This window comes from Psammomys obesus, unplaced genomic scaffold, assembly GCF_907164565.1.
Source record: "Psammomys obesus unplaced genomic scaffold, mPsaObe1.curated_primary_1811, whole genome shotgun sequence".
NCBI lineage: Eukaryota > Metazoa > Chordata > Mammalia > Rodentia > Muridae > Psammomys > Psammomys obesus.
Window position 1 is genome coordinate 856,624 of NW_026593895.1, and position 444,574 is coordinate 1,301,197.

The 444,574-nt window shown below is 45.7% G+C and overlaps 6 protein-coding genes, 1 long non-coding RNA gene, 1 other non-coding gene and 1 pseudogene across 12 annotated transcripts in view; 4 read left to right on the forward strand and 5 right to left on the reverse strand.

Annotated features, from left to right (window-relative positions):
* Positions 1–29,440: 29,440 nt before the first annotated feature.
* On the reverse strand, positions 29,441–224,524 carry Eefsec (eukaryotic elongation factor, selenocysteine-tRNA specific). The gene is made up of 7 exons (XM_055617441.1): positions 224,204–224,524; positions 147,873–148,080; positions 136,011–136,107; positions 132,516–132,680; positions 67,286–67,945; positions 54,123–54,279; positions 29,441–29,979 (listed from the first exon to the last, which is right to left on the reverse strand). The coding sequence occupies exons 1-7, from the start codon at positions 224,475–224,477 to the stop codon at positions 29,789–29,791; spliced, it is 1,752 nt and encodes a 583-aa protein (XP_055473416.1). The 5' UTR covers positions 224,478–224,524; the 3' UTR covers positions 29,441–29,788.
* Positions 196,962–197,459, forward strand: LOC129684322 (dynein light chain 1, cytoplasmic-like). Its single transcript, XM_055617442.1, has one exon. It carries the CDS (start codon positions 196,962–196,964, stop codon positions 197,229–197,231), a length of 270 nt encoding a protein of 89 aa, XP_055473417.1. The 3' UTR covers positions 197,232–197,459.
* Positions 224,525–236,619: 12,095 nt separating the features above from the next.
* Positions 236,620–269,512, forward strand: Ruvbl1 (RuvB like AAA ATPase 1). Its single transcript, XM_055617451.1, has 11 exons — positions 236,620–236,837; positions 238,905–238,991; positions 245,519–245,651; positions 252,380–252,531; positions 255,241–255,330; positions 256,091–256,240; positions 257,541–257,604; positions 258,819–259,017; positions 264,172–264,274; positions 268,359–268,450; positions 269,166–269,512. The coding sequence occupies exons 1-11, from the start codon at positions 236,697–236,699 to the stop codon at positions 269,323–269,325; spliced, it is 1,371 nt and encodes a 456-aa protein (XP_055473426.1). The 5' UTR covers positions 236,620–236,696; the 3' UTR covers positions 269,326–269,512.
* Positions 265,287–265,394, reverse strand: LOC129684335 (U6 spliceosomal RNA). The gene has a single exon (XR_008721308.1). It is a non-coding gene; the product is annotated as a U6 spliceosomal RNA (small nuclear RNA).
* Positions 269,513–275,679: 6,167 nt separating the features above from the next.
* Positions 275,680–290,052, reverse strand: Sec61a1 (SEC61 translocon subunit alpha 1). The gene is made up of 12 exons (XM_055617412.1): positions 289,902–290,052; positions 289,607–289,674; positions 286,646–286,711; positions 286,489–286,567; positions 285,456–285,587; positions 283,587–283,696; positions 283,184–283,337; positions 280,597–280,757; positions 279,194–279,391; positions 278,782–278,973; positions 278,230–278,306; positions 275,680–277,364 (listed from the first exon to the last, which is right to left on the reverse strand). The coding sequence occupies exons 1-12, from the start codon at positions 289,906–289,908 to the stop codon at positions 277,178–277,180; spliced, it is 1,431 nt and encodes a 476-aa protein (XP_055473387.1). The 5' UTR covers positions 289,909–290,052; the 3' UTR covers positions 275,680–277,177.
* A 46,573-nt stretch (positions 290,053–336,625) lies between these two features.
* On the forward strand, positions 336,626–361,080 carry LOC129684308 (uncharacterized). The gene is made up of 3 exons (XR_008721303.1): positions 336,626–336,708; positions 341,938–342,042; positions 359,639–361,080. It is a non-coding gene; the product is annotated as an uncharacterized LOC129684308 (long non-coding RNA).
* On the reverse strand, positions 337,361–388,880 carry Kbtbd12 (kelch repeat and BTB domain containing 12). Of its 2 annotated transcripts, XM_055617425.1 has the most exons (5): positions 388,700–388,880; positions 378,612–379,793; positions 375,041–375,311; positions 372,807–372,957; positions 337,361–340,867 (listed from the first exon to the last, which is right to left on the reverse strand). In XM_055617425.1, the coding sequence occupies exons 2-5, from the start codon at positions 379,679–379,681 to the stop codon at positions 340,641–340,643; spliced, it is 1,719 nt and encodes a 572-aa protein (XP_055473400.1). In that variant the 5' UTR covers positions 379,682–379,793; positions 388,700–388,880; the 3' UTR covers positions 337,361–340,640. The 2 variants fall into 2 exon arrangements, with proteins under 2 accessions (XP_055473400.1, XP_055473399.1); XM_055617424.1 differs by lacking the exons at positions 337,361–340,867; positions 372,807–372,957 and having other exon boundaries at positions 374,960–375,311; positions 388,530–388,709.
* Positions 388,881–392,958: 4,078 nt separating this feature from the next.
* Positions 392,959–393,757, reverse strand: LOC129684326 (60S ribosomal protein L7a-like; annotated as a pseudogene).
* A 12,971-nt stretch (positions 393,758–406,728) lies between these two features.
* Mgll (monoglyceride lipase) overlaps positions 406,729–444,574 on the forward strand; it is a 178,169-nt gene continuing 140,323 nt past the window's right edge. Inside the window, exons 1-5 of one of the 4 annotated variants that reach the window (XM_055617409.1) lie at positions 406,729–406,812; positions 408,885–408,943; positions 410,250–410,328; positions 410,916–410,977; positions 414,623–414,725. The gene's annotated coding sequence lies outside the window, so the exon portion shown is untranslated. Of the gene's footprint in view, positions 406,813–408,884; positions 408,944–410,249; positions 410,329–410,915; positions 410,978–413,651; positions 413,813–414,497; positions 414,726–444,574 lie in introns of those variants that run through there. The other 3 variants (XM_055617408.1, XM_055617410.1, XM_055617407.1) reach the window with 3 other exon arrangements.

Genomic DNA, 444,574 nt, shown 5'->3' on the forward strand with positions numbered 1-444,574 from the left:
CCCCCCCCCCCCCCCCCCCCCCCCCCCGCTCTGCACCAGAGACTACTGGGGACAGCTGGTGAACTAAGAATTGGAAAACTCCTGTACATATGTAACTTTTCTTTTATAAAAACCTTTTATTTTGTTGGTTAAAAAAAAAAAAACCATTAGAGAGAGCTTCTTGCTACGTTGCGTGGCCTGGTCCTGAGCTCATGGCTCAGGTGATCCTTCTGTCTCCTGAGGGGCTGGGCCGATAAGGGAAACCACGGTGAGATAGGCCTGATTTGGAGGTGGCCAGATTCTCGGCTTTGGCCTGTGGGAACCAAGGCTGACTGTTTACCTTCTGTTGCTTCTGTGGCAAAGAATGGCAAGTTTGGTGCTTACAGCAGCACAAACTTTTCCTGTCTGCCCACAGCGGTGTTGTCAGCCTGGCTGTCCTGAGGTCTGAGGGTTCGTCCAGCCTCTTCAGGCTTAAGAGCTGGCAGCCCAGCATACTTGGGTGTCTGACTCTGTCCCTCTTGCCTCCCTCTCACAGAGCCCGGGGGATGGCGACTCAGATCACCGGAAGCCATTCCCCCACCTTCATGCAATCCCCTCTCCAGAGTTTCTTTGTCATGTGAAGGACCAGGGCAGGGATGTCTTTGTGGGGGATATTATTCACCTCCTCTCCTCACAGTTTATCATCATTTTCTCCCATGGCTCCCATGCCCAGGGGACCCATTTTCCAGGTGATACAGAAAGGACACTGAATGCCTGGTCTGGGGCAGTACCTGGGCAAATGCAGGTCCCCTGTGTGGATCTAAGGCAGGAGGGTGGGTCCTGTCTGGGGTGCAGAGTACAGGAGAGGCCAGAAGGTGGTGGCTGGGGGCAGGGCTGAAGGGAGACCCTGTGTGGTGTGGGCCTGGCGCATCACTCAGCAGGAGCGTGTCATGGACCAGGCTGACAGCGGCAGCCCACACAGCCCTTGGTGGAAGGTCTGTGCCTCACTGCCGAAGGCCATAGGCTTGTCTCTTCCGCCATGGTCCCTGTTCCTACACCTTTGTTTTCTCTCTCCCTGGCTCTGGGAACACTCCAATGATCACTCCCAAGCCCCGTGTCTCAGGAGCTTGGTCATAGCACTGAACCCTCCAAGGGTATGCTATCTGAAGATGAGCCACCCCAGGAAAGTGTCTCCTGTGGGTACAGACAGCCTGGTGCATGTGGCTGTCCCTGGAGTCCCTCCCATAAGCCATGGACCCCACCACAGCATATTCACTTCTCGGGCTAGGCCACCCGAGCTCAGAGTGGCCTTAGCTGCCTCCTGTGTCTCAGGCGCTGGTTCCCCTTAGCTTGTCCCTGGGACAGGTTCCGCTCCACAAGGTCTGTAGCGCGGGCTCTGGGCGGCGCTGGCCAGGGCCACCTGCCCGCCGACCACACTGTGCTGTCACACCCCAAAGCAGGAACCTGGCACCGCCAGCCTCTCAAGCCCCCAGGCGCCGTGGTTACGCCTGCGGTCACCCAGGCAGCCGGTCAGGAAACCCCTGGAGTAGTTTGTAGGATCTGGGTTGGTGGCTAGGGTGCAGCCATGTTCTCTAGGCACCGGGGCTGCATGGGAATCCTCTGCCTCCTGGCTCCCACTCAAGCTCTATGACCTGTCCCTTCCCAGCCAGACCAGCCAGCACCCCGATCCCTGTGGCATTTGGCTACCCATTTCTTCTCCTTTGGGACCATCCACCCTGGCTCTCTGTTCTGAGACTTCTCCATCTGCCTGGGCCCAGCCTATTCACCTAGGGCAGAGACAGAGTCCATCCTGACTCCAGCTTGCCTGGCCCAGGACGAGCCCAGAAGAGGCGTGGAGGTAAAGGGAGAGCAGAATGCTGGGCCCTGTGTCACTAGGTCCAGGGTCCCTGTTGTACCCTCCAGCTCTCTCCTCAAGCCTTCCACCACAGGATCCCCTCACCCCCGGCCTCATTAGACTCTGTGGGAAAGGAAAGCAAAGACATTTCCTGCAAGAGACAGCATGCGTGTTGCTTTAAATTGATATTTAATTTAAAAGTTAATTATTAATTAGACTTATGGGCCAGCGTGGTTGCTGGCTGGGAAAGGCTGGTTTGCAGCCCCCCTCCCCCCCCAGGGCAGAGCCTTCGTGCCTTCGGCTTGCCCAGGGTGGCTGCCCCCACCACAGTTCAGCCACTGTCTATGGGCGGCTCGCCTCTGGTGAGTCGGTGTACATCAGTGTGTCGTGCTTGGCTGCAGGCTTCCCGGTGCCCACGGGGCTCAGCTGCCACCCAGCAGCCATCAACAGCTGTGCCGCAGCCCCAGTTTTTGCTGACCATGCTGCGGGAACCATCTCTACACGTCCTGGGCTTCTGTAGGTAGCAGCTCCAACAGAGCTGTGCTGGGACCTGGCACACTTCTAGAGTGCCTACCACAGTGTCTTGGTGTCTGCTCATTGAGTACCGGCTTTGAGGGTTCCCAGGCTTGTCCACCCATCAAGGTATCTAGCAGCTTTCTCACCCACAACCTTGGCAGTCACTGATAAGTAGTCCTACCGTCAGAGGCCCACACGGAAGCAACATCTATCCGTCCTATGCCACGATCTGGAGTTTTGCCAGAAAGGATCTCCCTTGGCTGCTGTCAGCTAGTCGCTTTGAGAAGCAATCCACAGGCAGTATAGGCTTGGTGGTCAGTCTTTGCTTTTATTTGATCCCAGCAGCACAATAAGGCAGCACCTGTTCCACTGCCCGACAGCGCTGAGTGCACGGCTCCAGCCCCCTCTGGGGACATGGCTGGCTATGTCTCAGTTTGTTGTGTAGCTGTCTGATAAACACGTTGCCCTCCTCTGGCACAGCTGGGAGTGCCAGTCCCTGGCACAACACAGGGCCCACTCCTAGCTCCTGTTGAGTGAGCAGGTGACCTCTCCTCCTGATGGGGCATGGGATTTAGAGGAAGATTTGAACTCCCCACCACAGGGGAGAGGGAGGGAGCTGGAGAGTGCAGGCTGGAGAGCTTCAATTGCGCTGAGAGGAGAGCTCCAGGTAAGGGAGCCTAAGTGAGAGAGGGTCGAGGGGCACGGGGGAGGGGGGGAGGAGTGATTGTGAGGAAGGGAGTTCCAAGGGCTGGAGGCTTAGTCCAACAAAGCAACACGAACTCTTGTGCTGCAGCTGCAGGGAGGGACACGTGTGTGTGTGTGTGTGTGTGTGTGTGTGTGTGTGTGTGTGTGTGTGTGTGTGCGCGCGCGCGCGCGTGCTTGGTCACAGGAAGATGAGGTACTTCTGTAGTGTATTTTTTTTTCTCTACAAGTTGGAGGTGGGGTCCTCTGCAGGGGGCTCAGAGGCGTTTCCAGGCTGAGGAAGACAGAAGACCAGGCGGCAAGAGGCATGGAAGGTCCTGGGAGGCACAGAGGTGCAGGCTGGGTGGTCCTGGAGAGTCCACGTGGAGGCTGCGCTGTCCCAGGCATGGCTTCCTCCTGTTGGTCAGCATTGCTCTGGGGCCAAGGAGGAGGAGGGAGCTTTCTCCAGCGATTCCTGTGTTCAAGTCCCTGCATGGTCTCCACTCATAGGGTCTGGGGCTGAGGTCTTCACCACTAGGGTATTTTGAAATGGCAGAGCTTAGCTTTGGAGGCTGGACCAGAAGGCATGGTGACATTACGAAGGGACTCTGTCACATAGACCAGGAGAGGCCCAAAAGGTGAGTCACCTTCAACAGCCACAAGAAGACAGCAGGAGCTGCTGACGTGGTCTAGTGGGCAAAGCCTGCTCCCCCCAAGCCTGACCGTGAGAGTTTGACCCCAGGATCCACAGTGGGAGGAGAGAATTCAGTGCCTACAACTTGTCTCCCGACCTCCATGTGTATGTGACATATGTATCCACGCACACACACATTCATACACACAATAAAATAATTCTAGATGTATTTATTTTATGTGTATGTTTTACAACGTGTGTGTGTGTGCGTGTGTGTGTGTGCGCGTGTGTGTACACCTTGTGTGTGCAGTGTACGTCATTGAGGAGACCAAATGGTCCCCGTGGTAGAGCTGCTGCAAGCCGTCTCTCTCGTCCTCAGAAATGGAGTCCTGTTGTCTTCCACAGCACAAGGTCTCCCAAACCACATATGCCAAACTCCCTTGTAGCTAGGTCTGGCCAGAAGCAGGCTTAGCTGTGAGCCCATGAAGTTAAGGAGGGCGCCCTGCCTGTCCATGGCGCTGGGGTTTGTGCCGCAGAAACATCTCCTACTGGATCTTCCTGTTTTCTCCTTTGTCTCTGGCCTCCATGCAGCCAAACATAGATCAGGCTAGGTTCTTGCCCTGCTCAAAACCGTCCAGTGACTTTCCAATGAACCAATTAAAAAAAAGAAAAAAGTCCAAACTGCTTGCCCTGCGTATAGAGAGCTGGGAGGCAGAATCCCTGAAGCTTGGTTTCCAGCTCTCAGCTGGTCCCTGATGACTTCATCTGCTTACGCTAGGGCCGTTGCAGTGCTGTTCTTATAATGTTTGTTTGTTTGTTTTTGAGACAGTCTCTCTACATGACTCTGGCTGTCCTGGAACTCACTATGTAGACCAGGCTGGCCTCAAACTCACAGAGATCTGCCTGCTTCTCCCTCCTATGTGCTGGTATCAAAGGTGTGCGCCACCATGCCCAGCATTACCAATGTTCTAATTTTGCCTTAATTTGCACGCCTTCATGGGGGTGTAGCTAAAATACTTTGTTCCAGGATGCTGGCCGTGACCCCAGCAGGGTTAGTTTACCTTTTGCTCCTGCTTTGTGGTGGTAATTTTGTTCAGCACATGCTGTACAGCAAATATGTCTTCCCCCAGCACTCTTAGGCCACTTTGGAGATGAGGACGTGGGAGCAGTCTCTGCTGTCCCATGTTTGTTGAGAAATCATGTTTAGTCCACAGTAGTTCATCTCCAGATCTGGACTCCTGCCTCAGATGTGGAGACCCACAGCTTAGGGGCCCCCTGCTAACACTTAGACCCAATCTTGCTATCCAAGCCCTCCAAGAGCTTTCGAGTTAAGTGCTAAAACCCTTGTCAGACCTCTGTCAGCTCTCGGCTAATGGAGAATTCCAACTTGTTTCATTTAAATCTTGTGTGGCAATCTATTGAAAGTTGTTGTATCCCACTGTTTAACTGTGAATTGACAAGAAATCACCTACTTGTGCTCCGAGCCATCTGCCCCCTGCCTCTTGGAAGAGGATGGGATGAATCTGGTTAGAGACAGAAGGTGGTCTCCACTGACCACCTAAAAGGCACAGTCTGGAGAGCTTCATGAGAAACGTGAATCTTTGTGGGCACGAAGGCCATACTGACCATTCCATTGATGACATTGTGCCAGTTTAGGCCAAGGAGTAGCTATGGCACGTGCCCTTCCCAACCTTTTAACACATGTGTTATGTCCCAGGTGAACACTGTGAGACCCTGAGGTCTAGGGCACACTGGAAAGTCCTGTTAGAGGAGAAGTCACCCCTATTCCACTTGTCAGAAGGCAGAGGTCCTGGTCTTGGGGGCTGCCTAGTGTTGATACAGCAAATGTCCCCTGTAGGATTGGCCAGTTTTGAGGTGGGTGCCAGGCAAGTGGTCTCTCTGTAGGAAGCTCTGGATGTGATTAAGCTGGAGAAGCCTGGCCACGAGGCAGTGCACACAGTCCCCTGACATAACTGGATATCATGAGAGGAAATGGCAGGACCCACGTCCACAGTACAAAGGTCAGGCTGCTGCTTTCAGGAGCAGCTCCTGAGCATTAGGGACTTACAGAATGGGCTGCAGGAGGCCAGCAGGTCACTGAGTGCCAAGGCCATTCATTATGTGATCAGAGGGACTCAGCTCTGGACTTGCGTGGGTCTTCAGAGGTTGACAGTGGGGCAGCCCAGACCCTCAGGCCCATGTGCATGAACACTGTGGCACCAAGAGGGCAACCTTACTGGGCAAAAGTGGGGCAGCTGGGGCTTGGCCCCATGAAGCCATGGCCGTCTGACTGGCTGATCACCCAGAGTAACTACTTGCAGACCAAGGGAGAGTAGGGAATGTGAGGTAAGGCCACAGCTTAAAAGGAGGGCTGTGGTTCATGCCACTTTTTGTCATAGCAGAAACCATCGTAGGTCAAGACTGGGCTCTGGACCTATGGGATCAGCCGCACCTGTGGTGGAGTTGGGTAGGGAAGGCTGGGCTTGGTTGCTGTGACATATGGGGCTGGCTGGACATCCCCTCCTAGGCTGGGTAATTCCTAAGGAATCTCAAATCACTCACATGCAAGCCACCAACATGCAGAGCTATGCCCAGGCCCTCTACCTCACTCACACCCTCCACAGCCCTGTTCCAAGTGTCACCTGCTCCTGGCCACAGCCCAGATTCCTGAAATTCCCTGGGCTATCTTCAGATGGGTCCTTTAAAAAAATTTTTTTAAAGTGTCCCTTTCCACACAACCACAGTGAACATCGCTGCCACATCGACCCCTCCACTTGCCCATCTCATTTCTTCCTGGTCCTGCCTGGCACACATGCCCCTCCTCTGAGAACCACGAGGAAACAACCACCTTCCAGTAGCTGCTGTCCCTGCTCTCTCTCCTGTGCCCTGGCCTCATTATTCTCACTTTTTAAAAATTGTTGTACAGTAATTTGTATCAAGGCCTGCACTGACAATCCTGCCCCACACCTTTCTCTACCTACTGCCACCATAGCCATGGGCCATGGGGACCATGTGACCTGTGACCAACTCTGCACTGAAGCCCACAGTAGCCTAGCTGGCCTTCTATCCTGCCCTCCATAGGCATATTGTGAAGTTCACCTTCAAGATCTGTTTGTCATGAAGCACGCTAGCAGTCCAAGGAAGGCAGCTCCCTGTGGGCAAAGCCTCCGCCTCTGTGGCCTCCTCTAGTCCTTGTGGGGTTTGGGTCACCTCTTCCTGCCTGCTCTGCCCCTGCTGCTCAGTCCTTTTCCTGGGGTTACTTGCCAAAGAAGGAGTCCCTCTCTCAAATTCTCCTTCTCCGGGTAGAGCACTGACCAGAGAAGGCACAGCTGCTACCTGGCCCAGGAGGGACAGATCAGTAGAGCAGCCCCTCTCCCATTCTCCCACCTTGAGATTATACACCCCCCCCAAGGAAAGTTCCAAGGTCAAGGGCCAAGGAAACACTGTAGCCCCTCTGGAGAGGTAGATGGTAGACAGGAAGGGCCAGCACCCTGTGAGTCTGTGGTGTGGCAGGGTGAGCAGAGCTCACAGGTGGTTGCTCACCTGAGTACACCAGCAGGCCACAGAACCTATTAGGATGCTGGGCCAGGGCACTCATGGGAGAGACTGCATTTCCTGAGCCTGGCAGGAGCAACTGGGGAGAGCAGACCCTGTTGATGAGGATGAGGCTACAGGCCCAAGAGTCTGGGGATACACAACCAGCCCGGTGGCCTTCGTGACTGTGTCAACATCCACGCTCCAGAGGCAGCCAAGGTGGTGCCTGTTGGAATGTGGACTCTTCAGCAACCTCAGCCTTCACCGTCTCTGTCTAACTGTGCTCTGGGGCCTTGGGACCTCCTCACGTTAACATCCAGCCCAGACAACCTTGAGCCTGCGGGGCTCTCCCCAGGGTCACCTCTTTGCGTCATTCCTCTCCCTGCAGGCAGGAAGAGGGGCTGGGAAGGGGAGCTCCCGAAGCTGACGATAGCCGATAGCCGTTTGAGTAAGGCATGGGTCAACTCTCTGCCTCAGAGAGGGACCAGCCCCAGTCTTTGCTCAGCATCTCTAGCCAGCCTGGTCAATCTGCTTAGGCCTTATCTCTCCTGTCCATCGAGGGCTACCTGGACAAACCAGTCCTACCAGAAACCAGATCTGGCTGAGGCGAGGCCCCTCCAGGGTGAGAGACGGCCCCCACCCCTTCCTTACAAGGCAGAGCTGCAGGCCCAGGTGGAGATGGGGAGCCTTGCTTGCCCCCTCTCCTACACAGAGCAGGGTTGAGTCTAGGTGAGCCTGACCCAATAGACAGAGCAGAAATGCCCCACACTCACCCTGAGTCAGAGGGACAGCCTGATTCAGCTGGCCACAGCCAGGGCCAGCAAGAGCAAAGGGCCTAGGAGGAGGTCTTTGTGGAGTCCAGGAGCCATCAGTAGCATTCCAGCTGGGAGGCCTCCTCATGTCGCTCCTGGTTGGCTTTGATAGGATTCATTTATTATCATGCCTTAAACATATGAGAAAACTAAGTTCAGAAGGGTTGGAGTCAGTCATCCAAGGCCACACAACTTGGACTTAGCTGAGCTGGGATAAGGATCCCATCTGGACATCTTCCTATGCCTCCGTGGTAGACGTGTTAGGCTATGTAGTCTCTTTGCTCACTCCTCCTGTATGTTCAGGGTTTTTTTTTTAAAGGTCTCTTTTATTAATTATTTATTTGTGTAGGGGGCTGAGGTGCCTGCAGAGGCCGGAAGGCCTAGGGCTCCTTGGAGCGGCAGTTACAGGCAGTTGTGAGGTACAAGGCGTATAGCTTATATTGGGACTTGCTCTTGGGTCCTCTGAAAGAGCAGCCAATGTTCCTAACTGCTCCGCCTTCTCTCCATCCCGCATGTTCCTTTTAAAGGCTGGTTATTAATCCAAACTACTGTGGAACACTGAGCAACCTGGACGGTCCTTACGTGTGCCTTCTGAGTCACCAAGTTTCCTTGCGGTGGGTAACGCCACAGGGTTAACTTCAGCATGTTGGGTCTGTGTGCTGTTCTGCACTCCTGGCTTGAAGCTCTGTCATCCATTATCTGCAGGGGGGAAAGCAGTCTGGGTGGTCATTGCTCCCTGCAAACAGGGCAGACTGCGCAGGAGAGGAAGGACCCCAGTAGGTGACATGGCAGGACCACCCTCCCCACAGAATGGCTCAGACTTGATGGCCTATACAGGGCTGTCAGCCAGTCTTCACTGGGTCACCTGTTTTGGAGACTCTCTGCTCCTGGGGATACCGGGGTGGGGGTGGGGTGGGGGTGGAGGGGACAGCATAGTTCCAGTGAGAACCCCAGAGTTGGGGCAGGAGGAGGACTTGGCATTCTAGCCTGGGTGCCACGTCCTCCAACACCATCTTAGACAGCCAGCGGCCTGAGATGGGTGGGCTGTGGAGGGCGGAATGGGAGTCCCCCCCAATGCCCAGACGCCCTGCATTCTGCCCTGCCCTCAAAACACACATTGAAGACACAGGCTGGATGGGGAGGGATTAGCTCCCATGCACCGAGAAGTTTGCAGCCTGAGCTGTGCCTGCGGCCTCTGTGGGAAGCCAGTGCTCTTCTAGGCATGGTGCAGAGGTGCCCAGCGATTTGCCTGGTCCCTGACAACAGGCACGGAAACCCTCAACCCCAGTCTCCCCTGCAGCCTGAAACCACGCTCCCAGGTCAGCTGTGAGTGTAAGTCGCCCAAGGCAGCAGCCAGCGCATCATCTGCATGACAAAGGCGCGCAGTGGAAAGGCGCGAGGGGCCTTGGTGAGCCCAGCCTAGCCAGCCAGGCAGCTGCCTGCTAAGCCCGCAGCCCCGGAGATTTGGGGGGCGGGAGTGGCACGCGAGCCCAGCACTCAGCTGTGTTTGCTCCGGGGCACCATTTGGAGCACAGGGCTGGGTGGTGGGACAATGGCCCGGATCTGACTGACCTGCAGGTGGTGAGGGGGAGGGGCGAGGAGGGCCAGCACAGTTTGAAGCCCGAGCGGAGTCCCCAGTGTCCCAGACCCTTCAGGCTATTGGGAACTTGGCCTGAGACCCCACCCCATGCTTGGCACTCAAAATACTCAGCAAAGGCCAAGGCCACCCACACCACTGTTGCTGGCTTCTCTGGGTGCTGGAAAATTCTGCTCATCTACCTATTCTGGTTTCTAGTGGCTTGCCCAGGCCAGGCAGGATGGGTCCGAGACTTCAACTTCCTCCAACTTCTCCAGCCTCTCTCCCAGGATGCACTTGCACAGGCCCGAGTTTGCCATCATCTTCATTCTAGCCCCCCCAACCTGTGCACCCAGACAGACTCCAGTCCTTGACTGCCCTGCAGCTTCCACTCCTGGTGGCAGCAGCAGAGCCGTGGTTCTCAACCTGGGGGTTGTCTCCCTAGTGTTGTTCAATGACCCTTTCACAGGGGTCACTTAGTACAATTGGGAAACACAAGTATTTAAGTTGTGATTCATAACAGTAGCAACGTTACAGTTCTGAAGTAGCAACAAAAAGAATTTTATGGTCGGGGTCACCACAACATGTGTACTAAAGGGTCAGGTTTGGAAGGCCGAGAACCACCCTGGTCTGGAGCCAACACCAGGCCTACTCCTCCTCTGATGCCACCTGATGCGGAGGGTGGGCCGGCACCCACAGCCCACTCTCACTTCCCACACCCTGGTCTCCGCTCCTTAGCCACAGGCCCAGCTGTTTGCCCTCTCAGACTGGCTCCACCGTGCCCCTGGGTTGCTGTCTATACTGCTGCTCCCTCGGCGCCTTCTGGGCTTGTCTAAATGTCAGCTCCTTGGTGAGGCCATCATCTTTATGTGAGTGCCCCCCTCCCTGCTTGTTCTCCTTGGCAGCGCTGGCTTCCAGGTGTTTCCAAGAGGGTAGCTGAAGAAACCCTGTTGCTTATCCCTCTCTCATGTTCTCTTAGGCACACCAGTGCAGACTGTCCTTTCATTGGCTGGGACTCCCCAGTGGCGTGGTCTCTGCTACACTGAGGCGTCTTCATTCTCCGTGGACGCTTGAGTACGTATAACCACTTTCTGTCACTGGTCCCTATTATATTAGCATCACCTTCTCCACTTGACAACACCGAGAAGCGAGAACTAGAAATTAGCCCCTGTGGCCCAGTTGTGCACTGTGGAGTGTGGGATATGAGCCAGGCCCCTCCCTCCTCCTGTAATCTTAGCAGTCCAGAGGTGGAGGCAGGAGGATCAGATATTGAAAGCCAGGAGCATGGGGACAGCAGCAGACTACATGAGACCCTGTCTCAACAAACAAACAGACAGAACAAAAATACAAACAAACAAAAATATGGCTGCTTAAAAACCAGGAAGCTGGGTTGAAAAGACAGCTCAGCAGTTTAGAAAGAGCACGTGAATCTCTTCCAGAGGTTTGGTTCTCAGCGACCATGTCAGGTGGCTCACAACCATCTGTAACTCCAGCTCCAGGGGATCTAAAGCTTGTGGACTCTGAGGAAACTGCACTGTGTGTATGCAGCCCAGAAGGGCAAGTGTGAGTTTGAACACACACACACACACACACACACACACACACACTCTTTAAAAAAAAAATCTAAAAAACAAAACGAAAACTAGGAAGTTTTGTACAAATCCAGGTTTCCAAGTTTTCTTGCATCTGGCTATATTTATCTTTAACCTCTAGGAGCCGTTGGCTGGGGCTGCCCCGCTGTCTCCTCCCACAGGCAGCTCCCCTGACCAGCTCTGAAGGTTCCGGGCCACCCAACCTCCCTTCATGAACTTTTGCTCCTCCTAGCCTTTGGCCGGCTCTTCCCTGCCCGGGTCCCTTTTTATCAGTGGGCAAACCTCTTTACGGCCTCTTCTTGTTACTCAGGGCTCCGCTGGGATGGGGACTCCTCAGGAGAAGCCGCTCACCCACAGCTACTGTTAATGGTGTGTTCAGAACCCATGGCACGGTTTGCTGCCTGGACACCGAGGCTGGGGAGAGCCTGCCGCAGGAGGACGGAAGCCAGACGCTTACCCCAGCGTGTCTGGGACAGCACCTGTGTCCTGCCAGGTGTAGACTCTCTGAGTGATAGAATCAAGGGAGGGAGGGCCAGAGTCCGGGTCTCAGCGTAGCTTCGGGTCATCCCACTCCCCACCCCCACCCGTGACCACCGTTAGACCCTCAGTGAGCCCCTTTCCCTAAGTGTCTGTACCTCCTCAGCACAGACCTGGGGGCGGTAGCTCTGACAGTGCCTGTCCATAGCTATAAGTTGTCCTTTGTGGGCCCAGACGCAGCCTTTGGCCAGCCCCAGCTTCCCCAGACCTTGGAGCGCCTACCTCTCTGGTGAAGACTGTCCTGGTGAGTCCTCAGATAACTCTGGCTAGCTGTGGAGATAGCCACCTCCCCTAGTTGCCTGCGCTTAGTTCATTTATTCAATCAAGAATTGCTGAGGATCCAAACGCGTTCAGTAAACATGTTAAGCCTGTCTGTGGTCCAGGCTGGTGACCATGAAAGGGTCCCCCTATACACACACATTAGGTGCCCAAGTGGGGTTCCATTAGGAGGCTGGCCAGCAGGGGACACACATAGGAGTTAGATGGCCTTCCATTAGACTTAGGGGGGATACAACATTGTTTGGTTTCTTTCCTTTCCTTTCCTTTTCTTTTCTTTTGTTTTATTTTCTTTCTCTCTCTTCTTTCTTTCTGAGACAGGGTTTCTTTGCACTGGCTGCTTTGGAACTCACTCTGTAGACCAGGCTGGCCTCAAACTCACAGAGCTCTGACTGCCTCTGCTTTCCAAGTGCTGGGACTAAAGGCCACCGCCCTGCTGTGGGTCTCTGTGTGGTCTTGATCTTTCATCTCCTCTAACTCTGTCTCCTTCCCTGGTGGGATCACTACCCCCTGGGGCTTGTGCCTGGCCCCCACATGCTGAGGACATCCCCTGACTCCCTGTGTAGACCACCTGACCAGGTGGAAGGAGAGCAGTGGGGACTTAGGCAGGTCCCTCTGCGGTGGGAGGACTGTGTCAGGACTGTGTGCCCACCTGTATGCGTGACCTGGGTGCCTGTCTTACCTCCTATGATCACATGAGTGTGGGTGTTTGTGATCATGTTTGTGACAGCACGGTGACCACATATGTTCCTATGTGAGTGTCCATGGCTGATGACAGCATGCAACCGTATGTGTTCCTGTGTGATTGCCTGTGGCTCTGAGTGACCATAGGCAGCCTGTGTGAGAGCTCATGGCTGAATTACCATGTGTGTCTGTGTATGTGACTGTGTAAGTGCCTGTGGCTGAATGGTCACATGTGGCTGAGGTGTGCCTGTGGCTCTGAGTGACTACAGACGGCTGTGTGTTCACCTGTGTGAGTGCCTGTGGCTGATGACTGTGTTTGTCTCTGTCTGGACTGTGTGAGTGTCATGTGGCTCTCGGCACCTGGTCAGGGTGACTGGAACCTGGCAGGAGCCCTGTAGTGTTTGTCCGTAGCTGAGTGTTGCTGTGTGAGATGGAGACAGTGTGGTTGTATGTGTGACGTTTGGGGTGTCGTCCAGCTGGTGCTCTCCAGCCAGGGTGGCAAGTGGGAGCTGGCTGGCTGCCCCTCCAGTACCCCTCAGGGCAGGGAATGCTGGTTGTGACTGACCACTTCTGGTCATTCTGAACCAGCAAAGGACGGGATAGTGAAAGGAGGTGGGCGCAGCACGCCCCAGGGTAAGGCTCGTGGGACTTATCCCTAGGAGGCCTCTTCAGTCGTCACAGGCCTGGGAGCCCTTTTGACTCCCTTACGGATGCCATCTACTTCCCTTGCTATGTCCCTTGCTGCGTGTTCCCTGCTGGCCAGCCTCCTCGTGGAACCCCACATTGGTACCTGATGGAATGGATATGCGACAGTGGGAAAAACCCTCTCACAGTCACCAGTCTGGGCCACAGGCTTAACATGTGTATGGAGCATGTCTGGACCCTCAGCATTTGTTGACTGAATATATGACCTAACCATGGACAACTAGAGGAGGTGGCCATTTCCACAGCTGGCCAAGCTAATCTGAAGACTCCAGGAGAGGCAAAGGCTCCTGGGGATTCTGAGGCCTTTCCAGCTGCACCTAGTCGTGCCCTCCTCTTGAGTCTCTTGTGATCAGCTTCAGCTCTGAAACAGTCTCTGCTTTCTCCTGCGAGTCTACAGGCTGGCGGGGGGGGGGGAGGATTTGCCTCGCACTTGGACTTGCCAGATAAACAACTGAGCTACCAGCAGAGGTGAGCAGCCCCCTCCATCTCTGGAGGAGGATGTGTCCCCAGAGTAGACCAAACAAGCAGCAGGCCTCTGACCAGGCACAGTGACAGCAAAACCAGCTCAGGGAGCAAACCCAGCTCTAGTGAGCTTTGCCCTGGTCATCTCCACAAAAGGAAAGCCCAGGAAATGGGACCAGGAAGACAGAGCTGGACAAGAGGATGGTGAGAGTCACACACAGAGAAAAACAATGAGTGTGTGTGTGTTGGGGAGGGGGGGGACAGAAGCAGAAAAACAGGCTGCAGAGACCCTCCAAAGTGTGCCCACATGTGCCTCACAGAAGCCCAGTGGTGCTTCCAGACCTGGACCCTGACCCCAGTGTTCCACCAGGCCAGGGGGTACACGCTCACATGTGTGTGAGCCTGTGTTTGCACACACGTGCGTGTGTGCTGTAACATCTCTGAGCGGGCGCTGCCAGGAGCCCTCCAGTGTGCTTGTGTGCTGAGCACTCTGTGGACACCGGGCAACGACGGCCACTAGCCGCCAGGGCTACGCTGTGGCTGCAGAATGTGCCTCATCCGTGCCCGTGCCCCGCCATCCTGTGCGAACGTGTGTGATGCGCTCGGCACGCTGGCCCACTCGGTGGCACTCCAGGGCTGGGCCTGGCCTCTGTAAAGACTCCACCTAAGTGTCCCTTTCAGCTAGCTGTCCAGACCTGGACCTGGAGCCAGGAGCCAGGCTGCCCAAGTAGGTGGGGGGGGGGGGGGGGTTTCTTTGTCCCTTTCTGAAGTGACAAGAGACACACAAAAGGGCTTTTAATTAAATCAAAGGAGGGGGAAATGGGCCAGCCGGGCTGCTATTATGTTACCAAATGTGAAAATGAAAACTTATTTTAAAGCTCTGGTATTAATTTGAGATTATTCAGATAGTTAATTAAAAGTGCAGCATGTGTTAAATATTATTTCAACAGAGATTATCATCGGCCTCGTGTAAGGCGATCGCGGGCCTGGGGAGCCCTACACAAGTGCTGGGCGCCGAGGGTGAGGCAGGCCGAGAGGGGTAGCTGGTGGCAGGCAGCACACGTTGAGGGGCAGGGCTTTCCAGGCCACACACCTCAGGCCTTCCTCCTGCCTGGCAGCTGGAACCTCAGCATAGCCTTAATCTTCAAGTCTTGGGGGCTCAGGAAACCCTCAGGTGGCCATTGGGCCGGTCAGCTGACCAGCATCAAAAACTTCCCCCAATCCTCTACATGGCCCCATGGGCCCTTGGGGACACTGGCCACAGACTGGCACCTTGCAGTCTGTGGTGCAAGGGGTGCAAGCAAGGGCCTGGGCAGTGGTGAGCTCGGGGGCATGTCCGTGGACATATGCGTACTGGGACAAGGGCTGTGACCACCACAGGTCAGGGGAACACAGGATATTTGCATCGGCCGAACGGGAGCGCAGGGTCGCTCCTCTGCTGCAGTTTTCCCTGCACTCCTGACACACGCCAGCCCTCCACCTTGTTACCTGTGTCCTCGTGCTGCTCACCTGGCCTAGGCTGGTGCTGTGTGCTCCTGAGTGCCGCAGGCAGGTCATGCCTGTGTTTCTGAACAGCTGGCCTTGGTGGGACAATTCCATGGGGGATCAAAGTAGTCTCAGAGATGGATCCCTCCAGCGCAGGAACAAGACAGGGTGTAGTTAAAAAACGTAAAAAGCTACATTTTAAGCAAACAGAAAGTGTAATTTCACGTCCCTGAGCCCAGTACATTCAAAACAGTTGCGGCACAGGACACACATACACTGACTCCTGCATTTGCACGCGGTCTCCTCCTACTGGCCTCTGACATCAGCCTATCTTGGACCCTAGCATTTGCCATTGCATGGGACCCTGGCAGGTCCAAGGGTGCTGGGAGCTTGGTGCCTTGATTCTGTCCATTTCTTCTACTCTCTGGCTCATGTCCCTGGCTCTTTACTCAGAGATTTCACTGGGCCCCCAGCCCTGTGCTCAGCTCTCCTCCTTGGCCCACTTAACAATTCAGAGGCTGGGCCGTGCCTGCCCTCTGTTGGAGCCCAGAGGCAGGGCAGGCACTAGCAGCCGGCCCAGCTGCCAGCTATCCCTGCTCCCACAGAACCCAGCAGCAAGCTGTGACTCAGTCACCAGTGCTCAGGCACTTCCTGTATCTCACTAGCTCTTACCCGACAGAAGGGGGATTGTGCCAGCAGATGCTCAAAAAGGGCCAGTGATAAAGCTCAGGGACACAAAGGAGGGGATAAAGGAGGGAACCCACAAGTCTGGTGCACTTCTCTGAGCCTTATGGGGTCCAAACCCTGGCCCTGTCCTTCTTGTCCTGCCCTAAGTCACATAGCGCTGGGAATCTGAGCTGTCCTGCCTTGTCTAGGGTTGCTGTGAGAATTAGACAGCTTCGGGCTGGGTTTGGGATGCTTCTTCTGCCCATCCAAGACTGAGAATGATCTCTATAGTCATCCCCAAGGCGGGGGGAGCCTGTGGGGTGGGGTGGCATGTGGGCACGGGGTGACACCAGTGTCAGGGCAGCTCAGGGATGCTGCTGTGGCCGGCTCTGGGCATCTATGTTGCAGGCATTTGAAGAACTGCAGGCCTGGGGCTGGTGGGGAGGCCCCTATTCATTTTTGAACACTTGTGCTATTTTTCTCAATAAGAATGAAACAGATTGAAAGAATCACAAAACAACCTTAGCATGAACCCTTTAATTGTACATTTCATTTCAATGTACGTTCAAGCTGCATTTCATTGGAGATGCCTTGGGACCCGGGGCTGTGCAGGTACCAGGACTGTGGGCGGCCCACACCAAATGGTGCTGTGTGCGGGTACAGCACTGCGGTGCAGCCTCCAGCACAGACAGGCTTAGACTGAGCTGAGATGTCCTCCTCTGCCGGCAGCCACTGTCAGCCTGAGCCCCTAGCCCGGGTACCACCAATTCACCCCATCTCCACCAGTTCTGGATGGTTCTGGAGAAAGAACTGCATAGCCCATGGGCTTCTGAGTCTGGCCTCTTTCACAGTGTTCTCAAAGTTCATCTGAGCTGTAGTGTGAACTGGTTCTTTCTTTCTTTTCTTTCTTTCTTTTTTTCTTTCCTTTCTCTCTCTCCCTCCCTCCCTCCTTTCATCCCTTCCTTCCTTCCTTTCGTTTTCTCTCCACTGTATTTATATATATATTTTTGAGTCAGGGTATCTCCCTGAACCTACTAGACTGGATGGCCAGCGAGTCCCAGGGATCACCCCCGCCCTCTCTGCTCTACCCAGCGCTGGCATTACAGGCACACACTGCCTTGCCTATCTGTTTACCTGGGTGCTAGGAGTCAGAACTTAGGTGCTCATGATTTCACAGCAAGCACCTTACTGGCTGAGCCATTTCTCCACATCCCATTTTTATGGTTAAATAATATTCCATTGTATGAACTGATTATATTTCATATACACATCTGCTGGTAGATGGACATCTGGCTGGCCATTCTCTCTCACATACTTAGTTACCCTTTCTGTAGCACAGGGTCTATCTAGCTGACTATCTGCCTGAACACGGAAGGCCTGCAAGAGTCCAGACTAGAACCCTTCTCATTGTGGTGGAGCTCTTCAGGGAAACTGAGGCACCACTCACCCTACAGACCTCTGTGTAGCTATCCTGAGGCAAGGACCTGGCTCTCTGCCCTCTGTAGCCTTGAAGTTCTGAGGGGAGTCAGGTTCAGCCACAATGCTGGTCCGGTAGAGAAGAGGCTCAGTGCAGCCTAGGGACATGGGGTCAGATAGGCTCTTCAGGCACAGAGGCAGGATTAGGACCCAGCAGAGGTGTCAGTCTGGTCTGGGCCTGTCCCCATGTTGTGATTGCTTTTTACCCTTTGAGGCAGAGATGAAGGCAGGGAATGAGGGTAAAACTGCCCCTGGAGGCTTGCAAGCAGAGGTCTTGAAGGCCCATGAGCAGAATGGGTCCCCAAGACTGGCCACATGGGGTCACAGGAGGGCTGGGTTACAGGAGGGTAGTGGGCTTTTGCACTCACGGTGTGATGGGGAGACAGGCCAGGCACAGAGGGATGTGAGACCTGTTTCCACCACCCGGGTACTGGGTTACCCACAAGTTACCCTGAAATGGTCAGGAGAGGCAAGCCCCCAGCTGGGAACCTCAGAAGTGTGTACAGCTGCAAACTCCTAGCACCTGTTCTTGAGTCTTGAGCAACATAAGGAGACAGGATGGGGTACAGGTGTTTTCCAAGGCCCTTTGATGGAGCAGCATCTCCCTGAGAAATGGAGGGCCACACGGATATCAGGGTGCTGGGCTAAGGTGGTGGTGGGTGCTGGCTGTGGCTCTGGGTTACACACAGGGAGCTGAGCCCAGAATTCTTCAGGTAGGAGGCTGTGGGGGTTCAGGCTGGTTACCCCCCCCCCCCGCCCACCTGCTCTTTCGTACATTCCTTGTCTCCCTTTCCAGGGCCCCGTTGGAAGGGCCCAAAGGAAGGTCAGGAAAGCATGCAGGACTCCCCACTTACTCCTGTCGGCCATTTCTTGCAATGGAGTCTAAGTCTGCTTTGGGGGTGAGGGGTGGGGGCTGGGGCTGCTGATTCTGATTCTTCCCCAAGCCTAGGCTACTCCCCCAAGACAGCCAGAACCTCTGTCTCAGAACCAAAGCCACAGTCCAAACCCTCAGAAGCCTTGGTCTGAGCACATGGCATAGGTGGGCCTCTCCATGTGAGCCTGGTACAGAAGATCTGGAGCCTGCTCTGTGGCCCTGTCCACAGGTCCAGGTATGCCACCCTCCTGCAGTGCTGAGCTCCTCTCACCAGGGGCTGTTCTCACATGTGCAGTGAGGAAGGAAATTGCAAATTAATCTTTATTTCCATCTTGGAAGAAACCCTTAATTCTCTGCATTGAAATGGTCCTCGTCGAGGGAATCAATTACAGGCTTTAATTGCAGTCAGTCCAGGCAATCGGAGTGGCCTGGCCTCTCCATGTCTTGTGGGTCTCAGACCTTTGTCTCTCGGCTTGTCTTGGGTTTCTTTCGTTCTTTCTCCGTTTTTCTCCCCCATCCTCTCTCCCTGCGTCTCTGTCTTTCCCCTTCTCCACTGGACAAGGCTGCTTCCTCTCCGGCCAGGTAGGGCACAGAATGAAGCACCAGGTCCAGAGCTACAGCACGGAGTCAGGGGCTGATGAAGGGCCCAAGAACAGTCAGAGGAAGGAGTAAGGCCTTGTTCTACAGTCCAGACCCAACAGAATACATCCATCAAGAAATGGGAATTAAGGAGCTGTGAGCGTGGGCCCCCACAATGACATAGAGATGTCTCTGCGGCACACAGACATCTCTGTCCCCCGTGGCTAACACTCCAGTGCAGTCTGAACTTCTCTCCAGCCTCCCCCGCCATTTTTGGCCTTATTGAGTGGCGGTCCTGGCTCCCTTGGAGTGGATCATTTCTTACATGCCTTTCTCCAGGTCACTGTACCTCCTCACCAACACATGATGTTATCAACCTTTTTAAAATTTATCATTATTGTTTTTTTTTTTTTTTTAACCAGTTAGACCAAAGGCTCAAAGACAGAGACCAGAAATGCAAGGCTGCAGAGGATAACCATGGAGTTCTTTTGATCTTGAGAAGGAGACACAGAGGGGTCCAGAGGTGAGAGGAGCTGTCAGAGGCCCAGAGATGGATAAGAACAGCCATGGGTGAGGCGACAGTGACATCACTTGGACACAGTCTTCGTGCCTTATTCCTAGTCTTGGTGGTGGCCCTGGCGCAGTAGTAACAGGCTCACTGTTTAAGAGTTGGTGATAGCCAGGGGAGGCCAGGAAAGGGTTCAGTTTCTGTCTGTCCTTGGAACCATTTAGGCTTTGTTCAGGCCCAGTGCATAGCCTTACACACTTGTAAACATGTATACAGCAGACATAAACAATCAAAAATATGTGCCTAGCTTTACAGACACGGGGCGTTAAATTTGTCTGTGGCCCCTCCTCTTGCAAGAGCAGTGAGAAAACTGCCAGGGTGGCTGTGCCTCCCTGCCCATGTGTCCCTGGCAGGTGACTATACTCATGCTGCTCACTAAGCCTGTGGGCAGGGAGGCCAAGGTACAGAGCAAGCCAGCCTGAGCAACTTCAGGCCCCTGGATCTCTCTCTCTCTTGCTTGCTCGCTTTTTCCTTTCACCCAAGGACCCATTCTCCATCTTCCTGTCAGCCTTGGTCACCATTATGTCTAGGTGAGCTGACTTAAAATCGCTTCTGTGTTGAGCCAAGGCAACTTTCCCTGAGTGGGGCCAGCATGGAGAAAAGGGGCTACGTACAGAGAGACCCCACTGTATGTTTGGGTCCCTGATGTATGCCAAGACTATATTGGGCTGAGCCTCCTACTGCACTCAGAGAGCTCAGGATGCTAAAAAACTGGGAGCTAGATGAGGGTCTCTCCTCAAAGTAGAATGAGCCTGGTGGAGGTCAGGAGCCTGCAGGACGAACTCAGGCATGGTGGCTGCAGGAGGGAAAAGTTTTGAGGGAGCAGGACTTGTATCACTGTGAGACCCATTTGGTATCTCTGAGAAGCTTGGGAGGAGAGGCCCTTGCATCTTCCTACCCCCCACTCACCCACACTTGTTTTCTACCACAGTGCCTGGTACTCTGTAGTTTCCCCCAGCCCTGGCCCCTCCTCGTTGGCTTCTGGGGTATCCTCAGTGACCCTGACTAGATCCTTGTCCCACAGTTTCTGAAGGGTCCGTCTCAAGGACTTGGTGGCCACTGAGGTGGGAGTACAATGTGCTAGGCAGAGTTAGCATGTGAACAGTTGAGATGCTGGGGTTTGGGGCAAAGTTGGGGTGCTGGGGAGAGCTGGAATGTTGGGTGTCAGGTAGAGTTGGAATAGGAGGTAGAATCGGTGTGCTGGGTAGCGTTCGGTTCTTGGGTAGGGTTAGGGAGTAGGGCTTAGGTCTTGAGTCAAGTTGGGGTGTTGGGCAGAGTTGGGAGCAGCTGGCTCAGTTTTATGGCATCTGGGGAGGGGCTAGGCTGGGTGGTGGTGCGGAGAGAATAAATTCAGTTGCTTTGGGCACCAGTCCTGGTAATATCTCTGCCGAGGCAGGGTTGGGAGCTGCCCATGGATGCCAAGCAAGCAGGAAGAAGGGGATGTGGCATACTAGGGAGAGGGAGTCTGTGTAGGGGCACTCGGCAGCTAGGGCTGGAAGTCGCTCTTTGAGTGCACAGCGGGAAGGTGATGGGAGAGCATGGCAAGGATCAAATGTGGCAGTGGGGGCGTGGTGGTCTTGGCAGGTTAGTGGACTCCAGCCATGTTCTACAACCTTAAGTGTCTGGCTGAGAGGCTTGAATTTGGCTCTTGGGCAATGGAGGAGCAATGGAGCTAGAAGAGGTGGTATAGGAGGGCCTGGGGAGCATGGAGTCTATGGAGGCTGGGGTGGCACTAGGTGTCTGTGGGGAATGTGGGGGGGGCACTGATCCCAACTGGTGGGGCAGGTGGTCACAGAGATCATCAATGGGAGGGCTGTAGATATGACTGGTACTTTGAATTTACAAAATTGGGGTGCTGATTCAGCCTCAAGGTGCACCCTGCCCTGTTGGTGAAGGCTGGTTAAACAGTGCCAGTCCTAATGGAACCAGATGTGTTTGTGGGGATGTATTCCTAGTAGAGACCCCCAAGACTCAGCAGCAGCAGCCAGTGCAGTTGGTCCTTGGGTCTCAGGCACTACTGTGGACTCTGCCCAGCACTGGAACAGGTAGCAGAGAAAGGGACAGAAAGCTCCATCTCATAGTTCATCCCACAGGGACATAGTCTGACCATCAGGGAAAGTGAAACCAAGGAGGGAGAAAGAGTGAGGGACACCTGTAGGTGGCCAGGCTGGTAGCCAACCAGCAAGGACACAGGCCAGATGAGCTTGGGCCTTGGAGGTCTAGGGGTAGGATGCATTTGTGGGTGTGGTGTGCTGCTGGGCTGGGGAGAACGGCAGAAGTGCTGTTATCAGCTGTCTGGTGGAAAAGAGGCAGCAAGAGGCTCAGGTCCGTGTCTTGTTACTTATTTATGGCTGGGGACAGAGCTAAGTGTGCACTTTACCCAGGGCTACAACACAGCCCTAAAACATGCCCACTGGGGAGGGCTGGCAACACAGCCTAAAATATTTAAGGGAGGCTGGAGAGATGGCTCAGTAGCTAAGAGCATTGGCTGCTCTTCTCGAGGACCTAAATTAGATTCCCAGCACCCACATGATGGCTCACAACTTTGTGTAACTCTAGTCTCGTGTGATACACAAACATGCAGACAAAACACACATATACATAAAGTTAAATATATATTAAGAACATTTGTTTTATAACATACATATACACATACATGTATGTGTATTTTTCTTTTTCTTTCTTTTCTTTCTTTTCTTTCTTTCTTCTCTCTCTCTCTCTCTGTGTAGGAACTGTTAGGCTGGGCCTGTATGCCCAGATGGAAGGTGGTGGTTCTAGAGCAGCATCTGGGATAGGATGGGGACTGACTTGAGGACTGCCCTGTGAGAGGATGAGCAGGTGGCAGGAGGGGTCATCCATAGCCTCAGGTGGGCATTCCAGCCCAGGAGGCACAGAGGACAAATGTTGGGTAGGATGGCTGAGGCCCTGTGGCAGGGATAAGAGTGTTGGCCTAAGCCAGATTCTCATCCTTTAGGGTTCATCCATTAGGACCTAGGATATGTGCCAAATTGGTAAGACACACACTGACCACTGCACACACTGAACCACAGGAGAGAGAGCTGCTTCCAACAGGCTATGGGTGGGGACCACGGCATTGCGTCCCCAGACAGCTGAGTCCAGAGACTGCTCTCATATCTGTCTTTTCTGGGTAGATGTCACTGCCTTCTGCTGTGGATTGCTTTCCTTCATGGTAAACAAGCGGCTGCTGCAGCTTCACATTCATATTCAGCAGCTCTGCAGACCCAGCCAAAGATCCCATCCCCATATTCCAGCAGGACAACGACATGCTGGGTCCTTTCTCACTCTGAGTGTGGATGAACAGGCAGGAACACGGCTGGGGCTGTGAGAAGGACTGACACCTGCACTCCATGTGAAGAGTGCCAGCGAGAGGGAAAGGCTTTCCTCCAGGATGATGCAAGGCAGGGACAGAGGGACTGTCCCGCCTCACTTTAAAGCAAGGGAACATCCTGTGAGAGGAATTCCCCCCTCACCCTAGTGAGAAGCACAAAAGGTCCCAGTGAGAGGGACTGCTGCCCAGTGTTAAGCAGGGTGTTCCATTTGTACACATAAGCAAGGTGACAAAATACACGAGGATGGCATTCTACAGAAGGATGTGGACTCTGGGCTCATTCTGAGTACCTAGGCCCCGCAACCCCAAATGGCCCTACAAGGCTCTCCTCTATGGCTAGTCTCAGCTGTGTTCCTGGGTTGAGAGTGGAATGGCAACCAGCAAGCCCCACCTACAACAGAGCCGGAGTCAACCCAGCTATACCACCAGCCTTGATACCTCGTAACTGGTGGCTGGCCTAATGCATACTCCAGGAGTATGGGAGGAGTGCCCTTGACCCTCATGAGACAGCGTGACCCTGAGCCTGTTACCCGGCTCTGTTTTGGGACTCAGCAAGGAGGGAATCAGATGAGGACATCTTGCAGGATGTGAGGAGAGAAGGTATGTATAGAGAACCTTAGTTTCCTAGCAGCTCCAACTTCCCAGGGTCCTCTCTGTGCTGGCTACTTGTCCTTAACTGGAGGAGTAGATGGACGTGGAGTAAGACTGCTCCTGCTAAGGACCTTCCCTGTTGGCAGCACTGGGGCTATAGGGAGGACCTAGCATGCTGGGGAGCCCTGGGGACTCATTTGGAAGTTAGTAACAACCCCAGCACGGTTTCCTTTTCAGGCTGAGCACATACAGCAGCTGCCTGGATGCCTGAGGAGTCGGGATGGGCCCTGCCCGTAACCAGCAGCCTGAGCATGTCCACCCATGTGGGTGCCCCTGCCTGTCCTCCCAGCACCTTCCGGCCACCGGGAGATGCTTGTCTGCTTTATCAGTGGTCCCCATGACTCTGACAACTGTCTCTCTTATCGGTGGCCCACTGCCTGTCCATGCCACAGGCTCACTCTGTGGCCTCTGAGCTGTGTTGTCCTTTGGGCTATACAGGGCCTAGGACGAGGCCTGTCTGCCTCCTACGGAGCCTAGAAAACCACAAATGATAGAGCCTGCATCCCAGAGAGGAGACCTAGCCCTTATCTGCCAGTGGTCTTTGATCTAACTGAGGCTAGGACTGGAGAAGACCATACCCCTCCAGGGATGCTGGGAACAGTGATGGGAAGGGCCAGACAGCATACTGATGTTTCTTTCCCTCCGGGCAAGTTCCAAGAATTGGGAGCTGCAACAATTACTGGCTATCGCCCAGCCATCTTCACTCACATCTGATTAGAGGTGTTGCTCCATCTTTCTCTGCTTTTGCACAGTTCTGTCCGGCACCCACCCACACCACCTGCCTTCGGTGGCGCCAGCCTCCCCTGTGAGGAGCTGCCTGAGGCTGTCCTGCTGGCCTCTTCTGGCCCTACTGTGTGTCTAGCCCAGGACTCTCCCCAGCACCAAATTTGAAGGCCAGCCTACCATTTTCTCAGGAATCCCACACTGAAGACATCTTGTCCTTGCTCCTTTCGGGGCACTCACCTCTGCTGGGCCACCTACGTTGGCAGAGGCTGTCCACTAACCCCCTGCTTCTGTCTGAGCCCCAGCCCCAGTCATCTCAGCCCTTCCCTGGTAGTGCACAGGGAGGATGATGACCTTGGATTTCTCATCTGTCTGCCTTCACCACCAAGGGTTGGGATTACAGGTGTTCATGACCTGGTTTATGAAATCTTTAAATGTATGGCTAGATGCAGGATGCAAGCAATAGGCCTGAGCTGTCACTGGCAGCTACCCTGATGAATGGCATACTGAGAATGGCTCTCTACATCTCTGTAGGAGGACAGACTAAGATGCAGAGACAGTTTGGGTCACCACTGCAAGGAACTGTATGTGGATGAGTTTCCACATACAGCTATGTTCTCTACTGGAGCCTGAACCCAGTGTGTCTTCCTGGCTGTAATGGGGGTGGGAGGGGTGTCGGGGTGTACTGATGTCCTGAAGACAGGGTTTCTTCATGTCTGGTGCATCATGGGTAGTGGTGGACATGTTGCTGATGGTGGCAACAGTGGTGGTATGGGGTGGCAACAATGATGCTGGACTTAGTGCTGGAGGTCTACTTAATGACAGAGGTCGGGGAAGATAGGGTACGGACAGTTTTGTGTGGGTAATAGGCTTACGGGTAGGGTAGGAGTAGAAAGCTGGTCTCTGTAATCTGGTATAAGCTCAACTCATAAGAAAATGGGGTTCCCAGGGCCTTTTCCTATGTCTCTGGGAAGCCTGTTGCCTCCTGCTTTTCTAGAATCCCTAGCTGGGAGTCCCTCGATTCATGAGGTAGAGCCTGGGCACTGTGGCTGCCAGGGTCCAGCCTATAGGATGCAAAATGCAGAGGGAAGGGGTCTGGAAGAGAGGCAGAAGACCCTGTTGGCCTGGCTGGTGAGGCTGACGCTTCTTCCTCCCTGGTCATCCACTGTCCTGGTGCAAGAGCTGGAACCATGGGCTCAGGATGTGGCCATGCAGACTCCTGCCTTTGATGGACAAGAGACACAGAGAGACAGATTTAAAGGACAGAGGCCTGAGGCTGGAGAGTGAGCCACATGTCTCCTCCTGGGGTCCAAGGAGGCCCCCTGGAGTCCTGCTGTGAAGAAAGGCTGTGGCCACCTGCATCCCTGCCTCCATAAGGCCCAGGGAGCCTTATGGGAGCCTTACGGCTCAGGGGAGGGTGGGAGCTGATGAGAACCACACAAAGAATGAAAGCCCCACCTTGCATAGTTTCTTGGAGCTGTGCAGAACCTGGGCTCAGAGGTGGCCATGTGAGAGGTGTGCCCAGGGGGTGTCCCTAGAAGGGTCACCAGGCTCTGGTCGTCTTTATCTGAGGCCCCAGCTGTGGCCGCAGGAAGTCACTGTTTTGCTGTTGGTCTCCCCTCTAGGCCTATGATAACGTTGGGGGATCATAGAGTATTGAGCAACACCTAAGCCTGGGCTGCGGGATCTCTGACCTACAGGCCTACAAGCTGGCCTGAGCATGCAAGCTGGGGTACAAGAAAGGGTACAGGCTACAGCAGAAAGGGCCAGTCAGCTTTCTTAAGTCTAGTAAGTGCAGGACAGGTAGGTCTGTGTCCTTGTGGTGGGCCAGGACAAAGGGACCTAAATCAGTGTCCAAACAGACATCTCTGGTCCCTAGAATTCTATCTCTATATCCAAGTACCAGCACCTCTGTTGAATTCCCAAACCTTCCAAACACCCCCTCCCCACTGTCATCCTGAACTGCTTCTCCCTCCACATCCAGGGACTTTCCTATCCAACAGCCAGCCATTCCACAGGGACCCTTTTCCCAGACCTCTGATTAGTACCAGAAGGGACCCCTGAAATCCATCCCTGCTGCTGTTTTTCAGGCTTCCTGATTTACCCTCCTTGTCAGCCTCATCCCAGTACCTATGGCTCCCACCTACTCCCAGCAACTAAGCCTGTTGCTGGCTGAGGTCAGCTAATTAAAGGCTGAATCTATTATCAGTGATGTGGTGATTACTCTATTTCAATGAGGGTTGTGCCTGTGGGGGTTCCTGGAGGGATGGGTTGGGGGATGTCTCAGGTCTCCCTGTTAGAGCTTGTACTTCTGGCCCTTTGAAGGCATGCCCCTCCTCCCCTGGCAAACTCCTATTCTCTCTTCAAGTTGTTATTCATGGAGCCCCTGGGGTTTCTTGGCAGAAGGGTCATGGAGGACCCTCAAGAAAGGACCAACCTAGGAATTGGGAGTCCATGAGCAGTGTTGAGGAAACCTGGCAATGCGGAGGCTGTCTGGGTTAGGAAGCCTGGGCTGGGATCGCCCTCCAGCAGGAGGGAAGTCCACCTGGCTGAGGGCCTGGGGGGGTGTGTGTGTGTTGGTATTTCTGGGAGTCTTCTATTGTTAGTCTGAGCAGGCTAGAGAAGATGCTCATTCACCTTTGTGTTCTATGCACCACGGGTCAGCAGCTTGCATGCACCAGGCCCCACCCTCCTTCTTCCACTTCTATGCAGATGCCACATGCAGCAGAGACACAAACCCTGAGTACATGGTGTCCAGACACTGGCCTTGTCCAGAGGCTCTGTCCACAGACCAACCCAGGTACACATGTGCCTGGCTGGGGAGGACAGAGGCTGCCCCTTCTGCCCCAGGCCCCCAGGGCTTCCCATTTACCAGCCGTTATCTATCAAAAAATATATTAACCCTGAGCCTGTTTCCATCAGAGTCTCGATTCCAGGGACGGTTCCAGATAAGCCTTATCTCTGCGCTGGTGCATTAGCCCCATGCTCCAGGGCCTGCCAATCATGCTGCCCCCACCCAGCCTGTGGTTCGACACTGGCTGAGACTTCATGTTGTGTAGGCAGGCCAGCCAGTAGGTCAGAGGGTGCCTCTTTTCCAAAGACACATCCCAGGCACTATGGCAAGGGGTTTGGGATTGCCTAGTGCCCTAACTCATGGCACGGAGATACCAAGCAAGGTTCCTATGGGCTATGGCTGCAATGAACCTGGCCCTCTGGAGCTGTGTCTTCCCTAGAACATTGGAGCCTGGGACCCTGAGAGGGGTGAGGATGTTGGAGCTGGGGGTCCTGCCTAGAGCCAGCCCTGGTCAGCAGTACATACTGTTCCCCTCCCACTGCTGTCTTGGCAGGGCACCCCTTCAGACTATGCACCCCGGCTTTAACTCACTAATGGTGTTTGGGTTTCCACTGATGCCACGCCTGATAGAGGCCTCTTCTGGGCCACACTGGGCAGGTCTGCCTCATACACATTCTCAGAGTCCTAGGGGCTTTCTGGGGGTCACATGCTGAGCAGGACCTCCCAGTGCTCAGTCCTGGGTTCTTTTATGTGTCTCCACTTCCCTCAACCTGAGCTCTCCTTGGCTTTGAAGAAAACAGTCTTGAGAGGTACTGGGGTATGGACACGGGGACTCTAACCCACATACAATTCTGGAGAAAATTGCTGAACTGGAGCTGTGTCAGGGCTGGGGTCAGCTGCCTCTTGGGAATTTACTAACCTTTATCCTTCACTGTGGATGCATCTGTTGGCTTGTTCGCAGACTGCAGGGACACGATGGCAGCTCTGTGTTCAGCAAAGTCCTATATCCTTAGATCTACCATATGGAACAGCAGCTTCTCTCCATATAATGTGGATCCTGAGGCTGAGAACTTGCCCGAGGTCATAAACTCCGTTCAGGGCAGACAGGACTAATAGGCAGGGTCCCTGAGAGGAGTAAACTTCAGGCCTCCTGGCCATGGGAGGCCCTGTGCTGAGCAGAATAGCTTCCTTACCTATTCAGACCTGCTCATCTACTCACCCACACTTAGTGGCCACTAGTCCTGGAAGGTCTCTTCTGCTCCCAGGAGTGATGTAGGAGACTGTGGGGCCTCAGCCAGGTTGGCTACCTGCCCTGAAGTCTTTGCCCAAGCTTGGGCCTCACTGGCTCTAACTGGCTGTTCTCCCCCAGGACATCCTAACAGGTGAGCAGGATGGGGTGGGGGATGGGGCAGTTCAGCCAGTGACCCTGTCCTTCAGGCATGGCAGTCTTCAGGGCTGAATGGGGCTAAATGAAGGCACAGGAGGCTTAGGACCAACCCGAGGTACCCATGCAAGTGGTAGCAGTGGGTTTCCCTGGAGCTGAGACTCCGCTCCACTGAGAGAAGAGCAACTGCAGTGCTCTCACTGTACACTCACTACATTTGTTGTCCTCTGGGCCACACCCAGGCCAGGGGACTGACCGGGTAGTGGCAAGGTACCATGGAGTCCTACACCTGGAGGAAGCCTGGCAGCAAAACCCAGCCCATGCTTGTCTTCAGCGATAGGCTGTCATGACTATGGCTGCCTGGGGCCTGGCCAAGGACAGTGAAGGGCAGCCGTTGCCATACTGGTCTCTCGGAGGCATGAGGGGTTTGGCGGGCTGATGATGTATTTGATTAGGGGCCATGACTTACAGGGACTCTGTGTTCTGTAGCCTGGCTCCTTTTCCTCTGCCCTCAGCTCTGCGGCTTAACAGAGCCAAGTCATTTGATCACAACCTGCCCCTGTTAATATTTTTAATGCCATTTTTGAAAATTAAAGCATAATGCACTGATTACTGGGATAAAGGGAGGCCTTCACGTCTGTCTGGAGGCCAAACAGGGAAACGCTGGGACATCTGCTCTCCTTCCAGGTGTCTGGAAAAGCTCTGATTGCCCTCATCGGTCAGTTCTACCCTCTTGCCCCATCTCAGTCCTCATGCTAAGCCTGGGGGTGCTGGGGCTGGAGATGAGCATGGGTCCAGGTGCTTCGTCCCTGGTCAAGCACCCTTGGGAGTCCAAGGTTCCCAAACTGGAGGTGAGGGCCTACTGACCTCTAATGCCAGGATGGAGCCCCAGGGTGCTAGCTCCTGTGCAGAGGTCCTCACTAAACTCAGCTGCTCAAATAATTTCCTGTCAAGGCCCATGACAGGAGCCACTTGGTTGGATCTAGCAGCTCTGAGTCCTAAATCCAAAGGCATACAATACCTTGTAATGTCTGGAATTCCCCTGGGAGACAGGCAGACTATGGGTGGACAAGGTCACATACAGGATGTTTATTTCTAGTTGTAGGGTGCCAGCTACTTGGGGCAGGGCTGAGAGTGGCTGCAGACAATAACCAGGGAAGCCTGCAAGACTCAGGTTGCTGGTTCTGCTAAGGCCCTTTCCTAGTGGGCCTAGCTGCTCTCCTCGGTGGGTGCAGGGAGGGAGTGGCAGGCCCTTCTGGCACTGTTCCTAATTCTCCTCAGGCTCTCTCAATGTGGTTCAACAGCAGTGCGGATGGCAGTGGTATGGGGCTGACTGCCTGCAGGATTGGGGAGGTTGAGGCACGTCTTGAGGCATCTGGCACTGTGGTCTGGCTTACAGCTGGGCAGGTTGGTTCATTCAGGAAGTCTGTACCATGCGTTTCTGGGTGTCAAAGACGTAGCGCTTGAAAGACAGGCTGAGTGTCACAGGCTGCGTGGGCTCTGGCCGCTCAGTGCCCTCCTCTTGCTTGGTGGTCTCCCCTCGGCCAGCTCGGCTCCGCTTCTTGAGTGTTGGTGTCAGGATCTTCTTGGACTCAGGGGTGAGGCCACCTGCAAGGGATAAAAATGTCACTGACTCATTGTAGGCGAAGCTGCCTCCTTGTCTCCCAGTTCCGCGCCCTGCTGCGTCTCCCAGCAGCACCTTCTCTGCCCAACCAGGTAGGGCTTTTCTGCCTCCTCCCACGCCCAATTCACTATTAGACAGTCCCTTTGGGGCGTAACTCTCTGATCTTCCCGCTGCTCATCTGGTCCCTAAGGTCCTAATGCTCTCTGGGAACATTGGTCTACCTGCCAGATAGACCACTTGAAGTTCCTGGCCATCATGGAGACACCCTCTTCCCCCTTAAACTGGGAGTCTGACTCTGTAGCAGGCTCGACCAGGCTCTTGTGTCTCCTGCTTCTGGGTGGATTCAGAGAAGGGGAACCTCAGCAGACCAGAGGTGATCAGGGAACAGCTGGGAGGTTCAATCAGCTCTCCTTGGCCAGAGCTCTTGTGGGGGTCTCACCCAGGCTCTGGGAGACACTGTCTCTATCACCTGTCTGAAGTTGGTTTCTCCATCCTCCCCATCCACCCAGAATAAGGCTGGGCTCCTAGCCATCCTCAAGAGCTCAATTCTACCTTTCTTCACCCACAACTTCCTTTCTACTCCCCAGCGGAAGATGTCCCACGGTCCCTCAGTGAAAGCCTGTACATTGCAGCTTAGCCGTTTTCAGTTAAGCTGCATCCAGACAGCATCTGGCAGCTGCAGACACTGTGCAGTGGTTAGGCTGAGTCTAGCACCCCACATGCTTATTTATTCTTGTGTTGAGATTTACAACTGATGGTCTTAGCTTTGCAGATGAGATGCTGGGCAGAGGCTCAGGCAGTGTCTGATAGTGCTGTTGGTACCTGGGAGAATCTCTGTACATGTCTAATTCTGAGGGGCAGTTTCCACCTACATGTGGGACTCTTAACGATTTTTTGTTTTATTTTGTTTTCCAAGACAGGGTGCCTCTATAGCTGTGGCTGTCCTGGAATTCACTCTGTAGACCAGGCTGGCCTTGAACTCAGAGATCTGCCTGTCTTGTCTGCCATGTGCTGGGATTAAAGGCATGTGCCACCAATGCCCAGGCTCTGGCAATGACCTCTCTAAGTACCCTGCACAGGCCCTTGATCTGTGGATTTAAAAAGTGGTGCATCCCTGGAAAACTGCATTCCACTAGGAATGGCTAGTTTCATTGTATGAAGGGTCTGGGCTTACTCTGACAGGCAAAAGTGAGACTGTGAGCCACCATAAAATCTGGATCCCCTGGAGAAGCCAGCGACTTGAAGCTGTTAACGGGGCGCTGGAGCCAGGTTGTCCACTGTCCCCTGCCAGAGTACACCTAGGAAAAGGTGCTTTCCTGCAGCTACCTGATCTTTAGGCCCACATCTGTGGCTCTGCCTCTTCTCAGATTGTACCTAGGCCCTGGATCAAGGAGAGGTCCCTGGGCTGGTGCCAGGTCCGCAGGTATCTGAGTCCCTGAATCAGAGCTGGGCCTTCCTCCTGCTGGCACCAGACCCTGACAAATGGTAAGGGCCTGTCTCTCTCTGGTGCCAGGAGGTCTGATCGCTGAAGAGGTGCAGGGCTCCAGAGCGTCTGTACCATGCTGGGGAGACAGGTGTGGCCCAATCAGCAGTCCATCTCATCTGTGATGGCTCTGGTTACACACAGTGTGTACCGCATCAGCTCACAGCAGGCAGGGGTGGAAGAGCAGCCTGGCATTGGCAATGCTGTGGTCATTCAACAGCTTGGTCACCTCCTGCCATAATGGGGATGTGGGAACAACACCAAGGGTCTACCAAAAAACCTGTGTCAACAGCTCCTGGGGCAATGTGGCAGATATCACACTGTTTCTTTGGTGGCCCCTTTCCTTTGGCCAGGTGGCATATACTGAGGAGTTGGAGCTGTACCTACCTCAGGTACCTGGCCCAGCTCAGGCTGCAAATGTTTTCCAACTGCTCGGGGCTTTCTTTTTAGAGATACTTGGCACTGGAGGATCAGTGGACAGTCTGGAGCAGGCACACAGGACAAGCCAGCTCCCCTGAAGATTCTAGTTTGAGAAGGTCTGACAGTCAACAGGTCTGGAAGCAGACAGTATGAGGAACTTCAGGAAATGACCCTGTGTCCCTGAGAGAATGGTGGTAGCAGCTCTGATGTGCCTAATACAGGGCTCTCTGCAAAAGACTGTTGGACTCGTGGGCAGATGACAGGGACCACCACATAGATTAATGGCAGGCTAAATAGGCAGAGGAAATCTGTGACATAGCCAAGTTCATGAAGTGCGTATTTATTTCTGTAGGAGGAAAGGTGCTGAGCTGGTCAGGGCAGGCAGCAAGCATCTACAGACCAGGGGGCTTCCAGGCAAGAGAAGTTTCCCACCTGCCATGCCTTTCTACTGGCTCTTCCTATGTGCCTATACTTCCTGTCCTGAATATCTGAACACCTATCTCTGCACACATCCGGCTTTGTCAGCCCCTCATCTAGGATGATGCACTCCTTGGAATTCTAAGAGCATCTATTTTACTACCTTCAAGTCACTGTTCAAATGTCACCTTTTGGGCCTGCTGGCTACTTGGCCACTGCCCCCAGCCTCTCTGGTCCTCATCTGCTCTAATTCTGTCATGTAACTCCATCTCCTCAGGTAGACTATTATCTCCATGTTTTGGTATCTGTTGTCTTTCTCTGACCAGTCCCACCACAGTGAGGTTTCTATCTGCTCTAGGGACCCTGGCTCCCATCTCTCAGTGCCGGTGGGGCCCTACAGGGCTAGAAGCAAATCCTTAGTCCAAGAACCCAGAGAGCAAGGATTTAGGAGCAGCCTGTAAGGTCGTTCCTGCAAGTCAATGTCAACCAAGAAGTCTACTCCCAGGGATGCAGACCAGACAACATGTGCCATGTGGGCCCAGATGTGCAGAGGTGCCTCCATAGGGAGGTGCCTTGCCCTTATTGAGAAGTGCTGGAGGAACGGAGGTGCCAAAGAGCTTTGGGCTTACCCTAAGTCCTTCAGTGGATGGAGGCAGAGCTGGTGACTAAGGTCCTCTGATCCCCATCTATGTCTGAGCATGAGAACTACACATCTAGCATCAGAGGGAAGCTGAGACCAACGGGGGATGAGACAAATTCCCTTGCTGTAGTAAAGTGATATTCAGTACGACTAAATGAGACTCAATTGGCATTGAAAAACAGATATGTGCTAGGGTTGAGGAGCTAGAGGTGGCTTATTTGGTAATGAACTTGCAAGCCTGAGGACCTCAGTTCAGATGCCCAACAGCCAGGTAAGCAGCTAGGTAAAGTAGTGTGCGCCTATAGTCTTAGCATTCAGGAGGTGAAGACAGGAGATACCTGGGTCTTGCTGGCCAGCCAGTCTAGCTGAATTTTATGAACTCCACGTTCATTGAGACTGTCTCAAAAAAAAAAAAAAAAAAAAAAAAAAAGGGGGGGGGGGGGGGCAGTAAGGGAGAAACCCAAAGTTGGCCCCTGGCCTCTATACAAAAGATGCAGCAGGCAGAACCTTTCAGAAGAACCCTATCAACTCTGAGCTGCAGAAAAAAGACCAGAAGGCTACGTGCCCAGTCACCAGGGGTCACAAGAGGTTACAAGTAGTGCCTTTCTCCTACTTTTCTCTACTCCTAAGGGCTTTGGGTAACCCTGGGTTAGGCACAGAGGTCTATCTATCACAGGCCCCACAGCGTGCCTACTCCTGAACCCAGACAAGGGACAATGTGCAGCAGTGTACTGTAGCATACAGGCAAGTAGGGGAAGGAGGTCTAGGAGCCTGGTGGGGCTCAGGGCAGTTGTGATCAGGAAGCAGGTTGGCACTTTGAGGCCAGTGGCCTTGCTTCTGCCATGCTCTGTCTGTGTCCTGGAAGGGTGAAGCTGAGCATGGGCAGGACTCCTTTATGGGTACCAAGGTGAGAGTATCTGACATAGCTGTTTTCAGCTATAGTGGAAATCTCAAGGGGCAGGCTCAGGGACTGGCCTTCCCAGCTCTTCAGCCCCCACTGGCTGATCCTACTAACTCTTGCCACCAGAGAGAATCCTCTAAGGCCTATGTGATGTTCGAAGCTGGTTACACTGGTAGGAATATGTCCTCACTCAGGGCCCATGTCTGCTCTCTCTGCTTCTCTACTTTCTGAGGCTCTTGCCACATTCTGAATGCCAACCACAAGAAATGAAGCAAAGGTCCTGATCATTCATTTTTGTGAGCTGGGTTCCTTTCCATCTGCTAGACTCAGACTCTGCCACTGCTCCTTGGAGCATGTCCCTTGACTGCCCCAGACTAGATGGAGGTCCCCCTAGGAGCCCCACTGAGCACTTTTTTCACTGTGGTTCTGTAGTCCCCACCTCTCAGAGGCCAATGCCTGGTGATGATCTTTCTGCTTGGCAAGGAGCCCTCTAGGTGTTCTGGGGAACTGAATGCCATGGAGGCATTCCAATGCTGGATGCAGCAGTCAACACCATCACACTCACACCTCTACATACCTCATGCCACCCTCCATGCGCCCACACCCCTCTGCATGTACTCCTGTGGGTCAAATATACCCACTTACCATATCTACATCACACATCATATAGAGCCATCAGCACTTACCTATATTACACACACCTGTGTCCCATGGTCCTGTATATACCCACACATGCCTTATACCACCCATATATACACCACTCATACCCACCTGCACTCGTCTCTATTACATACATGCCATCCCTCCATGCCACACCCACCTACATGCGTCCCACCCAGATAAACAGGGCAATGGTGAGGTCTGGGAAACCATGTCTGCCCTCAAGTGGTCCAGGGAGCAGTCTGGCTCAGACACCAGGTTAGATTGGTTGGACTTTGGTCCTCTCCCATGTGCCAGCACCAGACTTCTGGCAGGGTTGGTGTTGGGGCTAAGGTAGCCAGTTATGTCCACTCTCCCTAGACACCACAAATCCTGGAGCCTGCTCTACTCCTTTGAGCCCAGACCCCAGGATGCAGTGGGGGTGGCAGTGACCCTGTGTGACACCAGTGCTCATGGCTTCCCGTGGAGACCTCTCCCAGGGCCTGGCTGGCCTTTCTCACTGCGCGCCAGCCTCACACAAAGGCACAATGGGCTGCGGGCTGCTGGGTCTTGGCTCTGCTGGGCAATCAGGGAAGAATGTGGGAAGCAAAGTTTTTCAAGCCCAGCTTGGGTGCCGCCCGGCAGTGGCCATCAAAGGCCAGCAAATTGCCTCCAATTGCTGGCGTCGCTTTCATGTCAGGGGCCAGAGTAGAAGAGGAACCTTCACGTTGGTGGGCAGCTGGCACCCCCCAGTGGGAACAGATTCCCTGTAAGCATCTTGGGGCCAGTAGCCCCCTCAGGGACTCACTGAAGCCAGAGCAGCTATGAGGGGGCTGTAGAAGCAGGGCAGAGACAGAATGGGGGTGGGTAGAGGTTTTTCTGGGGCAGTATCCTAGTAAGGACTGCTGGGCTTGCAGCTGGGTGGCCACAGAGTCTGAGTTCAACAGGCTTTCAGCTGGTCAAGACATGGGGGCCATGAGCAATAGAAGCTCTGAGTGGAGGTGACCTGCTTCTGCACAGGGGCCTGCTGCTGCTGGCAAAGGTAAAAGAGGTAAAAGCCAGCTTGGGTGGAATCGGGTGCTTGCTATGAGGCTTGGGCTGGCATGACAGAAATGGGTGAGTTCATAAGGTAGAAGATGCCTTAATGCAGGTCTGGCAGCCACATCTGATACCCAGGAGGCTTTAGCTGCACCTGACTCGCAGGGGTCCAGATGAAGTGAGCCAAGGTGTATGTCCTCCAGCTGTGTGACAAATCTGGGGTCTGAATGTGGGACTCCCATCTGCCATAGCTGGCCTGTCATCTACTTCTCATTTGACCAGGGACAGGCCAGAAGGACAGATCTTGAAGAGCTGGGGAGAAAAAGCAAGTGCCTTCTGGGTTCCCTCTGAACTTCTGTGAAGAGTGACTGGGTGCTGCTGCCCTGTGTTGGCAGGTGTGGCTCTGTGTTCACTGTCTCACAGGCCTGTCCTCGCTAGCGATGGGTGCCATTCCTTGATTTCCCTGTTTCCTCCTCTACAACGGTCACGTGTATAAACAAAGATGCAATTTGCTTTAAAGAGATAAGGTGATTAATTAAAAAACAAAACAAAACAAAACAAAACAAAAAACAAAACAAACAGACCAGAACTGCATTCTGCTGTCCAAGTAACAAAAGGAATTAGGGGAGGGGGTGGCAGACAGGCCCGTGTAACCACAGAACCAAGTTCCTCTTGAACGTACTTGATGGCTCACATACCTCTTTGATTGGGAGGAAACCGAGACAGTGGGCCCTGCATGCCCATTTTGATGTCTTAATGTTGCCTAATTCCTTCTTTAATTTATATTAAGCTTCTTAGCAACAACAATGAAATCTTCAAAAACAAAAAAAGGGCCCTTTGCAGAGATATTCCTGCACCAAGTTAACTGAAGTCACAATGCAGCAGAGCTTTGGAGATTGAGGTGCTTTGGAGATTGGGGTGTGTGGGGAGAAAAACATTGCAATATGCAAAAGCTTTTTTTTTTTTTTTTTTAAAGACAAAACCAAAATCAGTTTGATTCAGACAGGAAATGACTTGGTCTTGAGACTGAGATGGAGGCTCAGCCATTGGAGGGACAGCCTAATGGAGAGACACTTGCTGTCCTAGGTTCTTCCTCAGCTTGGATGGGGAGTTGGCCATACATGAGCTGCCAACCACCTGGGAGCTGCCACCCCATGCAGTCCTCAAAGCATATGTTGGCACTAGGACATCCCAACTCCAGGCCCCCAAATGGCAGGTGTCATTTCATAGGCAGCATGGAACCTTACTTTAAAGGTAAGTAAGACATCTGGCATCTGGCACTCCCACCCCGAACTCCTGTGCTCACTGAGGGTTAATGTATGCTCATTGGAGGTCCCAGGGCTCTTCAGGGCAGGCCCTGTTGATTAGGCCACACTACAGCCTATGTGTGAACTTCCCAGCTGCTGTTGCAAGCCTCTCTCTGCTTATTCACCTCCATGCTGTCCAAAATCCTTTTAGAACAAATCTTGACCACTCCTTCCAGTTCTGCCTGTCCTTAAATCTTTAGATCCTCACATGTTCTGAGATGAGGTCTACATTCCCTAGGTATCCCAGGGGCCTGCCTCCTCTAGACCTTTCTCCAGTTCCAGTCTCTGCTGGACTCCCTCAGTGAGATATGGCAACAGTCTTGGTGTCTCCTGCCTAGAGGTCTGTTGTACTCTGGTAGTCCTCTTCCTGGGGTCAAGGCACTGACCCTTCCTCAGAGACTCCAGCAAGGGCCACCTGTCCCTTTCAACTTGCCTGGACCCAGAAGAAGGGTCCCCGAGTATGGTTCTGTTCTTGGGGTAGCTCACCCTTTCTAGGAATCAGAGCTTCTTACTAGATAGTGGGGCTGCTAGTAGCCCTCTCATAGCCAGACAGCCTCTAAACCCAAATAAGCTGGGTGACAATGAGCATGTCTTCTGATTGCAGCCAACCAGGCAGGGTAGAGGGAGTTCTGGAAACCTAGAGCTCTTTCAACTCTGCTGGCCACATCCACCCAGACTCAGAGCCCTTTGGGGCAAAGATAAGAAGGGAGTCCTGGATCTATCTGTTCCTTCCTCTCGGGTTCCATTAGGGTTGCCAGGTAGATGTCCACACTTTTTAGGAAGTGGGCCATGATGCTAGATGGGTGGGGTGAAGAGGGCAGTGGGGACAGCTGGGGATAGTGCTGAGGTATGTGGGGAGTGGGGACAGTACCATGACAAAGCTAAGTGGGGTAGGTGGGTAGTTGAAATTGCAAGGCAAGAGAGCCTAGTCCCCTCTGTAGGGCAGGGTTGTAAGAAGTGAGCTGGTGGCTGAGTGCCTTCTCTCCCTCCTGTTCAGTGGGACTGAGGGATGCCAGTCTCAGGTCACTTCTGCTACTGCCATTGTAAGTATCCCCTGACATGGCCTCTCACCTAGCCAGGGCCACACAGGTGTCTCACAAGTGAGTCACTACGCAGGCAGGTAAAGGTTTAGAGCTATGGTCAAGGAGCAGGACTCACATCCAAGGCTGTGCTTATGAAGTACCCATGGCAGCCTGGTGCTCAAGGCAGGCCAGACCCTTTACTGCTCTCCAGGAACTGACATCAGGGAGGGCTGGTGCCAAGACATCTCTTTAGAGACTTCTGGGATTAGGTCTCTGCACTCTGGGTCACCATGGGGAAATGTTGGTTGGCTGGACCTGCTAGGTATCCCTTGTGGGCAAAATGGTCTTGAAATTAGCTAAACACTATATAGAGGGATCTTGAAGGAAAACCATCTTACATGATGCCAGCCTGGCCACAGAAAGCTTAGCTGGTGCCACACTATGAAGACATCTCTGGGCCAGTGAGAAGAAAAAATGTTCACTGCATGGTAACTATTTCCACTGACAGTCACACCTCAACTGCAGTCATTTCCAGGTCACTCACTTGCCAGAACACTGAGGGACAGAGACGCTCAATAACCTACCCAGGGCTTCCTCATTTAGAGTCATGCCTTCAACCACTCGGCAGGCTTCCTTCTACCTTCCCTCCTTTGTACTCGGGGGCAATGCTGGCTGTGGTGTGGTCTGCTCCACCCTACAGGGACTGAGAATGCTATATTTTCCTGGTAGGTGGGAAAGACTGTGGCAGGGCAGCCCTGAAGCCAGGAGCTGGGGACAGGTTCCTGGTGGCTTCCCACAAAGTAGTTTCCCCCACCACTCAGGGGGCAGAATTTTAATGCTCCCACCCTCCACATGTACACTCTTTAACATAAGTTAATCTTCAATTAAAATACCTAGAGCAGAAACTAAGATAACTGGTTTAAAAGGTAGAGCTATTGACAATAAAAGTTGCCTTCATATTGCTTTTTCTTAGAGGAAAAAAAAAAACCCACATATTAAAAACATCATTTTTATGACTTGGGGAAAAAAGCCATACAGAATAATGAGAGTGAACAAAGGCTCAGGAGCAGTCATTTTCCAGGGCCCATATGTGGCATCCTGATTACTGTATCAGCTCTGCTGCCGGAGCAGAGGGAGAAGCAAGCGCAGGTGACCGATATACCACCCTCCTCTGTGACTGGCAGACGAAGGGCAGGGGTGGCTTGGCAGCACTGGTCCCTATCCATGCTCCTGAACCTGCAGGCTCTGACAGCTTATCCCTCACCATCACTTGCCTGCACTCTGGGGTGCCCAGGCACACAGCTGATGCCCTGCATATGAGTTGACTGGCTGTACTATGTGTAGTCGCTAGGGAAGAGCTCAGGCCTGGCCTGTAGCTCAAAGGGGCATGCTCCATTGAAAACACTGGCACTTCAGCCTGCCTTCCTGGTATATCTGCCAAGGCTAGGTCTCCTCATACTGAGACCACATGGGTCCTCATGCCCAAAGCAGGGTCTGGAGGGCAGTTCCTCTCAGTGAACCACGTCTTGGTTCTTTTCCCCCAACAGGCCCCTTTGTTCTGACCCTCCCACCTTTGTAGTAGCTATCTCATAGATCACTAGTGATTGCTGCTTGCCTGGGCCTCTCACAGCACCATGCAACACAGTGGCTGGTGGTTTAAAGTGGCTCTTATCTACTGATGCGTGATGTGTGACATTTTCCAAAATACTGCCTGTGTTCTGACCCAGGCTGAAATTTGTCGCTATGGCTCCAAGTTGTGGTTCATCATAGCTAGTGGAGTTATTCACATACATGAGGACTTCAGGAAGGCCTCTGATTTGGAATACCTCCCACAATGTGTCTTTCTGGAGGCTCTTGGGAGCTTGAGGGCCATACATGGCTGGGCCCCTCACTGGGGACCTGAGTCATGGCAGTATGCTCTGTGGCATCTTAAGTGCAAGGGTTATTCCAGTCTAGCACAGCACCAAAAGAACAGCCACTGTCATGATCTGGATTCCAGCCTGGTCCTTCAAAGCTTGGCCAGTGCTATGAGAAGTCACCTACCATTGAGGGGACACGGGACCATCTCCAGGATCAGCTGCCTGCTCTGTGAAATACCAGGCGCTGCTGCTCACAGGGCTACAGAGCTTCAGGGACAGACTGCTGTGTTGGCAAGGTCCTGGGAGAGCGACAGGCAGCTGCTCTGCACCCAGTAGCAAACAATGCCTCCTCTTTCTGCTCAGAACACACAGAAACCTTCCCTACAGGTGTCAAGTACTTAGGGCTGGTGGCTGAAGACCTGAGGGGCCAGAGGAATCAGGGACAGGAGCCAGTATCCTCTATCATTCAGTGTACAGAGAGTAGGCTGGGTGTGGTCCTGGGCATACCCGGTGTGCCACGCCTTACCTCCATTTTCCTCAAACACCTTGTGGGGAATCCAAGGATGCTGACTGGTGTACTGGGCTAAGGTTAGACAAAAGAGCATTGTGGCCTGGGCACTTGCCTGCCATCACAGAGTAAGGAAGTGGGGTGAGAGGATGGCTTCTGTTATGGGACATGGCTTCATCTACTGATAAAATGTGCCATCTCTGCTATAGCCCCTGTTAGAGTAGTCAGGCTCAAAGTCCCTCCATTTCCCAGGACACAGTGTTTAGGAGTATTGTTAGGAGTAGAGACATAGGCACAGGATCCTCACCCAACACTGCCTCTCTCTCTGCATATGCTCTACAGATGCCACCTGGCTCTGAGTGGCTCCTCTAGGTCTGTGATGGGCAATGTGATCCCCTTTACTCAACAATTTCTAAATCCCAAAGAGCACGCACTCACTGTCTTCACCATAACTTTGGCTTGACAGGACAGTGTGGATTATAACTGGGGGGAAAGGCTGGCTACATTTTTAGGAGGCCTTTTGCTACTACATGCTAGGGGTACACACAAAGAAAGGGGCATTTGGAGCCAGTGACCTTTCATATCAGATTTCCTGGCCTTGAGGGCCAAACCCAGGTACCTGATGCCTTACTACTGCTCACTGTGTGGCGTACCAGTGTGCTTGTATCCTCATGTAATCTGGGCACGAGGACTGATGTACTGAGGGGTGTGAGATAGAGGCATGGCACACAGAAATGACACAGACTTCTCTCTTTTCTCTGACAGCCCTGTCAGGGCTCATTGTAGCCTCATGCTCTCAATAAACATATGTCTGTTCCTCGTGGCCCAGGTCTGTGGGAGGAACCTATGCATCCTGTGCTGGGGCCACGTGGCTCTGCTAGTACTGGCTCCCTCTCCATGGGTTCTGAAGAGCAACCTGGCTTGGCTGTATCAGCCAACCCTGCATTGGAGGCCTGCCTCCTGTTCTTGCAGAAAGAAGGCCCAGGCCCACTCTAGGCCACATCAGAAAGACAGCAGGAGGTGGGTTCAGTCAGGGTGTATCCATGAAATCACTGTGTCCAATGAAAACTAAAACCCCTCTCAGTTTTCCTGTAGTTGGACCAAATTTATACATGTGACCAGGATGGCACCTTGTTCAACAGTGTGGTGGTAGAGACAGATAGCACTGGTCCTCAGAGCTCAGGGTGGGTGTCCTAGGCATCATCCTTCTCCAGTCCCATCTGTAACTGAAGAGAAGGGTTCCATGGCAGGCAGTGGCTAGTCTATCAGGGACTTGTGGCCAGTGCTTTGCCCAAAAGACACAGACTATCTTTGGCCCTGTCCCCCAACCCCTGCCGTTGAGTAAACTGAGGAGAAACCAGAGCTTATGTCAGCAAAAGCTGGCAGTGCCCTCAGTGGGGAGAGGGCTTAAAAGCTGTGTGCAGCTTTTAAGCTATACTACAATTTCTACTTACTCTGAGGAGTTCTGATTTTCTTTTAAAAGGGAAACCATAAGAACAGCCGGAACAGGGGACATCTCTAAAGTAAACTGCCCATATTGGGAAGAAGTGTGAGCTGATAGGGCTGTAAGCCTTTGTTTTTGGAGACCCAAGAACCCTATGGCCTGCACTATTCTTCGTGACTTCCATGGCTTGCACAGTCAGCTCCAGCATTGGTGGGAAAGCAGGGGGCCTAAGAGAGCTCCTCTGAAGGGCTGGTAGCCTGTACCTTCTTGTTCTGTGACATACTACAAAGCAATCTGTATGGGCAGTGGTGAGCTGAGCCTGAACAAGCTGGCTGTGGGGTTACCTACCCCTGAATGCACTTGTGCCTGACTCAGTTGACAACAGGGTTCCAATACAGTTGCCCACATATCCAAAGAAGACATGGGTCTGGTGCCTGAGAGTCTGGAGGGAACATGCCTGTCATGGCCAGAGAACCCTGTTTCTTAGAGATGCTTCTCCATGTGGAAATCTCTGACAATGAGTTATGTTTGTGGGGCTAGCTGTCAGGGAATGGCTTGCTTGTTGTGCTTTCCTTTTGCTGGGGAGAAGCTATGGGCCCTCATCACCCATCATATTCATAGCCCAGCATGTCCACTTCATAGCAGCACTGTTTTTGCAATACCCCTTGCAACTTCCTCCATTTTTCAAGAAAGCCTTCTTCAGATCAATTCACTCCACAGAGCACCGTGTGTTACTGTGAGTAGAAAGCTGGCCTTCTGTGAAAAAGAGGACATCCAGCGACATAAGTGGGTCCCTGTGATGTTTTGAGTCTGAGTTCTGTGAGAAGTCTAGGATGCTACAAGCAGTACAAGCAGTCTATTAGGACGCCGGTGTCTGCTCCTCCACAGTGCCAAGTCCACTCAGGCCTACCTGGTATTGTTTTGCCTGCAATACCAAAGGCTCGGCCTCCTCTGCCCTTGTGGGCAAGTAGCAGGAGTCTGTGTGACCTCAAGGGTCATGGCTAGTTGGGGGAGATGTGTTTTGTCCAAGCTGTCTCGGAGGTGGGGATGGGGCTTGGAAGTTCTCAAAGTGACAGTGAATAAGATGCCAGACTGGACCAGACTTGCTATGCCTGTGCTTGTGGAGCTGTCCCACATGGCTGGATACCCTGTCCTCTATAGATGCAAGCAGATCTGGATGTCACAGGCCAACCTTGGCCCATGGATAGATGTACTTTAGAGACGGTGAGCTTTGTATCCCCAGGGCAACACCTGGTCCCTGCTTTCTATGGTGGCCCCAAGAAAAGCAACTTTCCTATGCTACCTGCCTGCCTGGTGGCCAGCTCAGTTACCTACAGAGATACAAGTACTGGGTATAGCTATAGGGACAACTTCCCTTGAGAAAGTTGAGTGGTGGTAACTCTGGAGTCTACAGGCATCCTAACTGCCAGTTACACCCTGGGTGGCCATCTGGGGCCTTAGAGCAGGAGCAGGACTAGGCAGGGGCAGGAACAATAGGCCCATGCCTTGTACCTCTTCTCTTCAATAGCAGGACACACTGCTCTTCCCATCCTTAGCCAGCCCTTGTGCCCCTGACCCACAGGTATCTATTCTGTGATATGCGGCAATGCCTGTTCTTTGGCGGGCATAGGGAGATGTCAGTGAGCAAATCTTCAGGGCACTTGGCCTAGCAGAGATGCTCAGGAAACAGCAAATAAATGGAAAATGGAAGCCACGTTCCCCATGCTTGGATATGAACTGTTCCCATCTTCAGCTGCATCCATGCCTTGTGTGTGCAAGTACCAGGGGACAGGCGAGGGTAACAGCAGTACTTGCATCACAAGAATGCCGTGTGGCCTAAAGGACTTGGCAATATCACAGGCACTATGATGGAGCCTAGGTGTTTACAATTTGTTCACTATCTTTCTTTATTCTCTTCCACCTTGAGTCACTCCATTCTCTTGAGTGTCAATGTCCAAAATCACCTCTGAACCCAAGCCAAGTTCTTCAATGGGACACTGTCCCTCAGAGTGAGGCATTCACATAGCAGCTAGAGCATGGGCTCCTTGCTTATCACCAGGACCCAGCCTCTGACCCAGGATCCAATCACCGTGCAGTGTCATATGTGATGTTAGCCCTTGCCTCAGTCCCTTTAACTGAGAAATGGGATAGCTAGAGCACTTACTATACAGGGTTGTGATAAGGCTCTGAATTAACATGACAGTGTTTAAGACAGTGTCACATAAAACAAAGTCTAAAGTCTGTCAACTCATTAGTCCACCAGAGCCACCGTACACCTCCCACTCTGCACGTGCCACCTCTACCTGTTATGCACTCACAGGGCTCAGATCCGGGGCCATGCATGGGGAAGAGTGTGTCACATTTTCAAGGACAGACTCATGTCCAATAAGGATGTAGAACAGAAAGTTTTTGACAGCACAGAGCCATCAGGGAAGAGGCAGAGCAGTGAGATAGGGGCTCTTGGGGGGCTTTGTGGCCTGGGAGAACAGTCCTCAAGACAGCAGACGAAGGGAGGAATGCAAGGAGGACCTGGGACACAGCAGTGCCTGTGTGAACCCCACTGGGAGTCTCAGGGGAGCTGCTGTGGGCCTCCAAAGCAGACCCCTCTGCACTTCCTTTCGTGGCCATGCACTGGATCCCATCTTGTTCTCGGACAAGGGTGTGGGAGGGAAGAGAGCTGGGTGAGGAGGGGCAAGGGCAAGAGTTGAACATGGGGATTTATGAGCTGCCTTTGGCGGCATGGGGGAGGGGCTTCTTTTGCCAAAACAACATTTAATTTTTTTAAGGCAGCTACAAAGCCAGGATTAAGCCCAGGCCCTAAAACGAGCTCATAAAATTGAAAAATATTTATCTGGAAGGGTGGCAAGTCCAATAAAAGTTTTATGAATGTCTCACAACTGCCCCGTCAGGAAGCTGGCCTCTCCCTCACCTCCTTCTTGTCAGAGGACGGCACACACAGGTGGGACGCGCGAAGACGTGACTGAAGAAGCCTGGTGCCTGGAGCTCTCTGCTCTGTGGTCCTCCTCCACCTGCTTCTGTACCCAGCTTTAGGCAGGGAGACTGCCTGCCCAGGAGGCTCAAGAGTCTGAGAGCAGCCACAGATGACTTTTGGAGTCTTACAGGGCTTCAGGCAGGTAGAGGCCACAGACTTTGTTGTTCAGAGCAATAAGAGGTGGCTGATTTGACTCCAGTTTTAAAGAGACCCACAGCCTAGGGCTTTGTTTGAAGCCATCAAGAAAGTGGCTTCACATAGACAAATGTGCTGAGTCCTCTCCTGGCTTCCAGGCTCATTACCTCCCCTTCTGTTTCCTACGACGTTGCTCAGTGCTTCTCCAGTCTATCAGTTTCCCCACTGCACACCTCTCCTTCCTCCCCACAGCCCCTGCTTCTTACTGCCCTGCTACCTTGGGTCTCATCTGGGGCCTTTGCATAGCTGCTCCTCTGAAGAACCCCACCCAGCTCCAGGGCTGGCCTCCCTGCCTTAGAAGAATTCACGACACCCGATCCTTCACCTCTAGAACCATCACTTCTCCCTTCCCGTGAACTGCAGCCAAAGCACTTCTGCTTGTGTGTCCCTTCCTGAAGACACTGCCTGAGGGTTCAGCAAAGGGTCGACTCCCACAAAGCCAAGGTTTTTTGATTCTTAGTCACTGACAGGAAGTCAAAGCTAGCAGGAAACCAGGTGGAGCATACCAGAGCCCAATTTCTAACCATGTTACCTCCATGGCACAAGTTCACCAGAAAATCTGAGCCTGCTCTGCTGAAGGAAGCCCAACCCTAAGTGCTAGAGAAACCAGGAGTGAACAGCAGTTCTGAAAACCACATTCTGCATCTGTGGAACTGGCAAGAAACGGCCAATCATGGGACACAGTGCTAGGAATGGCAGGTATGCAAACTGGCTGATGTGCAGGCCCCTGTCTTCTGTGATGCTGGGGACAGCTGTGCTGTCAGCACCCACCCAGAGCTGCTCACTTGTGTCTCTGTGGAGTGGAGAAGTGGTATGCCCTGATAACCCCAGACAGGTGTCAGGGGTATGAACTGAGCCATTCACAGTGTGAGACACCTGTGGTTAGCCACTGTGTTACAGTGGCTGCAGGACAGGGACCCCTGAAACAGAAACAACCTGAACCTATGTCCATGAAACTGAAAACAACACAGACAAAATCCAGAAGGTTCTAAACTCAGAAATCCTTTGAGTGCCTATGTGCTTCTCAAAAAGTCTCAGATTTTAGGGCATTTTCAATTCTTAGGGAATTGGGATTCTTAGGATTAGGGATGCTCAGCTGGTAATGACTCTAAATACTGTACAATCTGAAAAATGGTCAATTTGGCACTTTTGGATAAGGGATGTTTAGCTTGTGCACTGACAGAGTCATCAAACAGGGAAAGCTTAAAGCCCACTGGGGCACAAGGTCAGCTAAAGGGAGTGACAGTCACCTCAGGGAGGGCTGGAACTTCAGCTTTATCTATACCTCTCAAAAATATAAAGCAATACAAATTCAACAAACAAACAACCCAAAATAACCCCTCTCCAAAGCTGGGTTTCCCCATAGCTCTGGATGGCCTGGAACTCCTGGCTCTACCCCTTGAACGCTAAGATTATAGGCAGGGGCTACCACATTTAGCTCCCTCTCTGAAAAGCAAGCAGGAGGCTGTGGGAGAGATCTAGACAAAGTTCCATCTCTCTGATTTGCTGACAACACAGTCATCTAACACTGTACTGTCTGGAATATGTTTTTTAGCTAAAAAAAAAAGTTTAATTATTATTATATTATTTTAGGAAATCAAATAGTGATGAAGAGGAGGAAAGCATACAGGAGACATAAAGTGACAAACTGCTTCTGGACTGTCCCTGCCCAGGCAGGAGGTAGGGATGCTGGCCTAGCAGTGGGTACCTGGTACCTAGAGCATCTGTAGCCAGGGTGTGCTCTGCTCAGCTCTAACTGCACAAGCACAGCCTCCTCACCCTGCTCCCTATACTACACAAAGTGGCTTGAGGCTACCAATTAGTTGACCAACCCAGAGTTATCAAGTACCTGCCACATGCCAGTCCTAAGGTGGGGCTCTGTCTGGAATACCGGCCATAGGGAGAAGCTGTAGGAAATTCAGCCACAGGTTTGGCAACGTGTTGTGATGGGGAACTTGGAGGGGTTAATGAGTAGTGGGTTAATGTCATCCTGGGCTAGGGAGGGGCTTCCTGAGGGAAGTTCTGTAGCATGCCCTGTGACTTTCCTGGGCTTTCCTTGATTTGTGCAAGTTCTACTAAACAGGCCCTGGATTCCAGGTCTCCAACTGCTGCCAGGAAAGACCCCTCAGACTGCCTCTTCTTGGGGCCCCAGAGCCATGATGGCCACCCTAAGAAGCCCCAGCATTGCCCATGTGGATGACGGGACCTTGTGGGGAGGTTGACCAGCAGCTGGTTTCTGTCCACTGCGCTGGTTTATGTTAATTGCAGATATTTTCATCGTATTGTGTTACTCCATCCATCTTTGTGAACGGGCCGTCTTGTAAAATTCTTTTAATTATGTTATTTTTTCTTGCCTATCTTCATCATCTACAATTATTTATAATATCATTGTCCTTGTTTCAAATGCTGGGAATAAACATTGTTGTAACAGTTCTTCGATGGGGTTCATATAATTTTTACAATTGCTTTGAAATGCCTCAGTGGTCAAAGCTGGAAGAAGCTATTCATTTAGGGGGAGAAGACACCCCAAAGTGCTCCCTATTCTGGATACCAGGTTGTCCTTGTCCAGGGCAGCCCTAGGCTGGGGTGGCAGCAGCTTATGGGGGTTGGGTCAGATTTCAGAGTTGTCCCCATAGATGTCAAGGCAAGATTCAGAAAGGGCGCCGTCGGGGTAAGATGCCAGGAGAAAGATGGATGGCTTGTTTTCATTTTTATAGGATTCTCTGAAACCTCAACTTTCACCCCTCACCCCTGTTCAGTTCTCTTCTCCCAGTGAGCTGTTTTCCTGCCTCCCTGTAGGAGTTGGCAGCTAGCTTTGGGGCAGACCCTATTGGAATGAATGGCTATTCAGGAGAGTTGCCTCATTCTGGGTATCATCTGGGGGCCCCTTTTAAGGATGTTTGGGTACAGCCAATACTTTGGATGAATTGGCATCTGGGTCTCACCCTCACATGGTCTTCTGTTCTCACTAGGAGTTTTCAGGTAGTACCATGCCCCTCTACCATTAGCACCCCACCATCTTGTGGCACTGACTTCCTCTGACAGACCTTAGAAACAAACTCTGGCCCAGGCAGGTACGGATTTGATGTGCAGATGCCCAGCAGGGAATCAGGGGGCTCAGAAGCTACCTAGACTAGACAGGATGATACCTTCTTCTACTGAGAAGCCTTCCTGGTAGTGCCCTGAGCCACAACTCCTTCTGAAGGGTTTCAGCTCAAGTGTGGAGTGATGGAACTGCCACCACAGGCTCTGGCTCTGGGTTCAGGGCACAAGCCTTTGGATCAGAGGTGCAGGTGCTGTGGAGGACCAAGGGCCATATAGGCAGCAGCACCCCAAACCTGCATAGGGTACTGGGGTGATATGCTTATGCTATGATGATCTATGGTTAGAATTAGGAGGGACCACCCCCAGGTGCAAGTCCGGAAGTGGGAACCGTGCAGTTTGCTTGGTCCAGGCTGGGAACTACAGCCTCTGCTTCCCCCATCCCCTGCCCCCCAACCCTGTGTGTGTGTGTGTGTAGGGGATGGGAAGGGGCTAAGAGTGATTTTAGTAGCCACCAAAGAAATAAGCCATAATTAGAGAGGATGGAGTGCACAGGATAAGAAAGCTGAAATCCACTCCATCTACCTGGCTGACAGGAGCATAAGATGAGGTTACCTAATGCCTCTGGCAGAAGCTTGCAGAAAACTTCTAAATATGTGGTGTTTTCTTTGTGAAAAGTAGGACAGTTTAGCTTATGGGAACCAATAATAACAAAACACTGCCCACAGTAAATTTAGGAAGATGCTCAGCACTGTTGTTCAAGGCTCAGTGTTAGAAACACTGAGCTCACAGGAAGCCCTGGGTCTCCAGGGCCAGCCTCAGCTCAGGTGCTGCCTGCTGCTGCACTCTACCAAGCAGGGCTGCCATGAAATCTCACTACCCAATACTATGTCCAGATGGGCGTAGTTACTCAATATGAACTGTGGGCCAGAGCTGGAAACATGCACACCAGTCTTTTTTGAAGGGTGAGATGATAAATGAAGAAAACTGAAGGAGAAGAATGAGAACAGAACCTCCTTCTACTACCCGAAGCTGGCTAACTGCGAGACAGAATGAGCTATTTCTTTTAGGTTACAGGTATAAAAATTGTTTTGTTTCCTATTTTTCGACTTGGAGATAGGCACAGTTCAAGCTTTGACCCCTGTGTGAGAAGTCATGGCCCCTGCTTAAGAGCTTAAGAGCCAGAAGCCTCTTAAGCAGGGCTGAGGCCGATGAGCTCACTGGTAAGGGCCCTGGTGCCGACCAGTCAGTCTAGCCCTGAGCTCTCACAGAAAGTTCCCTGTTTTCCCAGATGCTAGACTCCAGGCTCAAGGTGGGCTCTGGCAAGTTCTGCTGGGCCAGTCAAAGGTACCAGGGCTTCTGCGAATGAATGTGTTAGGCCCAAGGGGAGCAGTCATTGAACTTTTCCACAGGTGAAGGGACTGTCTTTCTAATACCACCTGTGTAATCTGGTGACATGGCACTTACTTTGGGACAGTATGGTATGTGATACTGCAGGCCGTATAACCTGAAAGAAATAAGGGGGTATTCTGTTCTTGCTCCTGACAGGGTATCCTCATCATCAAGCTTGTGGTATGTGAAAAGTGCCAGGAGGAAGGCTGGTGAAATAGTACTGGTACCTAGAGCTGGTAAAGTATTCACTGCATACATAGTATGAGGACCTGTAATCCATCCCCAGAACATATGTAAAAAAAAAAAAAAAAAAAAAAAATCCAGTGTGGTGGCACTGTGTGCCTGCAATCCCAATATTGGAAATGTGAAACAGCTTGGGGCTTGCTGGCCTAGCAAGTTCTAGATGAGAGACCCTGGCTTAACAAAACCAAAATCAAAACCAACAACCAGCCAACCAACCCTAAAATCCTGAGATGAGGGAACTCTCCCCAGATTTTCAGGCTAATAATCTGTGAGTCCTGTGAAATCTTGGTTTAAGACCAAGACACTTGGACCCTGGCTCCCTAGATCTCTTACTCAGAGAGATGGGGGCTAAGAGGGTGGACCCTGAGAGGAGGGCCTGGGATTAAAGCAGCAGGTTGTGCTGCAGGCAGTTGTTTCACAGATGGAAGAGCTTTCTGCCATAGTCATGTAATGGTCTATCCTCTGAACCCTATGTGAACACCAACTCACAGCACAGCCCTTTGCCTAGACTCCCTAGAGCCAGAGGATCTGACTTGTTGGACAGTGGTAGAAAAGTTCTGTTCAGAGTGGGTCCTCTTCAGGACACAGGTGCTCCCCAGGGACACCTGCAGTAGGCCAGGTGCCAATCCGAGTTCAGCTGGAGGCTGACAGTGAATATGGTGAACTTGGGGCCCACATGGCAAGGACTGGGTCCTCACAGACCCCAGCCACTTGGTTCCCAGGCTAAGCTTCATATCCCATTGCAGCCGAGTTCTCAGCATCAAGATGGGCTCTGTGGGCAGAAAATTGGGCCCAACAAAGTTTCTTTCTTAGCCATGTAACTTAGTAAGGTATTTGACCTGGATAGTTCACCTTGTCACACCTGTAGCCTCTGACAGTTGTGGGTAAAAGGTTCACTCAACCTGGGACTGCTGATGGGGTAACCGTTTTACCTTTTGGCCTTCTCAGGCATCCCAACAGGAAGAAGCCCAAGAAATGATGAAGATGACATTTATAGGTGCAGTAGCTACTGCCAACATGTCGTACATTGACTGTTTGGCACTGTCCTATAGATACCATGTTGAGAATGCTGCCTCAAAAGGGAGGGGCCAGCACTTGTCTGGCCTCCAAGACAGGAATGTTGTTTCATTGTCAGATTTAAAGTGAGTGACAGGCTCCCCGAGAACCTACCACAAGATGGAAAACCGTGATCTCTAGAACACCTCTTGGGTAGAACCTGGTGCCCAACACCAGCAATGGTTGATACATAGCATGTTCTTCTTTCCCCTTCCATCCAGATCTCTTCTGCACTTCTGGCATATGACCTGGCAGAGGCTGCCTCTGGCTGGCAATCGCCCTGGTCAATAGCTGAACCACTGAGGCTCTGTGAGTGAGTCACGGGTCTGTGTTAATGTGCTGAGTTCAGAGCTCTGCATGGGAAAACCAATTTTTGAATATGCCCTGAGATACTGGGTGGAAGGCTGTGGCCAGCAAATGTAGACACTGTGGCGGGGCACTGGTACCCAGGGAGAAGAGGCTGAGGATATTGGAAAGCAGCCTCACTGAGGGCATCCCCAAAGCAGAAGGATCCAGACCCAGAGTCAAGATTGCCAAGTTTTGGCAAGACCAGATGGCAAGTACAAGTCTAAGGCCTTCAGGAGTAAGCTCCTTACTTCTTTTCACCATCCAAGGACAAACCTCTGGGCTGGGGCAGAGGGTGAGTAGCAGGGAGTCTCCTGGGGCCTCTACCATGGTTGAGTTCCTCTAAGATCTTGCTGGTGGACACAAGTACCACTGCTTAAAAACTGTTCCCAAACTAGCATTTGGACACACCAAAGTAAACGGCTACAACACATAAAGCACTCAGAACAATGTCCCACAGAGCACAATGTTCAATGACTATTATGCTGTTATTATTCAACATTCTCAAATTGTGTTGCACTCTGTCCAGTCTCTGTGACGACTTAGCACTCTCTGTTCCTTCTATCCTGAATGATTTTCTTCCTTCTGTTTTCTGGGGAACTTCCTCATCACCTCTCATTCTCCTCTGGAAGGTGAGGATCATGTGATCTCTTTCCCATGACCTCTTCCCTCTTCATAGGGCTTCCCTATGAAGCTAGTTCTGAAGTCTTCTATACCAGAGGCTCCTGGGAAGGAGCTAAAACCAGTACACTGGGCTCAGGTGTCACTAAGACATAGGCCATAGCTGGAACACAGGAGGGGATGTGTGCAGAAAGTTTTGAGGGGGCAGCACTTCCTCCTTCTGTGTTTATCTCCATGAGCCCATGAAGGGCAGGTCATCTCAAGTCAGGTTCTGGCTCATGCTGGCCCAGGCTTTGGCTCTGACTTCCAAAGGTATCACAAATGCTCATCTGCATATGCTCCAGTGGCTCTCTGATGACCTGTGATCCACCAGTAACCATGGACCTGGCTCTTGCCCAGAGTTGAGACTGGGTCACAAGCTCTGCTATACCTGCTCAACCATCATTTTCACCACCACTCATCATGGGCACTGATGCCATGACAGGATGCATCATCTGCTGTACGCACAATTGGCTTGTGTGTGCTCTGGGTACAGTCTTGGGAGCCATGTCATCTTCTTGGGAAGCCTTCTAACCCCAGACTCAGTAAGGGGCCTTGCTGTGAGATGTCATAACACCATACACCTTCCCATCCAGCATTAGCATGGCTAGTCTCATGTAAACATTGAGAATGTCTACCCTATCTTCACACCTGCTGCAGGCTGACCAAGTGCCCCCCCCCCACACACACACAGAGAGAGAGAGAGAGAGAGAGAGAGAGAGAGCGCTAGTGCCAGGTCCCTCAGCTCGAGGCTGCTGTTGGAGATAGATTTTAAAAAGATTAGTTACAATGAGATTGTTAATGTTTGTTCTAATACAATATGAGTAGTGTCTACACAAAATTAAGACAGGTACACAGAGAGATGGCTATGTGAGACACAAAGAAAAAGGACATTTGTAAACCAAGGAGAGACTAGCCTTGCCCACTCTCTGATCTTGGATTTCCAGCCTCCAGACTCCAGAGCTATGAACAGTTCAACCAGTGATGCTCTTGTGGTGCCAGATGACAAGTTCACCATCCACTGTAAGCTCCATGAACGTTGAGCCACCCCAGCTGTATTCACTTTGGTAGTCTTAGGGCCCGGACCAGGGATGGTACAGTGGGGACCCAAAAGCACTGCAGAGCAGATGGAGAACTGGCTATGAATTCTTTGAGAGTAGTCACTGTGTATTAGCTGTGTGCTCAGATGGTATGCAGTTGGCTATAAAAGACAGTGGTCCTTGTCTCTGCTATGGGCGCATCTACTGCGTCCTAGCCTTAAGCAGAGAGGTACAGAGAACAGGGTTTCTGGTGACTGCTGCCTTTCTTTGTAAGAGAGCAATGTTTCTGGTGGCCCTCTGGGTCCCCTGGCCTTACCTGAGGAGAGGCCAAGGAGACTTACTTCCTGGATTGAGTCAGGGATGACCTAGCCAAGAAATTACAAACCAAGGTGATGATGATCTTACTCACCTCATCTAAACTTCCCTTCACATCTATCCTCCTTTTCCAACCCAGGATCCTGGAGCCACAGAAGACTATATGAGTCCGTGTGATATCAGAGATGGTTCCCTGTAACTATTCCAATTTTGCTCAATGGTCATAATACAAAGTATGTGGGGTAAAAGATTGGGGATCATAAGGCATTCCTACAAACAGAACCCTCAGTCCCTCCTGTGCTATAAGGAACTATGCACAAGTCTTAGCTGTAACCTTGTACTACCTGCCCAACCCCCACCCCCAGAATACTCCCACCGACGACCTCCAGTCCTGGCATGCTCAGCACATCAACTCAGACATGCAGCCTGCACACACCCAGTTTATGAGCCCCTCCCGCAGCCTCTCACACTCAGCACTCTTGGACTTGCAGCTCTCAAACACTCAGCACATCCCCGCCTCACACTCCCATCACTCCCACAATAGCACATCTCCACCTCAGATGGCCATCCCTCCCACAGCCAGCTACCTCCAGCTCAAGTCCTCACACATCTCACGTATCCCGGCTCAGGCCTGTGTGCTTGTGGTGCACTGTCTGTGGATATTTATTAAGCTCACCCTCTGTTCTCTCTCATGACAACCCGCACACCTCTAGGACCAAGCATTGGCCTAACACAGTCAGCTTCAATAAAATGCAGTTTGTATGTAGACACACACATGACCTAAGGGATGACTGCATTAAAGAAACACAGGCTGTACTTCCAGAAGCAGGTCCACACCCTGACCCAGCCATGCACATGTCCCTGAGCCTGATGGTCTCTGCAATTTACTTGAACTTACTGGGCACCATGTACTGTGCCAGCCCTGGCAGTCTTTCCCTTCCCTTCCTCCTTTGAACGCTCTGTAAGATCAATACGAACTTCACAAGGAAGCTGAGGTGTTTTCCAAATATTAAACACTGGGATAAAATTCAACTTTGACCTTGTCACTGTCCAGACCCCTTTCAGGACCCATGCTCGTTCCCTAGCCAGAGGCCAAGGCTAGCAGTGCTGTCCCAACCATGCTCAGGCCCTTCATCTCTCCCACTCTGCAGGCATGCAGCTACACTCACCAGGGATGTGGATCTTGAACTTGCCACTCTGGCCGAAGGCACTGTCGATGATGCCCTGCTCTCCTGTGGACAGCTGCACCTTAAGCCCCACAAAGAGCTGGATGTTGGTCTCCTTTTTGAACAGGGAGCGTCCGATCACACTGTAGTCATCCATTACCTGTCCCCACACAGGAGAGTAGGCATTAGTAGTGCATGCTGAGAACTGACTCTGGGTGAACTGCTGTGCCTACCTCATATGTTATGATGTATACAGAGCAGAGAGAACGTCTGAGCTACCTAGTACACAGTCACCATATTTCCTTAACACAGGCACTAAGAAGGAGCTACACTCGTGATCCTCATGGCAACCTCATGGGTCCCATGCTAAAGCCCAGATACACGTCTGCCAGACTCAGAGAGCTCGAGGAGCAGAGGTGGCATGAGTCATACCCTATGCCAGCTATCCTCTCACTTGCCTCTGCATTCAGGGCATCTGTGACTCTATGGAGCAGCAGTCCTGGCTCTAGCTTCCCTGCCGGGAGAGTCTCTAAGGAGGAGACCCGACTTGCCATCCACATGCCTTATCCACATGCCTTGGTTGAAGCTTTTCTCTGCTCACTGTGTTGTAGGCCCTACTCTTTCTCAGCCATCCATCTGCCCTCTATGATGCCCTCTGTCATCTAATTCTGGGCAGGATTCCTTATAGTCCCTGGCCCCTGCTCCCTTTTCAGGACCACTCCTTCTAGGCTCACATCCCTGCTAGGGACTTTGGCCACCCCTCACCTCTTTGTGGGAACTTGGGCTGAGAAGAGACACATGCGAGTGAGGTTGCTGGCTGAGGGCAGCCTGAATGGATTTCACCATGAGCTGTCTTCTCTCACACATCAGAAAAATGGTGTATCGTTCCTACTGGCCACACTGTGACCACAGGGAGGGAAAGGTATGAAGACACAGGGCGCTGGGTGGACATCAGCAGAACTGTGTGCACTAGGGGCACATGGAATCAGGAGAAGCTGCTGCCTCAGGGGAAGGGCATGGGGGTATTTGGAGAATTTTTTATCTTTCCTACATTCTGATCTTTGAAATGAAGAAATTAACTGTTCAAAATTAAAATTTAAAATAAATAGGGAAGTATTTGTCTTTCACTCTCACGAGGTAAGCCTATTCTTTCTTCACAGCCACAAGTAGAGGGCAGTTTCTTCCAGCCACTTATAGTGGTTGTCCCCTTCTAGGCCATTGGGCTGTCTTCTGCTAAGGTGCAACAACATCTCACTGCTACTAAAGACATCTGGATCTGGCCAAGCACCCTAGATGAGTTGTTTTGAAAAGTAGAAACTGTCTCATTTACCCTAAAAACCTTTTGGGGAAACATATCCTATTCTCCTTGATTCATAGCAGTAGATAAAAGGCACCACATTCCTTCTCTCCTGGTGATTGATGAATTGGATACAAACAATGATAAGAATTACAATCTCCACTTGTGCAGCCCTCTGTAACTCACAAGACTCTTCCCAACACAGCAACTCCTCCTTTTCCTGAGATGGCTCCAGCATACTCCCCTAGGGTAGCCCCTGCTCGTGGAGGGTGTGGCTGTTGACTTGGCCCTTCGAGGCAGCACTGCCAGCCTTCTGCTCACTGCCATCCAGAAGTCCCACTGATCAGACTTTATGAAAGCTGTACTTTACTGCTTAGGCTGGACATCCCCAGTTACAAATGGCACAAGGTGGCGCTTGCTGCTTCATAGAAACCCTTTCCCACATCCACGGAAGGGTCACTGTGCAGAGCTGGGCTCCCTGATTAAGAGGGTTCACCTCTGCAGCCCAGCCTGGCATCACCTGCATATTTAGCCTAATTGGTCTAGTGGCTCCAGCTTGCGTGGTCCATCCATGTCCCCATGATTGAAAGTGTTCAAGTCATGAGCAGCCCTTTGCCATGGGGTGTCTGCTCTTAGCCTCAGCCTCCTCCTCACCTTCAGGAACTTCATCCTACCTCGGTGGGGGGGGGGGTCTGATTTGAAGAGTAGCACACAGGCTTCCAGGCCCTTTGCAAAGCCTATGCTGAAACCCAAACCAGCAGTCAGCATATTGTAGCTCCCTTCCATATGGAAGCAGCGGCTAGAGTGCTGCCCGGGATGCTGAGGCGCATTGGGGACAGATACACCTGAGACTCAGATCCCCTATAGCGTCACTATAAGAGCTCATAGCTTACTTTGAAAGCATCTTTATAAAGCATTACTAGTAGGGCATGGTGGCACATGCCTGTCATTCTAGTTCTCGAAAGGTTGAGGCAGGAGGATAATCATGTGTTCAAACAGAATCTGGGGTACTTAGAAAGTTCAAGGTCAGCCCAGGATTCATTCATATACTACGAATCACTGTCTTTAAAAAAAAAAAAAAGTTCATTACTGGAACCAAGCCAGTTACATCCTCTTCATTCTTCCCATAAGGACCTGCACTATTCCCATGTACCTGTGGTACAACTTCAAGACAGACACCTAGCTGGCCTCTGTGGGATATGCACAGCCACCCAAAATAGGCTTAGATGGGATCTCGGGCCTTGGTGACTCTTTGGCCCTCACTGATTCCTTCTTGACTTTCACCCTGTGTATTTGCCCAAGATTACAACTTGACCTTATGTCGTATCTTTATCCACTTGCTCACTACTATCATCAGAGAAGGCTCACTTCCCACGTGGGCCCCCGCACTCCATAGCAGTGCTCCTTGCCTGTGCCACTCACATGGGGTCTTTCATTATTAAGAGCCTCACTGCCACACATTGGCCACACAATCATACATACACACTGCAGTTAAACACTTGTAAGTGTAGACAGGTACATACACCTGTGAAGGCCTTTGCTTTAATGTTTGTCACCTACAGCCTCCCCAGACCCCTCTGCCATGCCTCTCTCACCTTCTTCCTCTGTCCACTGGTGGATTTTTCCCTACCCATCTAGGTTCTATTCTGTTTCGGGTAGCCTTCCCTACCCTAGGATTGAGGTGGGACCCCCATTCTGAGCTTGGCTACTTAATCCTGAGAAAGATTAAAAAGGAAAGGGGTTCTTTTTTATACCCCACACCTCAAAGAGCTTGGTCAGCATGAGTTCAGAGATGATGAGGGAAGCACAGGCATCCATGCCATGGCACTGAGAGGAAAAAACTTTATCATTCATGTGATAAGTTCAGAGGTCAGTTCTTGTCTATGAGAAGGCCCCACTGCCAGCACTGGGCAATGGCTTTTTTCCCTCCCTCCTTCCCCTTCTTGAGAAGACAGCAGAGCAGACTCCAGCCTGGATGCTGCCTACCCAGAGCTAAATGTCCAGTGAGCCTGCAGGCCTGGGCTTCCTGGACATAGAGCTGGGTGGCAGGCATGCCATCCATTAGCAAAGGCCTTCGCAAGACTCCCTACTTCCCCCTGTCTCCTATCTTTCAGCTATAAAATGTTATAAGACAAATGCCACAAAGACAGCATAACTTCCCTCTTTCCCTAAACCAGGTCCTTGCCAAAGGGCAGAGTAATTCTAGTAACATCAGGAAAATGTCAAAAGCTAGAGCTTTCATGCCAGAGACGTCCCTGAAGTTAGTTTGGTACTACCTAAACAAGGCAGAGAGTAAAGGTCTAAGGCTCCACTTTTGCTCTGTTCTTATCTGGCTGACCAGTGGTGGACAGTCAGTCCTATGGGGTTACTGCCATGGTGAAGCCCTATTCATGAACCTACATTACCACAATATTTTTATTTGTCTGTTTGTTTTCAAGTCAGGGTCTCACTATGTAGCCCCAGCTGTCCTGAAGCTCACTATGTAGTCCAGGCTGGCTGCAAACTCAGAGACCCTGCGTGCCTCTGCCTCCTGAGTGCTGGGATTAAAAGTGAGCTCCACCATGCTCAGTACTACAATACTAGTATGCAGCTAGTGGGCTTTTTGTGGTCTTCTCAGGAAAGGCTACGGGGGCTCCATCTTGCTGTATGGCCTCTGTTCTGCTATGGCAAGAGTGGCAGCTAATAAGATTTAAAATCCAAAGGAAGTGTCTCTGTCATTCCTACTTTCGGTTCACTGTGTCCTCTGTTAACCTCTGTGTCTTCATTTCCAAGTGTAGGTTAGGCCCAGGGAGAGTGGGGCTGGAATATGGTCCCCAGGTCCCTGTGCATTCCCTAGATACTGGTGGCCCCGTCTGCTTAAAGTTCCTACTATCACTTTACATAACTGAGTGAGGGGGTCATTGCATTGTGTTAGACCTACACAGGATACTGAGGGTGACCTAGGGTGGCATTATGAGTGTGGCTACTTAGAGGGACAGTGCTGGGGAGTAGAGGAGGTCGTCAAGCCCATTTTACCACAGGCTGACAGGTAGGTGCCCCTCCTGACGCTCAGAGCCGAAGTATGGGTTGTTCTGTCTATTCCTCACAAGAACTAAGGGGCAGGGGAGATGTCACCACTGTAAACGAACCCAGCATGGCTTTCTTTGGTATCTGGGTCCCCCTGGCTGACTAAGTGGTCTTTGGAGGTCCAGCCCAGGGGCTTGGACAGCCTCAACCTTGCTTGCCCCAGCTCAGGAAAACCACATCAGTAGAGGAGACAGCCCCCATGGTCAGGGATTCTACTTTCCACAAGTGGTCTAGAGGGAGGAGGCAGGGAGAGAAGGTGGAGCTGGCAGCCTGAAGGATCTGGAGCCCAGTGCCCTCACAGGCTGCCCAGTCTAGCTGCCCATGGTGTGGCACCTAACCCAGGTATAGGACACATCAAAGAAGCCCGGTAGCCCAACTCACAGACTCTTGCAATGAGAGGAGACTACAGAGGGCAGATGCCAGCACACCGCAAGGAAAGAAAGCCCTGCCAGAGCAGTTGGAGGGTTTGTATTCTGAATCAATCATCAATGCCAAACTGAAGGCAATGCCTGTGGGGTTTGCTGGTGGCCCAGTTCCTGGGGACAATGCTGAATACAGGCCAGCGGTCACAACAGCTCAAGTGGGGACTTTCACTGATTGCATGAGTAATTTGCTTCATCTACCCGCCTGTGGTTGCTGGAGGGATCAAGCTCCCTCAGCAGTTACAGCTGTGCATCCAAGTCCAGCTCTTGCTGCCATGCCAGGAGAGTCCCCATTGTCCCCAGCTTTTGAGCAGGGACTTGGCTGCTGGTGCACATAATTATGTCATTACATGTGTCTCTCTTCCAGGGCTTGGTTCCCAAGATGAGGCTTGGGAATTGCCCAAGTTCTGAAGCTTCGACTAGTTCACAGTGCAGGAAGGGAAGTCACTGTGAAGAGAGCTGAGCTAGGCTCCCCACTATAGTGAGGAGGGAGGGCCCTGTCTTCCCAGAAGGGAAATGATTTTAGTTGCTTGAGTTCTGGCCCTGTCTCTTATAGCATCATGGCCTGGGGCAGGGGACTTCTCTGAACCTCAGTATTTTCATGACATAGGTTGTTAGCATTAGGATACTGATACTGGCCAGAACACCAAGACCTGACAGCAGAATGACATTAGAACAGACTCTGCATTAGTGAATGTCACACCGAAGTGGAGGATGTGAGGCAGGTGATCTAACATACCCAGAAACCTGAGATGCAGTGATCTGGAATTCTGGACAGGAAGGAGGGCAGGACTCATACTCAGTACCCACAGCCAGCAGGGTACCCCAGTTTCCACCTCTCCTTTCCACTCTGGACAGTATCCTGGGAGATCAGCAGTCACAGGAGGAAATAGGACCCCTGCTATTGAGGTGTCACCTCTTCCAGTTCACCTGAAGTCACTGACACTGACAACCACAATGCTGTGCCCTTGGCCTATCACCAGAAAACACTGTCCTCTTCCTCCTTTCCACCAGCTTGGCTTGGTGGAAAAGCAGAAGCCTGGGGTAAACTGTGGGATGGGGCTGGTTCTGGCCTCACTTGGGCCGGCCAATTTACCCTGCTGTATCTCAGGCTCTGCTTCTGACACTGAAGTCTGTGGGCAACGAGCAACTTCATCACAAGCCCTGTGTAAACCTTGGAAAAGTAAGTTAGCCTGTAATGGTCTCTTCTCATCAAACATACTCCAGAGGCTCAAAATCTGAGGCCGGGATGGGCCAGTGATGTGCCCCACAACAGCCTGCCTGGGATACCTGCACTACACCTCTGCTTACCACAGGCTCTCAGGCTCCTAAGGTTGTTCCCCTCAGGCCAGGCCTCCTTCCTCCCTCAACATTCCTTACCTGTTCTATATGTGCCTGAGTCCCTCCCGGGGAAAAGCACCTGCTGGGGCTAAAGAGGTCCTAAGTGATGGCTCTCTGCCAGCTGCCTTCCACAGAGAAAAGGGGATGAGCATTTTATGGAGCACTGAATCTCTGCCAGCCACTTGGCCCTTCTCATCTGTAGTCTCAACTCCTCACCGCAGCACTCTTGGAGGAATCAGGTCTGAGAAGTGGCATGTCACAGCCATGCTAGTCTATGCCCCAACTCAGTCTTAGCTTTCAGAGCCAGCTTTCTACCATGTCGTGCTACCTGATCCTGTACTGTCCTCTGAACATGAATGCAGTCTCCAAAGTGGGTCAAAGCCGGGGTCCAGCTATCAGACTCTAACCCTTGAAGAAGCCAGGAGAGAGGCTGGACTATGGCCTATGGCCAGGTTAGAGCACGAGGGCCTTTGTAGTAGACTCTCTTAACCTCTGTCTCCTGGGATCTATCTGTTCAAGGGGTCCACGGCCTCCAATCTGTTGGCTGGGAGCCTGTGGGCAAGAACAGCATGACAGACTGAATGGCCAGGAAGCAACTTCCTCCAGGGGTTAGGGTGCTACAGTTGACCTGCACAGGAGCCCCAGGCCTGGGCTGTCCCTGCTCAGGAAGAAGCAGGTGGTAGGCTCCCTGTGGCCTTGAGCAGGCTTAACAAACCATCAGCAGTGGAGCTAAGTAAGAGCCAGGAGCCCGAGGCAGTGCTGGTCAGACTTCAAAGCTGGCCAGTGCTCTTGGTGGCGTCTGTATGTTTACACTTGGTTGGGTCCATGCCTCAGGCTCCTGAAGTCCAGCCTGAGGCCTTTCTGATTGGCGCCATGGGGCCAGACCTGCAGTAGCCAGTAAGCCTGGTTTGATCTTCCCCCCTCCAGAGAGGGGCAGCTTCTATCCACTGCTTAGCTTGGACCCAGGGATTGTGTGCCATGAGTACTGTGCATGTGACCTATGGTCACGATGCACAGAACTTAACAAGGGCCGCCTTGTGGCTGGCAACGTACAAGTATTTTCCATGTTTGTTTATCTCTTTGCCACACCCTGGGGCCCACTTTGGTGCAGTGCATAGCACTGCCCGGTTCTGAAAAGGTTCTAGATCTAAAGAGATTGTGTAGTGAGGGCTGGCAAGACCTTTCGCCCACGTACCATTATTTGTGTGGGACTGTGTCAGCTGCCAGGTTGAGGGGCACAGCGAAGTAGGTGCTGGAAGACACAGGGTGTCCTGAGTGCAGCAACAGTCAGAGTGTGTTGGGCATGCAGGCAGCTGCTGCTGGGTGCCAAGTCTCACCTGCCTCACCTCTTGCTTGATGCCAAGGAAAGCAGACCTGCTATGGAGGAGAAATGTGGCTCCATGGAGCAGGTGCTGTCAGACCTGGTAGTCTTGTGATCTAGACAAACCCTGTCAGGAAGCCTTGAGTGACAGGCTGTGGCAGAGTAGGTGAAAGGATGGCTGAAGCCTCCTCAGGACATCTTCTGTAGGTCTAGCTCTGGGGTGATTCCAGCACCAAAGCCAGTCTGTTTCCAAGCCTACCCAAGCCCCTATTCCAAGAAGAGGCCCCGACTCTGTCACTGGCGGCTGGCTGGGTGGCCTGGATGAGGGCTTCCCTAGTAGCTCACAGGTCAGACAATGGTTAGCCTCTTTGTGTCACAGAAGCAGTTTCTGGACCTGGAACCCCCTATGTCCTTCCATGTCTGACCAGTGGCTCTTCAGTTAGGTGCTCAAGACATAGCTCAAAGGCACCACTCTTCTGTGCCTCTTCCATCTTAGGTGGAATGCCATTCCTCCTTTCCTGTCTCTCAGTTTTCTACCTCCTCCAGGAGTTTTTTGTCCCTGTTGGCCTACAGGAAGACCCACTTTTCTGGTCTCTGGTTTGCAGCAGCTGTGCCTGAATCTGTATGCACTAGTCACTTGCTGAAGACAGGGCCCAGTTGTTCTGCTCAGCTCTGACATGCCCTTAGCAACTCCCAAGTTCTGCCAGATCTTTACAAACCCACACTATCATGTACCTAACACCTTTCTTAATCTATGTCCTGATGGAAGCTGAGTATTTCATCTGAAAATTCACAGCCCTCTCTCCGATTCCTGTTGGGTTTTACTTTTAATGTGCGTGGTCCTGGTCTGAAATTGTGCCTTTGTTACTATGTGGTACCCCTCTTTGTTTCTTATCTGTGACTACCTCCTATCTGTTAAAGGTGACTGTCCACTCATGTGGTCTTTCTGCTTAGTCTTCTGACATATTTTATTCTTTACTTTTGCTTCTTAGGCAGAGCATGTCAGTAGAGCTTGTGTTTTAACCCAATCTATTAGTCTGTCTTTATAGCTGGCATTTATTTAGTGTAGTAAGTACTTCTTAATTTTGTTCCCTGTTTCACTGTCTTCATTTCTTAGCATTATTCTTGTTTTTCTTATTTGTATTGGTTTATCAAGTTCACTCCAGTTCTCTTTCCATGAATAAGTGCTTCTTCCAACTCTTCCATTTCATTCATTCTTTCTCTGTGCTCAAAATCTGATTCATGTTTTATATTTTCCTTTCAAACAGTGCACCTTAAAATGATCCCACCCACTTCCCATGTGCTAGTTCACTGCCCGAAAGGCCAGACTGTGAAGCATCTCCAGGGAGCTTCCAGCCCTTCAAACTTCCCCTTCTTCTCCTCCTGAGTGACACTCCAGATGCCTTTACCTTTGTGAGCCTCCACCCCATGGCCTGATTCCTGGGCTGTGGAACAAGCAGGGCTGCTCTGCTTTAGCTATGACCAGGATTCCCTCACAGGAAGATCATGCCTCAGCAAGAGCTATTTACCATGTAGACCAGGAACAGCAAACTGGCCAGAGGGTCAGGCTCTGCCTAGGCCTGTTTTTAGATGGTTTTTGAGTTAAGAACAGCTGTCTGTCTAATGAACTGAAAAACATTCTTAAAAAGAATATTTCATGATACATGAAAACTAACTGAAAGTCAAATTTTAGTGTTCATTAATGAAAAATTTGATCTGAACACAACCACATTTAGGTGCATCTCAACTGTTTCTGGGCCTAACTGGCAAGGAAGCAATTAAGACATATACCAAACATGGCATTCAGGGGCTTGCAACTGAGGGAATGTTGAAGGCCAAGAGCCCGCCATACCCCACACTCACCTAGAGATTTGTTTATTTGTCTTTGTTTTTTTGAGACAGGTTTACAAAGTTTCTCTGCCTTTCACTTTGCATTCTATACTCTTTGGAAGAAGTTTGTGTGCAATCTATGCTTGAATGGAGAATGACACTTCATCTAAACTTTGTGAACTTTTCTATGTAGTCCTGACTGGCCTAGAACTTGTTATGTAGACCAGACTGGTCTAGAACTCACAGTGATCCTCCTGCCTCTGCCTCTGGCATGCTACTGATTTCTGTTAGCAGTGCAGACCCCTCATGTGAAAACAAGAGAAATGGTGCACTGTAGAGGCTCAGCGGGGTATTGGGACTTTGTCTTATTGAGCCCCATTGGCAAAACCTTGTACTTATTATTACTTACGTTAACTCAACATACCCTGACATTACAAACAAGGAAATCATGAAATTTACAGGCAGATGGATGGAACTAGAAAAGACCATCCTGAATGAGGTAACCCAGAACCAGAAAGACACACATGTTATATACTCACTTATTAGTGGATATTAGCCATATAATAAAGGATACTAAACCCCACAGGCCTAAAGAAGCTAAATAACAAGGAGGTCCCTAGAGAGGATGCTTAACAGAATAGGAAATGGTTAAAGAGAGGGAACAGGACAGGAGCCTAACATGGATATCCTCTGAAAGACTCCACCCAGCAGGGAATCTAAGCAGATGCTGAGACTCATAGCCAAACTTTGGGCAGAGTGCAGGGAGTCTTATGGAAGAGTGGGTGGATAGAAGGGCCTGGAGGGAACAGGAGCTCCATAAGGAGACCAAAAAAAAAAAAAAAAAAAAAAAAAAAAAAAAAAAAAAAAAAAAAAACTAACAAATCTGGGCTCAGAGGGTCCTGAAGAGACTGATGGACCACATATGAACAGGACCTAGATCCTCTGCTCAGATGTAGGCCATAGGCAGCTCAGTCTTTACATGGGTTCCCTAGGGAGGGGAACAGTGGTATCTCTGACATGGACTCTGGTACATGTCTCTTTGATTACTTCCTTCTGCTGGGGTGGCCTTCCCAGGCCACAGAAGAAGAGGATCCAGGCAGTCCTGATGAGACTTGATAGGCTAGGGTCAGATGGTAGGGGAGGAGGGCTCCCCCTTTCTGTGGTCTAAGGAAGAGGCAGGGAGGGGAAAGGAAGGGAGGGTGGGGCCAGGAAGGCTATAAAGTGAATAAATTATAAAAAAAAAATTAGAAAGTGAAAAAAAGAGAGAAAATTTAAAATAGTATATTTCATCACTGTAGACACAAAATAATTAAAAATCAGAATGAAGCTGGTACCAAAGTTTCTGGATGGCTCATTTGTTAGCCAAGCAAGGAAAGCCATTTACCAAAGGTAAGTTAATTAAATTGTATTTGGTCACAACAGTTAAAAAAAAAGTATCCAGAGAAAATAAGCTTATTTAAGATGACTAGATTTGGAGTAAGAGCTCAGGCTGAGCCCAGGTACCACTTACTCAGGAACACCATGTGTTCAGGCACATCTATAGGTACCTGACCTGTGCAGCAGAGCAGGCACAGCAGAGACTGTGTGCCCTACAGTCAGCATCTCCTGGACGCTGAGCACTGCCTGCAGGACCTTGACTAACACTATTTTGGATCCTGTTACTATTTCAGTCTCAGCCTTTACTGTGAGGATGATCTTGGGCCACCTTTCATGTATCCAAGGCTGGCATGAACACAAGAATTCAGTAAAGCCTAGTATGAAAGATGATGCCTTTACAGGCAGCAGAAACAGAAGGCTTAGGAGCCCATGCTCAGAGAGGAAGTACTCACTCACATGTGTCTATGAAAGTGGAGCCTCTCTTCACTAGCAACTTAAGATAGCTCAGGTACCTGAGCCAACTGAGTGTTCATAGGATAGGGCCAGTGCACTGAGTCTGCCCAGCATTATAGGGGTTGGGGTGAAGATCAGCCTAAGATATTAGATTTAACCTTTGTAAGATGACCTGACCACCCAGAAACTTCTTTGGCACAGCCAAGGATGGGGGCTCAGGACATCTTCTGTCTTGCAAAGACCACCTATGTCTACAAGCTCCACTCCTTTGAGCCAGTATGTCTATCACTGCCCTACTCCTGTAGACACAAGACTCCACCTTCTTCAGCTGTTCAACTCCCTCTCTACAGAGACCTTTCAGGCCTTCAACCTTGGACTGGGGCTATGTCATCGGCCCCTGAGTACATAAGCTTCTAGCAGGTACAGAGTTCTGTAGCATATGGCCATTGTTTGACTGTGCAGTCTTCAATCTTATAAGCCAATCCAATGAATTCTCTACACACACACACACACACACACACACACACACACACACACACACACCCCTCTTTTCCCTATCCTTCTGAGTTTAATTTCCTTAGAGAATTTGTCTAACATAGCTGCCCCTCAGAACAACCTTGCTGGTCACTTGGGAACTGTGCTGTTCTGGCCTCATCTAATGAGAACCAGCTCTCAAATGTGAAGGTACATGCTCCATGCTTGTACTGGAGTCTGTCCAGACTGTACATTCAGATGGCTGAGCCTACTGAGATCAAAACAGCCATCGCTGGTGGCTGGAGAAGCCTGTGGCTCTCAGCACTGCCTATGTTGGGACTAACCCTGTGCCTGCAGATCTGAGGTCTAATGCCTCCCTAGACTAAGTATGAAAAGGCCAGTGGCCCTGGGCTGCCTCAGACTAGTGGTAAGACCCAGATCAACATGTCTCCAGATCCCTTCTGCTGTTCTTTGGAGGCCGGGGTCACCTCACTGTTCCCTTGCTCCTCACTAGTGCCTCCCAGTTCTCTAAGGAAGTGACAGGCCCGAGGGAGAACAATTAGACCTGGAGCCATACCAAAAAGACATTATTCTCCAATAGATGCTTTACTACAGAATAATTACACCCCATAATGCTGCTAATAAATCAAGCTGGATGAAAGATGACGCCCACTGTATCTTATCACCTCATCTGCAGAAGCATCTCTGTTGTGCTGAGGTGGATAGAGCTCACCCAGGCCAAGGTCCTGAGCTGTGACTCTGGATGGAACAGGAGAGGCAGGGAGGGCAGAGAGCTCTAGCAAATATTGTGAATTAGAAAAGACAAAGAGTCCCGGGAGTATGTGGCTGTATGCCCCAGGTGTGTACTCCGCAGGGGTCAGACCTTGCATTAGCAGCTGCACCAAGATGGGGAGGAGGAACTGCCTTTGTGCCAATCTGCTGGGAGCCCAGCTACATCCTAGGACCACACACAGCTACCAAACCCTGTGGTATAGCTAGAGGCCACACAGAAAAGACAGTGAGGCCTGGACATCCAGGAGCCCTTTATTCTAGGCCCGGATTACCATTCAACAAACAAATGTGCTAGCACACCAGGAAAGGTACCACATTGTGCAGACTCCAGTGACAGGCCTGTAGCTCAGAGCTTTGTCCGTAGTGACCCCAATGTGCCCAGGTAGACAGTGACTTTTCTGGTTTTTTGTTTTTGTTTTTTTTTCTTTCCTTTTCTTGTTCCTTGTACCTCTGAACCCACTACCCCTTTCACACCCTGTACACAAAGAGGACCTGGACTGTCCCAGTTATTCCCATTGGTCATGAGAACCTGGTCTGGTCTGGGCAGGATTCAGCTGCATGGGATATAGGACTTAGCAAAGGCAGAAGGCCTTGGGAGAGACCAGTCTGCTAACCTAGAGAGTTTGGCAATGGTCCAATTCTATGAGGCCATGATGGAAAGGACTTAAGTTGCCTTGTACCCTGGCCTTAACCATCAAGTCTGAAACCTAACAACTTCTGACTCTGGTCCCAGCCCAAGACTGTGGGCCTAGTACTGAACAGGGTGAGGAAGAAACCCAAGGGCTGTGCTTACCCGCTCCACAAGGCCATGCTTGTGCTTCAGCTTGTAAACCTTCAGTGCTGGCAGGAAGCTCTCTGTATAGTTCTTGTCCTCCAGTCCTTGAAGCAAGACACCATGGAAAGCCAGCCGGCATGTGTTGGTATGAATGTCAGTATCCAACTTGGAGCCAATCACCATGCAGAGTCGGGGGCAGGTGACTGGCTTCTCAAACTCTACCAGGGCCCACTGCTGCCGGGGACAGTGGGCCCCTGGGGTATGGCCTGCTTTCCTATTTGCCTCATTGTCACCTTCTGTGGCTGTGGGCAGGGAGTCCTTGCACAGATACTGCTCTTGGAAGAGGTATTCTCGGGAGAGGTCGAAGGAATCTAGTATGGGCTCCAGGTCAAAGTTGTCAGGAGCAGGGCTGAAAAAAAGCATGCGGCCCATGACTGTCTCATGGCCCACTGTGATATGGAACTTGGCCTTGGTCTGCAGGGGACCCCGGAAGTAAGGGATCTTTTCCACAGAGATAAGAGCTGCATGAACAGTGTGCAGAGACTCAGGAGCACACACCAGCCCACGCTCCAACAGCTTGGGGTCAAACTGGGTGACACAGATGCCCAGTCGGTCTCCTTGCATGGCAGAGGTGACAGGGGTGTGGAACATCTGCATGGACTTCACCTTCTTCACCACCTGATCAGGAGCAAAAGAGAGAACATGTGAAACTGTAAGCCTTGAACCTGGGGCAAGGGACATTCAGCCTCTGTGTCCCCCAATACCCACCTACCCCCAGTCATGGTGGAGGTTCAGGAAGATAGCAGAAGAGAGTTCAGGGTTCAGTTAAACCTCCTCGGGCAAAGAAAGCAGCACCCCAAAGAGCCAAGGCCCAGGATACCAGGCTAGGCCACTTTCCAAATCTCATCCCTGTGCCAGCACATGAACTGTAGTCTCTTAAGTTCCTTTTGTCCTTTCTCTATTTCACCCAGGCTCCACACCCTCCAGGTTCTTTCTTTTCACCAGCCATTCTAGTACATTCTAGCCCTCTGCACAGCCCTGACACCCAGCTCTTCAGTCTACCAGTGCGCCATCTGCTTTCAAGGCTCGGGTCAGATGCCAGGCTATGGAGTCTGTGACTGAGGGCAGACTTGAACCCGATTCCTGAGGAGTAAAGTGTGTCAGCTTTACCTGGGCTCCAGGCTTATGTCTTATGACTTTCCCACACTTCTTCACAGCTCTCTCTCAGCAGCAGGAAGGGCTCCTAGTCAACTGAGGGCCCTTTACATGGGTAGGCTGCCATAGTTCTCAGACCCTCAGCTACCTGGTAAGTGCTCTGCCTCTGACTTTCCTCACCTATGAAACTCTCACTGTCTAGCTTGTGTTTGCCTGCCAAAGCTGAGGGCTCTCTGAAAAAGGTCTTCCTCCATTTAGCCCACATGATCCCTGTGTCTACCATGTACCAGCCTTTATTCCAGTAGAAGAACCAAAGCTTGCTCTGTTTCAAAGAGCTCAATATCTAAAAACAGGAAAAATGATCTATACAGGACACATGGCTATATTAATCCTATTTTATATAACAAACTAACAAGTAAAAATGTGTGTCGATATTTACTGGGACACAAATTCTATAATGTAGGTACATGAGATGTTAGGAACAGGACATAACCTAAGGCAGGGCAGGCTCTGCTTTTGCACAGGCAAGAAGAGGAGCACTGCAGAGGCAGCCCCCGAGCTGAGGCCTGTGAAAGTCCAGAGCAAGATAGCTCTAGGCAGAGGTATCAGTAAGGGCAGGGCCAGAGATGGAGCTGCTTGTGAGCTAACCAGTCAATAAAGAGTCAGGAAGATGGTTACAGGCCAGAGGTCAAGGCCTAGGCGCCATGTATATCACGTGGGACTGCCTGGAGTCACCCGAAGGGGCAATGTGATCTTATCTCAGTTTCTGAAAGGTAACACTGACTCCATACAGAGTAGACTTCTGTACTCACATTCTGCAAATCAGGAGCAGACACAGCAGAGCCCAAGATGGTGGGAATTCCTCCTATGCTGAACAAAGCAGAGTACATGGGACCCATTCCAGAAAACCCAGCAAGGAGAATGGAGTGAGCCTGGATTTTTACGATTCTGCCTCAAGTATCCCTGTCGCTGGGGCTGGAGGCGGACCTCCACACTTTTCTCCTGGACTGTGCTGGTGGCACTCTGGCCCAGAGCCTTTTACCAGGGTATCAAACTCAAGTGTTTGTTTAAAGATCATTAACTCCCCACCCACAGGGTCAGAGGGCAGAGAAAGTGAGAAGCAGTGTCAAAATCTACAGCCAGATCAATCAAAGGGAAATATAAGCCTTCTCTGAGGTGGCCTAGGAGGCAGCGGGTGATGAGGGTGGAGTCCTGGAGACTATAAGCTAGCAGAACATCTACCCTCTCCCCGAGGCAGAGCTCTACCCTGCAGACCGGAGGAGAAAGTGTGTCAGCTTTACCTGGGCTCCAGGCTTATGTCTTAACACTTTCCCACCCTTCTTCACAGCTCTCTCTCAGCAGCAGGAAGGGCTCCTAGTCAACTGAGGGCCCTTTACATGGGTAGGCTGCCATAGTTCTCAGACCCTCAGCTACCTGGTAAGCACTCTGCAGAAGGCGGGGACTCCAGCCTTCAGTGAAACTCTTCATACAGCCCAACAGTGTGGTCTTCACAACCTACGTGCTCAACACCCCTTTCAGCCATAAGCCACAGGTGAGGACTCTGGAGTAAGTCCCCACATACAGTGACTCTGAGTGTCCCCATGCTTCACCAGGATTTCCCTCCTGCTTACATTTCTTCCTCGTGACAAATTCTTGGTATCCTGAACCTAGCGCCCAGGGCATTCTGGGAAAGGCTTCCCTACATGCACCCCAAGCAAAGCTGTACACTCTGATCCTGTTTCTCCTTTACTGGGCTATCACTTTTGCAAGGTGGGCTTAACTCTTAAGGCAGTGTGTACCCACATGAAGGCTATCAACGACTGCCTCCAGAACTCCAATGCCACCAGTCCTCAGTCCTACTGTGCAGTTTCTGCAAGCATGCTGCATGTCTTGGTACAGGGACCCACTATCTGGAATTTGGTGTCCAGCATTCCTTCTCCTTTCCCAGACATGTATGACTGTGTCCAGGCTTACAGCTCATGCAGTAGTGGCTGCTGGTCACACTGCCTCATGTGAGTGCTAGGCTTTCTGAAGGAGTGTACTGTATATAGGTTACTGAGAACCCTGTGTGGGGTGGATACCTGCACGCCACTGGCTGGGGACTGCCTGCCAGCCCACACCTAGCTTGAGTGGGGCCCCTGTTCACACTCATCTGAAGTCCTTGCGATTGCTGCTGGAATTGCTTCGATGAGCTGCTCCTTTTACAAGGATGTTATAAGGATCTGACCAGGTACCTATATGGAAGGAGGGCTTTCAAGTACTGGTACCCCAGAGTGGGACTTCAGGGTCTCAGGAATGATGGTTCAGTTCTGCTAGGCATTGACATACACTTCTGCTAGCAGGGTGCGAGCCCAGCTGCTTTACATCTTTATAGTCTAGCACCGACAGATTTCTTAGCATCTGCCTGTCAGATCTGGGTGTCTCCATTTTTAATTCAGAGATGGGGCTCTGTACTCCATCTAGGCTGTTGTACCCTCGGTGCCAGTACCTTACCACCCCCATAGACTCAGCATGCTGAAGAGAAGGACTGCCCCCTTGCAGCCACATCACAGCTGGCAAAGCACCTTGTTGAGGTTTCAGACCCGTCTAGGCTTGACTAGAGCTTTTGCACAGGGATGGCTGGGGGCTTGCTGCCCCCACCCAGCGCCAGGCAGGCTTCCCTCACAGCATGCTCTCCATTCAATGGGCTCATGTTCTCAGGACTGAAATAATAAAGAATGCCTTGCGAGGGCAGAAGAGCAGAGAGGCAAATAACTGAAGATCAAGATTCCAAGGGCTAAGACAGGAAATTGTGAAGCAGATAAAGATGGGGACAGGCGGCATGCCACTACTTTGACTCTCTAGGGCACAAGCAGATAGTACTACCAGTCGTCAGTGGGTTTGTATCCCACCCAGGGAGGCTAAGAATAGAGGGCTGACCTAGATACTAGCGGTACAGAAACAGGCTTTCCTTCCATTCATTTATTTTCTAGTTTTGTGACACTCTATCCACTCACTCGAGAACCACCAAACATTCCTCACATAATGCAGATTGACCGAGCCATCACATGTCTATCGCTCAACATGTCTGCTAAGTATATTTCACATGTAAGCCCAGGCCCAGGGACCTGGACAAGAAACAAACAACATTGGGTCCATGGGGTCTGCCACCTGGAGATGGGAGCAACAGCTAAATCTTTGACTAATGAATGTTAATTACCCAAATGGGGGAGGCACAGTGAGAGAAAAGCAAGTAGGCTTCAGGAAAGCTAACTAGCATCTGTAAGAAGGTAGCACAGTGCTGGGACCAGAAGGAAGAACCACCATGCAGAGAAGACTCAGCATTTGGGGCAGAGGAAACCTAAGGTCCCTGTGAGGAGAACCTGGTCCTTTGAGAAGCTGGAAGTGGGCAGGCTGCTGGGAGTTGGGTTGGGGCATAAAGCTGCAAAGGTAAGACACCTCTATTATGTAAGAGGGACAAACAGGTGATGAGCCTAGGGTACTTCCTTTGAGTTTGTTTGTTTTTGTGTTATGCAGTCAGGCTGGCCTTGAACCAAAGGGCTTTCTACCTTAGCCTCTAAGTGCAAGGTTATGGATGTACCCACCATACCTGGCTTGTGCATTTTTAAGGTGTGCTTTGGCTACAGAATGGAAAACAGATGGAGGTGAAATGAAGTAGGACAGTGGGAAACTGGTCAAGAAAGATCCTTAGAGGTCAAGTTACATTTCTGTTGTTTTTGTATTTTGAGACAGGGTCTCATGCCCTGAATTCCTGACTCTCATGCTTCCGTCTCCCAAGATTATAGGCATGTGCCATCATGCCTAGCTTCAGAATGTATGTTAGGAAGACATGGAAACAAGGACAGGCTCTAGGTCTCCAGAGGAAGACCTAACTTGTGTTGGGTGGGGACAGAGGGTCTGAGCTCAGGAAAGGTCCCAGCAACACATAGTCAATGGCCTAGAAGTAGAATCCTGGAGAGTGGCCAATGTTAGATGATAGATTCCCATTCCACCCCACCCCACCCATCATCTCGAATGGCCTGGCCTCAATAAAACTTGAAAGCTCTTTAAGCTTCATTGTCTCAAGATGGTAGCTCTACATTCCCAGTTCCCAAGAACAACAGCCTTGCCTTCTAGGTGGTCCCAGCATAGTCTTGTCATGGCCCCCACTATTTTGGGCCTACCCTGTTTCTCTGGTAAGAAGTCAGATGGCACTGCCGCTAGGTAATAGGGCTGGGATACTGCTCTGCCCTAATCTCATCCCTGCTGAGGAAAGAAGGCGCAAACTCAGGGAGGACACAGAAGGAGGAGGAATACATCAAGCAGACAATTTTCTAAAACTCAAGGTTGTGCTTGCTAAGCACTTTCTGATTAACAAAGCAGCTTTACCATCATCTGGGTCACTTATTCTACATAAAAAAACCTACAAGGCAGGTCAATATTTTTACATTCAATTTTATGGATGAAGAAACAGAGGTTTGTGATGTCTCCAAGGTCACAAAGCAAATAGACTGAGAAGAGACAATAAATGCCAGGGCTGCAAGGCAGGCCTGACACTCACAGTCTCATCTCTTAAATAGCTGAATGGAAACAGAAGCCCTGGCCACTGAAGCTGAGCACAGATCACCCTCGCTGCCAAGCTGCTGGGGTGCTGACCCACAGGTGGCTACAAATTCTAAGTGGCCAGCAGTATGATGTCCACAGAGCGTAAGTGGACAAAGTTCCAGACAGGTGATGCACAACTTGCTCAATCTCTGCCAAGGTCTTCTTGTGGGTGAGGAAGGAGCTGGGAGACACTTGCCTCGAAAGCCTCAGTAGTGCTAGCAGATAGAGCCAGGCCTGCCTCCCCTCAAACTCTCTCAGTCTGAGCCACCTTGTCCTGGCAAAGGATGGCAGCACCCTCATGTAAACTAACTACATGGATGGGCTTCCTAGCTGTTCTGACCTGGCCCCCAGCTTGCACTGCAGGTTCACTTTGCTACCTTCATTGGAGAGAGGACACAGCAGCAGACTGTGTCTAGACTCTCAAGTATCTGCAATTTAGTTTTCGGAAGGCTGTACATGATGCTACTGTCTGGAACAATTGAGTTGGACCTCCCACTACTTTTTTTCTAATTTTTCTATTTTTTTATTTTTATTTTTTTTAGATAGTCTTATGTAGCTCAGGCTGGCTTTGTACTATGTAGAGGACAATGACCTTGAACCTCTGATCCTCCTGCTTCTACCTTCCAAGTGCTAGGATTATAAGTGTGTGCCACCACATCTCTTCATGTGGTGCTGAGGCTTGAACCCAGGTCCTCATAAATATTAGGCAAGCAGTCTATCACCTGAGCTGTACCCTCTGTGATAGCTACTCTTGGTTGACTCCATCTGGAATTAACTACAACCCAAGTAGTTGGGTACACCCATGAGGGATTTTTATTTTTAAAAATAATTTATTTATTTTTATTTTATATGCATTAGTGTTTTGCTTGCATGTATGTCTACGTGAGGGTGTCAGATCTTGGTGTTAAAGACAGTTGTGAGCTGCCATAGGGATGCTGGGAATTGAACCTGGGTCCTCTGGAAGAGCAGTCAGTGCTTTCAACCACTAAGCTATCTTTCTAGCTCCGAGGGATTTTTCTTCATTAAATCATTTGAAGTAGGAAGACCCACCTTTAACCTAATTTTCTGTGGTGGGAAGATTTCCTTAAATCTGGGTCATACCTTCTGATGGCAGCCTATATAAAGGACATGGAAGAAGGAAGCTTTTGCTCTTCACCTGATTGCCTTTGCTGTTACTAACAAATTCATTCCTTCATTGGCATTACAACCTACTTCAGGATTCCCAAACATACTGAAGACCAGCTGAGACATCCAGGTTTGTGGATGGAACTACTACTTGTTGGACTAGCTGGACCACAGCACGTAAGCCACTAATATATGAAGGAAATTATATATATATATATATATATATATATATTTCCCCCTTCATTCTGTCAGTTCTGTTTCCCTGACTCACACACCTCTAGTCTGGAAAACTCACCACCTGCTGGTGTGCAGATAGAGGAACTGCAGATGTACTCAGAGCACAGTCTTCCAGCGTGCTAATGTGGTCTCACTACATAGACCAGGAAACTGAGGTCTGCCAAGGTGAGACACTAATACCAAAACTAGGTATAGGATGAGGTGTAATGCCATACAGAAGGCTTCAAGAAAGTACAACAGGGCCCTGGCAGCCCCCTGCCAGGTGAGTCCAACTTAGCATACTCTTGAGAGGCAGTAGTGTTTAAGGCCCTCCAGTGTTATGCACGGTCCACAGGTGCTTGTGAGGCCGCCAGCCGGAGCTGAATAGACTTTGTGACATGCAGTAGTTTCTGGAGTAGTGGTACCAGCTATGAGGACACTGGGCTGACCATACCCAATTTCACTGTTAATGAGCCTATGCCTTGGCCGAGGTCAGGGCTGCACAGCTTTGCTGTGACTTAATAAAATGTAAACTGGGGCAGAAAAGAGACACATGGGTTTGACGCTAATGAGCTTACAACAGCAGGATCAGTTACTTCAATTCAAAGAGGTTCAGACTAGAGGGGAAAAATGAAATAAGCTTTTAAAGATCAGTCTAGGTTGGGCTCCATCAGACCTAACCAATTTTGTTTAATAAGGTTTCAATTTGGCTGCTCTTATTTCTCCCTCTTCTTCGAGCAAGGCTGTGTACAGATAAGACATTTTCCTCCCCCTAATGCATTTAATCGCATCACACACACACAAAAGCAAACTCAGGGCTCTGTGTGAGAACAGCATATATGAGCCTTTGGGGGCTGCCAGGGCCTCCCTGCAGGGCCAGGTTGTGCTGTAGAGCAAAATGCAGGTCAGCTTGGGGCACTCCATTCTAACCACTTTTAGAGAAATTAAAGCCATTCAAAACCATAGAGGATCAAGTGATGTGATATCACCTGTGTTCCTCTGCCAGGCACTGACTAAAATCCCTATCCTACCCGCCCCCCCCAGAATGTCTTGCAGCAACGACCCTTATGAATCCACTGTGTCCTATTTTATACATTTACATCCATGTGTGTTCCTGAGAAGTATATACATCTGTTAGTATATGATGGCACAGCATCACAGTTTAATTCTACTACTGGCCCTCCTTCTTTGACATTATATTTCTCACCTCTATTTATATCATGGCACACACACATATAGCATATATCTATATATGCTATCTTGGTGTGGTGTGTGTGGTATAGGTCAGAGGTCAACATCAAAGTGTCTTCCTTAATGCCTTTCACCTTACATAAGACAAAAGTTTCGCACTGAACCTGAGGCTCACTGATTCAGCTACACTGAATGGTCAGCAGCCTCAGGGAGCTGTACCCTCCCTCCAAGAGCTGGAGCTACAGATGTGCACTCCCAGAACCAGCTTTTATATGGGGATTGGAACTCAGTTCTACAAGCTCTTTACCCACCCAGCCACCTGCCCAAAGCACTTATTGCCACCATTAGTGATGTTCATCAGGGTTACTAGCTTCTGCTGCGACTAAGCCTCAGCTTGCACCCAAGCAGTTTCTCTAGCACGGTGGGTATGCTTCCAGTTTTATCAGGTCTCACGGACTTGGAAGTGGTCAGCTATATTCCAACCAACAATGCAAGGAAGTCTCTTTCCTACATACTTACCTGGGGCTGCAGGTCTGTTGTTCTTGCTAGTCTTGACAGATAAGCTCAGTGTTTGCTGTTGTCTTAATGTGTCATCCCATCACCAGGAACAAGCCCATCCAGAAGGCTTCTCATTTGTCCTACTCCCAAGTACCACAACCAAAAACTGCTTACAAACAAAACAAAGCAACCCACTATGAGAACAGGATGTTCTGTGGATACACACTACTGAGCCCGATTCAGTCCTTAAGAAAGGGATGAAAGGGGCAGGTGAGAAGGTCTGTGTATGATATTCTTACCCTGCTCCATATAGCCTCTAGGCCTTAGGCCAGGAACTTTTCTAGAAGCTTTTGAGAATTGAGGCTACTCCTCCACCTGGCTTGGGTTCTCTCTTCCAGGGTCTTCCACAAAACTAAAAGATGTGTTAACTAGCAGGATCTATTTTATACAAAAATTCCATCAGACCTTAAATAAAAGACTAGCTGTCCATTGGGAGTATCCATTGGGATACCCATGCTTAGAGGAAGGGAAACATTCCCTCCTATTCCAAGATCAGAGGAAGCAGCAGGTTTGTCTTTAGTCTGTGAGGCGAAGACCTATCTCCACCTTGCTTACTCAGGCTGGCTTCAGTTCTACTGGGTGCCAGGTCCTTGAGCACTGGCCATTATTAGCTGGGCCCACAGCAATTCTCCTCCTCTGCTCAGCTCTCTCCATCCTCCTCATCCCATATACAAATGACTCCAACATCCACCTCAAAAGAGCCTTACAACAGCTGTGACTTTTAGTATGTTTGTGCACTGCTGCCTCCTGGGCCCTCCATACTAGACACCAGCTCCTAAAATGAATACATTTACTTTGCTGGGCACTGATCCCTGATCCCTGGCATGGCACTATTCATGTTCCTCCATGTCAACCTCACAAATTCACTCTACCCATTAGCCCCCCCAGTGGCTATAACAAAGAGGAACCATAAAAGTGACAAGGAAGGCCCTCCAGGAAGCCTTATTCCTCCTTCAAGCCACTCCTAGTATTTGTCATCCCATAAAACTTTAAACTGAATTACATCAACATCAGATTCTTCTGTCTTCCATGCAACTGTGCTTTAATTGCTTTTAGTGACTGCTGGGTTTGGAGTAAAGAATCCATACGAACCAAGCTGAGGGGGCCAGCTGTCCTCTTGGTGGCCAGAGGCCTTCTGCATAATGAAGCAGCAAGGGTGGCCACATCTGGATCCCTGGGCCCTGGCAATGAACAACATGTGGGTTTAAATCTTAGGTGGACAGAAGGGTCCCCCAGTTCTGGGCTTCTCCAAAGCCCAGCATTGAGCACAGCCCCACGAGTCTCTCAGGCCTCAGTTCCCACTGCAGCCCAGGCTGTAAGTAGCACAAACAGGAATCAGGCACTCATACTATGCATGGCCACAACCTCAGCATCCAGGTGCCTCCCAGGCCCATGTCCTGGCAGGGCCAAGTCCTCCTTCCAATCTATGCACTATTATCCCACAAACCCCCATGTAGCTAAGAAGCTGCACTGCTCACCACATTGGTGCTCATACCTCCTGCCTGACCTCTGTCTGTGGCACAAAGTGTGGAATACCACTGGTTGATCTCCCTGTGCAGATGGGACCACTGGGCAGCACTGGCCTCCCCTGGGAGCCGTGTTCAGTAATCCACTAGACTCAGCTGATGGAACCAATACCATCACACTATCCAGCTAGAGAGAAGTAGCATTTGGCACCCCTTCCCACAACCAGCATCCATCTGTGGCCATAAGCAACAAGTACAGGCAGGGGAATCCAGCCCTACTGCCTTGGTGGATTTCAGGTCAATAACTACAAAAAATCAAGTGAGAGCAGGGTGATGAAGACAGATGGACTTCCTGAGACCAGTCAGATCCATACTGCTCTCAAAGGTGACTTGTAAGTCTAGGACAGTTTCATACTCAGCCTCATGCTATTCTTTGAAGTGGGTAAAAGAAAGTGTCGTCTGTCCATCAATCTCCAGATAATGGAAATGCCACTTTACTGGTCAAGTGTTGGCCAGTGGAACAATGGCTACCAGGCATGAACGAGGGCAGCCAGCCTTACAACCTTAGAGCACCCTCTGTTTGGCAACAATGTGAGTCTGAACTCCTTTAGTTCTAAGGAATGTCCACCTGTGATCCTGGAAATTGAACCTAGGGCCTCCTGCATGTTGGGCAAGCACTCTACCACTGAGCTATATGCCCACCCCTTAGAGGCATATCAAACAGTGATGACACAAAACCAGACTTCCTTACATGTTCTTCTTCTCATTTCTATTTATTATAACTTTAGCTGTACAACAGAGAAAGCAAAATAGCTGCATGATAAGTGCTGCATGTTACAAGTGGCTCGGAGGGCCAGCCCTCACTCCTGGGATGTTGGAATGCCTTATCTGTACCCTGTTTCAAGCCTGAACTTTTGCCCATCTGCCTTCTGACACAGGATGGTGGGTGTGGCCTGAGACTTCTCCATGCATGAGATTACTCTCAGACTTGTCCTTGCATGCTGTGGCCTGTTCACTGCTGGAGGGTGGGGCTGGGTGTGTGGGGGTGCTCCTTGGGCACTGGATGGTAGGGTTAACAGTTGAGGGTAGAGGGCTTTCTCCAAAGCTTGGTCATCCTCCATAGAATGAAGATGCAGGGCTCAGGCTGTGGAAACCTGTGAAGATGTATGGAGGCTGTATGCCCCTACACAGGTAAGCAGTCAGAAGCCACCAGGTACTTGGGGGTGGCCTGTTCAAGTTTCAGTATTCAGCTCCTTCCTCAGCTACAGCATTCCTAGACCTAGCATTCATTGGCCTTGTATCCAGCCTGCACTTCTCATCATGCTCAAGTTCCCCAAACTCTGTTCCTTCTTTCTGTACTGTCAGACCACTCCTGAGCCTAGAGCCTGGGTTAGTTGTTGTGGAAATTTGCCAGGGGGCTCTGGATACCCTGGTTCATTGCTGGCCTGGCTTTGCATCTTTCTTTCCAGCCTGGCTGCATCCAGCATCTATATGGGTCCTGCATGGCTCTTGGCTGTGTTCTCTGACTCTGCTGGATCCACAAGGAATGCCCTGTTGCTAACCCTTTACAGTGACAGTTTTCTAGGCTCAATGTCAAAGCCTTCACCCCTTATTTGGGTTTAATGTAGCACACAGAAATCCCTGCAATGGCCTCTGGGACATGGCGAAGAAAATCATGGCTCCATCTTCACTGGGGTAGGTGATACAGTCTAATTGTGGTATGTTGAGTGCTACACAGGGCACTGGGATGGCGGAATGGTGGCAGCATATGAATTGAGTGTTGAAGGACAATGACTACAAGTAAGACATAGAAAAGGGCAAGGAAGGGCCACAGTATGTGATGATGGTGAACTCTGAATATATGGTACTAATCTTGAGTGGGACTCTGAAGAGGTGAAGCTCCATCTGCCTTTCTCTGCATGTCGCCCTAAGGGTACAGAAACAACACAGGAGGGTCCTCAGAGTCACAGTAACGGGTTTTGGGAAAGTAAAGTCAACATTCATTTTTTTTGGTGGCTTTTTGGGGACAATACGAGTGTGATCAAGATAGTCAGCACAGCCACAGGATAAGCAAACTGGACAATACATGGGACTCTTAAGGGGATATGCACAGCTGAGATGTTCTAACTGCCAAGCTCATGTGTGTGATGAGGAGGAACACTCCTTAAGACCAGAGAAGGCAGACACTACAAATCATGCTGCCACACATTTATAAATCATACTGTGTATCTTTATGGATAAAGCTGAGAGAAGGGTTTCCAAGGATAACCCAACAGGATAGGGATGCCTTCAGATGGGGGAACCACAAGGGCCTGGGACTCAGCAGCTGACTAAAGGTTTTATTATTAGACAACACTAAAAAAACCTAACTTCATAATTTAAAATTAGTGCTTTGAAAAGGCAGACTTTCAGTCAGCAAGGTTTACCAGAATGGACTCCAATCAACTCACTCAATAAAGATAGTCTACTTTCAACTAGACTGGGGAAGGGGTAGCAAGCAATGCATGTGGTGGCAGAGTAGGCAGGCAGCTGGACAAAGAACTTTCCCAGACTCCCAACATGACTGGGCTCACTGAGGCCTAGAAGTTACCTTCCAGTCACCATCACAGGAAGGGCCTCCCAAGAGCACAGGAAGTCTGAGGTGCTCCCTGCTGTAGAAATAGAAGCTGTTCTTGCCAAGAGGGGGAGGCCAAAGAAACAGTGATGTTGAGTAAACCAGGGAATAAAAAAAAGAATGCAGCAAATACAATGGCAAGCAGGGTCAGCAGAGAACACCTAGGCCAGATCCAAGAACTGAGCACTCAACCCTAAAATGTGCTGGCCCAAATATGTGTAGACTGATGCTGCGCCAACGTGCCCTGCCGCAAGGACATGCTCTTCATTTCAGTCACCAGGAGACAAAGTCCTGGGTCTCCTGACTCCATTAGGGATTGTATTGACCCAGCCCCTCTGGAACATTCTCACCATGCCTTCATTTGATGCCCAAGAAACCCTCCCTCTTAGAAACTTTCCAAAAGGCAAGGAGGATGGTTCACTAAAGTTCTCCTTACTGTTTGTAATCACCAAGAGATGGAGACACCCTAACAACAGAAAGTGACAACCAAACAACTGGACCGCGAATAAAATGTCACTTACATCAGGCAATTGTGTTAGCATGGAAAAACACTTCCCTGTAATAGTGGACAGGCTGTCGAGGCATAAATTTATTTCAAGAATCATCTTAATTGTGTGTGCGCATATGCATGGTCTTTTCTGGTTTTCTTGTACTTCAATAACAATTTCTAAAGTAAGCCTACATAGCTTTGGTAACTGAAATACAGGTTTTTAAAGACTGTAAGTTAAAAGAGAAACAAAGCCCACTGCACCAGGCTTCAGGAATGTTCTACCACTGGTTCCTGAGGAAACAGAGGCCTTCTAAGTTTTTCTCAGTCTAACGCCCTCAGAGAGGGCCCTGGTGTTACCCTCTCACCAGAAAGGTGATCAGAAAGGTGGCCTTTGCCACCACTTGACAATGGGAACTCTAGCACATTTGGTGAAAATCAACTCACACAGACTCGCCCACTCACAGGTGGCTGTGAAGACAGTGTTCACAGCGCTTCTGCGACAAAGGCACATAGGCTCCATTCCACATCTGAGACAAAATGGATGCTGTTAGTGGGACTAATGTCTGTCCAGAACTAAAGAAAAAGGTGTGGCCTCCCGCCCCCAGGACCTGCAGAGATTATGCCTTTGGGGTATGCAGTAGCAGCCTGGCTTAGGCCCACCTTAGGTAGATCACACACAGGAACTAAGAGGGATACCCCACCTTGTCTGGCTATAGGAAATACTAACTCTTCTCCCCATCTGTCTCTTTCTGCTACAGGGTTCTTTCTGATTATAAAATAAAGGCCAGAGCTGTCTGTCTGTGGAAGACAGCTGTGGAAAGGCCACCTGTGGACTGAGACACACATCACCAAGGGACCAGGTGCTAAGGACACTTTCCTACTTTCTATCTGTCTATTCTGACATATTTTCCAAGTATAGCATCAGAATGAAAAACATTTAAAGAATACATTCAAAGCTGGGTGTACAAGCACAGGCCTATGATCCCCAAGCCCCCCCAGGAGGCGGAGGCAGAGAGATCTTAAGTTCAAGGCCATCAGGGGCTATACTGCAAATCTGACTCAAAACAAACATAATTCAATGTCTTAGTTTTAAACTCAAGAAAAATCACCTGGCACTGCAGAGGTAGGCTCTAGCAAGGTTCAAACCAGCCTCACTCAAGCAGCCACTGCTCTGCATGCTTCCTGGTGCTCGCCACCTTACTCCTGGGCAGGGCATATTTGGTCACATGCTAACTAGTGGGACTGGTGGCTGAGGTAGGCTCAGTTAGATCATGGGATGGGGGTGTGGAAGGTGTGGGAGAAAAGGACATGAAACTTTGTCAGGTTTCCAGGCTCAAGAGAAAAACCTCAGCACCTGTAGACAATTGCCCTTGTGTACTCAGCACACAGTGACAGTGACCCTGCTTTTCTCCTCTTACCTATATCTAGGTGCCTGCTGCCCTTTGCTCTTCATCCCTAACATCTAGGTCCACTCAGGCCTTCATGGCCTCTTTATTACTCTTAGTACAGAGACCCCTGAGTAGTCTATCTCTGGTATGGCATGGCATGCTCCAGGGTACCAGCAGAGATCAGCAGGACACTGTGTCTGCACCTAACAGGTGATGCCCAAGCAAGAACTGAGTCAGCAAAGGATTCTGGGAAGGCTTTCCCAGTGGAGAAGGTCAGGAAGCAGGTACACAAGAAACGCTAGGGTTGGAGGACTGTGAGGTCAGCCTAGAACATAGAATTACCATGGAAGGGGAGAGTGCTACAGGGGAGGGCGGCCAGGGGAGAGCTGCCCTGAACCATTCTAGGGTAAAAGCCATAGACAGAGGCTTTTGAAGGCACTGAGGAGTTAGCACGTCATCGCCTGGTTCTCCTCTCAGTACTCCAGGCTGCCTCCTGATGGGTCTAGTCCACCAATGCTTAGAGAACACAAGTGATCCAAGCATACAAGGACCCACAGGAGTGCTAAAGGGAACTCTGCCAGTGTCCACCTATTACAAACAGTGCCCTCTACCCAGCCCTACCCAACCTTCCTGGCACTTGTTTCTGCCACAGTGGCCACTGCTACCCCCATTCTTGCCCTACCACTGCACCATGTGCTGCTCTGGCAAGCTTACAGGACTTCATCTTTGTAAAAACTCTGATGGTTTCACTAGGCTCCATAGAGTACAGGTGACCAAAATGGGGTCCAGGAAGGCCAGGTGAATAACCCAAGGTCACCCAGATCAGCAATGGTAGAACAGAGGCAGGAGTCCATTAGGCTGGCTACAGGCCTCTGGTACCTACAAAAAGTAGAATGGTTGCTTCTTCACTTGCATATTCTACAAGGCCCCTGAGAAAGACTGTTGTTCTAGGTCATCTCTCTGCCTTCAGACCCAGAACAGAAGGTATCCAGGTATGTTCTCTGTGCAGTAATGGTTTGGTGTAGAGGCATACCTAATTGATAGATAGCAGGCCCCGGAGTCTGGCTTCTGTGATCTGACATTAGGTTAGAGTAACTACATGACATTGAACAAAGGAGTTTACCTCTCTGTTTCCTTAAATGGACAATCTACCAATCTACCAATCCCATTGGGCATCTCTAAGATTGAGATAATCCACATGAAATAGTTAGTGTGGCACTCAAATACTCCCTTTCTCTCTTTCTCTCTGAGAGATGGCTCAGTTGTTAAGGGCACTTCTGCTCTTGCAGAGGCCTCAGGTTTGGTTCCTAATATCTACATGGTATCTCATAACTGTTTGTAACTCTAATTCCAGGGAATCTGATGCCATCTTCTGGTCTCCTCAGGCATTAGGCACATATATGGTACACATACATGCATGTAGATAAGCACTTATATACATATTTAAAAGTAATTAAAAATAGAGATATAACATACAGAATGTTCAATACAGATTTTCCCAGTTGTAGTTTGCCAACATTTGCAGAGTACTTGCCCTCACCAAGGTGAGTGTGGCAGGCAGACCTGCAGTGCCTAGCAGCGGGCAGACCTGCAGTGCCTCACAAGGCATCACTCAAGCTGGGGCACTTACAGACCAGGCAAGGACAGGTGAGAGCTGACTCTGCAGTTGGGGGTCCAGCATGGTAGGGCAGCCACGTCACCCCTGCAGTATGACTATCACTATCCGTCTCACCTGCGACCTGGCACTGATAACCCAGGCCCAGAGAAGACAAGGGTTCATAGGGAGCTGCTGGCTGGCTGCAGTGTGATTGTTATTCCAAACTGTCTCCTAGGAGCAGAAGAGAGGCCAATCCACAGATGACTTTCAGAAGCTTAAGGGCATAAGCTCTGCAGTCTGTTTGGGGCAGACCGCGCAGCACACAGGCCAACGTGAGTCATATTCTATCGCAAATAAAAATCGGCCCATGAATATACATAATCCCCAGGTAATTCTTCCAACCTCAGACCAGTAATGGAGCCACCCTCGCTCACTGAGGCATGAATATTTACTGCCCCTGGCTTTGCTGCTCTCGATCTGGGCTCAATTTTGCAAATTAAAATGAGGGCTGTGGATAGAGAGATTACAAGGGGGCCTCTGCAGGCTGCTGTCCCCGGCAAGGCAGCTGGGCAGGATGAGCTGGTTCCTAACTACTCGCCTGGTGCCTTGCCGTGAGGGTGGCAGACACAGAAAGAAGCAAGATGGTCAGGTGAGTCAGGGCTTCAGAAACAAGGATGGGCACATAAATGACAATCAACATGGACACATGACCCAGGTGAAAATGTATGAACAACTTTCAGGCTTTCCTTTCTGAGGACAGTTGCCAAACAGCAAAAGGAGTAGGGACATTAAGCTCTAACAGATCGGGTGCAGACTGTGTCTAGGCCTAAACATAAGGTGTTCCATTTCATCTCTTCAGACCTTGCTTGTTCATTCACACAGCAGGATAAACATGCCCTTTTTCCCTTTGTTGGCATGATATACACAGGGTGTCTGCCCAGGACACATTCTCCTGGTTGACTGCATTTGCTACTGGTGCCATACGTATTATTCAAAAGGGCTGGGATATGGAATGATAGCAAGGCAATGCCTGGATGTGATGTTAGCATCACTGGTGACACATAACATAGCCCAAGAGAACCAATTTGTCTGAACTTCTTAAATGCTTGAGGCAAGGTCATGGTGGGGCTTGGCTCTTCCTCCTTCTCTTCTTCATCTTATTTTTAAATTTATTTTTATTTTATATGCATTGACATTTTTTTTTTTCCTGCATGAATGTCTATGTGAGAGTGCCAGATCCCTTGGAACTAGAGTTACAGGCAGTTGTGAGCTGCCATGTGGATGCTGGGAATTGAACCTATAAACTGGTCCTTTGGAAGAGCAGCTAGTGCTCTTAGCCACTGAGCCATCTCTCCTAGGCTTGGCACTTCTATCTGGATTCTGCAAGCATAAGGAGCTGAGTAGCAGCCTGCCTCTCCTGTCCTGGGCATGAGGTAGGGGAAAAGAAAACAGGGCAGAGCAGAATAGGCTGCCCTAAAAGAGTGGAGGAGTGCAGCTAGCCTCTAGCAAATCTGAATACTCCTCTGCCTACTGTAGAACCTAAATTCCTAGGGACTAGAAGCCACAGATGGAAGAATCACTTCAGCTGTCAAGACTAAAAGGCATCTGGAATCAAATCTGGGAAGGGTACCCCAATAACCTTCCGAAGGGACAGTGCTTACCACCACTGAACAACCTATGTTCTTCATTGTGGTGAAGCCCTTGCTAAGCATCTGACTCCCAGAAGTCCCTCATGGGAATGTAACACACAGGCGTCATGCATGAGCAGCATAAGTCTCACAGCTATATAGTTGTCAAGTGCTGGAGCAGGCTAATACAGGGCCTGGTCTCCCTACCTGCAGGTAGCCTCCAGTGCTCAGAGACCATGTGCCTCCAACATGTCCATGTTTGTGGAAACCAGAGGAATGGGCTTCAATCCATTCAGCCCTATTTGGAGCTTTGTGCTACTAATAGCTCTCCAACCATGGCCACAGAGGACCTAAGAGTGTAGAGAGTAGAGTCTTGGCCGATCAGGGCTGTAGTACAGGGTTCATGAGGAAAGGAAGAGAGGCACTGAAACCTGGGTGGGAAGGGAAGGAGGCCCAGGCTGGGGAAAAGGAGGCCCAGCCTGCATGTGGCCTGATGCAGAGGCCACAAAGCCCAGACATGTGTGCTGTAGCTGAATGGAAAACCACCCCAAATGCTATGCAACAGGGGTTGGGCTATCCTCAACCCTGACAGCCGTGAGATGCCATCTCAGTGAGAAGTGATTAAGAGACAAAGTTAGAGTACCCAGGAGGCTATGGAGCAGCTCTAAGAAGAGAGTATTCTGCACGTGGGGCCCCATTTCCTTCCCAGCCTGCCTCAGTATATGCAGCAGCAAACTCCATGGGACTCTGAAGAGTGCTGCAGGGTGGAGAAAAATGTGGGGAACACAGCTAGAAGGGGACTCTGTACTGGAGCAAGGAGGTACACCACTACTCCCAGGCCTATAACAGATAGCTATAAACCATTGTTGTTGGCTCCAAGCTCCATGCCCTCTCCTCAGGTCTTATGCTGCCTTGGGAGGCCTGGTACCAAAGGGTTACTGGTTGAGCTCAGAAACCCTAACCCCGCCTGACAAACGGCTCCTATTTTTCTTTCTGGTTTCTTTAAGACCCCAGATGTGTTCTTGCACATCAAAAGAGAACAACTTATAAAGTTAAACTAAATCAAGGGCTTTTGTTCTGAGGCATCGTTGCTGAACTAATTATTCCTGTATGTTGTTTAATGAAATAGTGGTGCCATATATTAAACCAGCTAACAGGATGAGCACATGAGTTACAAGGAAGGTCGAGACTGGGATTATAAATTTAACTTTTTCTTAAGAAGAGATGAAACAAACCACTCAACTCCCTGCTGTCGTATGTCATGGGAGGGGAAAATGATGGCACCACACAGCGCTGAGGGAGGCCTATGCCCCAGTGAAAGGACGCTGGCGGACCAAGCAGCAGCCCGCCTGTTGGCTCTCATCCTTGGTCTTCTGCACTTGAGCTCCAGTAGGCTCCAGGCAGGCTCCTCAGGCCCCTGCATGCCATGGGTCCCCAGACAGCAGAGCCACGTGACAGTTCTCTAGAGAGCTTAGATAGCTCCAAACTACACTACACACGGAAAGATGCTGTGTAGCATAAATGCCAAGCAATCTTCATGAGGAACATAGGAGATGCAGCAGCAGAGTTGGCTCCTTCTGAGAAGCCAAGCCCTGCAGGGCCAGGGAGGCCAGAGTGTGTGGGCACTGATACATGAAGGTTTAATGACACACTTGCTATATGGAATGTATGTGTGCAATGGAGTATGAGTGACACTTGTTCACCAAGCATATCTGCAAGGATACATAGCTACTTCTATCCCCCTCTCTCTCTCTCTCTCTCTCGGTGGAATCTCAGGAACTTTCAACTTGAGATGCCTGTGTATTAGTTTTTAACGAAAGGCATGGATTCCCATTACAACTGAAGAAAGCAACAGAGACACAGCAGACTCTAAAAAACAAATGCCCCTGCGCCAGAGGAGAAGTATGATGTGACCCAAAAGTCTTGACCCTTCCTGGCAATGCATAAAGAATCACAATAATATACATATTTCAGGTGTCAGTTGTACAATTAAAATTTATTTTGAGAATCTTAATATAGAAAATATAAACATAATATTATGTAACCAATAAAATGGCAACTGGCCAGGAGTTGTCAAAGACATGGAAACACTAAACAGGGGTACTAAAATGTGTCAGAAATAGGGGTGGTAGCAGAGGAGGCAGAGGCAGGCGGATCTCTGCGAGTTCGAAGCCAGCCTGGCCTATAGAGGTAGTTCCAGGACAGCCAAGGCTACAAAGAGAAACCTTGTCTAAAACAAACAAAAAAAAATATTAAATAAGAATTAAATGCAGTAAGCCCTGCTATGCAAACACCAGTAGACATTAACACATGGTGAGCACTGATATTCCAGGCAATATTCTTCCTTACATGTCCCCATATTTTGCTCAGTAAGTAGGTGTGCATTGCTTTTTATAATCAGAAAAAAAAAAAAACTGTCAACAACTAAGAAAAAAACAGGGGGGCGAGGGTGTTCAAGCTGACCCACAACTTTAGGTCTTTGGCTGTGGCAGGGGAGGGCTGATCCCAAAAGGTAGGCTGGTCTGGGGGTCATCCTGCTGAGGGCTCTGGTGAATGTGCAGATTTCAAGACATGGAGCTTACCCACCACCGACACTGTGCAAAAGACCTCAGGCGAAGAGGACCCTGACAGTGATTAATTGGCTACAACACACAGTACCAATAACAGCTTCTCTTCTTTTCTGTCTCCTCCTTCCTCCCTCAGGCCCAGCTCTGTCTGCTGGATGTACAAAAACCAGGCAGGCTAGGCATGGCTCGACTTGGCTCATGCTCTTCTCCCCTTGAGTTGAGTCACTGTGTGGCCCTGAGCAAAGGCCTCATCTTCTGAGCCTCTGTTTCCTGAATCTGAAGAGGACGAAGGCCTACACTGGCCACTGAGATGGCCAGATTTTACCGTGGACATGAACTCAAGGAGCCTAGCACCTAGGAGGGCTTGTCAGACACTTCCTTCAGAGAAAGGTATCTGCTGGGTGTGGTAGCTGATACCAACCCAGGCTACAAACTGAGATGCTGCCTCAGGAAGAACAGAGATACCTAATGCTTAGATGACACACAAGCTCCTGCCCCTAGGCACGTGTATGCTCACTACTGTGTTCTTCCTCACGGCACAGGAAGCAGGTGCTGGTGTTGTCAGCATAATCCTCAGAAGCTGCTTTCTGCACATCACACAGAAGTGCTGCCATCAAGAAATCCAGCTTTACAACAGGCACACTGCACATAACACTACACCTTCTTTTGATATAAGTATGGGATCTTGATCCTGTATGAGGGAGTAAGTGAACGTGTGTGTGTGTGTGTGTGTGTGTGTGTGTGTGTGTGTGTGTGTGTGTGTGTGAAAGAGAGAGAGAGAGAGAGAGAGAGAGAGAGAGAAAGGAGGGGAGAGGGAGAGAGGTAGTAGTTCAGTGTGTAGGCAGTGTGCATGCTGATGTCTCTACCTGACCTTAGCTACTGACTTCCCAAGCTGAGCATCTCTGCACAGCATGTCTGGTTCTGCACAGCTCCAAATTGTATCACAGCTGCAGCTGCTCTCCATCTGGGTGATCCCCACCTCAGAAGAGGTGGCAATGCCCATCATGAACAAACTGTTGGCTGTCACAATGGCAATGAGGAATGTGGGGGAGGTGCTATAGTGTCACTGACATCTACTCGGTGTAGCCAGAGATGTTTCAAACTGTTCCATAGAGTTCAGGATGATCCTTAGCTGCAGGACTGTCAGGGGCATATACAGGAGTGCTGAGTACAAGAATGCATGTCAGAGGAAAAAAGAAAGAACTCTGCTTGGCTAGGTGTCCTGTGCCTCTGACATGAGCAGGGGGCAGGCATGTGAGAGTGTCTGAAAGTACATTTTCACTACTAGGCAGTGTTTAGGAGTGAGATACCTGTGTGTAGGTCATATCTAGATGGAGAGCTAAAAGCAGGGCTGCACTCTGTGGAGCCTGAAGTGGATGAGAATGAATGAGGAGAAAAACACTGGAGTGTATTCCCGGAAGAATAATAGCAATTGCTCCCTGGAGGGGCCACAGAACCCAGGGCAGAAGTGTTTAGGATTCTAGTCACCCCATAGACTTTGGAGCATTTCCCATCTCAAGATATCACTTTTTGGAAACAAAAGTGAGGAGTTTGAAAGATGGTGAAGTGGTTAAGAGCACTTCCCAGTCTCTCAGAGGACCTAAGTTCAGTTCCCAGCACTGATGTCAAGAAACAGCTCTAGGAGATGAGACATCTTTCTCTGGCCTCAGAGGGCACCCACACACATGTGGCACATGCTCACAGAGACATACACACATGCAAAAATAATGGACATATTTTCAAAATGAAAACTAAAAAGTTTTGAAACAAAGTGCAATATGTTGAGGAACACAAAGGCAGTGCCTCCCCAGGGAGTTCCTCCTGAGAGCCTGGTATCCATGCTCAATCTCACAATGCCTCAGGTCATAAATGAAGACCAGGAGGCTGGCTTGCTAAAGCTTCATTTGCAGACACCAGCAACAATGGACCTCCAAAGACCATCATACACACATCGTGGGTGGCACTATGGACTTGGGAGAGTGGGACAGATCTGCCAGAGCTAACCTGATAACAAGCCAGCTTAGGTGAGAGGCATGTGTACCCTGTGCTTACAGTATGGTGGTAAACACCTACTGGCCATCTGGGGCTCCAGTGTGGCATAAAAAGGAACAACCCAGGGCAGAGCTGAACTTGGGAGCACAGCACACAAGAAGTACAGTACGAACCCACTGCCAGGACAGTGACCCTGCATCTTCCCCATGTCCAAACTTGACTTCAACAGGTCTCAGGCTGCTGACTTCAGGTAGCCCTGCTATTCCAAGAAGCAATGACAAGTGCAGCAACTTCCCTTGCAGAAGGAGGCTCACCATGGTTTGGTGGAATGATCAGGATGAAGCCTCTCATGAGATGACAAGAATAGAGAAAGTATTACTTAAGATTCCAAACTGCTAGTGCATTCCAAAGTGTTCCACCCTGCCATACTGGGACTTGAAAATAAGAGAGGATAGAGACTTCCAGGGCTTCTTTACTCAACCTAACTATACAGCTGAGCTGGTAACCCTCAGATTCCAATCAAAGCTCTACACAATCCCAAAGCCAGCATTTCCCCAAATTGAGTCATCTTCCTGCGGAAGAACTTGGCAGAGAGGGGCAGGGTTTTCTACACTCAGTAGTTTACAGCACAAAAACTCTCTTCTGATATCCTTTTACAAAACAGAGAAGAGTGGAGGAGACAGAGGCCCTGGCCAACTTAGGCTACTGTTTCTCTGCCTGTCATCTGGCCAGATGAAGCCACAGCTGCTACATCCTGCCTGTCATCTGCACCTCAACAAGCAGGTCAGGATGTTAGGCCTGCGGCAAGGATGGTGGCCACCCATCTCTCAACTGCTTCTCATTAGCTGGCACATTCTACTTTTCAACAACCAAGGATGACTCCGTCCTACCTTGAAGAGTGAAGGTGGACCTTCTGCTGAATGCTGGTATCTGACCGCTGCTGGGTGCTCATATAAAACAAAGGCTCCCCTTATCCCAGCACAGCCTGGTAACAAAAAGACAGCAGACCACTCTATTCTGTCCTATGTGTGTAAAAGTGGCCACAACTCTAAAAAGAGCAATTTGGATCAACTATGGGTGACTGGGGGCAGCTGGGAGGACCTATACTGTCCAAACCCCAAGATTACCTACTGCTAGTATATGATGAGGAACTCTAACTTGCTCCTCTGAGAAAGAAATATAACTTACAGGGTGGGACAGGGTCAGCACAGAAGATGGAGAAGCTTGGCTCTGGGTCTATCAGGCAGTGGGCTCTTCACTTCTTCAAATTCTGTCTCAGTCCTACCATGCACACTGGCATTGAGATGGCCACAGCACTGGGAAGCCCACCTACGGGTCCGGGGCAGGGAAGGGGTCAGGCAATCTAATCCTGGAGTACACTGTGTCAAGTCTATGCTGCTGTAGAAAAAAAAAAAAAAAAAAAGGGACGCCACTGAGGAGGTCATTGGGCCACAGGACAAAGAAGGACTCCCTTGTCTTCAGAGGAGGACATGAGAACTGGAAAGATTTCCAATACTTCAAAGAGTCAGGGACAGACAGGATAAAATCATGTCCAGGATAAACTCCTGGACAGCTATTCTAAGCATGTAAATGTGCAGTTAAGCCTCTGTACCCTCTCTGAGAGGTCCTGGCAGTACAAGATTCCCAACCCAAGATCACTAAAGGCAGAGCACTGCTAGAGGCTGGGAGTAGAACCCAGAAACTAGTTTGAGGTCCTGGGCCTTCCCATGTAGGGACAGGACAAGCTACACATGGCCAGGTCTTTAGCATGTGCCCTCAAGGCCCAAGGACCACATATGGAGAAAGAATGTGAAATGAAATCATCACCTTTTCCTGAACATGCCCAGCTTCCAAACCTGGAGTATGTTCATGCTTCCACTAACTACCTGTCAAGTTCTTGACCCTGTGGAAAAACAGCAGATCCAGCATGAGGCTCTGTGAAAGAGAGGGGGCCAGGTGAATGCACTGAAAGGAGCATCACTGTGTTCCCAAAGAACCACTTTTGAAAACTGCGGGAAGATCATATTTCTGTAAAAATAACTGCATTTTCTGAGAACCAAGGAGTCGTGCAATTAAAGGGACTCCATAGTTAACCCTTCCCTAAGCATACTGCCACCCTCTCATGATGGCTTCACTCTGAGTCTGAATTTTTATTTATTTAAAATTTTTATAGGTTTTTTTCCCCCTGAGATGCTAACCACCTTTGGTTGACTTATTTTCACAGCTGGTTCACATTGCTATGTAGCAGCTTTCCTGAGACGCCTTTCTAAAGTCTAGTAGAAACTAGACTTTATCCTGAGAAACTTAGGAGTTGACAGTCCAAGAGTTGCAGATCCCGGGAGATAGCACAATCAAGAAAATGATAAACCCAGAAGGTGGCAGAGTCTGGGACATACCAGAGCCCTAGAGACACCAAGCCTATGAGGTGACAGAGACCATGAGGTGGCAGAGCCTGGTAAGGTAGCCCAGGGCCCGAGTTCCACTGCAGGTTTCTACCTAGTGAATTGGCAGTTCAGTGGGTCAAATCTAACAGTTTTTGAGTGAAAAGGAACAGAACAAAAAGTAGAATGCAACAGGACAAAAGTCAGGCGGCTGGGCTGCAGCTGCTTTTTCCTTCTTTGTGGGCTCTGCCCTGCTCACACACAGGAATGCTCAGGAATAAACTGCCAAGTGTTAGACAGTCCAGGGCCAAGGTTGCAAGTGGCAGCCCTGTCACTCACTGTCCCAGAGGCTGGGTGCTGGGGTCTTCCTTGGCTAGGAACAAGAACTTCCCAGTTTAACAGCCCCAGCTTATGGCAGGATGGAGAAAACTAGGAGAGCCTGTATCTCCCCAGCTTAAATTAGAGATACGGGGAGGTGAGCTCTCACTTCCTCACCCTGCTGACGGGCCCACCACAGAGTCAAAGTTACTTGGTTGCTTGTGGCTCTGCTTCCCAGGCTCTCAAGCTCTGTGGCCAGAGGCATGGAGATAATGGTGGCACCTGCTTTTCTTCCTGAGAACTGCAGAGCCGACAGGCCCCTCCTTTAGTTCTGTTATGACTTCATTAAACGGCACAGGGTGTGTGTGGTTGGAAAACAACCAGTCCTCTGTTGTTTTCCATTTCCTTTTTCAAATGTGTTGGTTTTAAGTGGATGAATGGTATAAAAATCTGAAAAAGAATGGCATGTGAATAGAACCCCAGAATGTGGAGGTGGCATCTCTGCAAGTCAGGCCAGGTCAGGTTGGGAAGGCAGACAGGGTGAGGCCCAGGGCCGTTCTAAGTCCTCCTGAGAAAGTCCTGAGAGGAAGAAGGCACTTCTCTCACTGCAAGCAAAGATCTCTGCTGATCCTGATAGGTCTTACTCCTTGTAACTGACCATGTGGGCTTTTCTGGTCTCTACCTTAGGTCTCTGAAAACCTGATCATCTGATTGGAACATTCACAGCTGGAGATTCACAGCTTCTGGCTGGAGCCAACAGCTACTGGCAGCTTTTTACAAATCGATACCTACAATCTACAGCCATTCTCTGGTATATAACCCTATGCACATTTCCTCCATTTTCTCAGTTTCCCCTTTTGCTACACAGTGGGTATGGCGGTTACCTGCATAGGACCTAGACAGCTGATGGTTAAGGCTGTCTCCTTCCTCTCCCCACCCTGTGTGTTGACCCCAAGCTCTGGCAGGTCCTTGCCCTCAGTGCTGCTGCTGGGCTTTCTTTGTCACTTTCCTTGTGGTTTTCCAACTCCAGCCAGGATCTCCCTCCCTTTCTTCTTGCCCCGTCCTCCTATTAACTGCTAAGTCCCACCAGGTGCTACTAGGCCCACTCTGTCAGCCTTGCCTCTCCTTACTTGTACGGCTACCACCTGAAATTCAGGTTCTCTGCAAGCCTTGGGCCAAGACAATCCCAACAATAAGTGACAAGTTACTAAACAATTTCCCATGACCAGACCTAGTTCGGTCCTTAATGAATGTTTGTGAAAAAGTTACAGAATAAATAAACAAATGTCCCAGAGTCTGGTTCCCAGGTAAAGGCAGAATGTTCATGAGCTCCTGGGTACAAGCCCCCAACTAACTATCTAGAAGAACGGCTCATCCCAAACCACTGTTAGGCTAAAGCACCTCTTCAATTTCCAGCTCAAAAGAACAAAACAAAAGCTATGCCTCTCTGACTTTCCTGGCTACCTACAGAGCATCCATTTTACAGCCGGGAAAACTGAAACTCAGGTTCTATGTGTGTGCAGACAATGAGTTCCAGGAATACTATTACCATGCTGAGACTTTTGAGCACCTGTGCTCTAGGCTGCTTATGGCGGCCACAAGAATGGCAAGGGTGGAAACAGCAAGGCTGAATTCTCCACTTGGTTTGCAACAAACTGGCTCCTTCCTATAGGCTTTGTTTGAGGGGCTCTGCAGCAAGTTCAACTGAATTCAGGTTCTTTAGCTGCAAATGTCTGAAAATCACTGGAATAAGGGCTCTGGGGAGGCTGGTCTTACATCCAATTGCTTCAGTTTTGAAATGAGCCCAGCTTTAGATGATTATGTGAGTGCTTCAGATCAGTCTGTAGAGAGCCAGGCAAATACATGGCATGCAGGAGGCAGTCAAGAAAGACTATTTTCTCTTGATATAGCCCCTCCTCTCACAAACCTCAAGCCAGCCTGGCACACACAAAGCAAGCAAAGGCAGCCCTGAGGTCTGGTACTTCCACTCTGAGTGATCAAGGTGCTGGGCCACTAGGCATCATACAGACTCGATGGTCAGCCCTTTCCTGAGGCCATCTCTATGTCTGAACAGTAGATAACAGTTCATAAGCCCTGCTTTCCACTACATTCCTATGCAGGCAGAGTGTGCCACGAACAGGTAGGGCCTCAAGCTGCTTGCCCCATTTACCCCAGACAACAGCTCAACCTTCCACAGAGCCAGGGGGCTTGAGTACCATGCACTGCATGGTCAAGCACTCCTACAGCGGGAGCTCTGCTCTGTTAGAGAAGACCCAAAAACTGTGCAAGGCCAGTTTTTCAGCCAAGGTGGCATGGCTGCACTTACACAGAACAGGGATTCTTCTTAGCCTGACACTTCTTGTTAGACACTCTGTGGCACAGACACAGTATACTTCCTGTCTCTCCTAGCTGCACATGCAGTTAAGGCATGTCTCAGGGCAGTTTTCCAGTCACTACTGTGGGGGTAACAAACAGAAGAATCTCTGTCTGTTATGAATGAAAATATAGGACAAGGCCCATCAGGCAGCCATGTAGCCTGCGGGAGCAAGGCCTGACTTTCGATGAGCTTCTTTTGCCTAAGCTGAGTCCTTCCCTCTCATGAAAACCTTAATAATATGACCACAGGGAAGAAGGCAAGAAAAAGCCTTGGGCATTCCTTAGCCCCACTGAGCCACGCCTTTTCTCTATGTGCAACACAGTGTCTTGGCCCCAAGAGCAGGGGACTCTGGACTGGGTGTCATTTTTCTCCAAGTCTCTGGCTCCATCTACTGTCTCTGAATGCGACACAGAACCGAGGCTAAGAAACAATGTTCAGAGTGCCCAAGAGCTGGTAGAAAGCTCAGAGGGCAGGCACAGGAGAGGCCAATATGTGGCCAGGCCACACTCCAGGCAGCAGAGCTGACACTACCCAGGGAGGCTGGGAGGGTAGCAAGGTAGTGGCCAGAAGACTGTTTGCTTGACCTTTGTGCCCACTGCAGTCTGGTTCCAATTAAGCACAAAATAAGCCTAGTTACCAGGTTACCCTATGCGCCATAGTTCACCTCAAAAGCCAGAAATACAGGGAGACCTGGAATCCGCCCACAGTGCTAGGACTGCTGCTAACAGAAACAACATATAAAGACTTGGGAATTAGGGACCCCTGAGATAAGTGTGAACCACAGCTTAGCAAATCACTGCATCAACTGTGTTACTTTGGGAAAGTCACCTTCCTGAGTCTTAGTTTTGTCATCTGTCAGAGAACAAGAATTAACTGAAAGGGCAGTGTTATACAAATCAGGTGAGAAAACATAAATCCTGTCTAATGCAAAGATTTTAAAAGTACCTATCTTAAAGACAGAGACACAGTTGGAAAGGTGCTGTGGGACTTTAAAATCCTTTTAAGGAAAGAAATCCTGATAAAACCAAGATAAAGAGCCCAAAACATGGAGATGAAGAATTCCTCCTTAACCATCTCCACGGGTAAAGGACTCACAAAGGACTTCTGGGAAGCAGCTATGTGTAGTAGAAAGCAATTAAGGCAGTGCTGGTGGGACCTTTTAGAAGTGGCCTGTGAGAGCCACTTCTCAGTGTAAAGAAGCAACAGAAAGCCCTGTGAGGCAGAGTGAAAGAGGAGGTGCAGTGGCAGATTCAGTCAGAACACAAATAATGGTAGGCTTGGTAGTATGTGTTGTTAAAGCCAACAATGTACAAACAAACACAATTTAAAATGAAAAATGCAAATGAATGCCAGGCATTGTTATACACTCCATTAATCCAAGCATTTATGAAGTAAAGGCAGGCATATCTTTGTGATTTGATGCCATCTTGGCAACATAGTGAGTTCCAGAGCAGGCAGGGCTACATAATGCAAACACATTTAAAAAGAGAGAACAGAAGCCAGGCAGTGGTGGCATACATCTTTAGTCTCAGCACTCAGGTGGCAGAGGTAGGCAGATATCTGTGAGTTTAAGGCCAGTCTGGTCTACATAGTTGAGTTCCAGGGCAATTTGATAATAGAGAAACTCTGTCTCAAAGAGACCAAAATAAAATAGATAATAGATCATTTTCCAGAAAAACATGTTACCAAATTGGTAGAGGGACCCAAACAAAAAAGACCAATAATATAGACAAAAAAATACTGAGTTGTCAAAGCACCACCCTTCCTACCAACACTAAATTTAGATGCTTCCAGAGACACGCTCCCTTCCACTTCTGAGGAGTAGTTATCTGTTTAGACAGAACACAGTGGAAATTAGGCAAACTCTTCCTTTGAAGCCTTCTATTCATATGACACCATGAATGTGTCAATCATACATTTCAATTATGAATGCTAACTAACAATGTTAACTGAAAGTATTCAAAACTGCAGTTCAAATATTAAAAATGACATGTAACAAAACAACATATATTCTGGAATGCACTACTAGAGAACCCAACACATTAGTAGGTCAAAAGATAAAAAGCATAAATCATGCTAAATAATATCATAAAGGTCCCTGGCAAAATTCTACCTGATTCATGACTTAAAAAACAAGTGGATTGTTTCCTTATTTCAAGAAAAAAGTTCAGTGAGACCAGATACTACCATCTTGTTTAAATGATAAAATATTAGTTACTTCCCACTAAAACTACAAGCAATGAATGCCTCCATGTGCTCTGTAACCAGTAAGCACTGAATAAGAGAAAGCAGTGGGCCCTTAAGTATTTAAAGTATCACTGCTTGCAAATGATACAAATACACCAAAAGAGTCAAGAGGGTCAGAAAGAAAAAAACAATACAAACATCACTGAAGGATGTTTTGGTACTTTATAGAATTAATACTAAAACCAACAATTTTCTACACAAAAGCAAAAATAAAAATAAAAAATTTCATGTCTAGTACAAACTCAAGGAATGCAAAGAAACTGAAGAAAATGTGAAGCTGACGGGAAAACACAAAATGCTTTCTCTCACATAAAAAGACCAGATGCTAAAATAGATATTTTCCTTAGGAAAACCAAAGAGTTGATCTTTGAACTGTTCTATATTCAAATCAATTATAACTATACCAAAATGATGTGAAGGTTGATCTGAAACATAAACATGAAATAGCAACAGAAACACCAAGGGAAAAACCAACAAGGGAAGAGAGGCACCACCCCTTCTAGAAAACATGTCTTCCCAACTAGAATAATCAAAAAAGAACAGAATGCTGTCACAGGAAGAAGTGAGCAGATGAATGAGTGACAAGAGAACACAAAGATGATCTGAATGTTTCCTAAGCAGTGCGACACTGAAGTGATGCTCAAAGAAAGGACTGTCAGTACAGGATACCAGTACTGACAGGAATAAGGTTAGAACTCAGCTTTCTCCTCATTAAAATAAAAGCCCTGGCTATATGCAGAAGAATGGAGGAATTTGGTGGTTTTGGATGAAAGCATGGGGTGAGATTTTAACCTCAGAGGTCATTTTGAGCAGGAGAGAAAACACCCAAGTCATGTGAATTTCTTTTATTTTTCATCTTTATTATTAATATTAGTTACAGTTTGTTAACTTTGTATCCCTGCTGTATCCCGCTCCCTCATTCTCTCCCAATCCCACCTTCCTTCCCTCATCTCCTCCCTGTCCCTTTCCAAGTCCACTGATAGGAGAGGACCTCCTTCCCTTTCATCTGACCCTGGTTTATCAGGTATCTTCAGGACTGGCTGCAAAGTCCTCCTCTGTGGCCTAGGAGGGCTGCTCCTCCCTTGGGCGGGGGTGGGGGTGGGGTGGGTCAAAGAGCCCACCATTGAGTTCATGTCAGAAACAGTCCCTGTTCCCCTTATTAGGGTACCCACTTGGATAATGAGCTGCCATGGGCTACATCCGAGCAGAGGTTATATCTAGGTTATATCCATACATGGTCCTTGGTTGGAGAAACAGTCTCATAAAAGACCCCTGTGCCCAGATATATTTGGTCCTTGTCATGTGAACTTCTGAGTGGAAAAGAATAAGCCAAGTCAAATGATTACCAAAAGAAGCTGGCGAAATGGCTTGGTGAGTAAAGTACTTGCTGCCAAGCCTGATGATTTCAGTTAGGTTCCTGGGACCCACACAATGGAAAGAGAAGTGACTTCTGGAAATTGTCCTCTGACCTCCACTTGTACACTGTGACATACACATATGTACGCACACACACACACATACACACACTAAGTAAATGTAAATAAAAAACTGAAAGAAGGAACAATAATACTTATAACACTTTGCACAGGGTAATTTCTTCATTTTACGGAGTTTATGCAAATTAAAGAGACAAAAATAGCCCAGTACAAAAATGGACAAAGTCTGTAAAGAAGTAATCTATAAATTTCATAACAAAAATGTCCAGTAAACAGTATATGAAGATAATCTTGTTTAAAGTTACAGACATTCAAAGGGCAACAAGGAAAGATGACCTCACTTCACCTGCCAAGTCAAGTAAAGCTTAAGAGAACCAGTAATACTTCATCCGGGCTGAAGTCTGGAAAAGGAACAGTCTTCCCAGAGAACTGTAGGGTGTAACTTGATGCTGCTTTTCCAGGAGGAAATTAGACACTATTTTTAAGAACTATGAATATAAAACCACGGACCATCTGACTTACAGCCTTATCACTAAGGAGTCACACATGCTAGCCTCCCACAAGCCAACTAAGCTTAAGAAACGGGCTGCATGTACAGCATCATCTGAAAAATTTTAAGGCAGTAGTCTATCAAAGGGCAACATAAAACAGAGCAGTCATATAACCAAGTGCTTATGGAATATGAACAAAAGTCAGATGCAAATATACATACTGGCAAACATTCTCAAGATCACAGTGATGCATAAAGTGAGCACTGCTTATGTGTGTATATGTTTGTGTCGGGATATGTGCACATGTGAATGAATGCTGGTGTCTGCAGATTCCAGAGGGGGTGTCAGATCTTCTGCAGCTAGAGTTATAGGTGGTTGTAAGGTACCATATGTGAGTGCTGGGAACCAAATGTAGACCCACTATAAAGCAGTATATGCATTTAACCACTGAGTTCTCTCTCTAGATCCCTATCATCTTCACTGTTCTTTGTTTTGTTTTTGAGACAAGGTTTCATATTATGGCCCAGGTTGGCTCTGGCATCACAGCAATCCTCTTGCCCCAGGCTCCCAAGTGCTGCTACTATAGTTAGGAGCTGCCATGCCTGGCTTGAGTATTGTTTTGAAAAGAACACATACACAGAGATCATGTCGCCTGCCAGAAGTCCAGATCCTTGGCTAGCCCAATTGTCATCAGAGGGGCTCCGGCAGGCAGCTGATGGGAGCAAATGTAGAGACTCACAGACAAACACTAATGGAGAGAGAACCCAAATTGGAGTTCTCCACCAGGTTCCTCCCTATGGAGCTTGGGGAAAGAGAGAGAGGAAGAACTGTAGGAGCCAGAAGAACCTGGCCTATAGAATCAACTAAGTAGGGCTCATAGGGGCTTACAGAGACTGAAGCAGCAATCATGTAGCCTGAATGGGTCTGTGGCTAGGACCTCTGCATATATGTTATGTTGTTAGCCTAGGAGTTCTGTAGGACTCCTAAGAATGGGAGTGGAGATGTTTCTGATTCTTTTATGTGCTCATGGGACCCTTTTCCTCATACTGCGTTGCCTCAACCAGCCTTGATATGAGGGTTTGTGCCTAATTTTACTGTATCTTGTTATGCCATGTATGTTTACTGGACATCCCGGAGGGGAGGCGGTGCTCTTCTCTAAAGGGAAATGGAAGAGGATTGGATCTTGGGAAAGGGGAGGAGGTAGTGGTGGTGGTGAAATCCCAACATGAACTGGGAAGGGAGGAGTGGCGGAAGGGAAAACGGTGTTTGGGATATACTGAAACAAACAAATGAATGAATGATCATAAAAATTCCATTTCAAAAAGAGGAAATAGTGAAATTTTCTTTCATTAGCACTCTATTAACAAGGACTGATATTCATCATATAGAATTGTCAAACAATAAAAAAACGTACAGTGGACAGTGTGGTATGGAAGACTAGGAAAACAATAGTAGTGAACGACTATTTATAAATACATTATTGTATTATTGTATTGGCCTATCATGGAAATAAATGTCAACACTGCAGCCTGTTTTGCTGAGCCTTAGTTTCCACATATGTGTCCCTAACTTGAATAAATCTGATCTTCTGTGCTCATGCTCAGTGAATCATATACACAGATTTTTAAAAGTTAGTTTTAACTTAAAAAGTTCTATTAACATGAAGACAATAAATTAGTTGTGGAAAATTTTAACAGATGGAAGAGCAGGAATGAATAAAACTCCTATTTTGTAATAAAAGGAAAATTCAAATCTACCAACATCCACTCTTCAGGATAAATGCTAGTCATGTTCAAATATCTCAAATAACCTAAAAATGTTAAGCACAATTAAAAAATTGTATCATTTTATTTTCAAGTAAAAAACAAAACAAAACAAAACAAAACAAACACCACCACCAACACACACAGAGATCCACACATGCTCTTATATGAGCCCTGACATAAAACCGCTACATCTGCCTGCAATGGTTCTGAGGAACGGGTCTAGGCTGCCTCGTCTTCATTTTACCATTTTTGTGCTGTTTGAATTCTAACCAGAGCAATAATTCATTTCTATAAAAAGAAAGCCATGATTATCCGAGGAAATGAGATTTTCAATCATTTCTCCTTTATTTTCTATATAAAAACTAATAAATGTTTGCTTATAAGCTAAGCATGATTATCTTTTACTTTTGTGATTACTCTAAGCTGTGTGTGTGTGTGTGTATTTGTAGAAGAGAAGATGTCAAATGTCATTCCTCAGGCGCTGCCCTTTGTCTTTTTGAGCCAGGGTCTCTCACTGGCCTGAGCCTCACTGAGTAGACTAGCCTAACTGGCCAGCAGAGTGTAAGGATCCACTTTATCACCTCCCACTGCTAGGGTTATAAGTATGTGGCACTGTGCCTGGCCTTTTTATGTGGACTCTATGTGGACTTTATGTGGGCTAGAATTCAGGCTGTCATGCTTGTACAAGGCACTTTACTCAGCCATCTCTCCAACCCAGGGTATGTATTTTTGAATGTACGAGAGACCAGTTGGCCTATTTGGTCATCCTTGCCTATTACTAGAATCTCAGGAAATGGGCAGTAACCCACTAGCCCCAGCCTCCCACATCAACACAGATTTTCATGGCCTGCTGAAAAAAGCAAGAATCTTTGAGAAATGGGAGCCTCAATGGAGAAAATGTCTCCGTAAGATTGGGTACAGGCAAGCCTGTAGGGCACTTTCTTAATTACTGACTGATGTGGGAGAGTCCAGCCTACTGTTGGTAGGAACATTCTGGGCAGGTGGTTCAATGTTCCACAAGAAAGTGAGCTAAACAAGCCATGTGAGCAAGATAGTAAGCAGCTCTCCTCCATGGCCTCTCCAGCTCCTGCCTCCAGCTTCTGCCGTGCTTGAGTTCCTGTCTTAATTTCCTTTGATGAAGAACTGTGATGTGAATTTGACCATGGTGTTCCATCACAGCAATAGTAAACCTGACTGAGACAGTGACCTCACCCCACCAAGGGCACAAGGTCTTTAACACTGTGCTGTCCTTCTGCCCAGGCCCCCTCTACCTCTTGACTAGGCTGATTAAATGTCATGTCATGAAATTTGTTATCATTATGATCTATCCTCCAGGATGTAGAGAAAAGTTATTTAATTTTGACAACTAAATGAGTTTAGAGAAATGACTTAACCAACACTCTCAAGAACTTGCCCCAATAAAAATCTGGTAGTTTTCTACTGCAGTGAGAAAATTTCATCCTCACAACGTTTCATAAAGTGCAACCACTCAGACCTGGGGTAGCTGACTATACATTTCTGCAGCCACCTTCCAAATGGGGCCTTTATAAAAGCCCCCTTTCTGCCACATGACCCTCTTTTCAAGGACCACTCTATCCTTACTGCCCATTCTCTCATTAAATGATGACACAGTGGTTAAGTCCCTCTGATATCAGCCCCTCCACTGGCCCATTCTCAGCCTAACTTCTTCTCCCTCCATCTGGTCATGAAAAGAGCCGAGAGCTGAAAGATAGAAGTAAAGCTATCATGAGGGAGATGAAGGAAAGTAAAAGATCTAGAGAGGCCTATGAACAAGACAGAGAGAGCTGGATGTCTTAGTTACTGCTCTATTGCTGTGGCAAAACACTGTGACCATGGCAACTTACAAAACAAAGCATTTAATTGGGCTGACAGTATCAGAGGGTTAGATTCCACAATGGCAGAGGGAAGGCATTATGACAGGAATAGCTAAGAGTTCACATCTTGATCCATAAGCAGGAGATAAAAAGCACATTGGGAATAGCAGGAGTCTTTTAAAACTTCAAGGCTGTCCCCAGCGTCACATCTCCTTCAATAAGGCCACCCTATTTTTGTTGTTATTTTATTTTATTTTATTTTATTTTATTTTATTTTATTTTATTTTATTTTATTTTATTTTATTTTATTTTATTTTATTATATTTTATCACTTTACAGCCTGATTCCAGTCCCCTCCCTCTTCTCCTCCCAGGCCTGTCCTCAGGCTCCTCTCTTCCCCAACCCTCTTTCCTTCTTTTCAGAGAAGAGGAGGCTTCTAAGGGGTACCAACACATCCTGGCACCTCAAGTCAGAGAAGGACTAACATCTTCTCCCACAAGGCCACATTTCTTAATCCTTCCCAAACAGTTCCACCAACTGGAAACCAAGTAGTCAAACATGAGCCTGGGGGGGGGGGATTTTATTGTGGTAGGTGGAATGAAAATGGCCCCTACAGATTCATAGGGAGTGGTACTATTAGGAGATGCAACCTTTTTGTAGAAAGTGTGTCACTGAGGCTGGGCTTTGAGGTTTCAGAAGCACAAGTCAGGCCCAGTGGCTCACTCTCTCTTCCTACTGCCACAGAATTCTTGATGACCTCTCTAGCACCATGTCTGCCTGCATTCCAGCATGCTTCCCACTGATGACAATGGGCTAAACCTCTGAACTGCAAGCCAGTCTCAATTAAATACTTACCTCTAAAAGAGTTGCCCTGGTTATGGTGTCTCTTCACAGCAATAGAAACCCTAACTAAGACAGTGGGAGAGGGTGAATTCACTAGGCCAGGAATCAGAACCTGAGCAACATCCATTTGACTGGCTTCCCAGGATGCTTCCAAAGCAGAGCCAGGCTTCTAATCTGAAATAGAAATGGCCTTGGCAACCCACAGCTGTCTCTTTCAGTACAGCCCAGGCCTAGGAGACACCCATAGCCTAAGTGGTACGGGGCCCCACAGGGATGGACCAAGTACACTGACTGAGAACTGTTGGGGGACAGACGAGGGGACGCCAGCCCTACACAGACAGTGAAGCTAGAGTGTAAGAGGCTACATAGCCTCACAGCCTCCTACAGAAACACAGTGTTATCCTGTTGCTTCCACTTGGCCAAGTCCTTTACAAAAAGGCCACTGGCACAGAGGACCATATATACATAATGTGCTCCACCAAGGCAATGACATCACCCTTTGCACTGCTAGGAGGTCATTTTTCTGTTCACGAGCTGAGTGAAGGAACCAAGCATACAAATTTACACTTATCCCTATTAAGCTTGAATCATAATGAAACACAAAAAACTAGCGCCAGCTTAAACATCCAAAAAAGAAAAATAATTCATGGTTCATGTAAAACACACAGGAAAACGGCAGAGTGAAGAACAGTAAGAAGTTTTACTTAAAAAATGCTGGCTATCTGTTTTTACACATGCACAGAAAAGGTCTGGAGGAGTAAATATGCAAATTTATCAACCATTCTGGGCAAGGTCCTACCAAGCTTTTCTGCTTTATAGCACATTAGGAGCATGTGTTGAATGCACAGTTTAGGGGCACCCTGTTTGAAACCACTACATTAGTGGGACCAAAACCACAGTGGGACAGAATGATCAGTGGAGACCCTGCAGTCAGGCCCGAGTCACTAGATTCCTGGGAGATGGATAGGAATGTGTTTGTGTGTGTGCACGTGCAGAGTGGAGAGTTGGGACGGTCAATTAGGTGACCCCAAAGATGTCTCTCTAAGACCTACATAATGTGAAAAAGTAAGGTCCTGGAAGTCCTGTGGATAGTTTGGAGGCTAGCCACACCCAGAAAATACCTGCAGTTTGCTCTGTTAGGGAAAGGGTGGGGAAACCCAGACTACAGAGGAAAGCAGGCCCATCAGGAAGTCTGTAGCACTGGACTATGGGTAGAAGCAACAGGAGAGTTTAAGGATGCCAGGGCAAAGTCAGAGTGCTTCTTACACTGTTGGCTGTATAGAGGGTCAGGTCAGTTCAGGTTCCTTTCTTTGCCTACCCTGTATCTCATCCTTCCCCTATAAAGGCAGGCTATCTGATCCTGCTGACTATATGCTGAGATAGACTCAGATCCACAGGAACTTCATTTCCCAGCTTTTGAGTACTTCCAAGGTTGGTCCATCTAGTCAGACTGACTAGTCCTCAATCAGAGGATGAAATCTTGCCTTCCTACTCCCTTTCCCCACAGAAAGAGCCAGGCCAGCCTGTCTCTAGGAGTCAAGGCAAACAATCTCTCCAACTCTCCTTCCAGTGCCCCTGGACTGATATAACACCTGCGGCATGGCAATGCTGTGTGCTCCTTTAAGGTGTGAGGTTCAGCTGGGGCTGAGAACACTAGAAAACTCTCTTTTTGCCTCTACCTTCTTCCCATCACACACTTCACACAAGCAGAAGGATGGCTGCCTGGGGAAGGATCAAGAATTCCCTGGCTCTCATTTCCCAACTAAGGCAAAGGCAGGTCTGGGGTGAGCTTGAGCTTCACACGCTGGGGTGCCTTCCACATCTCTAACACCAGCTGTTGGGTCAGCTAGATGCCTGCAACTAGCTAGTTAACAAGTGACTCCCACAGGAAGCAGGCATGGAACCAAGTGATTTCTCTCAGGCTTGGGTTCTTGTCCATCTTCCCAGCCCAAACTCAGCCTCAAGGAAGATGAAAAAAAAATTAAAAACCCACATACACACAAAAAAAGGAGCAGTGATGGTTGGAAGGCCATGTCATGCAGTTTGGAATGTTTATTTTGTAAACAAACCAATGGCAATAAATTATGCTGAACTTTTAATAAGATGCACATCATATTAGGTCTGTATTTTTGCCAAGAAAAAAAAAAGGTAAGGGGAAGTAGAGAGAGAAAAATGCCTTGAAGTAAAGATCACAAAAGGGGCTTCCTGTTATGAGATACGGGTGCATTTCCTTGACCAAAACCAGACTGATCAAAATGCCAAATCAAAAATCACGAAAACTATAAACAGGTGACATACTTGAACTTGCTTCCTTTCCTGCCCAGACCTCAGGCAGCAGCCGGGGGCCACCCCTGCTCTTGTGGTTGGCCGTCACCAGAGGCAGCACTGAGAGGACATGACATGCCTGTCAATGCTGGGAAGGAGGGATCTTGGAGTGCCTAGAACCCGCTGCGGCTTCTTGCATCAGACTCTTCTGTTTCTTTGAAGCCTAAATTACCAGACAAACACATCTTGTGACTGAGCGTGCTGTACCAGAATTAGATGAATACCACTCATTCTGCATGCACCTGGCAAACTGTCCCAAGCCAGTCAGTGGAAGTCATAAGCAATCTTCATCCCTGGCACCATTAGACATCCTACCTGGTGGGTAGATGTGAAAAGGTGATTCCTCATTAAGACAGAAGTACTGTTGGTTTTCTGACCAGCAAAGAAAAGTTAATTTAAAACAAATCTTTAGATATTAGGAAATTTAGCCACACTTGAATACATCGCCTATAGGCCTAAAAAGGAACCATAACAAAGAATTTGAAAGCTTTCAGTCAGGTGATTAAAAATAGGACATATCAGCCAGGCTTGGTGGCACGTGCCTTTGATCCCAGCACTCAGGAGGCAGTGGCAAGCAGATCTATTTGAGTTTGAGGCCAGCCTGGTCTACACAGGTTAGCTAAGGTTCTGTTACACAGAGAAACACTCTCTCAAACCCTCTCCCATCAAAAGGCCTATCTCTAGGAGGAAGTTAAACCAGGATTTACAGAAAAATTTACAGTTCTTGTTTTCTGGTCTGCATGATTAATGATAAAGCTCTCACCTCAAGAGACTCTATGAGAACAGCTGAATAACCCAAAGAAATCAGGAAAAAGGAAACAAGGAGAAATTAATGGAATAGAAAGAAAATGAGGAAAAATCAACTGCCAAAAGTTGATTGTTCAAAACATATCAATATTAGAAAAATGTGAGATCAACAGAGTCTGAAAAACATAAAAGAATAAAAAAGATATTTTTCTTATTTTATACTAATAAATAGATAAAATAGGTTTATAAAAATATAATAATAAAACAAGGGGGAAAGCTGATACATATCCATACTTAAAAGCTAGAAATGTAGGCCTAAACCTTCCCTAAAAGTTCTAGTTCTAGAAACTGTCAGAATGGGGTCTAAATTCTGTATGACACATGAAAAAACAAACAAACAAAAAACACAGCAGCATCCCCCCCCCAAGCCTTTCTTCACACCAAACAACAATTAATTTGGGATGGCATATAACCTAAAACACAAAAAGCACAAGCCATTAATTAAAAAAAAAAAAGAAAAATTGAAGTTATAAAAATTAAAGATCTCATATATCAAGAAAAAGGCAAGTTATAGACTACAACCTGAGCTTTGGAGGAGACATTCAATATGTGCTCACAGCAGTACATGATCAAAATATGTAATTAAGTTCTAGTTTTATATTCAAATAGCAAATAAATAAAAACATTTTCAGTAATATCAAATAATGCTTAATAAATATTAAAAACTGTAGATCTTTACTGGAGAAAAACTATATCCCCAGTAGAAGATATACCATGTTCATGGACTGGAATGCTCAGTAGTGAGGTCAACTGCTTCTGATATTCCATGGACCCAGTGCCAGTCACAGTCCCACTTAAAAACTAAGTTAACATGGAAATCTGTATAGTGGCAGAGGGCCTGGAAGAGCCAAAATAATGTGTGAGATGAACAAGGTTGAAAAACTTACTCTACCTCATTTAAAAATTACTCTAAAACGACAGTAATCAACACAGTATGAGCTTGTACTTAAAACAGGCAGATCAACAGCACTGAATAGAGTCCAGAAATATATTCACACATATTAAGCAATTTAGTTAAAATTTTCATTGTATTTATTTATGTATGTACATGTGCATGTGAAGGTCACAGAACAACTTGCAGAAGTCAATTCTCTCCTACCATTGTGGGTCCCAGGGACTGAACTCAGGTCTTCAGGCTTGGTAGCAAGCACCCTTACCAGCTGAGCCATATGAAAAAACAAAAACCACAACAATAAAAAGATCTCACCTTCAAGCCTTTCTTTACACCAAATAAAAATTAATTTGGGATGGTACACAAAAAGCACAATGCAATAGTTAAAAAAAAAAAAAGACAAGTTGAAGTTGTCAATTGTAATTAAAAATAAAATTTAAAAATTAAAAAAAAGAAAACTAAAAAAAAAATTAATGATCTCAGATCCCAAGAAAAAGGCAAGCTACAGACTTGGAGTAATAATCTCTGTAACTACTATCTGACAAAGGATACATGTCCCAAACACAAAAGAAACCCTTCACATCAACACTAAAGAACACGATATAAAAATGCATAAAAGAACGGTATAGTTACAAAAGATCATTTACCAGCCAACACACAATTCACTAGGAAGCAATATGAGCCCCATTTCACCATACTAGTGCTAGACATGGGAGCTGGTCCTCTCCACTGGATACAGGACCCAGACAGGACAAAGACACAGCTGTACCCACCCATGTGTGATATATTCATACTGATATCCAGCTGCAATCAAGTACTTGGATCACAGGATACAGGAACTAGCCATACTCCAGATAGGATAGAAGCCTCCAGAGAGAGAAGACACCAAGGTACTACAGACAGGCAGGTGAACAGATATCCCAAAGGTGGTCAAAAGCAGGATCCATACACATAGGTTGTATTTGACTTATCCCATGTGATGACCCCACATTTAAAACAGAATATTGCCCTTGCAAATGTGGATTTCTAGTTCTGTAGGATACAGGCTCTCGGCTCCACCCAATGCACAGGTGATTGCCATGTCCTGAGAGCTCCCTAGAGAGTCAATGTATGGTGCCACTCCTAGGTACACACTTGTTCACATGGGAACCCTGATTCTTTCCCTGCCTGGCTCTATGCTGGGTCCCAGAGATGCATGTCAGTCATCAGAGAGGACACTGATCCCACCCCCTGACCTGCTGACCTCTGTCACAGAAAAGCAGGGTTCAGTCTTACTCAGGCATAACTAGTTCACTGTGAAGGTACACCTCCCTTCCTTCCAGTAATGAGAAAGATAAGGAGTTAGGAGACTCCATCAAATTCCTGTTTGGCACCTCTGTTATTCTGAGAGAAACATGCCAGCTGTCACAGCCTTGACTTTTGTCTTTGCAACATCTGCCAAAACCACTTACTTCCTTAGAAATTCTTTCCTGGGAAAATTGTTTAAAAAAAAAAATCACTCAAACAACAAAAACAAACAAAAAAGACCTAAGACACAAAATAGAAGGCCAACCAAGACTGGAAACAACAGGCACACTGGTTATGACATGAAGGAAAGCGTGTTTGTGCCACTGCAGTGGTCTAAGGCAGAGGGAAATGGGCTGTATTTGTTTTTGTGGCTGTGATAAAACACTGACCAAAACCAATTTGGGGAGGAAAAGGTTTATTTCATTTTACAACTCTCAGGTCATGGTCCAGCACTGAGGAAAGTCAGGAGCGTGAAGCAGAAACCATGGAGTAATGCTGCTTACGGACTTGTTCTCTCAAACTCATGCTCAGCTATCTTCCTTACACACCCAGGTCCATTTGTTCAGGAATGGCACTCCCCACAGTAGGCTGGGCCCTCCTACATTAATCAGCAATCAAGAAAACACCCCAAAGACATGCTCACAGGCTAATTTGATGAAGGCAGTCCTCAACTGAGGTTCCTTCTTCCCAGATGACTTAGTTTGCATTAAGCTGAAAATAAAAACAGTACACAGGCAAGCCTGTCTTTACAGAGATACCTTCCAAGACAAAGTCTTTGTGGGGGAACTCAAGGGATGAAATGTGTACATTACAGTGCTAGGAATAGAGCAGGAATGGGGAACACAGAGACATGCCTGACTGCACGGGTATATATACATGGAATGGTGCTAGGGCAACACTCTTTGCAATACATTTGGACTCTTTTCCTATCATGAAAATGTATTATCGATTTTCTTAAGGTTAAGGATGCAGCTCAATAGTTGAGTGCCTCAACTGTGTGAGACCCCAGGATTTACTTCCAGCACTGAAAAACAGCCCCATCGACTAATTCTCCCAGTCAACCCCAGAAAAGCAGTGCTCTTACATCATGCTTTCCTCCTGGCCCAACCAGTCTTGCTTTCCCCATTAGAATCTCCAGTGTATTCTGAGGCAATAATGAAGTAAACACTGGTGGTGGAAGAGGTATGGCTTCTCTCAGTGAGTGCGCGTACGCACGCGCACGCACACACACACGCACACACGGAGATCTACAGCTAGTTCCCATCTCCTCTTTCCTTACCATGGTAGGCATGGCTCTGCATAGTCCTTCCTGGAGACAAGAGCAGGCTATATAAGCCTCCACTTCTGAGTTGCTTCACCAAGGTCCTTCCTGAGTACAACAACTTGGCCTTCACATTTTAAGGTCATCTTTTACATACCAAATTGACTCTGGGGGTTTACTCTTCTGACTATCTGAATGGCAATACTACTGTTCCCACAGCACAGTGGTTCATGATGCTGTGGGTGACATCATCAAACCGCCTCTATCAACTTAATAGGGAGGCAGAGTTCTAAGGTAAAGGGTACAGTGACAGGAGCCAGGCTCTTTCTACTGGAAGAAATTATCACCAAGGAGAAAGACCAGATGGAGCCCATTGGGTTTTGCCCAGCTGCAATATATGCCATGTGGGTGGACATATCTTCATCTGTCATTATAAATATGCATGTAAGGATTATTATGCCTGAGTGTATTTTCTATCAAGGATGACAAGTACTGATGACCCATATCATTGACAGTACAAGAGCCTAGATCTTGATTTGTATGATCAGTCTCTAGTAAAAATGAACCAGAGGCTTCTGGGAAAAATAGCAGATTCCAGGACTAGGGCAGAAAAATTACCAGATGAGCATAGAGTACCTGAGAGTCAGAAAGTGCTCAAAATACAGACAGGCAGTGTCAAGGGGACACAGAGGCCAGATCAAGTGAGTACCCAGTAGTCAAGAAAGAAACCATTTGCTTAGCAAAATAATGTAGCATTGGATTATTAACATTAAATATGAAGTTCAAATCCACAGTCCACACTGATCAAGATGCTTAACTAAATGGGCAGGAGAGGCACCTCCAATGGTTAAGATTCCAAATGATGCTCTTTCCTTAATGAGGTCAGGTTTCCTCTTCCTACTGGACCAAGCTCTGCCTGTGAGGAAGGCAGATCATGGAGGTGTAAACTGAACACTAGATTCAAATATTCAGAACAGTCACAGAGGGAAGAATGAAAATGCCTGGAGCACATCCATCAAATAAAGGCAGGCCAAGATTCTGGGTAACTAAGGACAAACTATATTCCAGAGAGAGAAAGGAAGAGCATTGAGAATTATGCAGGACCTGTTGGGGATGGAAGCCAAAGTCACACTTCAAGAAAAGAAAGGCAGCCCTAGAATTGCCAATGGGCATTTTAGTCAGAGGATGAACCTGAAGCTCCCTTGTAGCTCAAATCCAGTGGGGGTGACACCACTCAGGGTGACACTGACTCTTCTTGTGTGGCAGGCTACTGAAGGAGAAGAAATTCATTTGATTATTTTCCCTATCTTGGGATGCTGTAGGCATGTGTCACCTTGAAAGAAGACCCAAGCTACTCTGGGGCCTGCCAACAAGGAACAAATGAAACTTAGGCAGACTATGGACACATGCCAAGGTATCTGGGTAGGAGATGGCCATGAAAGAAAGCTGGAGTTGGGGGAGGTAGAGAGTTGGGTATAGAGCTTAGGTAGAAGGGGCTCATGCTGTGGTCTGTGGTCCTGCCCTCTCTGTGGCAAAGTAAAATCCCTGAGAATTCCTATGGAGGCCCTGAGCCCATGGTCAGTGGAATGCTGAGCTCGGAGCCCATTCCCTGGCACATGTGGTCTACTGGCTGCTTGAAATGAGAGCTCTGGGCCCAGGGTGAGCAGACACCTGACTACTGCAGCTGCCTCCTTCCTCAGGGTGGCTCACTGCTGGGCATGTCTGACAGTTCTAGACAGCAGACAGAGCACTAGTTTTCCTCAATTCTCCTGTTCAGTGTCTCAGAGCTGTTGGCATCTCCCACTTTGTGTGCACTTAGCTTGAACGTCTGGGCTTGAACATTTGTCAGTCATGAATGCACCAACTGAGGATCAGGATGACGTGGATCCTGCCTGGACCACAGGCTGCAAAGCTGCTTAGGACAACAGTGGCTCTGAGACGCTCAAAAGCAATGCAGCTTTGGTGGATTGCTAACCAGCCCAGAATGGAGGAAAGGTAAGGGACAGCAGCCACAACTACCACCCTGCTACCCAACACATTCCAATTTTAGAGGACCGGAAAGAAGCCTTTTAATTCATTATTTTAAAAATCATTATATATTTTATTCTTTTTACTATATTTTGTTTTCACCTTTCTATTTTTAAAGATCTTTTATGTTTTTTATTTTTTTATTTAAATTTTTATTTTTTTCTTCAGAATTTATTCATTATATATCCTAATTGAAGCCACCTCCCTCAACTCCCCCAGTCCTACCCTCCCTTCCTCTTCCTCTCATCCCCTTCCTCTAGTCCACTGAAAGGGGGAGTTTTCTACTATTACCATCTGCCCATAGCTTGGTAAGTCTCATCAGGACTGCCTGGATCTTCTCAAAGGAGGGTGACCAAAGAGCAGTCAGCTAAGTTCATGACAGAGGCAGCCCCTGCTGCCCTCACTCAAGGATCCACATGGAGACTGAGCTGCCAATCGGCCACAGCTGAGCAGGGGGTCTAGGTCCTCTCCATGCATGGTCATCTGTTGGTATATCAGTCCCTGCAGGACCCCCTGGGCTCAGATCCTTTAGTTTTGTTCGTCTCCTTGTGGGGTTCCTGTCTCCTCCATGTCCCCTCACTTCTCACCCCTTTCTTCCTCCATAAGACTCCCTGCACTCTGCTCAAAGTTTGGTCCTGAGTCTCAGCATCTGCTTTGATCCCCTGTTGGGTGAATCCTTTCAGAGGACCCTCTATAGTAGGCTCCCATCCTGTTTCCTCTCTTCCACTGCTTCTGGTGTCTATCCTGCTTGCCATTCTGAATGAGATTTAAGCATCCTCCCTAGGTCCTCCTTAGTGTTTAGCTTCTTTAGGTCTGTAGATGGCTATCCAATATTATATAGCTAATATCTGCTTATAAGTGCGTGTATACCATGCCTGTCTCTTGGTTACCTCACTCAGGATGATCTCTTCTAGTTCCATCCATTTGCCTGCAAGTTTCATGATTTCCTTGTTTTTAATGGCTGAGTAGTATTCCATTGTGTAGATGTACACAATTTCTGTCTCTAGTCCTCCGTTGAGGGACATCTATGTTGTTTCCAGATTCTGGCTATTACAAATAAAGCTTCTATGAACATAGTTGAGCAAATGTCCTTATTGAATGGTGGGGAATCTTTGGGGTATATGCCCAGGAGTGGTATAGCTGAATCTTGAGGTAGTGCTATTCCCAATTTTCTGAGAAAGTACCAGAATGATTTCCAAAGTGGTTGTACAAGTTTGCACTCCCACCAGCAATGGAGGAGGGTTCCCCTTTCTCCACATCCTCTCCAACATGTGTTGTCCCTTGAGTTTTTGATCTTAGCCATTTTGACAGGTGTAAGATGGAATCTCAGAGTTGTTTTGATTTGCATTTCCCTGATGACTAAAGATGTTGAGCATTTCTTTGTTTCTCTGCCATTCTATATTCCTCTGTTGAGAATTCTCTGCTCAGCTCTGTACCCCATTTTTAATTGGATTATTTGGTTTGTTGGTGTCTAATTTCTTGAGTTCTTTATATAATCTGGATATTAGCCCTCTATCAGATGTAGGGTTGGTAAAGATCTTTTCCCAGTCTGTAGGCTGTTATTTTGTTCTGTTGACAGTGTCCTTTGTTTTACAGATTTTCTGAAGATTTTCAGTTTCATGAGGTCCCATTTATTAATTGTAGATTTTAGAGCCTGAGCTGTTGGTGTTCTGTTCAGAAAATTGTCTTCTGTGCCAATGAGTTTGAGGCTCTTCCCCACTTTTTCTTTCAACAGATTTAGTGTGTGTGGTTTTATGTTAAGATCTTTGATCCACGTGGACTTTAATTTTGGTTTTCAAATCATTCTTCCTACTTTTCTAATTTCGTTAATGCATTTTTCCTTAGTGTGTAATCACATTTATCTCTCACTGTTTTCTAATTTCTCATTATTCTCCTTTTGTTTTTTTTTTCTATTTTACCTTGCCTTTTCTTTCCTTTTTTCCTTTCACTGCCCGTTCTATTTCATTCATTTACTATCACTTTTACTATAACTGAGCTTAACTCCAGTTCACAATGTTGTTGTTCTTTTCTATGGCCATTGGTGTGTCAGCTGGCTTAACTGACTTTAACTGTGTTTCTATATTTGGGTTGTCTTGGTAGGGTGCAGTTTATCTTTCTGCTCCCCGGTGTTAGGATTGAGCCCCCAAGAGAAGACTGATCACCAAGAAGATCCCCAGATGAAACCAGAAATGATACCCATTCTAACAGATATGCATATTGCAACTTAGACAACAGATGACAAAGTAACAAATGAAACACAACAACTCCAAAAATCTATAACTCCCCAAAAAACAAACTCAAAGATAGAAAAATGGCTGAGATGTCAAACAAAGAATAAAAATTTTGGTTTTTAAAACAGCCAGTGACCTCAAAGAGGATTCAAATAGACAGACAAATGAAGTAAAGAAGTTAATTCAAGATCTGGACAAAAAATTCAGTTTGAATAAGAAAGGGCTGGAGAAGTGGTTCAGCAGTTAAGAGTGTTTGCTGTTCTTGCAGAGGACCTGAGTTGGGTTCCCAGCACCCACATGGCATCTCACAGCCATCTCTAACTCCAGTTCCAGTGGATGCAACACTCTCTTCTGGCCTCCTTGGGCTCTTGCATACATGTGCTGCTGACGCATGTACACGCAGGCATGCACACATAAAAATAATAAATACATTTTAAAAACAAAATTTTAAAGAAAAATTATTTCAACATCTCAGATGAGAAAGTCAGAGAGAATCTGAAACAAAAGTAGAAATCAATAAATACAATAAGCTCAATGGACAACATAACCAATAGAGTAAACCAGACAGAAGAAAAAACATCAGCAACTGAAGATAAGGTTCAGGTGTTATCATCTGACAGCAATATGAAGAAAAAGAACAGTCCCAACCACAGCATCCAAGGCCACTGGAACCCAATGAAAAGACTAAACCAGGGAACTGAGATGCAGACTAAAGGCAGAGAAAGTGATTTTAATGAAATTATAGCAGAAAATCCTCACATCTACGGAAAGAAATGGATATGAGACATTCAAAAACCCAACTAGATGTTGCCAGAAAAGAACCACACACGGCACACTCCAAGTACAATGGGTGACAACAGAGAGAACACTCAAGCTGTAAGAAAGATGCTTGAAAAGCAAGTAACAACAAAAATACTGCCAGGTACCATGACAGCTAAAAGAAGAAAAAAAATAAATGGTAATTAACAAGCACATGGAGCCCCACATAGCAGGAGCACATCAACTAAGACTGCACAGTAGCACAGATAAGCCAGGAAACCACACTGCTGACTGGAAAGAGGGGGCTCAGAGTAAGGCAGACACATTACCAGTAACATAGCTTTAAAACGCACAAAACAATGCCATCTATTTATAACCACAAACTTGTAGAAGAAGTACCTCTATCTAACTCACAGAGTGAACTCAGGAGTTGACTGGTACTATCAAGGTCATTTCCTAAGTACAATTAAAACCCTTTACGGACTGCATGACAGTTCTACACAGACTTAGGGACAGCTTAAAAAACGTGGGCAAGGGGCTGAATGCCAAGTGCCTGGAGGATGATGGGTGCTGGCTCCAAGGCTGGCAAGAAGCAGACTGAAGGAGAATACTGGGGAAGCTGGGTCACTGTCCACAGTGGCAGCATAAGGAGGAAAAATCGGTTAAATCTCAGGGAAGGTTGCAGATTGGGAAGGAGAGGGCTCTCCGATCACTGTCTATCCTCTTGTCCCACAGCGTAAAAGATGTGAAAGATGCAGTTAGTAAGAGAGCAAGGCAGAGAGCAGCTCTGGCTTTCCTTTATCCCACAGTCCTTAAAAGTTTCTCCCCTCTGCCCAGCCATCACATGCCATGGATGTTCAAAAAGAAAGTCTTCTCTTTCCAAATCCTCTCATCATCAGGCATCCTGTGAACCAGTGGGTGGCCTGATAGCAGAATACTGTGTCTAGCACACTAAAGGCCCTTAGGTTTGTGCCTCAGTGCCACACACGCAAAAGGGGCAGGAAGGTAAATCTTACATTATATGACAGGTATGGTGGTACATGTATGTAATCCCAGTGTTTGGAACACAGTGGTGGGAGGGTCATGAGTTCATTAAGTGTCACAAAGACCAGTGGCATCCTAGCTACTGAGGATTCTCAACTGAACTGCCAGCAGCCCTTAACTGGACTGTGCAGCACTACACACCCACAATGGGTCTCCAGTCAGCTATCCACATGGCCAGGGACCCTAACTCTACTTCCTTCCTATGACAGTCCCTCAGTCCTTCCCCTTGTGTATTCTTCCTAAGAGACCCTCTGTGTACACTATACCTGGTGGCTGACACAGAACCAGAACCCTTTCCCCCAGGACAGCCTACCACGCCAGTTGGCATGGGTGACTTAGTAAATTTCCATAATCCACATCCCTGTAATAACACCTGACTCATCAAAATGAGCTGAGTCATAAAGTAAAGATGGACTTATATGCAGAACTCTAGGAAAAACTGTGACGTTCTAAGAAAGAAGCAGTAGAAAATACATTTTAGATAAAGTCCCAGGCTCAGATGAATCATCGTTAATTTTGTGCTTTGCAGTTAGCTTTGTGACAGTGTGACCTGTTTACTGAAGAGGAAAGATGTCCAGGATGTTTGGGGCAAGGAGTCCCCTTAAAGCACTATCACAGAACAGTGCAGCAAGCTATATGTGGGATAGCTGCTGTGGAGGAAAAGCAGGCCCATGACACTTGCTTCAGCAAGACAGTCAGCAAGGCTAAAGGCTTATTTTGAAAAGTCTGAAGAAAATGCTAAATGGAAAGCTGAAGTGTCCCCTCTATTCCCTACTGTGGTGCCTTTGTTGGTCTAAGTCTGTTAATGGATGATAATGAAGGGAATGAGTGACAGCAGCATCACACATGTCACCAGGCATGGAGGACCCTGCTCTGCCAAGCTGCTGGCCACTTATGTGAGCCAGATGATCAGGCTCCAGCCCTGGACTTCAACAGGTAGTGTTAGACAGCAGGAAGATGAACCCTGGTGTGACAGAGCACTTCCAGGTAGGAAGTGCTGGGGGGGTGTCCCGAGCAGGCCTGCCTGAAGCTGTATGACAGCTTTGGAAATAGCTGCCTCTATTGGAGCCAAATACAGTAGAAACAGGACACAGAGAGACATCTCTGTCAAGCAGTTGGGCTCAGAGCAAGAAGGTCTTGATTTTTCGGTTAGAGAAGCAAATGAACTCTTTGCCTTTGTTCCCATCGCAGGTTAACAAATCTCTGCTCTGGACTGTTTCCTTTCCAGTGAGACCAAGAGCTAAACTGGTACATTTGCCTCCCTGAAAGACTGGTCTGAAGTTGAAAAGAGGGCAAGCTTAGCTATCTATTCCCTCTGCATTCTGCATGCCTCCAGGTGCCACAGGGCCTCAGGGGACAGCAGGATACAAATGAGTGTGTTCCATAATGGGCTCTTCTGAGCAGTGTTTATGCAGCCAGGTCCAGGGTGTGTGTACTGGGGCAAAATGTTCAGAAGAGACCCACTACAAGTCTTCCAGCAGAAAGCACACAACTGTGTTCCAAAGAAAGGACTGCTGCCTCAGGAGGAAGGCCCAACCACAGGGCCTGGCAGACCCATTCTATTGCCTCTGACCTACATCTGGTCAGCTCTGGTCCAACATAGAGTTCACACAGCAGCCTGAGAATAAGGAAGCCCAGTCACAGTGAAGGAAGCCTAGTGAGTGCCTCTATACAGCCATGGCAGAACACCTAACCCCTAAATCCCATCAACCCATCCCAATCCTGGTTCTCTCTCTACATACCAACACCTTGAGGGTATATTTAAGCTACAATTTGTCTATGGAGAAGTCTCCTGGAGCCCATTCTCAAGCCCCTTACATGCAAGGGCTCTGGCTGACTCCCCCATATTCTGTGTGTGTGTGTGTGTGTGTGTGTGTGTATGTGCGCGTGCCCTGGCAAGCAGCTCTAGTGCGTGTCAACATGTGGGTCTGCTTTCAATTGTGCTGGAACAATCCTACCTGATAAACAAAAACAGATCCAAAATAACCTTTGGCAAGAAGCATGTTTTTAAAAGAAGGAGAAGGTCCGAGTGAACTGGCAGGAGCAGTGCTTAGGCAAACAAGCATGGTGGAGCCAAGCACCAGCGGCACATCAAAAGCTTCACAGGGCTCCCTACAGACCTTGGCCATGGCCATGGGAAGGAGGCCTGAGCAACCTACTCCAGGCCTTCATAGACTGGCCATCTGCTTCCCACCACTGGCTCCTCACACTTCATGAGGGCCACAAGGTCAGGTATTGAGTTGGCGCCTGAAGGCTCAAGCTCTGCTCACAGCAAGAGGGTGCAGAGGATCCTCCAAAATCCCGTTTGCTAGATACTTCCAGTAAGTTCCAGTGAGTTCTCAGGGCATGTTCAATGGCCTGGGTGTCTCCTGACAGAAAGAGGTTTTGCTGGGAGCCACCATGACTCAGTGGAACTCAGCAACTTATCACACACCCCTGAGCTATAAAGAGCAGAGGACCAGAAGGTCCAAGCTGCCCACCTCAGAGGACAAAGCCCAGTGTAAGCCACAAGATACCTGATTGCCTGCCTCAGAGCATACTGGCCTGTCCTTGGAACACAGCTTTAGCAAATCAGTTTCCTGAGAGATCTAGAACGAGGGTTTTATAGCACTAACCAGAAGGAGGACTACTCATTACCAAGTCCTCCAGGAAGACAGAACTGAACCATCTTAAGCACCACTCTTCAACAAAGGGTTCCAGAGCAAAGTTCTCCAGGAACTTCATGTGCCAGGCCAAATCCCTTTCTGGGGTTTCAGAATTTCCAAGAGGCAGATCTCTATACAGCCACATCTTCATCTGCTGTGACACTCTGACTCTCCCCTACATATGGTTTCTGGGAATATACTGCTTGAATTGGTGGATGGAAGTGGGCACCCTATACCAGAGTCTAAGCTAAGACTAAGACTGAGGATGACTGCAGGGGCCTTCAGAACCCAAAGCTAAGAATTGCCAGGAATTGCTGTAGGGCAGGATCCTGCCCAGGAACCACAGAGCAGCTGGGGAGACCAAATGTGACAGTGTGAAGGGTGCTTCAGACCATGTACCAATCACAGGAGCTACAGAGGCTAGGTGGAAGGTACATACACTCTGGAGGGAAATCTACATATAAAACTTCTTACAGCCTTGATTTCTCCTTTCCTATTAAGAGGCAGGAAGTGCCTGGCTTTGGTGTCTGAGGAAGAGCAGGCTTTTGGTAAAAAGAGTATACCACAGTCGGAGCAGAGGCCAGGAGGAATAAAGTGCTACATCTACCGAGCACTGGTAGAGAAGATGGTAGGTAGTCCCTGAGAAAAGAACAGAACCATCTACATATGCACAGGAGGCCACAGGACATAGGGAGTATACCAAATGGGTCATGTGTGCTTCTCTGAGAAGGGCACATGGGGAAAGAACCAAAGGCTGAGAGCTGCAAGGAAAAAAATAGCTGGAGGGGAAACAAGGAGCCATGCTCATCACCACAGAGCAAGGCTGCCACATGTACAGTAGCCCCAGCACAGTGGGGACCAGAGACAGGGCGACCTCATGGTAAGCCTTAGCTGTGTGGAGCACCAAGTGGGTCAGGCTAGCCTTTAGACAGCACACAAAGGCACTGGGTGGTCATGGCTCCACCAGAACAGGGGAGGCCCCACCAGAGGACCCCCCAGCAGAGAATAGTTTTCCAGCGCCTGAGCTGGGTGAGGGTGCAAAAGGGAGGTAATGGAGACATGGGAGAGTAGACCAAAAGTTTCTCTTTTTCTGGCTCTTTATGTTTTTTCTTTCATAAAAGCCCCACGAGAACCAGATGAATGCTGGCTCGTTGTAAAGAGTTAAACACCAATTACACAGACTAAAACATGAAAGCTCTTTGAGCTCCCTAAATTCCAGTGTCTCTCACTCCCCCAAGATAGCCACTGCTCGCACTGTGCTGCCTCCTTCCAGATCTTTTCTGACGCATTTGTAGAAACTTGAGTGCATGTGTAAATGGAGCCAAATCCTATGGTGTTCTGAAACCTGCTTCTACACCTGGCTTTGCATTTATTCCAGCTATTCAGACTCTTTACTGCGGCCATTGGCAAGTATGACAAGTCTCTGCCTTCATCTATCACTTGCTTCCAGCTTTGCACACAGGTTGACTATTACCTTGAAGACATTGGTACCCAGTCTGCATAGGCTTTGCCTCCACACTCAGGACCACAGAGACTAATATGGGCTATATTTGCAGTGTGGGGAAGTGGCAGGTGTTGGGGGAGGAGGAAGCAGAGGAGTATAGGCAGACAACGGTGAACACTGGGCAAATCTAGCTTCCCTTCTGCCAGTGTAGCTGCCTGTCTACATTACTCATCCTGGCAATACTCTAGGAGCAGCCCATGAAGGGGTAGTCAGCCTTTCCCAGGAGGGTTGTTGGGGCAAAGTATCTCTTGTAGACCTATGGCTATCCATGGTTTTCCCCAACTCCAGCCAGGCAGACTCCCAGAATGTTGGAGGGACTTTAGGCCATCACAAATGGGAGGAGGTGCTGCTGGCACCCAGTGGGTAGGAGCCAAGGTTGCTGCTAAACCTTCTACCTCCCAGGGTTGAGGACAGATGGCCACATGCTAAAGTGGAAAGGCCTGCTTTTGGCTCAGCACCTGAAGGGTTACTGCCCAGGCTGCCTGCCTGCCTGCAAGGACTGCATTAAGCAGGCCAGGAGATGGGCCCTGTTGCCTGCCCGCCAGCCGTATGGTTTGCATTAGCAGTGCTCTGCTTGGCAACATTCCCTCTGGCAGCCTGCCTTCCCTCCCTGCCCCTCCATTCTCCGCCCCAGCTCAAAAGAAAATACCAGGATCCACATATAAAATCAGCGCACTCCCCTCCTGTCTCTTACCCTAGTCTTGAATCAAACAAGCTTTTAAACTCCTGACCTTCCGCCCAGGCACCCCGGTTTGTTTCACAGCAGCAGCAGCAGAGGAGGAGGCAGGAGGCTGGGAAGCAGGGGGCTGCCCTCTCTGTCACCTGGCCCTAGCAGGCAAGGGTTGCCTCTCTCGGGGTTCCCCAGAAGTACCCCTTCACCTTTCAGAATGGGAATTGCTCCTGAGGCAAGAATAAGAAGTGGCTGGGAGCCTGAGCTATCAGAAAAAGCCCTAGTGGGTCCACCATGGTTGTTTTTTTTTTAAACTTTCTTGATCATCTCACTCTAGAAGCCGGAATGTAAGGCTTGGATCCAATGACAGATACAAAACTATCTGAAGCTTTGAGCTGCAAACTCATCTGTTAGCTTGCATCCTAGAACCCACCAAGTGGAAGTGTGTGTGTGTGTGTGTGTGTGTGTGTGTCCTCAATCGCCTCTACTAAACCACAGCCCTGGCTAAAAATCCTGCTTATTTCCAGAACTTCAGGGATCTCATTCTTAGCAAGGGTCCTGTTACCCAGCAGTAACTCGGGCTAGAGGTCTGGGGTCATCTATAGCACGTCTCTCCCTCACCATTCCTAAGCTCATATCTTCAACAAGTCCTGGTAAGCCCACCTCCTCAATACTCTTAAGGCTCATTGCACCATTCTCCATGGCCCACACCTTTAGCTGCTCTCACCACGAGGCCCTAGCATTAGTCTAGAGGCCTGTAAGCCTGGCCTCAGCAGCTCAGCCTGGCCTCAAAAGTCTCTGCTCCCTCAGACTTCAGGTGCCTGTTTCACCTTGTGTAATGGGGTGAGACCAGCAGACAGTGAGATCAGTGGTGCCAAGGCAGCACAGACTAGGTCGGGCCTCAGCACGAACTCTACATTTGATGTCTTCACAAATGCTGTCCTAAACAGCCAACCCAGGAAAAGGCCGTGCCATAGCTATATGCTGACAGTTCAGGGACCGACAGTGCAGGCCCAGACCCTTGCCCAGAGTCAGCTCATTTAAATATTCTAAAAAGGACAAAAATCCCCAAGCTCTGAATGGACAGAATTTAGTTTTTAAAAGACTCTGTTATAATGGAGTATTTTACCAAAACTTCAAACGAAAGCAGGCAAATGTCGCTGCTTTAATAAGCATCTCACTTGTCTCTTCCCTCTGATTATTATAAGTTGAAGCCTGTGAACAATTATAGCAATGTTTACAGTGCTTTTATTGTTGTTTTATTTTTATTTTTAAAGAAAGAATGTAAGTATTCAGTTTAAGTGGTGCATTGGTTTTACAAATACTCAGCAAACACTCAACTTTCCTTTCAGGTGAAAAACAAACACAAAGGTCCCAGCTGAGCCCCAGAGTAAAACCAGGTGGAGAGGGCTGAGCCCAGGCTGCAGGTGTAGCTTGGTGGGCTGCCCTGGAAAAGGCCAGCAGTTCCCCTCGTGCCCTAGCCAGCAGGCTGGTTCCCCAAAGTGAAGTAAGGGAGTGCTGGCACAGTACTTCCTGGGTCACAGAACCCTGCCTGGCTGAGCCCAAGCCTCTTCCCAGGGATCACTGAGTGGCTGGGCCCCTTGAATCATGTAAGACTTCTAACCTGTTCTCAAGGACAGCTCTCCCGCCCACTATCACTTCAGTAAGTCACTCAGTCCCCTGCACTGAAAAAGTACCTTCTGACAACAGCTGTGACTTGGCCTGGTTCCTATACATAGCAGGTGCCCACAATGTGCACTGAATAGTCATTCTTTCCTCTCACTGCCCACCACAGCACTGTAAAGCAAACAGTTACTGACTCTTCTTCCTCTTTGCAGACAGGGACTGAGGCAAAGCCATTAGGTGGTGCAACACAGGCTCAGATGTCAGGTCAGACATTATCTAGAGCACAGTTCTCCTAAACTGCTTGATAACAATCTCCTTAGAGCTATGGTTCTCAACCTTAATGCTGTGGCACTTTAACACAGTTCCTCATGTTGTGGTGACCCCAACCATAAAATTACTTTTGTTGCTACTTCATAAGTGTAATTTTGCTACTGCTATGAAGAGTAATATAAATATCTGTGTTTTCTGATGGTCATAGTTCCTCTCCCCCAAGGGGTTGCAAACTATAGGTTGAGAACCTCTGCCTTAGGTGCTCTCACTATTCAACACATTTATTCCTTGGCTCCAGCTGACTAGAATTCAGGCAACTGTGGTGTGACCTTGAGTTTTTACAAGCACAGACCCCTGCTGTTCCTACATGTAAAAAGTGTTGGCTTAGGGACTGTTGGACCTTAAATGTCAATACCAGGAAAGGACAGGAATGACATCCCTGTTTGTGGGATTTATTCTACATAGGGTAGGAGGCCTTCCTGAAGGGCAGGTGGGTCCTGGGGAGCTGCAGCAATAAGCTCATGCTGTTGTCACATGTGGCAAAGGGAACCTAGGAGAAACAGAAGTGCTCAAAGGACTGGAGATCACATGGAGCCTCCAGAACAGCTCTCAAGAGCCTTCTTCCTGACTCAGCTCCCTGGAACCTCTTCCACTGGCCTTCCAGATAGCCCCTTCCTGTTTCTGCTCTTTGACAGTCATAATCTACCAAGCAGCCAGCTCTCAACCTGCTGTTGAGGGAGCCGCACGTGTGCATCAGCTACATTAGGCACCACTCACCTGTGGGCTCAACCACTGACGCTGAAGAGAGCACAGTGCCCTCCTCCGAGTTCAGCAACTACACATATCTGAGGGCAAGACCAGGTGCTTTCCACATGAAAGGATACCAGACACTCCATCCACTGCAGGGTTCCCAAAGCCGACTATATTCAGTGGTCCAGCCCCAAGAAATGCAGCAGAAGACATCTCTGTCTTCACAAAGGCAACCAGCATAGTTACTTGGACCATTCCAGGCCACATTGCTCACTACAGCCAGAGCTTGCCTTACAGGAAGATGGCCGGAGACTGCACCGACTAGATGCTGCTAGGTGCCACACAGCACTCATGCCTGTACTGGGCACAGTCTAGTACTGTTGGCTGCTGGCCAACTCAGCATAGCTGCACCAAGGCTACTTCCCAAACCCTGGTCCCCAAACCCTGGCTGCCACTCACTTACCAACAGAGAACCCAAACTGTAGTCCTGCCAGCTCACATTTTCCTTAGTGACACAGGTCATATGCCAAGGCTGAAGGAAGGCATGGCAGCCCCAAGGCTATGGTGCAAAGGTTGTGGTGAGCCCTTATCTACCTCACTTCAGAAACCTACCATGACCTAGCCTGAGTCAGAGCTTTCCTGGCCACATTCCCTACAATGGGAGGGAAACAATGGTGAAAAGGACAAGTGCCTTCAGGCCCATGTGGATGCTGTCCTCATGAAGAAGGCAGCCTAGACTGCAAAGGAATGGCCTGTGGTCCAACAACAGGATGCCTACTTGGGACCTAGACTCTGTGCTCTGGCAGGGCATGATGCCCAATTATACTACCACAGCCCACCATAAATGTTATTTCTGATCAAATCACTATCCTTACCTAGAAACAAAAACTGACTTACTCCCACTCAAAGCCTGTATAGGACAGGGGACCTTGACTTACCATGCAGATGCAATAGCCACTTTCAAGTCTGTAAGGCTGTCCAGGCTGGTACTTTACCAACAGGCAGCTCCCATAAGAGATATCCACTTGAAGTGGCCAGACTCTCTTGCCACCTATCTGCTTAAAAGACATCCACTGAATGAAACCCTACCACCAGCAGAGGAGGGCAGAAGCTGGAGTATCCCGTGGTGCCAATGATGGAAGCCCTGATGTAACCTTGGCATTGAGGTGTGGGACCTGCTGACCCATTATCATGGTTTTTGTCAACTGGATACAAATCTATGCTTGAGAAGAGAGAATCTCAATTGAGGAATCACTTCTATCAGACTAGTCTGAGGACATGTTTGTGGGACATTTTCTTGATTGCTGATTGATGTGGGAGAGCCTGTGGGTAGGGTCATCTCTGTACAGGTGAGCCCACATTGTATTTAAAAAGTTAGCTGTACAAGGCAGAGGAAGAAAGCCACTAAGCAGTGATTCTCCAAGGTTCTGTTTCCAGCTTCAGCCGTGGCTTCCCCTGATGACAGATGGTAACTTGTAAGCCAAGTAAACCCTCTCTCCCCAAAGTTGATTTGATCAGTTGTTTTTTTTTTTTTTTTCTTAACCACTGCAACAGAAAAGTAAACTAGAACAGCTATACAATCTTCAGACTCTTATCTGAGGATGGTGAAATGTTCTCTCCACTGCACAGCAGACAGGTAAAGTGACCTGCTAGCACAGGAAGCGCAAGCCAGGCGGCATGGCTCTGTAAGCTCTGATCCCTTACACACTGCCCCTCAGCAGAAAGGGTGGTGGAAAGTATGAACTCAGACTGTAGGTGGGCAGGGCATGGCTGGACCTGCACATGTCTCCCAGTCCACCTAGGCAAGGCTCTCACTGGCAGGTAGCCATTATGTAGGGCAGTATGGGCAGCACCTGTTTTGGCAGTTTGGTTTTATCTGTGGTCTCAGACCTAGAAGTCCATAGATATTTTGGAGAACTAGCAACAAGCCTGGGACCAGTGGGGCTCTCAAGCCCACAGGGGCTGTACCTAACCAGCCTTGTGGGCAGTTCTGTGAATGGGCTGCCTAGATAGAGGAGAGCACTGTTCCAGGCTTGCTCCTTCTTAAGACAGCCAGGTTGTAGCTGCCACATGTCTGCAACTGGGACCCTGGCCCAGACTTGGCTCTCCCTGAACAGAAGCATGTGCCCTCAACCCCCAAGGGATGTAGAAGCAGGTCCCTTACTGCCTCCTTCAACACTATACCTGAGGGTAGACTGTTGGACATAAAACTGTGGCCAGAAGAAAGGGAGACCTATCCACTCTAGCACCAGAGGGATGTGGGCCCCATGGAGGTACATGCTGGGACCAGTGTGTCAAGCTGCAGCTGACACTCAGGCCGATACAGTATGATAGTTATTGGGACAGAGGGGTGAGAAAGCCTTCAGGATTTCCACAGGAACAAAACATGCAAAATGCTGAATGTGACTTCAGATGACAGCAGAAAACCTTCCTCCCTGCCACCTGCCTCCTGAGATTAATCTCCTGCTTTTACCTGTCACTGGCAATGCTCAGCCTAGCTAAGACTGCTAAGACCACAGGATATTACAACTTCATCATGAACGTGATTCACACCCACAAGCCAGGTCTCATAAACCAGCGTGTCCTGGACTGTTTGGTATCTAAAGCTCAGACCAACATCTGAGCTGCAATTCTCTAAGAACCAAGCAAAAAGGATTATGGGGTGGGGAGGGGAGAAAAGATTCAGGGGTTTATGTGAAGTTGATGGCAGAAACAGAGATAACAACATGGACAGAGACAGCCAGCCCTACCCACAAACCCCTCTGCAGGCATGCTGTGTAGATCTTGTCAAGTCATCATGGAGTAACCAAGAAGGAAATAATGGCTCTGTGATGTAACTGTCCCATGGAGCAGAGAGGAAAGAATCTAATACAGTCCATATGTGTCTAGAGACTGATCTGCAAAGTAGGGTGTCACCCCACATTTCCTGCCCAACAGCTACTCTTCTCCTTTTTATTGACAGATCTGAGCTCTCTCAGGGGACTCCCCCAAAGCCCTGCAGCTCTAAGGTGCCCATGTACTGCAGCTTGACTTTACACTCCTGACAGCTGAAGAAACGATCTGCTCCTGTCACTCAGTGTACTTCTGGCTAAGGAGCAAATGAACTTGTCTGGAAGGTTTGAGATGTGGACCTCACAAAGCCCAGTCGTTGAGGTAGGTGGTTCCCAGAAGCCTACAAGGCTGGTTCTCTACTCCTAGGCTCATCTTCCTACCTCTGTCCTCTTTCTTGGGCCACCCCAGGGATGGCAGTTGTGATACTAATAACCTTCTGTATCCAGTCATCATCTCCCTGCTCTTTCCAGTGTCTGAGGAAGAAAGAAAGCTGGCTTAGCTTCCCAATCCTTAGGACTCCATTTCAGCTTTCTCACTGACAGAGGAGGGGAACCCTGGCCCATGAGATTGACCCCCTGAGACAGAGTAGTATTAGGGATTAACCATAGGACTATGACATTTCATGGTTAAAGGGAAAAAGTAGAAAGATGGATGTATGACACAGAGAGTAGGCTTTATGCCACAGAACTGAGACAGATTTGCAGAAGGGTCTCCCAGATCTTGTGACAGGACTGAGCCAGTTCTACCTCACTTGAAGCTACTACACTGAGAGCAGCAGGTGATCTTGAGAGGCTCTGGGTATGACACTGAGGCTGAAGTGGCAGGCTTGGGGAAGCTTAAAATCTGTCATGCCATGCAGAGCACTACAAGCTTTCCACCGAAGACCATGGGTCTAGACATCAGGTCACACAGCTGGCTGTGTAAGGTCTGTCAGTGCTGGTGGAGTAAAAGAGGCAGGGTGAGGCAAAGGAGGTGGCAGTGGCCTCAGGAGGTCTGAGGAGCCTAACCCTGGGTATAGTGAGGGCTGCATGGCCACCACACAAGGGCTGATCTGCTCAAAGGGCAGCCCCACAGGTCCTCTCTCTTCCAATTCCTATACTGCCTCTCTCCTGTTCTAGTGCTCCACTGGAGCCAGCAAGGGTCTCCAAGCTCCTGCATCTGACACCTGTAGACACACACAGACCTGGAGAACAGACTCCACAAATCTTCACTGACAAGGCCAACCCACAAAAGCATCAAATTCATAGGAAGGAAGCCTGCCTTCTATCATGGCTCTTCTAAAACAGAAAGCAGTTAGTGATGAAGCCAGGATATAACATGTAGATGAAAATCAGAGAAAGAAAGAGCTGCTTCCTAGATCAGGGCAGGGGAAGGCAGCTGTTTAGCCCTAGGCACATAATGACAGTTGCTCCTCCCAAACAAGACCACATTTCTCCCTTTGTTACATCAGGACACTACCTCAAAAAGGAGACACAGCCCCAGGAGAAGCTAAACAGAGCCTCCAAGGGCACCCACTGTCCAATTCTAATAAAATGCTGACTGAAAACCAACTCAATTATTTGCTCTAGGAACATTTTCTCCTACTAACCACATATTTTGTAGGGCCCCTTCCAGGTCTAGTCCTAAGGGCAGATGGACAACTAGGCATCAATGGAGACAAAGGCTCAGAGACAAATGCAGCCATAGTAATTTGAGTGCCAGGCTGAGTACTCATAGGCCCAGGTCAGGAAGTAGATCTCCAAAGGGGGAAAGACCTGCATAATTTTGTAGCATGCAAAGAATTTCAGGGACAATTAGCAGAGTATACCAGGGTAAGCTAAGAAAGGTAGATGGAACCAGGCTTGTGGCACAAGCCTTTAATTTCAGTTCTTAGGAGGCAAAGGTAAGCAGATTTTTGAGTTCAAGAATAGCATGGTCTCTTCTGTCAGGGAGGCAGAAACAGGAGGATTACTGTGAGTTCAAGGCCAGCCTGGTCTACAAAGCAAGTCCAGGACAGTCAGATCTACAAAGAGAAACCCTGTCTCAAAAAATCCAAAAAATGAGAGAGAGAGAGAGAGAGAGAGAGAGAGAAAGAGAGAGAGAAGAAAGAAAGAAAGAATGACTAGCATGGTTTACATAATAAGTTCCAAGCCAAAGGACTACATAGTGAAACCTTGTCTCAAAAAAAAATTTTTTTTAATTTAAAAAAGTGGTAGTATTAAAAAAAAAAGTGGTAGTAGTAGTAGAAGGAAGTAGATAGAGGTCTGTGGAAGTGAGGAAAATGATTCTTCCAAGATGTTATAATCTTGACCACCTCGTGATCACTTTCTAAGAGCCAATGCAAAGGTAGAAGCAGCAATGCCCTATGGTGTTGAAGGTTTTCCTATTCTTCTCTGGGGCTAAACAAGTCTGAACATGACAACCTGAAGGAATATGCTATCAAATTCTGACTCTCTACATGTTTCATAAACTAAATAAGTCTCTAAATTTGCCACTAATGCATCTCACCATTATCCCAGCATTGGCTGGTCTCAGCTAGCCACAGCTATCTGCAAAGCACATCTCTTTCCAGCAAGTCCTTCAGTAGTATCTGTATAGCCAGGCTACAACATGTTTACCTCTCTGAACCCACAAGAGTTCCACATGTGATACTAAAAAGCCAAAGATGTCAACTCAGACACTGCCACTCCTAGTGCAGAAGCCGTGCCAAGCACTACCCCAATCCTCCCACATCCCCTACCCCATAGTGCCCATAGCCCTGAGCAACTTGCCTGGGTCCAAAGAGCTGGAAAATGCCAGGTATGGGTTTTCTGAATACCTAGTATGCTCTTTCCCACATCTCTGGCTTTTAAGTTTCTGGCCTTACAACCTAGTAGCCAATCACTATCAGGAATATGACTCACCTACAATCCCCAGATAAAATCTCACCAGAAGGATCCCCCAACCTATCTCACCAAGACAGCCAGAAAGCTGTGACTCTCAGGATGTTTGCTGTTTAAACCTCTCTGGGATCTAAATGAGATTTTCTCCCACCCCCATCATTTACTCCTTATGCCCCAACATTTCCTCACTCAGCTAATCAGCCCCAGCTGGGAATGGACATGGCAGCAGAAACAGTCCAAGGTATGGCTGGGGGAATGCACTGTTTATTTAGAATGGCTGTGTCCTGCCTCCAAGGGAGTTCACACGGTCAGACGTGTCTGCATCTATTAGTAAAATCTGACAAGGATGGCACTGTTCTTTGGAAGAAGGCCATCGTTTATGATGCCTTCATGCTTGACAGGGTTGACAGGTTCTGGCCACCAATCATAGCCAGTGGAGGGGTGATAGGTCAAGAGACTGGGACTTCAGGCTCTGAGGTGAGCTTCTGTGCACGTGCAGCCTACAAGGGCCTCTGCAGAAAATTCCAGCATGCCCATAAAGCTTCTAGGTACACAACAGGCCTCACCTGGGGATAGGACCACCAGCCCCATCCTAGGCCCACTTCTCTGACTCTGTGCTCAGAGTTGTTGTAGTTTTTAATGTATAATAAATATTAAGTGTGTGTGTATTTTATGTGTGTGTGTGTGTGTGTGTGTATATATATATATATATATACATATATATATATGATAGCATGCATTTGTAGCCAAGATATGATAGCATGCATTTGTAGCCAAGAACTACATTTTCTGTGTGTAGTATCCCAGGCCATTTTCCTTGTCATTTTGTCATGTCTCTGCTCCTTCCTGCCCACGGATATTGCTAGTACAACAGTCTCTGACATGTAGGGGTATGCCATATGTACCACAGGGATCTGTGCCATTAAACAAGAGGGGGCCCATACATCCTTCCTCAACAAGTCTATCTCCATCCCAGCTTCTTCTGAGATGCTTGACTGGGTCCCCTAGACCAAAAGGATGCCCCGACAGCAGTTGTGCCTTCTCAATAGCCATCTCTCAATTTCAGCAGCCTTGGCAGTCTAGACAGTCCAAGAAGCTGTGGAATAACCACACCATAACCGTTCTTCCTTGATTTATTCTTTTCTCCTCACACTTCACTTTAAGCAGAAAAGAGAAGGCTTGCATCTTCCATACTGTGCTTGAAAGCCTTAGCTGAATATCTAAATACATTGCACACGAATTCTGCTTTTCCTGACCAGCAAGATCACTGTCAAGTCATCTGGGGATACAGGCATACCAAAGCAAGGTGAGCACATGCCATACACCTGCCATATGCCCGAGGCTACAGGTTAGGATGTGGATGGGCAAGTTCTGCCTTCATAAGGGTAAAAAGGGTGGTCAAGGATTTTAGAGAATGCCCTCACTCAAATGTCTGTCTGCCTACACAGGATGAGGATATTGGTCTTATCTTCCCTCCAAGCCCGTGATCTCAGCCAAACAGCTACTGACCCTGCTATCAAAAGCCTTCTCTACTTCCTTGAATGCCCCATGGACCCCAGATCAAAGCTCACCACTGAAAGCCCCCTGCCACACCTCCTTCCTATCTTTAGCTCCTCTCACAAGCTGCCTAGGGTGGTAAGACCTAGTCAAGCTGGCCCCATAGGTCTGCTTGCTGAACACAGGAACTGTTCAGAAATTCAGCATCAATTTACTTTCTATTCCAACTAAGAGTTATCACACAGTCACAACTTAGTTTTATTTTTGTAAAATATGCTTTAGTTTATTTTCATAACTTTATGCTTTATTTTGTACAGTCTGTTCTTTTAACCTCTGGCTTAAAATGGCTTCGACTTACGTGATCTTCAGAGGAAGATCTACACAGGGGGAAAAGAAGGGAATTTTTATCCACAATCATCTTCAGGAAATGACAGGGCCTTGCTGCACCCTTCTGACTGCACTATCCATCGAGTCCTCAGATTTGTAAGAACTCAGGCTCTCCTGCCTTCCCCCCTTCCAGTGGGTCTCTCTGCTTGGGGAACTCTTCTCTCTACCACCAACCCTTCATGTGAGATACAACTATTCATCCCTGACCCCAGGAAATTCCCCTTCTCTGGGACCACCCCATTGTTCTAAGCCAAAAATGGCACAAGGTACAGGAATAGGATGGCTCTTTCTTGCCCAGGACAAGGGCTACATTTTGCTTGGTCAGTAACATGTTTACGTCATATGTCAGCATGTAAGAAGCATGGTGCCTAGACATTGGCAGATTATTTTGCAAACTCTTATGCTAGGCAAACATTCCACCAATGAACTCTAGTCAGGTTCCTTCCCCCAGTTTTTCTTTCAGAGATGGGATCATATTAAGTTCTCCAGCCTTGGCTTCTTTAGTAGCTGGATTATAGGTGAGTGCCACTAGGCCCCAATAAGTAACAACTTCTTAAAAAAGTCACCATCAAGACCATCTAGGCCATGGTTCCTGGAGGAGGAGATGGGGAAACCCTCACTAAGCTTCCACTCCCAAAGGGGTATTCAAACAGCTTCCAGGGCACCTTTTGCAGTCACTGAGAATGCAGCGTGAGCTGTACTTCTAACAGAGTGAACAACTGTACACCAAATCTGTGTGATTTAAGATTCTCTTAGTTAAGAAAAAGGTGCCTAGAGCTCTAAAGCCAGGTTTAGTGGCTGGCTTGCACATATGCACATATGCATACACACACACATATCCCACATGTAATCTGAGCTCTGGGGAGGCCAAGGTAAGAGAATCACAAATTCCAGGCTACTCTAGGGTACAAAGCATAGAAATAGTCCCACATATACTTTTGTTGCCAACATCCAGAAAGCTTGGACTTTCACCCCGCACTCTAGTTTCTTGTCCATGTGCTTTCAAGCTCACCTTACCTCTGAAGACTCAGTTCATCTTAAAAACCACTTATGTGGGCCACCTCTGGCCTGCACTATCCAGTCACTGTTGTGAGACTAGGCAAAACGGTAGTTCTAAAGTCCAGGAAAGAAGACTACAAAGCCAGAGGGTTGAAAAGCAGATGGTGCCACAGAGAGGCAGGTTAACTTAGCAGTCAGGTAGAAGAGAAGAGTTAGGAAAAGTCCAGTAGACTCTGCTGCTCTGAAGACCAAGGATGGGTCAAGGGAGACCAAGGTTCAAGACAAGGGAGAGTCAAGGCAGGACTGACCTTGAGGGCAGGGATCTCCACATTGTCCCCGAGGCTGATAGAGCCTGAGAGGATGGTCCCAGTCATCACGGTGCCCTGACCCTTGATGGAGAAACAGTGGTCCACAGACATAAGAAACGGTCCTGAGGGGTTTCTCGTTGGGATGGAAATCTGGGACTTCAGGAGCTGGAAAAGAAATGCTGCTATAAACACCTATTGGTGTAGGGGAATGCCACTGGCATCCTCCAAGGTCGCCTGGCAAGCTGGCCCAGATCAGAGGACCAATGCTGCAACTTAACTCAGTGAGAAGAAACAGGGACTTGGCAAGGCCTCCATACTGCAATGGAAGCAGCTGCTACAGGACATCTGGGCTATGGTCCTCATGTACAGTCCCTGCCTGAGCTGCAAGCTCGAAGATTCTTCATCTGGTTTCCATGTGTCATTCAGACTTTGTCTGCCATGCCACATCCAGTGCCAGGCACCCATAGCAGGCAGACCTCTGCAGAGTTCTCCTCTGTATGGCTGAGTCTCCTCACCTATCACTACAGTCTACCTCCTGCTGTTAACAATTGTCTGTCTATCCCCATTCCACATGGAGGACTTAAGAGATCTCCAGTAGCTGATACCATACTTGAGGGACAGGCATATGAATGAAGGACAAATGGAGAAAAACTTGAAGTGAGAGGGTAGATGGCTGCCTTCCAGGGGCAGTAGCCTATGCCTAGGGTCAAGGCCAAGAGTTGCACATGTGGAGCTTTTCTGCCCTCTGCCATGTGGGCCCTAACCAATGAAGACCTAAGTTAGCTCGCCCTGAGGTTCCTGAGGTCTGGGCTTCCACATTTCATTTGTGGCTGACAATCCATATGCAACAGTGGCAAGTGGCCAGCAATCCTTAGGTCACTTATGTGTGCAAGATGCTGTCAGGGCTGGTCACTATTTTTTAAAAACAGCACAGAGGCTGCACTGCTTTTTATACTTTCTACCTTCTAATGTAATGGAAGTTTTGGTTTCTTTGTATGTCATGTAAATATGCTTTTGTTTTAATCTCAAGTGTGGGATTTTAGTTGGATTTTAGCTGTCCTGTTAATTGTCATGTGCGGGGCGTTATTTTTGCCAGCTGGTAATGGCCTTCCACGTGCAGCACAGAGAGGGGCATGGTCTAGGATTCTGAGAGTATAAATGAGGCCAAGAAAGAGACCCTGTAGCGTTCTATGTGGTGTTCAGTGTTGGCATGTGGTGTGGAGCAGTTTGGAGAGACCAGACCAGAGACACTGTGGTGGTTTGGAGGGGCACAATGGCATGGAGACTTGCTAGCTGTGTCTGTAGTTGACAGAGATTGGTACGGAGCCCTAAAAGAACTCCTTGACTCTAAATAGCCAGGAGAAGTAAAGGAGTCGGGGCTCCCTCTACCCACTAACCTTTTCTCTCCTGCTTAAGGTTGGGAGGCTGGTGCAAGGGAGGTAGAGGCCTAAACACCCCAAATAAAAACGAGTTTTAAAACACACCGCTGTAGGTGGCTTTCCACTACATTCTGAGTTCATGAAAGAGCAGTAATAATGTGAAAGTATTCAGGTCAGGAGTAAAGGTTCTCAAATCATTGTCTTGCGATAACAATTCCTTTGGAATAATAATGAAGAGATTCTAAGCAGACTTCCTCTGATATTTACACAGAGGTGCACTCCTTAGAGGAACATACAAACATCTTTTATAGTCACATTTTTCTAGATTTTGCCTGACTTGTCCCAGGGTCCCAGATTTGTGTTCTCTGGAACTAAGTAACAAAAGCCTCTCCCAGAAAACATTTTTTTTTTTTTTTGTTAAAAAGTGTGAAATACAAGCATGGTTGGTACATGGCAGTCACATGTGAACTTAGCTCTGGGGATCTGGGTGCAGGTTACCCCAACAAACTCTGACCATGGTCTGGGTCTGAGTACCCACTGAGATAAGCAGGTAAATGATCTATGTTATTTCTTCTGTTCCCTTTCATACAGTGGGGGTACGGTGGGGTGATAAGTAGGGAGACTCAGCCCTGCAGGAGAGGCCACTCAAGAATTATCTTCTCCAGGAGAAGCTGGCATTCCCCATTTGCCTGTCATGGGTGCTTGATGTGTGGGAAGAGGACACATGGCAAATGAAGCCTGTGTTACATCTGGGGGCCAGGTGAGAAATCTTGGGAGCCTGCATCCCAGGCAAGGACAGTACATGAGATTTGGTGTCTCAGGAGGGGATGTGCCCATACACTTGCCATGAAGGAACTGGGAAAGCTCATTTCACTTCTCTGAATTTCACTCTTCTTCAAGTCTTCCAGCTTTGAAAATGTTGCAGATCCAGCATATAAAGAATTTAAGTGTGGAGCTGGTGAAGCAAATCAAGCCACTACTATGGTAAACACATTACCCCATGTAATTCACAGCATCTCTGTCATGCTGCTATACCTTTCCTGCACTACAACTTTGTTCACTGCACGAAATAGTTATCTGATACAAGCAATTCTTCCGTTGTTTCAGATAGGGTCCCACTAAGCAGGCCAGCCTCAAACTTCCCAACTCCCAGCCTTAGCCTCTAAGGATGCATGTAACCACGCCTATGAATCACTTGAGTCCAGCCAGAGAGCAGTAGTGGACCAATGCCAGCACACAGTGTGGCATAGAGCTTCTGCACCCTGGTCAGTGACTGAGCTCAGTGAAGTTACTGTATTTCTTCCTCACTGCCTTCTTCCTTCACATCACTATCCCTACTTGCTTGAACACATCCCTGTCTGCTGGCTGCCCTGGATGTTGCTGTCATCTGCCAGGCAAGGGGAAAGATAAGGACAGTGGCCAAACCAGTATTCACCAGGACCACCAGGGTGATGCCTGGATGGAGGCCCCATTCCCTGCCAAGCTGGTGAGCACTATCACTATGCTCTGTGCTTCTGTTTTGCTCTCAGAGCTCTCTGCTCAGGGAGAAGAAAAGGACGCTGGCCTGCCTGGATGACTGAGCTCCCTGTTTCTGTCCACTGCCATTGACCCTGCAGAACAGCCTGAGCCTTAAGCCCACAGTTCTGCAAAGTGAAAACATCTGCTCCTCCCGTGCAGGCTGCTAGGATGGAGGCAGACTAGAGGGAGACCAGCACAGTCTGAAGGACAGGAATGGACCTTGTGATCAGATATGCTGTACAAGACTCAATCTCTACTGAGGGTAAGGGGAAAAAGGGGGCGAATGGCAGGCTTGGGGGACTGGTAACCTTGGTAGGCACTGGTTTGTCTGAATGGAAGTGTGTGAAAGAAAAGGGACAGAGTAGAATACACAGTGGGTGGAAAGAACTCTGCAGAGCCCAATACCCAGGGGTTCTATGGATATTTGTTTTGGAGTTTCTAAGGGAGGTGAGGAATCTGACATCAGAGTGAAAAAGAGGTCCTTAGACACCTCTTGCTAGGATTGCCTCTCCCTCCCTCTCAGAAAGAAGGGAACATGGAAGGCTGGCTACCTGAGGAGGCTGGGGCAGAGAGCAACCTGAGTTCAAACTGACAGTACCTCAATGAGTTCGGAGATGCCCTGTGGAGCTTCTGTTTCAGGGGCCTCTGGTCCCCCAGGCTTGGCTGCCACGGGAATAATCGGTGCACCCCGAAATCTGAAATGGAAGAACAAGCATCATGACGGTCACAGAGGCTGTCAGCACAACCTGGCACAGACCAGCAGAGCTGCTGGCACATCACTGAACATGCCACGTGCCTCTTCTTCACCTTCAGTTGAGCATGGAAAGGCAGCACCACTACTCTGGATTGACAGGTGAAGTAGAGGCCCTACAGAGAAAGGCTGTACCTTTGGGTATGAGATTCTAAGGGGCTTACCTAGGAGTTCAACTCCTCCTGAGCCTCCCCAGGAAGCAGCAAAGATCAAGGCAGGACTTAGATTACAAGAGGCTCTTAAAAAGACCCACACAGTGTAGCTCTCTAAAATTCAGGACTACTGGTGACCCAGAGTCCCTAACACTGCATCTAGAAATTCTGCCTCTCCTAGGAGAATTTCTTACTTAAGCCATCTTCATTAAAACAAAGCTAGTAGTAACACTGTCAGGGGAGGAGGAAAGAGAAACAGTTCATAAGCCCCTTCCTGTACTGATTCTCTTTTAAAAACACTTGTACGTGCTACACAGAGAAACACTGTCCTGAAAACACACAAACAAACAAACAAACAAAAAACCCAAAAAGATGCCGGCAGAATCGCTGATACAATTACTTCGAGGGCTACCTGAGGTACTAACCAGACACTGTGTGTATCATGTACATTCTGGCAACTGACATTACCCATCACAATTACAAAGAAGCAAGAGAAAATTCCACATGTAAGAGAAAGAATTAATAAAAACTGTCCCGAGGAAGCCCTCTCAGACTTTACATCAAGATTTTTTCCCCTTAGTGTGCTCAAATAAATGAACCAAGTCTAAGCAACTACAGGGTAAGATGACAATCTTCCACCAAATAAGAAAGATAAAGTGAAATAGTTGGTGCAGATCTCTACAGGTTTGAGGCCAGCCTAGTCTATGCAGAGAGCTACAGGATGGCCAGGGATACATAGAGACCCTGTCTCAACACACACAGACACAGACACACACACACACCATGGCAATTTCCTTCAAACTGAAACAACCATTCTTCTGTGAAGCTCATTAAGACTCAAGAAGTTCTAAAGATAGACAGATTCTTTAAGATTTAGGGAAGGAAAAATGGGAAGTGTCAGGAAGTCCCTGAAAACATTTACAGGGCCCTTTCTTCCCCTAGGTTAAGTAAGCTTTAACCTAGAGAGCTTGAAGTAAGCTCTCTTCAAGCTTGTTGAAGAGAGATCCTAAGCTGTAGAGCTTCCTGCAAGTCACACAGAGAGCCCCAGGCTCCTAGCTGTTACTAGGTATCACTCATGGGGGTGTAGGTGGTCAGTGATACAGCCTCCTTAAAATTGACCATTCTCTGATAGTCATGTAGCCCTAATAAACTCAGCAACTTACTAAGGTGGACTGCAGTGTATCCTTAACTTCGGTTTGTCATCAGTTCCCTATCTGGGATGAGAAGATGTTTGTTTACATCAAACACCTAAAAGTTAGTGAAACAGTTAGAAATTAAAAAAAAAAAAAAATTCCAGAGTTGAGAAGTGCAAGAACTGAAATGAAAACTTCACTTGAGGAAGTTAGTGGTGGGTCTGAGTGTGCAGAATAAAGAGCTGACAACCCAGATGGTTCCATTTGAAGAAAAGGAAGGAAGAAAGCTCAGAGGCACAGCTATATCTCAAGTATAGCAGCTTCAGTAGAATGGTGTACATTCTGCATTATCTGGAAAACAAATGTAAGATTCTGGAAGCGGGAATAATCAACAGTTCTAGCCCCTGTGTCTAAGGGTCATTAGGAATTCAGCTATTTAAGCCAGGCATGGTGGCACATGAGTTTAGTCCCAAGCACTCAGGTGGGCAGAGGAAGGAGGATCACTGTGAGTTTGAGGCCAGCCTGGTCTACAAAGCGAGTCCAGGACAGCCAAGGCTATACAGGGAAACTCTGTCTCAAGAAAAAATAAAACCAAACCAAAAAGAATCCAGTAATTTATGTCTGCAATTGGTTTTTGTTTTTTAGATAAAATTGTAATGGTATATATTTATTTTACATAGGATTCCAGTTTCCGTTCTATTGTTGTGATAAAATACTCTAACCAAAAGACTTCAAGTCATCTGGCTTACACTTCCAGACCATAGTTCCTCACTGATGGACATCAGGGCATAAGCTCAAAGCAGGAGCTCAAAGCAGTAACTAGAAGTAGACACCATGAAGAAATGCCACTTGCTGGCTCACTTTGCTTCCAGGCTCATACCTAGCTAGCTTTTTTACAAAATTGAGGAACATTTTGTCTAGGGATGGTGCTGCCTGCAGTGGGCTGGGGCCCTCCTACAATAATCCAGATGAAGGCTGAGAGAGTGTTCCAGCAATTAAGAGTAAGTACCACTATTACAGGCTGCTAACAGCTGCAGGTAACTTTAATTCCAGGGGAATCTAATGTCTTCTATTCAGAAGCACAATCCTACATAATTTTAAAAAAATAAGACAATTTCTCACAAATATGCTCACCAATTAACCTAATCTAGACAATTCCTCAACTTAGGTTTCTCTTCTCAGAGGACTCTAGGTTGTGTCAAGTTGACAAGTAAGGCCCACTAAGACACATAGTGGTAAGTTTCATAAAGACATTTTCATTCATATATGTCATGTAATTGGACATATTTACCAGCCATGCTCCCCTTTCTGTTATTGCTATTATTTCTCCAGATAGTTTCATTTCTACTTTCATGTCTCACATATCCATATATGATTTTATGTATCTGTATGATATCTAGGATCCAAAAATGAAAGAAAATATGTGCCATATATTTTTGAGTCTGACTAAATTTGATATTCTCTGGTTGCATCAATTTCCCTGCAAATGACATAATTTCATTATGGCAGAACAGAACTCCATTGTGTATAAAGGCCACACCTGCTTTATCTGCTCCACTGTTGACAGATACCTGGCTGATTCCATAGCTCAGGCAATTGTACATAGTGCTGTAAGAACATGGATGTGCAGGTGTCCCTGTCGTAATATGAAAATGGACAGAATGCTGGATGCTGTAATTATGCCTATCATGTAACTGGTTTTTAAAATTCTAACTCAAAACTTTGTTAATGATTCCTATACGATAGTTACTTGTTATATTTAACAAATATATATAGTTTATATCTTTAAAATTATTTATATTTATTGAAATTTGATAACACAAAATAAGACTTTTCTCATGATACAATCAGAAAGTTGTTAGCCTTTCTGAAATAAAAATATGAACAAAGTTCCCAACAATTATCATATAATAAATAGCTATGTTGCTTTGAGAACTGAACATACTAGAAGATTAGGCCTACTTTGCACAGAGCTGGCTTTGAATCACTTCCCATCACTCACTAGACGTATGACCTAGAACAAACTCCTGAAGCCAGTTCAGCTTTAAGACTTTCTTCTGTCAGAGTGGTGGGGAGGAGCGACATCCACCTTGTGGGGTTATCAAAGAGGTGGGAATGGAAAGCCCCTGCCAGTGTAGTTCCCAGTACCTAGGTACACCATAAAGACTTGTCCTCTCCCCTATACCCTACCCACAAAGCACTGCATCCAAAGAATCCAAGACAAAGAGGGTGACCATCTGTGGAAAACTGAAATTACACATGAAGCAGGAAACATACATGTTGCAAAATCAGACCATGAAGAGAAGATGCCCCAAATTCCAAATACAGAGCTGTTCACACAGTCAAGACACCCTAGAGAGGAGGGACAGGTGCCAGCAAAGCATCCACACAGGAGGAAGAAGAGGAGTGTTATGAATATGGCCACTCTTCTGTCACAGAGACACTGATTCTATTAAGTGAACACCAATTCAAGCATTTTCAGTGAAAATATTATGCTTAAGGTATGAATGTATCATTTTAAAAATTATTTTCTGCTCTAAGGGATTTTTTAAAAATTAACTAATGGCAGCTCAGTATCCAGGGACAAAAAAAAAAAAAAAGTCTACTACTGAAGCTACAAAAATAAACACAAGAAAAACAAAACAAAGCTATTAGCGTCTAGCTAGATACTGTTACCTGCTGAAGGCATAGAGCCTGGTTAACCTTGGGGGTGCTGTAAAGACACAGGACTGCACTGAGACATTCCTCTGAAACAGGTAAGGCAGATTTAGAGATTATGCAATTTAACTTTTTCCAACAACTGTGGCAGTTGTGTTACATCCCAGACTCAACTGGCCCACACTGTAGAAGTCTCTCACTCGAAGTCACATGCCTTCCCTTCCTCAAGACCCTGGGCCACTGCCATTAATCCCATCCCCTGGTAGGGGCCCAAGGAGAGGTCACCGAAGGGAAGAGTCCTGGGAAAAACTCAGCACCACCAGACCCCACTGTCCATCTCAAGGAGCCTTTTGGAGTCCCTTTGGCCAAGTTTGTCTCTCACCCAACCTTCATCTGCTGACCTCTTCTCAGGACCTCTACAGGCCTTCCTACAGCACAAGATTTTGCTTCTCTTTAAGGAAAAGTCCTCTGTGTTAAATACCCTCCCACCCAGCCATTTTCAAAGAGCCCAGTTTCTGCTCTTCAGGCTGCGGATGCCTGGTTTTCTAACAACAGTCTCCTTCTTTCTTAAGTGGGGGGGTCTGATGAAATCCCACTTGTGCCAGGCTCTACAAATGGCATAAAAACTAAGTCCAAGGATTCCTGGAGCCATGGGTAAGCAAGAGGCTGGAGCCCTTGCCAAGGTTTCTACCTCTGTGTGACACTAACAGAAAAAGATGCTTTCTTCTGACCCATGCTTCTTGTCATATCACCAAAGCCTATTCCTATATATGTCCTTTATACTGTCAAGAGACCCCTGCCTCCTTGGGCTCTCTCTTCTGCAGGCCTCTCCCCATAAAGTAAAAAACAAAACAACAACAACAACAAAAGTGTAAACACCCCAATCTCTGGGCATGTGCTCACCAAATATTTGCCCAGGAGCAGGTCTCAGGTCCTGACATCAGAAAAGCCAGGGACTGGTCAGGGCTGCCAGAGTCCTAGAGTACTCTCAGCTCTTCAGGAACCAGAGCCCAGCATCCTCTGCACAGGGCACAGGGTGGAAGGAAGCTCTGTTCTAGGTGAGAGAGATCTGCACAGCTACTATGGCTCTGCTTCCACTTGTGTGTGTGTGTGTGTGTGTGGTGTATGTGCATGTATATTTGTGTGTGCATGTGCACAAACATGCAGAGGACTCTAAAGACTTACCATAAAGTATCTGGAAATTCAGTGGTTTTTATTCATTGCTAGATGCCTGATCACATTCCCCTGGTTGAAATAGCTGTGTTATTTTCTAGGCCTGCTGCACATGAGCCATCCTGGCTCTTGGCCTCAAAGAGAAGAGCTGTCCAGGAATTCCTAGGCTACTGTGAAGTTCCAGAACAAGGGCTCTAACCAGATGGCATGACCTCAGCCCTGTTGTGCAATCATGGCATCTCCTGACCTACTCCCATCTCCTGCAGTCTATCCATAAAGAGACATCCTAGTGCTCACTGTCCCAGACACACCGGCTGTGCATCCAGGCTGATCAGCCCCAGATAACAACAACATACATACATTACAAATATATGAATTTATAAACAAAGTGAAAGAAATCTAAGCAAAAAGAATGGAAGTTTTAAGTTTGGGTTAGTAGACTTCAAAATGGCTACTATTTACCAAGTATTGTTTTCTTAACAGTCAAGCAAGTTGCAAAACTGATGTCTGGGGTAACTGTATGATCCAGCTAACTTAATGATCTATATGTGGGAATCCCTGGCACAGTGCCAAGCTTCCTCATTGTTTCTGCTAAGGACCTGCTATATATAGGCTGCCAAGTGCTTCCCATAGAAAGGCTGTGAGACTGAACTCACCAGCTCCTAAGTTCACAAAGAAACAGCACCTCAGGGAGGAAGTATTTCCCAAGAGCATGTGGCAATTGGCCAAAGCACCAGCAAGAGACCACAGCACCAGCATGATGAAGGCCTGTAGAGTCTACAGTCACAAATGAATCCCTGGAGACTGATATTAAGTCCAATTCCTGGGAGGGTTTCAAGATCAGGGGAGAGCCAGGCATGGTGGTGCACACCTTTAATCCCAGTATCCACAGATGCAGGTGGATCTCTGTAAGTTTGAGGGCAACCTGTTCTATAAAGAGAGTACAGGACAGGCAGAGCTACACAGAGAAACCCTGTTTGGAAAACAAAACAAAACAACAATTTCAGGAGAGCCTGGGAAATACAGGGCTGTAAGCTGGCTTGTAACAGAAAGAGGGAAATATAAAGTATTTTAAGAGAAGAAAGAACCAAAAATCTGGAAGAAAGATGCATCAAGGGTACTGTCAGATGATAACACTTAGTGGAAAAATAAACAGAAAGTCCCAGAACACTGAACAGTGTCAATGTGGTGATAACAACCACCTCAAATTATATCCATGTGGGAAAGACTGACAGGGATCCTCCGAGGAAGCATTTTAATTTGCTGCACTGGGGAGATTGTGAGTACATTTTTATCTTCTATTCTGATTTCTGTTAACATTGATAAATGTTTATGCAAGAGTAATTTTAAATGCTTTCAGAGATAAAGAAATCACAAAGAAAAACAATCAAAGAGTTTGACTACATGAAAATTAGAAACTTGAGATGTCAAAACAAAAGCGACTAAAATGGGAAGAAACAAATGCTGCTGCCTTGTTCCTAGCAAGTGTGATGGGCAAAAGGCTAGCAGCAACATCCTCACTAATATCAACACTTCTGAAAACCAAAATTCTAAGGTTAAAATTCTAAGAGGCAAAGGGACAAACACACATGCTAAAAATCACACACATGAACGTCCAACTGCTTAATATATGACAAGAAAGCATTGTTTCACCGGTGATCACCTGCATACCAAAACATGAGTAAAATACCATTCCCATCCTAAACTTTCAAATTATCTTACACCGCAGCCAAACTTTGCTGCAGAGGCCCGTATAAAATGGAAGCCCCCTTTTTTTGGGAAATGTTCAAATGTTCAAAAAGAGTTTGAGCTTTCATAGCTTTTGCTTCCACAATCTCACAGCTGAGATTCTACTATGAGGGCATAACTACAGATACAAAGTGTAATGCTGTGCAGAGGTGCTCAATTCAGGCTCATCTAGGCATAAAAAGGAAAACTGAGCCTAGCCTACAGGGTGGGAACAGAGTGGTAGCAATTTGAGAACCTGCTATGTAAAACATTAATAAACACAGAAACATTGACATATAAAATTAGTTGTTTTCATATTTTAGAGATAAACAACCCAGAGTGAAACTAAAAGTGACTGCATTTGCAAAATCCTCTGCAGAACTCAACCAGGATAAATCCAGCCACAGGAAGGACCTGAACAATAAAAGCTATGAAACATTGAAGAAAAAAAAAAATTAGAGAACTAGATCAGTGGTTCTCAACCTTCCTAATGCAGTGACCCTTTAATATAGTTCCTCCTGTTGTAGTGCTCCCCAACCATAAAATTATTTTGTTACTGCCACATAGCTATAATTTTGCTACTGTTAAGAACTGTAATGTAAATAAATGATATGAAGCATATCTGTGAAAGGGTAGTTTGACCCTGAAAGGGGTTGTCACCCCCCATGTTGTGAACTACTGATCTAGACAGATGGGAGACACTCAAGTGTTTGCAGACTGGGAGACAATACTTTTTAGGTATCAAATGTACCAAAGCTATCTTCAGATCCCTATCAAAATCTAGCAGTCTTTTCAGAGACAGGGAAAAGCTGATCCTCAAATTCATACAGAATTGTAGGATCCCAGCCATCAGAACAATTTCAAAAAGGACCAGTGCTATAAGGACTCCTGGCTCTGAAACTCACTGCAGAGCTAGCTGTCAAAGCGGTGAGGAACTCCCATAAGGACAGAAATGTAGATCAATGGAATACAGTTGTCATGCTTTGAATGAGAATGTCCCCCACAGGCTCAGATATTTTGCATAGTTGGTCCCTAGTTTGGGGAGGTTTAGATAGTGCAGCCTTGCTGGAGGTAGCAAATCGCTGGGGTGAGCTTTGAGAATAAATGCTTTGTGCCACTTCTGATTTACATTCTTTCCTTCCTGATTGTGCATTTGAAGATATGAGCTCCTGACTTCCTGCGGCCATGCCTTCCTGCCATGACAGATTCTTCTCATCCCTCTGGAACAGTGAGCCAAAATAAACCCTTCCCTCTATAAGTTGCCTTGGTCCTGGTATTTTATCACAGCAACAGAAAGAGACTAATCAACAACAGAAAGCCAAGAACTAAGTCTACATAGTGGGTTGTATTTTTAGCATAAAAAAAAAAAAGGAAAGCTTACTCTATGAATAGATGATACTAGAAAAACTGAAAAGCTACAAGCAAAAGAAGGAAGCTGAACTCTTACTTCACACCAGTGCAGAAGATACTCAAATGGAACAACAGAGATATATAAGAGCTAAAACTACAGGTAGAAAAAAAACCACTGGACACATTCATGACACAGGATTTGACAACAGTCTCACAGCTATAACTTCAAAACCACAGACAGTAGCAGCAACAAAAGGCAAATGAGATTTCAGCAGGATTCAGAACTTCTGTCTATTAAAGTAAAAAGCCTACAAGATGGGGAAAATACTTTCAAATCATATCTCAGATAAGAGATTTATTTACAGACCTACAATTCAACAATGGAAAAACAACTCATTCTAAAGCTTGGCAAGGGATATGATCAACTATTTCTCAACAGAAATATAGAGGTGACCAAACAACATGCTCAGCACCAGCTACAATGGAAATGCAAATTAGAACCACAGTAAGGTGGCCCCTCGCAAAGATGGCTAGGGTTAACACAGAAACAGCCAGATGTGGTGGTTTGAAACTATAATCTCAGTACTTGAGTGTGCATGCTGTAAGTTGCAGATAGGGCTAGGTTACACAGTAAGACCCTATCTCAAGGGAAACAGCAAGTGTTGAGAAACTATGGACACACTGGTGCCCTCATGCACGGCTCTTGGGAATGTGAATGTGACAGCTACTATGGAGGCAGCTCTGCAGTGCCTCAGAAAGGAAGATACGGACTGCTGTACAAGGCAGTCCCCACTCCTAGATACCTGGGTACAAAGCTCCAGAGAGACTGAAATCAAAGTTCACAGCAGCTCATCATTACAACAGCTAGAACAGCCCACAGGCCCATCGGTGGTAGGGGTGGGAGGTAGATAAACACATGGCACAAACACAACAGGCTAAGCCTCGGCAGCAGAATCCTGACACAGCCATACATACATACATAGATCTTAAATACTCTATGAAATCCACCCATGACCACAGAACAGGCAAACAACAGAGACAGAGAACAGAAAAGAGGCTGCCATGGGAGAACAGTGAGGGGAGAACAGGACAATTCCTGCCTGGGAGTAGTTCACAGGGATCATAGAAAGGTATGGTGGACACATGCTGAAAGCATTTGATGTCACTAGCTTATTCTCTCACAAATGGTTAAAATGATAGCTACGTGTATTTTGCCACAATTTCAAAACCAACACAAGAAAACAAAAGAACTTGGAAGAGAGTAGGTGTCACACACCTGTGACCCCAGCACTCTGGAGGCTAAGGCAGGAGGTTTTAGAGTTTAAGTTCAGCCTGGACTACACAGCGATACTCTGTCTCTTCAAAACAAGGTGTGTAGGAATAATGCTATACATCTTAAAAGCTAGAAAATCACGAACCCAAATGTCAGCACCTGCTTTTTTAGGGGGACAAAAAATACCTTTAGACAGTCCTTCCTTTCAGCTACTTTTCTGTACTTTTAAAGTCTTCTATTAAAATCCAAACATCATGTAGGGAAAAATAAGCTTTATCTTAAACATTTTTTCAGGTTTTGACCATGCGGAGGTTTTACCATTCCACATTTTTCTTCCTGCACTGAGATCGCCTCACATCTAGTTAACAAGGACAGCAAAGGGAAGAAAATGACACTGCAAATAATATATCAAGTTCCCAAAATCTCAGCCTGGATACAGCACTCCAGGACTCCACCCTTAAGCAACAACCCTGCCCTCTGCTGTGGAACCTCTGGGTATGGGAAGAGAGGAAGTGCTCTGATGCCCCTCTGATGACAATTTCCTCTGGCAATTTGGTAAAGTTCATAATTTGACCTCCAGCCAATACACTTAAATAAAAAGGATGATTTAAAAACAAGAGAGGCTCTCCCCTCCATGTGATTGGTCAGAGCTGCAAGTTTTTCACAAGTGTCCTCAGACTCCTGAAGACCCCATCCATGAAGTGAGTGAGCCGAAGCTGATAGGGTTTATGCAAGTCTCCAAAAAATGTGCTCTCCCCTTTCTGACAAGTAAATAAAATGGCAGAGAGATCAAATAACTCACTAAAAAGAAGATATAATTTTTTTATCTTCCTTTTCACAGTCTCATATCCACTTCCGTTAGGAATAACGAAGCCTGAATTCTTATGCAACACTTATCTAAATGTGTCGATTTTATCAGATTGATGAATTTTGCTAACAAAAGGCAGCGCAAGGAAATCTTTTATGACATATATGGCCCATTCACAAGGCTGAAGCTTTAATTTAACCAACTTGAACATTCTGAAGGAGAGCTGCAGGTGTTGCATCGGAAAAAAAATCATAAATGGGAAGGCATATCAATCTTTATGACAGGGAAACAAAAACACTCTCTACTTGCTTGCCCTCCACAGGCTGGAGAAGGAGAGGCACAGGAAGAGGATATTGTCTGAAGCAGCATAGCAGAGAGGAGGCAGCCCTGTCTCCCAGTGACGGCTCTTCAGAACTGACCAAAAGTGATAGCCAGAGAAAGAGAGGGAGCCACTGAACAATGAGACATGCTAGCTCTGTGTGCTCAACAAGGTCACTAGCTCATTTTCTTGGCCACATCAGAATCTGTAAGTTCTGTGGCCCCTGAGCAACCAGGTGGCTTATAGCCCTACGGTTTCTACTTCTTGCTTCGTAACTCTGCCCACTGCACTGAGACCTTGCTGCTCCAACTGCAAAGAGGTAACTGGGGTTTCCTACATCTTACCTCCTTCGTCCTGCACAACCTCAACCACATACATCCCTTTTCTCCCTGGGAAAACACCACAACCCACTGACCTACTTTCTCTTTCTTCTCCCCAGGGCCCCTGAGTCCACCAACCAGGCTAGCTTTCCCCCTGTAGCCAGTGCTGGCCTGATGTTAAACCTCATTTGATTGCTCTGTGCTCAGAGTTCCTTAGGAACATGCCAATCCCGTCTCACAAGATAAAACTGCATATGCTCTGGCTGCCAGCAGCCACAGTCACCTGTCTATAGTTACCCATTTGCAAGGCTCTGTGATTTTTGTCTGGGGTTGACAGTAGAGCCATAGAGAAGCAAAAGGTTGTAGAACATGATACCCAGGCTCCAGCACTGAAGCCTGAGTTCTCATGGGACAACAAAGCATAGGACCCATGCCCTAGGGTCCCAGGCCTTAAAAGCCAGGCACACATTTGGGCTCTAAAGTGTAGCTCCCATACCTGGCTCTCAGCACACACACACAGAGGCATGTACCACAGCTCAGAAGGAAGTGACAGGATGGAGACTGGTCACCCAAGACCAGCCTCCAACTGTGCTGCTGCCACGAGTGAGGGCACCCCATTTCCTTATGCTCCAGTGCTTTCTGGAATCTTATCAGAATGTTAACCTTGATTTAGCTCAAGGCAGCAGCAGCTGTGTGAACAGGCATACCTCACTCACCAGGATGTGAGGCTGACCTGACTGCCCAGAGTGGTAAATGAGAAGCCACCTTACACATGAACTTCATTAGCAAACCTACTTCGTGTTCTCAAGAGTCTTCTGCATTTTCTTGGTCATTTTCTCAATCGCTGCCTGCCTCTTCCCTTCAGCTAACAGGTCTATTTTGTTCAGCACCACAACCAGCTTCTGGCAGGCGATCTGGCCAATCACAAGGCACTCTGCGGACTGTGTCTGCATTCCCTTGGTCACATCAATCACGAGCATCATCAGATCAATGATCTGAGCACCTGGGACAATAAAAGGTAAGGTTAAAAGAAGTGTTGGGTTAGTGAGCCTCCCAGGAAGTCACCATTCCAGTCCCAGCAAAGCACTGTAATAGTGGGCAGACTGGGAGGAATGGTTGGCACTTCCTGGCCAGTCTAAGTGAGTATACAGACTGGATAACCACATCAACCCCCAAAAAGCACCAGGACGGGTGAGGAAGCTGAGGGTCTTCTCAGGCTCCCATTGCTGTGCACAGAAGGACTGAGTTTAGGTAAAGAATGCCCGGCAGAGGCCCCACCTCTCCACTGTACCTCTGCTCTCATTTTCATTTCAATCAACAAGGGTAGATGTTGAGCAGGAAAGGCTCAAATACCTAGCTCCCTGCCCTACTAAGAAAGACAGCAAGGCTAAAAAGTACAGGGCCCATCATTGTATGGAGGAGTAAAAGGCTCAGAGCACTTCTCCCTACAATACTGGGTTGCCTACAACTCCTCAAAGCCTGCTGCCCGCCACCTAACTTTGGTCCTAAACTCTGTTTATGGAGCTTCTGCTCTTTCCAGAAGGTTGCCGCACACAGAACTGCTGCACACACAGATGACTGTGTATACATACATAGCATGCCTAAGCTGGACAAAAGCAGGTGTTCATATGATACAGTAGTCAGGAAGGGCAAGTGCCAGCCACTACGTTAGAAGCACAGGTGTTAAGAAGCAGAGTGGCCATGTTCTTTATAAGGGGACTTGGAGGTATTTTAATAATTTAGAAGAAAAAAAAAAAAGGTGTAGGCTAGGGAAAGCAGGAAAACAGACACCCCTATCACCACCACCACCGAAATGAATGGTAATTATATCTTCAGTTTACAAGACCTCCTCATAAGGACTTTTCAGGACAACATTATGATCACTAGCAAGTCTGAAGAAGCTTGCTCTGAAAGTAAGTCTGATGACCAACCCCACCTACTGCTAGAAAGAATGAGGCCAGGAAAAGACCTTCTGTCCTTGGTTGCCACATTAACAATGTGTGCTAAGGTAGTGTGCTTAATCCTCATTACCCGTTTCAGATGGAGAAAGGCTCAAGACATGGCAGTACATGCTCTAGGTCACACAGGCTTCTGGTGCCAAAGGGAACTGTTAAAACTGCTCTCAGAGGCTGCCTAGTCAGCATTAGATAAAGCCCTGGCCCCAAGGAGTGGCAGTGTATCTGAGTGTAGGCAGGCCTGACATGGTCCAGATGTCCTCTTTTGCCAGTCTTCCTCTATCTTACCTGGTCAGGAAGGGATACAATGCAGCCAGAAGGACAGGTGCATGCAGCAGCATCAATAGAGGCATGTCCTTGTTTAAGTCACTGGTTGGTAGTGTCCCATATTCTCCCTACAGCTGTGAGAAAGATACTGCCTCACCCATGTATTTTCATGACCCAACAGCTTTTCGCAGAATAGAGGTGCTACCAACTTGCCTCTGGTAACCATCTCCATTTCAGTTCTAATCAGTTATCTAGGAACACTGCCTCAGTCAGGCCTTCCACAATCCATCCTCTAGGGTTCCCAAAAGAACTTGCTAAAAATACATAACTGATTAACACTGCTGGAGACCTTTAGACTGGTATGAAAACATCTTGGAGACAGGTGCCATATATAATTGGGGCTGGAAAGAGATTGCCCAGCAGTTAAGAATACTGGCTGTTCTTGCTGAGGATGAGAGTTTGATTACCAGCAACCAAATGGTGGTTCACAACTGTCTATAACTCTAGTTCTGTGGGATCTAATGCCCTCTTCTGGCCTCCAAGGGTACTATACTCATGGTGTACAGACACACACACACAGGCAAAACACCAATATATGTAAAAGAAAAGGCATAGTCTTTGACCCAGACACGCTCATAAACACATAGGACACACTTGCAACATATCTATTGTTACTAAAGTTGGATGACATGCAAATGTCATCAGTAGGGAACATGCATGACATAGTTATGCCATGAAATAGAATAGTATACAGCCACTGAGAAGAATAAAGGGCCCTTTTACAACTATGAACGGGTCTGCAGTGTGGGGAGAAGAGCACAGGGCAGAATAAGGTGTGTTGTAACAATATAGAAGATTATACATGTGCCTGCATGTGCACTGCAGATCAACATGAAATAATAAGGGCATGTAAAAAAAATGGAGGGAAAAAAAAAGAGTGGTAGGAACGAACACCCCCTCACACACATACATTCTATTCCTTTCTATTTCAAATAGGAGTTTAAAAAGTCATTAAAATCTAGTAATATTTTAAGAACTTAAAAGCAAAGAAAGAAACACAGATCTGGCAGGGTTGCTTTCCTATTAAAACATCCTATTGCTCTCCAAACACACAAACTCATCAATGTGATCTTCCTTCTTTTTAACCAGTGGTAGTTTTACCATGGCCTGCTGCCATGAGCTACACAAAATTGCCCCTTGTTGCATATGCTTATTTGTCTCCCATGAAATAAGTCTGATTCCATCCCACCAATAAGAAGCATCTAGCCACCTACAAATGTTCCCACCCATAGTAAGCCTTGGGCCTCGTTCCAGGGCCACGGAACTGGCTCTGCAGCCACCAGAGGAGCTAAAGTCCATAAGCAAACCATGAAGAGGATGTGGGTCATGGCCTGGGCACCTGTCTCCGCACAGACTCAGGGCTAATTCCAACTGCCCAGGTTCTCTCCGAACCTCAGCCCCACTAAAGACTTCATAGATGAGGAAAACAGGACTTTGGAGGTGCAGAATGCGTGTCTGTATTATACAGTGACTGTATTGCAGCAGAGATCTGAACACCTATGCCTGAGCTCTCACCCACTGTGCTGCATAGCCTGTCTGTCACCATGGGAACCTGAGAGACCCATCAAATCCCTGTCCTTAGTTCCCACCCAGGATCCATCTAAGTATCAAAGCATCCCTGTTGATAGTCACCCGTACCTGCCTGACCTTTGTTGTACTCTGCCCAGTGCATTTACCCCAGTACACTTATTGCCCATGGTACTGGTCTATCTCAACCCAGGCTGAGTTCTCAAGTGAAGCTTGGTCTTCAACTTTTTATGTAAAGCATAAGATCCAGCTTGGGTACAGTAAGCCACTATTGGGGTGACCTGAGCAACCACCTCCTCCACTCTGTTGACAAGGAGTCTCTTCTCAAAATCCAATTCCTATCAGTACACACAACTATTCAAAGAGCCTCACCTGCCTGGCTGCTAGAGAGCCCAGCTTATATGCTCCACACATCAGGCCTTCCCTCATGCTGGGATCTTGGGGACAGAAACCAAAACTGAGCCCCACAACCAGGTGCTTGGTACAGCCAGGACCCAAGCACCAGGAGCCAGCAAGGCTTCCATCTGCAGTCTTATCTGGCATCCACAAGTAGCCTTTGTTACAGCAAGCACACAGTTCTGTTCCAGGAGATCCTCTGCAGCATGGCCAGCACTGGGAACTTCTAAGGAAAGCAGAGGTCAGGGCCACTCGACTGTCGCACTGAGAACAAGGGCACTGATGGAAACCGGGGTCAGCTCCAGGCAAATGCCTCTGTCCAGCAGCCGCTTCTAGTTCCTCCCGTTTCTTCATCAGACATTTGATCAGACAACAGGAAGTGATACAACTGGCCTGTCTTGCCTTTTCATACTCCCTAGTATGTTCATGGAATGAATCAGGCAGTGTCCTTCCGAATTCCCATGAACCCAGGGTAGAAAAATCACCCTGAGACTAGAGGGACAGAGTGAGCGAGTGGGTGGGAAATAAGACAAAAACCCAAGGCTTACAAGGGACCCTCTATACTTAGCCATCTATCAGGGCTTTTCATCAGCCATTCCAACCACAGAACCCTTGAAAGGTTTGCAGAGCTATTATGACAGGGTTAAAGTTTCTCCCTACTTAAAAAAATTACAATCTTCAATTCTGTAGATTACATATCTTAATCATTTCAAAAATAAAAATAATGAAAAACTTACAAAGGTCAGCATTTAACAAAGTCTGAGTTATCTGTGAGATGTCATTTTCTTTCTGGGATTGAAGGAAAAAACTGTTCAGAAAACAATGTTTTGGCTGGGAAAATGACATAAAAAACTTTAAATATATTTTAGCATCTGTAAAATTGTATTTTCTTTTTAAAAATCAAAAAGGACAGGCATTATAAGAAGGGGAAATAATATTAAATTTAAAATTATAAAAAATTTTGTTTTCAACTGCTGACTTTTTAGTTACAGTATAAATATACTGTTGTCATCTATGTAATGCTGTGGTGATAACTTACCCTATTTTTAAAAAGATTTTATTTTTATTAATTTTAACTGTGTGTGTGTGTGTGTGTGTGTGTGTGTGTGTGTACATGCACACGATGAGTGCAGGTGACTTACAGAGGCCATGGGCATCTGACTCTCCGGAGCTGGAGCTATATAGATGGTAATGGACTGCCTGACATAGGTGCTGGGAACTAGTGTCACAGCTCTCTACTGTGTAGGAGAGCTAGGACAGCCCGTGGCCACAGCAAAAAAACAAAACAAACAAACAAACAGAAACAGGATGTCTGCAGCCATTACTGTTTCTATTTTTACAGCTGTTGTTACATGTGCTATGGAGGTCTATGCTCCTCTTGGTTTAGCTGCAGCCCAATCTGAAATAATCAGGTACTACAGATGACAAAAATAAGGCTCAGGGAAGTTGACAATCTTGTCATGGTCAAGGAACAAAGATTGAGAGGATGAAGCTCAGTCCACTGACATCTCTCCATCAGAATACCTCAGATCATGCCAGCAAGATCTCAGTCCCAAACCAAAAAGCCTTCATGTCCATGGGCAGTGCATGTACACAGGTTCCTGTCCCTGTAGATGCTTAGGATAGAGGCAGTGTCCAGAGGGCATGCCAAGAAGAGTCTTCTGGCAGGCTGATAGGTATGCCAACATCACTGTACTGTATTGATTCATCAAGACTACCTGTCTTTCCATTTTATGGTAAATATGATTATGGCTCTGGCAGCCAGGTGCGGTGACACACACCTGTAATCCCAGCACTTGTGGAGGCAGAGGAAGGCCAGATCTCATGAGTTTGAGGCCAACCTGGTCTACAAAGGGAGTCCAAGACAGCCAAAGGCTACACAGGGAAGCCCTGACTCAAGAGAGATAAAAAAAGATTATGGCTCTGGCAAGATAGATACTTCCCCCAAACCACCTTGCCAAAAGGTAGAAGCCAACATTGGTAAGATGTCAACACAGGTCACAGCTATCTGTGTATTGACACTCAGCTCTCTCTCTCTCTCTCTCTCTCTCTCTCTCTCTCTCTGTGTGTGTGTGTGTGTGTGTGTGTGTGTGTGTGTGTGTATGAAGACATCACGTTGTGGCCCTTTGGCTCTGTAAAGGAGAATCTGATGAGATATGTAATGGCTAGAGCACTTCTGTTTTCTCTCTCTGGATAGTTTCCTTGAAGTAGGGCAAGCTTGGATGGTACTGGACTACTGTGAATCCCTGGTGTTCCTGTATAGTTCACATATACCCACAGGCCTGTGCTCCCTACATCAACGCAGCATGGAAGAAATGCTCCCACCACTTCCCAACAGTACATGAAGTGTTCCCTCACCAGTCATCTGGTGTTAGTGATAGCTTGAAGCACTGTATCTGCCACTGGGATGGGAATTCTTATTGTGTCAACTGACCTACAAAGGTGGGGTCTCACAAACACCGGGCAAAATCCTGGATGGAGAGCCTTGTGGAAGAGGCTGAACATCTGCCCAAAAGCTAGAAGACCAAATACATCAAGTGGTTGAGAAGGACAAGTTCCATGTGTCTATACCCAGAGCACCAGGGTGGGGGTAGAACCAACCCAGGTCCAGTGGGATCTGTGGGCTGCCCAGTTAACCAGAAGCCCATAAACAGCAGCCACTATTAGAAAGAACCAGATGGAACCAAGCCTGGGCTTGGAACAGGAGTCCTTTAGTCTGCACAGTGTTGTGACTTCACGGCCAACACCAACCATTCAAGAAGTCCACATAAAATCTTTACAAATTAGCAATGTGGTGAGATTGGGCTTACATCCAACATAGCCAAGGGGAAGATCCCTGAGAAGAGAGATGAATTCCCAATTACACCCTATTCTGACCATTCCAATCAAATCCTGTCCTGAATCTACACCAGTGTCGGTGCCTATCAGGTTTGAATCTGTGACTTCCAGTTAGCCCTGATCCTCATTTCAGCTCCATGTAGTAGAGGTTCTTCCATTCTTCCACTTTCCTACATTCAAACCTGAATAACAGCTTCCACAATCAACAGCCAAAGAAACACTAGAGCCAAGTGTTGTCTGACTTTAGGTTTGGGTTTTTTTTTTTTGTTTGTTTGTTTTTTTTTTTTTTTTCCTTTTCCTATTGCCGGCTGCCTGTTGGCCAGAGTCCCACATTCCTGAGTCCTCTGGGAACCTGGAGGCATCCCAAAGAGCAGGTGGACAAGACCCTGCAGGTGGCAAAGGAAGGAGAGCAGACTCAAGTGAAGGCAATCTGCCAGTGTCCCCTGGGACACACGTGCCATCTGAGACCACTGCATTCATCACCACCTCAGGATACCAGTGGAAGAACAATGCCAGCCATGTCTGCAGAGGAGGGACAGGAGAAACAACAAAGAGAGGCCATGTAAGAGATCAAGGAGAAATTTCAACAGGATGGACAAGAAAGCGGAAAAATAGAGGAGTTGGACTCCGGCCAAGAACAAAAAAATGCCAAAACAGTATAAAGGCTAAGGATTGGCTGAAAGCTCCAGAGCTGAGGGCATGCACAGGATGCCCAATTGTGTAGGCTGAGAAGCCATGAGTGAGTGAAGCCACTGTGACCAAGGGGCAGCAGACAGTATCTTGGTAAAAATAAAATTGAATTTCCCTTTTATACCTTACACCATGATTCCAAATGAATCAGTTTCAAACATAAGGGCAGGCAACATAGCTCAATGGATAAAGGTACTTACCACCAAAACAATTCCCAGGACTCACACAGTAAGAGGGAAAGAACCAACTTCTGCAAGCTGTTCTCTGATCACATCTCATGCATGCCATAGCATGCACATGCACCCGAGCATGTGCGCACGCGCACATATACACAGAAGAAATAAATGTAATTTAGTAAAAAGTTTCAGCCAGGGATGGGGGTGGTACATTCCTTTAATACCAGCACTTGGGAGTCAGAGGCAGAAGGATTGTTGAGTTTGAAGCCAGTGAAACCTTGTCTCAAAACAAACAAACAAACAAACAACTGTTTTAAACATAAAAACACAAAAGTACTAGAAGAAAAGGCATATAGGAAAGTGTATCTTTAAGATAAAACATACCCAGATAGGGTACATAGCTCAGATGTGAAAGCAGGAAGCCAATAAGCTCAACATAAAACTCAAACATTTCTGCATGAAAAATTAAAGGTAAGTCCAAAGGCTGGAGAAAGGCCTGTCGCATCAGGCTACAATCCTTAATGCTACAAACAAAACAAAGTTCAAACTAATTATAAAACACCAACAACTTAATGGAAAGTGCCAGAGAGGTCACTAGCTAGCAGCACACTGCTGACTGAGTACTCCCACATTTCTGGCCTAGGATGAGAGTTTGGCACACCTGCACAGCCAAAGCAACAGGATTCCAACCCATTATGACTCAGTGAGGTAAAGTAAAAAGCAAACACATAACACAGCAGGTGGATTTCAAGGTGGGCAAGAACACAGGAGAGGCAGGCTCAGAACTATGCTGGGACATAGGCTTGGGTACACAGCAGGTCAATGGAAGGGACTGGCCCACTGCCCAGTTGAGCAAAGACAGAAGAGAGGAAGCTTGTGGGTTTGAGGAGAAGGAGGTGAGGTGAGATTGAGCAGCAAAGCAAATAAACACAAGACAGCCCATACATTAAAAAAAAAAAAAAACAAACAAACCACACACACACACACACACACACACATATATATATACATACACACACACACACACATATATATACATACACACACACACACACACACACACACACACACACACACACACACACACCTTACAACCACCAGGAGGAAAAGAAATAAACAATGAAACCACACTCAAATCCTGTGCTTCACATATTGGATTAGCAATGTAATACTGATCATGGTAAAAGAACCTAAGACAGAATTAACAGTGCCTGGCACTGAGTCACCCCATTTACAAATGAAAAACTGCACTACTGGCTAAAAACTGAAGGACAGGAAGAGTTCCAAGCAGAGACATACACAGCATCTACCCAGTCTCAATAACAACCCAAAGTACAATTCCAAAGTTCCCCTGGGGAACCAATGAGTTTATTGACTTTACGTAGAGAGCATAGGTGAGAGGTCACTGGCTGAAGTGTGGGTGATCTCAAAGTAGCTGCACTGAAAAGTTGTCACCCAATGTTGATGACAGATTCCCCATAGTTACATAGTTGGAGCCCCTTCAGTTAACCTCTCCCAGACTATAGACTAGCAACCGACTCCAAGGCCTCTAGGGAGAGAATTATATACAAACAGCTGGGAAGAGCAGCTGGAATCTCAGGTGAGGGTCCAACTAACTCTCCCCACCTCTTCTTTTGTGAGTCAATAAGCCCTGATGGATGCTTGCAGCAAGCACAGCTGGTCTTCCATCTACAACACAGACATTTCTGTACTTCATCTTGAACCACATGCACTGTGGTCTTGACTAAATAGAGTAATGTTGTATCATTGTAAGGCCAGTACTAAGTAAAGGTTTTTTTTGTGGGGGTGTGTTTTTGTTTTTGTTTTTGTTTTTGGTGGGGTTATGGATTTGAGAAAGTCACATTTAGCTTAGCGTGGCCTCCAACTTACTCTGTAACTGAGGCTGGCTTGGAACTCCTAAATCTCCTCCCTCTTCCCCCTAACTGTTGGAGGTTTTAAGAACACAATCGTCCTGCCTTTGCCTCACAAGGGCTATAAATGTATGCCACTATGGCCAGGCAACAGCATTTTTCCCCTTCTCAAAAGGAAGCAGAATAAAAACAAAAATTATTAAAACCTACCTAACCAGGCATTGTTGCTGTCAGCAGCTCAACACTGAGAGAAGCAATACAGAGACCCCTGCACCAGCCATAGATCTTCCTGAGGAAATGAGAGGATTTCAAGAGTGATGCAACAGAAGCACCCATCTAGGCAGTCACATGACACACTCCAAGAGCCACCATCCCACCAGGATAGGCTCCTCAAGAGAATGGCTCTGATGAATGGCTCTCATGAAGGAAACAGGGATGAGGCAAACTGTCAACTATGAAGATACTCTTCTCAAGTCAGGCCCTCTGCAAGGCTAGTGGACAGTCTGCGACTGACCACAGTGGCTAAGAAGAAGCTTCCTAGTCTAAGTCTTGGAGCAATAGAACCAGACAAAGGCATGTAAAAAGGGTCAAAGTTCACTGCAGGGTGACACAGTGTGCTGGCTGTGCCTAGTTTTACCTCAACTTGTCATAAACTATAGTCATCTGAAAGAAGGGAGCCTCAGCTGAGAAAAAGCCTCCTTAAGATCAGGCTGCAGGCAAAAAAGCCTGTGATGCATTCTCCTAATTAGTGATCACTAATGGAAAGCCCAGCCCATTGTGGATAGTGCCCCCTGGGCTGGTGCTCCTGGGCTCTATAAGAAGGCAGGCTAAGCAAGCCAGGGTGAGCAAGCCAGCAAGAAGCACTTCTTCATGGCCTCTGCATCAGCTCCTGCCCCCAGGTTTCTGCCTGGTTGAGCTCTTGTCTCGGCTTCCTGCGATGTACTGTGACTCAGGATACGTAAATCAAATAGTCCCACCCCCACCCCCAGTTGCTGGTCTTGGTGTTTTATCATGGCAATAGACACAATGGTTCTTATTAACACTATTCTTGTAACTTTTCAACAGATATAAAATTACATTTCAAAGTGAAAGTTTAAAAATGGCAAATAAAAGAGATGACTAATCAAAGAGTTGGGGACAGGAGGAGAAAGAATATTTCCTGAGAACCTAAAAGAAACTGTCCAGGGTAGATCATCTCCACCCCACACAGCTCAGGAAGAACCTGCCACACACACCTCACAGGTGACAAAGCCATGGCTTGGCAAGATCTGAAGGTCATGCCCTGTCATATACCCAGCCAGCAGATGAGACAGGAACCCAAAGTGTGCTGGGGCAGTGCCTAGAGTCTGTGAATGAGAGAGCAAAGAGACTGGAAATCTCAGAGCTTCCAAAGATAGAGGCTATGGTCAGACAGTCCCCTGTGGACTGAAAACTGCAAGAGACAGATTCTTTCCAGAAGTATGATGGCCTCAGTCCCTCTGGAGGAGAACACCTCTGCCAGAATGCTGTAAATTCGTGGACCACCGAAGGCAGCATTAAAAAGGCTTTTCAGGGCTAAGCACGGTGGCACTAAGGAGGCGAAGGCAGGCAGATCTCCATGAGTTCAACACCAGTGTGGTCTACAAAGTGAATCCAGGACAGTCAAGGCTACACACACACACACACACACAAAAAAAAAACAAAAACAAAAACAAAAACAAAAACAAAAAAAAACATTTCATCTTGAAAAAAAGGAGGGGGGAGGCGGGGGAGCAATTTCAAACACATTATACTACTGAAATAATCAGACCATCAATTAAATTAGAGTCTCCCCACCTTTGTGATTTCTCAGGGATGCCACCTCTGCTGTATTTGCATATTGGTATGTTTAAAATGAGGTGGGTTGGTTTTGTTTTGTTTTGTTTTGTGTGTGTGTATGTGTTTGTTTTTTTAAGTAAGGCCTCATTCTGTATGTGGCCGAGGCTGGCTTTGAACTCCTGGGCTACAGAAATCCTCCTGCCTCAGCTTCCAAAAGAGCAAGGATCATGTCACAGTGTTTTTAAAATACTTTAAAAAAAAATGCACCTAGGTTAAAAAGAGCTTTATATGATAGTAAGTATAGCAGCATATAACTTGTAGAAAATAACTAATAAAAAATAAAACAAGATTTAAAACACAAAACACTGATAGAAAGTAACTAGATGCATTAACAGGGTCAGACCGAGGGACCCAACCTAGGGGCTGGATGGGAACACAGTATGACCTTTAGCCCCCAGAAGCCAGCAGACTATCAGTACCAGCCTCATCTTGTGCTACTTCCTACCACCAGCACTTGAGAAGCTCTAAAAATGGCATGTGTTGCCCTTTCTGGAGAGTTAGAGGCACAGCCAGGGTCTGCACACAGAGCAGAGGCTCCCTGGCCAGAAGCAGTGACGCCATGGACCTTCCGGATGCAGGAGGGTTCACGGGGCTTGGCTCCTGACCCAGCAGGGGAGCCTGGCTGCTTGCTTGCTTCCTTAAGCTACTGTGTCACAGTCTATCTGGGGTAATCTCTTCAGCTGACTTTGTACAACAGTGCAGCCCCTGTTCAAGAGCAGCAAGGAGGAGCAGAAAATGGAATTTGAAATGTAGAAATAAAATAATTGTGAGCCACGAGCTATAATTTGATTTCATGCTTTACAAGGAAATGAAAGAAGGCTTCCTTAAAAGTACGGGTTCTGCTTCCCCCCCAACCCTCCCCCATTTTACCCATTTTAGGATTTCCTCTAGCACCGAAGAGAAAATAGGATTGTGGAAAATGTTCAGTTCTCAAGTGTCACCAGCACTCAGGGCAAGCTCGATGTTAATGTGAACTTCCCATTCTGGGTAAGAGGAAATTCTTCAATTAATAAACCGGGTGTGCGGAGGCCAGTCTTTAAGGTTTAATCAATTTCATCTGTACTTAGGATAAAAAGACTGACTATTCTAGTTTTCCCCCCTAGTTTTCCTTCTTTTAAAAAAATAATAAAATGAATGTTTTATTTTAAATTCTTTGAGGTTCATATCTCCTGTTTCAGGAAATATTGTCTGTTTCATGCAGCGAGTATAAAAACTCCCCCACCACACTTCTTACTTCTGCTAAGAATCTGTATTCAAAAATAACTAAGTTATCCTCTGCCTTCATATACTATAACAGCTTGGGAGATGATATGAGTTATACAGACTTTTGGCAGACACCTTGAGGGGTTGGGGGAGGAAGGAGAACACAGATGAATCACCAAATATGGATGCAGAACTTCTGGACAACCAGTGAGAGGGGATGTGGGAATGCAACTATGAAGGGTTCCTGAGCCAGCAGCTGGAGCAAACTTCACACGGTGATGTCTGCGGCCCAAACACAGACCCAGTGCACTGTGGCTCTGGGCTAAAATGGACACAGAGTAGCATGCAGTATCATGATGAAGCCTGGGCACCTTCCTGGCACTAATGAATAGACAAGATCACTGACCAAGCAGGACCCAGTGCATACTACAGTAACAAGGAATTTCTGAATTTTTTGATCCATCAGCACAGGCCACTCTGTCTACCTGGGGTAATGAGCCTCACAGTGGAGGGCGAAAAATCACACCTAGCATGTGGGCTCCTGTGTGAAGCCTGCAATGCTGCCCAACTGGTGATTCTTCATAAGACTCCTTGTTCTCTGGCCAGCATCCATCCAACCAGCACAGCTACAGCCACTCCTAACTAGTTTGTGATGCACCCAGCACAGCATGTGGTTAGGAGGGCGCCTTATCCCTCAGAACAAAAGGGCCAGAGCTACTGCTACCAAGATACTTGGGAAAGCACTTCTCTCTATTTATTTGTTTTTGGAGACAAGGTCTCACTATGTTACCTGACTTCTTGTGAATTCCTGGGTTCCAGTAATCCTCTTGCCTCAGCCTCCTGCCTTGTTTGGACTTAAGGGATATATATATCATTGCACTGATTTATTTTTTAAGTCAGTATTTTTCACACAACTTTGGTAATTCTGGTGTACCCTATGTGATTTCCACGTGAAAATAAGCAAGCAGAGCTCATTGTCCCTAACCAACTACTAGCTATAAAAGTCTCACCTTGGCAGGATGGAGTGTCAGGCATGCCTAGCAAAGTGGGTTTAGAAAAGTCAGGAACTGCTCAGCATACAGGAAGTGTTCAGTCAGTGTGGAGGCAGGAGGCAGGAGGCAGTACAACCTGCAGCTTGAACACAGGGCACTGGGCCTATCCTAGCTGTCTGGTGTCTATTCCATGGGGTCACTTCCTCTGAACACGGAACCATGGCCCCACAGGGAGCCTTTCCACCTTCACATTTCCAGACACACCTCAGCAGTGTGGGTCACTGTGGTAGAGGGGGTTGTGGAATAGGCTTTACAGGGACACACTGGACTCCAGTTCCCCAACTACACCAAATGACACTCAAAGAGCCTTCCCATGTCTGTGTCTCAGCTTCTCCCACCTGATGGGCACTACAAAGGTAACAGGTGGATTTGCAACCCTTACCTGGGGTCTAAAACACACAGCCACATCCAGGAACAAGAGACCCTGTTTTCACTGACAAATGTCCTACATTTCTGGAATGAAGGACATAAGGCACAGTGATCCAAAACATAAAACACCTCTGGGGCTGCGGGTAGGTTATGTAGGTGATGGAGCAAAGAGCAAGAGCAAGTATGAGTCCACAGGGAGTGGAAACTCCTGAGCCCTGCTGGAGGGGATAGTCTCTCCAGCTCCAGCCCACCATAGACAGGCAGGAATGCAGGCCCAGAGCTGCCAGGTCTTCCCACATTTTAAGACAAGCCAAAAATCTGGACTATTATATGAAATTTGCCAAATTTTAAACTTTGACAACCAATTCAAAAAATGTTTAAACTCTATGGCCCAAACCAAACATGCCTGCGAGCCAAGACTGTCCAGCAGCTCCCCAGTGTGAGTTCTCTAAAGAGAGTACTCTCTAGAAAAGAGTATTGGAAGAAGTAGAACAAACACCAGTTTCTTTGGCCCTTACTTACCTGCGTCAGAAACAGCCTGGGCACCAGCATACAGGCCCACGTAAACCCCTTGCTCCTGAAAGCCTCTTTAGTGCTTGAAGAGGGCAAGGATGGAAGCCGCCAAGAAGAATCAACTAAAGGTAACAGGGTAGGTGACCACAAACCTGAGGATCACTCAGCCTTCCAAATGGGCTACTACAGCTCAGTACTTCCCCTGCCTAGCTTTGGCATCCAGAGCTAACAAGGAGGTTGTGTTAGGCCTCCATATCACCTCTCATTTCTCTGGCCTAGAAGGGGCACCCTCCCTCAGCCCCGTCAAGCCCCAGGACAGTTCTGCTGTACTGCTCACTCCTCTGCAGCTTCTCCACTGAGGCAGGAACTCAGGCTGTCTTTCCCCTTATACCACCAGCACACAGTACATGTTCAACACATCAACACATACTCAAGGAGTGAATGAAAAGCACTACAAGGCCAAAGAGGTCCAGCACTTTGAAATTAGTCACATGTTGCTCAACGTATGGACAATTTTTAAGAGAGGTGTTGTTGGACAATTTCATCACAAGAATGTCACAACTTTTCACAGTCCTGGATATGTAGCCTCCATATTGAGACTGTACCATCGCCTCCATCACTGACAAACTTATACAGCATGAGACTGCACAAAGAATGTCCTCCTTCCCCACAGAAATGACCAATCCCTTCCTTCCTCCTCAGTGGTGGTGTCCTAACATGTACATGGCCTGGCAAACAAAACAAACTGTATGAAGCATAGAAGCAGAAAGGAGAGAGAAAAGCTGAGCCACTGCAGGTCAAGTACAGGGTCATCCCAGTGAGGTCAGATTCCAGGGCTTGTCTACTTGGAAAACACTTAGCAAACCTGAACAGAGAGGATTGGGTCTTCATCTATCCATGAGCAGGTAGAGAAGGCTCAGCTTAGGGCAGCAGAGACTGCTCTAGGCCTCACTATGGGCACTTCACCTGGTGTAGGAGCCAGGTCCCCCTCCCAAGGCTCATGATGCTGTGGCACCCTCACTTTGACTCAGAGAAAAAACAGCTGTCATGTGGTCTCAGACATCAATATGCCCTGGAAGATAAGTGCCACCAGGACACAGACCGCCCTCCTTGTTTGTAGAGAAGCCGTGGTGGGGCAGTCTTCATTTCCCTTGAGCTGGGAGCATGGAAAGGCAAGAGTCAGAACTCAGGTCTGAGCTCCACCAGAGAGGAACACATCCTGAGGGCACAGGCTCATAAGGCCAGTGAAAGAGCGGCTTGAAAAACTGCCTGGAAAAGAGCAGACAAAAAACTGGGGGCCAGGGGGGAGAAGAAAGGACAGGATCAACCATAAAAAAGTAAGTAAAATCAGCAGAATTCCTTCATGAAAAGGGTGGAATTAGCATATGGCCTCAGCTGCCAAGTGAGGCCATTGAAGCAAGCAATGTAAATGAGTTCAAGATACAATTAGACATTTTTCTGGATGGAGACTGGGGACTGAAGAGGCACCGCAGGCCCCATTTCAGAAGGGCAGCAGGAACACATCTCACTGTGAAGGGCTGCATAGCCCACAATGTCCTGTGGGCCCAATAGCTAGCAACTTGAGGGATGAAAACAATGAGAGACCTGCCAGGACACAGACAGCCCTGGAAGAAGTGGTAGGCAGGCAGGCAGGCCAGAGTGCCAGGGAAACATCCCCATCTTGAGGCTCTCCTTCCACACTGCTAATCTCTTAAGACACCCCACTCTAATGCCTGCAAACTAGCTGCCTCCATTCCACCTGGCACCAGGCATTGGTTCTCTCCCATGTGGACACCTGTTCAGGTGTTGAGAGGAGCCCAGCACTGTTCCTGTCCCCAGGGAGCCCGGCCTGTACGGACACATGCATACACACGCTCTAACACAGAAGAATCCAGAAGAGTAAAGTTGGGAGATCTGCTAAGCAAGCACCGAAGTTACTAAAGGAGCTGGAAGGCCAGGAGAGGCTGCTTTAGGCTAAGGACACAGCAGGAGGCCACGGAAGCCAGGCTGCCAGCACCACACAGAGGATGCTGAGCATGCACTTCCCCAAGAGCTTTGCTAAAAAGGGACGGAATGACCAGAGGCGCCAACCGCTGGCCCATGGACCAGATATGACTCAACAGCAACGATTCAGGACAGCTGTTCCCAATCTTCCTGAGAGCGAAGCACATGTGGCCCACCCAAGGAACAGAAAATGCCGGTTCTTGTGAGGGACACAATTTATTAGATCCTCTCTAGCCAACTGATTCTGATGTCCTTCTTATGTGACTCACTGTATGGTCTGTCTGGTTTCGTCAAGGTTCTGGGCCCCTGACATCTTCCTAAAACCCTCATTTCCTCCAAGGTGAAGGAATGTCTCAGTACACCCCTGGTAGCAAGATTCCCATAGCCATGGGCTCCACTCTCAGGCTGAGCAGAGCTCCATTTTCTTGCAGAGCCCAAGAGCTGAGCACCCTTCCAGTTTCTTGCACCTAAGTGTCCCATCTCTCCGTCTGAAGCTAGAAACACCCATAATACCCTAAGATAAGGATCACTTCCCACTTTGTGTCAAGCACTCTCTGCAAGGCAGCAACATCTAAACCCCATGAGGGGCAATGACAAGCACCAAGCCAGGAAGAGGAGAGAGAGGAAGAATAGGTCTGGGACTGGGAATTCAGGAAAGATGAAGGGTGGGTGGTAACTTCTACCCTCAGAGCTCTGTTCTCCCTCCCTAGAGAAGAGAAGAATCATTAAGTTCACATTTAGAAGTATCCCATGCTGGGCACTGCACTAGGAGTGCTCTGAACCCACATTTCCATAATTTCCACTTCAACTGTAAGGGAAGCACTGTAATTCTAGTGTCCCAAAGCAAACTTAACCAGAGAGGCCAACTTACAAGTCTCAAACACACAGCCAGAGCATGGCAGAGCTAAGATACCAAAACCATGATCCCCCTTAACCCTTTCCTCCTTTCTAGTCATACACTCTCACTTTAGAAGGCCTTACCTTACTCTGGCCCCAACCCAAAAGCAACTTTTTCAAAACAGATACAGAGGCAGAGGTGTGGCTCTGAATGGGAGATGCATGATTAGCATGTGCAAAACCCTGGGTTCCAACCCCTGTAGCAAAAAATTAAAGAGCGAGCAGATTCCAATCTAAGAAGAACCTACACTGAGCATTCTGCTCGTGTTTCCAGGAAGGGGTGGCCCTGCACTTGGGGGAAGCTTCTGGCTGGGGTCAGAGGCTTCATGCACTAGAGGTGGACCTAGACAGCCTGGCACAGTGCACAGACCACAAACCTCAGGGGTCAAAACCCACCACTGTGGGCTGATCTAAGGAAGCCACACAGGAGCCTTGAGCACCTCATCTATACCAAACATAGAAAATATATATGTATGTTTTATTTCCTTCTGTGGAACAAAATTTAAAGACCAGTTTTTGAAGGGGGGTAATGGATGATTCTGAATATTAATGAGGTATTAAACTCAAGGAATTACTATGGTGAATATATTTTTAGAGACACATAAAGGTAAATTGACTTGTGATTTCATAAATTTGTTTGTTGTTGTTTTTTGAGTCATGGTCTCTCTGCATAGCTCTGCCTGTCTTGGAACTCTCACTATGTAGACCAGGCTGGCCTCAAACTCAGAGTTCTGTCTGCCTCTGCCTCCTGAATGATGGGATAAGGCATGTGCCACCGCTCCTGGCTCATAAATGTTTTAAGATACTGCAGAAAGAAGAAAGGAAGGGAGGGAGGAAGGAAGGAAAGATGGATGGATGGGTAGATGGGTATGTGTCTGTACATGCGGTCCCAGCTACTCAAGAGGCTGAGGAAGAAGTGTCACTTGAGCCCAGAAGCTCTCCCCCAGTCAAGGTAACATACATACTGCCTTCCCTCCCCACCCAGGCTAAGGCCCTCTCTTCCCATTTCTACTTTCATAGCACTGTATCTTACTATATCCCTTTCTCTAATGCTCTACCCCACCCCCTTGCCAAGGTCTCTTTTTACTTTCCTGGTTTCTGTGGTTACTATATAGTCACATCTAAAGATTCAGAGCTCAGATCCACAAATAAAAAGGAACATGAGGTATTTATCTTTCTGGGTCTGGGTTACCTCATTCATATTATCTATTACCCTCCATTTACTGGCAAATTTCATGATTTTATTTTTCTTTGCAGTCAAATAGAATTCCACTTCATATATGCACCATGTCTTCACCAGCCATGCATTAGCTGAAGGAAATTTAGGTCGTCTCCTCATCCCAGCTATTGTGAACAGAGTGGCAATGAACATGGCTGAGTGAGTATTTATACAGTAATGTGTGAGTCCTTGGGCATATATTAAGGAGCAGTAGAGCTGGATCATATGGCAGATCTCCTTTCAGCTTTTTGAGACATCTTCATGCTGATTCCCACAGTGGCTGTCACCAGTCTGCAGTCCTACCAACAGTGAATCCCTCCCCACAGCTTCACCTGCATTTGTACAGAGGGAAGAACACAGAATGCTTGGTGTTCTAGGAAACCCTAGGAAAATGTTTTATGTTTACCTAATAATACATATATGAGTGAGTGTGTATGTGTGTGTGTGTGTGTGTGTGTGTGTACATGTGTTTAAAGGAAGTTATGCCACTTGGGGTGATAATGCTTCCCCCAAAGAGCTACAGACTAACAAAATTCCCAAGACCAGCAAGGTTTTCCTTGCTTGGTCCTGGGAGTCCAAGAGAGCCCGAAAACAATGGCTACCGCCATTGGCCTTAGCTGCTGACCAGAGAATGAAGGTACGACCCTATTGGTGAAAAGAAAGAAAGAAAAAGAAATATATACTTAGGACACAGGACTCGGAGGAACTTACCCAGAAGCCTCCTCTCTGCAGTCTCTGACAGTGCTATTCAAGCTACCAAGGATGTAAGAAATCCACAGTCCTGCTCAGCCGTAAAGCCTGTGAACCACAACAATGACCAGCCCAGGAAGATGGCCCCAAGAATGCAATAGTGACACTCTATATCATGAGTAATCAACAGCCATCTAACTGAACTTAAGGCTGGCTCAACAGGAGGGACTTCACACCTAGTACTGTAAACCTAGCCAGCTACCCATGCTACCACCCTCCCAGCCATGGACCCTAGAGGAAGACCACCTACTGCCATTTTCCTAAAGCAGTGTAATTCCTAACTGCATTTCAAATAATAATCTGCAATGAGCCAGGTGTGGTGGCACATGCCTTCAGTCCCAGAACTTGGGAGGCAGAGGCTAACCTGGTCAACAGAGTGAGTTCTAGGACAGCCTGGGATACACAGAGAAACCCTGTCTCAAAAACAAAACAAAACAAACAACAATAAGAAGAATAATCTACAATGAAAACATTCTGCAGGCTGCTATCAGAAGGGGAGGTGCTACACACATGCACACACACACACACTAGGGTCATAGAGTAAAACGGCAAGGAGCCAGCAAGGAATGTTTAATGAGGGTGTGGAGCAAGGCTCGTGGTTCAAAAATTATTGTAAGTCAGGGTCTAAAATTGTATATCCAGAACAATTACAACTAGATAAAACCAGGTCGGAAAACTGTGCGCAAGATTCATAGATTATCATTTCTTCCGCCTGCTGGCCTCTCTATCCCAGAAACATATTCAATGCATATGAGTGACTGTCATGGTCTGAGGGAAAAACTATTAAATAGAGTAACAGGAATAAAGCCCAGCCTGATGCCAGGGAGCCTTGTGAGGTAATTAGCTGAGTGGTGTGGTGATGGCTCTACTTTTGATATTCAGATTGATGGTCTTTTCAGTTTTTTCATCTGCTCATCTTTTTTCACAATGTCCTGATGGGTTTCCAAGCTCTTCACCGCCATCTCTAACATTGCAGCTGCAGGGTATGATTTCTCCCACCTGTGTCAGTGCGTCTCGTCTCACAGGAGTGGCTTTCCTTTGTGCCTTGCAATTTTGTCTGCAAATCTACCCTGAACAAAGGTGGTCTCCACAGGCTATGGCTACAGAGGCACCTCTGGGGTGACTACTGTCGGGACCAGGCCCAAACAGCATCCCTAGCTGAGTTTTCTCTCAGTTGATGAAGTGGCTCTTGTGACTCCAGTTTGACACTCTGGGCACAGCTGTAGATCTGTCGTTCTTTCCTCAGTGTGTGGCTGCATGTGCCACCTTCCTTAGTACTGCTTTACTTTATGTAGCAGCCATGGGCCTGGGGCATGCGGCTTCTCAGGGCCAGCACTGCCCACCCTTTTAACAGGAATCTGAAGGTGGTTAACCATCAGGCAAATGCAGGACACCTAAGAGGGCCACACACCATCATGTCACTCTTATCCCTCAAAATCTGATGGAAATTCACTCCACTAGAAAGTTAGAAGTCCCTAACTAGAAACCAGAAAGACTGCAATCTGTCCTACTACCAGCCACTGGGATGGACATGGCACCACCAGCTGTAACAGATGTCCCAACATGTCTCCTGTGTCTTCCAGTTTCCCAGTGCACAGCGAAGGGACACTATATTGCTTTTTCTGTAACATTAGGCAGGTGGTTGGAACCTCAGAACAGGCCCTAGGAGAGCCTGTTAAAAACCCCTGCAGCAGGGCTGGGAAGACAACCCAGTGTTAAAAATGCTTGCTGCACAGCATGAGGATTTGTGTTCAGGTCCAGTAGCCAAGTAAAAGCCATACCCACAGTATACACCTGTGACCCCAGCGCTGGGGGCCTTGCTCCATATCGTAATTAAGCATTTCTTGCTGTTTTATGGTTCTGAGTTACTGTGTTCACCCTAGTGTGTGTGTGTGTGTATGTGTGCATGTAGCACCTCCCTTTCTGATAGCAGCCTGCAGAGTATTTTCATTGTAGACAATTATTTTTTTGTTGTTTGTTTGTTTTATTTTGTTTTTCTAGGCAGGTTTTCTCTGTTAATCAGGTGGATCCAGGCCTAACCAAAACAACTAGTTCTAAATTGAGGAGGATACCCTGGTATCAATCTTTGCTGTTCATAAAAGCCCACATGAGTGAACAATCTTTTACCAGCACAAACACACACACACACACACACACACACACACACACACATGTTCTCTCTCTTACACTCACCCCTGCTGGGACAGCACAAAGGACTGTGAAAGTAAAGAAATAGTGAGTCTGTGGTCATCTTAGAGGAGGTGCACCTGGTGAACTACACCTCTGAAAGAATGCAAGCTACCCTAGCCTCCTGCATCACTCAGAGCCCCTCCACCTGGCATTTCATGTTCTCTACAGCTGTTGAGGTATTAGCACTGGTGACAGCTCTGACATCACAGTCAAATAAACACTCTAACAGAAGATTCTGTATGCAGGAACTGCTATTATGCCACATCTTTCTGTGGCGATGGACCACATCCATTCAGTTAGCTCCTGACATCCTGTGAAAGGAATAGAGGTATTATCCTTTGTAAGAGGGCTCTGGAGCAAGGATATCTGAGGTCAAGCCCAGGTCTAGCACTTGTGAAGCTTCTGATTTGGTTAAGAGACTGTCTCTCAGGGACAAAGATATGGCTTGGAGGTTGAGAGCACTGGCTGCTCTTCCAGAGGTCCTGAGTTCCATTCCCAGCAAACCATATGGTAGCTCACATCATCTATAATGAAATCTGGCACCCTCTTCTGGAGTGCAGGTATACATGCAGACAGAACATTGTTACACAATGTATAAATGAATCTAGAGATAGAAACTATCTCTGTCCTTCCAGTACCTTAGATACAGAAGCGGAAACATAGTACATACCCCAATGTGTCAGAACACCCCCACTTTGATATGTATACTGCAATAGCCTCACAGTAAGTACAGAAGGGGCCTGCAGTGCAGCTCACTGCTGGGCCATGTGACTAGCATAAGCCAGGACCTAGGTTCCATCCCCAACACTGCAATCATAAAAACAAGTTTGCCAGTGCTCTTACCATCACTCATTCTTTTTGCGGTCCACGCTACTTGCCAACAATACTGCATTCCTCAGACACAACTGTAAGTAAAAGTGGGTATTTTCACAGTGCTAGGTTCCAAGAATACTTATTAAACAATATTTTTTTCAAGGATCTACTATGTGTCAGTTACTACTGTAAGGAAATACAATTGTCCTCATTAAGATTACATTCTACTGAAATACAGATGACAAATATTTCTCCCAGGCTTTTTTCTATATAAAGCCACAAAGAAAGCAAAACAGAATTATGGGACAGAACAAGTGTTATGGGATGATGTGCTAAAGAGTGGCAGAAGGCTCCCTGGAAAGGCGGAAAGAAAGAGTGGTCTAAGCTAAGGCCACTATAGACAAGAAGTTTTAAAGAGAACAACAGTCACAGAAGGAAGTGCCACCATGAGAAGGCAGTGTTCAAACAGCAACACAGAGGCAGGGCTCAGTCACATGGAGCCTGACTGGCAACAGTATGACAAGGGTTGAGTTACTCCTAATGAGGCCAGCCGGGTAGAGGAATGACATGGCCTGTATGTTTGCTGATGTCTACTCTGCCACATGGGCAATGGGGCTACTGAAGGAAAGCGGGCTAGAGGGAGGCTCTCTGGGAGGTGGCCCACACTGTGCCAGGGAAAGGAAGTAGGCTGGACCAGGAATCACAGGGAAGATGGCAGTACATGAAAGCATGTGCCTCGAATGAACCCATCTGTCATGCAGCTGACACAGGTGACAAAGAGAAACTTGCTCTACACCTTCCTTGGTATGCATCTCTTTCCACAGCTATGTACTTCCTGACAACAGATGGTGGCCCTCATGCACAGAACACACAGTTGTGGCTGAAGAAAACAAACAGAAAGAGAAAAGGCCTTACATTTCTTACTAGGAATTCTACCAATAATGCTAAAACAAATAAACAAACTTTAAGGCACGCAACACAATTACCTACAAGGCATACATAGCCACTTTGGAGTGGAAGAGGCTCTGTAAGCACTTGCTCAAGCAACTGGACCTTTCCCTGCTCATGCTATGAACTACTGGCACAGCACCTGACACAATAAAAGAAGGAAGGGATAGATGAAGCTCCAGCCCAAAGGCCACCTTCAGTCCACACCCTGGCCTCTGGAAGCCTACACAGAAAGTCCAGAGAACACAGCCCATGCTAGGCTGACATGAAATCACTGCACACAGAGGCCATCTAATCAAAGGTATGGACACTACACTGGAACTAAAATACCAGTGCATGTGTTTATTTTAAACAACTGAAACAAAAATTGTTTTAAGTTACAGCTGGTGTCTGGGCCACTCCATCAAGCACTTAAGATACAGAGCTGATTATTTTTCTGGCAACAAGGAAGAAAGAAAGGCTGAAAGCATGGTGTCCTGTTACCAGATGTTTTGGAGCAGTCCTTACAATCTATGTCTGCTTCAGGGCCAGACCCCGCAGAGCAGTCTGCCCATGAAGCCTGTGCGGTTTGCCAGTTTTTCCTGCTCCCCATTCCCATCCCCCAGGCACTTTGCTCACATGAATCGCAAAGGAGAACCCTGTGAAGAACTTCCTGAGTGCTCTCACCAAAAACTGTAAGGCATCAGGAAGTAACCCTACGTTGTTAGTTAGCCCATCTGAATTAGCCTCCGCCTGTTCCCCGGATGTGGACCACAGATTTAGCTCTCTCTACTGATCTGCAGAGGACCGAGCAACCCAAGGATGCTCTTGAGTTTTGTGTGCAGAACAAGGATGCAGACAAGTCCCTGAGAATGGGCACAGTGGATTAATATTTCCACACTGTCAGGCACAGGGCCTGAAACATCAAGTGTGCTCACCTAGCGAGATGACAGCCACTTGACCAAGTCTTAGCACCCACATAACCTATCCTCAAGATGCTGAGATTCTCTGCTTAGGCCACCCCTCAAAGCCACAATCATGCTAAAATAGAGAAGACTATGCTGAAGCAACAGGTTATGTCCCTGGGAGGTGGGAAGAGGCAACTGGTGCTGCCAACAGTTCCTAGTCTCAATTCAGACCCTCCAAGCAGTTTATGGGGCAGGTGGGCAAAAGGTGATTCAGATCTAGGGGACTGAGAGCTAGTCTGATGATCAGGGAGTGTATGTGAAAGTCTGATGCAGTCACTTGTCAAACTAGAGCTCCTTTCTACTGAAAGAGGAGGGAGGCAAGATACTATCTTTGCTGTACTCTAGGGTAAGAGCCAGGACCCTGCTTCTATTCCAATCCCTTCTCTTCCTTGAAATGAGGCACATACCCAGATTGTGGGTGGTCAACCCTGGATAAACTTCAACTAGCACTGCCTAGCAACATGCCTACAAGGTTCCTGTCAATTCACATCCAGCATCCTCTAGACAAAAGGCCACCTGTGGAAGAGGGACCCTGTGGGTAGTGCAGGAGTACTCTAGACCTGTGGTCTATAAGCAGGCTAACAGGTCCCGGAGGCCTTCAGATCTTGTGACCACTCACCAGGTGACAGACTCAGGGAGCTGGTACAAGATATGAGTCAGCTGCCAGAGACCTGGGCTAAGGCAGGTGGCAGACCTGTAGAGACAATACTGTGAGCTTGTTGTGAATAACTATCCGCTCCAGCATGGGCTAAGCCCAGCTCTGCATCTCCCTAACAAACCCTCAGAGCTGCCCTCAACACATTTCTGTTTCTCCAAAGAGCCTACACTAGCCTAGAGCCTGCTGGCTGCTGGTGACCATGAAGCCACCCAGTAGGAGCTGAGCTGGTGTCTGGCCAAGCTTTGATGTTCCACCATTCTACAACTTGGCCAGGGCCTCATGCTTGTTTATTTTTTTTTTCTGTCTAACTTCTGTGATTTTCCAACTAAACATGACAGTCTTATCAACAATCTCCAGGGAAGGAAAACAGCAGAATACTTGGTTTGTCATGAAGACTGGCAGGTCTGCTAGGCCATGTGATGTGGGAGGAAAGCTCCTATTTCTGAGAGGTTTGGAACTCTGGCCAGAACAGAGCCACTCTTGTTGTTCTAAAGACTCCATGCCCCACCAGGGATCACTTCTCTCCCCTTCTCAGTCTCTAACACTGAGGTGGCCTACCTCTAGAGGTACACAGGGCCCCCAGCAGGTGCCAGTCACCTTCTCTGTTACTTCGTTGGGATCTCCCTGGAAAGTCCTCTGTATAGGGGGCAAAACTGGCCAGAGAGACCTGGGAGAACTCTATAGTCCCAATATGAGGAGTATAGTCTTGGAGGTGGGGCAGTGACCATAACTATTTCTGGTCCTTTATTCCACTGTACTTAAAGTTAGTTCTCAAAAACTTCCTAGGTTTGGGGGAAACACCCTTGCTATGCAGCCCAATCTGATTCCAAATTCAACTTCCTTCTAGGGCTTGAATTAAGGTGTATGCTACCACAGATGGCTCAAACTTCCTAGTTTTAAGACGTAGTTTTGGGTGGACTTTTAGTTCTTTATAACCTAAGATTCTGACTAAAAGGATGCCTCGACCCATGCTTTGACAATGCAACTGAAGTACCACTACTTTTATCCTTAGTAGTATCTCCATGCTACTAACTCAACATTGTACCAGGTACATTCTGCTCACACTCTGAACAAGGCCAGGGGTTGGTCAATACTGTTATCACTTTCATAATCATCATAATCATCACCATTTTATACCAAGTCACACAGACATTAGAAAGCAGAATTCAGTCTCATCCCAAATAAAGGCAGAGCAAAAAGAAGTGAACACCTTGACCCTGACATCTGAGCAACATCAATGGCTATGGCCTTGAAACAAGACATACATGAACCCCTTAGGAAAAGCCAAAATACAACTGAAATTCAACTATGCCATTCTTGTGCCAGCCACATGGCAGGAGGCATCAAGGTGAAAGGAGTGCATTTCTAGGCTAGATGTGGTATGGAATAAACTAATATTGTCATGGCCATAACAGTGAGGTAGTTCATCTAATTCAGCTGGTCACCAGCTACCTCTTCCACTCTCTTGCATCCACCTTCAACCACGGCTTACTCTGTTTGGTGGCTTTTCTATCACAGTCTCCTCCCCAGCTGCATAGGCAGTCCCTCACATCTGCATGCCAGGAAATACGCAGATCACAACTATCAACTGCTGTGCACCACTTCTGCCAAAAGAATCTTAACTACGACTGTGAGGTGACACACAGAGAGATAGTTTCATTTTCCCTTTGGAAGTAAAGACATCCAGGTAATGTTATAATCTCACATCACATCATGAATTTTTCAGGGCTAACTGATGACCTCTGGGCCTGGACCAGGCCATTTTCTATTTAATAAGGATCTTAACCAGTGGCTGTAAATATAGCTACTGAATGAATTTCTGCCTTACTAATTTGAGACAAAATTCTTAATTTAGTCATCTCATTTTATATAACTGAGAAACAGAATTCTTGATCTCATATTTTCCAACCAACTTATATTACATTAGCAATGTGTCATTAAATGATTTTCCCTAGGTCAAAATTTTTTCTTATACAACTAAAATACATTATTAAAGACACATTCCAGAAATGAAACCTCAGCAAGGTCTTGAAAAAAAGTCCCACAGAATGTGGGATGTCTTCAAATGTCAGTCATCCTGCACCAAATCACAAGCTACCTGAAGAAACAAGACAGAGCGCACAGGACATCCTGCGCCACGCAGCCACCCACTCTGAGCTGCTGTGTGCATACCTGCGTGCTATACACACACACCCAGTTTAATGAGAACATGTACTAAGAATGTGCTGTTGTGTGGTGGTGCACACCTATAACCCCAGCACTCTTGGAGGCAGAGGCAGGCAGATCTCTGTGAGTCCCAGGCCAGCCAAGGCTACACCAAGAAATCCTGTCTTAAAGAACAAAAATTAAAAAAGAAAAGAAAAAGAAAAAGAAAGAAAGTAAAAGTACTGTGGTAATGTCACTGTGAAAACATTACAAAGTGTTCTTACACTAAGAGGGTGATTATCTCTGATATGATCTTAAGAGGCCGTCATCAGATGTACAGTCTACTAATGCAACAAAACATCAAAAAATATGTCTTATTAGGGCTGACTGGAAACATAGCTCAGCATTTAAGAGCACTTGATCTTGCACAGGACCTGGTTTCAATTCCAAGTACTGACGTGGTGCCACACAACAGGCTTAATGCCCTCTTCTGGCCTCTATGGGCACTGCACACATGTAGTACACAGAAATAGAATCTAAAATCAATTTTTATGTATGTGTATGTGAGTGACCTCAAAGCCATTTTAAAGAAGCTTGGAGAAAGTGACACTTATGCCCTCAAATAACTATTGTCTCAGAATAAGGGCAAATAACATTACCTTATCAGCTCTTGCATTCAAATTCCTCATTATCTCTTATGTCTCTCAGAACCATTCTTGGTTTTCTTGTTTTGTTTTGTTATTTTTTTTCAGGGTAGATCTCTCTAGATTCCTTTAATCTAGAATGTTGCCTATCCTTTTGAGGAGGAAAATATAATCATATAATCAGGCCTCATTCCTGATTCCAAATTTTTGAAGGGTCTCACTTCCTTTATTATTGATGTTGTTTAAGTTGACAACAGTTTTATATTGAAAGAATTGAAGTTTTAAAAAGTAAAGCAGCCATGCATGGTAAACACACATTTAATCTCAGCAGGTATATCTCCATAAATTCAAGGCCAGCCAAGGCTACATAGTGAGGCCCTCTCTTAGGAGCCCCTCAAAAATGTTCTTAAAAATTATGATTATGTACTAGTTTCGTTTTTCTACTATACATTAAAATAGGTCTGACACTGCCCCCACCCCATACACTTTTGGGGAAAGGCCTGCTGTTTGTTTGGGGAAAGGCCTGCTGTTTGGCTTGACCCTCCACTGCAGCATTCACATCTCAAGGGCTGCCTCCTAGGAGCTCTTGTCTATGACATCTGCCACCTCTAGAATGTCCTGAGTCATTCAGTCAGTCCTGAGGGAAGTGTCACCACTTGGTGTAGAGACAACAAAACTGGGCCTCAGAGCCATCATACTACCAGCCAAATCCTTCAGACCAGCTGGTTGCAGAAGTACTTTCATCTCACTACATTTATGCCAGAAACATGCCACACACTTTTGTCCCAGAAAAAGGTCTGTATACCCACAGTCAGCACATTGCCAGACCCACCTTAGGTGAAGAACCAATGACTCAGACAGAAAAAGATATCCTGGACAACATGGCCCACACCACATGCAGTAGCTGCCACACTTCAGGCATGGACTCACTCCAGCATCTTCTTCTTCCCACTGGCCAAGCCAAGGAGTAGGGACAAGTAGCCAACTTGCTGTAAGGTCACAGTGGCCGTGTACCTGAGTTCCTCTCCACCAAGGGTAGAGGTGACCAAGGGTAGAGTAGGTACTCTGGTAGAAAGGTAGTCCAACCACCACTGTATCAGCCTGAGCGTGTACTGTGGGTTACTCCTTTCTTTTACCACGGTGGCTGCGGCTCAGTGTCCAAGCCCACAGAAAAATAGCAGCTACTCAACCATCTTAGAATAGAAGCTACACCTCCAACCTTACCATTAGTCCTTTTGTAAGCCATCCCTAATAGCATGAGACTAAAGGCCACTGCCACAAGCGCCAGGCTTTCCTAGTATCAACAGAGCATTTATTCTGAATAGGACTATTCTGCCCACTCCAAACCTCCCACCACCCTTGTACCCTCACTCCACGTACACTGTATCAATGAGAGGATGCAGGGCAGGGCTGTGGGTAGAACAGGTAAGTCTTTCCAGGCAAATCACTTTAAGAACGTACATTAGGTGGATGGCATGCATGGAAGTGATCTCTGGCCAGCATGTGAGAAGCAGATGGAACAATAAACAAAGGGGACTCAAGGTACAAGGGCAGTGTCAGGAACACATATGGTGAGAGTCAGTTTCCACATGGAAGCCCACAGTCCCCCAGGCTCAAGGAAATCCAGAGCCATCTTCCACAGCACTCTGAAAATAGAAATAGAGAATGTATCTAAAAAAAATAGTCAATATTTTTAGAGACACATAAACAAAGGTAAATTGACTTGTGATTTCATAAATTTGTTGGGTTTTGTCTTGTTTTGTTTTTGAGTCACGGTATCTCTGTGTAGCCCTGCCTCTCCCGGAACTCACTATGTAGACCAGACTAGCCTCAAACTCAGAATTCTGTCTGCCTCTACCTCTTGAATGTTGGGACAAAAGGCCACCATGCCTGCCTCATAAACATTTTAAAACATTACAGGAAGAAGAAAGAGGGGGAAGAAGGGAGGGAGGGAAGAAGGAGAGAAGGAAGGAAGGATGGATAAGTAATACTGTTATCCATAAACATCTCATTAATAGCCTCCTGTATCTGTGAGATACTTAAAGGACAACCAATGACATCCACAGCTTCAGGATATTCCACACCCTGCACTAGCCAGATCTCAATATATAACATTTCTACATCAGCCATCCTATAAACTGGGTACTAACAGCACCCTAATATTTATCCTACTTTGCAAACAACTAAGGCCATGTCGCTGTCCAGGTTCACATCAGCAGTGACAAAGCGGTAAGACTAGCACACCCTGGCTTCCCCACTATTTCTCTCAGCATTTGATACTTTTAAAATCGGTCTGGCAGATAGGCAGACTCCTTTTGCTTTTGTTGCTTAGGAAAGAGACAAAAATAAAATGAAATAATGCCAGTCAAGGCAGCTGGCCTAATGCCTGAACGTGTGACCCCAGCAGCAGCAAGAGCTCCCTCATGCTACATACACAAAATATTTGACAAGCAGCAGCCAAAAAATGCTTCTTCCATTCCAGGGAAAGCACAATCATTTGCTCACTCTGATGCTAGTGTTTTCCCCAGCCTCCAGAAAAAGTTACTAGGAAACCAGAAGGAACCTCAAACCCCATGCTGCCGGTTTCTGACATCTGCTCTGTACCACAGCTATATCAGGCACCAACTAAGAACCCTCTCCACTGTCCTTAAGGTTGGAGTTGATGAATTTCATTGTCCAAACAGGAACGAATGTCCTCACAGGCAAAGGGTAGGGCCAAAGTTGAACTTGGGTTGATGTAGCATGGAACTCAGTTGTCGTTTCTCTCAAAACAACCCTGAGTTGCAGGCATACATGTGCTGCACTGGATGTCTCTAGGCGGACTTCATACAGAAACCTCAACATCAGAATGTATCTGCATTGCCCCAGGCTACCTTTATATGAGCCCTCCCACCCTCCTCACTGGGGCCACTATACACTACCAGGAGCTACCAGACCACCACCCTCTCACTGATGATCTCTACATCCTATCATTCTCCCTGCTAAACAATCAGTCTGTCTTCTGTCACTATGGTCACTACTCTGTGGCACAGGCCTCTGTATTTCTCTCTTGCCTTCTCCAGTCTTGGCACCCCACCATCCACAGACCTGTACAAGCTGGCTTTCTACAGCATAGAAGGTTCCTGGTCACAACCATCAGGGGCTCACTACTGCCTAAAACAAAGTCTTCCAGGTAGGAGACATTTATGGTCATACAATGAGCTGATATTATAGTGTGAGAAAATCATTAACTTTTTGGATTCTTTCAGCTTTTCTGATCAAACAATGGACAAGTCCCAACTGGGAGCATAATTTGCTTAACTCTGCAAAGTTCTCTAAGTTCTCTTTGCAACAAAACCAAAGCATGGAGCAAGCTCACAGGCCATGGCTGGTTGAAGTCTGACAACTCTTTGCTTTCAGGGCATTCCACACACAGACATGGAGCTCCTACATGCAAAAAGACATTGGTTTTCTACTTGCTGAGAGAGACAATATTTCCTTATAATGCCCTAACTTTTCAATTGGATTATAAAAATATATTAATTAGAACATATGTGGCTTTAAGCCAAGATTAGGGATGATACAGGTGGTTCTAAAATGACTACAATTAAGATCTTGATCTGTCTTGATCACCCAAATGTAGCTCTCTGATGCTCTCCATACCAAGCCTTCCAAGTTTCTGCATGGCCTTTCTCCACTGTCTACTCAGATCCCAGTTCCCGAGTCAGTCTGCATGTCTCCGCCAACGTCCTACCTAGACCAAGATGAGTTTGAGAGAGGAGAGACTCTAACAACACTTTCTACCCAGTATGCTTCCCAAACACCAGTCCCTACTTTCCCAGCCCCAGAGCCACAGCATGCCAGAAAGACAGGGAGATAATCACTTCAAGAAAGCCCTTCCCAGAGGATTCTCGGGGGTGACTCAGAGAGCACCCTGACTTGGTACCAACCCTTCACGGTATATGTGACTCCCCCAGACCATTCACAATACAGTCTATTGACAGAAGCTCGCCTGGGGAATGTTGCCTAAACAATCTAGTCTGGTGAGCCAAGCCTGTCTGCAGAGGGCTCCAGCACCTCAGGATCCCAGATTCTCCCTCCTTGTGGGAAGCAGTGAGCAGCAAAAGCAATGTGGAGTTTTCCTAATCTCAGAGGCAAGTGTGACATGTACCTCACCAATCAGGGTAACAAAGGGAACTAGTACATGTTGAGCAACTTTGGTGGATGGACAACGTGATTACAACGTCTAGCCTAACTCTCAAGGCAAATCATATCTTCCCATTTGCAGAGACCCATAGCCTCAAAAAGAGACTCCCTGCTGGACACGATAGTCCCATTTTCCACATAAATGTGTTCTGTGCTCATATAATTCTGGGTGACAAGTTGGCCCCAAGCCAATTTTATCCCATAGACAATCATCATCCTTTGCTCTAAAGCTTTAAGTACATTTGCTGATAAAGACAAAGGTACGTTTTAAGGGTTAATGGCTAGTCAAATGCCTCCAAGGAAGCCTACCATGACAAACACCTTCTGCCTCCTTCTGGAGAAAGGGGACAGATAGCATCAGGAGGCTTAGAGATTTTTGCTTAGGACCCAGGATCTAACTTATCACTCAGACCCCTCCCTGCAAGGACCAATGTACCCCACATGGTGCGGTCACAAACCCTTGTAACTCTTTACACACTGCATCCAACCCCACATCTTTAGTAGTGGTCCATTACACTGTATTGTGAAGTCCACACAGGGATATTATTTCAACTTGAAAAAGGAAGACAGAGGCAGGGTCTAAAAAATGTTGACACATCCTCCTCCCTACAGTGCAGTGTCAATGACTATAAAGGACTACAAAGGCATCTAGCCATAATGCACCAATGAACTTCTTAGCAAGGCTGGGCCTCTGGAGTTAGGTCTGTCTGGGCCACCCTATCTTCCAGGCCAGATCTGTGGGATACGGACTCTGGCAGGATAAATTGAGGCAAAAAAATACAAAGAATAAGCTCTAGAAAGGCAAGTTTTCATAAAAAATGGAAGCATATGCTTAGCCTTCTCAGGCATTAGTGGGTGTGGGAGAAGCTGAAGACAACTTAATGGTCTAATAAAATGTTTACAGGGCAAAGGATCCTTGCAGACAAGTACTGCCTGGGACCAGCGGTCCATCTGCTGAGGCCCGAGGCCCTCTCTTTAGGCAGATTTCACTGCAATAGAATTAACTGTGCAATAGAATTAACTATGTAGAAAGCTCTCTACCCTGGTGGCTTGGGAGCCCCTCTTTAGATCCCTTCTTGCTCCAGCAGTCCAATCTACCACTGTCCTGTGGTTCCCATCCCCTAGCCTGCTCAGAGGCACCAAAAAGGGGGTTTCCATGTCTGTTTTCCTATACTAAAGCTTCCAGAAGGTAGTCCCTTGCCTTGAGTTCAGCATAGAATTTATCCAGCCTAGAGGAGAAGCCTATCAATTTTTAGGTAAACAGATGAGTGAGAAAACAAACAGCTAAGCAAGGGATAATGACAGAAGGATCTCTATCACATTTTGATTCATTTCAGTTTACACATCTTAAGTATCCATGTTAGTTCAAACTGTATGGAATTTGTAGAATTAGCAAGCCAAGTCCAACTTGCCTATCTGCCAATAACTTCTCACTGAAAACCTCGGCCATGAAGATGGCAAAAGTACCTGACAGGGATGTGTGACAAGCCTATGCTCCTTTCTTCACATTAATGCCTAGATAAATAAGTCTCATATAATTACATTTAAAATTCCCCACCAGATAAACATGGCTAGATGAGTTTCCAATTAGATTTGGGAAGGTCTTACTTGAGCTCTCTCTGTTCAGTGACTGTATCCACAGTACATGGGGAAGGCATGGGTACCCCGGGATGCAACCAGCATGCACTCTGGGCAACCCTGTCATGTAGATGACTGAGCATGGGGGGTGAGGAGGTGGCAGGGCATCTTTTTTCACAGAAGATATGAATTCTTAGGAGGATTCTAGGAAGCTCCTGAACACAGCCAATAGAAACTGTGACAGACACTGAAAATTCTACACAGCCTCATACAAAAGAGAGCAGGGGACATCTGTGCTCAGGACAAACACAAGCAGGCAGGGAACCTCTTCTAAAAATAAAAAACAAGTGTAGTTATACTAATAGATGCCAGTATTCTGAACAACGCTGGCTGATACTTACTGAGTGAACTGTGCACTAGGCTTTATTTTATGCAGTTTACATATTAACTTATTAATCCTCACAATGATTATTGTAAATACAATTTTATTATCCTTACCTTGCAGAAAGGAACACTGACTGAAGTGCCAGGTGGCTTAAGTTATTAACCCAAGATTACAGTGATGGAGCAAGGGTTGGAGCTAGCTTTCCTAACAAAGTAGTAAGATGCCAAAGTCCCTGTACCTAATACTCAGTAAGTTCAGACTCTTCTACTTGCTTCCTTATAAGAGCTAGCCAGTGTGCAAAGGCCTTGTTATTTGGAAACATATAATTTTAACTACTCACATGTTGCAGGCTGCTTTAGAGACGCCTAGCTCTAACAGAATTCTCACTAAGACTTCTGGTACCACTGACATTCGGCAACCATGCTTCATGCTCAGATGACTGACATATTCCGAAAGCTGGTTTTTGTAGCTAATGGAGCACCACGCTTGATAGTCCATAAGCCAAGTACAACACTGACTCAATTACCAAGTCAATAAATAAGGTGCATCAACTAATGATTATACAAGGAACTTTTGTTACCATTTTATACTTAAAGCCTAAGCACACACTCCAAACTTCAGATACCTTCACACAGTATAAAAGCAGAAGTTAGGTCTGGCTTGGGAAAAGCCTACCAGCCTTGAAGTTCAGCAGAGCCAAGCCTGTCTCTACTTAGGTCATTTATGACAGGCACTGAAATCTCACAGGCCTCCATTCCCTCAGCCATCCTTCACAGGCCAGGATTATGTGAACCCTGTGTGATCATTTGCTCAGGTATCTGTACAGAGAGAGGTCACATCCTGAGGTGCCCACGCCTCGCCTGTGCATTGTAGGTACGTACAATCAAGAAAGAGGGCTTGAGTGAGACCCTCCAGAGTCCTATCAGAAACTACTCAGCCATGTTTGCCTGACTGGGAATATCAATCTTAACCGGAAATGCTGCCTAACCTTCACTGCCCTAACCTAGAATTGGTGTCCAGTGCCTTCCTATGTAGTTGCCAACACTCCTCTTCCTCTCTCCAAGTGGAAACAACACCACTGTAAGCAAACAGCCCATCGTGATTCAACTCTAAAACTTGTAAATTCCTGGAGGGAAGTGGGGATGGCATGAGTTTTATGTAAGCATTACTGGAGAGCTACAAATCAAACCAAGTAACATGACCTCAACAAATGCCATTAGAATGTCACTGATGGAGCAAAGAAATTTCTACCTTTGGGTATAACCACCCATTTTTACCATCTACTGTCTGGTGATGCAGGGATAAGGTAGCTCACACTGAAAAATAAAAAATCCACATGAACATGTTAGAACTGGGCTAAAACTAACAGAAAACATGAGTGTCTGGAAATGTAACTGTTTGTAGAGTACCTGCCTAGTATGCACAAAGCCCCATAATTCTAACACTTGAGATATGAAGATACGGTCCTTTGACCAGGAGTTCTAGGTCATCCTCAGCTATGTACCGAGATCAAGGCCATCTGAAGCTCAAGACCCTTCTCAAACAAAACAAAACAACAAATAGTTGTTGCAACATAAAGTTGAAGCAATGTTTAAACAGAAAAATTATAAACAAAATATCATGTTTAACAGTCAAAACATTCCATTTGTAATTTACCATAATTAATAGAAAAATAAAATCTATATGATCATTGCAGAAGATGCAGTTTTATAAAAACAGCAATTTCCATAACTACTCATGCTAAGGATGTTTAACACAATAAAGGACATATGTAAAACTTCCATGGCAGGACAGAAGGGTGACCTAGTTGCCACGTCTGTCCCCCATTGATTGTCAGAGCTAATCTGGCTGATCTGGCCGCCTAGGTGAGCGTCCCTTCCTCTGTCACCACCCTGGGTGTCCTTCCCAAAGCTATGTGCTTAGTAGAAGAGGATGTCTTTCCCTGATAGAAGAGGGCTGCTCTTTGGTCAAGGCTCTATGAGTCACATCATTCCCCTGCTAGACTCTCCAAACAAGCCCTCAAAAATCCCACAGCAAACAACACACTTGGCAAAAATATTAAATGCTTCGTCCCCATAATGAGACCAAGAAAGGATGACTCCTCTTCTTGCCACATTAGGCAATAGGCAAGAGAATGAACAAAGATTCTGACTCTGTTTTGGCTTGGGTTTGTTTTTAGGTTTTTGTTTCAGCAAACAAACAAACAAACAAAAGTCTTGCTATGTACTCCAGGCTGGCATAAAAATCACCATGTAACCAAGCTGGCTCCACTACATGCAGTGAAGCCCTGCGCCTGACTAAGAGAATGTTAAGTTTAAAGCTCAAAGCATCAGATCTAGCGAAGTACAGCAAATCACTACATCTAGGGACAAATATACAGTGAGTTCTTTTAACTTTTGTCTATTAGAACATTATAAGAATAAACCAGTTGGGAGGGGTACTACAGAACCAAAAACAAGCAGAGGTACCCCGAGTCCTAGAGTTGCAATGCTTTGTCCTTCCCAAACCAAACAAGATGACAGTGCCCACCAAGCCTCCTTCTTGCCCATACCAGTCAGGTGCATCTGCCCTTCCCAGGCCCCAGACTGAGTTCTGTCCTATGCTGGGCCAGGCAGTTGTTTTTACACCTGCCAGTAAAGACCATAAATGCAGCAGCTGGGTCCTGCTCTCCTGGGCAGTGCCTGGCTCCTATGCTAGCTCCTGGGCTCTGGGCTTTCAATCTCTTGGGATTTCCCAGACCCCAACGGTGGTCAAAGAGCTCCTTCAAACCTCCCCAGATCCTGGCTGCCCATAGACCTCTGCTTTGCAAAGAGCACCCAGAAATCTGGGTCAGACACTATCCCTTACCTCTTATCTGTGCCCCATGTCTATCAGAGCTCAGCTCCAAGTCCTCACGCACGAAACAGAGTAAAGGACCATTAGGCAAGAGTATGCAGTTGCCCAATGTATAGGACATTTCCACCACATTTTGGAGATTTATCTATTTTCATTTTATGTGCATTAATGTTTGCCTGTGCGTATATATATATATATATATATATATATATATATATATATAGGCACCATATTTTAGGTAACATACAAATTTTATTGTAGTGGTTATATGTTTACTCTAACATGTACAAGAAGAAAATGACACTAGCACTTTCAATTCATGACTTCAAGGAGGAGATGGTTAAGAAAAAGAAATGCAAAGTTAAAACATAAAATAAACGGGCTACAATGTAGGCTATAACACACCTGTAAACTTTATCAGCTAACAAGGAGCCAACAGTAAACTACCTCAATCCAAGGTTGAAAGGCATTGTATGGTTCACAGCTTCTCTACTAAACCCCACAGACACAGTTACCAAGTGGCCACAGTTGTTCTGAAAAGAAGACACACTGCAGGCATAGTTGGGGTGGCATAAAGACCAAGAGCTCCCACAGGAAATTCAGGTTTGTCTTTCAGTGTTGTGGCTGTTTGAGAAAACCTGCATCAAGTTCACTCCTCTTCAAGCCCACAATCCCAGGCCATTTTCCCACAGCTTTAACCCATATTCTTTTCCTATCCACCAAGGCTGGGCTAAAAACAAACCGCAGGGGATTCTTTTATAGTCAGATGGAAAATGTCTTGGATGCCTCTGCAGGTTTAGAATGGATAAAAGCTGACTAACCTTGAAGCTGGGTTTTCCAAATCCAAGTTTACAAACCTAAGTGTGTGTGACGGTTTGTCAGGGCACAGAAACTCAAAAAAATAAATGGAGACATGGCTTTTAATTTCCCAGATGACAACTTACTTAAATAATAATTAATATTATATCAATATTATAATAATAATTAATATTACATAAATTAATTTCTTTTTTGGTTTTTTGAGACAGAGTTTCTCTGTGTAGCTTTGGCTGTCCTGAAACTCACTCTGTAGACCAGGCTGAACCTGAACTCAGAGATCTACCTGCCTCTGCCTCCCAAGTGCTGGGATTTAAGGTGTGCACTGCCACCACCCAGCTTAAATTATTTTTATAAATCGATCAATTAATTCCACATTTTCGGAGAGCATCTTGACAATATCTATGATAACACAAATGCCTGGCTATTTCTACTTCTAAGGACGAAGTACAAAAGTGGGGAAAGATGTGTTCATCTAGAAAGACATTCCAAACACATGCAGCTGGTTAAATGGTGCACAGATACAAGGCCGTGTCCTACAGCCATGAAGCTATGAAGAATCTGAACCCTGAAGTAATGAAGGAAGCTCACCAGTAAGGGGAAGGAGGAACGTGCAAAGCCAATGAAGCCCAGTCCACTGTGAAGATTAGAGCCTCACACATGCACACAGGAACAATAACTGAGTGAGGATTCACCCTGCCCTTCTGCTACCTGCCTGTAGAAGGCCAGCCAACACTCACTTTCTCTGAACCATTTATAGAATGCCTGAGTGTGGGGACTTGGTGGTCTGAAAAAAAAAAAAAAAGCCTAAAAGCAAGATATATTCAATTATAAAAATGATACACTGGAAGCTGGGAAGATGGCTGAGTAGTTATGCATGCTTACTGCTCTTCAAGACGAGAGGAGAGGAGTTCAATTGCCAGCACCCAATGCAGGCAGTACACAGCAGCCTATAACTCCAGTTTCCAGAGATCTAACACCCTGTTCTGGCGCCTACAGACTCGCACATGCACGTGTACACATACATTCATACAAATACATAAACACAACTCATTTTTTTTTATTGCATACATGGGGGAGGGTAAAGGAAAATGTGTTCCATGTTCATGTCAAAGGCTTGCTTGGCCTGAAAAGTGGGGTCCTTGGCAGAAAGGTGCCCACATCTTGGAGAAGAAAGAGTTCAAGGTGACAAAAGTGCTTCCATAGACAGGAGTTCCCTAGTATCCCTGCAAAAGTAAGGACAGTGTCTCTGTAATCTGTAACACATAGGTCTGAATTATGGCTCTGCCAATTGATCTTCAGCTGTTTAGTGATCCTGGACCAAATGTCACTTTAGGGCACAAGTAGATCACCACCAGAGTGCCCTCTCTAAGATGAAAGACGTTTTGGAGTTTGGAATATTCTCGGTGTGTTATAGGAATTTTGAGGGTATTATAAGATTTTGCATTTATTCAATTACACATACACTTAATTTGACTACAGCAACTATTTCCCAAGAGAAAATACTAACAGGCCACAAGTTAGCAGGCTTTATAAAGACTAAGCAATTCAAGGGCAGGAGTGTCCTAAGCAAGCATGGGGACAGAATGAAGAGGTGGTCCTCTGCCCCACAGCCATGTAAACCACATAGCTGTTGCAAAGACCTAAGGCTGCTGGAGCCTGCCTCTCCTCTCTGCCTGCCCTCCCATCCACAGCCACCCTTGCCTACTCTGAAATAACACTGCTCAGCTCCAACTCTCTGTCAATGCCAAGAGAAGGCCCAACATGCTCAGACTCTAGGACCCACACATCCCACAGCTCAGTTTGGAACTGCACAAACAAAAGGCTGGGGGAGGGAAAAAAGAGAGGGAATAAAAGCTCAAAGATTAAAGTCTCAGGCAGACAGCCGGCTCCGCTTTTTAATAACTGAAAACAGAGTTGGGTCTGAATGTGCCCATTGTCTGGCAGAGGGGCAGTCCTTGCAGGCAGGACTGGCTGGCGACAGGACCACCTCCCCCCAGAAACAAGATTTACATGGGGAGGCAGGACAGAGCTCGATTCTGGTAACAATGATATGAGACACAACAGCCAGGTGAAAAACCATGTTGCTACCTAGAGCCAGAATCTAGAGCTTGGAAAGGACACCACACTCACAAGTACCTCAGAGAGAAATGTCTGTCTTCTCTCCTACTGCTACCATGGGGACTGCAGACTGGTACCACCTTTTGAGAATCAACTTGGCATTGTGGCACCAAGCTGTGGAAGTGTACATGCCCCTCTGGCCCTGAGCTTCACTTCTAGGAACACAGTTCCAGGAAAACTCCAGCTCAGGCTCGCCCTCAATGCACAAAGATACTCCACACTATACTATTTACAGCAACAAGAAACTGGAAAAAGCTAAACGTACAGAATTAGAGGGAACAGTTATGTTTATTTACTCTTAATCTGCCTTACTGCAAAAGGATGTAAAGCAGCTTACCAAAATACACAGAACAGGGAAAGCAAGAGAGGGAACCGTGGCTACAGAAGAGACAGCATTCCTTCAACAAGAGAGGCCAGGCTGAGCTGCTAATTCCTAACCCGTGAACACGGACGTTCTCATGAGGACCTCGCGATAAATCCTACCCCTACCACTGCATCAGTGTCCCCTTCCTGTGTACCGGTCCTAGTGCACAGGCTCTCAGTAACCCAACAAGGTACTTGTCATTTTGTGCCCATTAACAGAGGCCACCCAAGGGCCAGGAATGAAAAACATAATTTTTGAACAAAATTTCTCTAAGTCAATTCTGTCTATACCATCACATGCTTAAACAACTGACTATTCATCTGGTAGACTGCCTACAGGCATGAAAAAATGTTTGCTGAAGTACTGAATGGTGTGGGAAAATGCTCAGGGTACAGCATTAAGGTTAAAAAGCTGCAGAAGAAAACTGCCCAAATATACAAAACCAGTCCATTATTATTATTATTATGAAAACCAGTCCATTATTATTTTCTTATAGTTTTGCCTATTATCAAAAAGTAATTAGAGAAAACAACCTTATATTTCAAAGAAACATGAAGGCTACTGTAATCTTGTGTCACAGAATACATTCTACCCATACTCACACAAATCACACTTAAGTAAAAACTCTACCTATAGAGTAATGTGAGTGTGAAATCAGTGCAGAGGGAAACCCTGTGCCCATGTTCTTTATCTGCTGATTGTAACAAATGAACAATTTCATTTGGCTAAGCACTGTGGAGTTTTTTGGTTTTGTTTTTTAGAGACAGTCTTACTATATAGCCCTGGCTGTCTTAGAATTTGCTCTGTAGGCCAGATTGGCCTTGAACTCAGAGGTCTTTGCACCACCATGCCTAGCAGGGTACCTTGTCTTTTCAGTTATTTGAGATGACCTATGTCAGAAGAGAAGTATTATAAATCACACTTCCTTACTTTCTCTTTAGAGACTGACTCATACAAACAGCCATCATAGACTCCTCTCCGGCTCTCCTAGCTGCAATACAAACCTACCCACATGAATAGGCCCCCACAGACAGGCAGCAAGGGCAACCTCCTGCTGTTCTGAACAATGCTTCTTTGCTGGGACCCAGACTTCTTCTGAACGAGTGACATGTACTTTGCTGGGAGAAGGTTGAATTCTCCCTGTGTCTCAAGAATCCTCTATCCACTCTCCTCGACATGGCTTTACCATCCTGACTCCATGCCCAGGCCCAGCATATCTTCCAGGATGCTAGAAGGCTTAGCCATTGAGAACTGACTAGTGGAGGGAGTACTTAGCCAGGAAGTAAAGAACCAGAGGCAGGAGGCAGCACAGCCAGGCCCACCTGCGTCTGGCAGGTGTCTGGGGAGGAAAGCAGCTCCAAGCAGACTCTGGAGTGTTTCTCTCGGCTGTCACCACATACAGTATTCAGTCCTAACACGGAGACTTCAGTTTCCATTAGGAGACAAATAATTATCCAAGACCCACTTAGTGACTTTTCGAAGTATGTGCGCTGTTAATCATCCAAACCAAAAACTTGGTTCTGACACCGTGCAGCTGTGAAAAGTGAACTGTGGTTGGGGTATCAGAAAAATATTTTCAACACTTTAACATTCAAACTAACAGAATGAAGGTAGGTTTCTTTCATGTTTCCTCAACTCCAAAAGCCTCATCCTTAAGCTTGGAAATGAGTCTAGATTAAGAATCTGGAGAGAGGCACAGAGGTTAAGAGCACTTGTTGCTCTTAGAGAGAAACCAGGTTTGATTCCCAGCACTCACACAGTGGCTCACAGTCAGATGTTGCAGTGGATCTGATGACTTCTTCTGACCTCAGAGTATACAAAGCATGCACACGCATGGTACACATACACTCATACATGCAGACAAAACACTCATATACATAAAATAATAAAATAAATAAATCCATAAAAGAATTCAAAGTGCCAGCAGGCACAAAGATGCTGTTAGGTGTGTATTACACAACTGCCACTGGGAACCACACAGTGGTGCAGAAGTATGGCAAGGAGCACCAGCTGGCCACCGCCTGATGCCTGGCTGCATCAATGCAGAGGTCTTCTCAGAGCTGTGGCAGACTTTTGCCCGAGAGCAGAAAGAGACAGGCAAATAGAGTTCACTACAGACATGGGATGGGGGGGGGGGGGGTCACTGGGAATGACCACTGGTAATGGGATAACCAGGGAGAAAACACTCTCTAAAAAGGAAACTAGATGTCAGCCACCTGCAGCCCTGGAAGTGGCCTGTTGACATCTTCAAGTGTCTAGATGGCGACTCCCATGTGCTTGCACTATGTACGCTACTGGAAGGAACTGGAGATCTTTTTCTACTCTGCCTTGTAGCTGGTATGATGCTTCGTGTTTCAGAATCCATCACAAGCAGCACTGTAAGCACTCACACATACTATCTGCCTCTGTCTAGTTGATGAATGATCCCAAGAAGCCCCGCTCATTTCAGTTGTTTTCTAGAACATGTGTGACAAAAAATCCATGGCCCATAGGTTTGGTGGAGAGTCCCACAAATCCCCGGAATGGCTTGGCCACATAGAAAGAGGCTAATAACTGGCCACTGAAATGACCACTCTACTCCTACCCAGACACTGCTGGTCTCTGCCAGGGAAAGAAATGACGACTGCAACAGACATGGTCCTCAACCTGGACAGAGCTCTGCCACCTCCTGCTAAAAAGACCAGGAAGCCTAATGAGGCTCAGAAATTCTGCCTTGTCACTGTGTGACACATGCCATGAAGATTCTCTGGCTTTGCCACTGTGTGATACATGCTGTGCATTTTGTGAACTGGAAAGATTCCACATCCTAAGAAACAGCAAAGGAAGAGCAAAGCATGAACTCTTCCTCAGCAATGAGGGCTGCGGCAGCCCTGTGGTGGCCTCACTTTCCATGTTGGTTATGGTGAATCTTTTGTTCTTCCCTCTAGTTACCTGGCTAGAACAGATTCCACATGCTGTGAAATCATTCCATTTAAAATGTGCTTCTCCCACCCTCCCACTCCAAAGGAATCCATTTTGGCACCGAATGAAGCTTGGTTATGGAGCAGGGAAGACCAAGGAAGTGAATGAGCCATGTCCAAATCCTGCCCATCAATGAGCCTATGACCTCCTACCCCCACCCCAAGAAGTCACTTCTGTGGCTGTGGTTCCCTACCAGAGAGCTGTAGTACCACCCTTATAGGGCCACAGTGAGGTTCCTATAAGACAGCATTTTGTAAGTTATGTCAATATGGTAGCTGGTACTAAGTGAAGAAGTTAATATATTTTAACAACATATTAAAAGTATACATATGTGTGTGTGTGTACATATATATTAAAAGTATTGTGTCCACACAAGTAACCAGGTAAGCAATCACCCAAAGACTGAAAAATCACATGTGGGCAAATGAGCAAATGCATGGGAGAGACCTGCAGACACCGAGTTGCAGCACAGTGCAGTCCTCCTTTGGCAGGACATTTGGTCGGTGCTGGCTCACTCAGAATGCGGCACCCACTACCAAAGCTGTCTGAGAAGCTTAGGCAGGACTGCACACAGGGAGCTGCAGGCCTCAATCCCACAGCCTCTTGGAAGCTAACCTACATATAGCTCTTTCTTCCCAAGGCAAGAGAATATTACAACTAGACAGGGTGCCCGCTAACTCCCCCAGACTCTAACAGGAGTGCTCCCATATGTATGTCAGTGAAACAGCTTGGGGCTAACAGATTCAGGGAAGCAAGACTCAACAGCTGACAGTCTGCATGGCCTCCCTGGGGACATCACAGTTATAAGGTGGCCCTTTCAGGGCCCCCCCTTGCCCCAGCCATCTGTCCTAAGGTCAGTAGGGGTGGAACCTAAAATCTAAAACCTGGGTTCTTTTCTGTGATTTTGAACAGACCCCAAAGAAAGCAAGAGCTGGGTGGCTTCTAAAAGAAAAGCATGCCAGGACCCAATGCGCTTATCACTACCACCTACAAATTTGCAGAACCTCATTTGCACTTTCCCAAGGAGAATAACACTGTCAGGGAAGCAGATCTCCTGCCTCTTAGGTGCATTCTCCCCAAAGACTCCACCCTCTTCTTCCACCATCACTTAGTAAGTACTGGGGAATGAGTACATCAATCAATCCATCCAAGAAATGAGTTAGAAGATTAGGGAGAAGGCCAGGAGGGAGCAGAATATACACCACAGGTACAATGGTCCAAGAGCAGAGCACTTGAAAGACCAGGGGGCACCCTGAGCATCCCAGGCTGTGCTCCAGTGTCTGTCTGATGCAGTGTCTGATGCAGGGGCATCACTGGAGAAAGGACAGGAGTGGGGCTGGAGAGATAGCCACTGAAGTTGGGAGGTGGTCCAGAATTCCCCAGGCATGTTCTTCCTCCACTGCAGGGGCTCAGGTGCAGTGACTATAGGCTTGCAGCACACACTACGATGGGATAAGAGCTCCCACAGGAGGACTGGTCTCCCCACACTGACATCTGATTTCACATTAGCCCAGGAGTGGGGAGGCAGACCACCTTTCAGATGCCAAGAACTATGCCCAGAACAGCAGGCTTCAAGCCAGCCTAACTAGAGACTATCATTCCAGAGGCAACTTTGCTGTTTCCACTGTCAGAAAGCTACCCACACCACTACACCCAGTGTTTAATTTTAAGGAAATAGCCTTAGGGCTAGTGGGATGGCTTAGTGGGTAGAGGTGATTACTCCTCAGGCCTGGTAACCAAGTTCTATCTCCAGAACCCATGTAAAGATAGAAGGACAGAACCAACTCTGCAAAGTTGTCCACTGCCTTCCATGGGCATACTATAACTTGTGTGCTCTGACCCCACATCATACATATATACATGGTATATATGTGTGTATGTGTGTGTGTGTACACACATACATATACCATTTTTTAATTTAAAGAAAAAAAAGAAATAGTTCTCTCTTAATTTTCAGAACTTGCCTTTCCTCCTTAAAGGACAAGTTTAAACTGTATCTACAAGTTTAAATGTTTACCTACTCTTAGGTAAACATCCAAAGGAGTTGAAAGGACCTAATCCTCCTAGACCCATGGTTCCCAGCAACATATCTGCCCCACTTTCAACCAAACCAACAGATGCACAGAAAGTCACAATGTGCTGGATATACACTCCATAAAGAGGGAGGAGATCCTGACACCATTACAACAGGGGACTTCTGAGTACATTACACTAAGTGAAATAAGCCAGTCAGTCACAGAAGAACAAACAGCACATGTTTATCCACAGTCCTAGAGTAGTCAGGCTCCCCGGGAGAAAATAAGATGATGGCAGCCAGAGGCTGAAAGCATTGGGAGCTGTGTTGTGCAAGAAGGTTCAGATTGGTGTCGAGAGGAAGGTTTGGAAACAGAGTGGTGAATGAATATTTAACAGTACTAAACTTAAACACTATTGAACACTTAGAAGTGGTGCTGATGGCAACTTCCATCCTTTATTTTACTACAATAATACCTCACACATTTTAAAAAGTAACACAGAAAAAGAGCAACATTCTATGGCTGCCATGTCCAGGTCAGAAGGCAGCCATGAAGAAAAATACTCACTGAGCACTGCAGACCTCTGGGTCTTACCTCATGCCAAAGAAACAAAGTTAGGTTCACAGGTTCGTAAAGACAATGCTCAAGAGTCTGAGGAAGAAGAAGAAGAACCCATGAGGGAGGATCCAAGGCTACTCCATCTGGATGGTGATTCTATACCTTGACATGCCCCCACCCCCAGGTCACCTGGCCAGCTCACACAAACCCACTGTGGTAGGAAAAGCAGAGCCACCTCACACACAGTGTCCTATTATAGAACTCCAGGAGAGATGAGAGAGACACCACGTAAGTAGCTAGAAAAGCACTCTGTACCCTTGAGCACACAGACCCTTATGTCAGAAGAACCAAGAGCCCTTGGAAGGGACAGAGCCAGAACACTGCAGATGAGGAAGCCCCACCAAGAAGGAGTGCGGGGGGGGGGGGTGCTGCTGCTGCAGCTGCTGGCAACATACCTTGCTTGTATAGTCAAAATGCACAAGAGTTTGGAAATAGTCAATTAGATGTGATCCTGTGGAACACTAACACCAAAGGTCTGGAGTGGGGCGCATTAGCTATGCATTCCAAATTCCTGATTCCAGGCCATCCGCGAGGCAGAGACTTTCCCATCTACTACAAAGGGTCAACAGTACCATGGCCGCCAACTTTTGCCTGCGGGCAATGTGGCAGCTTGCCAGGAATCTAAAAGCTGCACCTGATTGGCATAAAACGAAGTCAAATGGAGTCCCTTTCATCTTCGCCAAGGAAGAGGGGCTCTGAAGCCGCCCTGCCTGCCACCCGCCTATGCACCCACCAGGCCTCCTGGAGGCAGCAACAGAGCTCTCAGCCCTCTCCCTACACCCATACCTCACACCCTCAGCCAACACCACCAGCCTGTTTCCTAACTTGCGTTTCCTCCTTCCTGCCCCTCGTCCCTTCCCACAGGGTACAAGTGCTAGTCTCTAAAACAGTCTCCTGGGATTCTAACTTCATTTCTGTTGCTATGATCACAGTCTGACCAAAAGCAGCTTAGAGGAGGGAAAAGCTTATTTGATACAACTCTATGTTACAATCTGTCACTGAGGGGCACTCAAGGCAGGAGTTCAAGTCATATCACATCCAGTAAGGAGCAGAGAGAGAGGAACAAATGAATCCTGCCTGCTCGCCAGGTTGTGGCTTATGTTCAGCTAGCTTTCCTCACTCACAGTCCAGGACCACCTGCCCAGGGAACAGTGCTGCCCACAGAGAGTTGGGTCTTCCAGCATCAATCAACAGTCAAAACAAGAGCCCAAAGACAGGCCTCAGGCTAACCTGATCTAGACAATTCCTTAGCTGCAGCTCTCTTCCCAGTTGACTCTGGGTTTCCGCAAGTTGACATTTAAAACTAAACCATCATGCCTGTGCCTCTCCCTTTCACCCCACTCAGAAAACCACAGATCTTCCCTTCCCTGCCACAAACCCTTCAGTAACAACCACTTCCTCCAGGAAATGTCCTACATGTCCCAGCCCTAGCTTCACCAGCTGTGTGCCAACCTCATACCTTTGCTGACCTTCTGAACCCACTGAATTCAACAGGTGTCCAGGAACCTGTCATCTATCTCCAGGCAAACTTTAACTTACCTATCAGGACCCGATACAAATGGTACCTCCTTCATGAGGCCTTCCCCAACTCCCACTACACCCAGTGGTTTTATAGTTCATGCCCTTCACACACTACGTCTCTCAGCACATTTGCTTCCCATGCTGCCTCTTACCCACCAACTCCAAGAATATACGTTCTGGAGGGTGAGGTGGCTCAATGCCCAGGACCCCACAGTTGTGAGAAATAATAGGTGGCATCTATCCTAACCTCATGGGCCTGTCCATTGATGAAGGGCTTTTTTTTTTTTTTTCTTCTTCTTCTTCTTCTCGTGAACTACACCAACAAGGAGGGCTTAAAAAGGGATCCCAGTTGGAAAATGAGCAGCCTATAGGCTTCATCTGATCAGGGGGTCTAGGTCTTTCCATGCATGGTCCTTGGTTGGAGCATCAGTCTCTACAGGCCCCCTAGACCCAGGTTTTGTTTTTGTTTTTGTTTTTTGTTTTTTGTTTTGGCTCTGTTGGTCTCCTTGTGGAGCTCCTGTCCCCTCCAGGTCTTTCTATCTCCTCCTCCTTCCATAAGGTTCCCTACACTCTGCCCAAAGTTTGGCTATGAGTTTCAGCACCTCCTTCGATACTCTGATGAGTAGAGTCTTTCAGAGGCCCCCTGTGGTAAGGGGATCAGGGGCTGTCTCTGATATAAACTCAGTGGCTGGCTCTTTGATCATCTCTCCCTGGTGGGTGGAGCCTTTCCAGACCACAAAGGAAGATGATGCAGCCAGCCTTGATGAGACCTGATAGGCTAGAGTCAGATAGATATCAGTGAACTAGAGGAGAGGCATAGGAGGAGAAGGGTGGGTGGGATTAGGAAAAGATGGGGGGGGGCTACAGCTGGGATACAAAATGAATAAATCATAATAAATAGTAAATAAATATTTTTTAAAATATTTTAAAAATATAATATAAAAAATATAAAAATTAAAATTTTTAAAAAAAGGCCCCCAGGGCCTTCAGAAGCCAGGAGAAACTTGGGATGCACAGCTTCATCCTCTTTCATACTGTTACTACCATGCAAATTTCTAGAACACCTAACTTCCTATCTCCTCTTCCTAAGTTCCCACATGGTTGAAAGAGAAGACAACTTACACATATACACAAATTAAAAAAAAAAAAATCTTTCTGCCACCCCCACCCCAACAGGGCAATCAAAGCTAGGGATGGTGACACAATCCACAATCCTTGTACCTGAGGCAGGAGAATAAGAAATGTAAGGTCATCCTTAGCTATATAAAATCCTGTTTCAAAAGTAAACAGGGCTGCGGTTTGGGTAAGAGTTGGGTGGCTCACACCATTAATCCCCAGCATTTGGGAAGCAGAGGCCAGTCTGGTCTACAGAGCAAGTTCCAGGACAGCCAGAGGTACACAGAGAAACCCTGTCTCACCAATCCTCCCAACCCCCCCCCAAAAAAAAAAGCAAACAGGAAGCAATTCAAGCCAGTAGTGGCACACACTTTTAAACCCAGTACTTTGAAGGCTGAAGGAGGTAGATCTCTGAGTTTGAGGCCAGCCTGGTCTACAGAGTAAGCTCCAGAATAGCCAGGGCAATACTGAGAAACCCTGTGTCAGAAACAAAATAAGAATTGGGAAGTAAAAAGAAAGACTCACACTGAGGGACAACAGACCTTCAGCAAAGGTGGCAACAAATGTACTGGGACAAAAATTCATGGGCAAAAGAACAGGGGCCTCTGTCTTACCCCACACAAAACTAATTCAAATGGATCAAAGACTTCCATGGAGGGGCTCAAAGTAAACTGGGCAAAGGCATGCACACCTTAATCTCAGGAGACAAACAGGTCTCTATGAGATTGATGCTAGCTAGCCTAGTCTACATAGCCAGGCCAGCCATGCTACACAGTAAGACTTTGGGGAGAGAGAGAGCTAGAGACACAGAGAAACACACACACACACACACACACACACACACACACACACACAGAGAGAGAGAGAGAGAGAGAGAGAGAAAACTATAAAATTCCCAATAAATTTCCACTAAGCTCCTAGTAAATCTGTGTTACCTTGGACCATGCAATGGTTTTCTAAAATACGACAGCAAAAGCAAATGCAAGAAAAACGAACTGAACTTGTTCAAAAATTTTAAACTCCTGGCTTCAGAATCAAGAAAATGATGAGCTGAAGAAATAGTTTAACAGTTAAGAGCACTTGCTGGCTTTCTCAGAGAACCTGGGTTCAATTCTCAGCACACACAAACCTGTAACCCTAGTGCCAGGGAATCCAATATCCTCTTCTGGCCTCTGTGGGTACCTGCCCTCATGTGCACAAACCCACCCCACACATATACACATAATTTTAAAAATTTTAGTTAATCTTTTTAAAAAGAAATATTATGGCTTGGATGCGCCATGGCTTCGGTAGCGACCAGCTCTACTCGGCTGCTTGAGCGGCACCAGCACCTTCCCTAGGAGCTCGCAGGAGCCGGCTGGCCCCTGCTCCATGGTAACCATGTACAACCAGAAGGCGGTGATCAAAAATGCAGACATGTCGGAAGAGATGCAACAGGACTCGGTGGAGTGTGCTACCCAAGCGTTGGAGAAGTACAACACAGGAAAGGACATTGCGGCCCACATCAAGAAGGAATTTGACAAGAAGTACAATCCCACCTGGCACTGCATCGTGGGGCGGAACTTCGGTAGTTACGTGACACATGAAACCAAGCACTTCATCTATTTCTACCTGGGTCAAGTGGTCATTCTTCTGTTCAAATCCGGTTAGAAGCACAGCTGTGCCAAACACCCAATGACCCATCCAAACACAAGGACTGTATCCTAGATCCAAATACCAGAGACTGAATCTTCAGCCTTGCTAAAGGAACACCTCGTTTGAATCTGTTGTGTTTTGTACAGGGCACCATCCTCTGTACCTTTGTGGTTATAAACTAATTAGTAAAACAGCATATATTTGTATTTATTTTCTAGTCCATACTTCTGTACCCCATTTTTTTCTCTCGCTTAGGCCATTCCTTTAAAAATAAATCTATTGGAGATGTAAAAAAAAAAAAAAAAAAAGAAAGAAAAAAAGAAAAAAGAACTATTACTCAACCATTAAAAACAAGATCATGTGTGTCTGGCATAAGAAGGGAGATGCCACTGGACACTACAGCAATGATCTTATAGGGAGAATAGGGTTCTGAGAAGCTAAGAAGAGGACTGAGGGTAGAGAGACAATAGCTACAAGATTCAAAGCGTACCCACAAGTAAGAGTAGGTTCCAACTTCCTACAACTGTAGTTGACAACAGCCGAGCAGAGAGGTCCTTGAATGTTACCTGTGCAAATGATGGGGAGATGTTTGAGGCAATGGACATGCCAGTCATGTGGATACCATCAGCACTTTACACCCATGCTGGAACAGCATGCTGCACCCCATAATATGTACAATGCTAAATGTCTGTTTTTCAAAAGTGCTCATTTGTTTTGTTTTTGTTTTATAGTGTAAGAGGACATCTTACAGAGGAAGAAGGAAATATTCCCAACCCCCACATCTCTTAAATAACTATCTGGAATATATTAGAAAGTCTTATAATTTCACAGTAAAACAAAGAAAATTCAATTTAAAAGCAGGCAAAGAACTTGGATAAGCAAATAAGATGATATTAATGGCCACACAAAAAGATGTTCTTCGTCCTTAGCCGTCAGGGAAAATATAAATCAAAACCACAATAAAATAGACATTGGGATAGGACCAGCACAACAGATGAACAGGATGAAGGGACTGCCAATGTATACTGCTGAGAGGAATGCTAAATGGTGCAGCAGCCAAAACCGGTTTGCAGTTCCTCGTAAAGTAAACAGTTACCATAACACCCACCAGTCCTATCCAGGATAACTTAAAACATTTTCAAACACACACACACAAATTGTATCCGACTATTCACAGGCCTATTCCTTTTTAAAGCTGACTAATATTCCTTTTTACTGATACACCACATTTTAAAAACTGCATTCATCAGTTGATACACACTCGGATTATTTTCACTTGACTATTATAAATAATGTTGCCCTTCATTTTAAACAGGATCAGAAGACTACATCATGACTAGTAACATTCCAAAGATCAGGCAATAACATGGGAAACATAATTTAATCAAAGCAAAACAAGACCAAAAAAAAACCCTACAGAGCTGGTTATAAATAAATATCCTGAGAGGTACTTATGTTTTTAATAAGGAAAAAGTTCTGACACATGCTACAATATGGATAAACTTGAAGACATTATGCTAAGTAAAATAATCCAGTCACAAAAGTAAAATACCACTGATTTCACTCATGTGAGGTTCCTGCGTAGTTAGGTCCATACAAAGTTGGACCTAATAGTTGGTGCCAGACGCTAGGAGTGGGGAAATGGAAAGTTAGTGCTAAGTGCAGCTTGGAAAATGGAAAAGTCTGGATAATGGGTGGCAGTGATGGTCACAAAATACTATGAAAATCAATGAGCATGTAAAAATGATTAAAAAGAAGCCAGCAAGACAGCTCAGTGGGCAAAAGCACTTCCTTAAAACCAGCAGACCTGAGTTCCATTCCCAGAATTCAGGTAAGGATGAGAGAACCAACTCCACAAAATTGTCCTCTGACCTCACAATCACTCCATAATACATTTGTGTATTCACGGATGCTCATGTACACACAAACACACACATACACAAGCACTCGAGTAAGCTCATACACATTGTGCACAAGCATGCATATGTATGCACACATATAACAACATTTTTATTTTAAATGGTTAAAAAGGAGGTTCTATTATTCATATTATACCACATTTTTTTTATTCTGAAGGACACATTAGAAACAGGTGTGAAGACCTCATGTGATGTCTCCCAATTTGGCACCTCTCTGGGAACACTAAGAGAGGCCCAGAGTAGCTGGAGATGGTTGAGTGATTGAGAGCACTGGCTTCTCTTGCAGAGGACCCAGCTTTAGTTCCCAGTTCCCACATGATGACTGATATCCATCCTTAACTCCAGTTCCAGGGAATCCAATGCCCTCTTCTAGCTTCTACAGGCACAAGGAATACACATGGTGCACATACATACATGAGAACTAAATACTTACACACATAAAATGAAATAAATCTTAACAACAAAACATACTTCTTAAGGAAAAAAAGTGACTGGGAGCTGCATGCAGCTGGGGTGCACCACTGCTCCCACAGCATGTTCCAATAGCCTCTCAGCACGGAGAAGCCTCAGAAGGCCCTGCCATCAACCTCACTTAAGGTAATGCTCCACGTAATTACTTCTCACACAGGGGTACAAAGTGACTTTATCCAGGCTGCCCTATGAACATGTTCTCTCTAGTAGTGCATGGATAAGACAAATGAATAATAATTTTAGAAATCCAGTAATTGCACGTAGAGGGTTTGCTGTGTGCCATGTGAGGGGCTAGAGTGACACAGATAGCACTCTGCCCAGCAGAGATGAAGATCTTCCTCTCAGTAATCTATCATTTTCTCCTTTCCTTCCCTCATGGTGTTGGGGCTGGAACTAGGCTCTGCTCACACTAGGCAAAGGGCCTCCAACGGAGCCCAGCCACGGTTCAGGTTTCTCTTCAACTCAAGAAGCAACACTCCAGCCTTTCTGCTGAGGAAATGTAGGACAAAGCTTCAGACCTATGGGACAGAGACTCCATTGGCTTGCACTGTCAGCTCTGAACTGACAGAAGCAGAGTCTCCTCTAGTACTGACAACTTGGAGCCCACAGATGGGGTGAGTGGGGGTCCCACTTTACAGATTTCAAGTCACATGCCAGTTAGAAGGCAGGAACTATGTCTGACCTATCAGAGGTTCAGAGGATCAGATGAGAAGAATGGGTCAGCAGTGAAAACTGGCAGGAATGATCACCCTGCCTCTACCAATCCCAACAGGCAGACCCGAACACCCTGTTTACTCAGGCTTAGCCGAAAGCTCAGGAAGGTTGCATCATCTGCCCAAGATGGCTCAGCTCACATATATATGGTTACATATAAACAGAGGATATATATGTAACTGGAATTCACGCCCAGATCAGTGGGATTTCAACAAAGAACAAGACTATAGGGCCCTAGGAGGGGGAACATTGCATCCAAGCACATGGCACATATCTGCAGTTCCTGCAGTCAGGGGGCTGAGACAAGAGGACTGCTTGACCCTGGTTATCCAAGGTTAGTCTGGACAACTCATCGAGAAATTGTTTCCCCTGCTCCTCCTCTCTGACTCTGCTTCTGAGCAGTGACCAGCCTCCTTCAGCAGCTGTCTAGAGGTTGCCAGGGCCTCTGCTGGCAGCAGGATGGTGGGAGCCCTTTGGCTTCTCTGAGAAGAAAAGTCAGTGGAGTCTGCACAGGGGCTCTGTATGCAGAAGAGGACAAAACAGTGCAAAAGAAGTAACCAGCACTGCTAAAAGCAGCAAATGATACCTCACAGGTCAGCTACAGAAGGACAGTGCCATCATAGAGATGCACAGTGTAGCTGCTGCCCACTGAAGTGTACCACCTCAAAGTCACCAGAACCATGTATGTAACGTACATACCTAGCAAGGGAAAATTAGGAACCTAGGGCTCCAAGACAAGAAGACAGAACCTTCTCTTTATATCCATGCTAGTACACTTGAACTGTCTAACATTTACATACATTAACTAACTGGAAACCTAACAGGTAAGAACAAACAAACAAACAAATCTTGGATGGGTCTCTCTCCTACTACTGAGTTTGGGGTAGTTATCATCCATTGCCCCCTTTACTTCTTTTGTGCAAGATAGAAACACATTTGTCCTCCTAAAGTCTGTGGTGACATTAACAGACAAAGAGCAATGGCTACAGCGGTCCGCTTCTGTCCACAGGGCAACGTGGACACCTTCGCTCAGGGAAGAAAGCCCTTAAGCATGAGTCACCCCTGTGCTGCTTGCATTCTCTTCCTTATTCCTTGCACATCTCTAAATTTGAAAACCCCAGACTAAGAGTACTGAGGCCTCTTCCTGCCCCTACCCAAGCTGTGGAGCAGCAGTGAGTGGCTCTCCAATAAGAAAGACCCTTCAAAGGAGAGCCTTCAAAACTCCTTATCGTAGCCTGTGCCGGCTGCTGCCAAGTTTTACTTCCATTTTATGTCAAGGCTTCTTGTTTTGGTTTGGTTCTCTCCTAAGTCAGGAAGGATAGAAGCTGGAGGTCTTCCTTGAGAACTAAGAACCATGGCTGGAAGCACAAAAAGAGTTCAGAATGCCCACTGCTTGCCAGGAGCATGTGATCTGCTCAGAAGAATGTCGGCACAGGCTGTGGGTCGAGATGGGAGGACAGAAAACAAACAGACAAACTCAGAAAGCTCTCCACATACAGAAAAGGGTTCGGGAATGGGAACAATGAAAGCTATTCTCCCAAGTATTTTATCCTTCATCTTAAGTAGAAGGGCTGTGGCATTAAATGGAAAAGGCATAGCCCCACAGGAAACCCTGGAGACCCTTTTCCAGGGAGCCAGCCACACACCCACTCATGCCCAGACTAAGTCCCTATGTCACCTTCCAAAAGCCAAGGTCATTCAGCCATGCATCCCAGAGCCATGTCCTGAAGCAGCCAGAGTTCCATGCCTCTTACCAAAGGGAACTGCCACCCGAAAATCCCCAAATCCCCAAATTTAAGCCAATGATCCAAGCTAAACCTCCAAAAGGGAAGAGTGTCCACCTATTTCCTCCTGGTGCTTTGCTGGATAAAATCTGGCCCTCTGTTGTGGTTACCCTCAAACATACAGAACAAAGAGCTGCACCATTCCAGGAACTCTAATTTGTTCATTTTGAAGTCACAAAGATTTTTCAGAGGCCAGTGTTTCTGTCTGCTTGAGTCAAGCAACATTTCCCAGGCTGCACTAGTACGGGATCTGGGATCTTGCACTTGGCATCACCACAGTGCTGTGCATACGTACAATCTTACTTTCCAGTGTAAAGGGCAAGAAACAGTGTGAAGCAGGCTCTCTGCCCACACTACAGCACAGCCACCATGTATGATGAAAAAATGCACAGCATGCCTCAAGAATTATCATGTGGGTAAAGCAGGTGGGAGAGGTGTGTTTGTGTGTGTGTGTGTGTGTGTGTGTGTGGTGGTGGGGGTAGGAGTGACCTTACAGGGCACAATGAACTCAACCCCATATTCAAGTCCTTTTAAATTTGTCATTTTATATATTTATTGCATTTACTTATTTATTGTATATGTATATGTACATATACAATATGTACATATATGTCTGCACACATGCCATCCATAGTGTACATGTAGAGGTTGGAAGACAATTTGAGAAAGTTAGCTCTCTCCTGCCACTATGTGCAGCCTAGGTATTGAACTCGGGTGTGGTGGCAGACACCTTTACCTGATGAGCCATGTCCTTGCCTCCCCAATTTGTCTTTTTAAGGCTTAGTCTCACCACAGCTGCTCTGGTCAGCTAGTTCAGTGAGTACTTTTCAGCAGCAATAAAATTTCTGCCCAAACAATGTGAGCAAAGAGAGAAAATCACAAAGAACCAAAGCATCAGTTCTTCTCAGTGTTGGGCATCATGCAAGCATCACATGGAAGATATTTCCCCTTCCACCTGCTTGGTTGGCTAAAATCTGGCACCCTGAGTTGGCTACCTTCAAATATGAATCTCAAACAATAGGTTTTTAATCTACCTGAAAAAAAAAAAAAAAAGAAAAAGGTGTAAATCTTGAGAAAGATTCTCTCTGCCCTGATAAGACAGTAACCTACCACCTTGCTGACTCAAGTATGCTTGCATATTAATTGCTTTAGATCCCACCCCCATCCCTGCTGAACTGGCTAAACTGAGGGCCAAATTCGATAACCCAGCAGCCTCAATGCCTCACCAAGATAACTTTGCATGTTTAATTTAAAAGTACTGATCGCTTTTAAATAAAATGCTAACGCAAGCCTGCTTTCTGCCTGAGCCATAGCCTAGTCTGACACAAGGTGCCACTTAGAAGGCTGGGACTGAGCAAGCTCCCACAAGGAGGAAAACAGCTTGCCATCTCTCTTCCAAATGACATCCTGTTCTCCCAAATCAAACTTTTAAAACATGGTCCTTTAGGTTAATTTCCCTGATACAGAGGCAGTGAGATCTAGCCATAGATACTCAAATATTATCTACTCCAATTGTATCTTATTAGCAAGAAACACACAGCCCTCTAACCAGTGTGAATGCCTGTGCTATTCCAGTGCAACTGACCCAAGGCATTTTTTCCTTTCCCTTTTGTGACTGTGTTCTATGTTTGACCCCTCAAATTTATTTTAAGTAGTTTTACAAACAGCTTCCTCTTTCCCTTCCTCCCAATACAGGCAGCAGCTCACGTTTCTGCACACAGAACATGTTTTGTCCACCTTGGGAGGAGACGCAGCTTCAATACAATATGCATCAGACACAGGTCCCACTCATTTCGGAAACTGAAACAGTGTTGGTTCAACTTTTATTTCAAAAGAACAGTTCAAAATTGTAGCTGTGATTCCCACCCTGTCTAGCATGTAAAAACAAGCATCTTACTTGCCTGTGTTCCAATGAAAATGCCTAGAAATGTATGTAAAATCCCAGCTTTTCTTCCCCGTTCAGCTGCATGCCACGCTAATCACAAGTGACTCTTTTCAAACCAAATATCCAAAGCATGTAACAACAGAACCACGAAGATAAAACAACATGTACAGTAACAATGGGGACCGGCAAGTAACAATGCCAGCACAAGCAGAGAAGCCTGGTGTCTGCCGTAGAATAGCAAGATTTGACAGCACAGGAAAAGAAAGTCCATCTGAACTCTGTTAGAGCTGTACAAACTCAACATGAATTTCTGAACCACTGATCGACACATGCCATTTTGTCCTTGGATTTCATCTTTTATGCATTCTCTGGATCCACAAAGAAACTTATTCAGAAACTTCATCATACACTAAGTCTGGAGCTAAACACACTAAGCAGGAGCTAAACTTCTAGGACTCGAAAGCTGGTGGGGGCCGCTAGGGAGGCAAACTTACAGTTCTCAGCACCAGGGTCCAGGCTGGTTATTACAACAACTTCCAGTTTCACTTTGCGTGCTGGGAATTTTTTCAGGACAAGTAGCATTTCACCATAGGGAAGTAAGGTGGCTTGACTATTTTAAATCTCCCAAAAGAGGCAATGCTTTAAGGTGATTAAAAAGCCCTGCCTCAGACATAATAAAATCTTCACGGGGAAGTCCCAGGTCATGAGTCTGCATTACATGACTGACTCGGAGCAGCTTCACTGGCTGCCTTGCATCTTGCTCAGTTTCTCCTGTGTGCATGTGCAGGCTACCCACGGTCTGTGCTGCTGACCATTCACAGCTGCACTCTCTCAAATTCAAACGTGTGCCTAGCTCTCTTCTGCCTGCCTTTCTTCCACATCACTCTGTAAAATCAATCTTCCTATTTTTTATAGATGTGTGTGCATATATATATATACCTATGCATGCATATATATATATATATATATATATATATATATATATATATATATATATATGAGCCTGTCTTCTAAGACAAATTTGACAAAAAAAAAAAAAAATACGCCTTTCTAATTGTAAAGAATGTAGGCTGACTTTCTGCTGGGTTTAAGCAAGCCACAGGATGCAAGAGGAAAGTGCGTGGGAGGTTCTTCAGAATCTGATGAACTGATAGGAGTTCCTGCCATCCCTAAAACGTTCCTTACCATCCTCATTTTCAAAAATCTTCACAGACATGCAAATGTGGGCAACTGAAAGTCATCAAGGCCTTAAAACCCCCATAAAGGTTGAACGCTTTGTGATAGTTAAAAGCTTTAAAATTCATCTTTTATATTTGATGCATCTGGATATGAGTATGTCCCGCAAATCAACAGCAACCTGGAGGAGCGGCTAGTCCCTAATTGAACTACTCTTTTAGAAAAACATCCCAAAGTTTTATGAAACCCTCACCCTCACTACACTTACAAACACTGGCCTACTTTAAGCTCTTATATATTAAGCTATTAAGGGCTTCTAAAAACCTGGTTTTAAAATAGCAAATCAGGAGAAAAATAGAATCCCAAAATTTGTTCATATAAATTCATTTGTAAGTCTGTCTACAAGATTGACCCATGGTTCAGTGCACTCATATAAACTACAGGGGAAAAAAAACCTATAGGGTTTTGGAGAAATGCTTCCACACTTATAGCTGGCAATGGGCAGTCCCAGGAGGCTAGAAAGCCTTATCATAGTAATGAAAAGAGCAGCAGGGGCTGCAATTATGTTTACTACGCTCATACTGTATACAAAGATATAGGTCTTCTCATCTTCAAAATGGTTCTTTCTTGATTTTGAAGACCATGAAGTTGAGGTCCAACAAATTTAGAATCAACTTCAGATCGCACAACTAACAAACACTGAAGCCAGGACTCAAATTCTGTTTCCCCAGCTCTCAGCCTCAAGTCTGCCAACTACACCATTTGCCTTTATGCTGCTCTGCGCTGTTCTGTTTGTGGTTGGAATCTCTTCTTTGATATCACACATAATATTTTTTAAAAAGGTTATGTTCCTTGCATCACACATTCCAATGACCAGTGCCTACAGGCTTCAAAGTAACACAGGCCTGAGATCCCTGCAGACTGGCCTCTCCAAAGACCAAACACACTGGTTTTTCACACACCAACAGTCCATGTGCGTTTTCTGAGCAGCTGTGGTGAGACTGAGCCTTAAAAAGACAGAGGAGGCAAGGAAATGGCTCAGCAGGTAAAGGTGCCTGCCACCATGGCCTTCCTTTCCTAAACTCCAACCACATTCGTGACTTCAAATGTGTTAATTTAGTCTCAAGCACAGACAAACCTGTATCTTACACATGGCATCAAACACTGCTCATCTAGCATGTCTTCCCACTAAAAGGGCAGGGAGCTTTTCTCAAAGATTTATTTTTATAGTACATTCTGATAAGGATTTAAAAACTAAATTATATCTGTTATAAACTTACTGAGTTAGACAAACACTGTGTATAGCGCTTCACTAGTGGGATTCTTCTCTTCCTCTTCCTCTCACTCTCTCTCTCTCCTATTCTTCCATTTTGAAGATAAGAAAACTGAGGCTGACAGCCTCCTATTCTCCCATTTTGAAGATAAGTACAGTAAGGTGCCCCAACCCCCAGTCAGAGCAGGGCAGGGCACACAGCTGGGCCAGTGCCAAGGCTGAACTGTGTGTCCATCAGGAGCTCCCAAATGATATAGTTTCCCTCCCTCCTTTTGAGAGAAGAAAGACCTGGCAAGCTTCCCTCTGCAGAAGGCGTTCCTCCAAATGCGACCATGTCTTTTCCTTCAGGCTTTCCAGAGCCTGCATGTGTAGGGCTGGCAGAGCTCATATACCTGGGACTCATTAAATGGCAAGCAACTTTGAATCAGTTCTTCCAGAGAGCCTCCACCTGGCCCAGAACCTCAGGCCTGCTTTACCCAGAGGTATAGCCCATCCACACCCAGCCTCCCCCAAAGCTCACTGACTCTGCTATCACCCTGTAACCATCCACCGCCCTGGCTAATCCACAGGAAGTGTAAGAGCACACTTGAAAAGCAACAAGCAGAACTCTGTACAAGCCAGCACAGGGCGGGCATCTGTGAAATGGCCCTTGAAATCCACCATACATGCTGGAGAGGAGACCAAGACCACACAAAACAAAACAACCCCAGCATCAGGATATCTCCAGAACATGATACCGAGTTCCCCAGGGAGTAGCTTAGACAAAAGTAAGGTCTCTATAGGGCCAGCAGGAAAAGAGAAAGGAAAGGGGGTAAGCAGGGGAGATCCAGGAGACTGAGAGAGAGAGAAGAGGAGGGAAGGAGAAGAAAAGGAGAAAAAAAAAGGAAAGAGGAAAAAAGAAGAGAAGAAAAGGAGAGGAGAGGAGAAAGAAAAAGAAAGGATCCCAATGAAAACACCAGGCAGGAATGACGAGCTTTGTCCTTCATCCTGCTCAACAACCAAGGAAAGCAGGGAATATATTTTCCCTTCCTCTTCTTCACTTAAAAAAAAAAATTCATTTCTTTCTCTGAAGCATTGCTCTTGCATGTCAGTGCTCTCTCCTGATGCCAGCAGTGCTGAGGGAAAGGATGTTTGACTGGCCCAGGAACCCTAAAGGTAGCTATATTCTGGTGCTAAACCCTGCAAGGCTCCAGGCCTCAGGGACGGGGATGAGGACCGCGGTGTCCATTTACTGGCATCCCAGTTGCTACTGCTAACTCTCACACACACCTAGGGTATGTCTCCTGATCTGGTAAAGAAAGCACTTTGCAGAAAAACTCTTTTCCGTGGTCACAGGATGGCTTGTCCAACATTTCCATCTTTGGTCTTTGGACTTCATGCGTAGGCCTACTGCACACACACACCTCTTTGCTCCCTGTGAAGATCCGGAAGTAGACCTGCCTTCCCTGATTCCCAACAGGTCTCAGTGCTTTAGGCACAACATACAAAGCTTATAGAGTGAGTCAAACACAGAACATTAACTGACCTCAAGATCTAACAGGAAACTGAAAACTGCCTCAAAATTGCACAATCTTCTTGCTGACCAAGACATACAAGAGGAGCACAGCGATGCCTGTGGAGAGAACTCCTCTTCAGACCAAGTCCATCTACATCCCAGACAGGACAGCACCCAGATCATTTTCTCACAGGCACATCTTATCTCTGTCACCACGTCTCCCTGGTATGCCCACATATTGTTTGTTGCAGGGTTGAGTTCATTTTTGCTCCACTATCAGCTGACAATGACCGAAAAAAACACATAGCATTCAAGAACTAACTGGAAATTACTACACCAATCATGGGTCCCAGTCCTGATTACCAGCCCTACTACGGGAGTGAAAGGACAAAACCACCCAGAGCCACACAGAAACAACTTCTTACCCCTTATAAATGAGGCTCCTTTAGATACTGAGGGCTCAAGAATTTTTCAAAAATTCTGTTCCAGGAAAAATGTTTGATGAGCCCCTTTTACAAACCTGATGTAACAAAATTTTTCTTTCAGACCCAGATCCATGCACAAGTCAGGTAGGTCAAAGAAAAACTAGTGAGGAGGCCACCCATTAACACTACACTCAGTGCTTTCACATTCACATTTAAATTAAGAGTCATGGATCAATTAAAGACACACGGGATGCCATACCTACCCCACCGCTAACGTGGCACCTATTTTACAAACATATTCATTGGAAGATATGATTACAAAAGACTAGAAGAAGACATCTGAGTTCATACAGGGCCCAGGCTGGAATTGCCTGTCTCCTTAATGGCTATCAGGAGACTGAAGTGGTGGGCAGCCCTTTGCATGTGGGACTCACTGTGCTTTGCCGCAATATAACTTAGAACCAGCAGACATGCTCAAGGCATCAAGTAAATGAGCAATATGGAGAGAACTGGCTTGTCTCCAGTCAGGAATCAGGTCCTTGTCTCTATCCTCAACAGCCCTTACTACTCCCGACACTCACACCGGTCAGGGCCTCTGCTCTGTGCGTGAGCTTTATGGACATGCTCTTGATGCAAGAACTGCCTTCATCTGGGATGCACAGGCACCTCAAAAAAGGCAGATGGTTCCCATGGGGATGCCAAGACAAGCTATGGCCGTTCCTATGCCTAGTCTCCCTTTGTTTCCTCATGCTGCTCTGTCACCTGTAGCATGTCATCCGTGAGTGGGGCCTGGCCCACTCTATTGGACACCAACATCCTAGAAACACCTGAGATCAGGAGGTACTGATAGAAGGAGGTGGGGCTCTCAGTTCTGTAGCAGCTGAGATCTGGTAGGGGCAAAAGCTCCATCCAGTGTGTGTCCTTCTGGCCTAAAGTTTCTGCAGAGTACCACGGAAGAACTGAAAGTGGGCAAACCTGTATAAAAAGGGGACATGGCCAATCTCAGGGAACACCAGGATGCAGGGAAGCCACCTTGCAGGGGAAAAAAAAAAAAAAGGGAGTATAAAAGAATAAAGGGTGGATGGCTGACATCTACACCTTCAAACACTTTAAAAGTTAAGGCAGATAATCTTTACATTGATGTGAGGGGGGGAATACATTTGACCCCTTGCTCCAAACAAAAATCTGCCCATCTGGTTTTTAATTAGAAAGCCGTTGTTTTGCTTCTGCAACACCATGTAACCTCTGCCACTGTCCTACAAGACTTGCAAACCATATTTTCATTGATTAAAAAAAATTAAAAATAAACATTGAAAGAAACAATATTTTTCTTTTTTAGGGAAAAGAAGGCTAACAAGCAGCAAGGTTTTGAAAGGGTCATGTATTTAAAGGCATATATGAGAACTCATCATGAATGGCTTACAGTTTATTTTGTCTTGAACACATCTGAGGTCATTCTAACTATGCTGACCTGTGAACCTGCACAAGATCGCCTGTCTGAGACTGCAAGCAAACACTGCCCTCTTGTGCATCAAACAGCTCCAATCAGCACAGGGATATCTGCCCACACCCAGTGGATGGCTTTGGAGTAGAGCTGGGTCTCCAGCCTGGTGACTTGTCAGGAAGAAGATGACACACATCTGTTGCCAGAGTGTTTGCTTCGTGTCCCCAGATTGCCTTCTGAGGCAGATTTTGAGATAAGAAGAGGGAAGACTCAGCTGGAAATCAGACTGAATGCAATGGACTCTTATGGCTCCTAGAAAACACTCCTCAAAAAGCTATTGGTTGTCATGGGAACTTTTATTATGTACTTTAAAAAACTGTTAGAAATGATTGATGAACTTACAATAATGAGTAAGTAGCACTTCCATTTATCTAAGAAATCTGCATGGGGGAAAAAAGCCCCACTTGGTTCCAAAGGAGAAAAGGGGAACAGAAGACCCTCAGGTTTCTGTTGTTCTAGTGGCTCCCACTAAGTACAGACACAATCACTTCCTGGAGACATAAGACTAAGCTGGCATCTCTAGAGAGCTCTAAGGATATCAGTTAATATTCCCTTGTTTTGAGAAAAGGAGGGCTTGGAGAGATGGCTCAGCCATTAAAGGCTAGGCTCACAACCAAAAATATAAAAGAAAAAGAACTAGGGGTGTGGCTCAGTGGCAGGGAGTTTGTTCAATCCAATACTGCAACAAAAACAACACGAAAGAACCTAAGAAAAAGGTAGAAGACCCACCACATGGGTCTAAGACCAGCAACACCTGCTCAGCAGCAAGCTCAGGGGAAGGGGCTGGGTTCTCTGAAATCAGTTTTAAACAATAAATCATCAGAATTTCAGCACCTACTCTTCTGCACAGCTGAGAGCCAAACCATAGCAACCTCAGTTCTCCTGAAAAGACAAAATCTGTCCCATCCTGATTGTGTGTATTACCTTCTGCCCAGGACGCCCTGCAGGAGGGGTTGGGGTGACATCAAGGGCAGAATGAGTAAGAAGACAAGCAAAGAAAAGAGTGAGGCCAGGTTCTATCTGCTCACTGGCTCTGTGACTGGATGCCTTACTTGACATTGCTGCTGTCCACTCAGGAATGCTTTCTTCCCACTCTGTGGCTGGAGCCAGAGATGCTGTGTGCCAGTGTCTACTGGTTACACTACAAAACAGAGACACTGACTAACTGCTGCCATGCCAGAACTGCCTGCCAGCCCTATTTCCACCTCAGCCCATTGCTCTACAGGAAAGAGTAGTATAGTGTTCACCTAATACACATGAGGCCCTAGAGTCAATTCTCCAAGACTGCAACATAAACAACATAAAGAATTTAAGGAAAGGGTAGACAACACCCACATGAATCTGAGGCCTGGTAACAGAAAGTGACAGGACTAAGGACACAGAAAAGCCAGGAGAAAAAAAAAAAAAAACACAAAACCTGGTATGGCCACACACCTCCAGAGGACTAGCGTGAATGTCTCTGTGTCTAAGAATCACAACATCCCATCGCTTATCCTCCAGCCAACCCAGGACTCACAGAGCCCAAGTGTGCATATCTGCCTAAAGATACCTGTGACTTCCTGCCACCCATTCTCCCCCTTACAGACCAACCTAAGCTGCCCCTCAGAGCCCTTGTAGGTGCTGCTCCTCTGGCATGTTGCACCTTTCCTGAATTCACCAGTGGCAGGCTCCTATCTTCTCCAGATTGTACTTTCGACCCCACCGCTTCAGACAGGTCTCAAGGAGATACCCAAAGCTAATAGTCCTGTACTGTCCGCAGTACTGTCTACAACTCACAATTCTTCTTGGTTTTGTTTATTTGTTAATACCTGCCTCCCACCTGTCTGGAAAGTTAGGGCAACTTCTACCTGGCTAGCATGCAGGTCTCTCAAGGACTACTGAATGAACTTGATTAATATGATGGACCTCTTTTTCTGTCATCAAACAAGACAGAAGCCAAATAAGGAGTTTCAGCAGCCCCCAAGCCTGCTTCAAAGGGTAGCACACAACAAGCAAGATCCAGTCTCAATCACCATACATCCATGAAACCAGCACCAAAGCCCACAAGGACCTGTGCTGGTACCATCATGGTCACGGTGAGAGAAAACAAATGAGGAGTGAAGGGTGAACAGGCAAGCTGGTGGAGGGAAAGGCAGGCTGGAACAAGCATCAGGAAATCTTGAACAGTGACAGGGCCCAGCAGCACCAGAGTTCTCCCAGATGTGAGGGGTCTTCTTGCTGACCCCAGGAAATTCATTAGTATGTGGTCATTTTATACTCATCAGTGGAATCCCATATTCACCCCTGTCTTCCCAAGTCCCTAAAAACTTGGCACTCCAGGATTTCACATTCAACAGGCTTGCCTATCAGAGCCAATCACCTCCTTGGCCGTGGTATCAGACAGGACATGGTAGAGCTGAGGTTGCCCACTGGATAGCTAGAGGCCTCTCTCCTTCACCAGCATCAGCCATGGGCTTGCATTATGCTCATTTCCCCATCCCTGAGCTCTGGGGCAAGTTTTAAAGTTCCCCTCCTGCCTCAGAATCAGGTCTAAATTAATACCCTTCCTCAAAAGAACGCCAGTAGCAAAGTGAAAACAGACGCACCAGACAATGCCCTTTGAAAGCCTCGGCAGGGGCAGCGGGTGACAATGCAGCCAGTGGCTCCGAAAGAAACCTTAAGGTTAAAGGTTCATGAAGGCAGAAGAATTACCAACGTACAAGTTTGTTCAAATTTCCTCCTGCAGATTTAAACAACCAGGGTCAAGCTGAAGATTGCCGGCAAAACCCTGTGAGATGACGCAGCCCTTTTGAACTGCATGGAGAAAGGAAAATACACAGCCTGGGAGGGATCTATACTATAGCCTTTAAAAATGCTCTTGAAAGGGTCAGCCCTGTTAATTCAAAATCAGCCTGCTAAAGGATGTTTGAATATTGCTGCTCTAAAAAAAACAGGGCTGCTGGGCCCTCACTGTGTGCGGCGAGCCACACCGAGGTCGCCGTGTTCTCGGCATTAGTGTGCTGACCCTCTGTGGGCCGTGAAATTAACCATCAGCATGGCAGAAATCTGCTATGAGTTAAACTACTTTGCTACGCAAAGTGGCCTGAAAATGAAAAGTGAGGATTGAATTTCCATTGAAAGATTAACTTGTCTAACCTCAAGGCAGGCTTCCTCCACTGTTGAACTCTGGTCAGTCCCTTAAAGCACCACAGGAGTAGGGCTGCTTGGTGCAGGCAGTAGGAAATGACCCCTTCTTCATCCATCCATCCGTCCACCATTCATTCAGTAACTCCTGAGTGCCTACATACATGTGTCAGTTATTCACCGGGCCAGGTCCCATCCTATCCCCTTAGAGACCAAGTTAAATGATAGCAGGCCCCAGCCTTCAAACGGCTCACCCAGTAAGTACAAATGAGTGAGATGGAAGAAACAAGCCATCAATGAAGTTAGCTAGTCAAGCCTGGGAGGGGGACAAGGAGGCTCCCTAGGAAAGCGCTTGTCATTAGAAGGCACAGCCTGAGAGAGCAAGTTCTATCTGTGCAGAAGTTTCCAGACAGCATCAATGCAGTCCCAGAGGGAGAAAACACAAATCAGGAAGGACCCCATCAGTCATGATGAGGGGCTTGGGCTTTCTGCCACCAGAGAGCAACTGAAGATGTAAGCAGGGAGATATGGAAGTTGTCTAGGAAGAGTTCCTGGCTGCAGACTGGAAGATACATAAAGGGAGCTGACTGACTGAGCTCAGCCAGTCTGGAGCTAGGTCCGAAAGCAACAGTTGCACTGATGGAACTGCTGAAGGAACAAGGCCAGCAAGTGATTCCTGTGAGAATGAGGAGGGAAGACAGGGTCATTTCACAGGCCACAGGGCACTAGGAAGGCAAGCAGGTCAAGGGGGTGCTTGGCAGGTATGCAGACCAAGTAAAGAGCAAATCGGGAATACCAGGGAAGACAGGGACCCACAAGCTCCTTCCCAAGAAGACGCCAGCCCCTTGCACCAATACACACATAGGGAACAGCACCAATCCTTGTCTCCTGTAGGGATGTAGAACATACCATTTCTCAGTCCATCCAGTGCTGCACTATCAGCTGCACTGAGTTAAAACCTGTTTTCCCATGCCTCAGCAGCACTAACCTCGATGCAAATGCTCAAAACTACCCAAGGCTCATAGCCACTCTTCTGGGCTACACAATCAGAACATTACTATCTGAGCCTGTTACTGGCTTCCTCTTTCGTGAACTCCATGCTCTGGCCCTGCTTTGTCTGTCTGTGGATGCTGGGTCCTCTAGCTGAAATGTCCCCTATCTTCTTTGCTGGTAAGCTCTCAACAATATCCAACAAGAAATCCTGTTGGAAATGTGGCTGTCCTTCACAACAGGTGGTCAGACTATGCAGTAAAAGGGCACTGGCAATAGGGAACACCATGCCTAGCTGGACTCTAATCCCTGCCAATCATGGTTTTCTAGTCTCTAGGTGTCAGGCAGAAGTGTTAAAGAAACAGGGCCTTCTTTCTTAGGTCAGTCCTCCTCCTCCAGAGCTAAGCTCTGCAGACCATCCCTAAACTTGTCCTAAGCCATCTTCCTAGAACAGAAAATACCTAACTACACACATACTGAGTCTCTGGTGCCTGTGTCAAAAGAACCGAGGAAAAGGACTCATCTGGAAATGACCACAGTGGAGTCTTCAAGTGTGAAATACAGTGCAGGTGAGCAGTTTTAGCTCTAATATCAAGGTCAGATAGCCAAGGGCAACAGCCATAGACCTCTGGGCTTTAAACCTCTTGCAAAGGACCAGGTCAGGCAGGTCCTTCAACCAAGCAGAGCAACATTAGTGCATTTCCAGTACTGATTTTAAAAGCAAAAAAGTCAAGTTTATCTTTAAGTAGCACCTGTGTGTGCCACCAAATAAATATCCTCAGGAAGTAGGTTAGAGACAAAGGAAATCATTTCAGTCCTCCTGAAGGCCTCAAGACAAGAGAGCATCATTATAATACTGTGACAGCAAAAGAGAAAAAGTCAACGTCTCTCAACAGCAAAGTTGTTTTTTCTCCTGCCAAGAGGAGCATCCACATTAACTAAGTCCTCCCTCCTACTCAGTGAGGCCACTTCAAAGCAGCAGGGGCCTAACTGCATAGCACAAGAAAATGAAAGACCCAATTAACAAGAAGCAAAACTCAAACAGTACAGAGAAGAATGGTGAACAGTGCAGGGGAGGCTGGCGAGAGACCAGTGCTCTTGACCAACCATCTGCTCTTCAGGAGCTATGGCTTTCTCCTGATATGGAGGCCCTTAGCACCTAACCACACATAGGGGACAGCACCAACCCTGATCTACAGCAGGGATGCAGATCCCATCATTTCTCAGTCCATCCAGTGTGCACTGTCACCTGTACTGAGGTAAAATTTGTCAAATTTGAGGACATGGACTGACGCATGACTGCAATCCTGGGCAAAGGCATGTGAGGAACCAGGCTGGGGAAAGTTTGGGGCAGCACTTAGCAGCTGAGACCTACAACAAGCTTCTTACCACCAGAGCCACCCTGACACAGGCATTAAGAATACAGTGGGGGTCTTGAATGGGGTCTAAAAGGTAATGTGTGCCCTTCAAACCTATACTTACCCTCTCCTGAGAGGCAGAAGCTCTTTAGCCTTGCCTGGTATTCCCTACCAGCATGCCAGAGCTCTAGGTCCTGCAGCCTGCTTGTTCTTGGAAGGGTACATTCAGAATACCTGGCCCTAATGCCACTTGTTCTGGGCCTGTTTTTAAGACTCCAAGGGAGCTAGTGGAAACCACTATTAAAACAAACTCCCTCCCACAAGTACACCCAGCTTCTGAGCTCTATCCTCCCTGCCTCTAGCCACTGGGCCTGTTACTTGCTTCCTCTTTCATGAACTCCATTCTCTGGTCTTGCCTTATCTATCTGTATGCTGGGTCCTCTAGCTGAAATGTCCCCCATCTTCTTCACCAGTAAGCTCCCAATCATCCTACAAAGTTCCAACAAGATAGCCCCTCCTCCCAGAAGCCTCTCTGGACTGGCCTAGTACCTTACCCCCTCACACTTCCCCACAAGCTCCGCCCCTGGACTTTCCTGAGACTATTCCCTGTAGCCATTGTGACTGGAAATCTCCAGGTCATATGTCTGAGCCTGGCCCTGTGTCCCCATCAGGGTGTGTCCTTCCTGCTTTTTCCACAACACACTCACACATCATATAACACAGGTTCTCCTGATCAAGACTCTTACAACCCTGCATCTTACCTGCCCACCCCACACCCTCTTGTCTCACCTGACTACTAGACCCTTGAAGAGACACATGGTTTGTATCTGACTTCACATTCAAAACAACACTGCACAAAAGGTGCATGTAGAACCAGTGAGTGAATAAAAACACCATGACAGCTGGGCGTAGTGGTCTACACCTTTAATCCTAGCATTTGGGGCAGGGGCCGAGTCAGGTGGATCTCTGTGAATTTGAGGCTAGTCTGGTCTACATAGTTCTATGTAGTGAGAACCTGTCTTGAAAACAAACAAAAATAAAACCATCAAGACATTACCATCTGACCCTCTCTTACCAAAAGTCCCTAGGACAGGGGTCTCCACTGGCTAGGCATGGCACAGAAAGAAGCAATCTGGATAGCTTAGTAAGGTAGCAAGTATTTTATCACAATTGGAAATATTTTATTTTTTAAAAGATAAAGTATAGTTACATGTTACAGTATGGATTAACTTTAAAAAGCATGCTCTAAACTGAGAATGCCATAATGCCAGCCCCTGGGAGGCAGAAGCAGGAGCAATGCAAGTTCAAGGCCAGCATGAGCTACCCAGTGAGACCCTTTCTCAAAACAACTACAAAGCATATCCCAAGCATAAGTCAGGCACAAAACAATTCCATTTCTGTCAGAGTCTAAACTCTACAGAGCTGTGAAGGATGCTGGCTGCTGCCCAGGTTTGCAGGGCCGACTGTGAGCAAGCACAGCGCCTCTTTGTAGAGGATAACCACACAACTCCGTAGACACGTGGGAAAATACTGAACATGCTGAACTGCACAGTGTCTGGACTAAACTGCTTTTAAAAACTAGCATGTACTTTCTGTGAGGCAGGCCAAGTAGAACTATAGAAGACACTGGCATCATCCCCACCCCACGGTGCTTCCAGCAGTATGGTCCTTCCAACAGCAGAAGACAATGTGTTGCTAAGTTCAGACTGGTTCCCAACCCCATCACGAGGCTACCTCAGAAATGCCACCCTCCCTGGGACTGGAGCTATAAGGTAGGTGAAGGCCAGAGCTACAGACAGCATCACCTTCTACATGCTACCAAAGCCGTTATTGCAAAGGGAACAGAGAATCACGGAAGGCTCAGTCCCAGCCTGGCCGAGGCTCCACTGAACAAAAGAATGACCAAGAAGGGCCAGGTTCTGGAGTTTCATTTAGAGGTTATCTTCTGAGCTGCCTGCCTGCTTAAATCTTACCCCAGCCTGAATGAAGTGGTTCTGAAGGAAAACCCAGAGACACACAGATGCAGACAGGAGACGTTCAGCAAAAAGCTTAAAAGCAATTAATTTTAAGTGATCACAGCTTTACCAAAGCTGTGGCTACAATTTCCTTCTGACTTTGATTATAACCTTCCAGCGAAATATTTGCCTCAAGAAGGCAAAGTCTTTGCATTATTTTCTATTCCTAGCATGACTACAAAAATATTCTTTGATTTAACATTTGATATGTTTTGTTCTCAAGGGCAAGCCCCATGAGAAGAAAAATGTACCCCAACGGAATGAAATATGACTACCTGCTTCCATTTTTCTTTCCTGTTGGTTCCTGCTCAAATATTCTGCATTAATTTAAACTCAAGACTGTGTCTGATGTTGTGCCGCTCCCACACTGTCACCCCAACCAAAGCAAAGTCACCCGCTGTCCAGCTCCAAGAGAAAATGGTGCAGAGGAGCTCAACTTGAGTCTCCCGGAGACAGCTAAAGGCACTGCAGCTTGGAAGGAGATCAAGTGGGGTCAGAGAGTGATAAGGCGCCAGGCACAACAGAAGCGCTTGTACTTCTATAGCAGCGCACTGCAGTGAGGCAGACTTCCTACTGACCAGAGAGAACCTTTGAAGCAAAGGAAAGCAAGCAACTATCCCATGATAGTAGAGGACATCACATAAGCCGTACCAGACAGCAGAATCTTCCAGGTGTGTGTGTGCTGAAAATAATAGACATAGACACAGAGAACAGGGAAGAAAGGCCCAGCAGATGCCTAAGGCCAAAGCTTCTGAGTTGAAGGAAGCACTTCCCCTTCTAGCATAGTTTTAAATAAGCTTCAATGTTGCAGAGAAAGAATGTAAGTGCCATATATATATACAGCCGTGGCTGTCCTGGAACGTACTCTGTAGAACAACCTGGAACTCACAGAGATCCACCTGCCTCTGCCTCCCTGAGTTCTGGGATAAAAGGCGTGCGCCTCTACCACCCAGCTAAATGCCATACTTTAACAACATGTGTTCCTACACACATTCTCACAGAAAGACCAAGAGCAAAAAAAAAAAAAAAAAAAAAACCGACTTTTTCATCTTTTTTTTTTTTTTCATTAGAATAACACCCCTTTGTCCCCTGGCTGTCAAGGCCTGTGTCCAAGGCCTTGCCTCTGCTTATACCAAGCAGTATTCTGACCCTAGGTGTACATGCCTCAAGGTCAATGCACAAAGGGTGACATGAGAAACTGGCTGATGGCATACACTGTTTTGCACACATGAACTCTGTTCCATTCATGAGTCCAAAGGAAGGGTCTCAAACAGAATACAGAGGAACTTAAAGGGATGGGCCTGGAAAAGCAGATCACAGAGCCAAAAACTTTTACCCCCTGGGCACCAAGATCACAGAAAGTCAGAAAAGCAAAGACACAAAGAAAGCTATCTCACAAGTAAGAGACAACTACCCACCTCCCAAGATTCCAAGTGCAGCGACTGGGTCAGACATACAAACTTCTGTCCATTCCTATGAGGGAGTGGCCCAGAGAAGGCCCTGGCCATGCAGGACTCACACAGTGGGTACAAGATGAGAGGGCTTGGAGACAAGTCAGTGGTGGCAGAAAGGCTGTTCATTAACAACCAGAACAAAAGACTCAGAGACAATGCACTGTTAATCCTCGCAGCCACCAGAACACTATAAATTGCCAAGCCACGATACCAGCATTTTTTCTTTCCTGCTGGAGTGAGATTGAAGACCAGTCTTAAGTCTCTCACCCTAACCCAAGTCTTTAAAACATACATTGTTTAATCTTTTTGAGTTCCAACCCTGAAAGATTTATACTGGAAAATGGATTTGAGAAAAATATCACCCGGAGCACTACCACGGGGGGTGCAGTGGACAGCACACTTTTCATTTCCACTGAGAAAGCCAGACAAGGGCTGTGGAGACACATGGACTGGGTTCAAACCTGGCTGGCAGTAACTGTGTCCCTGCTCTCTCTGAGGTACACTTCTGTTTTGTCTTTTCATCTATAAAATGTGAAGTTCACCTTTCCTCCGCAGGGCAGCTGTGAGGGTTAATGACACAACAAACTAATGCACCAACTACAAGGACGCCACCAAATAGCTGACACACGCACTCATCACCTCTGACCCAGGGCACCACCCCGTACTCCATCAGAGCCACAAGGAAGAGGAGGTCCGATGTGCATGAAGGAGGGATTCTTGCTTCTAGAGTGTTCACCTCGGAGAACAGAAGCAGAGAGCTGGCTTTAACTTAAGAGACTGTCTTTTGGAGCTACCACCATGGACTCAGTTATCGCGATTGCCTCCTCCAGGGGACTGTATAATCCACAAAGGGTCTGAACCTCTTGGTGAGCCAGAGAGCAGAACTAAAGCATAGTCCAGTGGCTTTCAACCTTCCTAACACTTCGACCCTTTAATACAGTTCCTCATATTGTGGTGATCCTCAACCTTAAAATTATTTTCTTTGCTAATTCATAACTATAATTTTGCTGTTATGAATTGGAATGTAAATATGTATTTTCTGATGGCCTTAGGTAAACCCCAGTTTAAAGGGTCATTTGACCCCAAAAGAGGTTGTGACCCACAGATCAAGACCAGCTGGGATAGTCATCCAAGGATCCCAGGAGCAGGAGAGGACTAGAAGACCACACCTCTGCTCATGGAGTCCCTGACTGAAGCTTCTGCCCACAGCTCAGCTAGCCACATATATTTATACAGCAACAGCCTTCCAGCGTGCTCAGGACTGTAAGAGGAATCATCCCAAGGGCCACTCTCTAGGTTCTAACTCTGTTCAGATGTTCCACTGTCATGAACACACTGTCACATCCCATGATGACATCCTGTTGTGCCCCATGCTACCAGTAGATACCTCTGACCCTAAACTGGCAAAGCAGCCTCACCTGGTGGTTCTTTGCCCTAGGAAAGCTCTTCTTTCCAATATGCCCACACCCTGTGTCTCAATGAAGGGTGAGGAATGTCTTTTTTTTTTTTTTTTTTTTTTTTTTAAACAGTGCCTCACTATGTTGCCCAGGCTGCACTCAAATTCCTGGGCCCAGGCGATCCTCTTGCCTCGGCCCAGAGTAGCTACATAGGTGCAGTCCATGCTTATGTGAGTTACTCCAGCTTCTGCTCTCTGTGCATAGAATTCCAGAGTCCTCTAGGAGTATGGCAGCATCCCTTTGTCAGTTCTCTTGTCATCTCCTGGACAAGGGGAGCGCTGACAACAGGAAGTGATGATTTCAAGTCAGCCCTGCCCTAACTCTGTCTACTCACTCACAACTAGCTAGGTCGGTGGTGGAACACAGCTCTCCCTCTCAGGACTCACTAAGTATCTGCCAGGTGCCTGGTGTCAGCTTAGGCACCAGAGAACACGGGAGTCAGGTCTTACTCTGCTCTCCCAGAGCCCCAGTTCTAGCAAAGGACAACTGATACAACTGGCATCAGGGAATGTGAAAGTGTGAGGGGTGAGGACTAGGCACACCACAGAGAGGTGAGTCAGGGAGGCCTCACTAATGAAGTGACATTTGAACTCAGACAAGCAACAAGGAGTCTGACATACCAGAAAGCAACAGCAGGGCAAAGACCTAGGGGGAAACAACTGTTGGCCTATTTAAGAAGTAGAAAAGTTACCAGCATGACTGGAGGTCAGAAACATAGGAAAGCAGTTGCTGAGGAGGCTTTGAGGAAGGCAGGGGCTAGAACAAGGAAACTGGATTAATGCAAATACAAGAATGTACTAGGGAGTCAAACAGGTTGTCACAGCTTTAATCCCAGCACCTGGCAGGCAGCCAGGAGGAGCTCTGTGAGTTCTAGGCTAGCCTGATCTAGTAGGTGAGTTCCAGAACAGTTTGGGCTAGAGAGGCCCTGTCTCAAAACCCAAACCAAACAAAAAAAGTACTGGGACTCTAGAAGCAAAGACTGACATGACCTGATGAACCCCTGAAAATTCGGACAGTGGATGACCCCACCCACCGTTGAGGCAGCAGTGTCCAAAATGGCAAAATTCCAAAAACAGTACCAAAATTTGGCCTGTAGCTGGTTCAAGAAGGCAAGGGCACAGTGATACATGGACCCTGAGGACAGCTGAGAGGTGGCTTCCAGCAGCAGTCCTGTGTGTTTAGACAGGACTGTTTCCTCATCTGAAAACCAGAACGACGCTTCTACTCCACAGGATACTGCCCAGCCACAAGGTCCTGACCACAGACAGGCCTGGGCCAGGGCAGGCACTAAAACAGGTGCATGCTTCCCTTCAAAAGCAAAAGCTCCATTGTCCTAGTCCCCAAGAATTAAGGATCGAATCTCCTTAAGGAAGAATGGTCTCATCACTCCAGTGAGTCAGGCCACATTTTAACACCAAGAAGAAAAGAGTTTTCTCAAGATGTGAAGCAAGAACACCAGCATACAAGAGCACAAATCACCTTGTATGGTGCTTGAGCCATGGCCACTTGATTATATATACTAGGCTAACATGTTTGTCACACAAGGAGTGGGCAGGAATTCAGGAAACTGGGGTGGCATGGAAAGGTCTCAGCTTGGGAGGCAGGCAGGCTTTGACAATCCAGCTGACTAGCTGACCTACTAAGTCCAAACTTCTTTAGTGGCTACATGATAAACAGGCTTCCTGCAAAGTTTGTCCAAGAAGCAGAACTATCTGAAAAGAGCCATGCCAGAGTCACCATTATCCACTAGTGATGGAAGATCCAGAGCTAGGTTCAAAGGGCACACAGCTAGCAAGTAAAAAAAGCTTCAAGCCCAGTTCTGTACAACTCCAAAAGAATGTAGTCCTTCTGCTCTGGCCTGCATTTCAGATGTTTAGCCCCTTACACTTGAGCTACATCCAATGCAGTTTTCATAGGCTCAAAACACAGTTATTTTAAAATGCATTGTGCTGGGTGGTGGTAATGCATGCCTTTAATCCCAGCACTTGGGAGGCAGAGGCAGGTGGATCTCTGTGAGTTCAATCTACAGCCTGGTCTACAGAGCAAGATCCAGAACAGTCATGGCTACACAGAGAAACCCTATCTTGAAACACACACACACACACACACACACACACACACACACACACACACACACACAAATTGGACCTGCCAGGTTAGCAGCCAGTATTGGGTACACAGCACTTTGCACTCTGGACCTCAGAGCTGACTAGGAGCTTCAGCTTGCTGCCTTGCACAATGTCCTGAGAACCAACCATATCATGAACCAGGAAAGGTCAAAATTGTATTGAACTTCTACCATTTGCATAAAGTCATAAAGATGAAAAATCATTGCATTATTACAAGTCAGATTCTGTATTTACCAGAAAACTTAATTTTTCCTTTTTTCTTTGCAATGTGCTGGGGACAGAACCTAGAGCCTCTTGCACACTAGTCAGGTACCCCACCGAGGCAAATGGCAACCCCACTTTCTGGTTTTTACCGTATATGTCCCACCTCCGATTTACAATGGCTTAGGAAATTTACATTTCCTAAAACATATTTGAATATGACCAGTCAGAAATTAGCTGGAGTTTTGAGTTTTGTGTTTGTTTACAGTGTGGCTCTTGATAGTCTTTATTGAGTAAATCTTGGATGGAATAGAGACTGTGCAAGAGAGTAACCCTAGCAAGTAAGACTCTATTTCTACTTCAGTGAAACGGGGAAACAGTCTGAGACTGCCTGAAGCCTGGAGAAAGGGAGGACACACAGATCAAGCACTAACTGGTCACCACAGCTGGGACCTGGACTGTCTAATGAACTGGCCGCCCCATTCACTTTCGGGCACATGCTTACAGGCTTACTGCTGGAAAGAAACCCAAGGCAAGAGGGCAGGCAGGATACGGGTCACTGAAGCTGCAGCAGGTAGACTCAACCATGCATCCTTTTGTGCTGGGTGCTTATAAATAGGCAATGGGGTCCTTTCCCTAGATCTAAGTGTAGTTAAGTGGGGCTGCAAAAAGAGTTTTAAAAGACGTTAAGAATAGTTTCATGTAAACAAAGGGGACAGGTCCAGAGTCGAGCAAAGAGGGGTAGTTACAAGACCTTCTGTTTTATTTATAAAGCCCTATTTCTAAGCGGCCTATATTTAAATACTAATTAAGTGGTACAAGTTCTAGGAGTAGATTTTACTGGTGCCCATCATAACTGAAAACACATACGCCCACTGCCTTGGCCAGTTCACACCTAACTTACTCTGTTACACTAGTGCACACCCCAAAGCCTTGTGGGCTAGAATATTCACTGCAGCACGGAAAGCCAGCCCTGGAAAGATCACAAAGGTCCATCTCGAAAATGTTGGTATACATGTACAAAGAAACTTGGTGTGAACTTAAAAAATGAGTAATGGAACTTTATGTGTAAATATAGAGCAGTCTCTAGACAGTGCTGATTTGTGTATCAAAAGGGTAGATGAGATCTTGAGAGAGAGCCCAGGTACTCTTGCCTCTTATGATCAAGGCACTAGGCTCAACCCCCACCGCAACCTACTCCAAATATTTCAACGGGATAAACAAAAACAGGATCTTTCATTTCTGCACGGTATCTGAATTTCTGTGTACTTTTCCTGAAACCATCCATACACAGGAAACTAGAAACAGTGTTTGGGACAGAGTACCAGGCGACCAAAAGACAGGTTGAGTGGTGACTGTTTTGCAACTTTCGCGTACACCCTTTTTGAGGTTTGTTTCCTTGGATAGTTTTTTTGTTTGTTTGTTTGTTTGTCTGTTTGTTTTTTCTAGGAGAGCATCTCGTTGCACGGCAGTGAAGTTGATAATTGTGTCCGCATGTGCGGGCTGTGAGTTCGAACCCCCAAGCCTCCCGGGCTGGCGGCCTAGGTTGTCAGGCCCGCCACCATCCTGCGAGCTCGAACCCTAAGCCCGGCTCCCGTCCCGGCCCGCGCTCACCGCCAATGATGGTCCGGATGAGGGAGGCGTGCCCGGGGCAGTCGACCAGCGTGACCTGCAGCAGCGTGTCGCTAGTCCCGGGTTCAGCCCCCGGCAGCGGCACAACAAAACAGGAGAAGCCCAGGTCGAGCGTTATGCCGCGCTCGCGGCTCTGCGGCTGCTTATCGAAGGCGGCGGTGGAGGCCGTGGTGCTCAGCGCCCGAGCCAGCGCTGTCTTGCCGCTGTCGATGTGACCCAGCACGCCTACATTCACATTCACCCGCCGGCCTGCCATGCCGCCGCCGCCGCCGCCGCCTCTCACGCCGTCGCCTGAACGCCGGCCCGGAGGTCCGCCCTCTAAGCCGCACCCCCCCGCAACCCGCGCCGAGCGCGCCGGTTCCGGCACGAAAACTTCCGCCCTCGGGCGCGCACAGCGCTACCGCCGAGTCGAGAGAACGTCGCGTGGACACAGGGCGGGACTGGAGCTAGACTGCCTACCTGGGATTGCTGTCACCTGGCTTCGCCCACGATGTCTCGCCTGCCTGAGATTGAGGATCCCTCCTTCCATCCATGCATCCATCCATTTTTCCTTTCCCTCCTTCCTTCCATCCTCTCACCCATCCATCCTTTCTTCCTTCCATCATTCCACCCACCCATCCATCCACTCATCCATCCTCCGTTCATTTCTGCCAGCCTTTGTTAAGTGCAGACTGAGCCAGATGCAGTGGTGTATGCCTGTAATCCCAGCTGTGAGTTCGAGGCCAGCCTAGTCTACAAAAGTGAGTGCAGCCAAGGCTACACAGAGAAACCCTGTCTCGAACCCTTCCCCCCCCAAAAAAAAAAAAAAATGAAATGCAGACTGTCTACACTTCACAGGGATGTGATTATCAAGGTTATTTGCTGTGAAAACAGGAGTGAGGCAAAACCCAAGACCCATGGCCAAGCCAGACTATCTGAAAAGGATAGAGAGGGGAAGGCAGGGAGCCTAGTAAAGCTCAGGTAAGGCCCCTCAAGCATGTCACTAGAAGTCCAGTGCGGACTGAGAACTACCCATTAGAAACCTGGAGGCACTGTGAAAAGATGGGAGAGGGCCTCGTTGACTAAGGAAAACAAAAAAAAATCATCACTCTGGAGGCTACCATGAGGGGCTGCAACCTGTGTGTGAAATGTGTGGTGAGTGTTCTACCAGCCTCTACAACTCCCTTCAGGTTTTGAAAGGTGCCTGGAATCACAAAAGATGCCACAAACCTAAATGGTTGCTCTGGCAAAGGGTAAAAGCCAAGGGAAAGAAGGTACCTGGGGCCTCGCAGGGGAGAGATGAGGACTGAAGCACTACTCCCATGTGAAGAATGGGGGGGTGGGGTGGCGCTTGATTTTCAGCCATTGGCAGAGAGGATACTGGCCCTGCATTCCCATCCTTCCCTTTTTCGAGGGCAGGAGGGGTTGGGGTTTGAAAGTGAATTGGTTTGCATGGGCTTGTGTGTTGAATGCTTGGGGTGCAGCTATTGGGCTACTTTGTGTGCTGAAGCTTAGCTGAATGAAGCAGGTTGCTGAGAGAGTGTCTTTGAAGGTTGTATCTAGTCCCTTCTCTGCTTGCTGTCCACCATGAAGTGAGCAGTTCAGTCAGATTGCTACTTGCTCCTATCACTAAAATGATGTGCTACTCTGCTACCTACTATAGGCTCAGGGTATCAAGCCCAAGTGACCATGTGCTGAATCTCTGAAACCATGAACTAACCCTAAACTCTTTCTTTGTTTGTATAGGTATCTCATCACAAGGACGCAACCTAACATAAAGCCTGACTTCGGAGTGCTGACAAATATTTCAGCTTTTGTTGCTAAAATTCCCTCCTGAGGGGAGAAGTGAATGACATCTACCCCTTTCCTAAGGTTCCAAGGAGAAACCAAAGGGCAGTACCATGGCAGTTTATCCTAGGGGTGAGTTTATGTGGCTTACTTATAAATATGGGTGAGGGGTTAGGAGTGGTGGTGGCTGCAGAGCAGCTGTACTGGAGTGTCTTCTCGTACTATGGACTATGGCTTCCCCACAGCCTCATAGATGAAGCCTCTTCTCCCTAATCTACACCAGGCTATATCCTCTAGTCCCTCCCTGGGGGCCTGAGGACATGCATAATTAGGGCTGAATTGAATTCAGCTGAATTCAGTATTTGGCTTGGAGGAGTAGTCAAATACTCAGGTGAGGGTCCAGTGGGCCTGCTGAGGCCTCCTCCTCGGAGGGGATGTCCACAGGCCTTATCATGATGAACTCTGGAAAGGAGGCACGGCTGGTCTCATAAAGATGGTGGCAGTTTTGCCCAGATGGTGGCCAAGCTTAAGGTTCATTGACTCCTACCTGGCAGCCAGTTTGCCTCTGTGATGAACCAGACCCGTGTTTTGCAGGAAGTGGCCCCAGTGGTTTCTGGAATGAAGACTCTACTGTGGAGTCCCTGATATGGATGGAATTGTGCTCTCCATGGGTTTGACATCCCCCTCCACCCTGTCCCATGCCTGTGATAGCATTTGGAGATGGGGCATTAGGACTAACAGGCTCATGGGGGTGGGGTCCTCATGTGAATTGACCCCCAAAATTTGTGTCTCCATTTCCCCATCTTCCAAATAGGAAAAATAAGACACTACCCTCTGTTTGTTTGTGAGTATCTTTGGGAAGGGGTTATCAGGTGTTAACAAGAACTTTGGAGGACATTCCAAGCAACAAAAAATGTTCTGAATAGGACCTTGCCCCAGTACACTTCACTGCTCACCTCTGTCCTACATAAAATCCTGACATACGGTAAAAACCAAGCCTCTCTAATCCAAAAATCCAAAATACGACAAAATCCAAACCTTTCCAAGCTCTGACATGATTCCACAAGTAGAAAATTCCACTCCTGACTTCATGTGACAGGCAAGAGTCAAAACATGAGGACGCTGAAGCTAGCATGTAAAATTATCCTCAGGCTTCAAACACAAGGGCTGTATAAAACAATTTCATGTTCAGACTTGGGTCCCACCTCCACAATATCACATTATGTGTTTGCAAGCATTCTAGAATACTCTAAAATATGAGGCGAAAACCTTGAACTCTCCAATGCTTCCTGTTTCAGGCATTTCAGGTGAAGTGTCTTAAGGAAAGGAGCTGGGCCTGACAGCACATGCTTGTAACCTCAGCACCTAGAGGCAGAAGCAGGTTGGAAGTCAGAGGTCAACTTAAGCTACCTATTCTATCCACCTTGTCTCAATAAACCAAGGGCTAGGGATGTCGTCAGTGGCAGAGTGCTCACCTTTTCCACACAGAGAGCCCTGGGCTCCATCTCCAATACTGAAAAACAACAAAAATTAAATTTGAAAGCTATGAATGTGATATTGACCTCAGCCTCAATAGTGAACTTCGTGTGTTAAACTTTGAAAAAATGTTTTTATGTAGGGTATCATATGAAGGAAGGAGGTATTAGTATATCCTAGAGGGGACAGGGAGCCCCACAAGGTCCAAATATATCTGAGCACAGGGGTCTTCTATGAGACTGTTTATCCAACCAAGAACCATGCATGGATATAGCCTACAACCCCTGCTCAGACATAGCCCATGGTAGCTCAGTATCCAAGTGGGTTCCCTAGTAAGGGGGACAGGAATTGTTTCTGACATGAACTCATGAGCTTCCCCCTGAGGGAGGAGCAGCCTTGCTAGGACACAGATAAGGACATTGCAACCGTCCTGAAGATACCTGATAAGCTAGGACCAGATGGAAGGACAGGAGGACACCCCCTCTCAGTGGACTCAGAAGGGGGTAGGGAGGAGATGAGGGAGGAGAGGATTGGGAGGGAAAGAGGGAGAGGGCTACAGCTGGGATACAAGTGAATGTATAAAATTATTTAAAAATAAAAAATATTTAAAAAAATAAAAATGCTTTAGCTACATTTTATATTATATGTGTATGACTCCACAGATGTGGAGAGGGAGTGAGCCATGGGCGGGAGAGGGTTCCTGTTGGTGGTGACACTTCACCTAAGCTGGAGTAGTACTTGGAGGCACGGCTGTGACAACCTGAGACGGAAGAGAGTGGAAGAGGCTGGCAGGAAGGTTTACGGACAGAACGTGGGGGTGGGGTTCAAATGTCTGTCTCAGAGGCAAAACCATCTGTGGTGTAAAAATCCTAAACAATGCTGAGGCTGCCTCTGAGAGTGGGAGTGGACTGGAAATGTACTAGGAGTCTTGAAGGCATTTTCTGAGGTGATTACAATATTTTGAGCTTTGATAAAGGTTTGCATTTTCTGTGTATGAGTGACCAACGTGCAGTCAGTATACACTTCAGATCTGTGCACTTTATGGAAATTCTATGCCCCCTCCCCCAAACAGAACTCTAAAAACCAATACTGAATCCAGGGCTGGCAAGTATGCTGGAGTACTCAGGAGGAAGTGTTCTACTTCTGTCACTTTAAATTGTCTCAGAGATGCCTAGGTCACGTTGGGTGGTGCTGGGGCCTTGGAGGCTAAGGAAGAGGATGGCTTTGAATCCAGGAGTTCAAGGCCAACCTGGACAAGATAGTCAAACTCTACCTCAGAACAAAGCAGAACTCAAGTAAACAACACTGACTGAGCGGAGCTCATGGTAAAGTGCTTGCCTAGACAGAGGGGCTAGAGGAGGTGAGTAAAATGAGATTGGTAAAGTCCACATGAGCCTTGCTTAATCCTGTGTGCTGGGTGGTGGGATTTGGAATCACCTAAGAGACTCGCCTCTGCAAATGCCTGTGAGGGTGTTTCGGTGGCTTAACATATTGTTCCATGGGCTGAAGCCATGCACCGAATAGATCATTATGCTATATGTGGGCTTTTACAAATTAATTCTTTCTATTTCATGTGTATGGATTTTGCCTGCCTGTGTGCTAAGTGTACGCCCTGTGTGCAGTGCCTGCAGAGGTCAGAAGAAGGCGTCATAACTACTGGAGCTGGACACAGAGAAAGCTGTGAGCCGCCAGGCGAGTGCTGGAACTGGTTCAGTTCACCTCATTGCAGACTCTACAGCAATACCCTCTGTGAGAATAGCCAGTGCTCTTAACGATGGCCCCATCTCTCCAGCCCCCATTATGGTGTGTTTGAAATTATGAGAATTAGAAGCTACCCAAACTAGAAGCTTAGAAGAAGAGGAATGTGCAGTGGCTGTATGCTGATTATTGTTGAGTTGGATGATGGATCTGGAGAATGTCATTGTACCTTCCTATGTATTTTCTCCTAAAAGAATTCTAGGGGCCAGGGACAAAGGTCAGTTGGTAGAGTGTTTGCATGGGATTCTGGGTTCTACATAGGTACAACACTGCATAGCCAGGCAAGGTGGCACCCAAATGTCTCTGCAGTCCAGTGGTAGTCACAATCAAGTAGAAATCTCAAGAATGAAATTCCTAGCTATGCATCATGGAGTATTTCTCTAAGTCCAGTACTTCAGAGAGAGAGAGAGAGAGACAGGAAGTGCAGGTGTTCAAAGTCAGCTTGAGCTACAAAACAATTTCAAGACCAGCCTAGTAAACTACATTAGTCCTTGACCCCAGACTCTCCAATACCTAAAAATCAAATTCCTGTTAGGTGTTATGGTATGTGCCTGTGGTATGTAGCAGAGTCAGGAAGATCATGTGTTGGAGGCCAGCCTGGTCTACATAGTGATTTCTAGAACATCCAGGGATCTAGGGTGAGACTTGTCTCAGAACAAACAAAAAAAGGACATCTTTAACCTCGAACCACTAGCTTCCCTCTTCTCCTTATGTTTCGTGAGAATCCCATCTTTACAGCCTTTAAGTGTCTCTTCATGTCAACACTCTTAATTGGTGATTGATGTGGGAGAGCTCAGCCCATTGTGGGTAGGGCCATCCCTGAGTGCTGGTGGTCCTCGGTTCTGTGAGAAAGCAGGCTGAGCAAGCCATGGTGAGCAAGACAGTAAGCAGCACCCCTCCATGACCTCTGTATCAGCTCCTGTGTCCAGGTTTCTGCCATGCTTGAGTTCCTGCCCTGACTTCAAGTAATGAACAAGTTGCTTTGGTCATGGCATTTCATCGCAGCTTTATGCTGCCAGTGGTGCTGGAGTGGACACTTCCATTTAAGAGGGGCACAGCTTTGTCTTGTTTTCATTTTAGTCCTTCTGGTAGGTGTGTGTTGGCATCTGCTGAGGGTCTTCATTTACCAGAGTTACTGTTCTAGGCCCCCTGCATCTGCTCCTGTTCCTCAGAGCCTTACCCCCTCTTTTCTACTAGCAGGAGTATTCTCAGACCTGAGAAGCCAGTTCACCCTGGAATATTCTTCCAGAATTCCTCACTGTCCTCCTCACCTCCTTCAAGTTCAACTGCCATCCCCTCAGCGAGCGGTACCCTGGACAGCATACTTCAGATAGACTGGTCCCCTCCCACCCCCCTCCCTTTCTCTAGTTGGTCTTTTGCATAGATAACTCTTTAATATGGTTGTTTTCTTTGAGGTGCTGAAGATCAAACCCAGGGCCTTATTGCTCTACTGGTGAGCTATATATGCCTATCCCCTTAACATATTTGGGGGTTTATTCTTCTACTGCATTCATCATCCATTATGTGTTCTCCCCACTCACTGAGAGGGAGGCAACCCAGGCTCCCCTGAAAACACAGCTGGGCCTGGCATGGTCAGATAGACTGTAGCGTGGCTGGTGTGGACGCACCCTGACACTCCTGCTGGGAAAACAGCCTCCTCTGCAGCAGCCTCCTCGGACCTGGGACAGCGGCCCAGGCTGTGTATGGTACCGAGAAAATCACTGGCGGGAACCAGCCTGCAGAGCTGTGATTACTCGGATTCTTTCTTCATGTTAATGTGATGCCGGCTCCTTTCTGCTTTTTTTAAAGGCTGTTTTGTACTCAGGTAGTTCAAAGTTCTTTACAAACAGCCAGTAATTAATTCAACTTCATTAAGGCCAATTAATCCAGGATTAATTATAAATTTGCCCACAGGAAGTTATTATACTGTGCTCTTTGATTTGAGTTTGGGCTTTAAAGGTTCTTTCAGGAATGAAATGGAAATGTGCCTTTTCTCTGAGGGTCTCTACTGCCTTGATTTTGTTAACCATGTGCTTGCCTCAGTTTGTCCCATACTAACCCCAGAGGAGGCTGTCCCCCAAGCTCCCAGCTTAGCTAGCTGGTATGTCAAGCTCTGGACATAATCTGCCAGTGCCACCCTGAATCACAGGGCAAGAGATCAGATGTCTTGGCAAAAGCTGGTCCCATACCAGTTAAGAACATGCTGTTAGCTCGCATCACTCCCTCCTGCAGAATAAATACTACAGTGTTTCCTGAGCCCAGTTGGTCTGTAACAGTCAGCATCCAGTCCTTGGCTGACCTAGGAGGCTCCTTCCCTCCAGGCTCTAGGAAACCTACTAGAGCCTACTTCCTACTTCATGGCCCAGCCTGGACTCTGACACAATCCATCAGCAGGTTCCCACACTCCCTGGGTAAGGTTATGCTAGAATACAAGTATCCTCATCAAAGAAACCCTGATAAACTGAGTGTGAGAGCCCATGTCTTTACTTCCAGAACTCCAGAGGCAGAGCCTGGCAGATCTCTGTGTGTTCCAAGACAGCCAGGGCTGCTTAGTGAGACCCAAACAAAAACAAACAAACAAACAAACAGGATAAAGATAAGGGGCAGGGGAGCCTGAAAAACTGGGTCTCGTGGCACATACCTGCAATCCTAGCACTAAAGTGGCCACAGCTGGAAGCCAGTCAAGACTACATAGTTAAGATCCAAACCAGCCTGAGCTCAGAGAAAACAACAACAGCAACAAAGAGGGCTGGCAAGATGGTACAACTGGTAAAGGCACCAGCCACCATGCCTGCCAACCTAAGTTTAATCCCTGGAGTCCATGTGGTAAAAGGAGAGACCTGACTCCCAAAAGTTGTCCTCTGACTATAGCTAACACTCACACAGAGAGAGACACATCTAAGTGCAATAAAAAACTTTTGAGAGTAAAAATATCTAGTGGACTTGCTGGATCGGTTCAGTCTATGTTTACCTTTTTGAAAAACTGACTTTCACAAGCACTAGTACACATTCCTACCCATATTACACCAAGGAAGGTTTAAGTTTCTCCACACCGTTGCCAACGATGGTTATTATTATTATTTTTTTTTTGTTAATTACAACCATCTGAGTGTGAGTGAGGGCAGTGTTTCACTGAAGTGCTGAGCTTCACTGAGCCAGTGATAATGTGTGCAGCCTCTCCTCCTGTTGCTTATGTCCTTTTGGAGAAATGCCAAGTCCTTTACATGTTTTAAAACTTGTTATTTTATGTGTATGAGTGTTCTGCCTACATGTGTGTCTGTGCACCACAGGAGTGCCTAATGCCTGAGGAGTCAGAAAAGAGTGTGGGGTTCCCCTGGAATTGGAGTTAAAGACAATGTGGACAGTGTGGATACTGGTGATTCAACCTGGGTCCTCTGTTGACCCAGGCAAGTGTTCTCAGCTTTGGAGCCATGCCCCACCCTTGCCCAACCTCACCCTGGTGTCTTTTCAGTGATTTCACATTATTCTTCAATGCACAGAGTCTTTGGTTTGACACAGTCTAACTTCTTCATTTCTCATTTGTTGACTGTGCTTTTGTCCACATTTAAGAATCCATTGTCAAGCTAGGCGCAGTGGCTCACACCTGTGATCCCAACACTCAGGGAGGCAGAGGCAGGTGGAGCACTGTGAGTTCAAGGCCAGCCTGGTTTATAAATCGAGTCCAGGACAGCCAGGGCTACACAGAGAAACCCTGTCTCAAAACAAACAAACACACAAACAAAGAATCCATCATCACAGGGAGAGAGGGCTCGGCTTCTAAGAGTGCTTCCTGATCTTCTAGTGGACCTGAGTCCATTACATCATCCAGCTCTGGTGGGTCCAACACCCTCCCCTGGCCTCCACAAACACCTGTGTTCACGTGGCACACATATACACACAACTAAAAATAAAAAATAAAATCTAAAATAAAACATTGGGAAAAATCATGGTGGTGGTGATTTGCTCCTTATTGTGTGTGTGTTTGCAGTACTAAGGATTGAACTCCTAAGGATTATGCATGCTAGGCAAGTGCTCTACTGAGCCAAACTTCCATCCCTCAGCTTGTTTTACTTAGCATACTTCAAGGTTTATGTGTATCCAGAATATTTGGCTACTCTATTGGGTTCTTTTTCCCTATACCACCCCTATCCCCCCCCCCCAACACTAGGTAGGAGGGAAAGAAGCATAGATGGGAAAGGCAGCATAGATCTCTTTAGACTACTTCCCGCTGATTAGGGGCATTGATTTCCTTGGGGCAAGTCAAATCTTCGTTGTCAGGCTATCTCCAATCAGCAAAGAGCAAAAGTAGCAGCAGGAACTAGCAGCAGCAGGGGAAGCAGCAGCCACCTATTCACCTCTTTGGAGGTCATCTGACTCCTCTCAGGGATCTGACATTTCTGTACTTTTTGGAGAGTCCCCAGAATTCCAAACAAACTATCTGCAGCTGACAATAAACTAGCCAGGACAGTGTTGGATCTCTGGAGCTGGAGTTACAAGCTGCCCAACATGGGTGCTGAGAACTGAACCTTGGTACTCTGTAAGAGTAGACAGTTCTCTTAACTGTTGAGCCACCTCTGTGGCCTCTCTGCTCACAGACTCCAGGCAAGGCCTACCTTCCTTGGAGCTCACTTTACTCACAGTAAGATGGTGCCGTATCATTTGCTTCTGAGAGTCACAGCTGTCAGTCAGCATTTTACACAGGCACCATCACCTAAGTGATGCCTTCCTTCCCAGGCTCTGCAGGCTGCTCCAAGTACCCACTCTAGGTTTGCATACCACTAGGGGATTTGTCCCCATACATTTATTACATGTTTTCCAACTCCTTGTAGGCCCATTGTCTTAGTTAGGGATTTATTGTTGTTTGAAGAGACACCATGACCACAGCAACTCTTAAAAAGGAAAAATTTTAATTGGGGCTGTCTTACAGAGTTTTAGTCCATTATCATCATGGTGGCATGCAAGCAGACATGGGGAGGGAGAGATAGCTGAGAGTTCTACATCTTGATCCACAAGCAACAAGCAGAGTAATGACTTGTGTTTCTGAGACCTCAAAACCTGCTGCTCCATAGTAACACACTTCCTTCAAGAAGGCCGCACCTACTACAACCAGGCCATTACTATCTATCTCTGGGCCAAGCATTCAAATACATAAGTCTATGGGGGCAATTCCTATTCAAACTACCACACTCATCAAGGCTCTTTCCTGCCTGGATCTGAGCGCACTCTAGGGTCTGGTAACACTGGTGCCGACAATTGCTTGTTGACTGGATAGAGGTACAGTTGTACAGGTAAACAATATCACTTATGGACCCTGACAGAAGATATTTTCTGGCTCACTGTCTCCCCTGGGTTGTGGGATTGGATGAATATGATGTAGGATTTCAAGCTTGAAGTCTTCCACTGGAGTTCCAGTTCTGATTATTTGTTGTATGTTCTTGGGCCAATCTTTGGATTTCTTTAGCCTGTAGGTTTTTTGTTTTAATGGTGCTGGGAAGTGACCCCACCATAACCAATAAGATGGCTGAGCTCTTCTACTCTGCTCAGATAGAAATCGCAGCTAGGTGAGAAGTTCTTCAGTGCTGGCAGGCTGAGTGCCACAGCCCAGGTGCTGCACGGGCACCTTCTGTTCTGAGAGCCAGGGGCATGCTGCTCCAGGCTTTAGGAGCCAGAGTCTTACAGCTCCAGATGCTTGGGTTAGCAACTCGTTGCTCTTGGCTTCACCTGTAGAGCCTGTACATAGCAACGGTTGTTACACACAGCTTCTAGTAGAAGGCAAGGCTTGCTAGCAAAATAGCTTCTAAATGGGTCAAGTGGTAGGACCCTTAACTATTACAATGTCTGATATTATAAATCTTGACCCTTAAGACTTGAAGCTCCTTGGGCTGGAAAGATGGGTCAGCAGTTAAGAGCACTGGCTACTCTTCCAGAGGACTCAAATTCAATTCCTAGCACCTATATGGTGGCTCACAACCATGTGTAACTTCAGTTCCAGGGGCTCTGATGCCCTCTTCTGACTTCCTCCAGCACTGTAGGGTACATTCACACCTGTAGGGAAAACACCCACACACATAAGATAATAAAAAGCCTTAGTGCTCCCCGGAACTTGTTTAGCAGTCTCTGCTAAACAAGTCTGCTGCCTGTCTCATCATTTCTGCTCCTAGTCACTCCAGAACTCTCCAGCGGCCCTGTCACCGTCGTCGTCACTGCCACAGCCACTCTTCTTGTCTTCAGTTTACCAACTCAGCCTACAATACTATTAATGGAGGTGGAAAGACCACTTGAGAAGTCTTATAATGGGGCTGATATTGCAACAACACTGCTCACTGTAGCACAGAAGTGTCTCTGGGCTGACTTGAAGAGTGAAGGACACCTGTTTTTACAGCCAGAGTGTTGTCAGAGTGGGTAAACAAGAGTGTTTGTTGTTCTTAGTACAGCCCTTCAAGCAAATGAAGCTTTACATTTATGCTAGAGCAGTGGATCGTGAAAACAAACTACCATATTTGCACCAATAACAGAACATTTGCTCATTCAAACGAAGGATCACACTTTCACCAATCACAGGCTGCTTTGCTCAGTCACTTGGAGAACAGTACCTACTCTATTCTGGTGAAAACAACTGCTAAGAGTATGCTTGCAATGCCTTTAATCCCAGCACTCAGGAGGCAGAGGCAGTTGAGTTCTAGGCCAGCCAAAGCTATGAGACTGTTTCTCTGTGTACCCTTGGCTGTTTTGGATCTCACTCTGTAGACCAGGCTAGCCTCGAACTCAAGATCTGTCTGTGCTGGGTTAAAAGGCGCGCGCTACCACTGCCTGACCACTCCCCCCGTCCCCCCACCCCCTTTTTAAGGTCTTTGGGTACAAACTATGGCATAAAGTGTTTGAAAAAATCTTGGCTGGGAGAGTGCCTTCAGGATCTACTATATTCTGGCAAAAAAAAAAAAAAAAAAAAAAAAAAAAGGAACGGGAGTTGGCTGATCAGATTCCTTAGGGCATCTTCAGGATGTCTAACTAATCCAATGGCAAGAGAATAGTTTGTGCAGCTGCTTCGCTTATCTCTTAGGGCAGCTAGATACCTGGGAAAGGTCTAACAATTGTCAGTGAAGGAGTCAACTCACCCTGGCATGGACATCTTAGTCTAAAGAAAAAAAATAAACATTAAAAGAGGCGTTTATAATAAAAAGTTGTCAGTAACACTATTAGTGCGTAAGTACTCGCTGGTTCCCTATCAGACCTGTCCAGGGCTTCCTGCCCTGGGGGAATCCAACCTGTGACACAAACGGAAGTTGGTGGGCGGAACTGAGCAGCCGCCGACGGGCGTAGCTTGTAGCCAATAGGAAGTGAAGCCTTCTGGCTTTCACCAATGGCGTGCTAGTAAGGGCGGTCCCTGGAGAGCGGCCTGGTAACGGCCGCGTGGTAACCCCGGCGCCTGGCGTGCCGCAGTTCCTAGTGCTTGTGGCTCTAGACTTAAGGCAAAATGAAGATTGAGGAGGTGAAGAGTACTACGAAGACCCAGCGAATCGCCTCCCACAGTCACGTGAAGGGGCTGGGGCTGGACGAGAGCGGCCTGGCCAAGCAGGCGGCTTCGGGGCTCGTGGGCCAGGAGAACGCGAGAGAGGTGGGCGTGAGGCATGCGCGCGGGGCGTGGGCAAACGGGACCAAAACTCACCAAAATCTGTGAGAGAAGTGAGGATCACGCTAGCGAGCAAAGGTTGCATCCTTTGAGGGTCGCCGCACGCAGGTTAGGCCACACCGGAAACGCAGTAGAAGGCTGTGGGGTTAAGTATGGAATTGACTTTAAGTTGTCGGAGTTGATGTGGATTCTCTGGGTCTGGTTAGTGGAGTGATGGCGAGGAACAGTCAGCCCTATTCCCCGTCCAAGCACTCTTTAGTTTTTCCAGTTAAGTCTACTTAAAACCATTGGCAGTCATGCCCGGTCTTCTAATCATTTCTGTTTTGCACACGAAGAAATTAAAGGTGAAAAGGTCTGGCCACCTATCCATCTACCAGTTCTGCAGTAATGAAGCTGGTACTCCTCCACACTCCCACCCCCGCTCCCCAAATTAGTAATCTTTCCATCTCCTCAGCCCACTCCATTCAGTAGCTAAAAACGTGCTCTTTACATGTGGTGAAGACTGCTCTCTCAGGATCTTGCACACAGAAAGTGCCAGGGGAAAAAAAGCCTTTGGTTTCTGCTTGGAGCATCATCTGTCCAAAAGAGAAGTATTTGACCTTAGCTCACTTGCACCTTTTCTTGCAAGCAGGACATATTAGTTGAATGCTTTCTATTTGTCATTGAGTCAGTTGTTTTAATTTCATTTCTGTCTAATAACCCTCACTTTGGTATGATGCTTTCTAGACATTAAAAAAAAAATGACATGCTTGCACATTAAATATCAGTGTGCCTAAATCCTACAGTTAGCATCTTATAGTGATTCCTTATAGTATACCTGTTCAGGTGTCAGTCTGCTGTCACATACAAAGCAAACTGCAGATATTAGCACACTTCACCCCTAAGCCTTTCTTGTATGTGCAACAGGTTGTTTTGAACACTTGTGTTTAGATGGGTAATCGTGTGATTCACAGGGGTAGTAGGTAAAATAAGCTAAGGGCGCTCAGCTGGAAAGAACCAGGATATAAGCTGTAGTTCGTTGACTTCAGAGTGTGCTCTCCACCTGCCTCTCACCAGGTTCTTTTGTGACTGATCACGCCAGTAGCCTCCCTGGTACTCAGTATCTTTATCTGAAAAGTAAGACTAAGTGATCTTCCAAATATCCTTCCTATTCTTTTAATGTTAGCTGCTATTTATTTATTTATTTTTGTTTGTTTGTTTTCAAGGCAGAGCTCCACTGTGTAGCTCTGGCTGTCTGGAACTCCCTCTGTAGACCAGGTTGGCCTTGAACTCACCGGGATCCACCTGCCTCTGCCTCCCAAGGGCTGGCATGGGCCACCATGCCCAGCTTCATTAGCTGGTATTTCTTTAAGTGTCATTTGTTATTTGTGTGTGCACATGCAATTCAGTCAGTCATATGATTGCCGTGGTGCTGTGGTACAGGTCACAAGTTCTCTCCTTCCTCTGTAGGAGCCAGGGATTGAACTTGGCTCTTCAGGTTTGCATTGCAAGTGCTTTTTACCCATTGAGCCATCTCAGCAGCCCTGCCAGTTCTTTTATTGGATGGATTCATAGATTACCCATTTTGTTTAGATAATGTCCCCGTGGCCAAACCGGCCTTGGAAGTAGAGCCCTGCTGCCTTTGAATTTTAAGATCTAGGTCTGTGCTGGCCTCTGCCTCCCTCAATCTCCCCTTTCCATTCTCTTCACTATACTTCGGCTGCTGCAGCATGCCGAAGTTCTGCTTTGGTTATTTTGAGTTTGCCTAAAATGTAAATTTCTGCCTAGGGCTTCAAATGTTACATTCAATGATATGAGAAAGACTTCCCCAGCTCTCCATAGCCACTCACTATCTCAAACCCCCTTCTCTCCTTGTGGCAGTGATCTCATGGCATGAGCATGAGCATGAGCACATGGCTTTGCTGCCTCACCTCCGCTGCTCTGTGACACTCCATAGCAGCAGCCGCTGGCACTCAGTGTTGAAGTTGTATGAGCTGTGTGGACCCAGCACTGAATCGTTTCCACCATGAGGCATTTTAATATTGACTGATTGTTTCTTTCCATTGTGTGCAGGCATGTGGCGTCATAGTAGAATTAATCAAAAGCAAGAAAATGGCTGGAAGAGCTGTCTTGTTGGCAGGGCCTCCTGGAACTGGAAAGGTATTAATTCATTTTCTCTTTCTTTTCTTTTCTTTTTTTTTTTAAAGCTACCCAAGAGAATGATATTGATGTTTAAGCCCAATTAAATTCATGTCTTAACTAGTCTCCGTCTAGCTAAACTGGTTATATGGATGTTTTAAAAACCAATGTGCAGTAATACATTTTAGCATATAAAATCTGTGGTCTAAAATTAAAATTACCCTGGCCTATCTCCAGAGCAGAGAGTAAAGTCCTCAGAGGGTCTCATTGTCTCTAGAATGTTCTTTTTATTTGTTTCAAGTCTCCTTTGCTTTGGTGAGGAATACATTTCTGTTGATCTGAGTCTCACAAACATCTTCAGAGTGATGTCTTTTGAGGATGCGTGTCCCACCCATCATTGTGTCTGTGAGAGATGGTAAGGGACAAAGAAGTGGCATGCCTTTTTTTTTTTTTTTTTTAATCCTCAAGAGGCTTAGAGCTGAGTCTGCTGGTCAGAAAGCCAGGAGTCATGACAATAACAAAGGGTCTCTACTGAGTGCTAACCGAGGAGCCATTACAGTCTTAAGTATAGCTGGAGTCGCATCTGGAGGCAGCACTGGGCTGGAAGGGCTGACTGACGCTTGCTGTTTGCCCTTTAAAAGATGACAGAGGATTGGCCTTGCAGGGAAGAAAAGGGCTTTCTAGACAAAAGACACAGTGTTGGAGATTAAGAGTGGATGTTGGAAATTGTGAGTAGACAGTGGTGTGTATGCCATAGTATATGTGTAGGAGTTGGTTCTCTCCTTCCGTTCTGGGTTCTGGGAATCAAACTCAGGTTGTCAATGCTTGTGTGGCAAGTGCTTTTACCCGTTGAGACATCTTGCTGGCCCCACCCTCCTTGTTGAGTTGAGATAGGGTCTCAAGTATCCCAACCTGGCCTCAAACTTTTTTTTTGAGGCAGGGTTTCTCTGTGTAGCCCTGGCTGTCCTGGACTCGCTTTGTAGACCAGGCTGGCTTGGAGCTCACAGAGATCCGCCTGCCTCTGCCTCCCCGAGTGCTGGGATTATAGGTGCACTACTGCTGAGAAATGGCTTAGTAATCTAAGAGCATTGGCTGCTCTTCTAGAAGACCTGAGTTCAATTTCCAGCAACCATATGTTGGCCAACAACTATCTATCTATAATACGATCTATAATACGAGGGAATCAGAATTCCCTCTTCTGGTGTGCGTGAAAACAGAGCACTCATACATAAAATAAATATTTAATAATAATAATAATAAAAATAATAAAACAAACCTCAAACTTGCTACGTAGCCAAGACTAGCCATGAACTGATGCTCCTCTTGCCCTTACTTCAAGTGCTAGGATCATAGGTGAATATTGCCTGGCTGGTGGGATACTTGAAAGTCACCAGAGTTTCTAGTCTGAGCCTCGGTTGTTCTTCATAGGGACCACAGAGAGCAGACACCCAGGCTTGTATGTGTTAAATAGGTTCCTGCATCCTTCCCACACCTTACCCCCTGGCAGTTCTTAAATCAGTAGTGAGAGAATAACTAATTCTTACTCTGAAATCATAACGGTTGAATAGATGTGTTTGTTTGTTTTGAGACTGGGTTTCACTGTGTAGCCCTGCCTGTCTTAGAACTCAGTATATAGACCAGGCTAGCCCTAAACACAGAGATTAACCTCCTGCTTGGTGAGTGCAGGGAGATGTGCCGCCTGCAAGGTTGTGTCTTACGCAGGCATCTTACTGTAGGAGGAAGAGTTGTGTTGGTAAACAGATTGAACCCTCACAGTGTGAGCTCAGTGGCCTCTACACAGGCAGCACCAGCTTGTTGACCATCTACCTATCGTGTCTTCTTAGGTTTTGCCCTTTCCCTTCCCTCTGTCCATTTGTTTTCCTAAAGTACATTGGCTAGAAGTTTCTCTTATAGGTTTGTTAGTGGAAAAGACTCTTGTCCTTGTTTGGTAGAGTGGTTGTTTGAGACAAGGTCTCATATAGGTGGATCTGGCCTCAGACTTGAAGATAAAATGCATTTCTCTGCTGTTGTCAGTTGGAAGTCCTCCTGCCTCATCCTCTGAGAACTGGGATTACAGGCATGAGCTGCCAGGCCTGGCCTTGTCCTTGTGTTGAAAGATGCTGTGCTGGTACAGTACTCTGTTGGTGTTTTCTTCAGTGCTATCTCTTCCCTATTTGTTCTGTTAGAAATCTGATTATGAGTGTTTCCATTTTTCTTTCTGGATGTGTTGGAGAAGTTTTTGGCTTTAGTGCTTCATTATGCACATCACAAGGTAGGTTTTTGTTTCTCTGTCTTGATGTGAATAGTGCTTCTTAAACATCATCATGATGTCTCTGATCCTTTCTGGAACGTCCTCAGCACTTTCCTTTGCCCGTGTTCATTGTTGAAGTCAAAGTTGGACTGTGGATTTTCAATGTACATTTGGCAATCTCTGGAAGTAATTTTGTGGGGTTATGTTTTTCTCTTTGTTTGTTTTGGTCACAACTTGAAGGTGCTAATGGCCAGGCATGATGCTGAACATCTTTCAGAGAATATAACAGTCCTCAGGATAACGAACCATCCTGTCCCCAGGGTCAGTGGAGCTAAAGTTAAGAAGTGCATGGAGTAGTACTAACAGAATAGTATGGTGGGCTTGTCTGTGCCTTAGAGAAATGATTATATTTTTTTGACATTTGCTGTTTCTTTACCTCTGAACCATTTGACAGTGAGGCACCCTTCTATATACCAGTTTCTTCATCTTACATCTAATTTAACTCCTCCTGCAGCATTAGCTAATGTTCAGTTACGTTAAAGTTTCTTTCAGTTTTTCTAAATTAAAAATAACTAACTGAAAAAGATTAGGAGCAAAACTAGGAAGAGAATGGTCCAGGAGTTTAAGGAATTTCAAGGAAGGTGTGGGGAACCCTGTCTGCTTCTGTGGTGAATTTGTGTTCCCATCGCTTGACTCTCATGCTTTGCTTTTGTGGTGCAGTGGGTTGAGCCCCGGGCTTTGAGCTCATTAGCAGTTGCTCTACCACTGAGCTATCCTTTTGAGAAAGGGACTCACTGACTTGCCCTGGGTGGTCAGAAACTTCTGTGTAGCCCAGGCTGGCCTTCATTTTCTGTTCTCTTGTTTTAGCCTCTCCAAGTATAAGCTGGGATTAGAGGTGTGTGTCTCAGTGCTCAGTAGGAGTATGCTTTTGAAGGTGACAAGTTGCTTTTGTCTTCTTTTCTTTTGATTTTTTAAATGAAATGAAAATGACAAGTAAACAGCTGAGGGGATGGCTCAGTAGAAAACACGCTTGTCACACAAGGTTGAGGGTCTTAGTGGTAGTGCTTACCTCAAATTCCAGTGCTGAGAAGGCAGGGACAAGAGGACCAGCCAGTCTGGTTGAATCAGTGAGATCCTATTTCAGAACTTAAGGTGGAGGCCTGGAGAGATGACTCATTGATTTAGGACACTTGCTGGCCTTCCAGAGAACTGAGTTTGGGTCCCAGCACTCATTGGGTCCAGTGTAGTTGTTTTTTTGAGTGTGCCAAGGGACTTTCCCTCACTTGCAGCTAGGACAGCACTAATAGTTTCATGCCTACTACCTCAGGTAGATTCCCTGGTGCTCACCTTTTCTTCCTATCTTTGGTCCTGTTTCTAGTCAGAGGTTTCTGTTTTAATGCTGTGTGTTGTCAGTAGTTAAAGACTCTGTAAACGTGCATGGCAGAAGTTGTCCATAGCTCTTGCATGTCTAGGTACTTTGTGGACCTCTGGGCTTTTTTTTTTTTTTTTTTTTTTTTTTTGGTGTTGGTGCCACATTGCTCTCATGTGAGTCCTTCATTCCATTTGTGATTCTGGGCCAGTTTCCTCCCTGGAAATGCGAAGAATTCACACACAAGGGAAAATAGGAGCTGTGTGCAGTGCTTGTAGCCTGGCAGCACTGTTTGGTCTTGAGTAACCTCTGTGTTTCAGTTTTTTAACCTATAAATACAAATCAGGACTGAGCATGAAGGTGGATACCTGCAGTCCCAGCACTCAGGCAGTTAAGACAGGAGTTCTAGCCATCCTGAGCTGTGTAGGGAGTGTTGGGCAACTAGATGGTAATTTGCTACCATACTCTACCTGTCAACAAAACAAATAAACCTTAAACAGGGGCCTAGAGAGGTGGCCTGGAGGTAAAGAGCACTGGTTGCTCTTTTGAAGGTCCTGAGTTCAATTCCCAGCAACCACATGGTGGCTCATAATCATCTATAACGAGATCCGGTGCCCTCTACTGGCATTTAGGCATACATACAGGCAGAACACTGTATACATAGTAAGTAAATAATTAACTCTTTAAAAAATAAACAAACCTTAAACAATAACAAAACAAAACTCTAAACCAGAACAGGCAAATACAAACTAGACCATGAAGTTGATAGCTTATTAAAGATCTGTGAGGTTTATTTATTTATTTATTTTGGCAGTTTTGTGGTTTTATTTAAATACAAATAAAGCACGCATACGAGCCATCCACTCAACTTTTTTTCACTGTGTAGCCTGGCATTGGCATTAGTGACGCTGATGATGGCCAGATGTGCTGCCCTTTCTACATGGCTTTCCTTCAATTCTTGGAGGAAACACTGTGAGCACTCTCAGTACAGTAAGATTTGTTGCCCATCAGCAGCACCTCCAGCTCCTTGACACTGTGGACCAGAAACTTCCGGAAGCTGCGAGGCCCCATGTGCTTGGTGTTCTTGTTGCTCCTGTAACCAGTGTTGGGCAGTAGGATCTGACTCTTGAATCTTCTCTGCACCCTGTTGTCGATACCTCTGGGTTTCTGCCGGTTTCACTTACCTTTGATGTATCAGTCTGACTGGTGCCTGAGGAACTTCTTGGTCCTCTCTATGATGCTCTTGGGCTTCACCAGAAGACAGAGGGCAGCACAGAAGAAATGGCAGCCATCTCGTAGGTAGTGCAGAGAAGAAGTGTCTGTGAGATACTTACAGTGTATATAGGAGGGCTAGGCACGTAAGTTTGTGCTGCCCTTTAGGACCCTTCCCCCGGGGAAACTGGAAAGTGTAAAGCACTCCCCTCAAGCATTGCCTGTCCAGTCAAGCATACAGTTGGCCACTTGTGAGTTAGGCTGGGAGGGAAGGGACCGGTGAAGTGCGTGAGGGCACTCTTGGACGTCTGAAGCCAAGCATGGAGAATTGAGGTCTGTGCAACTACTTAGAGGAGACAGCAGAGTGACTAGGAAACAGGCAGAATTAGGATAGAAGGTGGACACAGCTGGCCCCTGGTCCCCACTGGCTGTCCCATGTCAGAATGCATTCCTCTTTTTGTACACTGTCACAGTCCAGACATCTTCCCCTGGCTCCTATGATATCAGTGTTACTGTTGCCTACTCTGGGCTCACGAACTCAGGTGTGTGCTTGGCCTGAGACAGTGGCAGGTATGTTCCCAGATGCCTTGGGGTGTGGGGCCTGCTGTGCAGGCACCTGCTGCTGCAGGGTAACAGGAAGCACATAGAACCAGCTTGTGGGCAAGTTGTTTGCTCCCTGTGATGTAGCCTGGTACTTTAATCTTTGATTTGACTGACTAGGTGACCAGATTTGCCCAGTGCTGCAGTTACCCAGAACGGCCGCAGAGTTAGCATTACCATCCAGTATCTGTCTAATAGGCTTCTTTCTTATGCACTTTACTATATGCTAATTTGCTGCCAGAGTCTACTGTTTTGAAACTATCACTGAAGGGAGTAAGAAGCACCTTTGGCAGTCATTTATAAATGCCGTCTCAGAGTTCTCTGTGTTCAGGTTGCAGCTTTAAAGGCTCTGGCATCTGTGCTCTCAGTCACTTTGGGGCATTTGCCTTTCATACTTGATACTTGCCCAGATCTCAGTTGCATCTGGCCTTGCTTCACCTCTGTCCCCTGAAGCTGGGTTACCAGCAGCCGTTTCTGCTTCACAGAGCGTGCTAATGTAACTTGTTAGGACCAACTCAAGTCACAAACATTTCATTCTCTTGAAACATTCACATTAACTTAACGTAAAGTGGACATTGAGTGATGCCTTCCTTCAGTGCTGAGTTCTGCTGGCCTGTAGGTTGGTGCTTGTGGTAGTTCTGTTTGTGGTACAAACAGAAAACACTGTCTTGGGCTTCACAGTGGCCTGAGCAAACAGGCTGGTTCCTGTTTGAGGTTGATGTTAGTCAGGAGGACGGTGCAATTTCTGGTGAGAACCTGTTCTGAGATGCCACTGCCAGTTCAGATGTATGCATTTCTAGGTTGTGTTGTCTGGGCTGTGTGTTTAGCCCATCTTTGCTCCCTACTTGGTAGAGTGGAGAAGACAGTGGCATCTGCTTATATATGAAGCGCGTGCTGTCAGGCCTTTACTGGGGAATACCTGTGAGTACGATGATACTCAAGGCTGCGTGTGATAGGTGGAGAGTGTGCACAGCAACCATCAGACACTGAAACTTGCCTGTGAGGAGAGAGGGTGGGATGGTACTGTTCCTGGCAGATGCTGTCCTTGTAACCTGCACCTCTGAATGACTGTTTCTAACTCTAAAGCAAACATTTTCCCCTTCTTGTCCTCTGCAGACAGCCTTGGCTCTGGCTATTGCTCAGGAGCTGGGCAGTAAAGTCCCTTTCTGCCCGATGGTGGGTAGTGAAGTGTACTCCACTGAGATCAAGAAGACAGAGGTGCTGATGGAGAACTTCCGCAGGGCCATTGGTGAGTGTGGGGAGGGCGGCCGTCGGGGGGTGGTGAGTGTAAGAAAGTAGCCTTCATCTCCAGGAGCCTTGAAGCCTCTTGGCTGGAAAGATGCCATGCGACAGTGTTTGTAGCTGTTTCTGTTTTAGCACATTGCCATTATGTTTGTAGGTAAATGACCGAACCCTAGTGTTCTGACCAAAGTGCCTCAGCAGTGGAGCACATGTGGACCCAGTTATGGCACTTGGGTTCCTCATGCGGTGAAAATAGCTGGAAGTCAGGATCAGAGGGTAGCTTAGAGGTAGAGTATGTGGGTTCATATGCAAAGCTCCAGGTGTGATCTTAACACAAACCTCTTCAGGGAAAGTTGTGGCTATACACTGATTTTTGAGACAGGATCTCGCTATGTGGTCTTGGTTGGCCTGGAATTTGCTATGTAGAACAGGCTGGCCCCAAACTCACAGAGATCCATCTGCCTCTGCCTCTGCTCCCCAAGGGCTGGGATGTGCTGCCACACTGGCTAAAGAAATATTTTTGAACATATGCACACTGCGCATCAGTCTTTCTTAGTACCCGTGTCTTGCTTTCCTGAGTGACTATCCATTGAATAGAGATTTGTTTCTTTGTTGGCTTGCTTGCTCACTTCTCTCCACAGCCCTGGCTATTGGAAATTTCTCTGTAGACCAATCGAACTAAGAGATCCACTTGCTGCTCAAGTGCTGGGATTAAAGGCGTGTGCCACCACTGCCAGGCCCATTGAATAGGTTTTGACTCAAGCCACTCATTGTCTACTGAGCTGCCATAGTGTCTGGTCCTCTGTGGTAGGCCAGAGGAGTTGTGGCCTGTTGCAGCAAGGACACTGGGGACTGGCCAAGCTTTGCGACTTGTGATTCTAGCCTCTTAGGGCCTATGCTGCCACCACAGTGTCTCTCATGCGCCTGGCCATTCACCAAGCTTCTCTGTCTGCATTTGGCATTTGGAGAAATGTCTTAGAAAGTTAAGTAACTTGGCTACTACCATGACTGGTAAGTGGCAGAGCTAGTTGGAACTCAGGTCTGCCTGCTTTCTGTAGCCCAGGCTTGGAGGAGATGTGCTATGGGAGAGAATGGCCTCTCCTGAGCTCTCAGCCATAGGACTTCCAGAGTGATACTTAAGCACTATTTCTGTTGGTCTAGTGTTAGGTATGTACTCAGTTTCTGCAAGTTGCTATGGGTACCCCACTTGTGAAGGTGGACATTTAGATTGATTTTCAGGTTTTGCTGTTCAAAAACAGGCTGCTCAGAGAATGCTCAGGTGTGTGTGAAACATCTGCACCCCCCTTGGCACACCTGCTGAAAGAGGGTTGTGCACAGAGATACCGGTACCAGGCTGCCAAACCCTGTGTGAGGTGTGTGCAGGTGTGCATGCAGAAGCCTCGGGAGCTTTATGTCTCTGCCCCACTCGCTGAGTGCTGGGATCACAGGTGCTTGAGCCAACACCCTCAGCTTCTTAACATGGGTGCTGAAGTCCAGACTCAGGTCTTCCTGGTTGCACAGGAAGTGGAGCCACCTCCCAAGCTCCAGAAAGTCATTTAAAATTTTTCTTTGTGTATCCTTGGCTTTCTTGGAACTTCCTTTGTAGAGCAGGCTGGCCTGGAACTCAGAGATCTGCCTGCCTCTGCCTCCTGGGTGCTGGGATTAAAGGTAAATGCGGCTAAAAGTGCTTTTTTCTCTTAAAAAGTTGTATTTAATATTCTTATGGGGGAGGCACATGCTGCGTGTGTAGTGACACATGCTGTGGCATGTGAGTGGACATGAGAACAACTTTATGGAGTTGGTTTTCACTTTACCTTTACATGGCTTCCTAGGATTAAATTCAGGTTGCTGCTAGCACAGAAATCCCCTTTACCTGCAGAGCCGTCTCATCAGCCCTCAGAAGTAATCTTTCTTATTTTAAAATTTTTATCTTATTTTTTCGTGAGAGAAGTATTAAGGAAATTACTGGACCACTAGAGGTAGGTAGGAAAGCAGAGGTTGAAATAGTCTGTTGCTGTAGGCTAGGGTCAGTACCCCTGAGCATACGCCAAAGCAGTTAAGTGTAGGACGCCTGTGGACTCTAGTCCAGCTCTGCAGTTCTCCTGCACTGGGGCATGGAAGAAGGGGACCCACTGGGGCCTGAGCGGAGCAGGGGTGGGGAGTGGTTGATTCGGGGGGAGTATACAGTACAGTTGTTAGGGTTTATAGAAGGGTCCGTTGTGGGTACAGAGAACGGGGCATGTGAGGACTCCAAGTTCTGCTCTGTTTGAGTTTGAGATGAGACGTATGAGAAGGAGCATGGGAGTGTTTCTAGGCTGCTGGGGATACAGGAAGAGGCCTTTCTGGCCCTCAGTCTGGCATGTGGTGGATGTTCCCTGAAGTTTCCTGGTTTGTGAGAGAAGCAGGTGACCTTGAGGAAGATCAGAGCTTTAACAAAAGTTGTGTCGTGGTGCCTCATCTTGCCATGTCCCTACTTGCACTATGAGACTGTTCATTTTTAGGTCTTTGGAGGGGTACTAGGATGGAACTCATGAGGCTACACTCCAGGCCCTGGGTGACTCCCACTTTAAGTCAGAGACATTGGGTTACAGTTTTAAAAACTAAAATAGGGGCTGCAGAGGCACCTCAGTGGTTAGGAACCCTTGCTGTTCTTGTAGAGGCCTGGAATTTGGTTCCTAGCACTCAGCCATATCCACCTGTCACTCCAGTTCTGGGGCATCCAATGCTCTCAACACCTGCACTTTGTGAGTAGACACACAGCTACGTAAATGCTTCTTACTGGAAATACGCTGCTGTCCTCTAAGCAGCACAGTGAACTCCGCATGAATGTGAAGTGAAGCTCATGCAGTTCACCCTCAGCTCATGTCCAGAGGACAGCTGCCACCTGCATGTCCCAGCATCCTCTCTGCTCCCTGCTAGATAAAGCCTTGGTGAGTGACAGCTGAGACTGTATCACTTGTTGATGGGCATACCTGGCCTGCCTTTTGCATTCGAGCTTTGCTCTTTGTCCAGGTAGAGCCGTGCTGTGTGCTGTGCTGGCTCGCTTTGTGTGTTTGTTGGTTTCAGCCCCTGTTGCTGGGTATAGTGTGTTCCTTGGACTTCAAGATTGTGTGGAACAGCAGCAGAGGTGGCTCATGGTCTCTCCAGAACTGGAAATCTTCCTGAGAACCAGTTGTTGTTCTTGTTTTTTGTTTTGTTTTGTTGAGACAGGGTTTCTCTGTGTAGCCTTGGCTGTCCTGTATCTTACTTTGTAGACCAGGCTGGTCTCAAACTCACAGAGATCCGCCTGCCTCTGCCTCCCTGAGTGCTGGGATTAAAGGCGTGTGACACCACGCCCCACTTAGTTTTTGTTCTTTTTTTGTGTTTTCCTTCCCTTCTTTGTGCCCTTTACCCATCTTCCTTCCTCGTTCCCTTTAATATTTAGGATGAGATCTCGCTGTGTTGCCATTTTGCCTCAATTGCTGGGCTAAAGGGGTCCTTTCTTGCCCACAGCCTGGCAAGCATCTCTGGCTCCAGGCACCCTCACCAATCATACTTTATTCTTTTAAAAGGCATGCCAATTATTTTCCTTTTCCTGTGATGTACTTCCACATCTCTTCCTTTTTCCTTCCTTCCTTCTTTCTTTCCTTCTTCCTTTTTCCTTTGGTTTTTGAGCCTGAGCTTCAATTTGTAGCCTTCCTGGCCTTGACCTCAATCCTCCTGCTTCATTCAGCTTTCCTAGTGCTGAGATTGTAGGCCTTTCACATACCCAACTACCTATAGTTTTCTTTAACGCATTAATTATTTAAATAGAAAGTTATTACATTTGTTTTAAATATGTGAATAGTTTTAAATTTAAAAATTTTATTAAAAAAATTTTTTTTTATTGACATTGACAAAATTTGGAAAACAAAAATCCTGAGCCTCAAGTAGGTGTGTGCATTTGGATGACTTTACTGCTTTGGACCATGAAAAATATAGATGGATTACTTTAATACCTGGCTGTGGTTTGCAGTTTCTGATGGGGGAGGAGTTGCCATCTGTTGACGGGAGCAAGGTGAAGAGAAGTTTCTCCATCTTTGAACAGAATAAAAGGGCAGGCCATCGACTGTCTTCAGAAAGGAAGCCTGCTCATCCCCCTGCCCTGTGCCTTTGAATTCTGGCGAGATTGGCAGAGGGGGTGGGGAGGAAACTGTAAACTAACCAGAAATGAAAAGCCAGGAGTCTGTGCTATTTCCTTGATGTGATGAAGGTCCCTGTCATGGGTTCAGAAACCTGAGCCAGCAGATGAAACCCGTCATTTGTGTCATTTCTGCCAGAGATAGCACTACTCGGTCTTTCTCCTAGCAAACAGCAGGTCTCATTGTCTGTCACCCACACCCCTGCCTGCTTGTCAGCACAGAGCAGTGGCTAACAAATAGAGGCACCAGTGAGCGATGGGCAGCCTCTGCCCCTCCTGCAGGAATTTTGGGTTGTAGTCAAGGGAACTGCTCTCAGGGGATGTGTAAGGTTTGTTGTAAGCTCACTCAAAAGGACAGCTTCTGGGTTGTCACAACCCTCTGATGAATTCTGTTTGAAGCATTCTGTTCTCAATACTCAGGAGTTAGGATTTGGTTAAAAAAAAAAAAAAGAGCGGCAGTGTGCCCCCCTGCTTGGGGCTGTTCCAAAGCCTCCATTTGTAGGCTATCAGGTGGATGGTGGGAGAGCAATGTTCTCCTCAACTGGACTATTGGAGTGTCTGTCCTGATTAGGTGTCTGGGAGAAAGCTGGCACCGAGCCCATGATAAGGTAATGGCCACGTTTGAGATGGGGAGATGATAGAGAGTGTTCACACCCTCCCAGTGTGACATTTCCATATCAGAGCAGGTAGCTGAGTGCTGGGGCTTGGCATCCTGTGATCAGCAGCAGCCATCGTGCCCACTGCTGTAAGAAGAGTGGGCATTGTTAACTACCTACCTTAGCGCTCTGCCGAGCCTAACTGGAAGAGCTTCTGCAGAGCTTGACTGCTGCTGCTTGCCCCAGCCCCTGACATAGGAGAAGGTAGTGCGGGCACAGGTGGGCTGAGGGATGGTGGTGCCCCTAAAGTGGGTCTGGAGGTGAGAACCATGACCGTAGAGCCTTCAGAGGAGCAGAGCAGTGTCCTCAGCAGCGTCTGTGCTCTTCTCTCAGCAGGTCCCACAGCCGTGTTCACTTACACTTTACCTTTTAAATTGATTTTGTTATTTTGTGCTAATGTGCAGAAAAGAATACACAAAACAGCCATGTTCTCAAGACTCTTGAGACCAGCTATTATAAAAACCATGCTGCTGCCAGAAGCCCACACTACCCTTTGTATCTTCTTGTCACCACAGTAGGGGTGGTTTTGATTTCTCCCTGTAGACAAGTCATACCTGCTTTTGAACTTCACATTTATTTTCTTCTGCCCTGATGGTGCCTTTCCCAGTGTTCTCTGTGTAAGATTCATCTTCACTGTTTCGTGTAACTGTAAGCTTTCCCCTGCTAGGTGGTCGGCAGTCCCTGAGCGCACCATAGCTTCATTTTCTCTTCCGCTGTTGGTAGACTGACAGCTTAAGTGATGCGGTGCTGGTTATTATTGTTTGTGCCACTTAGCTGTGCCTGCCATGCTTCTGATCATGTAGCTAAGGGTGCTAGGCTGCGGCAGACCGTGCCATGCTATTCACGTTCCCGCCAGCGGAGCAGAGGCCTTGATGTAGCTTTTCACAACTGTGTTCTTGGTATGACATGCCTTTCTACTGTTCACGTTCTGGGTGGAGCTTGGGGGAGTAGTGTTTGCTTTGCTTTTTAATTCACCAGGAACAGTGTACAAAAGTCATCCAGTATTCTGTCACCAGCTTCAGCTGATAGTTGGATTGGCATAAAGGCTTCATCAGTCCCTTTTAAGATTATTTTGAAGCAAATTGCAGATCTGTTTAAATTTTTTTAACATTTTAGTGTGTGTGTGAGTGAGCAAGTGATAGCCTGCCTGTGCATGCATGTATATGCTTGAGAGGGTGTTTGCATATGTACACACATGGCAGATTCGTGGTCATCAGAAGTAGAAACTGATCCTTTTCTTTTACCACTTGAGTTCCAGGGATCCAACAACCAAGGGTGGGTAGTGTAGTTCAAGTAAAGGTAGATGCCTAATTACCTTCATGCAACTCCCGGAATCCACACAGTGGAAAGAGAGAGACGACTGACCACTTGTCCTCTGATCTCCACACACACACTTCTGTACTTACGCACATGCATGCACACACACACACACACACACACACACACACACACACAGAATTAAAAATATTTAAGTTGAAATCAAGGACCAGGGGAATGGCTCAGTTATGTGCTGCCCTTGAAGAAGCCCTGAGTTTTGTTCCCTGCGCTCATGCAGGATGGCTCACAGCAGCCTGTAAAGCCAATTCTAGTGGCTCCAATGCCCTCTTCTAACCTGTGCAGGTACCTGTGCTCACATGAACACATCCTCACACAAACAATCATACACAAACATAATTAAAATAAAACAAAATAAATCAAGGTTGAGCAGTCAGATCCCTCTTCTACATTCCACAGCACCTCCAGTGTGCATTTGTGTTTCTACTGCTTGTCTGTCTACAGTAACATCCTTCCACTTATGTTATTGAACTTGGTTTGTCATGGATGTTCATGGCTAAGAGTTTTGGGGTTTAGGTGTGTGAGAAAAACATGGCATCTGAGTAATGGTTCTATGTCTCATGGCCCATTTGCCATCTATTCCAGGGCTGCGGATAAAGGAGACCAAGGAGGTTTATGAAGGGGAGGTGACCGAGCTCACTCCCTGTGAGACCGAAAACCCCATGGGTGGGTATGGCAAAACTATCAGCCATGTGATCATAGGCCTCAAGACTGCCAAAGGAACCAAACAGCTGAAGGTTAGTATGTGGGCTCTTACCTTAACTTCCCAGTGCTGTGGGGCTCTTGGAGAAGGTGTGCTGGGTTCTGTGCACTGTGGCTGTGGAGTTGCACAGGTCATCATGAAGACGTTAAGTGATGGGGCAGGACATGGTGCAGGATCTGGCCCTTGAAGATTCAGTGGCTGTAGCTGCTACTTTCCTTCCTCCTAGAAAGCCACACATATACATTAGGACGAGCTGGTGGTGAGTGAGGAGCCTGCCTCTGCCATCCCATGGTCCCTATGATATTCCCTATCCAAGGCCCTAGCTATCTGATGCACACAGAAAGCAGAGCCTAGAGCTATCTGTCTGGATTGTAGAGCATTCAGCTCAGTGGGCACAGGATCCTGACAGCAGCTCCTGATAGGCTTCTATGAGTTAAAGCTTGAGGCCTGCAGTGTACTGAGTGGAACTTTGTGTCTGACCCTTGAAAATTATCCTATCATCCTTTAGGACATAGGCCAGGATGCTTGGGATCAGAGCATAGACTTTAAAGTCAAAGGGGATCTTTAGCTTTGTTTAACTCTTGGGTTGGTTTCTTTTATACTGCTGTGTGTTAACTAGGAGTGCTAATTGCTTATCTCACACAGTCCTAGTTGTAGTGTTAGCTCCACAGTGAGAGGTGGATATTCATGTCTGTTACAGCTCTGCAGTAGTTACTGACACAGTGCCATCACACCCTCCTTGAGTGTGTGCTTGGGCATTACGGTTGACAGCTTCAACGTATAGGTCACGTACTGTCAGTTCATGTGTGTGTACATGTACCAAAGCTCCCTCTCTTGGAGGTAAACGGGCAGCTGCTCAGAGAGGCCAGACAGCCTGCTGTAGCCCACCCAGGGTGCACGGCAGGGCCGGCTCTTCTCTCAGCCGTCGTGCTGTTTGCCTTGACGATTGCTGTACAAGCGCAGGCATCATTTGAGCTCTCAGGACCCAGCTTCTTGTCTGAGCTGCTGGATGAACTGAGTAATTTCTGCCTTCACTCTGATTTTTCTGTTTCTGTGATTCTGTGAGGTTGTTTCTTGGTCACTGTTTTATGGAGAGCATAAAAATGTCACTTCTTCAAAAAGCCATTTCTCTTCTTCCTAACAGGGTTCTTCATCCCATGAGCTTGCCTCGGCAGATCTCTCTGTTGAACCTAGTGCTCAGGCTTCATTCTGTGCTCATGAGGTTTCCTAGTGGGAGGCAGTTCCTTTTTAGTCACCACAACTTGAGCCTGTTCATTTGGGAAATTAACCAGTATAAAAACACTTGAGAGGAAGGCCACACACACACACACACACACACACACACACACACACCCTGTATTCTTAAGTATATCTTCTATTAAAAGACCTGCAACTTAAATTTGACTTGTCCATAAAGCTACCCTGACAGTTTCTTTGAGGAAGATAAGGGACGGGGCAGGGGGGAGGGCTCTAAATGCGCCTACTTCTGGGTATTGGAGCGAATGTAGAAACTGGCAGGAAGAACCTGCAACCTGCTGGGTGGTCTATTGTAAAGGGTAGGGCTGAATTTGAGCAAGGAGTACTGCTTTAGTCTTCCACCAGGCCTGCCTTATGCACTTGGCACTCATTGTCCAGCAGTGCCCGCTGGCAACCCGTCTCTACCCAGCACCGAGGTGGAGCCTTAGCTTTGCAGCTGAGGTGCTGACTGTCCTGGGGCTCCATTGAGGTCAAATTTAAAATAGAGTTCATTGCTTTTAAGTATGCTTCTTAAGGGACTTTAGTACACAGTCACACAGCCATTCCCACAGTCTAAATGAAGAGGATTTTCATCATTCCAGAAGAAACCTGAAGCCACTGATGGTCCCTTAGCTCCACCCTTAGCCCTGGGCAACCACTAAACTTTATGCTATCTCTCTGGGTTTACCTGTTGGCACATTTCACAGAGATGGAGCCATGTAGTATATATTTTTTTCTGTTTGGCTTCTACACAGTGCTGGATTTTTATTCTTTACTTTTGTTTAGAATAGAGCTCTAGTTTTCCCCACTACAAATACATATGTAAGAGCTCTGAAGTTTAGCCTAGAGAGATGTATCTAAAAGAGGCTGTTCTAGAATGTCAGTAGCCAAGGGCATGGGTCTGGGGAGCCCAGAAAAGCAGCAGGCCTGTGCCTTTCCAGTCTGCTCATGCCCACAGGCAGGCCCTGAGCACTAGCTCTCAGAACCCAGAAGGTCCTAGTTTATGTCTTATTTTTAATTTTGTGCATCTGTGATTGTGGTTTGGTTCTGCTTAGTCGATGAGGAAACAAGGCTCTAGAATCCTGAGCCTGGCAGAACACCAGCCTGGTAAGCAGGTACTGCTAAGTTCTATGATAGAAAGGCCAGGGCTACGTGATGGGAGGGGAGGAACATAGGACAGCCGAATACAGAGGGACTGTAGGGCTGTTGGTTTTGTGCTATAAAGGCAGCTAGAGCCACCCTTAATAACCCCCCCCCCCAACACACACCACTGCTTTTTTATAGCCTCTGAAGTGTACCCTGTGGCTGGTTTGTGGGCCCACTTGCCCTCCTCCTCTCCCTGGACTATTCACCCTTATCCCAATCTGACATGCTCCCCACTGATGGATGCCCTATGCAGTTTGCTGGTCTCTTTGAATATGGTGTAAAGTGGCACTTGGCAGCATGATAGCAGAAAGTCAAATATGCCTTGCAGTACTCTGAGTCACCCTTGGTTTTTTTGTTTCAGCTGGACCCTAGTATTTTTGAAAGTTTGCAGAAAGAACGAGTAGAGGCTGGAGATGTGATTTACATTGAAGCAAACAGTGGAGCTGTGAAGGTAATGTCCTTCCTGGGATAAACCACTAGGCCTGATTTGTGTGTCATTGGAAGACCCGGGTTCTGGAGGAGGGTGGGTGCTTCCTGGTGCCATGCCATGGGAAGGGCAGAGTTGTCCCTCTGCGTATTATAAAGTTTCTTTTCTTTTTATCTTCATTCTTTAACCTTCTCATGATGAAAACAGACAGTCTGTTAGAAATACTAAGACCTGTTTAGAGGGGGAGTACAGGGTGAGAGACCAAAACAACTTTAGTCATTTTCAAATTGAAATGTGCAGTGTATTTAATCTTCCTTTATCTCTCTGGTATTTTCTTCCCAAGATATATGCATGTGGGAAGGAATGCGGCATTAGCTGGCATTCTTTTCGTATCTGATTCCCAGTGTCCTGTACAGTGTTGCTCAGTGTTTAATGGATGAGCATAATACTTGATATCAAGCAGTAAATCACCCACTACAAAAGAGTCTGAGCAGCTCCCTCTGTCTCCAGTTAATCTACTGGATTTGCCCTTTATCAGGAATTGCATACAGTTACGGGTGTTGGGGGGACTCTGAAGAAAGTATCGGGTATCTCTAACCTGCCGATAGCTTCCTTCTTTTGGCAGAGGGTAGTGGCACACTGGGGTTGGGCACATTGGGAGATTGTCGGGAGTCTGTTGTTGTTAGGCTGCAGTTGGGAACCAAGCCCTTATCTCACTGCACTCTCTGCCCTTTGAGGACTGGGCAGTAAAACCCCCACAACACTCATGTTTCTCTGTCTCCAGAGGCAAGGCAGGTGTGACACCTATGCCACAGAATTTGACCTTGAAGCTGAAGAGTATGTCCCTTTGCCAAAGGGAGATGTGCACAAGAAGAAGGAAATCATACAGGATGTGACCTTGCATGACCTGGATGTGGCCAACGCACGGCCTCAGGTACTGCTGTGCCGCTGTGGGGAGCACACTTGCCTTTTGTCTCTGCCTGGAGGCTCTGGGGATGAATTGGCAAGGTCTTGCTGCCACTTTGGAGGCAGGCTCTCCTTTTCTGTCTGTGATGTTCAGCAATTAACATGGGCATGAGCTACGCAGGACGCCTTTGTTCCCATTCTAGTGCACCAGTCACAGATGATTTCCTGGGCTATTTCTTCTCTCAGCCAAGCCTCCCTCCCTGAGCAGCTAGCTTCCTCCTTGGCTTCTCTCCAGCAGTGGCTCACGCCTGGATGCTCTGGGTGTTACTGACAGGAGGGCACAAGTGCTCTGTGAGCCCTTACAGGGTTCCTAAAGCCTAGCACAAGTGTGACCTTCTCTCTACTTAGGAGGCCCCCACCACCTTTAGCTTTGAGCTGGACCCAACTCTGAAGGAACAGTGTATACTTACACCTTGACTGATAGCTGTAGAAAGGGCATCATCCCATAACACATTTCGAGAAACATGATTCAAAGAACCAAAGGGCACGTGTTCCTTGCCAGTGGCCTTTTAGGTTGTACTTGTCTTCATCCTCTCTAAGCCACTTCTTCTTCAGCAAGGGTGGAGAATGGATCCCTTGAGGCTTTACTCAAGAGATAATTGACACTGATCGTAGACCAGCAGATGCCTTCAGGAGGTAGAGGTCTGTCTTCAAACTGACCTCAGAATCCTTTGCTTTAGGCTGATTGATGATCAGGACCACATCAGCAATTGTATAGGGGCCTGAGCAGCAAGAGAGCAGCACCTTCCTAGTGCCTTCCTTGAAGATGTTATATACTGCCAAAGCTTTGAGTCATAGAAGAGCTTGTGTCCAGGGAGAGTTTGTGGTTCTTTGTGGCTAATCCAGGAATAACACATTTTAAAAGATACGGTCGAAGAGGAAGCCACCCTGCCCACTATGCTTCCAATGGAAAGACTTTGATTCCTACAGGTCTGGAGCATATCAAAGTTACCCTGTGTTTAGAAGCTTATCAAGGGAGCCAGGCATGATGGCACAAGCCTTAATCCCAGTACTAGGGAGGCAGAGGCAGGTAGGTTTCTGAGTCCAAGTCCAGCCTTGTCTACAGAGTGAGTTCCAGGTCAGGGCTACACCGAGAAACCCTGTCTCAAAAAACATACATACATGAAAAATAAGCATATTGAAGCTTTCCAGGGGACTTGTGTTGATGTCTCCAAGTGAGTTGGTATTGGAGACCTGTAGAAAGCAGAGGAATTAAGTTTTGGCAGCCTCCTTGGACAGCATGGCTGACTGAGTCTTCTCTTTCCCAGGGTGGGCAAGATATCCTGTCTATGATGGGTCAGTTGATGAAACCAAAGAAGACAGAGATCACAGGTAAGAGCTGGTGATCTGCCAGCCCAGAGCCTGGAGCAGGGCCAGGGCCCTGGATGCCAAACTGGGGGGCTCTAAGCAGAGTATGTGTGGGAATGGCGTCTTCCCTCCTCTAAGATCACAGCTCAATCTTGTGGTCCATGTCCTCTTTAGACAGCCGGTGGATGCTCTCTGGCCCTGACCCTTTGAGGTCCTAGGGAGGTTGAGAAGTGGAGCAAACTGTTACCATGGTGGTGGGCGGTGCCGCCTTCTTCCCCTGTCCTGTGCTGTGCTCCTGTGTAGCCTTTCTACCCTTTTCTTCCCATCTTGTGTCTTTTCCCTAATGACCTGTAGTTTTTTACCTTAAAATGTGAGTAAAACACTGAAGTCTCTGTGATCTAGGAGGTCTCAGCCAGAGGAACAGCTTGAGACGGTTTTTCCAGATCCCAAAAGCCGCTGTATCTGGGTTTTTGCTTTGCTTTGTGTGGCTGAAGAGACTGTGTTTCACTTTATAGTCCAGGATAGCCTTGAACTCCTCAGCCTTCCCGGTGTGGGGTTACAGGTGTGTATGGCGCACCCAGAAGCAGCTACTGTCTTTTGCCCTGAGTTTGCTCTTTATTCTCAAGCAATCCTCGCTGGTAGATTGCTGGTAAGAAGCAGCAACTCCAGCAGGGCTTCTGGTTCTGTTTGTGACCAGATCTACAGGTGCTAGTCAAGACTGGGCTGTGACCTGTGCTGGCTCATAGAACTCTGGGGCCTGAAACCATCTTCCAGTCTGAGAGGACTGAGCTAACGTGTTGAAGGCTATTTAACCTGAGCATTGTCATACAGGCCCCAAGACTGGGTCATTTACAGAGCACAAAACCGGGAAATTTGGATACGAAAACTCCTGTCATCCTGGGTTCCCAAATCTGCTAGTCCCCGAGATCTGGTGGGAGCTGGATCTTCAGGTTGAGAGGATGAGCAGGGTGAGAAGTGTGAGGAGGTGATGGACTTCCTCTGTATAACCTGCTTGGGGTTAGCCAAACAACTTTAGGAAAATCTGCCAGTTCTGTGGCCTTTAGGTATATTTGTTCCTGTTTCAGATGATGTAACTGAAGTTGGAGTCAGGCCAGGGCCTGCTGGGCCCCCACAGCTGGGGAAAGGTTATAAGGGTGGCTTTGGGTGGAAGGCAGAGCTCAGAGTGGGAGCTGTTTGGGAGCTGTTTGCTGGAGCTGACCCTGCCATCCCACATCTAGATAAACTGCGCGGGGAGATCAACAAGGTGGTGAACAAATACATTGACCAGGGCGTTGCAGAATTGGTTCCTGGAGTGCTCTTCGTGGACGAGGTCCACATGCTGGACATCGAGTGCTTTACCTACCTGCACCGAGCCCTGGAATCCTCCATCGCCCCCATTGTCATCTTTGCATCCAACCGAGGCAACTGTGTCATCAGGTAGGACCCCCTCCTGCCCCAAGGCTTCCCACCTTCCTTCTGAGTGAGTTTCCTCCTTGGGCTCAGTATACCTGCAGCACCATGAGTCACATGGGAAAAGAAGAAAGGTTGTGTCTCAGTGTTGTTCTGATGAGAAGGGTCTTCCCAGTGGTCTTTAGGGCAGTGGAGTATGCAAAGTGATGGTTGCATAGAGCTGGTCTTTGATGAAAAGAAATGTCATGTGCTGGCAAACTTCCTATCTCCTCCTGAGAGGTGGGTATTCAGGTGAGTGAACTGAATGGTATAACTTGGCCTACTTCTTCCCACCCCAGACCGTTCTGTGAATCAGTAGTACCTTGCTGGCCCTCCTCCCTCACACCCTTTTGAGAGGTACAGTTAAGCTGAGGGTGGTGGGTGTTCACACAATCTCCCCTTTTTTAGTGCAGCCCCAAATTTGGGGCAGAGGGCCTTTCCAGTCTCCATTTTGTCCTAAGTCCTCTGGGCCTGCGCTGTAGAGAATGCACCAGCTTTTGTCTGAGGCTCATGTCAGGTTCTAATATGCGGTGTAGTGCCCTCGAAGTTTCCTGTGGGACATTGAGGGCTGGCTGCTGCAGTGCTGGGATGTAAAGGGCTTCTTTTCAGGCCCACAGGGTTCCAAGGGACAGTGCCCCGGGGCCTTTGTGATCCTGGAAGTGGCCCCTGAACACTGGAAAAGGGTCCCGTGACTATTCAGGACGACAAAAGCCGCACTGAACTAGAGGCCTAGACTGATGGCTCACCTCTCCACAATGATGCGCCACACAGAATGTCGCTGGCTTTACTGGAGAAGCCTAGTCTACACTAAGATTGTCCACACTGATGCCGCTGGCCCTGGGCACACTAGTGTGGCGAGTAATGTGCTTGGAGTAAGCACTAGTGCCTTACAACAGCAGCTCCCCTCAATTGTGTTGGGATATGTCTGTGGTTCAAGTGGAAATGGTAGCATTGTGCTGTTCTGGCACCCTGTGATGCTATCTGGATAAGAACACTATCACAGGTGTGCCCTGTCTTCTTGAAGGAAGCTGCTGTGCCAGGTCCAGGCCAGCTGCTGGAGAGGATCAGGGCCACCTGGGTAGTGTCTGGAGGGCTATATCTGGGCCCTGGCCCAGAAAGCCTGGCATCTGTGGCTCTGCTGGAGACTTGCTCTTTTTTGCACAGCTTCATCTGGGCTCAGCATGGACACATGGTGCCCCCTGCTGGGAGCTCTGCCAACAGAGCTAACATAGCCCAGCGGGTGCCAACAGAGTCTGGCACTGCTTGGCCCAGTTGTCAGGACCGTATCTCAGGAGGAAGGAGTCCTTGATCTCAGCCTGCTTGTGAGAATCAAGCTCTAGCCAGCAGTATGAACTCTTAAAAAGTGGGCTTGGTGCTGAGTGCTAGTGAAGATGCCCTGTCATGGTATGCACAGGAGATGGTGGGAGCCCACTCTTGGGGTACCATACTGCTGCTCCTGCTAGCCCAGCCAAGCAGGGCCTGGGCTCTCAGCATGTGGCTTGGGTTTGGGTGAAGACTGGGCTCCAGAGTGCATGTTTTCAGCAAGTTTGGCTAGGATGCTAAGAGACAGAATTTTGGGAGTATCTGCACAGTGTGAGCAGCCCGTGACAAGCTATGCACAGCCTTCTCCCTGGAGAAGCCGTCCAGTTCTTGTGCCATAGCATTATATCCGACACCCAAGCTCCAAAAGGAAGTCACATTGTTGAGGGCTTTCTCCTTGTCAGCTTTCTAGAGCTCTCTGTATAAGCCACCGACAAAGTGATGTCAGGACACCCTGCTGCCCGAGGGCAGATGAGGTTATCTCCCACTGGTAGATGGTCAGTGTCTTTCTTGTAAATTATACAGATTAAATGTTGAATGCAGAGTCTCCCGGCTATGTGGGCTTGGAGTACTGGTCCCTGCCTGACCATCATATGCATGGCCGAGTCTCAGTGACCTGTGGGAGCATAGCAGGTCATGTGGCCTTGTCATAGGTTTTCTAGGGCATGGCCTGTACATAAGGAAGCTGTCTACCTGGGAATGCTGGCGGAGGATGAGCTCACTGCTTTGCTGTCTTGGGGAATCCTTTCCCGTGGGGTCCAAGAACTTCAGCTATTAGATGAGAGTGGCTAGCACTGACCAGTTCTGCCTGTGGGAGGTTCCATTTACCATGGATCCTTGTCTTCTTGGGTTAAGGAATGTCAGTAGGAAATCTTAAAGGTTATTTACCTTGTTGTACCAAAGTGTCAGGACCAGTAGTCTCCTTTCAGTGTGACCTGTGACAGATGTCCAGAATGGTGCTTAAAACACTGTACTGATAGACATGTAGCTGATGCACAATGGAAGCACTCAGTTGTTCTAGTATATTCACTGTCTCCATAGATGTGCCTTTTTATATAAATGGCCCATACAACCCAGCCTCTAGGTTCTCAAGGTTCATTTGTGTTGCTTTTTACACTTCATGGTAGAACTGTATTCCACAGTGTGGACCATTTGGTGGCACATGTCACCTGTCCATCTTCAGCAGGGGGCAGCAGTTCTTTGAGCTATGATGCGTAATGCTGCTGTGAGCATCTGTGTAGCACATCTCGTATGAATGTAGTTGAGACTTCTTTGGGGTGTGTCTCTAGGAGTTGAGGTGCTGGATTATGTAGTAACTGCTCAGCCTTTCAACAGTGGTGACTGTTCCCAAATCACCACCCCTTTATGCCCCACCAGCATTGGGCATAGTTCCATGTCCCCGTTCTTCCAGCACTCCCCAATATCTGTCTTTCCAATTAGAGACACCAATGGGTGGTGCATGCAGCACACTGGTTTGATTTGTGGTTCCTGTTGGGTGGTGGGAGCTTGAACATTTTGTGTTTTTCTAGTCACTTATAAATCTTTGGGAAAATGTTTGCTTATGCCCTGTGCCTATTAGTTTGTCTGCTTTTTGCAACAGAGTCTTGTGTATCTCAACATGGCCTTAAACTTATGCTGTGTAGCCAGAGATGACCTTAACCTTCTAATCTTCCTGCTTCCCAAGTTTTAGGATTACAGATGTGCTGGGTTTTCATTTAGGTTGTTTGTCTTTACCCTTGAGCGGTAAACATTCTTTCTGTTCTTTGGATGAAGGGCATTTATTGTATAGATCAATAATGTTTGAACATTATATTAATGTACCTGAGTGTTTTCCATCATTCCCTGGGTACTCTTATCAATTGTTTGACAGTCTTTTGACACAGGTTTTAAATTTTTACTCAAAATTGTAATTTTTAGGGTAGGAGTTGAGCTCAGTAAATAGAGGACTTAGCTTGTATGTACAAGGCCTTGGTTTTCATCACCCTGCCCTCAGTACCAAATTCCAGTTTATCCCGTCCACAGCCTGTCTTTGTGCTTTGCTCTTACATAGAAACACTGTTTAACCTGAGACCACTGACACTTGCCTTTGTTTACTCCCAAGAGTTTACAGTTCAGCTCTTGGTTCATAAATATTTTGGGGTTTATTTTGTGCATACTCAAAGAAGGGTTGATCACAGACATAGAGAGAAATGTCCAGCTGTCATAGAACCATTTGTTACTTATTGTGTGAGTGTGCATGCTCTTGTGTGCACTGTGTATGTGTGTGTAGGTGCTTTGGAGGTCAGAAGATGTTGGGTGGTTGATGTTGAGATGTTGAGAAACTAATGTGGTGCTGGGAACTACACCCGGGTCCTCTGGAAGAGCAGTAAGTTCTTAGTTGCTGAGCCTCTGCCCAGCCCCACATGACCGTTCTTATCAGGTTGCATTGGCAGCAAATCACATGGCTGTCCTTTTGTCTCATTGCGTCCGCTGGTCCAAAGTCAAGTGTAGGTCAGGAAGTTGCTCATATGTTTACCACATTTTCAGTTGTCAGAAAAGCGTGTCACCTTTGTCCCTGTCATGGATTGCAGAGAGTAGCAGTAGGCAGTCATCCTCAGTCAGGTCCCATTCTACCTATGAACATCTGTCCATATCTGGAGACATTTTTATTTTCATGACTCAATGCTGTGGGTGTCACACAGCATCCCACAGTGCATAGGGTAGCCTCTGACAGAAGTCAGCAGTGACATGGTGCTGAGCCCGGAGTCTCAGGTGGAGGAGTGTTAAAAAGTGTGGTTATCCGCTCAAGGGTAAGCTCTGTTTCTAGAGGCCCAGTGTGTTACTCCTGCAGAGGCACTGCACCTGAGCTCAAGCAGCGTTGGGCCTGTGGGTTCCACCCCAGAATGTCTACCTGGAAGCTCAGTATTAACCGAAATACATTTTTTAACAAGTTTGTGATAAGATGTGTTTCTGCTCCATTCCCAGTTCAGCGCTCCTTCCCCTTGCAGCTGCTGCTGAGCAGAGTCCTTGCTCAGGCTGTTAGGGAGGCTGATGGCCACCTGTGTTAGGATGGCCTGATGCAGAGACCCACAGTTACTAAGCTTTTGTTGCTGTGGCTGGGCTGGCTATAAGGCACCAGTGTCTGCCTAGCATGTGTCCCATCAGGCGGCTGGCACAGGCCTGGCAGGTTGGCAGGCTTCCTCTCCTGGCTATTGACTAGGGCTTGGCTAAGGTTGAAGAGAACAACAAAGGATATAATTGGACAATTCTCAGGAAGAAAAGAGTGACTGTAAGAGAAAACATTTGTCCCTCATTAGTAACCAAGGAAATGCAACTCAATCAAGGTGTTCTCCTTGTCTACATCATGAAAGCAGCAAATATTTAGGAATTGAAATGCTCGGTGCCGGCTGTGGTATTGAGACCAGGTCACTCATGTAGCTGTGCAGGCTGGCATAGTCATCTGCTCACCAGATCCCTGGGCTGTTCAAGCACAGTGATAGTTTCAGAGGAGATAATTCATGAATATGTGCTGTCAAGTAAAAGTTAAGTATGGTTATTAAGACTGAAGCAACAGACAGAACGGAAAAATGCACACATTGGTGTAGAATTATAAAACACTCATTGAAGATTTGGCAAGTAGATGGGTTTGTTTGATTTAGGTTTTGGTGTATTTCTTCTCAAACTTTGCATTTCTGGGATGATGAAGCTGTTGTCCTGGGTCCCCTGGCCCTGATGTTCAGGGGTGCTGCCTGCCCACCTGTGCTGTGAGTGCCTCCACCCAAGTGTCTGTTGGCTAGGATCTAAGAGGACCTTGGGTGATGGGAATGATTTTGGCCCTTGCAGGGGCACTGAGGACATCACCTCTCCACATGGCATCCCATTGGACCTGCTAGACCGGGTGATGATCATTAGGACCATGCTGTATACTCCGCAGGAGATGAAACAGGTAAGCCCTGAAGCCTCCCCACCCCCTTCTTCCTTCTCCTCTTTCTACCCACCTCTGGTCACTTGGCTAGCATAGGCCTGGCTTTTGCTCACAATTGAGGCTCTGAAAGATGGGCCATTGTGAGTGGACATTCTTGGATGAGTTAGAGCCTAAGTTCCCTGTGGGTCAGGCCCATATAACTCCTAATGAGCTTGAGGGAAGGGTTGGGGGAGGGGACAATAAAACATGGACTGAATGTAAACCATCAGCCTAACGGATGCCATCAGCCTGGAGAAAGGGGCATGTAAGTATGTTGTAGTTGCCGGATGTGGCAATGAACACCTGCAGTCCCAGCGCTCAGGAGGCAGAGGCGGGAGGATCACAAGTTTCAGGCATGGTAAGATCCAGTCCCAAAAGGAGACAAACAAGCAAACACAGCCATTCTAGGCTGTAGCTTGTTGCAGACTGATTGTCCTGCAGGCATGGCTTTGGTCCCCAGCACCACTTAAACTGGGCTCAGTGAAACTCGCTGTACTTTCCCAGCACTTGAGAAATGTAGGTGGGAGGATCCTCCTCAGCCACGTAGGAAGTCAGAGGCTAGGCTAGACTTTTAAACAGACAGACCGAGACCTAGACAGATGAGAATAGTGAGCTTAGCTTAAACAGTTGTCTCAGGTTATAATGCTGCTTGGTGGCTGAGACAGAGCAGGGTACCTGAGTCTTTAGGTGGGTGAGGCTCTTCTGGACACACCCTGAACACTGTGTGCTCTTAGGATGGTACTCGGGGGTTCATGGTAAGATACCAGCAAATCTGGCATGGTTGAGACCAGCTCTTAGAGTTCATGGTGCCACTCGTACACCTTCTTTAGGACAAGGATCATCTCCATGGCCCTTGTGTTAGTTTCTTTCAGTTACTGTGACAATACCTGAGATAATCAAGTTAGGTGAGGATAATGTAGTTAGGCTTGTTTTGGACATGGTTTCAGTGGCTTTAGTTTGTCATTTGACCCTGTTCTTTTTTTTTTTTTTTTTTTTTAATATGGAACGCTTCATGAATTTGTGTGTCATCCTTGTGCAGGGGCCATGCTAATCTTCTCTGTATCGTTCCAATTTTTAGTATATGTGCTGCCGAAGCGAGCACTTAACCCTGTTTTTTAAGCCTATAACTGTATAGTATATCAGGGAGGGGACAAATAACAGAGGAGGCTGCTTACTTACCTCATGATGGCCTGGAAGCAAAGAAAGACAGAAAAGGCTTGGTGTTCTCTTACCTCCTTCGGAGGCACATCCCAGTGTCCTAACTTCCTCCCCCTGACCCCATGTCTTGAGATTGTCCATTATTTTCTGGACCAGGATGGCCAATGAGCAGGAGCAGAAGCAAAACCACCCTATAGACCAGGAAGCACTTGCCATTGAGCTCAAAGCTTGAGTCCTGCCAAGAAGTGACACTCCCTCCTCTGTGGCTTCCCTTTGCTAAGCAACCAGGCACCTTAGTAGCTGATCTTGGTTGTCCATGTGACACCTGGGGAAGAGAGAACCTCAGTTGGAAAATAGTCTTCATAAAGTGGCCTATGGGCATCTCTGTGAGGCATTTTCTTGATTACTAGTTGATGTAGGCTGGCCCAGCCCACTGTGGGCAGTGCCATTCCTAGGCATTCCTGTGTGGACCTGGGCTGTTTAAGAAAGTAACCGAGCATGAGCCTGGGAGCCACCAGGAAACAGCATTACCCCGAATCTCTCTGCAGTCCCTGCCTCCAGGTTTCCACTTGAGTGTCTGCCCTGGCTTTCCCTGGATGATGGGCCGTGACCTATGAGATAAAAATAACCTTTCCTCTCCCAAGTCCCTTTGGTCAGGTTTTATCAACAACAGGAGAAAACTAGAACAGCACTGTCTCTGGTAATTGAGAGACCTACCTTTAGTTTTGGGACATTGTCATTCAGATTCCATTGAGATGGTAGCAAAAGAGACTTTCTGCTTTGCAAAATTATCACTTGACTTCTGTGAGCTAGTGACAGTAAAAGGACATCATTATCCTCAGCAGCTTCATAGTCAGCCTCTCGGTTCTTTGACAATAGCTTTATGATAAGTAGGGTTTGCAGCTCAAAACTAAGTGATGGAGCTAGGGCCCTGTCCAGAAGATCTCACCTTGGAGCTCCAGGCAAAGCTGCCCTGGAGTGCTCTGCCTACCCTCATACTGGTGCTGTGACTGACCGGCCCACTCAGGCCACTTCCCAGGCTTCTCCAGTGCTTTGGCCTTGGTGGCTTCAGGGGCTCCTCGGCTTTTTGTGGAGCCAGGGCAGCTTTTACACAGAAAAGCTCAACATAAAATGTTTGTAGGGTGCCACTAGTGCCAATACCTCATAAACATCCCTGCAGGTTATTAAATGATTAAAGTTCTCATTCATGAGCTGCCTGTTTCCAAGCAGCTGAGGTAAGCACTCCCATGATTGCTCTGGCCTATTCTAGAGACAGTAAGAGCAGATATCCCTGGCATTATGGAAGGATGCCAAGCCACAGTTCAAGCACAGCAGAGTGATGCTGGCCTGGCCCTCCCCTGAGCCAGGCGCTGGCCTTGAGCGTTTGTGTCTCTCTGGAGTTGGCAGCACTGGGGATGTAACCTAGGACCCTCTGCATGCTGAGAACATGCTCTGCCTCCCAAGCCCCTCTTGGGGTTCCAGAAGACTCCCTAGCAGTCATTTTTGCTGGGGACCTGAGGTCTTCCTTGTCCAGCTGTTGGTCACGAGTTCTTGAGTCTTGTAGCTGTTGGAGCATGGAGCATCCTTTCCACTTTCTTTCTACAGCCCTTGTACCTATCTGGTGACTGCCATAGGCCGCTCTGCTGTTAGCCTTCTTGGCTGAGCCCGTGTGGAAGCTCAGATCCTGACCGCTGAGAAACATAGCAAATGAGTTTGTGGCCTCTGTAGTGTTTGGACCAGTCAAGAGGTTCCTCCTGGGCTGGAGAGATGGCTTGGAGGTGAAGAGCACTGGCTGCTCTTTCAGAGGTCCTAAGTTCAATTCCCAGCAACCACATGGTGGCTCATAACCATCTATAATGAGATCTGGTGCCCTCTTCTGACGTGTATGTGTACATGCAGACAGAACATTAGGTTCCTCCCAATTCTGCTCTTGCAGCCTGTCTGGATAAAGGCAGCAGGAGCAGTGGTGGCTTGTGGCGTGGCCACCTCTCAGGAATGCATGGTGGCCTGTGGCGTGGCCATCTCTCAGGAATGCGTGGTGGCCTGCTGGCCTTAGCTCCAGGCTGCTCCCAGGGACAGGATAATTCCTGTCCATAGGCAGCTGCTGACCGCTGATCTCTGGCAGTATCTGAGTTGTCAGACTCAACTGGCTCAAGCCTCCACTCTCCTTTTCCCTCTCTGGAGCCTGGTGCTGGGACTCAGTGTCTTCCAGCCCTTGTGCCTCTACTCTGGTTGTTTTTACGGCTTTAATTTAAACAACGGCTTCTTGATATCTTGTTTACGAAGCTGCCAGAGTGAAAAATTCCTGTATTATATGAGGCTCGAAGTCCTCGAGTTATCTCAGCCCCGCAACACACAACATCATTATCCTGCTGGCCCTTATCACTCAGTGCTGCTGTGCCCGTGGGACCCTGTGCCACTGCTGCAGCGTCTCACCACCTGCTGGCCGCCCCTCCAGCCTCACCAGGATACCCAGTGCAACAAGCATTAGACTCTTGATAGATTAGATATCTCAGCGATGTTGGGAGGGCTGGCAGATCTTTAAAAGTAACTTTTTTTGATTTATTTAACCATCGTATTTATCAAGCAAACAAAAAATGCCTTTTCTTGCTTGATGCTCATAGGTAATGGTGCCCAAACTGCCAGGGGAGGTTGGAGCTTGAGGACCCCAGGCAAGGCTAGGAGTGGCTCTAGTTCTCTATGGAAGAGAGGGCCAGAGGCAGCTGTGAGCTGCCCAAGGGATCAGGGTACCCTTGAGTCAAATGATCCTCGCCCCTGGCTGTGACATCACTCAGGTGGACTGTGCTTGGGGCATGTTTTCTCCAGAGGTGCAGGCCAGCTGTGCTGGTGGCCATCAGTAGATCAGACACTGAATGCAGTTGAGACCATGTTCTCTTTTTCTCCAAAGATCATTAAGATCCGAGCCCAGACGGAGGGCATCAACATCAGCGAGGAGGCACTGAACCACCTTGGGGAGATTGGCACCAAGACCACCCTGAGGTAAGGCAGGTGGCAGCCTGCTGGAGCCCTTGTCCTTTGGCAAGGGCCTTGAGGGCAGAGTGCCAAAACCCGGTCTCCAGCAAGCCCCACACAGGGGCTCACACCGCTCTCTTCCCATTTCCCAGCAGGGAGGGGAGAGCCTGTCCCCATCACCCTCCCCCTGGCCGTACTCCGGGCATCTCGTGGCAGTGGCCCAAGGGACCAGCACATATGCCGTGTTCCCCAGGCTGTTCTGCCAGGGCTCAAAGGCAGTGACTGGAGGAAATAGTTCTTCAGACCTGAGCCCTGCTGTATCCCTTGAGTCTGTTGCTCCTGTTCCTGAAGTAAAGGGAGACTAGTCAGCTGTTTGACTGAACTTTCGGGGGTTGAATGCCTTGGAGCAGCATGAGCTTGTGGCTGCCTGTGCTGAGTTCCTTGCATGTTAAAGTCCCCATTTTAGTTGGCACTGTGCACCCTGCCAGGACGTGCGTGCACTGAAGTGTTAGTCTGTCAGCAGAAGCAGACTTGCCCCTTTGCACATGTGAGAAGAGCATTTATGCCATCTGTTCTTGGCGGCCTGGTCTCAGCGGTGGTGGCCGTGGAAGCTCTCCTTTGCTGCTCTTGCCGTGGGCTCACTGTAGCCGGACTGCTGCAGCCCTGCAAGCAGTGTCCATGCTGCCTGCTGACCTAGGGTCCCTCCAGCGGCCCCATGTTCGCTGTCTGCTGTCTGCTGTAGGTATTCGGTGCAGCTGCTGACCCCGGCCAACCTGCTGGCGAAGATCAACGGCAAGGACAGCATTGAGAAGGAGCACGTGGAAGAGATCAGCGAACTCTTCTATGACGCCAAGTCCTCTGCCAAGATTCTGGCTGACCAGCAGGACAAGTACATGAAGTAATGTGGAGGTGCACCCAGAGGACAGACCCCACACCGTGGACAGGGCCTTGCCTCAAGCATGCTTTGCAGTGTTGCTGGCTCTGTGTGAAAACATTTTTTTGTGTGAATTATCAAACCTCCGTGGTTGCTTGGAAGGAACTCTTTCCCACCTGGCTTGTTTTCTAATAAAACTGACTAGGTTATTTTGAGGACACCTCTATTTTTAGGTTTATATATGCATATAATATGTTTAACTTACTTCATTTGTCTGTGTGTGTGTGCAGCCATACACGTGCACACAGACTTGCAGGTGCCCGTTGAAGCCAGAGATGGCGTCAGAGCCCCTGGAGCTGGAGTTAGCTGCAGGAGGTTCTCGGCTCTGTCTCCAGCACACAGCGAGGCTATTCATGCATGACACACAGGAAGGCAGAAAGAGTTACGCTTATGCCCCACGCATTCTCTGGGTGTTGAGAGCCCTGTTGGGGTGCTACCCCTCATCTTCCTGTCAGGCTCTTGGCTGTGAGCTACCCAGACATCCCTGAGTCCTGGTGACCTGGGCAGTTACAGGGGTGTCCGGTGAGCATTCTGACCCATGCCCTTGGTGGGTCTGTTGAGTGTTTTTCTTGTGATTAGCCTGGGGTGTAGGTCTCAGAGCCACACAAATCTGTGGCGCATCTTGGCAGGTATTTTCAGTAGGACACCTCTTCTGTGACCCTCAGCACCTGGCCAGGGCTGTCGTGCCAGGGCCTTTGCTCATACTCCATGTTCTGTGGCGGGCTCTTTTGAGTGAAGTCGCTCTGTGCTAACCGCACTTCATGTTTAGAAGCTGTGCCTCTTCCAGAGCTGCAGGTTTACCCGTGGTTGGAAGGTCTGCATGAGGGACCGCCTCCTGCTGCTTACTTGTTCAGTAAACCATCACTGTGGCCTTGTAGGTGGTTAGTATGTACATTGGGTCCCTTGTCTTGAGACAGTCTTCCTATGTAAACAGGCTGGCTTTCAGTTTTGCCTCTGCCTCCCAAGTGCTGGGATTATAAGCCAGCATTCTCGTGTGACATCACTTTGTCCTCAGAGCAAAGACCTTAAGTGTGGATTGGTGTGGGTTGGTTTGTTTGAGACAGGGTTTCTCTGTGTAGCCTTGGCTGTCATGTACTCTCTTTGAAGATCAGGCTGGCCTCGCACCAGACATCTGCCTGCCTCCCTGAGTGCTGGCGCTACAGGTGTGCGCCGCTGTGAGTGGCTAATGTTGGTGTTTAATTAAGCCTACCAGACCAATGAGGACATGGCCTTTAGGCTATTAGCCTTCCCAGCAAGCTGGAAACAGAAGCCAGATTTGAGATCAGACTGGGTAGAGCCTGAGTTGGGAACTGTGTGTGGAATTTCTCTACCCAGTTGAGGAACCAGCCTTGAGCAGGTGAGGCTGCAGGATAGACTGAGGAGGGTGATGTGACTCTGCTCAGGCCTAACCCTTCACTGGGCCTGATCAGGAGAGAAGCTGTGACAGTTTGGGGCGTTCTGCGCAGCCCTCCCTGGATCCTGCCACTCCTCCCTCATCTGGGCGGTGACAGTGCCTGGGGAGGGGGGAACAGTGCTCTGATGGGAGGAAGATGGTCTGGCTAGGTAGCAAGGTTTGGTTATTTTAATTTTCCTCCCTTTTCCCCAGCAAGGCCTGTGATTATTACATTAATCTTACAGGCGAAGTTTTTATGGCCCATCCCTCGCAGACTATGAGAAGTTTCTCCATCCATTCCCAGGCGGGTAGCGGGCCCTGGTGGGGAGGAAGTATTTGTTACATCTTATCAGGCTGACACACAATCTAACAACAATTACAGCAGCCCCATTTTTCCCACTAGTTCAGCTCCAGCTTGAAAAATTGTTGTAATATTAAAGTCAGGCAGGATGGGGGCTGGTCACTGGAGGTGACCACTGTTCCCAGCGCTGGGCCAGGCTCCGGGGAAGCCTCTCCTTGAGCTATACTTGGTGGCTGAGTGGAAGCCTCTGTCTCACATTCTAGGCACAGTGCAGGCTCTCAAGCGGCTTTCCAGCAAATCCTTTGCCTCTGCTTCGCAGACACCTCACCTCCAGATTGCCCTCAACCCTGGCTTGATTCAGAAAATACTTGGGTTTTAAGAAGGAACAGAGCTTGCATTCTCACAGCAAAAAGTGGTTGGTCAACAAGCCGTAGCTAAGAAGATGGAGCTGCAGGCAGAGGGCGGGGTGGGACGCACACCCTGTGGACCTCTCTCCCTGACCCTGGGCCAGCCCTGATTGGGCAGCTGGCCAATTCTAAAAAGGCCGGGCCTTTGAGTGAGTGATTAGCTGCGCAGCTAAGTCGGGGTGTGAGGCTCGCTGAGGCCGCAGACATTATGTGACCAGGGTTCAGAGAAAAATGACCAGTTCCTGGCTCTTGTTGCTAGAGAAGGTCAGAGTTTATGAAACAGGCCCAAGGTCCAGCCCTCCGTATTTGGATGCAGTCTGGCTGTGCTCCAGCTTCCAGAAACGGCCCCCACCAGCCCCTAGAAAGGAATAAATAGTAGGTATAGCTTAGTTTCAACCAGACAAGCCAGCTCTCACTTGGGACCCTGAAAGGTACACACTGTCCTCCCATCCCAGGATGCAAGGGACCTGGGGATGCGGGTGACCTGCGGCAGGGCCCGGCAGTGGGAGGCCCGGGCTGGCAGGGCTGGCAGGCCCGCTGGCCCTGTCGCCCTCCCCGTCAGTCGGCGCCGCGCGGTGATTAATGGCCGGGCGGATCGCGCGTGCGGCCGTCAGCGGGATGGATGTGGCTGTCAGGCCGAGCGTCCGCGCTGACCCCCAGCCCCGGCCCGCGCGATCAATGGGCGGCGTGCGGCGAGCGAAGGCTGGACCGGCGCGATAAGATGGGCCGATGCGCGCCCGCCGATTGCCCGCTCCGTCACCCGCCGTCACCGGCGCCGTCACGCCGCCCGCGTGCGGGTCGGCGCCGTCAGCAAGCGTGATTAATGGGGACCTGGGCGGGAGGTGCCGCCCAGACCCTTGCAAATGCTCAGGGAACCCAGAGTGGCGTGGCCCGCAGCGCCTCCATGTGGCCACATGCGCAGCTGTGGGTTGGAGGATGCTGTGGAAGAAACAGTTCCGGGAGGAGCATGGAGCTTGGCTTTATTTTTCAGTGTCTAAAATGAGACTCTCCCCACCCCCATCCCCCATCCCAAACCTTTCCCTCCCACCCCACCCCACCCCGCCCCATGTAGGCTTGGCTGACCTGGAACTCTCCAAATAGACCAGGATGGCCCTGAACTCACAGAGATCCCTCTGCTTCTGCCTCTCTAGTGCTGGGATCTAAGTGTGTGCCACCACCCCTGGTTAAGATACGTTTTTTACAATAGATAATTCTGAACATGATGCAGAATTTGGAGTGAATCAAAGGGGCATGCAACGTTGGCGTGTTTCATCTAGTGTTCCCTCTGTGCAAGCCACGTCCGACACTGACCGCTTATTTCCTAGTGAGCTAGAGATGGCAGGCGTTAGGGAAGGAAGGTGCTGTCTATTTCAGGTCCAGCACCTCTGCCTTTTGTTCCCTCATCCCAAGTGATGTAGGAATGCCTAGCCTTGCCTAGAGTTCCAGATTTGCTTATATTCTCTTTTAACTCATATCCACGAAGGAAAATCCCTAAGTCATAAGACCAATAGGTTCAGCCGTCTTTGATAGACTTTAGTTTGTTGCTGGGACCCTAGGAGGAAGTGGGTTTATTCTCCTCCAAGGTAGATTTCCTTTGCCTATTGGTCTTACAGAACAAAGGGTGGGGGTTAGAGGAAGGAGTATGGGTAAAGCAGCTGCACTGGAAATGCGCACCCAGCTGGGATGATGGCTCTGCTGTGGCTGTATGGATGGCGTCCCCTTCCCTAATACTTTCTCACCTATCTCCTCAAGCCCCCCTCGGACACCCCGAGGCCACTTTGGTAGAATTAGGGCAAGATTACATACAACTTGGGAGGGGTGGCTGAGTGCTCAGGGGAGGGTCCCATGAGCTTCTCTGGCCTCCACCTTGGAAGAGGGAAGGTTGACAGTCAGCAAGCCCATCTGAAGATCAGCAGGCCCAGCCAGCTCCTAAAGGTGGAGGTGGTTTGTCTTGGAGACAGTCTTGTACAACAGCACGAGTGCTGGAAGGGTTCCTGTCCTTTGTGAGTTGGCTCTTTTCACCCAGAGCAGTGAATGGCTGGGCCATCCCACCACACTTACGAGATTGCTCATGGCTGTTGGGACTCTCATGGACATTCAGTTCTGAAGGGATGCTAGGCCTGTCCAGAAGCCTCCTGTCATACCCTTCCCCGCTCTGTGTGTGTGAGAGCATGAATGCCCGTGGGCTGTGTGTGTTACAAGGCCTCACTGTATCCTGTAGCCCGGGCCGAGCTGGACTGAAGACCAGCCTGCCTTGACTTCCGGAGCAAAGGGACTAACAGCATCACCACACTGGCTCCTCCTTGCCTACTCTAAACATGAACACTAATGGACGCTATTCTTGCTTTTGGTATTTTTCTCCACAGTGTTGTGTCTCAGGGATTTTTCCAATCTAGTGTACACAGATTGACCTCCTGGGTCCTTTTGGAAGACAAAGCTGTTGTCACCTCCCCACACCCACACAACTCCACTGTGGAGATAGTAGCCCAGGCTGGTCTCAAACTCACCATCTTCCCCTCCGCCTTAGGATTACAGGTGTGCCATGAGGCCTGCCTTGGTAGACACTGTAAAACTCTTGTTGGGGGTGTAATCTCCCAGGGTGGAGTCCACTTTCATTCCCTTTCCCCCACAAGGTTATTTGCTGGCACAATGCAATCAATACCAGATGAACTGGTCACAGGTTCAGCCAGTATAATGCGGCACTGCGAGCAATGGCACTCCTGCAGCAGTCCAGACCAGGGCCTGGCGCATGCTGGAGTGTAGACTGGGTTTTTGCTATCACTGGGAAGCAGGCTTTTCCCAGGACCCGAGTCACCCAGGGAACTTTCCTTGGTCTTCCCTAGACTCTTCTAAGGCTGTCCTCCAATCCAGCCAGGGCAGGGCAGGGCAGGCTGGGCTGTAAGGAGAGCGGCGTATAGGAATAGGGTTGCAGGGAGCATGGGTGGCATGGTTTATTAGTTACCTGTCTCACTGCACTCTAAGGGCTTCCTCTGGCTCAGTCCACTGTGGCAGGGCAGTCAAGGCAGCAGTTCGAAGGAGTTGGTTGCACAGCGTCCACAGTAGATGACTGCCCCTGCTCTGCTGGCTTGTCCTTCTGGCAGCTCAGGATCCAGCCAATGAGATGGTGTGCACATTTAGGGTGGGCCTTCCTAACTCAACTAACGAAGACAGGCTCTCACAGGTGAGCAGGGGTTTTTTTTTACATTCCCACAGGTTCCTTTTCTAGGTTGACTCTATGACATGTCAAATTCATAGACCTAGACAATCTCCATCTTCCTAGTCCCACCAGGGCCCAGCAGAGGTACCTGGAGGACACCAGAAGGTAAGCAGTAGGAAGGGAGCCTCGGCCCAGAGGCCAAGCCTAGTATGTGGAGACAAGCTGCTAGAAGGTAGTTGAGACATAGCTCAAGTACCCAGGGAGCAAGGGGCTCAGACCCTCCGGAGAGTGGAAGGGTTTCCAGGGGCCAAGAGTACCCTGCTGCCAGCCCCCATGCTCCCAGCTGTGCTCCCCTCCTAGGTTCAGCAGCTCTGTGGTTGGCAATGCAGGGCTGATGTGCCTGCCCAGCTGTGTCTGAGCCGTCTTAAGCAGCGCAGCTGAGGCTCCAGAACGGTACAGAACAGCATGTGCAGGGGGCCTGCTGTGCACACTCTTAGTCCTGTCCAAGGACTGCCCTGTCACCTGCCCCTCAAGGGTGACTAAGGAAGCACCAGCCAGGCTTAATAAGGACAAATAGCCTGTCCCTTGCATAGGTATGCAAGCAGGAAGCTGCTGGCAGGCTGTTCCAAGGTGTACCAACCAGGTCACCTGTCCCCATCAGGCCCTGGCCTGCACACATCTGCCGTGGCTGTGGGTCTGGTCCCAGAGCAGCCTCAGACACCAAGCCTCCCTAGTGACCAACTGTGCTCTGGGCCTGAACAATTAGAGCCATAGGCTCCTACCAACTGTGCCACCCGCCTGGCTCGGCAGCCCACTCCAGTGCCCCTCAGGAGCCAGGAGTGCACTGCTGTCCTAGGAGAGTCTCACTCCTGCTGGTGCACAGGGTCCCACTGCCCCAGCCCCATGCCTTCCTTTCCCAGGAGTGGGAGCAGAGGAGAGGGGGGTGGCAGGCAGTGTGTGGTGGAAGAGCTCCCAGGAGGTCGCAGGTCCGCCGATAACCCTGGTCACCTCCAACGCTGCTGAACGAGTGCTCTGCTCTTAGTTTACAAAGATGACGAGGCAGCTTGTAAAAAGTCGGTTTATTTGTCATGTTTTCACTGTATCTCAGTTAAGCCATTTTGGTGTCCACAGTGACAGTCCTCTCAGAAGCCAGGCCATTCCCACTCACTCAATAATGGTGACCATCAACCACAGGCCACCAGGCCCAGCTGACAGCTACAGCAGCAGGTGAGGCTGTGGGCTCGTCAGCCTGACTCCCCAGCACAGCCCAGAGACCTGCTTGCCAGAAGCTGTGGAGTCCCTAGGGTAGGTGGGGGTCCTGCTGCTCTGTGGCAGTGGCAGAGGAGGGGCAGTGGGAAGACCCTGTGGACTGGGAGGGCACCAGGCTCCTCTGCTCAGGACTGGGTCTAGACAAGGCCACGCGTGATACGGTGTGAGTCCTGGGCTGTGGGCAAGGGATGTGGCCCTGCTGCTGACCTGTGTGGGGGCAAGTAGCTAACTGTCCCTTGATTGCCATTTGCTGGCAAGCATAGCAGCAAGAGTCCCTAGGAGCCCTGGGTCAGGGAGGCATTTGCTGTGTCTGCTGAGGTGTGGTGGACCCAGGTGGCCTGCTGCTGGTAGACCACATGGCTGCACATTCCCCTGGGCTCTTCCCTGCTTATGTGAACAACCTGGATCCTCCTGTGTCTTTACGGTAAGTTAAGAATTTCTAGTTGCTCTGACCCCAAACCGCAGCCTTGCACCCTTGCTGCTAGGCAGTATCTGTCTTGAGAGGGGCCTCTCCTATAGGCCTACATCTCCTAAACCAGCCCCATGTTACTTGTTACCCCCCAAACCTTAACTCCAGACAAGATTCTAAGCAACTTCCCTAAGAGATCTCCAAACCCTGGTGTGATTTTCTTATAGATCTTGAGCCAGTCTATATTTGGTCCTAACAACAATAAGAAAATTCTAAAACCTGGAACAGGAAGTTCTCAGTAGGAAGACAGAGGTGGCCACCGCAGGCAGGAGTGCCCCTTCTAGTGGGAACTGGGGAGAGCAAGCCTGAGGGCCCTTTACACAAGCCCATCTACCTAGCTTGGCTAGGCTCCAGGTAATGCCTGCAATCCCTGCTTGCTGGCAATGGCAGACAGGTAGATCCTCGCCCATCTGCAAGCCCAGATGAGATGCAGACATCTCCTAGTTTGTGCTTCCTTCAACCAGGGCCACAGACTGCCCAGGGGCAGTTGGGACCCTTGCAGCTGCCAGGCACTGAGAAGTGCAAGAGTTAAAAAAAAATTTACATTGGACATTTGGGGACAATTGGTTATTACCACCCTCTGGCCATCAGCTAACAAGTCACTTCCATTGTTTTTTTGCCAATGCCAGAATAAAAAGCAATATTTCAGACTGGAAATTTCCTAGCACTTTACACAGTGGAATGAAAGATATGAAAAAAACAAAACAAAACAAAAAAACCTTTAAAGTCCCTATGCCACAGTAGCACGCTCCAGAGTGGTAAGAGCATCCTTCCTGGGCGGTTCTGGAGCCTGTGCCCTCACCCTGGTCCATGGGCACACAGGCTTAGAAGAGGAGGGCTCCCATGCTGCCCACCTCACTCTGCTCCTTGACGAAGATCTCGAAGTACTGGTAGATGATGGTGACTGCCAGCAGGATCCCAGTTCCAGATCCTATAGCACCCAGGAAGTCAGCCAGGACAGAGAGGGCCCCAATGCAAAGCCCGCCAAAGGCCGCAGCTGTGGGGATATACCTGGAGACAGAGACAATTGTGTTGCCTGCTGAGCCAGAAAGCCTGATAGGCCAATTAAGATAACCACACAGGACTAAGGGAACATGACCAGCACAAATACAAATGTGGATGATGCCGCACTAGATTTTAAACAGCCTGAAACCAAGACATAAGACACTTCATCTTGGTTCTTCTGCTACTCAAAGGTTAAAACAATCTGCAGATGTGCCAAGATAGGGGAGTCTAAAATGTCAGAAGCTGCTGTGCTTTTTCTCTCAGACGGTCTAAGTCAGGGGCCTTAAGAGTTATGGACTGAAGTGAAAAGCCCTGCTGTCCCTGGCTCAGAAATTGACAGGAAACTTGCAATTCTGGCGTTCCCTTTGGTGGCTGAGGTCAGCAAGCTTCAAAGGAGCACTTGCTACCCAGCATCTGGTTGCTCTGAGTGACTGTAGCAAAGCCAACCATAGTGAGAGACTGAGCGGAAAGCCTCAGGAACTTCTGGCCTACCAACAGACAGCTTCAGAATGGTGGATGGAGAGGGAGATGTATGCAGGGTGGCCCGCTGCTCCTGGAGCCCTAGTCTCTCATTTCCTTCCTCTCTCTGCAAGGTGACTGCTACATTCCTCCATCACCTGTGGCTGAGCCTGGCAGCCGCTGGCCTCTGGTTTGATCTCATTTCTGCACACTCAACACCTCTCCCAGGCCAGCTCTTGCTGGTACCTTGGCTTCATCTGTGCCAGGACCCATGCAGCCTAGGCCAGCACTGCTCGGCTATCACTGTCTCATATAATTTCAGCACCCTGGCTATGTGTGTCCGTCTCCTCTCCTGTGCCTTCTTCTCCGGACAGGGGTATCTCTAGTGTTCAGGCTTAGTGATCACACTTACCGGTTGAGCTCATGTACCATGGAAGTCTCCCTGTGGCCCCTCATTACCATCTGCTGCTCCTTCAGCTGCTTTGCAACCTGCATGACCCAAGCAGAAGGACATGAGCCAGAGGCTGCAGGGTGAGGGGGTGCTTCACAGTGGAACTTAACAATTACAGATTTTTTATTTTATTTGTTTCTTTGAGACAGGATTTGTCTCTGTAGCTCTGGCTGTCCTGGACTTAACTCTGTAGACCACGCTGGCCTTGACCTCATAGAGATCTGCCTGTCTCTGTCAGTGAGTACTGGGATTAAATGTATGCACCACCAATGTGCAGCCATGTTTTTCCTCCCACAGCCCGGACAGTCTTCATGGAGGACATGTTTAACTTGTAGCAATGCACTCACTCACACAACAGTGTATCTTTCCAACAGCCCTACCAAAGCAGATGGTCCCTCTGCAGGCTGGACCACTTACATCACAAACTATTACGTACAAAGTGTTAACAGGTGGAGCTACCTGGATGTAAGCAGCTACTCCAGCTCTCTAGCAGGAATGTGGACTTAGACTTACATCTTTGGCAGAAGAACCCGAAACTTCGATCCATGTTTTGGAAAAGAACGCACAGGAGCCCAGCATGAATACAATGTACACGACCGCATGGACAGGGTCCTCCAGCACTGAACCGAATGATTCTGGAGGAGACAGGTAGTAACACAGGCCACCAACTGGATAAGCACGGGCAGGGCCTCCAGATGACGTGTCCTAGGAGTAAGACATGAAAGTCTTTTGGATGCTGCTTTAGCACACCACAGCATGAAGCCTTATGGTGCCGTATGACACCCTCAGCAGTCTCACTGAACTACATTAGTGAGACAATTCAAAAAGACCTTTGAGTGGAATATTTGGTCCTAAGCTAAGAAACCCTGCCACAAACCACAACTAGCTGAGTCAGTACAATCCTACCTTACCCAATGACACTCACCGACCAGGTGCCTAGTAGGCTAACCAGCAGGTTGCCACTGAAGCGTGCTGACAGCATCTGGGAGATGACATACAGGTTGGACACCAGAGCGGACTGCAGGATGATGGGAATGTTCGAGGTGTAGAAGAGCTTGATGGGATAGGTGTTATACTGGCCTCGGTAACGCGCTGACTTGATTGGAAGGTCCACTCGGAAGCCCTACAGGGCAAACACAATATGTCCCTTCATTTTCCTATTCTGCATCCTGTCCTCAGTGTGGCTGGAATAGTCAGGCTGGCCACAGGAGAGGTGGTGACGGCTGTCAGTTCTGCCAATGGACTCCCAGTTGTGATGGTATCTGAGGGCACAAGCCCTTTCCTTTCCTATATGGAAAGGCCTGAACGGGCACCTTCTATTAGTGGTTCTCAGGCACTCATCATCCATAAACACCCTAAGCGTTCCTACCCAGCCCTCTGAAACCCTGGACACCAGAGCTTCTTTCTTCTTTACTATTACAAACCCAATGCCTAGGACAGAAGACTCAAACTTCTGATTCAACTGCAGGCATTGCCTTGTCCCTAAGACTGACTTGTTTGTTACTAAGCAGGCAGTGCCTGAGATGCAGCAGGAGTCATTACTGAGTTACCTGGCCTCAGGAAAAGTATTTCTAGTCACAAACACACATCTTTCCAGTGCTGCCCCTCCTTTTGATTTTATTTAAATGTGTTTGTGTGTGTGTGTGCGCGTATGGGGACTCGTGCATGCCATAGTGTGTAAGTGGAGATCAAAGGACAGCATACAGAAGTTACTTCTTTCCACATGGGTCCTGGGAAATGAATTCAGGTCACTAGGTTCGGCAACAATCACCTGTACTACTGAGCCATCTGACCAGCCTTGTTTGCTTTAAAGAAAGATCTTGCCACATACACCAGGCTGTCCCTGAACTCTAGGTCTTATGTCCTACCCACTTAAATGAGCCACCACACCTGGATAACTGCTGTAATTTCTTTCAGTTAATATCAAAATTCTGCAAAGCATGCTGGGCATGGCAGCATAAGCCTTTAATCTCAACTTCCGGGAGGCAAAGGAAGGTGAATCTATGTGAGTTTAGGATAATCTAGTCTACATTAGTAAGTTTCAGGCCAACCAGTATTGGATAGACCCTATCTCGAACCAACCAACCAACCAACCAACCAACCAACCAACCAACCAACCAACCACCAACCAACCCTCAAATACAAAAATCCTCCTAAGTATGGGGGTCAGTAAAATTAAAAGAAGTGAGTTAGCAGTTCGGTGTCCTACTCAGACAAGTTAGAGAACAACTGTCATAAAGCCGAGAGCTGTGAAGCAGGAGGACAGTGTGGATGCTGAGTTTGACTGCTGTACAAAGCAGACCTCCTCTCAGCTCCCTTTGGACACACCTGGAAATAGATGACAACAGCAAAGACGAAGATGGTGGCAATCAGGTTCATGAGGTTAGGGAGATTCTGGCGGTAGAATGCCTCTCGGAGGGCTCGGACCTTGTCTGTGCGGGTAGCCAGCAGGTGGAAGAGTGCAATGATGGCACCTTCAAATTCCATCCCTATGAGCAGAGCAAGATGCAGGTGTAGAGGATGAAGAGTGCTCACTCTGTCTCTTAGCTTTTTAATGACCCAAACTGAGAGGAAATGTGAAAGAGTTCCGAGAAGCAAACTGAAGCACTGGGCTGTTCTCTTCTGAAATAAGCTGGCTGGTCTCTTTCTTAAGTCACCAGACGGGGAAGGGCAACCATCAATTTAAACACACCTTTAAACACACCTGTGACACATTTTGCCTGGAAAAGGCCAAGTCCTGCTTTGGAATCTGGACAGTATGAGCATTCATGCCCAAATAAATCCCGAAGAGGGCTGCACCCAGTGGAAGATTGGGGAAAGCTTGGGTCCTCAGGTCCAAACACCAAACACTAATCCTACAAGGAGGCCTGAGACCACAGTCTCCACCCTTCCACAGGTCATGCCCCAAATATTTACAGGGCAAGAGGAGGCTAGAGCAAGCCCTCTTACCTTTTAGCTGTGGCCTATCTCCTATTCAGTACTCAGGGATATGGGAGCTGCAGCCAGGACAAGCCTCTTTTCTAATAGAGGAGGCCCATGCAGACCAGGGGGAGAGAAGAATTGCTCGTGATTACCCCCAGTGGCCTTTCTAAGCTCCCCACCAAGTGCTCTGCTTTTGTCCTGTTCCAGCCTCGTGAAGACAACCTCAGCTCAGGGCTGCAGCGCTGCTGGCTACTTCCCTCATATCATACAAGACTCTGCTCAACTGAGATGCCTGGATCAACGCTGTAATACCATTCCCTGTGGCCCTTTCCTCCTTATTTTTCTCACGGTGACCCAGCATCCCCAGGATACTGTGTGCCAGCAATGCCAGTGTTTGTCACATCTGCCAAATCTTTGGAAACAAGCCCATCTCCATATGCTTAGCAGCGCCTCGGCAGCACACCATGCATGCTGTGCACACTTTCCCAGGGAGGCAGCAGTGGTGAACCAGCCAAGCTGCAGCAGCCTTTCTGGCTACAAGTGACCTGTGTCCTCTGTACACTTCTGGTCCTTGTACCTTACTGATGTTCTCATCCTTGGTTGCCTGGTGCGGCTCATCACAAACTGGCAGCAAGGGACTCAAATCACCCTTTCAGACTAAATTTCCTTCAGGCCTGGCCATGGAGACACCCTTAGTGACTCCTTAGTTTTCCACCTCAGCCCTAATAAGCAATCTTGCTTCCACATCTTCCCTAATAAGCAATCGTGCTTCACATCTTGTCTGCTCAAGGTAGCCACAGCATTTCCCCAGCAGTGTGCTCTGTAGTCTGAGTACACCAGTCCTCACCCTCTGTCCAACTCCAGAATGCAACAGCATTCTCCGCTGGCCCCCGAGCCTGGGCCATGCTACCCTGCCCCTTCTCTGCTATCATCGCCAATGCCGGCATCCCTTACCATGTCCTCTCTAAGCAGTGACCCCCAACTGCACCTTCACTCATGCATCTGCACTCCTAAGGCTGACAAGCCCTGCCTTTCACTGCGCCAGTCTCTCCAATATGCCTTTGATCTTCCTAGAGGACAGCTTCTGCTCATTAGATATATGGGATTGTATGGCTTCTGGAGGCACAAACTGTCTCTGCATTCAATGTTATGAAAATGTGCAAAAATATTTTTCACGAGATTCTTCTAAATAAATAACACATTTAGTGACAAAAGTAAATCCCTAGTAAATCTTATTCTAAGACTTCCTTTGTGTTTACACATTTTTATTAGAAACACTGTCATTCCCAAGCACAATTAATGGTTCTACCATAGTATACTAATGTATGAGCCGTATCTACTATATGCCAGGCTTCACGTGGTCACCTTTCCTTTTTCGGTGGTGCCAGGTATTCAACCTTGCACAAAGCTGTATCCCTCAGCTTAGTTTCCTGAGAGCACGGTCTCACCACACAGTGCAAGTTGACCTCAAATGCAACATCCTTCTGCCTCAGTGTCTAGCGAGCTGGATAGATCTGTATCATGACCTCTCAGTACATGAGCCAGGGCAGTAGCAGGGAATGTGTTCGCACCACCTGCAGACCATTAACAGATCTGGGTGCAGGGGCAAGCACGAGCAAACGCACTGGTGTGGTAGTTCCAGTTTTTTGTTTTTAAATGATCTAGAGTAAGTTGCCAAAATAAAGGTGAGAATGTGCACAATTTCAATGTCAACAAAGTGAGCATGAATTGATGTCTACCCAAGACAAAGGTTGAAACAGAAGGTGCTTACTCCTGTAATACAGTTTATACTGTGCTCAGCAGTGGGGCCAGACTCCACTCATATCTGCCATGCCAACCATGATGAGGCATATGAAAATCTAGGCTGTGTGTTGCCATGAGCATAAACCTACCTGTATTTAGAAATACTGTGGATGCACAGAAAACCTGGAGCTTGTGTAGACCACAGACAGAGCCTCTGCCAAACTCTGGCATGAGCTCCCAGGGTCCTTACCTCGGCCAGTGTTGACAGTGGTGGGGCTGAATGCCTTCCAAACAATAGTCTCACAGATATTGGTAGCAATGAAGAGAGAGATGCCAGAGCCCAAGCCGTACCCTTTCTGCAGGAGTTCATCCAAAAGTAGGACAATTAAGCCAGCAACAAAGAGCTGTGAAAGAAAAAAAGTAAAGAAATTTAAATAGATCATGTTACTGCTCCCAATGGGCATGGCTCTCTTCCCCAATAATTGGGTTTTTGTGTATAAAAACAGAAATCTTGAGTATAAAAACAGTGAGTTTAAGTCTCTGGCCTTCCACTAGTGGATTAACAAGGGCAAACCCACAACCTCCAGCTTCTCTAAGGCACAGGTGAGATTTGGTATTTTTGGTATGGGTCGGGGGCACAGCATAACAATTACCTGAATGGTGATCAGCAGGCAGATTCCAGCACCCATCTCTGAAGGGTCCCCGTACATGCCCGTCATCACATACACAATGGACTGACCGATAGTAATGATCATTCCAAACACTAGAAACCAAGAGAACTGTGTTCTCAAAGCAGCACAGTACACAGCAGAGGAAGCTGCTAATGAACAGCTGAATGTCCAGCACTGAGAAGAAAAAGCACAGTGCCGACATTGCCTCTAGGGAGTTCCAGAAGGAATCTCAACAGTCACACTTTCAAAGAGAGACAGCACAGGCACCCTCAGTTAAAGCACACTTGCTCTCCAGTCTCACCTCTTGCTCAGTGATGAAGGAGAAGCTGAAGCATGACAAATATGATCTTAGGAAAAGCATGGAATCCCAAGCAAAATCAGGGATGCAATGCAGTGCTGGCACCCCTGAAGTATCCAGAGCACCGCAGGTCACAGTGATCTGGAGACCTCTAAGCCACAAGTGGGCCACGGCCGTCTCTAAGACTTGCCATTCAGATCCAAGTCCAGAGTACAGAAGACTTTCGGATAAAAGCAATCCTTCTGATCTACATTTATATTTCAAATGTCTTCAAAGGGAGCCCACAGTGCCACTGATGTGGCTACTGGTCCCATTTCCTGACAGAGCTCCTTCTGTAGACTGTTTCTCAGATCTCATTCATTTCATTTCTAGGCACAGTAGAACTGACAATTCTATTGGTTTCCTAGTATTAGTTGGTTCTAAATAAGAGTGGGGATTTAAATTTCAGTTTAAAATTTCAAGTGTCCACTGACTACGGTCTCTACTTGAAAATTTAAAAAATAGTTCAGGGGCTGCCAAGATGTCTACACTGGTAAGATACTTGCCATGCAAGCCTAATGGCTTGAGGTCCATCCTCAGTATCCACACAGAGGAGAAAGAAAACAGACTCTACAAAGTCTCCTCTGACTTCTCCACACAGACCTGTTTCACACGCATGCAGTGTCACACACATGCACACAAACACAATAAAAAAAAATAAACAAAATAAAAACCAACCAAGCAAGCAAACAGGGCCAGCAAGATGGATCAGCAGATAAGACACTTGCTGCCAAGATGGACAGTTTGAGTAGATGCCTGGAATCCACATGATGGAAGGATAGAATCAAACCTGCAAGTTGTTTTCTGACATAGATACACACACATACACACACACGCACGCAGATGAATTAAAAAAAAGGTAAAACATAAAATTGTTCAGTAACCCTGATTGACTATCAGCAATCAAACAAACCCAGGGATTTGGGCGAGCTACAAGTGCTCTACCACTGAGCTATACACCCAGCCCGATACTCCTGAATTCTTAAGGCAGAAAAAGGTTTGAAAACTTTTCCTGAATAAAATAGGCTATTACAGTTCAAAGGTAGGACACTGATGCTAGTGGCTAGCCACGGTTACCAGAAACACTTATCAATTGCTGAATGGAAAACATCATTAACAACCCCTTTTTCCCCCTTTACAGATGGAAAACTGAGCCTTCAGAATGGCCACCTCACTTCCTTGACTTCATAAGCTGGTAAGGAGTACGGGACATAGAAGAGTGTCGTCTCCTCCCTTAACCCCCTTCACACATATAAGAAAACACCCGGCATAACTGAACGGCTGCACAACGATCCCTCAGCTTTGTTTACTGAGGCTCTGGTGTGAGTGCAAACTGCACAGTAAAGAAATGAGCTACCAGCCCTGCTCCTTCCATGTGCAGATCATGGAGTGCACGAGGAGGGGCAGCCAAGGGGGTCAGAGCACAGAGCAAAACTGCTTTAATCCCAGGAGCTTTACAGCAAATTCCCCTTCTCAACTGTGGACATCAGAACATTATGTACGATGTTTCTTACACTTCTGGGCTCCATTGAAGAGAGCTCGGTCTTTTGGGGTGTCCCCAACTTCAATTATCTTGGCACCAGCTAAGAGCTGCATGATAAGGCCAGAGGTAACAATAGGAGAGATGCCCAGCTCCATCAAGGTACCTAGAGCAAAGACACAGCCAACATTAGCTTGGAAGAACATAGTCAGATACAATGAACAGCACTAGAGGTTCAAGTCTACAGGTTCAACAGCTTTCAGTTTGTTAGCAGCATTTAACTTACAGAACCACCTCCAAAGAACAATGAGCACAGCTTAATGCATTCTATTCACCCTGCCCCGCAACATCTCATTCTGTTCAGGCAGTCACGTTACCCAGACTGCTGCATTTCAATTCAGCAACAGATTTACTCTAGCCTCACAGAGATAAGACAGGCTAGTCTCCCCATCAGTTCCTATGAAAGGACAGCATTCAAGGCATTCCCAGAGTCTGGAAAGGTGCCCACACAACTGTATCTGGCTGTGAATAAACTCCCACCTTCATTATGCTACAACCAGTCATACTTCTGATTTCTAACGTAATGTGTACTGTATTTTTTAAATGAGTTAATCCAATGCAATATCAACATATTCAAAATCCTTACTGTACCCATAGGTAAACTGTCAGGGCTTACAAAATCGGTTTTGTTTGGTTTGTTTTTTTTTTCTGGAGATGGTGACATTGTAACCTATAGGTATGAAAAGGATTCAGCTGAGAAACAAATTATACCTCCTAAAGAATGTTATCACTTCAGGTATTTCAAAAGTATTCTAGTTTTTCCCGGTTTTAGGCAATTTTCTACAATGCAGCCTTATCTTGTTATTGCAGGTTCTACATTGCATTCAGACCCAACAGGATGCTTTCATCAGCAAATGCTGCATTACTCTTCCACACCAGCGTCCTCTATTTTCTAAGCTACACACCTTCACAGACTTTCTGAGATCCCTATAAGCCAAAACCTGTAACTAAAGGAAACCAGGCTCATCTTCACTATGCAGGGAAAGGCTGTGTGAACAGAGTCCTACCTCTGTTAGAGGCCAAAATCACTCGCATCCAGTAGAAAGGGTCGGCTGAGTCTGAAGACATAATGCCAAACAGGGGAATCTGGAAACAGGCAGAGAGCAGGCATCACACACGTGATTCCAGCCCATTCAACCCCTCCAACACTAAAGCAGAGCTCACCTGGCAGCATACTAGGAAGATGAAGAGGGTGATGGCTGTCCACAACACTTTCTCCTTAAACTGAATCTGGGAGGGAATGAATGAAAGTAATGTTATTAGATAGGCAAACACAGATGAACCTAAATAAGGTATCATTCCCCATTTATCTGAGCTGCTCAAATGTGTACCAAACATACACCATAAGTAGCATATATATATACATATATCATGTGTGTTCTCTGTCCAAGACCCTTGTTGCTCTTTATCTCAGATAATCCTCCCATTGCACAGATTATTTTTATGTGAAAATGAGCAAAGTGACCAAGAAAGTTTAATTTGTTCCAAATCCTGCAGCTGAAGTGATTTTGTGTCCAAAGCTATGCTCTTAACCATTCACAGTAATAGCCGAGAATCAAGACGGATGAACACTGCAGAGAAATTGGCTCATAGAATAGAAAAGCTTTGTAGCACAGCACCTGCTTCTGTACAATACACCACTAACAATTTTCTTACTCTGGATTCAACTATTTTAGAATGTGGGACTGATCTGTAAGTGAATCAAGAATAATGCCTGTGATGACACTGGGGGAGGACACTAAGCCCAACAGCAGCCATTTATCTTCACCCCACCTAGGTGTGTAAGTGTGATGGGTTAACCTTGTCAACTTCAGAATCACCATGGAAACAAACATTTGGGTATGACTATGGAGGAGTTTCTGGACTAAGTTCATGGAAGCAGGAAGACCGACTTTAAATGTGGGTGGCACCAATCCATGAGCTAGAATGCAGAATTAAATAAAAAAGAGAAAGTGAGCTGAGCTCCAGCATCAGCTGTCCCTGTCTGCGGACCTGGGCTGCAGCGTGACCAATGTACCTTAAGTTCTTGCTGTCATGCATCTCTTGCTGTAATGAACTACCCTTGAAGAGTGAGCTCAAACACCATCCTTTCTTCCTTCCTTCCATTGTTTTTGTCAGGAATGTTGTCACAACAACCAGAGAGGTAACAAATGGAGTAAGTTAAATAGTAGACACAAATCACTTTACTATCTAGCCTGACTGGAAACCCGCTGTCCTCTCCTGGTCAAGAGACCTCTGTCACTAGGTAGTGAGAGCTCTTCAGTAGTGCCTGACCCCACTACCACACTGCCTTTAGACAGTTTTAGACAGGCTTAACAGACAGCTAAAGACTAATGATACAAAGTGAATGTAATGCCAAAAAAAAAGGCCAACAAGTGCCAACCCAGTGTATCAGTCAGATCCCAATTCCTCTGTGCATAGTCATTTGAAAAATGACAGTACCGGACCCTATGAGTAATGTGAATTCAAAGCTCAGACCCTGCAGAGGGAGCTCACAGTCCTCCTCTTTCTCTCAAGAACATTGCCTTTTCTACCTGTCACCCACCACCCAGAACTCAGCACCTAACCAGGGGGAAGCAACACTATTTCACAGGACCCAGAAAGACAAGCTTATAATGAACATGTTCACATACTATCTATTATAGTGATGGACACGGGACATAGGGCCAGCATGTCTATCACTAGCCATTTTCCCAGCCCATGTAATGAATCTGTTAGGAAAAAAAGAAGACAAATTTTAAAGACTATTTTAAACGAGAAAGCCTCCTTTCCCGGTCATTTAAGAGCAAAACATCAAAAGCTTTTCATCTAAGTCCTGGATCTGCTGCCTCTGAAATAGTCCCAACCCACCCTCATTCAGTACCATGATTCACCCTCTACTGCAAGGGCCCCCAAGCCACACTCCAGGCCTCTCCCTTACTGCCAAGGCCATTTCTTTGCCTAGTCCATCTCATTCATCGTCCCTGTGCTTTTCTTCGCCTTTACATTTAAAATCAGTAAGAACTGCACCTAACAACCTACCATCTAAGGACACTGATACTCTGTCTTCACTGTGTTAGGAAACCAGGAATTATTTGCCAGGAATCCTTCCTGTACCATCAAGGCAACTTTTAGTCTTTTTTCAAACCCCCATCAGACTTACTCCCCAAGTTATACCTTCTACATACTTCCCATTTCCCTTGTTCTGCCAGGCCAAGGTCACAGGGCTATGAAGAAAAAATGTAAAGGGTGACTTCTTGGCCCTTGAGCCAGATCCTTTGCACTGAGGTAGAGCAGGTAAAGCTTTGGACATCAACATGTCAAAGGCAGCAGGGACACAACAAGGCATTTGTACCTAAGTAACTATCTTAAGTTAAAAAAAAAAAAAAAAATTAGGCGTAGACAGTAAATGTCCGTGTGAATGCCAACTACAAATGCCATATGTGAATGTATAACATAGTCTGTAAAAACAGGGATTCAAAGCGGATTTACTGTTTTCTGTTACCCATAGTCCTGGCCTTTCCTTCACTGGGCAATCTCACATTAGAACATTTATTCGTGGGCTGAAGCTAACAGCCATGGAAATTCTAATTCTAATTAAGATTTTATCTTTCCTAGTTTTAATGCACCTGCTGTCAAGGGCAGCAGACCTCACTACAGCAGTTATCCTCACGCTGGGGCAGGGCACATCCTCCCCCTACCCCAAATACAAACAGGTTCACATCGATTAACATGACTGGCCTTTTCCCTTGAAAACTAGATACTGAAGTCACCTCCCAGACGAAACAAACGCCCCAAAATCTGCTCCTGCTGGAGGTGAAGAAGGCAGGGTAACTCAAGCTGGAGTCCTATCTGAGGTCTTGTTCAATCACTGCTCGGACGGACCCACTTTTGGACCAGGCAAATTGAAGGCTTTGTTCACCACCACCATCCACTAAGGATGCTCCAAATGAAACAAGATGGTTTCGTAAAAATTCCCACACAAGCAGGTCATCTTTCAACAGCTCCCGTGAATATCCCATCACACACAGCTACACTCCAGAAGGGCAGTTTCCATTCGGTGTGCTGAAGCCATTTTTAATTGTACTGTAAACTTCCAGCACCCAGTTTTGCATGGCTTCTTTGACTACAATCTGGGGAACTTACCTTTCTCTCTGGCTTCTGAATTTCCGGCAAGATGACACAGAATGGCTTGATGACTTCCAGAAATTTGACTTTGATGGAAGAAACAGAAAGAAAAATTGTTAGGTACACAGTAACCTACGAGCAACTGAGGGAAGCCGGCACGAGCGGAATGCGGGCGTGGGGACCCAGAGGGCTCCGTCTGGGGGTGCGAGGACAAGGGGTATCGGGGCAGGCCGCGTTCCGCAGGGAACGCGCAGCTCGGCCAGCGGGCGCCCAAACGGGGAAAGCTGCGCCGGGGCTGCCTCAGGGGACTCACTCGCCATGGCGGCGGGTGATCCAATTCCACGTCCTGCTCCGCCTGCGCTCCACTTCGAGTGAGGCGACGCCGCGAGCTCCGGAGCAGGTTTCCTGAGCCGAGAGACACGTCAGTGATAGCCCGGCGGCGAGCGGCGCGGCGAGGCGGGGCCGGGGAAGGGTCACCGACAGCTTCCGCTTCCTGCCACGCGCGCTCGCTGCGGCGCCTGCGCCAAGACCACAACTCCCGGCATGCAGCGGGAGCGGAGGGGCTATCGGGAAGATGACTGGCGGGGCACGCCGGAACTGGGCGTGTGCAGCTGTGCAGACTCGGCCGGAAGGCCGGACCGAATCAGGTAGTTTCACCATGGTTAAAGCCCTACTGAGCAGGCGATTCGGCTTTCTGTGTCGGTGGCCTTCAGTGCCAGTGATGTCGCGACCCCGTAGGCCTCGGCTGCTGCGAGACCCGCGCGACAGAAGAGCAAGCCTCCTGTCCTGAGTGTGGTGGGCTGAGGAAGCCTTGGCTCCTGCATTTGAGAACGGTGGGCAGATGCCGAGTCCGGCGGCTCGGTGTGGGCCTCGGCGCTGGGCTTTCCGAGAAGGCCCTTTGGCTGGATTGTTCTATGAAACTGGAGAGTTAAGAGAGATGAAGAAGCCGAGCCAAGCCTGTCTGCTCCAGATCTTCAGGGATAGGAATCCTGCTGGGCTGGAGCAAAGGCTGTGTGAAGGGGATGAGGCGAGGTGGGGAAACGTGAAATTTAATTTTTAGACATATCTTTGAATTCAGTGCTGTGTGTTACGTCAGAAATAGACTTCTTGCTGTGCACCTTGAGTGCTGAGGTTAGGTTTCATGCAGCCAAGCCCTGACTTCAACGGAGAATGTTTGCGGTGGCCATGTCTTGAGTAACACTCTTGACAGCTCGGCCTGTGTCATTAATAGGACATTTCAGTTTAATTTGGCATTTAGTTGCATGTTGTTACATAAATACTGGTGGGCTTAGAGAAACCACTAACAATTACTGTGTTAGCACAATGTGAGGTTCTTGTTTTGTTTTATTTTTTTTAAACAGGTCTCTCTATGTAGCCCTGACTGTCCCAGAACTCATTACTTTTGACTAGGCTGGCTTCAAACTCACGGAGATCCAACCTAATTCCACCTTCTGAGTGCTGGGACTAGCGCCACCACACCTGTCCACAATGTGAGTTTTTAAAACAGGTGTGCTCTATTTTTGCCTTTACACATTTAAAAGATTTTATTATTAAATACTAGAAACATGCCTAGAACACACAATAAAAATCTAAAGTTTTGATTAAGTATTTCTTTGAGATTTATTTTTTATTGTGTGTGTGTTGGATTAAGTGTGATTGCAGGTGCCCTTGGAGGCTGTAAGAGGGCGCCACCTCATGAGGCTGTTGAGAACTGAACTCAGGTTCTCTGGAAAAGCAACAAATGATCTTAACGACTGAGCACCTTGATATGGTATGTTAAAATACAGTAAACGTAAATTTGAATCTTGTTTATCTTCAGAACAACGAAGAAGTTAAAATAGTAATGGATTCCAGACTGCAACTTGTTTTGTTACTACAAGAAGTAAGCACAAAATAAAATTTATATTTTACAAAACATTCCGGAATAAAATGTAGCTTGATTTTTTTTTTCTTTTTCTCCTTAGCCAAGGATTTGATCATATTATGTTGGTGACAGGACAGTGGGTACAAAAATTTTGTTGAAAATGAAAGTAGACCTGAGAAAGTAACTCCCTCATTGGTAAAATGCTTATCTAATTTGTGAGGCCCTGTGTTCAGTGCTCACAAAACAAATCATAGCACTTACCAAAAAAGGTTATAGTCCTACACATGTCTGTTTCCTCAAAATACTGTTAGAACTTGTTGCTTGAGTGAAAAATTTTAATCATCAATGATAAGAAAATCGAAGAGAACCTAGTAAATTTCATACATTGACTATTTCAAGAATAAAAGCTCCCTAGAGTCTGGCCTGTTGACTTGGGCCTGTAGTCCTAGAACTCAGGGCCTGAGGGAAGAGGATGAACAGTTCAAGGACAGCCTAGGCTACAAGATACCTTTTCTCAAAGCAAAATCTCTAAACAAGAAAGAGTTCCCAGAGTGTTACCATGGTAAGGATAAGACAGGCCGAGGCCAGTAAGTTGACCCTGGGGTAAAGTGTTCTCATTCAGTACTGCAGTGTTCCCGTGGAGGCTTGATGGCCTGAATTCAGTCCCTGGAACCTACACAAAGGTGGAAGAAGAGAACCAATTCTACAAAATTGTCCTAAGACCTCCACGTGTCTACACCCAGACCCCCAACACTTCTCCCAGCGGTTTTTGTTGTTTTAAGGTGCAGTTTAATGTCACATCTTGGGAAAACAAACAAAAATGGCTCAGAGGTATTGTCAAAATTTTTAGCACCATTATAGAAATGAAAATGTTTTGACACAACAATGTAGTGTGGACCCTTTTTCTTTTTTTCTTTTCTTTTTTTTTTTTTTTTGTTTTGTTTTGTTTTGTCTTTCTTTTTATTTCTTTGAGACAGTTTTCTTTGTGTACTTTGTGTATTCTTTATTGTCCTGGATTTACTTTGTAGATCAGGCTGGCCTGAAACTCACAGTGATCTGCCTGCCTGCCTCTGCCTCCCTGAATGCTGGGATTGCAGGTGTATGCCACTGTGCCTGGCCCAATATTTCCTCTTAATTCACATAAACAAAGGATAGTTTGAAACAAGCGGAAGATCATATATAGAGGGGAAAAAAACAAAACAAAACAGGTACACTGCTTGAAAAGTGAAAGCAATTCTAAGTGAAAAACTTGGAATTCCCAATAGATGATATGAAAATGCATAATGACAAAAGTAGGAAATGGTATTGACCTTTTATTTTCCATCTCTTTATTGGAGAAATGGAAAGGAGTGTGATACTGGGATGAAATCCCAGGCTTGGAGCACACTAGACCAGTGGCCCCTGAGCCGTATGTATCTCCACCCCGGACTTCTTGTATTACTTTGTTTTTGAGATTACAATACATCAATTCTCCTTTTCTACCTCCAGACCTTCTCTTATACATCTCCTTGCTATCTTTCAAATTCATGGCTTCTATTTCATATGTGTGTGTATATATGTACACACACACACATATATACATGTATATATATATATATATATACATGTATATATACATGTATATATATGTGTGTGTATATATATATATACACACATGTATGTATATACATATATATCCCCAAATATAACCTGCTCAGTATATATATTACTTGTATGTATGTTTTTCATATGTATCTGATGTTGGATAACCACTTTGGGGGCTATTCCCTGGAGAAGACTTTTTTTTCCCTCTCCTCTTGGCATTCTTTCGGTGCCTGTTGTTCTTTGTGTAAGTTTGAGGCCTTTTGTTCTCTCCCCCATGCACTTTGTCATGTCTTTTGTCCAACTCTTGTTTAGGTGGTCACGTTAGTGAGATTTTACAGGTCCTGGACTTCTTGGGTCCTGAAATTTGGCTCCTAGCTTGTGAAGACACCGGGTTGAAAGGGAACAAAGGGGTGGCTAGGGTGCACATGTTGACACTGGTAAAGTACACAGAGTGGATGCATGTTGATAAATTTGTACATGTGTGTGCACAGGATCCTTCAGGGTGCCTGTGGGCTTTTCTGTACAGCCCCCAAGGAAGATGACTACCCCCTGCGTAACTACTGCTCTGATGTCTTGTCAGTCACTACAGAGTGCCTCTTCTGGAACTTAAAAAGTGGCAACATTCCAAAGAATCCTTTCAGCCTTATGTGTAGAATTTGTCTGTACATTTCCTCTTTTCTTTGCTCTGTAATCCACAATCGGTCATGCTGCTGTTGATGACACACTTCCGGATTAGGCCTTTATTTCTTTTTTAAGATATGTTCATTTATTTTACATTATGAAAGCTCTATCTGCATGTACACCTGAATGCCAGAAGAGGGCATCAGATCCCAGTATAGATGGTTGCTAGGACTCAAACTCAGGACCTCTGGAAGAGCACACACTGCTCTTAACTGCTGTGCCATCTCTCCAGCCTGATTAGACTGTTTGTTTGTTTAACACTACCATGAATATTTTCATACATGTCCTTGAGTAGCTATATTTTTATTTCTCTTGAGTTTTGTCTAGGAACAGAAGAACTGAATCTGGATGTAGAGTCATTATTTCAAAAGGTCATATACTCTGCTAAAATCCATAGTATTCTATTGGTAAGAGAACGTGGGGAAAATCATCAAGCCCCTGGAAGCCACACTTCAGTGTTCAGATTTGTAGCTCTCCACAATTCGGTGTTCAGACTTGTAGCTCTCCACAACAATCTAGTGTTCACATTTGTAGCTCTCCAACACAGTCCAGTGTTCAGATTTGTGGCTCTCTGCAAATTGCTGCCCCCAACCTTTCCTCCAGCTCTGTCCTCCCAGTTGCTCCACTGTCCTGCCACTGGGTTTGCTCTCCGCTTTCCTCCCAACCTCCAAGCCTTGTCTTGGAGCATGCATGTCCCACGCAGCCCTTGTAGCTCAGCACAGATGTTCCCACCTACACCTACCCTCTCTCACACCCCTAAGTTGGGACCAGTTTCCTTACACCATCTGCTTCTGTAGCTGATGTAACCCGAGCAAACTCATGGAGCACATTTACTTTGTTAAAATTACCTCATGGTGGGCTGGAGAGATGTTTCAGTGCTCTTATAGAGAACCCCAATTAGGTTCCTGGAACCCACATCAGGCAGCTCACAACTGCCTGTAGTTCCAGCTCTAGGAGATCTCATGTCCTCTTCTAGCCTATGTGGGCAAGTGCACAGGCACATAGTTAAAAGCTAAAAACCAGATGTGGTGGCATTAGTCCCAGCACTCAGGAGGCAGAGGCAGGCAGATCTTAGTTTCAGGCCAGCCTAACCAGAGCTCCACAGTGAGACCCTGTCTCAAACAACAACAAACCACATGTGAACTTGTCAGTCGAATCTCAAGATGGCAGTGCTATCTCCAGGCCTTCATTTCCCGTCAGCAGCCTCATCACTTCCTCTGCCCACGGAGCATGTGCCTGGGCAAATTGCATCTGTGGATAAATGTAACAGTCTTCTCTCTTCTCACTGGCTCTCTGGGCTGATAGTGGACAGTTAGCTCCACTGCAGTCCACCCAGCTTCCAATGGCTCATTGGACACAGAATGTCCACCTGTGCTGGCCTGTTGTGTTGCTCTGACAGAGCCACTGTAGCTTGGAAAGCTGTGCTCAAGGGGCCATGTGTTAAGGCCTTGCTCACCAAGTTGACAGTACTGGCACACAGTGAAGTGATACCTTTTAAGAGGTTTAGCCTAGAAGGTCTTTAGGGGGGTGCCCTTGAAGGAAATTGTGGAATCCCTGTGCCTTCTTTGTTTCTTGTTTCCTGGACATGACAGTAGTGGATTTTGTTCTGCTAACCAGCCTAAAATGCCTGTATCGTGGACTGAACCTCCAAGACTATGGGCTGGGATAAACTTACTATAAGTTCTTGACCTTAGGTACTTTGTTACAGTGGCAAGGATGATAGTGACTCAGGATCTTTCCCCTTGGAGTTCTTGACTCATGTTTTCACTTCTTGGGCTTTGAAAGTACTGTTGACTAGGTTACCTCTTTGTTCTTTGGCAGTCTCTCATCTCTCCCAAGTCTAAGGAGTCTTGTTCCCCTTGTTTTCTAGATTCCCTTTTGCTTCTCCAGCTCCTGTGTAGACTGTCCCCATAGGCTTTCAGCCCACCTCTTAGCCTGGGTTTTCTCTTCACTAAGGATAACTCCTCACTCTCCTGTTTCTAGGACATTGTGCCCTCCTCTTTCTTAGGGAGTCCACTTGGTGAGTCACCTTCCCTAGAAGTGCCTAAGGATGGTGTTTGGAAGGAAAAGTTTCTCCCTGGGAGCTGGGTCAGGTAGCCAGAGTAAGTTGGAAGCCACTATCCCATGTGATTTGAAATCATTCGCCATAGTGATTTTCTGCAGCTGAGAAATCTGGAGCCGTTCTGATCACTCACTGGCTCTTTGTGCAATCCTTAGTGGAGCCTGGCTTAGTGGAGCCTGGCATGGTTGTCAATCACCTGGAAGCTGATTTAGAGAAAGGCCTGTGTTCCTATTTCTGCTTAGATTCTTCACAGCAGCCACCCAGTGGGGACTGAATGTGCCACCAGACTGCCCTGGTTTGTCTCTCCAGATACTAGGTTACTTTCAGACAGTACATGGAATACCCAGGTGCATTTGCCTTTTGGAAAAGCAGAGCCCCATACCAAACACATCTGCTGCTTGTTTAAAATTCAAATTGAGTGCCAGGCTCAGTGGCTAGTGTCTAATCCCATCACTCAGGGAGGCAGAGGCAGGTGGATTGCTGTGAGACCAGCCTGGTCTACAAAGGGAGTTCAGCACAGTCAAGGATACACAGAGAAATCCTGTCTCAAAAACAAACGAAAATTCAAATTATGTTTGATATCCTAGTTTTTTTAAAATTTATTTTAAATCTGCTGTCTTCACCCAGAGGGCTACCTCCTTTCTTCCTGCCAGGCGGGGTTAGTCACTCAGCTGAGAGGAGGGTGGGAGGTGCCTGTGTTTCATAGTGATTTTGCCTTCCAGCCTGGATTTGCTGCATGAGTACCAAAGCCTCACATAAGCCCAGAGGCAACATAAAGGTGTCACCACCATGCAAGGCCTTACAGACCTAGTGTTCTGCTGCCACCTCCCTACACCCCTGCTTCAGTAGTACACCCCACCTTTGCAAGCAATTGACAAGTAGAAAGACTTATTTCATGTTCATCTGCTTTCCAAGAGCGGATGTTCTAAGCATTATTCACCTGTTGCCGTCTCTTTCTCTGGCCTTGTGGGTTTCCACCTTTTTAGTTTTGGAGTTTTTGGTTCAATGGGGTGTCCTGAGAGGAGCAAGGGATTTGGGGAATGGTAAATTTATGATACAATACAGTAAAATATGCAAATTATGAACTAATAAAGTTTTCCAAAGTGGACATAGCTGTGGACCCACACAGATCAAGTGAAAGAACATGGCAGCAGTATAAGCCAACATATCTGTCCAAGGCTAGCTACCAGTGGCCTTAAAGAGCTTTTACAAGGACAAGACAGTGTGTGCTTAAGGTTTTCCAGGAATTGACGTCTGTGATGACTACCCAGGTCTGCTCTTGCTCTGCTGGCACAAAAGCAGCCACTGACAACAGCAAATGAATGGCCATGGCTGTGTTTCAATAAAACTTTATTTACAAAGGGAGGCACAGGATTGAGTCTGCAGGACTGTAGCATTAGCTCTTTTCTGCACCCAGTCCCTCCACCATGCTAGAGTTGCAGAGGCTCCATTCTGCAGAGGCTTTGCCCCAGGTGTAAAGCACTAATATTGGGATGCCCTTTGCTGTTGCCCTGCCTTGTTCACAGAGTGAGGTTCCCCTCCAACAAAGACAAACCAAGCAGTTTACTACTGCCCCATGCTCTGCCATAAATGAGGACGTCAGTGTTAGACGTGGATAATTGTCCCTGGCCCAAAGTTTTTACCTAATTGGAGACAGACTATAAACTGATAGCACCCCATGTATCTCCCCAAAGGAGCTGACTTGATTTGCCAAAGCTTGAGGAAATACAAGCCCAAGGGCACTTTCACAACCTTAACTATGGTTGTGATAGGCCAAGAGGAGACCAATGGTAAACACCTAGATCACAAGCTGAAGAGAAGGGAGTGGGCAGAGGAGGGCGGAAAGGAAGTTTTTCATGAGGTCAAAAGAAAAAGCCCAATTGACCCACATGTAGCCGAAATAGATGGAGGCATGGGTTGTGTCTGGCAAAGCTGTTAAGACTCAGTGCTTGTTAATTTATGTTGCTGATGCAATTGGTTGGTGGACACAGGGTCTGCTTTTTTTCTCTTTTCTTCCTCCTCTTCCTTTCCCCTCCGTTCTTTCCTCTCTTTGAAATAGGGTCTCTCTGTGTAGCTCTAGCTGTTCTGGAACTCATTATGTAGACCAAGCTGGCCTCAAACTCACAGGGATCCTCCTGCCTCCACCTTCTGGGTGCTGGGATTAAGGGTGTTTGGTACTATGCCTGGTTTTCTTTTTTTCTTCCTTTTGGAGACAGGATCTCACATATTTCAGGATGACTACAAACTGGCTATGTAGCCGAAAAAGACCTTAAACTTCTGATCTTTCTACCTTTGTCTGTCTCACAAGTGTTAGGGTTCCAGGTGTGTGCTACCACACCCAGTTTCTGAGGTGCTGGGATTGAACTCAGGGCTCTGGATCTGCATAGCAAGCACTCTATCAAGTGAAGGCCACTCCCAGACAAGTCGGTTTCTTTCTTTTCACAAAGAAGATATACTTATTTTATATGTATGAATGTTTTGTCTTCGTACATATCCATAGCCATCTGGAGCAGATGAGTCACCTGGCTGAGCCATGCCACAGTTCCTAGCCCACAGAGGCATGAAGTGTGACCAGAGGACTATTGCTAAGTTCAGATGTAGTCTGTTGCACAGTAGTAGATGAAAATGTCTTTGCTCTGCTCTTTAGTGATAGTGAGGCTGGGGCTAGAACTGGCTGGACATGGGCTTCCTGCTCTGGCCTTTTCCAGATGCCCCAGACTGTACTCTCTGTCATATCTACAATAAAATCCTTCTCCTCAAGCACACATTGGAGAAGTCATGTCCTTGTTTCATTCAATAATAAAATATAATAAGATAAACCCAAACTAAATATATCACAATAGGACAAAACCAGCAAGCAAAAGGAAAAGAGCTCAAGATAAGGCACAAGAATCAGAGACACACTCATTTACGTACTCAGGAATCCCATAAAGAACACTAAACTGGAAGCCATAATATGTACTCAAAGAATCCATGCAGGCCTGTGCACGCTGCCCCCCGTCTCTGTGAGTTCATATGTGGGTCCTGTCCTGCATCCCCTCTGACTCTTAACCTTTTCTGCTTCTTCTTCCACAGGGTTTCCTGAGTTCTGAGGGGAGGGACGTGGTGGAGACATCCTGTTTATGGGTGTGTTCCAAGTTCTCTCACTCTCTGTGAAATCTCTGGATGTGGGTCAGTGTATTTGTTTCCATCTGCTACAGGAGACAGCTTCTCTAGCAATGGCCAAGCAAGGCGCTGATCTCTATGTGTAACGCATTGTCACTGGGAGTCATTTAATTGCTACAGTCCTTTAGTAGAACAATGTTGGTTTTACCATAGATCCCTGGGTATCTAGTTCCAGGTTCTGGATTACCCAGGCAGTGTCAGGTATGGGTCCCATCTCATGGAGTGGGCCTTAGGTCAGATCAGACACTGTGGCTACCCCCACAGGCTCTGTGCCATCATTTCCCTAGTATCTCTACCAGGACACTGTTACAGATCGAAGGGTTTGTAGCTGGGTTGGTGTTTACATTTGTCCTTGGTACCACACAGAGTACCTTCCTACACCAAAGACAATAATAGCAGGTAGGGATTGGTAGGATTAACATTGTGAAAATGGCCATCCTGCCAAAAGCAATCTACAGATTCAATGCAATTCCCATCAAAATACCAACTCAATTCTTTACAGACCATGAAAAAAAGATTCTCAGCTTCATATGGAGAAACAAAAAACCCAGAATCTCCAAAACAATCCTGTACAACAACAGATCATCTGGAGGTATCTCCATCCCCGATCTCAAGTTGTACTACAAAGCAATAGTAATAAAATCTGCATGGTATTGGCATAAAAACAGAAAGGAGGATCAATGGAACCGCATAGAAGATCCAGAAATAAACCCACACACCTATGAATACTCAATATTTGACAAAGAAGCCAAAACCATTCAATGGAAAAAAGACAGCATCTTCAACAAATGGTGCTGGTCCAACTGGATGTCCACATGCAGAAAAATGAAAATAGATCTCTATTTATCACCCTGCACAAAACTAAAGTCCAAGTGGATCAAAGACCTCAACATAAAACCAGATACTCTAAATCAGAAGAAAAAATGGGGAACAGCCTAGAACTCCTTGGCACAGGAGACAACTTCCTGAACAGAACACCAACAGCACAGGCTCTAAGAGCAACAATCAATAAATGGGACCTCATGAAACTGAACAGCTTCTGTAAAGCAAAGGACACTGTCATCAAAACAAAACACCTGCCTACAGATTGGGAAAGAATCTTCACTAACCCTTTATCTGACAGAGGACTAATATCGAGTATAGACAAAGAACTAAAGAAGCTGAAAAGCAGCAAACCAAGTAATCCAATTAAAAAATGGGGAACAGAGCTAAACAGAGAATTCTCGACAGAGGAATATCGAATGGCAGAGAAACACTTAAAGAAATGCTCATCCTCATTAGCCATCAGGGAAATGCAAATCAAAACGACCCTGAGATATCACCTTACACCCATCAGAATGGCCAAAATGAAAAACTCAAGGGACAACACATGCTGGAGAGGTTGTGGAGAAAGGGGAACCCTCCTCCACTGCTGGTGGGAATGTAATCTAGTACAACCACTCTGGAAATCTATCTGGCGCTTTCTAAGACAATTAGGAATAGTGCTTCCTCAAGACCCAGCTATACCACTGCTAGGTATATACCCAAAGTTTGCTCAAGTACACAAAAGGGATATTTGCTCAACCATGTTTATAGCAGCTTTATTTGTAATAGCCAGAACCTGGAAACAACCCAGATGTCCATCAACGGAGGAATGGATACAGAAATTGTGGTATTTTTACACAATGGGATACTACTCAGCAATCAAAAAGGAGGAAATCATGAAATTTGCAGGCAAATGGTGGGACCTAGAAAAGATCATCCTGAGTGAAATATCTCAGAAGGAGAAAGACAAACACGGTATATACTCACTTATATAGACCTATAAGATATAATAAACATAATGAAATCTGTACACCTAAAAAAGATAATCAAGAGAGTGGACATGGGGTAAGATGATCAATCCTCATTTAGAATGACAGATGGGATGTGCATTGAACGTATGACAGGAGTCTACTGAGCACATTGGAAAGACTCTAACTAGCAGTGTTTTCAAAGCAAAGACTCATGACCAAAGCTTTGGCAGAGTACAGGGAATCATAAGAAAGAAGGGGAGTTAGTCTGATGAGGAAAGGATAGGAGCTCCACAAGGACCAAAGATATCTGGGCACAGGGTCCTTTCTGAGACTGACATGCAACCAAGGACCATGTATGAATGTAACCTAGAACCTCTGCTCAGATGTAGCCTGTGGTAGCTCAGTAACCAATTGGTTTCCCATAGTGAGGGGAACAAGGACTATTTCTAACAGGAACTCAATGACTGGCTCTTTGGCCTTCCCACCCCCCAAGGGAGGAGCAGTCCTGTTAGGCCACAGAGGAGAGCTTTGCAGCCAGTCCTGAAGATACCTGATAAAACAGGATCAGATGAATGGGGAGGAGGTCCCCCCTATCAGTGGACTTGGCAAGGGGCACAGTGGAGAGGAGGGAGGGAGGGAGGGACTGGGAGGGAATGAGGGATCGGGACATGGCTGGGGTACAGAGTTAATAAAATGTAATGGATAAGAAAAAAATAAAATACAAAAAAATAAAAAAAATAATAGCAGGTAGGAGTGAAGAGTCTATGTAGGACAGCTAGACCCCTCACATAAAAGTTGTATGGATATTGTTTTCAGCAATAGGGTCTTGCTGTCATTTTGTGGAGAGGAACAGTTTTGATGTTTGGGTTATTTGGTGATTCCCATAGAGCTCCTTTGATCAACTCAATTAGATGCAACCCATTCCTGGCCCCAGAAGCTGCATATGGTGAGAAAAGATGTCCATTTGGGGCTCTTTCTCCCTCGTCATTTGGCGATTTCATGTAGATCACCTTCATGTATGTATATATTTTAGGAAGCTTTTACTGTATCAGGTTTCCATACTACCCCTCAAACGGCCCTTAATTTTAGCTCTCTCTCTCTCTGTATTCTTTCCTTCTTAACCACTGAGCCATCTCTACAGCCCCATACTTTCCTTCTTTCTGCTCTTCACTCCCCTTGATCCTCTCGTTCCAGCTCCCTATCTATTTATAACTATTCTAGTTCCCTTTTCTAGGGAGATCTCGGTCCTCCTAGTCCCTTACTTTATACTTAATATCTGTAATTCTTCGGACTGTAGCTTGGTTATCATTGACTTAACAGCTAACATCCACTTTTAAGCCAAGAAGTATTATATTTGTTTTCATGGGTCTGGGTTACTTCACTCAGGATGATTTTTTTTTTCTAGTTCCATCCATTTACCTGAGAATTTCATGATTTCATTTTTTAATGGTTGAATAGTATTTCATTGTGTAAATATAGCACATTTTCTTTATTCATTCATTTCTTGAGTGACGTTTAGGTTGCTTCCAGTTTCTGGCTATTATTAATAAAGCAACAATGAACATGGTTGAGCAAGCATTTCTATGGTAGGATGAAGCCTCCTTTCTGTATATGTCCAAGAGAGGTATAGCTGGGTCATGAGGTAGATCAATTCCCATCTTTCTGAGAAACCACCACATTGATTTCCATATTGGTTGTACAAGTCTGAGTCCCACCAGCAATGGATTCCTCTTCCTCTATATCCTCACCAGAATGAGCTCTCATTTGTTTTATTGACCCTAGCCATTCTGATTGGTGTAAGAGGAAATCTCAAAGTAGTTTTGATTTGTATTTCCCTGATGGCTAAGGACATTAAACATTTCTTTAAGTGTTTCTTAACTATTTTATTCTTTTTTTGAGAATCCTCTGTTTAGATCTGATCCCATTTTAATTGGGTTATTTGTTTTCTTGTTATCTATATTTTTTAGTTCTTTAGATATTTTGGATATTAGCTCTTTATAGATGTGTAGTTGGTAAAAATATTTTCTCATTCTGTAACCTGCTGCTTTGTCTGAATGATGGTGTTCTTTGCCATGCTGAAGTTTTTCAGTTTCATGAGGTCTCATTTATTAATTGATCTTAGTGCCCACGTTAATGGCATTTTTTTGAGAAAGTCTTTCCTGTACCAATGAGTTCAAGGCTATTCCCCACTTTCTCTTCTATCAACTTCAGTGTATCTGGTTTTATGCTGAGGTCTTTGATCCATTGGAGTTGGGTTTTGTGAAGAGTAAGAAAACTGGATCTATTTGGATTCTTTTGCCTCCAGAGATGCATTTATTGAAGATGTCTTTTTTCCAGTGTATTTCTGGGTTCTTTATATAAAACAAAACAACAGGTATCCATGGGTGTGTGGATTTATGTCTGGGTCATCAATTCTATTCCATGGATTGATGTATCTGTTTTTGTGCCAATATCAGGATTTGAAGTGGGAATGATAAGGCCTGGAAAAGTTCTTTTGGTGTTCAGGATTGTTTTAGCTATTTTGTTTGTTTGTTTGTTTGTGTGTTTCCATATGAAGCTGAAAAGTTTCCTTTCAAGATTTGTGGAGAATTGTGTTTGAATTTTGATGGAGATTGCATTGGGTCTGTAGATGGCCATTTTTACTAAATTAATCTTATCAATTCAGTCGCTTCAGGCATCCGTGCTCTTAGAGCCCCTCTGGGAAGTGGAGGTACCCTAGGACCTCTTGCTGTGTCTTCACAGGCAAGCAAGGCATGCTGGCAGTGCCCAGTCATTTGTACAAATACTTCTGTCATTGACCAGAGAAAGAGAAGGTGGGGGAATCAGATATTTACATATTTTTGTGGATTGTTGTATGGGCAACATAGAGGATTTTAGTTAAGATAGGTAGAAAAAAATGTTCTCTTACCACATCACATCTGTGCCAGAACCTGTATATATTTTGTTACATGGCAAAGAGGAACAGAGGTCACCACTGGCCTGAAGGTTGCTAATCAATTGACCTTTAGTAAGAAGTCCCATGCATCATCCAGGTGGGCCAGTTTAATTATAGAGTCCTGAAAAGTGGAAGAGACAGAGAAGATGTGAGTCTGGCTGTGATTCTGGAGATAAAGAGGAGGAAGGTGCCTCGGAACAAGATAGGTCAGTACATTCTGAAGGCAGAAACAGGCACGAGGCTCCAGGAGGGTCACAGCTCATTGAGATGCACAAGGGCTCTTGAGTTCCAGAACTGTAAGAGGGTAAGTCTGTGCTGTTTTAAGCTTCTGACGCCATTATAACTTGTTCTGCTGAGGTTGTATAGTAATGCAGAAAATGTGGGCTGTTGGCATATTTGCCTACTGAGCTGGGTTTGGCTTTTGCTCCTCTTGAAATGAAACGTTATAATCGGGAGTGGTGGTACATGCCTGCAAGCCCAGCATTCAGAAGGCAGAGGCAGGGGTATTGCAGAATTGAAGCCAGCTTGGATTATAGCAAGACTGTCTCAGAAAGGAGTGGGGGAACATGTTTGCAAATCTGCTTTGTGTAGAAAGAGGGGCCATGAAGAGAAGGGCCACTGCCCTGAAAGTAGGCCACCTGCTGCCCCTTGCCCATCACCCCACCTGCTTCTGTCCTGGATGTCCACAGACATGACATTCCCTGCTCTGGGAACGCCACATTTTCCAGGCACTGGGATTCTTATTCAACCAAAACTTACACTCGCTCATAATATGAAAACCAAAATGCAGGCGATTGTTCATTAGCAAAAATGCATTTTATAAGTCTGCACTCAGAGCATTTCCTCATTATAAAGTCAGCCTGAGAACAATGCCTCCTCTTGCTGAGCACAAACTGAGTCAGTATGGCTGACAGCTGCAGCCCTTTATCAGCCCAGCATCCAAATTACTTCCTCATTGTGTTTCCTCGCTCAGCGTCCAGCAATCCTGCGTCACCAAGATAAGAAGCCCCAATAGTAGACATTTTCTAAGAGGTCTCCGTGCAGTGTCAGAACACCTTCAATGACACTGAAGGAATGGCAGGAAGGTCTGTCCAAATGGAATCTCTAACAATAGTTCTCTGGGAGGGCAGCTTGGGTCATTTTGAACCACAAGTAGGAAAGTCAGACAAGATGCACCTAACCTGAAAGTGAGCACTGGCACCCTCAGGCCTGTACTCTGGGTTCTGGGTGTAGAAGGGAATTCACGACAGGTATCTGAGACCTTGAATCTATCTGTCTGAATTAAGCCTCGGAATATTCTCAGCTCCTGCCTCCCCCCATCGCTGACCCAGTACTGGGGCAGGTCCACTCCAGGGAGACCAGCCACTCTCCTTTGTCCTCCCTCAACACTCGCTGGAAAGTGCCCCTCTGATACTCCCCAGCTGTGACAGCAATGGTGTCCTAGTCCAGGATGGCTCTCACTACCCAGATTCATCTGCTTATGGTCTCAAGGAGCTACAGACCCAAGTGAGTCTTTGTCACCCCTGAAGGAACCAATCACAAGGGAAATTAGAACCAACTTAAACTGCGTTCACATCTCTCCCTGAAATCTGAGATTCCCTAAGGTCCTGGATTCTGTTCTGCACATTCTCCCAGGAAATGCTCATCATGAACACAGCCAGCAGTTGACGCCTGTTCATGATATCTCATCTGTTCCTCACTTAGTCCACACACCCTGTAAAGAATGTGGGGTTTTTATTCTGCATACGAGGAAGGTAAGATTTGGGAAACTCTGCCCATGCTCCTGGTCGGCCAAGTGGTCAGTGCATTTAGAAGATAAGCCACTACACCACGATCCAGGTGACAAGCAGCTTCTAAATACCCAGGTGGGTGAGCAGGAGCAGGGATTCTGGAAGGGGCCATAGCGGGGCAGAGACACTGTAGAACTCCGTAGCCTGGCTGCCAATTTGAGGAGCAGCTCTGGTTTGTCGTGAGAAAAGGAGCCCTCCGATTACTACCCTCCACCAGGGGGCAGAATGAGGACATTGAAACTCAAAGTCCCAGACAAGCTCAGACCCTGGCTGATAAATACTGTCTATTGCAGTCACCCAAAACTCCACCTGTGTGACAGATACTGCAGCAGGGACTTTGGTGGTAACCTCAGAGAATCAGACATGGCCCCTCTCTCCAAGAGTGTAGCCTTCTGGGGGTACACCTGGTGGGATCCTCAGAACTTCCACCTAGGTGTCAGATGTAAGTTGCGAGCGGCTCCAGTTTGGTTGACCTTGCCTCTCCTGTCAGGGAGAGGCTGGAACTTGGAGAGTGCATTGATAACGAGCTGTCTCCAGGCAAGGTCTGCTACTCCCTGAGAAGATCCCAGGGTTTCCACTGTGCTTACGTAGGAGCTCTTGTAAAGTTGTTGGAGAACAGCCACTGAATAGATCTGTTGTATATTCAAAACTATGAATGGAAGCAAAATAGACGGCTTTCCACATATAATTGCACATCACCCCTAACGTGTCTGGGGAGCGTTCACTGTCCCCTGCTTGGGCTGGGGTAGCTCCAGCTCACCCTCCCAGCCAGGAGAGGGATCTGAAGAAAGCAGCAGGTAGTCAATAGATGCCTCTTCTCTCTTCATTCAGAGCCTGCTCTGACCCTGGGTCCCCACGTTCAGTCGAATTTGAGGAAGGTTCTGTACAACTGAGAGCTGGGTAGAACACCTTCCCCCCCCCCCCCCAGTTCAGTCTACACAGCCTGAGGGGCCTCTCTGTGTCCAGGAATGCTCTGTTCACTGTGGCCCATGGCAACATCTGGGTTCCAGGTATAAACATTTGGCCACAGCCAGGCCCACAATGGGCACTGCTGTTGTAGGTCAGGGCAGTTCTAACAGACAGACTGAGAGAGGCCAAAGCTCCAAGAGAGAGGGCTCCTCTACCAGGCCAGGCTCATGCGCCTCCCCTTTTCAGGCATTGGCCACCTAGTTATAACCTGTCTCTCAGTGGCAAATCCAGTGTGCAAGCAGTGCAGCCAGGCTGGACTAGATGCCATAAACATGCATTAGTTTTCCTATTCTAGGACTTTTACTTGTCCTTTCTGGTAACCTCACCATCAAAAGCACCCATGGGACTGCTTGGCAATGTTCTTTAGTCCTCAGCAGAGCAGAATACTGCCCCCCCACCCCGCATTTTGTCCTACCTTCGTGAATCCTCACTGTCTGCCCTGCACTGCCATATCTACTTTACCAGGCTGGGATGCCCCTGAGGGAAGATCCTGTACCCCTCATCCCTGCCACCGCTCGGTACTGTTTTACACAGAGGCTGCTAAGCATGCAACGAGAACATCAGTGTCATACAGTGTTCTGGGTTTTGCATTGAGGCCTGGCTGCCTGGCCATGGCTCCTCTAGCCGTAGCTTCGCCAGCTTCAAGTCCCTCATCTTTGCCCTCTGTGGTCACCACCTTCCTCAATCAGATCTGAAGGTGGTGGGATGAGGTCCCGGGGGTTCATTCTAGCTACCAGGCAGACGTCATAGCTGTCATGCATAAGGACATTGATGGCAACGACATTCCACTGGTTCTCCCAGGGGTCCAGTTCCAGAATCTCTTTGGAGATAACCTCGTGGCGATCTGAAAGGCAGCAAAGTAGGAAGACAAAAAACATACATGTGTTAAACTCAGAGGCTATCATCACTCTATCCAACTGATCCTCTTTGACAGCAAAGAGTTAATGAACAAACCACTGAATATGGCAGGGTAGGACAGTGAAAAACATGTGTCCTGACAATATGGCTGGAGAGATGGCTTAGCAGTTATGAGCAGCTCTTGAAGAGGACCCAAGTGCAGGTCCCAGCAGCCATGCTGGCAACTCACCACTACCTATAATTCTAGTTCCAGAGGATCCGATGCCCTCTTCTGGCCTTTGGGGACACCAGACACGTAGATGGCACACATACATACAAACAGACACTCACAGTACATATAAAATGAAAACAAATAAACCTTTAAAATTATTTAAGTATTGACAGAATACTCTGCGGTCTTCTGTTGGAAGGATCTTCTGAAGCTGTGGAGCTGTCTTGATTTCTATGTGCACAGGAGGAAGCACAGCCTGAGCAGTGTGGCCTTGCCCTAGCCATTGCCTTCCCTGGACATACAGTTGGACAGATACTGACACTCAGCCAGGATGCGAGCAGGAAGCACACAGCATAAGAACCTCGGGCAACTTGAAAACTTAGTAAAGGGGGCTTGAGAAAGATGTGGACAGGGTTTGGGAAGACCTGTCATAGATGCCAGTGTTCCTTAATGATGACAGCAGGGGTCCGCAGTCCTGCAGTGGGAGGCTGCAGCAACTTCCAGAGGGTACTGCCTGGCAGGAGCTGATGCAGGTTAGACACAGCCACACTTGTCAGGGCTGCAGTGCGGGGACAAACGTCCTGGGCTCTGTATGTCTTTATGTGATGGTCAGCTAGGCACAGCCAGGAGGAGCTGTAGGAGGAATAATGTCCCAGAGGCAGGGGATGAGACACAACATTCAGGGTCATGAGATAAAGATATTAGGTGTTCATGCAGTGGAAGGCAGGAGTGAGGGGACAGGTCAGGCTTTTCTCCAAAATTCAGGTGTCTATCTTTACTGTCTATGTTTTTTGTTTGGTTGATTTTTTATAATTTACTTTTATTTATGTATATGTGTGTGTGACATGTGTGTGCATAGAAGAAACTATCAGATCCCCCAGACATGAAGTTACAAGTGCTTGTGAGCTGCTCTGTGAGGGTGCTGGGAACTGAACTCAGGTCTCCTGCAAGAGCTACGAGTGTTCCTAACTGCTGCCGTTACCTCTCTTCATTACCATAATATTTTCATGTTGATTTTTCCATATTCTTTAATTATGTAAAGATATTTTAAAATACCTATCATTTCTTTTACTCTTTTTATGAAAATCTTAACTTTGTCCAAGGTGTTTTCATGTAAAATATATGAAATATAAACAAAAATTTACACAACTATCTTATGGATAAAATGTTAATTTTCTAATAGTAGACTTTTTTTTTTTTTTTAAGAAAAAGGCTCTTTCTACATAAAAGGAAACCTCTTTGAAAGAATTTCAGCCGGATATTGGTTCTGGCCAGCAGGTGGCGATGCAAGCAAAAAATTAAAAATGCAGGCTTGCTTGCTTTATTTAGTCATTAATTTATTCATTGTCTCATGGGCGTGGGAATTCCTGGAACCCAGGGCCTCACACATGCTAAGCATTGAGCTCCACTCCATTCCTGAATACTTTTCTGAAAATCAAGTTCTTTAATCTCCAAGCATCTGTTCAGTCTCTTGTTCTTCCATTCACTAGTTTGGACATTTGCTATAAGCCCTCGCTTTGCTGGACAATGGGCCTCAGTGCACACCTGTCAAGACACAGCTGGCTCCTGGGGCGGGCTGCCTTTCCTGGAAAGGCAGCCTGGTGGCTGTGTGTTTGCTCCTGTATGCAGCCATGGCTGATAGCTCCTGGGTCGTTATGGATTCAAGGTACAGAGAACTGATTTGCAGCTTGGCACCAAGGAGTGGTGCAGAAAGTGGACTGGCTTAACTGCATTCATTCTTTCTGAGATTTTAACCTGGAGGGAATGAGCCATATCACTTGTGACTGAGAACTGTGATTGCCTAGATTCTACTACTTAGCCCTTTAAAAAAGTCCCCAGCCCCTGGCGAACATCAAGGCCAGAAGGTTCAAAATGGATTATGTACAATATAGGGAGAATGCACTCAGGACAAGCTCTGTGGAGCCTCAGTTCCCCTGGTGTGGGGAGTCCAGCCAGACAGGCATCTCGGCTCTTCTCACTCAGGCCTGCTCATAGATTGGGCCTCTACTACAGATCCGCACAGATGCAGTCAGTACTGAACTGACAACAGAAAATTGAGGACAGCCAGGCAGAGGTCATCAGAGGGGGAGGTCATGGGTCCAAGGAGTGAGGAGCACAGGATGTGAAATCTGGAAGGGCACGGGCCTCTCTGGTGTGCTTGGAACATGGAGACCAGGAACTGTTCTAGTCTTTTCTGAGGCAGGTAGGTTGTGTTCTTCATCCCTGCATCCTGTGTCGAGGAACCCTTCCAGTCCAATGCACAAAGGCATCACAAGTATTCGTGACTCACACTGAAAGAACTTAACTAATGCAGAAGGAAGGCTGGGCAGACATATCCAGTGAATACTTCACTTGGAAAGTGGTTATCTCTGGACAAAATGTCCTTGCACTGTGCCTCATTTTCATTCTCTGTAGTGTTGGCCTCAGAGAGTAGACTCAATGGTCATATGAATGGCTGCATGTACTTCATAGGTGAGCCCCAAGAGCGGTGCCCGGCACACACCAAAGACACACTTAGTATGAACGTGTCAGCCCTCCATGTCTACTGGTTCTGCATCTGTGAATTCAACCAACCCTGGATGCACTGTATGCGAAGAAGGCAAACGCTTCTGCGTGAGCATGCAGATTGTTCCTCCTAAGAACTATTTGCACAGTGATTAGACTGTGCTAGCTCATACATGAAATGTGGAGGCACTTCTTAGACTGTGGGCCATGACTCCACTTGTGCCAGTTGTGAAAATTTTGGCACCAGCAAAAGTTTTATAAATGCCCAAGGACAAAAAAAAAAATGGTTCAGAATCAAATGTACATTGTACCTGAGGCATTCTGGCAGTGTGGCACTGTGACCTCATGGCTGTCCTGGTTCTAAACACACACACTGACAGTGGCTTTGCACTTACCACACCACAGTGCCTGAAACCCCAGCTCAGATTCAAGACTGTGCACTGTGTGTTAAGAACTGTATGTTTTTTTGTTTGTTTGTTTAAATCTTGTCTTTTACCTTTTATTTTCTTCTTTTTTCTCTCTCCTCCCCCTTTTTGAGACAGGATCTTTTTAAAATGAACTTTTATTCGGCTGGTTCAGTTATCTTGGAGGCTTATCACCTCTGTCTGCTAACCTCGGCCTAGTCCTGGAAGCTCCCAGCCTCTGTACAATCTAACACAGGCCTAGAATGTTTTTAGCCTCTGAGACATACTGCTGAGTAAGCTCACCCTTGTTCTTACTCCTTTGTAGCTTTCTGGCTCAAACTCCTCTCCCAGCTAACTTATCCAATCTGGCTTCCTTCTCGGCCTCTGAATTGCTTGCTTGGCCTCAAACTAACTCCAGCAATGTCTTCTAATCTCCTGGATCCTTTTCATTTTCTGGCTCATTCTGTCTTCACCTGAGTTCTCTCTCTCTCTGCAACTGTCTACTACTGTCCTGGTAAAACTCTCTCAGTAAAAAGTCCTCCTCCCTCTCTCTGCATTGACCATTAAGTAGCTTCCCTTTCCACTCTCTTCTCTTGAGAGTTGGGCATATCCTAGTTTGTCAAATCTTTCTCTGATTCATCACCTTTTCTGCCACTCAATTAGACATCACTTTCAAACATGGGTGCTTCCTTCTACAAACTAACTTTACCTTCATTGTTTGTAATTGTATCACTACGCCTGGATCTAAGTGTTTCTTTACCTGAAACTTGCCTATACTGGCTGGCTTTGAGCTCAGATATGCTTGCCTGTGTCTCCTGGGTTAAAGGCATGTTTCAGCCTGATTCCAGCTGGATCACATAGACCTAGAAGGTCTTTGGATGTGATTTCTTGCCATGACAATCATGTTCTGAATTAACATTACTCTGAAGATCTCCCTGTGTAGCCCTTAGCCTTGGCTGTCTTAGAACCTGCTGTTCAGATCAGGCTAGCCTCAAACTCACAGAGCTACATCTGCGTCTGCCTCTTGAGAGCTGCAGTTAAAGGCATGCATCATAACCATGCACAGAAGCTTCAGGGCTTTTATTGCACACACAAAACTGCTCTTTTTTAATTTTTAAAGAGTGATTTATTTTTAATATTTGTAGTATTGTGCACCACATGTGTGCTTGGGGCCTAAGGAGGTCAGAAGAAGGTGTTGAATCCCCTGGGACTGAAGTTACAGACTCCTGTGAGCTGCTCTGTGGGTTCTGGAACTGAAACCCAGGCTTTCAACTAGAGCACAAGTACTCTTCACCACTGAGCCAACTCTCCAGCTTAAAATGTCCAGTCTTACAGAAACAGAATTGTTTAATTTGGAATAAAAGACATTTACTATTTTCCTACTGTTATTCCTCAGCGTGTAAGACATCCATGATTGTCCTTGGGTTGTATTGTGTAACACTATTTGATTTTTAAAATGGCCTATTTTGATTTGATTTGCTGACTTGAATTCCCTTTAAAAAAAAATCATTAAATGACCTTTGGTTTGGGATTAGGACAGAATTTCCAGCAATTTCAGAAATGGCCGTAAACATACTTCTGCCATTGTATTCTCTGAATTTATGTAAAATAGCATTGATGTAAATACAATTTGAACATTGACTGTACAATGTTGAAGATTCTCCATGTGGTGATTAATTTCATCAGCCTGACAGGACCTAGAGTCACCTAGGAGGCAGACTTCTGAGCTCCTACAGTGGGTTGGCCGAGGAGAGAGGATTTACACTAAATGTGGGTGGAGAAAGTGAGCTGAGCTCTAGCCGTCACCTCTCGCCTTCCTGAAGCAGACAGCTGCTGTCGCTGCTGCACATTGCGGCTGCTGTACATCCCCTGCCGCGATGGACTACACCCTGGATGGGAGCCGAAGCACCCTTCTTTCCTTAGTTGCCTTTGTCAGGCTTTTGATGACAGCTGTAAGAGAAGTCACCAACTAGTGCACTCCATGACTCCTTGCAAGATCTGATTCTTCGTGCAAAACCCAACAGCCACATCCATCTCATACGCAATTTTACCTTAATTTTTAATAACAGATGGTAAAATTATATGTATGCCAAAAAAGTGTTTGTTTTTTTGTTTTTGTTTGTTTTTAAAGAGTCAGGGTTTCTCTGTTTAGCACTGGCTGTTCTGGACTTGCTTTCTAGAGCAGACTGGCCTGGGACTCACAGAGCTCCGCCTGCCTCTGCCTCCCTGAGTGCTGGGATCACAGGCGTGCGTCACCACGCCCAGCTTGAAGAAGTGTTTTAAATAAATGTCTCTATGATTTGCTGTAGGTAATTTTGATTTTGTACCTGTTTTATGTATTTATACCTAGGGTCATGTAAATTCTCAGGGGGAAAAGGGCTGCAAGTGGAAAAGTTTAAAAAATCCTGGTGTAAAGTTTACAGATGTGTGCAATCTGTGCAAATTGTTATGTCATATAAGGACCTGAGCATCAAGAGTTGGGCATCCACAGGAGTCTGCAGTCCTCCCGGCTCACCAAAGATGCCGATACAGAAATAAGATGGTTGCTGAGAGAAAATCCAAATAAACCCTCCACACTCACTTGTCCTTGGCTGATTAAGAGTCATTATTTTGGGGTCATATAGATGGGTGACATGCCTTAGCTTCCCACTAGGTGTGCTGTGTAGAACCCCTTGATGTGAGTGGTGGTCATAACAGCTTAGCTACTTTCAGCAATTTGGAGGCCGCTGATTACCTCTGGCTCCAGCAGCTTACGCACCCAGAATCCTTTGTTTTCTCCCCTACCCTGTGTGCCTGAGCACCTAAGGTCCTCCAGGCAAGAGGATGACTCCTCATTAGTCAATCCCAGAACCCATAAATGCCTACATCTTCCTTCGCTTGAGGACCAGCCCGGTCCTCTCCAGGCTGGTGCTGACTCCTCTTCAGCCTCAAGATGGAGCCTCACTAAAGCTTTGCCTGTATTCCTGATGCACAGGACCTTGGCTCATTCCTAACGCTTCCATGCTAAAAAGACACGCAGTACAGTCATTAGGATCGTCAGTCAGCCTCTATCACTGCGATGAAATACCCAAGGCAAATAATTTATAAAGAATAAAGGTTTACTTTGAGGTTTCATCCATGTTTTTTTTCCCGTGATTTTGAGGCTGAGCTGACAGTACAGCACATCATGGTAGGAGCACATGGTGGAGGAAGCTGTTTACCTCACAGCAACTGGGAAGTTGGGAAGGCAGGGCTTCACAGACCCCTCCAGGGGTACCCGAGGATCTGGTGCCAAGAATAAAAAACCGACCAATAGGCCTATCCATCCTAGAGTTTAAACCACCTTCTAATATCACCAAACTGAAGACCAAGCCTTTGACATACAGCTTTTGGGGCACACTCCAGATTCAAGTATTAGAAAGGACACAGCAAGAGGTACAGGTCTACAGGGCTATACACCTCAGAGACGAGTCTAAGATGCTTGGGTTTTCTGCCTTCACATACAGCTCTGGCTGGACTAGTACTGTGTGGCCCAGGCTAGTTTTAAACTCATGACAGTCTTCTGCCTTAGCCCCCCAGGTGCTGAGATTATAGGTCCATGCCACAGTGCTTGTCTGTCTTCTCATATTTCTTCATGTAGAAAGCAGACATGTGAGTTCCACAAGCCATCTTCCCTGCTGGCTGATGTCTTCCTTGTTTGCCAGTGTGGCCAGATCTCCACAGGGTCATACACTTACTGAGATGGCTCAGAGGTTGAGATTTGGGGTTTGTGTTGATGGGCTTTGGTGGCAGAGAATTTCTACACTCCAGTGACCACCGATTTCTCATTTCTCTCTCCCTGGGATATTTCTGATGCTTTTTGTTTACTACTGGGAGAACATCTAAATAATTCTTATTTTTCAAACTGGAGGGATTTTTGGTTCAAACAATTAACTTAAAAGTTGTCCCGAAGAAAGAATAAGGAGAAGCTGGATAGAGTGTGTTTTAATTTGGGTTTCTATTGCTATAATGAAACAACATGACCCAAAAGCAAGTTGAGGAGGAAAGGCTTTACTTGCCTTACACTTTTATACTGCTGTTCATCATGGAAGGAAGTCAGGACAGGAACGCAAACAGGGCAGGAACCTGGAGACAGGAGCTTATGCTGAGGTCACAGAGGGGTGCTGCTTACTGGCTTGCTCCCTGTGGCTTGCTCAGACTGCTTTTTTATAGAACCCAGGGCCACCATCCCAGGAATAATACCACCCACAATTGGCCGGGCCCTCCCCCATTGATCTCTAGTTGAGAAAATGCCCTACAGCCAGGTCTTATGGAGGCATTTCCTCATTTGAGATCCACTCCTTTCAGGTAACTCTAGCTTGTGTCAAGTTAACATAAGGCTATCCAGGACACAGTGATACAGAAGGTGAGATAGGATGACCCTTTCAGCCCAGAAATACAGTACCAGGCTGGGCAGAACAAGACCTTGTCTTTAAAAAAAATAAAAAAAACAAAACAATAACACAGGACTAAATTCATATAAGGACACTTTCACTTGTGCAAGGTTGTCTGAGGTTAATAAAATGACTACCTTAATGGGCACTAGTAGGTACATTAACTGTTGAGATAATCAGCTGGGCCTTTGAACAACCATCTAAGAAACAGTCACTGTTTTCTCTATTCATATTATAGGTAACAGGACCAGATGGAGCTAATTAACTTGCCTATTGTAACACTGCTGTGGGAGCCAGACAGCATGATCAGTAAGTTTAATCACAGAAACACAGAATCCTGTGTCAAACAAGTAAGAGCACACACCCACCCAAACATTTCTAGGGTGTATATGTTAACTAGCCCTGCATCAAGGCAAAACAAAATCTAAATAGAGCAGGAATTATAGAAAGTGCGTACCTGCCCAGAACGCAACTGCATTCAGATTTCATGGCTGAAGGGCAAACAACAGGCTCAGGATGGGAAAAAAACACATGAAAGAGGCTTCCTGATGCCACCTGGGATCTGGTGTGGAAGAGTTATGGCTGATAGTAAGCAACACTGTTGATCATTAGGTGCAACAGTAGCACGGGGTAGAGTGGGGAATTAACCATCCATCCAATAAAAGATGGCCACTGAAGTATCGATAAGTGCAATGCCCAATTATCACATCTCTTCAAAAGTACTTCAGACAAAAGAGAAGGAAACTGAAATATTGGAGTATAGACTGTTGGGGGATTCCAACATCAGGGCGAGTGAAAGAGAGATGTCACTGGTGAACCGCAGCCAGGATAGCTGAAAGGCTTCCATAACGGGTACAGTCTGTATTCTCATTTTATACTCTAAATCCACAAGGTAGAGCAGACAAGCAAGCGAGTGTTTACAGGAGCATACATGGCAGTCAGCGGATTGGTAAGGGCAATGGCCCATTGTTTCAGCTACCCCTCCAGGTCATTCTGTTTCAGGGAGCAAGTGAAGTCACGCTTGGCAAACAGTACAAGCTTTAAGAAAACCACTAAATAAATTAGTAAGTCATTGTCTAATAACTGGTCTTTTTAAAAAACCTTACTCTACTTTAGGACAATGTGTTATTCAAGGCCAGTTTGGTCAGTTTAGTGGGAACTTGTCTTCAAATAAAAGGTGAAAATAAAAAAGAGGGGTTGGTGATATAGCTCAGTGGTAGAGCAACTGCCTGACATGCACGAGGCCCTTGGTTCAGGCCCCCGAACAGAAAGGAAGGATTAGTATGACTTTGATGGAATTTATACACTATAATTTTAGATCGAATTGGGAAGGGTTTACAGCTTAACAGCGACCCTAATTAGAAGCTAATTAGATATACTTCTCAATCTTGGGAATAGGGGAGGCTTTATTATCTTTTGAAATCCCAGTGACTACACTAGCTGCACGAAAAACAGGAAGTCATGTTGGATTTCTGACCTCAAACCAAGAACTTTCAGAAGTGTGACAGAATCATTTGCAGCAAGCTGAAAGCTGCTCTTGAGAGTTCCTCTGATGCTGTTTGCGGTTCTTTCTCTGTCCTCTGGTAGGGTGCTGCATTCACATATTTCATTGTTCATATCTTCTCACAGATGCCTTCAAGGCTCTGAGTGCTCTGACACCATTTAGAAGATTCCCGGAATGGTTCAAATTTCTCCACAGTCTGTCATTTCAAAGTTGAATACTGTTTTAACTAAAGGCTTGTCTAGAATGTTTAAGATTTTTCAGCTCAGGGTGGAGAGATGGCTCAGCAGGTAAGAGTGATATACACTGCTCTTGCAGAGGATCCAAGTTCAATTCCTAGCACCAAGCAGATGGCTCACAACTTCTTGTAACTTCAGCTACTGGGGATCTGGTTCCCTCTCCTAGTCTGTACGGGTATTGCATCCAAAGATGTATACACACAGAAAATAAAAACAAATAAGTTAAAAAAGTAAGCTGATAGTCAGGTATGGTGTCTCACCTCTGAGTTGTAAATACGTACATATTAATGTGTCTATCTTTGATAATAAATTTTTAAAGATAAAATGTGTGTATGTGTGTGAGTATTTGAATCTCTCTTTCCACCATGTGGATTCCAGGGATTGTACTCAGGTTTTTAGTCTTGGCGACAAGGACAGGCTACATTATCCCCTGACTAGCTTTTACATTTTCAGCATTATGGATAGGTATACAGTTTCTATAACTTCTACTTCTGTGTCACCTGAGTGGCAGACAGGATGCCTGGCCCAATGCTAGGCTGTGGGATATGGGTGCAGGAAGAGTGAGCATTGCACTCCTCAGCAAAACCAGGAGAGGCATAGGCGCGGCCAGCATGACAGGAGCCCGGCATAGGCACGGCCAGCATGACAGGAGCCCGGCACAGCTGCCTTCATCCTGTTTGTTTCTCCTGCAAGCTGAAACAACTCTCCTTCTCCCTGTGCCTGTCTTGGGAAGTTTTTTTTTTTTTTTTTTAGCACGGCCACACACAAGATCTGGGTTTCTTTTGTTTTTACTGGGAAGAGGGTCTCTGAATGTAGCCAGGGTCAAGTGAATGTAGGCTGACCTCTTAAAATTGCAGTCAGTGGCCTTTTCTGGATTCATTTCCCCATCTTTCTCATGCTGTTTTTAAAAACTTCATGGTGTTGCCATTTTCCCAGGAGTCCTCTATTCCACTGACATGGGATAAAAATCACTGTATTAATTGTTAAAAAGGGGGGAGGGTTGGAATACAAAGTGAATAAACTGTAATTAATATAAAAAATTAAAATTAAAAAAGGATAACCAGACAGGATTTCCCTCAGAAAGAGGGTGCGCTGTGACACACCTTGTTTGTGACCCCGGTTGTCACATTTCCACCAGGTTGGCTTGGCAGCTTGGTTCATCCTCTTGGTGTCACTCTTGGAACTCTTCTAAGCTCAGGGCTTGAAGAACAGGGAAAAGGGGCTGGCATTTGAGTTGACCTACTTAGGATGAAATAAGATCACACTAACAAGGAAAAGAAATGGGAGGCTGAACCCCATGTCAGCTCTTTTCAATCCAGCTCATCCCCAAAATAGATGAACCACATTCCCTGAAGGAGTCAGGCAAGCCTGTGCACCACACCTCCAGCAGCCAGGGGTTCAAGAACACTGTCTCACAAGAAAATGGGCTTAGCTAGCCCAGGGAGAAAATTCAATGTGCGCATGAGTTTTGAGGTGAATAAGTCAGTGAAAGCCTGCGAATGTGGCAGGCTGCCTTGGGATACACCCCAGGCTTTTTAGAGCATGCTGTGTGCTAGGGAAGGTACTTTAGTGGAAACATTGGGGACCATTTCCATCTAGATTTTACTCTTTAATGCAGTCAGAGAGCTGAAGAGTGTTTAGGGATACCATGCACTGTTTTTCACTGATTTGCTTATTGCTGGATTTTATTATAGGAATAGTATTACTATTTAAAAATTTTAGACTTATTTTTTATGTTAAATATGTGTATGTATGTGTGGTGTGTGTGTATGTGTGTATGAACAGCACCTACAGAGGCCAGAAGAGAGTGTTAGATCCCTAGAGTGATAAGCCACTATGAGCTGTCTGATGTGGGTCTTGGGGACTGAACTCAGGTCTGAGCCATGCCAGCCCTATAGGAATATTACTGAGGACCATTCCCATTGGGTATGTAAGGCACAGCTTGTCTCTTCTGTGCTTAATTTTCCTTCATTCAGTTTCTGTTCTGTGTTACTGTTGTCAGTGCTGTGACCGAACACCTAACAATAAGCATGAGGAAGGATGTTTTCTGAGCTTAGGGTTTGAGGTAAGGCAGTCCATCATGGTGGTGGGAGCGAGCAGTGGTTTGCTCTGCTCAGGTGTAGGCAGACGAGGAAACAGACTGAGAGCAGGCTGGACTATAAACCAACCGGAGGACTGCCCCCTAGGGACCTCATTTCTCTGTCTAGACCAGTGTTTATCAACCCTTCCACAGCGGTTGCCTAAAACCCATTGGAAGTATCAGATACTTACATTACGATTCATAACAGTAGCCGAACTACAGTTATGAAGTCGAAATGAAAATAGTTTTATGGTTGTGGGTCACCACAACATGAGGAACTATGTTAAAGGGTCACAGCCCTGGGAAGGTAGAGAACCACTGCTCTAGACCCTCCCACCTAAAAGTTTCGTAGCCTCCCAAAACAGCACCGGCAGCTGGGGACCAAGTCTTCACACATATGAGCCTGAGAACGATAATATAGGCTTATTTCAATTCCCACCTCACTGTGTGCTCTGCCTTCTTCCCTGCTTGTGAATGACTCTGAAGAGGGGAATGAGGCATCTTACTGCCCGTGCTGCTATGGCCTACTGGGTGTGTGAAGAAATAATGACTAGTCCAGGCTACTTTGGCTTGTTCCCAGTCAGGGATGTATCCTGTTCTTGTGGTGGTGAGGAAACTGCCTGTCAATGAAAGCAACAAATTAACCAAAGCCGGACTCAGGAAGAAGGAGGGGGTAAGAGGAGCATCAGGACAGGCATGACCAGCAGGTGACAGCCTGTCCACAGGGATAAAAGAGTAGCAGGTGCTGTACAGGTGGAGTGGGAGGGCTCGGCTTCATGATCCTACAGGGCACACAAGATAGGAGGGTGGGTAGCAGCAGTCTTGCTTTGACCATGCATCTAATTAGTTAAGGATTTCATCAGATTGAAAGAATGCACCGGTAAAATTATTTTGGTCAAGGGACAATTAGCATTCCATTAAGGGACTGTAAACGAATTCCTACCTTTTCTAAGTCTATTTGTAAGGATATGGGATATGATGAGGTTTTATTTTTGTTATTTGAGACATGGACTGATACGTTGTCCTGCCTGGCCTGCCTGGAACTTGCTATGTAGATCAGGCTGGCCTTGAACTCACAGTGATCTGCCTGCCTCTACCTCCCAAGTGCTGTAATGAAAGGCGTGCACTACATTGTCCAGCGAGGAGTGTTTCTATAGAGTCACAAAGAAGCCCTAAGAGGGCAAAACAGGGTCTGGGGGGGGGGGATGGCTCAGCAGTTACTCTTCCAGAGGTCCTGGGTTTAGTTCCTAGCGCCACGTGGCATCTACAGCGGTCTGTAGCTCCAGTTTCAGGCGCTGCACTCTTTGCATTGCCAAGTGCTATTGCTCTGTAGCATTTACCACAACTTGTTTTTCTGCTTATCTTCTTAAGGTCCTTTGAGTTGTTCAGTTTTAGAAATTATACCTTGAAAGATATTCATGCACAAGTTTTTAGATTAGCATTTTCCTCTTGGGTAATTACTGACACATACTCCAGGTTACAGGGTAAGTGTATTCTAGCCTCGTTGTTTTCCAGAGTGGCTGTTTGAGTTTGCACTCTGACCAGGAATGCATGGGAGTCTGCTCTGCTTAATATTCTCATTATGTCGAGATCTACTTATCAAATAATGTATTAAACTATTCAGCCTTTCAGGTAGTGTAGTATCTCATGGTGACTGCAGTTCACATTTCACTAAGGAAATGGTGCTGAACATCTTATTTCAGAGTTTTGTGTCTACTTCGGTGAACAGACTGTGCCATTCTTATGTCCACTTACTTATTTGGGTGTTTTGTTTCCTTATTTGTTGGGTAGTTAGGCTTGGGGGCAAGTGTCACTGAGCTATTCAGCATCAATTCTGAACACTATCCTTACTTCACTCAATTACATACTTGTTAACTATCAATTTGCTGGCCAGGAATTGGGGTACACATCTTTAATCTCAGAACCTGAATGACAGACGCAGTAAGTTCAAGGTTAGCCTGGTCTACACAGCCATGGCTACATGATTAGATCTGGTCTCAAAACAAAGCAAAGTAAAGCAAAATAACTTGCCACATTTCTTTGAGCGTATTTATAAATGTTTATTTATTTCTCATTTGTGTCCCTCTTGTCACCAGTCCCACACTATGTTAATGACTGGCTTTATATCAAGTCTTCAAGTTGTACAAACTTGCTTTATTCTTTTGGCTTGAAATAGTTTTGGCTACTCTAGCTCCTGTTGTTTCCCATAGATATTTGAGAAAAACCTCTATGTGCACAAGCAGTTTGAACAGGATTTTGATTAGAACTGTATTAATTTTAGGTCAATTTGGAAAGAGTCAACAACTTTACCATAGTGAGTCTTCCAGCACATAAAACTGGAAGCTCATTTGTTTAGCTCTTCCCAGACACAAATCCTCGATGTATTTTGTTAGATTTACACCCACAGAGCCATTTTTTCAGCAGCACCCCCCCCCGCCTTTTGCACACTTGAGACAGGATCTCATGAAGCCCCAGGTTTCAAATGTTCTGTGTAGCTGAGGATGATGGTGAACTCCAGATCCTCCTGCCTCTGTCTCCCTTGCATGGGGATTGCAGGTGCAGTACCGCTCCCTGGTTCATCTTATGACTTTTGTTTGTCTGTTTTTGTTTGCTTGTTTTTTGTTTTTTTCCCCCAGATAGGGTTTCTCTGTATAGTTCTGGCTGTCCTGGAAGTCACTCTGCAGGCCAGGCTGGCTTCAAACTCACAGAGATTCACCTGCCTCTGCCTACTGAGTCCACTAAAGGCGTGCACCATGAAACCTGGATCAATCTTTGACTTTTAACCACCTATGCACTTAGGTTTACATTCAGTTTATTTTCTTGTTTTGAAGCAGGGTCTCACCATGTACCCCAGGCTAGATTCAAACTTGCAGTCCCCTGTCTCAGCCTCAGGGGGTTAAGGGGTATACCATCACCCCCATCATCAATCTGACTTTTGAACATGGCATATAGTTAGATGAAGTTTGTTTAGCCTTATAATCTTTGTCTTTTAGTTAATCTAATTAGAGCACAGACAAGAGGATAATCAGAAATGTGTATGTAAATAAATGCATTTTCTAGTGAATTTTGTTTATAAAACACAACGAACCTGATTTACCAAGGTTGGGCTTTAGTTTCTAAATCCCTGGTTTTGACTATTATATTTGTTGTAATACTAATGTGCTTGAGTTTAGGTCTAATTAATTTAAAAAATCTTTTTATCCTTTTTCCTATTTTTGTTTAAAACTGTGTGAATGTTTTCTATTTCCATTCTTAAGCTATCTTGAGGTTTAAAATCCCATGTCCTAGTGTAATTTTCTGGTCGTATTTTAGTAATTGTTGTAAGGTTCATTATACATGCTGTGCTGTACACAGTTGGCCATTCTGAATTAACATATTGTCGTTGTAAGTAGATTATAGGAATCTTTTTACCGTGCAAGTCCCTTCCCTTCTCACAGAGAGGGAGATGGGAATATTTAAAGTATTTTAGTTTAAATTATTGAAAGGGAGAGAAATAGCCCATCTCATAAACTCAGGGATATTTATTGTTTGTGTTTTTCTTCATTGACTCCCAAGGTTCCTGGTTTCTTTTTATTCTGGGGCTGGAATCAGAGCCTTGCACATGTCAGGCAAGTGCTACTACTGAGCCAATGCCTTGTCCTCCAGGTTTCTCTGTGGCGTCGCTTGTTTTTCATCTTTAGGAACTTTCGTTTCAAGGACAGGTCTGTTATGACAAGTTATGTCTCGTTCAGGTAGGGAGTGTCTTGGCTTGGCTTTGTTCTGGTTCCTAAGCAGAATCTTTGCTTCCTACAGGTTTTCAGATATTTGTTTGTCTTTAGTCCTCTGGGAATTGTGTCCTGTCCTTGGCTTGGAAAATTTGGCTATTTTAGCATCTGTTCTCTCCCATATTACCTTGCCTTTCCCTTGCTTCGTTCATGGCTTTTCTTTGCTTTTGGCATTAGTTTGCTTATAATGTGTTGGGTGTGACTCCCCGACAGGCCTTGATAGCTCACAGGCTTTGCGAACAGTAAGCTATCCTGAGCTCACCTTGAAGTTCCTCCGCATCTCCACTTCTAAGGAGCATGCTCCATTCTAAACAGCTCAGTTAGTTAGCAATTTCTCTATTTTGCCTTTAGTTAAGTCCTTCAGGGCTGCAGCTAATAAGAGCTTATCACCTAACTGCATTCAATAAAAAGAGATTAAATGAGTGAAATTCAACAGGCACCATCCAGGGTATTAATTATCAACCCTGACAGCATATTACACTAACTTAAAGTGTTTTTATGGGTGATGAGATGGCTCAGTGGGAAAAAGTACTTGCCACCAAGTCTGATAACCCCGAGTTCATCCCTGGGGCCCCCATTGTATAAGGAGAGAACTGATCGCCACAAGTTGTCTTCTGACCTCCACATACCACACACACACACACACACACACACACACACACACACAGAGAGAGAGAGAGAGAGAGAGTAAACAAATAAAAAAAATTTGAAGATCTTTGAATGATATCGGCCTCCATACCAAATACTGTAATTTAATTTGACAGGCCAGCCTACTATTTAGAAAGCAGACTTTGGGGTGAGACTCTGTATGCGACTCTGAATCCCAAATTCCTGTGTGTCAGTTTCTGCATCTCCCTTGTAGGCTGAGAATAAATGAATTAACTCCTGCACGGTGCCCAAAGCTGCTGTCAGCTCTGCCAGCATCAACGTCAGTCTCACGCTGCACCTAATGGTGGGAGAGCCCATGAAGAACTTCCCAATGTGTCTTCTGCCTGTTAATTTGAGTTTGTCCTCTGCAGCCATCATAGCATCACACTAAGACTGGGCTAGACTGCACTAGAGGGGACAGAAGGATGTAAAGGAAGTTCCGCTGGGAAGTTAGGGGAATCAGGTGAGGTAAAGGAAGGGACAAAACTGAGGTGGGAATGTTGCTGGGTTCCTGGGAAGCCAGTTGAGGGTACAAATGCTCTGTGAGCTGAAGGCAGAGCAACTCAGGCTTGGGCTCTGGATGAAACCTAGGCAGCCGGGGATGGGCTGAAGGGAGACATGGCAGGTCCTGCTCCCTAGCATGCCTGCAGAGCTTCCTTGTAATCCTGGAGGGAGGGAGTAGCTGTGGGTGCACCGGAGGAGGCATGACGGGTCCTGCACCAGAAAACCTTGATGAACTGAATTCCATGTCTTTAAGAGCTTGAGGTTCCCACAGACACCCGCAGTCCAAGCCCATAAGGCCCCTTGAAAAGCAGGGTTCCTGGGTACCAAGCATAGGCAACGGAGCCATCTGCAGTCCTTAAGAAAACGACAGCCTATAGATTGGGAAAGGCTCTTCACCAACCCTGTATCTGACAGAGAACTCGTATCCAGTATATATAAAGAACTAAAGAAATTAAACAGCAACAAATCAAGTAATCCAATTAAAAAATGGGGAACAGAGATAAACAGAGAATTCTCTGCAGAGGAATATCGAATGGCAGAGAAACACTTAAAGAAATGCTCAACCTCATCAGGGAAATGAAAATTAAAATGACCCTGAGATTTCACCTTACACCCATCAGAATGGCTAAAGATAAAAAACTCAAGAGACAACACATGCTGGAGAGATTATGGAGAAAGGGGAACCCTCCTCCACTGCTGGTGGGAATGTAAACTTGTACAACCACTCTGGAAAGCAATCTGGCGCTTTCTCAGACAACTAGAAATAGCGCTTCCTCAAGATCCAGCTATACCACTCCTAGGCATATATCCAAAAGATTCTCAAGTACACAATAAGGACATTTGCCCAACCATGTTTGTAGCAGCCTTATTTGTAATAGCCAGAAGCTGGAAACAGCCCAAATGCCCCTCAACTGAAGAATGGATGCACAAATTGTGGTATATCTACACAATGGAATATTACTCAGCAATAAAAAACAAGGAAATTATGAAATTTGCAGGTAAATGGTGGATCTGGAAAAGATCATCTTGAGTGAGTTGTCCCAGAAGCAGAAAGATGCACACGGTATATACTCACTCATATAGACATAATATAGGATAAACCTACTAAAATCTTTACACCTAAAGAAACTAATCAAGAGGGAGGACTCTTGCTAAAATGCTCAATTCCTATCTATAAAGGCAAAGAGGCTGGACATCAGAAGAAGGAGAAAAGAGGGAACAAGTCAGGAGCCTGACACAGAGGACCTCTGAAAGGCTCTGCCCTGCAGATGCTGAGACTTATGGGCAACATTTGGGCAGAGTTCGGGGAATCTTATGAAAGAAGTGGGAAACAGTAAGATCTGGAGAGGACAGGAGCTCCACAAGGAGAGCAACAGAACCCAAAAATCTGAGCACAGGGGTCTTTCCTGAGACTGATACTCCAACCAAGTACCATGCATGGAAATAACCTAAGACCCCTGCACAGATGTAGCCCATGGCAGTTCAGTATCCAAGTGGGTTCCATTGTAAAAGGAACAGGGACTGTCTCTGACATGAACTGATTGGCCTCTCTTTAATTACCTCCCCCTGAGGGAGGAGCAGCCTTACCAGGCCACAGAAGAGGACAATGCAGCCACTCCTGATGAGACCTAATTGACTAGGATAAGAAGGAAGAAAAAGAAGACCTCCCCTATCAGTGGACTTGGGGAGGGGTGTGCATGCAGAGGGTGGAGGAAGGGAGGGGTTGGGACGGGAGGAGGGAGGGAATCACAGGGGGAATACAAAGGGAATGAAGTGTAATTAATAAAGAAAAAGTTAAAAAAAAAAAAGTCACAACGTTGTCGTCCCTCGGGTATTCTGAGAGCTGCAATGGGCGTCTGCCACTAGGTGTCGTGTGCCACCACAGTCTTCATCTCTGGGATGTTTTTCTGCCTCTTCCCATGCAAAGTACAGGGTTTATTTGGGGGCTAATGATCTTCTGAAACTAGATAGTGGTGTGGCCACACAAACTTTGTGAATCTGCTAAAAAATCCCCACGTTTTTTTTTTTTTTTTTTTTTTTTTTTTCACTTATAGAGAATGAATGGCATATGAATTATGTGCTCGAATGCTGCTTTTGAAGGGAAAAGTAAGAACTACCATTCTCCTGCTTTGGTGGTCTGCTTTGGGGTTTGGCAGTAAAGAAGAATTGAGCTGAAGTACCCATAGGGAGACAGTGTGATGGTCACTCCCTCTTGTCCCTTCCTTTGATCCTGGGCCTCTGCAAACCCACTTCTGCCTTTCCTGGGCATTTCCTATGAGTGGAAGCATGGGCCAGATGATCTTTGGAGACTGCCTTCTCTCAGAGTAATGCTTTCACGATTCACTTTTGTTAGAGTACACATTAGCACCCATTTTATTGCCAAATGCTATTTTTCTGTGTGAACAGAGAACTTTCTATTTATCCGCTCATCAGCTGTTAAGCACATGGGTTGTCTCTACCTCCGGCCTGTTACAGCACTGCAGTATGGGCTCTCCTGTATGGATTTCTGCATAGAGATGGAGTCCCTTATGTGTGTACTGGGAACTAACTGCTAGGTCATATGGGCACTGGTGGCTTGACCCTTTGAGAAAGCAGCGTCCCACTTACTCCCCCACCAGTGGTGTGTGAGGATTCCAACTTCCCCAGCCCTTGTCAACACTTGTGATTATCTAGCAGCCTTTGTGACAGCCACTCTAGTGGGGATAAAGTGTGACCTTATTGTGATTTTGATCATGTCCAGCGCTTGGCCGTTGGTTTACATTCATTGAAGAAATGTCATTGTGTTGTCTCCCCAACCCTGAGCTGAGGACGGACCCCAGGGTCTTGCATTTGCTAGGCAAGTGCTCTATCACAGAGCTAAATCCCCGACCCCCATTGGAGAAATGTCTATTCAGTTTTTTTTGTCAATTAAAAAGTTGGTGATGCCTTCCTTACACGAAGAACTACGGGCAACTGAGGAATGGTGGGAATGGGAGAAATAGTCTTCCCTGGGGAAGAACACACCAACTGGTTAAACAATACCAAAAGGTCAGCCCTGAAAAACATACATACAAGTCATATTATACAGATAGAGCAGGTTGCGCTTATGCATTTAGGAAGGGTATATGGGAGGGTGTGGTGGGAGGAAAGGGAAGGAGGAAATGATCTAATTAGGATCTCAAACAAATGAAAGAAATACTTATTAAAAGTTGGTGATCTGTCTTTCTGTTACTGAGCTTGAAGATTTCTTTATGCAGTCTAGATATGGCTCTTATTTGTCAGACATATGATTCTCAATCTTTCTCTTGTTCTGTCATTTGTCTTTTTTAGCAATGCTTTTAGAATTACTCGCCTGTTCATTGTGTAATCCAAAGCCACAAAGATGCCCACATTTCCTTCTAAAACGTTGTAGTTTGATATTTACATTTTTTTTTAATCCTTTGAGCTCATCTTTGTATGTGGTGTGAGGTACACTCACTCTTTTTTGCACGTGGCTATCCAACCATTTCTGTACAATTTGATGGTGAAAGACCCTTTCCCAATTAAGCTATCTTAAAAGCTTTGTAGCAAACCAAGTGACTAGAATAGAAAGAGGTCACTTCTGACTGCTCCAGGATCTCCCGCTGAACTGTTCAGTGTAATTTGCCGGCACCCCACAGTCTTGACTGTCATAGCTTTGAAGTGAGTATTTGGCTCTTATTATGAAGGTCTCATGCATTTCCCCACACATTTTTTCTTAAATTTTTTTTCATACAATATATTTGGACATGTTTTTCCCTCCCCCAGCTCTATTCAGATCCTCTTTCTGCCTCCCCACCCACCAAATTTTATGTTCTCTTTCTATCTTTCTTTGGGGAAAAACACACACACACACAAAATGTAAATCAAAACAAACAAAAACCACCAAAACAAAATAAAAGCCCACAAAAAAAAAAATCCATGGAGTTCTTCATTTTGTGTTGGTCAACTCCATTTAAAATTTAAAATGTCTTATTAACCTGACTACTTATTTGGCTTACTGGATGCTGGGGACCAAAACCTGGGTCCTCTGCAAGAGCAGTGAGTGCTTTTAACTGCTGAGCTACCTCTCCAGCCCTGGGCTATTATTATTAATTAGTTTGTGCTTGTCAATGAACAAATTCTGTGTGTTTTGTTAATTTTTTCCTAAGTATTTTATTTAGTTTGATGGCACTATATATAGACTGTTTTCTTAAGTTTAACATTCAGATTGTTTGTTACAAGGGCATATAAATATGATTTTCTGTACACTAATTCTGCATCTTGCAACCTTGCTGAACTTGTCTCTTAGTAACAATAAGTTAAAAAACTTTTCAGAATTTTCTAAATACAAAATCATGTCATAGGTAATTAATTATTACTGTATAATCTGGTGTTTTCCTTTTCTTTTCTAATTGCCCTGAACAGAGTACAGTGCTAAAAAGACGTGGCAAAAATGTGCACTGTTGCCTTGTTTCTGAGTCCAAGGGCAAAGCTTTTGGCTGTTCACCAGTAAGTGTGAAGGTAGCTGCAGACTTTCCAGAGAGGTGCGCTCGCGGTTCAGTTTCTTTGCTGAGTGTTTGATTATGGGTGGGAGCTGGGTTTTGTTGTCTTTTACTTTTCATCTGTTAAGATGATCATCCTATTTTTGTTCTGTGTTCTATTTAACAGACGTGTTCTGTGTTATATAGATCAGTTTTCAGAGAATTAGCCAAAGTTGCATGTCTGGGCAAATCTGGCTTGGTCATGATATATAACTCTTTTTGTGTGTTGCTGGATTCAGTTTGCTAGTATTTTGCAGAGGAGTTTTACATTTGAAATTTTTTATTTTTTTTGTGGTGTGTCTATATGTATATATGTGCCATATGTACAGGTGAATGTATACGTGAGTGCAAAGATGGAAGCCTGAGTTGACATCATGTGTCCTCACACCCTCAATGGCTCCGCACCTTATTTTTTAAATTAACTTCTATTTTTTATTTAAAAATATTTAATTACATGGGTGTTTTGTCTGCATGTATTCCTGTGCATTATTTGTGTGCCTGGTGTCCAAGGAAGCCAGAAAAGGGTTCTGGAACAACTCCAGTTCTCCCCTGGATCTGGAGTTACAGGTGATTATGAGCTGCCATGTGGGTGCTGGGAATCAAACCTTGGCTCTCTGGAGGAACAGCCAGTGCTCTCAACTGCCGAGCCATTTCTCCATCTTCTTGTTTTTATTTCTAATTATCTATGTCTGCATGAATATCTGTATGTGGTATGTGTATATGAATGTAGGTGCCTGTGGAGGCCAGAAGAGGACATCAGCTCTTCTGGAGCTGGAGTTACAGGCAGCAGTGAGCAGCTTGATGGGCATATTTGGAATCGTGCTTTGGTCTTTTACAAGAGCAATACATGCTTTTAACCCTGGTGCCGTCCTTCCGGCCCCAGCCTACGTTAGTTTTCAGATAACATTGTTCTCCGAACTGACTGATTTGGCTACATTGGCTGGGCAGTGAGTCTGGGATCCTCCCCAGCACTGGGATTGCAGGAGTGTGCGTGGCCTCATACATAGATCCCGAGGGATCAAACTCAGGTCCCTAGGCTCACACGGCAAGCACTTTACTGATTGTTCATCTCACTAGCCTCCTAGCTTTGATTAAAAAAAATAGAGTAACACCGACTTCACAGAGTAAGTTAAGATTGTCCCCTCATTTACTTTTGTAACAATGTGTGAAAGACATGTGTTATAAGGTTGGGCCTTGAAACAATGCTGGCTTCGTCAGCCCATGTCAGGGGGAGAAGAAAGCCTGCTGGAGAGATTCAGGATTCTGTCAAGGACTGTGAAAGCTCTGGCTTTTTGTAGTCTGTTTGCTGCAGATTCTCAGGTGCTGATAAGACAGGAGACACCTGAGACACAGATGAAGGGCAAATATCCTTTGCTGCTGCTGTAGTTGCAGCTGCATGCCAACATTTTAGACGCCAGCCATCTCAGCTCCTAATCTCACAGGGCAGCCTGAGGAGGGCTACAGAGAAATCCTGGGCTTCGGAAATTCAAGACTTTTGTGTGAGCACCAGGAAGTATGTCTGCCCTTTGTTATGGAGGAAGATAATTCGTCTTCTAAGATCACCTGCAATAGAAAAAGTGCTTACAAAAATAGTTGAGAATGACAGCAGCCGGTGTCTCTGCTCAGAAGACACGAGACCGCCCCAGGATCCACAGAGACTGGTCTCCAGCTGACTCCTTCGTGCTCTCCCTGCCATTCCTCTTCATCCACTCTTGATTTGCATATTGTAAACTTTATTTGAGCTTTCCTAGTTTCACATTGAAAGGATAGGAAGAGCCAGATGACTTTACCCCTGTAATTCCTTGAAGAAGCTGTCCCTACCCACTTCTCTTCTTCCCACTTGGCTCCTTCTCCCGGCACTGACTCCAGCCCTATAAATAACATTTTTATAACACTTCATTCTTGATTTCTCAGAGGAAGGCGGCTGTGCTTTCAATACTGTTTGAGTTTGTTCTCTGAAGAGTCATATGCAAGAAACTTGGTTTCCAGAGCAGTGGTGCTGGGAGGTGGGGAGCTTTTTAGAAGGTGAACAGACCCTGGGATTGGCCTCTTCAGAAGAGGTTGGCGAAGCTCCCGAGGGGCCCAGAGTAGTTGAATGCAGTCTAGTTGCTCATCCTCATAACTGCAGCAGTCAGGAAGCAGAGGCAGGGTCACTGCAAATTCAAGGTCAGCCTGTTCCATGTAGTGATTTCCAAGCTAATTCAGGATACATCCTGAGACCTTGTCTCACAAAACAAACTTAAGAGTGAGAATAGCTGAGTTACTTTGGCTTCCTGTTTTGCCATGTGACCTTTCCCTTCTCTATGCACTGCCAAGACACCATCTACTATGCAGTGACTCAGCCAGGGTGCCCTCTTTTACCAGAGGCCAAATGATTGGGGTCACTTGAGCATGGACTTCTAGCCTCCAAAACTGTGAGCTAAATAAGCTTTTTCTTACAGGCTTTAGGTATTTTGTGAAAGCCACAGAAACAGAAAAAGATAATGGCATTGAGAACTCTTAGACTCCCATATGGGACTTAGCTTTGTCTCTCATCCTTAACATACCTGTCTCCTTCCTTCTTTCTCATTTTTTCAGGACAATCAAGGTGCAACATTGGTTAGCTCAACGTTTAGTTCTTACGTCATCTTAGCTGAACCTGTAAGAGCCAAAGTTAACTTGTAAGCCTCATTCCTGGAATGTTGGGGGCTGTGGTTCTTGGGAAATAGCAAGCCACATGCTTTTGCTCCCATAAGCAAGTTTGTTAGCACTGGATATGCTTGACTGGATGTGGGGGGAGGAATGTAGGCAGGAAATACATTGGGATGTATGCTTGTCCCTGATTGGACCTGATGAGAACTACAGTGGTCATGAGGTTTTGCCTTTTTAAGCAAACCATGACTTGTGATCATTTCCTGGGAACCAAGAGCTGGATCTGGTCAGCATCCATTATCCTAGCCAGTATTTAATTAAAGCTAGCTTTAAATTTGGCTTAAAATTGTGGAATTGGTCTTTCTCTCATGATTTTCAGGGTTAATGTTTGGAGGCCCCAGTGAGATAAAAAACCGTTACACCAAAATTCTGCTGAAGCTGGGATCTTCACTCTGAGCCCCTCAAGAGGCTGGTAAGCCACCCTAGGAGTGTGCGTGCCTTGGGATAACTAACTCAGCTGACCCAAGGCTCCCGGGAAGTGCTTTCCACTCTGCAAACTGCTGAGGTGAATGGCTGCACTTGAATTTAATAGCAAGCATTTTTTTACAGCGGTCTCCTTTTGGTAAGTCATAGAATCCCTTTTAGCTTTCTGTGACATTTTGACATTTTTCTGCCTGGTTTCTGGATTCTGGCTCTGAGGGGGATCCCAGTCTGGGAACAGGGAGGATCTAGTGAGGTCTATGTACCCCGTTCAGGGCAAAGGGAGACATCTCATAACCCTCTGGTTACCTCTGGGACCTCAGCCAGTTTGTTTCTTCTGACCTATCTTGGAGCCCTGAGGATGCATTGGTGACATGGGGGGAGGGGAATCACTGGACTCACAGAGGCCTGGACATCTGTCAGCATGGTTCCAACAAAGCCAGTGACACTAGGGGCCAGACCTAGAGTTTGGAGAGGCCAAGTGTGGAGACATCAGGCAGTCCAGGGGTTGTACAAGGGACGGCTGAAACTGCCTCTTCTTTGTAAAATTCTCTTGATCACACTGGTGTTAAATTCCTGTACAACAGTAATTGTTAATGTCTTATGTTAATGTCTTAATTGTCTTATGTTTTATGTTGTCATTTTGGCTCTGTGTCTTGTCTTATGTTTGTGCCCATCTTATCTTTATGTGTTCTGACTTGGGGCAACTGAATGGATCAACTACAAGACTGATAGTCTGGGTGCTGTTTTGAAGAGGTTACCCCAGAAATGGCAGAACTTTGTGGGTATGGGGTTTGATGGCAGTTTGTGGCCGGTCTAGGTGAGGCGGTGCAGAATGCAATGCCTAAAGCCAGGCTTAGGGCTCGATGGGCAGCTTTGAAGGAAAGTCGTAGCAGTGTGTGGAAGCCTGCGGCTGGCTCTGCTGCAGTCACCCTATCTGGAGCTCCAACATCAGCACCACAGCCTGTAACCGCCTACTATGGCAGATACCAGAATGGCTGTCCCTTAGAATTGCAGCACGGAAGGAGGAAGGGAAAGTTCCGTCTATCTGTTTTATGTGTATAGAAGGGTCTGTGTTTTCTACATGTCTGTAAGTTTTGTTGCGAACATGGAGCTGAGGCAGAATAACATCAGGCTCGAGCTTGCTGTGTTTTGAGGTTCTTGGTTCTATTTTACTCTTTCTGCTGCCACCAGCTGCCAGCCACATAACTGCCATGTTTGCTTTAATGGCTAAGAATATATCTCTAAGCCTTCCGGTCACTGAGTTGGTTTAACAAGAATTCAAATGTCTTTTGGAGATGGATAATATTAAAGTTGTTTTATGCTGTTCTATATTATTGAAAAAGCTGGCTCTGGAATTGGGTTATGGCTCTCTCTTTCTCAGACCCCAGAATGCTTTTAAAGTCTCTATGTCCTGGGTCAAGAACTGTAACATGGAAAAGAAAGTAAAACAGAACAGCTAAAGGGATTATTGATTTTGTTTACTTGCCTAACACGTAAATTACGTAAATTTTCTATATCTCAAAATTTGTTAATTTATTGGTTATGGTTAAAAATCCATAATATCTGTAGTAAAAAAGTTAACTCAAAACTTGTAACAAGAGGTGGAAAGTTAAAAATGTATGTATAAATAATCCTAAAGGAATCATTTAGCATGATTCATTTTGGGATATAAACAACACGTGGTCTGCCACCATCTTTATGCAGCCAAGTGGCTGGCAGCCATTTTTGCTAGGGTTGGAGAGGGCAGATGTCATATGGCTTCACTGCCATCTTTAGGCAGCCAAATGGCTGGCAGCCATCTTTGCTAGGGTAGGAGAAGTATATCACGTGACTTTACTGTCATCTTAATTAAAGGTAACCATGTAGTGTGGCCCAATCAAGGAAGAAATAACAGGTCTTTAAGATATTTTAGATTAGGATGGATTTTTGTGTAATTCCTGTCCTGAAAACAAGGTTTATGAAAGTTAGCATTTAAAAACAGTGCTTGTTTGATAAGATATCAAAGTCCCTCCATGTGTTCATATACGAAAATGTGCATTGCCGGCAGCCAAACTTTGTAACATGAGTCAGCCAGGTGATATTGGTTTTAAGGACATGAAGGGGTCATGGAGCTGGCTGGGATCTAGAAGACAGCCTACGTATGCTGCAGAGGGTGGGGCCAGAGCAGCTTCCCAAGCCTAAAGAATTATGAATGAATCCTAGATACTGAACATTGAATTGTTTGCACTATTGGGAGCTTGGTTTTGCCTTGTGCAGCTTGTGGTTGTGCTTGTATCTTCCTCTTTAAATAAAAAAGGTACTTCATATTTGATATTGCAGGAGCACACAGTTGAGATATTTTAAGCTTTTTTTTTAAAGGAAAATTTGAAGTTTTACAGAAATTATAAATTTTTAAAAACCAGAATAATTTTAAGGAACAGCTTTTAAAATATTTAACTTTATGAAGATATTTCATTATGGCATTTTTATTAGTAGTATGTAATCTTGATGAATAGATAAATTAAAAAGTTAAAAATTAGGGCCACAACTATGAGCACCAAGTACTAAATACCCAAAACTGGGATATTCCTATCTTAAGAGTCAACAAGACCTAAGCAGTCTGGCAAAGAGTCTCTTCTTCCCCAAAGTCTATTGAGGCTAACAGAGACTGATTTAAAGATGAATGTCTAGAGCCAGATGTGGTGGCACATGCCTTTGATTCCAGCACTCAGGAGGCAGAGGCAGAGGCAGAGGCAGAGGCAGGCAGATCTCTGAGTTCAAGGCCAGCCTGGTCTACAGAGCTAGTTCCAGAACAGCCAGGGCTAAATAGAGAAACCCTGTCAAAAAAAAAAATGTCTAACCTTCTTGTCCTTGCTAACATTGTTAAGCTGTTGTAGTGAGAATGTTGGTTTCTTAAAAAACCCAGTTACGTGAATATGTTTGTGAATATCCCAGGTGTGGGATATGGGGCTGCTTCAGATTCTCCACAGCAGCTAACTATAATTTGACTTGTGCTCTAGCAGGGGAGTGATTTTGCCAGATAGTTTACTTTTGGAATTCTGGCAACTCCCGAGAGGGCCTGTAGTGGCTGCTGCTTTCCCTGCTGCTGCCCTGGCTGCTCTTGGTTCCCGCTGTGGCTTTTGCTATTGCTGGATTGCTGGTATTCTGACAAGGAAGGTCAGACTTGCCCCCAAAAACTCAACACCCCTAATTAGCAGGACGTAGTCTAAAAAGGTTTACACCCTCTTCTCCTCTAACCTTATCACCCACCTACTGTTAGGAGGTTGGAACAGACTGGGGTAGAGAAGGTTGGTAAATATAGGGACCCAAATAAAGTAGCCCAAAGTATGGCTACAAGTGGTGCCCAAACATGAGGCTAGGGCTAGGCAGAATGGGAAATCTGATTACTAATGCTGTAGAGGAAGCAGAAAGGGAAGAAGGGATGAATATTCTGTTTCAGGATGTCAGCAAAAAGTTTATTTCAGCAGCTGCCGCTGGGTTCTCTCCTGCTTTGCTCCTAAAAGGAATTTTCTATTTTTTTCTTCTATTTTTTTTTCTGTATTCTGTCTCAAAGAAGGTTGGAGAACGGCTGAGCAGTTTGAAAAGTTGCAAATGGAAATGAAAAAAATCTGAGAAACAGAAAAAAATGTATAAAAAAGTTGCAGAGTTGACTATGCAACTGGAAAAGTTATGGGTAGAGGTGGAAGTGATTAGAAAGTGAAGAGCGCTGGAAAAGAGAGGAACAAAGGGCTCAGCCCTGGTGACTGAGCAGAAGAATGGGAGCTTCCCATAGGATGAAAGAGGAAGAAACCAGTGGCCCCAGCCAGAGCTGCAAACCTTCTGTTTCAGGTCCCGATGCCCCTGGGTGGGTGGGGATCTGGGTGTGCAGCTGAGATGAGAGGGAGGTCCACAGGGTTAAAGCAAAGCCTCCGGTTTTGAGAGTAGGATTAATCTGGAGCCAACTGTACCACCAGAGGAGGGGTGTCCTGGAATTACAAAATCACCATCATTTCCCCCAGTAATTGTACAGCACAGGCCTGTTAATGGTGCTGATCATGATTATGATGAGATAACGTGGTGTCCTATAGCAATGATAGATCAGAGCTGTTTGAAAGAGGTGTTTTTCCTACAGAATGCATTATTCCCCTTTTGCTAAACACATATTAAGTAACTGGGCTACCCCCTAAAAATTTATTCCCCAAGAATGGAAAGGTCTGAAGGGCATTATTCTGATTTACAATAACAGATTTTATTTGATGGTTTGATTTGATGTCATTTTGTCGCCTTAAGAGCTTGGGGTAAAGTTGAGGAACCCAGGAAAAGGTCCACCTCATTCACTAAGATTGAACAAGGCTCTGGAGAATCTTTCACAGATTTCTTGCAAAGATTGGTTTCAGCTGTAAACAAAGCTGTAGCAGATCCTGATGCAAGACAGGTGTTGATAGAGACCTTGGTGTTTGAGAGCATGAATACTGAATGTAAAAGAAGTTATCAGACATTTAAAGGCAGGGCAGTGCCAAAGGATGAGCAGATAAGAGACATGACTGGTATTGGCTCTCACAAGCATCATGGCGATAACATAGGATGAGCTATAGCTAGAGGTCTCAGATATCAAATTGCCCAGTGCTTTAATTGCGGTCAATCTGGCCATTTACAAAGAAGTTGTGAGCAAGCTTCCAAAAGCCTCAGATCTCAAAATGCCCAGTGTGGTAACTGTGAGAAATATGGTACTTTCTGAGCCAGATCTCAAAATGTCTGGTATGTTCACTCTAAGAAATATGGTACTTTCCACTGGAGATGTGAACAAGCTGTTTCTGGTGGCAGTCGGTTCTCAAAAAGAACGCTGAGGTTTCCCCAGGGTTTGTGGACATTGTGGCAAGATATATAATTGGACCAATGAGTGCATGTCCAAGAAAGATATCCAAGGTAATCTCTTGTAAAACTGGGGCTTGAGAGCTTGAGGCTCTGCGGCAAAAACTATGAGCCATTTCCCTCTGGTCAGCCAGGAGATAATAAGCAGGCAGAAAAACTGCAATTAAGCATTGCTGATCTCATGCATGCTACTGAAGGCAGTGCTGTTCTAAATTTGGCCACAGATAAACCTCTTACATTATCTCCCCAAATTCAATGTTACAAATTAACTACTGGAGTTTATGGTATTTTCCCTTCAGGGACAGTAGGGATGAGCTTGGGAAAAAGTGGATTAACTTCCCAAGGATTCATTGTGCATCCAGGTATTATAGATGGGGATGTCAAAGACGAAACTAAAATTATGGCATGTGTAAAAAAGAGATTCAAATTAATGCAGGGGATAGAATTTCTTGGCTGCTACATTAAGGGCAAAGTTTCTGCAGTAGAAAGAATGGGGATTTGGGAGTACTGGAAAATGTGTATTCTGGCAAACAGTGGTTATTGATCAGAGTCCAAAGTGCAAGTGAATGGTGTTGAAATAGAAGGTTTGGTGGATACAGAAGCTAATGTGACTATCATTTTCCCCCAAATCCTGGTATTCAGAATGGCCGCTGCAAAAGCTTTATAGACGGTTTGTAGGAACTGGTAAGTCATCTCAAATAAAACGAAGTGTATAATGGGACCAGAAGGGCCAACAGGGAAGTTGAGACTATATGTCTGACCTGCCCATAAATTCATGGGAAAGAAATCATTTACAACAATGGGGTACTCTAATATTTCTCTAATCCCAGAGACAGCTCATGATGAAATTAGAGGGAAATAGTTGATGTTCCTGGGAGGTATTGATACGTATCATCAAGAACAATCACAAGCTTTGCCATCACAAGGATGGAGTTTCCAATATAAGAGGGGCCACTGCTGAAAAAAACCAATGGCCTTATCCTTAAAATGGTTGACTGACAAGCCTGTATTGATAGAGCAATGGCCCTAAACTAAGAAAAAAAATTACAGGCACTTGAGCAAGCAAATAGCTAGAAACAAGCTATAGCTATTTTGATAAACTGAGTCATATAAGAAACTGTAGTATTCTGTAATGGTGCATTATGTAAGGAGTAGCAAAGTAAAGTTGCCAATCTCCTTATGGGCTGTATTAATGATTTAAGAATTTTATTTTGAAACTAGAAAAGCTTCAATTCAGAAATTGATATTTTTTATTATAAACTGTTAAAGACGACTAACCTTTAATATGTTCAGAACTATATTTGTAGTCAATTTAGGTACTAATTTGATTAAATTACAGAAATAAGTCTTATTTAGTTTCCTGTATACATTTTCAAGGTTAAGCCTAAAGCAAGTAACTAGAAATAAGCAAGGCTTGCTGAGCTCAGATATACTTATTAGAAATTGGTACTCAAACTTGTCAGAGATCTGCTAAATATGGCATTTAAAATGTTCAATGGAAAAGCTTCCTATGACAGAACATTTTAGAATCTTTTGTTTGTCTCTACTGTCACAGTGATGTGCTTTGGCTTTGTCAGTTTGTATCTGCTTCCATGGAATCTGGTAGCTTCCTTTAGACTAGTGACTGCAGTTCTGAGATTTTTATTAATCTACTCTGTGGATGACACATTTCTGTGCTCTTTCTGTGTTCTCTTTGCCAGAGGTTCTGTTACTTCAAGGCTGGAACTCCTGACTTCATTTCTCTTCCTCTGATTTTACAATTATTCCTTACTCTTATTCCTTACACCCTCTTTCCCCTCCAACTTTCTTTATCACCCACCTAGTGTTGGGAGGTTGGAAGGGACTGGGGTGGAGAAGGATGGTAACTATAGGAACATATATAAAGTAGCCAAATGTATGTGGCTACAAGCTATAGCTATTTTGGTAAACTGAGTCATATAAGAAACTATGGTATTCTGTAATTTCTGGGAAGTTTCCTCAACTATCTTTGCTAACATTTTAGTGTAGATTCAATTTGTTATAAGTATTAATTTCCAGTAAATCTCTTCACTCTCCATTCCCTGTCCCTTCAACACAGCATTTACTTGTACCTGTCAGGCTGCTGCCTCTCCTGGCATCGTCCCTGCTTTTTCGTGCTACTCTGCTTTATGTGTTTTTCCTCAAGTGTCAATCCTCAGGACCCTCACAGTCAACCAGCTCCCTTGGACTGGCCTTGGACCTCCACACTCAAATCATCGAACCCACACACACTGCACACAATAAATAAAATGTAATGAAAAAAATTTAAAGACCTTCTGGGAAAGTTCTCTAAAGGACAAATGGATGATAGGAACTTTACAGCACACAGTAGTGAAACGGTAAAGGCAGCATAGCCTTTAAGGCATTAACCCAGCTCTAACAATTGCCTCATTCAACAGTCTTCCAGAATGGATCCTGGCTCCTCCTTCTGCTGGAGGGCTGCAGGGATGGCTCAGTGGTTTAGAGCACTTGCTTATTTTTCAGAAAACCTGAGTTCAGTTCCCAACACCCAGGTTGTTGGGTGGTTCAGAACTACCTATAAATCCATCTCCGAGGGATCTGACAGCCTCTTCTGGCTTCCAAGGTCACCTGCACTCATGTGGCATACGTGCATATACTTGAATTTAAAAACAAATCTGCCTTAGAGCAGACTTCAGATAGTGCATCATTTTCACTTGCAAATATTTACATCATTTTCACCTGCACATACTTAAATATATATATATTTTCAAGACAAGGCTTCTCTGTGTAGCCCTGGCTGTCCTGGACTCGCTCTGTAGACCAGGCTGGCCTCAGATTCACAGAGATCCACCTGCCTCTGCTTCCCAAGTGCTGGGATTCCAGGTGTATGCCACCATGTGTCACCATGCCTGGCCTAAATATAATTTCTAATTGTCTAGAATATTCTTTTTATTTTGACTTATATAAAATGCAATACTATTATCATTCCTAAAACAACTCCTTAATATCCTTTAATACCCTGGTCCAGACTATCTGAAAAGCACCTTTTCATGAGAGGTTTGACTAAAGAACAAAAATTTTCTGTATTTGACTGATATATCTTCTAAGTTTCTTGTTTGGTTGCCGTTGAAGGTGTGTGTGTGTGTGTGTGTGTGTGTAGGTCAGAGGATATCCTCAGTGTTGAGAGTGTAGGCATAACGTTATTGTGCACTGTGCAGATTCAAATGCTGATTTCTATGCCCCATATCTGGTTGCAGTCCTTGTTCTGAGAATCTCTTGTCTAAACTTTGCTCCCCAATTGTCCCTAATATGCCAACAAAGCATCTTAATGGCCAGTCACTGAGCAAGGTAGAGAATAGGGCTGGACTTCCTACCAGCCAGGAGAGGAGGGAAGAGGAGTAGAGAGTGGGGGGGGGGAGAGGAATTGGCATTGAGCAATGGGAGTAGTCCAGCAGACATGATAGCTGGAGCAGAGAAAGCCATAAAATGCAAGTGTCTTGGGAATTTTGGCAAAGAGAAAGCCAGACTAGTTTAAAGGGTTCATGTAGACTTATATTGCTAAGTTGTTGTGCTGTAAAGCTTATTAAACAAATTTAATAGTTCAGTCTCAATTATTTGGGCGCTAGCTGTGTTAAAAGAGAAACTGCAACACAATTTTAAAACAACCCTTACTTGTCTGGAACTTTGCCAATTAGGCTAGGTCAGGTAGCTCCAGCTATCTGCCTGTCTCTGCCTCCCATCTCACAAGCACTGAAGTCACAAGAATGTTCCACCATGTTTCTGGCTTTTTTTTGTTTTGTTTTGTTTTTGGCTTTTTAACATGTGTTTTTGGGGATTGAACTCAGGTTTCCATGTTTGCAAGACAAGTACTTTCTCGAGAAAGCCAAATCCCCAACTCACTAAGTCTTTTCTAATTCACAATGAAAGTCTCATTTTCTAAGTTAGTTACAAAACTACTTACAAAATGAAGGCAAGTTTATTTTAATCTGAGTTCTTTCAAAATTGTATGTGCTCTGGGGCATGTGTCTCACGGGTATATATTGGCTCAACACTTCAGTTGGTGAGGTCAGAATCAGCTAGTCAGTCTACTGTGAAGGCATTCTTCTGCCTTATTCACTGATGCAATGAGGCTTTAGAGACATTGGCTTCTAGATTTGTGCATGCTTAAAAGCCTCTTTGTACCGTGCTTCGGAACGCAATGATGCTATGGGATGTGTACACTCAGTAGTAAGTGTGTACACTGGGCATCATTTTAGAAATGCTTTTGAGGAATTTACTTCACTCGATGGTAGTGGGCAGCGTAAGGGTCTTCCGAATTGGTAGCTGAAAACATAACACTCACCACGTCCAGCCATTCCTCTGCTTCCAGGCCCCTCCTGTTTGGAAATCTTTCTTTGCCTTCCTCTTCTACTTCTTTTCTTTTCATACTCAACTACTATGGGTCCAGTGGCTGCCATGTACTAGATGTATTATAAACTTGAACCCAGACAGTCCTCACCATTTCATGGAGGGGAAGCCCCAGAGAATCTAGGGATCTGTTGCAGGCTGCTGGGCTCTGAAAGCCAGACTCTTGCCAGTGTCTCACTACTCTGGAGAACAAGCTCTGACCATCAAGTCAGATAGTGGAGGTGAAAGGTTCACAATATATTTATAGGTGGGCCGGTACCTGCTCCGTGAAATCCCCCGCAGACATAGAGCTTTCCATCCACGGCGCCTGCGCTGGTGGAATTGGTTCGCAGTGAGAGGAGGGGAGTCGGCATAAGCGGGCCTTCCCGCCAGAAGTCTCCATCAGGGTTGTAGATCTCAACCACATCAAGGCATTTCCGAACTTGTCCCCTGTCTCGGCCCACACAGCCAATTCCACCTAAGAGAATGAAGCACAGAAATGGGCTGTTTGGGAGGAGAAGCCTCACAGGGGACATCCTCCTCCCCTAGCACTGTTGGCAGCACAGGCCCGATGGCCTTGACTTTTCTTTGTCACCTATTTCAAAGGTAATTTCTAAGTGACAGCAATGTCTTCCATATGTTTCACAGACAAGTTTAATGTCATTGTAATGCAGCATTTCCCATTACTGCTTAGGCATAAGATTTATTCCGCATAGATCCTGCAATGTTGGTTCATAAAGTACTCCCTTTCCAGTAAGAATATTGGTTGAATGACTCAAACACCTGCCTCATTGTGAGCAATGAGCTCACTGATGTAGCTATCAAGAACTATCTTTTTTATGACTCATCATTGCAAGCTGGCTTCTCATCTTCACTTGCATGGATACTTTTCATTTGAAAAGAAGGGCTCTTAGGTAAATTTCAGGTTTGAGATTAGAGGGAGACCAGAAAGACTGGAAGGTGAAATGTCCAGGCTCCTCCCTTACTAGCCCATGGTTTATTCAACAAGTGATCACTAAATGTTCATTGTTGCCAAGATAATGGTAAGTGATAAAGAGTTTTAAAAGATTGATAAGGCTTTTGCCCCTGCTTTTTAAGAAATTAATGGAGCGAAGGCAGGGAATAGTGGTGCACACCTCTAATCACAATACTGGGTGAATAGAAGCAGGCGGATCTCTGTGTGCTTTGAGAGTTCAAAGACTCGTGCTGCTCCCAGCTTGCTCTCAGTTTCCTGTTTGTAGCTCGAGATGTGAGCGCTTGGCTTGCTGTTCCAGTTGCCATGCTAGCCTGCTCTCAAGCTTCCCCTCTATGGAAATGGGCTCTTATCTCTCTGGAATGGCAATCCAAAATAAACCCTTCTATAACATGCCTTGGTCATAGTATTTTATCACAGAAGTAGAAAATTAACTAAGATACCTCCTAAGTCCCAAGACAAAAGGGTCATGGTTCCTGACTTACAGGTCAGCTCCAGAGACTGAGGCAGATTCCCTGGAAGAACGGACACTCTCATATTTGCAATCATTCTCATTGTTACCTCCCTCCATTCAGATCTACCGCTGATCTTTGTATGTCATGGGAGGATTGTAAAGTATTGGCCTTGGCTGTACCAGCCCCCTGGAAGAATGGTCCTGGAAGAGCTACTACATATATGGGGTAATGACTGCTTATCATCAGTGGGGTATATGTTTATCACAAATCCAAAAATAAAAAAATACTTACAGCCTTTATTATAGATTCCACTCGCTGAGAAGTTGATCATATAGCCTCCTTGCCTCTCTTCCTCATTGCTACTTAGACTTAACTCTACAGAATTAGCCAGGTAGCACCTTCATCATCACCCGCTTCTTTGTCTCTTTCTCTGACCCCACCTTCAGCACCTCCCGGAGATCCTGACACATCATGTGTCAGGAAAGAATGAATGAATAAGAAATGTTCCTTCCCCATGTTCTCCCTGGTCACTCCTTCCTCACTGTATTCCCTGCCTCTCTGGGTCTGGGTTCTGTAAGCTCATGGAGGGCAAAGGTCACATTTTCATGACTAAGCCTGCCATACAGTACTCAATGAATCCAGGGGGGCTGCAATGGGAGCTTCGTACTTCACAATAAGTGGGTCTTAAGCCACTTTTTGAAGGTAATAAAGACTGGAGGGGTTTCCTCTCTTTACAGATGTTACCTAGCCAGTTCTCTCAGCATAAACACGAGGACTGAGACTATGAACTCAGGACACTGCCTTCTCTCTTATATGCTTAGCTGAACAATCTAGCCTATTATGAAGCTGAGTCTGAACTGCTGTGTTTTGGAGGAGAAAACACATTGGCCACAGAGTGGCTCTGTGTTCGTGGGCAGGGCCACTTTCAGTGTGGAGCAGTGGTGGTGGGACATTTCTTAGCCTTCAAAAAAATGGAAATTCCTACTATTGGCCAAGAAGTCAAGCAGAAGAGGGTTTATCTGCAGCAGCAGAGCCCTGCAAGGTAAGAAGATGACGAGCTCCCCCTGTGAGAGGCAGGAGTGTTGCTTTGGGGCTAGCCTGCGCTGCAGCCACGTTAGACCAGGGAGCGAAACAAGCAGTCTAGACAGAAGTCACCCAGAGCGCCAGCAGCTTGGTTCTAACTCCGAAGTCCCACAGAAAGGTCCTTCAGAGATGCTGCCCCCGTGTGACACAGCAGAGTGCTTTTCACTCTTGACTGTCTGGGATAATGAGAGTGCTGTCACCTTCGCTCTGCTGCCGAGTGTGTTTAATCACCGCATTCAAAGCTAACCTTGTGAAATGTGCCTCTTCTCGTTGGTAAGCACACAGTTCACATGCACTGCCCCACCCCGGGACTGGAGCTTACTGTGCTTACCATGTGCTCTCCCTGTCTTGGCCCCTGAAGCCTGGACTCCGTGACACTGAGTGTAATTTCACCTCAAGCACCCTCCATTAGCAGCAGGCTTAATGAGCTTAGACTGAAGATGAATCTTGATTAGATAAATAATCAAATAAAGGCCCGATCTTTATTAATAAGTCAGCACTGGCTCTACAAGTACAGCCTTTGATGAGAGGAAGCCTAGGGTGGGATCTGCACAGCTGCAGAATGTCAATAAGTCAGCTCAGGCTTTAATTTATGTGCTACCAGAATCTCTGAACATGACTTTCCCTCACTCAAAACCAAGCGAGTGAATAGAAATTACCTTCATAGGTCATGCCCAAATGCGCTGCACATGCAAAATATATAGCTAGATTGTTCGGGGGTGGGAAGGAGAAGAAAATTACAACTTGCCACTCTTTCTTCATTTTATTCCTATAAAGATGAAGATTGCCTCTTCGGATGTTGGGCTATGATAGATTCTTTCATTTCTGGGGATGTGTGGGAGTCAGCTTGTCCTCCCACAGAGGGCCCGGCCAACAGCTGGCTAAAGGCACAGGGACATGCCATCCAGTTGCCCGTTAATGTAGTCCACACCCTTCACCTACAGGACTGCCTCAAGGTGGCAGGCTTAGTCTATTCCGATCTGGGCTTGATCCAAAGCAGGAGAGGGATTTCACTAACAGTTATGGCAAACTCCCAAAGTTGCTTGCATTGCTAAACCAGACTTGGGGTTGGGGAAGGACTGTGTGTGGTGGCAGTGGGGCACCCATGTGCCACGGTGAAACGATGTGGACTTTTAGAAGACACACCCAGGGTTCACATTCTTGTGTCACTATTTGATAGCCAAATGAAGTTGATTGACTTAATTCTTCTAAGCCTCAATCACTCTCACCTGGAAACTAAGGATAATAACATTGATTTCATAAAATTTGGCAAGGATCAAACGTCTCAGCTAATATCAAAGAAAAGCAGAAAGCAAGGAGGAACTCAGAGTACTCATGGGTATCACCGAAGGAATTCTCTGACATATCTCCTCTTGTGTACTGTATCTAAGCAACATGGCATGCATGCAGCTGGTACTCAGATGACAATTATTTTCTTTCATGTTCTGTGGGGTTTGATGTACACCAGTATTTTTTGAAATTGTTGAGATCTTATGATTGCCCTCAGTTGGATTTGTGGATAATTGCTGGTTTACTGATATAGGGCCAAATACTCTTAGACATTTCTTTTGAATGTGGGCAGAGGGAATCATGTCCAGTCAGCCAAAAGCTGTGGTAGTGCATGCCTGTAATTCCAGCACTTGGGAAGCTGAGGCAGGATGCCTGCCATTAGTTTGAGCCTAGCCTGAGCTATATAGTTAAGTAGGAGGCCATCCCAGACTACATAGTATCCAGCCACGGCTACAAAGTAAGACTGTTTCAAAAAACCAAAGACCATCAGGTATGAGGCCGAGGAAGCTTTCTCTGACCTCACAGAGCCGCTTACCTGGCCATAAGCATTTGAGCTGTAAGAGCCGTGGGAAAGAAATCATTAGCTTCTTAGAGTAAAAGTGGCCAGGCTTTCTTTTGACTTGTGTTGACCTTAGCCTCTGCCTACTAATGGGATGCTTGTGACAGTTTACTTCCTTCTTGTGCAGATTGACAGCTCTTTGATTTTTTCCCCCTTAGTTACTTTAGAATTCTAGGTTTCAAGCCTAACGCCAAAAAACAAACAAACAAAAAACACCAGCTTGTCACTTTCTAAAGCCCAACACAGGGGCTCTTGGGTATTTTCAATAAAAAGCTCTTATCTGCCTTTTACCAAATCCTGGATAAGGCTAGACATTACTAGCCAACAGCATGCCTTGGGTTTAGAAAACTTGGGATGACAGTTCCCACATATTTCAGGCTGAGAATGTTAGCAATCTGCTTGCATTTTATTAGCTACCCAAGCAGAATACCATACCCCCCCCCAAAAAAAACCCCTAAAATCTCAGAAAAAATAACAGAAAGAGAAGACCAAGTTTCATGTGTTAGAGCTTGATTTTGGAGAGAAAAACCCCATATATTTGAACTGTTTTGTGCCTTACAAGTGAAAATGTAGAGAGGCAAACACATCACTCTAGAATGACAAGCCAAAAAAAAAGAAGAAAAAAGAAAGTAAGAACTTAGAAGGCGTTGGTGCCAGATAAGCTGTAGTTGAAAGTCTCCTTCCATCTGATTGTGAGCAACCTTAGGCTGTCCATCTTACCCCAGGCACCAGGCAGCGGTGTTTCTAGCCATACCAGGGCTTTCCATATCCTGAGCTCATCTTTCCTTGTCTCTTCCCACACTGCACTAGTGTGTAGTACAGGGCCTTCAAAGGCCTGAGGGTTGAGTCCCGAAGGAGAGAATAACTCAGGGTGAGGCAGGGACAGTGACACTCATAAAGTTTAGAAGATGACCAGTAAGGACTACAGCAGCCCCAAATGAATGTCACCATTGCCCTCCATATCTCTCTTAATCACCAGTTCTGTAGACTGTACCTATTTTCATATCTATTCCTTTCTCTAAAGAAGCACAAGGTTCTGGATAATTCAGGTCCTGCCCTCCTTACATGCCTGGTTTGCAGTTCTCCCCTGAACCTTAGGCGGAGGCAGCTCAACAGTTCCACATAGAGTCAAGACCTTTCTCTCTGACCCCTTCTCAGGCTGTGTTCTCTGACACCCCTCTCCCTAGCTTGACATATTTCTGCACCTTTAAGGCCTAGCTTGCCTATACCCTCTCAAAAAAGTCATTCCTGTCTCCATACAGAACAAACAGAAATCAAGTTTTGTATGAAAACATATTCTCTCTCTCTCTCCTTTCCCTCTGTTCCTCATTCTCTCTCCTATTATATTAACCTGCAAGCTCTCTGGGGGCAGAACCCCCAGCACTTTCTTCAGTGAAACTGAGGTGAACACATGAATGGTAGTTTTCTCTTCTTATTCCCAGGCCACCTGTTTGCTGATGGCTAACTAAAATGTGGCAAGTTCTGAGTCCAAAGAAGTCAGTGCTAAGTGTCTGGGCAGCTTTAGAAGCAGATCGTGTCAAAAAGAGACTGCACCAGGTCTTCTCCCCAGGCTTGCCTGCCTACCAGGACAATTAGCCTTTCCTGACTTGGGTTGGACTACCTAACAAAATGTAGACCAAACTCCTACTAATGCTTCTACAAAGACCTGTCAATCAAATATATCCCAGCTCAAAAACATCAGGGACACAAGACAAAAGTCCTACAAAGAATGGTGTGCACTTTGTATTTCCTGAGGTGCCAAGCATGCTGCCTTTCTCTAAATAAGGCTTGACAGAATTTGTTAGGGAAAAATTTGAGGAAATAAAGATTAGAGTGGGAGAGATGGCTCAGGAGTAAAAGTATTAAATTTGCACACCAGCTGACCTGAGTTTGCACACCTGATGACCTGAGTTTGATTCTTAGCTGGATTTAGTGGCACATATCTGCAAAAAAATTTTAATTCAGAACATGGCTGCTCTGGCAAGAGATCACATCCAAGATCTTCTGGGTCTGTGTGATCCGGCTGAAATACAAATACACCTTTAATCCAAGAGACAGAGGCAAGCAGATCTGAGTTCAAGGCCAGACTGGTAGAAAGCAAGTTTCAGGTAAGGAAAAGCTTAGATCCAGGCAAGGTGGTGCATGCCATTAATCCCAAACAATAAAGGTAAAAGTTAGTTTATAGCAGGAAGCACCCATGTTTGAAAGTGATGTCTAATTGAGTGGCAGAACTAGAGACGAATCAGAGAAAGATTTGACAGAATAAGATATGCCTACCTCTAGCTGTCCTCAGGACTTCCCTGGGTGAGAGGAGAACCCTCTCGCCTAACAAAGACCACAGTTACCACTCAGGTCTCTATCCCTGAGGTGAGCAGTAGCAACTCCTGAAAAAACGCCAGACATCCAGAGACTATACCGAAAAAGCTGAGAAGACATCCTTCAGGAAAAACCAGCTTTCTGCAAAGGAGATTCTTTTCACCACAGGATCCCCAGGAACCACCAGAAAATAACCCCAAACACCTAAGATAGCACAATGGGTAGAGGCCAGCGTAAAAGCTCAAGCAACAAAAGACAGAGCAATATGGCATCTCTAGAACCCAGTTACCCAGGGGCAAGTAGCCCTGGACACCCCAGCATAACTGAAATCCAAGAAGATGACCTAACAACTATGCTCATGAAGATGATAACAGAGGAAACAAATAAGATACATAAAGACATAGAGGAAGATAAACTCAAACAGAATATTGCCATCCATAAAGAAATAGAGGAAGCTGCAGCTAAACAGTTTATGGCCTTTAGAAAGGAAATGCTTAAAGCACTGAATGAAATAAAAGAAACAGAGTTGAAGGAACTAAAAGAAAAACAGGAAAGTACAATCAGACAGGTGAAGGAAGTAAACAAAACAACTCAAGACCTGAAGATAGAATTGGAAAAATTAAAGAAAACACAAATGGAGGAAATAATGGAGAGGAAGAATCTAGGGAAGAAAACAGGAACTACAGAGGTAAGTATAACCAACAGACTACAAGAGATGGAAGAAAGAATCTCAGGTGTAGAAGATACAATGGAAGAAATCGATGTATCTGTCAAAGAAAATGTTAAATCCAAAAAATTCCTGACACAGACCGTCCAAGAAATCCAAGACAATATGAAAAGACAAAACCTAAGAATAATAAGTATAGAGGAAAAAGAAGACTCCCTTCTCCAAGGCCCAGAAAATATTTTCAACAAAATCATTGAAGAAAATTTCCCCAAGTTAAAGGAGAGGCCAATAAGAATACATGAGGCCTACAGAACACCCAACAAATTTGACCAGAAAAGAAAATCCTCCCGCCACATAATAATCAAAACAGTAAGTATACAGAACAAAGAAAAAATACTAAAAGCTGCAAGGGAAAAAGGCCAAGTAACATATAATGGCAAACCCATTAGAATCACACCTGACTTTTCAACAGAGACTATAAAAGCCAGAAGGGCCTGGACGGATATCATGCAGACCCTAAGAGAACACAGATGTCAGCCCAGGCTACTATACCCCGCAAAACTCTCAGTCCTCATAGTCGGAGAAAACAAGATATTCAATGACAAAAACAAATTTCAACAATACCTACAAACAAATCCAGCATTACAGAAGACACTGGAAGGGAAAACACAACCCCAAAAAATTAGCTTCTTTCAAGAAAACACAGGAAATAATTAACCATACTACAGTAAAACAAAAAGCAACCAAGCACACAACCTGATGACCACAGCCAACATCAAAATCAAGGGATCTAACAGCCACCGGTCGTTAATCTCTCTCAACATCAATGGACTCAACTCTCCAATAAAAAGACACAGATTAACAGAATGGATACGTAAACAAAACCCAGCAATCTGTTGCATACAAGAAACACACCTAAGACACAAAGATAGACATTACCTGAGGGTAAAGGGTTGGAAGACGACTTTCCAAGCAAACGGACCCAAGAATCAAGCAGGAGTAGCCATTCTAATATCTGATAAAATAGACTTTCAACCAAAATTAATAAAAAGAGATGGGGAAGGACACTTCATACTCATCAAAGGAAAATTTCACCAGGAAGACATCATAATCCTGGAAAATTTCACCAGGAAGACATCATAATCCTGGAAAATTTCACCAGGAAGACATCATAATCCTGAACATCTATGCCCCAAATACAAGAGCATTGTATTTGTTAAAGAAACATTGATAAAATTTAAACCACATATAGATCCCCACACATTAAAAGTGGGAGACTTCAACACCCCACTCTCAACAAAGGACAGGTCAACAAAACAGAAATTAAACAAAGAAACAGTGTCTCTGACAGAGGTCATGAATCAAATGGACCTAACAGACATTTACAGAACTTTACGCCCAAACACAAAAGAATTTACCTTCTTCTCAGCACCTCATGGAACCTTCTCCAAAATAGACCATATAGTTGGTCACAAAGCAAGCCTCAACAGATACAAGAAGATTGAAATAATCCCTTGTATCTTGTCTGATCACCATGGAAAAAAGTTGGACCTCAACAATAACAGAAATAACAAAAAGCCTACACACACATGGAAACTGAACAACTTGTTACTAAATGACAGCTGGGTCAGGGAAGAAATAAAGAAAGAAATCAAAGTCTTTCTAGAAATCAATGAAAATGAAGACACAACATACCCAAACTTGTGGGACACAATGAAAGCAGTGCTAAGAGGAAAGTTCATAGCACTAAGTGCCTTCAAAAAGAAATTCGAGACAGCTCATTCAAGCAACTTAATGGCTCACTTAAAAACCCTAGAAAAAGAAGAAGCAGACACACCAAGAAGGAGTAGACGGCTGGAAATAATCAAACTCAGGGCTGAAATCATCAATTGGAAACAAATAAAACAATTCAAAGAATCAATGAAACCAAGAGCTGGTTCTTTGAGAAAATCAACAAGATCGACAAACCCTTAGCCAAGCTAACAAAAAGGCAGAGAGACACCACCCAAATCAACAAAATCAGAAATGAAAAGGGGGACATAACTACAGACACTGAGGAAATCCAAACAATCATTAGGACTTACTTCAAAAGTCTATATGCCACAAAATTTGAAAATCTAAATGAAATGGACAATTTTCTTGATCGATTTGACTTACCAAAGCTGAATCAGGACCAGGTAAATCAACTAAATAGTCTTATATCCCCCAAAGAAATAGAAGCGGTCATCAAAAGTCTCCCATCCAAAAAAAGCCCAGGACCAGATGGCTTCAGCACAGAATTCTACCAGACCTTCAAAGAAGAGCTAACTCCAATTCTGTTCAAACTATTCCACAAAATAGAAACAGAAGGAACATTACCAAACTCATTCTATGAAGCCACAGTCACCTTGGTACCTAAACCTCACAAAGACTCAACAAAGAAAGAGAATTTCAGGCCAATCTCCCTTATGAACATTGATGCAAAAATACTAAACAACATACTCGCAAACCGAATCCAAGAACACATCAAAGAAATTATCCACTATGACCAAGTAGGCTTCATCCCAGGTATGCAGGGGTGGTTCAATATACGGAAATCCATCAATGTGATCCACCATATTAACAAACTGAAAGAAAAAAAAAAACACATGATAATCTCCCTAGATGCTGAAAAAGCATTTGACAAAATCCAACATCCCTTCATGTTTAAAGTATTGAAGAGATCAGGGATACAAGGCACATATCTAAACATAGTAAAGGCCATATACAGCAAGCCTATAGCCAACATCAAACTGAACGGAGAGAAACTTAAAGCAATCCCACTGAAATCAGGGACAAGACAAGGCTGCCCACTCTCTCCATATCTCTTCAACATAGTGCTAGAAGTCCTTGCTAGAGCAATAAGACAGTTGAAGGAGATCAAGGGGATACAAATTGGAAAGGAAGAAGTCAAATTATCACTATTTGCAGATGATATGATAGTATACTTGAGTGACCCCAAAAACTCTACCAGGGAACTCCTACAGCTGATAAACACCTTCAGCAAAGTGGCCGGATACAAAATTAACTCAAAAAAAAATCAGTAGCACTCCTGTATACAAAAGACAACAGGGCCGAGAAAGAAATTAGGGAAACAACACCCTTCACAATAGCCACAAATGACATAAAGTACCTTGGTGTAACCCTAACCAAGCAAGTCAAAGACTTGTATGAAAAAAATTTCAAGTCTCTGAAGAAAGAACTAGAAGAAGATATGAGAAGATGGAAAGATCTCCCATGCTCATGGCTTGGCAGGATTAACATAGTAAAAATGGCCATCTTACCAAAAGCAATCTACAGATTTAATGCAATTCCCATCAAATTGCTAACACAATTCTTTACAGACCTGGAAAGAAAAATTCTCAACTTCGTATGGAATAACAAGAAACCCAGAATTGCTAAAACAATCCTCTACAATAAAAGATCTTCTGGAGGTATCTCCATCTCTGATCTCAAGCTGTACTATAGAGCAACAGTTATAAAAACTGCATGGTACTGGCATAGAAACAGAATGGTGGATCAATGGAATCGAACAGAAGACCCAGAAATAAACCCACACACTTATGGACACCTGATTTTTGACAAAGGTGCCAAAACCATACAATGGAAAAATGATAGCATCTTCAACAAATGGTGCTGGTCTAACTGGATGTCTACATGTAGAAAAATGAAAATAGATCCATACTTATCACCCTGCACAAAATTGAAGTCCAAGTGGATCAAAGACCTCAACATAAAACCAGACACATTAAATCGGCTAGAAAAAAAAGTGGGGAATACCCTAGAACTCATTGGTACAGGAGAGAACTTCCTGAACAGAACACCAACAGCACAGGCTCTGAGAGCAACAATCAATAAATGGGACCTCATGAAACTGAAAAGCTTCTGTAAAGCAAAGGATACTGTCATCAAAACAAAGCGATTGCCTACAGATTGGGAAAGATTCTTCACCAACCCTTTATCTGACAGAGGACTCATATCCAGTATATATAAAGAACTAAAGAAGCTGAAAAGCAGCAAACTAAGTAACCCACTTAAAAAATGGGGAACAGAGCTAAACAGAGAACTCTCTGTAGAAGAATATCGAATGGCAGAGAAGCATTTAAAGAAATGCTCAACCTCATTAGCCATTAGGGAAATGCAAATCAAAACAACCCTGAGATTTCACCTTACACCCATCAGACTGGCCAAGATGAAAAACTCAAGTGACAACACATGCTGGAGAGGTTGTGGGAATGTAAACTTGTACAACCACTCTGGAAATCAATCTGGCGCTTTCTCAGACAACGAGGAATAGCGCTCCCTCAAGATCCAGCCATACCATTCCTAGGCATATATCCAAAAGAGGCTCAAGTACACAAAAAGGACATTTGCTCAACCATGTTTGTAGCTGCTTTATTTGTAATAGCCAGAAGCTGGAAACAGCCCAGATGCCCCTCAACTGAAGAATGGATGCAGAAATTGTGGTACATCTATATAATGGAGTATTACTCAGCAATGAAAAATAAGGAAATCATGAAATTTGCAGGTAAATGGTGGGACCTGGAAAGGATCATCCTGAGTGAGTTGTCCCAGAAGCAAAAAGACACACACGGTATATACTCACTCATATAAACATACAACATAGGATAAACCCACTAAAATCGGTACATCTAAACAAACTAAGCAAAAGAGATGACCCTAACTAAAACGCTCAATCCCCATCCTGAAAGGCAAAGAGGATGGACATCAGAAGAAGAAGAAAACAGGAAACAACCTAGGAACCTGCTACAGAGGGCCTCTGAAAGTCAGAAGAAGAAAACAGGAAACAACCTAGGAACCTGCCACAGAGGGCATCTGAAAGCCTCTGCAGTGCAGACTGTCAAAGCAGATGCTGAGCCTGATGGCCAACTGGCGGGCAGAGTGAATGGAATTTTATGTAAGAAGTGGGAAATAGCAAGAGCTGGAGAGGACAGGAACTCCACAAGGAGAGCAACAGAACAAGAAAATTTGAACACAGGGAACTTCCCAAAGACTCATACTCCAACCAAGGACTATTCATGGAGATAACCTAGAACCCCTGCACAGATGCAGCCCATGGCAGTTTAGTGTCCAAGTGGCTTACATAGTGATGGGAAGAGGGACTGCCTCTGACATAAACTGATTGGCCTGCTCTTTGACCACTTCCCCCTGAGCGGGGAGCAGCCTTACCAGGCCACAGAAGAAGACAATCCAGCCATTCCTGATGTGATCTGATAGACTAAAATCAGAAGGAAGGAGAGGAGGACCTCCCCTATCAGTGGATGTGGGGAGAAGCATGCATGAAGAAAGGAGAAGTAGGGTGGGATCGGGAGGGGAGGAGGGAGAGGCTTATGGGGGGATACAAAATGAATAAAGTGTAATTAATAATAATAAAAAAAAGAAAAAAAGATACGCCCAACTCTCACAAGAAGAGAAGAGGAAGTTTTACTAGGACAGTAATAGAGAGATAGACTGCAGAGAAAGCACTCAGGTGAAGACCAAATGAGCCAGAGATTGAGAGAGAAGCTAGAAGATTAGAAAAGACTGCTGGGGTTAGAGGCCAAGCAGAGCAATTCAGAGCCTGGAAGAGAAGCCAGATTGAATAAGTTATCTGGGAGAGAAGTTTGAGCCAGGACAGCTGAATTGAACCAGCCAGCCCAGAGCTCAGTAAGAACAAGGGTGAGCTTATTCAGCAGTAAGTCTCAGAGGCTGAAAGCTTTCTAGGTCTAGGTTAGATTGTATGGAGGATAGAGCTTCAAGGACTAGGTCGTGGTTCTGAGACAACGGGAACAGGCAAATAAAAGTTACTTTTATACATATCTCTAATTCCAGGACTCCGGCGCGAAGGTGGGAGGCAGAGATAGGAGAATGCCTGGAAGCTCACAGGCCATCTAGCCTAGAGTGTGCATTGCAGCAGAAAACAAACAAGGAGACCCCAATTCAAAGTGGAAAGCGAGCAGCAACTCCTGAAAGCCGTCTCCCACATATGTGCAGCGGCGCAGACACACACATGCACATTCATCACAAATGCCAGTACCCGGACTCTACCGTCAGGAATTTTGAATTTGTTATTTTTATGGGTTTTTATTTTATCTTATGTATATGAGTGTTTTGCTTACATGCATGTTTGTGTATCACATGTGTGCTAGTGTCTGCAGCAATTCAAAGAGGGCTTTAGATGGTTGGGAGCCACCATGTGGTATTGGAAATTGAACTCAGGTCCTCTACAAGATAAACCAGGGCTCTTAACCTCTAAGACCTCCAGCCCTGAATTTCTCTGGTTTTTTTTTTTTTATAAAGGGTTATAAGAATCTTGGTTTATTTACCTCATGTCTAAGTAAAATGATGTACATAAAGTGGTATTTGTATATTACTTGTTCATTGATATAACAAATGACAGATGATGGAGGATGAGAGTAAGAAAACGTAATTAGGTTAAACTAATTTTTTTTTAATTTAATTTACTTTAATTTAATTTTGGTTTTTCGAGACAGGGCTTCACCATGTAGCATTGTCTGTCCTAAAAATTGCTTTGTAGACCTGGCTGGCCTCGAACCCATAGAGATCTACCTGCCTCTGCTTCCTGAGTGCTGGGATTAAAGGTGGGTGCTACCAGTGCCTGGCAGGTCACACTAATTGAAGAAAGACAATGTGTTTCATTCAAAATGACAGTGTGACAGTACGCATGGTTTTTTTTTTTTTTTTTTTTTTTTTTCTGCTGTGATTATTTTCTTTTGAGGCAGCCTTTCGCTATGTAGCCCTGGTCTCTTTATGTGGACCAGGCTGGCTTTACACTCACAGGCTCTGGCTGCGTCTGCTTCTCAAGCCCTGGGATTGTAGGGTTCAGGTGTACCCGTATAAATGGCTCTCCCTGCGCATGACACAGAGGGCACATGAGACAACCTTAAAGTTTTGTTTTGCTTTGTTTCTAACAGACCTTCACTACTGACAGCTTTTCAACATTTTGTTAGCCCTCTCTCCTAAAAGTAACTTCGGAAAATGTGGACTAGCAAACCATTGATGCTTTCCTGCAAGTACAGAGACACCAGCGCTGAGCAGGCACTCCTAAGATTGTTCTGGTCTGTTCTCACTAATGTCACCAGCACTGCTCCCTGCTGAAGCTTCTTAAACCATGACTTCAGAATCAAAAGCCTATATAAAAAATTTATCTTCATTTTTTGTTTATGTGTTTTTTATGTTTATGTGTGTCAGAAGGGGCCATCGAATCCCCTGGAGCGAGAGTTAAAAGCAGCTTGTGAGCTGATTGGGGTGGGTGCTAAGAACTAAACTCCAGTGTTCTTAACCACTGAGCCACCTTTCCAGTCCTCAGAAACATTTTAAACTTCTAGTTAACTTTAAGCAATCTAAAATTTCCTGTGCCTGGTTCATATTTGTATGAGACACAGAATAACCAGCTTCTGGCTCCTGGTTTTGTCCCTAAAGTATTCAGAGTCTTTTGGGAGATCACACACATAATCAGCTGGCTAATACAGTTCAGGGTTAGTAAGCACTCTGAACATATGTTACCTACAGGGACAATCTCACAATCTGTGTACTTGAAGTTCAGTCCTATGATCATTCACTCCAGAACTGCCTGGAAGCCCCTACTCATAGGATCTCAGCCCCTTTCAAACCTTCTCACAGGTATCTGGTAAGAACAAGAGTCAGGCACACGCCATTTTAAAGCACAACTTAGGTAATTCACAATACATTTGTATTTAAAAAGTCAGAAGGAAAGACAAAATCTTGTTACAGTGGAGCTCAGAATGCTCATAAGATAATTCAGCACTAGAGTGATCTTTTGAATGCATTTACAGTAATAACTTGGACCTTTTATGTAACTCTTCCCTTCATTACTCTTTAATGGCATTCAAGCTGAGTCAGGCTCCGACAATGCTGTTATATTTTCAGCAAGGCAATGAGGCACAGAATGGCTTCCTGCGGAACAACGTTGATGGTTTGGGGCATTAGCTGTGTGGGAAGACTTGACATTGGCCATCTCCCTCTACAAAAAAATCAAAAGCTTCTATTTAAAAAATTGCTGCAAGACATCTAATCTGACTTTTAAAAAGTAGAACTTTACATGAAGGAAGACTAGGACAGGAAACAGAGATGGAAAAATTCAATTTTGCAAACAAATGTTTACCAAGTATTTGTCACCTAAAGCCAGCCCTTAGGTAAGAGACAAAGAGGTAAACAAGACAAGGCCTTTCCCTTGTTTAAATGACAAGGGCAGGGACAGAGAAACCTTGTGCTATTGAGAAACAGTGGTTCATATGAGCAAATGGCCACACAAGCCACTGGGAGGAGATAGATTTCTGCTGGATCCTGAAGCTGGAGTTAGCAGCACACAGTAAGAGGGTAGGGGAACAGGCTCAGAGAGATGTGTGTCCAGGAAAGGGCCCTGAGGCCTGGAGCTCTTCCTGGGGTTTCAGGATGCAGCTGGAGAAATGGGGGCTGCATGGTGGGCAGGACTGTCTAGGCTAAAGGCTGAAGGTGGGACTCTATGCCTCACATTCTGTCAAGTTGAAGTGGATTCTGTACTCAGTTTGACTTTTCATAATATATACTTGATGGAAACCCAAAACACATATATGAATATGCATCTTCATTCCAGGAGTAAGCACAGATTATTCAAAAGCATAATTAACATTATGGGATTTTAAAATGTGCTTACTTTATCTTACCCACCATGTGCTTCTGTGCAGAGAGAACCCCCGGGCATCTTAGAAGAAACTTATAACTAAGTTTTCTCTTTTTTCCTTCTTTGGGAATATTTTAAAAATTCTGATCATGTCTTTCCCTCTCCCAGTTCCTCTCAGAGCCTCCCCAACTCCCTACCCACCCAACTTTTTGCTCTCTTTCTCTTTCAAAAAGAAAGAAACACACAAAACACAAAAGCGAACAACAGAACAAAAAGGCAAAAACCAGTAGGACAAAACAAAAACAAAAACTAAACTAAACGAAAAGTCCACAAACAAAGAAACATGGAGTTTGTTTGTTTGTTTTTTGTCTTGGCCAACTACTCTTGGCAGGGCATAGGGCTTGCCCAGGAGTGTGTGTGATATACTTAATGATCTATTAATACGACTTTTCTCCATGCAAATGAAAAAACATTTTTTTTTCTGATTCCAAATAAGGCATTTTAAAATACACAGTTGAAGGAAGCACCCTTCTTTGGTCTTTTGGAGGGTCCCAGTGGTTCCATCTGGCACACAGCACCATCACCACTATAATACTTCCCAAAACACAAGCACGAGGAAACCCTCAGGAAGAAAGTTTCAGCACCCGCACGTTTGGTTGGTGTACCTTTATTCATAAGGATCATAAACTATGTAGATTAGTTACTAGGAAGTCATCCATCAGAACCCACCAATAACAGCACAGTACAGCTGATAAAATACACAAGTAGCCACATGAAAAGTGGAGTCTCTCAAAGCAGCTGTCCATATCTCTACCTTTATGTTGAGAAGGCAATCTAGAGAGGGCAGGCCAACACTCAACCCCAGGCCACTCCAGCCAGAAGACCAGAGAGAAACAGAAACCAAGGAAGAAAACACCCATTCAATAAGGACAAACCCAGAAATTGGCATCTTGATCAATAATCACTCCAAATCCAGATGCCTAAACACCAGTTTAAGAGTGCAGTCAACAACAGCCAAGGCAATGTGTTACCACAGAGCTCAGCTATTCTGTGACAGCAAGCTCTGGATATTCCAACACAGCTGAAAGACAAGAAAATAACCTTAACACTAACTTTATGAAAATGACAGAAATCCTTAAAAAGGAAATAAAAAACCCCTCAAAGAAATAGAGGAAAAGACAATCGAAAAAGTGGAGGAAGTCAATAAATCCTTTCAAGAGCGTCAAGAAAGCCACAAACAAACAGTTGAAGTAAATGAATAAAACTGCTCAAGACCTGAAAATGGAAATAGAAGCAATAAGAAAAAGACAAATTGAGGAAATTTTGGAATTGGAAAATGGAGGTAAGCAAGCAAGATCTACAACAGTATCACCAACAGAATCTCAGGCATAGAAGATACGATTGAAGAAATCGATACACTGGTCAAAGAAAATGACATGATATATCAGTTAAAGAAAATGTTAAATCTCAAAAATCCCTGACACAAGCATCTGGGAAATCTGGTACACCATGAAAAGACCAAACCTAAAGGAAAAGATTCCCAGCTTAAAGGTCCAGAAAATATTTTTTAACAATATCATAGAAGAAAAATTTCCTAACCTAAAGAAGGATATGCCTATAAAGATACAAGAAGCTTACAGAGCACCAAACAGATTGGACCAGAAAAGGAAGTCCCCCTGTCAGATAATAATCAAAATGCTAAACACATAAAACAAAGAAAGAATATTCAAAGCTGCAAGAGAAAAAGGCCAAGTAACATATTAAGGCAGACCTATTAGAATCACACCTGATTTCTCAATGGAGATTCTAAAAGCCAGGAGGGCTTAAACAGATGTGCTGCAGACTCTAAGGGACCACGGATGCCAACCCAGACTACTATACTCAGCAAAAAAAATTTAATCACCATAGATGAGAACAAGATATTCCATGATAAAGTCAAATTTAAAAAATATCTATCCACAAGTCCAGCCCTACAGAAGATAGTAGAAGGAAAACCCCAACCTGAGAAGGTTAATTACACCCACAAAAACACAGGCATGAATAATCTCACACCAGGGCACCCAAGGAAGGAAAAAGCACACGTATGCACACACACACACACACAGGAGCATATTCTGCATGGTATTTCTAGTGTTGCCCATGAGAAAATGTGTGTGCATCACACGCAGCAGTGGGCGGTGCAAGTGTGTAGCATGTCATCAGCACAGATTCACTGTGGAGGAGGGAAAGCAGGCAGAGGTGTGGTTCTCTAACAAATGACCCAGTGCAGTGATGCCCCCTTGGGTGGCTGTGCAGAGGTGTCTGGGCTAATCATTATCAGGGCTCTAGTGTACACTGGACCTCTTACTACAAGTAACATTAATTATAACTATTACGTGGCAGAATGCACTCTTAAGTGTCAAAGCCAAATGACTTAATAATGCGTGTTAACAAAACAATCACTTGCTCACCTACGTTCACCGCAGCTTTATTTGTAATAGTCAGAAACTGGAAACAACCTAGATGTCCCTCAGCTGAAGAATGGATAAATTAAATATGGAACACTTATGCAATGGATTATTACTCAGCTATTAAAAACAACGATATCATGAAATTTGCAGGCAAATGGATGGAACTAGAAAAGATCATCCTGAGTGAGGTAACCCAGACCCAGAAAGACAAACATGCTATGTCCTCACTTATAAGTGGATATTAGCCATAAAGTACCAGGATAACCACGCTACAACCACAGACCCAAAGAAGCCAAGTAACACGTAGGGCCCAAGGGAAGATGTTTGAATCTCACTGAGAAAGGGAAATAAAATAGACATCTGAGGTGGCTGGATGGAGGGATCTGGGTGGAAGATGGGGTGGAGAGGGGAACAGGAGGGTTCAAGTTCAGGAAGGATGGCTGGAAAGGGAACTGGCAGAGAGAACTGCAATCAGTGGTGGGCACATCTCTGGAGCAAGCTAGAAATCTAGGACAATGGAAACTCCCAGGACTCTGTGAGGGTGATCTTAGCTAAGACTCCTAGCAACAGGGGATATGGTCACCTCCTGTAATCAAGCAAGATTTCCAGTAGAGGGAAACCCACCCACCCACAAAACCTTTGACCCATAAGTTTTCTGCCTATAAGATGTGCAGGGATAAAGAGGGAGCAGAAAGTGAGGGAATGGTAAACCAATAACTGGTCCAATTTGAGTCCCATACCATGAGAGAGAACCTGCCCCTGACACTACTAATAATATTCTGCTCTACTTGCAGACAGGAGCCAGCATAAATGTCATCTGAGAGGCTTCACCCAGCAGCTGATGGAAACAGATGCAGAGACCCATATCCAAACATCAAGAGGAGCTCAGGGAATCTTGTGGAAGATGATGGGGAGGAAGGATTGAAAGAGCCAGAGAGATCAAGGACACCACAAGAAAACCTACAGAATCAACTAGCCTAGGCCCATAGGTGTTCACAGAGGCTGAACCACCGACCAGAGAGCATGCATGGGAGGACCTAGGTCCCCTACACATATGTAACAGATCTACAGCTTGGTCCTTATGTGGAACCTCTAACAGCAGGAGTAGGCGCTGCCTCTGCCTCTGCCTTTGGATCCCTTTCCCCTAACTGGGTGGCCTTCTCTAGCCTCAAGAGAAGACGATGTGCCTAGCCCTACTACAACTTGCTATGCCAAGGTGGGAGGATAGCCATGGGAAGTCCCCCCTTCTTTTCCTCTGAAGAAAAGGGAAGGGGGGCATATGAGGCGAGGGGAGAGGGAGGAACTGGGAGGAAAGGAGGGAGGGGAAGCTGTGATTGGGATCTAAAGTAAATAAATACATTAATTAATTAATGAAAAGAAAAGAAAAGCAGTCTTGGTAAGTGAGGTGGCCTGGACCCAGAAAGACACATGCAACATATTCTCTCTTAAGTTTGGATTCTGATTCTGAATCTTTAGGTGTAAGTAGATAACCTGGAGTAACCATGCAAACCAGGCAAGTGAAAAAGCGACATAGGAAGTGGAGGAGCTTTAGTGAAGGATACAGTAGAACACAGGTGCTGTGAAGGAGAAAATAAAAAAAAGTGGGGGGGGGAGTTAACTAAGGAAGGAGAAGGAAGGAATACAGAGGGTCTGGAAGAAGCCATGGGTAAACATATTACCTCATATTTACCTTAACATCCATATTATATAATAACTCCTCCAAGAGCCATAGCCAAACAAGGGAAACCTCCCTTTGAATTGTTGGTCAGGGGAGTCCAAGAGACTAACGCTATCACTGCCGTCCCTGGTTGCCTCGGGACTCACTGCTGAAGATGCCACACATTTAAGATGCAGGACTGGGAAGAATGGAGCCGGAACTGACCTGGAAGTCTTCTCCCCCAGGACCAGCCCTCAGGGTATCTGAAGGTGCTATGCCAGCTGCCAAGGGAGAAAAGCAATCAGTTGTCCTACCCAGCTGTGATGCCTATGAACCACGACAACCATGGCCATATATCCCCAGTGGTGCAATAGTGTCACTCAACTGTCAAAAAGCCAGACTTCCAGGCCACTGCCTAGCAGACAGAGGCGAACCATGAAAAAGTAAAAATGTGTCTGTGTTCCAGTGCAGAGACCTGAAACACTGTTCTGTAGCATGTTGGAACACTGCTAAAGATATATGATCTCCTGGCCTACTCATGTTCAGTCTGTGGAGATAGACACATAGTTGTCTACAGTATATTCTTGTGTCTGTTGTGTAGAATGCATGGAGGAGCTTGCATGTGTGATGTGACAGCCACAAAAGATGATGAGACAATAGCAAGCAGCAGAGGGAAGGACTGAGGACTGACATGTGGCTTGGTGGCAGAATACTTGCCTGGAGTGAAGCCAGACCTTAGGTTCTATCCCAGAACTAAAGAGAAAACCAAAGGCACTTGCCTAGCAGTGGGAAGGAAAAGAACCAGCCAAATCTGGTTACCTGTGGCCTCTTAGTTCAGGGGGCGCAGAATAGTTGCATGATTCAACAACAACATTACTCATACGCAGAGGACAACCTTTGTTGATATCTATCCGTCTGTCTATCTGTAATGTGCACGCATGTATGTTTTCACGTGTGTGTGTGTGCTTGCATGTAAAGACCTGAAGTTGATTATCAGGTGTCTTCTTTCCACTTTCCACTTGGTTATTGAAGCAGGGCCCCTCAACAAACACAGAGCACACCAATTTTTACTAGTCCAGTTATCCAGCTTACATAGGAGGTCTCTTGTCTCTTTTCCAGAATTCTGGGATTACTAAAAGGCATCCCAGAAGGCATCATAAAAGTTTGCCTGGCTTTAATGTGAATTCTGGGGATCAAACTCTAGTTCCCAAGCTTGTAGACAAGTGCTTTATCCACTGAGATGACCCAGCTGATCTTTAGTAATAATATATTTTTAAAAATTATTTAAGATGGGTACCATGGCACACGCCTGTAATTCCAGCACTTGGGAGCCAGAGCCAGGTGGACCTCTGTGAGTTTGAGGCCAGCCTGGTCTACAAAGCAAGTCCAGGACAGCCAAGGCTACCAGAGAAACCCAGTCTCGAAAAACAAAAAATTAACTTCAAAATTGAACAAATTTGGACTTGAATCCTAGACTTAATCCCACTATTTGTATAGTAAAAATAATCAAAGAGAAGGACTTACTTAAAAAAGAAGTGCATGTGTGTAAGGATACATACACATGAGTGCAGTGCCGACTAAAGACAGAGACATCAGCTCCCCTGGAACTAGAGGGACAGGTAGTAGTGAGGCACCTGAAGGGGGTGCTGGGAATCAAACTTGGGTCCTCTGTAACAGCAGTATGCACTCGTACACACTGAGCTATCTCTCCAGCCCTAAGAACTTACTTTTGTAATATATTTTGAGAACCGAAATAATACATTATTGTAAAGGAAGTAATGTTTAATACCCTTCAATAAATATTATTTTGCATGGAAAAATGAACAGATGAAAATATGATAACTTAAAATAAATTTTTTCTTGATAAAAATGTAATGGGATTTAGGCAGTCAAACAGGCTGGCATTAAGTATTTGGAAAATACAGAGTCTTTCATTTCTTAGACGCAGGGCCTGGATCTGGTTTTCAATCCAGTTTATCCACTTGAGTCTGATGTATCCATGAACTAGACCTCATTCCTATAATTATTTGAATAGTTCTGGGAGAGTAATAGAAATAAGATGACCTAGAATTTCAAAAGCAATAAAGACAAAGTAAAAGGACATTTGTAAAAGTAGATTTTTATGGGAGGTGGAGAGATGGCTCAGTGTTTAAGAGTACTAGGTGCTCTTCCAGAGGACCTGGGTTCTATTCCTAGCACCACTGTGGCTCACTGTAACTTCATTTCTAGGGGATCTGATGCCTTCTTCTGCATCCTCTGACAATGCATGCATGTGATGCAGAGATATACATGTAGGCAAAGTACACATATACATAAAGTAAAAATTAAAAGAGAAAATAGAATGTAAAAAGTAGACTTTAGCAAACTTATTATCTGGGGATAGAGAAAAAAAAGTAGCGTAAAGCTTGCTCTTTCTACTTGTAAGTGGTTCAAACCTGAAATTAGAGTCTCAGAAAAAAAATACACTGGGATGAAAAATTGCTGATGTAGAAGCATTTTCAAAAACTCAGAAAGGCCAAGGAATTGAATGCATGCCCATTAGGGTGTGGTACATTTTGGATCTGGAATGCCACCAAAGACCCAGGTCTTAACTGCTTGTCATCAGCATGAGGGACTGTTAGGAGGTGGTGGAACCTTTAAGAAAAGAAGCCTTGAGGGCTGGGGTTTAGCTCAGTTGCAGAGTGCTTGCAAGGCCCTGAGTCGAGTCCTCAGATCTGAAAAAGAGAGAAAGAAGGAGAAGAGAAAGAGGAAGAGGAAGAGGAAGATGAAGATGGAGGAGATGGAGATGGAGACAGAGAACGGGGAGACGGAGAGACGGAGATGGAGATGGAGAAGGAGAAGGAGCCACTGGCTTGGCAGCGATAGCATCAAACAACTCCCCTTTAACTGTGAGCCAGAAAAACATTTTCTCCTTTAGGCTGATAAATCACCTCTAGCAGTAATCACAATGATGGAAATCTGGCCAACACAGGGATTGTGAATTGTGGTTCTCCAGATAACCCCTAGAGCATTTGGTACATGAAAAAAACCCTTAGACTTAAAAAGCAGGTGTTCATGGCAAGTACTTCTAAGATCAGGAGAACAAGGGCCTTTTAGAACCATTAGTCACCTTTTTGGATACTTAAGAAGATACCTCTGATGGTATTTTTTGCTTTACTAGTTACTAAATTATGATGACAGTTCTAATTTAGTAATCTGGTTCTCCTAAAACATTGCTTGTGTGGTTAATTTGGAATGTGATATAGAGACATTTTACACCAATAGTAGCAATATTGATAAAACACAACAATGAAAAATGTGCTTGCACGGAGAGGTGGGAGAGGGTAAAATCTTCCTGGAATAGAAGGGTGACCATTATGAGACCCAAAGACAAATGTCATAGGTGCGGCTGCTTCATGGAGGTCACATGCTTTTCTCTTTCCCTCTCTGGGATTCAGGTCTGTGATGTCCATGGAGACTAATTCCTGTACTGCTCTTAGGGAGGGACTTTGTCTTCTGAGAAGAATTTAAAGCGATGGGCCCTCCCTGTGACAAACAAACACAGAGAGTAGGGTCCCAAGGATAGTAATCCATGCTATAGGGATGCTGGACTTCAGCGGTCCTCAAAATTCTCCCCCAACATTGGCTGATACAGAACACTGTTAATCCTAGGCCTCTCAGGACACAGGAAACCAAGTTAAATTCCTTTGCTCAGGTATTTAAGGATGAAAGCATAGCCTAGGATTTTCTGTTGCTAAAAAGAAATCCATGCCATTGTGGATTCTTTATCTGAACCTGGATTAGCACCACTGATAAGTCAGATCAATTTCTCTCCAAGCAAGATGATAGGCAAGCAAGCTGACATTGGGGAAGCATGAGGGCATTGCTGGGGCAGACCTGGAAAGACCTAGATCACTCCACCAGACTGCCCTCCAGTTTTTTTTGTTTGTTTGTTTCTTATAACTAATTAACTAAATCATTGCATGGTTTGATGTGTTGTTACCAAATTTTAAACTTACACAGCCAACTGACCTAACAAATGTTTCAACAAATGCTTTATAGACAAAAGCGGGGTGAGCTCATGCTGTTCAACACGCAGACCCATAAACACAACTCCATCATTAAGGAGAGTGAGCAACGATGGTGGGTATCCGGACAGCTCCTGCTGCTCCCTGCTGCTGCTTGACTGATAAAAAAAAAAATCAAAACAGGGATATACAAAAGTCCCACATGCCTAGGAAAAGGCAAGCCTTCCTACAGGCATAATAAGTCAGCTCAGAACTAATTTTTGATAAGATTAATCAATCAGCAACAGCTTTCTTCAGTGACCTCCAGGGCCCCTGGGGTGGGGGTGCAGTCTACTTATCTGAAAGGCAGTAAGTTGACTTACCCTATGGAGCTTCCTCTAGGGCTGGCTTGACACACAGCCACCTCAGTAATAAACAGAAGCCACAATTCTAAGTGACAGCAATCCATTCCTGGTTTGGCAACCAGTGTTAACCTAAAATAAGCTCATGCTCACAGAGCACCCACAGTCTGCCTCACACAGTAAGAATTACCTTTGACAAGCTAATTATTCCCGCAGAAAATAAATATTAAAAGAAAATTAAGACCATGTGATCACTTCAATAGATGCATACAAAGCATTTGACAAAGTTCAACATCTACTCATGATTTAAAAAGCAAAATTCTTGACAAAATCTACAGAAAGAAAATTTCTTAACACAGGGAAAACTGAAAATCCTGAGGCCAGTACTGCAGTCAGTGAAGAAGAAGGGCTTCTCCCATGAGAACTGGGCAGAAGCATGACTTCAGTTCTTCTAATATCTACACAACAGGGCACTGGAAACACTAGTAAGAGAAAACAGACAAGGGGCTGGAGAGATGCTCAGTGGCTAAAAACCTGTACTGCTCTTTAAGGGCACCCAGCTTTGGTTCCTAGCACCCACATCCAGCAGGTTACAATCATATATAACTCCAGGTCCAGGAGATCTGACGTCCTAATTCCTTCTTTTGGCCTTTGAGGGCAACTGCACCCACGCATACAAACCTACAGGGACACACATACACATATGCAAATAATTAAAAATAAATCTTTTTTTAAAAGAAAGAAAACATGAGAAATGAAATAAGTCATCCACAAAGAAATGAAGAAATAACATTATCCCCTTTTGCAGATGACACAATCCTGTGTATAGAAAACTCCAAAGAGTCCACAAAAGCTTTTAGAATTAATAAGTTGAATAAAATTTTAGGTAACAAAATCAATGCAGAAAAATCAATGATGTTTCTTTGTGTTAAGAACATCTTATCTGAAAAGGCAATTCAATATGTTATAGTATCAAAAAGGATTTAATAGCTAATAACTTTAACCATGAAACTTACAAAACACAGATGAAAGAAGCCAAGGAAAACACAAATAAACGGGAAAAGATTCCACGTTCATACATTGAGATAATATGTGCTCTTGAAGTGACACAAGGGTTTAACGCAATGTTCATCAAGATCCCAACATTGTTCACATAAGTAGAAAGGCAATCTAAAATTCATATGGAACTATAAAAGACCTTGAATTGCCAAATTATCTTGAGAAATAAAGAACCTGGTACACAACTTCCTGATTTCAGATTTCATTACAAAGCTGTAATGACCAAAACAATATGGCTCTGGAACAAAAATACACACATAGCCCTACAGAACAGAACAGAGAGCCCAGAAATAAACCTAAACATATGGTCAAATATTTTCTGACAAGGTGCTGGGAATGCACAATGGGGGAAAGGAGAGTTTCTTCAACAAATGCTGCTTGGAAAACTGTATACTTACATGTAAAAATTTGGACCCTTTTTCTTGTACTGTACAAAAAATCAACTCAAATGGATTAAAGACCAAAACATAAGACCTGAAACCATAAAAGTCATAGATGAGAACACAGGAAAAGCCTGCTTTACATCGGCCTTAAAAATAAATTTTAAATATGATACCCAAATCTGAGGCACTTACAAAAACAAAACAGAATAAAAGAGACTATATCAAACCAAAAAGCTTCTGTATGGAAAAAGAAACAATCAACAAAGTTAAAAAAAAGTATTTTGAAAGCACATATGTAACAACAATAGGGTAATATTCTAAATATATAACATGTAATAATGAAAACCTGAACAACCTGATTAAAAGGAGCAAAGGACTCAAATAAATGTTTCCCCCAAAAGAAGACACTCGGTGTTCAATAGACACAAGAAAAGGCACTCATAATGTCAAAACCACAGTGAGACCTTCCTTCACACCTGTTAGGAAGCTTGTTGTCCAAAAGCTAAAAGGCAAGTGTTGGCAAGGATATGAAAGAGCAGGGACATTGAACAGGGTTTGTAGGAATGACGGTTGGTACAGCCTATGAACGACAGTATTGAAATTCCTAAAAATTAAAACAAAAGTACAGCGCGAATCCCTTTTCTGGGAAATTCTTCCTTTGCGGAGAAGAAAAGTGCTTCAAAAAGATACTTGTGTTCTTGCATCGCAGTACTTTTTACCATAAGACATAGACATAGAGACAGGCTCTACAGTAACAGTGGATGGCCGGCTAGAAATGAAGTATTGCTTAGGTGTAGGAAAAGGGCCTCTGTGTTGGGGAGATGGCTCAGAGGACAGAATGTTTGCTGTGCAAGCACAAGGACCTACATTCAAGTCCCCAGAATACACATGCAAAACGGGTGAAGTGGTGCACCTGTAATCACAGCACAGCTACAGGAAGCTTGGGGTGAGGGTAGACAGAGGGGGATTCCCAGAAGCTTGAAGGCTGGCTAGCCCAGCGAAGGTAACAGCAGAAAAACAGGGAGACACTGTCTCAAAACAAGGATTGGAAGGTGAGGACCAACACCCAGGGTTGCCCTCTGACTTCCACACATGAGCACATTCTCTTGCTCTATTTTCTCCACCCCACACATGTTATACACATAAACACATCATATGTACACATACACAGAAAAAATAAATAAAAAGGAGATCCTGGCATCTGAAACAACATGAGTAAGGGCTGCAGGTCACTATACTAAAAGAGATAAGCAAGAAACAGACAAATTCTGCAGGACCTTTTCTGCAGTCTTTTCTCAGAAAAGACTACCAGAGCTGGAGAGATGTTGGCCAAAAATATCTGCCCCACACCAGAGCACTTCATCATCTTTTTAGTCACTTAATGTATTTACAGTATCCATTTTAATAGTTTGTCTTTGAGGATTATAAGCATGTGCTTTTTTTGTCTTGATATTTTGAGACAGAGTATCATAATGTAGCCCAAGCTGGCTTCAAGTGAACTTGTAGCAATCCTCCTGCTCCTCCAAGTTTGAGGATTGTAAGTGTGAGCCACATTACTCACCAGAACATGGTCTTAACATTTCAGTCTACTAAAATCCAGTGCTTTAAAGGTCCCTCAGGCATCCTCTTTTATGCTAAATAAATCTCTTATTTTTTATATCCATATACACTGAAAACTATAAAATATAATTTTTACTTTCAATTTGCAAACATATTTTTGAGAATGCTAAAGCAGATATTCCACTTGTCCAGACATTTGCCATCTCTGCTGGGCTCATTCCGTTCTGGGTTTTCATTTGGTACCTTTTCCCTCTCTCTGAACTACTTCCCTTAGCAGACACATTTTTATTCAGTGCCTTAGCTTCCCTTTATCTTTGAATACATTTATTCACGCCCACTCATGATGGAGGCTTTCAGAGGATGCTGAATTCTAGGTTGATGGTTCCTCTCTGTGAGCACTTTAGCTGTGTTTGTCTGCCTTTTAGCTTCTGTGGTTTCTAAGCAGACATCTCCAGTCAACCGTACTGTGTTCCCCTGTAGACAATTCAAGGATTTTGCTTGTTTCTTTTTTTGTTTGTTTGTTTGTTTTTAATTTCCCTTTGCTTTTTTTGTGGGTAGTTTGGCAATGTGACATGGGCGTGGGTTTTATGGCTTTTTTCCATTTGGGGTTGGTTCAGCCTCTTGAGTCTGTGAGTTTACAACTTTAAACAAATTTGAAACTCTTGAGACATTAGTAAATAATTTTGAGGCGGAGCACACTCTTGGTATTTGAGTTTTCAGATCCCAGAGACATAACTAGGAGGCCCTTTATAATTGTTATGCAGATCCTCAGGTTTCCTCCATCACGCAAACTCCACAGTTCCTATGATACATCTTTGCATTTGCTGACTCTTTCCCTGTCATTTGCTATCAGCTTTTGCATCCTACCCCTGAACTTCAGTATTTGTAGAACAGTATTTTCTGCTTTTAAAAAAAATTCCACTTTGTTTTTCTTTGTATCTTCTATTTCTTTGATGAGGTTTTTCTATTATAGTATTTTTTCAAGAACGTTCATTATATATGAATACACGTATAATATATGTATGTATATTTTAGAGTAACTGCTTTAAGGCCTTTGAAAAATGATTCAAACATTTATGCCTTTTCTTTCATTACTGCTTTTTTTCCCCCCCAGTGATTCAAGATTTTCCAGGATTTTTGTCTGCTGAATAAGAACTGTGTACTGGATATTCTGATCATTAACATTTTGGTCCTTATTTAAGTCCTGGAGATAACAATGATCTCCTCTCTTCTGCTATCTCCTTCTCTTCCGTCTTCTCTCTCTTCCCTCCCCCCTCCTCGTTTCCCACTTCAATGTTTGAACTGGTCAGGTACAAAATGGAAGGTTCCATCTGCCTTCTGTGCACTGTCATTCTAGTGTCAGCTTAGAGTTCAAGCATTTGCAATATTCTTTGATGCTTTCAATGAAGTTTATCACCTGGGTAATCAGCTAATGCCTGGGCTGTGCTCAATTGTAATTTTAGTTCTTGGTGTCTGTAGTATGAGAATAACAGTCAGAGCAGGCATCACCTGAAGTGAGCCTCAGAGTCCATCACAACACTCCATGAGGCTGACATCTCCAGCTTCTCCCTGTACTGGTTCTCTGGCTAGAAAGCTGGAGTTCTAGTCTTCCCATTCAACCACACTTAGCTATGCAAAAGCTGATAGCAAATGACAGGGAAAGAGTCAGCAAATGCAAAGATGTATCATAGGAACTGTGGAGTTTGTGTGATGGAGGAAACCTGAGGATCTGCATAACAATTATAAAGGGCATCCTAGCTGGGACTGGCCTAAGCATAGAGATCTAAGACAGGAGGGAGGAGGGAAGGGAGAGGCAGAAGACACGAAGAAACTAGGATGAGACTCATATTCTGAGAATTACAAGTTTCTTCTCCAGTAACTCAGGCCAGAACTGTATGGGTTCTCTCAGCTCTGTCTACACATCATACACTTCTGGGTTTCGACTGAGTTGAGTCCAGGGCATGGGGCACAGGAAGAAAACACTGAGTGCTATAGCAGCTTCAGTGTTCCTTCCTGATGCTCCTCTCTCAAGCGTTTTTGCAAACATGTTGGTCATGTTCTGCAGCGCTTTTTAGTAAGAAGACAGGGTGACTGCTTGCTTCATTCACTTCAGGTAGAAATCAGATCATTTTTTAAAGTATATTTTGTCTAACATCAATAGAGCTATATTATTATCATTTAGTTAGAATTTGCTTGGAATATATGCTACAGTCAAGCCCTTCGACACCACAGCCTAATGATGTACTCTCCTTCCACTAGGCCCTACCTTGTGTTTTCTATTATTTCTATTATTTCACAATAGTGCTAGAGCCTGATGGCTAGGTCTTCAACATATGAGATTTTGGGGTACAGTGCAAATCTTCCTAACTGTCTGTAACATTAAAGAGCTCAGTGAAACATCATCTGAACACTTACAATGTACCATGAATACAACTTATTTAACTGTTATAACTAATTTTACAATAATAAAACATTTATTAGACCAGAATCAGTGATGAAGCCAAGATTTTACTTCTCAACTCCAGGGCTGGTGCCCTCCTCACGTTAACACACCACTGACCCCCTGATAAGGAGGTGCCACTGGCTGCTCTTTGGGAGATCCTCTATAGTCTACACAGGAGGCATTGTGTATTAAATACACCATAGAGCAGTGGGAGGCCTTACTTTTATAGTAATTGGCAGGGCTCTCCAAGCACAGTGGGGTATATGTAGCTACCCAAAAGCAGACAGTCAAAAATCAATTGCAAGGTGTCTGTGAGTTATTCAAACCAACAATTTTAGGATTGTGTATAATATTTGCCTCAATTCCAATTACATACACAGTGAACAACTAACTCTGAACACAGACCACAGAAATGAAACAACTGGGTTTCACATCACTTCAAAACTTATACATAAGCCTAGAATTAAGCACAAATGTTGGGCAAAGTGACTCTCTGGAGTGAACTTTACAGGTGACAAGGCTTATTGGGATGGTCATGAATTCCATTCCTAGTTCTGGGTATCTAGAGTTGAGATTCTAAGCTACTAGTTGGTCTCCCCACTTCTGGCTTCTCTCAGCCTTTGATTTGTTCTCATTGTACCAATCTTCCCAATCATTCTTTAATGAACTTGCTTCTCTGTGTGTTTTTTTTTCCTGCCCATTCAGTTTTCTTAAGTCTTCATACATGGCCTTCATAATGTGGTTCCTAGTTGATATGGCTTGAAATGTCCTCTAGAGGCTCGAAGTTTGAATGCTTGGCCCCAGCTTGTGGTACTACTTTGAAGGTGGTGAAGCCTTTAGGAGTCAGGGTTGTCAGGCTAAAGGAGGTTACTTAGAGTGGGAATTGGAAGGTCATACCCACCTCTGGTTCCTGCCACATTTTTGCTTCCTGGTTCATGTCATGTGAACTACCCACAGCCCCCAACTCCCACTGCCACAGACAACTCTGATGTACCTTCTATAGTGGACTGAAATCCCTCTGAAACCACTGGTCATAGAAAACCTCTCCCCCTTCCAGTTGCTTTTTGTCAGGTATTTTGTCACTGTGATGAGAAAAGCAAGGGAGCAGTGCACCTGCACCACTGTCTCAGCTCCTTCTACTCCCATCACACTCATCTCACCCCAGATAGCTGCTGCCACCCCTGGGCCTACCTGCTCTTTCCCATTCCCTGACCCCATTCCCTTTCCTGAAGCATAACATATACTCTTCTTTCACTGACATAAATGCTGTAGGTCCCTTTAAATTTACCTTTTGTTCACCCAGTGGACATTTGTCCATGCTATGAAGAGCGGGCTTCATGATTGCCTCTAAGGTGCTCTTTCCACAGTTATCCAAAATACACCATCATTTTTATTACACATCTAGCTCAGGTGAACTTCCTTGTTAGTGAGAGCTCTAATTCCGATTGTAACAAAGAAAGGGATATTTACCTAGAGGAAAAACTTAATTATAATTGTGAGTCTCTTGACTGAGCCAATCATAAATTATGTTGCACAACTGTTCTTAAATAAAACAACTTTAATATCTGAGTATATGAATTGCTTTGCTTCATGCTGTGAAAACAGCCCAAAATAACAGCCCACAGCCTTCATTGTATGTGTTTATGTGTGTGTGTGTGTGTGTGTGTGTGTGTGTGTGTGTGTGTGTTTAATTGTCTCCATTAGAGGCCTAGTTTACTTTCACCCTTTCTTTGTCAGTACTTTGCCTCTTATCACCTCCAGTTTTTCCAATCTGCCACCCATGCAGATGGGAAGACAGAGACTCGGTAGTCATCTAGTTAGCCTCAGGCCCCAGCCCTCCCATATTCTGGGGAGGTGGGGGTGATAGAGGGTGATGTCAGAAGGAAAGAACATACTCTGAAGACTAAGACATGATGAAGAAAGATGCAGGGAGGGAGTGAAGGAGAGGAACTCATGGGAGATGTCTGGAATTCTTACTAACCACTAGGCTTTCTAGTGAACTCAAGTCTTTCACTGGCCCCTGCTAGTTAGTACAGACTACACATAGTCAAGAGAGAAGGGGAAAAACATTCATGGAAAAATTACTCAATAGTGAAATGTGGAAGGTGGGGCAAAATGAAGAAAATTGCAAAATCTGCCCTGAGGCAGAGCCTGCCCTGTTGTGGTTTTCTCTTTAACAACACAACCACAGTTGGCTGCAACACCCCACATTTTACTGACTACAAGTGAACAAAAGCTTCTTCTACTTCATCAGCTTGTGTCCCATAGGACAGATCACTGCAGCTTTTGCATTCCAAAGCCTTTGAAGGTGCCATTAAAAGGGTTTTGCCCTCAAAGCCAATGCACTCTGACTTATTCTTATTTGACTTTTGCTCCAGAAAACAAGCTTTTGGCCAGTTATGCACATATATTTGAACTGAGATTCAAGAGGAAGGGAAGCTTTTCTTTCTGCAGGCACTAACTGTTGAAGTGAGGAAAGCGGCTATGCTCTGAGCAGTCTGCTACTTCTTACCCAGAACATAGATCTCACTGTTGACGACGGCTGCACTGAATCGGTACTTAGAGTACTGCATGGGTGCCCGCTCTCGCCATTGATCTTGGCTGGGGTCATACTGCAATAGTTTGTTGCTTAATCGATCAGGCTCTTCATCAGGAAGATCCATCTGCACGAAATATGACAGCGAATGTAACAACAGACCACTTAGAGGCCTCTGCGAGCGTGCGGACACAATTAATCAAAGCAGACAGCAGAGGAGATGAATGGAGGTTAAGCGCCTCGCCCAGACTCACAGACTTGCCAGGTCCTGAGACTTGGGGTTTGTAAGTACTCTGTCAACATCAGAGGGATTTATATGTGCAATGGGGTTAAAGTGTTGGCTTACAGCAACTGGTGAGTTTCACATTTAGACACCCAAAATGAAGTCAATTAAAAATCTTTAAAAAAAAAAGCAAAGCATGCTCTGTTGAACAGTGTGTAAAGTAAAACCCTAACCTTACCAAACTTCATAGTTGTGAATTTTTACAATATTCATGAAGAATTAGTTTTAATAATTCATAAGATATCTTCATATTTTTCTAACCTATAAAAATTTCAAAACACTTTTGTTTTAGTAATTAGAGGATTTTAGACCATAATTATGAGCTATATGTAAATAAACTGATTTCAATTTTCAAGATAATAGGATTAGCATAAATTACTTGAGGTTATATTTACATAGTCACTTATATATTTGTATATTTATTTAATGATTAGATAGTTAAAATTGAATAATTTTATTTTTACACAGATACAAGTGGCTTCTACCCATAAAGTTTAGGTAAAATAATGTTATTTTTACATGTGATTTCTGGAACTTTATAAAAACTTTGAGCTTAGAATTTACCTGTCTCTTTTTTGGGTCCAAGTTTACAACAAAGAAATATTTGCCATGCTTAGGAAAGTTGCATGCACCTCACTTTAGTCAAGACCTTTAAAAATGACAGGAGCGATGACGCTGTGGGCACTCAGAGCCCAATTTCTTGAGCTGTGTCCGAAGCTCAGTGAGACTGCCTTGTTAAACAACACTCATTCAGAAACAACAAATCTTTCCTTTACTGCTTTAACTTTCCTCTGGTTTAGATATTTAATCTCCACTTTAGTAAAGTAAAGCTTCGAAGTTCATGCAAATTCAGTGTGAAGGTGGATAGTTTTGAAAAATGTAACTACCTACATATAATGTCAGGGTTAGCTACTTGCTATGTTTGACCTACAGCATCAATAGAAACATATAAAGCATAAATAGGTATAAAGTTATACAAGCTTATGAAGGAAATACAAAAGCATAAATTTTATCATGAGGCAAATCTGATAAAATAAGAGAAAATGCAAGCAAAAAAAAATTTATGTCACAGGGACAACCAAGGAGTGAAAATAATCTGTACTGGAAAAACAGGAAGAACATCGGACAGATGAGATGACACTACCATAAATGCCAAAGGTCCAGGAGGACCTTCAAAAGGACACAGGGCCGCTGTGGTCACACTGCTGACCTCTGTTTCAGCTTGCCATCACATCCACGGGATTCAATATTCTGGTTTTCCATTAATGGCAAGAACCTGTGTGTGTGTGTGTTTATGTGTGTGTGTGTATGTGTGTGTGTGTGTGTGAATGTGTGTGTGCATGTGTGTGCACTTACTCATGGTGAATGTGCATGTTCATGTGTATGTGCATATGCAAGTCAGACATTAAGCCCAGGTAGTTCTCAATGCCCCAGGGATCTTCCTGTCTCTGGCTCTTCAGGGCTGGGATTACAGGCTTTTACATGGGTATTAGGAAGCATTTTCCTGACTGAAACATTTCCCCAGCCCCTGTAGCAAGAATCCTAAATGTAGAAAGGGCCCAGACTGGCCACTGGTCACACAGCGGTCAGACAAAAGGACTAGAATGAGGATCCAGCTGTTCCATTTACTTAGATGCTCCCTACAGCTACCCCTCGGCATAGGGACCTTTCCTAATCAGTCAGTAGGAGAAGAATTATGAAGTCCATAGGATAGCACGAATACTAAATGAACCCATGTCTATAAATAACACATTAAAAAATCAATTTTCTAAAACTGCTTTGACACTTTCAAGACTTAAGTTTATATTGTTTGGTATAAAAAGCATTTTGCCAAAATGTAGGCCATAATCTTTTAATACTCAACAACTGCTACATTTTTCTTAGCAAAGCCAGCCACACCGGGTAGATAGGCAAGGAATTTCTTAACCTGAGGGGTCCAGCCGCCGATGACATACAGTTTATTGTTCACTGTTACCACAGCATGACAAGCCAGCTGCAGTGGGAGGGGAGACACTCGTTTCCAGTTGTCTTGATCTATGGAGTACTTATCAACACAGTTTGTAATGAGGTACTGGTTTTTAATTTTCATCTGTCCTCCTATGACATAGAGGTCATTATGGATGCTGCCCAGAGCATAGAGCTCTCGAAATTCAGCTGTGCATAACTTTTCCCAAAACTGGTTTCCTCTATCATGATACCTACAAGTTAAGAGGGAGAGAAAGAGAGAGAGAAAAAAAAAGAGAGAGAGAGAGAACCAGGATTAGAGTTACCATGGCAACAACTCACCCAAGAAGCACATTTAACTCTTCTTTTCAACACAAAACAATGTGAACTGGCTCTTCTAATTGGACGAGAAATAGATCATTAGCACAAGATAGTAATATATATCTGTTTTCTCCACCCCCCCTCCCCAAGGATCAATGAGCAAAACCTAATATGCTGAAACATATTCACCTCCCTAAAAATTTTTAGGAAAAATAGAGACGTAGAAAAAGTATACCTTACCTCAGACTATTCTCTAAAGAAAATCAGCAATAGAATTTTTTTCAGAAAATCAGGGGGTTTTTTTGTTTTTATTTTTTAATTTTATTTTTCTTATTAGTTACATTTTGTTAACTCTGTGTCCCAGCTGTATCCTGCTCCCTCATTCCCTCCCCAATCCCACACTCCCTCCCTGGTTTCCTCCCTGCCCCTTTCCAAGTAGAAAATCAGTTTTTAACTTTAACATAAATGGATAAAGAGACAAAAATACAAAATATCCCAAATATTTAGATAAGAAAAAGCATTTTAGTGCAACATTGAAGGAATCATGGTTTTAAAGCAGAGAATCTAAGTGTCTCAAGTTAGAATTTCTAACTATAAATTCTACATAGGTCGAATTTAAAAACAAAACAAAAACAAAAAAACAAAAAACAAAACCAAGGGCCTCTCTGTGTAGCCCTGGCTTTTGACCAGGCTGGCCTTGGTCTCAAATGTTGGGATTAAAAGTGCGTATCACCTTGCCTGGCCACTATTAAAGTTGTAGCTTTGGTTTAAAACTGGATCAAGGGCATTGTTAAAAAACCCATCTGCAGATGTCTACTGAGCATCTAACGTCTATTTTCATCTACTAGATATGGCTATTTGGGTAATTTCCTTCACTAATAGTTATATAAGTTTAGGAAGAGTCTTGAGAGATGTGGGCCCTCAGATAGAAGTATTGTCAGTGCCTTCTGGGACCCAACATAGTCACTGATTATTAGGTACATTGTGAAGCCCCTGAGTGTACTATTTAAGGCTGACTTTTGTCTTGCCTCATGATACTTGTTTTTGTTTTTTAAGATAAAGTCTTGGGGCTGGAGAGATAGTTGAGAGGTTAAGAGCACTGACTGCTCTCCCAGAGGTCCTGAGTTCAATTCCCAACAACCACATGGTGGCTCACAACCATCTACAATGAGATCTGGTGCCCTCTTGTGGCATGCAGGTATACATGCAGACAGAACATTGTATACATAATATATAAATAAATAAACAAATCTTAAAAAAAAAAAAAAAGATAAAGTCTCAGTATGTAGCCCAGGCTGGCCTAGGACTCGCCATCCTCCTGCCTCAACCTCTCAGATGGTTGGTTACAGACATGCACCATCATAGTTGGCTTGTAAGTGTATTTTTTTTCCAATTGTAATTGGAAACATTTGGTATGAGAAAGACAAAACTACTTACAGGGATAGTGGGATAAAATATCTGAAATTGAATGTCTCAGAAGAATGTAGAAGAGTGCACGTGGAACAAAACCACAAAACCCCAGGAACAGGAAAAATAAGAAAACGGGTGTAACACTTCTGTACGCTTTGTAGAAAGTACAATTCTTAAGGAACATTCTACAGTTACTCATCTAATCAGTTTCTCCCACTTGTTCTGGGCCAACTCTCACATTCCCTAGAGAACATTCTGCTTCAGGCTTGACAGGGTAGTTGAAAGGCATGTTCCTTTCATAGAGGTATGTGTGGCTTGTCACAGCTGAAGGCACAGAGCTATCAAACCTTCCAGTGTCTGTCTTCTATGCAATTCTAGAAAGGAAGCCAGAGTTCCTGGGATCACAAGGAATGTTTTTATTAATTTTTAATTGTATGAATTTTCAAAGATAAGGAAGATCATATGCTGGTGTCACTTAAGAAAACCTGACTGAGTGAATATGCAAAAAAAAAAAAAAAAAAAAACAAAAACAAAAAAACAAAATGGGTTTGGGTTTTCCGATGCAGTTTACGAAAACATAATAGGATAAAATCGGCACCATGAAGGTTGAGGATGGTTTTCTAAATAACTTGACAGTCTGATTTTGTTTTAACATTTAGAACCTAAAATGGAGAGGTAAAATGCTTAGAAAAAAAACTATAAAACTCATTACTGGGAAGTGAATATGACATAAAAAGGAAAATAACAGGGACAAGAGCATTCAGTGTCATAATTTAAAGAAGGCACTTACATGCTCACTTATTTCATATGCCAAAGTGAGAAGATACAGAAGATAGAAAGAAACAGCCTATGAGGCTGTTTGTCTATTTCCTACCTCAAGTCAAGAAGAACTACACCTGCATGGACATCTACAAAGTGTACAACACAGGCAATCTGAAGAATAAAACAAAGAAGCAATAATGTTAAAAGAATAAAATTATTATAAAATAATATTGCAGAGATATATCATAGGACAATCGATTTCCCTGATTTATCAAAAAAGTGGCATGAAAGTGACCTGTAGTGATGCTGGGAGATTAAGGGTCTTGTGAGACGAGGATCTTAGGGAGACAGGCCTCTCTCAGTGCTTTCTAAAGTCCAGTGTGGTGGCCAGTTATGAAGAAGTATGCCTCATTTGAGCCCAAAGCAATGCTTCTGATAACCTGTCTAGTTGCCTTCCTTACAATTTCACATCAAAGGTAAAGGTAGAAGAAATTAGTAATTTTTGCCTTAATTCTGACCAATGTGGAGGAACTGTTAAGAAAACAATGGAGTGAGTATGCAGTTAGACATTGCTTTAAGAAAGGGAAAGAGGGCTTTTAGAATGAAGATGAAACATGTTTAAGGCTCAGAACAGAATAAAACACATAACAGGGTCGATGCTTATTAACAAAAATTTCTGGTTTTTTCTACTCATCAAGAGATGAGTAGACTGTCTTGATAAGGAAGAAAAGTGATATCTGAAGCGCCTAAGGCTCTTTAATTAAGGTCTCAAGATAGAAACGGCACAAGCACAAGGCATGTGCCATACCAGGAAATAGAACTGCAAGAATCCTGTCAGGAAAGTCAAAGCCTGCTGCTCCTGTAAGCCTTCATACCCACTTTGCAATCTACTGGTAACTGAGGAAGGATGCTCCTTGAACAGAGACAGAGGCAGGTGGATTTCTGTGAGTTGAAGGTCAATCCAGTATACACAGAGATTTCCAGGCCAGCCATGCAACATAATAAGACCCTATCTCAACAAAACAAAACAAAAAGTATAACACCTGCTGTGAGATACAAACCTATAGATTTCAATATTCTTGCTCTTTTGTCTTGAAAGCCTAGTGGCAGTTGCTTCTCCAGCCACAATTATAGTATTGTTCTCCATAACTACCCCAGTGCATACTGTTCCCAAACCCTCTCCATACTTGGGTGATGAGATAAAATAGGTCTTCCGTGACACAGGGTCATAACAAAAACTGGCATCCCCATAGCTCCTATGCCGTGATCTGATTCCAGAAGAATTGTTCCCAATGCAAAGCAGAAGGCTGGTGGTCTCCATGCCATAGCGAAGATTAGAGGAGTGCTGCTGGGGCGTCTTGATGGCTTTGAATGCATTCTGGATTATGTCAATGCAACTGCCATCACAAAGGAGCATCGTGTTCCTTCTCAGAGCCTGCCTTAGAAAGGAAGCATTTATAAGTTCCAGTCTGACTTGCTTCAAAAGCTCAACGAGATGCCCTGTGCGCAGTGCTTGATTATGATTTACCCATCTGAGAACCAAGTCCAGAATGCTCTCTTCTCTGGAAATATTCAGATCATCAGACTTAATAAGTGCCAGAAGCTGGTGAGCTTCGATGTCTAGTATTTCTCCATGTAGGCTTACCTCAGCAAAGTGCTGATATAAATACTTCTTCGACTGATCAGATAAATCTTCTGCTCCAATTTGTTTTGCAAAATAATAGATTCCTATGCAGTTGGAGGCATCCATGTGGTCCATCATATATTTCTGGCACACACCAAAGACTTCTTCCATCTGCATAAAATAGGCGGCCATTGCTACAGTCTGTACGTTGGCATTATTGATCTCCAGAACTGCATTGTACATGTAGTTTAGTATCACTGATACACTTTCTGCTGTGATGTCATAGAGCACGACCTCCCTCTGAGTGCACTCGAGTAGTCCGCAGGTGAACATAGCCTTGAAATAAGGACTAAATGCAGCAAGGACCAGTCTGTGGCAAGGAAACTTCTCCTCTTCTGCTATGAGCACTACATCAATCATTTCTTCTAATTCTTTCATATTCTTAATTTTATCTAGTAAATTCAAACTATGCTGGTATTTCCCTTTTCCCTCAGTCTTGCACTCCATGATGCACTCCTTGAAATTTCTGAGTAAGGTTTCTCTGAGTTTAGCTTGATTCCTGAGGGGCAATTTGCATTTCTGATTCCTCACAAATCAACAGAGATCCCATGAAATATTCCTGAGGGTAAGAAAAGAAGCAAGTTTTGTCTAAGAAAAAAAATTCTATATTTAACATATAGCATTAGTGCTGAGAAGTATTTACAAAAAAATATTATACATTCAGAACAGAGCAATTTAAGACAACTACTTTGTATCTAAAAAAGACTTTGATATGTAAATCATCAATTATTAACTGCTACCGCAATAGTTTCTAATCATCATGGTTTCTCCTCCCACCTCCCGCAAAGACTGGAGAGTCTCAGAGTGAAGGAAGAAAGAAGTAAAATGATAAGCACATTTTGCAGTTCTATTTCCAGTTATCAAAAGGGCCACTGTGCAGACTGAGGGCACAGAGGTATCAGTTAATATCATTTCTAAAGAGATGCAGTGTTACATGCAGGTTAAGCTCACTCCCCCCAACCCCGCCCAACACACAACCATGTGTGTAATGACTTCCATAGGACCACGATTAGGGCTACACAGACCCTGGACCAGGGATGACTAAAACACAGTCCACAACCTGATTAAACTTTGGCATGGGAAAAATTAGTTAGACTGGTAGGTAATGAAAATTTTATTTCTACTGAGCTTTAAAGCACAAGCTAATGACTGCTGATCTGAGAATTCATGATATTTAAAACTTAAACCTAAATGTGTCCTCCTTCTCTGCCCAGCTTTTCTTTGTTTCCTATTACACAGTGGTACAGACTGAATTGCTTCTTGCCTTTAAAAGCCCTAGTCTAATTAAAAGTCTCCAAGCTGGTAGTGTCACCTTCACCTTCCCCAGGCGATGCAAACATGAGGTTTCAAGGAAGTTAATTAGCTGCTTTGATTTAAAGAAAGGCATTCCCAGAGCCAGGAGCTCTTGTGAGGAGAGGGTCCTAGTCTCTCTATCCTTTTCTAGTTCTATCTTGGCTGCAAAGCTACAGGCAGTGAGAACAAATGGTGATGGTGGCAAAGCTTTCTTTCTTAGGAAGCAAGGTGGCAGTTATAAGACCAGGAATACTTTTTTTTTTTCAGCTAGGAAGGGTAAAAAGTCCCCAGTTTTCTAGAGCCCAGTAAAGGATTAGTTCATCAGAGACCATCTTTTTTTTTTTTCTTTTTGATGGTTGAATTAAATTTCACCTTAAGAAACAAGTGATATACACATGGCAAGGATGTTTAATTGTAGAGTGACAAAGACCCCAAAAGCACTACGAGAGCCCATGAGGTAACAGCCATCAAGCTAAGAACTGAAATGGTCATTAAGAGTCTACCAGCTGGACCTTCTGGCATTGCTTTTTTAAGTTTTGCTTTGCTTTACTTTACATTGCTTTTTTGGAGATGGCTTTCTGGTAAAAAGCAAACCTCTGGTTTGTTTGTTTATTTATATCTATAAGAGTATCCAATTATGGGCAATTAAGAGGTTGTTATATGTCTGACTTCTCTTATGCCTACTATGACTAGCTCAAATCACATTATATAGGACAATAGCTATTACTTGGGGCTAAAAAGAACCTAAGGTTTATTGTTTTCATTCAGATCTGAGAATCGAGCCCAGGCAAGCTCTATATACCATGTGGTCAGTGACACCCTTCGCCTAGAACATAGCCTTCTTTTAAGGAAGTAATTTTTTTTACAGTCTAGTATTTTATTTATATTCATGTATAAGAATCTCTTGAAGGATACCAGTGTTGGTGATGTCAGAAAGTGCACTTTTCAAATTGGATGCCTTTTATCTAACACACCACAGGTAGTTTGGCCAGTTCCTAGACTACTGGTCTTGATAATGTTTAGAATTCAGATGCTTAAGACCCAAAGTTTATGATTATAATCCTAGGACTTCACATATGTAAGACAGGAGCCAAATTCTACCTGATGAACTTTTTGCTGCAACTTTTTGGCTGTTGTGATAAAAACCAAAACCAAAACCAAAAACAGACATCAGTACTTTCAAGAAATTCAAGTTAAATGACTAATGAATCTATGTTTGTTCACGAACATGTTATAAAAGTGGTATTTAAAAATTTGTATTACTTTTATTTTATGTGTATAGGTATTTTGTCTGCATGTATAATTGTTCGTCGTGTGTGTGTGTGTATGTGTGTGTGTGTGTGTGTGTGTGTGTGTGTGTGTGTGGTATCTACAGAGGCCAGTATAGATACTGGGAATCAAACCTGGGTCCTCTGGAAGAGCAGCCAGTCCTCTTAGCTCCTGAGCCATCTCTCTAGGTGATAGCTTATAGATTTTATGGTAGGTGATACTGAGCTTTCTTTAGCATCCAACCCACCTTCCCTAGGTGTGCCCTGGGAAGGACAGCCCCTACATCCCTTCTACTGTTAAGGACAGGCACAACACCCAAGGGTGCCTATAGCAGTGAAATTCAGGTCGTGACTCCATGGCTGGGATGTCCATATGTGAAACACTGATGCAGCCATGACTCTGTGAGCCAGCATCAGGACAAAGCAAACTCAGGGAAGGAGGCAAAATGTCCAGAGCAATGGGTTTGAAGGTGGGTTTTATATCAACAGTTCACAGTTTTGAGACAATTTAAGTTGAATTGGGAATGTTATTATTTGCAATCTAGACTCCTTACTTGTACAAATGGCATTTGAAGAAATGTTGAGAAAAGTGGCTCAAGATAGCTGTAATTATGTACACTACTGGGTTGAAATCTTATATTTTCAGATACCAAAGGATCTTGTATCCTTATTCTCCTCCTGCAGAAAAAGCACCAATTACAGGTTGGGCATGGTAGCACACACCTTTAATCCAAGTACTTTAGAACAGAAGCAGGAGGATTTCTATGAGTTCAAGGCCAACCTGATCTACATTGTGAGTTTCAGGACAGCCAGGACTACACTGTCAGATCTTGTCTCAAGAGGAAAAAAAGAAAAAAAGCACCAATCATGTGAATTACTCTTTTCTACTGGCTTCCCATGAAACAGCCAAGGCATTAATCTTGGGAACAGACTGAACTGTGAACTCAATTCCATCTAAACCCCAAAGTCTGCATCCTTATTCCTTTTAGTGCAAAGGCTGGAAAGCTGGGGCTTGATGGTAAATATGCCAGGCAGGCCATCTGGGCTGTGTCACAACCACTCAACTTTGCTCTTATGGCACAAAAGCAGCCATAGGGGGGAAAACATAAACAAGTGAGCATGACAGTATTCCAGAAAAATCAATTTTGGATGCTGAAATTTGAATTTCACAAATTTAACATGTCCTATTTTCATGTGTCATGAAATATTCTTCTTTTGACTTTTAAAAGCTATTTAAAATTACGAAACCTGTTCTTAGCTCATAGACTTTGGAAAAACAAGTGGCAGGTTGCCGACTGCTCCAAAGCTATAAATAAATCCACTCTTAAGACTGTGAATAGGACACTACCCTGTCTGGGTGTCTAATCTCCATTTCTTTTCTTCAATTCAGCTGAAGAATTTTGAGAAAGGGGGTTGGCTTTGCTTTGAAAAGATGAACTGTTTGTTTATATCTATATATCTATCTCTCTAATCTGCATCTATATTCAATCTCTTGAACAAATGGCATATTTGGGTGTGGTTCCTCTTTTTCAAACATTGGTTTATACAAATAATAACAGCAACAAAACCCAATTTACTTTAAAACAGAAACAATAGTTTCAAACACTTTGCAGAATCATTTACTATGAATATTTTAAATGGACATACACATTTGCTAAGTATCTATTCCTTCTAATTGTTGTTTATAGACCCCTGAAAGGTATTCTAATTGTTTTGACTTTACAGATCAAATTAATTTTCTGAAATTATAAAAAAAAAAAATGCCTGGCAAAGAGGATGGACATCAGAAGAAAAAGAAAATAGGAAACAACCTCGGAACCTGCTACAGAGGACCTCTGAAAGCCAGAAGAAAAGAGGAAACAACCTTGGAACCTGCCACAGAGGGCCTCTGAAAGCCTCTGCAGTATAGACTGTAAAAGCAAATGCTGAGCCTGATGGACAACTGATGGGCAGAATGAATGGAATTTTATGTAAGAAGTGGGAAATAGTAAGAGCTGGAGGGGACGGGAACTCCACAAGGAGAGCAACAGAACAAGATAATTTGAACACAGGGAACTTCCCAAAGACTCATACTCCAACCAAGGACTATTCGTGGAGATAATCTAGAACCCCTGCACAGATGTAGCCCATGGCAGTTCAGTATCCAAGTGGGTTACATAGTAATGGGAAGAGGGACTGCCTCTGACATAATCTGATTGGCCTGCTCATTGATCACCTCCCCCTGAGGGGGGAGCAGCCTTACCAGGCCACAGTAGAGGACAATGCAGCCACTTTTGATGAGAACTGATAGACTAAGATCAGAAAGGAGAGGAGAACCTCCCCTATCAGTGGACTTGGGAAGTGGCATGCATGCAGAAAGGGGAGGGAGGGTGGGATTGGGAGGGGAGGAGGGAGGGGCTTATGGGGGGCTACAAAATGAATAAAGTGTAATTAATAAAAAATTTAAAAAAAGAGCTTATTCAGCACAATGAAAAGAAGAAATGTGAGTCTCTGAAAAATATGACTGATTGGAATGTGATCGCTTTATTTCTAGGAACAAGTGTGTTATCACAAAGAAAAACTGTACTTGGGAATGAGTCATACTTTCAAATTTGAAATATAAGTTCACTGGGATGGCGGAATAAACAGCTCCTGAACAGAAAAAAAGAATAACAACAACAACAAAACGTACCCAAAGTGTTCAAGAATTATATAATAATTTTTAAAAAAAGTTTGTCCTGAAATAGTGCCCATGGATTTGCTAAAGCATTTTAGGTGCAGGTAGTAGATGTTATCAAGATGTATTGCATCAATGTTAGAACTATCAACAATAAATTAAAACTACTATTAACATAAAAAAATGCCTGGATGTTAAATCAGCTACCACATTTCAAAAATAGTCTCAGCATTCTTTCTTTACATTTAAAGAGCACAGAAGGTATTGGTGTGGTGGACAGAGGTTAAGCTAGCTGCGTACTTGCTGTCATTTTAAAATGATTTAACCTTGGTTTTTTCATCTGAACAATGGAGATAAAGAATATTAAATAAAGTAGTAATTTCAGTCATTAGCCCCCAATGAAAATAGGTAGATTTTACCATTACAGTGAGTGACTCAGCAAACTTAGCACATCTCCACAGTTAAGGATAGGGACTTGGGCTTCAGCTATTGAGGCCTTGGTCCAGCTCCTAGTCTATTGTAATCTGGTAATGTGAACATGTTTCATGTTTCATAGCCTCTTTAAGTTCTAGTTTCTTCATAATTCTTTTGAGAATTATGTAAGAACAGATGCAAGAACTAAATAAGGTTATGCATGTACAATATGTAATTAGCTTTGTAAGATCTACCTGGTAAATCAAAGGCAGAACATACCTGCACAAACACTTTTCAAATGAAAATAATCTGGGTGCACTATACAAATCAATTGTGGATACTGATACAGCTCATAAATGGAGAGAGCTGACAGCAACTTTTTCTTATAATGAGGGCAGAGAGTGCATTCTCCTTTCATCAGCAAAACAAGATTGTATAAGTGTTCTCAATGATATCAATGGGGAGTTATTCTCTGCTCCAATTTATGGCAGACTGAACTGATGCATTCATAATAATAGTATCCATAATAATGGAGAAAGATGAGTAGCAAAGATAAATATAAATCACAAGAATAAAGCCTAATTACTCTGTGAATCCAAAGTGCAGTTACACCCAAGTCCATTATATTTAGTTTAGAGAGGGACACTGCTATAAATTTAATGTGGGGCAAAAATGTCAATTTCTTTAAATCACAAATGTTTGCCTTCATAATGTTTGATTTTATTATCTTTCCATTATCTTTACAGTTGCTACTTTTTCTGAATAATGATTGATAAATGACCAAGCTTTCCCTTCTAAGAAAACTCTCCATCTTTATTTAGCAGAAATTAAAGTAATTAAAATTCATAGCAGCACTGTTTGAAATAGCAAAACCAACTTAATATTCATTAATAGAAAAATATAATATATTCACTCAAAAGACTATTGTACAGCAAAAAAATGAATAAATATGATGTACATTTATAAAAAATATGGTTACAAAAAGACTAGAATAATGCTACATACTATTAATGTGTTTAAAATACACAATACACTATGCTGTTCTAATAGAGTAAGTATAGGCATTACAGGAGTTTTTTAATATTATTGAAATTTTTATGTAAATTTGGAAAAAACCAAAATGTTTAAAAAAATTATGTATTCTTAAAGACCCATACAACTGTAGTGAAACCTAACAAACTAAAGAGAAATTACAAGAGCAATGGATTCAGGAGAGTGGTTGCCTTCATGAGATGTGGAAGAAAGGGAGACAGAGAAGAATGACAAGGAGTTTCAACTGTATAAATGTTTAATTTCCCTAGTTGTATGGTGAGGATTCAATCCACACTTCATTGATCTTGAAAAGTGTGTTTAAAATAAAAAACTATATTAATATTAATCACTTATGGCTTCTGAAAATCTAAGCTGTGTTATAAATGATGTCTGTACATTATCTGATATGTCATATGCAGAGAAATAATAGATACATTATGAATTTTCATACATTGTAAATTTACATATCAAAGTATAGGCAGCCCAAATTATGAGTAACTGGAAAAATATGAAAACCTCCGATCTGGTCTGAATGACAAAGCCTTGAAATCTTACGGGTATATCCCCATTTCTTTGCTAATTTCTTCAGCATTGACCTGTATAATGGGAAAAGTTACTAGATTCAGTATTGTGATATGTTTATTTCCGTAATAAAAGTGTTTGGTACAGTGAATAGGTTACAACAGCAAAAAGATAAGCAACATTAAAGCTTTGCTTTTTTATTTATAAAGAAGAAATTCAGAAGCAAAAAGGTAACTAGGACAGGGCTCCAAAATCTAGTTTTTCCAAAATTGCCTTCGACAGACTTTGGCTTACAAACAAAAAAATGTCACCATCACAACATCAGAAAATTATGTCCCATGGGGCTAGAGAGATGGCTTAGAGATTAAGAGTGCTGATTGGTCTTCCAGAGGACCCGGGTTCAATTACTGCACCTGCATGGAAGCTCATAACTCTTTGTAACTCCAGCTCCAGGGATTGGCGCCCTCACAGACATACATGCAGGCAAAACATCAATGTACATAAGATAAAAAAAATTTAACATGTTGTGTATTTAAAAAAGAAAATAATGCCTCAGTTCCAATGTTTAAAGAAAAATCCTTTATTAAGAAGGCCTTTTTAAAAGTCAGTGATACCAGGTAGAAAATTATTACTTCACATTAAAAAAATTATCAAGGGCTTATTCTCACCACTACTCATTCAAGCTTTGTGGGCTCCTTTTAATCTAGCTCCCCCCACCACTGCTGTCTCATTTCCTGACTTTCTTTCCTAATAGTTTTTTTTTTTTTTGTAGTATCAAACTGCTAACAATTCTAATGCATACATGTAATTCTCTGTGTCAGGGATATTCCTATTCCCATGTCCAGCTCTTCAAAATTCAGCTCAGGTCTCACTTTCTTGAAGGGTTTTATGTTTTATTCACTTCTCTATTCTTATGACTGTGAGTATACCTGGCGTCTAACAGTTGCTTGGTGTGGCTGTCTGATCAAATTAATGCTTTGTTTAGTGCTAGATCATTCCTAGTAACTTCACTCCCCAGTCTTTGTCTTAATATTTTTGAGACAGGGTTTTTCTAGGTAGCCCTGGTTGGCCTCTAATTCACAGAGACCTTGCCTGCCTCTGTCTCCTGTGTGCTGGGATTAAAGGCATGTGTCAAGTGTCTGCCTTTCTCCCTTTGTCTTTGCATGTACATGTCAGTTTTGGAGAATTTTATTTCGTTTAAGCCATGCTTTAATATTTTAAATTATTATCCTCTTGTCCTATAAAATTCTTCCAGAAGACTATTCCCTTGCCTATAATTTTATGCATTATGACATCTACTTCTCAACTCCGCCCTCAATATGAATTTCTGGTCATTATTTACTCTCTGAGAAAGAGGCCTTATTCTTGGGGAACAGCCAGCAGAAACTTGCATCTGCTTCAATAAACAAACTTCAAACATCCCCACACCAATAGAAAAAAAAAAAAAAAAAAAAAAAAGATATGGCAACAATGGGCCCTTCATTTCCATGTGACCTGACAAGCCAGCTGCAGCTTCTCAGAGGGCACATCTGCCTACCTTACTAAAACCTCAGTGTCAACCATTATTTATGTTGCTTTTCTCACCTCTCTCCTTGTGGATTATTTAACAGCTATCTAAATTTGTGACCCCTGGTTTATAACATAACACTCTCTTACTGAATTTGTCTGTGCCATCGCCAGCTTTCCCCAGCCCTACTTTTACCATCGTGGTAGGAGATGGCTCTGAACATGCCTACCACAATACATACACTCAACTTTCTTGCTGGTGTGGTTTCCCTGATTTAACCCTAATAACTCACCCTCAAACATACACAAGGCCTGTAATAATGAGTCACAGAGATGATAAAGACAAATAAGCTTTCTCTTCTCTTTCCTTTGGTGCGCTCATGGTGTTTTGCATTCGCACAGTTCTTTATACTTTTCCGAGTGCTTTAATATGCATTATAGCTCATTAGTTCCTGCTAAGAATCATGTGGGGAAATGCAAGGCAATTATATTCCTGGCTTTAAAGTTAAGAGAGTTGCCCAGGGATACATTCAGCGCTGATTGAATTTAAACGAACCGAACCCTGCATTATTATGGGCTCTAGGAAGGCAGGAGAGCCCCTTACCTCGATGGCATTTATAGTCTAGCAGCGACGGAAAATAATCAGCCGGGTCCTTTAGGGAAGGGCATGATCATGGAGACCACGCAAATGAACTATGCCCCAGGGAGACCCAGCGGCCGCCGACCCCTCTCCTGGGGCCCGAGGGTTCGTCCCCTCTCTAGGCCCCTACTTACTTGCTGCTGCCCGGCCCCGCTCGCTCCGCCGCGATGGCGCCCTGCCTGGACACGCCTCGGGGTCGCGAGGGCGCGGCCGGGCGGGCCTGACTGGCCACACTACCCGAAAAGGGCCGGCGCGGCGAGCGCTATAAATAGACGGAGCGAGGCGGGTGCGGGGGTCAGACAGCATGCCAGCGGGGACAAGGAGGGCGCTGGCGGCCACCCTGAGGTGACAGGTGCTCGGTCTCGGCGCGGGAAGCGGCCCAGCCACGCGCCACACTCTGCGCCTGCGCGGGCTTCTCCCGCGCCGAGTCCACACACTCTCCACAGGCATCCCTCACCCAGCAAGTGCTCTGCGCCTGCGCGGGGTCTTCCCGCGCCGAGCCCAAAACACAAGCTTCTCTAGACTACCTCAAGCAGGCGCTCTCCACCGAGTTTCCGCGCCAGAGGGTGCTCTAGGGGAAAGGATGGTCTGTCAGGATCCCCCCAAAGACACCTTCTAAAAGAGACTTTGGAAATCGGATCTTTTAAGGTGATAACTCTTTCATTTAATCTTTAAATGAAATCTTTAAATTGCAAAACTTACCCAAGCCCTCTGTGTGATCTCATGTGTGTAGGGATGCTGAACAAAACAGAGGAACCTGGTTAAATACAAAATTCAGACATACAACCTGTATTTTTTTTAGTATGATATGTTCCAGATACCACATAACCAATTCACATTTAGAAGCAACTCACTGTTTTAGTTTGGTTTTCTGTGTTGTTATTTATTACAGCTGGCAACTGGACCTGAGCAACCAGCTCCTGATATTGTGGCGGGGTAGGTGGCAGGGGGGGATTTCCTCGAAGTGGAAAGGGTCCCCTAATCCTAAGGAAAGACTTATTTTGTTCTCAGCTGAGGGTGCTGCTGGGATGAAAAACTTTTCCATGAAAAGTGTCACAGGGCATTTACTTTGTGGATAAAGAAGCAGCATTAAGTCAGGTATTTTATTTTATTTTTAAAATTAATTAATTTATTTAATCACGTTAAAGCCCCATCCCAGCCTCCTCCTTCCTCCCAGTTCCACCCTCATGTCCCCCTCCTATCTAGTCTGAATGGCAACAGCTTTGACAATAGTTCCTCTTCTCATTCCCTCTTCTTCTTGGAGTAGAGGATGTCCCGGGAGTACCAACCCACCCTGGTACCTCAAGTCACAGCAGAACTAACCACATCTTCTCCCACTGAGGCCAGACAAGGCAGTCCAGCTAGGAAAAAGGGATCCAAAGGCAGGCAACAGAGTCAGAGACAGCCCCTACTCCCACTGTTAGGGGACCCACAGGATGACCAAGCTGCACATCTGCTACATATGTGTAAGGGTTCTAGGTCCAGCCCATGCATGCTCTTTGGTTGGTGGTTCAGTCTCTGTGCCCCCATTGGCCCACATTAATTTACTCTGTAGGTCTTCTTGTGGTGTTCTTGACCACTCTTGCTCCCTTTATCCTTCCTCCCACTCTTCCACAAAACTCCTGGAGCTCTGCCTATTGCTTGCCTGTGGGTCTCTGCATCTGTTTCCACCAGACTCTCAGAAGACAGTTATGCTAGGCTCCTGACTGAAAGCATAGCAGAGTATCAGTAATAGTGACAGGGTTGGCTATCTTATATGGGGTGAGTCTCAAATTGGGCCATTTCTTCAGTCTCTGCTCCATCTTAGTCGCTACACTTGTAGGCAAGACAAGTTTTGGGTCAAAGGTTTTATGGGTGGGTTGTTTTCCCCCTCCCTCCACTGGAAGTTTCAACTGGCAACAGGAGGTGTTGACTTCAGGTTCCTTTACCCCTGCTGCTAGGAGTTTCAGCTAGGGTTACCCTAAGAGACTCCCAGAGCCTCCCCTGCCATAGAGATCCTGCCCAGCAATTTTCATTCCCCCTCTCCTCATACCTGATCATCACCCCTCTCCCACCCAGTTCCCTCACTCCATTTACTTCAGGTCTATTTTATTTCCTCTTCTGAGTGAGATTCAAGCATCCTCCCTTGGGCTCTCCTTGGCTTCTTTGGACAAAATGGCAGCCTACAGGCTGGGAAAAAGATCATCAACCCTATATCTGACAGAGGGCTAGTATCCAAAATGTGTAAAGAACTCAAGAAATTAAACACCAACAAATCAAATAACCCAATTAAAAAAATGGGGCACAGAGCTAAACAGAATTATCAACAGAGGAAACTCTAATGGCAGAGAAACACTTAAAGAAATGTTCAACATCCTTATTCATCAGGGAGATGCAAATCAAAATGACTGAGATTCCATCTTACACCTGTCAGAATGGCTAAGATCAAAACCTCCAGTGACAACACATGCTGGCAAGGATGTGGAGAAAGGGGAACACTTCTCCATTGATGGTGGGAGTACAAACTTGTACAGCTACTTTGGAAATAAATCTGGACGTTTCTCAGGAAATTGGGATTAGCTCTACCTCAAGACCCAGTGATACCACTCCTGGGCATATACCCAAAAGATGTTCCACCATATCACAAGGACACTTGCTCAACTATGTTCATAGCAGCTTTATTTGTAATAGCCAGAAACTGGAAACAACCTCGATGTCCCTCAACTGAAGAATAGATAAAGAAAATAGATAAAGAAAAGTAGTATTCCGTTTACAGAATGGAATACTACTTGGCTATTAAAAACAATGACATCATGCAATTTGCAGGCAAATGGATGGGACTAGAAAAGATCATCCTGAGTGAGGTAACCCATACCCAGAAAGTCAGCTATTTTAAAACAAAGCAAAATGTCTTTAGTGTGGTAATACACATGTTTGTTAACTTACATTTAATATTTCACTGCTCTGCAGATCAAAATTACAAAAGGGCCAAGAAGTGTTCCCAATGAAGTGGTTCTCAACCTCTGGGTTGCGACCTTTTTGGGTTGAACAGCCTTTTTGCAGGGGTTGCATTTCAGATACCCGCATGTCAGATATTTATATTAAAATTCATAACAGTAGCAAAATTACAGTTATGAAGTAGCAAAGGGAATAACTTTATGGTTGAAAGTCACCACAATATGAGGAACTGTATTAAAGGGTCACAGCATTAGAAAGGTTGAGAACCACTGTCCCAATGGATTAAAATCAAGGTGTCAGTGGGGTTGTATTTCTAGGAGGAATCTGTCTTCTGGCTGTTTTACAGCTTCTAGAAATCGTTCTGATTCTTTTGAGTGTGATTCCTTTCTCTTAAAAGTCAGGATCAAGCTGGGAGTGGTTGGGCATACCTGCAATTCTAGCACTCAAGAAGTGAAGAGAGGAAGATCAGGAGTGCAAGGGGCTGTTGTCACAGTGAGTTCAAGGCTAGCTTGCAGCACATGAGACGCTGTATAATTACAACAACACTCTGCCCCTCCCTCTGAAATTCTCACCAAAGCCAGGATATTTAGGATGAGTCTTTCTCAGGTTGTATCACTCTGGTGCAAACTCATCTTTTTCTTTTTTTTTAATCTTTGTGGTAAAGTATGTGTAGCATAAAGTTTACCATCTAATCATTTTAAGTGTTCACTCTAGCATCACTAAATATATTAACAATGCCGTGTAACTACTATAGGTTGGATACTGTCTATCCTTCAGAAGTTTGCGTGTTTAAGGCGTGAGTCCCAGAGTGATGCTTTGGGAGGTGTTATGACTCTTAGGGTGTGGGACCTGGTAAGTCCTTAGATCATTGGAGGGCATGCCTCTTACAGAGTCAACAGGACCTCAGGTAGTCCTCTTCCTGTATGAATCAAGCTGCTTGATTTGCTACTTCAGTTTGCCTATCAGAGGTCCAAAACAATGGGCTCACCCAGTCTTGGGCTGGAGCCTCTTCCACCTGAAACAAAATAACTATATAGGTTAATCACCTCAGATATGTCATTATAATAACTGGTAGCTGAGTAATGAAACTGCCATCACCATTTCCATTTCCGTATTTTGAAAACCATGACAAAGTCAATTCTTATTAGAAAATAACTCCCCATTTTTCTCTTCTCCCAAGTATCCAGTCATCTCTATTCTATTTTCTGCCTGTATGAATTTACCTTACACATGCTTTATATAAGCAGAAGCATATAATATTTGTCCTTTTGTTACTAATTTATTAAATAATGCCCCCAGATTTCATCTATTATGTATGAAAATTTCCTAATGTTTTAAGACTCAATATTACTCCGTGTTGTTTAATGTATCCATAGTATATTGGAATTCTTTTCTCCCTTTTTTTTTTTTTTTTGTAGTTATATTTATGTACAGAAAACTTAGCAGTATACTACATTTAACCCAGTTTAGTGGCGAGTTCTTTAGCCTTTGCCTTTTCCAGCTTGGCAATGCGAGGCACAGATTAGGACCCAGGATGTTGCCTTCCCAGTGGCCACTGATCTCATCGTATCTGTCGTTGTAATTGGTCCTTATAGCCTCCCCCAGCTTAGCCAGAGCACCCTTGTCTTCCGAGTTAACCTGTGTGAAGGCAACAGTGGTGCAAGTCTTCCTGTGGACCAGCCGCCCCAGCCTGGCCTTTCCCTTGATGATGCAGTAGGGGACCCACATCTTCGACACAGGATAGGTAGGAAAACCATCAGCTCAATGGGGTCTACATCATGGGCAATCACTACCAGCTGAGCCTTCTTGTTCTCCACAAAGGTGGTGACAATATTGACCCCTGCTGGAAGGATGGGTGGTCTCTTAGTTGGGATGTCTCCTTTCCCAGCAGCTTTCTTCTCAGCACAGGCCAGTAGCCTCTGCTTTCTCTCCTGCTTTGCCTCTGGCTTGCACTTGTGGGCAAGCTTAAGCAGCTGGATAGCTGTTTGCAGGTCCAGGGCCTGGGTGAACTGGTTAATGGCAGGAGATACTTTGAGCTGCTTATAGAAGATAGTGCTTTGCCACTGCAGGCTAACGTAGCAGGGCCATTTGATGGAACATGTGAGATCTCTTTTGGGCTGGAGATCCTGTCCAATGCCTAAGTTCTTGGGCCTTTTCTCAAACAAAGGATTGACCACCTTTTTGGCTTCCTGTTTCTTCACGACGGCGGGGACTGGGGCCACCTTCTTCCCCTTGGCCCTTTTTCCTTTGGACATCTTGCTGGGCTAGAGGAGAGACCTCCCTTTTTCTATTTGGAGAAAAGAATTCACTATGCAGTTACAACTGCCCTCAGACTCACCATCCTCTTGCCTCAGTCTCCCTTGGAACATTTTAGTATTATTCTTGTGTTAGAGGTTGGTCTGATGTGTGTTGCTGATCATGGGAGATGGATGGGAAGAGAGGAAGAAGGAGGATGCCACAATGTGTTAGCATGGAGGAGAAACCATGTGGGGTGGGAAGAAGGATTCCAATAATGGTGTGAAAAGGCCCAGATGAAGAATACAAGCAAGTACCATGGGACTGTAGATGGAAGGCAGTCCAGATAGGAATGATTAAGGCAGATGGTATTGGGTGGGGGATGGAAAATGAATGGTGAAGTTATTGAGACAGCGTAAGTGAAATACCTGCCTGGTCCAAGATGAATAAGGCAATTATAAAATCTAACAGGTGTCTGTGTCTTATTATTTGTAATAGTGTGTTAGATAATACTGCTGCAATAATAATACAGCAAATAATAATAAACATTAGAGAGCCCAACACTCATTTTTTATTTACTACAACATTCTTGCATATGTCTGTATCTTCAAGTACGTAGTTTCAGTTATTTGAGGAAATTCCTCTCTCCTTTTCTTAGAAACATCCCTTGATCTGACAGTTTCATTTAGATTCTTCAATTATTTCCACTCCTACTTTTGGTTTTCTTTACAGGAAGTCGGTATGAAGCCAAGGAGTCTTTTTTGGCTTGCTTTGAAACCTTCTTTTAATTTCCTCATTGGCTATTTTATTTCACCTTTTATATTTGTTTCAAGAGGAATTGGGGTTGTGAAAAATCAGACCTTCAAGTCCAGAGGCCAATTTAGAGCCTGCATTTTATCCCTAGGTGACTTTGATTGATCTCAAAATACTTGTTTGCCAAATGATTAATGAAGTGTTAATATTTAGCAAACATACAGATATATATATATATTAAAAAAACCAGTAAGAACTCTGTGGTTTGAACTTGGTTATTGGTTGGCCTCATGTGTGTGTGTGTGTGTGTGTGTGTGTGTGTGTGTGTGTGTGTGTGAACATGTGTTTGCATGCAGTTTCAGGTTCAAGTGGATCTCTGTGGTTTGGTGGAGCTTCTAGCAGTTATCTTTCTTCCTTTCTCCCTTTCTTCCTTTCTCCCTTCCTCCCTTCCTCCCTTCCTCCCTTCCTCCCTTCCTCCCTTCCTCCCTTCCTCCCTCCCTCCCTCCCTCCCTCCCTCCCTTCCTTCCTTCCTTCCTTCCTTCCTTCCTTCCTTCCTTCCTTCCTTCCTTCCTCTCTTCTTTCTCTTTTTGGGTCTTGTTGGTTCTTGCCAGAAAGGCACAGAGTGTTCTTGTCTTCCTGGAAGGTTGTACTCTTCTCGCTTAGCCTTGCAATGTGGCAATTCATAACACTCACTGTATTTCCCCTCAATACTTATCAGTTTTCTGTCACCTTAACAAAGGCCTGAGAAAATCAACTTATAAGGAGAAAAAGGTTCATTTTGGTTCATAGTTTTGTAGATTTCAGTTCATGATCAACTGGACCCATTGCTATTGAGCCTGTGGAGGTATATATCAGGGCAGAAGCACGTGGGTGCTTTCATGGCCTGGAAGTAAAAGAATGACAGGAAGAAACCAAAGACACACCCCTAATGATCTGTGAGACCTCATCCTAGGCCCTACCTCTTAAATCCATTCCACAGCATTGTACTAAGCTGTGAAGCAAACCTTTAGAACATAGGCTTTTGAGAACATTCCAGATCTGAACTATAATACACAGCAACCCTGAAAGCATTCATAGGCCAGGTCCTCTGTCCACTTCACTCTTGCAACATTCATATGCTCAACTCAGGGAAGGATCACTGCTTCCAGTAAGACAAAGTGCTTACACACAAAGTAAGGTAGTCCTGGAGCTGGGACACCCAGTGCCCTGACCTAGCTCTGTTCTCTGAAGTCTTCTTTCCTGAAAGTCACTTAGATTCCTGCAGTAGAACAGGCAGGTAGTAATGGGTCTATTTTACATAAAAAGCTCATAGGAGGATGAAATAGTCCTACTAGTGAATGTGAAAGTGCTTAATAAACTATAAAGTCACACGAAATCATTTTCCTCTGACAGGCCTTTGATATAAATCAAGCTCTTTCCCAAAGATCTTGAAAATGGGCTTTTGTGCTTTTTCTCAGCACTTATTCTTAAGAGTGCTTTCCCTTTTTTAATAAACTCAATTTCTATCTCTAACCATGTGTCTCTGGTACGACCCTTTCTTTGCTTTGGGACACAAAGAGCCTGGAATCAGTTGTCCTCTGACCTCAGATCCATGACTCAGCACTGGTGAGCATACTTCTCTGACATTCTGGTCCTTTGTACTGTCCTTCTGACCTCCATGATAATGTAAAAGGCTTTTCTCCATATCTCCTCTTCCTGCCAGTTACCAAGATTTTCAGCTTGCCTGTCCTTTTATTTGTTTCCCAAGCTTTAATAAAATTGTCCTTGATCTTCAAAAAAGATCTTGAAAATGGAACAGAAAGCTATCTCCTATTCGTAATTTATTTCATCTCACTGTGAGCTAGATATGGACCATGCTTCTTTTGTTGGCTTTTCCATTTTAGGAGTCCATCACAGCGAAGCTCGAAGAATGGCGTTATTACCAGTTTACTAAGCCCCACTGTTCCATTTCTGTGAGCACAGCCTATTCAGCCTTTCCATGCTGAGGGCATTTGAGGCTACATACAAGTTAATTACAAAACCTTCTGGAAACCAAATTTTGGGGCTATTTTATTTTTCTCAGCCATGAAATCCCCAAATCCCAAGTATATGAATACTCAAACTCTGCATTAGTCTTGTTCCAAGTAGTTTCTTGACACAAGCATGATGAGTTATTATTGTTTGTTGCATTATTAAGCAATAATCCAGTTATCCTACATATTGTTTGACCTTACTTACAACTCATTGGAATGAGAGTTCCCCAAAACACAGAAGCAAATCTCTAGAACCCATTTACCTGGGTAGGAGCTTTTCAAAGCTGCTAAAGTGACTCTAGCTGCCAGCCACCCAGCCCTCTCTTCTTAACCTACCATCCCTCAAATATTGCTATCATCCGTCTACCCTGAGCTAGCTCACCACTGCCTCCAAAGCAGCAATGAGGAGGGCATATCAAGCCTCTATATATACACAAGATGATTTACTACATATCACTGCCTCTGAGTTGCATAACAAAACCTAGCTGACAGGAGGCAGGGACTTAGTTTATCCTGGATGTCATTTTTTTTTTCTATTCGGAAGAGGGGGAATACAATATTATATTTTATAAGTAAATAAAACTGTGTAGCATTCACACTCTATAACTCAGACATTTATTTTGCTTTTCATAATGTCTTGTACCTCTTCTATTTGTTTTCAAATTTAGTTTTTGCATTTGTGCATGTATTTATATAACTAATGGCTTCTTTCTACAAATGCTATGAGCTCAAGGATTTCTGCTTTCAAACCTAACAGAGCCTAGTGTAGAGTAGATGTTTGATAAGCTATGGAGTAAATGATGGATGTAATTAGGGAGTTCCTCGTTATTTCTAAGGCCACTGTGTGCCTTCTCCAAAACACTTCTAGCAGAACACTGATGCCTCTTCTATGTCTCCTCACTGGTAAATAGCTTTAGCTGATGGTACCACAGTGGTTTCAGATCTCTATCCTGCTGGATGGCCAAGGAGAAGCTCATTACTGCATCCCTGGGGATCAGTACACGACTGGCTCATAGGCTACCGTGGTTTGGATGTTCCTCTAAAGCTCATTTTAGATATACTTGCCACTGTGAAGATATTGGGAGGTAGAATATTTAATAGGTGAGTAGGTCATGAGGCTGCCACTACCATGGATGGATCAAGGCCATTATCAAGGAAGTAAGTTACTGCCGAATTCTACCCAATTTTCTCTTTTTGTCTCATGTGTGTTTGCTTTTTTGCCATATTTATAATAGGGAAAAAAACCCCAAACTATGTGGGTCTTTTGATTTTAGAATTTGTAGCTTCCAGAACTATGAGAAAGAAGTTTCTCTTCTTATGTGTTAATGGGTCTGTGCTACTATGCTTTGGCAGCAGAAGGGTTAAGAAAGAAGCCATCAAGTGAACTCATTTGTGTTTGAAAATGAATCCTATATAGAGCAAACTGAGGTTCTTGTCTTCCCATTTTGCCCTCTTGCACATGCATCTTCTCTTCCAAAACATTCTTTTTGTGTTATGATCAAGCCCTTTCTTTCCACTTGCTAATACTCAGTGCAAAAGAAAGTTTTATGCCATATAACACAAGGAAGGCCTGTTCCACTATGGCAGCGCATTGTCCCCAGCTTCTTTCTGAACTCCCTCTTCTGTTCCGAGTTTATCCTTGCAGAGTAATTCGACATTGGCATTGGAAGTGCCATCTGTTTTTCCATTCCTCTAGTCCTTCCACAAACTGATTGAACACCCGTTCCATATCAGGTACAACTGGATGCTGATCAGCTGTGAACAAAACAGATGCTGTTCCTTAAAGATTATCCTGGTGAGGATAGCAGATAATGGATATATAACATCTGAATTTTCCTTGCCTTCTATTTTCTTCATGCAGGACTGTTTAGTTTTTCATAGTATAAGAAATTCCAAAAAAAAATTTGTTCCCTTTCCTGCTCCTTTTAGCACTTTTGCCTGTATTTCTTCTTTAATGGTAAGTTTAAAATGTGTGATCTGCACCTGTGAGGGTCATTTCTGTAGCTCCCAACCTCCCTGCCTCTTTGCTCACTATGCTAACTTCTTTCCATGTCCTTTCCTGCTTCTTGGAAATGCTATATTCATTCATTGACAATGATTTTGTGTCATAGTTTTGCTAGGATGATTTAAGAGATTTATTATGCCCTAAAAAAAAGGTGCCCATCGTAATAGCTGGTTTTGTGTGTCACCTTGACAAAAGTTAGAGTCATCAGAGAGGAAGGAGCCTCAGCGGAGGAAAGACCTCCATAAGATCCAGCTGTAAAGGCATTTTCTTATTTAGTGATCAATGAGGGGAGGGCCCAGCCCATTGTGGGTGGTGCCATCCTTAGACTTGTGGTCCTGGGTTTTACAAGTAATCAGGCTGAGCAAGCCAGTAAGCAGTATGCCTCTATGGCTCCTGGGTTAGCTCTTTCCTCCAGGTTCTTGGTCTGTGTGAGTTCCTGTTCTGACTTCCTTCAGTGAGGATCAGCAATGTGGGAGGGTAAACCAAATAAATCTCTTTTTCTCCAACTTGCTTTTTGGTCACGGTATTTCATCGCAGCAGTAGAAGTCCTAACTAAGATGCCCGTGGGCTCAGAGGTCACGAGCACTTGCTACTTGTGATGGCCAATCTTGGTTGTCAACTTGACTACATTTGGAAGAGACTGAAACCCAAGCAGCTGGGCACACCTGAGAGATTTTTCTTTGTTGGATTATTTGAGGTGGGAGACTCACCCTAAATTGGGATCATTTGAAGTCAGAAGATCCACCATAAATCTGGGCCACACCTGGTGGCAGCCCACATAAAAGGCTAGGAAGAAGGAAGCTTTCTGTCTGCATGCCGTCATTTTCCCTGGCAAGTTCATCTCTCCTGAGCTTTCCTTCGATGGTGTTAGCACTCACTTCTTTCTTGATTCTAAGGCAGACTAGAAACTGGCAGCTCTCTAGAACCTCTCTGACTCTAGCACCAGATTGGTTCTGCTGAGACATCCAGTCTCATGGACTGCACAACTATCAGATTCTTGGCCTTTTTTTTTTTTTAAATAATTTATTTAATTTTTATTTTATGGGCATTAGTGTCAGATCCCTTGGAATTGAGGTTACAGATAGCTGTGAGTTGCCTGTGGGTACTGGGAATTGAACCCAGGTCATTTAGAAGAGCAGACAGTGGTCTTAACCACTGAGCCATCTCTCCAGCCCTTCTTGGCCTTTCTGTCAGGAGGCAGCCTTTGTTGGGCTACCCAGACCACAGCTTGTAAACCATCCTAATTAATCCTATGTGTGTGTGTGTGTGTGTGTGTGTGTGTGTGTGTGTGTGTGTGTGTAAACACTGCTGCTGCGGAGGACCTGGGTTCAGTTTCGTCTAAGTTATTTGTCTATTGCTGTAACAAAGCACCATTACCAAGGCAATTTATGGAAGTAAAAGTTTATAGGGGGCTTATGGTTCCAGAAGTTTAGGGTCCATGATCATCGTGGAGGAAGCATGGCAGTAGGCAGGCAGGCAAGCATGTCCTGGAACAGTAGCTAAGAACTCTCATGTCGTCTGTAAGCAACTGGAAATGGCATGGACTCTTGAAACCTCAAAACCTACTCCCAAGAACATACCTCCTCCAACAAGACTGTATCTCCTAATCCTTCCCAAATAGTTCCACCAGCCAGGAACCAAACATTCAAATATATGAGCCTCTAGGGGCCATTTTCACACAAATCACCGCATTCCACTCCTGGCCCTATGGGTTTGTAGCCATGCAAAATGCATTTAGTTCAACTTCAAAAATGTCTGTTTTCTTTCACAGTCCCAACAAAGTTTAAAAGTCCAAAGTCTCTTCTGAGACCTAAAGCAATATCTTAATTGTAACCTCTCATAAAATAAAGGAAATTACATGCTTCAAATGTACAATGACACAGATTATTCACTACCATTCTAAAAGGGAGGAATCTGGGTATAGTAAGAAAATGCTGGACCAAAGCAAGGTTGAAACCCAGCAGGACAAGCCCCAAATCAGATGTGGTTTCACATCTTTCTTTGGCTTTGGATAGCTCTTCCCTTCCAGCTTTGCTTCCTGCAAAACACTTTGCTCTTGGGCTGCTGGTTCCATTCCACATCTTCAGCTCTCCTTGGCAGATATCCCATGGATCTTCCATCTCCAGCATCTTCTGCATCTCCAACACAATCTAGGCTTCACCTTTATATCTTCAAACAATGGCCTCTCAGGGCCTCCATGCAGGGACTCCCCTCCCACATGCCTTGCCTCAGCTCTTCTTAATCACAGATGAAGATCCATAACCTTTTTACTCTTTTATTCTTAATGTCTCTAAAGCCAGAACCATGCTGCCAAGTGCCTCTCCTGTTCCCTCCTTTAATTAAATTTGCATAAGATTTAATTTTCTGTTCTTTGTCTTTAGGAACAGATAATTCCTTACCACCACCACCACCCCAAAATAAATTGCAGGATTAGCTAAGTGGGGTACTTCCCTAAGGGCAACACCCCCTTTATTTTTCTTTATCTCTTAGCACAAACCAAGTCTCCAACATTTAATTATGTAGTGCTCGTTAACCCTTCAAACTGTGTATTTTGTATTTCTTTTTTGCACTACCTGCTCGTTTTCATACCCATACAATAGAGTTAATATTGGGCTGTCTTAAAATCTCTTCTGCTACCAAAATTGGTTCAAAACTCCACAGTTTAGCCTCAGGCAGAATCTTAGACAAGGGGAAAAGGTAGCCAAATTCTTTGCCTGCTGTATCCACTCCACTCCCCCTCCCTTAACAGCATGATCACTAGTGATCAGACTGGTGGCCTGAGAGGGAAAGCAAGGCAGGAACAGCAGGGGTGGTGGTGGTGGAAACCTGAGACCTCAGGCAGCCAGTGAGTGTGAGGAGAAACAGACTTCTTGGAGGCAGGCTTGATCGAGCAGGTCATTTAATTGTAGAGAACAAAGGCTATTTAAACCTTTGGGGAATGGGTAGATGCTTTTGAGTGAGTATACATCATTGGCTGGGGTGCTGGGAATGTTTTATTTGCATGGAGAGAAATTTCAATGCTTGATGGACATGACCTTATAGGAAGAAGAGAAGTTTAACCTACAATGGCCACCAGGCTATTTGACCATCTCAAGGATGACAGAGGTGGGGGCTGAAAGGTTTTGTGCTCTGGGATATGCAGACCTTGGGCAGGGGAGGGAGTGGTCTTTATTCCTACTGCTCTCAAGATGAGATTTCCAAGGTTGGACACAACTTGACCCTACTTCTGCCCTGTACTGGCTCCTCCGGTTCCACGGTAGCCTGGCCCCACATTTACCAAAGTATCACAAAAACAATCCCTACCTTCTGAAACCTCTTGAGCTGGGCCTCTATAGCTCAACACAACTGTCTTCTAAGCTCCTGCTAGGATTTTGTATTAACTTCCACTTATGCCTTCAACTGCTTTCATAGTCCATAGTACCAAAGTCTTCTGCACTAATCAATCTACATATAAAGTCAGACATGTCACAGCAATAACCTATCCATGGTGCCAAATATCCTTTTTACTGCTGTGACAAAGCACCATGACCAAGGCAATTTTATATGATATAGAGTAAATATAATATATAACATAGATGAAAGAGTTTATTGAGGGTTTGGTTTTAGAGGATTAGAGTCCATGATGGAGAGGGAGTATGGCAGCAGGCAAAAACTAAATGATGCAGCTGGTTAATCTCATTCAAATGCAGATATAATTGATAGAGTATCCCAAGCCCCACATTCCCAGCTCTTTATCCCCCAGGCATTAATTTCAAGTTTCTGGAGTATTCTAGAAGCTGTTATGAGGAGTTCTCCAGAGATGACCATGCAGACACAATTTATAGCCTTTATTTTATTTTATTTATAGTCTTTATTCCAGCCAGCTGGGACTACACCCAAGTGTTTGGGGACCTAGGTGTAACCTAGAGTATCCAGAACATAGGAGTTTAAAAAGCAGAATTCACATCCTGATGTTTCACTTAGAAGCTGCTGGGGGCCTTCCCAGAAGCAAGCAGTTTAACAGAAGCTAAAGAAGTTGTTAGCTAGAAGGGGTTCTTCATAAACAGGCAGTTTAATAGGAACTAAGATAGTTAGCTAGGACAGCTTGACTTTGGGTTCCCAGAACAGAGTTAGGCAATTTTCCATGGGATTCTCCATCAAGGAGATCTAATTCTAGCTAATCCTGAAATGGCCTCAGTAAGAATTCAAGATGGAAGAACTTCAGCACTGTCTTGCCCTGTCGCATTCTACTAATTTGTTACATGGAGGTCACCAAGATGCTTTCTGTATGGACTGAGAATGGGGTCAGGAAGATCAGCCCAAAAAAATATTTTGGAACTCTAATATAATGTATTATGAGAAAGGCATGATTAGTAAAGAAATGTGTAGAGGGAGAAATAAGATGCCAAGTGTTAGAGAAGAGATCGGAGAGTGGAAGACAACTGCACAATTAGTGAGTGACTTTCACTAGGGTTCCTGCAAGAATAAAAATACCTATGATGGAATGAGGTTATTAAGTCGGTCAGAATTCCCCCCATCCCTTATGAGTTTAACGTTGTTTGAGATGATCGAGCCATTTAAAGCAGTTTTTTCTATGCACTGGTCAGGAACTTGGAGGAGGGAAAGAGCTTGGAAAAAACTGCATGAGAGTCTTATGGGAGTCATATGTAGATGAGTCTTATCCCATTCATCAACTACTTGAAAGGATTGTGACACATGTTCCTTTTAGCCACAAGAAAGGTTGAGAAATGTAGTTTGGCTCTATGTCTAAGAAGAAAGGGTTGAGGGAATGGTTAGTAAACAGAGAGTAGAAACTTTGTGTGCAGACCAGCCATAGTGGAAGGAGGACACTAGTTTCTGCAGATGATCTAGGAAATATGTTTCAGGTTAGTGCATTCAGAAAATTCTGAGCTGCATGCCCATTTTGGAGAATCAGAATGTGACATTAAAGATTCTGGCAAAGTGTGCAGCTAAGAGACAAAGGATTTCCTAGCTATTTCTTACTTTAAGAAGATGGGTTTGGTGGCATGCAGATGATGATCTTGTGGGTGACACCTGGCAAACACTGAGCAGGCCTGAGCATGCCTCAGGCTCAGGCAAAACTGTTAAGACAGGAGTTTAAGTTTCAGGAAGGAAGGAAGGAAGGAAGGAAGGAAGGAAGGAAGGAAGGAAGGAAAGCAGGAAAGCAGGAAGGAAGGAAGAAAGAAGGAAAGCAGGAAGGAAGGAAGGAAGGAAGGAATAGGAAGAAAAGAAAAACAGGTTATTGGTTGAAAGGGAGAGATTCCAAGCACTGGAAGGGAAATGAAATGAGGAACCAAGGTTTGAAGAAGTTGGGAAGAACAGAAACCAGCTGATAGGGCAGACAACTTTACTGGTAGGTGCCAAGGAATGGTCCCTCATAAGGATGTGTAAGAGTGAAGGAATACAGGGGTTTGTGATGAGCCCCTTGGCTGACTGGACAGAGCTGCTGAAAAGATGTCTAAGATGAAGCTGTGTAGGATCTCTTCAAGTACTGAATAGCTGAACTTCTTTGAAGAATAGAAAATGGATGGAATTCTTTCGAAAAGGTTTCACAAATTAGCACACAATTAGATTTGTAAATTAGTAAATCCCTGTCTCCCAAACCTGATCAAAACATCGCTAAAAGAAATGACAGCCCCATCTTGCTCACTGATTGAACTGCAGTCGGCAGCCCACCTGCTCACTCCCTTCCTTGCACCCCCCCCCATCCCCGCTGGAACTCTGATTAAGCCTCCCAGCAGGTGGCAGTGCCTATGATTAGAGGGTTCTGTGAGGCTTGCAGTTTGCATAATGCATTTTGCTCATTCCCTCCTCAATTCTCATGCCAGCCAGGAGGCTGCTGTGTCTCAGGACCATTCAGAAGCCAGGGAGCTGGTCATGAAAAACCCATCCTCCAATTTCAAATCTCTGTTCTACCTCCTTCATAAGTTTCTACTTACTACTTTTCCTTTTTATTTTTAGACACTGATTTCAGTATTTCTCCTAATTGTATTGTCACAGTAGAGTTGGAAGAAGAAAAGTAGGAAGGAAGAAACAAAGAAAGGACAGTATCCTAGAGATTCTTTCCCTGCAATTCATGGTTGAATTGTCCTCTTAAATTTATGTAATGAAATCCTAACTTCTGTGCCTCAGAATGTGGTCTTATTAGAGATGGGGTGCACAGGGGAAATCAATAGACAATGGAGTCTTCTGAGTAGGCTCTGCTTATATGGCTGGTGGATGTCCATATAGAGAGGGCACACACATGAAATGCCACATGAACATGGCCCTCTACAAACCAAGGAGAAGCGTGGGACATATCCTTTCTTCCCAGCCCTCAGGAGACAGCCCTATTGTCATATTGATCTTGAACTTTATAACCTTCAGAACTGTGAAACAACAGCTCCTATTGTGTAAGCCACCAACATCTGAACAGCATCGGTAAATGGAAAATTCAGGACCAGTTTTCTTTTAGGGATGTGATGTAAGCTGCTACAAAAACATTCTCAGGTGTATTAACTTTATCTCCAGAATATTTTCAACAACAGAGTAAAAACTGCCAAAGTCAAGGTCATTGTGCTTATAATTCTTTATACTAAAAGGATAATGAGGTTAGTTTGACCTGACTTGTCTATATTTATATGTATCAATGTGTGTGTGTGTGTTCCTGTTGGCCTACAGAGATCCAAATAAACGTTTCTATGTGCTTGCAAATCATTCATTTGAAAATACATTCCATGATTTTCTTAAGGACCAATTTCAGGCTCACTGATTCATTTATAGCAATCCCCACTCACATTTTATAAATTGTAACATTTGCTCATCTGGAGCCTGTGGGTTTCTCTCCTATTATTTTTTGTTTGTTTTTGAGACAGGGTTTCTCTGTGTAGTTCTGGCTGTCCTGGAAGTTGCTCTGTAGATCAGGCTAGCCTGGAACCCACAGAGATCTACCTGCCTTTGCCTTCCAAGTGCTGGATTAAAGTCATAAGCCACCACTGCCCAGTTAATATGCTTTATTTAAATTTCTTCATTTGGAAAGAATTTCAAGAACTCAGAGTTTCAAGAGTTACAATGACCTCTCACTACTGTTAACATTCATTGTATCTACTTGTGCCAATATCTTATGTAATTCTAGTTTTCTAATATTTGATAGTTGCTGTAGTTTAAATATGGTTTTCTCTAACTAACCAACCAAACAACTAACCAACCAACCAACCAACCAAACAAACAAATAGTCTCATGTTGAGATGTACTAAAATCCAGAAGTGTTGGGAGATGGGGCCTAGTGGGATAGCTTTGGGTCATGGGGATAGAGCCCTCTGTGGTTAATAGTGGCTCAGGAGAGTTCTGGTTCTCTCTGGGGTGGGCCAGCTGCTTCTAAGGCTGCTTGTTGCAGAGCCAGGCCACGTGTTGCCCACTTGCCTTCTGTGTTCCACTACAGCTTCCCCAGATGCAGCCACTTGACCTTGGACTCTCCAGCACCCCAAAGTGTGAGCCAAATAAACCTTTTCAATTTTTTTTTTAAAAGTTACTTAGGTAGTCTGCCATAGAAGAAACCGCATGAAGAAAGAGCAAACTCCAGACAGTGTGATGTGACCCTCGCCCTAGTCCCTCAATTGCTTAAGCATGTAGTCCTAGGAATTGGATGGCCTTTTACATATCCATGGTGTAACCAACCACACCAGAAAGCTTAACACCTCCACCAGAACTATTATTGTAGCATGTGCCTGCCCAGCACCCTGTCAGCACAGAGGCACATATTGTCTATAATAGGATTGCCCTCACTCCTAAGAGTCTTCCCAAGTCCAGGACCACACATTTCGTTTACCTGACAGTGTTGTTTGGTCTCCTTTCAGCTGGACAATTCCTCAGTATTCCTTTGCCTTGCATGACCTTGACATTTTGTTTGTTTGTTTGGAGTTCAGGCTGGTTATCTTACAGAGCCATTCAGCTTCAGTTGTCTGATATTTGCTCCTGCTGAGATTCTGATCATGCGCCCCCCCCCCCTTTTTGTCATGAGTTCCAGTGTTCAGAGCAGAAGCATCTTTTCTGAGGATGATTCAAAGCAAAAGACTAGACTAAACAGTTCTGCCTTCCATTGTTAACCTGCTGGAGCAGGTTCACCCTGCCCCAGAGCTCTTCATGTCTCTGTTCTCCTGCCAGCAAGGCTTAAAGGTCTTTTCCAAGCTGATAGCAGATTTCATCCCAGTTGATGCCAAAAAGTCTCATCTTTGTGACTTAGTTCTGGAGGCAGCAAGAAGCTTCAGACAAACGATCCCTTTCTGGGTTTGCAACTTAGTTCTGCTACTTACCTGCCTCTGCTTGAGTAAGTGTCGCTTGATTGAAATATGATGGATTTAACCAATCAGCTTGCAAGACTACAGAGAAGCTAAAATAGGATAACACAGAGTGACGTGCCTGTGGTACACAGCATGTGCTATATACTAGCTGTGGTTTTCCTTCCTTCTTCTTCTCTGTCTCTCCTACCTGGTGTGTGGGGTGTTGGAAGGAATAAGGGTTGGAAGGGAAGTAGAGGTATAAACACCTAATAAATTGGTGAAAAAATATGCTATAGTACAGGTTTTTTTTATCCTTTCCACTGCTGACAGTTCTAAAAGGCTTTTAGTATAAAATGGCAAAACTAGTGATTTCTTGATTTTTTTTTCATGTTAAAGGTTGTGCATTAACTTCATGTCTCGGTGTTGAAGTGTTAGATTTTTTTATATAGGAGGTTGGGGTATGTAATTGGTATTAGCTACTTTATGGGTTCTTCTTTATTCCACTCTTCTCCACCCGTTTTCTTTTTCTCTTTCAACCCTCTAACACTGGATATGAGAGAGAAAAAAAAGGGTAGAGAGGAAAGAACAGAGATCCCTGAATAAAGTCAAGGGTTGGAAAGGGGTCGATGTTATCTTTAGGCTACTTCTTGCTGATCAGGGGTGTCCGAGCAGCTTGGCACAAGTTTGATCTTTACTGTCAGGGTGTCAAATTTCTTACTGTTTCTCCTTTGTGTTTGCCTACTTAACAAACCACAACCAACAAACCACACTGCTTCTTGAGGCTCTGGCGTTTATAAACCCTCTAGGTTTTTTGAGTTTCCAGAATTCTAAACATCACACATTCACAGAAATTATCTGTAGCTGGCAAAATCATGCTTCTGCTGGAAGTATGAAGGCAAATCACAGTCAGCTGCTACAAAGCAGCCCCATATCCCTATACCTAGGATTAAGATAAAAACATGTTCTTATATTTATGGGGTTTTTGTTTTGTTTTGTTTTTGCTTTTTGTTTTTTTGGTTTTTGAGATGGGTTTTCTCTGTGTAGCTCTGGTATCCTGGTATTTGCTTTGTAGACCAGGCTGACCTCTAACTCACATTGATCTGCCTGCCTCTGCCTCTTGAGTGCTGAGATTAAAGGCATGTGCCACCATGCCTGGCATTTCTATGTTTTTAAAGAAACAAAAGTTCCAAAATTCTTACTATCAGGGTAGCTAAGAATTGCACTGTGCTCAGGTTAAGTTTTAGATGTCTCTGAGGCACCAGGTGCAAGTTCAAGAGTGGCATTGGAATGTGAGTCTGGCCCTGTGCTTACTGTAAGGGCCTTTCTTTCCTTCTCTCACCTTTAAAGCTGGAAGGTTTTTGTTTGTTTGTTTGTTTTTTAATGAATAATTGTTTTCCAGTTTCCCTTTGGTATTCATTTTTTTAAATTTTAATTTTTATTAATTACGCTTTATTCACTTTGTATTTGTATCCCCCCATAAGTCCCTCCCTCCTCCCTTCCCAATCCCTCCCTCCCCGTTCTTCACGAATGCCCCTCCCCAAGTCCACTGATAGGGGAGGTCCTCCTCTCCTTCCTTCTGATCTTAGTCTATCAGATCTCATCAGGAGTGGCTGCATTTTCATCTTCTGTGGCCTGGTAAGGCTGCTCCCCCCTCAGGGGGAGGTGATCAAAGAGCAGGCCAATCAGATTATGTCAGAGGCAGTCCATTTTTTTAAGGAATGTATCTCATGTGTATGAGTGTTTTGTCTATATGTGTGTGTACCATGTCTATGCCTGATGCCATGTGGTTGTTAAGAACTAAACCTTTGTTATTTGAAAGACCATCAAGTGCTTTTAACCACTGAGCAGCCATTTCACCAGCCCCTGGGTTTAATTTTTTAGAGCATTTTAATTTATGAAGATATATGTTGAAGGATAAAAATTAAGGGAATACAAAAAAGGTGGCCCAGAGATAACTGTTGTTAAGGGTTGGTTCTGCCTCTTCAAGCCAACTTTATGCTGTGACAAATACTGCAGTTTTCCTTGTGTTGGATTTATATTTTAATTTTGTTAATAGAATTTTTAAATACAGAAATTTAAATTTCTTACATAATCATATTTACCCCTCTTTCTTCCTTAGATCATCTGGGATTCACAAATTTAAAGGATGACTTTCTCAACACACGCAGTAAACATTTGGTAAGGCATTCTCCTGGTTCTTTAGTACTGGTGTGTGTGTGTGTGTGTGTGTGTGTGTGTGTGTGTGTGTGTGTGTTAAGGTTTTTATTTTTACAGCACTGGGTTATGAACCTAGGGCTTCATGTCTGTTGTTCAGTGCTCTACCACTGAACAACATCCACATCCCAGTTTTTACATTTAAAATTTCAATAAACCTGAATAAATTGTAGTAAGAGAGCCTCCACTAATTTTTTCCTAATGAAACTTCTTTCATTACTGTGTATTAAGAGTTGATTCTGGGCTGGAGAGAAGCTCACGAACTGAAGCCCACATGAGACAGAGGATTTTCCATGCTTGATTTGCTCCCTTTTCAGATGTTTGCTCTGCATTTCTGTCAGAATTAGTGTCTCACTGTTTACCTGATTCCTTTTCTGTGTTCTTTAAAAGCATTTTGGCATGCCTGTGCAATCCCAATAGTGAGCTTGAGGACAGCCTGGACCATCTAGTAAGATCCTGTCTCCAACAAAACAAAGAAAAACAAAAATATATTTAAGCCTACATTTATAGTTTATTGTGGACGGATCCTAACCATACCAAAAAGTACAAGAGCAGCCATGGAAGCAAAGCTCTTGGCAAGCATTCTAGAGAACAGAGGCCTCACTCATGAACATGCACAGTATTGCCTACAAGGAGTCACACCTTATTTTTCATCATGTGTTCTAATGACAGTTTATAGATGGTTTTTATATCAGTAGACACAAATTGTCATCTGCATCACATGATACAGACAGCACAAGATTTACTGTGCTTGTCACAGCTAATTTGAAATTTTTTAATTAATTAACTTATTTTTGTGTATATTTGTGTTTTTCTTGCTTGTATGTCTGTGCCTGGTGCCTGCAGAGGCCAAAAGAGGGCATCAGATCCCCTGCAAATGGAGTTACAGATGGTTGTGAGCTGCCATGTGGGTGCTGGGAACTGAACACCAGTCCTCTGAAAGAGTAGCAAGTGTTCTTAGTTCTGAGTCATTATTTTACTATTATTATCTTTATAGGTTATGATTATTGATCTTGGAATGATTTTTATTATTCTGAGAGATTCTTAGAAATGGGATTTTGTAGATAAAAGCCATCTATTCTTTATTTTACAGGCACTATTTATTATTGGTAATTTCTCTTCTTTCCTGCGGTTTTTTCCTCAATGGTTAATATTGGTTCTTATAGAATGACCTCTCCTTACCATCTCATTTTTGGGCAAGACCTTCCTGCACCTGGGTTTGCTACAGATCTGCTGTGTACATTTCTTATATGTGACTCTTCCTTCATAGGTTGCCTTTTACATATAAGCTGGTCACCTTGCCTGCTCCTATTACAGGGCAAGAATCTTCCCTGAGTGGTAAGCACAAGGTACAGCTATATGCCATAACACACTATGTTGAAAGTTAATTATAAGCACATCTGACTGCCATGTTTTAATTGGCTTTGTGCTTGTATAACAAAATAATAGTTTTGACAGTGATTTAGAAATAAGGGAAGATTTGTTTTGGCCTATTGTCTTGAAGATTTCAGTCTATGGTTAGTTGATTTTGCTGTATTTGGACTTGTGGTGAGGTAGTACATTATGGTGGGAGTGTGTGCTGACCTGGATTAAAAAGAGAAAAAGGAGGGGTCAGTGTCCTCTGCTTGAGGAGCACAGTCCTTGGTGGAAATGTCTCCCACTAGGCTCCACCTTTACAGCCATGGGCTGAGGCCAAGCCTTTAACCCAGGGGTTTTGCTGGATGTTTATCCAAATCACAGCATTTCCATGCATACCATTACCCAGACTCATGGCTGGAAGGCCACATATTGCAGTGCCTTTGAGGGCCAAGGAGGCTGGAGGCATTTTTCTTCTGTTTTTGGTTTGGGGGCTTTTTTTTTGTTTTTGTTTGTTTGCTTGCTTGGAAATCAACCTAAGTGTTGGACAATGGTGAAACGGCAATCATCTGTTCCTTAGATAGTTGTCTGACACATGGCATGCCACCGTTGACTCTGGCTTTCCCACCAGTTTGCCAGCAGGTGAGCTGTGAACTTCTTCATCTGTGTGACTTTGCTTTATTACACATAAGTCTCAGTGTGGCTGCTGCATTGATTTGGCTGTGTGGTGCTTGGCTTATGAGAAAGAAGAGTTAAAGGGGGTAAGGTCTTGGCAGGCAGGCCCAAACCCAGCATTTCTTTGCAGTGCTAGCTTGGGTCCATCTCTAAGTTCTAGAAAAGACCCAGTGTTGTAGGGAATAACAGCACAACTGTGTATTTTTTTTTAATAGACTTGTGAGCCTTTGTTCAGCTTAAGAAGTGTTTTCAATGAAATTATTTCTGACCTGTTTAGTGGCTTTCCACCCCCACTCCCTCTTGCCCCTGGCCTTGAGTCTTTCAATCCCTTCAATGAGCTGTAACCGTGAAAAGGTGACCAACCACTGAGATAGGCCATTTAGGGCCAGGATGGTGAGATTTAAATGTAACTGTGCAACTGACAGAATGATTCATTACCTTGTAGGTCCTTGGAAAAGATCAGAGTTTCTCAAAGTGTGTTCCATGGGCTGATATGAATCATACAGATGTCCTAGGCACACAGAGTTCTCAGGGTTCCAGGCCAAGTTGGCTTAGGAAATGCTGCATACTAATACCCCCCTCTCGGAGCTGTACAATGTACATTAGCATATTAAAAGTTCTGAGCAGTACAGCAGTAAAGAGTCCAGTTTCAGTTCTTCCCACTGATTAAGCAAGTTTATTAGTCCCAGGAACAAATTTCTTTTAAGCCAAACAGGTTTCCCTTAACACCAGTTTTGGAAAGGACTCAGGACACTTAATGGAATTTTCCCTCTTCTTTGGTCATGGAGTCCCAGCAGCCCATTAGACTGTGTGTCCGTATTGAACACAGCAGCTACCTTTTAAAAGAAGTGCAATCAAAATCTAATTCCCGTGAGTTTGCTTATTTGTTCAAAGTGTCATTGGTGTGTTTAGATGCATTATACACAAGAAATGGTGTGCCTTTCAATTCCCACAAGCCATTTGTTAGTTTCTGAAAATGACCTTCTAATGTACTTACTGATGGATTTATTAAAAAAATAGGTATAAGGGCACTTCTGGGTCTGCAGCTCCATGCTAAGGGCGAAAATGTTGGAGATATTTCAGTCAGGCATGGATAGGAAAGAGGACTGAGAGAATATGAGAAGTCCACACACGTTGTGTGGCTCTGGCCATTCTATGGGCACACCTGGTCTATATTGTCTCAGTGATGGGTGGCCATGGCAGGGGAAGTTCCATTCTCATCCCTAGAGGGTATGGCTCTACCAGGAAGTAGGCCATCATTTCATGACAGTTTTTCTAGAAACACCAACCCAGGCCAAATCCAGCAGTAGCAGTTCACTCCTGTGTAGCATGCCACCTCCAAACTTGCCTGCTTAGCCCTTGCCATGTGCTGTGGCAAGCAGCCTGTGTTAATGCCATCTAAGCTCCTCTTGGTTCTGCTTCAGACTGAAGAGGCTCCTCTTTCACTTCAGGTTGAAGGTTAGTGGGGAACATGTCTGCACTACATGTCTCCCCTTGTATCAATGGATTAGCCGGGCATATTTTGGTAACTACAGAAGCCAAGATGGCAGATCCAACTACAAAGGGACTCTCAGGCCTCTGTCAACATAATTAGCTAAAGCTCAGCAGAGGATAGGACAGGTAAACAGTTTGGGTGCAAGTTATACAGCAAAGGTCTGAATGTCCTTCTGCTCTTGACTCATGCGCCACTGACCCAACTTACTCCCTTGTATGAAGGGCCCTGAACCAGGAACCACACAGTGATAGCATTGCCTCCCTTTCAGCAGGTTGTTTGATAACTGAGCACTAGCTCTGTGAAGAAGGTCTCTCTGGATCCAGTAGCACCTGAGAGTGGGCAGCTGATTTTGTCTTTTTGTTTGGGGACCTTAACTTTTAATGTCTGAGCCATCTCTCCAGCAAGGCAACTCATTTTGAATCAAGTACAGCAGCCTAGGGATGAGATTATTTTCAGTGTCAGTGTGGTAGAGCTGTCCATATAGTCAGTGGAACCCTCTTTTCTGTTGTCGAGGGGCTTCTGGATGAAATCACCATTTGAACTGGCAGACTAGATAAAGAGCTCCTCCTTACCTTCATTAAAGGCCTGAAGAACAAAAGAGCAGAAGAAAGTTCTCTTTCCCTTTCTGAGCAGAGCCTCTATCTTCTCCTACTCTTAGACATGACAGCCCTAGTCTTCAGAGCTGATGGGGAATTAATAATTGAGTCCCTTGGCTCTCAGGCCTTTGAACCAGGACAGAACTGCGCCATCAGTTCCTGTATCTTTAGCAGCAGATGACAGATTGTAGGATTTCTTGAGCACCATAACAGTGAGGGCCAACTCCATCATTACCCACTCATTCCTCTGACTCTTTTTTAGCTATCTCAGTCTTAACCTCAGTCTCAGGCTGTCTTTATCTCTGTGTTCATGGCTCTATCCTTGTCTTTGTTTCTATTCCTTTCTGTATCTCTCTCTGTATCTGTCCCTATCTTTATATCTCTGTCTCTATCCTTGTCTCTGAGTCTATTTCTATCTTTGTCTCTCTCTTTTGACTTTATCTCTATTCCTGTCTCTCCATCTCTGTCTCTTTTACTAGTGACCCCTAGCTAACAGCAGGGTTGGAAGTCTTGTAAATTGTAGTGATTTGAATGAAACCATTCCTTGCAGGCTCAAAATTTGAACATTTGATCCCCAGTTATAGTACTGTTTGGGGAGTTTTAGGAGTTTCAGCCTTGCTGGAGGAAGTCTGCCACTGCTGGTAGGATCTGAGACTAAAAAGCCTCACCCGCATCCAGTTCGCTCTTTGCTTCATGCTTACAGTTGAGAAGGTAAGCTCTCAGCATCCTGTTCTTACTGCCACGTCTGCTACTCTCTGCCATGCTTTGCTGCCATGATGAAACTTATCCCTATGGAACCATAAACCCAAATACATTTTTCTAAAAGTTATGTTTGGTTATAACTTTTATAACTTGGTTATAACTTTCGTTATAACTTTTTGGTTATAAATTTTCTAAAAGTTATGTTTGGTTATTATACAACATTGTTGTGTTACAGCAACAGTAATACACAAAGGAAGTGATCCCCCTTGCATTGTACATCCCCCACCTCTGAAGCTCCATCTCCAGTCAGCTAAGGTTGGGCTGCTACTGACATACTGCACAATGCCTCTGTGTGTACCAGAAGGCTTTGTCCTGACCACCCCCCATCATCTTGAACCTCTCCTGGAGGAGGTCATTGGAGGCTGACCTCAACCAGCCAAGAAGTGACTGGATACTTGAGGAAAGGATTAAATGTTGAAAACATTTGGTAGCAGACCCAAAACAAAAACAAAGGAAAAAGGAATAGAAAAGAGTGGAGTGAAGGCTCCTTATCAAATGGCCCTTTCTCCCACTCTGGGCCTGGCTCTGTGGTATACTGGGTCAGTTGACAGTGGTAGATGCAAGGCAAACAGGGACTCATAAACGCCTGTGTGCCAGGTGCCCTTCTGGCTGTGTGAAGCCCTTGTCCTTCCAGGTAAGCAAGCCCAGACTTGCCTGCTGCTGATCCCAGACATATGGCCTCTGCCTCAGCCAACTTCAGTGAGGTCTTTCCAGACCAGCCACACTGCTAACCCCATAACTACTGATGTGATCATCTAGTCTTCTCCAGAGGAGCTGCTCAGCTGGCCCATGGACTGTGAGACCCAACAATATTCACCTTGTTAAGACACTGAAGCCCGGGGTGCTCTCTGAACAGAGTGAGGTAAGTGCTTCCCTACCCTGCATCCCACAGGTAAGGTTAGTACTGTGTGTTCTGCCAATGTTAGTGAGCAGAATAAGCTCATGGATTATGTCGTCTTTAATGCTGGCAATCACTTTGTCTGCAGTTAAGAATGATTAAGAATGAAAAAGATAAGCATTAAGCAGATGCAGTGTTGGTGAATGAAAGTGGGTAGGGAAAGAGGAGAAGGGGATCGGGCAAAGAGACTGGTAATTCTATTGTTCACGCTCTGTGAAACTAGTGGGCACCGGCAAGAGAAAGAGGAGGTTATAAGTATTAAGTAACTGGGTAGGTTTAAAGATATCCCAGTACAGAATGTTCATCTTAGGAGCTTTAGGAGTGTTCATTAGGAATGAACATTAGGAATGTTCATCTTAGGAGAAGAACTGCAGCAAAAAGTAAGGGAAATTACTGGTAAGATCATGGTTGTTTTAATGATTGCTACATAAAAATATTACCGATTAAGCTGTGAGACACATTCTGATATCAACGATGTTATCTGAAAAAGTTCAAAACATTTTGCAATGCTGTACCTGAAAAAGAAAAAAAAAAAAAAAAGACAGAACCAGGATCAAATGTGTTATACCAATAAAAATAAATATAAATCACTTATCTTAAAAAATTTTTCAAACGGAGTCACAAAGTTAAACAGGAAAACTGAAAATACAAGGATGGTTGAAGATACTCCAACCAAAAATGTGCTTATAAATGTGTGCACACAGATATGTTCTGTGCATGTATATGTGTGCTTGTGTGTCTCTGTATGCATGTATATGTGCGTGCCTGTGTGTACATGTTGGTGTGTACATGTGTGTCTGTGTACCTGTGTATGCATTCTATGGGGGCTTGTTTGAACCAGTATATGTATGTGTTTACATGGATGTGTGTCTGCCTGTGCATGCATGTTTGCCTGTGTGTATATGTCTTGTGTGTGTGTACATGCTTGTGTGCTTGTATGTGCGTATCTACATATGGATGTGTATCATTCATGCCTGTGTTGTGTGTACATGCATGTCTGGTAAGCATGTGTGCCTATGTATGTACATATATGTATGCACCTAAATATATGCGTACACCTGTGTGTGCATGTGTGTAAGCATAGAGAATATGACAGATATCAGACGAAGTAAAATTCAGATACAAATTATTAAATACAACAAATTGCAGCATTTTACATTAATAAAGGATAAAATTCAAGACAATATATCTTCTGTAAATATCTATGTATCCATAAACACAATAACCTTGTTAATCCCTACCAAGGAGCTGCAAAGAGAGATAGACAAGGAGCACTAAGTAGACCTTAGTTCATCTATTTCAGTAGAAGGCAGATGAAGCTGGCAGAATTATGGTATTAACTCCACTAAATTGTTATGTCAGTTTTATTAAGTATTCTGTAGACATTATAAATAAAGATCAATAATTCTAAGAAGCACTATACAACATGTATGAGAAAGTAGATCATATTGTGTGACAATGTGCATTTCTGCCATCACACAAAATGTTTGTATTGCGGTTTGAATGACAAATGTCCCTCATATACTCATGTATTTGGACACTTGTTCCCCAGTTAGTGGTGCTTTGGGGGAGGTTATGGCAAGAGCAGCTTTGCTAGAGGAAGCCTGTCACTGGGGGCAGGCTATGAGAGTGAATAACCTTGCCTCACTTCCTGTTCACTCTTTCTGCTTCATGTTGGTGGATGAAGATGTGATCTCTCAGCTTCCTACCCCAACTCCCCTTCCTCCATAGCACCCCTGTCTTTATGGACTCTCCCTCTGAAACCATAAGCCAAGCAGAGTTGTCTTAGTCATGGTGTTTTATAACAGCAAAAGAAAAGCAACTATGTGTTTAGATGTGCATTAATATTGTAAAGTATAAAATAAAGTATAAAAGTATAGAAACTTGTTTAGCTGAAAGGAATTGTGAGGCTTTAGGCTTTAGGAAATCATTTTAATGATGTAAGCCTTTTTAAAAAGATGCCAACCAATTCTGTGGCATAAATCTGTATTGTTCATTATAGAGCACCATGATAATCTGGGCCATGCATAGGTCCATGTAGGGGCATCTAAGCATGAAGCGTGAATGGTTTCACCATGTGATTACTCAGTTTAGCTTTCCGTTACTGTGACAAAATATCTGAAGCGATCATCTTAAAAGAAGGAAAGGTTTTTCTGTTCACTGTGGTGGGAGTTTCAGGGCATGTTTACTTGTCTCTGTGGTTGTGGGCCTATTATGGTACAGTCCATCATGGAAGAAGCACATAGAAGGCATATGTTCACATGTGGTTGTTGTGAGACAGGAGAGATAGGGTCTCAGTATTTCCTCCAAGGACACAACCTCCCACAAGCAAACTACACCCTGCTAGGCTCCACCTCTTAAAGGTCCTTCCACCTTCCAATAGCCCCCTACAATGTCAGCTAAACTTTCATCCCAGGAACCTTTGGTGGACACTCCATACCCAAACTGTCTATGGTACTGTGGCACACTGCCTGTAGTTTACATTTGGAAAGGTTTTAACCGAGGGATGAGAGTTTTGCAGCCCCTGGAGCATGTATTTGTGGATTTGCTTATGCTTTCACCACTAGCCTCATCACAGGAGACCTATTTCTTACTGATCAGACTTTGGTGGCAAGATGAATGTGTAGAAGCAAACTCCAATCCTCTGAGAATTACTTCCTTCTAAAAGGGAAATGGGAAGACTAGATAACCAAATCCTGGGAACTCATTGGTTACAAATAAGAAGAAAGCTGGGATTATCTAAAAGACACACCCATGACCACACAGCTACAGAGTATCTTACTTTAGAGCAATCTTTAGCTTTCTAGGAAGAACTATGTTAACTTCTTCTACCTCCACAACCCAAGATTTATTAATTTAGGTTTGTGCAGTTAGGGATGCCATACATAATAGGGTAGATTATATCTCTAGATTTATCCATGAGGAGCCTGTAAGATCATCTGTTTTACATGGTCGGTGTGTTGGCTTCTGCACCATCACAGTAGCTGACTCTTTTTATCTGTTCTTTCTCGAAGCTACTGGTCCCTTTTCCCAGTTGCAGCTGTTTTGCTGACCTTATATTCTCACTGGTAATGTGTTCTGTCAGCTGTGGAAAACAACCAAAAATGCAAAATTTAACAGTTGCATACATCTATTTAAGAATAACAATCATGCAGGGCTTCTTACATTAAAAATCTTCCATTCACACATCTCAAAGCCAAAGTGCACCATATTTCCAAAATACTTGTATAAAGCTTGGGGAAACATCAGCAGGCATGCAAGAACTCAGCAAGCAGATGGTCCCTAATCCAGATGTGGGGAGAGGCAATAGTGTTTTCCAAGTTAATCAGATTTTCACAAACAGTAAACATGGTGACTGGATGTTCTGAGTCAACAAAAGGATCCAGAGCAGAGACTGAGCACGACCTAGGAATAAAAGAAGACCACTGTAGAGAATGGTTAAAGACTTGAGTCATACACATTTATTTTAAAATACCCACGTTGGGCCCAGTACTGCATATGGTGGATGGTTAATGCTGCTCATTGTGTTAAACCTTCAGTCCAAATTCAGCTAGCTACAGCAAGTGCCCACCATGTTCCTGGGAGCTTTCCTGATTGCCTACCTGGACATGGATCTTTATTTTTCTTTTAACCTCCACTGGAGATTGGGAGGACTATATGATTTATTGCCACTTTGAATGCAGGAGATTAATAGTTATAAGAAACCTGTCTGCTGCGAATTATCATTGCTTCACCTTCCTTAGGGAATGTTACCAATGCAGTTCACCTATTCAGGAGTCCCTAATTCCTCCTGCATCTTATTTTTAAGGGTGTATAGTTAGAAAATTGTTATTATATTATAATATTTGTATTTTGGGATTCCTTTGAGTTCCTTGGGTTTTGTTTGTTAGTTTGTCTTTATCCAATGGTCATTTTGTAACTCTAGTATCTGAGGAAGGGTTCAGAATCAACAGAAGATGAAGATGAAAAGAACATGGCCTCAAACGAGACTGGCTCTTAGACAGTGGCTGATGGAAAAAGGAGGAAGTAGGAGCCTACGTTGTGGGCCTGATTCTGTTTTAGAGGATCTCAAAGGGAGAAGGGCAGTAATTAAATATTTAATTTATTTATATCATTACTAGTTATTTATAGGTGATGTTTCTGCATGTGGGTATTGCAGGTGAGTAGAAGCTGGGGGCGGGGTGTCAGTTTTCCTGGATCTGAAGTTGCAGTTATGAATCATTCAACATGCATGCTGGGAATGAAGCTGCAAGAGTAGTAGATGTGCTTAACTGTAGGGGCATCTCTCCAGCCCAAGTAATTTAATTCTTATGACTGACTGACATATCAGACTTGAAATCTCCTCTTGCTTCTCTGTGCATTCACACATTCAGCAGACTTCCGGCCAGTCACCAAAAACAACTGCTGGTGTTAGATCTAACCTCCAACAGAAGTAACTAATGAGTGGTCAGAACATCCGGGGCAATGGGCTTCAGACTGGATAGTGAGTAGCTGGAAGGCCATGACCTCTGAACCCAGGCAGCACTCACAGTACCCTCCATATCTGTCTTGCTTTCTGCTTTAAGACTATCTCTAAACCATTGTGTAATAAAGTTTAGCCAAAGAGCGGTAGTATCCTGGGCTGAGGAAACACGTCTTTGGCTGCTAAGACTGGGAAGTTTGTGTGTCAGTGCATGAGGCAGAAAGCAGAAAAGTCATCCCTTAATACTAAGTAAGAGTTCCCTTCCTGTCCTCAGCCAGCCCCTACACTGAGCATGCTCAGGACCATATACCAAAAGGCTCCTGGGAAACAGAGTTGGTCAGAGACTTCAGAAGTCACTCAGCCTTAAACCAGAGACCTAGGTAGACATGAATGACATTCAATCAAAACCCCAGAAAGAGCACTTGTTAGGCAGGAGTATGAATCTCGCTGTAGATTAAGGCTGTGCCCCATGATGAGGAACACTGAAGAAGACCTGTGAAGAAGACACACTCTCAGTGAACGCTAAGTGATTCAGCAATTTCCCTGCACAGAACTCAGCACTCTCTAGAGAAAAGTATCAAAATCTAGAATCTGTTAGGGTATTAGGGTTCACAAATGGCCAGCACACATCACAGAATGATTTATATATTTGAAGGAGAAAAATATGTTTATCATCAAAGAAGGAAAACAAGTTGTTTTGTTTTAAGGCAGACCCAGAAAAGAGCTAGATGTTGGGATTGGCACTTGGGGCTTTCAAGTGGGCCTAGGCAGGTAGCTCAGTCAACGAAGCATTTTCTATGCAAATATGAAGACCTGAGTTTGATCCTCCATAATCCATATAAAAATGCTAGGTGTGAAAGTGTGTGCCTATAATTCCAGAACTGGGAGACAGAGATAGGAAGGTTCCTGCAACAGGTTGGCCATCCAATCTGTCCAAATTGGCAAACTTCAAGGCCAGTAAGAGTCCCTGTTTAAAAAATATATATATATTAGGTGGAGAGCAATTGAGGTAGACATTCCGCATTGACTTCTATGCATATACACATAGGCCAATAAACATACCACAACAACACAAATAAAAGATGAGCTAGGAAGATGGCTCAGTGGGTAAAAATTCTTGCTTTCAAGCTTAATGAGCTAAGTTCAATCCCTGGGACCTACAAAGCAGAAGGAGAGGATCAAACAAGTTGTCCTCTGACCTCCATAAAACATTCACATGCATACCCACAAAATAAATAAATAAATACAAAAAGTGTTGCCCTTTAGCCCCCACACAAAAATATTCATACCACCTCTACATACATGTATACACACATTTGTATCCACAAACAGAAGAACATTAAAACAATTGCTATAAATATGTTAAATGCTTGGGAGATAGAAATAGTCATACTTCCATGAGTTCAAGATCAGCCTGGTTTACCTACCTAGTTCCAGGCAGGCCAGAGCTAGATAGTGAGACTCTGTCTTAAGCAGGGAAAGCAAAGCAAAACAGAAAACCCAAAATCATGTTACAGTTGGGACCAGAGAGATTGCTTAGTGGTTGGGAACACTGGCTATTCTTCTAGAGGACCTGGTTTTGATTCGCAGCACCACTGGGCTGTAACTCCAGTTCCAGAGGATCTACCTCCCTTCTGGCCTCCACGGGCACCAGGTATACATATGCACAGACATACGCGCAGGCAAACACTTAGAATAACAAAAAAATTTAAAATGTTAACTTGGTGAAACAAATTTGAGGAATGAGTAAACAGATGTAGGCGAACACTATAAAAGACCCAATTAGAAAGCTGATATGAAGGCTTTATCAGTTGTGATTAGCAGGCCAGATTCAAGAAGTAAAAGATAAGTGAGCTCAGTTTGAGTAAAATGGCCCCCATAGGTCCATAGGGAGTGGTGCTATTAGGGGGTATGGCCTTGTTGCAGTAGGTGTGGCTTTCTTCGATCAAGATGTAGAACTCTCAGTTTCCTCTCCAGCACCACATCTGCCTGCATGCCACCATATTTCCCATCATGATGATGATGATGACGATAATGGGCAGAACCTCTGAAACTGTAAGCCAGCCCCAGTTAAATGCCTTCCTTTGTAAGAGTTGCTGTGGTCATGGTGTTTCTTCACAGCAATAGAAACCCAAACTAAGACACACACACACAAACAGATTACATAAACTACCCATAGGAAGCATAGAAAGGAGAAAGTTTTGTGGGTTTTTTGTTTGTTTGTTTGTTTTTAATGGCCAATGACTTATGGGACAGTATATCAAATTACTAGTTAATTACTTTTTTCCTTGAAGGAACACAAATTACTTTTTTTTCTAGAAGGAAAAGGTAAAGAATGAGACAAAAGAAATATTTGAAGCAATAATGGTCAAATATTTTCTAAAACTGATAAAAGACACCAGCCCATGGGTCAGATGAACCCAGAGTTCCCCAGATAGGCTCCCAGTGAGGACCTGAGGAGTGTTCCCAAGCATGCCATATATGAACACAACAACAAAAAAGAAAATCTCATTTTATTATTTTTAGATTAATTTATTTTACTTCATGTGAGTGTTTTGCCTCCATGTATGTATCTTCACCGCATGTATACCTGGTGCCACAGAGGACAAAAGAGCATTTAGATCCCTTGGGACTGGAGTTATGGATGGCTATGTGTTACCATGTGGGTGCTGGCACTGAACCCAGATCATCAGCAAGCGTTCTCAAACACTGAGCCACCTCGCCAGCCCTAAGAGGGAAATCTTAAATGCTGGCAGAAGAGATAACATTCAGGGGAACCATAAAAATAATAAAAGTAGTAACAGATGGCCTGGGAGGCCAAACATCAGGTAAGCATGCTTCCCATGCAAGCTTGAGCTGAGTTAAATGCCTGGAAGCCATGGGAAAACCCCAGTGTGGTGGTCTGTGCTTTTCTCGTGAGCCAGGAGTTGGACAGGAGAATGGCAGAAGCTCACTGGCCAGCAAGCCTGAAACATGCAATGGGATCTTTTTATGTTTTCTGATATGTGTAAGCTGAACCAGAGTTCCCAGTGTGATGGTATTTGGAGGGAGGAACTGTGGGAGCTAGAGTTCATGAGGATGGAGCCTTCATTATGTGATTAATCGTCTTGTAAAAGATAAAGACATGTGAGTTCACTCTTCAAACCCCAAGAAAGGCCATGTGATGATACAGCACAGGAATGAGGCTTTCACCAGGGGCCAGATTAGACTGGCACACAAACCTTGGACTCCCTTCCTCCAGGACTGTGGCACATCAATGCTTGTCTATACCACCCAGCCTGTTTGCTATAGGGTCTCACCAAGACACAGGTGAGGGGAAATGATTCTATTTAGGACCCTCTGTCTTCTGGAACAGCTGAGGAGTCCCAGAAACATATGTAAGTAGGTAAGAAAGATTGGTTTTTAAAAATTACTTTAAAAAATGACTGACCAGTTAAAACAAAATAAGAAAGAATGGAGGAATTTGTGTATGTACAAGTAAAATATATGACAAGTGTCCTGAGGGTTGGCAAGTGAAGAGACAGAAGTGCTGTGAAGTTCCTAAAGCCCAGGTTGTGTGGTAATCAGTTAAGGCAGACTATGACAAGCTAAGGAGACATATGATCCTCAGAGGAACCATGAAGTACAGTATGAAGAGTTAATACTAAAAGTACAATAGAGGAGATAAAAGGGAAGAATTTAAAATATCTAGTTCAGAGTCTCGAAAGCAAGAAATATAAAATGATCTTAAGGGACAATGAAAAACAAACCATAGGATGATAATTTTAAACCTAACCAAAAATAAATCATCTAAGCCCACTGATGGAAAGATAAATTTTGTTGTTTGAATAGAAAAAAATGAGATCTAACTTTGTGATACCCACAAGAAATTCTCCTTAACTGTAAGGATGTGGGAAGGTTAAGGAAAAAAGAAATAGTGTGCTTGTGACAGATAATGAATCTTTTCTGACAACTTGCCTGGGCATAGAGTCAGTAGGAGACACACCTCTGGCTTGGTCTGTGAGGGAGCCTCCAGAGAGGTTTCACTGAGGAAGAAAGACTCACCCTGAATGTAGATGACACCATTCCATGGTCTGGGGGCCCAAAATGAATGAAGAGAAAAAAGGAAGAAGGCAGCTGAATACACACATTCATCTTTCTCTGTGCTCTGACTGTGGTCCAGCTGCCTCAGGCTGCCACCTCTAGCCATGATGGACTGTATTTGCTCTTAAGCCACAAGCCAAATACACCTTTTCCAGTTTCCTCTGTCAAACAATTTGTCAGACAAGAAAACTAACTAAAACAACAATGATAAGACTGTTGTGCGGTTGTGTGGACACCCTTGCTACGCTGAGGTAGCTGATATGGCTGCATCTCCAAAGACAAAAATAAGGAGGAAGAGTAATTCTTTGGCTTTTACTGTTCTGAGTGTATAAATCTACAATACCTTAAAAATGTGTGACACAAGAACATGGAGTGCTCCCTCACCTGGGCAGCACAGCAGAGCTGGCCCTGATGGCAAAGGCTCTGGCGAGCAGGCCTCAAGGGCTGGTGGTGAGGGTGAGGGAGGGTGTCAGGCAGGAGAGCTGGCCTCACCACTCACTGGCTGCAGGCCCTGCACCTTGCCTGGGCAGCACAGTAGAGCTGGCTCTAGTGCTCTGGGTGCAGGTGAACCAGCCCCAAGGGCATGAGAGCAGGAGAGCTGGCCTTGCCCTTTCTGGGCTGTGACATTGGATGAGGTAGTTGAGGCAGTGCTGGAGAGCTCCCCTTGATGGTGTGGGTGTGGGAGAGCTGGCAGGCCCAGATCCAGGGCTTTGAGTTGACCCACTCTCCACCTGCCTCGTCTATGAACTGCTGGAGCATGTAAAAGGGCTGCTGCTACAGATCCAAAGCTGCAGGCAGGGCAACAATCAGGCCTCCTGAGAGAAGTCCTGGTGAGGATCCAGTATTGATAATGTAGAGACCAGAGGCCTTAGAGCCAGACTAATGACTCATTGAAATGAATATTTTCAAGCAAAGATGTATGAATAAAAGGGTATACTGTATGACACACTACAGATTCCATGATGAGATATTTTTTATGTTTTGTTTTGTTTATTTTTTAATTTTGTTTTTTATTTACTTTTGAAGGGGAAGCTGCAAGGACTGAGGGTGGACATGAAGGCATGGGGAGATGAGTGGGATTGGGGTTCATAATGTGAAACTCAAAGAATCAATAAAAAGATTAAAAAAAAAAAAAGAACATGTAGTGCTCAAAGAAGAATCAGTCAAATCCATGCTACAGATTCCCTTCTCAGTAGCAGAACAAGCACATGGAAAGGAGTAGGGGTACATGATTTAAATCACAGTACCAACCAGTTTGCCACAGTAGACATTCCTGGAACCTTACATCCAGCACACGTAGAATGTAGACATTCTTTCTAAATAGATGCAATCACAATGGACCATATTTGAGATCATAAATAATTTAATAAATATTAGCAATCCAAAATTAGAGTAAGTTTCCTGATCATATGAAAAGTAATCTGGAAGTCACAAAAAAAGGCAATACGAGCCTTTCGAATATTTGGAAAATAAAGAATATATTTCTGTATCATCTATGGATGTAAGCAGAGATTTAAAAAGACATCAGAACTTGTTTTTAACTGAGAGAGAATAAAAATATGATATATCAAAAAATGTCAGGATGCAACTCAAACAGTCCTTAAATTTATAGATTTAAATACATACATTAGAAAAGAAGAGCCATCGATCCCAATTACAATTCAAGGAAAAATAGAAAGGAACTCTGGGAATGTTGAAAAAGAGTATTAAAAAAGACAGAAATCAGTGAAATGGAAAAGAATTAAACAATTGGAGGAGCAAAAGCAACAGCTCTTTGACAATATTAATAAAATTGACCACCCCTCAAGAGACTGAAAAAAAGGGGAAGAAGAGGAAAGAGGGTGCATATATGTGAGAGAAGGAGGAAGCATAGAGGGCAAAAAGAGACTGAATGACAGAAATACAAATTATTAGTTACCAATACTTGAAAAGGGGTATCACTACAGATAATACTGAGGACAGCTCATGGACTTTTTGCATATGAAAATACTTTGAGAAAAACATAACTTCTTTTAATCTGTTAGAAGTAAAAAAAAAAAATCTGAGTAGCTATCCTTATTAAAGAAATTAAATTTGTATTCAAATTTTCCCACAAAGAAAACTCCAGGCACAGATGGCTTCCTTAGTGAATTCTACCAATTGTTTAAAAAAAAAAGAAAAGAAAAGAAAAGAAAGAAAGAAAGAAAGAAAAAGAAACATATGCCAAGCTTACAAAAACTCATGGATAAAAGAGGAAGACAAGTTCAATTGCGTTTTTTGTACTCACTATACCCCTGCAACAAAACCCAATGAAAACTGTCAAAAACAAGCTAAAGTAAAGCATAATATAAAAATGAAAACCAAACACCCACTAACAAGGAGAGGAGAGACGCCCTGTGATTTTTTTGTCTCCTAGAGATGCAAACAATGCGACAAACCTTCAGTGGCTGGAGAGATGGCCCAACAGCTAACAGTACTTATTGTTCTTCCAGAGGACCCAGCTTTGGGTCTCAGCACTCAGGTGGAGGCTCGCAGCAATTTACAGCTCCAGCCCCCAGGGATCTGGTGCTCCTTCTTGGCCTCCATGGGCACCTGCACATATACATTGTACATAAATTCTCTCTGTCTCACCAAGACCATATGAATTTTATCCCAGAGCCAAGAATCTTTAAAACTGTAGTCTTTGTAAATCAGCCTACCCCATTAACAAACTAAGGAAGAGCCCAATTGATTATCCACATAAGGAAAACATCTAATAAAACTTAACGCTATTGATGTCATTTATTCCTTCAACAAATACTAAGTTCCTGTCTACAAAAGGTCAAAGCCAAGTGCTCTATCCTTTACAGAGCGTTGCAGGCAGGGCACTAGGAGAGTGAGGTGACATGCAAGAAGACAGATAACTATATAAGGTTGCATTGGTGAGTTAGAAACACGGTAAGAAAAGAAAAGGGGGCACAGAGACCCCTCAGTTAAGAGTACTGGGTGCTCTTGCAAAGGACCCAGGTTCAATCCCCAGCACCCACATGATGGTCCCAAGCCTCTGCAATTTAGTTCCAGAGTATCTGTCACCTTCTTGTAGCCTCCAAGGGCACTACACAGCACAGTGCATGTACATTCATACAGTATAAATTTAAACAAATTAAATAGGGAGAACTTCATGCAAGCAAACAGAAGGAGGCCTTCTGCAGTGACATTTTACCACAGACCAGGGTGGCTTGAGTGTCGTAGTTTCCTGTTCCTGCCACAATAAATAAAAACCCATTCAGTGGCAAAAAAGCACAAATAGATTGCCTTGCATGGATCTCACCAGGAGGACTTAGGATTTTGAAGGGATGTTTGGAACTTTTTTTGGGGTCTATTTACTGTACCCACACTGTACTCAGTGTGAGACTGAGAGAATTCAGTTCTTTGAGATCATGGGGCTCAGGGTTCTGTTTCTTACTAGCTTTCAACATAAGGCCATTCCCATCTTGAAGGGCTGCTATATTTCTTAACTCAACCACTACCACCACCACCTTCTCCTCAGTCAGCAACAGTGGACTGAGATCCCTGTTTGTCTGAATCCTTCCAAAATCTTTGGTCTCCACTTGGACTTGGACAGAAACAGTCTGCTTTTCCTAAGTGTTGCCACTCAGCTCTGCTAGGCGTGGGGGAAATGTTCCCCAGCGAAAGTGTTACAGCTCTGCTCCAGCATGGTGAGGTTTCCCCAGGGAAAAAGCCTGCACAATGAGAATGTTACAGCTCTGCTCAGAAAGGTATATGGGAGCCAGGGAAGACCACAAAGCCACACCACACAACAAACCCCACAGAAGACATTTATTGGGTGGTACAAACCCAAGAGGGTGGCTGCCTTTACTAAGGCAAGAAGCAGCAGAGAACTGGGCAGAACACATGGTTTGTATAGGGTTCTTTGGGGAGCTGAGCTTTCCAGGCTGGCCTGGGATTGGAGGGATTATGTGAACATCTCTACTGGGGAACAGTTACTGGCCCCATCAGCCACATGTGTGTATCTGTTGAGTATGATGGTCCACATAGAGCCAGGCATAGGTGGCATAGCCATTAAAGTGGGCTGACATCATTGTGTTTCAATGGGATCAGATTAAATCAGCTTGTGTCTAGTGTTGCCGAGGTCATGTGGATGATGGAAAAGTGTTTACACTCTCAACTATGTAAACCCTTGAAGAAGATAAGGTCTCAACAGATGTGATTAAACTAACAAGTTCAGAGGAGCTCTAACCCACCGTGATGGGTGGGAGCTTTTATGAGAAGGGGAAGTTTGAAGACAGATGAGTATAGATGAGAATTGTTAAGGGAGTTGATATGGGAGAAGTTGCTCACCCATGATTCAGAAAGGAGGGCTGGAAGATTCTCCCTCACACCGGTCAGCCTGCTGACTGACACTTTGATATGGAACTGCTGTCCTCCAGCCCTGTGAGAAGGCAAAGGTCTGCTGTTAAGCCCCGAGTCTGGGGTACTTTGTTACAGCAGTTCAAGCTGGATAGAAGACCCACAGAGAACAAGAATAGTCTGGGGATGCGGGGTGATCTGAAATGTCACACAGAGGCACTCACACTGACCCAGCTGTGCCCTCTGGGAACAAGTTTGTGCCCAGACTTTAAATTTGGGTGACATTCTAGGTTTCTGGAGTTGTTCTTACTCATTATTCACTTCTCCTTCACTTATATAAATACTATCTCAGGAAAAAAAGGTTTAAAAAAAAGACAAAGTAAACAAAACAAGGCAAAGAACCTACTTCTCAGTTGTCTTTGCAGAAAGGATGCCAGATGACCAACATCTGATTGCTGGCTCTGCATGGTTGTTGCTGAGGACTGGTTTGGGACAACGGAGGCTGACTATGATGGTGCATGCCTTCAACCCCAGCACTGTGGAGGCAGAAGGGGGAGATTACATAATGACTTCCAGGCCAGCTGGAACCAGACCCCTGACACAACAAACAAAAAAAGGAACAGCTCAGCCAGCTTGAGCTTCTTGTCATTTCTTCCTGTCAGCATGCCTGATAGTTTCCTTGGAAGGAGACCTGTTTCATGGTGTCCTCAGGGCACTGGTGCCACAGTTGTTCCTCCCCTCTGCTACCAGTCTTCCAGTGGGCAAGGACCTTACATGTGGTAGTATGCAGCTGCATACAATCAGTGCACATTTAAAATCGTTTCATCATCACAGTAACAATAATAAGTATATTATATAGAGCATAATTGTCAGGTTTAGAATGCCCAATTCAGTATCATTAAAACCATAAATAGCTTGTTATACTGCACTATTCAGGGGTACCAACACCACCACCAACACAACCCTGTACATCTTTAGTACAAAGCAAATTTTTAAAGATTTTAAGTTTTGATTATGTTTGTGTGTGTGTCTATGCATGTGAGTACATGATAATAATGAACTAAACCTCTGAAACTGTAAGCAAGCCCCCAGGCAAATGCTTTCTTTTATAAGGGTTGCTGCGGTCATGGTGTCTCTTCACAGCAATAGAACATTAAGACAAGATATTTTGGATCTACAGTTGCTTGAATCTGCAGACTAGGGATTGGCAAATGTGAATGGCTGACTGTATAAGACGTGGATCATACCCAGAAGACGACAAGAAGAGAGTGCAAAGGGCTCTTGATGGTATCTTAGGGCTGCCCAGCAGCCTGCACTGCCTCTGGTAGCAGAGATAAAATGTGCTCTTCTCTCTTGTGAGCTGTTATCTATCAGGCTCTGTACTTACTGATAAACACCTTTCTAACTGATTTAGTTTCAGTACTTCTTTTACAAAACACTCTACACTGTAATGCTGTAGTCACTTAGTAATGTCATATGCTTCCTCCTATCTCTTTTCATGGCTTGATAACTCACCTATTCTTAGTGTTGCATAGTATTCTATTGAATGGCTATACCAGTTTATTTTGATGTCCATGAACTGAAGAGCATCTTAATTGCTTCCAGGTTTGGGTGATTATGAATAAAGACTATGGATTATTTGTAGGTGTGTCTATCTAAATTTTCAGTTAATTGTGTCAGCACCAAGAAATGTGGCTACCGGGTTGCATGGTAAAAGTGTGTTGTGTTCCGTGCCATGTTATCAGCAATGAGGAGTGACTCTATTGCCTTATTCCTGATCAGCATTCGATGGTGTTCTGTTTTATCCGTTGGCTATTTCAGTTGTTTTAGTTTGTGGTGCTCTAAGAATACGTGTGTTTGTTTGCAAGCTGTGGTGTTTGAATAAGAATGGCCTTCCTAGGCTCATATATTTTAATGCTTAGGGAGTGGCACTGTTTGAAAGGATTTGAAGGCATGGCCTTATTGGAATAGGTATGGCCTTGTTGTGGTAGGTGTGGCCTTGTTGGAGGAAGTGTGTCATTGAGGGTGGGCTTTGGGATTTCAAAAGCCCATGCCAGCCCAGTGTCTCTCCTTCTCCCATCCTTCTTGCTACCTGCAGATCCAAATGTAGAACTCTCAGTTATCTCTCCAGCACCATGTCTATGTTCTGCCATGCCTCCCGCCATGACAATAATATATGAATAATAAAGTAAGCTAGCCCCAATGAAATGTTTTCTTTTATAAGAGTTGCCATGGTTGGTATCTCTTCACAGCAATAGAATACTGACTAAGGTACTCCCTTTGCATCCCTCTTAAGACAGATCTATTCTCTGGCTTAATTTCAGTGGTTGTCAATTAGAGTAGAGTAAAGAACACTTGGGCAACAATGAGGCACACCTTGGGGTGTGTCTATGAGGGTGTTTTCAGAGAGGATTAACTGAGGAGGAAAGAACTGCCCTGAATATGCATGAGACCATCCTTTGGGCTGGGCTCTTGAACTGGATTAAAAAAAAAGGAAGAAGGAAGCAGTGAGTTGAGCACTGGTGTTTCCTCCCTGTTTCCTGATAGCTGAAATGTGAGCCGGCAGCCTCCTGCTCCCATTGCTGTGGTGCTCTTTTCTCTACGTTGCTCTTGTCATGTATTTAATTACAGCAGCAACAAAAGTAACTGACATGCTTACTTAAAAATTATTTTCTAATTATTGAGCTTAAAGATATCTTTGTATGCTTTAGGTGTCAGTCATTTATCAGACATTTGTCTTTTGTAACATTTTTCCAAGTCTGTACCTTCTCTTTTTTTTGTTAAAGATTTATTTTTATTTATGTGTATGTATGCATGTATGTATGTATCTCACGTACATGTGGCTATCCACAGGGCTTTGGATCCTCTGAAGCTGGAGTTAAAAGGCATCTATGTGCTGCCCAGTGTGGGTGCTGAATCTTTTCCTGCTTTTTGTCCCCTCTTTTTATCTTTTTATAGTGTTTTGTAGAGCAAAAAAATGTTCATTTTCATAATACCTAGATTAATTATTCTTTCTTTTGTGAAGCATTTGGTGTTGTATTTAAAAAGCCATCACTAACCCCAAAGGCATCTAAATTTTCTCCTGTTGTTATTTTGTTAAGAATTTTAATTTTTTAAAAACCTGTTATGGGTTAATTTCTGTGTGAGGTATAAATTGGTCTAGATGTCAGTTGTTCTTTCACTACTTTCTGAAAAGATTTTCTTTTTTCTATTCTATTGTTCTGTCTCTTTGTTAAAGATTAGTTAACCATACTTACATGATTCTGAGAGGCTGCATTTGTGCTTTCTCTTCTGTTTTGTTAATCTGTCTTCTTTCCTTCTCTTATCAACACTACATTGTCTTGATTGTTGTGTCTTTTGAGTGGGTATTGGAGTGAGGTAGCACAGTTTTTTTTTTAATTTAACTTTTACTGATTCTTTGTGAATTTCACATCACGCACCCCAATCCCACTCATTTCCCTATCTCTTTGTACCTGCCCTCTGCCCTTGCAACCTCCTTGCCAAAGGAAAAAAAAAATCTCACTGTGGAAGCTGTAGTGTGTCACAGTGTGTTCCACAGTATATACTTTTGTCTATACTTCTTTACTTGCAATAATGTTCACTGCAATGAGTCATTGGTCTGGTTCAAGACCTCTAGTTTCTGCTACTCTATCAATACTGGATTCTCACTGGGACTTCTCTTGGCTATTCTGTTGTTGCCTTGTGTTGTGGAGATCTTGCAGCTTTGGATCTGTAGAACCAACCCCTTCACATGAGTAGGCAGTTCATAGGTGGGGTAGATGTTGGGGTGGGCTAACTCAAAACCCTGAATCTGGATCTGGGTTGTAGCTGAGCTGGTCAGCCTATCAGCTCTCCCACACCCACACCACCAGGATGAGATTTCCAACACTTCCAGAGCTAGCTCACCCAATGCCACAGCAGGCAAGGGGCAGAGGCCAGCTCTCCCACTCTCATCCCCTGAGGCTGCCTCAACAGTGCCCACAGCAGCAGGGCTGTGTCTGTTGTGCTACCTAGGTGCAAGGTGCAGGGCCTGCTCTTTCACTTTCCTGTCCTCAGGGCCAGCCCACCCACAACCCTTTAAACCAAAACCAGCTCCACTGTGCTGCCAAGGCAAGGTACAGGCCCCGCTCTCCCAAGTGCAGCACCCATTGAGGGGCAGGGACAGCTCTCCAGCTCTCATGAACCTGGGGCCAGCTCTCCCACCTGCCTCAGGTGTCGAGGGGTAGGGGAAGAGGGTAGAAGGGCATCTCTCCCTAGCCCATGCCCTCGCATGGCAGACAAGTGGAAGAGCCAACTCTCACACCCTCATACCCTCAGCTCACTCACAAGACACGCACCAACCAGGGCCAGGTCTACTGTGCTTCCTGGTGTGGTACAGGGCCCAATCTTTAGAGGCATCACTCTTTTCTTACTCTCCTTCAATATCAGTTGCCTACTTGGTGTCTTTTGCCCCTGAATATGAACTTTAGACTCAGTTTTCAAATATCTCCAAAATAACTTGTGGGAGTTTTGATTTTGGCCACATCAAATTTATTGTCAAGATGTTGACAATATTGAGCCTTCCTTTCCCATCATTGAACATGCAATAGATTTCTATTTATTTAGATGTTTGATATCTTGAATCAGACTTTATATTTTTCCTCACATAGATTTCTCAGATTTTCTTAGATTTTTGCCTTATATTTCACTTGGGCTTACTACTATTACTAATACTGTGCTTTCATTTTGGAGTCTCAGTAGTTTGTTTTAAGTATACAGGAAAACAGTTGGCTTTGTAATATGTTACTTTACTATAAGCACTTCTTAGTTTCTTTCCTATTACTAGGATAAAATACTCTGACACAGAAAGCCGAGGAAGAAAGGGTTTATTCCAGCTCGCAGCTCAGGAGTACAGTTAGTCCGTCACTGGTAAAACCAAGGCAGTAAGGGCTTGAAGCAGCTGCAGATCACATTCACTGGAAGCAGAGAGAGATGCACTCATGCATGGTAGTGATCAGCTTCTGGTGCTTTTTCTCCATTTTATGCAGTCCAGAATCTCCTGCCCAAGGAATGATCCCTCCCACAATTTAGATGGTCCTTCCCATTTCAATTAACATAATCAAAATAAGCCTTTACACTCACTCCCAGAGGCCATCTTTAATCTAGACAATCCCTCAGAGGCCAACCTCCCCAGGTGATTCTAGATTCTGTCACATTGACAAGTAACACTGACAACACAAACTCCCAGGAGTTTTCCCTGTCAATACTCTGAGATACCCTACACAGATAATTACCTGAAATTAGAGTATACATTATTCCTTCTCAGTCTGTATATGTTTTACTTGTCTTTCCTGTCTTAGCTTAGGTAAAAGTTCTAATGCATGTAAAGAGAATGGTGTGAGAAGCAACACCTGGGTATGGAAGCTCCTAGTTCTCAATCATGGTGTGTGGTGTTAAAGCTTTGGTTTCTGTAGCTGTCTTTCTATCAATAAAGAAGCTTCTTTATTTTACAAAGATTTTCTTTTAATTGTGAATTAGACTGATCAAATTGTGTGAGTCTGATATGATTGTGTGATTCTTTTCTCTGTTGATTGGATGTTTACTTTTTTTTAAATTAGGTATAGCTTGGACACCTCATCACACACAGTTTATACAGCTTGCTGTGTAACACTGTGGAAGGAGAAAACAAACTCCTGAGGTAACTGGGTAAAGGTAGTTGGCATGGGCTGGTGCACACTTTACTTGGGGGACTTGTGTCTTCTTGCCTTGAGACTGTTTATTAACTGGTGACCTTTCTACCTTAATTTACCTTGATGAAAAGCAGAAGAGTTACTGGACCATTTTTATTCCAAATCAAAGATACCATGGTTGCCCCTTAAGGAAGCCCATGTCTTCAGGAAGACATTTTCTCTTACAAGAGAAACTGTTTGGGTTACTGGTTGTTGTGTTAATATGTCATGAATAATAATAAATGTCTCACAGGCTTATAGCCATACTAAATTATTTTATTCACAAAGTTTCTAGTGCCCCAGCCACCTTCTTTTAGGAAAGGGAGTTGATAACTTTCTATGTTTTTGTTGTTTTTTGAGATAGGGTTTCTCTGTGTAGCCCTAATTGTCCTGGCACTTGCTCTGTAGGATAGGCTGGCCTCAGACTCACAAAGATCCCCCTGCTTCCTCCTCCCAAGTGCTGGGATTAAAGGCATGCACCACCCCTACCTGGCTGATAGCTGCCTTAGTTTGATTTTTCTCATTTGAGATTTCTCTTCCCAGATAACTCTAGCTTGTGTCAAATTGACAAAAACTAACCTCTTGTCAACTGGACATACCAGTATATCACTATTAAATCACCACATTCACCTCTCTGTTTATCCTGAGATCTCCTATTAATACCACAATATAAAACGTAGTATATCATTAGAAGTCCCATGGTCCTTAAAATTTTTCAACACTTTAGAAGTCCACGCTTTCTTTAAAAATCAAATGTCTCTTTAAAAGTCCAAAGTCTTTCACCTGTGGGCTCCTGTAAATAAAAAACAAGTTATACAGTTTCTGACCCCATGGGGGAAGAGCCTGGGCACATCCACAGTCAAATCAAAGCAAAAACAAAGTCCAACAGTGTAAACAACACTGTTACGTTGTGTTCAGCATCTGGGCTTCACTGACGATATTCTGGGCTCCAAAGGGCTTGGGTAGCTCCATTTCTCTAGTTTTGCCATATTCACTGCTCACATAGCTTGTCTCATAGACCCATGCCAGCTCCACTCTATGGTTGTTGCTGTCCTTGGCACCATCCACTTGTTATGGCATCTCCAAAATTCTGGTGCCACCACAGGTTTCATCTTCATAAAAGGCCTCCTGGCCTTTCTTCAGGGACTCTGACCCTGCCTTCTCGTGCCAAGGCTCAGCTTCTCCCCATGACTCTTTAATTACTGAGTCTGTGGCCAAGGCTTCACATTCACCAATGGACACTCCTGGATTTTTGAGGTGCCAAGTCTCAGATGCTCTTTTTGATCTTTTCATGCCTTCAAAACTGGCCTATAGAGGAGACTCTTACACATTTACTAAGTTTGACTATCAGCATGAGATGCAGCCTTGGAACACTCTGGACCACAGTTTTTGTGTGCTGACTCTGAGAAAATATTTCTGAGACTATTTTGCCTCGGTGATAGATTTTTCTTAATTCTAGCTGATTTTTTTAGCCCCAGCTAACCAGTATCAATCGTCCCAGTAAAGTAAAGGTTTCATTTTAGTGGTTCTGGTCTCTTGTTAATCACAGCTTATTTTTCTGCCCCAGCTGACCAGAACCTACGTTTTCTCAATTCAAAATATCACATCAACAGCCCCAGCAGTCTCTGAAGAGCTCTCAAACTTTCCTCTGAACCTTTACAAGCCAGACCTCCATCATCTGCACAGCTCCTTTGGGGTTTAATTTCTATCTTTAGCTAAAGCTTCTTCCCTTCAGGACTTCTTTGCTCTCATGAGAAAAGTAGTTTGGTTTCTTCACAGTTCAGGGATTTAATGCTTTTGATCTGAGGACCATCTAATCCCTTAAGTGGCCTTGGCTCTAGCTGCTTGGGAAGTCAGACACATAACATCCAAAACCTCATTTCCTCATAGTCTTCTCTCTGCCAGTTTTATAGTTAGAAAGGACCCAATTGCTAAAAGTCTTTGGAGGTGGCTTTTACATAGGGGGAAGACAGAGCTCAGGACATTCCAGAAAGGAGGGGAAGCAAGACAGGAGAACAATGGATCACTAATGTGTACATGAAAATGAGTGACGTCTGGGCCAGACAGTTCAGATGTCAATAAGTGACATAGTTTGGCTCTGGACTGTCCCCAGTCAACGCCATTTGAAGGCTTGATCACCAGCCTATAGCGTCGTTGCGAGTTGGCAAACTTCTAAGAGGTGGTACCTAAGTAAAGGAGGGGAGGTCATTTGCATAGGCCCTTGAAGGAATTCTTGGACTTCATCCCTCCACCCCCCTGTTTCTTGGCTGCTGTGGCATGAGCAGCCTTCTGTCATGACTCCTTTAACAGTGTGCTGAGTTGCCACAGGTCCTAAGCAACAGGGACAAGTGACCGTGGGTTGCAACTGCCGAAGTCATGAGCCAAAAGTGAAGGAAAGCTTAATGATTCATTAAGTTACCCAACTTCATTAAATCATCCAACCTAAGCACCAAGAGCAAAATTCCACTTTGCTAACTGATAAGAGATAAAAGATTGTTGTTCTGTGTTCAGTGGTAGCCTGGACTGTCAGGGTAGGCTGTCTTCATCTCCTGAAGGCCAATCCAGGCGCTGTTTTCTTCTGGACAGGAACAGAGGAGAGGTATCCCCTGAATCAAACATTCCATTTCTCTCAAGAACAATTAGAGTGCTCAGGAGAGGGCCAGTGCACTAGGCAAGGCTCCTACTCTCACTGGGGGAGGTGAAAATGAATTCTCCATTGGATGTTACAGTTAGCTCTTTTAAAATGAAATTGCTGGTAACAGATAGCAGTGGAAACTGGGATGTTCCAAAAGCCTGTGATAATACTGCAGTGTTAGAGCCTTCCAGTTAAGCCACTGTATTAATGGTAGGGGTGTGGGCAAAAGCCCAAAACCAACTGGAAGACAAGTCCAATGAGACACAATTCCACCTGGGTGCAGGCGAATGGCTGCCCAAGCAGTTCTGCATGCTGGTGAATGGTGGAAGCTCACAGCAGCCAGTAGCAAGTGGCTGACTGACCAGCAGTTAAGCCCTGGGTAGTTCAGAAGCTCACAGCAGGCGGCTGCCTGATTGGCAGCCAACCTAATGACAGTCAGCAGCAATTATTCAGGGAGCCCTTACTTCCCCAGAATAAATGATGAGTCTCAGGCAGTCATGGTGGAGGAGTGGAGTGAGAGAGTTTATTTCATAAATCAGGGACATTTATAGACCTTGAGCAGTGGGAGGGGTTCCAAGGGTAAATGTGTTTGGTTCGTTGGGGCTAGGGGTACCAGGGATACTTGATTTACGTGTAACAAAACAGCCCTATTATAAAAGGGGGAAAGCAGTACTTAATTGTCTTATGGGAAGAACTCCAGGTTCAATTAAAGGTCATTGGTTGAAAGCCAAGACACCAAGATATCCCAGCATAGGGTGGGTGTCTCTGGGAATCCCCAGGTACTTGCTGAACAGGTTTCTTACCAGGAAAGGGTTGGACTTGTAATCTCCCTGAGGGCTATGTGACACTTTTTAGAAGAATACAGCTGAGAAAGGAAGTTCATCCAGAAACGCCAGACTTCCGACCTGTATAGTTGGGTCCCACAAAAGATGGGTGGGTGTCCAACACTTTCTGCTGAAAATTGTGAGAGAGGAACAGTCCCCTGCAGTCAGTCAGAGGAGACTGAGTTGATAAGGCAACCCTGAGTTTGAGGGCATCTTCAATAGTACCCGGCCTGACAGACTCATCAAAACAAGGAAGCTGAGGAGCTGCACATGAATGGATGATGGCTGAGCAACTCAGTGTTGTGTAGACCTCTCTGGAATATGTGTAGGATGGTTCAAAGAGCACAAACATTAGAGACAAAGGGCTGTTGTAAGTTCAAGTTTTGCATCTTGATAACCTTTTTGCCTTCTGCAAATACTAATTTCTCTTCTCAGAGAAAATGTATTCATGAAGACATAGGATTTAATTCTGGCTAACCACGGTATCTTTGATTTGGAATCAAACACCCTTTGTTTCTCACCAAGGTAAATCAAGGTAGAAGGGTCACCTAGTTAGCAAGCAGACTCAAGACAAGAACTGCAGTAACGTGGTCCTGCCAGTAAAGGGTACACGAGATTGTGCTGTCTACCTTCACTGTGTTACTGCAGGAATCCTCTCCTTGGGCCCTTGTGGCCCAGAACTTATTGTGTTATAGCAGTATAAGCTCCATGAAGTGAAGATGTGTAAAATACATTTAATGAGTAAAACATCAGTCTTACACAGACTAATTTAACTGAGGTTTGGAGAGGTTAAGAAAATTGCCTCTAACTCTCCTGCTTGAAAGGTCACAGCACTGGTGTGGCAGGGACTGTGGCTTGTCCCACCCTCACTTGGCAGGAATGCATATTAACACTCTTCACTTGCACACTATAGTCTATGGTGACAGCTATAACGAGCGGTTCCTGACTTGATTTTTGTGTCCCCTTCCGTGAACTTACTTGAATCATAGTGTGTAGACCACAGTCTGACAATGTGCTGTATTAGTCACTTCATGTTGCTGTGATAAAACACCATGACCAAGGCAACTTACAGAAGGAAGGGTTTATTAGGGATTACAGTTCCAGAAGGATGAGAGTCCATCTCCATCACGGTGGGGAGGCTCAGCAGCAGGTAGGCATGGCAGCTGGAGCAAGCAGAGAACAGAGCATGAACTCAAAATGATGCAAGTCTTTTAACTCTCACTTTCTCTAACAAGGCCACAAAATCCAACTATCCCCCAACAGCACCACTAACTAGGGTCCAAATGCTCAAACATCTGAGCCTGGACATTGTCATTCAAACCACCACATGTGTGTACATTGTTACAAAACTCCCAATGAATACCTGAAGCCATGACTGGCACAAAAAGCACAGACATGCTTCTTTCCATAACTACATATCCATCATGGAGTTAAATTAGGCACAGTGAGAGTAACATGATAACCTACCACGGAACCATTGTAACAGTATGCTGTATAGTAGAAGCTGTGGATATGGTCTCTGCCTCTGCGTCTCCCTGTCTCTGGATATCATATTGTACTCTATCTGCAACTCTTGATGATTAAGGGGAGAAAAGAACAAAACTTTATATAAGAGGAAAACAATGTTCTTGGGGTGACAAAGCAAGAAAAAAGATTTTATTTTGTGTATAAAACTATGACAAGTGTATCAGCTAGAGATCATTGGCTGCAACTAGCAGAAAACCTAATGTGGATTGTTTAAATTTTAAAAAGATTGTAACATTACCAGAGTGATGTCAGCTAGGATAATGGCTGACTCCAGAGTGGGGCTGACAGAAGTCCCAGCTTTATGTCTCTCTGCATACAGAGGAAGAGGCAGCCCCTTTCCAAACACTCACTAGCACTTCCTCTTGTGTTCCATGGCTGGCCTGTCACAGCCCAGGAGTCGGGAAGCAGCAATTATATCCCAGGAGAGAGTACAAGAGTGCCAGAGGAGTATACTTCCACTTATAGGGCCTCCTAGAGGCAAAGAGCTGAAGAGCTGATGTAGCCATGTGGGGTCTGTTTTCTCTGGAGTCCCCAGGCTGGATGTGGAGGGGAGGCTCTAAAGGAGCACCATGGCTATGGGCACTGATGAGGGAATACACTTGCAGAGCTGGCACCATCAGAATGGAAGGTAGACAGACGCCTACAAATACCCTAGAGATGTTCTGCATGGTAAATGGCAATGTGTCTTTTTTTGTGGGTTGGAACATTTGAAGAGGGTATCTCATGGAGGCTTCAGAACAGTTTTAAGTTGAATTTAATCCTTACGGCATAGTATCCATTTGTGGCACTAAATGTGATCATGCTGGTTGCTGGGGACATGGAGGCAGGTAGGATAGAGTTCCTATCCTCCAGGAATCTACGGGCAAGTCAGCAGGACCCTAGTGACACAGCACACGTGTGGGATGGGTGTATTAGCTCCTGCACGGGGTGTCCTCCACATGTCTGTTTGAAAGAAGCTCTGGCTACAGTGGCTCTGGAGACCAGCTTCCTGGGCACCAAGTTGCAGACCAGGCAAGGACTTTGCCTCTCTGTTTCTTGTTCACTACTTTCTCTGCACACATTCAAACACACACACACACACTCAGAATAACACTAGAACTTTCTTTGTAAGGACATTATGGTGATTGAAAGTGTGGATCCATTTGAAGCAATAACATTAATTGTTTATTAAAGTCCTTATTATTATAATTATTGCCATTATGTTTTTGATAATAGCACTCTTAAAGAGTGTGGAATGGTGTCTTTTTCATCACGCCATTATACCGTTGTTACCCACTGAAAGAAGTAACCCAGGTCCAACTTCCCATCACATGGCTCAACTAGGGTAGAATGTTCAAAAAGACATTATTAAATATTAAGGAAAATAAAATAAAACCTTGAATACAAAAAAGCATAGAAAGTTTTCAGCTTATAACAGATCTTAAATTGTATGCTTAGACCTCAGGCTCTGTGTCTGTTGCTTCCCTAAGGCTGAGCCACCAGAAAGACTCTTGGCTTGGATCCCTGCTTTCCTTCTTCTGGTCAGGCCCCATAATCTTGGCCTCAACACATGTCACCTGCTGCAGGCCAAAGACATGGTTATAGCTTCCCTTCCTTGCCAAAGTCTCTCTGTCTGGTCTTATTTCTGGATTCACACAGTTTTCACTGTTCTCAGGACAAAATTTTCATAGCTTTTGCAATGAATTATGTCACCTTTCAAGAAAGGTCTGCTCTATGAAACACAAGCCCAATCAATGATAATATCTACTCCCACAGTGCCCATAATAGAAATCCTAATGGGTCCTCAGCTAATAATTGGCTCAGATATGAGCCTGTGGATCTTTTCTTACAGGTGTTCTCTGCTGCTGTCTTGCATGGTGTTTTGGTATCAGACTACCCAAAAGAGTGGTTTAGACAGGGTTATCCATTTATTTTATCTATGTGCCTAGGGGTTGTAGGGTCATCTGGGAAGGTTGTGCTTAGGTCTTAAGAGGCTGTAAGCAGTTGGTGGTGGGGCTGTGATCCTGGAGCCTCTTGAGTCACCTGTCTGGCACTTGCCTGAGAAAGCTGGAGAGCTGGAAGCCTCAGCACTTCTCTGTCTCTATTTTTGTCATGGGTGATCTCTCCAGTCACTGCAGCCACAGTCCCTCCACTCGCCTGTGCGACTATTCATTGTCCTTCAGTACTACCACAGGGGATGAAGGGACACCACTGACAGACTAGTAGTGGGTGGAGATTTAAAATCAGTAGGAGGACCTTCAGGGAAGCACTTCACATGTGAAGCCCAGCTAATCTTTGTAAGCCTGTTGTTTTGATACAGTTTATCTCTGGGATGTTTCCCAGTGGCTTCTGTGACAAAGGCTTGGTTCCCAGTCCTTGGAAGTAATGGGGTCCTAGTGGAAGGGAGGAAGGTCACTGGGGCAGGGGGGGGGTATTGGGTCCCTCTCTGTTTCTTTCATTGCTTCCATGAGGTGAACAGACAATTCCACCAAACTATAATGCAATGGGCCAAAAAAGTAATGGGCCCCAGTGATTATGCACTGAAACCAGGAGCCAAAATAAATCTTTCTTTTTTTGTAAGTTGCTGCTCTCAGGAGTTTTTGTTATTGTGACAGGGAATTGGATAGTATAGGTTTTTAGAATCTGTATGCTAGTCCTTGAGGAATTGTCTCCCTTAGGGGTGTAGCCTTCCTAAGAATTTGGGACAGGCAATAACTACAGTGGAAACAGGATGCTACCTGAATTTAAATCCAACACATTTTGATAAAAATCTCTCACAAAATTGTGTACAATCCTCTCAAGCTTCTTCCCTTCCTTTAAAAAGCAAAAATAGCAGTGGATTTATTCTGTGGCTTTTAGTGGACTTACTCTGTGGCTCTTGTGACAGATATTTTACCAGTGAGTCTTTACAATACGATGTATAACACAGTAATGCCTACTAAAACATTTAGTTATTACCAGTAAGAATTCAGGACCTGAGAATTTTTGCCATAAAGCATGGAGATTTTATTGACAAAATTTTGGCCTGATGTCCCCAACTCTCAGAAAACATTGATGCTAGAATACATGAGTAGAGAGGAGAATAAAAATGTTCAGCTTGGTCTGACACAAAGACAATTCTCCTTTAGCAATTACAAGGCTATAAAAAGCATGAGAGCAATGTTCATCTTCTGAACACAGTTCCAAAACAATGTGGCCCAAGGATAAATTACAGTATGGATAAGCACTAAGTGCTATAGAGAGCTCCTTTGCATAGCTCCATGAACATCTCAGGGATAAATGCACTTTTTTTTTTCTTTTTGCAGTGGGAAAATTTGCCAAGCAGGAGTGGTCTCCTGGCAGGAGTGTTTAAAAGCAGAATTGCCAAGACTAGAACAAAAGCCGCCATTTTACCGTTTTAAGGCAGTATCAAGGTTGAGCATTGCAGCTGTGTCTTGCCTGAAAGAAAATGCAGGCCCCTTGCTAGGAAAAAATGGAATGTGATTATGTTATCATGAGCTGGGGTTGGGGAGGCAAAGAAAATTTGTCATGCAAAAGATGATGGATGCTGTTTTGTCAATCGAAACTGCTGGAATGCAGCAGTATAGCTGGGCAGCGTAATTAGTCTTTTTCTTCTCTTCCAATCTGGCAAGCGGAAATGCAGCAAGACACTACATCTTTTGGCTTTGTATTTTCTCTCCACATAATTATGCCAGGTTTACAGAGTGGATCATAGAGTCATCAATTTTGAAGACTAAGCAGATATTCAACTTTGAGACAAAAAGCTGTAATTCTCTTGAGTAAAGATTTCCTTCTGCTGAAGTACATTTTTGCAAATTAGTTAGAGGTCTTCTTCTAAGGTTACCTACATGGTGGCCAGCTATCTGTTCTAGGGTATGAGGCTTCTCAGTGATGAGGGTTTTGCTTGCATTGAGTCAGTGCTAATCATGTTGTAAATCACAATTTATGCTGTAGCTAGAATCCTCAACTCAGCATTAATCAAGGAGACTCAATCTAATGTCTGTTCCTCTGCAAGCAGTGTGGTCTGGTGGCAAGACTCAGATGGGCTTCACAGAGACAGAAGGGGGAGCCTAGTTCATGCGGGATTTTAATTTCATACAGTTTCAAGTTAATAACTTTATAATTAGATTAGGAATCAAAGTAGTGATTCAAATATTTTAATTTAGACAATTTATTTTAAGCATTTGCTTTTAATTTCTAATAATAAGAAGTTAAAAATGTCTAACTTAATAATCATCAATAGATGGAGAATCTATTTGCATGTCAGTTAAAAAACAATTCCTCCAAGTAGCTGTGTCTGACTGTTTTGTTTAATGGGAAGGACAAAGATATGAAGTGGCTGTCTGCTTCAAAAGCTACGATGGCTGTATTGGCAGATGAAAGACTGAGGCATGGGGACAAGTTCAGTGGCCTAGGAACAGCAGAGGGCTCCTGGCCTGGACAGTGGTAATCAACTGGAAGCAGTGGGACGTTTTAACTGGACAGAGAGGAAAGACGTCTGGAGTGACAAAAGTTGAAGCAACCTTTGGGTATAAGATTGGACATGTTGTTTGTGTAAGACTGAAAATGCAACTAATATTTTATTTTGCTACCATCTTCTTCCCTAAGTTACCACTGCAACTTAAAAGTTATTATGCTCTAGAACTCAGGCTCGGTCTAGTGACCTTTATCAACATAGTGCTTATTGGGGGTTCGGTTGTTGTGCTACGTACTTATCTGTCTGTTTAGAACTACAGACTTGAGAAAAATCAAATCATCACAGGTGACCTCTTTTAACTTAATTCCATTTTGGGCTTTGTATAACATACTTTTGCATATAAAATATAGCTTCAAGAACTTAAAGATCTAAAGAAATAGGGAATTAACCATCATTGTAAATTGAAAGACTCTGCTCTCCCCAAATTGATCTATAAATTTCCTATCACCCCACCAAAAGCCCAGAAAACTCCTAAGGCAAAAATTGCTGAGTGGAATTCTATAACTTACATGAAATGGAAAGAGCACGAGTCCCCAAAAGAACCTCAAAAGAGTAGAGCTGTAGACCAAAAGACAACACGGCATGGGAGTGGTAATTGGAATAGAGCAGAGCACAGAGACAGACTCACACATACTGAGACGGTTACTGCTAGGCACCTTTATCATTGTGCAAACACCATGGAGAGCTTCCCAAAGCTAAGGTGGCTTCAGTGTCACTGGATTATATGACCTGGTGCAACCATTGCACATATATGATTCACTGTTGCCCCAAATACTCTTTAACAGCACATGACTGGTCAGCATTGAAGTTTTCAAAAAAAAAAAAAAAGTGTCACTGGAACCTAATATCTATTAAAAAGCAAGAGACTTAGACACTTCAAAAGAACTAAAAATGGACAATGGCACGGTAAGAGGTGCCTGCCTCATTAGTCAGTCACCAGGGAAACACTGCTTAAAACCATGACGAGGTGTCATCATCGGAATAGCTTACAGAAGAAGATGGACAACACTGAAGGACAGTGATGCAGAAGCATAGTACTTTCCTTCTTTTGAGAGAATAAAATGAAGCAACCCTTTCGGAAGAATGATGGTTTCCTGTGGCCTTAAATATATACTTGCCTAGAAATACCACACCCAATTCTTAGCCAAGTCAAGCAAAAGCATGTGTTGTCAGAGACTGTCATAGTTTGGATGTGGGTTCCAGCCTGTGGTGCTACAGGGAGGTGATGGAGCTTTTAATGAGTGGAGTGGAGTGGAGTGGAGATCTACAGGTCACTGGCACAGACCAGGTTCTAGTCTCTTCCTCACTCAGCCATGAGATGAGTAGTTCTTCTTGACCACATGGGACCAAGACAACAGGGCCAATCAGTCCTGGACTAAATCTTCCAAAGTTGTGAACAACAACAAAAACTCTCTTATACTATCAAGAAATTATTTAACTGTTTGTTATATAGACATAAAGCTAAACAGCGCAAAGACACAGAATAGCAAAAAGTCTGAAGCAGCATTAATCTAACAACAAAAAAACAGAGGATCTGCTTATGGCATACCCATATGATAGTGTACTACTAAGTGATGAAAAAGAACCAAAGCTGGTTCAAGCCTTTAATCCCAACACTTGGGAGGTAGAGGCAGGCAGGTATCTGTGAGTTTGAGGCCAGCCTGGTCTACAGAGCGAGTCCAGGACAGCCAGGGCTGTTATGCAGAAAAACCCTGTCTTGAAAAAAAAATGTTAAAAGAAAGGAAAGAAAGAAAGAAAGAAAGAAAGAAAGAAAGAAAGAAAGAAAGAA

What these genes read in the sequence shown, in the direction of transcription:
- Eefsec (XM_055617441.1), bottom strand. Translation starts at nt 224,477, where the DNA reads ATGGCAGGCCGGCGGGTGAATGTGAATGTAGGCGTGCTGGGTCACATC. An exon ending in CATCCGGACCATCATTGGCG is followed by an intron (nt 148,081 to 224,203) that starts GTGAGCGCGGGC and finishes TTATTGTCCCAG; the next exon opens with GTGCTCAGATCATTGATCTG. An exon ending in AAGACTCTTGAGAACACGAA is followed by an intron (nt 136,108 to 147,872) that starts GTAGGTTTGCTA and finishes CTTCCATTTCAG; the next exon opens with ATTTCGGGGTGCACCGATTA.
- Sec61a1 (XM_055617412.1), bottom strand. An exon ending in CTTCAATGGAGCCCAGAAGT is followed by an intron (nt 283,697 to 285,455) that starts GTAAGAAACATC and finishes CTTGGTTTCTAG; the next exon opens with TGTTTGGAATGATCATTACT. An exon ending in CGGGTTCTTCTGCCAAAGAT is followed by an intron (nt 278,307 to 278,781) that starts GTAAGTCTAAGT and finishes TGGGTCATGCAG; the next exon opens with GTTGCAAAGCAGCTGAAGGA.
- Kbtbd12 (XM_055617425.1), bottom strand. Translation starts at nt 379,681, where the DNA reads ATGGAGTGCAAGACTGAGGGAAAAGGGAAATACCAGCATAGTTTGAAT. An exon ending in AAGAATATTGAAATCTATAG is followed by an intron (nt 375,312 to 378,611) that starts GTTTGTATCTCA and finishes CTTAACTTGTAG; the next exon opens with GTATCATGATAGAGGAAACC. An exon ending in CAGTGAGATCTATGTTCTGG is followed by an intron (nt 340,868 to 372,806) that starts GTAAGAAGTAGC and finishes TCATTCTCTTAG; the next exon opens with GTGGAATTGGCTGTGTGGGC.
- Ruvbl1 (XM_055617451.1), top strand. Translation starts at nt 236,697, where the DNA reads ATGAAGATTGAGGAGGTGAAGAGTACTACGAAGACCCAGCGAATCGCC. An exon ending in TGGCCAACGCACGGCCTCAG is followed by an intron (nt 256,241 to 257,540) that starts GTACTGCTGTGC and finishes TCTCTTTCCCAG; the next exon opens with GGTGGGCAAGATATCCTGTC. An exon ending in AAAGAAGACAGAGATCACAG is followed by an intron (nt 257,605 to 258,818) that starts GTAAGAGCTGGT and finishes TCCCACATCTAG; the next exon opens with ATAAACTGCGCGGGGAGATC.
- LOC129684322 (XM_055617442.1), top strand. Translation starts at nt 196,962, where the DNA reads ATGTACAACCAGAAGGCGGTGATCAAAAATGCAGACATGTCGGAAGAG.